The 576,716-nt window shown below is 41.1% G+C and overlaps 7 protein-coding genes, 2 long non-coding RNA genes, 3 other non-coding genes and 1 pseudogene across 32 annotated transcripts; 5 read left to right on the forward strand and 8 right to left on the reverse strand.

Annotated features, from left to right (window-relative positions):
- Nucleotides 1-1,243: 1,243 nt before the first annotated feature.
- On the reverse strand, nt 1,244-32,968 carry DCUN1D1 (defective in cullin neddylation 1 domain containing 1). Of its 2 annotated transcripts, none has more exons than XM_036850374.1 (7): nt 32,656-32,968; nt 20,382-20,598; nt 19,000-19,168; nt 16,659-16,789; nt 6,997-7,079; nt 6,656-6,752; nt 1,244-5,307 (listed from the first exon to the last, which is right to left on the reverse strand). In XM_036850374.1, the coding sequence occupies exons 1-7, from the start codon at nt 32,656-32,658 to the stop codon at nt 5,228-5,230; spliced, it is 780 nt and encodes a 259-aa protein (XP_036706269.1). In that variant the 5' UTR covers nt 32,659-32,968; the 3' UTR covers nt 1,244-5,227. The 2 variants fall into 2 exon arrangements, with proteins under 2 accessions (XP_036706269.1, XP_036706268.1); XM_036850373.1 differs by lacking the exon at nt 32,656-32,968 and adding an exon at nt 31,713-31,941.
- Nucleotides 24,408-24,881, forward strand: LOC118894288 (adropin-like). The gene has a single exon (XM_036850375.1). It carries the CDS (start codon nt 24,651-24,653, stop codon nt 24,879-24,881), a length of 231 nt encoding a protein of 76 aa, XP_036706270.1. The 5' UTR covers nt 24,408-24,650.
- An 18,896-nt stretch (nt 32,969-51,864) lies between the features above and the next one.
- LOC118894398 lies at nt 51,865-53,245 on the reverse strand (annotated as a pseudogene).
- Nucleotides 53,246-59,969: 6,724 nt separating this feature from the next.
- MCCC1 (methylcrotonoyl-CoA carboxylase 1) lies at nt 59,970-122,426 on the reverse strand. 3 transcript variants are annotated; one of them, XM_036851002.1, is made up of 19 exons: nt 122,236-122,426; nt 119,819-119,865; nt 116,812-116,948; nt 113,661-113,756; nt 102,074-102,195; nt 101,509-101,656; nt 101,299-101,420; nt 93,043-93,154; nt 91,375-91,456; nt 84,102-84,229; nt 80,747-80,930; nt 78,414-78,523; nt 76,425-76,641; nt 73,944-74,030; nt 68,749-68,798; nt 65,650-65,787; nt 64,244-64,351; nt 61,118-61,189; nt 59,970-60,330 (listed from the first exon to the last, which is right to left on the reverse strand). In XM_036851002.1, the coding sequence occupies exons 1-19, from the start codon at nt 122,322-122,324 to the stop codon at nt 60,202-60,204; spliced, it is 2,178 nt and encodes a 725-aa protein (XP_036706897.1). In that variant the 5' UTR covers nt 122,325-122,426; the 3' UTR covers nt 59,970-60,201. The 3 variants fall into 3 exon arrangements, with proteins under 3 accessions (XP_036706897.1, XP_036706898.1, XP_036706900.1); XM_036851003.1 differs by lacking the exon at nt 116,812-116,948 and having other exon boundaries at nt 59,974-60,330; nt 122,236-122,419; XM_036851005.1 differs by lacking the exons at nt 102,074-102,195; nt 116,812-116,948; nt 122,236-122,426 and having other exon boundaries at nt 59,974-60,330; nt 119,819-119,862.
- Nucleotides 113,551-113,623, reverse strand: TRNAR-UCU. Its single transcript has one exon. It is a non-coding gene; the product is annotated as a tRNA-Arg (tRNA).
- Nucleotides 122,427-130,543: 8,117 nt separating the features above from the next.
- LAMP3 (lysosomal associated membrane protein 3) lies at nt 130,544-163,853 on the reverse strand. Of its 2 annotated transcripts, XM_036849582.1 has the most exons (8): nt 163,044-163,100; nt 158,429-158,509; nt 155,631-156,361; nt 154,622-154,750; nt 144,944-145,001; nt 141,688-141,858; nt 139,168-139,303; nt 130,544-130,661 (listed from the first exon to the last, which is right to left on the reverse strand). In XM_036849582.1, coding segments are annotated over exons 2-8 (1,245 nt in total). In that variant the 5' UTR covers nt 158,430-158,509; nt 163,044-163,100; the 3' UTR covers nt 130,544-130,642. The 2 variants fall into 2 exon arrangements, with proteins under 2 accessions (XP_036705477.1, XP_036705476.1); XM_036849581.1 differs by lacking the exons at nt 130,544-130,661; nt 158,429-158,509 and adding an exon at nt 163,776-163,853 and having other exon boundaries at nt 138,831-139,303; nt 163,044-163,237.
- An 18,237-nt stretch (nt 163,854-182,090) lies between these two features.
- MCF2L2 (MCF.2 cell line derived transforming sequence-like 2) lies at nt 182,091-428,026 on the reverse strand. 3 transcript variants are annotated; one of them, XM_036850441.1, is made up of 29 exons: nt 427,409-428,026; nt 385,363-385,446; nt 375,281-375,395; nt 348,222-348,312; nt 345,087-345,206; nt 336,569-336,685; nt 334,081-334,230; nt 315,955-316,079; nt 315,245-315,359; nt 314,689-314,808; nt 306,660-306,851; nt 304,105-304,296; nt 287,575-287,752; nt 282,810-282,901; nt 269,223-269,308; nt 228,907-228,973; nt 227,432-227,547; nt 226,199-226,268; nt 220,154-220,246; nt 219,394-219,486; nt 217,043-217,114; nt 214,758-214,883; nt 207,031-207,246; nt 206,079-206,171; nt 205,807-205,885; nt 186,926-186,970; nt 183,697-183,785; nt 183,215-183,321; nt 182,091-183,143 (listed from the first exon to the last, which is right to left on the reverse strand). In XM_036850441.1, the coding sequence occupies exons 1-29, from the start codon at nt 427,482-427,484 to the stop codon at nt 183,011-183,013; spliced, it is 3,252 nt and encodes a 1,083-aa protein (XP_036706336.1). In that variant the 5' UTR covers nt 427,485-428,026; the 3' UTR covers nt 182,091-183,010. The 3 variants fall into 3 exon arrangements, with proteins under 3 accessions (XP_036706336.1, XP_036706338.1, XP_036706337.1); XM_036850443.1 differs by lacking the exons at nt 375,281-375,395; nt 427,409-428,026 and having other exon boundaries at nt 385,363-385,458; XM_036850442.1 differs by lacking the exon at nt 183,697-183,785 and having other exon boundaries at nt 183,057-183,321.
- On the forward strand, nt 248,602-311,568 carry B3GNT5 (UDP-GlcNAc:betaGal beta-1,3-N-acetylglucosaminyltransferase 5). Of its 13 annotated transcripts, none has more exons than XR_005019697.1 (5): nt 248,957-250,265; nt 252,849-252,954; nt 306,733-306,896; nt 307,221-307,351; nt 311,342-311,568. XR_005019697.1 is itself a non-coding variant. In XM_036850447.1 (5 exons), the coding sequence occupies exon 5, from the start codon at nt 262,910-262,912 to the stop codon at nt 264,053-264,055; it is 1,146 nt and encodes a 381-aa protein (XP_036706342.1). In that variant the 5' UTR covers nt 248,960-250,265; nt 252,849-252,954; nt 258,608-258,748; nt 262,366-262,461; nt 262,614-262,909; the 3' UTR covers nt 264,056-266,476. The 13 variants fall into 13 exon arrangements, 12 of the variants coding, with proteins under 12 accessions (XP_036706340.1, XP_036706347.1, XP_036706351.1 ...); XM_036850447.1 differs by lacking the exons at nt 306,733-306,896; nt 307,221-307,351; nt 311,342-311,568 and adding exons at nt 258,608-258,748; nt 262,366-262,461; nt 262,614-266,476 and having other exon boundaries at nt 248,960-250,265; XM_036850445.1 differs by lacking the exons at nt 306,733-306,896; nt 307,221-307,351; nt 311,342-311,568 and adding exons at nt 248,602-248,947; nt 262,614-266,476 and having other exon boundaries at nt 249,517-250,265.
- A 5,821-nt stretch (nt 428,027-433,847) lies between the features above and the next one.
- Nucleotides 433,848-448,177, forward strand: LOC118894983. Of its 3 annotated transcripts, XR_005019802.1 has the most exons (5): nt 433,848-434,032; nt 443,069-443,247; nt 444,709-444,848; nt 445,895-445,965; nt 447,729-448,177. It is a non-coding gene; the product is annotated as an uncharacterized LOC118894983 (long non-coding RNA). The 3 variants fall into 3 exon arrangements; XR_005019800.1 differs by lacking the exon at nt 445,895-445,965; XR_005019801.1 differs by lacking the exon at nt 445,895-445,965 and having other exon boundaries at nt 444,709-444,818.
- On the forward strand, nt 445,203-445,372 carry LOC118895072. Its single transcript, XR_005019847.1, has one exon. It is a non-coding gene; the product is annotated as a small nucleolar RNA SNORA81 (small nucleolar RNA).
- Nucleotides 445,696-445,827, forward strand: LOC118895042. The gene has a single exon (XR_005019820.1). It is a non-coding gene; the product is annotated as a small nucleolar RNA SNORA63 (small nucleolar RNA).
- A 37,134-nt stretch (nt 448,178-485,311) lies between the features above and the next one.
- Nucleotides 485,312-539,403, reverse strand: KLHL6 (kelch like family member 6). Its single transcript, XM_036851259.1, has 7 exons — nt 539,111-539,403; nt 518,649-518,814; nt 500,771-501,220; nt 493,689-493,926; nt 488,791-488,993; nt 487,039-487,252; nt 485,312-485,687 (listed from the first exon to the last, which is right to left on the reverse strand). The coding sequence occupies exons 1-7, from the start codon at nt 539,401-539,403 to the stop codon at nt 485,386-485,388; spliced, it is 1,866 nt and encodes a 621-aa protein (XP_036707154.1). The 3' UTR covers nt 485,312-485,385.
- A 17,075-nt stretch (nt 539,404-556,478) lies between these two features.
- LOC118894918 lies at nt 556,479-559,397 on the reverse strand. The gene is made up of 3 exons (XR_005019787.1): nt 559,316-559,397; nt 557,153-557,290; nt 556,479-556,775 (listed from the first exon to the last, which is right to left on the reverse strand). It is a non-coding gene; the product is annotated as an uncharacterized LOC118894918 (long non-coding RNA).
- Between the last annotated feature and the right edge of the window lie 17,319 nt (nt 559,398-576,716).

Consider the following 576,716-nt stretch of genomic DNA (forward strand, 5'->3'; position numbering starts at 1 on the left):
TCAATAAAGTTGTTGTTGAGTACCATCACAATAAAGTCTTAGGAATGACTATTTTAAACCTCTGGCTTTCATTTCATATAATTTCAATATATTTAATTCTGACATACTCTCAGGATTAAGAATATTGAAAACTAAACTGGCTATTTTCAAAGGATTCCAAGTACACACCTCTCTAAACCTTACTGATCAAATACTGCTCTTTAAGCTCTGTGTCATGTAACTATGTGACAAAAATCACTGTCTGGAGCTTTCCTTAGCATTTCCCCTTAGCCATTTTGTTTTCCCCTAAACTTATGCCCTACAGTGTTCCTTTCCGTAAAAATCTCATTTGGCACCGCCCAAGTTTTCCGTTAGATCCAATATTTTCTTAAAATATTTCATAACCTGAAATAAAATTTTAAGTAGTTATATTAAACATCTACCTAAATACATATACATTCTAAATATAAAATGAACATTATCCTTTTTTTTTTTTGCTTTGTTCATTAAGCCACTCACATGCTGCCGTCTGGTAAGCTTCCAAACTTTGAAACAATGAAGTTTCAAATCAAGCTTTGTTTTCACTATTTTGGTTAAAAATTATTGTTTGTTTTAAGCTTATTTGATGGATTCTGACTCCATCTCTTCCCATTCCACTGAAAAATCTGCCAAAGCGGTAATGTTCCCTTTACGCCAGTCATTAAAACAAACATGTTTTTAACCAAACATTTTTTCCCCAAACCAAATCTCATATGAAACGCCAATAACCTACAAGAGATAAAATAGAAAGCTTCCAACCTCATAAATATAGCAGCCTCAAGGTATGGCTTGAAAACAAATGCGTTAAGTTACAAACTACACTGACTTCTGCACAGCACAAATACAAAAAAGGCAAGCTGAAAATACATAAGCAATACTTGTAAGAAAAACTTGGATATACTTGATTAAAAATATACTTTTTAGGAACTCAATTTTTAAAATGGATTAATTATAAAATGATTCCCCAAATAATTTGTCTTTAAAACTCCATAAATAAAGACATTACTTTTTAGGAATTCCATCTACTACAAAGGCTGTGCACATTTTATCATAATTTCCGTATTATGACAGATTAAAAAAAGACCAATGAAAGAGAAGTCAAAAGCCACATTAACACAAAACACTGGGCCTAGTGGAAAAGTGTCAAATAAATGAGTTTGTCAGCAAGAAATGCCAATTACCCAACAGGCAGTAAAGAAAATAGATGGCAAGAATGCTCTGGTAAAACCATTTATGTAACTGTATTATGAATTGAGAAAAAAAAAAAAAAACAGGACTATCTGCCTCCAGAATCAGGTACAAATCAAGCAAATATTCAACCAAAATAGGGACAAATAGTAAGGGTAAACCTGGAAAAGGGGATTTGTACTATTAGGAATTTTCAAATTTATCAACTACAAAATATAAACCCCTTCCCCTTCAGAAATCAAAGGTAAAGGTATCATGATATATAACTTCACCACATTTCTATAAAATAAAAATAGAAATTATTGCTATATGATTGTAAAAATGGAGGCAAGTAAAGAGTTCAGAAATATACTCGTTTATAATCAATTAAATGATGAGCCATAATTTGAACCCTAATTATCACATTATGTAGAAATCACAATTCAGGTATTGCGTCCTCAGATATTAAGTTATATGTTAAATAGTTCACATTTTAAAAACATTTTATCATTACATTATCAAATTTGATAAAATCTTATCAAAACATCTATGTATGCAATATAAATCATATTGTTAAAAGTATAAAGTAACATTTAAAGAAAACTGCTGAGGTGTCAAGTAAGTATTGTCTATTAAATATACACAATTTAACATTTAGAACTCCATAAATTAATTCTTGCTAAAAGTTGATTCAGGTTTACAAAGGCATACTTCGTGAACTATAATAAATTTCCCCAGCACCACTTTCCTTTTTTTATTCCAAAATTCTTTCATTACGTTTAACTTTCTTCTGTCATTCACACGTAAAAGTTACAGAAGGTTTACAATACGTAGTCTTCATCGTAACATGTTTTAAAAAATCTAAGCAAAGTGCACATTAAACTGGCTACAACTACTCAAACCTCTTGATTATCGTCAAATAAAAAATAGATGAACACTTCATTCACTTAAATCTTTCTGAGGAAAAAAAATAGTATACCTTGCTTAAATAAGAATTCCCCAGTAAGCATATTATATAAAAGATTTCCCATGTTATTTTATTAAGTTTTCTTTCTCTCATTAAAACTTTTTAAAAGTCTAATGAAGAACACATACTTACAAAGCCGTATTACACAACTACAGTACTGTTAATTAAATAAAGCAGCCCAGTATAGTTGTAAACATTTTAAATGTAGTAAACAAGACTTGGCATGTCTTTTCTCCCCAAAACTTGCCATTATAATGCTCTTTCCATAAATAATTATCCTTTCTGGAAAAGTTTTCCGATATATTTTAGTCTTTAAAAGTATTACACTGAAATAATATGTGAAAAGATTTAGTCATGGCAATTTCACTGAAGCTTTTATTGCCTCTGTTGATAATATGACAGGGATGTAAGAAACACAATTGAACTTACAGAGATATGCAGATGATAGTCACTAAAGATAATCTTGATCTCAAGTATTTTTATATGTGGGCACTTCTAATTTTATACACTTTACTATTTAAAAAGCATTACATTGTAAAATGTGTACCTGTTTTGACATTTGGCAAAAAGGAAACTGTACCTGTGGTTCAGTTTAAAACAAAGAATCAGCATGGGGAGTTTACCAGAATGAAGACTGAAACACTAATGAATTAAAGCAATTCAAGTTGTGTGTGTGTGTGTGTGTGTGTGAGCATGTGTGTCTCTTTCAATCTGTCAATCTCTCTCTTTCACACACACTCACACACACACGGCCATTATGTGTAAGCATTTTTAGTACAAAATATTCCCTGTAACCAGACATGTATCCTCAGAATAACCACACCACATTAAATCAGTCTTCTCTTTTCAGCCCTAGTAATAGTATTGTTTAATTCTAAGATGCCATCATAGAGTTAACAACCTTAACTTTTATGCTACATGATTATATTCAAAGCTTTATGTATTTTTTTGTTTATAATTACATAGTAATTATAAATGTTTAGTACCAAACTGATGACAAACACTATTTTGTTGAAAAGGTCTTGCATTTAAAAGGAAAAGTCTGTAAAACCCAAGGCACTAGGCCACGAATCAATATCAGACTTTTATGAAAAACAATTTATATTGGGGAAAAAAAGCTAATCGGATCTCATTTCCAAACACAGCATACCGGAATTAATTAATCAATTCAAAAACAATACCATAACTCAAAATCTTCAAGACAGGAAACAAAATAGTACATTTATATATATATATCTTTTTAAAATTTTTCATAATTGAAGTTCCTCTTAATATTTACAAATATGAAATCAGGAAATACTGAAAGCAGCAGGATTCTTCTTTTTTCTTTTCTTTTTTTAATAACCAATTCCAGTAACCTGAATAGAAATTTTCAAAATTTTCTTTTGATAGAATCATATTCTTGAATTAAAGTTATGATTAGAATATTAATATCTATGGGGAAAGCTTTCTAGTCAATTTCAAAATCATGTAAATAAAAAGTTTTAATATATCATTGTTTCTTAAAATCATTTCCCCATATACCTTATAATGTACTGCTATTCTGAAGTACATACCTTTGATAATTTCAACATTAGAACTTAGAGTGCCTGGATACACCAAGCAAAATCTACTCCTGCTAAAAACCAGTCATCCAATATCTGAAATTTTACATTTTTTAACCTGCCTTATAGAAATGTTTAAGAAAGCAATAAACCCTTCTTCACAGGTCAAGAAGTGAACAAAGAAATGAGCATTTTCAGCATGAAAGCAGTTCATGGGTCTCGTAATGAAGAAAAAAAAAAACATACAAGACAGAGTTCTGCTTTGATGTGAAAACTGAGCTAATCTGAGTGAAACAAAGAACAGTAGAAATTAAATAATTTATGAAAATAGAAGCCAGACTGGTACTTTGCATCAAGTGCATGCCTGCTTGAAAATCTTTGCTCCTGAAATATTTGGCAACCACAGTGATTAGCAGTTAAAGCAATTTCAACAAAATAAGAAGTCATCAAAAATGGACTATTTGTCTGAAAGAGCAGTACCTATAAGAATTGAACTTTATGGCTCATTACAACCATTTTCAAAATTTAATTCCTACTATCTTCTTATAAATTAAGAGAATTTCATTTGTGTTCCATAGTGCGCTGACCAAAAAAAACCCAAAAAACAAAAATAAACCCTCATGCCTAAATTTAGAATATTGTATTATGTAGCAATCTAAAACATTCAAAACAAATTAAATAGTTTAACTTACTCGACAGGCATATAAGCGTTTCAAAATCATAATGAAATCCAATTATGGAGTGCATAATGTAGACAGGAGTAGAATCTAACATTATGCAGATGTTTTTCTAAATAAAACCCCCTGTAAGACAACTATATATAAACATGGGTAAGATAAGTGCAGACTAGTTCTGTGGAACCTTCTGAAATCGAGGGTCTAAAACACAGTAAAATTTTGGGTAGGCACACCAAGTTATACTAAAAATTTTTCACGTTGGTTATTTTGACTTTTTTTTCAACAGATACTCTACTCACGTTAACAATACATGTGATTTGCCAGGAAAAAAAAAAAATCCCCCCATACCAAAACACCATTCCAGATCTGGTACACTTAAATATATCACTCTCACTGGAAGTGCTATCAGCATAGTCTTTGCAACTAGCCCAAAGCATATATTTAAGAAGTTTTTATAAATTGTGATGTTCACATGTTTAATTCTTATGCCAAACTGTTTTCTGATGAAGACAGCATTGTGCTTTATGCAAGAATGGAAACTTCAAAAAAATCACCATAAAGCTTCTAAGACTTATGGGAGAATAAACTAGGATGGTCCACAGATATAAGATGAAATCCACAATGTTGGAATAATAAATGTTTAGAGCGGCCCAGACTAGAAGACAAGCCCAAACCACCATTAGAAGAATGAAATACGATATGGTCCAAGATGTATCCTTAAAGTTTTGTCTCAACCCTCAGTCTGAATTGTGAGGATTGATCTTCAGTTCAGTCCAGCCAGCAGAAATTGACTGTGCAATTTTCCATTGTATTTATTGTACAGACTATGTACATTCTAGAAGGTTCCTTTAGTGCTACACTGTTGTACTTTTTGTCCCAGCAATTTGAGGGCGTGCAAATTCCACAAAGTCATCAATAAGAACGGGCCATGCTCCTGTGGGGGGGGGGGGGGGGATGGGAGAAAGGAAAGAAAGAAAAGCAGAAATAAGGCTAACATTTTAATAGAATCCTTTATTTTTTAAAAATATCTTCCCCATAATTGTTAAAGTATGTCATTATACGTATTCCCACTGATAGGACTTCCAAATTTCTAGCTCTTTAGTGTTTCTACCTAGAGTATTCCTTTCTTTCTTCTCTATTATTCCAACACTTGATAATTCCTTGAATGATAAATAACCCTTCTGGTAATTAATAATATTATGGCTTTCTGAAGGCCACTGAAGTCAGGCCACGGAAGTAATTTGGTCAAATCTGACCTTGATATGATGACATGCTGCCAGTGCTGCTGAAAGCACAGTAGGTTGGAGTTAATCTTTTTTTGCACTTTGTGGCAATCTTACAAATGAAATTAACAGCAAGGATCAAACTCTAACCTATTTCATGGTAATAAATTACTAAAGGATTTTAAATTACATATATGCATGCCTCTATACATGCCTCTATGCCAACCTCCAAATCAGGAAGTTCTTCACTTTTGTGTAAGGTCTAATAGAAAGCACAATTATCAATTATCAGTCATTTCTCACTTCTTAAAGAAGACAATACATGACAATGGAAACAAAGATAAGGAAATAACATTATCTTTGGTTACATTAAGTAGTTCCAGGACACTTTTAAGGACACCAAGGTTACTAGAGATTTTTCAAAGAATACCTCTGTCTATTCAACAATATCAAAAAAAAAAAAATTCTGCTAATTCTCAAGGGGAACTAGGTAAGTATGCGAGAAGAAATGAATGTATATCACTGCCAGTTCCAGAAAAACAAAAGCACACGTCCTGATAGTGGATGGTAGAATCATCCTTATACATACATGAAGAAACAGCAAAAAAGCATTCAATCAGTGAATATTTACTGAATGCCAAGAGTACTACAGTAGGAAACTAAAGTCCGTTTCCATTTGGACAAGGTCACTAAACTTAAGGAGTTTACAATCAAGTTCACAGACAAAACAAACAGACAACAACAAAAAATACATATACAAGTACTATAAAAGTACATTAAGAAAAGAACAGGCTCCTAAAGTAAACTGAAAATCTAAAACATGGATGAAAAGTACTCATGCCTTTCTGGAAGACATGAATACACAGAGTTGGTATTTAAGGAAATAATGCAGATTGGTAAAGAGGATGAAGGTATTTCATACATTCAGAAGAGCACAAATAAAAGCTCAGAAGAGGGAAATCTAACTCTAAGAAAAACAGAAGTAGACAAGAAGTTCAAGAGTGTGTGATAAAAAAAGACAAATTTTTCAAAAAACTGGTAGAGCAAAATGTTCATTACCTTCTTCATCATAATTAGACATGTCATCTGCAATCATTGTACTGAAGTCTAAAAGAAGATTCCAAGTATCTTTTGGTATTGATCGTTTATGATGTTCCTATTAAAAAAAAAAAAAAAAAAAGCATCCAAATCACTAAAAAGAGTTTCAAAAAAACAGTCCAGATGATGCCAAATACAAGAATGCAAAACAACCTATGTAATAAAATTCTGGAAATCAAATTTTTCATTCTATGTCCATTACATGCTCTGAAATGAGTTAGTTATGCTTTAAAATGTTAATTTATCTTCAAACAAAGCAAAAGTTTAGAGAAAACACCAAACTGCAGAAAATATGAACTTACCAACAAAAATTTATTCCATAAGTCTAAGAATTTAAATCTTCCATTAAGCACTAAATTCCAGTAGGCAATGGCCATTTCTAGATCTGTAATATTAAAAATAAATTATATACTTCAAATGTCAGGAATATTTGTCCCTGAAAAAAAAACACCAGGTAAGACAAAAGATAGCCTTTAAAAAAAAAAAAAAAAAAAAAAGGCTTGTGTCCTGAATACTTACATAATAAAAATTTCCTATAGAGTTAAGTCCAAGCTTTGTATCCTGCTTCCATCACAAATGAATGGTGCCTTCAGGGCAAGAAGGGTATCACTTACCTCATAAGGGGTTTCTGAAGTTTAAATGAGATAATGTAGGTAAGCATGTTTGACTAGCTCATAAGTATTCAAATATTAATGTACACCAGTGTTTCTTGACCTCAGCACTTTTGACATTTTGGGGCAGATAATTTTTTGTTGTGGGAAGCTGTCCTATGCATTACAGCATTAGCAGCATCCCTGGCCTCTATCCACTAGATGCCAGAAGCAGTTCTGCCCCATCCCCAGTGGTGACAACCAAAAGTATCTCCACATAGTGACGAAGGTCCCCTGGGAGGCAAAACTGCCCCCAGCTGTAAATCACTGAGGTACACCTATAAGCTGTAACGCAAAGAATTACTACCCACAATCCTAACCAATCTTACACTCCAAGCTGTTGGCTGACTGATCCTCAAGGAGACCATTAAGAATATTAAAAATTAAAAATAAACTTAAGATTTGTCCTTTTAAAAGTTTGATGAAGAGGATATAAATGACTATTTAACTGGTTTTGGAGCCGATAAGGATAAAGAAGCAATATTACCACATGACAAAAAACTGTATCTGTCATAACAACAGAGAGAAAGAACTATGATCTCTTTGAAAGAACTAAAGTAGTTAGGTCAAGCTTTTACGAGTAAATTTACATTTCCAGGTCAGGAAAAATTACACCCCAAGTAACTTAAAAGTCCTTTTAGATATTATCTCCAAACTACTCTGGATAATCTGAGGAATCATGGAAGACTAGGAAAGACTCCAAAAAGGCTCACATCCTGCCTGAAAAAAAACATATAGGACATAAGGCAAAAAATCCCCCATCTTCACTAGACCCTAACCTCTTCAAGGATAGGGACTACATATCCGCTAACTAGCAGACTGAAACACACAGTAGGCATTCAGAAACTGCTGAATAAACAAGTTTCCTGTGGTTCCATGTGCAATGTACTTACTATCAAATGCATCATTATGTCTTCCTTCAAACTCAATGGAAAAGGTGCCTCTTCTCCCATCCAAGGTTAAGCCCTTAACACCATTATTATGGATCCAATATGCCCTCCTGCCTTTTCAAGGAATCTGGTCTACTGATTAGTTTTCTTCTCTCCCTGTATCTTCAACTTTGCCCTGTCTTCCAGCTTTCCCCTCCACAAAGGAACATGCTCAAGTTATCACCTATCTTTAATAAATCTTTCTTGTATCTCTCCATTCCCTTACAAGCTACCCTCTTTCTCCTTCCCTTCACAGATCATCTTGAGAGAGTACATGGAGTCTTCTACTTTTATTTTTAATGTGCTCATGAAAACATGTTTGAAAGTCAAGTTCAGATCCCCATGTTTTAAGAGAACTAGAAATATGACAACAATCCCTAATCACAATTCCTTTTTAATCTTTGCAGTCTTTAAAGCTCTATACCAAATATTCCTTCCAGGTTCTTTAATTTTATTGTTTTCTTTACCAACCAAACATATAATTGTCTATCTTAAGTGCAGTAAGATCGCTGTTATTAGCATGTATAGTAGGATTTGCTGTTATTAGCATGCTTAATGATATCCTTCTTCACTTCAAATGCATTAAATTTATGAGAACTAAGCTTATTACTAGTGTTAGCATTTTTTTCCCTTTTCAATTAATTTTTAGAAAATAAGGATGAGAAACAATGAAATATTCAAATAACTGTAAACCATGAGACACCTATAAATGCCCATTTCTCAGCTGATATACTGACCTAAGAATCTTAAAAGAATAGGAGTGTACATATATGATGTTTGAAAGTTCAGGTAGTTAAAAGAACGCTTTGTAATCTACATTCATTGTCCAATTTCCTCACCTACCACACATTTTAATTCTATAAACTAGTGTCCACCTCCGTCACTCACCCCACTGAAAGTAATCTCTGAAGGGTCACCAAGCCCTTCTGGTTGCCAAATAAACCTGTAAGTCCTTAGTTTACTTGGCTCTCTGCCATATTTGACAAAATTGAGTACACATCCTGGATGGAACTGTCGCTTCTTTCAGCCTTAATGGTATCACTCTATTGATTTTCCTCTGTCCTCTCTGGCCTTATTTTCTTTTACTGCTCCTCTTCCTCCATTCGTCCATTAAATGTTGATGCTCTATAACACTGTACGTCAGCAATAATCACCTCTACTTCTCTCAGTAGATTTTTCAAACCTTTACCTTTTTTCAAGCTATACGCTCAAACCATCTCTACCAAGTCCTAAATCTGAAACTGCTCTCTCTATATTCTAGATTCTTACATCTAATTGCCTAAGGACATCTTCAACTGGATATCCACAAACAACTCAAATTCAACAGGGCTCAAATTGAACTCATCTTACCTCTATAGACCTACCATTTTCTTTTCTCTCAATGAATGTCATCACCCTACAGTGTTTCTCAATGAAACACAATTTTTCATTGTAAGGAAATGAAGTCCTATGCACTGCAGGTCATTTAGCAGACCCCTAATCCCAGTAGAAACCCTCAGTCGTTATAACAATACCAAAAATACACCCCCCCCCCCATTTCCAAATATCCCCAAATGGGGGTTAAGACTAACTTCCTCATCACACTTTCAATCAAAGCTTTCTCATTTTGGCTTCTAAGTACCTTTTAAATCTCTCTCTCTTCTCCATCCCTTGCTAGGGCCTATGCTAGGGTCCTCTTCATGTCTAGCTAAATCACTGCAACAGCTTCATAACCAATTTCTCTTCCTCTAGTTCTGCCTCCACACCTTTTAAAGGACCACACTGCTTTCAGATGGACCTTTCAGGCATATAAATTTGGTTTCACTTCCATGTTAAAATTCTTCAATGATTAAAACAACGAGATACCACTACACTCCTTTTGGAATGGCCAAAATCCAAAACACTGACAACACCAAATGCTGGCGAGGATGTGGAGCAACAGGAGCTCTCATTCACTGCTGGTGGGAATGCAAAATAGTACAGCCACTTTGGAACAGTTTGGCAGTTTCTTACAAAACTAAACATACGCTTACCATACAATCCAGCAATCACACTCCTGGGTATTTTCCCAAATGAACTGAAAACTTATATCCACACAAAAACCTGCTCATGGATGTTTACAGAAGTCATAACTGCCAAAACTTGGAAGCAACCAAGATGTCCTTTAGTAGGTAGACAGATATATAAACTGTGGTACATCCAGATGAAGGAAAATTATTCAGTGCCAAAATGAAATGAGCTATCAAGCCATGAAAAGATACGGAGGAAAACAAATGCATAATATTATTAAGTGAAAGAAGTCAATCTGCAAAGGCTACATACTGCATGATTCCAACTATATGACATTCTGGAAAAGGCAAAGCTATGGAGAGAGTAAAAAGATCAGTGGTTGCCAGGGGTAAGGAGGGAGGAAAGGATGAACAGGCAGAGCAGAGGTTTATTAGGGAGAGTGAAACTTCTCTGTATGAAGCTATTATGGTGGATACATGTCATTATACATTTGTCCAAACTCATAGAATGTACAACATTAACAGTGAACCCTAGGGGAGGGATAAATTAGGAGTATGGGATTAAGATATACACACTACTATATATGGAGTAGAGAACCAACAAGGACCTACTGTATAGCACAGGGAACTATACTCAATATCTTGTAATAACCTATAATGGAAAAGAATCTTATATGTATCCCATATATATGTAACTGAATTACTTTGCTATACACCAGAAACTAACACAACATTGTACATCAACTATATTTCAATAAAATTAAAAAAAGAAAAAAAGAGTGAACCCTACTGTGAAGTTGAACTTTGGATGATAATAATGTGTCAATGTAGGTACAACTGTAACAAATGTACCATTCTGGTGGGGATTTGATAATGGGAGAAGCTATGCATGTGTGGGGGAAGGGAGTAGTTGGGAAATCTCTGTACCTTCTGTTCAATTTTGCTGTAAATCTAAAGCAGTTCAAAAAATAAAGTCTATTAACTTTTTAAAATCTGCAATATTTCCTACTGCCTTCAGATAAAAATCTACATTTCTAGTCAAATGAACTTACTTGCAGTTTCTCAAAGGTGCTATGTCTCTCACCTCTAAGCAACTGAACTTGCTAATCTCTCCACATTAGAGATGGCTTCTTTTTCTTTTGGCTTTGAAAACATATATTCATTCTTCAAGGCTCAAAAATTACAATCTTTGTGAAGACTTTGCAAACTCACCCAGACAGACTTAAGATGTTCCTAACTCCATGCTCTCAGAGTAACCAGCCAATAAATGTTTTTGGATGAAACAGGAATATTCAAAAAGATTAATAAGTTATTATTAGGAGCTGAAACACACAAGATTAAGTTGTACAGGGATAAAATGTCAATTGCCACAAGCATATGAAAAACTGCCCTTTAGGGAATTCCCTGGTGGTCCAGTGGTTAGGATTCAGCACTCTCACTGCCAGGGCCCCAGGTTCAATCCCTGGTCAGGGAACTAAAATCCTGTAAGCCGCATGGTACGGCCACACACACACAACAAAAAAACGGAAAGGAAGGGAGGAAGGGAGAGAGGGAGGGAGGGAGGGAGGAAGAAGGGAAGGAAGGAAGGAAGGAAGGAAGGAAGGAAGGAAGGAAGGCTGCCCTTTAGTTAGAAATGTCTGAGTGACAAAGGAATAGCCCAGCTAGAGAGAAGTGGTTTAATATAGTCGTTTAGCCTCTTAAATCTCAACTCCACCACTAATTAAGTAGCCTCGGGCAACTAAGTTCACCTCTCGGTAATTCAATTTAAAAAAAGATAACAGTACCTACCCTCACAGGGTTGTTGTAATAATTAAACGAGTGAATACACCTAAAACATTGGAACAGTGCCTGGTAAATAACGTGTCCTTACTATTACTATTGTTTATTTTTAATAATTTTAAAAATTACTATTATAGATTCTGAAGCAGTATTGGAAAGAGAACTAAGTCAATAATAATGTAACAAGAACCAACAACAGCAGTTAGAATAAACAGAAGGATAACACAGAGAAAAAGACACAAGCAAGTCCTAATAATAGTATTACCTGGGGCTTCCCTGGTGGCGCAGTGGTTGAGAATCTGGCTGCCAATGCAGGGGACACGGGTTCGAGCCCTGATCTGGGAAGATCCCACATGCCGCCGAGCAGCTAGGCCCGGGAGCCACAATTACTGAGCCTGCGCATCTGGAGCCTGTGCTCCGCAACAAGAGAGGCCGCGATAGTGAGAGGCCCGCGCACCGTGATGAAGAGTGGCCCCCACTTGCCGCAACTAGAGAAAGCCCTCGCACAGAAAACGAAGACCCAACACAGCCATAAATAAATGAATAAATAAATAAATACATAAAATTAAAAAAAAAAAATAGTATTACCTAAAATTGAGATACTTGAAGAATGAATCCTTAAGCCCTTATAATAAAATTAAAAATGCAAACAGAGGTAATCCCAGTGTCATTCTTTCAAACTGAATCAACAAGGGCAATGTGCTGTTTCATAAAAGATGATCAATTGAATGACAGATGAATATGGAAATGAATTGAGACTGGATCCAAACACCATCCCTAAGGGGAACAAAACGTTGCCAACTCACTAGGGAGGATGAATGGGGATTTAAAATCCTATTCACAAAGTCTTAATTTACCTAGAGATATCTATAGTTAGCACAACATAATATAATAAAAAGAATATAAAATGTGGAATCAGAAGATCTGAGGTTGAGTCCCAATTCTACCAACTCTAAAGTTACGTGACCTTAATAAGTCAGCCTCTCTGACCATGAGTTTCCTCATCTTTATGACAAAGAGGTTTTTTACTTAGCTCCAACGGTTGTTATGAGAAGCAAATGGGATTACGTAAATGAAAATACACATTAAAAACACTCTATAAAATTATTTCTGAATATTAAATAAATGTTTAACAAGTAATGTTAAAAATGTTTAAATCAACTGCACAGGTATAACATTCTAGCTGAACCACGACACTTTATAAGAAAATAACCTACAGACTTTAAGAAAGTTCAGGATGGTCCTAAAAATACCATGGCTGTAAAAAACAAATGTAATTTTTGAACAAATTAATAGAATGAACAGTCTCGCAAAAAATAACAGACCCATAGTATTCTACATTAAACAGCCTCCTTCTGGAGTATTATGTTCAGCTTTAAGAACTCTATTTTGAGAGAAACTGAGAAACTGGAAACGTTATCTAGGGGTGACAGCAGCGGAATAACAAAGGTCTTTTCAAATGAAGAACAGTTAAAATTTGGAATGCTGACCTGAAAAAAAGGAGAAGGGATAAATGAGAAAAAAAAATGGTTAGACTTCCTTTGTGCTGCAGCAAAGGTCATATAAGAACAAAGGTAAAAGTTATAAAGACAAAGATGTTAGCTTAATAAGGAAAAACTTTGTGATAGCAAGGAAGAGTATTCTGTGATAAGAATGGACCACTTTCTAAAACAATGTGTGTTCAATCCCCGCCCTGTATATTCAAACATAAAAGCTAAACGAGCATCAGGTACAGGTGCTACTTTGCACAGGTTAGATTTAACACAGGACTTATGAAATCCCTTTCAAATTTAAGATTCAGAAGACCATCAGAAATGGCAGGTGACTGAAGCAGATGGTGACAGAGGAAGTACCCTATCCTGGTGTCACAAGAAATAAGGTTATAGAAAATGAGAAAATATGGAAAACACCAGCTCTCATTAGAATTAGCACAGCTATTTATAAATAAACTGCAGTGCTGTCACTGTCACTCTTTGCCAATTTGTTTGGGCCTCACCTCCTCTCCTACGATCTCATAATTCCTTTCTGCTAAATATTATAATTTAAGAGCCCTGTGAACCCTTAGAAAGGCTGTCAAGAAAACTGTTTTCTTTTTAATTAAGTTCTTCAACTAAGCAAGTCATTACATTTCCTGACACCCAATACCAATGCAAAACAAAAAGAGAAATTATGATTTGTCTTTTATTACATTTTTTCTTTTTTTCTAAATTAAGACTTTTTTAGTTTTAGGTTTATGGAAAAACTGAGCAGAAAGTACAGAGTTCCCATATACCTTTACCCCACATTCCCCCCATTTCCACTATTTTTAAGATACTGTTTTAGTGTGGTATATTTCTTATAACTGATGAGCCAATATTATTAACTAAAGTCCAGTATTTTACATCAGGGCTCACTCTGTGCTGTATATTCTATGGTTCGGGGCTTTTTTTAAAACAACTTCTAAATTGTGGTTAAATACACATAAAATTTATCATCTTAACCATTTTTCAGTGTACAGTTCAGTAGTGTTAGTTACATTCACGGTGTTGTACGATGAATCTCCAGAACTCTTCATCTTACAAAACAGAAACTCTATACCCATTAAACAATGTTACATTTTTCTTAAGCTCAATACTTACTACATAAAAGAATAAAACATAATTTTAAAATCGAATTCTTCAGCACAATATTTTTCTCAAATTTTCCTGTAATCTAAAATTCCAATTTATCATCATATTGATATATCGAACAGCTATAAAAATGTTAATTTTACTTTATCTTCACCAAATATAATAAAAACTAAGATTCAATATCAAGACTACATAGTCACCCAAAAACATCATTTATTTTGTGCTCTAGTAAGGGGTAGGGTTATAACTAAGGAATAGGTTCAGCCCCTTTAAATCAACACTTGAGATTCAAAACATTTTCTCTAATGGTATCAAAACATTGTGCTACATTTCTAAACACAAAGAAATAATTCTTTTAGTATATACATGTAAGTTCGAAGGCGTTAACTGGTTTTTATTTGTGGGAATACAAGAGGAGACTAGAAAAAATAGCCCAGTTAACTTGTGGCCACAGATACAAGATAGAGGAACTAACACTAGGTATCCCAGCTTATTTTGCCTGCAAAAACAAACAGAATAAGATGCAACCTAAATTAATTGGAAAGGAGACTTCATTATTTCGAATTTTGCTTAATAGGTATTTTGTAAATCTTAATTCAGTCACATTTAGTCACTCTTTAGGCCAATTCTCAAATACAAATGTTGTATATTCATCCCTTCTACTAGCTTTCAGTCACTTCCTCAGTCTAATTCCTATCCACATAATCCTTTTCTCAAAGCTTTTTTTCTCTCTAATCTAAAATATAAAGAATGATTCGTACAAGAGGCCCCTATTAGCCTCTCCGACTACTGTATCTTCAAAATCAAAAACTCACTTCCATCATTGGGTAAGTTATTTAACTTGCCGTGCCTCAGTTTCCTCATCTGCCAAATAAGGATAAAAAATGTCTAGCACTCTATGACCGGCACACGGCAGCTGGTGACTTACTGAATGAAAGAACGAGTAACTCATAAAGCTGTTAAACACTAAGCGAGGCGGTGTATGCACGGTACTTAGCACGCTGCCAGGCACACCAAAAGCTCACGCTAAATGGCTGCTACTGCCACCATCATCTTCAGCGCATCCCCACTGCCCGTAAATTCCAATTTAAGCCTCTCTGTCCTGTTTTTAAAAGAAGCCTTATCTCACCAATTTAAGCTCCAAACAAACATTCCCACTAAAATCAAATCATTTTCTCTCTTCCACAAAGAAGCCAAGCTTATTTCTGAAGTCTTAGACCTTCATTCATAACTATCCTCTCCCTGGAACATTTTTCATCATCCCTTGCCCAAATATCAAATCCTTTAGTTCTCATCACTTCTTGCCCAGGAAGCATTTCCCAACCATTCCTGCTTTTACTCATTTCTCCTTTTATCTAAAACGCTCACACTCATATTTATTATTTTGCATTATGTGCTACTGTCTACTTTTTCTGAATAATCTGCAAATTACACTGTAGCTTTTACCTTCACTTCCCTTAGCCATCCCCAAAGCAAATGTGTGGTTGTTTCTACAGTATAAACTGACTGATCTAAACTGTTAACAGTGGCTATTTCTGGATAAGATTATGAATGACAATCATTTTTTTATTCTTTCTTATAGTTTCCAAATAATTCACACCAAAAAAGAATACATTTATCTGGCATTCTGTGACTCAGAAATCTTACAATGCTATTTCAACAGATACATAGTGAAAAACTTATGATCCTAAGATCCTATAATATCTTCTGAAAAATAAACGATCAAACATACATACCTATGTCAGTGGAATTTTAACAACTATTTTCTGTATTGTAGTTCTTAAAAAAAAATAAAAAAATCAGTGGTTCACATATAGTATCCAGGGTAACTCTGTTATTGAATAGGCAGGGTATTTTCTGATTAACTAGAAGTTCACTGTTTCTCAGTATTTTTCAGTAACTGATAATGACTTTATGCTCAAAACATAGAACTTTCTATTACAAACGTGATGCTGTCAATGTATTTGAATATATTTGAAACACCAAATATAATTTTTAAAAATTCTTACCTAATCCTTTTTGTCCTGGATTCTTTGCAAAATTAAAAGTAAACTGGTAAAAATCCTTAAATCGTCCTGGTTCTTTCAATTCTTGTTCCATCTTGGGTATCTGGGCCTTTAGTTTTTCTATGCTGTCACATCTATATTGTAAAATTAAGTTTATAAAAGATAAACTTTTTCACTATATATTAAGAACATTTATTCCTACAACAGTTTATATTTCATAGAACTTCTTCTTAAAAACTCCATTAAATTTTCATCTTTTTACATTACATAAACAAGTATGGGGTTAGATGGAGGAAGAAAAGATCTGGGGTGATTAAATGTTAGAAATAACTACTATTTTTAAAAGAAATGGGCTATTACTTTTAATTATGTAATTCACTGGACTGTCAACACACCCAAACTGTAGAAGTCAGCTGTAGCGAACAGAGAATGTATAGTAATCAGCTTTACAATCATCAATTCAAACTGTAGTAGATATTCCTTACATGGTAACAAATCACATGTCTAGCTTCCAAACAAATTGAAAGCATAGTGTCTTGACTAGGTGAGGAAACAAGCATTCCTCTTGAAAACTTCTTGATATATACAAAGTATCATAATAAACATCATCTCCAACCATCTCCAACTGAAGTTACCTCAAATCAATATTAAACTTTCTCTATATGTGCAAAGCATTCAATTTCCAAGGAGCTGAAAGGGTCCAAGTACCAAGTCCTACTTTCCACATAACAGCCATAAGGTAGAAATCTTCGATCTGTTATAGATTCCACAAACCAAGCATTCCACTTTTTTTCCTTCAAATCATTTTTGCTTTTATGCTCCTTCCATGCTCTTTATAACACCTCCCAGATTATTAGTTTGTAAATTAAAATTTTGATTTGGAAGTTCATTACATTTTACATGAACTCACTTTTAAATGGAAAAAAAAAAAAAAAAAGAGAGAGTTCTAATGAAACCTGTCCTAGCATAGAACATTTCAGCAAGTTCAGGATAAGGCTGGCTTTGGCTGTAGAACATAGTGGCTAGGCCAGTTATTAATTTATTGTCTCTCGGCTTTAAACTCACCCTTCTTTGCCCTACTTTGTGACTATCTGCAGTGGACTATAAATTGTGAAACTTCATTTTTCTTGCCAGCTGGCTCACTATTAGGTTCTACCAAGAGAGGGCGATGAAAGGCTGGAAGAGGACGAAGGAACTTTTCTTATCCCAGTCTGTTTTCTGCACAGAGCAAGGGTTTCAGCGTGTTGGGAGGTCCCTGCAGTGTTCACCAATGGAGGCAACTTGCATGACTCTGCAGCAAGTGGCCCCTAGCGAGCTTCTTCTCCACCAGAGAAGCAGGCAAGGCAAGCAGCGTGCTCCTACAGCAGCTACGCACTGTTTTCTGGGGTCGGAATCTCAGCCTTGCGGGGATCCTCTTAAGTGTCTAGGCTCCTTCCTTGTTTCCTTCCCTCTGTTCCAGGAGTGATGGCAGCTTCTTGCAACTGCCACCTTCGTTATGCTTAGAGTTTTCTTTTACCCCATTTACACAATAAAACAATTTTTTAAATTTACCCTGCTCAAATTACTGGTATGGTTTGTGTGTCTTGCCTGGACCCTGACTGATTACAATGTCCCTCAGGCCCAAGAATCAGAATGCCTGAGCCCAAATCCTGGCTTTAATACTACCTCTCTAGTTTCTCTGTACCTCCATTTCCTCATCTCTATAATGCGGATATAAACACCACTTCTCTCACAAAGTTGTTCTGAAGTGGTAGGTGAAGTACTTATTTAGCATAGTTCCTGAAAGAAAATAAACGTTCAAAAAGTGTTTAGCTATCATTCAAAAGCACCCACTAAAAACAGAAAGGGCAGCCTGTTACCGATCCACAAATTGAATACTTTTGGAGCTTCATCAAATACAGACAACTAAAGGCCACAGGTAAAACCGCTACCTGTGACTTTTCAATCTATTTATACCAAGACATTTAGCTAATCAGTTGTCCAGGTCTATGCAGAACACAAAGTGATTAGTAACTTCCAAGATTTTAAATTCTAGGAGTTTGTTTATAAATTCAGAGTTCACAGCTTCACATTAGGAAATAACTTAAAACTTGCTCACTTCACTTACCCATGTAAAATATTAAAGCACAGTAATTTTAACATTAGTCAATCTCCCTTAGAAACAAATGATAAAAGCATAATGCAAATAGAGTAGGTTGTACTAACTACACAAATAACTTGACATGGGAAGGAACTAGCATATTAGCCCATTTCTATTTATAGCAATGTTTGGGGGCACGAATGTCAGTTCCACAGTAATTCTCACAGTAATGTACCTAATTTCCTACGGTAATTATACACTCACCCTAATTCTGTCATGCCGTCCATGAACTCCTGTTTGGAGAACTCGCACTGCGTTGCTGCTCTGAACTTCCACGCGATGATCAACACACTAATGCTGGCTGGATCCAGTGCCAGATCATCACAGAACTGCTGTATACCATCTATTCCAATTTTATTTTCATCTTGAGGATCTTCAAAAACAACAATGCAACATGAAATCAGTGCCATACTTTACTGTGCTACTCCTGAAACTGAGAAAGGTATTGCTTTATATTCCATTTTTTTAAATGATCACAATAGACCAAAAGTATGAAGCAATATTGCTCTGAGATATTTTCCCCCTGTAATATTTAAAGCCACTTTGCCCCTGAAACAGCATTCTTACAATTAACAGCAAGATATATATCCAGATAGACACCTGATTTTTAAGTCTCATTTATTCATATGAAAAAAGTTCCATACTTAACACACATTCAAAAAATCAGACATTCCTATATAGGGATGAAGGATTTTTACTGAACATAGCCACATTTTACAGAGGCATTCTAAACAGTATTATACACAGAAATTCTTTTTTTCTTAAAGTTCATTTCACTACAGAAATCACTTCTTAAAGAATATCAAAAAAAACATAAACTCTGCAATTCAATTTTAATCACAATACAAACACCTGTTGTTCAAATTAAAGAAGAAAACCTCCAACTATCAATATTTACTTTTCAGACAGCAGACATTTAAATACAAATACAAGAAGAAAGAGGCACTCATACACTGTTGTCAAATGTGATTTGCTAACATCTCTAGGAATAAAAAATTTGCACATCCTTTGATTTTTGGGGCATGAGCTATGCATAAAATATAATCCCACATTTGGAAAAATTTTGAAATAACTCCGCATATATATTTCTGCATAAACATAAAAGACACAGAAAGTTGGACACCAGGCTATTAAATATTGGTTCCCTCAGGAGAATAAATAAGCAAAAGATGGAGAAACTATTAACTTTTTCTTTATTCAATCTATTCTGTATTAACTTTTTAAGTGTATATTACTTTATAATTATTTAAAGGTTATTAAAATTATTAGGCAGCTGAGTTTTATAAGAAAAGGAAGGAAAAAACCTTGTCCCCTAGCCCCCATTCTCAAATTGGATCACAAAGGAGGAAAGCGGGGTGGGGGGGAGGGAGGGGGGGGCGGATAAAGGGGGAGGAAATAAAGACATTAAGAAGAAATTTTAGTGAAAAGAGGAAAATAATTTTTCAGATTTCTTAAAGTAATTCTAAGATCTAAAGAGCTCTGTATCCACCCAATTAATGGTCTCTGTATCATTTGATTTCTCACAAGAAGCATGTAAATTTGCAAAACCTCGTTCAAAATATTTAAAGTCACAAGCAAACACTCACCTTTGTATCTATTGTATAGTTGTTCTAACTTCTTCCTGTCCAATGATCCTTTTACACTCTCTCGTATATAAAGTTCAGGATTTTGGAAAAAATTGTCTGTTGCAACATCTAACTTCCAGTCATTTTGAGACAGACAACTTACTGCTGTTTTTTCACTAGATTGTGTGAAGATCATAAACTGACGAACTTTATCCTTCTGCGATGATTTCAACTTGTTCTATTGAAACCAGAAAATAAACTGAAACTCTGTGTAACGTCACAAAAGACTAAGTATTTCTATATTGCTGACTAAATCACTATTAGCAGTACTTTCTCCTCATAAAATATTAAAACGTTTAGCTCAAGACTTATTTTCAATCTATTAATCAGAAAGACAAATTTTTAAAAAATCTAAAACATAAAATTGGTATCATTTTGGGAAAGAAACTAGGACAGAGGCAAGAGAAGTTCACCTACCCTGCGTTTCTCCTAAAATTGGGTCCCGTGAGCATGTACAAAGGCTCTCGAAGGGAAGGAGAGCTACTCTCAAAACCTTAACCAAGCAACAAAGCTCTAAGGGATGCTTAAGGAGCGGTGAGGAAGACCACCACTAATGTCACTAATGGTGACATTATTTAGCCAGTCAGAACAGTCAAGTGACCCTGAGGAACAATGAGATTAACAGGTATTTGTTGCAGTCCTAAAACCCATTATAAAGAATATGGGGTGCAATTCTCCCCAACCTCACCCCCACCCTACCCCCTTGTTTTCTTGCTATTTTTACCAATGTGAGAAAGCAATAGAATGTGAGAACTCTGCATTTCTCCTCGCATGTCCAGGAGCCAAGATAATTATCCATAGAATTTCCTCATATTTTCAGTCAAATCAGAAGCAGTGAAATATGAACAAGCACCCCGCATCCTTCCAACCAAGGTAATTTTTAACAGAATTCTCTCTTTTTTACCCTGAAAGAATCACCTCTTTCCCTTAGCCTGAACCTAGCAGATGTTCTCTCTAACCAGCCTCCCTACTGTAATAACCTTCTCTCACTGGCCTTGTGTCGACACATATTCATTTCTCATCTGACCTAAGCCCTAAGCAAAATGAAGCAAGGCAATTAGGCCCTCCACTCTCTCCCAGTATCAAGGGCCATGTTCTTTTTCTCCTCTCACCCAAGCTGGTCTCCTGTGCAACTTCAGCCTCCCCAGTATTACTCTTCCCTCTCACAAGTCCTAATACCATCTCTCAGCAAAATACTTGGGTTCTTCCTGAGCTATTATTGCAAATGAAGGGGAAAAAAGCATGTGAGAAGGGCACACATTAATAGATACAGTGTTCTGTGGTTTAAGCAACACATCTGAAAACCCCAGCATTTTTGATCTGGCCCAAACTGACAGATCACAAACCTCAACCACCTGATTGTACAGATGAGAGAACAGACCCCAAAGGTTAAGGAATTTGTTAAAAAAATCACCCAGGTTATTATTAGTAGAAATGGGACAAGAACAGAAAGCTCTCATGAATCTGGGTCTTAGTAATCTTTCCATAAATCACACTGCTTGCTGTACATATTTATAAACCTTTTTAGGTTTTCAGGAAAAAGGCTACCAAAGATATAAATATTTCTACCTACCACAGAGTAAAAATAAGACTATGCAAAATCAAATATGAAAACCAACCCTATCTTTTATACCCTGGAGTCTAATCTGTCAGCCATACTCTTCTCTCTCTGCAAATATGTTATTGCTTAGGATTACAGATTAAAATCTCAATCTCTGTTCTCCATTAAAATTGAGAAACTATAAATTCACTAACCTCCCATTATTTCACAAATAACTCTACCACTTCTGGATTTCACAAATAACTCTACCACTTCCCGATAACTCATATCTTATTATGGGACACATCTCTCAAATGTCTAGGAGTCTTCCCTCTTGAAAAGTATCTCCTCAAGAAGTTATTCAATTGCAACAAACCCACAGTGAAATCAAATGCCAAGGAAGAGACCTGTCTTATTTTAATATACTGTTTAACTGAAAGGAAACCACTTTGATTTCAACTTTTTTTACTGAGAGCTATTTTTAAAATTAGTATACCTTTCTAAGAGATATAGTATACATAAGAGATACAGTATCTAAGAGATATAGTATACTGACATATGTTTTAATCCTTTGAAGAACAGGGAAGTACCTAAGGGTCACTCTGATCATCACTGACCACTGTATAATGCTGTACAAAGTATTGGAGATTAACCTAGAAGTATACAAACTACAGGCCACAACCTGGAAATTACTTTATAATTAAACCTGACGTAACTTCTCTGTATGACCTTTTTCCATTCTCCTAAAAGTTAAAGGCAGCAAAACAATCAGGATTATTGGGGGTTTTATCATACAGTATTAAATCCAGTGTTCTCCCCTGAAGCTTGAATCAGTTTTGTTGAAGAGAGGGAGGAAAAAACACAGCTTAAGTCACTTCTGCAAGCCTAAAAGGGCTGTTCACTCTACTAATGACTTCCTGTTGGAAAGCAAGATATTAGAAAATTGGGGGGACCAAGTTAAAAAACAGTCTTATCCATAAAAACTAATAACAAAATTATGTAAGTGAATTCTTTAACTCCATTTTGTATCTTATTTGAAATAAAAGAATATGTGATCAATAATGTCTATGTATATGCAAATAGAAACTATTTTAACTGGTTTAAATTTCCAGTACATGGGGCAATATCAATATATTTTAAGAAAAAGGGTTGCAGCTACCCATTTCCAACACCACAGAGGCTAATGAGTGATACCTCGCAGAGAACTGATAGTATGAGTTCCTGCTAGGCCACGCAGTAATAAGCAATTCCATTTCTGCAAAGTCCGATAAGTACCCTCCCCTTTCTTGTACTTAAAATGTACTGTGACCATTTCTCTGTCAGCTCTCTGTGCCCAGAATAAATCTTAACACTTGCTCTCCTACTACGGAGGATGGACTCAATTCTGTAGTCCCAAAGGCTGTCCTAGAGGAAAGCTGGAGTGGGCTACACAGACCTGCCCTTTTCACAAGCCTATTTAGGAGAGCTACAACACTCCCAACCCCTTTTCCCAGGCCACAAGAGGGCACCAGGCAAGGTGTTCTGATTTTCTGAGTACAGCTCAAAGGTTTAAATTTCTATCAACTTAAGGAAGAGAAAAAGGATATCTAGCCAGCAAAGAATTATTTTATAGGGGACGAGGGGGTGAATAGAAAACTGACGTGGAAGAAATAACAGATGGGTTGTCTTTGTTTCTACTACAAAGCCAGTGGGTATCTTCCCAAGAGCAAAAACATATGACAACTACAATGATTCAGCACTCAAATGTAGTACATACTATTTAAGACTTATTTAAAAGGAACAAACTAGAGTGGTCATTAAATAAGATTAGGCAATACAATCTTCAGGACTCAAATGTGAAAACTATCTGGAGATTATCAAATTTTCAAGGAAATTCAATATTGGTTAAGTATGTAAAATGTATAAAATACAGAATATACCCTGATTATTTATAATTCTAGCAAAAAGGGGGGGAAGGAGAAAGGAAGAAGGGAGGAAAGAGGGGGAGGGAGATAAAGAAATGCTGTCTCTTTTAATAGAAAGCTAATAACTGCATCAAAGATTACCAAAGTGAGAAATACTATTATTACTATAATCTAAACAGTAAAAAGCACCTACTTACTCATCTTTCCAAAGTAAAAGAAAATCTGGTTATCAATATACATTGTTTAATACTTAAATCTAGCATGTTTGCAATTTTTTTCCACTCAAGAAATTTAAGAATTACATTTAAAATATCAGTTTATCTGGGAAAAAAAAAATCAAATACTTTGGATGTAGCCAAGTATCATATACTCAAGTGTATGACCACTGAACTTACAAAGTCTATTGTGATAGAAGAATAGGGATACAGAAAAACTCTGTAATAAAAAAATAATGCTGCACCCCAGGGAGCAGCCAGCTGACGACGGGGAGGGCTGGGGGAGGGGACGTCACCCCTGCCCACCTCCCACTGCCCCGCCCCCCACCCGCAGGCTCCCGAGCAGCAGTCGGCGCCCAGCATCCCGCTGCCCGGGACCCTCCCGCGGGCACACACCGGGCTCAACTCAGGCTCGGAACTGCATGTGAACATCTTCACTGCCCGGGAATCGCTGAGTGTGTGGACAGGACAGCCTCCTTGGAAGGCCGGCTATACCAGAGTCCCGCCTCAGCATGGGCCTTGCCATCGAGGCCGCTTCTCAGTCTGTGCTTGTCTGAGGGTGCTGCCCGTCATGGGGGCAGCCATCTCCCAGGGGGCCCTCACTGCCATCATCTGCAATGGCCTCGTAGGCTTCTTGCTGCTGCTGCTCTGGGTCATTCTCTGCTGGGCCTGCCACTCCTGCTCTGCCAACATCGACTCCCTCTCCAAATCCAGTCCCAACTCCAGCCCTGGCCCCTGTCCCGAGAAGGCACCCCCGCCCCAGAAGTTCAGCCATGAAGGCAGCTACCTGCTGCAGCCCTAAAGGCCCCAGGCCTAGCCCGGAGTCTGGGACTTAAGTCCACCCTACTTGGAACCTGGAATCGGGATCCCAGGGTCCAGCCAGACTGGGGTCCAGAACTCAGAGTCCAGCCTGTCTGGATCTGGACCCAGCAGCCCAGAGTCTGGTCGGCCTGGCTCCAAGAGGGGCTCTGCTGGCCCTCGGCAGACAGGCCTGGGGTCGGGGTTCATGAGTCGGTGCTAGGGCCAGGGCCATCTGGACTCTGCTCCATCCCAGCGGTCGGGGCTGGGTCCACCCGCCCCCTAGGCCAAGCGCCTCTAGGCCCTCGAGGTTGGGGAAGCAATCCATGGCAATAATGGGAGGGTGTCGAGGCTGGGCCCCTCCTCTGGTCCTCCTACTCTTTGCTGGATAATAAATGGAACTACGGCTTTAAAAAAAAAAAAAAAAAGCTCATAAAGTTATAAAATTCCTCTTATAAGTATTTCCATCAAAAAAACAACAAACATGGAAAATTATTTTCTAGTTAACTAAGTTCTAATAATTTTAAAATAAAAATAATTTTAACAGGTAACATTTTTAAAAGCAAGAAATTAAGATTCATTATTTCTATTATTCTGAATAGAATCTCACCCTTAAGTTTCAATCTCTCACCCTTAAGTGTCAAATTCAGTCTAAACTCCAGAAAAAAAGACCTTTATATTTTTAAAGGAATTAATTTCCTAACTCAATTCTAGTTATCTCAGGATTTGATGAATCTAGCTCACAAAAGACAATGTTTAAAAAATCAAACACTGTAATGATCACCCATAATTTTCATTAAAAGCTCTGTATGTTGTTCTCATGTGTTTACCATATGATTAACAGTTTAACTTCATCTGAAATTTAGAAGAGCTGGTTTAAGTCCAGAAAATCATACTTTCCACATATGATACATAGTGTTCAGCAGATATAGCCAAATGTTACCAATATCCCAAACCACTCATCTATAAAAGGCCTTCTCACAGATTATAGGTCTTAAGTCAAAAGTACAAGAAAAATCAATTCAACTAACCAGACTACCTACTCCTAGAGAAGACTTTCACCTAGGGGTAAAGTTCTACCAGAAAGCCAGGCTAAGAATCTAGGTAAGAGTAGCTAGAAATTCTCTTCCCTTCCACCTGCAGCAGAGAGGTGAAGAGTGCAGACTCTCATATCAAACTGGCAGGATTTTAATTCCACCTGTGCCTCCTAATTGCTGTGTGACTTCGGGAAAATTACTTAATCTCTGTGTGCTTCAATTTCTTCAGTTGTAAATCGGGTGTGAAGGTTATCTGAACTAATTCAAGTTAAACTCTTAGAACTGTAACTAGCACATAGTAAGGACTCCTTACATGTCCACAAAGAATATACTCCAGAGAAAAAAGTAATTTTCTGTAAATAAGAAGAAAGAATAACCACCACCATAATCAGAACACTGGCAGCTAACGTTTATTTGAGCTCCTACTGTGTGCCAACTCTGTGCTAGGTATTTAATTATTAACAATTCTGCAAGGTGGTTATCACTGATTCTGTTTTACCAATGAGGAGACCAAGCCTCAGAGCTCGTTTTATCTAAACAGACTTATCCAAAAAGTAGCAGAGCCAGAAATGAAACCCTGGTGCCTGGCTTCAAGGCATGCAGTTTTCCATTTCTTCTACATTGTTGTCAAGTAAGAGAAAAAACAAAAAGGGCAAAAATGCAACCACTGAGTAATTATTGTGTGCACTGGGGAGAGAGGGGAATTGTGAACAATATTTCTTCACCTATTTTTATGGAAAAGTTAAATAAGTAATCAACTGACCTTTTCCCTTTCAAATGTAAACAATTTGCATTCTGACTAAAAATTGCACATTAAGCATTCCCTTACTAACTAAAAGACTAATTTAAGGATAGAACTTCCTTTCAGGGTTTTTTGGGAAGGGGGAGGGGAAGAGAGGTGGATTGGTTATTTTTAAGACAAGTAATTCATCAGGAAGAAAAAATGTGTTTATAGTCCTGTCATAGTCTATTTTTAAAAAGATGGCCAAAATCTATAGCTTTAACTATACAGAGGTGGAAAATTAGGGGCACTGAAAGTCAGGGTTTCCTTTTCCAATGAGAAGGCTTGAAACCCAGAGGGGGGAAAAAAAACATGTACAGGTTATAGCCAGATAATATAAGCAAATGTATACAATTTCAAATATTAAGCAAAACAAAAACAAAAACCCAAACCCTCAGTATTCATGTAAATTATAATCTGCAGTTTAGAATAGTTACTCACGGTAGGCCTGTGGGTCTTATCATTCATCCCTAAACTTCCTGCGCTTTGAATGACAGTTACAATGAACTCTTCTTTGAGAGGAGCTTCATTACTTCTAAGTCAAAAGTGGAATAATATACTATACTGTGTAATCATTGCACCCAATTATGTTTTATATTGATATAATGGCAATTCACCTGAAAAAATATTTCAGAAGTATATCTGTAAGATTCAAACTGGTTTTGTACGCTTTTAAATAATTTTCCTCAAAGTTTTTAAAAAAATATTCCATTAATGAAAATTTAAAGGATTTTCTCCTCCCCATCCTCAGAATTATTTTTCAAAAGATGACTACCACTGTAAATGGAATAAATGTTTTGATTCTGGTTTACAGAAGACTGTTTTGACTATTAAAAAGTTATTTTTGCTAATTCCTGATTATCTTTGATAATGGGATAGAAATAACCTCCTTAAAATACTTGTGTTAGCCATCGTCTTTCAACTGATTCTCCCAAACTTACTGCTTGAACATTTAACAAGTAGTCAAGGTAGCTAATTTAAATTTGCTCCTCCTCTCCATAAACATCTTTTCTAAAGAAATCTTTAATTAACAAAAAGATTACTGAGGTGAAAACAAAACAACAACAGAAAAGAATTAAATGAGATTTTTAAAGTTCCACAGTTAAAGAACTTATAATAACCACTAGCATTCTACAGTCATGGATACTTGTTTCATAAAGAGAATAAATGATCCTCAAAAAATGAAATTTCCTAATTCTAAGATTTGGTATCTACTCAAGTCCTAAATCTAGAAATAGTAAAATCCTATAAATAATAAGTGCTTTAAATGTTTACTGAAACAAAAATATCCTAATATAACAAAGGAATGGGCCACGTACTTCAACTTAATCTCTATTGCTGAACACTATTCAGTGTTGAGGGATTCGAAAGTATAATGCAATAAGAATTCTTCAGCAAAGAACTGTTGAAAAGTAAATCTCTCTTAAAATTTTACAATGCAAATAAGCAGCCTAATCACTCTAAATGATTAGGTACTAATCATATAAAATGGATTCAACAAAGTGATGAAAGACATTTCAGTGGCATTTTCCCCTTCTGCTTTTGCTTTTTCTTAGGTGGGGGGTATACACCTAAAGTGACTAGGTAAACTAGATAGTCAGCAGGTTATTCAAGAGCTTGTTTGTGTCCACAAAGCAACTGAATCCTATTTGGAACTATCTCTCTTCATCAAATGTCATGGCTAATACTATCACAACTTGAACAACAACACACTCAAATTTAAAAGGGGCTTTCTCACAGATTTTCATTATGCTTGACCCAACCTACGAAGCCAAAATCAAAAGAGCCACTTGACTCAAATGAGCTCAGCTCTTTTAAAACTTAAAAAACAAAACAAAAAAACCACAAGTTAATTTTACTTTCAACTTTTTTTTTTACCATATGTACCAAAAGAGTTCTAATTTTTCAATTACTTAAATGTTTACATCAGATCATCTGATTTGATATGGAAACAACTAGGTCACTATTCAATATAAGGAAGAAACCAGAGTGAAACCAATCAAAAATTCCACACCTATATGGAAGGGGTGCTTGCTGGGTTTTTCTAAAAAAAAAAAAGAGGAGGAGTAAATAAACTGTGGAACCAGAGACCAGGCTTCTAATCCCTGCTCTGTCATATACTAGCTCTTTACCTTGGCCATCTCTTCAGAAACACTAAACCTCCTTTTTCAGGTATGTTAAAAGAAGGTAGCAATACCTATCTCACAAACTGGAGTGGAGATAAAATAAGAGTTGTGAATTGTCTGACTAGCAGACATATGTTCTCAGTAAAGATTAAGGTCCTTCTTCCTTCCCAAAGGCCCAGTTTTTTGCATACAGTCATTAAACAACATGCAAACTACAAGAACATACTCAAAAGCAATCTACAAAAGAGATCATGCTGTGTTGTTTTTATTAACGAGCATGGCTAGGTAAACTTGATGTTCAACTAGTTTTTATTGAATATTGGACAGTCACCTTAATCAGAATTCAAAACTCTGCACACAGAAACTGCATAAGTTGTCTTTAAAAACTGCTTTGAAGATAATTATGTATACTATAATTTTACTAGGACACTGAGAGAGTAGAAACAAGGTCTATCATACTACTCAGAATCCTTCACTGGCTTCCCATTTCTCTTGGAGTAAAAACACAATATCCTTACAATAGCCACCCATGCCCATCTCCACTCCTTACTACTCAGACCTCATCTGCTCCAACGCCCAACATGCCCCTCTCCCCCGGCCACATTACCCCAGCCACACTGGACTCAGTGCTCCTCAAACTGTCTCTGACCACATTTGTGCATGGCTTACTCCTTCATCTCCTAGTCAGCTCAAAACCCACTTCATCAGTGGTGCAAACACCATTTTGCAACCCCAAATCCACTGTGCCCCAACACTCCCAATTCTCCTCCCTAACACTGCCTTTCTCCCATAGCCCTTAACACCTTCTAACATAGTAAGGAAGAAGAATATACGCTATGTTTATTATTTGTCTCTCCCTACTAAAATGTAACCCTCACCAGGGCAGGGATTTTTATTTTTTCAGTTGGGGGGGGGGGGAATAAATAAATATATATATATATATAAAAATACATGTGTGTATATCCATATACTCAGTGCCTAGAACAGTGCCTGGCACATGGTAGGCATTTAAGAAATAATTATTAAAATTAAGGCCCTCCCTTAATTTACTTATGTATATGCAAAACAACGTGAAACGAGTTCTACAGAGACAACCTTCAACAGGCCTACATTAATCTGGACTTACAAACTCTGATATTTGTTGAAAATATAATTTTAAGTTTCAAAGTCCACACATTAAAAAAAAAAAAACCATTAAAAACACAGTAAATTAACACCATTAATCATTAATTTGAATTTTGTTATTTAACATTTTCATTAATAACACTTGGGTTTCCCTCTGTTTAAATGAGTAAATTAATTTCAAATCCAATTTTCAACCATTTCTTTAGATTTCATGTGAGTTAAAAGATTACATGTAGCACAAATACTGGGGGAAACAGTAAAACCAGGAAAAGTTAGTTTCAGTTCTGCAACTAACAATTTTGCAAACTTGAACCTCAAAACCTCCTTGATCTTCAATTTCTTCTTCTGTAAAAGGGAAGAGGAGTAAACGAGATGATCTCTGAAGCCATTTCAGGTCTAAAAATTCTACGATGCTGTGAGTCTATAAAAATCTAGTAGGTTACACAGTCTACAAACTTCTTACACATCTAAGAAAAATAATTAAAATCAAAATTTTTAGCTGAATGTAACTCTGGAATCATCAAATCCTGTCCTCTTACAAATAAGAAAACAAGCCAGAAATCAAACACTTTTTAAAAAGATTTTTCAGGGGTAACAGAATATTGTCTAGTTTTGGAGCTATTTTTGGCCTTTCTATGTGGGTGTCAGGTAGGTTAAATGAACAATTTTTTTTTCTTACACAACATATTCAGATATCCTGTCATTTAAATTTGCCCCAGAATTGACAATATAACATGTGCTCTAGAAATGGGCTGCATTACACACACCGAAAAACATTAGCCCCAAAATTCTATCAAGAAATAATTATAAGTAAAATAAATTTACAATGAAAAACTTAACTAGAAAATTCTTATGGCCTAACTTCTATTAGGGCCCATGGTGATTTAGTTTCCAAACTAACAAGAGCATACCAAGACAATTCTAGTGACATGATCTGAGTTCAGCCACAAAAAATGTTTTAAATTAGTGATATCTTGTCATTAGTAGTGTAATTAAATAGTTATGGCTAAGTTCCAAAACTAGCTAATTTAATAGTAGTAAAAGGATAGAAGCTTACAAGCTCCAATACAAGCTGAACTCTCATATGAACCACATGACTCCTGAATTCGTAACAAGTAATGAGCATTATCAACACTTTGGATTCCAGAGGATGGTGCTGATTGGAGACTATTATGAGCAGAACACATTTCAGTGCTCTCACAGAGTGTTTACCGGGGAATTACATTTCATTACTTCAAGCATACTCTTACAAGCCAAGAGTCTGGAAACTTCAGGAGTAATGTCTATGACCGTCAAAATGCTTAAGAAATTGGAAACTGTTTAGCCGCCCTGGTGGATCTTTAAACATTGTAACATCAGTCTAAACATTCACCTGTACTTTATGGCAAAGTTTTCTTACAAATACAAATGGTAAACTTTCATGGAACTTACCACAGAACCTAAGTTCTTGAGTATATGGCAAACTAAACCACATATCCATACGCGCGACACCAAAATTCTGCCAAGTTGGAGGCTGAGACTAGGTAAGTGTCATTCAGCAGAAATAAGACCAGCTAAAAACAAGACACCAGGGCATTCCCTTAACAGACACACACATACACCCTCCTCAAAGAGGCCTTTATGTTCCCCATGAGCAAAGGGACAAGAACATCATTTTTACTGTCTATTCATACAGTAACCTGCATGGAATTCAACTCATGCTCAGATTATAATACTAAACATAGCTTCTGAAAAACAGAAAGTCCAAGAATCAGGTACATAATTACCAAAATGTAAACAGATAACTTGAATACCACGTCTTCAAGCTTGTAAGGCATTTTCCAAACAAAAAAGGGAGAGGGGACTAACTTGACAAACTGTTTTTTAAACATCACGAATGGTTTTTAACTGACATAATAAAGCAATTACTCCTCCCACCCCAAGGAAATAAAATATGTGCCCAAAAGGTAGCAAGTCTGTTTCTCCTAATTTTATGAAATGAGAACAGGTTGCACTTCCGTACTCCCCCCTCCCCCCACGTCCCCCAAGCTCAGCGGTCTCCCATATTCTCAGTAGAGAGGTAAATATAACCTCCACCAACTGGCCAGTGAAACTCCCATTTTCCAGGACTACGGGGCGCATCGAGAGGTGATGGAGAAAGGAACAGGGCTGTTACCCCGCCCCAAGCAAAACTGCCTGGAGACTTGAGGGGTGTTGGAGCCGGAGCAGAGGAGGGAGGGGAGAGCCGGGAAAGTCTTTCCTTCTCCCCGGCGGAGCGGAGGGGGAAGCCCCGGCTCCGGGCGGGGGGAGGCTCCTCACCCGGAACCCCGGACCCCGGTCCCCGGCCAGACACAATGGAGCCGGCGTGGGGGCCGGGCAGAGACAGGGCCGTTGCCCCATCCCCTCCCCCCGCCCCAACGCCTCCCCTAGCCGCGCCGGGCCCAGCAAGGGGCACCCGGGGCCGCTCCCCGCGCCCCAAACTACCCGGGGCTCCCGACTAGGCCCGGCTCCGCTCCGCCTCCTCGGCTCTCGCGTAGCAGCGGCGCCCGGGCGGGAAGGGGCGAAGGAGGAAGGGAGAGGCGGGGAGGAGAGCCCCGCCGGGGAGCTGGACGGAGGCCGCGGGCCGAAGCTCGGGGCGGCAGGGTCGCCGCGGGGCGGAGGGCGGCCGGGGCGGGGGTGCGCGGCTGCGCCGGCCCCCAGCCGGCGGGGCGGGCGGCCGCAGTGCCTCACCATGTTGGTGTCCTCCAGGCCTCTCCCCTCCTCCTCCGGCTCCGCAGCGAATGGACGGCGGCGGCGGCGGCGGCTCCTCTCACGGGCTCGCCGGGCTCCCGCTCATGCGCAGTGCGGGGCGGCCCCAGCGCGGCCCGAAGAGGCAGCCCCGGGCCTCCGGGAGGCGGAGGGACTGGGGCGGGCGGCGGGCGCCCCGCGCGGGGCTTCCCCTGGGCGCGAGGGTCCCCCCCCGGGCGGGGGGCGGGGGGCGCGGGGGGGGCAGGGGGCGACGCACGCGCTGCGCGCGCCGACATCCTCCCGCCGCGCCCGGCGGGTGGGGGCGCCGGGGGACACCACCTCCGCTTCCTACGCGCTCCTTCCGCCGTCCGCTGGCCAGGGCCGTGTCTACACCGTCTCGAGGAGGGGAAGAGAGAGCTGTGGCCGATAACTTATGCAGCTGGGGGCGACTGGAAGGGCTAGGACTGAGGCGCTAGATCCGTCCCAAACCACCCCTCCCCATAAATATCCAGAAAAAAAAAAAGGAAGAAAACAGTAAAAACACCTCCACCCCCAAGTGTTTTCTTCTCCCAGTCCAGTGTCTGGACTGCGTCGGGTCCCCCACGTGAACATGCCAGAGGAGACCTTAGTCTAGCCATGTGGGAGCCGGAATGCCCTTTGGAATGGCCCAGACTCTTCCCAGACCTTTGTCCACAGGAAGACTGGTGGGATGGCCCTCGGGTTCCAGGCGAGGAAGACCGAGGATTCAGGGCCCCATTCATGCCGCACTGGTGGCAGATATCAGCACCTACCACTTTCTCTAAATATCCGCTTAGTTCAGCCTTCCTAGGGTAAAGTTTTGGGAAGTAACGAACATCTTTTTTACCGAGGGTTGATGTCAGGCTTGTCCTAATTTTGGTTCTAAGTCTGCTAAGGCTGAGGGTACCAGGATTCTCTGCTGGGGGTCAAGTGGACAAGTGTGTGCTGCAGGGAGTAGAAAAGACTCTTTGGAGTGGTCCCTGCCCTTAAGAAATTGACTATCCAATTGAAGAGATGAGACACTTTCACACACAAAGGAAGGAAATAAGAAAAACAGGTAATAAAGCAAACATCAGAAAATCACATCTAAGACTGAGCAAAAAAATCTGTTTCAGAACAGAACCAACCTGAGTGGAAGCGTTATCACCCTCACCTGTTATCACTGTACTCAGCAACATCCTTTTCCCCCCAATCCTGGCATAATCCGCCAGATCAACCCTATAACTTTATGGCTTTGAAATTCTTATCAAAGCAACAGAACTCCTTTGGCAACTCCTGGGGGCCTCCTAACACTTCCTGGAGCAGCCATGTATCAGGAGCTCCAGGGACTCTACCAAAACATCCTGGGCCACCCCTAAGCATACATCCATTCTTTTCACCAACCTTCAGTGTATACATATTAATGTGCCAGTCTCCTTGCTAGGCTCTGGGAAAACAGCTTGGTCAGGACAGGCCAGATCTGCCTTGTGCAGCAAGCCTGAAGCTGAACCACATCCATGGATATTGTCCAGGAATTCACCTAGCATTTGACCTGAAATATCAACTAACATCTAGGGTCTTAATGAAGAGGATTCACTGTATCTCTTTCCCCATACTGTTATACTTCACTGAGGTAATACCTCATGGGTTTTAAGCTCTTTTTCCTAATTGCCAACTCCAGCAAACAGCTCTCAGTTCTCATTCTACTTGACCTCTCTCCTGCATTAGAACACTTCTTCCTTAAATTCCCTCTCCATCATTTTCCATGATCCACTTTCTTCTGTGTTTCCTCCTTCCTCTGTGACCACTCTCCTTGGCTGGCTCAGCTCTCTTTGGCTCTTAAATCGTGGGCTTTCCAGAACTATCCCTGAATCTCTTCCTGTATATGAGCTGTGTCATGCTCTCACTCACATTCCCACAATGTCAACTACTACCTGTGTCTTGAGGAGTCCTAAATCTTGACTTCTGGGTCCTGAGTGGCAGGCCTACACACTGATTTTGGTTACTCCACAGGCCTGTCAATCTTGACAAATCCAAAACCTTATCCCCAAACCTGCTTTTCCTCCTGTCTTTTTACCAGATCATCCAAGCCAGAAATCTAAGAGTCATTCACAACTCCTTCTACTTCATCCACTTTAATCTAATCGCTCACCAAACCTCATCAGTTTTACCTCCTAAATAACTTTGCATCTGCATTCTATTCTCTATCCCTCAGCCAAGCCTATATTATATCTCTTCTCATCAACAGCCTCTTAACCAATGTTCTGGCCTCTACTCTTTCCCCACCGCTCCAGAGTTCTCTTTCTATAACACAAATCTGAATTTCATCCTTAAAGCTCTCCTTGGGCTCCATAAACGTGAGCCTCTTTGGTGTGGCATACAAGGCTCTCTCCCCATAATCTGTCCACTCACCTTGCTGTTTTCCATCACCTCCCACACAAATACACCTCATATTTCAGTTTTAACAATCCAAGCCTGCCATTTCTCATTCTGCTATCCCTGGAGGACTGGCTAACACTGACTGAGGGCTTTCCATGTACCAGGCACTGTTTTAAACCCATGACACATTCTAACTCACATAATCCTCACTTCAACCTATGAACTATGACCAATGATTATGCCCATTCTACCAAGGAAGAAACTGAAGCATGGAGAGGTTAAATAACATGCCAAATGTTCCTCAGGTGATATGTAGTAGAGCTGGGACTTAAACCCAAATAGTCTGGCTACAGACTCTATTCTCTTAACCACCACACTGTATTTCCTACCAAGACCTCACACTCAACTCAAAGACCATCTTCTCTGTGATTATCTGCTGACCTCATCACCTGGATTCCAGCTGGTAAGTATGTTTCTCCTTCTGTACTTCTGTGACCGCTTGTATACACTTCTATTACACTTATGACATATGATAATTATTAGCCTCCATGACTTCCCCTGCCAGGTTGTGCACTGCTCCAGGCCAGAGACCCAGTTGCACACATCTTTGAGTTTTCAGTGTCAAAATGAGTGCCGAGGGACTTCCCTGGTGGTCCAGTGGTTAAGAATACGCTTTCCAATGCAGGGGATGCAGGTTCGATCCCTGGTCGGGAACTAAGATCCCACATGCTGCGGGGGCAACTAAGCCCACGTGCTGCAACTACTGAGCACGAGGGCCACAACTAGAGAGCCCACATGCTGCAATGAAGCTCCTGTGTGCCACAACTAAGACCCGATGCAGCCAAAGTAAATAAATAAATAAATATTTTTAAAAATGAGTGCCGAGCATATAGGATATATACATATATATATGCTACGTGGTAATACTTGGATAAATTAAAAGAAAGAAGTTATCTAATTGATGTCTTACCTGCCTTAAGACTGTGCCTATATTGTTTGTTATTGTAATGGAATGTCTTTCCTTCTTGGCAGATGTATGTTATACCATATGGTCAGATGGTAAATGTAGTAGCAACTGTACCCATTACTGCACTTCCAAGCTACAGTACTGAATGTGAAGTGGAGAATTATTACTCAATCGTTACTGAGTTAGAGAAACATACTTGTTAAAATTGTCCTGATAACTTTTTAAATGGAAAAATCCTGAAGATAAAGCATAAATTACAAGATTTAATTAACTAAAGAATATTCATTAACATGTTCATATCACTTTTTATGTTATGAAGTATTTGTTAAGAAGTTGAGGTTTCTTAAGTACAGAATTTGTAAAGATTATTTTCTGCAGTGACAATCTCAATGTAACAAGAAAAATAAGATAGAAACATCTAGCTGAAATCCACTATCATTCTCCCTCTCCCCCACAAGATAGATATCTGTATCTATACATAGATATGGAAAAAGATATCGATATATAGATACACATATGTATATACACACACATACATATGTGTATGTATATATAGAGAGAGAAAACGCATATACACATAGTCACTGTATACTTATAGATACATAGACAAGTATACAGTATTTGTACATAGTATAATTTTTCAAGGTAAAACATGCAACTATTTGAAAATAATTGTTGCCTCAGATGTTTAAAAATTCATGTTAAGATATGTATATTTGCTGATAAAATTGTTACAAGTCTGTTTAAAGAAACATGTAAAACCAAGGATTCCGTACTTTTAAAATCTATCTTTCAGCAAAGAGAAAGAGCATAAGTCATCTTAAAAGACAGATTGCTAACATTTCTGGTAGTTCATCTAGCTAAAATTAAGCTTGCAGGGTAACTATGTAGACATAGTTACAGTTCAAAGGCACTAGTCTGGGACACACAGCCACCACCCTCCCACACTTAACTTGGGTGGACTCAGTTTTGCCCAACATTTACATAAACGTGCTTATTGAATTCAAGCTTGCCTATTTATAAATATGTAAGAGTAAATGAGCCTGACCAATGCAACCTATTTTAGTTAGAGCGAAACATGACATTTAGATTTTATCAGTCCAGAATTATAACTTTTTAAAGGTACAGCAGACAGGATTAGGCCTCAAGGACAGGGATGTCTAATGTGAGGACCATGGTCCCAAATTCACACCAAACTCACCAGAGTCGGGGAAGAGGTGGAAGGCTTTGGGCACTCCTGTCCCTGATAAATGTTACCAGTGAAGCCAAAGAAATGACTGCCTGAGACTCTTTCCCCAACATTCTGAACTATTTGAAAAGGAATCCTTAATCAGGACAAGGGAATAAACTTCAAGGAGTGTCCCTAGGAAACTAGACACCATTGTCCTCTTCACACACAAGAGCCAATAAAAGCAGTATTCCAGTGGGTCACCTTCTAAATAGGAAAATGGGAATATTTACCAGAGCCAGTCTGTCACCTCAAGGTACATGTGAATCTGTTGATTTTAGCTGCTCCACACTCATGGTAGAGGAATGGACTTTGCAGTAACAGCTGAGACTGTAGGGCCAGCAACGGGAAACCGTCTGGCCCATCACTGATGATGTCACAATGCCCTACTGTCCCAGGAGGTCCATCCTGGACCTCCCTGCCTGGCTCAGCTTGGTCCTTCCTACATGATACTGTGGCTCAGCCCAGGTATCTGTCTAGAACAATTCTGGTCAGTTGCAACGAGTGAATTCATTGAAATCATAATGACTGAAACAGTTCTACAGGTAGCAGGCTAGATGATCAACTAGAATCCCAGGCGTTTGTTCCTAGGTACTTTTGGTGTCCTCATCATTTTCCACTGATGATGACACAGGAAGAGCTGGTACTGAATCAAAACCTTGCTTTTCTGTCTTTATTCAGTGGATAGGTCATAAGGCATGCAGATTTCTCTGGGACTCGGTATTCTCAAAATGAAGAGACTGGGCTGAACTGTAATAAGTTTCTATCAACCCGTAAGTTTGTTTGATTCCTTTCTGGTAGACTATCATGAGCTGTCCTCGAATATCAGGAAAGCAGAGCTTGTCTCATTTATTCACTCATTCATTCATTGTGCAGAGTATGAAGCACCTAAGCTAGCACCGCACTGACAAATACAATGCAAACCACATACGTGAGGCACATATGACATCTAAGTTTTTCTAGTATTGAAATTTTTTAAAAGTAAAAAGAAACAGGCTTCACCTGTTTTGTTTTTAATATTTAATCCAAGATAGCCAAGATATCAGCATTTCAACATGTACTCAATATAAAATATTATTGAGATATTTTACTTTTTTTTCATAGTAAGTCTTTGAAATCTGATATGTATGTTACACTTAAAGTCATCTTAATTTGGACTAGTCACATTTCAAGTGCTCAGTTGCACATATGGTGAACGGCTACTATGTTGCTCAGCACTGGCTTAGGCAGTGGCCGGCCTGCAGTGGATGCCCAACAAATGGGAGTAATAAGTACTCTTACTTCTGGGAAATAGATGAAAACCAAAGTAAACCTGGAATGTCAATATATAACCAATAGTAGCACAAAAATATTTAGCATTTGGGAAGCTAACACAGTTCAATTGGAGGGAAAAAAATTGGCAGGAAGGCAATAAGAATTATTATTATTATTTTTTTTGACCATGCCACGCAGCATGCAGGATCTTAGTTCCCTGACCAGAGATCAAACCCACACCCCCTGCATTGGAAGCACAGAGTCTTAACCACTGGACCACCAGGGAAGTCCCAAGAATTATTCTTTAAATATGCATCTATATCTGGGATAAATGTTTTCAGTGTGTATAGCAGACTAGGAAAATCACCTATACGCATTAATAAATGTCGACCAAACACCAATAATCTGCCTGACCCTGAACATGTCATCCTATTAAATGTAATTTCTGCATTTTTCAATCAAAAGTAGATATATTAAACACTGAAATGCTTTTCACAAGCACTTTAGAGTTCTGAGGTGTTTTCCTCAGGGCTACACACTAAGTAAATGCCATTTTTTCTATTTCCTTCAAGATATGTCACTCTTTTCAAAGAAATTATTTGGGATTGGAGACGAGAGAAGAGTTTGGTGAAAGAGAGAGTTTCTGTGCAAATACTGTAAAACTAAAAAAGTTAATATCAAGGTCAGTTTAGCCCTACAGCACTGTGAAAGAGAAAAAAACAATTGAAAAATGTTAATGTGAGATTATCATTTTGAAAATAAATATACAGAAAGAGGAAGTCAATGAAGGAATCTAAAGATGAAACCCAAATGGGTTAATCTGTTGTGGGAGACCTGGAAACACCCTTCAGGACATTTGGGAAAGGAGATGACAGGGCAAAGTTCTTTACAGATGAAATGTGACCTGGCCACCCTTAATTGACCACAAGTGAAAGAAAGGAAAATGTGGCTACAGATCACCACTTTGAAACAAAATAATGAATTTTAGAGAACTTGAAGAGGTCCCTTGATTTTGTTGGTAGTCTGACCTGGAAGAAGGGTGCGGGGGTTAACGGTTGAGTGGAGGGGAAGCAAGCATGAAGGTCCAGGGTCAGGCCTGACGGGTGAGCTCTAGGGAGGTGTTGGTGACAGCATAATTTGCAGACCAGGTCTGGCTGGAAAGAACAGCCAGAGGGAGGGGTTAGGAGAGAGGAAGGGATTATTTTCATTCCTGATCGATAGGATACAGTGCTACAGAGTAACAACATAGCTGTGAAATGTGTAAGAGAACACCTGGCTCAGGCTGGGCGGATGTGACAGGGCCACATACCTTGGGTGAAGTGTATGGCTCAGAGCCCAGGCTTAGTCCACTTCCCCCAGAGCCAGATGTTTCATGTGTTTGGTTGATCTTGTGGCTGAGAAGTGCCTAAGATTTGATTCCAGTCTTTCAGATGGATGATTTCTCCAAAGAAATAATGAATAATATTGTCAGTTATGAAGGTACTGCAGTTGGAATATTTTCTTTACATTATATGAAGTTCAGATCCCTTTTTTTTTTTTACATTTGTATTTCTCTTATTTAACTTACAAACTGAGGAGTGGCATCAGCTTTAAACATTTGAAATAGGTCTATTTCATGAAAAATTCAAGGGGTTACATGAAAAAGTCACAGACTAAGACAACGGTGTTCTAGTCTATCTCCATATGACTGGGCAAATTATACCTGTCTCCTTGGAGCCACAATTCCTCAGAATGGCAAATTTGGATGAGATAAATTCTTGGTTCCCTTCCAACTTCAAATCTGAGCTTTGCTCAAAATTCTAGGAAGTATAATTGTTCTCATTCAGTCATTTATTTCAACATTCATTGAACACCTACATGTCAGCCACAGTGTGAAATACTAGGAATATAAAGAAAGAACCAAACAGTCCCGGCATCACTGCCCACCCACCCCAGGAACTTAGGATCAGGCAATGTGGAAGCTATGAGGGTTGAAGAAAGGGTCTTTGGGAAGGTTCTACAAGTCCTACATCTAGGAAACCCAACAGGACTATGGGCACAAGGCTGTGTGTAGCAGGAGAGCGTGGGCTTCAAGTTACTTGGATCTTCGCTTGAACAAGATTCTACTGCTTATTTTAATGGTGATGTTGGCATATTTCTTAATATGAGCCCCAGTTCATTTATCTCCAAAATACCTACCTCAGAGTATTGTGTGAAAAGTCAATTAGACAAGAAAAGACCACAAATAAATGTTGGTGAGGATGTGGAAAAAAGGGAACACTTCTACACTGTTGATAGGACTATAAATTGGTGCAGCCATGGTAGAAAACACTATGGAGGTTCCTCAAAAAACTAAAGATAAAACTACCACATGATCCAGCAATTCCACTCCTGGGTATATAGCGAAAGAAAAAAAACCACATTAATTCCAAAAGATACATGCACCCCAATGTTCACAGCAGTGTTATTTACAATAGCCAAGATATGGAAGCAACCTAAGTGTCCATCAGCAGATGAGTGGATAAAGAAGATGGAAGAGTCTATATACACACACACACACACACACACACACACACACACACACACACACGATGGAGTACTACTCAGCCATAACAAAGAATGAAATTTTGCATTTGCAATGACATGGATAGACCTGGAGGGTATTATGCTTAGTGAAATAAGTCAGACAGAGAAAGACAAATACTGTATGTTATCACTCATATGTGGAATCTAAAAAATAAAACAAATGAATGAATATAACAAAATAGAAACAGACTCACAGATACAGAGAACAAACTAGTAGTTACCAGTGGGGAGAGGGAAGGGGGGGGAGGGGCAATATAGGGACAGGGGATTAAGAGGTACAAACTACTATGTATAAAATAAATAAGCTACAAGGATACAGCACAGGGAATATAGCCAATATAGCCAATATTTTATAATAATTTAAATGGAGTATAACCTATAAAAACTTTGAATCACTATGTTGTACACCTGAGACTAATATAATATTATAAATCAACTATACCTCAACTATGGCAAGAACATGAAGGGCTTCAATATAAACGACTTGTCTCACCACTTGCCTGCCTGGCGGGCACATGTCCACTTGTAAGCCTTGGGATGCCTCTTCTCTCTGGCAACAGCCAGGGACATTGGTCTTACAGCAAGAGAACACAGAAAAGAAAGAATAGGCGAAAGGATACTAGTAAAAAATTATTTACTAGCTCATGCAATTTTATGTGTAATAATGCTTATCAATGAGAAGGAGAAAAATCATCTGCAAGAATATACATTATTTTTTTGCTACCAAGTTTCTTTTATAGGAGCCTTGAATGATATAATTTTATTAATTAGAGCTATTACCCCAACTACTGTTTGGAAAGGTAGCAATAAGGATCACAGACCATTTTCAATATGTAAAAAAGTCTAACAGAAATGGTTTAGCTAAAGAAAAACTTTCTACTGCTAAAAAGATTGAAATTCTTTCCTTTTAGCTGAGACTGTTTTAGTTCGGGGTAGTAATACATGTTACTCCAAGCTCATTATGAACTGCATGTGTTCTTTCATTACTTAAAAAAAAGTGGAGGGACTTCCCTGGTGGTGCAATGGTTAAGACTCTGTGCTCCCAATGCTGGGGGCCCGGGTTCGATCCCTGGTCCAGGAACTCGATCCCACATGCATGCTGCAACTAAGAGTTCGCATGCCACAACTAAGGAGCTGGCAAGCCACAACTAAGGAGCTGGTGAGCCGCAACTAAGGAGCCAGTGAGCCGTAACTAAGGAGTCAGTGAGCCGCAACTAAGGAGCCCACCTGCTGCAACTAAGGAGCCTGTGAGCTGCAACTAAGGAACCAGCGAGCCACAGCTAAGGAGCCCATGTGCCACAACTAAGGAGCCCGCCTGCTGCAACTAAGACCCGACTCAACCAAATAAATAATAAATAAATAAATAAAAATTTTTTTAAGTGGAGAAATTACTTGATGACTCTTAACAAATACATGTGGTTATTTGTTTAGGAGAAAATTGTTTTAATACCAAAAGTCCTTGTTGATAGAAATAATTAAGGAGAATCTAAAAGGATAAAGAGCTTGGGAACCACTAACCTAGATAGTAATAGATATTAGAATAGATATTATAAACTGACCTTTCAAAATATTAAAAATTTACTCCCTTCTCATTGATGGGATCATCATGTATAGTATGAATCTAAAATCAAATAATAGTGGCATCAGATTTTCTATTTAGTAACAGTGACTTGAATGATTACAGTGATGTAATTCAATGAATTAAAGGGAACAATGTCAACAAAGAGGGAATACAAGAAAAGGAATATCAGTAGTTTATGAGAGTGTACCAGGTTTATACTACCAATTTCAATTTTAATTCAAAACAATTCAAATCAAAAGAAAAATGAATCATTTTCACCTTACTTGAAAAACTGCAGAAAATTAAGAGTTTATTTTGTAATTTTACATTTGTTTTGCTGGAAGATTTTTGATTTGGAATTTTTGTGTGTGTTAGTTATATACTCTATTGATTAATTCAACCCAATGCCAAGGAAGGCAGGAATTGAGATGCTGACAGATGTTACTGCTTCTAATAGACATAGTATATAAGAGAAGAGCCAACCGGTTTCCACGTTGTGGTTTCAATTAGAGCTCAGAATGAATAAACTCACCCGAGAGAATTCAGGATTCCACTGGCCCTGAGGAAACTCATAAGATGAATCATTTCTGTTTTATTCCCAAATAAACATAGATTTTAAAGCTCAGGCAGGAGTCAAGTTTCTCACTAACCAAGCTGCTTTGTCAACATCTCCCTTCCAGGTAGATGCCTCTACTGAGACCCAACCATAGGGGTCTGGTAGAGGTCCAGGAGGAAAGTGCAAGCAGGTTGGCCAGGGGTAAAGGTGGAGAGGGTTCCAAATGGTGTGATGGGTCATTGAGGCTCCAGTCATATTTATGTTTTGATATCACAATAGAAGGAAGACTACATAAGGTGTAATAATTTTTCACTCTGAAGGTTCTCAAATATATACAAAGTACACCAAATGGTATAATTAACTCCCGTATACCCATCACCCAACTTCTACAGTTTCATCTCAAGGCCAGCCTTCTCTCATCTATACCCCACTCATTCCCATGGCCTGCATCATTTTGATGCAAATCTCAGATATTATTAAAACATTTCATTCGTATTTCAGTATCTCTTCTTTAGGAGAAAAAAAAAAACCCACAATACCAGTAACTCATCTAAAAAATTAACAATAATTCCTTAATATCTTCAAGTATCCGTTTTGTGTCTACATTTCCCTCGAGTGTCTACACATTTTTTAAGAACATAAACTTTACTTAGAAAGTTAATTAACTCAGGTTTATGTTCTTGATTTCCTAGTAAATTATAAACTCCTTGAGCAGAGGGACAGTGTTTTGTTTATGCCTGCTTCTGAGCGCTTTGCTGATACTTATGCCCAGATTTCAAAGTAAAAGTAATTAATTAAATGCATAATAAAAGAGCTTTTTATGACTTTCCATGTAACTACATTCACAAATCAGAAAAAAATCCTCACAGTACCTGTTCGGATTTTCAGTACAGGAAATAGGGACAATATAGATCCTCAATTTCTTGAATTAAATTGAAATGAAAATGTCATATATAACATGGGCAGTTGCAAATCTGAAACATCTGGCTACTAAAAATCTCTTGATAGCTGTCACAATTTCTGACAACCTGAGAAACTGAGTCTCTAGAGAGAATCTGTCAGTTTTGGCATACTATCCACGGTCACCAAATAAAAGTAAGAGAATATCCCTGATAGGAGAAAGATGCATTCTATGAATTTTAATACAAAAATGGAAGGTTTGTCTTGGATTAAATCAAGGTAAATAGTTTTGAATATCTATGCATGAGGGATTTTCCTTTTTGTATCATCTCTCCACCTGTTTCCCTCTCTCACTTCCACCCCAATACTAGTTCTTTTTTAGAGTGGACAAATAAAATATATGGGTTTATAGGAAAAAAAAAAATGAGGGATGTGTATCCTTAAGCATATGATCCTAATAGAAAAAAAGAAAGCTTTGTACATCAAAATAAGTGCTGCTTCATTTTATAATAGCAAAAACTTAAAATAATCTGAATGTCTAAGATTAGGAAAATGGATATATAAATTATACTCTGTTCAATTACCAGGAATAACTAAGGAATAATTATGACGTTTTTAAAATTAGGATTATGAAGACCATGTAGCAACATGGAAAATGCTTATGATGTGTTAGGTTAAAAACAATCAGGATTGAAATTTTATGAACATTATGATTTTAACTATGTAAAAAGTGTACCTGTAACTAGAAGACTGAAAGGAAATACAATAAAGTAATAATAGTGGTTATGTTAGTGTGGTGGAATTATGCATGATTTTAAAAATATTATATGCCTGGCCTTTAGAATATGCTAAATAAATAACAATTTCTTTTGTTTTTCTGTTCCCTCTACCTAACGTTTTTAAAAATTGTATGATTGTAAATTAAAAATTTTTAAAGCTAAAAATGGTATTAAATTTAAATATATTTTCTTCTTTTTAAAGTGTGTATCCAGCTTAGGGACTTCCCTGGTGGTCCAGTGGGTAAGACTCCGCACTCCCAATGCAGGGGGCCTGGGTTCAATCCCTGGTTGGGGAACTAGATCCCGCATGTGGGCCGCGACTAAAGAGTTCACATGCTACAACTAAGAGTCAGCATGCCACAACTAAAAATCCCGTATGCTGCAACTAAAGATCCCACATGCTGCAGCGAAGATCCCGTGTGCCGCAACTAAGACCTGGAGCAGCCAAAATAAATAAATAAATAGATAAGTAAATAAATATTAAAAAATTAAAAAAAATAAAGTGTGTATCCGGCTTATATATATATATATATAAAACAATATTTATATTTTATATTTTTAGTTATTTATATATACAACAATAGTGAAAGAATCAGATTAACTTTTTAAAAATGGTGAAATAAAATATAATTATTTCTTTTATTAAATTTTACTTTTTACTTAAATATTAAATACTATAAAGTATTTAATAACACAATACCTAGCAGGGATCCTTACACATTTAGGCCCTTGACATATATTGGCTGAATAGATTTGAAAACACTCATTCATTGTTCATTCATTCAACAAATATTTGTAGATGATCTACTTCCCAATGAAATGAGTTTTTTGTTGTTGTTTTTTTTGGCCACACCATGCAGCATGCGGGATCTGAGTTCCTGACCAGGGACAGAACCCGTGTCTCTTGCAGTGGAAGCTCGGAGTCCTAACCACTGGACCGCCAGGGAAGTCCCTGAAATTAGTATTTTTGCTGACTTAGAAAAGGGTCAAATGATTTTTTAAATTATGAAATATGCATGAGAGTACAAAAAACATAAGTGCAAGCTTAATAAATTGTTGTAAAATGAATCCCTACCAAGGTTAAGAAACAGAACATCAGCAGCACCCCAGAACACCTGCAGTCCTGATCCCAACCCCTACCTGCACCCCAGTGGTCACCAGGACAGAGCGGGAGGTGCCAGGACACTTGGGAAGCTCCAGGGCCTGGACATTTGCTTTCTGTAAAATTTGCAAAAGTAAACATTTTCCCACCTTTGGTTAAGACCTCTGTGTACTTTCATAGCTAATTTTGTATTCATAATTTCACATTTTTTTCTTAGAGTCGCCCCAAATTGTATAATCTTCAGGACCCACAAAATCTGAATCTGCCCCTAGAACCACTATCCTATTAGGTATTGTTTGCTTCCAGATGGATTACACAATGTAAAACTGTCCGTTTCCCAATTTAGAATGTTCCAAATAGTTCCATGAGCACTAGCCCTTGGCTGCCCAGAGCTACTTAAAGGGAAGAATTGACTGGCCTTTCACAGGATAATGGTACATGGTTTCGGCTGGGGTTTCACAGCTGTGGACCCCCAGAGCTGGGGATAGACCTCGGCTTGGCTCTCTCTTCTTTCTGAGACAGACATACGTCTCAGTGATGCACAGAGAGGGAGAAGGCCAGCCTACCACCTCCCGGACTAGTCTCTCCAAGGTAGAGTTACTAACAGAAGCCTAGCTTGTTAGGCACACACAATATTTACAAACCTGAATAGTTTGCCAACATTTAAAAATCAAGAGATTTCACGTGAAAAGTAGGCTTTCTGACTTCTTTTAAGCAGTTGGAAGATGTACCCACTCTGGACCCACATCCCCACACAGCCTGGCACTGACCGGGTGGAGCTGAGAAGCAGCTGCTTTCTGAGGCCAAACCTCCTCCCTGAACCCATGACTTCACTTACAGGTGTTATCTGGGTATTTGGTCCCTTTAGGCATTTGTATTGGCATCTTACCCATTACCTTGTATTAATACAAAATGGTTTCTTCAGTGATCTTTAAAAATTAAATGTAAAGATAACAAGGAACAGGGACTTCCCTGGCGGTCCGGTGATTAAGACTCTGTCCACGCATCCAATGCAGGGGGCGCGGATTCGATCCCTGGTCGGGGAACTAAGATCCCACATGATGCATGGTGCAGACAAAAAAAAAAAAGAAAGGATAAAAAGGAACAAATTCCCCCAAAATACTCCATGATGACTTTCTTGCTAATGTTTCCTGAACCCTTTACAATGGTGCTAGCAAGATACTACCCCAAATGGAGTTAAACTGTCTAAATGTACACAAGATGAATAAAATTAGAAACATGCAAAGGTTCATCTCAAATGAAATAATTTCCTCATCAGAAGCAGTAAGAAGCAGCTAAGCATAACTTTAGATCTGTAGTTGTTTAATTTTAGGATGTATCAAAATCTTACCTGGAGATCTTGTTAAAACAGATTGCTGGGTCCCATCTCCAGAGTTTCTGATTCAGTAGGTGTAGGGTGGGACTGAGACTTCGCATTTCTAAGAGGTTCTCAGCTATTGCCCATCCTGCTGGCCCTGGAGCACTTTCTGAGAACCACTGAGGCATGCTACTCAGTGTGGTTCCCAGCCTACACGCCTGGGAGCTTGTTAGGAAGGAGAATCTCGGGCCCTCTCTTGACCAGTGGAATCAGGATAGGCAGGTGGCTTGTAGGAACATTACATTTTGAGATGCAGTGAACTAACTTGTCATTTCCAAACCTTCCTGGGGCCTTTGTTAACTATGCAGAATGCCAGGCCTTTTCCTTAGAAATTTATTTAGAAATCGTTTTTTTTTTTTTTCTTTTGGCTTCACAGCAGCATCTGGGAACTTAGTTCCCTGACCAGGGGTCGAACCTATGCCCCCTGCATTGGAAGCGCAGAGTCTTAACTGTTGGACCTCCGGGGAAGTCCCTCAGAAACCTATTTTTGTCAAGCGCTCCAAGTGATTCTTAACATCAGGAAGGCTTAGGGAGAATAGGCTAATGGTGGTATTAATAAAACTAAAGAAAGAATATATTTTTAAAAACAAGGATCAGCAAATGAAAATTTAAAAAATAGAAATTCCAGGGGAGAAAATTGGTAGCTTGTCTTCAACCATTTGGGGCTCTGTAACCCCAAACGGTATGCGTTCTTTTTGTGGAGAGAGATGAATCAAATTGTCAGATCTTTTACCATGCACCAAACTGCTTTTATCTGGGTCCCTGCTCATCAAGAAGTCTCATTATTATAATTTGGCTTCCAAGTGTTTTTTTTTTTTAAATCACAAGGGACAGAAGTTGTTGTGACTCACATGGTCTATATGAGTGTCGCCCAACAGAACTTTCCATTACTGTGGAAATGCTCTATTTCCTTTTTCCTAAAATTAATTAATTAATTAATTAATTAATTAATTAATTTTTGACTGCATTGGGTCTTCGTTGCTGTGTGCGGGCTTTCTCTAGTTGCGGTGAGCGGGGCTATTCTTCGTTGCGGTGCACGGGCTTCTCATTGCTGGCTTCTCTTTTTGTGGAGCATGGGCTCTAGGCACGTGGGCTTCAGTAGTTGTGGCATGTGGGCTCAGTAGTTGTGGCTCATGGGCTCTAGAGCACAGGCTCAGTAGTTGTGACACACGGGCTTAGTTGCCCCGCAGCATGTGGGATCTTCTTGGATCAGGGCTCAAACCCGTGTCCCCTGCATTGGCAGGTGGATTCTTAACCACTGCACCACCAGGGAAGTCCTCCAAGTGTTTTTCACACCAGGAGAAACATGCCAGTCAAATCAATATAAGTATTCTCATTTGTGACAGATACATTTCTCACTGTGAATCAAGAAATCATCATTAAGGTATTGATATATTTTTCTGTGGGTTCTATTAGTGTCTCTAAGAGATCAAACCACTTTTGTTTTAATAACAAAATCAAATTTCTGTGCACATGTATATGGTGTTCTGTTGGAGGAAGGAGCAAATACTTTTGCCCATAAAGTTTTCTTACATGTGGATCCCACTGTGTAGTTTTAATGTTTTTCATACATCTCTTTAAGCAGGTCAGATTTTTTGTTGAAAGGAGAATTACATTAGCAAATAATAAGTGTGCAAAATATCCAAGAATAAACATCTAAAAAAGCAAAGAGTTGATAAGGAAATTGTCTTTTTAACTCTTTCAGTGTTTATAAATGAAATACTGGCCTTGGTGAGTCCTATCTTTTCCCTTAATCTGTCTTCACAATTCTCCAGGAGGAGGGTAAAATTTTACCCTTCTGCTTAGAAGAACTAAACTGTCACTGAATCTACCTACAAAGTACATTTTCCCAAATATCAGATGTTTCCAAAGTCCTTTCAAGGAATATAAATCTCTCAGAATTGTGGACCTCATCACCTCCATCTATCATCCAATCGCTGGGAAGTTAACACATTCCCAGGGATTTTCATCTGGGAAATTAACAAATTCCTTGTTGATGTTGAAACACGGTATTTCTATTGAGATTTCAGTGGATAATCTTATTCTAGAAATGAGGCCATCAGAGGATTGGTTTGTTTGGAGGATAGTTTAATGTTAACCCCCATTCTGAATAGAACAGTTTTTATTTCCAAGGTTCCAATTACACCTTAAGTTGCACTGAGTTTTTAAAGGCGACTGATCTGGCCAGTAGCATGATTGTGATCCTCTGGTCAAGCCAGTGTTGGGGCCCTGGTACCATTAAGTTCTCTGGGTGAAGATCTGAAACAGTGAGAAGATACTCAGCCAAGGAGGGAAGGCTTTCAGAAAATGGGTAAGAGTGTAGCCGAGCAGGACCCTATGGGGCCTTCCCGGGACAGACCCCTCCCCCATATTCTCTGCTTTAGCTCCTCTCTCGAGTAAGTAGATAATTGTATCTGATGCACATTTCCCGAGTTATTTTACAGATGTGAAAGTCCCCACCAAATGGAACATGTTAAGTACTTGATGATCATGAGCACATGGCCCCCAGGCCTACTGGAGCCTGAGGATTGATAATGTTAACCCCTGTGACACCACCCTGTTGCCTCACCATCAGCCAATCAGAGAACTGTGCACCAGCTGATCACTTGTCTTGAGACACACCCCACCCCACCCCTCCTTTAAAAACGCTTTGCTGAAAACTTTCAGGGAGTTTGGGGCCTTAGAGCACGAGCCACCCATTCTCCTTATATTGGCAACTTTACAATAAATACTGCGCTTTCTTTCACCACCACCTGGTATCAATAGATTGGCTTTACTGCAAATGGGCAAGCAGACCCCAGTTTGGTGCGGTAACAAGAGGGGAACATAAGTTGTGGATGAATAAAATTGCCTCCTTCACACCCCCCCCCCATCCCCCGACCCCTGCCCCGGCCTGGCTACTTCAGGAGACAGCATTACATAGTTAGAAAGCAGAGAATTTTGGAATGAAAAGTCTTGGTTTCAGTTTTGGTCCCAGTAACTATGCAAATTGTGATCGTTTTGAAGTTTCTCATAATTTCAGTTCCTTCAAATTTCTATGAGGATAGCAGTGTTGATACCTCTCTTGGTGATAAAATGTCAGTACATCATAAAATGCTTTATAAAGGTGAGTTGTTACTGTGGGCACAGTAATAATACCTTCAAATACTGGTGGTTTTAGCTTAATTTTTTTTTTCAGTTTTAACTTATTTTCATCACCTGTTCTTTATGATCCAGATATTTTAAAATGCAATGAAAATTAACTTTCCATGATATGTCAGGGACTGGCAGTAAAAAAATTTTCAGACTGCAAATGAGTTATACAAATGAAAATATCAAATAGAGATCCAGTTATCAAAATGAAAGCACTCAACATATTAAAAGTTCACAATTGTTTGTTTAGAGCACATAAAAAAGTCAGCTTGCTAACCAACTGTCGTGATTTTTAGAGAACTACTGCAGAGGTTTGAAGAAAATAGATTTATTAGTTAACTTATAAAAAGATTAAAGAGCTTGAAACAAGTATTGAAAAGAAACCTGTGGGCTTCCCTGATGGCGCAGTGGTTAAGAATCCGCCTGCCAATGCAGGGGACATGGGTTCGAGCCCTGGTCTGGGAAGATCCCACATGCTGCAGAGCAACTAAGCCCATGCACCACAACTACTGAGCCTGTGCTCTAGAGCCCGCAAACCACAACTACTGAAGCCCACGTGCCACAACTACTGAAGCCCGCATGCCTAGAGCTCGTGCTCCGCAACAAGAGAAGCCGCCGCAATGAGAAGCCCGCGCACCGCAACGAAGAGTAGCCCCCACTCGCCGCAACTAGAGAGAGCCCGTGCGCAGCAACGAAGACCCGACTCAGCCAAAAATAAATAAATAAATTAATTAATTAATTAATAAAAAAAGAAATTTGTGCCTTTATTAGAATGGTGTTAAGCTTTAAATATATCAATTTGGGTAATCAAATTATTCATTTTTTAATAAGAAATGACACTGCAGAACTGCAATACTGGTCCAACAGTCTTGTCTTTACTGTTCCTTTAAAGCGAGAAACAGAATGCCAGGAATCAGAAAGCACTAGCAGGCATCAGTTTATCCAAGATACTAGCTTCTTAGTTCCAAAAGCACTTGCAAAGAAAACCATTGGGGGGCACAGGGTATGGAAGCACTTCATAATAACTGGAATCCCATGAGTGTGTGTGTAAGCCAAGTCTCATAGGCTATTTTTTGTATTTATCCTTTACTTGGTCACTTTTTTCCCCTCAAATACTAGTTTTTCTTTGACTTTTTTTCCTCAAAGTATAAAAAGTATGAAATATAAACAAGCTCTTGCATTACACACTTCAGAGTGTACAATTCAAGCATTATAGAGCTATCTATATACCAATAAATCCCATCAAATCTTGGATAATTCAATAATATACAAAATACCAGGGCACAGAAAGAACTAAAACACACTTCTTTTTGTTACACATAAGATTCAAATATTCAATCTAAAGAAAATCACTTAATCATTTTGGCTCTCCTCTACATTTGCATGTTGATATACTTATTAAAATATTCTATATAATTATGTTTGGTCTTATTATTTCAAGTCAGGTTTACAACCTCAAAACCAGCCATCCAGACAAAACAGGTAATCAGAAAGATTATTTCTTCCCCACCTCCCTAACCCCAATAACTATGAAGCCAATTTTATGACATGACTCCAAACACTGGATTGTGACAACAAATGCTAGGTCCAATTTCTTCATAATCCTTTTTGGTGTGGCATGCTTGGTAGAACTCAGGCGTGGAAGCCAGCATGGATCCTCCAAACCAAACTGCATATCACTGCATGTGGTATGTAATGACTTGTACATCAGTAGGTTTTGGCTTCAATCTACCACCACTTAATTCCCACTTAATTTCAGCCTGGCATCTACAGTTCTTTTCAAATCTCTTTGCAAGTGACATCTGAAGTCCCTGAACATGGATGAACCTCCAGAGAGGACAATAGTCTTGTAGAGAGGACGTCTGACATCAATAGGACAATTCTGAATTACTTCATCTACAACTTCTGAGATAGGCTGAGTAAAGTCTGCATTAGCAAACTCTGGATGAAAAAAAATTTCAGGTCCCAAGAATCTCTCATATCCAACATCAATGGAAAATTCTTTCTTTGAGATAGCATTGATTCCAGAATACTGTTTAATTCACTTTGATCCATCTGTATCATACTTGTTATTCTTTTACTAAATCTGGGCAGACATAACTATAGCGCTCCTTTACTGCCTTAGCAGTTTCCAAGGATTGCTCTGGAGGAATTCCTACTTCTCGGTCTCTCAGCAATTGCTGAATAAAATATGTTATATCTCGTCCTGCGATTGGAATGTACTTAATACAGCTGCCAAGCACATACCCTTCAGCCACAGGGATGACACGAGTGACACCATCTCCACTGTCTATTACTGTACCGGTCAACGTCCGTTCTCCTACTTGTCTGGCGGTCCAGGATGCAGCTAAGGCAAGAACAGCCTGTACAGCAATGTACAAGCCTGAAACATTGAAGGACTCAAACATTATTTCAGCAGTATATTCCCTGTTTTCTGGAGTATTCAGTGGAGGTTCAGTCAAAAGAAAATAATGGTCTTCAGGTTCCGCCCTTAAATATTTAAAGATCACTTGCTCCATAAACCTTTCCATCAAGTCCCGGTCTTCAACTATACCATGGCGGATTGGCCACTTTGTTGCATATGTAGATTTTTCTATTGCTTCATCACCAGTGAAGAAGTCTAGGTCATCAACACCTTTCGTCACCCTCCTTTGAGCTTGATTACCCACTTTTGCTGACTCCTTAATAGCAATACAGGAAGGGATGATAAACTGTGGTTCCATATTTCCAGCATATCCTAGTTTTGCATACCCCGTGCCACAGTCCCCCACACAGGCCGGCAGCCGTCCTGCCATCTTCCTCTTCACCTGCTGCTGCCATCTGCTCTGTGCTGGTTGGGGCCAGGGATGGGCGGCGAGAGGTAGAAGCTATCTGACCATCCACGGCCGGGCCGCCCTCTCCATCGGGGGCGGGGGGGGAGCCGGGAAGCCAAAGCAGTAGCGAGAAAGCAGCAGGCTCGGTCAGTGGCTTAGCTTAATTTTTCAATACTTTATAATTGGTCTTTGACCCAGCAATTCACTTCTATGAATTTATCCTAACACATATAACTGAGTATGTGCAAAATAAGGTATTGTCAAGTTATTCACTGCAGCATTTTTTTATAATACCAAAATGTTAAAAACAGTCTAGATATCTACCAATAAGGGTCTGATTGAATAAATTATATCCATTTGGTGGAACAAATGGAATACCATGCAGCTGTGAAACAGAATAAGGAAACTCCCTATATATTGTTATGGAAGGATCTCTAACACACATTATTAAATAAAAAAGCAAAGTGTGGAATTTGACTTTTAGTGTAGAAGGGAGAAACAAAGGAAAAGCCGTCAAGAAACAATAGTCAGCAGAGTGCTCTTCAAGGGATATACCTAACAATCTGATACATATCTTTGAGTTGCTTGCAGGAACTCAGATCCCCACACAGGTGGTAACTACAAGCTAAGATCCCAGACTGGTCAGAATTTGGGGAATGATGATGTTGACCTTTTCTAACCCTCGTGACTTCAATCAACTAAAGCTTGGAGTCTGCCAACCTTGGCTCCAGTTCTACACTGAATTCTCCTCTGCTCCAGCCCCTTCATGAATATGCATTCACCACCCAAGCCCCTTTATGAATATGCACGTACCCTTAGCTTAAAAGGTCCCCAGTTTTGCTGTTTGGGGAGACACTGCTTTGGGAAAGATCCCAGTGTTCTCCTTACCTGCTGCAAGTAATAAACCCTTCCTTCTCCCAATCTTTGGCGTGGTTGTGTCTTTTGGCCCACCGAGGCGAACTCAGTTTTTGGGTACAGAAAGATACACAACAAACAATAGTGGTCAAATAGGGAATTCCCTGGTGGTCCAATGGTTAGAACTCCACGCTTTCACTGCCGAGGGCGCGGGTAAGGTCCCGCAAGCCGTGCAGTGCGGCCAAAAAAAAAAAAAGAAAAATAGGGGTTAACTACTGGCAGAGTGGGACTGTGTGGGTGGGAGGGAGATTTTCACTGTGTATCTTTTAATATACATTTTTGGATTTTGAACCATGGGAATATATTACCTATTCCAAAATTAATACTTATTTGAGAAGAGACTAACAATATTTACATGGCTAAGGAACTAAAGATCTATGGCTTATCTTGCGTGTAAGAGCTCTTCAATAATGATTAGATGTGTTGTATTAGGGTGGGATGACTCCAGCGTTAAGGTGTGTGACGGGTCAGGCCTGGGGGAGGAGCAGGGAAGGCCGAGGGCAACTGAGGATGAGAAGTCTGTTTAGCTTCAGCAAAAAGCGAAGCTCCGCGTGGGGCCAGATGGGTAACCGGGACACAAACTTAGGCAGGTGCCGGTCTGCATTGTAATTAACATGAAGCCTGCTTTCAGGAATGGAGAAAACCATGTGCTTTTATGATATAGGTGGTCATGAGAAAGGAGTAAGAATAATTGGGAACACAGAGAAGTCCCAAGTTACCTTTCTTTGTTGTTGTTGTTAGCGTTTTTTAAAAATTTTTTCTGGGGTGGGAGTGGTGTATTTGGAATGAGAGTTATTTCACATCTCATCAAAGCGTTTAGCAAAATACTAACCAGCGGTGGTATGAACAGAGAATGTTAGCCATCTTAGGAGGGAGGGAGTTACATCTAGGCTGTGCTTGGAGGTTTAAGGGGAGGGCAACTCACTGCGGGAGACTGAGCCAGTTAGAGGCCCAAAGACATTCTGATTCCTAGGATCCAGCAGATGGGAGACAAACGTCAGGGTGACAGGGTAATCACTGGTATCAGGGCTATGATCTGCTAGCGGCCCAGGCACCCCCTGGTCCAGAAGAAATGGTGTCCCCAGGGTTACTCACAGGGAGTGGGGGTGGGTAGGCAAGAATGCTCCTACCCAGCTGGAGACTTCGAGAGAGCCACGGGCAGGGCTTCCTCGGACGCCCTATATTCAGAGTCTGGTGGAGAAGAACCGCTAACCCCACGGCTGCAGCTCCCTGGGGCCAGCCCTCAGGGAGCAGTGTGTCATTCATTAGCAGGAAGGGACTAACGACCCAAGACTCCGTGCTCTGGGCTCGGAGCAAAGCATTTGGGGACACCCATCTCCTCCCCTCTCACCACATGGTTTAAAATCACATTTTCCTCTTCCTGGGTATTTTGAAGCTTAGTGTGAATATCTAGGAGTGCTTTTTGAGATCCTCTGATGAAAGGTGCAACAGAAGTGTAAAGTATTACTCTCAACACTGTAAATATTTTAACGACAACAGCAGAAGTGCCATGTGCAGGCAGAACACAGACGCACATTCCAACGTCCAATATTCCTAAGAGAACTACTGGAGAGTTAAGAATGGTACATGTGCAAGAGAAGCCAGTCACAGAAGAAAAAAAGAGATAGTTGAGCTAAGTAAGAGACTTCCCTACAATGCTGCCCAGCGGAACGGTAATGCCCACTCAAACAGGCTTCAGCCAGATACCAAGGTCTCCCCTCCAAGTACCAGCTACACACGTGCGTGACGACTGATGCGGAAGATGGAGCAAGCCCAGGCCCAGCCTTTGCTCAAGAGGCGAGCTGCTGCTGGGAGTGCTTCTGTCCCATTAGCAGGCAGGCTCTGGAACATGCCAGCCTGGCAGCCGACTGTGGCTGACGGTGGGGGGGGGGGTGGTGGCTGACGGAGGCTTCCCCTGGCAGCACCACAGTCTGCCTGTGGTCGACAGGTGCCTGGCTGGCCCTGGAGCAGGCTAGAGCTGAGGGAGGGAGTGAAGAGAGGGGATAGGGTGATGCATGACCAGGCAGGATTTTTCACCACATGGGACCTGGGAATTTGGCTGGCAAGGATGATCAGCTGGGCTTAATTTAGAGCAGTTTCTCAATTGCTCTCAAGCAATAACTGAAGTTAAGAAATTAATAACTACCAGGTGAGTGTAAACGATGTTTCAAGCACAGTGCTAAAGTCAGCCTCTGTATTTTCTCATTTAATCTTCACAACAACTCTGTGAGGTAGTGCTACTACCCTCATTCACAGATAGAGCTCAGAGGAAGTAAAGGACGTGCCCAAGACACTACAGTAAGTGGCAAGGCTCAGATCTGCATGCAAGAATTGTAATTCCAAAGCTGTTTTGTCTACAATGCTATGTGGCTTCCTCAGTGACTAAAAAGCAACCATCAGGGCTCTTAGATTTTGTTTTCTTGGTTATTACAGACCTAAACACACTGTATCCAAAATGCTATTGCCAAAGATAAGGTAACAAACGACTTTCTTCCAACAATATGGCTCAGGTTTTGATCCATGCCTATAAATGGATCTTATCCAAAAGAAGAGCTACTTTTAAGTCAAGGAGATGTATACCGAGGTCTGTCTTCTGGACCTGGACCACCCAGGCCAGGCTTCCATATTTGGTGCCTCTTTTGGACACACTGTCTCCAGTCTCCCTCTACTTTCCAATCTGTATTCCAGACTGTGGACAGAAATAACTTTGGAAAACCTGTCTGTTTGAAAATCTGCAGGGCTCCCAACTGCCTCCAGAATAAAGTCCTTCCCGGGCTAGGCAGCCACGTCCCAGCCCTGCTCGGCCACGCCCCGTGGTCCAGCCTCTCCTGGATCCCTCTGTGCCCCGAACAGTGTGTATTTTCACACCTCACTGTTATTATTAGCCCTGCTAGTCCCTCTCCCTGCAATGGCCTGGTCTTACCTTCTTTCTCCCTCTGGCAAATGGCTCTCCTCCAAAGCCCAGTTCAAATATCACTGTGCTCCCTCAGCTTCCTGACCCAAAGTAGAATTTATTACTCCACTCATTTGAGCCCCTCCGTGGCACCTGGTGCCCAAGCATATTATACTACTTACCATCAATTACAGTACTTTATTCTATACAGCTGGGTCCTCTTTCCCTTTAATTGAGGCAAGGGCAAAAACCATTTCTTACCGTCTTTGTTTCCAGAGGCCCTGGTATACAGCAAATGCCCTGAATGTTTTAGAAGAAACAGATGCAGTCATGTGCAAAGGAACTCTGCTCACACAGTACCACAGCGATGATCTCAAAGAATTTCGCCAATATGTGGGTAATTGGGATGGCTGGCTTCAAATTCCTTCTCTACACATTATTACCTGTGATCTACATAGCCCCTTAACAATGAAATAGAGAATAACTATCTTGTTCCCCTGAAGGATATGAAAGGGGGCATACAGCAACCCCAAATTTCCACCAGAGCACCTTTGCTTTTTCCTCTTGTCAACAGAGGAAGCTTTGTTTGGGCAGGGCAGAACACTGTGCTGCTAAAACTATAGTTAAAAGCACTGGTTTAGGGAATTCCCTGGCGGTCCAGTGGTTAGGACTCCGTGCTTTCATTGCCGAGGGCCTCGTGGCGTGGCCAAAAAGAAAAAAAAAGCACTGGTTTAGATGGCCTCTTCCTTTACTACCTCATGCCTAAATACCTATCTGTAAGCACCTCTTCCTAACTGGTTTTCAAGCCTCTAGTCTTCTCCTCCTCCATCCAACTTGCAAGTTACTGCCAGATGAAATTTTCTAAAACATTATTTGAATCATATGTAACATGTTAGTTTTGTAATATAATTGCATAATAAATATAACCAACCACTCAGCCCCACAACTAGAACATTAACAGTAACTTGCATCTACCTGTACATACTTCACACATGTCAACCCCTTGCTTAATACCTGGAGCTAATCACTGTCTTTAAATTTTTTATTCTACTTTTTAAAGAATGTAGTTTTATTAAAGGGGAGAGGGAGGGGGTAGGGGTAAATTAGGAGTATGGGATTAACAGATACAAACTACTATGCATAAAATAGCAACAAGGAATTACTGTATAGCATAGGGAACTATATTCAATATCTTGTAATAACCTATAATGGAAAAGAATCTGAAAAAGGATATATAAGTGAATCACTTTGCTGTACACCTGAAACTGACACCATATCGTAAATCAACCATACCTCAATTAAAAAAAAAAAAGAATATAGCTTTATTTTACATATATGAATATAGTTGATTTTGCTGATTTTGGAAGACGGTAAAGAAAGTACCATACTGTGTATATCTCCTGGTACATGCTATTTCACTATTATGAATCCAAGATTCACCCATGTTGATGCTCTTAACTTGTTTAGTTTGCTGTTACATAGTATTCCACTGTGTGCCATACCACAGTTATTTACTCCTTCTCCTGCCAACCAACTCGGATTGTTTCCAGTGCTTTGCTATTATGGGTAATGTGGCTATCAACATTCTTGGTGCACAAGTGCATTTGTGCATTTCTGAACTGGGATGTTAGGTCATAGGGTATACAAATGTTCAACCTTGTGAAATAATGTCAAAGTTGTTTTTAAAGGGGCACTAACAGCCAGATAATTTTTTTCAAAATCACTGCTTTCCCTGTTGAAAAATAATTCAGTGTAACCACAACTTGCAAGATAAAATGCAAACCTGCCATTCCATGCCAGTTAAAATCTGGTCCCAACCTAAATTTCATACCTTTTCTCTTTTTGTCCCTGCCTAACCTCCAAGCACCTCCCACTCCAATAGGGCAGATCTGCTCCCAGATATAGAACACAACTTACTCATTTTCAAAAGCTCCTTCCTTTCTAGTCTGCAACCCCCCTGCGCCCCTGCTACTGCGCTTGGGTTCTCCTTCCTAATGAAACCTACCCTGAGCACACCTGCCCACAGGACTCTCTTCCCCACAGCTCCTAAAAGACATGTCCTGCCCCAGTCATATGCCATCAGCCTTCACCCCCATCCACGTCTTAGTGTGTGTGCTAGGTTTCATGCTGCCTTGTTGGAAAAATGGACATTCTAACTAAGCTGTGTGATCAGATTTACTTGAGAACTCAGCGTTTCCAAATTTAGTATTTGGTACCTTTCTCACCACTCTCTGGACAATGGAATTGCTTAATTGTGGATCTGATTGTTTTCCCACATAACTTTCGACATGATTATGTCTTATTTCCCCAATTAAATCATCAGTACCTTAAAAGTACAGAGACCATATTTTTAAATTTCTTTGTATTCTCTACAACATTTAACATAATCTCATGTGTGCAGTAAGAACTCAGTTCAACAAATATTTAACACTTCAGTGGATACCTGAAAATGCAGGGGACTGAAAGTGCGTTTCTAGAAAAAATATGTTCTAGCATACAATTTAAATATATAATATGTAGGTGTATAAAATACATATACACAAAAGCATAAGTGTGTGTATATATATTTATACAAGCTTAGAATGTACAATAAAGGCAGAGGCAGTCTAGATAGAAACTTTCCAATCACAAAAACAAGAAACAAATAGCATCCATGTGTTTAAACTACCTAAGAAGTTACTCTTTGGCAAAAAACTCTTAGGTTTAGTGCTATGGCATCTGTCTCTGAAATATGTTACTGTCCATTTTCGTCATGACTGTGACTAGGAAATAATTCATTTAGTTAAATGACCTTTTCTCTTTCAGTTGTTCTTCTTTGATCAAGTTGCTGCTCACCTTCCTAAAAAAACACTACATTGTATAAAATTTGAGGCAGAAACAAACTATATTGTCTCCCAATAAAAAAGTATAATTTAATTTTATTAGTATGAAATATTTTGAGATAATTTATTGTATTTGTGACCCAAGTACATGATTCTTAAATACGAAACGGTTTTAAGCGCAATCATACAATCATTTAGTAAAAGTGCTGGTCATCAGACCCCGAGAAAAGCAGGAAGGCACTTTCCCATTTTGGTGTAGAGATACTACACTTAGGAGGCTGCTTAATTGGCCGCCTATTTAATGGAGTTTATTCTGCTTCCCTTTTGTCAGATTCTTCCTCCTCAAACTCGACTAAAGGAGCGTGTCTGTTGGCCTGAGAACCTTCTTCGTAGAACACTTTCTTGATAGTGCCATCCTTTGGGGCCTTTATGGTATGCTGCAAAGACAGAAGGCATGACAAACACTGGCTGTGATGCTAGTGAGGGCTGAGCACACACCAAGTCAAGAAACACGGAAAGTGAAAAATGAAGCCAATTATTTAGATGTTTTGTCATGTGTCAGTGCTTCCCGACCCTTCTCATATCACAGCACACAGAGAAAATAATAACAGTTTTATGGTGCGCTTGGGGATTGAGAGGAATCACTACCTTGATGCACCTGGTCAATAATTGGGAAGCTCTGCATTAGCTAGTAATTCTCAGCTCAAGCTTCACAGTAGACTCTCACCTGGGAAGCTTTTAAAAACTACTGATCCTTGGGCTCCCCTACAGGAAATCCCAGTTCAGCTGGTCTGGGAGGTACTTTTGCAAAAAGCTTCCTAGGTGCAATTTGTGACCGGGGCTCAGAACCAATGGCCTACAATTTCTAACCATCGAAAAACCTAAACAGCTAATTTAACTTGACTGAGGTTTTCACTTTGATACTGATATTTGGCATCCTAGGTATGGCCTTAGAAAATACCAGTAGCTAATATTCTGTTGGGTTACTGCCTGAATCTAAGCTACTGATAATTTCAGAATCACAAATGACAGGCACGATCTCACAAAATTAAAATGAAAATGTAAGAGAAGGATGGTTTAGTTTTGTTTCCTGCAGTTAATGCTTCATCAATCCATGGTTCTTAGTATTTAAAATGGTCTTAATATACAAAATAAGACAAAAGAATGATTGGGACTGATAGTTTCCAAAGTTTATTTGGCAAGTGAACCCGTGATTTCACTTACCTCCATCTTCATGGCGATCATAACCATCAAAGAATCTCCAGCTTTTACTTTGTCTCCAGCTTTCACAAACACCTAGAGAGTCAGAGTGACAGGTTAATATTTAAAAACACAGAGGTCCTTTGTGGTCCACAGAGTTGGTATATAAACGTACACAGCAGAAGTATGTGTCTATGTGGTTGTCTTGTCCGCCAAAGACAAACATACTGGCATAAATCAGAGACCCATAGGTCAGTCTGGCATTGCTGGCACTGTTGTCAGTGGGGGGCACTCCTTAGCTACCCATCCCTGCCCCCCAACCCATTGAGTTTTCCTTGAATCAGATGAATACACTTAATGTATTTCAAGATCCTTTTGTGTTTTCATGAATATACAGACAAGACATATCACCAACAGGGAAGGACTGACTACAGGCACACCTCGTTTTATTGCTCTTCACTTTTTTTTTTTTTTAAATAAATTTATTTATTTATTTTTGGCTGTGTTGGGTCTTTGTTTCTGTGCGAGGGCTTTCTCCAGTTGCGGCGAGCAGGGGCCACTCTTCATCGCGGTGCGCGGGCCTCTCACCGTCGTGGCCTCTCCCGTTGCGGAGCACAGGCTCCAGACGCGCAGGCTCAGCAGTTGTGGCTCACGGGCCCAGTTGCTCTGCGGCATGTGGGATCCTCCCGGACCGGGGCACGAACCCGTGTCCCCTGCATTGGCAGGCGGACTCCCAACCACTGCGCCACCAGGGAAGCCCTGCTCTTCACTTTTATTGTGCCTCACAGATATTGCTTTTTTTTTCTTTTTAAGAAATTGAAGGTTTGTGGCAACTCTTCATCAAGCAAGTCTATGGGTGCCATTTTCCCAACAGCATTTGCTCACTTTGTGCCTCTGTGTCACATTTTGGTAATTCTTGCAAAATTTCAAACCCTCTACAGTAAAAAGATTATGACTCACTGAGGGTTCTGATGATGGTTAGCATTTTTTAGCAATACAGTTTTTTTATTGTAATTTTTATTTTATATTGGAGTATAGTTGATTACAATGTTGTGTTAGTTTCAGACACACAGCAAAGTGATTCGGTTATACATATATCTAAGTATTTTTTAATCAAGGTATGTACATTTTTTTAAAGACATACTGCTATTGCACACTTAACAGGCTACAGTGTAGTTTAAACATAACCTATATATGCACTGGGAAACCAAGAAATTCATGTGACTTGCTGTACTGTGGTGGTCTGGAAACAAACCTGCAATATCTCTGCTGTATGCCTGTACTACACTTAAATGTTTTCACGATAGGCAGGGTGGAGGGTCTTGCCTGGTTTTCTAGTTTTTAGGTTGTTTAGGATAGTGCTTCAGGTCTTTAGGGCCTTGTGTAGTAAATGCATAGACAATCTTCATGTGAAAGAATTAAACTTACTGGCAATACAGAAAAATATCTCTATTTTCCTTTTTTCAAGTATAAATGAACTCATATATCCCATATGGTTTTACTGTCTTCTTGGTTAACATGGTTATCAAGTAGTTTTCAGAAACATCACACAGTAGAGTTAGGTTCTAAAGTCAATGTGTACAGTCAAAACTGTGAAAAATGAGAAACATGTCTGAGAGCCCCACAATCACTCAACGCTGGGTGGTAACTTTAGTAGCATGCAATGAAATCAATGATCTGGGTTTAGGTCAGTTATGGGGGAAAAAAGTGCACGTTTAAAAGTACACCCTGAGGGCTTCCCTGGTGGCGCAGTGGTTGAGAGTCTGCCTGCTAATGCAGGGGACACGGGTTCGAGTCCTGGTCTGGGAGGATCCCACATGCCGCGGAGCGACTGGGCCTGTGAGCCACAACTGCTGAGCCTGCGCGTCTGGAGCCTGTGCTCCGCAAGAAGTAGAGGCCGCGATAGTGAGAGGCCCGCGCACCGCAATGAAGAGTGGCCCCCACTTGCCACAGCTAGAGAAAGCCCTCGCACAGAAACGAAGACCCAACACAGCCATAAATAAATAAATAAAAATAAATTAAAAAAATTAAAAAACGCAGTTCAAGTACTTTCTAAAAAAAAAAAAAAAAAAAAAGTACACCCTGAGTAGGGAATTCCCATATTACAAGAGGCCTGTGGGAACTGAGACTGAATGAGCGAAAGGCAGGTCCACGTCCCTCAAGTCTGTTGCCCTTCTGGGGCAAACATTTCCAGACAGGAATGGTGGGTGAAATCACTCACACTATTTAAATAGTTGTTTTCTTCTTTTATTTATGGGTACCAAGAACATACAGTTGAATTTTTATGACTTAAATGCATTTAAGGGGACTCTACTATATGTAAGTATATAAAAGGAGACTACTGATCTACCACCATTGGAAGTTATATCAGTATGGATCTCAACTCTGAATATATGCGGCATTCAACACCAAACCACATTGTTCTTCACCAATACCTTTCAAATTTTGGATAATGCTTGGTGAATGTTCCATTTTAATCATAAAGACAACCTTGATTATTTGTACTTTGATGGAAATTCCCACTTCAAAGAAGTCTTTATCATAAATTAGGTAAATGGGAACTTCCCTGGTGGCGCAGTGGTTAAGAATCCGCCTGCCAATGCAGGGGACACGGGTTCAATCCCTGGTCTGGGAAGATCCCACATGCCGCGGAGCAACTAAGCCCATGTGCCACAACTACTGAGCCTGTGCTCTAGAGCCTGGGAGCCACAACTACCAAGCCCACACGCATCATCCAGTGAAGCCCGCGTGCTCTAGGGCCTGCACGCCGCAACTACTGAGCCCGTGTGCTGCAACTACTGAAGCCCGCGTGCCTAGAGCCCGTGCTCCATAACAAGAGAAGCCACTGCAATGAGAAGCCCGCGCACCGCAACAAAGAGTAGCGCCTGCTTGCCGCAACTAGAGAAAGCCAGCGCGCAGCAACAAAGACCCGACACAGTCTTAAAAAAAAAAAAAAAAAAAATTAGGTAAATGGTATTTTCACTGTAATATAGAACTTGAATCTATAATAGGTCCTCTTGTTTTCTTGAAATGGATGCTTTCCTATGAGCAAGATTTAGAGAGGGGGAAAAAGAATATATACAACAAAGTTCAACAAAGACATTTATTAGGACTTATCGTACATCATTCTACATACGTTCACACCATTACCTTTTCAACAGTTCCAGTCATAGGAGCTACGGCACCTCCTTGGGTTCCTTCTGAGCTCACTGAAGACAAGTATCTGGGGACTGGAATGCCAATCTGAATACTTCCATCCTATAAATAGAAATGATATTTATGGGATATATATTTATAACATATATCAGAAATGAAATTAAGATCACTGTAGTTTTACTGATAGACCTGAGGTGATGATTATTTTCAAACTATTTGTTAAATATCAGTCGTCTTTAATACCAGGGTTCTAATCTAGCTTTGTACCTTGAGCAAATTACTAAACCCCTCACTCTTGGTTTCCCACTGTAAAGAAGTAATGGCATACATGCCTCACAGGGGATTAAAAGAATTAAAGTATATAACTGTTGGTAAAAGACAGCCACTGTCTGGAAGCCATTTTTAGTAGCAACCCCACTATAAGGTGCTTAGTCTAAGCCAGGAACTCTTCTTAACAACTATATGTATATATAATGTCATTGATGATCCCAACAGCCTTATGAGTTGGGTACTGTTATTTATTTATTTCTGTTCATAGATGGGAGAACTGAAGCCTAGAGAGTTTAACTTGCTCAAGGTCAAGCAGATGCTGGCAGGGCCAGGATTTGAACCCAAGCAGCTTCATACTCCAGAACCCATGCTCTTCACCACTCCACTCTACGGCCTCTGCCGTCATATTGTTCTAGCACATTGACTATGGCAAGAAATGCCGGGTAAAATGAGATAAACCTTGACTCCAAATATGTAGTTTAATTACTGGAACACTAAAGGCATCTCATCACAAAGGACAGTGGTCTGGAAGATGGTTCCCAAATGTGAGAAGACTCTGAAGAGGCCACAGTATATTTGATAATCCATTCCCTTTCTTCGTCCATGCAGAACACCAAGGTCTCCTAACAAGCTCCTAACCAAATCCATGCCAAGCCTACCCCAACGATCCTTTGACTGCCACGAGACCACCACTAACCCCACCCACCTCCCCCATAAGGAGTATCCGGTCCACAGACTCCTCCTGCAATGGTCACCCTCCCAAGTCCCCAGGATTCCCAGTGCCAGGAGGATGGTGATTGGGGGAAGTTTTCAGGGGCCTCAAATCCCTGAGAGAACACTGCCCCCTGAGCAGGGAGATTCACTCTGACAAGAAGTGGGTAAGGGTGTTTGAGAATTAAAGGAAGAAATGGATATGTGTCTATCAGTGAGAATCTGTGAGAACAAAAGGGATGAATGGAGAAATAGAGAAGGTGGAAATGTGACAAAGAAACAGACTGAAAGGGAGACAGAGAAAAGGTCACAGCAGTGAGAGAAGGAAGCAGGATCTTTCTACTATCTCAGTGGAATACCTCTGGTCAAGCAATTTTCTCCCAAACTCCAGCAGTGTTATTATAAAGAAAAGACATTACCATGGAAAATAGGTAAATAGTGTTTTCCAGGATAATCAGCTTAGTTTTACTAGCAACTCCATTAACAGAAGATTTCAGGTAAGTGCAGTCTCCCTCACTGCAAAGATCACCAAGGACATGGAAAGTTTTATCTTCAATCTGAAAAAACAGAAAAATAAGATCCTTAAAATAAAATAAATGAACACCCCTACAGAATTAAAATCAAAATCAATTCTTTACTAGTAAGTTTCAAAAGGTAATAGGTAAAATTTTTTTTTAAAAGTCATGTAGGAAATTTCCTCCTAAGATTCATAAACAAAATACTCTAGAAAGAAACAGCAGTAAGATAATTAAAAGGAAAAAAAAAGTTATAGAACATATCTATAGCACCATACTGCTACAGATAAAGGTTCATTTAAGAATAGCAATAAAAAAGTGAAATAGAAATACAGATCAAAGTAAGCAAAATTACTAAAATTCAGTTGAGTATATTACATGTTAGTACTCATTTCTGAGTACCCAAAGTCAAATTTAGTTTTACTGTGCCAAAGTTAGTAACGAAAAAAGCCAGAACCCCATAATTAGATAGATTTCACCAACATATAGATCCAATTCATGGGTTTCGGTTATGATTTAAGAAGATAAATTAGCTGGAGATTGACCACAATTTTCTTACTCTGAGAGAGAGAGTACCGAAGAACAGATTTCACACTTAATCTTCCGAGGAAGCTGACGAAAGGACATGAAACCTTTCTGTTTAAAAGGACGTTTTCTCATATACACACTCAAGAAAAAGATTTCCCTTACACACAGAAAATTCATTTAAATCTTCTTTCTTTATTTTTCATTTCAATTCCCATATTAGTGTCAGAGTCCTGTGGCTATTCTTTTCAAATATATTATGTAGGCTAAAGTGAAATAGGTCACACTGCAGTATTTATACATGGTTCTCATCTATCCTAAGTTAAAAAATATGACATTTTACTCTGCTTTGTAACCTACTAAAACAGCCATTTGAATGTTTGTGGAATTCTCAGGACATAAAGGTTAGATTGGGAACAGTTTTGTTTAAAGATCTACAGAAGCACATTCTAAGTTCGTGAATGTAGTTCCATGAGCAGATTAGAACAAACCTGCAATTTAATTTACCATTTACCAAGGGATAAGAAGGGGTTCCTAAACCAGAGGTACCAATATGAATTGCAACCCTCACATACTAAAGTAAGTAGATTTCCCATCATCTGTCTGAATCTCAGAGAAAGAAAACCAATGTGTCTCAAAGCGTTGGGTAATTTAAAGCACATCATTGATAAATTCATTTTGCAGGATTTGAAATCTCTTAGCTCGTACTAAAAATGATTTATTCTATTCTCTGAATACTTACTATAGGAATTTGGTTGAGTTCTCATACTGTTTTTTAACGCTTTTAGCATTTCATTTTGCCAATATAATGGACTTTTAAAAATTGAGGTCTATCATAAAAATTTTGACTAGAGATTCTTAAAGTATGACCTGTGGATCCCTTGGGGTCCCCAAAACCCCTTTAGGAGTTCCACAAAGTCAAACAATTTCATAATAATATAATGTTATTCGTCTTTTTTTACCCTCATTCTCTCAAGTATACAGTGGAATTTTCTAGAGATTGCAGGACACGTGATAATGTTCTTGCTCTGATGGCTAATGGAATGTGTGCTTGTAATAATCTTTTCTCCGTTTATCCTGCAACTCAACAAAAAACCCAACCTGGTTTTTAAAAAAAGGCAAATAATTGGAATAGTCATTTCTCTAAAGAAGATAAACAAATAGCCAATCAGCATACGAAAAGATGTTTAACATCATTAGTCATTATGGAAATGCAAATCAAAACCACAGTCAGATACTACTTCCACACATGAGGATGGTTTATTTAAAAAAAGAAAAACAACAACAACAACAACAAAACAAAACAAAAAACCCCACCAGAATATAATTGTTGGCAAGGAAGGATATGGAGAAATTGGATCCTTTGTGCACTGCTGGTGGGAATGTAAAATGGTACAGACACTATGGAAAAGAGTATGGTAGTTCCCCCCAAAATTAAAAAGAGAATTACCATATGACCCAGCAATTCTACTTCTTTGGGTATATGCCTAAAAGAATTGAAATCAGGGTCTTGAAGAGATATTTGTATACCGATGTTCATAGCAGCATTATTCACGATAGGGAAAAGGTGGAAGCAACCCAAGTGTCCATTGAAAGATGATAAATAAAGTGTGGTGTATACATACAATGGAATATTATTCAGCCTTAAGAAGGAAGGGAATTTGGACATATGCTACAACAACAGAAGGACCTCAAAGACATTATGCTAAGTGAAATAAGCCAATTACAAAAGGAGGAATGCTGAATGATTCCACTTATATGAGGTACCTAGAGTAGTTAAATCCACAGAGACAGAAAGTAGAATGGTGACTGCTGGAGGAGGGGTGGGTGGAGAAGTGGGAGTGGGCTCTTACTGTTTAATGGGTACAGAGTTTCTGTTTTGGAAGAGGAGAAAAGTTCTGCAGATGGATGGTGGTGACGGTTGCACAACAATGTAAATGTATTTAATGCCACTAAACTGTACACTTAAAAATGGTTAAAATGGTAAATTATATATTATGTATATTTTAAAAATGTACATTAAAACAATAATAATTTTTTTCTCAGTGTAATTTTCTAAATGGTAAATATTAATAGATGTAACTAATACAAACAAAAGCTCTTAGGGGAGTCTCAATAACTTCTAAGAGTGTACAGAGGTCTTGAGACCAAAAAATTTGAGAACTACTACTTTAGATATAAATACATTCACATAATTTAGGGGCTTGTTACATGTCTGATTCAAAACTATTATTATTATTTTTTTACCAATCTTTTATTCTTAAGGAACCCCACAGCCAAACTGAATAAATAATCAGAAACTATGTATAGGGGGTAATTTCTCCAAATTCGTCTGAAATAAAAGCTCATGACATTCTCCTAATTATAGTCAAAATAATCAATGGCTTAAGAGAAAGTAGAGAGTTAAAAAATACTCTACTTAGTATGACAGAGATCAGATTCAGCTCTGAGCTGTAGAACAAAACCAGAAAGGCTTACCTGCATGCTATGTGACCCATCACGGTTATATGTTACAGCTATGGCTACATCTTTACGGAGAAAGGGGGGAAATTGAAGAAAAATTAGAAGACATTCACTTATTCAGTAACTGAGATTCTGAAAACCTCACTTTCAACCTAAGGATAACTAGTTGTTAGGGATATCAACATCTTTTAACTCCCTGACAATAAAGATTAAAAAAATTTAAAAATCAGACAGGTTTCAATAAAGGTGAATTTCAAACTTTTCTTTTTTAAACCTGGAGTTTTAGCTCTTTTAAGTTTATAGGATATTTCAGATACTTTCCCCTCAACAAGAAAGGCTGTAGTGTCATAGTAGAAAATGTAAGTAATTGGGAAAAGAGAAGTTCTGGCTTAAGACCCAAATCTGCCATCTGTGGCATGATCACCTCTGTGATCTTGACCGAGTCATTTAAAATCTTGCTTTTCTGATCCATTCTGACCCATCAACTGGGTATGAGAACGTAAATGATTAAATAAATGTGAAAGTGCAGACTATACAAATATAATATACAATATATTTATATCATTATGTGAATACAGAATAGGTTAAAGACTATCCTAGGAGATGGAAATTTTGTGGGGTAGAGAATGCAGACCAAAGTCATTTCATCTACTCCTGACACATCAACCAGCATCTTGATGCTGCCAGCTCAGGTCTGTTTCCAGCCTTGACCTTCCTTCTCCAGAACTCTAGTTAGTCACTCCTAGCAGGATCCTCCATTGGCACTTTAAAATAAACATGGTGGAGCCAACAAATCACCTCCCCAGTCCGCCTGCCTTCCCTCCTGACCTGTGAGCTCCATGACTGACACCATTTTCCTTGTCATCCAGGTTTATAACCTATCATTCTTGCCTTCTCCTTCTCCTTTGCTTTCCACCTCCAAGAGTCACCACAAAGCTGCCAAATTCTTCCCCTGGAGGACCTGTCCTCTACACTTCCTCCTGTCCATTCCCATCGCTCTACTCTGATTCAGTCCCACAGCTTCTGGCCTGGCTGCCTCCAAAGAGGTCCTTCCAAAACTTCCTGCTTCCTGTCTCAACCGTTCCAGCCGATGCTGCCTAGCATGTCCCCACCACATTCAAAATACTTGGCCTGGTATGGAAGGCACCAAACTCCCAGTCTTGTTTCCCACTATTCTTCTACATAGCCCTGTGTTCCAAACAAATGGGAAAATGGGCCAATTAATATTCTCCATATGTGCCTCTAGCCTTCCCCACAATTGTGCCTCTTTGCTCATGCTCCTCCTTCACACTTTGCTGGTCCTAAGCCACACCAACCGACACATCACGCTCACTCGCTGTCCTTGGGAAGAGTCTGTCTAGGTGGAATGAATTCTCTCCTCTGAACATTAAGACTTCAGCATATAAAACACCATTATGATTCTCCCCTCATCCAGTTTTATATGACAGTGATTTCTCTCTTTATCAGTTGTTTTTAAAAATTGCAAAAATAGGACTTCCCTGGTGGCACAGTGGTTAAGAATCCGCCTGCCAATGGAGGGGACACGGGTTCGAGCCCTGGTCCAGGAAGATCCCACATGCCACAGAGCAACTAAGCCTGTGCGCCACAACTACTGAAGCCCATGCGCCTGGAGCCCGTGCTCCGCAACAAGAGAAGCCACCGCAGTGAGAAGCCTGCTCACCACAACTAGAGAAAAGCTCACGTGCAGCAACAAAGACCCAATGCAGCCCAAAATAATAAATAATTAAATAAAATAAAATATTTTTTAAAAATTGCAAAAATAAAAATATTCACAAAAGTTAAATACTGAAGTTCATAAACTAAAAAGTCCCCTCTATTGCCCAGATGTACTACTATTAAACATTTAATGTGTGAATCCTTTTAGATTTTTTCAAATGCACAAATTTATATTTTTCTTTTATAAAAATAGGATATTCTTATAATATTGTTCTGCAACCAACTTTTAAAAATTAACATGTGACATACATATCTATTTTGTTCTTTTCATAGTAGCAAGGGGATAATTTAATAATAATGATGATGATGATGATAGCTATTGTTTATTGACTGCTTGCTCTAGGTCATTCAATGGGCTAAATGCTAATGAGCTAAATGCTTTATAGGTGTTGCCTCATTTAATATACTCGACAACCCAAGGAAGTAACTGCCAGCACCATCCCCATTTACGGCTGAGGACACTAGATGCTTAGAGAGTGTGACTTGCCCAAGGGTCACAGACAAGAGGGGAGCGGAATTCAACCCATACAGTCTGACTCCAGGGCCTGCATTATTAACCACTACACCATCCGTCTTGCCAACATATACACTTCTCCTTGGCCAAATGGTAAATTTCTTACATCTTTTTTTCTCTTCTTTACATTACTCAGAATATCTGTTTTTTCAAAAACTTTGTACTGAATGTATGAATGAATGAAACTTTCCCCCTATATCTTACCAATATATTTAAACTTTCTTATAAGAAAATACATCCAATTACGCCAGATCAGTTTTCTTTCAATTTATAAGATATGAAAAGAATTTAACTGACATGAATGCCGAATGAATCATAGTAAAGGACTTCCCTGGCGGCTCAGTGGTTAAGAATCCGCCTGCCAATGCAGGGGACACGGGTTTGATTGCTGGTCCAGGAAGATCCCACATACCGCAGAGCACCTAAGCCTGTGCGCCACAACTACTGAGCCTGTGCTCTGGAGCCCAGGAGCCACAATTACTGAGCCCACGCACCGTAGAGCCCACGCACTGCAACTACTGAGCCCACGCACCACAACTACCGAAGCCTCCGCGCTCTAGGGCCCACGTGCCGCAAATACTGAGTCCGCATGCTGCAACTACTGAAGCCCGCGCACCTAGAGCCCATGCTCTGCAACAAGAGAAGTCACCGCAATGAGAAGCCCACGCACCACAACGAAGAGTAGCCCCTGCTCGCCGCAACTAGAGAAAGCCCGCGCGCAGCAACGAAGACCCAATGCAGCCAAAAATAAAAAAAATAAATAAATTTTTTAAAAATTAAAAAAAAAGAATCATAGTAAAGACATTGTCAGGAAAACTCTAAATTCCTTTATATATTATAGGGTAACTGAATTTGTTCCTCCCTCCTCTAGGTATCTCTTGACCCCCACAAGAGAACCTTAAACATCCTCTTATAAATTTAATATATGTTTAATATCCTCTTACATACTTAATAAAGTATATAAGTTTAGCATGGTGCAGTGTTAGGTAAGCACATGTACCCTGGAGCATGGGTTCAAATTCTGGCTCCACCAATTAGTTTTGGTGTGACTTCAAGAAAACTATTAATCTCTCTAAGACTTGGTTCTCAATTTATAAAATTGACACTAATAATAACACTGATCTCATTGGCCTATTCTGAAAATGCAAATGAAATAATCCATGGAACGTGCTTAACAAAGTGTCTGATATATATCAAACACTCAGTAAATCTTAGCCATTATTATTGAGGGTAGGGCAGGGTTCTGTGAAACATGGTCATAGTAACAAAGGAAGATTATTTTTCAAGCCCTGAATATTTAAAATGCTGGGTCGTTCTTACTGAGAACATTAGGAGTTGGTTCTACTTTAGATTCACAAATGCTTCTGGGCCTTTAGACTTCCTGTTTGGAGCACTCTCTTATTCAACCATGGTCACTAATGATTAGCATATATTAGAGACTCACCGTAACATTCTGAAAGCTGTTATATTCAGACCTGGATTATTGTTGAAAAATACTACCAAAAGGATGTAGTGAACAGCATGCATGTTGGCTTTTCAATTATATATTTATTTACTTTAAAAATTAAAAAAACAAAATCCCCCAAAATGCAGCATAATTCACAACACTGCTCAGAGCCTTAGTGAAGATCCATGCCAAATTACAGTTGGCTCATCTGAATTACAGTCACACGTGTGATCTTTCTGTTCAGTTTAGGTTGAAGAGGTCACTGAAACTTTGCTGCTGATACTTGTGTTCAGCATATGGGAGTCTCGAGTAAGATACTCCCAGATTTTGGAGGCTGCTTTTTAGGATGAAATGAATAAATACACCAGTATAAAATGGATAGGTTAACCATTTGCAGAATGCTACTTTATAAGGGATGTTTGCAAACTTTCTTTCCATGTACTCAAGGCACTTAGGGCAATGACCATCTAGGTTCAGAATGGAAAAAATACCTAAAGAGCTATAACCCAATCAACTTCTGTGAACAAAGAATCTTTTAATAAGGGACTGGATATCTACACAGAGTTGAGGTACAGAAAATCCCACTCTGTCTGGGGCAGAGGGCGCTGTGATGAGCTGGCAGGAGCATTCTGTTCTACATGTAGAACGTAGGCACATTCTGATAATGGAGTTAGCACAGCTCATTGACACCTCACATTTAAGGTCATCCAGTCCTCCCAGCCCTGACTCTGCACCCATCTGGCTTGCCAGGCAAACTGTCCTGCAGCAAGAGGGATACAGCCACCTGCTATCACAGGATTCTGGTTCCTCTGATACACTGTTCCAGCCATAAGTTTATAAACCACCTTCTGGCTTAGGTTTCAGCCCTTCCTGACTTAAGTTACAATAAATCAGGCCCCCTCCTGAGCCTATTCAAATTAGTTTGCAATCAAAACTCAATTTTCCACTGGAAAAGTGGTGGAAATAGCACAGGGGCCAAGGTCAGAAAGACTGGGTGTCAATCTTGGCTCTGCCACTTACTAGCCTTGAGTAAGTTTTACTGCACCTCCCATGCCTCAGTTTCACCACCAATAGGTGGGTAAAACAGTGACTCCCCTTCATTAACGCTGCTTTTCTTCTTTAAAAGTCATACATGCTCACTGAAGAAAAACTGCAAAGCAAAGAAAGTACAAAGAAGAGGCGGAAAAAAGACTGCCTCAAATCCCACCATCCAACGGTAATCTCACTAATGTTTTGTCATATTTCATTTCAGCCATTTTGCTATATACGTTTTACGACATATTTTAAAAATATTTACCAAATATAGAAAAAGTGTAAAAAAAGAAAAAAATTATCATTAACTCTACCACCCAGAGCCAATCAATTCTATTATTTTAGCATGCTTCCTTCCAATGTTTAGGCCAGGGATCTTAAAAAATGTAATTGATAGTGGCCAGACTGAATCCTTTTTTTTCAGGTAAATGTGCTATATTTCTATGAAGCACATTCCTCTTTTAAAAAAACATTACTTACTGTTTTTACCATCCCTAAGAGTCATGTTTCTGGTGTAACAGATATTCAGTCTTCTTCCACTGCTGGATACAAAAGGAGAGTATTGATCTAGAAAAAATTTAAAATTCAACAACAAATTAATGAACATCAAGCTTACTAACAGGGGCTTCCCTGGTGGCGCAGTGGTTGAGAGTCTGCCTGCCAATGCAGGGGACACGGGTTCGAGCCCTGGTCTGGGAAGATCCCACATGCCGCGGAGCAACTGGGCCCGTGAGCCACAATTACTGAGCCTGCGCGTCTGGAGCCTGTGCTCCGCAACAAGAGAGGCCGCGATAGTGAGAGGCCCGCACACCACAATAAGAGTGGCCCCCGCTTGCCGCAACTGGAGAAAGCCCTTGCACAGAAACGAAGACCCAACACAGCCATAAAAATAAATACATAAATAAATAAATAAAATTAAAAAAAAAAAAGCTTACTAACAAAAGAAAACGTAAGAGGTCCTATATTGGCAGCTCAAATGTGTTTTCTTTGTTCTATTCACTGCTTTAAATTTATTAAAAAAAAATTTTTTTAAAGCTATTTTTTCCTTTTTTTTCTTTTTTTAATATTTATTTATTTATTTTTGCCTGCCTTGGGTCTTAGTGGCGGCACGTGGGATCCTTCGTTGCGGCACGCGGGCTTCTCTCTAGCTGTGGCACGTGGGCTCCAGAGCGTGCGGGCTCAGTAGTTGTGGCTCGTGGGCTCCAGAGTGCATAGGTTCTGTAGTTGCAGTATGCGGGCTCTCTAGTTGTGGCGCGTGGGCTCAGCAGTTGCAGCACGCAGGCTTAGTTGCCCTGTGGCATGTGGGATCTTAGTCCCCTGACCAGGGATCGAACCCATGTCCCCTGAATTGGAAGGCAGATTCTTAACCACTGGACCACCAGGGAAGCCCCCTCATTGCTTTAAATTTAAATTAGACACTCATTTACGGCTCAGGAAATTTTATATGAAAAAAATCCCAGTTTCTCTTGAAAATCAGAATATTTGCAGCCTCAACTCTCATCCTCTGGTGACGTAAACTGCACAGTGGTCACCTTTTTTGACAGGACAAACGCATTCCAGGTCACCCAAATCCTCACCACTCACTATTTTTCTTTTACCTGGCCTCTTTTACTCTTCTCTGTTACTGGTCCACCCCAGACATTTGTGTGTTCACCCTCTGTTAGACAATATCCAGGAGCTACAGAGTAGCTAAATTGAAGCAATTTATTCTGAAACTCCTCACTGTGCTGGTTATAAATTTTAAAAAGGAAAGTGAGAGTAAGAGGACACTCCATTCTAAAAATGCTAAGTCCAGGCTTAGGAATACCAGATGGGGTATACTTAGATGCATTTATTTAATGTAAAAGGACCAAATGAGGACAGAGCACAGATCTCCAAATATAGTTATATATTTTAAGCTTTCAATGTAACTTTCTTGAATGAATCTAGAAATTAAAGATCCCAATAACAGGATCCTATAATAATATAATAATCCTAATAATAATGAAGGGATAAATGGATTCAATTTTTTCTTTTTCTGTTTGCTCCAAAGATCAGAGATAGCCTGAGGAAACATTATGGAGCAAATTTGGGAGAGCTCAGATTTTGCCAATTTAGAGGGAAGAACTTCTTAACGGAGAACTGACTGAAACTGTAATTAACTAACAAATTTTCATTATGAATCTCCAGCTTCCTGAGGTGTTAGGAGGCTGGGCAACAACTCAGCAGGGATGCTGAAGCAGGGGTGCACACGTGTGGCAGCCAGGATGAATCTGTCAGAGTCCCCCCCGTGCCCAGATTCTATGATACAGTGAAGTACCTAGGTGTCTAGCTAGTCAGAAATTTGATCACAGAATAGAAAAAGAGAGGAGGAGCTAACTCAGCAATAAATCATGGGTAACCCAAGGGAATCTGAGCATCTCTGGCGCTCTGTCTTTAGTCTCCAGGACCAAGGAAGTTGCTGCAGGTACAGAGGATACAACAAAGTAGGCCACAAGGAGTGGTGAATAAAAGAAGTTGGAAGGAAGTGAAAAATAAATTAAAAAAAAAAAAAAAAAGTTGGAAGGGATAGCAGCATGGGATGTGGGGAGAACCAGTGTTTGCTTGAAAATAATTCCTTCTCTACATTACGCTGTTAGGTGATGAGTTAAGTTATATTTAACGGGTTAGAGGGTGTTGATGGGCGCTCTAAGGGTGTTGATGTGAGGAGCTCTACTTCACACTAAAAAACACTTTAGCAGAGGAAGGTGTCAATCACTGACAGAAGAAAAGGGAGGTAGGAGTGGCATAAAGAAAGAAAAGCGGGAGTTCCCTGGTGGCCTAGTGGTTAGGATTCTGGGCGTTCACTACTGTGGCCTGGGTTCAATCCCTGGTTGGGAACTGAGATCCCATAAGCTGTGTGGCACAGCCAAAAAAAAAAGCATGTTCAATGATTATTCATAAAATCTTGATAAGCAGAAGAAAGAGAAAAGCATTCCGTACCTTGTGTCTGGATTTTGAAAACATCAGTCATAGCTTTCTCCTTGAGGATGAGCCCCAGAGCTGCCTGGCATAAAAATTCTTTGGCTGTGGTCTTCCGATGGGGCAACAGTTCTTTGCGGTGCTGAGGGATGAAATCAGTGTGCACATTCCCAGCTTCAAACTCTGGGTGGCCAGACAGTTTGAGGAGGAAGTCAATGTTGGTGTGCAGCCCAACAATCTAGGGGAAAAAAAAGCCGATGTCCCCAGTGAGTGGGGAAAACAACATATTCAGAAAAACATTTCTATGGCATCTGCTCTTTCTACTAAGTATTTTCTACTATGAATAACCCTCAGGAAAAACAAAACAAAACGAAAAAACCCACTTCATCATCACTATACATCTGCACACAACACTATGTAATTTACTATGATGAAGACAATGTAGGAAATGGTGTTGGGTAGGTAGCGTGGAGACGTTTAATTGACTCAGGTTAGGAAAGCAAGTAAACGTTAAGAAACTTAAATGAGATTTACTTGCAAGATATTGAAGACTTGCCGCTCAGAACACACCCACGAAATAGGGAAACCGCAAACAGAGTAAGATTGCTGCACTGGGGATGGGTAGGATTATACAACCTGAAAAGAGCTTCCTTCCAACACTAAAATCCAACTTTGACACACTGATATAAAAATTTAAAAAGGTATAAAATTAACCCAAATCCACCCAATAAATGGGATCCCGGGCAAAACTGCTATTTGAGCCTTGGGTTCATTCATCCATTCACTCATTCATCCATTCATTCATTTATGTTATAGCCATTTACCGAGTGCCTTTTATTTTATTTATTTATTAAAAATTTTATTTATTTATTTATGGCTGTGTTGGGTCTTCGTTTCTGTGCGAGGGCTTTCTCTACTTGCGGCACAAGTGGGGGCCACTCTTCATCACGGTGCGCGGGCCTCTCACTATCGCGGCCTCCCTTGTTGCGGAGCACAGGCTCCAGACGCGCAGGCTCAGCAGTTGTGGCTCACGGGCCTAGTCGCCCCACGGCACGTGGGATCTTCCCAGACCAGGGCTCGAACCCGTGTCCCCTGCATTGGCAGGCAGACTCTCAACCACTGCGCCACCAGGGAAGCCCCCTACTGAGTGCCTTTTAGGTGCCAGGCCCTGACCTGGATACTGCGGACACAGTGAGGAACAAAACACAGTCCTTGCCTCCACAGAGCTTACATTCAAGGGACAGATGACAGCAACATCTATAAACAAATATCTAATATAATGTCAGGTGATATGAAGAGAAAGAAGGCTGGCTAAAGGAAGAGAGAACAGCAAAGGGTTCTGTGGGGTGGCCTGGAAGGACTCTGAGGGTCACAGTGAGCAGGGCTGAGGACGGTGAGGAGGGAATCATGTGCAGGAAGAATATTCTGGAAAGGAGAACGGGAACACATGGCTCCATGCTGGGTGTGTCTAAGGAGTAGCAAAGAGGCCAGTGTGGGTGGAGCCACAGAAAAAGGAGGTTTGATCAAATTCACGATATATAATAATTTGAATATCACAGGTTAATAAGAAGTCCTTCTATGAAGCTAAATCAATGTGGTACGGGACTTACTGCACCAAGGAAATGAATGGCTACAGAAAAGCAACAAAATCTTTCAAATGGGTAAGACTGAACATAATTATCTTCCTTCACAGAAAATAACACCAGACTATAGGCCACACGCGTGTCGTGGCCTCATCTACAGGATGAAATAGAAATTTCATACCGAGGTCAACACTGATGCTGATAGTTTTAGTCTTGCAATCTTTCTTTTCTAGCTGAAATTAAGAAGTCCTCAAACTCTACTCTGACCCATAGGAAATTCTTCCACGTGAAATTATTCTGTTTGTGACATATGGGTAATTGGAGGAAATAAGTTGACAAGGGCAAAGCTGACCAATCGTAACAGTCACGCTTGGCTGTAGAGAGGCAGAGAACAACAGGGCCACTGACACGGCCCCAGGTCACTCACACTGTACTGTCGAAGGCTGTACCTCAGCTTCCTCAAGGCTGCCTGGCGGTCTGCAGCCCACACAACCAGCTTTGCAATCATGGGGTCATAATGCACTGAAACGTCGTCTCCTGAAATTGAAAAACCACAGTAACCAAAGTTAAAACTTAAAGAGAGAAAGTATGATAAGTAAGACATTCTCCTGGGGCTTTATGTACATTTCACACTTAATCCTCACAAACTCCTGCACCACAGATATCCTTACCACCGTTTTATTCATGAGGAACTGAGGCTCACGGGGGTTTACAAACAGAAGTTGTTAAGGAGGGTGTGGCCATCCAAGAGCACCACGCCCCAAATAGTCATTCAATGACACACAGGCTGGTTTTCCCCATCCTATCTTCGTCTGAACCTTCTTTTCCCTTCTCATTTTAGGAAGTCAGTACAAACTCCCTCTACCCTCTCATATCACAATCACTTCTGTCCTTGGCATTTCCTTCCCTCCACCCCCTCAGTTTCCTCATCAGAAAAAAAAAGGACAATAATTCCTCTATCCTATATGCTTGTTGGGAGGATTGACAATCAAGTGCCAAATGCCATACCTGGCAGAGCTGATAAACAAATAGCAGCTGTCATTACCAAGTCTCAGAGAACAAGAATGTGAACCACGCACATCTCACTGGTTAGAATGGTTCAAGACAAAAGGATGTGGTGTGTTACACAGAATACTGTTCTAGGACCTTTCTGTGATTTTGACAGGCCACTGGACCCCTCTGAACCCGAGTCTTCATCTGTAGAATCAAGGGGTTAGATCACACTCCCTTATCCACCCAGCCATCCACCCACCCACCTACCAACACATAGTGAACATCTTCTAGGCCTAGGCTTGAGCAAAGTCCTGCAAATATAACATAGAAGACACAGTCCCTCTCTTAAGGCTCTTATAGTCTAATGGAGAAGCTAGACAAGGAGTAAAAGATCATCAGAAGATAACACAAAAGGGCAATGCCCAAGGTGAATACACAAGGGACTCAGGAAACACAAAAGAGGAGGGTTGGGGGAAGCTTCCTAGACTAGATTATCCTCCTCAGTGCCACGATGTGAATCTGGGAGTCTGTCTTAGAATTATATCTCTGTTATCCTTTGAGCACCTTTATTAAAGTATATTGCAAGCTTTGCTTGCCTCACAGATTCTTTTTTTTCCTATTGCAAGTTCCCTCTTCTCTCTATGATGTGCCGCTGATATGAGAAAATTTACTGACTACCAAATCTTGCTGTGGGTTAGCCAGAACTCTCAAAATGCTGCCAGTTTATCATTAAGAAGTCCTCATTCATTTTGGCTTTCCAGACCCTATACAATTTGCTCTCATTCTGTATCTCCAGCCATATCTCCAACTACTCACTGTCCTGAACCCTTTTCTCCAGCCACATATTTTCTCACAGTTCTTCAAACACATCTTTAGTTAAACCCTCTTTTCTTCACTTTTCTGATACACTGTTATATCTGCCTACTCAAATCCACTCCAGACTTCCTCTTAGAAACATGTCCTGATTATACCAGCCTAACATAACCTGTTATTCCTGAGAATTGCTGTATTTTATCACTCACCATCTGTATAACTTCTCTGGCAACTAAAGTTAAGGTGGCAGTAGACAGTGGTGGCTCAGAGCATAAAACCTGGAGCCAGAATGCCTGGGTCTGAATTTTGGCTCCAAGGGTGACCTTGGACAAGTCACTTCTCTGTGCCCTGGCTTCCTCATCTGGAAAATGGGAGTGATAATAACACCTATTCATAGGGTAGTTCTCATAGTTAAAGGAGCCCAGGTAGAAAAATCACCTAGAACAGTGCCTGTACATAGTAAGTGCTAAATAACTGTTATGACCATCGTTATTAATCATACGTGAATCGTGATAGTTCTTGCACTGTCATTTTTTTACTTTTATTTATTACTGTTTAGCTTGCACTAAATTTATTTATTAATTTTTCAGCTTGACTTTCACTCCCTCGAAGGCAGAGTGCCTTGGACATAGCAGTTATCAGTCACCTTAAATTATATTTGGAACTAGGCAAAGTAAAAAATATAAAACAGTACCCACAAAATATTTGTTGCTTAGGCTTGACTAAGTGCTGCTGCATTTCAAAAAAGAGAGTAGTACTGCTTAAAAATACTAGTTATTCTTTAAAAATGACCATTCCAGAAGGAAAAGTAAAGATTACAGAGAAATCAATTAAATCCTTTATTTTAAAGCACACTAGGTATATCCACAAGACATAGGGAAAAGACCCCATACAAAACCAATAATGTACTAACAATTTTTAAACACTGAGACTTTTTGCTTTATTTCACTTTACCTTGCCGTACTCCAGTTTCAATCCTAGTGGCAAGGTCTGCTCGAGGGGTGGAGAGATGCACTAATGGTCCAGCCCCTGGCATGAAGTTATTGTCAGGATCTTCTGCATATATTCTAGCTTCAAAGGCATGGCCCCGCAGAGTTATTTCTTCCTGGCTCAAAGGAATCTTCTCTCCTGCTGCAATCTGGTAAAAGAAGAGTATGTGCTTCTTATGAATATACACCTTCTAGCAGCTATGAGACTTAGTCGATGGTCTTATTCTTTTCTACGTAAAATGTACATCAGGACTTTATAATGAAGCCAAATAAAAACTCTTATTTTATCCACCCACTCGAGTATTGGGCAAAAGCAAAAGTAGATTAAAAAACAGATGCAGCTTGAAAATACTGTACTAATTACAATGGGTTTCTAGAATTTTTAAATAGAGAAAACAGGCAAACCAATGACTAAATCACAAATATAAGTATCAGTGCTTTTTCAATATAATGAAAACTGAAATTTCTTACTGGCAAGATATTCTCAGTTTTCATTTAAAACATTAGCACTCAGTTACCAAATCAAGCTTTTTTATAGTAAATTATTAGCTGGTGTTTAGGACTATTTTCACAGCTATGCCTAAAGCATGGCATTAGTCATCTTTGTCATCTTCATCACCAAGTGATCAAGCAAAACAAACGGGAACATGATGTTTTTTAAATTTTGTTATGTTTATGTATATTGCAAGATACCAGATTATAAACAGGATGATCAGCATTGTTTATCACTACTGTAATTATTATTATTTTGGCTTATATACTAATACAACAAATCTCTCTCTTCAACTAATATAACTTGGAAAAGGCTATTGGAGGGCACACTGTCCCTCTCTTCTCTCTCCCCTTAAGTTTTCCTCCAAGATGAGAAAATGACAAACTGAGATGGCAAAAGATATAGGGAAAAACTCTAACTTAGCAGCACACTGAACTAGACAGGTAAGTGTAAAACAAGCAAAGGTTTCATCTCTTTAAATGTGTAGATAAGAAAAATCAGGAACCACAACAGTTAAAATGAAAGGAAAATGGACTAAATTGAATGGCTTTATGCCATGGTTTTTGGAGCCAAAGACTCTGCAGCCGTATTGCCTGGGTTCAAATTCTGTCTCTATACTTATTCTGTTCTGGGCATACTCATATTCTGGGTAAGTTTCTGTAACCTCTTTTTTTTTTTTTTAATTAATTAATTATTTATTTATTTTTGGCTGTGTTGGGTCTTCGTTTCTGTGCGAGGGCTTTCTCTAGTTGCGGCGAGCGGGGGCCCCTCTTCATCGCGGTGCGCGGGCCTCTCACTATCGCGGCCTCTCTTGTTGAGGAGCACAGGCTCCAGACGCGCAGGCTCAGTAGTTGTGGCTCACGGGCCTAGTTGCTCCGCAGCATGTGGGATCCTCCCAGACCAGGGCTCGAACCCGTGTCCCCTGCATTGGCAGGCAGATTCTCAACCACTGCGCCACCAGGGAAGCCCTCTGTAACCTCTTAATGCTTCAGAGAAAAATGCCTGGCATAAAGTAAGCACTATGTAAGTGTTAGCTATTATCATTTCATTCTAATCCTTTATAATAAAATACTCTTTAATGTTCTAATAAAGAATTCTATTTCAAAAAAAAAAAAGAATTCTATTTGTTTTAGTATAAAAAAGGAAAAGAATGACCATATGTCCGTATTCTAAGATGTGATCTTATTGCTGACTATATAGCGCAATTTCAACCTGGCTATCTTTGCCTATCTGTTTTCCTCTGAAGTTGGCTTCTATCTGGGCCCAGAAGAGACTGACCCAACCATGCCTCTGGGTACTTAGAAATTTGTACCATCTGAGTTCTCTGGGGCTTAGACATTGACTCCTTGGAAGCCCTGGACCTTGGATATTTCACCAGCCTCTCCTGAAACCACTAACCATCTGAACCTGCAGCCTGGGCGCTCACATCATTTCTCCCTTGCTCTAGGAAGCTGGTGGCTCCAGAGACAGGTCCTGGAACTTGAACTCTTGCCTCACCACACGGAGAGACCCCTTGTTTTACCTCTGTTTGGAAGCCAGACTCCAAAGTACCTTGAACACTGTAAACAAGGTCCAATGGCATCCCTAAGTTCTAGAAACCCTCCCCAGATGATAAAAGCCTATTTCTCTTTCTAAAGCTCTTACAGTTTCTTGACTTGCAGAAATAAATGTCTGCTGGTCCCCCTAATGTCCAAAAGCTTTCTCCTCTTTAATCCTTGGAAACCCTTTATCCTTCATGATTTCAAAATTCTGGACTCTTGTGGTTACCGCTTCAGAAAAAAAATATTCCTTTCCTTGAATTCTGGAAACATAAGCACTCTTTCCAAAAGTTTATAAACCCGCTACAGTTTTCCTGACACTTACTAACACTTACTAGCCTGATGTGCCTGGTTTTCATTAGCTCCCAATGCCCAGAAGGCCCAGAAGAATCTTATGGCTCAATTAAAACCACCAATCATCCCCAAGGAACCAGCAAAAGGAACGTTATATTATTGTCCACAGAAGTTCTGCAAAGACAAAATTATCAAAATAATCAAGACTTTAGCATCACAACGTGGAAAAAATAATTTCGTTTCAGGCTATATAAAGAACCAAGAATCCTACAGAGATCAAGAATATTCATACTACTTAAAAACATTTTTTATATTAAACAACAGGTTGTAAAAATCTACTGTTTTCAATAAAGAGAACAAAACAGACTAAGTTATTATCATAAATATTTGAAGGAATAAGCTTGTAGAACTCAGATTCAGCCCAGTGAAGAACAGCTGTAGACTTAAGACTTCAGTAAAATTCAGTAGATGTGTCACAGAAATGTTAAAGTGCTTTAAAATTTTCTAAACATTTACTCTGAATGGCTACATTTATCCCTTCATGGGCCATCAACAGTCTGTCAGCACTTGCACGTGGACCCCTCTGTTAATCCAGACCCTTCCCTTGGCTCTTCATTCCCATCTTTTCCTTAGCTTATTTCACCTTGGCTAGCATCTGTCCCGCCTCTAAAATCTCATGATGGTCTGGACCTGAATGATGTGGTCTCAGAGCACAAGGCTTTGTGTTGAGACAGTGTGGTCACAAGCAAGCCTCAGTGACAGCAGCTCGCCTGCTGGCTGCCCCATGTCTAAGGGGGAAAGATGGTAAGTGACAGATTAGGAATCTGAGTCCATAAACTGCATCAAATGTAATGCCACATTTAACCTCCCATTTTCCTATCCTCATGACAACCACTAAGAATTGGACCCTTGTCCAAAGCGATGCCTCCTTTTAAGAGGTTTTAAGAAGGGAATGTATTCTCGACACTGATTTTTAACAGAAAAAATACTCCCACCCTAAGCTGCCATTCCACCAAGTCAGTTCCTGTGATCATCTCAGTAACAGGATGTTCCACTTGCAGCCTTGTATTCATCTCCATGAAGTAGAAATTGTGCTTTGAGTCCATAATAAACTCCACAGTTCCTAAATATAAAATACAGTCGTCACATTTCCACAGTATATAATCAGTAGGAATCAAAATCTTTCTTGATAGATCATATCAAGTTTTACAGCTGCCTTCATTCAATGGTAAACATTTTGCATTTCATGAAAAAAACATCTCATATTTTGCAGCAGCAAATGATTCTCAATCAAAAATACGGAGCCACATGAAATTTAACAATAGAAAAGTATATTTGGGGTTTCAAGCAAATGGTAAGCCCAAGTTATGAATCAGTCTCAGCTGTTGTAGCAGTTAGAACATGGTTGGACCATGTGTTACTGCTTCTGCGTACCAAGATCCCTGGAAACCTCACTGTGACATCCCATCTCACTCTAACTCTGTGGAGAAAAACACAACATTTTTTTCTCCTGACTGTGCGCTTTGGAAGTGTCTTTAAAAGTCCTTTTGCTAGTGACCCATGGGGAGATTACTTAGTAACTAAACACTATGTTAATGTCTTATCTACTGACATTCTATTAAGTACTACACTTCCCCCAACTTTATTAAGGTATAATTCCAGACAGTAAAATTTATCTATTTTAAATATAGTGTGCTGAGTTTCAGCAATTGAATACAGTCATATAACCACCACCACAATGAAAATACAACATACTTCCATCATCCAAAACATTCCCTTGTTCCCTTTGCAGTCAGTCCCTTCACCAGGCCCCAGCTCCAGGCAATCACTGGTCTGCTTTCTATCACAGGTTTTTTCTAGAATGTCATATAAATGAAATCATATAGTATACAGTCTTTTGTGTTTGAATTTTTTTCACTTAGCCTAAGGCTAATTCCATATAATTTAAAACTTGCTTTTCAAACTGTGGAGGAGTTAGTGGATTGTAAAAATTTAGTGAAGACTTCCAGTTTCTGGCCCAGCATGGAAGGAACTTAGAAGTTACCATTCCATTCTGACAACAAGAAAAAGCTGAATAAGATGAAAAATCAACAACTCTTCTTAGATGCATCACAGACATGAGGTTACAAGGCAAACCGCTGCCCCCCAAATTAGAGAGACAGAAAGGTGAAAACAGAGATTCACAACTTATTGGAACAGAAACCCATGAGCAAAACCTCTGTGGGAACAAGTACTGGAGAAGGAAAACCTGGACTGTAATTGACAAATTGCTGGAGGCTCAGTGTGGACAGTTCCAAGAGTTAAAAACCCCAGGGGGGATGAAGTTATAGGGAGCTCCCAACACTTTTATAAGTTTTACCTCCAGAAGCTCTACCAGGTCCTCACAGTGAACACTGGAGAAAAAAAATCCCTTGAGTTTCTAGCAGTGGGAGGGGAAAACGAACCATATGAAGTATGCCAGAGTTCTGTTCTTCTGAACAAGATCCGTCCTTCAGAGAAACTATTTTATTAGAGCCTAAACTATTGGGATTTTATCAGGGCCTAATTAATGTAATTGAGGGAAGAGAAATACACAACTCCAGCCATTCTGTCCCACATAAGGGAATAAATAAAAACCAAATAAACAAAAACCAACTGAAAAACACTGATGAAGTTCACAGTTCAGAGTGCAAGCACACCAAAAGACTTAGACTGAATCACAGGTCTATAGAACATTTCACCTTCCCTGTACCTAACCAATACACTACTAAAGACCTATTTACCACAGTTCCTTTTACCTGGTACATTAACCTCTGGCTATCAAGAACAAATTACATGGCATCCTAAGAGGCAAAAAACACAGTTTCGAGAGACTGAAAAAGCATCATAACCAGACTAAGATATGACAGAATTATAATTATCATAATTATCTGATAGAATTATCAGAACAAGAACTTAAAAACCCTTTAATTAATATGTTAAGGGTTTTAATGGAAAAAGTACACAACATGTAAGAACAGTTAAATATAAGTAGACATGGAAAGTTTAAGAAAGAAAAAAAAAATCTAAAGATCAAACATACCATTAGAGAAATGAAGAATGCCTTTGATGGACTTATCAGTAGATTGCACACAGCCAAGGAAAGAATCTCTGAGCTTGAGGACATGACAACAGAAACTTCCAAAATTAAAATCAAAGAGAAAAAAGACTGAAAAAAACAGAACAGAATATCCAAGAACTGTGGAGAACTAGAAAAGGTGTAACATATGCACAATGGGAATACCATAAGATAAGTAAAGAAGGGAACAAAAGCAGTATCTGAAGCAATAATGACTAAAATTTAATGTTGGACACTGAATCACTGATCCAGGGAGGTCAGAGAACACAAAGCAGGATAAATGCCAGAAAAACTACACCTAGGCAAACTATACCTACAATATCATTTTCAAAGTACAGAAAATCAAAAATCCTGAAAGAACCCAAGGAAAAAAAACACACCTTACTTATAAAAGAGAAAAGATAAGAATTACATCTGACTTCTCCTCAGAAACCATGCAACCAAGAACAGCAGAGTGAACTATTTAAAGTGTTGTCTAAAAAAATCATCAAGGGCTTCCCTGGTGGCGCAGTGGTTAAGAATCCGCCTGCCAATGCAGGGGACACAGGTTCGAGCCCTGGTCCGGGAAGATCCCACATGCCGCAGAGCAACTAAACCCGTGCGCCACAACTACTGAGCCTGCACTCTAGAGCCCGCAAGCCACAACTACTGAAGCCTGCGTGCTTAGAGCCCGTGCTCCGCAACGAGAAGCCACCACAGTGAGAAGCCCATGCACCGCAACGAAGAGTAGCCCCCGCTCACCGCAACTAGAGAAAGCCCATGTGCAGCAACGAAGACCCAATGCAGCCAAAAATAAATAATAAATAATAAATAAATAAATAAATTTCAAAAATCTATAAAGAAAGTCAGCCAAGTATAAAAAAAAAAAAACCATCAACCTAGAATTCTGTACCTTGTTAAGTTATCCTTCCAAAGTGAAGGAGAAATAAAGACTATCTTAGATAAACAAAAATTGAGAGAATTTATTGGCAGTAGACTTGCCCTGCAAGAAATGTTAAAAGAAGTTCTTCATAGCGAAGGAAATGAAATAGGGTCAATAATCCAAGACGTAACAATCTTTAATGTTTACGCATCTGAAAACAGGGTGTCAAAATACATCAGGTAAAAACTGAGAACTGCAAGAATAAATAGATGAATCCACTAATCAATTGGAGACTTTAATACCCCTCTATTAGAAATGGATAAACCCAGCAGGCAGAATATTAGTAAGGACATAGATGAACTCAATAGCACAGTCAATAAAATGGAATAATTGACACCTATAGACTAATTCATCCAACAACAGCAGATTACATATTGTCATACTTGCATGGAACAATCACCATGACAGACCACATTCAGGGCCACAGAAAAAGACCTTAACAAATTTAAAAGAATAGATAACATATAATGTCTGCTCTCAGACCACAATTAAACTAAAAATCAATAAATTGAACTAGAAATCATAACAGAAAGATAGCTGGAAAAAAATCCCCAAATACTTGCAGATTAAACAACACACTACTAAATAACACGTGTCAAAGAAGAAATCTCAAAAGAAATCTAAAAATTGTTTAAACTAGATGAATATGAGGATACAACTTTTCAAAATTTGTGAGATGCATAGAAAGCAGTATTAGATGGCAATTTATAGCACTGAATCCATATATTTGAAGAGAAGAAAGATCTACAATTAATCTAAGCTTCTACTTTAGGAAACTAAAAAAGGAAAAGCAAATTACTTTCAAGGTAAACAGAAGAAAAGAAATAATAGAGTAGAAATTCATGAAACTGAAGACAGAAAATAGAAAAAAAATCAACAAAACCAAAAGTTGGTTCTTTGAAAAGATCAATAAAAGTGATAAGCCTCTAGACAGGCTATCTAAGAAAAAAAGAGGACAGAAATTACTAATATCAGACATGAAGGAAGGAACATCACTACAGACCTTATGAACATTAAAAGGATAATAAAGGAATATTATTAACAACATTATGCTCACAAATTTAATAACCTAGATGAAATGGGCCAATTCCTTGAAAGACACAATCTGCCAAAACTCACACAAGCAAAAAACAGAATTTAAATAGGCCTATATCTATTAAAGAAATTGAAACAATCATTAATAACCTTCAAAACAGAAAGCAGCAGGCCCAGATTGGTTTACTGGTAAATTCTACCAAACACTGAAGGCAGAATTTATACCAATTTTCTACAATCTATTCCAGAAGACAGAATTTTTCCTAACTCATTCTATGAGGCCAGCGTTACCTTAATACCAAAACCAAAGATGTTACAAGGAAACTACAGACCAATATCTCTTAAGAACACTGATGAAGTAATCCTCAAGAAAATATTAGCAAATCAAATCCAACACGTATAAAAATCCCACCATGACCAGGTAAGATTTATCCCAGGTATGCAAGGCTGGTTCAACATTAGAAAATCAATTAATGTAATCTATCACATCAACAGGCTAAAGCAAAACCATGTGATCATATCAATAAATGCAGAAAAAGCATTTGATGAAATCTAGTACCCAATTATAATAAAAACTCTCAACAAACTAGAAACAGAGGGGAACCTCCTCAATTTGATAAAGAAGATTTACAAAAACCTACAGCTACCATCATACTTAATGGTGAGAAACTAGAAGTCTTCCCACTAAGATCAGAAATAAGGCAAGGATGTCCACTTTCACCACTCCTTTTCAACATCATACCTATCATACAGAAGTCCTATCTAATACAGTAAGACAAGAAAAGGAAATAAATGGTATATAGATTGGGAAAGAAGAAATAAAACTGACTGTTCACAGATGACTTGATCATCTTTATAAAAAAGTTGACAAAAAAACCTCCTGGAACTAATAAGTGACCATATCATGGTTGCAGGATACAAGGTTAATATACAAAAGTCAATTGTTCTCCGACATACCAGCAAACAAGTTGAATTTGAAATTAAAAACACAATACTATTTACATTAGCACCCTCCCCCATGAAATAGGTATAAATCTAACAGAATATGTATAAGATCTATATGAGGAAACTATAAAATTCTGGTAAAAGAAGTCAAAGAAGAATTAAATAAATGGAGAAATATTCCATGTTCATGGGTGGGAAGACTCAACATTGTCAAGATGTCAGTTCTTCCCAACTTGTTATATAGAGTCAATGCAACCCCAATCAAAATCCCAGCAAGTTATTTTGTGGATATCAAAAAACTGATTCTAACGGTTATACGGAGAGGCAAAAGACCCGAATAACCAACTCAGTCTGACAAAATGACAAAATGGGAAGACTGACACTATCTGAATTCAAGACTTACTATAAAGCTACAGTAATCAAATCAGTTAAGTACCAGTGAGAGAACAAATAGATCAGTGGAACAGAATAGAGAGTCCAGAAATAGACCCACATAAATATAGACAACTGATCTTTGACAAAGGAGCAAAGGCAATACAATGGAGAAAAAACTGTCTTTTCAAGAAACGGTGCTGGAACAACTGGGCAACTACATGCAAAAAAAAAAAAAAAAAAAGAATCTCAGCACAGACCTTACAAAAATTAACTCAAAATGGTTCAAAGACCTAAATGTAAAACACAAAACCATAAAACTCCTAGAAGACAACACAGGAGAAAACCTAGTTGACCTTGAGCATGGTGATGTCCTTTTAGATACAACAGCAAAGGCATGATCCAAGAAAAAAATAATTGATAAACTGGACTTCACTAAAATTAAAAACTTCTGCTTGGTGAAAGACAATGTCAACAGAATGCAAAAACTAGCCACAGACTGAGAGAAAATATTTGCAAGAGGTACATCTGATGAAGGACTGTTATCTAATATATAAAGAACCCTTAAAGCTCGACAATAAGAAAGCAAACAACCCAATTAAAAAATGGGCAAAAGACCTGAAGAGACACCTCACCAAAGACATACAGATGGCAAGTAAGCATATGAGAAGATGCTCCATATCATATGTTATCAGGAAAATGCAAATTAAAACACTGAGATATCACTACACACGTATTAGAGTAGCCATAATCTGGAACACTGACAACACCAAATGCTGGTGAGGATGTGGAGCAACAGGAACTCTCATACTCTGCTGGTGGAAATGCAAAATGGTACAGCCACTTTGGAACACTTTGGCAGTTTCTTACAAAACTAAACATACTCTTACCATGTGATCCAGCAATCATACTTCTTGGTATTTACTCAAATGAACTGAAGCTGTGTCTACACAAAACCCTGTACACAGATGTTTATAGTAGCTTTATTTATAATTACCAAACTTGGATGTCCTTCAGTAGGTCAGAAGATAAGTAAACTGTGGTACATCCAGACAATGGAATATTATTCAACACTAAACAGAAATGAGCTATCAAGCCATGAAAAGATATGGAGGAAACTTAAATACATACTACTTAAATACATATTACTAAGTGAAAGAAGCCATCCTGAAAAGGCTACATACTGTATGATTCCAACTATGTAACATTTTAGAAAAGACAAAACTATAGAAGCAATAAAGAGATCAGTGGTTGTCAGGGGTTGGAGGCAGGGAGGAATGAAGAGCATATTTAGGACACTGAGACTATTCTGTAAGATATTACAATGGTGGATACATGTTGGACACGTGTCATTATATATTTCTCCAAACTCACAGAATGTACAACATCAAGAGCAACCCTAATGTAAACTATGGACCCTGGGTGATAATGATGTGTCCATGTAGGTTCATCAGTTGTAACAAAAGCACTGCTCTGGTGCTGGATGTCGACAGTGGGGGAGGCTGTGTTGGGGGGGGACAGGGGGTGTGGGAACTCTTTGAACTTGCTGCTCAATTGTGCTGTGAACCTAAAACTGCTCTAAAACATTTAAGTTTACTAATTTTGAAAAATGCAAAAAAATCGTTTTAGCGATTTTATTTCAAAATAGGATAGAAAATATCAAATAGCATTATACAGAATTAGGCTAAGTACTGTTTAGTGACTTTTTTCCCCAAATATACATGTATATAAACATAAACACGTTTACATACTGGTTCTCAACGTAAAATGTACTTCTTAATGTGGATATAGTCAAAAAAGTTTGAAAGCCAATGATTTCAAAGCTGTATGTTTCGTTTGCCTTTCAAAACACAAATGAATTTTCCTCCTCCTCTGTTAGAAGCCAATCTTGACATACCTGCGCCAACATAATTTACAGCTTTAGCAGCTCTGACTGCAGCTTCTCCGAGCTTTTTTCTTACTTCAGGTTTAATACCAGGCTATGAAAAAAATATTTGAAATAAATTTCCATTAGTACTTTGTTCTACTAGAAGTTTCCATTAAGATTCAATAGTACATTTCTATGTATCAAATATTGCATTAAAGAGATAATAAGGATAAATATCTGATGTTATACATTTCATCATGAAATACTGTCTTATACCACAGTTCAACTGTCCCTATACCAAAGTTTAATGATTCTGTTAGTAATTTCTATGAATTGCAGATATTACTTAGCATAATGACATATCTCTGTCCCTTGTACCTACAAAATAACTATCTTTTCTTTTCTTTTTTTTTTTTTGGCCATGCTGTGCGGCTTGCAGGATCTTAGATCCCCAACCAGGGATGGAACCCAGGCCCACAACAGTGAAAGCACTTAGTCCTAACCACTGGACTGCCACAGAATTCCCCAAAATAACTTTCATGATCATATGTCCACTTAAAATTACATATATCAATACAAAAACTTTGAATAATTTCTATTTGTTTCAAGATCATAAAGCAATCTGGGTCATATGCCCAATAATTATCTTGGAATAATGGTAAATGTTGAGATTGCAAGTTAATAAGAAAGGTTCAGGGACTTCCCTGGTGGTCCAGTGGTTAAGATTTCGCACTTCCACTGCAGGGGGCGCAGGTTCAATCCCTGGTTGGGGAAATAAGATCCCGCGTGCCGTGCATGGCACGGCCAAAAAAAAAAAAGGTTCATAAAATGTCTATCAATAAGTAGGCAAAGCCTTTTAACATTGTTAAATGGTGCTCTACAGATTTTTATTTAAGCAATCACTGCTTGAAAATAAGGCTTTATTGAAATTATTGTTGACATTTACTTCAGACGGTATAATATACTCTGCAACAGAAATTAAGTTTTGAATACAGTATGAGAATAACTAACTGATTAATCAGAAACCTTAGATCTCTGACCTTTTAGAAATACATATTGAAAAAAACATGCATATAACTTTGGACAAGAGGCCTACGGCAGTAGCAGATTCCAAAGAAATGTAAATCTGAAAATAGGTAATCCTAGGAGTAGGCCTTGACCCGGGTGACAACCTGAGTCAATCAAGAGGTAGACTCAGATGTAAACAATTGTAAGGGGGCAAAAGTGGCCAAATAAGAGCAAATCCAAATCTCTCCTCTACACAACATAACCTTTAAGTTGGGAAGATGATTAATATATTTTAGGAACATCTGAAACACCAGTTAAAAGAATGTTCTTCATAAAAAATACATTCAATTAACAAGACCATTCCATTCCTCAAACACGCTAATTAATTACAATTTAAAATCTCCATGGAAACGGTAGCTGTTCACTGTAAGTCAGATACTACTTGGATCAGAGCAGATTTTCCCAGATACCATCCAGAAGGATCATGGTCTTAGTGCGCCCTCAGTATGGTAGCCCCAGAATATCAACCCTTCCTCATCCCCAACACTGCAGTGAGGCTGTATTACTACTGGGGAATGTTGTTCAGCAGGACTTGGGGGGAATACTAGCTTCACAGATTTCTGACCCAAAAGTCAGTGACTGAGATTTACAATATAGAGAAGCTGACAAATTTCTTTACAAGATCCTTACCCCTGGGGCCTCCTCAATGATCTTCTGATGTCTCCTCTGTACACTACAGTCTCTTTCAAACAAGTACACAGCATTGCCATGGTGGTCACCAAACACCTGGACTTCCACATGCCTATTTAAAAACCCAATGAGAAGTTTCCATTTGTAGGTTGAACATTCAAGAAAAAAAAATTATATATATGAAATGAGTGAGAAATAAGAAAAGACAGAAAACACTGGATACCATATTTATGACCTCACAGTAGGGGCAAGTCGCAAGTACAAACTGCCAAGGAAAAGACTGATAAATCTGAATACATCAAAATTACAAGTTATAGTCACAATTCATGTATCCTCAAAAAGTCAATGAAAACATATTTTTATGATCAGTGGATTTTAAAAAAGCAACTCTTACAGTCAGATTTTATAAACTAAGGCAGACTGGAAATTATAATGGCTCATCCATAGAAAGGTTAAGAAATAAATTTATATGGATCATTCATTTTTTAAGAATATACTAACATTAGGCTTCCCTGGTGGCGCAGTGGTTGAGAATCTGCCTGCCAATGCAGGGGACACAGGTTCGAGCCCTGGTCTGGGAAGATCCCACATGCCGCGGAGCAACTAGGCCCGTGAGACACAATTACTGAGCCTGCGCGTCTGGAGCCTGTGCTCCACAACAAGAGACGCCACGATAGTGAGAGGCCCGCACACCGCGATGAAGAGTGGCCCCCACTTGCTGCAACAAGAGAAAGCCCTCGCACAGAAACAAAGACCCAATGCAGCCATAAATAAATATAAAAATAAATTTTAAAAAATTAAAAAAAAAGAATATACTAACATTAAATCATAAAAAACAAAAAAAGGAACTTTAATGTTGAGTGTAAAATAGTAAAATTATCAGAAGTCATATTAAGAGTAAATGCAGGACTTCCCTGGTGGCGCAGTGGTTAAGAATCCGCCTGCCAATGCAGGGGACATGGGTTCGAGCCCTGGTCCAGGAAGATCCCACATGTCGTGGAGCAACTAAGCCCGTGTGCCACAACTACTGAGCCCTCACACCACAACTACTGAAGCCCGCACGCCTAGAGCCCATGCCTCCACAACAAGAGAAGCCACCACAATGAGAAGCCTGCTCATTGCAACTAGAGAAAGCCCGCGTGCAGTAACGAAGACCCAATGCAGCCAAAAATAAATAAATAAATAACTTTATTAAAAAAAAAAGAGAAAAAGAGTAAATGCACGTAACACTTAAGAAAATAAGGGTAACACAGACCATTTGGTGAACATGAAAGCATTCTTCTCAGATTCATTTTGATATGTTCATACTGTAGTTCACCTCACACATTCACCACCATAATACAGAAATGAGTGACCAGCAAGCATTTTTTTCTGTTGAGTTTTTAAAATAAAAATTGTCAAACATAGAAGAAATTTTTTAAAAACCCAGAAAGTCTTATAAATGTACTATTTCAGCACAGTGGCTCATTTCTTTTCCTTTCTGTTTACCTCATGAAACACTTCATTAAACCACTTGGAAGAATTTTTTTTCTTGATATATCATTTCTACTGAATGTTCCATTTAAAAATTTCCAACTTGTCCAACATATTCTCTTGACAAAATAATAGGAGCTGATTTCTTCCTTTTGGATGTGCCTCCTTGATCTTTCCTCCTATTTGTATTTACCCTTAAGCTACTAACACCAAACACATTCTTGCTATTATTATTTTGAATAAACTTATCTGTGAGATCAATTAAGAATAAAAAAACCAAGAGATTTTATTTTGCCTTTGTTTATTCTTTCTCTATCGTTCTTCTTTTCTTTATAGAGATCCAAGTTTCTGACCTGCATCATTTTCCTTCTCCTTAAAGAACTTAACCATTTCTTGTAAAGCAAGTCTACCGGTGACAAATTCCCTCAATTTTTGCTTGTCTGAGGAAGTCCTTATTTCTCCTTCAAGTGTGAAGGATAATTTCACTGGACACAGAATATATAGGCTGATTTTTTTTCTTTCAACCCTTTATAAATATCTTACTCCACTCTATTCTTTTTTTTTCTTGAAAATATGCAGTGTTTATTTTAACAGTCCACTCTTCTTAAGTCTGATGTATTTCTTTTTTTTTTTAATTTGTTCACGACCCACTATTCTATTTTTTTTGACATCTTTATTGGAGTATAATTGCTTTACAATGGTGTGTAGGTTTCTGCTGTACAACAAAGTGAATCAGCTATACATATACATATATCCCCATATCTCCTCCCTCTTGCTTCTCCGTCCCACCCTCCCTATCCCACCCCTCTAGGTGGTCACAAAGCACTGAGCTGATCTCCCTGTGCTATGTGGCTGCTTCCTACTAGCTATGTCTGATGTATTTCTTATCCTTGCTCCTCTATAGATAAGGTGTTTTTCCCTTGTAGCTTTTTTCAAGACTTTTTTTGTCTTTGGTTTCCTGCAGTTTTAATATGATTCAAAAAATTTTTGACATTTATCCTGCTTTTGGTATACCCTGAACTTCCTGGTTCTATAATTTGGTGTATGTCATTAATTTTGGAAATATCTTGGCCATTATTACTTCAAATATTTCTCCTGCCTCTTTCTTTCTTCTCCTTGTAGTATTCAAATGATGCATATATTACACCTTTTAAAATTGTCCCACAATTCTCAGATATTATGTTCTGTTTGTTTGTTTTCATTATTTCTCTTTGCATTTCAATTTGGGAAGTTTCCACTGACATAAGTTCAAGGTCACTGTTCCTTTTCTCAGCTGTGTCCAGTCTACCCTGAGCCCATCAAATGCATTCCTCATTTCTGTTACAATGTTTTTGATTCCTGGCATTTTCTTTTGATTTTTTTTCTTAGAGTTTCCATCTCTCTGCTTACATTACCCATATGTTCTTGCATGTCACCTACTGCTCCATTAGGGCCCTTAACATATTAGTTACTTTAAATTCTAAACCTGATAATTCCAAAATTTGTGTCATATTTCAGTCTGGTTCTGATGCTTGCTTTTTCTCTTCAGACCATGCTTTTCTTGTCTTTCAGCACGCCCTGTAATTTTTTTTGGTTAAATGCCAGGCATAATGAGTCACAGAACAGGAACTGAGGTGAACAAAACTTTCACGTGAGGTTTTATGTTAGCCTGGCTAGGAGGCAGGCTGTGTTCAATGTCTGCAGTAGCTACAGGTGCCAGAGGCTTCAGTTCCCTCTAGTGTCCTTGCTTTGTTTTTTCTCCTTTTGTCTTTGGGTTTCCCTAAGAACTCCTTAATCAGAGTCTGTGTCTTGCAGCTCTTTCAGTTGTAACCTGGTTATTATACAGGAGCCCTGGTGACATGGCAGTAGGGTGTGGGCAAGGGAAAGCATTCTATAATCTTAGGATTAAATCTCAGTCTTTCAGTGGGTCTGTGTCCCTCAGAAGTGTTTCTCAGCTTTTTTTTTTTTTCTTCCCTTACGTGAAACAGGAAGACTAGAGTTGGCTAACTGCCCTTCCCCCGGGACAGAAAAGGCTCTGGCAAAGTTTCCCTTAAGAGTGCTGGCCTTTGGTAGGGAGAAGAGACAGCTCTGGGTCTATTTCAGAATGGTTTCTTTTTTCCTCCTCCTGCCCCAAAATGTGAGGGAATTTTTCTTGGATTTTCACTCTGAGAACTTGGTGGTGTCCTTGGAGGAAAAACCTATGAAAATGTGGGGTTCCCCCTAACACTGGGCCCTCCCCATCAAGCTAGTCCACACGCAGCCTCTAGTAATTTGTCTAAATTCCCATTTAAGTGTCCCTATCAGCTAATGGCTCCCGCAGCTTCTGCTCTACGTTAGCTGACCTTGGCTGGGATTTGCTGTCTTCACTTGCCTGCCCAGATTTCAGGGTGGTGGTTTGCCTTGTGGCCTCAGTTCTCTGATGGGTCTAAAATTCATTGATTTTTATTTTGTTCAGATTTTTACTTGCTTTTTGGGTGTGAGTAACAACTTCTATGCTCTTTGCATGTTGGAGCTGAGCTGTTTGTTTTTCAAATTCCAATTGTAAAACTTCACCACGTCCACTGACTCTCCCTTATCCTTTAGCTGCTCCAGGGAAGGAGGCACTAGAGCAGGAACTCTAGGTTCTGAAGTGAACATACAGGGGCCCCACCAGGAGCACAACATAGCTCTTTTCTGACTTCTCAGAAGCTGGAAACACTTTTCCTTTGGTTGTTTACAAGGGAAGCTCATTGAGGATCTGTGTTCTGTTAGGATTTCTGTGGTTGTCAAATCACTCTTGTTATTTTCCCTTTTCTGATGATCCTTTTCTGTGTTGCTTTATCTAACTTAGAGATTCTGGAGCACAGTGTCTGAGAACCAAGAAGTGCGTCAAATCCCAGCCACTTCAATTCAGCCACTGCTGGGGTCTGGCGAGACAGACAGATGCAGCTGGTTTCTAGTAGGAATGCCTTGATGTTTTCTAAGAGTTCTAAAATTTTTATTTTCCTATTCACATTTTTTAAAATAGATTTTTAAAATTAATTAATTAATTTATTTATTTATTTATTTATTGGCTGCGTTGGGTCTTCATTGCTGTGCATGGGCTTTTCTCTAGTTGTGGCGAGCGGGGGCTACTCTTCGTTGCGGTGCGTGGGCTTCTCATTGCGGTGGCTTCTCTTGTTGCGGAGCACAGGCTCTAGGCGTGTGGCCTTCAGTAGTTGTGGCACATGGGCTCAGTTGCTGTGGCTCGCGGGCTCAGTAGTTGTGGCTCGCGGGCTTAGTTGCTCCACGCCACGTGGGATCTTCCCGGACCAGGGCTTGAACCCGTGACCCCTGCATTGGCAGGCGGATTCTTAACCACTGCGCCATCAGGGAAGTCCCATGGCATTGGCTTTGACAAATATTTGCCTCCTAGAAGCTTTATCAGTAAGATGAAGAGACATGCAGTAGCCAGTCTTCCACTGGACAGAGCAGGAGTGGCCTGCGTGGCTGTCAGGGTTCGGCCCGCGTGGCTGCCAGGGTTCGGCCCAGAGGAGACTCCACAACCCTCTGGAAACATCTCCCCCTCTCTCAACTGTCTTTAAAAACCTTCGCAAAACTTTCCCTCACCCGCTGTGTTACAAAGATCTAACTAAAATAGACCTCCCTATAGTTTCTACCCAAAGGTAAAAAAAAAAAAAATGTCCCATTCCTTTTTCACATAAAAACAGTGCAATTGAGAAATGCAAATCAAAACTACAAAGAGGCATCACCTCACCCCGGTCAGAACGGCCATCATCAAAAAATCCACAAACAGTAACTGCTAGAGAAGGTGTGGAGGAAAGGGAACCCTCCCGCACTGTTGGTGGGAATGTAAACTGGCACAGCCACTATGGAGAACAGCATGGAGGCTCCCCAGGAAGCTAAAAATAGAGCTACCATACGATCTAGCAATCCCACTCTTGGGCATATATCCAGAGAAAAACATGGTTCAAAAGGATACATGCACCCCAGTGTTCACTGTAGTGCTGTTTACAATAGCCAGGACATGGAAGCAACCCAAATGTCCATCAACAGACGAACGGACAAAGAAGATGAGGTACATATATCAATGGAATATCACTCAGCCACCAAAAAGAACGAAACAATGCCATCTGCAGCAACATGGATGAAACTGGAGACCATCATACTAAGTGAAGTCAGACAGAGAAAGACAAATATCATATATGACTCATATGCAGAATCTGCTTGACCCAAAAGGCTGGGGAGGTGAAGCCTCTTAAGCAGGAGCTATTGTTTCCTTTCAAAGCAGGGGATGGAGGGATCTGCTGAGAACCGAGAAGAGAGAGCCCTCACAACCTCTGGCCTCTGCTTCCTCTGTGGCTGCCCCAGCCAGATTTCCTCATCTCATCTGTTCCTTTTCTCGTCCAAAGTCACATGCAGGACCCATTACATAATTTATGGATCCATTGCAAAATGAAAATGCAGGGCCCCTTTTAAAATGTTATTAAGAATTTTAAGATGCCTCCATGGGGTATTAAACCAAATATGGACCCTTCTGAGCTCAGGGCCCTGTGCAACTGCCCAGGTCACATGCCTCGGAAATGGGTCCTGGTCTCATGATTCATGTGTGTGTTAGGTCAGGAGCTGGATCTGAGTCTTCTGCTCATGAAGGTGCTATACAAGGTCAGTTACTGGAGGCCCTGGAGCGGCCAGACAGGCATCGGCAGGCAGATGTGACTCTGAGAACTGGTCGATACTTAACCTTCTGGCCCTGCTTCTCCATCTGTAACAGGGATCATGATACCCTCTCACATTTTTAATCCCTCTAGAATGTGCACTGAATGTGAAGTGAGGAAGGAATCTGATTCTTTTTTAATCCTCTAAAATAGTACACTTTGAAGACTGTTATCTATCCCAACCTTTCAGATAAGCTCAATGGGTCTGATCAGATTTATTATACAGTACATCTTGATTTCTACTTTTCTCAGTTATCAGCACCACCTTGACAATCTTCTGGTACTCCATTAACTCAACAGATAATTATTTAGCAGAATATAAAATAGTGATTATCATGATATTGAAATGTTATTACTAGAAAACACAGAAGAGAAATATGTAGAAATGCTAATACTTATATTAGGAGAATGAGCTTATGACTGACTTTGTTTTCCATCTCTTGTATTTTCCAAGTTTGTAATGTATTCATATTATTTCTATATTTAAAAAAATATTACTGATGCCTATCATGAAGAAAATAATGCCAGGTAATATATATGGGAAAACAAAAAGAAAGAAACTACCAGGTCCTTGATTCCCAGGAGCTTTCCAGGTATTGAGAGAATAAATTACAATGTGAGGTAATATTTAGCTAACGTTTCACAAGTAAAGAATCTACATCTTCAAAAATGTCGCAGGCGTTGAGTTACAGTCACTGAAATAGCTAGCTGATCTCTCCACGACAATTTTAACTCAAGAGTGTGCCGACGTGGATAGTTAGCCTACCCTTTTCGGAAAGATACTGTGGAAAGGAACCTTCAATTTACCTTAGAACTTCCTCCATTTTTGCCTTATTTCCCACTAATACGTGGCATACGTTGTGCGCTCCTTATCAACTGGCCTATTTTGAGATTGACTTTTTTGGTTTTTTTAACTATCACATTCTAAATGAATTTAATTACTGTGCCATGCTCAGGGACAGTTCTAAGTTTTGTAGGGCTTGAAACAAAAACAATTTGGGAGCCCACTTTAAGATGAGTACAAAATTGGGTACAGGATCTTCAAAGAGGTTCATGCAAGAGAAGGGCCTGAAGCTTTAGTTCATTACCTTCAAGGTAAATCTCTCTCTGGTCATGGTCCCCAAATGAATTTTTCTCTATAAAGTCACTTGACTTACAGGTTTATGTGTGTGTGTGTGTGTGTGTGTGTGTGTGTGTGTGTATTTAACACAAAATCTATAAAACAAGAAGCTTCTATAATCAATATCTTATTTTAAGCAATACACATGAAAATAAAATTCCTGATAATAAAATAAATTAGAAATCCACATAGTATCTGCTATAGTGGTACCCAGAGAAGCAGTTCGGTGTGGTCACTTAGAGTGTGAATTCTGGAGTCAAACTGCCTGGATTCATATCCCAGCTTCACCACTTCCCAGCTGGGAGACCTCAGGCAAGTCAGATGACCACTCTGTTGCTCAGTATTTTCACCTGAAAAATGGCAACAGGGTCCACCTAATGGGATTGTTGCAGGAATTAGACTAGAAATAGAAGGATAGCAAGATTATTACTTAGTATATGTAAAATACTTAGAACCTGGCACATGGTTAAGTGCAATACAAGGGTGAGCTATTAGTATATTTGTTAACATATCACTCACAATTCAATTTGGCTAACTATTACAATTTTCTGAGCATCTCAAATGATGCTTTATCTGTAAGATAAAGCTTAGTTTCTTACAAGAATTTTTTTTTATTTTGAAAAGACTCTAAATTCCATCAACAAGAAATGAATTGAGGACCTCCCTGGTGGCACAGTGGTTAAGAATCCGCCTGCCAATGTAGGGGACACGGGTTCGATCGCTGCTCTGGGAAGATCTCACATGCCGCAGAGCAACTATGCCCGTGCGCCACAACTACTGAGCCTGTGCTCTGGAGCCCGCGAGCCACAACTACTGAGCCCACATGCCACAACTACTGAAGCCCGGGCGCCTAGAGCCCGTGCTCTGCAACAAGAGAAGCCACTGCAATGAGAAGCCCGCGCACCACAACGAAGACCCAACGCAGCCAAAAATAAATTAATTAATTAATTTAAAAAAATTTGAGTCGGAAAAAAAAGCTGAACCCACCTTGGTGTGTCCACAAACTTCTCAATCAGCATCGCATCATCGTTGAAAGACTTCTTAGCTTCTCTCTGCGCTGATTCTAACTGCTCTTGAAATTCTTTTTCGGATCTAATGATCCTCATACCCTAAGATGGAAAGATAGTTACGACTACAACGTAAGTAAAACAAATTAGACTAGCCCAAAATGGAAAACACGAGCATGTGCAATCTTACTTTTCCTCCTCCACCACGGACGGCTTTAATCATGACGGGGTAACCGACTCTCCTAGCATGCTCTTTCAGGCATTGGTCTGATTGGTCATCTCCGTGATAACCTTCCACAACAGGCACTCCAGCAGCAGCCATGATGGATTTGGCTGTGCTTTAGAATAAAAAAACCAAGATGCCCCAAATCTATGAATTATTTCATACAAGGGAAACACAAATACTTCCTAGTATATAAAATACAATGGAACTTTAAAAATAAAACATTCCATAGGTAAAAGGACTATAGTCTGAGACAACAAATATTAATACAAATGTTAAAATATCTATTAGTTTTCTCAATCCAGTTTTCATGTGGTAGCTCATTCCACCTTGTTTTTAATCCCCCAAAACTGATTAACACATTGATTAGAAACACTAATTAGTTGAATATTTTCTGTAACTCACTGTAGTGGCAAATAAATAACTTTTGCCTATGATGACAAAAGGGTATAATTAACATGTCTATTATAGTTAAAACAAACCATTTCAATTAGTCTTCCTATGGCTGTATTTAAAAGATATAAACTCATACCTCTTTATACCCATGTCTCTAATTGCTGATGAAGGAGGACCTATAAAAATAATTCCTTCTTGCTTACACAGTTCGGCAAATTCCATGTTTTCTGAGAGAAAACCATATCCCGGATGGATAGCCTAGAAAGGAGAAATGAAAGGATAAACCTTCTAGTGCTCCACTGGCAGACTCTGATGCAGGTGATGGAATCTTCCTCTGGGGAGGCCTCTCCCTATACTGGTGATAGGTATACTGTGGTCTCTATCAGAATATGTTTCTAAAGAGAGGTTTCTTTAGAACTTTAATACTAAAGTTCTAAAGCTTTACCCAAACCAGAAAAATCTATATTTCTTTTCATTATGGTAATACACACATCAAATTTACCATTTTAACCACTGTTCAGTGTATAGTTCAGTGGCATTAAGTACATTCACAATGTTGTGCAACCATTACCATCATCCATCATCCCCCAAAGAAACTCTATACCTATTAAATAGTAATTCCCCATTCCCTGATAACCTCTATTGTACTTTCCATCTCTATGAATCTGCCTATTCTCCGTACCTGATAAAAGTGGAATCATACAATATTTGTCCATTTGTCTCTGGCTTATTTTATTTAGCATGGTGTTTTTCAAGGTTGATCCATGTATCAGAATTTCATTCCTTTTTATGGCTGACTAATGATCCACTGCAGGTATATTCCACATTTTGTTCATCCATTCATCTGTTGATGGACGTGTGGATTGTTTCTATCTTTTGGCTATCGTGAATAATGCCACTATGAACACTGGTGTTCAAATACCTGTTTGAGTTCCTGCTTTAAATTCTTTTAGGTATTGGGTTGGCCAAAAAGTGCCTTTGGTTTTTAAGTAAAAATAAAAGACACATTTTTCATTTTCACCGTGAACTTCATTGAACAACGAATTCACCCTTTTGTTCCACTACCTTCTGCCATTTTTCAGGCAACTTCATAATTCCATCTTCCCAAAACTTTTTAGCTTTTTGAGCAAAAAACTGTTCCAGGTGCCTTTTACAGTCTTCCAGGGAATTGAAATTTTTTCCATTAAGATAACTTTGTAAAGACTAAAATAAATGGAAATCCGAAGGTGCAATGTCTGGTGAATATGGTGGATAAATCAGAACTTCCCAGCCAAGCTGTAACAGTTTTTGCCTGGTCAACAAAGAAACATGCGGTCTTGCATTATTCTGACGGAAGGTTATGCGTTTTCTGTTGACTAATTCTGGACGCTTTTCATCGAGTGCTGCTTTTAGTTGGTCTAATTGGGAGCAGTACTTGTTGGAATTAATCGTTTGGTTTTCCAGAAGGAGCTCATAATAGAGGACTCCCTTCCAACCCCACCATATATACAACATCACCTTCTTTGGATGAAGACCGGCCTTTGGTGTGGTTGGTGGTGGTTCATTGCACTTGCCCCACGATCTCTTCTGTTCCACATTATTGTACTGTATCCACTTTCCATCACCCATCACAATTTGTTTAAAAAACTGAACATTTTCGTTACGTTTAGGTAGAGAATCACATGCGAAAATATGGTCAGGAAGGTTTTTTTTGCTTAACTTATGTGGAACCCAAATATCAAAGCGATTAACATAAGCAAGCTGGTGCAAATGATTTTCAACGCTTGGTTAGGATATTTTGAGTATGTCGGCTATCTCCCGCGTGGTATAATGTTGATTGTTCTCAGTTAATGTCTCGATTTGATCGCTATCAACGTCAACTGGTCTACCCAACAGTGGAGCATCGTCCAGCGAGAAATCTCCAGCACAAAGTTTCGCAAACCACTTTTGACATGTTCGATCAGTTACAGCACCTTCTCCATACACTGCACAAATCTTTTTTTGTGTTTCAGTTGCATTTTTACCCTTCTTGAAATAATAAAGCATAATATGCAGAAAATGTTGCTTTTTTTCTTCCATCTTCAGTATTAAAATGGCTACACAAAAATTCACCAATTTTGATAAGTCTTTTTTAAATGCACGCTGATATGACAGCTGTCACATACAACCTAACAAAATTGTTTCAAATGAAGTTAAAGACAACTAAGTGCTACTAGAGCCACCTTACAGAAAAAAACGAATGAAACTTTTGGCCAGCCCAATATACACGAAATGTCAAGTAATATCAGCAAGTAGGAGTAAAGGGCTTCAGAGTGGTAAGGGGAGTGGGCGGTTGTTTGCAGTGTCTCCATATAAAGCTGGCCTAGAACTGAAACCACGTATCCAAAAGCTGAAAAGAGCACCCTAGCATAATACTAACTCATTTAGCTTCAGGTCACTATCTGCAGATGTCACCTTTCCAGAAAAAAGCTAAGAAGCAAACAAAAGGTCATAGAGTACTAAAGTCTATATATACTTCAGTGAAAGAGGACCCCCCTCATATTTTAACCTAACCACTTGCAACTTACTCAAGAGTTTTAAGAAATTTATTTACTTGGCTTTCTAGGCCACAGAAGAGGAAAATCAGTAACTGAATGACAGCAAGACTGCTAAGAGAAACATGCTGACAGTGAAAAGGGCGGAAACAGAGGAAAGCAAAAAGGCTTAAATGGTTTAGTGAGGAATAAGGCAACTCTCCAACTTCAATAGTTCTGAGGGCATTTTTGTTCTTTTAAAATAATAATTAAGTACGTTTAATTATAACCAAGAGAATGTAAAAATAAAAAGCTTATCCAACCCCATTTCAAAATAGTTATGTCCAAGGAACATTTCAAAATAAAAGCAGTAAGCTTCAGATGTCTGGGAAACTCATGTGAATAGAAAAACCCACATCTTAGTGACAGCAAACAGCAAAATGCTAGATAGTGAATAAAATGTTAAATAATCACATTTTGATGTCAGCCTGGAGTTTTGCTCCTTTTAAACCAAAGTTTAATTTTAGTCATTTTTCATGAAATGTCAAATATTATTTATATTAGGCAAAGTAAAACAGGCCTACATCCCAGTCCTCCCTGGTTTTTTAACAGCTTTTTTAAAGGTATGCTTTACAATGCATAACATTCACTCATTTCCAGTTTGATGAATTTAGCAAATTTATACAACTGTGCTATAACTGGACTATAAATATAATCCGGTTTTAGAACACTTCTACCAGAAGTTCCTATGTACCCATGTGCATAAATGATTAATCCTTGCTCACAGAACCAGGCAACTACTGACCTGCTTTTTCTCTCTATAATTTCGCCTCTTTTAGAAGTCTCATACAATGGAATCATATAGTCCGTAGCCTTATATGTATGGCTTCTTAAACTTAGCATAATTTTCTGTGGTTCACCCACAAACGAAAAATGAAATACTGATGCATGCCACAACATGGACGAATACAGCACATTTGTTTACAGATTGTATGGATATATCATATTTTGTTTTTTATTAATTTGGATTTTTCCCAGTTTTTGGCTATTATGAGTAATGCTGTTATAAACATGCATGTACAAGTCTTCATTAATTTTTCTCAGCAATGTTTTATAGTTTTCAGTACATAGGTCTTGAACTGCTTTTGCTAACTTTATTACTAAGTATTTGATTTTCTTTGATGTTATTACAAATGTAACTGTTTCCTTAATTTCATTTTCAAAGTGTTGGTTGCTAGCCTCCTTTCTTTTGGAACAGATACTTAATTTGACAGAACCCTGATTAACTAGATAAATACTCTCCCTTCATAACTAAGAAGAAAAGCAGCTGTCTCCTTGCAAAAAATAATATTCAAACACATTATGGGAATGGCCTCAAGAAGTTTAATTAATTTCTCTTAGGGTGAACACTTTAATATATCCAAACCACAGTATCCTCGAGCATTTGAATGGATTAAAAAGGAAATCTAACAATACTACTATTACCAGCGGGCTAATTCCAAGCCATCAGGCATGTATCTAGCTGCCAATTCACCCTGGTGGATCACAGGATTGTAAGCCTGTTTAGACTGTTCATCCCATAGTACTAATATGCCTTTAACAATAAAGACAGAAAACTGGCATCATCTCCTACCCTTAAATCTCTGCCAAAATAATTTCTTCCATGTTTTTAGTTTGTGTCTATTCTGCTCTGTGCTTGTTCAAGCATATGCACAGGTCCGAAGTTGTTGTTGTTGTTATTAGCTCTGTCTTCAGCAGAAATGAGACGTGTCCTTTCCGTGGTGGAGGGGACAAGCCATATTCTTCAAATTCTTTTTTTTTTTTTTTTTTTTAACATTTTTTAATTTTTGGCCGCATTGTGTGGCTTGCAAGATCTTAGTTCCCCGACCAGGGATCAAACCTGGGCCCCCGGCAGTTTAAGTCTGGAATCCTAACCACTGCACCACCAGGGAACTCCCTCAAAAATTCTTTTTTTTTTTCAAATTCTTATTACCAAGAATTTCCTACCCACATCTGTGATTCTTATGACATTTGGATTTCCTTTTGGTCAACCACATAGATGACCAGTATTTAGTTAAATAACTTGCTATATTCATTAAGGTTACTTGTCAGTGATTTTGAAACATCTCGAACAAAGTTATTCATTCCTGGTGGCACATTAAAAGAAACTGGAGCACTTTTACAAAACATTCATGTTCAGGATCTAATCCAGATAACTAAGGGAATAACTGAGGTCTGGCAAAAGCTTTTCACTAAAGAATAATATACTTACAAAAAAGTACACATTATAAGTATACAGCTTTTATAAACATAGTTTTCATAAACTGAATACACCTGTGTAGACAACACTCAGCTCAAAAAATAATCACTAGCATTCCACCAGAGAGCATAAAGCTCCCTTCCAGGTGACTTTAGGCCCCTCCCACAGTACTGTATCAACATTCTCTTTAAAAGGCTCCTCAGTGATTCTAATCTTCAGCCAGCACTTACTACTACTACCTCTTTCCCAGCCAGAGAAGGCCTGAGAAAACTGACTGTCAAGAGGACTAGCCTAATGAGTGTGCTTACCATTACATCTTTTAGATTCTCTCAATACAGTCATGTTACCAGGCAAATCACCAGAAATTTAGCTCAAATGTAAATTTTACTCTAGCATCTATAAAAACGCCTATGTTAAAATGGCCACATTTAGAAGTCTACATGGAAACACAAAAGACCCCAAATAGCCAAAACAAACTTGAGAAAGAACAGAGCTGGAGGAATCATGCTCCCTGACTTCAGACTATACTACAGAGTGAAAGCAGTCAAAGCAGTATGGTACTGGCACAAAAAGAGACACACAGATCAATGGAACAGGATAGAGAGCCCAGAAAAAAAACCCACACACTTGTCAATCAATCTATGACAAAGGAGGCAAGAATATACAATGGAGAAAAGACAGTCTCTTCAATAAGTGGTGGGAAAACTGGACACCTACATGTAAAAGAATAAAATTAAAACATTCTCTAACACCATATACAAAAAAAAAACCTCAAAACGGATTAAACACCTAAATGTAAGACCGGATACTATAAAACTCCTAGAGGAAAACACAGGCAGAACACTCTGACATAAATTGCAGCAATATTTTTTTTGATTCATTTCCTAAAGTAAAGGAAATAAAAGCAAAAATAAACAAATGGAACCAAATTAAACTTAAAAGCTTTTGCACAGCAAAGGAAACCATTGCCAAAACGAAAAGACAACCTACTGAATGGGAGAAAATGTTTGCAAATGATATGACTGATAAGCGATTAATATCCAACATATATAAACAGCTCATACAACTCAACATCAAAAAAACAAACAACCCGATTAAAAAATGGGCAGGAGAACTGAATAGACATTTTTCCAAAGAGGAAATGCAGATGGCCAACAGGCACATGAAAAGATGCTCAACATCACCAATCATCAGGGAAATGCAAATCAAAACCACAATGACATATCACCTCACAACTGTCAGAATGGCTACCATCAAAAAGAAGAGAAATAACAAATGTTGGTGAGGATATGGAGAAAAGGGAACACTTCTACACTGTTGGTGGGAATGTAAATTGGTGCAGCCACTGTGGTGCAGCCACTGTGGAAAACAGTACGGAGGTTTCTCAAAAAATTAAAAATAGAACTACCATATGACCCAGCAATTCCACTCCCGGGTATATATCTGAAAAAAATAAAGACACTAATTTGAAAAGATACATGCACCCCAATGTTCATAGCAGCATTATTTACAATTGCCAAGATCTGGAAGCAACGTAAGTGCCCATCAATAGATGACTGGATACAGAAGATGTGGTATATGTATACAATGGAATACTACTCGGCCATAAAAAAGAATGAAATTTTGCCATCTGCAGCAACATGGATGGACTTGGAGGGCGTTATGTTAAGTGAAATAAGTCAGACAGAGAAAGACAAATACTTTATGATATCACTTATATGAGGAAATCTAAAAAATACAACAAACTAGCAAATATAACAAAAAAGAAGCAGGGAATTCCCTGGTGGTCCAGTGGTTAGGACTTGGTGCTCTCACTGCCAGGGGCCTGGGTTCGATCCCAGATTGGGCAACTAAGATCCCATAAGCCGTGCTGCACGGCCCAAAAAAAAAAAACAAGCAGACTCACAGATATAGAGAACAAACTAGTGGTTACCAGTGGGGAGAGGGAAAATGGAAGGGGCAAAATTGGGGTAGGAGATTAAGAGGTATAAACTATTATGTATAAAATAAGCTACAAGAATATATTGTACAACATGGAGAATATAGCCAATATTTTGTAATAACTGTAAATGGAACATATGCTTTAAAAATTGTATTTGTATAAAAAAAAAGAATTCTACATTTTTGGCAAACTTCTTTCAAAATCACTATGCACATGTCATTCAATATCCTTTATTACAGGGGTCCCCAACCCCTGGGTCACAGACTGGTACCAGTCCACAGCCTGTTAGGAACCAGGCTGCACAGCAGGAGGTGAGCGGGGGGCGAGCGAGCAAATCTTCATCTGTATTTACAGCCACTCCCCATTGCTCGCATTACTGCCTGAGCTCCACCTCCTGTCAGATCAGCGCCAGCATTAGAGCCTCATGGGAGAGCGAACCCTACTGTGAACTGCGCACGCGAGGGATCTAGCTGGGGAGTGGCTGCAAATACAGATTATCATCAGCAGAGAGGCTTGACTGTACAGAGATCATAGTAAATCAATTGCTTGCAGACTCATATTAAAACCCTATCAGTGGGCTTCCCTTGTGGCACAGTGGTTAAGAATCCGCCTACCAATGCAGGGGACACAGGTTCGATCCCTGGTCCGGGAAGATCCCACATGCCGCAGGGAAACTAAGCCCATGTGCCACAACTACTGGGCCTGCGCTCTAGAGCCCGCGAGCAACAACTACGGAGCCCATGTGCCACAACTACTGAAGCCCTTGCACCTAGAGCCCGTGCTCCGCAACAAGAGAAGCCACCGCAATGAAAGAGTAGCCCCAGTTCACCGCAACTAGAGAAAGCCCACACAGCAACAAAGACCCAACGCAGCCAAAAATAAATAAATAAATAAATAAATTTTTAAAAACCCCAAAAACCCCTATCAGAGAGTGGCAAGTGAAAACAAGCTCAGGACTCCCACTGATTTTGCATTATGGTGAGTTGTAGAATTATTTTATTATATATTACAATGTAATAATAATAGAAATAAAGTACACAATAAATGTAATGTGCTTGAATCATCCCAAAACCATCCCCCCACCCTGCACCCGGTCTGTGGAAAAATTATCTTCCACGAAACCAGTCCCTGGTGTCAAAAAAGGCTGGGGACCGCTGCTTTATTAGAAGGATCAATATGATTCTTCTTCGAAGTCAAAGTGAGGGCAAGGTTTGATCCGTTAATTGGTAAATATCCTCTTATTAAAGAGCCCTGTAAATTGTAACCCACCAAATTTCCTTTTTGATCAGGGCTTCCAGGAAGAACTAAAGAAGCTTTCCTTGGCCTAAGTTTTCTGACTTAATTCCAACCACTATGCCCCAATAATAGTCCCATATTACTTATTTTTTGCTTTTATCTTAGTCTTAACCACTATCTGTAATGTTGCAAGTCACCTCAAATCTTGAATATCCAGGCAAAATGTGTGAAAATTATTTATTCTTTTCTCATTGTTTGTGTTATTATGGCATCTAACATAATACTAATTCAGATAGAGTTCACAAATTCTCCAGAATTAACATATCATAAACTTGCTATAGAGTCGTTACTTAAAGAAATAGGCAATAGGGCTGAGAGTCAGGATACTTTTGTTTAATTCTTTCTCTTTCAATGATGAGACGAGTTTTGCTTTCAAAGTACCTGAGGATATTGAAAAAATGCAAATTATGCATAAAAATGTAAATTACAGTGGGCTTGGAGTCTGGCCTAAGAAGCTGCATTTCTACCAAATGATGCCATGAACCACACTTTGAGTAGTGAGACTAGATGATTTTGGGTATCACGTATCCTGTGCATTTTATATTTGTAAAATGGCGGTAATGATACTGTCTCATGTAAGCTCAAACATGCGATAAATACAAAGTGACAATTATGTTAAAGTGCCTGGATTCCTAAGGGCCTTTTACTCCAAATGATAACTAAAAAGCTTTAGAAACAAACATGTTTTAAATACCTGTGTGTATAAATCAGTGCCTACATTGTTCAGTCTAGAAACTCTGATTCTAAAGAAGAGAACATAGATGCAGAAACACATAAATACAAAACAACCGCATATATTCATTAATTCAAATTAATGACCCTCTGTGCCAGGTCATGGGAATGTTAGGAGGTAGAGAAAATAAGTCTCAGTTGTGGGTTCTTCTCTTAAACGGAGCACAAGTGAGTTGAGGAGTCATGATATGCATTAAAATTGTTAAACAAGAAAATAGCTAATTAAGTATAAAGATGACTGGAACAGGAAAGCAAATGCTAAAGGAAAAGGGAGACATCAGTGTGACTAGAGTCATGAAAGTAATTGTAAGAGGCAGGAATACCAGTGGCAGTGAAGGGCAAGACTACTGCAATTGACTCCTAATTACTCTGCCTGCTGTGTTTGTTATCACCCCACCTTTGCCCTATCCCACTAGCCTATTCCCCACCGGCAGCCACAGTGATCTTATTAAAATATAAATCAGACCACCTCCCTCCCCTGCTTAAAATCCTCCAATAGCTACTTAGAATGAAATGCAAACTCCTCAGTAAGGCCTATAATGCTCTGAATGATGCTGTCTCTACCACTCTCAGCTTCATCATCTACCACTTCCCTCCTGTGTCAGTTGGTTTTCCAGCTCCAAACCCAACCTTCCATACTGAGTTTGGCGACAGGGCCCTGCAAATTACTGTTCTTGCCAGCTGGTTTCCCATCAGTTTCTGCCAGCAGGGGTCACTGTAGGGAAACTGGAAGCCAGGGAAGCTTCCTGTTCTTCCACCCTGGGCAGCAGCAGTTCCCGTGTTTAGTCTCTCTTGGAACTTCCAGAACCAGCCTCATTATGCTCCCTGCAGCCAGGTAGGACCCCTCCATAGAGAACCGAGCAAGAGCTGCAGAAGGTCCTTCCTCCAACCTCTTCCCCAGCCCAAGGGGTGGTTATCAATATCTGTAGTTTTATCAGTAGGTAATTTCAACATACTTTTTTCTCTTCTAGTCCTCTAACACTGGTGGAACTAATCCCTAAATTAATCTCCCTCTGTTGAAATATCTAATGGAATTTCAGTTTTACTAACTGGATCCTGAATGACACAGCCCCTCATTGCCTTCACTCCATCCACACTGAATATTTTTGTCCCTTGAACACAAGCTTATACTCATCTCAGCGTCCTGGCAGTCCCATGTGACTGAACCTTTCTTGTCAAGTGCTTCATATGGCTGGCTCCTTCTCATCAGGCAGGTCCCTGTTCAAGTGTCACCTCTTCAAAGAGGCCTCCACTGATCACCCTATTTAAAAGCATTTCCTAACCAGTCTTTACCCCCTTATCTGGCTTTACTTTCTTCCCACCACTTATAACGTTCCTAGTTATATTAGTTCTTTACTCCTTTAAATATTGGGTTGGCCCAAAAGTTCGTTCAGGTTTTTCCGTAACATCTTACGAACAAACTTTTGGGCCAACCCAGTATTTATTTTCTGCCTCACCTACAAGAGTGTAGCTTCAGACATAGGGTATAAACTGTGTTAGTCATTGCTGCATATATGCTTTATTTTAAAATATTTATTTATTTGGCTGCATTGGGTCTTAGTTACAGCACGCGGGATCTTCGTTGCGGCATGCGAGATCTTTCATTGCGGTGCTCGGGCTTCTCTCTAGTTGTGGTGTGCAGGCTCCAGAGTGCACGGACTCAGTAGTTGCGGCACACGGGCTCTAGAACGCATGGGCTTAGTTGCGCCATGGCATGTGGGATCTTAGTTCCCCGACCAGGGATCGAACCTGCGTCCCCTGCGTTTGAAGGAGGATCCTTTACCACTGGACCACTAGGGAAGTCCCTGCATACATGCTTAGAAGCTGGCACAAAGCAGGAGACCAAGTAACGTTTGCTGAGTGAATAAATGCATGAATGATATGAGAAGGAGGAAAAGAGCATTTCTGGCACATGGAACAATATAAGCAAATGCCTAGAGAAATAAGCATGATATGTAAAGACAGAGGAAAGTTCATTGCAACCATAATAAACAAGTGGCGATGAGAAATAAGTTTTGACAAATACTGGAAACTCTTAAATGCTAGGCTGAAGAGTTTGAACTTTATCTTATAACCACAAAAGATTTACTAACTGGGGAATAGGATGAGAAAGGGGTGAAGTTATTGAGGAAAAAAAAAAAGAGCAGGTGGTAATAATGAAACAAGGGTTTAAGAAACATCTGTCTTACATCTGTCTTGCAGTAAAAACAACTGCTAGCAGTTATCTATCTAGCACAACTCATTGGATGGGCAAGGGATTCAGAAGTAGGGAAACCAGCTGAGAATCAGAAATCCAGATAAGAGATCATAAGGTCTGGCTGTGTGATTAAAAAGAACAACTTCTGGAGACATTTCAAAGAAAGATTCAACACAAGTTGGTTCCTATTTTATTTTGAAGGATGACAGATATAATAACAGCAAAATTTTGAGTCTAGGATATTGGAAAAACAGGGAGCGGGGCCTTAGAATAAGACTGGGAAGTCAAGAGGGAAAAGGATTTCTTTCTTGATTCTATTTTTCCTTGTAATTTAGAGCACCATCTATTTCTCCCAAAGAATCCGATGTTCCTAGGATCTGGCTTTGAAGGTAGAAGAGCTGAATTCCCTCTTAATTTAAATTTGTAATTAAACCCTCCCTCCACCTGTTTTCCCAAAGATCTAAAGGGCACAGGACTCAGTAAGACGGTAGAGTGGCTGAGGAGTGAGAAGCGACACACCTACTTTACAATAACAATCCCATAATCAAATGTAAAAATCTTGGGAACAGCTAAAAATAGAGAACGAGTTCTGTAAATAATAAGCAATTTTGTGTAACCTGTACAAAACTTATTCCTTTTGCAATGCAAATTTCTTCTTTTTTTTGGCCACACCACGTGGCATGTGGGATCCTAGCTCCCCAACCAGGGATCGAACCTGCGCCCCCTGCATTAGAAGCGCAGAATCCTAACCACTGGACCACCAGGGAAGTCCCTGCAATGCAAATTTCTTCATGACTCTTTTACCTGTGCAGCGGAGATCTTGGCCACTTGAATGATTTTCTCCATAGAAAGGTAGCTCTGCTGTGAGGGAGCGGGGCCGATGGAATGTGCTTCATCTGCCTGTTGAAGGAATATTACATGCTTAAAAGACCACACAGCTGGTACACACTAGTACACTATACAGAACTGCTGCTGGGTCATCTTATTATTATAAATAAAAATGCTGGCTCCTAAGAACAATGAAAGGATTGAGAAACAGAAGTAGCAGCTCATGTCTATATTATAAAAATAAGCCAGTTTGGAATCTTTCACAGGAGGAGGGTACCAAAACTTGACTTTTATGTATAAAACACACACTTAGAGTGAAATTAAAGTGCCTTGGGTTAGAAGGCAAGAGGCATTAGTCACAGTATTATTATTAGCAACAATAGTAACCTTAAACGTAGTTAATGCCAAAAATGTACAATTTGACAACAGAGACAAAATATACAACAGATGTATACAGTAAGAAATAAAATTACAAAGTTTCCTTAAGTTTATATAATTATTAGAGTATGATAATACCCCTTCTATACATTTATGAACTATTTTTATATTGTCCCTTAAAACTTTCATATAATCATAGCACCCCTTGAAGCAGACCAGATACACAATATCATTCATTCATTCAAAGACTTACTGAAGGCCCACTATGTGCCATGCTTTGAGGTGAAGCTGCCTATACATCAGAAAATAGGACAAGTGTCTCTGTCTAGAGGAAGAGACAAACATCAAACATACATTCACACACTTAATGAGAGCTGTGATAAAGGCCAAGAAGGAAACACAGAGGACACAATGCAGGTAAGAGGAAGAGGATCAGGTTTAGTCTGGTCAGGGAAAGGCTGGGAGGGAAGGTCAAGGGGCTCCTTGACCTGGGACCTGGCCAGGCAAACAGGCGGAGGCGGTGGAGTTTGGAACAGGAATGGAGATGGGGGCAAGCCTCACTGGCAGAGAAAACAACACATATGAAGGTCCTGGGGTGGGAAGAAATCTGGCCCATTTGAGGGACTGAAGGAGGCTTGTGTGGCTGGAGCAATGAATAAAGGGTCAGGGACCAGACATGTGGCTGCAAGACAGGGGGATGCAGATTTCAGAGGGCCTTGTGGGAGGTTAAAGCTTTGGATTGTCTCCCAAGGGGACACATGATGAGACTTTTTAAAGTGTGTGTTTTTAATTTAAACTTTTAATTCCACAATACACAAATCCATTCTCATTCTGAAGACTGTGAACAATAATACCGAAGCAAAGGAGTCCTTCGGCATTGCCCCTCTCCCTCATTCTAAACCCCTTCCAGATATAACCTCTATGATCAATTTGGGACATACCTTTCCATATCCACATTCCTATTTATTTGAATATATTTATATAAACATACAACAGTTTTAGTTTTTGTTTTTACACCAATAGGATCAAACTCTAGAGTCATCTTCTGCAATTGCTTTTTTCACTAACAGTATGTTTTGAGAGCTCTTTCCTTGCTAGTACACACATCTACCTCATTTTTTTATAACAATTGCATAATGTTCCACAGTATGAAGGTACCATAGTTCATTTAATCAGGTACCTCTAAATGGACATTTAAGCTGTAATGGCAAATAGATGCGGGCAGCATCTTGTGCATGCCTCTAGGTGCACATATGTGTGAGTATGTCTCTGGACAGAGATCTAGAGGAGTGTTTGCAGGGCTGGGTGAAAGATATGACATTTTAATCGCTCCTGGTTAATCATCCCTTGAAATGGTGTCACTAATATACATTTCCATCAATAACCTAATTTCTAACCACATTAACCAACACTGAATACTATCCATCTTTTAAATTATTGATAATCTGGAGGATGATAAAAAGGTTTAAAGCATTTAAAGCATAGGAGCAACATGAAAAAATCTGATTTTTAAGCTATCAGTCTGGCTGAAGTGTAGAAAATATTGTGGGAGGGGGTCAAGGGTAAAGTAGGGAGACCACACACAAGGCTACAGCACTTGACCAGGCAAAGATGATGGCAGCTTTGACTTAAGGTGCAGGTGGTAGAGGGCAGAAAGAAGTGGAAAGAAATGTTTGGGAAGCAGAATTAACAGCAATTGGAGATTGTCTAGATGGGGAAGGGGGAAGGATGTAGAGAGGGGAGGAAGACGGGAGATATTTAAAGACTCCCAGATCTCTGGCATTATTATTTTTATGAGCGATGGTGTTGCCACCTACTGGGTTAGGGAAGTCTGCAAGAAAAGCATGCTCAGCACAGATGAAAGGTGATGAGTTCAATTTCAGACATATTGATTTGGTGCCCATCCAGGTGGAGGTGTTGAGTGGGAGGCTGGATAGACATGTATCATGTTCAAAAGAAAGTCTGGGTTAGAAATAGACATTTGGAAGTTTTTAGCAAAGCCACAGCAGTTGATGATATGATCTAGAGTGACAGTATACAGTGAGAAAAGAAGAAAATGGAAGATTCTTAACAGGGGAGAGGAGAAGGACTCCACAGCACAGGAAGACAACTAGCCTTGGATGGGAAGAGGACAGATGCAGATGCAGCGAGCAGATTCTGTGGCAGGAAGCTCAGTTCTATGTCCTCTGTGGCTCAAGATCGTCTGCTGAGAATAGGTGGTAGAGGGAGAGTCAGAGGTTGGAATGGAGCAAAACTGGTTTGAGATAGTCCCTGCACAGAATTCAAGGGAAAAGTGGCAGTGTGGAAAGCCCAGGTGAAGCTGGTCATAATTTTACAGTTAAGTCAAGGCTCAGAAACATTAAATGACTTGTCTAAGATCCCTTGGCCAGTAACTGGTAGTTGCTAAGACTGACCTCGATCCTTCTCCTGGTACGTCAGGGATCTGGATGTGCGCCACTGACAGGGTGATCTGTGGGCCAGCCACATTCTCTGAACCGTTTTAACCAATCCTTGATGAGACAGGACCTTGCCTAGAAGTCAACTACACCACTAGGCACACAGTGTAGTTCCACTGGTGTTACGTTTGGAAAAGGTTCCCAAGATAAATTTTCAGTGAGCAGTTTGAACTTACCTACTTAGACATTGTTAATACTAGCAAATATAAACTGTCAACAAAGAAGTAAAATACTGACACAATAAACAAATACGATCACTTACAAAATTTGACTTCCAGTTTTTAACAACGTACCATGTCAACATGCATGGAATTCCTGTCGGCCTCACTATAAACAGCCACAGACTGTACGCCCATTTTTCTGGCTGTTCGTATCACCCTGCAGGCAATTTCTCCTCTGTTTGCAATGAGGACCTTGGTAATGTTTTGTCCTGTTTAAAATACCATGAAAACCATACACAAATGTTACTGGGGAATTAAGGAATGAGAATGCAAAATATAGTTGTCCCTCAGTATCCATGGGGGACTGGTTCCAGGACCCCTGCAGACACCAAAACCCACAGATGCATAAATACTAATACTATATAAAAACGGTGTACTATTTGCATATAACCTACCCACACCCTCCGGTTTACTTCAAATCATCTCTAGATTACTTATAATACCTAATATAATATAAATGCTACAGGGACTTCCCTGATGGCACAGTGGTTAAGAATCTCCCTGCCAATGCAGGGGACATGGGTTCGAGCCCTGGTCCGGGAAGATCCCACATGCCACCGAGCAACTAAGTCCATGCACCACAACTACTGAGCCTGTGCTCTAGAGCCCGTGAGCCACAACTACTCAGCCCATGTGCCACAACTACTGAAGCCTGTATGCCTAGAGCTCATGCTCTGCAACAGAGAGAAGCCGCCGCAATGAGAAGCCCGTGCACCGCAAGGAAGAGTAGCCCCTGCTCGCCGCAACTGGAGAAAGCCCGCACACAGCAACGAAGACCCAACCCAGCCAAAAATAAATAAATAAAGTAATTAATTTTTTAAAAAATGCTACATAAATAGTTGTAAGTACAATGCAAATGCTATATAAATAGTTGCCAGTGCACAGCAAATTCAAGATTTGCTTTGGAAACTTCCTGGAATTTTCAAATATTTTTGATCCTTGGCTGGTTGAACCTGCAGATGCGGCACCTATGGATACTAGAGGGTCAAATGTAAATATTCTATGATATTAACTAGGTTATAAACATTTGTTTTGGTAAAATCAGTATAACAAAGCCTCAAATAACCATTTTAGCCAATATCAGTGCATTTCTTTTCAATGTCCAATATTTGTAGATGTTGCTACTTGTGTAGGGTAAAGTTAGACCTTGGCAGAGATAGGGTCACTTTAACTTATAGTGTCTCTATTGTCTTTATTGTAGATTGTCTCTCTGGGTAAACCAAGTTATCTTCTTTGCCTTTCTTTTTTTTTGTTTGTTTGTTTGTTTGTTTTGGCTGCAGCTATTGTTTGTTTGTTTGTTTTGGCTGCACCGGGTTTAGCTGCGGGACTCAGGATCTTCGTTGTGGCATGCGGGATCCTTTGCTGCGGTGTGCGAGATCTTTAGGTGCAGCACGTGCTCTCTTAGCTGTGGCATGCATGCAGGATCTTGCTCCCAGACCAGGGATCAAACCCAGGCCCCCTGCATTGGGAGTGTGGAGTTTTAACCACTGGACCACCAGGGAAGTACCCCCTCATTGTGGGTTGTTTTTTTTTTAACGTCTTTATTGGAGTATAATTGCTTTACAGTGGTGTGTTAGTTTCTGCTGCCTTTCCATTTTGACCTCGATTAGAATCAATGCCAGTGTGATCAGATCACGGAGAGCTGTTAATAAGCCTTTAGAAGTCATGAAATTCAAGATACTCTTATTAACATAAATTCTTACTCAGCTTCTTCCATTTAAAATAAAATTAAAGATGCTTTGTTATGTCAAAGATCAAATTACAATAGCTAAAAAAAAAAAAAAGCACAGTTAATAATAACTAAACTTTAATACCGATTTTCTATGCCCCAGGTCCTCTGCTGAAGACTCAACTTGGACTTAAATCCTCACAGTCATCCTGTGAAGCAGACGCTATTATTATTATCTCAATTTTGAAAATGAAGATATTAAGATTGAAAGAGATACTGCTTTCCTGAAATCACAGAGCTAAAAAAAATGATAGCTCCAGGATTTGAACCCAGGTTAGCTTCACTCCAGAATGTGAGCTCTTCATCACTCTGCTCCACTGCCTCCATCCCTCTGTACACAGGGGTGTGTGGTTCTTGCAATATAAATGAATACTGCACCAGTTCACTGGCTTCAGTGTCATAGGACATGTTATTGTATTAATAAATAAAATACACTTCCATCATCACACATGAAATAAATGTTTTTGACAGTTTATAATATTTATTTTTCTCAAAAAATAAAGTTTTATATAATTTAAAAGTATGTTTTTCGGGACTTCCCTCGTGGTCCAGTGGTTAAGAATCAGTCTTACAATGCAAGGGATGCCAGTTCGATCCCTGGTCGGGGAACTAAGATCCCACATGCCACGGGGCAACTAAGCCCGTGCGCCACAACTGCTGAGCCTGCGTGCTCTGCAGCCCGCGCGACACAACTAGAGAGAAGCCTGTGCACAACAACAAGGAGCCCACGCGCCGCAGTGAAGGATCCTGCGTGCCGCAACTAAGACCCGACGCAGCCAAAAAATATTTTTTTAAAAAAAGAAAAAAAGCTCAGCATCATTATAAAAAACAAACAAACAAAAAACTGTGTTTTTCAACAGGGATCTATAGAGCCCAAGCTGTCACAAGGGGTGCTAGGGTGAAGCATGCATGTATATGTTGGAGGAGGGGGCTACACTCAGTCAACCGGAAGTTACACTTTTAAATGTTTACAGTTGGGAACTCCACGTAACATTTTATTTGAAAAAAAAAAAAAAATTCCAGCTACTTGAAAGAACTGTTTTCAAGCACTGATTTAGACCATCATATTTATGCTTTTTCAATTCAATACACTAAAGAGGGGCAAACAAATAACAACATAAACATAAAATGTCCTTAACTATTTACCTATATATTTTAGATTCAAAAGCAAGAGAGATTTAACATAAGAGATGAAAACCATTGACTCAATACTAAGAAAGTAATCATGAATATCCAAAATGCCGGAAGTATATAAAAACTAATTCTATTATGCACACATTAAATAATTAAACATTTCCCTTTCTTACTTCATAACCTAAAACAAGGCCAAATAGAAGAGGGTGTCAGTACCTGTGGTAGTTGCATACTTCATAGCTCTTTGCTTCCAAGTCCATCCCCTACAAAATGAATCCAAATGGAATTGTGATTAAACAGGATGTAAGATCTGTCATTGCTCTCTCAAAAGAATCTCAATTTTTAAAAACTTGCAACCAAGTCTAGATATGACTTCAGTTACATTTAAACCTTAAGCCTACAGAGTGATTCAATAAGATTTACTTTGTGGGAAGAAAACGAATCTAGAAATCAAAAGTTGCAGTTCTGGCTGTTCTCCCCGGTACTAAGTGCCCTTGACCAGAACACCTAACCGGCTCATTCCTGAGGCTGGCAAATGACCACGGAGTCAGAGACAATTAGAAAGCCAAGGTACTTCAAGATCATCCAGTTCAGCTTGTTTTCAAACTTTTTTCACCAGAACCCAAAGTAAAAACTGTGTTTGACTTCACAAGCCAGTACACACACAGAAGTTTCATGAAAGAAAATTTCCCCTATGTTTCGATAGTTCCTGTTCTATTCCATTTTATTAAGTAAAATGTCCTGGGAAGACCCACAGCTTAGGCACTTGAGTTCCACAAGATGGTTTTCTCAGGAGGCCTACTGCTTTCCCACATCTTTCCAATCAACTGACCTCGCTTTCTTGATCTTCAGTGGGGAGGTGGGGATCACAGCATCCTCCCATCACAATCTTCAGATAGGCTTACCAATAAGATTCAAGGCCTGTCCCGGGCAATGTGCCTATAAAATGGCTGCTTCTTGGTAAATCCAGCTTAAGACTCTTATTCGGTTTTAAGGACATTGCTGAACTAAAGTTTTCTTCTGCCATTTTCCAGTGAAAACCAAGAGACAACCACCTCCCACATACACACCACTTAACTATAATCTTCTACCCCAGTGATGTTCTGATTGGTCTATTCCATTTTTCACCATTATCTACACTACAATTTAAAATGGCTTAGAAAACATTAAGAAGTTGCTTCCATGCGATTATTCCACCGATTCAAGAATTTCTATACCAGTTTCTCCTCGTTTTTAAAATTCCACCACTAGACTAGATTTCTTTGCTGAGTTACTACAAAATCATGACATAAAAAGACATGTAAACACCCTATATACTGATAAGATTTTAATTCTACATGCCATTAACAACTCTAACATTTTCCAGGGTGACAACCACTTGAGAATGGTTCTATACATAATAGCTAAGATTTGAGAGGGAGAGGGAAGTGAGAGAAAATGGGTCTGTGTAATATCCTGAAGAGCCCTGGAAACCTAAGAAAAGAAAAATCAGGAGAAAAAGAAGAGCACTAACATTGCTTTCATCAACTGTCATATTTTGCTCTGCTACAATTAAGTAACTGAAAATCTACATCCATACAATAACTTTTGGATAATAAAAGCAATAAAAAAAAACTTAAGACAAATCATTGAGTCTGCAAAGGCTACATCTATGGATTGATTCATATGCATCAGATTCTGTTTAAGCCTCTTTACATTAACATTAATTCATTTAATTCGCACAGTCTAAGGCACTAGTATTATCTCTTCTAGCGATAGTATCATCACCTCCTCCTAGGTAAAGAAATTGAAGCACTGAGGATAATAAGTAACTTTCTCAAGGTTACTCACACACCCAGAGTAGCAAAGCTGAGACCCCTGCCTTCTGAGTGCAGAGTCTGTGCCCTTCAGCACTAAGCTATATACTGTGTTTCCAGAATGATGGAGGAGGAGGGAAGAGAAGGCAAAGGAAGCTAAAGAAGCTTGCTACCTGGAAACCTGAGGGTGTCTTCACTGCCAGTAATCGTCTGGGAAGCTTAAAATCTGAAACTGATCTGGAGTCAGGTTAGTTAGAGTGAGTCATCTGATAGCTTTGTTTAAATGTGTGTACAAAGCTGTTGACAAAACCTCTCAGCTCTCCGGAGACAAATTTGCTTTTGTTAACTTGATTCATTTCAGCAAAGGGAAAGAACTCCAAGAGTCTTTAGCATCCTGGCGCCACTTCTTACCACTAGTGTAAACTAGGGCAAGTCTTTGACCCCTTCGGACTTCACCAGAAGCGGGATCATAACAACGCTCCCCAAAGAGGGAATGCAGCGAAAACACAGTGTTAATAGTTAGGAGCTGTACAAGCGTTATTCTTGCCCCTATGGCGAGGGGAGCATGGAGACGGCAGGCCCAGCTCCACCCCTCCCCCACTCCACAAAAATGGGCAGAATGCTGAAGGCTGGATGTGTGGAAGGGAGAAGAAAGTGTGTGTCTCCCTCCCGATGCCGAGACTGAAAGCAGAACCTCTCCCGGACTGGGCTGGAGTTTTTCTTCCGTCCTCCCCTCCTCCCCCTCTACCCTCGGTCCCTCCGCGCCTCTCACACGCCGCACGAATCCATTCACCCCCGGCCCCGACACTGATCCACCGCCCCTCCACCCGCCGTTACCTCGGCGGCAGCAGCGAACTCGGGACTCGCTGCCATCGGTTCCTCTCCGCCGCCACCAGCAGGACCGACAACGCAGAGGCCGCCGCCATGTCCGGGCAGCCCCGTCACTCTCCGACGCTTAGACACAGCAGCTGTGTCCCACTCACTGCAAAACCTTGCCTCCGCTCTGCTAGCCTGTTGTCCTCCGCCGGCCACCGTCCAGGTCAGAGCCAAGCAATAGGCGAACCGAAGGGCGGTGGGGGCGTCTCCACCAAAACAATCAAAGAACAGAGCAGGGCTTGGGTGGCGGCGATTGGCCAGTCGGTACGCGTGCCGCGGGGGTGCGGTCCCCGCTCCCTCCGCCCCTTGCGCCAACCGGAGGAAGGGTCGGCTATGTCCTCAGCCTTCCTTGGACTCGGATCGCCGTTTCTTCCCTTGGCCCTCGGCGTTCCTTCGTTCTGGAACACTGCTCCTGACCATTATTATTAAAGCCGCAAGGAAGTGGGCGAGGCAGAGTCATGGGGAAAAAGTCAAATGGGGTGGAGAGCAAGATAAAATTCTCTAGTGATCTCAAGAATAGATAAAATAAAATAAATAACTAAAATTAAACTTAAAATTTAAAACCACCCTGAGCTTTTAAAAAAGTGTTTTAACGGACTGTTGAGGAAAAGAGGAAGTCAAAACCGAATTGCAGAATATCTAGAAAACAAAAGTACTGAAAACACTACATATATATGCTTATTTGATTTAACTAAAGCCGGGCTTATAGGAAAATTATAGTGAACGTAAATTAATCATCCAATTTAAGGGTTAGAAAAAAATACATAAATAAAGCATAATAAAGAAAGCAGTAAAGATTAAAAAAAATAAATGAATTAAGAAAACTAATATCGAAGCACTAAGTCCAGAAGTTCAGAAAATAAGTCAATAAAAAAAAAATAGTTAACTAATCTAATCAGAAGTAAAGGGGAGAAATGCACACTTGCTATGATTAAAAAGAAAAAAAAAGGTAAGTGGGGAAAAGGTGCAGGTATAGAAAAAAATTATAAATTTGTAAGAGACTATTTTGCTCAACTTTAAGCAAATAAACTTTGAAAACCTGGATGAAATGGATGCTGTTCAAGATAAGAAAATACAGTTTACCCAAATAGACTCTGAGATAGAAAATCTAATTAAACCATTACCACAGAAGAACAAGAGAATATTATCAAAGACCTATCGTTCCTACTGCCTTCATTTCCACCTTCACCTCCATCCCCAAAGCATGTGACTCACCTTGTTTCACAAGGAAACTCCACCAAAATGGTAAATAGTAGTTGACCCCAATGCTAGTAATTCTGACCCAGAGCACAGAAAAAATTGGAAGTCCTCCAAAATCTTATGAGGTGAGCATAACATTGGCACCAAAATCTAACAAAGATAGCACACACACACACACACACAAAACTATAGTCCAATTTCTTCACTTATGAATATTAATGGAAAAATCCCAAGTATATTACTAACTAAACTATCTGGTAGCATATGGAAAGAGCAATACACCATGATTAAGGCTTATTACAGAAATGTAAGAAGATTCAATATTAATATAACTAATTAATTTTATTAATAGTTTAAAAGAGAAAAAATTGTATCATGTTAATAGATGCTTAATAGGTCTGATAAAATTCAACATTCATTCTAGATTTTAAGACTCAATAATTTAAGAGTGGTATTGGGACAAGTGGCAAGCCCTATGGGGGGAAAAAAAGTTGAATCCCTACTCACTCCTCATACCTAACACCAAAATAAGTTCCAAATGGATAAAAGATTAAATATAAAAGATGAAATCATAAGAGTGCTAGAATATATCATAGGATATCTTAAGGAAAGGTTTTTCTAAGTGTAACACAATACTCAAACTATAACAGAAGAAGAATTGATAAATTCAACTACATAATTTTTTTTGAAAATCTGCACAACTAAACATATATATAGAAAAAAAGTAAACTAGGAATAATTTTATAACTCTTATCACAGATGAAGGTCTACTTTCCTTAATATATAAATAACTCCTACAAATCAATAAGAAAAAAGATCTATAATGCAAGAGAAAAGCTTCAAAGAATATGAAGAGACCAAGGGAACAGAATAGAGAGCCCAGAAGTAAACCCACGCATATATGATCAACTAAGCTTTGACAAGGGTGCCAAGTGCACCCAATGGGGAAAGAATAATCCCTTCAATAAGTACTGTTGGGAAAACTGGACATCCACATACGAAAGAATGAAACTGGACCCTGCCTTACACCACTAGAAAACATAGGGAAAATGCTTCTTAACATTGGTTTTTTATTTTTTAGATATGACACCAAAAGCAAAGGCAAAAAAAGCAAAAATAAAGTTGGGACAACATCAAGCTAAAAAGCTTCATCAGCAAAGGAAACAATTAACAAATGAAAAGGGAATCTGCTGAATAGGATAAAATATTTACAAACCATATGTCTGACAAGGGGTTAATATCTAAAATGTAGAGAGACTTTATACAACTCAATAGCAAAAAACAAATAATCCAATTAAAAATGGGCAAAGGACCCAAATAGACATTTTCCCAAAGAAGACATACAAACAGCCAACACCTACATGAAAAGGTGCTCAACACCACCAGTCATCAGGGAAATGCAAATCAAAACCACGATGAGATATCACCTGTTAGGATGGCTATTATCAAAAAGACAAAAGATAACAAGTGTTGGTGAGGATGTGGAGAAAAGGGAACCCTTGTACACTGTTGGTGGGAATGTAAATTGGACAGTCATTATAGAAAGCATCATTATTCAGAGTCCTCAGAAAATTAAAAATAGAACTACCATATGATTCAGCAATCCCACTTCTGGACATATATCTGAAGGAAACAAAATCAGTATCTTGAAGAGATATATGCATTACCACCTTTATTGCAGCATTATTCACAGAAGCCAAGATATGGAAACAACATAAGTATCTGCTGACTGAATGAGTGAATGAAGACTATACACACACAAACACACCACAGTGGAATATAATTCAACCATGAGAAAGAAATCCTGCCATTTGCAACAACGTGGATGAACCTGGAGGACATTATGCTAAGTGAAATGAGCCAGATAAAGATAAATACTGTATGATCTCACTTATATTTGGAATTAAAAAAAAAAAAGTCAAACATATAGAAACAGAGAGTAAAATGGTGGTTACCAGGAGCTGAGGGGTGGGGGAAAAAGGGGACATGCTGGTCAAAGGGAACAAAGTTTCAGTTATAAGATGAATAAGTTCTGGGGATCTAATGTATAGCATGGTGACTCTAATTATGATACTGTATTGTATATTTGACATTTGTTAAGAGAGTAGATCTTAAGTATTCTCATCACCTGACTGTGGTAATAATTTCACAATGTATAGATATACCAACTCATCACATTGTACATGTTAAATATATACAATTTTGTTTGTCAGTTATACCTCAATAAAGCTAAGGGGGAAACTAACAGGTATAAAGAAAAAAAAAAGAATATGAGGAATTCACAGAATAGGAAATGTAAATAAATGTAAAAGGCACTTGACCTTATTACAAATCAAAGAAATACAAATTAAAACTATAGGGCTTCCCTGGTGGCGCAGTGGTTAAGAATCCACCTGCCAATGCAGGGGACACGGGTTCGAGCCCTGGTCTGGGAAGATCCCACATGCCGCGGAGCAACTAAGCCCGTGCGCCACAACTACTGAGCCTGCGCTCTAGAGCCCGTGAGCCACAACTGCTGAGCCCTCACGCCACAACTACTGAAGCCCACACGCCGAGAGCACCTGCTCCTCAACAAGAGAAGCCACCGCAATGAGAAGCCCGCACACCGCAACGAAGAGTAGCCCCCGCTCGCCGCAACTAGAGAAAGCCCGCGTGCAGCAATGAAGACCCAATGCAGCTAAAAATAAATAAAATAAATTTATTAAAAAAAAAAAACTATAATGATATACCATGTTTCACCTGTCACATTAGCATATATCAAACGTTTAATAACACTGTAATTAGGGGCATGAGAGTGTTATCGTTATTGAGTGAAAATTGGTACAACCATTATGCAGAGTACTTTGGTAATAGTTATCAAAATTGCAAATTCACAAACTTTTGAAACTAGCAAAGCTATTTCTTAGAAATCACCCAAGATATACTCACAGATATTTGAAATGATGTCTATTAAGGAAACATTGTTTCATTGTTGGAAGTAACAAACTAATTAAAAGAGACTGGTTAAATAAATGTACGGGTATACATTTAATGGATTACTATGCAGCCACTAAAAAAAGAATGAGACAGCACTATATGTACTCATATATTAAGATTCATTGATGAGTGACAAAAGCAATGTGCAGAACTGTGATTATTCTATCATTTGTGTAAGAATAGGAGAAAGAAAAAACATACATGCTTATGTATGTAGCAATAGCCTCTGGGAAAGAAAAGTTGTTGGCTCCAAGACAGGAACAGGATAGCAGGATAGTGACAGCTTTTTATTATACACCCTTTTACATACTTTGGATTTGTTTTGACATAACTTCAGACTTACAGAAAAGCTACAAGAATAGTACCCTTCACCTATAAATCCCAAGTGTTTATATTTTACCACATTTGCTTTATCTTTTGTTCTCCATGTACCCACACACACACACACACACACACACACACACTCATATACTCATACTTTTTTTTCTGAACCATTTGCAAGTAAGTTGCAGACATGATGCCCTTTTTTACTCCTAACTACTTTAATGTGTATTTCCTAAAACAAAGAGATTCTCTTACCTATACATGCTCTCTGAACCTGCTTGGGCTTGATCCTGGATGTACCATTTCCATCTTGCAATTGATTACTGTTAGACCCATCCAGCTTTATTACTTAGTGGATTTGACAGAATCCAGCTCAAAAATGGTCAATTCCGGATATATGGTCACTTAGTGTCCCAAGGTCAAGTGTTCCAGGGCCCAGTAACATGCCAAGAGCTGTTTCTCAAAGGGTATATATTTCTCTGATGCAAATGGCATGGCCGTGGCCTTGCTCCCGAATGCCCAGGGCCTGTTATGATTCTCCCACTAGAGTCTGCCAAAAATTTTGTGCTGTACCTTTGCTCACTGCTGAAACCTCCAACACCGTAAGGTCTGTCTGAGTGTCTGGCTCAAGCAGCAGGGCTGATTGCATCGTGGCCTGGAGTTGCTGTACTGCCCTTTCCTGATTTGGCCCCACTCAAAACTTATTGCTTTCTATGTCACCTGGTAAATGGACCAGAGGAATTTTCCTAGCTGTAGAATGTTGTCACCAGAACCCAAAGAGGCCCAACTGGCTCTGTGTTTCCTTCTTTGTGGAAAGGTTGCAAGATGAAAAACATCTGTATTTTATTTTGGAGGGGATATTCTGGCATGTCCTTGATCCTCTGCGTCCTTAAATACTTCAATGAAGTAGTCAGTCCCTGAATCTTCATACCTCCTGGAACACATGTGTTTAACCAAGGCGTCCAGCATAATAATTGCTCCATGCTTGTCCTGTATAATTAGCATGATGTCATCAATGTAGTGGTTCAATGATATTCCATGGGATGTCTGTGCGGTCCAGATCACTTTGGATTACATTATGACAGAGGACAGGAGAGTTGACAAATTCCTGGGGCAAAGCTATAAATGAATATTACAGAGCATGGGCCAACAACTAGCCTTCGTAGAAAGGCAAGTCAGCCTGAGCAGTGGCTGGTCCATAGACTGTCAGTGCCAGGGCTTGAGAGGCTGTTCTCCTGGGGGTGTGCTACATCTGGGGCAGAGGTGGAAGCAGGCTGGAATCAGCCCTGCTCCCATTACCTTTTGTATAGGTTCCTATTAAACCACTTTTCTTTGTGTATGCACTGGAATTTCTATACCCAAGTTTCCCCCCAGAAGTAAACCAGTAATTCTACCTTGACAGTGGACGTGGGGTAGACAGCATCCAAGACAGCCCCCCTTGATTTCTACCTCTCCTGGTCTTCACTCCTACATTGTACCAGGCATGGTCAATGTGACCAACAGGATACAGCAGAAGTGATGGCATGTCACTTCTGTGATTAGGTGGTCGTCTCTCTCTCTTGGGTCACTTGCTCTGGGGAAAGCCAGTTGCCATGTCGTGAGCATCCCTTTGGATATGCCACATGGTGTGAACTTGGAAGTAGAATCTTCAGCCCCATTTGAACCTTCAGATGACTGCAGCTCTGGCTAACAGCCGAACTGCCACCTGGTGAGAGACCCTGAGCCAGAGCCACCCAGCTAAGCTGCTCCCAGATTTCTGACCCTCAGAGACTGTGTGAGATAATAAATGTTGTTTTAAGCTGCTATGTTTCAGGGCAATTTGTTACACAGCTATAGATAACTAACACAGGACCTCTTCTGATCTATCTCAGCCCCTACCAGACTGTCTGGCATTTAGGAAGTCCTTAATCGATGTTGGTTGGATGAATGAATGAATGGGTAATTGTGGCAGCACTTAAATAAACCAGTAATCCAGTCAGGTAGTCTGGGCTGAGAGTTGAGAAATTTAATTTATAACTTTAATATGGTTTATCTTCTCAGAATTTCAGTTTCTCTCAAATAGGTCTTCCTACCTAGTAATAATGTGGCAGTGGAGAATAGAACAAAATAAATTATTTCTAGGAAGACGATTTAACTTACTGATTCAAGCAACAACCTCCACTAAGGTTGTAAACAAAATTTTTAATAGCACAAAAACCGAATTATAAGGAACGAATGACATAAATCTCCAAAGTAAGTTTTTATTACAAAAACTTTTAATACAATTCAATATTCTATTAAGACTAAAGGCAGGTCCTTGCCAACCCCACTGAGTCATAAGAGAACAAGTCAGCAAAGTGAATATGTTCTCCAGGGTGACTTGAATTATTCCTTTACTAACGAATGCTAGGGGTGTGTGGTCTTTTCTGTTAACATTTCTTTGGTAGTAAAAACAAGGAGGAATAAAATTCTTGGCTGCTCTACAGAAAAACGTGAACTAGAGTGAAAACGTGGCCATAAAACTGCAGAAGAAGCAAGTTACCACAAGAGGGGGATCTACATTCAAGAAAGAAAAGTTGGTTAGCGGTTCAATTTCTCTTTCAAAGAAATAAAAAATGCCTTGAGAAATTTACTCCATTCCTTTATCCTTAGACTCACAGCTTAACAATCCCATAAAAATGAGAAACGAATGTTTTACAGAGCCTCTCAGTTTTCTTCGAGGGAGTAGAGAACTTCATTAAAGATAGGCTATTTCATTTCCCATCAAACCCTCCTTTCATGTACCATAATCCCTCATGATTCTGGACAAAATAATTTCCTCTGTAAAAGGGAGCATATGCCAGTATGAGGCTTCAGGCAGCACTTATTGTCATCGTTCTTGTAGGCAATTTGGTGTAGTGAAAAGACCAGAGACCTTGGTACCAGACCAACAGGAAGTCAAATTCAGGCTCTGCCACTTGTTAGCTGGGTGACATTTAAGTGATTAATTTCTTTAAGTCTGAGTTTACTCACATGTAAGTTGTGAAAATTAAATGAGATGTATATAAACTGCTTAGCCTAGTGTCTGACACATATGTGTTCAATAGTGAAAGGCCATTATTATTGTTTCTTGCTTATTATTTAATTCTGTTGTCTGTAGCCATCTAATTCTTAGTTTTAGTGATTCTGGAGGAGTCATCAAGATAAAAATATAAGCTGATCTATTCCTCTTGGTGTCACATCAAATATCTAGACAACCTATGATATGTTGTTCTTGTTGACGATTTTTAGAAAACATTTAAAGTGGAAAAGGAGGTAGGTCAATTGACAGACACATACATCTTACAAAACATGGATAGTAAAAGCACTGAAAATACATTTTACTGGCAAAGCGAAGCATTTTTAAAAGTGGAAAAGATCAAGGATAAAATAAAATCCCCAATGTGAACACAGGTGACATTAATTACAATTGATGCTTTGGTTTATAATATGGAGCATACACCACTTTACATACATTATGTTAATTTAACGTATCTCAAATGTTGACTTTGGTTAAAATATTTTCAAGGAAACTAGAAAATATTCTTAAGCAGCTCACTAGATCTTTCATAAAATGAACAAAAAATATTTTGAAATTGATGTACTGCTTGAACTTACGTCAGAAATTTGGTTTTTGTGAAAGATAGTGGTTTACACGGTTGGAAGGACCCACACTCCAAGGGAAGTCTTCAACATCCTGGAAACAATGAAAGAATTCTCTAAATTCCACCTTTGTCTTTTCCCTCGGGGCACCAGTTAGATTCTCTGGTATCCAGAAGATTCACGCCTTAAGCGGATTCCATAGACAATCAAACCCACAGCGAAGAGACCAAGCACGATGGCCCCAATCACGGGAAGCACAATTGTGTAGTCAGATGAACATTCGTCCACTAAGAGAAAAAACAAATACAGTCACTAAGGTTTAGTGAGGACAGACCAGAAAGCAGGCTAGAGTGGGGAGAATATGAGCTTTGGAGTCAGACCTGTGCTTGACTTTTGCTTCCACCACTAACTGTGTGAACCTGGGAGGGTTATTTAACCCTGCAATTTACTCATTTATAAAGGAAGCAAATAACATATAAAATTGTTGGAGGATGAAATAAGATAACTTTCTCTTCTCAGAAATTAATAAATATTTAATAATTGTTAGTCCTGTTTTCTTCCAGGTGTTGCTCTCTGCAAAGTGGGATGTGCTTACGTAAAACAGACTGCGTCACCGTAAACCTTATCTCTTGAAAACATGTGATGTTTATCCACTTTTTAAAACATTCATTTTTGTCACACTTACAATTCTCTTTTATTGCTTTTAGTTAGCCAAAAATATTAGAAAATAGACCTAATTATTTATGAGAGCTTAAAAGTGAAAGTTTGCAAATTTGTCAAAATTCTTTTTTCTTTATTCTGTTAGAGACTATTCAGTTCATTTAAAATGTAATCAGTCTTGACTGGAGAAAGAAGGAAGGCCCTGGGAATAAAAGGGAACTTAATTGAATACAAATAAATGGAGAACTATATCTATATCTTATTCAAGAATAGATGAGAGGATATGTCCTTGAGGTCTTCCATGAACCAATATTGAAATTATGCCCTGAACCAAGAATCACCATTAACCCAATTCTCACCTGAGGTCCAAGTAAAAAGAATCAGGAGGGGCCAGAGAAGAGGGAATGGTAATTAGAGACTCCTGGGGAAAAAAACTAAATCTATACAAGACAGGAACTGTGCCGGTAGTACACTATTTGATTTGGCAGTGGACAATATTTACATTATAATGATGCATACCTTATTAATTTAACAAAAAAACAGTGATATAACCATAAAAAGGATGGTGTAAGAAGTATTAAATCCTTATCTTCCATAGCAAGAGGTTTAAAGCTGATAAATTAAGAAATAGTAGGATAAGCTTTTTATTATTTTTTAGAGAATTATGGAGATAGTTACCATAAGAAACTGTTAAAACTAGTTAAAGTGCTTTGTCTCTTAGAGGAGGGACAGGGAAATGTTGCTTTTCATGAATCCTTTTAGAGTATATGATAATTTTGTTATTTACATATTTGTTAAAATTATATATAATTTTGTTATATTAAATATAACATTGTACATGTAAATATTTATATATATTTCTTAGATAGGAAAGAACATAATCTAAGAAGTTAAAATAATTTGGAAAAAAATACAGAATTGTCAAAACAAAATGTAAAGCACATACCTATCGGTCCAGCAATTCCACCACTAGGAATTTATACTGAAGATATATTCATAAGGTACACAAAAATATGTAATAATAATCTCCTTTTATGAGAGGAAAATTGACAATCTAAATATCCATCAAAAATTTACAATTGTCTATTCATACAATAGACTATGATGTAGCCATCAGAAGGAATGTGGTAGATTTCCATGTGCTGACAGGGAAGTTACCTAAGATCTGTGAAGCACTGCATGGGTGCCTAGAGCAAAAAAATACACAAGAAGCTGGGGGAAGACTGGGATGGGAATAGAGGCAACTTTTACTTTCTATGTAGTTTTTTTTTTTTTTAATTTATATATTTATTTATGACGTGTTGGGTCTTCGTTTCTGTGCGAGGGCTTTCTCTCGCACTCTTCATCGCGGTGCGCGGGCCTCTCACTATCGCGGCCTCTCTTGTTGCGGAGCACAGGCTCCAGACGCGCAGGCTCAGTAATTGTGGCTCACGGGCTTAGTTGCTCCGCGCCATGTGGGATCTTCCCAGACCAAGGCTCGAACCCGTGTCCCCTGCATTGGCAGGCAGATTCTCAACCGCTGCGCCACCAGGGAAGCCCTCTATGTAGTTTTATACTATTTAATATGACATTGTTTAAACATTTTCAAAATGCAGAAAAGTAAACAAAGAAAATAGTTATCCAATCACATGTTTCTTCCACTTGAATTAATCACCATAAATCTTTGAGGCATTTGTTTCCTCTGTACATATATGTGTGTATGCGTGTGTGTGTGCTCATGTGTATGCTTAAAGAAACATCATTGTATTTTTTAAAATGATATATGCTCATTATAAATCTCCTGAAAACCACCTACCCAGAAATTATCATTGGTAAAACATGGACAAACATTATTTCAGGCGTCTTCCTTTACAACTGTAAGAATAGATGGGTAGAAAAATAAATAGAAGTGGTTTTATCAAAATGGAATCATACAAATGCTATTTTAACCAAAATTGTTCATTTTAGTGTTACTTGAATTTCACAGAAGAAAAAAACTAAAACAAAACTAGAGGAATTACTGCACTTCAAATAAACGTGTCTTTGCCATGGGAAATATTGTTGCATAAAAGATCTCTTTGGGAACATATTGTATATGTATAACTGATTAACTTTGTTATAAAGCAGAAGCTAACACACCATTGTAAGGCAATTATACTTCAATAAAGATGTTAAAAAAAAAAAAGATCTCTTTAAGGTTCAAAGAAGAGACAAAAATACACAAGTAGAAAATAAATAAATGATTATGAAATGCATTAAGAGGTTATAAAATAGAGACATGTTTTCTAAACTCTGTGTTTCCAGTTAGACATTATCTATTGGTTCTGTTTTGAAAGATTAACACTAACAGATTCCCTTCTATTTCTGGTCTTCCCAACTCAAATTCTGAATAGCTATACATATTTTTAGAAACATCGTTCAGGTTTACAATATTTCAATTCTATTTGATAAGTATAATTCCTATAATTTCTAAAAATTCATTTCAAATTTAGAACACATTTACTATTTAAAGTCAAAATAATACAAAATGCTGTACATTGAGAAGTTTCACTTCTACCCTTGTGCCACCTTCTTAGTTCCCCCTGCCAATATTAGACAACTACTTAGTTTCTTATATATTTCCAATGTCTCACATATAAGCAAAAGTGAAAATATACTTTATTTCCCATTTTTCTCACTATTATGCATTATACATTTTTTAACAATATATTTTGGATAACTTTCCTTATACATACACAAGCATGTATGTTCTCATTCTTTTCTTATAACTGTATAGTATTCTGTTATGGAATGTATCTGTCCCAGATTGATGGACCCTTGGTTTGTTTTTAATCTTTTGATATTACAAATAACTCTGTGATGAATAAGCATGCACATATATCATTTTATATATGAGAAGGAACGATAAAATCTCAGATCCATAATTGTTTAATGCTTTTTATGTTTAACTCTTCAAATAGATAAAATGCCTTAAAAAACAAAACAAAACGGTGCTTTCTCTATTCCTGAAAGATGTTTGCTGATATCCTTGCTTGTAATGTGGCTTCTCTCTGATCAAATTTCATTGTCAAGCTGTATCTTTAAGAAGAGCTCATTTGTGTTGTATCCCTTGAATTATTTCATGTTTGAGGATATCGGTCTACTACCTTTTTACTCAGATTATATTTTGGGGCCACACTTTCCCTTAGGATTTTGTAGACATTGGTCTATTGTTTTCTGGCTTTAAATGTTATTGTAAAGAAATCTGAGGCCAATTTTAACCTTCCCCCTTTATAGGTGATTTGCTTTTTTTAGGGGAAGGGGGAGTTTGTATGTCTAAAGAATTCTTTAGCTTTAAAGTTCTATGGCTTACTTTGGATATATCTTAATGTTAAGCTTTCTGTGTCAGGTTTTTTTTTTCCTCCCACCCTGGGATAGATACACCGTGCACTTTCAATCTGCAACTTCAATTATTTATTTTAAGGAAAACCTCTTAAATCATCAAATATATCTTCTTTTTATTTTTTAACTCTGTACTTCAGAGGCACCAGTTATCCTTATTTTAGATGATCTGAATAGCTTTCATACCTAGCAGCTTCCCTATAATGTTATAATCTTAATTTTTATTAACTGGTTAACTCAGTCTTTTTCTCTACGAAGATAATTCAGTTTTCAGCTCTATCTGTTCTGCCTTTTACTATTTCCATTTATTATGGAAGCGTGTTGCTTTGATGCTCAATTTGTTTTCTTAGGAATGAAATGTCCTATTTACCTCACTCTTTCATTATAACTTCTCCTCTATGAGCTCTGGTTATATGGAATTCACATTCTTATTAATTGTCAAAGAACCAATTGACAGGTATTTCTCTCTGTTCCTTGAGTTAGGTTTTCTTTGTATTTTATCAACTATATTCCTTTCTAACCCTCCCTCCTTTAATTTTGAAAAATTGTGGTAAAATATACACAACATAAAATTTACCATTTTAATTGTTTTAAAGTGTACACTTCAGTGACATTAAGTACATTCACATTTTTGTGCAACCATCACCACTATCCATCTCCAGAACTTTTTTCATCTTGCAAAATGAAAACTCTGAATCTATAATTTAGTTTAATCTTATATTACTTTTTCCTGCAGTAATTTTGCATTGTAGTCTTGTAGTTTGTTGTCATCTTACTCGTTTCCCGTTGAGCTAACTAATTGGATTCTATTTTCTTTTCTATACCTTGGGAACTAGCTACAGACTGGGGTGTCCTCTGGTTTGGGGCTGGCTCCCCAGTTCATTTCCAGCAGTCTGTGTTTATGCTGCCTTGTCTCCGCAGTAGCCATTTTCACTACTCCTACCTAGCTTGAAGAGATGCGGGATCCTAGTTCCGCAACCAGGGATCGAACCTGGGCCCCCTGCATTGGGAGAGTGGAGTTTTAATCATGGACCGCCAGGGAAGTCCCAAGTGGCTGCTCTTTTTCTCTCCACTTTTAGGAATAGTAGTCAGCACCCACAGCATGCTTTTCTTTCACAGTATGGCTCCTTGGGGTAGGTGTACTGGGGAGGGTTAGAAACCCACTCAGCTGCCCCCTCTCCACTCTTCCTCTCAGTCTTGTATCTTTGTTGTTCATCAGTTTAAAATGCTTATTGCCTTAGGTTATGTCTTTTTGACTGCTACTGGTGATTTAAAAAAAAAAATTTTCCCCCCTCAATCTATTAGACAATGAGGGAGAAAAATTCTGTGAGGAAAATTCTAGTCACTAGTTTAACTCCGATTTTTCATTTCATATATTTCTGTAGTGCTTAAAAAAATTTTTTTTCACAACCTACGTGTTTTTGCTCCCATTTGTTTCTTAAAAATTAAGAATTAGTAGTGAAGTATAAATTATAACCATTTTAAACAGTTTATGAAGCAAACCCAAAATTCGGGCACACACTGATACACATTGGTTAATCAATGTCTGTTCTGTATGTAATTCATACGTAATTCTTTATTCACGTTATCGTTGTGAAAACCTAGAAACAATAAAAATTCCCAATAATAACAGAATAGTTAAGTAAATTATTGTGTAATGTTGATAGCATATTCAGGATAGCAGCCATAGTAATGACACTTTGTACCTCTAGCCGCATGGAGAAATGCTTATGGAACAAGGATACCAAACTGTGTCCTCTGTGTGCTTTCAGTTTGTAAAACAATATTCTTGAGAAAGAAATACAGTTGACCCTTGAAGGACACCAGTTTGAACTGCACGGGTCTATTTATAGGCAGATAGTTTTCAACATTAAATACTACAGTACTACTTTATCCGCAGGTGGTTGAGGAACGCAGGTACAGAGGGAACCACCTAAACGGAGGGCCAACTCTGTTACACACACAGATTTTCAAGCGTGGGAGGGTGGGTACCCTGACCCCCAGCATCGTTCAAGGGTCAACTGTACACAATGAACAATGGATAGGTTATCTCCACGTGGGCATTAGTGAAGGTTTCTACTGTCTCTAGGTAGGTTGCAGAGAGAGGGGTAAATTCAGGTGTTCTACCGTCAGCAGAAGGGAGAAACTGAGTTGAAACCAGCTGGAAGGGCAAGCAGCAGGAGAGCCAAAGGCCAGGGGCCAGTGCCGCCAGAGAGGATGAGAGGCCCCTTGTGAGGCTTTCCGGAGTCCTACACAGCAGCCTCCTGCCCCAACCTCAGAAAGGGACAAGCAGCGCTCTGCAGTAAGCCTTGCAGCCCTAAGAGACGACTTGGAGGCAGCACGGGGTGGGGCTGGCGGGGGGCGGCGGGGGGGGGAACCCCAGGACACGGAGGAGGCCACTTCCAGATGCCCAGTCTACCACAATCCCAATCCCAGCACTTTCCCCTCTAGGACCCTCCTGGGACATCACTGCAACAGTGGGCAGAACTGTGAGGCAATAACGCATCCAGGCATTTATTTACTAATCATTCCAAGGAAACCTGTGTTCTTTTCGGTTACTAGGATGTTAATTCAAAGCAATTTTAAAGATAATTGGTGTGTGTGGGGAGGGGTAGATCACAGGAGTCTAAGCAGCAGCCGTCACTCCAAAGAACTCATTGAAGATGGTAGAAAGGAAAGTTAAACTCAAGCGAACTGCCTTATCCCTCTCTTCTTGATTTTAATTCGACTTCGTTTTCCTCTGCTGTGGGAGAAATTTCTATACTAGAACCTCCTTTTAGTCATTCTATAGGGTGGTTAGTGGCACGGTGAATAAACAACCCGTGCTCTGCGGCCTAGAACCTAACAAGCACACTTGAGGTTGAACTGGAAATGGGAGTCTAGTGCGGGTACTGGCTGACACCCACTGGAGGAAGGAGATGGAGACAGATGGCACCTCTCCGAGGCCACGCCCTTGCTGCTCAACCCGAGTCACTTTGGGGAACACTGGGTCCTCACATCCCAGATTTGCATCAGCACCTCCTGGTGTGAGGAGGAAACAGGAATGTCCTCACCCTCCTGCCATCTTCAAGGGCTCTTGAAGCTCTCTTGAAGCTGCTGTGTGCCCTCCTCACCCCCTCACTTCTGAGAAAGTGGGGAGAGCTAAAATACCTCAGAGGAAAGCAGTACACGTCCTAGATAAGCAGTGGGTATAGAGTGGTTGCCAACTTTCATAAACTTCCTGTTAAAAATAATGAATAACACCTCTGGAAAATACAGAAACACAAGAACAGTTTCTGTTAGTAAAAACAGTTAAAAACATCCAGAAGTCCATGACTCTCCCCTTGTTCTGAAAGACCAACCCCAGTTCTGCTATTTAAACAGTCAATGTAGTAGAAAAACATGAATAACATTCTAAGCCATTTTTTAATAGAACTTTTCCTCCAGACACCAATCACTCTCAATCAGGAATTTTCTGGTTTATGTTTTTCTTGTTTTTTGTTTTGTTTTGTTTTGTTCTGGTAAATGTTTGCTAAAAAAGGAAAGTGGATAATAATCTGGGTAGATCTATCTCTTCTCTTTGCCATTTCTGACTGTTTAGATGCTTTGCCTACCTCTGCCCCCCACGATGGCCCAAGTTAACAAATCTACAGGGATACACTAAAATCAAAGAAAAATAGAGACAGAGCAGAAAAAAGGTATTAAGAAGGCAGACAACAAATTAAGGTGAAGGACTGGAGAACTAACATTTATGAAGCCTCTTTTGTTTGCCAAGATCTTTGGTATATCCTTTACATTAAAAAATGGAATGTTGGGAAGTTTTCTAATTTTTTTTTTTTTTTTTACTAATAATACATTATAACAGTGTAGAATATGTCCTTTTAAAAATGATAGTCTAAAAAGACCTCCAGGGCCTCCCTGGTAGTGCAGTAGTTGAGAGCCCCCCTGCCATTGCAGGGGACGTGGGTTTGAGCCCTGGTCCGGGAAGATCCCACATGCTGTGGAACAGCTGGGCCTGTGTGCCACAACTACTGGGCCTGCGCTCTAGAGCCTGCGTGCCACAACTACTGAAGCCCATGCACCTAGAGCCCGTGCTCCACAACAAGAGAAGCCACCGCAATGAGAAGCCTGTGCACCACAAGGAAGAGTAGCCCCCGCTCGCCGCAACTAGAGAAAGCCCACATGCAGCAACAGATCCAATGCAGCCAAAAATAAATAAATAAAATAAATAAATTTATAAAACAAAATAAAAAGACCTTCAGTCAATCTAAAAAAAAAAAAAAAGATAGTCTATCAAGACTATCATTTAAGTAAATCAGGAGTTGGGCAAAATCCAGGAGTTTAAAATCACTTTAGAATTTATTTTGAAGTGGATAGGTTTTTTAAAAGTAAAAAAGTTTTTAAGAAAAACTAGATATTGAGACTCTTAAAAATGTATACAAAAAAGCAGTGCAGTCTGAAAATGTCTTTCACACAATCTTCCCTTTGGGTGTTTGTTTTCTCCTTCTCACAGGACCCTGCTCACATCCCTGCCTCTTGTCCCTAATTCTCACAGCCAGGCCTGTATTCTCAGGTGTGGATGGTGGAACTCAAGCCCATATGACCCAGGAAGAAGTGGGGTGGGAGCTGTCTTGTAGCTAGCCTGATGGCCTCTGGTGGAATGCTAATTTCCTAATCGGATTTGGAGGGTGGGGTTGGCAACTAGAAAAGTTGATCCCTTCACTTCAGGCTAAATATGCAGCCAGCATTCCCAAGGCCTTAACCTTGCACATTTTGAGGAAGGTGGGGCTTTACATGCGTTCATATCCTCTCCTGGGCCTCTTTCTGGTCACCAGGCATGCTGTTAGCAAAACGCCAAGCAATCCTGCAATACTCAGGCCCACGGCCACAGGGATTTCTCTCCTGTTTCTGTCACTGAAGCATTCGTCCGCTGTAATTGAAGTCAGAGTAACAGGTGTTACAGGCTGGCCACAATGCCGGAAAGTGATACTGCCCCTGCCCGCCTCAGCTTCACAGAGAAGGAAACTGAGCGAGAGATGGAGCTGCGGGGACTGTCCCTGCTGCCTCAGACATATGGACAGGTGAAGATGAGAAGGGAAGGGGTCACTGCAGTGGGCTGAAACTTGTAGCGCCTGTGATCACCTAAGGAGTGTCTTAAACTGCAGATCCCCGGGCCCCGCACCCAAGCAGTTTTGATTCAGCGGGTCGGAGGTGGGACCCAGGTGATTGTGATACGGCTGGGAGGCAGATCCAACTTTGAAGAACACTGGTTAGGTCCAGAGGGTCAGGATCAGAATTGTGTCTTGACTCTCAAGCCAGGGTAAGCACGGGAGCCTTGTTTCCCAACACTGGAAACACAGACCTGGACCATATCACCTGGCCAAAGTTTTCTATTTAAACTCTGTGCTTCTTGAAGGGACTGCTGGACACCCTGGGCTCCTGGTACCTGAGAGAGCTTTTGCAGGCTCTGAGATTTTAGAGAGAAGGGGTTGAGAAAGGGGGTCAGGGGCCTACTGTTTGGGATGACCGTTCTCTTTGACAAGGCTGAGCGATCCACTTGCTGGATTCCTCTCCAGTTCTCCGAGCCCCTGTTGAAGGGTCACCCATCTGTCAGGACTTCTCTGACCCCCTTCCTGCAACGCTGTGTTCCTCATGCCTTCCTCTGCGCTCCCACGGCCTTTTGTACTTATGCCTTTTATAATGCCATATTGTATGGTAACTTCTATTTTTTAACTTGCTCCTTTTTCTCTCTTCTCTTACTCTCTGGTAGAAAATATTATTTACAGGATGACATACAACTTCACATTTGAGCACCTTTAGTGAAATTTGAGGTGCGAAGACTGGGAATAAGGAGCTGAGTTGAAGCGGGGACAGTGGAATGAACAAGAGAAATATTTTGGAGATAGAATTGATAGGGTTTTGTGACTATTTATATGAGAGGGTGAAGGAGGGAGAGGAAAAAATGAAAAGATAGCTTTCTACATCTCCTCGTGAGCACTGCTTAATAGCAGGCCAGGTGTGCTGCTAAAAGGTTTTTATTTCTCATCTCTGCCACCAAGAGGTTTCCCAGACCTGCTTACTTCCTTCTATACACAGGTTCTGAGGGTGAGGAAGAGCAAGTGTGTGCCTTATTTTTAAGACCACATGATTAAATACAGAGGTTTTTCAAGCCTTCATAATAAATTTTTAAAAGAGTTTCCCAAATTGGATATTTTGAGACAAGATGACAGAGTGGGGGAAATACCTCCTAGCAAATTTTAATATTTAATCTTAGGACTCTGGTAAAGGTCCAAAATTAAGATAGAGATTGTAGGACTCAGACCAAATCTACAGATATCAGGGGATCCAAGGCAAGTGACACTTTAATACTGCCTTTGCTGAATGCTTTCCACCAGGTATATCAGAAGTTTTCTGCCAGACACATTTTCAGCTTTACAGTGGAATTCAAGTAGAAATCAGACTCATGTTATAGAAATTTAACTTACAGCTGCACCTCTAGCTAAATCTATTTTTGATAGCTGAGAAGTACTCATAATGTCATTGACTTATTATGAGAGAGATGTTTTAGAAACTGAAGATCAATTCTTGCCCATATGTAGAAACCCTTGTAATACTGTTTTCCTGGTGGGGAGAAAAGGGCTGTTTTGGAAAGTCACCCTGGGCTGCCCCTGGCCTTCTTGCTAGAACCTGCTTCCCTCTGTGGTGGTAAAAACCCAAAGTAGAAGTTGCATGGAAACTAAGCCTAATTATGAGGAAGCACTAGTCGGGTGGAACAGCTTGGATTTGAGAAGAGGGGATCCAACAGAGTGTATTTCTGTCTAGAATGATCACAACTTTCTCTTTTCCCTCCGTAAGTGGGAAAGAATCTATTCTGAAATCTTGAATTTTAGACATCACTAATACTCAGGATTTTTAAGGTGCTCTCCAAAGACACCTGGGTCTACCAGTATTCAACAGCTTGTTCAGGGGAGGTTACTGATGGCGTTTTCTGACTCTTTGATTGATTGACTGTGTGTGTGTGTTTAAATGAGTCAGAATGTGTATTTTGGTCAGACAAGAAGAATGTATTCTGCTGTGGGAGGGCAGTGGACACGAGTGGGTTTAAGTGTCTGATTTTGAGGCTGGTATTGACTCATACAATGGTGGGTGGGAGGGTTGGCCAGAGAAACTTGACCGTGAGAGCTTAGTGGAATCATACTCTTCTAGGAAGTTCATGTGATTCTTGTCCCTTTGAAAGCTTCAAACAAAAACAACTTGAAACTACTCCTGGGTCTCAGAAGTTTATGTTTGTGACATGATGATCCCTTAACTTACCATTTCCAAAGTCGTTGCCTTCAAAATCAAAGGCTTGCAGTTGGATATTCATTGTTTTCAGCTGAAGGTGGGTTGAGAGCTGGATGCTCTGTTCGCTTACACACTTGAAGGAATGCCCGGCCACAGTCTCAAACATCACCATTGCACTTTTCATTCCTTGGTAAACTTTCTCTGAAAACACAGAGGTGAAATATCGACATGTAAGAATCCTGGCAAATATCCATTGAGCCCCAGCTGTTGCTGGGTGGCCCATGTGCAGTTAAATGGCCTTCCTTAGATGTGGCTCTCCGGAGTTCTGACACCTTCGCCTCATGAAACATCACCCTGGTGCTGTCTGGGGACTTTTTCCTGACGCTCTGTTTGCCATCTACGGGGGCAATCTCACATAAATTAGAATATGATAACATTGAAATAAAAACTCTTTGGAATCTTTTCTTCAGTTATTTTAAGTCATTGGGGGCAGAGTCAATGGGGACTATTGTCAGTGCTTGAGCACAAAAAAGTTCCCACAGAAACTTCAGAAATAAAAGAAGTAAGATTGTTCTGAGACAAAAATCACATGAACTCGTAATGAATCAGAGCAGAGACATGCAAAGTTACCAAGCAGAGTATTTGCATGTCACCACACTGAATGCATTAATATGGCAAAAGGAAGGACTAAGCCCATCATTGGGAGGGGTTGTTGCATCATTCATGGAAGCATAGAGAAGGGAGAGGCCCATCTCCATCCACCTGAGTGCTGCTGGGAGAGAAGGACCTGCTCAAGGACTGGCCCTGTCTCATGAGAGGCACACCCGTTTCAAGGAGGTGAGTGCTTCAAGGCCCATGGGGTTAAACATTTAAAATATTTACACCATTGTAAAGCAATTATACTCCCATAAAGATGTTAAAAAAAATTTAATAACTCCATTTGCTCTAATTCCACCTCCACCAGGCACCCTTCTGAATATAGTTTGGTTTCCTGAATGGGAGGAAGTTCATTGGCAGAGTACCCAACTGTCTTGGTCCCCTTGCAGTTACAATAAGAAACAGTAGCATGATGAATGAACAAACTGGCATTCTGATTTTATACATCAGTTTTATGACCTTGGTTTAATATCAGGTTCCTTGAAGAAACAGCCGCTGATGGCTTCCTGGGCTGAGGACCAGACTATGGACCTCAGTGAATTCACCCATGGGCTGTTAGTGAGGGAGTCCAGAAGTTCCCTCCTCTCCTTGCTGCTGCGGGTGTGTTCACTTGCATCTGAGATAACATCTCACACGGAGGGTCGGCTCACTGTGTTTCAGGTGCTGTGCAAGTACTTGACGTGCATTTTCCTGTTTAATTCCCACAAAACTTTTTTGAGATAGGTACTACTGTCACCATTTTACAGATGAGAAGACGGAGTTGAAAACATTTGTCTAAGAACATACAGCTAGTAAGTGATATTTGGACTCAAGCCGTCTGATTCTAGAGCTTGTTATCTTAACTACTGTGCTGTTGTGTCTCCTGCCCATTACTGTTGTATTTACTGCAGACTCCTGCATTTATACATGCAAACGTCCTACATGATGTACTGAATTATCCATGTACACTACTGTATCTTGTGTTATATCCTGGGGTAGTCTACTACCACTGCTCGTACTAACGTCACCACGGTCACTACCCCTGTAACTACAACTAACTATTGTACTCACACCACCACCACTGCCACCATTGACATGAAAATCATCATTACTATGAGTATGACAGTTCCTGCTGTCACTGCTGAGCCTTGAGCATGGGGACCTAGATTTTTCCCCTCCCTCAGCCTCTCAATTAGTTTCTGGTCTGACTTTCCCTTCTCCTGCCCCTTGAGACATTACTACCCTATTAGCAGCTAAAATTTGGTCCTTATCCAGTGATAACATTAGCTGCTTTATGTTAGCATGCACAATATTTATTCCCCAGTCGATATGAGGAGACTCGTTTGAGATAATGCGTATGAAAAGGTCAACTGTGACATCTGACTTACATTTAACCGATAATCATTGACAACAACTTTTTGAGCAATACCAATGTAATATTGCTAATATTTAAAATAGATATATCTTCACATTTTCATTTCTCGGCAAGTTTCTTTAGTATAAGTTCCTTAATTAATAAAAGAATAAGTTTAAGCCAGTCAAAAGAATTTTGAAGAGGAGAAAAGAGACATGAAAACTCTTAGTACACGACCTGGCACGGAGGAAGTGCTCACTAACAGTGTGTTATCTAAGTCTAGGTTTTCTGGAGAAACATCTGAGGCCACTGAGAAACTCCCTCAACTTGACTGGGAGCATTACTTTCCTAGAAGTGAACATTGTAGGAGTTCTTTCAACTTGCTCTACTTTGGGTAATTTTTCATATAGCAACCAAAGTGAACCTTTATAAATATAAATCTGATATATCATTTCCCTACGCCAAGCCCTCCAATGGCATCTTCTCACACTTTAGAATAAAACCCAAAGTCCTCACCCTGTCTTACCCACAGGCTCTCTGTGCTCTGGCCTGGCTGCCCTTCAGACCTCACTGGCTGCTTTGCTTGCTCTCTTGGACACACTGGTTCCTGCTGGTCCTTGAGTGCGCCAGCAAGCTCACTCCTTAGAGCCTGGGCACCCGTAGTTCCTGCCGCCTGGAAGGAGCTGCCCCTGACCCAGATGTCCCCAAATGGGGATAGCTCTCTGCTCAAACCTCCCCTCTTCAGAGAGGGCTTTCTCCTCAGAGGGCTTCCCTACTACCCCTCCCAGTCCTCTCCATCCTCATCCTGCTTTTTTTGCTCATAGAATCTAGCACTATTTAACTGTATATTGTAATTTAATGCATCTGTTTACGGCCCTCTCCCCACTTCTATAATGTAAGCTCCATGAGGGCAGGGACTATATGTTTAGATAATTAGGGATACCCAGTACATACTATAGGGCTTGGAACCTAGCAGGCACTAGGTACACTTTCGTAGAATGAATGCATGATTCCGAGAGTGTAAAATAAACCTCGCCATTAACAGCAAATCTGTCCAAAAGTCACTCAACTCTATTGTTGCTGATTTGACACAAGGTAGCCAACTTGCTTCATGAGCAGACAAGCAGACTGAAGCACACAGAGATGTATCAATAATAAGTCCCCCCAAAGTTACAATGCTGGCTGCTCTCTCAGTCTGTTTCTCAAAGGCAGCGTCACGTATTAGGGAGATGAAAACTGAGCTAACCAGAAACATAGCATCATCGCTGGTAGGAACAGGCTTCTCCAACTACTTACCTGGATTTGAGATGGTCAAATAGGCTTCCACCTCACTGATATAATACGAGTTTTCATCCTGTAAAACAGCAGTGTGTCAACTCTTGGGTAATCTCTGTTTTTATGTTTATGATCCTAGTTTACAGACTGTTTAGGCAGGATTCCAGCTATTACATCATTGATATGGGGGCTTGGGGTATGTTGGTATGGAGCCACAACTGTGTTTGAAATTTTCCAAAGAAGTAAATCCATCATACAATAAACAGATAATAACTAATGGCTTGCCCCTGGCTGAAAATTTCTCTATTGCATACTTGTTGCTAGAGCCTGAAATTCAAATTCCACTGGTACAATTTGAGTCCCTTCAGCTGGGCCAAGTTTCCCCCTGTTATAATGCAAATACATCTGGAAGGTGGATGGGTTGGGGGGGGCATACATTAAGCCCTTATTAGTAATTAATATCTTAGGGTAGGGATTCAAGCTGAGACCACTCATCCTTAAGGCTACCGTGGGTGGATTTGATGGGGTCCATAAACCCCCTGGGAAAAACAGTGTATGCAAAATTGTGTGTGGACTTTCCTGGATAGGGTATCAATTACTTTAAACAGATTAATGGGTTCATGTCTCCAAAATGGTTACATGGGGCCATGAAGGATTCTGGAAAGAAATGGTTAACCCTGAGATTACTGGCTGTTCTCTAGAAGAAGACCCCAGGTTGTTGTGTTCAGAATTATAAAGCAGTGCTCCACGTTTTATGCAGGGACTGTCCTTTTGGAAAAACAAAAAACAAACCAAAACACCCTACAAAACAGCCCTATAACTTCCTGAGAGACTCAGGGTATGGAACATTAAAAGGAATTGAATTGAGATATGAAAGGTAAGTTGGAAAAGGAGTTTTTATTTTTAAAGTAGGTGATTTACGGTGTTATTGCTTTTAAACATTCATTAGAAAACTATCTGCAAGTGAGTTGCCAAAAACGGTAGAGCAACCAAAGTCAGAATCTGAAATTGAATTACTTTTAGTAGTCATTAAAGGAACTTAGCAATAATAATCTTGACCACATTCTAGTCCATTTATATATTGTTTGTAGATGAAATGATGATTGCTTACACAATAAGGGCTCCAGAAATACAAACTGTTCCAGTGAGGTGACTGCTATCGATGCACTGAACTCTAGATCCTACAGTTCATTGAAGCAGCTCCACACACTGGCTTCTTACCTCGTGCCAGGCACTTCTTACCTTGTGTGGCAGGCACCTCTGTGCCTCACCTTATTTAATCCCCACAACCACTAGGAGAAGAAATGGAGGCTCAGTGACTTGCCCAAGGTCACAGTCCTAATAGTTGGCAGGTGAAGATATGACTGCAAGCCACCTGGCTAGCCTTTAACTTCTCTTATATCCACTCCAGACCAGGCATTGCTCTAGGTCCTGGGGGAAGAATAAGACCCAGATGCCTCATTCAAGGTGCTCAGTCTTGGGTCTCAAAGGCAAGCTGGATGATGTGGATGATGTGCTTGGACCATCCATTTGTTTTAGAGAAAAACAACTGTGACCCAGGCCCTTGGGTTGCTTTTACATACAGTTTATTCAGGTTATTCTTTTTTTTTTTTTTTTGCCACGCCTTGCAGCTTGTGGGATCTTAGTTCCCCGACCAGTAACCCAGTAACCCAGGCCCTTGGCAGTGAAAGTGCAGAGTCCTAACCACTGGACCGCCAGGGAATTCCCAGGATATTCTTTACTTGGGATCCCTTTTAGCATAAGAGAGACCTGTATGTCAGGGCCCACAGTCACTGTTATAAAATCCCTGCCCCATCCTAAGGGCAGAGAGAATCCATTGAAGGGTTTTAAGCAGGGCAGTGATATGAGGGCTTTGTTTTTGGAAATGGCTTGGGCTGCAGCAAGAGACTGATTAAAGAGCAGTGGGAGAACAGCGCTGGGGCCAGCTCTGAGCTCCATGGGATACCGCCTGGAGTCTTCCCTCTCCTGGGCATCTCCTAGCGCTATCCTCACCGTAAGGAATGGGTGCTTTCTATTTCTTTAATCCTTTTACAGTTTACTAAGTGCATTTTCCTGCCTTCTTTGATCCTCACGACAACCCCCTTGAGGCAGAATAAATGTTCTCAGCCCATTTTACAGCGGAGAACAAAGAGCTCAGAGGAGGGAGGCATGTACCTCTGATTCACATTGTCTGTAGGTGAGACAAAGCAAGATCTTGTCTATGGGATCTTGCTCTACACTTTCCTTCATGGGATATGTGGTTATAGAGAAAAAATTTGCGGTGCAAGGACTTTCTTTCACATTCCCTGGAATGTATTTGCCTATATATAATCATCTATAGGAAGCAAGACCAGCTATATAATTTGTGGACCTAGTTCAAAATAAAAATGCAAGATCAAAAATTATTAAGAGGGCTTCCCTGGTGGCACAGTGGTTGAGAATCTGCCTGCCAATGCAGGGGACACGGGTTCGAGCCCTGGTCTGGGAAGATCCCACATGCTGCGGAGCAGCTAGGCCCGTGAGACACAATTACTGAGCCTGTGCGTCTGGAGCCTCAGAGACGCACCGTGAGAGGCCCGCGCACCGTGATGAAGAGTGGCCCCCGCTTGCCGCAACTAGAGAAAGCCCTCGCACAGAAACGAAGATCCAACACAGCCATAAATAAATAAATAAATAAAATTAAAAAAAAAAAAAAAAGAATTCCAAGAGGAGAGGTAAAGCATTAAAGCAAGCATGGGCCCTCCCAGCTGCACGCCCTGACTGGAAGGGCTGCACCTGCTCCACCAGAACTGGCGCTGTATCGGGCTAATGCCCAAGGTGAGGTCTCCCAAAGCAGATGGCAGTGCTCATACTCCCTGCAAGTTTATCTCATAATGTAACAGGACTGAGTCCAGAGCCTGTATCTAGGTTTCCTTCTGTTTTGACTGAGTCAAAATTAGCCAGACATTGACTGGGACTGAGCTGCTGTCTATCTTCATGGTGAAGGAAGAGCATTTGTTAGGTGAACTTTTGTAAACAAGAGGTCAGTGGAATGTTTAGTTTCCTTGAGATTCCAAGTTTTACATAATGTATGCTGCTGATATCAAATGAGTCTTATTTAGACCATGGTACCCACTTTTTCTGTGGAGTTGTGTTAAAGAAAATAAAGTTGTCTTTTATTTAAACTAGAGCAAAGCATTTTTTTTTAGACTCAGAAATTCAGAATTTGGCCTAATTTGAATGGTAACAGGGCTGAAGTTTATTCTGTAGGAGGGGTTGGCAAGTTTTTTGCTGTAAAGAGCCATATGGTAAATATTTTAGGCTTTGTGGATCTCTGTAGCAACCACTCAACTCCACCATTCTAGCACAAAAGCAGCCACAGATGACACATACGCAAATAAGTGTGACAATATTCCAAAAGAACTTCATTTATGGACACTGAAATTTGAATTTATATGATTTCCTGTTTCACAGAATATTCTTTTTTTTTTTTTTCCAACCATTAAAAAATGTAAAAGCCATTCCTAGCTTATAGACTGTACATTTTTTTGGTGGCGGGCTGGATTTGGTCGGGGGTCGGGGGGGCATAGCTTGTTGACTCCTGGGCTACACCATCTATAAAGAACAAAGTTGCTGAGCAAATCAGTTGGTTATGAAATGTCATAAAGAGAGTGGTTAACCTCCTATTTGGGAGAATAAAGTGTTGCTAAGAATTTTTAAACACTATTTTAAAAATACGTCTCTGTTCCCATGTAACCTAGGTTAAGTTGTTGAATCTTGGTGAACATTGCAAAAATTTAATTTTTTTTCTTATTCAGTAGCAGAATGGGGACAATAGTAACAGGACTTACCTCTTAGGTTGATGTGAGTATTAAATGAAGGAACCATGTAAAAAAACTTATCACAAAGTCTTTGCTCAAATTTTAACTGGTGTTGTTAACAACAGTAATAAAAAGATTTCCCCTTCCCAGTAAACCTCTCTTATTGAGCTCAAATTATAATTTTTAATCTATCACCTAGAGCTCAGATCCACCACAAACAGAAAGAAAGAGAGAGCAAGCCAGTGAGCTAAGCTTAGCTAGCCCTATGGATTAAAGAACCAGGCTGAAACCTCAGCTCTCAGGGATGGGAATGGGGTGGATACAGAGGAAGGCAGTGGTGGGGAGGTTGAGAGCTTCAAGCAGGTGTCAGATTTAACCCAAAGCCCAAGGGAAATTACATGCCACACATTCTGCAATTTATAGTGCCTGCTTTCTCCTTTGACACCCACGGGGCTATTCTCTGCCAGATGTTTTTCTCATTTGGGGTTGAGGTTGGAGAGTGACAAAAGGGGGCCAAGGACTCCTAATAGCTGAATATGGTACTTTAGCACTTATAGCATGTCCATTTGAATGGACCATTTGCAGAAGTCCCATCTCACTACTCAACCAATGGCTGCTGACCACGTGGCTCCTCACTGCCAGTGTCTAAAGAGAACTCTGCAATATCTCATCCAAAGATCCTAATGCAAGGAACTTAAACGCTCTCCTTAGCAAAGGACTGGGTCCAGAGCAAGCCAGCCAGTCAAGCCTGCCCAGGAATGCAGCTTGCCAATGACTGTGAGGCCCAGCGTCCTCTCCTCAACTTCTGCAAAATGTATCGTGGGAGTTTCACAGTCACAGATGTTCAGGATGTGGACATCAATCAGGCCTTTTTTGTTCAATGTTGTCGACTTCATCAAGAAACCTCTGCTCTGGAAACAGACTCACAGACTTAGGGAATGAACCCTAAGTGTGTTCGGGGGTGGGGAAGGATAGTTAGGGAGTTTGGGATTGACATATACACACTACTGTATTAAAAATGGATCACAAACAAGGACCTACTGGGAACACTGAGCACAGGGAACTCTGCTCAGTGTTATGTAACAACCTAGACGGGAAAATAATTTGAAAAAGAATAGACACAGGTATATGTATAACTGAATCTCTTTGCTGTACACCTGAAACTAACATAACATTGTTAATCAACTATACTCCAATATAAAATAAAAAGTTAAAAAAGAAAGAAGGAAAGAAAGAAAGAAAGAAAGAAAGAAAGAAAGAAAGAAAGAAAGAAAAAGAAAGAAAGAAAAAGAAAGAAAGAAAGGAAGAAAGGAAGAAATAAAGAAAGAAATCTCAGCTCTGAATGTCACAAAAAGAGGCCAAGGAGGCTATTTCCTTAGAGCTGCTGATCTACTTTTTGGCAACTTGCCCCAGAGTTCTCTGTGAAATTTAGATTCACTCCTCTATGGATTCGTTTGCTAAAGATATACTATGTATAAAGTCAGGGCTGGGCACTAGAGAGAGGAATGTGAATAAGTCAAAGACTTGCCTTCAAGATGGCAAAATGTGTGGTAAGTGCATTTATGGAGGTCGGGGAATATATGGAGGGTCAGGAAACCAAGAGAAGAAAGTGTCCCAGTTTTACCTGGGATGGAGGTGGGGATTGGGGTGGGGAGGCTTCACAGAGTGAAGATGAATTGATAATTCATCTCAAAGGATGAATGAGGGGTGGGAGGAGCATTCCAGGCAGAGGGAACCCCACAAGGGAAAACAGGGCAGGAAATGGTGCCGCACACTTGGGAAGTTCTAAACAGCGCACTCTGTGTGTGTTAACATTTGAACACTGATAACAGTTCTCAGGAGTCTATAAGCTAAGAGGGCTCCGAATGCCCCTGAAAGGCCCTGGAGAAACACCAGGTGGGTGGGCCTTATTCGACATCCAGACCTCGTTGTCTGGCCAACTCACTGCCTCGCCCTGGTGCTCCTCTCTCCTGGGACTGATTTCTCCCAGGTCCCAGAGCCGGCACTGGAGGCTTGCACTGTCCTTCCAACCAGGTGGATGAGAAAGGGATAGTGTTGAGAACAGAAACATAAACTCTACACAAAGTTACTGAAAGATGTTTTTAAAACAAACTATCCTTTAAAACAAGGAAGTTGTGGGGAGTAGGGGGAAAGGAGATATATTTATCTTGCAGCTGAGGGGTCTGAACAGCTTTCCGCCATCACCTTAATCAAATGAGACATTCACATGGAAACGCTTTTGGTTCTTTAAAAAATGAAACTGAGAGAAACGAGACAGGAAACCCACCTCTCCAGACGCCTGGCTCAGCAGTTTCACATACGCCAGCCCAGTTCACCCTCACAGTGGCCCAACAAAATAGGTCCTGGTTGGTCCCATCTTATAGTGGAGGAAACTAAGGCTCAGAAAGAGAGCTAGTGACTTGTCCATGGTCACACAGTAATAATATGGATAAGTTAAGTCTTGACTGACAACAACATCAAGTGAGGCAAGTTTAGGAGGCAAGTTTTTCTTTACGTTTCTGTCATTGGCAGTATTTCAATATTAAAAATGACAAATTATTGTATATAATTTGAATCCTAAAACTATAGCCTATATTTCTTTTATTTCTCCCATTATGTCTAGCTCACTATTGGCGACAAAGTAGGTGCTCAGTAAATTCTTATTGGTAAATTGGCTGACAAATCAGTCTTGCTAATCAGCATCCATTTATCATTCTACAACTTGGTTCTCTTTATAACATCTATTATGTTACAACTAACATGTATTCCTATTTTCTAAGGCTCTCTTTTTTCTCTAGAGCACTGGTTCTCAACTGAGGGTGATTTTGCCCCTCAGGGGACATTTATCAATGTCTGGAGACATTTTGGGTTGTCACAGCTGAGGTTGGGTGTTGCTACTGGCATCTAGTAGGCAGCAGCCAGGGGTGTTGCTCAACATCCCACAAGGCTCAGGACAGTCCCTGCTGCAAAGACTTATCTGTTTAAATCCAGGTGTTAATACTGTTGCTGTTGAGAAGCACGGGTGTAGAAGGTAGCAACATGTGAAAAGTGGTTGACTGAATTGTTGAGCCCACTTCTCTTGTGGAATAATCTAGACATCTTTCCTGCCTAAATGCATTTCACATAGTTCCCCTGTTAGGGCAGAAGGCACAGTGCCGGGATCCACAGGCCAAAGCGGGCCTACAGCTGTGTTTTGTTTTCTTTGACCAATGGAGTGTTCAAATGTCTAAACAATGTGTTGCCAACACTAAAAAGTCATGTGCTTTCAGAAAAAGATTGGGATTTCTACCTTCTCTTGAACAGTAAGGGTTGACAAACACTGGTCTCTTATTACCACCTGATAGAGGTGATGTGTAAATATTTAATGGGCACAGTAGGGCAGTGACCATGCAGGAAACCCCACCGTCCAGAATGAACACCTACCATAAAGGACAGTGACAGTCCCCAGGGCTAGATGCCAGCCCCGCCACCAACCCCGCCAGCTGGAGCTGAGGAGCGGCTGGTGGGGAGGACGGGCACTCCCAACCCCTCCCTCTCGTCCCCTCACTACTGAGGCTGCCGCTTGTCATCTCACACTTACTCTAACATTTTTCTTATGCAGATTTAATGGGGAAATAAAGTCTTCCCCAAAGGTGTCAAAATAAAAAATAAGGGCTGACCATTTCAAGGAAAAAGACACTTTTACTTTTTCACTACTTCACTCATTAAGTTCTATGCTTAGCCCCTGTAATCTTTGGATTTGTGGCCACCGCTCTGGCTTAAACAACTTCTCTTTTAAAATGCATAAATTCCCCAGAAGGGCTAAGGCTGGTGGGAACTTTTACTTTCTATGAGCCTTTTTGCTTTCTCTTGGGGCATAGCTAAGGTTGCCTGCTCCGGGTTTTGGTGCTGGCAGTGGAATGAATAAGGTGAGTTTGGCTGGTGAGACTCAGGCAAAGCAGCTGTGGCAACACCTGGGGCCGTGGACTGAGAGCGGCTCAGCTTGCTCCTTCCCGAAGGTGTTGGGGGCAGGGAGCCCTGCTGGTCCTTCCAGCTCTACTGGACACTCATTTCCTGTCCACGCTCTGGAGGCACAGAGGATTTCCAGAACTGCTGGGATTCGGCACTTGGGTGGAGCTTGGTCAAACAGAGCCCAGCCTGAAGGCATCGTTCCCGGAGACAGAGGAAAGGAGCAAAGAAAGACATCGAAAGGTGCCAAGACACTCCTGCCTGCAGTTCTGCCTGCGGCCTGGCAGCAGTGGCCACTGTGTGCCCCACACAGACACTGGAGGTTCCTGACACCTTTCTGTAGGCAATTATTCACAGGGGCAGTGGGCTGGGTGGGATCAAGCCCTAAACGAAAGCATAAATGCTTATGCCTATCCTCTGCCATTTTGCCAAAGTGACTTTCAAAAAATCCCTGACACCTTTTAGGATTAACTTCAGTTGCGCAGGAATAGAGCATTTATTCTGCCCTGAATGTTCTTCTGGTGAAGGACTATGCTTGTTTCCATTTGGTACTGAAAGGAAACCACCAAATTCTCAGGGGCATCTCTACCTTAAGGAGAAAAGTATCATGAGGAGGATAAAGCCTACGAGACCAGGAAGCTCAGCTCAGTGTTCTGTGACGACCTAGATGGGATGGGATGGGGGTGGGAGGGAGGTCCAAGAGGGAGGGGATATAGGTATACATATAGCTGATTCACTTCACTGTACAGCAGAAACTAGCACAACATTGTAAAGCAATTATACTCCAGTTTAAAAAAAAAAAAAAGCCTATGAGACCAAGTCAATAACATTAACAATAACAATAATAATAACTCCATGCAATAAAGACCATTGCATGTACCACGCACTGTGCTAGACGGTTTACGTATACCACTAAGTAGCTATAACTAGTTCCTTTTTGTAGATGAGGAAACATGCCCCAACTAGTCCAAGGTCATGCAGCTAGTAAGTATTATGGCTGGGAGTCAATCTTGATTTGTCTGATCCCAAAGTCTGTGTTCACTGCTCTCCAAGATCTGCTAACCAAGACCCTCTAACTTCAGGGGTCACGTTAGACAGGTAAGAAGGAGGCCCACACCGAGTCCCAGCTACAAGGGTCCTCTTGGCTTATTTGAAAGACACTTTGGGCCAAGCAGGGGCAAGTCTCTCCTTTGAGAGGGGGTTGACCATCACTGTGTTCCCAAGACATTTGTCCATTTCAGTCACTGTAATCACAGCTACTGGCTATTGAGCATCCACTTTCCATGTATTGAACAAAGCTCTTTACGGGAGTGATCTTTCATTCTTTTCCCCATTTTTAAAATGATAAACAAACAAATAAACAAACCTCAAACAGATTAAGTTGCCTGCCTGATGTCAAAAGGAGAACAAGTGACAGAGTCAAATTTGTAGCCAAGACTGATCTCACGACCATGCTTTTCCACTCTATTCAGTTGTCTACCCCCTTCCAGCATATGGCCTGGAAAACCCAGCCCCTGGTTAGTCCCTGAATTTTGCCTTCTGTGGTTGGAAAGAACCTATTGTGACATTTGACTTTGGTCTCAGAGTAATCCTGTTTCTTTTTGCCCACTGGGTATTTCTATGGGTCTGTTCATCCGTACAGCTTCCTCCTTGGGGTGGTTTGCAAATGGCACTTTGGCCAGGTTCCCCAAGGCCACATCTCTCCCAAGAGGCATCAAAGCCCTTCTTGGGCTGCACAGAGGAGGCTGAAGAGGGAAGAAAGCAAACAGAAGATGTCGACACTTGCCTCCTCTCCATCTCCATGACCCTCATTCTTATCAGAGAATATCTCGAAAGGCTCTGAGGTCTGTTTCCCCTGGAACTTAAAGTGTGGGATTGCACCACCGGGCCCCAGGGTGAGGGACAGGGAAAGCGATGCTAGAGCAGGTTAGTGTAAGGAGTTCAGCCTCACCTTGGTAAATGTCAGATTCACAAATCCGCCCTGGAAATTCAAGAGGAGGTTGGATTTTCGGAAGCCACAGTTCCCAGAGGATTGGGTTGCATTGGGGTCGATGTTGAAGTATTTCTGAGGTGAAAAAACCTAAACCAAATAAAATAGATTGGCTCAGTGGAATGTAGAAGAAAACTCTAGCCGGGAGACCAGAAGCACAGGCTGGTAATTGAGCCTGAAACTCCAGGCTAGTGCGCGCTCACTGGAGAATTTCAAAGTCCCTGGAAGACACCTCTCATTTCCAAACTGTTATGTTTAAAAGATTTTTTTAAAAGAAGGAGTGCTCTCACAGAGAGGAGTTCCTTGATAGATAATTCATGGCAGGTATATTCTTGAAAAACCATGTAGAATTTAATTTTTGCTCAAGCAAACATGTTGGGCGCTACAGGAAAGGTTTTGCTATCTAATGTACTTCTGTTTCAAATAAAAACCGAATGTGGAAATTTTACTTGAAATCATAAAAACTGTGCAAAAAAAGGAAGAATTTTTATAGTGATTCTTTCAGCAAATCTAATAATCTAAGCCCCACTCCCACCCCCTCCAATCTTCTCATTAACCTGGATTTTTCATATTAATGTCACAGCTGGCTGGAACCACGAAGACCGTCTAATGCAAACCTCTCATTTCCCAGGAAAGTTGCTGAGGCTTGGAAGTCATCCAGAGGAGCAGGGCCAGGCTGGGGTCAACGCTGGCCACGCCCAACACTCTGCCCATGGTGGCTAAAAGTGGAGGGTGTGCATATTTAAAATTTTGGTGTGTGCCTTTCTTCATTCATACAGTTGCTATCAGTGTCTATTTCTGTATGTGTCCTAAAACAGATCCACCTCGTAACGGAGCACCTTGGAGAAAGAGGAGCCCGCAGATACCTACTTCATTCCAAGATACAGGATGCAGGGGAACGTTCATTTTCAGCAAGGCACTCCCCACTCAAACTTTTTGAAGCAGTGCTATAGTCCTGTGCCGGACTTACCGACTCCGTGTCTTGAACCGTCAGCTCTATCCCCATCTCTGCTTTGATACAGAGCTTGCTTCCATTCAGAACTTGATAAATTCCAGTCTTGGCTGACGATGGCTGGGGTGCGAGGGTGGGCCTGGGAGCTACGGTGGCAGGCGAGGCTGTTTGGGTTGTGTTGGTGGGCCCTGGGGTGTGGGGGGGCTGAGTAGGCTTCCGACTGGCTGTGCTATTGTGTGGTGAGGTGGACAAAGGTGCTGGCAGGGTGGTCTGGTTACGGAGTTGGGTGGTCTTCCCAGTTGTGTGGCCAACAGTCGACGGCCTGGCTCCAGTTCTGTGGGCCGGCGGGGTGACGGTGGGTGGTGGTGGGCTGGGACTGGTGCTGGGGCTGATTGTAGCCTCAGTGACTGGAGCAGCCGTGTGTGACTTGTTGGGTGTGGCCAGGGCTGTGACTAGGGTGTGGGCTGTCGGGCTGGTGGAGGGGGTGCTGTCTGTAGTTACCAGGGAAGCTGTCGCTAGAATCTTTATGGTTGTGTGTGTGGTTAGGGTCTCAGAGGTGGATGTTGTGACAGCTATCTGAGAGGTGACATGCCCATCTGTTGACCTTGCTGCTAAAGTTTTCTGAGGCACACGGTTCGTTGGCTGCAGGAGAGAAGGTTTGGCTGTGGCCTGTACTGTTGCAGATGGAGAATAGCCTGTGATTTCTGGAAACACTTTTGCTCTCATATGACTGCCATAATGCAAAATCACTGCAAATTAGGAAACAAAAATGTTAATACACCAACCAATGGCTCACATGAGTGAAGCCCTCCCCCACTCCCACTTAAAGGTTTCTTCATTAAAAGTTAACATGTGTTTTTCAGATTTTGGGGAAATTTACAAGGAACTAACAGTGAAGTGAAGGTCACTCAAAATTCTACCACAAGGCCACAATTTTAACGTTTTGGTTGCGCCCATGTTTTTACAGGGTTGTGAGCATACTGGAGATGTTCTTCCCCTTTCTCTGTGTGGGCTGTGGTACTATCACCCCAGCGAGCGTGCTCAGCTAGATATCTAAGTGCCAATGCCTCTTCATTTTCCATCTTCAAATGTGAATCCGGACAGTTCCTGGGTAGAGTGTGCTCCTGGGTAGGGTGCTGCTGTGACGACCTGACAGAGCTGGAGCAGCATGAATAACAGTAATAAAGATTTACACAGACTTGTATAGTTTTCAGAGAATCATATAATCCCAGGTTCGAAAGGGACCTTAAAGATTATCTAGTACAAACCCTAATCTGATGTATGAATTGTACTGTTGGATATCTGCCATGTGTTCCGCCAATCTATGCATAATTACCTCCAATGACAAGAGATTCAGTTCACTTCCATTTTTTATTTCACTATCAGTTTTATTTTTTTTTCTTTTAATAAATTTATTTATTTATGGCTGCGTTGGGTCTTCGTTGCTGCGCGCAGGCTTTCTCTAGTTGCGGCGAGCGGGGGCTACTCTTCCTTGTGGTGCGCGGGCTTCTCATTGCCGTGGCTTCTCTTGTTGTGGAGCACGGGCTCTAGGCGCTTGGGCTTCAGTAGTTGTGGTGTATGGGCTCAGTATTGTGGCTCACGGGCTCTAGAGCACAGGCTCAGTAGTTGTGGCTCGCGGGCTCTACAGCACAGGCTCAGTAGTTGTGGCACACGGGCTTAGTTGCTCCGTGGCACGTGGGATCTTCCTGGACCAGGGCTCGAACCCGTGCCCCCTGCATTGTTAGGCGGATTCTTAACCACTGAGCCACCAGGGAAGCCCGCCATCAGTTTTCAAAATGTAGCCCAGTTTCTGTCATTCCCTTACTTAACCTTTAGAGTGGCGCAGACTTTTCCAACTAAGAAATTAAATTAATCCATAAGTGCTCTGATATATCTGGTGTGCCATCCTTCATGGTTTGGCTTAAATGTCAGCTTCTCAAAGAGTCTTCCCCATCCTCCCCACATAAAACAGCTCCCCACCCTCACAATTCTCCATCACAGTATTATATTCATTGCCTTCACTGAACTAATCACAGCTTGTAATTATATAAGGGGATGGTATTCAAATATTTAACAATAAGCCTGTCCAGACAGTGTGTACCAGCAGAATATCAGCCCTGATTATATGTTTATTAATTGTGCCTCTCTCCCACTAGATGAAAAGCAACCTCAAGGTGGGAACTGTGGGTAATTTTTTTCACCACCAGTGTGTGCACATAGACGGTTTTCAGTGGATACGGAATGAATGAATAAATAACTGAATGTGTACATGGTGGTTATAGCATTGTAGACCTCCTAGGATTATTAACAGGCTCAAACAAGGTGGTTTGAGTGAAAGCCTTCCTGGAATATTAAGCATACCTAGAGTGTGTATTATTGTCATAGGTTCTCTCCTGGGCCATCCCTTCAGGGCCGAAGGCCTCTGAATCTTTTTCAACCAGAATAGTTCTATCCTTGTCTCCTTCCAAGCACAGAGCAAGCCAGAAAGTAGACAACTGCAGATGATGTCCCTTGGGAGCTTATGATGAGGTACACTGAGAGATGGCGCTGTCTCTTCAATGCTATGGTTTCACTATGTTTACGCCTTGTATTTTCACTCATTGGAGCTGTTACTGCCCGGTGCTGGGCAGTGACTTGTAAAAACACAGGGAAAAGGGAAAGAAGATCACTCTATGCTGGTGTTTATAGAGTCCTGAATTTCATATCTAATTAAAGTCATCCGTAAACACCTTTACTATCTCTCCCTTTCATCCAATACATTTCTAGGTGGGTACTTTCCCCATAGCAACAAAAATTCCAAGTTACTGAACACTTACTACATGGCAGGCCTCAGGTCAAGGGTCTTCTTTCACCAGCTCTTCTCAAAAACCCTCTGATGGGTACTAATCTTTATCTGTCTTTCAGATGAGGAAACTCAGGTTTAGAAAATTCTATTAACTTGACCATAATCACACAACTAGTAAATTTTGAAGCTGAAACTCAAGCCCCTGTCTGAACTAAAGCCTGCCCTTGGATCTGGGGATGGGTGGAGGTGGTGCATGTCACTGGGAAGAATGGTAAGAGAAGAGACAAAAGCAGAGGAGAGGAGAGTAGGGTGCCCCTCCAGTGACCCCAGTTCACTAAACCCTCATAATGGTGGTCCTCAGTGAGTCTTTCAAAGGTCCACATGCTAAAAGAGTGATTATTTTCCAGAAGAAAAGGCTAACTTTAAGCCCAGTAGTAACACTTATAAATTATTTCTGCACAGCTGGTTTGCAAAATGGGAAGGACAAAAGTATCAGTTCAAAATGCCTTTGATAACCTTTAAAGAAGACATTATTAATGACATTAAGTTACGTGAGGCTATTACTAAAGAGTCTTTTCTTGTATCTAAAATGTTTATTTGGACAATTGAAATGTATGATGTTTGAGAGTTGCAGATTTTATGGGCTACAGATTTACTTTACAAATCTTTGTAAAATCATACGTGGAGTCTTCATGCCCATACTGTAGAGCTTGGAGCAAGATTTGCCCTTTCAAGATTGTTATGAAGGTTGACAGTTGTTGAAGATTTACTTGCATAATTCATTTGGGCTGAACAGCAAGAACCCAACGGGAACCCAGTTAGGGTCATAGTATTACTATGAAGAAATAGAATTTACTCCCAGTTGTGGTATCTAGGAATATCTTGTAGTAAAAAGCAAAGATTGCTGCAGAAAACTCTGGGAGACTGGGAACCACCTGACTTTTGCTCTCCTGGAAGATTAGGTCCTTGATAAAATCCCACTGTGTACAGCTTATGCTTATGAACTAAAGCAAATCTTCTCAACCGAGTAGAATTTCCTCAACTGAGTAGCACACCCTTTCAAAGGGGGAGCCTTCCCCATAATGCAATTAGAACTCCTCTCTCAGCAGTGATGAATGAACTCAAGTAAGGGGAAAAAACACATTGGCCATTCATGAATGCACAGCACCCCAAACAGGACAAGAAGACTCATGGTACACTGTCAAGTGTGCTTGGTATATAGGAAGTCTTTGTGAGGTGCCTGGAGGTGATGGTGTCTCCATATGGTATGTGACCTTGTGGCGGACAGGAGCCTGGGCTGGTAGGTGGCAGGACCAAAAGTGACTGAAAGTAACAGAGTGTGTTACAATTAAACAAGTCTGGGAAATATTGTTCTAATATTCTTCTCCTTCTCCACTCTGGTCCCTCCCCTCCTCTCCTCATCTCCCTGTAGGAGTGTGGGGTATAAAAGATGGGCAGGCAATTAGATGGGAATTTGACAGAGGTAGCTATGCTGTGCATTGAAATACATCCCAGAAAGTTCATGTGTTTGTTAGGTACTCAATGGAAATAATACTCTGAAAAATACTCTGTTTTACAAAATCTATGTTTATGACCACACATATATGACCAATCTTGGTCAAAATTGGGTCATAGTTTTTAAATGGGATCTTTGGCCTAGATGTTTAGTCAAGTTCACTGGTCTGTCTGAAACCCACAAAGAGGGCAGTGGGCAGAAGCAAGGGCAGGGCATAGCTCAGACTCTCTCAGTTCTCCTTCCACTCAAAAGAACACAGCCTGAAGTCCACACACTGATTTGCCAAGCTCCCACTCCAAGAGACTCAGCAAATGAGTACCCCAGAGCCTTAACCCCTTGTTTGTATTCCTCTAGATGGTGAACTGCAGGAAGGGGCGTGAGAAGGTTTTGGTTTCCCTACAACTTGCAGGAGGAGCTGAGAGATAACCCATCGGCCAGGCCCTGGGAAAGCCAGTGACCACACAAGGACTGCTTCTTTAGGTATTTCCCAGACATTCGGGCCTTCCCAGAGAGCCTTAGTTTGGTTTCCCCATCACACCCAATTCAACAGATACAGAGGCGCCTCCTCTGAGCCAAGCTCCAGGCCAGGTACTGGGGGTAGGTCTTTGTTCTCAGGGGCGCAAAGCCTTGTGAGGCAGACACAGAAATGGACTACACTCCTCAGTGTGACAGGTGTTATTATTGAAGCAGGCCCCGAATGCTATGGGGTGGGGTGGGGAATCCATCACAAGGAGAAATTCTTCAGGCAGACAGGAAAGTAGATGGCATCCCACAGGCAGGAGAAAGAGTATGTGTAAAGGCCTGGGGCTTCAGAACCTGGCATGTCTCTTCAGAACAGCAAGGAGTCAGCATTATGGGAGCTTGGGAGGGTGTGAGGAGGGGTCGGGGGAGGGCCAGCAGGGAGCAGACCTGGCAGGTCTCAGAGGCTACCTTTTGCAGAGCTCTAAGGAGCACAGCTGAGGAGTAAATGGAGTGCTGTGGCCATGTCCAGGGGCAGGGAGTCGAGCTTAACTCCTGAGCACTTTCTCTGGCACCTCCCCGGGCAGCAGAGGTAGCCCTAGCTGGATGCGGCAGGAAGACGGTTTCTGGATGTGTGGGGCAGCAGGGGTGGGCCCTTGACAAGATTCTGCTCACAGTTTCACGTTTAATCTTAGGCCTTTTAGCAGAGAGATGTAAATCCTGCCTCTGTCAGTTTTCTGTGGGACTTGAGGCTCAAAGAAAACCCTTGAGCAGAAGGGGCTCTAGCCCTGTGTCAGAGACTGCTGGCTGACTATGCCAAAATCCAGTCTCTCCTTTTTCCTTAGTAACCGAACCATGAGTTTAAGCTGAGCACTTGCTGCGTGGAATAAAGCCCCCCAACTCTAAGCCTCCTTTCCAGATGGGTAGGAATGTGTGACTGAGTTCAAGCCAAAGCAATAAAAGTGGTAGGGTATGTGGGCCTCTGGGAAGGCTGCTTGAAGGGAGCTCAGTCACCTAGGGGGCCTCTCTCTTGCCTTCCTGTTTCCTCCTTTAATCAGCCTGCAATGTGTATGTGATGGCTGGAGCTCCAGCAGACATCTAGAACCATGAGGAGACCTTGCAGGTGGAAGTCACACATTGGATGGTGGGTCCACAAGAATGAGTCCTCACACAGACCTGGTCTGAATTCCTCTGGACTTGTTTTCACTTGAGAGGGAAACAAATACTTACCTTGTTTAATTCACTATTTGGCGCTTGTCTCTTATGTGCAGCTGAACCTCAACTTAACTGATACAAACTTAAATCTCATTTTATGGGGTGGATAAAGTGACTGGATAAAGATTACATAGTTAGCTTACCTAAAATCTATGTCTCTCCAAGCAAAATGTCGAATGGTTTTCGCTCACATGCAATTCAACAAGTATTTCTTGAACATAGGCCTGCAGAAGTGTAGTGCAGAAGTGCAGAGCATGGACCCTGAAGCTGAACTTCCTGGGTGCAAATCTCAGGGGCTGCCATTTGTTAGCTGAGCACCCATGTTCACCTCTAAGAATGTACGGCTCGGAGACGAAAGGGCAACGTGGGCATTTCCTTTCCACCTGCCTGTGCATTTATCACACGTTCATTGCCTTCCTGAATCCACCAGTCGTCTGCCAGCCATCGAACTGGTGCCCACAGACAGGTCACTGAGGGTCACTGCTACATTGAGATCCTCTGCTTTTTCATTGGCTTGCTCTGCTAAATATAATGATTACTTTTCATTTTGCCTCCAAGAGAATGTGAAACTCTAATTCTGAAAGTGTGGCACAAAGAAAAACAGCCTGGATTAGGGTAGCTGGCCTGAACTTTCACCCAACTTTCACGACAATTCATGTTACACTCAACTGCAGCTGTGTCTCCCATTTGAGCGTGTTAGTGAGGCCACGTGGACAGAGCTAGTTCCCTCACATGTTCAAGTCAGTGGTAGTAGAAGGAATTGTGAATCAACCAGCAAACTTGATAAAGCACATAAGAGGACTCAATGTCCTAGGGAGAAAATGTTCTTGGTGAAAGCAGACATAAAAGAATCATTAAAATCTCAGCTTCCCAGACAGTCTCTTTGATCTGACCTATACTGGTAATGAAACAAGAAATCTTTGATGCCCCGGCTTACATCTTTCTGAGATGGCACAGTTTGTCAGACCACATCTCGTTCATCTTCACAACTCACTGTTACATAATATACACATAGCGCTCCATTTAAGAAAAGCAGAAAAAGCAAGGCATGACATGATTTCCCCAGGCTCTTGGCAAGAGCCCCATTTCTAAGCCCTGGCTCAGTTCTCCATCTCTTAAATCGAAGAGATTTCTACAAACTCTCCCTAATCAGGTGCCTAGAGACCATTTGGGAACCAGGGGCAGTGTCACTGTCTTCCAGGGTTGACACCTACTCTGCCTGACTCATGGAAAACAAGTCCAAACTGTGAAAGCCTCTGGAAAAAAAAATGAAGGTGTGCTCCACACGTAAGGTAATAAAGAGGCAGTCCCAAGTCAAGTACCCACAGTAGCTGAAGCCACTACAGCTATCTCCAGTCTGTCCTGTCCCACCTTGGTCACTGGCACTAGAATGCATTTACATTTAATAGGACTGGATGCAGCAGGGTCACCATGGAAAGCCATGTGTGTCACTCACCGGCCAGGGACACGAAGAGCACCACCACTGCAGAGAGCTGCCAGGACATGACTGGGGGGCCAGGGAGTACCACTGCCTCGCCACGGGGCTGCTAGGCTCAGCGCTCAGCACGGCTGGGTCTTCCGAATGGTGCAAGGCTAATTCCAGGGCAGGTTCTGGCAACAAAGTAGACACCTCCTTCTGCCCCTTATTCACTGGTGGCAGAGAAAACAAAGTCACTTGCGTTATGAGAAGTAACTGAAAGGCCCTCCCAAGTGGTGCGCTGAGTGGGGAGGGAAACCATAAGTGGCCCTTGTGTGAAGGCAGGCACTTTCATTTCTGCCTTTAGTGTTTGTGAGCGACGGGATGGGGGATGGGGCATGTCCCCCAGCCAAGGTGAAGGGCATCTGAGATCATTTTCCACAAGAGGTGGTGGATCTGTGGCAGTGCCTGCTTCCTTCTCTCATAAGTTGGGTCTCCATTTTTCTCTAAGACCTTGAGTACATTTCTGTAAACCCAGAGACCCTTCTCAGCCAGGAGAAAACCAGTCCCTCAGTCCTGAGGGTGAGCAGGAGTCAAAACTCCGTGGGTAGAGTGCTGTCTGTCTCTGTGTGTTTTCACAAGAAGTCTGAGGCAGCCCTGTTCTCTGCTCAAGGCAGCCTTACCTGGGAACCTCACACTGTGGGGAGGGGGGGGGCATGTGAGCTTAGGAATCAGGGAGATCTGGGTTTGAATCTGGCCCTGCCAACTCACCGGCTGTATGACCTTGGGTAACCTCTCTGAGCCTCTGTTTCTTCTGTTGTATAACAGGGATAATAATGACTACTCCCAGATGGTTTTCCTGGAACACAAATAATATTGAATATCTTCAAAAGGTAACCTTTTCATGTCTTATCTCCTTCCTCTACTAATTAGACAAAACAATGGTGGTCTCTCTCCCAGAGCTGTGAGTCCCCATGAGGAACACACATATAGGCAGTTTATGAGGATACCCTCCTGATTACTAGGTTTAGGGCTTTCAGTTTAGTCTCAAACAATTTCCTGAAAAACAACTTTGGCAACTTTTTTATCTTACTATGTTGCTCTAATCAAGCAAATTTACCAAAGCAAGGGGTGTGTTTCCAAACTGAATTTTTATGGTGGAAGGTGAAGATTAATTTGTGTCAGTTGACCTAATTTCAGCTACTTGCTATATAGAATTCTGGACTTTGAGTCACTTTATTCAACAGACAATAATTAAGCAGATACTCTGTGCCAGACACTCTTCTTATTCCATTTAAGCCCCACAGCCACTCTATGTGGGCACTATAGTATTATTGTTGTCCCATTTCACAGATGGGGAAACTGAGCACAGAGAGGTCAAGTGACTTGCCCAGAATCACTTAGATAATAAATGAAGAAGCTGGGCTATGAATCCAGTCTGGCTTGAAAGTCTAGGATTTTAAGCACTATGCTGTACTACCGCTGAAGAGGTGCTCTGGACTAGAATATAATATATGCTTTCAAGTTGCTTACTGCCTAGTTGAGAAACAACATTTATTGATATAAATAGCTAGAGAGTGACTGACCAATTGTTTGCTACTTAGAAACACACTAGATGAGGAAAGGAATAGTCAGAGATGACTTTATAGGGGTTGAACCTTGGAGAGACTGAAGGTCATAGAGGATCTGGGTACTTGGAGAATAGCAATAATAATAATAATAATAGCAGTAATAATGGTTTCCATATAAGGAATCCCTATTATGTGCCTGACACTGTGTAATGCATATGGCACCTCTACAGGGTAGATTTTTTAAATCCCCACTTTACTGATGTGGAAAATGAACCACCCAGCATCACATAACAGGCTAAAATTTGCATCATGGCTTGTCTGGCCCTGAAGCCTGTGCCCTTTCTGCTGGCCACAGGAGCAAAATCTCTTGAGTGGTGATAAGCCTGACTGGACGGGCCTGGGGAGTTATTTTCTTAGTGGTTGCCCTGAAGATTACTGTACATCTCAGCCTATAGCAATCTAGTTTGGATTAATACTATCTTAACTTCAATAGTATATAAAAACTTTGCTTCTATCTATTTCCATTGTCTCCCCTTCCTTTTTGCTGTTATTGCCATATAAATTACATCTTTATTCATTGTATATCCACCATCATGGGTTTATAATGATTGCTTTATGAAGTTATCTTTTATATCAGATAAGAGAAAAAGGAGTTACAAACAATGCTATAGAGGAAATGTTTGTGTTCCCTCAAAATTCATATACAGAAGCTCTAATGTGGTGGTATTTGAAAGTGGAGACTTTGGGAGGTAATTAGATTATGAGGGTGGAGCCCTCATGATGGGATTAGTGTCCTTATAGGAAGGGGAAGAGAGCTAGTTCTCTCTCTGCTCTCCACCACATAAGGATATAGCAAGAAAGCAGCTGTCTACAAGCCAGGAAACTGGCCCTCACCAGAATGCCACCATGCTGGCACCCTGATCTCAGACTTCCCAGTCTCCAAACTTGTGAGAAATAAATCTGTTGTTTAAGTTATTCAGTCTACGGTAATTTGTTACAGTAGCCAGAGCTGACTATGACAAACAAAAAAAATCTTTTTATAATATCTGCTATATTTACCTATGTAGTTACATTTATTGGTGCTCTTTATTTCTTCATGTGGATTTGAGTTACTGTCTAGTAACCTTTCATTTCTGAAGGACTCCTTTTAGCATTTCTTGTAGGGAAGGTTTTTTAGTGACAAATTATCTCAGTTCTTGTTTATCTGGAATGTCTTAATTTCTCCTTCAGTTTTGAAGGACAGTTTTGTGGATATAGAATTCTTAATTGACAGTTTTTTTCCTTTCAGCACTTTAATATATCATCTCATTGCCTTCTGGCCTTGATGGTTTCTGATGAGAAATCTCTTATTGAGAATTCCATATGATTTGAGATGTGGATTAGCTCATTGCTGAAAAAATTATCCTTTCTTCACTCTTTTGCTTTTGTACCTTTGTTGAATATCAGTTGTCCACATGTATATGGGTCTATCCTGTTCCACTGGTATAATTTTCTATCTTTATGTCAAGATCAAATTGCCTTGATTGCTGTAACTTTACAATAAACCTTGAAATCAGGTATTATTAGCCCTCCAACTTTGTTCTTCAACATTCTTTAGCTTCTCCCTTTCCATTCCCTAATTCCCTCTCTTATGCTTTAAATTAGCCAATAAAGAGTGAACCTGTGAAACCCTAAACACCCCACCCTTGGGCCCTAACAAAGGCAGAGCCCCAGGTTTGTGCTCTCTGTCTCTCTCAACCTGTGACCTTGCTTCATGACCCTTGAGTGTGCTGTGTACCCTCCAGGACCTATGAGTAGTAAATCTTGTTCCTCAAAGCTCCCTGATGGTTTCTGGCTGAAGTGTGTACTGCAACCATTATAAGAACCACACGGGCTAGTCCAGCCACAACACCGGCCCCACAAGCTTGGGTGAGTGCCTCAGGTGTTCCTAGTTCCTAGGCAAGAGCATCACCATCAACAGGATGGGACCAAACAGCAGGGGGGAACACAATTCAGCCCATAACAGTGGTCTGTCTTGTTAAATGTTCCATGTGAACTTCAGAAGAATGTGTGTATTCTTTTGTTGTTGGATTCAGTGTTCTATAAATGTTATTAGGTTAAATTGGTTGACAGTGTTGTTCAAGTATTCTATATTCTTACTGATTTTTTCTTCATTGTTTTATCAATTCTTACAAGAGAAGAGTTGAAATATCAGATTAAATTGTGGATTTGTTTATTTCTCTTTGCAGTTCTGTTTTTGCTTTGTGTATTCCAAAGCTCTGTTATTGATGTGTAAACATTTAGGATTGGTATGTCCTCTTGATGGATTAACCGCTTTATTATTTTTAATATACACTTTTAAAATATTTATTTATTTATTTATTTAATTTATGGCTGTGTTGGGTCTTCGTTTCTGTGCGAGGGCTTTCTCTAGTTGTGGCAAGCGGGGGCCACTCTTCATCGCGGTGCACGGGCCTCTCACTATCGCGGCCTCTCTTGTTGCGGAGCACAGGCTCCAGACGCGCAGGCTCAGTAGTTGTGGCTCACGGGCCTAGTTGCTCCGTGGCATGTGGGATCTTCCCAGACCAGGGCTCGAACCCGTGTCCCCTGCATTGGCAGGCAGATTCTCAACCACTGCGCCACCAGGGAAGCCCCGCTTTATTATTTTTAAATGATCTTGATTTTTGGTCAGATTCTTTGTCCTGAGACCCACTTTGTTTTTATATTAACATTGTCATTCTGGCTTTCTTTTAATTAGTGTTATTAGTTTGGGATATCTTTTTCCATCCTTTTACTTTTACTCTATTTGTGTCTTTATACTGTCAGATAAAATGAGGCATATTAAAAACTTTTTAAGTTCATTTGAGCAAAACTCAATTCAGATCGGGCAGGGCCAAACCAGAAGTAGTTGGGAGAGCTCCGCTGACAAAAGCTAGGGGAAAGACTTTTCTAGAGAAGAGGCACAAGCAAAGCAAGGAAATTATTTGATTTGTTATAGCTTAAGTGCTTGCATTATTTGAGAGAGCCAAGCTGGCTGTTTGTGATTGGTTGTCCTTAGGTTTCAGTTTCTTAACCTTGAGGCATTTCCGGTGTAGGTTTTGGTTTGCTTACATAGGCTACTAAGGCATTAAAGCCACCTCAGTCTAAAGGCCTCCTTGTTTAACAATATTTAAGGTGGGTTTCTTGTAGGTCACAAGGGCAGTCTTTTTTCTTCTTCTTTTATTTTTAAAATATCCAATTTGATAACAACCCCCTTTTAATAGGGGTGTTCAAATCATGATTATTGATATGGTTACATTTATATCTACCATCTTGGCAACTGTTTTCTATTTTTCCTACCTGTTTGTGGTCTCATTTCTCCACCCACTCTTGGATTAGCTGTTTTTTTAAATTCCATTTTATCTCATCTGTTGGCTTATTAGTTATAACTCTGTCATTTTATTTTAAGGTTTGCTTTAGAGTTTATGGTATATATCTTTACGGTATCACAGTGTACCTTCAGATGATCTTAATACCACTTCACATAGAAGAATCTTACTACAGTGTACTTGTTTTTTCCCTCTTGGCCTCTGTTCTCTTGTCATACGTTTTAATTCTGTATATGTTATAAACTCCACAACATATTCTTGTTCTTTTTTTATTTAAATAGTCAATTATCTTTTAAGGAGACATAAATAATGAGGGGAAAAAGCTTCAGTACTTACTTATGTGATTACCATTTCCTGCAGTCTTCACTCCTTTGTGTAGATCCTTGAGTTTGTTGTTGCTACAGTTAGCCTAAGTACACCATGCACTTCAGATTCCTCAAGTGTTACCTGTGTGTAAGGTATGGCATTGTTTGACCAAATGTTTTTCTCAATGTGTGCTGCACCCTCAGCTTTAGGTCTTCCCTGGTATGTGTCAGAGTCTCTCCATGCCCTTGTAGCTCTCCCAGCAGACTCCACTGTTACTTGATAGTCAGTGCTTGTTAGCCTGGGGCTGGGGACTGAGCTGTGAGGTGCTCTGTTCTAAGTCTCAGGCAGGCATGCACTCTGTCCCTGGGTCTTGAGGGGGTGTGACCTTCAAAGTGTTTCTATCCCTCCCCCAGCAGTAGTTTTGGGCACAGCACATATTCCCACCTCTCTCCCAGGATCAGAGGTTTGGTTTTTATTCCATTATTTTTCCCCAGCTGCAGTTGGATTTACCAGCCCTGTAAGGGTGTGTTTATTGCCTGTTCTTGGGCAGCTGGTTCTACTTTTGTTCTGTCAGAAATATGGGGCAATAGGATCCAAGCCTTGTCTCATGTCTTTCCTGCAGCAACTGATATTCCCCTTCCCCAGGCTATGCCCTCAAGGATGCTTTCTCAGGACTTCTACTAATCTTTTTTGTGAGTGCCCAGTGAGACCACTGGAGGAGAAAAGTCTGCACGTGGATGCAAATATTCATTATGTCTGTGGTCCCTGGGTTTCTATTTTCTCTTGCAAGCCTACACTGGGCCACTAACAAATTTAGCAGAACTCTCTTTGCCAGCATATAGCAGTGCCTGCTCCAGGTAGGCAAGTGCTTGGAGTTCCATCTCTCTTTGTAGGTGCCTCTCTTTCCTTGGTCTTCAGGCTATATAGGTGCCGGGTGAACTCAGCTCTCTCATGGGTCCACAAAAAGTTGTGGATTTGCATATTTTCCAGATTATCTGATCTTGCAAGTGTGGGGATAGTGCTCTTTCTAGCTTTCTACATCTCAAGCAGAAGATTTTTAATAGCTGCATAGAGTTCCATTGTATGTCAGTACAATATTTTATCAATCAGCTTTTTATATTTAATATATTTGTTATCTGTTGTTAACAAAACTTAGGTGGTTAAAACAGCAAACATTTATTATCTCATGGCCCTCTGGTAGTAAATTCAAGAGTGGTTTCGCTGGGTTCTTCTCGCTCCAGGTCTCTCATGAAGTTTCAGCCAAGACATCAGCTGGAGCTGAAGCCATCTGAAGGCTTGACTAGGGCTGGAGAGTCTACCCCCCAGGGGCTCACACACATGGCTGTTGGCAGGAGGCTTCAGTTCCTGCCACGCAGGTCTCTCCTTTGGGCTGCTTCAGTGTTCTCTCAATATGGCAGCTGGCTTCTACAGTGAGTAACCCAAGAGGGAGAATGAGGAAAAAACTAAAATGCTTTTTATAACCTAGACCTGAAAGTCAATGAGCATCATTTCCACCACATTCTATTTCCTGAGTCATTAGTACAGCCCACACTTAAAGAGAAGGTAATTTGACTCCACTCTTTGAAGGAAGGAGTCTCAATCTGGGGATACATTTTTACACAACCACAGACATTTAGGTTGTTTCCAATTTCTCACTACATGTTTTCCTGTTAAAAGTGATCCTAAAATGAACATCTGTACATATAATTCTTTGCTCATTTGTATGAGTTGATCATTAAAATAAATTCCTAGAAGTGGAACTGTTGGATCAAATCATATACTTATTTTAAATTTTTGAAAGCTGTTACAAATTCTCTTCTAAAATGATAGTACTAATTTACACTCTTACCAACAGTGTATGAGAGTGCTGGTTTTCCTATAGCTTCTCCAACACTGGGTATTATCAAAGTTTTAAATGTTGGACAGTCTGATAATGAAAAATGATTGGCCTCTTTTCATATATTTACTGGATTTTGAATTTTTTCCCTATGTATTCATGTCCTTTGCCCATTTCTTTTTCCATTGTTATTGATTTGTAAACACTCTTTGTACACCAAGGAAATTAGTCTTGTGTCATATGTTTTGAAAATGTATTTACCTTTTGAGTTTCAATTTTTCCTATTTTCTACATATAAGTTTTTGCCTCTTACATAGCTTAATTTGTCAAGATTTTCCTTTGTAGCTTCTGGTTTTAGTTTTTGCCTGGAAAGACTTTATCCTATTCAAGATTCTTTTTAAAATGTTGTGACTTTCATGATTTCTTTTCTTTTTTTTTGGCTGTGTTGGGTCTTCGTTTCTGTGCGAGGGCTTTCTCTAGTTGTGGCAAGTGGGGGCCACTGTTCATCGCGGTGCACGGGCCTCTCACTATCATGGCCTCTCTTGTTGTGGAGCACAGGCTCCAGACGCGCAGGCTCAGTAGTTGTGGCTCACGGGCCTAGTTGCTCCGTGGCATGTGGGATCTTCCCAGACCAGGGCTTGAACCCGTGTCCCCTGCATTGGCAGGCAGATTCTCAACCACTGCGCCACCAGGGAAGCCCCCATGATTTCTTTAAGTCACACACTTGAACAATAGTGAAACAAAGCAGAACCCTGTGGGAAGGGAGCAATGCAGAGACAAAGGAGGAGCAGTCAAGAAACAATAGTGCAGCCCTGGGGCAGGTCCTGGTTCCACCTCAAGGGATACACATAACAATATCTTTGAGCTCTTTACAGAATTAAAACGCCCAACAAATGGAAGATGTTAGCATTCTTCATTCCAGATTAAAGGAACCACAGAAGCTCATCAGGAGACCACCTGAGGCCAGATTAAAGGAGTGCAGGCCCTGCACACACCCTAATCCTTATCAGCAACTCTGGCCTTGAACCATTGCTATAAAACTGCTCACCAAATCCCTCTGGGATGAGGACACACTGTTTTTGAGAGGCACAAGCCCACTGTGCCCCCTTTGCCTGGCAAAGCAATAAAGTTATTCTTTCTACTTCACCCAAAATTCTGTCTCTGAGATTCGATTTGGCACCAGTGCACAGAGGCCGAGGTTTTGGCATTGATATGAATGATTTTAAGGGCTGAGGTAAATTTACTATTATTTTTTCCATATTGCTATCCAGTGGTCCAAACACCACTTTTACAAAACATTTATCTTTTTGGTTCAGAACTAATTTGAAATGCCTTTTTTATAAATTCTGAGATGTATCTGGGTCCATTTCAAGATTCTCTACCCTGTTTTCCTTTTGTTAATTTCCATGGTATATGTTCCCTGGCAAATTAAAATATTATGGTATAAACCTACAATTCTTGCTACTTTTATAATAGCCATATTTGAAAAGCTTATCCATAGACAAAAACAGCTACCAGATTAAAGATGCAATTGACAAATATTTTGTAGAGGATTAGTGAAACTATATTTTAAAAAGCTTTCTATCCTCATCTGACAATAAACTTGGAACTCAAGAGACACTTGATACTTGTTGACTGATAAGCAAATGCTAGTGTGGTAACTTAGAATCTTGGCCTAGGAGTTGGAAAACATGGATTCTAGTTCCTCCTCTGCTGCAGGCTGGCTGGGTGACACTGACGCACAGTAATAAAGTTGTAGTTGGGCAATGGCCTCCTAGCTAGCTTCCCAATACTTCTTGCAGCTTGGTGTGGCCATGCAACAAAGCTTTCACTAAGGGAATATAAGAAAAGATTTTGCGTGCCACTTGCACACTGGGCCTTAAAATATTACGCATGCGTATCTTCCAAGTTCTTTCCTCTTCCTGCGATCTGGAAACTGGACATTCCTGAGACCTGCTTTTGATGATGTAGGCAAAGACAATGCTCTAGCAGATGGCAGAAAAACCAGAAGGAAGGAACCTGGGCCACTAAATGACCGTGTGGAGCACAGCAGCCTGCAGGCCCAACCCAGGTGGTTTCACAAGACAGAAATATTCTTTAAGTCACTCTATTGTTGGATATCTTTGTTACAGCAGCTTACTCTTTCCCTTTACACATGGGATGTTATATTCCACTAAGAAAAGGGTTCTGTAGTCAAATAAGTTTGGGAAATCATGAGCTTAACAAAAGTATACAGACTTTCTTCCTGAAAGAGTTCTCAGCTCCTTTAATCTACTAATTGGGATCAACCAAGAGAGGAGTAGAACATGTAGTGTTTTTTTTTTTCTTTTGGCCATGCCATGTGGCTTGCAGGATCTTAGTTCCCTGACCAGGGATCGAACCTGTGGCCCCTGTAGTGGAAGTGCAGAGTCCTAACCACTGGATGGCCAGGGAATTCCCCTGTGTAGTATTTCTTTTCTAACCTCTTTATTGGAGTATAATTGCTTTACAGTGTTTAGTTTCTGCTGTATAACAAACTGAATCAGCTATATGTATACAGATATCCCCATATCCTCTCCCTCTTGCATCTCCCTCCCACCCTCCCTATCTCACCCCTCTAGGTGGTCACAAAGCACTGAGCTGATCTCCCTGTGCTATGTAGCTGCTGCCCACTAGCTATCTATTTTACATTTGGTAGTGTATATATGTCAGTGCTACTCTCTCACTTTGTCCCAGCTTACCCTTCCCCCTCCCTGTGTCCTCAAGTCCATTCTATACATCGGCATCTTTATTCCTGTCCTGCCCCTAGGTTCATTGAACCATTTTTTTTTTCAGATTCTCTATATATGTGTTACCATATGGTATTTGTTTTTCTTTCTGACTTTCTTCACTCTGTATGACAGACTCTAGGTCCATCCACATCACTACAAATAACTCAATTTCGTTTCTTTTCATGGCTGAGTAATATTGTGCCACATCTTCTTTATCCATTCATCTGTCGATGGATACTTAGGTTGATTCCATGTCCTGCCTACTGTATATAGAGCTGCAATGAACATTGCGGTACATGTCTCTTTTTGAATTATGGTTTTCTCAGTGTATATGCCTAGTAGTGGGATTGCTGGGTCATATGGTAGTTCTATTTTTAGTTTTTTAAGGAACCTCCATACTGTTCTCCATAGTGGCTGTATCAATTTACTTTCCCACCAACAGTGTAAGAGGGATCCCTTTTCTCCACACCCTCTCCAGCAATTATTGTTTGTAGATTTTTTGATGGTGGCCATTCTGACCAGTGTGAGGTGATACCTCGTTGTAGTTTTGATTTGCATTTCTCTAATGATTAGTGATGTTGAGCATCTTTTCATGTGTTGTTGGCAATCTGTATATGTTCTTTCTTCTTTGGAGAAATGTCTATTTAGGTCTTCTGCCCATTTTTGGATTGGGTTATTTTTTTTTTTTGGTATTGAGCTGCATGAGCTGCTTGTATACTTTGGAGATTAATCCTTTGTCAGTTGCTTCATTTGCAAATATTTTCTCCCATTCTGAGGGTTGTCTTTTTGTCTTGTTTACGGTTTCCTTTGCTGTGCAAAAGCTTTCAAGTTTCATAGGTCCCATTTGTTTATTTTTGGTTTTATTTCCATTTCACTAGGAGGTGGGTTAAAAAGGATCTTGCTGTGATTTATGTCAAAGAGTGTTCTTCCTATGTTTTCCTCTAAGAGTTTTATAGTGTCTGGCCTTACATTTAGGTCTTTAATCCATTTTATTTTCATGTATGGTGCTAGGAAGTGTTCTAATTTCATTCCTTTACATGTAGCTGTCCAGTTTTCCCAGCACCACTTATTGAAGAGGCTGTCTTTTCTCCACTGTATATTCTTGCCTCCTTTATCAAAGATAAGGTGACTATAGGTGCGTGGGTTTATCTCTGGGCTTTCTATCCTGTTCCATTGATCTATATTTCTGTTTTTGTGCCAGTACCATACTGTCTTGATTACTGTAGCTTTGTAGTATAGTCTGAAGTCAGAGAGCCTGATTCCTCCAGCTCCGTTTTTCTTTCTCAAGATTGCTTTGGCTATTTTGTGTTTCCATACAAATTGTGAGATTTTTTATTCTAGTTCTGTGAAAAATGCCAGTGGTAGTTTGATAGGGATTGCATTGAATCTGTAGATTGCTTTGGGTAGTAGAGTCATTTTCACAATGTTGATTCTTCCAATCCAAGAACATGGTATATCTCTCCATCTATTTGTATCATCTTTAATTTCTTTCATCAGTGTCTTATAATTTTCTGCATACAGGTCTTCTGTCTCCTTAGGTAGGTTTATTCCTAGATACTTCATTCTTTTTGTTGCAATGGTAAATGGGAGTCTTTTCTTAATTTCACTTTCAGATTTTTCATCATTAGTGTATAGGAATGCCAAGAGATTTCTGTGCATTAATTTTGTATCCTGCAACTTTGCCAAATTCATTGATTAGTTCTAGTAGTTTTCTGGTATAGTATCTTTAGGATTCTCTATGTATAGTATCATGTCATCTGCAAACAGTGACAGCTTTACTTCTTCTTTTCCGATCTGGATTCCTTTTATTTATTTTTCTTCTCTGATTGCTGCAGCTAAAACTTCCAAAACTATGTTGAATAATAGTGGTGAGAGTGGGCAACCTTGTCTTGTTCCTGATCGTAGTGGAAATGGTTTCATTTTTTTACCATTGAGGACAATGCTGGCTGTGGGTTTGTCATATATGGTCTTTATCATGTTGAGGTAAGTTCCCTCTATGCCTACTTTCTGGAGGGTTTTTATCATAAATGGGTGTTGAATTTTGTCAAAAGCTTTTTCTGCATCTATTATCATATGGTTTTTATCCTTCAGTTTGTTAATATGGTGTATCACATTGATTTGCATATATTGAAGAATCCTTCCATTCCTGGGATAAACCCCACTTGATCATGGTGTATGATCCTTTTAATGTGCTGTTGGATTCTGTTTGCTAGTATTTTGTTGAGGATTTTTGCATCTATGTTCATCAGTGATATTGGCCTGTAGTTTTCTTTTTTTGGTGACATCTTTGTCTGGTTTTGGTATCAGGGTGATGGTGGCCTCATAGAATGACTTTGGGAGTGTTCCTCCCTCTGCTATGTTTTGGAAGAGTTTGAGAAAGATAGGTGTTAGCTCTTCTCTAAATGTTTAAGAGAATTCACGTGTGAAGCCATCTGGTCCTGGGCTTTTGTTTGTTGGAAGATTTTTAATCAGAGTTTCAATTTCAATGCTTGGGATTGGTCTGTTTATATTTTCTTTTTTGTCCTGGTTCAGTCTCGGAAGGTTGTGCTTTTCTAAGAATTTGTTCATTTCTTCCAGGTTGTCCATTTTCTTGGCATATAGTTGCTTGTAGTAATCTCTCATGATCTTTTGTATTTCTGCAGGGTCAGTTGTTACTGCTCCTTTTTTATTTCTAATTCTGTTGATTTGAGTTTTCTCCCTTTTTTTCTTGATGAGTCTGGCTAGGGGTTTATCAATATTGTTTATCTTCTCAAAGAACCAGCTTTTAGTTTTACTGATCTTTGCTATTGTTTCCTTCATTTCTTTATCATTTATTTCTGATCTGATCTTTATGATTTCCTTCTTTCTGCTAACTTTGGGGGGGGGTTTTTTTGTTCTTTCTTCTCTAATTGCTTTAGGTGTAAGGTTAGGTTGTTTACTTGAGATTTTTCTTGTTTGTTGAGGTAGGATTGTATTGCTATAAACTTCCCTCTTAGAACTGCTTTTGCTGCATCTCATAGGTTTTGGGTCGTTGTGTTTTCATTGTCATTTGTTTCTAGGTATTTTTTTGATTCCCTCTGATTTCTTCAGTGATCTCTTGGTTATTTAGTGGCATATTGTTTAGCCTCCATGTGTTTGTATTTTTTACAGTTTTTTCCCTATAATTGATATCTAGTCTCATAGTGTTGTGGTTTGAAAAGATACTTGATACAATTTCAATTTTTAAAAATTTCCCAAGGCTTGATTTATGACCCAAGATATGATCTATCCTGGAGAATGTTCCATAAGCACTTGAGAAGAAAGTGTATTCTGTTGTTTTGGGATGGAATGTCCTATAAATATCAATTAAGTCCATCTTGTTTAATGTATCATTTAAAGCTTGTGTTTCCTTATTTATTTTCATTTTGGATAATCTGTCCATTGGTGAATGTGGGGTGTTAAAGTCCCCTACTATGGTTGTGTTACTGTCGATTTCCCCTTTTATGGCTGTTAGCATTTGCCTTATGTACTGAAGTGCTCCTATGTTGGGTGCATAAATATTTACAATTGTTATATTTTCTTCTTGGATTGATCCCTTGATCATTATGTAGTGCCCTTCTTTGTCTCTCGAAAATAGTCTTTATTTTAAAGTCTGTTTTATCTGATATGAGAAATGCTACTCCAGCTTTCTTTTGATTTCCATTTGCATGGAATATCTTTTTCCATCCCCTCACTTTCAGTCTGTATGTGTCCCTAGGTCTGAAGTGGGTCTCTTGTAGACAGCATACATACAGGTCTTGTTTTTGTATCCATTCAGCCAGTCTGTGTCTTTTGGTGGGAGCATTTAATCCATTTACATTTAAGGTAATTATCGATATGTATGTTCCTATTACCATTTCTTAATTGTTTTGGGTTTGTTTTTGTAGGTCTTTTCCTTCTCTTGTGTTTCCTGCCTAGAGAAGTTCCTTTAGCATTTGTTGTAAAGCCGGTTTGATGGTGCTGAATTCTCCTAGCTTTTGCTTGTCTGTAAAGGTTTTAATTTCTCCATCAAATCTGAATGAGATTGTTGCTGGGTAGAATAATCTTGGTTTTAGGTTTTTTACCTTTCATCACTTTAAATATGTCCTGCCACTCCCTTCTGGCTTGCAGAGTTTTTGCTGAAAGATCAGCTGTTAACCTTATGGGGATTCCCTTGTATGTTATTTGTTGCTTTTCCTTTGTTGCTTTTAATATTTTTTCTTTGTATTTAATTTTTGATAGTTTGATTAATATGTGTCTTGGCATGTTTTTCCTTGGATTTATCCTGTATGGGACTCCCTGTGCTTCCTGGACTTGATTGACTATTTCTTTTCCCATGTTAGGGAAGTTTTCAACTATAATTTCTTCAAATATTTTCTCAGACAGTTTCTTTTCCTCTTCTTCTGGGACCCCTATAATTTGAATGTTGGTGCATTTAATGTTGTCCCAGAGGTCTCTGAGACTGTCCTCAATTCTTTTCATTCTTTTTTCTTTACTCTGCTCTGTGGTAGTCATTTCCACTATTTTATCTTCCAGGTTACTTATCCATTCTTCTGCCTCACTTATTCTGCTATTGATTCCTTCTAGAGAATTTTTAATTTCACTTATTGTGTTGTTCATCATTGTTTGTTTTCTCTTTAGTTCTTCTAGGTCCTTATTGAATATTTCTTGTATTTTCTCCATTCTATTTCCAAGATTTTGGATCACCTTTACTATCATTACTCTGAATTCTTTTTCAGGTAGACTGCCTATGTCCTCTTCATTTGTTTGGTCTGGTGGGTTTTTACCTTGCTCCTTCATCTGCTGCATAGTTCTCTGTCTTCCCATTTTGCTTAACTTACTGTGTTTGTGGTCTCCTTTTCATAGGCTGCAGGTTCGTAGTTCCCGTTGTTTTTGGTATCTGTCCCCAGTGGGTAAGGTTGGTTCAGTGGCTTGTGTAGGCTTCCTGGTGGAGGGGACTGGTGTCTCTGTTCTGGTGGATTAGGCTGGATCTTGTCTTTCTGGTGGGTGGGGCTGCATCTGGTTGTGTGTTTTGGGGTGTCTGTGAACTTAGTATGATTTCAGGCAGCCTCTCTGCTAATGGGTCGGGTTGTGTTCTTGTCTTGCTAGTTGTTTGGCATGGTGTGTCCAGCACTGTAGCTTGCTGGCCATTGGGTGGAGCTGGGTCTTAGCGTTGAGACAGAGATCTCTGGGAGAGCTCTCGCCAATTGACATTACTTGGAGCCAGGAAGTCTCTGGTGGTCCAATGTCATGAACTTGGCTCTCCCACCTCAGAGGCTCAGGCCTGACACTAGGCTGGAGCACCAAGACCCTGTCAGTCACTTGGCTTAGAAGAAAAGGGAAAAAAAAAGAAAGAAAAAAAAATTTTTTTTTAATTAAAAAATAATTAAAATTTAAGAAATAAAAAAGTAATAGAAAAAAAAGAGAGCAACTAAACCAACAAATAAATCCACCAGTGATAACAAGCGTTAAAAACTATACTAAGGTAAACATAAAAATCAGAAACCAGTCATTCGCAGACAGCAAACCCCAAGTCTACAGTTGCTCCCAAAGTCCACCGCCTCAATTTTGGGATGATTCATTGTCTATTCAGGTATTCCACAGATGCAGGGTACCTCAAGTTGATTGTGGGGATTTAATCCACTGCTGCTGAGGCTGCTGGGAGAAATTTCCCTTTCTCTTCTTTTGTTCGCACAGTTCCTGGGGTTCAGCTTTGGATTTGGCCCTGCCTCTGCGTGTAGGTCACCCTCAGGTTTCTGTTCCCGCCCAGAGAGGATGGAGTTAAAGCAGTGGCTGATTAGGGGGCTCTGGCTCACTCAGGCCGGGGGGGAGGGAGGCGTACGGTAGTTATAATTGGAATGCGGGGTGAGCCTGTGGCAGCAGAGGCCAATGTGATGTTGCACCAGCCTGAGGTGTGCCGTGTGTTCTCCCAGGGAAGTTGTCCCTGGATCATGAGACCCTGGCAGTGGCAGGCTGCACAGGCTCCCAGGAGGAGGCATGTGGATAGTGACCTGTGCTTGCACACAGGCTTCTTGGTGGCTGCAGCAGCAGTGTTAGCGTTTCATGCCCGGCTCTGGTGTCTGCGCTGATAGCTGCGGCTTGCGCCTGTCTATGGAGCTCATTTAGGCAGTGCTCTGAATCCCCTCTCCTCGCGCACCCTGAAACAATGGTCTCTTGCCTCTTAGGCAGTTCCAGACTTTTTCCCGGACTCCCTCCTGGCTAGCTGTGGCACATTAGCCCCCTTCAGGCTGTGTTCACGTAGCCAACCCCAGTCCTCTCCCTGGGATCTGACCTCGGAAGCCCGAGCCTCAGCTTCCAGTGTCTCAGGCTGGTGAGTGCTGGTTGGCACCGATCCTCTGTGCAGAAATCTCTCCGCTTTGCCATCTGCACCCCTGTGGCTGCGCTCTTCTCCATGGCTCCGAAGCTTCCCCCGTGCCCACCCCCAGTCTCCGCCAGTGAAGGGGCTTCCTAGTGTGTGGAAACTTTTCCTCCTTCGCAGCTCCCGTCCCTATTCTTTTGTCTCTGTTTTTTCTTTTTTTCTTTTGCCCTACTCAGGTATGTGGGGACTTTCTTGCATTTGGGAAGTCTGAGGTCTTCTGCCAGCGTTCAGTAGGCATTCTGTAGGAGTTGTTCCACATGTAGATGTATTTTTGATGTATTTGTGGGGAGGAAGGTGATCTCCACATCTTACTCCTCTGCCATCTTGAAGGTCCCCCCCTCCCTGTGTAGTATTTTTAAAGTGTATTTATTTTTAGATAATTCTTTTTCATTGTGGGATTAACTCACTGAATTCTTACACTCTTCTGCCTATGCTGTAAAATGTACTCTGGGAAGTGCTGGTTTAGAGGATCTCTAACTTTTCTCATCATTTCATAGTGCATGGCTGGTGTTTAGTGTGGACTCAGATTCTGCCAGATTTTACAGATCCTGGGCCAGAGCACTTTCACCTGGGGCTACAGCATTCCCACTCCTCAGCAACGTGTTGAAATGAGTCCCTCTAGCGGGCAACAGGTGATATGATGAATTGAACGACTAGTAAAAGAAGGCTGGGGGATTTATCTGATGGTTTTGGGTTCTTTTCCATTTACCCAAACAAAATGATGATACAAATTTCACTCATAGAAGAGCCACCCTCTGTTTTTTCTTTTTTTCCCTTGTTTTTAAGAAGTCTAAAAATTTCAAAACTGTATTTCAGTTCCAGGAGCTGCAGTTTACCATTTTCCCAACACTTCCATAACCAGCCTCATCACACAGCAGCAGGGTTGTGTGCTCCCACAGTATGTGTCACACCGTGTTGTGATGATCTGTTTCCACATCTGTCTCCCACAACTGGACTGAGGAACCTCTCACTCATCTTCATACCTCCTTGGTCTCTCCCGACGCTGGCACCTTCATTAGGATGGATGTGCTCAGGAAATAGGTGTTGAATGAAAGGAGAGAATACATACATAAATAAATAAATATTCTTATGGTCAAAATGGAACAAGGTGGGTTGGAAAATAATGCAGGTAGAAGGAAGTAAGATTTCCTATAGATTTGGGAAGAACTTTATTTTTGTGTGCAAATAGTAAATATTGTATCCTACCAATCTGAAACACATTCTACCATAAGACAGATACTTTGTTGTTAGGAAAGGGGGCATGAGAGCGGGGACCCACCACATAGTTCAACTTTCTGAAAAATTTCAAACACTCTGCTAGATAATCGTGCCAAGGAGCCCCTCCCTGATGGTCTATTCCTCAGTCTCTGCCCTTTTTGGCCACCCAGTCAAAGGGCTTCTTTATGGACACACTATTTTGGTTTTCTTGAATTCTACAGTGATGTTCCCGAGTCTCATGGGAGACACTCCCCAGGTGCCTGCTGACCCACTCCATTCCAGGAACGAATCAGGGGACTGAAAACTCAGCCAGATCCCTCATCCAGTGAAAAGTTAAAATCAAAGCACCCTAACAATTCCAAAAGCAACTAAATCCAAAACTACCTCTAAAACTAAACAACTCCAGAGCTCAGGGTGCTGGTTATTAGCCATGATCGCTCAGCTCCCCGCCCACCCTCTGCTCTCTGCTTTGTGGTTGGGGCCATTCGCCTCCTTTGCCAGCTGCTCCTTGTCAGCCTGGGCCAATAGGGCAGAGGAGCAGAGACTGGTAGAGGGGAGAGGGCTTTGCTCCTCCCTGTGTGCCTGGGTTCCCTTCAGCATTGCCCTAGCAACTGGCCTTCACCCTGAGAGCCCCAGTCAGTTCCAGAAGCTGCAGCTTACCATTTTCCCAGCACTTCCATAACCAGCCTCATCATGCCCCTTCCTCTAGCACCAGCTGGCAGCAGGGTTCTGCATCCAGTTCCCAGGCCCGCCTTCAAGTTCCTGGGGGCACCTGGGGAATGCCACCGCCCCCCCCCCCACCAGAGGGCTACCCTCAGCCATGTGGGGCCCCCAACCTCTTCCCTTGTTCCCTCTGCCCTTGGGCTGGTAGCTGCTTCTTATAGTTAGAATCTTCATAATATATCATTATCATTATCTTGTTATCTTTTTTTCCCCATTAAAATCTCCAGTAGCTGGATAGCACTTCCTTATAGTAAATCCTTTCTGTTAAAATAACTAGTATAGTGTCTCTCTTGATTGGATCCTGACTGATGAACTAAATAATTGTAATACTAAATAATTCTGAAAATAAACCTGAAAATAAAATAACTAAAAATAGTGAATAGAAAAAAAATTGAATGACAAAGAGAGAACTGAAAAGAAATAACTGAGAATAAGTAACTCTGAAAATAACTCAGAAACTAAATAGCTCAAAATTTCTAAAACTAAAAAACTCAAAATATAATGTTCAAAAATGCAACAACTGAAAATAAAATAATTTAAAACCAAATAACTAAAAAATAAAAAATACCCAAATAACAAATGAATGTAAAAATAACACAGAATCTAAAATAAGTGAAAATAAATCACTGTGAATATAAGTAACTCTAAAACCAAATAACTAGGGGAAAAACCCCAAAATAATGACAGGTATTTTATCCTGAAAATAAAGTAATTCAAAAACTTCCAATGAGTTTTTACTATTCAAATAAGTAACTGTAAAAATAAATAATTCAAAAATGCCAATAACTAAAAATAGAATAACCATGAAAATAAATAACTCAGATATTAACAATTGTAAAGACAGATAATTAAAAATGAATAGTTCTAAAGCTAATTTGGAAATATATAACTATTAAAACAAAGTAACTATAAATAACTGAAAATAAATAACTCAAAAACTAAGTAACTTTAAAAACAAAATAATTATAAACAGGTAACTTTAAAGCTATAAGATTAAATAACTAGAAAACTAAAAACAAATGAAAATTAACTAATGAAACTAAAAATAAATAACCGAAGATAACTGAAACTAAAAACTAACGAGTCTGAACGTAAATATCTCAGAAGTTAACCTGTAACCAACCCTCGCTAAAAGGAAACAATCCTGGAACAAAGTAACACAAGTATCACATGAACATTCCTGTGGGGATTAAGGGAGGCGAACACAGGGCTGCCATGCGGAGTCTGAGCAGCTCTGATCAGAGGTTCTCAACCTAGCTCCCCACTCCCACCCCAGGAGAAATTTGGCAATGTCTGAAGGCATTTTTGATTGTCGTAATTTGGGTGAGTGGGTGGGGGGGGGTGTTACAGGCATCTAGTGGGTAGAGGCCAGAGATGCTCCCAAACATCCTACAAGGCACAAGAAGTACCAACAAAGAAGTATCCAGCCCGCAAAGTCAAAAGTGCCAACATTGAGAAACCCTGCGCTCAGCTCTCCAACACTGGATTATGCTAACCTCCAAAAGGCACGTCTACCGAGCAGCTCGAGGTTCTCCGCGGGGTCCGCAACCAAGCCGGCTGCGCTCGTGCAGGCGCGCCTCTAACGGCGCAAGGTTCTCCACGGGCTCTGCGCCAAGTCCCTGCGCAGGAGTGCCTCAGCACCTGCAGGTTCTCCACGGGGTCTGCGCCGAGTCCCTGCGCGAGCGGGGTTGCACCGGGAGGGGTGGGCTCTGCGGGCGGACAGGGACCGCTCCTTAGGCTCCGGCAAGATGGTCCTGTTGCCCCCGGGCAGGGCAGCGGATCCCCAGGCTCCAGGGCCCCTTTGCTGCTTCTGCTTAAGGGCGGGCCGGCCTCCGCATCCACAGCAGTGGCTCCCGGGAATGCAGGCGGCCGGGGCGGCTGGGTTGTCTGGGACGAGTGTCAGTTCTCTGCGGAGGGCGGCCTCAGGCCCCCTTCCAGCGCCCGCACTGCCTCTACTCGAAAACCGGTCTCCCCACTGGGGGCGAGCAAGCCAGCGGACATCCCAGGGGTCTCCTCAGTTTTGTTTGTGGCCCTGAAATTCCAAGAAGAAAGACGAGCAATGGCTAACAAGTTCGCTTACTTTTCTTTCCGCTTCACACTCACGTGTCCTCCTCTTCGCCGCCCTCTTTCTCTCCCTGGATGCTTTCTTCCGTTTCCTGAACAGACTTGGAGGTTTCATAACTGTCGTCCAACTGGCAAAGCCCCGAGAGCTGGAAGGGAAGGGACAGGGGTGTAATGCTGCGGTTGGGTTGGGGGGCGGGTCCGGTCCACACGGCAATCCCCGCTGGCAGGGCGGGGCCACCCCAGCTTTCCTATGGGGCCACTCAGGTCCTCAGCAAGAGACCCTAATTTTGGCCAGAAACCAGGGGAACGCTAAGGAGCCGGGGATGCGGGGCCTGCTGGGCTGGGGGTCTGAGCCGCTTTGCAGATCCAGTGACCTCAGCTTCCCGGATTAGGCCGAGTCCTTAATGGGTGAGAATCATGTAAAGGAGGCAGAGGGAAGGAGGAGAGGAAGAGGGGGCAGGAGAAGCTGATGAACAGGAATGAGGGAAAATATGAAAGAGGTAAGAAGGAAAGAAATTTACACTCAGAGCACTGCTCTCCTTTTCCGTATCTTCTGGACCTTCACAATTGTCAAAGTTTTCCATGGAGATAAACTCCCTGCTGGAGCAACCTTGGGGAAAGAAAAGGAAGAATTTGGCCGGCCGTGGGGGAGAGGGCGTGGGAGGACAGGCCACGCAGCCTATGGCAGGACGGAATGGGCAGCACCGGTCCCCAGGAACCCATTCTCGCCATCTCTCCCTCCTCTCCTGGGACTGCACTGCTTCACCTGGGCCGGGAGGAGGGGGCCTGTGATCTCCGGGTTCCCTTTTCCAGCTCAAAATTCTGTAACTGTGAGAAGACATGTCCTACCTCACAGTCCTACCTCCTTGTCCTCCAAGAAAACGGTCATTGTCTTTTTGTGCTTGACGACCTTCCTGCCTTCCCTCCTTCCCGCCCTCCTTTCTTCCTTATGTCCTTCTCTCCCCTGATTACTGCCCATTTCCCATTTCCTTGGCAGCCTCTGCCAGAAGTCACTGCTCTCCCCGTGGGAAAATCAGAGGGACAGAAAGTACATCCTGCCTCTCTCGCCGATGAATGATTAACTTACCAATTAGCCACACCACTGTGTACCTGTTCTGTGCCAGGGCTGTTAAAGACACTGGGGAGGAACAGCAAATCCCACCAAATACTGAGCCTGCTGTATGTCTGCTGGGATGTCAGGCATTTGTCAAAAGTTAAGCCTCACACAGCTGTAAGGACCTTAGCCCCATTTTACAGACGAGAAACTGAACTGAGAGAAAAATCACCCCGCTAAGTTCCGTTCTCCTGTAAACACTGCAGTTGAAATCTACACATTTCTACTTTTTTTTTTGTTTTGGTGCCGTGCCAACAAGCTTGTGGGATCTTAGTTCCCCGACCAGAGATTGAACCCAGAGATTGAACCCAGGCCCTCGCAGTGAGAGCGCGGAGTCCTAACCACTGGACCGCCGGGGAATTCCCTACACATTCCTACTCTAAAGACAGGATCTCTGTCCCCACAATGCTCCCAAGTCAGCTTAGGGAGACGAGCATCTGCAGAGAGATCTTGATCTGAGGGAGCCCCAGGTTGAGCGTCAGCTGAATCCAACCCATCCCGCAGGAATCTGAGCGCAGGAGAGAGTTTCAGTTCCGGTGAGAATGCAGGGGGAGGGGCCTTGTGGGCAGAGGACGGGCGCAGGAGCGGAGCGGAGCGGAGCGGAAGGAGCCTGCAGTTGCGGTGCGGGGGGGGCCTAGTATCTCCGGGAGCAGGCAGCCCGCAAGAGGGAGCTCCCGACCTGCCGCCCAGAGGCCCCCGCCAAGCTGCGTTCGGGGCCGGGATCCTCCCCGGAGCAGGGCAGGGAGGGCTGTGCGAGCACGACGGGGAGCAGCCGGGCGGCCGCTTCCTGGAGGCCTCCAGAGACCCCGCCGGACGACGCAGGGGCAAAGCCTGGTTTAATTCCTGCTCCTGGGACGTGGTGGGGTGAGCGGAGGGAGCGTGGAGGAGAAAGTGGCTCTGGGAGGCGCCTCCCACCGCCCTCCTCCAGATATGGCTGCGGGGCATCCGCAGTAACCCCCAGAGACGCCTCTTTAAGGCGGTCATCCAGCGTGGGTCCCCTTAGACCAGGAGCAGACAGTGAGGACGGAGGGATGGCGGTCTTGCTGGAAGGCTCTTAGGGAGGAACCAGAGCAGGAGCAGTTGCGCCCTTGACCACCCCCTGCGTGAATAGAAGAGCTGCGTCTCCAGGGGCCGTGGCCTCAGTGCCCCAGGCAATGCCGGGTGCCAGGGACCCCAGAGCCGCCCGCTGGGAGGAGCCCGGGGTGGTAGTGGGGCTGGGTGGCAACATGGGAACTGAAAGACGTGAGGACGAGTTCCAGCCATTCCTCGAGGTAAGTGAAATGATGACCTGGTGCCGGGGCTGCTTCCCCCTCTCTCCTGTGGACCCTGCAGGATGGGGAGGGTGAGGGGGCTTCAGCCAGGCACAGGGCTGGCACAGAGGGGCCCTCACACACTTGGCCACGCGTTGACTGCATTATTTCGGGATCAGCCAGGCCATCATCCCCCGCCTCCAGGTAAGGATTTGCCTGAGCTGGAAAGAGGACCAATCCTCCGAGCACAGTCAAGACCCAGATGCCACCTCCCTGCTGGGGACCGGCAGTGCACATGGGCTCCTCGGCTCCTGCTACCACAGGTGAGGGTGGGGGCCGCCTGGGGCCCCACAGGCCTCCAGTTTAGTCTAGGGCAGGGTTTTCCATACTCCTTAGAGTGTGACCCAGGGAGGGGCAAATTTTACATCCCAACGCAGTGTACACACAGAAATACATTCACAAAATTAAAACCAACGTTTGTGGAACCATATTGCTCTTACAATGTGTGATGTCCTCATCTATTCTGTTCTGTCCTTTCTAGTCTATTCGTTTGTTCTGTTCTGTTCTTTTATTCTGTTCTATTCTATCCTGGAGACAGAGGAGGAGAGGGGCTGTGGGAGGCGGCGGGGTCACCCACAGTCTCCTCACAGGACCCTTCGAGGGAGAGTTTCTTCCGAGGCGAACTGCATCTGCCCTGGGTGGGCCCTCATGTGTCTCCCCCATGGGCCCCGGGCTCTTGGCAGCAGAGACAACACCCTATTCACCCAGTATCCCTCATGGCTCCTGGAAGAAACCCAGACTTCTTAGAACCCACAAGCCTTGGAGAATGTCCCTCAGTCAAAGCCCCCCAGTTGTGCAGGGGAGGAAAGTGCAGCTCACGGCAGTCTTTTGCTGTATCTTTGTCATTTCCGTATTTAATCCCTGCCTCCTGGATTCACTGGCCATGGGCTCTGTGGTACTAAAAGTCTTAGGTACTAAGTCTTCGGTTTTATGGAGGTGGCAGCACTGAGGGGACCCCAGATTCAGCGTCTGGCAGGTCACAGGCACCTGAGTGAATGAATGAGAGGCCCATTGCCTGGGGTAGGAGCAGGGGCTTTGGAGTCAGTCAGACCTGAGTGCAGTTTTGACTTTGCCTCTCGCTCACTGGCTGTGTGATCTTGGGTAAGCCACTTAACCTCTCTGAGCAACAGTTTCCTTGTTTCTAAAATGGGGATAATAATACCTATTTTGCAGTGTTGATGTAATGACTAGCAAAAATCCTTGTAAAGTAAAATGGAATTTAATAAATAACACGCATTATTATTATTGTTAATAGTAATTATGATAATACTAAAGAGAAGGTCTCAGAACTGCTCTGGGCACTCCAAGTGTGCTATTATTACTCACATTTTGGGGATATTTGTCTGCCATTTTCTTCATCCTCATAAACATCTGGGGGAGGAAACATTATAAAGTTAAAAAATGACTTTAATGGGAAGCAGAGTGCACACACGCACATGCACACACACACACACAGCAGAAAAGCCAAACTGTACAGACCCTTGACAAATAGTTAATTTGATTACAGCAAAATTTCAAGTTATAGTTGCGTTCTTGGAAAATGAGCAGAATGACCCTGGTACCAGCCCAGGTCCAGCAGTGTGTTCGGAAGGTATACCCTGAGTCTCTGGGGCACTACCAGTCCATGTAGAGAATAAGCGTAAAGAGTGTTGGTGGAGAAGGACAGGAAGAATAGGAAAGGTGGGCCATGAAAATTCATGCTGATAAGGACAGGGTGCATTCTCTTTTCCCTCAGTGGATGATCTTCATAGCACACACCACATAAATCCTAAAATATTTAGGGAATTTAGTTTTAGCACCTAGTGTTTAAAATCCTGATTTTTTTTGCTTAAAAAATTAAATTTAGGGGCTTCCCTGGTGGCGCAGTGGTTAAGAATCCGCCTGCCAATGCAGGGGACATGGGTTCTAGCCCTGGTCCGGGAAGATCCCACATGCCGCGGAGCAACTAGGCCCGTGTGCCACAACTATTGAGCCTGCGCTCTAGAGCCCACGAGCCACAACTACTGAGCCCACGAGCCACAACTACTGAAGCCCATGCACGTAGAGCCTATGCTCCGCAACAAGAGAAGCCTCCGCAACGAGAAGCCACCACAACTAGAGAAAGCCTGCGTGCAGCAACGAAGACCCAATGCAGCCCAAAATTAATTAATTAATTAAAAAATGAAATTTATTAACAAGTGAGCCCATTAGCGAGTTTAAACTATCCTCTTCAGAATACATGTTTCTGGTAAACTATAGACTTTGAAGAGAAAATTGTGGATTTTCCCTTGCTGTCCACTAGGTGGAACAAAGGGACAACTGTAGATCCTGCTAGTTCAGAGACAGCTCTTAGCCCATAGATTTCAAAGGGGCAAACTATTTCTATTTTCTTTCAAACTAGAGTTTCCTTTGTTCCTCTTTTCCTTTAAAAGAACTATCTCTATTATATGAACTAAAGTATCATTTTCACCTGGGGTTGGGGGAATGGAGAAGTAATGTGTTAAGCCCCTGGGGCTTTCCTTCCCTTCCCTGGAGGAACAGACATGGGTAACTAGTTGCTATTTAATATGCTAACAGCAATCTAGGCACCAGCCTAAGAACTTCATCGAATTCTCACAGCAAGACTATACAGTATTGCTTCCATTTTGTAAAATAATTGATGAAAAGAATTTAAGCACAAAGAACTTAAGTAATTCATCCAGAGAGATGGAGCTGAAGTCTGTAAGCCCTCAGCGCTTGGGCCCTTAAATGTGTGCTATGCTGCTGAGCTCTTTCTCTGCCTTCTAGGAGTCAGCCGGTGGGCTCATGTTCTGCCTAATTCATCCCAGTAGCTCTCCAGAGCTCACAACAGGTGAGATCTCCAGGATGCTTCCACAGGTACTAGGCTGGATTAGGATCTTTTGCTTGGTGCCCCAGAGTGTAAACTTGGATGTCTAGGCTGGTCTATATTTGAAGTGTCCATTTCCTTTGCATACTTGTCTCTGGCCAAGAGGAAAGGAATCACTCCTAAACATTCAATTACTTGCTTTCAGATTCCACATATTCTCACAGCACTTTTTTTTTTTTTTTAGTGAATTTTTTGTTGTCAAAGTCCCTGCCAGCTTCTAGAGCAGTCCGAGCTTGCCATCTTAGACTTTCAGGGCTGCTAGGATCTGGGGTCAAAGAAACTTCACAGTTGGGAAACTATCACCTAGCTCAGCAACCAATTGCCCTCTGATGTGTCTAGTTGGGTTTAGCCAAAGCCTTGCCCATTTCATCGGAGATTTAATGAGAATTTTTCCAGAAGACTAAAATATAAAGCCCCCCAGGCAAAGGAAACAGTTGTCACGCTTGAGGAAGTCATTGATCCTGATCATCCTGAGGCGGTCAGGCTGCTACCTAATAGAGGCAGAGAAGACGCATCTGGTGATCCACTGGGACATCTCCCAGTACTCCTCTGCCCCGCTGTAACTGTAAATGGGCAAGCAAAAGAACAATAGCTAGACAAGAGTCTGGGACACCCACTATGCATGCCACCAGCAGAAGTGCCAGATGAGGGGGAAGGGGATATAGAATGAGTGGGAGGGAGATGATGACTTAAAGGTACAACCTAAGTGCAACTGCAGCAGCAGGTGGCAGACATAGATTTAAGTTAAGTAGGACACTTACTATGTCCACTGGTGGAAATGTCCCCATTGGGAACCAAGACCTCCAGACCCACTGAGGCTGAAGTTGCAGGAATGGGAGGACAGATTCCCCATGTGGGTCACTAGTAGTGTGATAATGAATAAGGTCACAACTCATTCAACCTTTTGGCTCCCAGATTCATATTTTCTGCTTACTGGGGTCCTGGTGCCATAAAGTGGCCATTGGTTTAAGGTATATACTGCATCCTAAGGTTAGCACCCCAACCCCTCAGTCTCAGGTCCAAACTGCTGCTCACCCTTGCCTTCAAGAGGCTATTCCATGGCTCTATCAGGTCGGCAGCTTCTGAATATGTGGTAGGACCAGTGGGTTGGTCCTGTAGTCACATGCCCATGGCTGTTCCTCTTTTGCCACAGAGTGAGTCCCCCAATCAAAACAATGTTCTATCCTTGGACAGTGTTGCAGACTGAGGCACTGAAGGCAGGAAAGGCCCATGTGTCAATCCCGTTCAGGGTGAATCACTGTACTTTCCAGCTTGGAGGATCTGATGAAATCAACTGTTCTCCTCAAGGAATAGTATCCAGCTGAGGGCTCGGCATGGATCTCTGTGCTGGCAGGTTGGACAGTCAACAGTGGCAGTAGCTAGACTGGTCTTGACGACAGGGAGCCCATGCTGCTAGGCCCATGCACAGCCTCCCATTCTGCTGCCAAAGCTTCTCCATTTATGAGCCCATTGTGCACGTACTGGGTTGCCAAGGAAGAAGCTGGCTGACACCTCCTGGCCAAGTCATCTAGTCAGCTTGGTTCTTTGGTAACTTCTCTGCAATGGATGTTCTCTGGGGGGGCATTACAGCGTGGCACAAAGATCCTTACATTTTGAGCTCATGTCCATAGGTCTACGTGCCTCTTCCCCAGTCAGATTACGTTGTAATTTGATGCTGGTTATTGTTCTAGAAGGGGATTGGGAAGGGGGTGGGGATGTATCCTGAGGAGGGCAAGCATTGTCTTGTACAGTAAGTCCCCTACATACGAACGAGTTTCGTTCTGAGAGTGTGTTCTTAAGTCCAATTTGTTCGTAAGTCCAACAAAGTTAGCCTAGGTACCCAACTAACACAATTGGCTATACAAGTACTGTACTGTAATAGGTTTATAATACTTTTCACACAAATAATACATAAAAAACAAACACAAAAAATAAAGAAAACAATTTTAATCTTACGGTACAGTACCTTGAAAAGTACAGTAGTACAGTACAACAGCTGGCATACAGGGGCTGGCATCGAGTGAACAGGCAAGAAGAGTTACTGAGTGGAGGGGGGAGAGGAGGTGGGAGATGGTAGAGCTGAAGGATCGTCAGCAATAGGAGACGGAGGGCAAGCTGCAAGTTCACGCACGGCTGATGTTGATGGCACAGGTTCTGGTTCCTTGCTGGATTCAATTCCATCTACCCTCTTGAAAAAATGGTCCAGTGATATCTGGGTAGTAGCTCTATTTTTCTCATCATAGGTGACACGGTAGCACTGGATTGCATTCTGAATGACTGCTGCAACCTTTGTGTTCCATTCTACATTCGGGCCCTGTGCCTCAAAAACTAACAGTGCCTCCTCAGACAAAGAAAATCTTGCCATTTCCTGCGTCGTGAATCTCTTCGGTTCTTCGGTTACTTCTTCCTCTTGTCGCTCCACTCTCTCAATTATTTTCACTTTTGTTTCCATTGTTACCGCTTGGCACTTCTTAGCAGTACCAACTACATCACTGCTGCTTTTACACTTGCTTCCAGACATCCTGGGCTTGAAATAAAGATACTGTACTACTGTACTCTATACAGTACTGTACAGTAAAGTACACAAAAGCACAACCACTTGTAGAGGATGTACGCACGTGACAATGTACGCCAGACACATGAACTAACTTACGTGATTGGACACGCAAACGCACTTTCGCATCTTTGAAAGTTTGCAACTTGACTGTTTGTATGTAGGGGACTTACTGTATGTCTCATCTGAGACTTCTGCATAATCTTGCGGGGAGGAGAAGGGCCAATCTTTCAACAAGGGGGAGTGGGCCACTTCTGCCAGCCCAGGGGAACAAGGGCATGTACCCAGATATCCTCCAGTTTTAGGGTCCTATATCTTCCCTATCAGGGCCTGACTTGCCTGCTTCATCTATTGGCACTAGGGGCCCAAAATAATAAGGCAGCAGACTTGCCTAGGCTGAGAATTCATCCTTTTCTCAAGTACTGCCCTCTGCTGTAGGCGATGAGGGGCTGAACACTGGAAAGGAGGCCCTCTGATTCTCACACTGTGCTTTAAATTGGCGATTAATCTGAGGCTGTCACTTTCTTCACTCTCTTCAGTGCATCAGTGGTGCTTAGCAATAACCACCCAGTTCCATGTTCCTGATAGTTAATACTTTCCCTAAACCTCTCAAATGCTAGAGACATTGCACGAGCTGGTGCATCCCTGTCTGCCTGTATCTGATCCCAGGTCACCACCAGGGAAGGTCTTCGCAATTGAACTGCTACATAGGCCAGGGACCAGCACTTCCAACATTCCACCTACCACTAGCAATGGGGTCCTCATTGCCATTTGGCCAGCAAGTGACCCAACACCAGAATCCCATCCTTTCTAGGACCTCTCCGGGTACTAACTGTCTTAGGTCAGGTTTCCCAGAAGCAGACTGTACAAGCGAGTTAAGGAGAAAGGGCTTTCAGCTGAAATGTGTAAGGCAATGAGGGCAGAAGACAGAGCAAGGAAGAAGCCAGATGCAGACGAGGGTTCAGCCAAGGTCGAGCATCTGCCTGATCCCCTGAGAAATGCTGGAATATGGATGGCACCACAAGTGTCCCATCTTGAGGCAGAAGGGCTGGCTTTTGTACCAGCCAGCCAAGCTGCCCTTGAGGGAGGCCATAAGCTCTTAGGCATTTCTTGGCTGGATGACTCTGGTCAGCTGAAGATCGAAACTGACTGATAAAAAGGATGTGGATGAGGTCTCAACAGCCTCTACTATACTACCATGTGTGGGGTTTTTATTTATTTATTTTATTTTTAAATTTAATTTTATTTTTTAAACATCTTTACTGGGGTATAATTGCTTTACAATGTTGTGTTAATTTCTGCTGTATAACAAAGTGAATCAGCTATACATATACATATATCCCCATACCCCCTCCCTCTTGCATCTCCAATCTTTTGAAGAGCTGACTGTTTTTTGTGAACTTAACTAGTGAAAAAGTCACCAAAGCTCACATCGACCTAACAGTTACTCCCATGTTGTCTTTCTGTCCCCTGAAAGCCGCCTGCTTTCCTAGCATTGAAGGTGTGTGCATGCATGTGTGCACACAAACAGATACACACAGACACACATAAACATATATGGACACAGTCTACAACCAAGCCTAGACTAGGATACCCGTAACTAAATGTCAGCTATTCCTCTGTTCACCTCATGCCTTTGAGTCTGATGACCTTGAATTAGCTGGACAGAGATAGAAGGAAGAAAAGAAAGCACCTGGACAATCCACATCTTTATGTTTTGGGTAAAGGAGGAGTTATAACTTTATTAACTGGCTCATATCTGCAAATTTGTAGATTGTACCAATGTTGGCCCTTCTGTCCTCAAGCAAAGGGTCTTTTAAAGGTCTCTTCAAAGGATTCTTGGAACATGAAAAAGGAGTTAAACACCTCAAGAACAAAACATATTTTATGATACAAGGTGGATAAGCCCAATATTCTAATAGTCCTTGATAATCTGAAGAGTCACTGTTGAGTGGGAAGCTAAGATATGACTTGATCAGCGACAGTATCGGGGGATAAAGCCAATTATTTAAGAGATGAAAATATTGTTTATCTTTTCTTAAAAGCATTTTTCACAAGCCAATTATGTCTCCATAGGAAAACAAAACAAATATTTCATATCTCACAGAGATTCTGCTACATAAAGGAACAGGTCTTATCATGTGAAGAAAATTTAGGGACTGTATTTCATGAACTCTCACCAGCCACAATTTTTCTCAAGCCTTACTTTTCCTAGTCTGTACTAAGAAGAAAATAGGTAATTTTTCATTTTTCAAATATACAATTTTATAACACACATACACACCCTAATTGAGAATAACAGCCTTATTAAATGGCATTGCCATTAGTATTTGTTAACCAGTACTGAAAATTCAATTTCTTAATTATGTGGTCGTCTTCCTGTTAATTTGCCATATCCTGCTCATTAGCATCCAAGGCTCTAGAAGTCTGAAGAGGAAACATACACTAGTTAGCCTTGTGCTGGAGTAGGGGGTGGTCTGTGTATGTTTCCTTAATGACAAGGAATTTGTAGTTTATAGGTGCTCAATAAATGTATTTTGAACTAAAATTCCTTTCAGAGCCCTTTTCCAAATAAAGTGTATACCTGAAGACATACTACATGTCCCACCAAACTAATCACATGATAATCTAAAACCAAAGTCTCAAATACTAAATTCCCAATACTTTGATTATGGGCAGTGGTAAAAGCATAATCTTTTGGAAAAGATTATCTTTAAATAGTCAAGGAAAGAAAAGATGACAACCAAAACAGCACATTCAAGCCCCATAAACACATAATCTATTGTCATTAAAATACAAAATATAAAAATGCCTCCACATTTGTTTTTCTTTTTGATCCCATGCCCAATTCTGCCTACCAGAAAACTGACACACAAAGAAGTTAGAGCTGAAATCTTGTGAGGAAACCCCTGATCAAGTGCTCCTAACCTTTCCAAGGAAAGCTTTGGGAGGAGATGAAGTCCATAAACCCTGGATAGAGCAAGAAATACAGTGCCACCATCCAGTGTCTTCATTCCAAAGCAGGGACATTCTGGCAATGCTCTTAGCCTACAACCATTTCCTTAAGAGGACAGCTCTTCCAAAGAGGAAGTTACTTCTCAATGTAAAACATTTGCCTTTCATTTTAATTCTGGCCTAACTGGATCTATGCAAATGAATAGCAGGAAGCTGATTTTATACCTTTCTTCTTACTCACATAATTAAGGAAGGGCTGAGAATCCAGCAATGTCTTCCTCAGCTTCTACACAGCTGGTATCACCCCATTGCTTTCATGCCCCACTCTCCCATCAGATCCTACCTTTAATCTGGCACGTGCTAGGGACTGAGACTTCCTTGCTACTGGTAGCTCTTTCCATATTTTCAATCCAGGGTGCAAATTCCACTTCATTGCCTTTGCTTTAGAGAAATATACATGACCTCACTACACTAGTTCTGTACTAGTTGAAGTGGTGCTGGCTCACACCAGATTATCCCCAGCTAAAGCCTTATGGACCTGCTTCCTCCTCCTCCTCTACCTGTGGTATAGAATTGCCCCAGCTCTCTGGTGACCTTCAGCAAACGAATGTTCAAGGGATACCACCTGCTGGATTATATAGTTAACACCAAACTGGCTGCAAATCTGAAGTGAGGAGATGGAATCCCTTTCATTGTCTCAAAAGCTGTTTCAAGTGCTCAACAAATAAGCACTTGCTAGGCACTGGAGGTCTGAGATGAATAAGATGTGCCCTGAGCTAACCCTCATCACCTCCTAGCTCTGCTTGCAGAGTGGTCTGCTAGCCTGATGTGATTATTCAACCAGTTTTTTAATTTGTTTATTCACTAAATATTTACTGAGCACTTACATGAGTGCCAGGCCCTTGTATAATATGAGGCCCATGGGAAGCTAAAACTAATAAGACAACCTCTATGCCCTAGAGGAAATTCATGGTCTAATGGGGAGGAAAACTTAGACACATCATAAAATTATAATACAGCACATTAAATGCTGTGATAGGGTACTCCTTAAGGGAATGGGTACAGAGAGGAGGGAGACTCAGCTGTCCACCAGAGCCCTCACCCCTTGCCATCACTATCATCTCTTTGTTTTAGGGCCTGGGGTGCCTCTATTAGGAACAGGCCAAATGAGCCTAAAAAACTAAGCAGGCTGTACCTGAACTGGATCACAGGCTACAGGTTTCTTCAACAAGCATTTATGGGGTACGTCCTGAGTGCCTTGGAGGGGGAGAGGAATCAGAGATGGAGAGTTTCTAAGGAATAGATGGGGTAAGGAGCACCAGTGAGAACTGAACCCTGAAAGAATACCCTGCGCGTATCTTCCTCCAGACAGGGAGGAATGAAGAGAGGAACAATGAGGGTCAGGAGAGTTCTGGGTGGAATGAGGGAAGCTGAACCAGTTAACATGCAAAGTGGGAGGCAGGGCAGTCAAGTGAAAATAGGAGTAGAATTGGAGGTCCTCAGAGGAAAGTTCCAGAAAACAGCCAGAAGCAAAGGCATTTACGGGAGGTTTCAGAACGGCAGGTATGACTCAACTGCAACTCAGCAAGCAAGCATTAGGAAAGATACCCTAGGCTGGCAGTGGGGTCAGGGAGCTAATATATTTTAATTAGAAAAATTAAATTAAAATTTAATTGGAAATCCCTTGTAATAAGCTAAGTGTTGAAGAAAATCAATGAAAGCAATGATGTAGAATCAATAGGAACTATCTGCAACATTTAACACTTGTTTAAAAAAAAAAAATCAGTACACACCTAGTGCTCGCTTCAAACTGTATATTCCCCCGGCCTGAAATGAAAAAAACAAAAAAACAAAAAAACGCAGCACTCTCAAATGTAAGCCAATTTGAATAGATTTTACATGTTGATTTTATACACATGTACACACAGAATACTATAAAAATTGATGAAAGTGTGTAGATCTTGGTCTTATTTTCTTAGTAATTTGGAAAACCTTTCTGCAGTCCTGGCTCACTTGGCCTTGGCAACCCCTCCCACTTCTCTGCCCATCCTGCTGTGTCCCCTGTGTGCCTTGATTCTCAGTCCATCCATGTTTCCACAGTTAGCTCCATTAGCACTGAATTAAGAAATAAACAATGGGCCCATTAAGTGCTCACTTTTTCCACCCGAGCCCAAATTACATGGCTTGGTAAGGCAAACATCATGCGTTTCTGGGACAGGATGAGAATCACATTCTTTGTTCGGATGTTGTCCCAGCTGTGAGAACAGCACCAGGTCTCAACCTCCAGTGTCCCTCACCGCCTGCACCTGCATTAAACCCAAACTGATACTCGAGGCTTACCTCCTTCTCTCTCAACCTCATTTCCTTCCACTCTACCCATGAACCTCTCAAGCCAGGCTCCAAGTCATCACTGAACATGCTCCCTTGACGGCAGCTCGGTGATTTCAAAGGTTCGTGGGTCCACCTTTATTACGCATGTGATGGCACAAGCTGCCCAGTTGCTAGGATGGGCCTGCGGCCTTGTACGATGCCTTGTGCCACAAAGAGGCTTTGCCTTGTACCACGCGCCGTGCTGCCCCTGCGAAGCCGCCTGCCGCCAGAGCCCCTGCCCGGTGAGCCTCATCTCCCAGTGTCCCTAGGCCTCCCTGTCACACGGGGTCAGGCCACACGGGAGGAGGCTGTCCCAAACCACAGGGCCTGCCGCCCTCCTTGACTTGCACCGCCATGTCCCACGCGTCGGGTTACGCTCTTCTCTTCCCAGCCCAGAGCCTCTCTGACTCTGTAACTGCCTCTGGGCACAGGCCCCTTCTGCCTGGCTGTCTCCAGAGGCCCTGTCTCCACACCCTCAGCGGCTCCCAGGGCCCGTCCTGTCGCCTTAGAGGCCCTCGTCGCTGGGGGCCCGGAGGCCTTGCCCAGAGGTCCCGGAGTTATCGTGCCCAGCAGTCCCGGTGGCTGAAGGTGGGGTCGGGCGGTGTAGGAATGAACTGGGGTGATAATGCGTGGGTGTCAGAGCCGTGTGAGTGCTGGGCAGGGGTGAGGTCCTGATGCTCCTGATCTGGCAACCTCTGAAGCCACCCTCCCCTGTCGCCTGATGCCCCTGAGTCTGCGTTCTGCCCTGGAGTCTCATCTCTCGGGGACCAGCCCAAGGCCCCACTCCCGCTCACTCACCCACAGGGCGCGGAGGCCCTTCTGAATTCCTAGAGCCCTTGCTGTGGGCATCACTCGCAGTGACATTTCATCAGACCCTGCTTGGTGAGCCAGGCTCAGGAGACCTGGTCCTGCTGCAGGAAAGCTGTGTGAAATTGGCCCTCAGTTGCCCTGCCTGTGAAAGGAAGGGGCTGGGACCACACCTCTGGGCTGATCTTACAGTTCAGTTTTTTTTTTTTTTAATCTAAATTACTTGCTAGCGTCTGGTTCTGCTTCTTATCTATATTTTACATTCCTGTCACAACCTAGAGCACACAGTGCTAGGACTTGAGGAAGACTTAAGAAATGTGTTTCTGAATTATTAACTGAATAAATGCCATGACCTTACAACAAACGTGTTTTTCTGTGGGGCAGGGAAGGGCAGGGTGATCTAGTTAAAAATCTAGATTGTAGATTAAGCTCAATATTGTTAAGATGTCACTTCACCAAATTGATCTATAGATTTTACACAATCCCAATCAAGATCCCAGCAAGCTTTCTTATAGAAATCAACAAGCTGATTCTAAACTACATACAGAAATGTAAAGGATATAGAATAGCCAAAACAACTTTAAAAAGGAAAAACAACATCAAAGGACTCAAATGATCTGATTTTAAGACATTATAAAGCTACAGTAATCAAGATAGTAAGGTACTGATGTCAAGGCAGACAAATAGATCAATTAAACAGAATACAGCATCCAGCAATAGATGCACTTACATAAAGAGTCAATTGGTGGAAGAAGAGTCTTTTTAACAATGGTAGTAGAACAACAATTAATGTGCACAAAATTGAACTTTGATTGACACTTTATACCATACACCATAAAAACCCCTCAGAATAGATCAGAGACCTAAATGTAAAACTTAAACTATAAACCATCTAGGAGAAAACATAGGAGAAAATCTTTGTGACCTTTAGACAAATATTTCTCAGGCACAACACCAACAGTACGATCCATAATTTTTTAAAAATTGTATTTCATAAAACTTAAAATCTTCTGCCCTTAAAAAGGTACTCTTAAGAGAATGAAAAGCTAAGCTACATACTGAAAGACAATATTTGCAAAGTATATATCCAATAAAGGACTTGTATTTAGAATATATTAAAGAAAACTCTCAAAACTAAATAATAAGAAAACAAGAAGATACATGTATGGTACGGAAGCACACAAAAAGACGCTCAACCATTAATCAAAGCAAATTAAAACCTCAGTAACATGCCACTACACACCTATTAGAAGGCTTAAAATTTTAAAAGACTGACAATACCAAGTGTTGGTGAGGATGTGGAGCAAATGGAACTTTCATACACTGCTGTGGAAGTATAAGATGGTATAACCACACTGGAAAATAGCTTAGCCATTTCTTAAAAAATTAAACATGCACCTGCCATCTGGCCTAACCGTTACACTCTTAGGTATTTACCCAAGAGAAATGAAAACCTAAGTCCAGGAGAAGATTTGTACTCAAATGTTCATAGCAGCATTATCCAGAATAGCCCCTCAAAAGTGGAAAGAAACCAAATGTTCATTAACAGGTAAATGGATACGTAAATTGGGGTATATCCAAACAATGGAATGCTACACAGCAATTAAAAGGAATGTACTATTGCTACACAAAGCAACATGAATGCATCTCAAAATAATTATGCTGTGACTTCCCTCGTGGCGCAGTGGTTAAGAATCCACCTGCCGATGCAGAGGGGACACGGGTTCGAGCCCTGGTCTGGGAATATTCCACATGCCGCGGAGCAACTAAGCCCATGCGCCACAACTACTGAGCCTGTGCTCTAGAGTCCGCGTGCCACAACTACTGAAGCCCGCGCGCCTAGAGCCCGTGCTCCGCAATAAGAGCAGCTACCGCAATGAGAAGGCCGCGCACCACAACGAAGGGTGTTCACCGCAACTAGAGAAAGCCTGCGTGCAGCAACAAAGACCCAACGCAGCCAAAAATAAATTAAAAAAAAAAAAAAAAGCTAGGCCAAAAAAAGTACATGCTATATATTTTCTTTATGGAATTTTAGAAAAATCAAAGTAATCTATAGCGATAGAAATGAGATCAGTGATCACCTGGAGAGCTGTAGGGGGGTAAGAGAGGGGCAAGAGAAAGGTAATAAAAAGAGACATGAGGAGAATTTTGGGGGTGAAATAAGTGTTCATTATCTTGATTGTGTGATGCTTTCACAGGTATGTACATATGTCAAAATTTATCAAATTGTATACTTTAAATATGTGCAATTTATTATGTCAATTATACCTCAATAAAGCTGTATTTTTTTTCAATAAAACTGTTTTAAAAATTGTAGTTTAAGGCCTCTGCTCAGAAACTTTAATAAGCTACAATGCATATTCCCAGGCATAAGCCCTGGCTATCCTAATTCTACAGTTCTAGGCTAGGACCCAGAATCTGCATTTGACCCAAGCTCTTCAAGTAATTCCAGTGCAGGCTGTCCCTAAACCACCCTTTGTGAAACACTGGTCTAGGGAGTAAGGATTTCTAGAACAATATTGTTATTAGAATGTTTGTTTCTGGGGAAAATAAGTAACTTTTTCTACTAGGGTTGTTATATGTTTCTGTATTATGCCCCCAGAGCACGCATATTCCATTACTGTAACAAATATTTAGCATACTATTAAAAGTTCAAAAGCAAAATTAAGTCATAGTTTTTTTCCAATCTTACCTTCATATAAATTAAAATTAACTACATGATCTTGTTACCATTTCCTGGCAGAGGCCTACAGAGCAAATCGAGAAATTAGGCCACTTGGTTGTAACTGAAAACCAATGTGGTGGTTTTTCCAATCACACTTCTTATCTTTTTCTTCATCTTACGACTCACACCCACCCTCACATCCTCCTGACTAGTTCATGATCAGAGAATACACAGAAAGAGCATGAAATGGTTTCATTCCTGCTAAGTCTCTGAAGACAAACTTATCTTTTCACATTTACATAATTTTTCTTAGTAAACAACAAAAATCGTTGCCAGTATAAATGATAGGAGATAGGTTTTCCACATGAGACTAGCATCTCTTAACCCTAGCAACATTACCTGAAGGAAATATTAGAACTCAATTGATGAAGCTTGTTGTGGATTTTCCTATCTAATATCACTTGAGAAGACAAATGTGAAAGGGTAAAGCCTATGCAAAGATGATTTTTAATGATTAAAGGGAATACAGTGAGTGACATCTGTGAAAATGGTGCAGGGAAAAAAAAACCCTCCAAAAATTCTCTCCTCAATGAAAGCATGGAAAAAACTGACAAAAATAGTCAGACACAATATTTTCAGAATGCTGGAAATTAAACAAAGGCAATTAGGAGAGCATTAATTCAAGAAGAATAGATGAATCTCAGTATGACCAGTGAGCTCTGTGGTGTCTTAGTTGCCCTAGTCCCATCTTACCCCTTCTTCTCGGTGGTGGCCTTGGAAGCCAACAGCCTGCAATCATGGTGAAAATTAGCAAGCTAGCACCTGTAGGAAGGGACAGAACAGGGTTGGAGCTCCTTCAAAGTCTCATTCCCAGTAGATTGTCATTATTTGAGTTGTCTGGGGATTCCCTGGAATATCCTACTTGCAAGGCTGTCTTTATTAACCCAACTAAGAGCTTGCTCAGTGTGAAAAGCCTTTTCCCCAGGGGCATTTATAGAAAATGTCCAGGGTGATTGTTTAACTTCTTGGCTGCTTGAGGCACTGGATATCAGCTGGGGCAAAAATAGGCTAATCAATAAGTTTAAAAGGAAAAACTTAAGAATAAGATATCCATAGTGGTTTTGAAAACCTCCAAATATTCCTGAGAATCTAGAAGTCCACTGTGCACATGCCCAGGGTTGTGTGCATGCTCAGGAAAAATCTTAGCAGGGCTTATGCTCTCACCTTGGCTGATCTTGAGGCTCTGCACAAACAGGAAGTGAAGGCTAACGTGGAATTGTCACCTGTCTGGCTGAATATTGAAGGTGTGCTTCAAAATCCATGTAGAGGGACTCCCCTGGTGGCGCAGTGGTTAAGAATCCATCTGCCAATGCAGGGGACACGGGTTTGAGCCCTGGTCCGGGAAGATCCCACATGCTGCAGAGCAACTAAGCCCGTGTGCCACAAATACTGAACCTGAGCTCTAGAGCCCACGAGCCACAACTACTGAGCCTGTGTGCCATAACTACTGAAGCCCACACCCTGAGAGCCCATGCTCCACAACAAGAGAAGCCACCACAATGAGAAGCCTGCACACCGCAACAAAGAGTAGCCCCCACTCGCCGCAACTAGAGAAAGCCTGTGTGCAACAATGGAGACCCAATGCAGCCAAAAAATAAAATATAAATAAATAAATAAATTTGTTTAAAAAAAATCCACAGAGCCCCTTGGCAAAGACTGGAATGCTTTTTGGTTTCAGGTGTTTAAGGAAATCTCTGCCCAGTCATGAACCAAGCACAGAATTCAGTGGCTACACATGACAATGAATACAGATTTTATAGAATTGTTTCAGAAAAGTCAGTAAATAAACAAAAACAACAACAACAAATAGCAACAATAGCAAACACTGGAGATGGAGGAGAATCTGATTTCCAGAGTTGCCATATCATGTTATTTTAAATGTCCAGTTTTCAAAGAAAAATTATGACATGTGCAGAGAAACAAGAAAGTATAGCCCATACACAGAAAAAAAAGCAGTCAATAGAAACTGTCCCTGAGGAAACCAAGATACTGCACTTCACAGACCAAGGCTTTAAACCAGCTTAAAAAAAAAATGTTTAGAATGAAAGGAAACCATACATAAAGAACTAAAGAAAAGTATGAAAACAAAATCTCATCAAATAGAGAATATAAATAGAGAGAAATTATATTTAAAAAGGGCCAAATAGATGTTTTGGGTTGAAAAGTATAATAACTTAAATGAAAAATTCACTAGAGTGGCTCAATAGCAGATTTGAGCAGGCAGAAGAAAGAATCAGAGAACTTAGATATGGGTCAATTGAAACTATCCAATTTGAGGAAGAGAAAGAAAAAGAATGAAAAAAAAATGAACAGAGACTTAAAGACCTATAGGACACCAACAAGCATATCAACACACCAAGTATATCAAGCATAATGGAAATGCCAGAGGAGAGAAAAAAGGGACTGAAAGAATACTTAAAGAAATAATGGGCAAAGACTTCCAAACTTTGATGAAAAATGCTAATCTATATATCCAAGATGATCTACAAACTCCAAGAAATAAAAACTCAGAGACCCACACCTATACCTAACATAATCAAACTGTCAAAAGACAAAGAAAGGAGAGACAGCCCAGATGGCAGAGTAGGAAGACTGTGAGCTCACCTCCTTTCATGGCCACACCAAAATTAAAACTATTTACAGAGCAACTATTGATGAGAACCACCTGAAGATTAGCAGAAAAGATTTTCCACAACTAAAGATATAAAGAAGGAACCACAATGAGATGGGTAGGAGGGGCAGAGAAGCAGTATAGTCAAAAGCAGTATAGGCAACCCACAAACGGGAGTATAATCACAATTGCAGAAGTTTTCCCTAAGGAGCAAGAGGTACAAGTCCCATGTTGAGCACCCCAGCTCAGTGGTCCTGCACTGGGAAGATGAGCCCCCAGAGTGTCTGGCTTTGAAGGCCAGTGGGGATTACTTTTGGGAGAGTTAGAGGGCTCTAGGAAATAGAGGCTCTACTTTTAAAGAGCATGCACAAAATCTCACATGCTCCAAGACCCAGGGCAGAAGAAATAGTTTGAAAGGAGCCTGGGGCAGACCCACTTGATAATCTTGGAGAGCTTCCCAGAGAGGTAGGAGGCAACTGGGACTCCCCCTGGGAATATAGATGCTGGCAGCAGCCATCTTTAGGAGCTCATTCTACCATGATGACACTGGTGCTGGCAAGTGCCACTTTGGAATCCTCCCTCTAGATGATTAGTTCTGGGGCACAGCCCCACCCAGCAGCAGGCCTGATACCCTAGGACCCCATGAGCCTCCAGCCATTCAGAGATCTAGCCCCACCCACCAGAAGGCCCGGGACCCAGACCCACTCACCAGTGGGCCGGCACTAGTCCTGGGAACCCCTGAGCCGTGTAGCCAGTTGTGCCAGGACCTAGCACTGCTTACCAGCAGGTAGGCAGCCTCCTCCAAGAGGCAGAGCCTGGCAGCCAACTGGGATGGGGGCCAGCCCTGCTTACAAGTGTGCTTACAGTAGTCAGCCTCATCACAACAGAAGGGTCCACACAGCCCACATAGGAGGCAGCCCTAGAGCACATCACTCTGGTGACCAAAGAGAAGCGGGCTGTTGGGTCCCAAAGAGCATCTCCTACATAAGGCCACTTCTCTGACATTGGGAAACGTAACTGACTTACCTAGAATATATAAAAATAAAAACAGAGAATTAGGCAAGATGAGGTGACAGAGGAATATGTTCCAAATGAAGGAACAAGATAAAACCCCAGAAGAAATATTAGGGAATACTTATTACTTATCTACCCAATAAAGAGCTCAAGGTAATGATCATAAAATGCTCAATGAGCCCAAAAGAAAAATAGATGAACACAGAGAGAAATTTTTAAAGAGTTAGAAAATATAAAGAACCAAGCAGAGCTGAAGAATACAATAATTAAAACAAAATATACACTAGAAGGAATCAACAGTAGATTAGATGATACAGAGGAGCGGATCAGCAAACTGGAAGACAGAATACTGGAAATCACCCAAGCTGACCAGAAAAAAGAAAAGGAATTATAAAAAATGAGGATACTTTAAGAGACCTCTGGGACAACATCAAGCATGTTAACATTGGCACTATAGGGGTTCCAGAAAGAGAAGAGAGAGAGAAAGGGGCAGATAACTTATTTGAAGATATAATAGCTGAAAACTTCCCTAGCCTGGGGAAGGAAACAGACATCCAGGTCCAGGAAGCACAGAGAGTCCCAAACAAGATAAACCCAAAGAGATCCACACTAAGACACGTTGTAATTAAATTGGTAAAAAATAACAATAAAGAGAGAATCTTAAAAGCAGCAAGGGAAAAGCAACTAGTTACATAAAGTTGCAGGATATGAAAGTAATATACACAAATTTGTTGTATTTCTATACACTAACAATGACCTATCAGAAAGAGAAATCAAGAAAAAAATCTAATTTACAATTGCATCAAAAAGAATAAAACACCTAGGAATAAATCTAACCAAGGAGAGAAGACTATAAGACATTGATGAAAGAAACTGAGGACAACACAAACAAATGGAAAGTTATACCATGCTCATGGATTGGAAGAATCAATATTGTTAAAATGACCATGCTCCCCAAGACAATCTACAGATTCAATGCAATTCCTATCAAAATACCAATGGCATTTTTCACAGAAGTAGAAGAAATAATTCCAAATTTGTATGGAAACAAAAGATCCTGAATAGCCAGAACAATCTTGAGAAAGAAGAACAAAGCTGGCAGTATCATGAGCCATGATTTCAAACTATACTACAAAGATACGGTAATCAAAACAATATAGTAGTGGCACAAAAACAGACACATAGATCAATGGAATAGAATAGAGAGCCCAGAAATAAACCCACACTTATGTGGGCAATTAATCTATGACAAAGGAGGCGAGAAAGAATATACAATGCGAAAAAGACAGCGTCTCAAATAAATGGTGTTAGGAAAACCAGACAGCTACATGTGAAGGAATCAAATTGGACTACTTTCTCATACCATATACAAAAGTAAACTCAAAATGAATTAAAGACTTAAATGTAAGACCCGAAGCCATAAAACTCCTGAAAGAAAACATAGGCAGTATACTTTTTTTTTTTTCCCTGTGCCGTGTGGCATGTGGGATCTCAGTTTCCTGACCAGGGATTGAACCCATGCCCCCTGCAGTGGAAATTCAGAGTCTTAGCCACTGGACCACCAAGGAAGTCCCAGGCAGTATACTTTTTGACATAAATTATAGCAATACTTTGTGTATAGAAATACTGAACCACTGTGTTGTGCACCTGGAACAAACATAGTTTTGTAGGTCAATTACCCTTTCATTAAAAAAAAAAAAAAAAGACAGAGAATCTGGAAAGCAGCAAGAGAAAAGCAATTTGTCACATGCAAAGAATCTTTAATAAGATAAGTAGCTTAACTCATATCATAAACTATGGAGGCCACAAAACAGTGGGATGACAAAAGTGCTTAAAGGAAAAGACTGTCAGCAGAGAATTCTATATCTATGGCTAACTGATTTTCATCAAGTGTGCTGTCTTGGTTCAGGCTGCTATAACAAAATACCATGGACTGGGTGGCTTATAAATGACTGAAGTTTATTTCTCACAGTTCTGGAGGTTGGAAGTCTGAGATGAGGGTGCCAGCATGGTTGAGTTCTGGCGAAGACCCTCCTCTGGGCTGCAGATTGTTGACTTCTGATTGAGAAAATTGGATCTTGGCAATTGGGTATGTGGGAGTATGTGTGAAAGGGACATGCTCACAACCACAAAAACCCACACACAATCTAAAGCATCCACAGGTGCTTCCAGGTACTATGAAAATGTGCCCACAGTTTTTTTCTAGGCAAAGCATTTTCTTTAACAATATCCCCAATCTCCATACCCACTACAAAGTTGGAATCAGTATAACTCTCCAGACTAAAGTCAGCAAGGGTAACCTTACCTTTCATATTGTTTTGTTGTTCCAGCAATAATTTACTTATTTCTGAAAACCAACAATCTCTGATTTCTTTTGAAGCTGCCTGCAATTACAAATAAGAAAATACTATGAGTATCAGATCACCTGGTGCATTAATTGGACAGGACTTTTATTCTCTGGGTGACCTTTAGAATGTGATAAAAAACACTGGTTGAGTCATGGGAACACGAAAAGGACACCATTTATTCCAAATGGGAAAGGGAAAAGGACACCTATGGGGAAGGCATGAATTTTACCTGTAGGATGTATTTCTCAAGTCCATTTTGGTTGGCAATTTCAAACTTTCTGTTGCTCCCCCTTCCAAGTTGGCGAATTGAAAGTGTCATTAACTATTGTAAAGAAAGAAGAAAATTTTCTGTACCATCTTTTCTGATTAAAAAATTATCCCTGTCAGCCACTCTAATCTTTGCTACCCTTGATTACTCTCTTCTTCCATCTTCCTTCCAAGTGTTTTGCTGTCCTCTGTTAACAGCCCCAAGGAGCATAAAACATAACCTGATACAGTGTCATTTGTCTTGTCTGTTTCAGAGGACAAGACAGACTATATGTTTCCATATGCAGAGCTGTAGCCTTCAACTTTAAGCAAAAAGATTATCTCTCCTTTAATACCTGAGTATTTCACAAATCTCTACATAGTAGTAACTGAATTAGCATCCATTAAGAAACAAAAATAACAAAAAGTACTATGAATAAACTACCAATTTTAATCACAAGAGCACGTGTGTGTGTGCGTGTGATCGCTAGCTATGAAATATTTCTTATATGGGTGAGAGGCAATGTTTGGTGTGGACATGGGTTCCTACACCCCCAGGGTCAGGATATTGCCTACACTTGCATGCAAAGATGCGTGGTTGAGAAGATGAAATCCAGCCCATGCTCTAATCTCCAAGGCGTTCAATCCTCTGCCTGGAGGAAAGAGGGTACTTTTTAATTAGTTTGTCCAGACAGGCTGCCATTGGGTCCCTTTTCTCCACCCAGCACAAAGGCACCTCTGTGCCAGCGCTGGCCCTATCTAGTGGCTGATTACAAGCTCTGACTCTGGAATCAGGCCTGTGTGTGGATTCTTGCTCTGTTGTGTGGCATTTGGTAAGTTAACCTCACCTCAGTTTCCTTATCTGTAAAATACGGATAACAGCATTTCTCTCCATAGGGTTGTGCTGACTCCCAAGTGCAATAGGACCCCTTTACCTTCATAGACTTCTTAAAGCTGTAGTGAGGAGACAGGCCCTGGTCACTGGGCTCCATTCGTATCTTACAGAACACTATTCCCTGTTCGAATAGATAGATTTGCCTCTGGCTGGGCTTAAATCGAATTAAATCCTTCATCTTATAACGATCCTTGTGAACTGTCCAGACGTTGAAAGAGCCATGCATCAACAGCTTGCCCAGTTTTCTGATATCGTCCTTTGGGACACACAGACACACACAGAAAGAAGCTGTTAAATTACTTGACGGGAAAGAACTCTTAGGGGGTCTGTTTTCAAATTACAGACCATGCTTATTTGAAGTTTACAATCTTATAAGAGCCAGTCAGGCTAATCTGTCACTAATCAAAGCTACAATTTTGTGACCTTCACTGAGCATGGCATCATTCAGTTATATAAGGAAATAGTGCAGCTGTATAAGGTAATAAACATAAAGCATGTTAGCAATACTTTGAAGATATTGGTACTCCAATATTTTTGTCTTGCAATTAATTTTAGCTAGCAGAATTCCATTTCTTCTTCTTTGTTTTTGATACAAGACACTACTTAAAAAGGGCAAGAAATTAATATTTTAATTATGTTCGGGAGAGCCAGAATCTTTGCTGCATTATGGATCTTTGGTAATCCATGTATTCCATCTGTATCCTAACCTCTCCTTCAGGTATATGAGAACCTGAGAACATGAGATTTGTTCTGAAAGGAGAAAGCTTAGTATGACCTAATCTTCATAACACTGTAATGGAAATGGTAATTACATTCAACTCTGCATTTTTCAGAGTGAGTGAACAGTGCAAAGATAATTCCAAATGACAAATTTTTTATTTCATCTTTTTGGCTCTAAGGCACACACTATGTCTCCTTCCACCATCATATGTCTGGTTGAAAGTCCAAATGAAGTGACCTGGCCTTCTCTGAGCTCTCTCTAAAGGTAGTGGAGTGTGATGATCTAGAAATGTGGTATTTTGTCTGGTAGTTTTCAAAAATTATATCACTTAAAGTAGATAATCAAGAATTTATTTCCCTGAATCAAAACACCAAAAGGAAAAATTATTTGAACAGGACCAGGACAGAGACATTTCCCTGAGTTACATCTAGCTGAGATAAAGCCCTACAATTTCTGATAATTATTACTAGACATATGTGCATTTTATAACTTATTATTTATATTGAACAAACTGTGAATACCTTTAAAAAAATGAATGACTTTATATCTGAAAGTCTAAAAACAAAAACTTCAAGGGCAATAAACTCTAGTCATTTCTATGGCGCTTGTGTCATATTTTCAGTGCTATTTTTCTCTTTTTGCTTTGTAAAATTTACACGTGTTAAATGTAGTGAATAAAATCCTCATTGAGGAATAAGAGCCCCAGTCACAAGGCCTTCTCTCCTAAAAGCACGATGCTTCCGTTGCAGGTTGCACAGGCTTAGCTTGACTGCACCCGCAGACAGATGGGCGATGGGTCCATGAGGACCAGTGAGGAGTTTTTCACTCTATCCACATCCTTCCTGCACCCACTCAAATGGAACCACCCCAGCCCTCAGTGATTGCTTTCTCCTTTACACACATTCAATTTGTACAGTTCAGACCTATAGAGTGCAGGAAATATGTTTAGTCAAGGCAGCTGGCAAAAGTAGATGTTTAACCTTTGCCACAGGAACGACTGTAATCAGTAGTTTCTATTTTAAAATTTATTTATATTTCACCCCATTTCAAAAATTAGATACATCTTATAAAAACATATACATTATAGGCAGACAGAAACTAACCAAGGAAATTAGGCTGAAGAAAAAAAATAGAGATTAAGGCAGTTAAGATGAAGAGGATGTACATAAAACCCATACAATATAAAGCATGTAAACTTTTTGCAGACTAGACTCTGACCTTCTAGCAGGCAGTACAGAGGGAAATCTAGTGAGTTATATGATTCATTATGTCCAAAGACATACCCAAACCAGTTGTTAAGGGAAAGCATGGCAATTTGTTAATAAGACGTGAGAGAAATTTCTCCCATGGGTCTTCATAAAGGGTCACTGTGTCAAATACTGAGCCCACCTTCAACCGCATCCCAGAATAGATAGATGAATGGATTTTAGGTAAAGCTGTTTCTAATAACACATCTGGGGAATGTGGAGGCATCATTTCATAGTACAGCTTTTAAAAGCAATTCTGAAAGGGGCCAGAAGGTTGGGGGAGCGGGGGAACAAGCCCAGGGGTACACTCTGATGACCTGCAGAGGGCTGGGTGATGTGAGTTAAGGTGTCTGCCAAGGCCGTGGGCTGTAGAGGCGGAAGAGGCCACCCTAGGCAGCGACGTTTTTGTCCTTTACAGCCTCTGCACTTCTCATCCCTCCCACAGCCACAGCTGTTTGAACCTTAGTAAGCAATTGGCCAAAGGATGTGAATCCAGCGACGGGCCAGCCCCTGACCACAGAGGCCCGGTGTAAAAAAGATGTGCCAGATGGCCAATCTGATCCCTGTCTGAACTGAGGAGAACTAAGGAGGAAGCAGTAAGCAGCAAGATTTGTAGCTGTGAGATGCTTTATGAGAGGGCTGGAGGTGGACTAAATGATAAGGAAGCAGAGAAATGAAGAAGGTAAGTCATCAGAAACTATGAGGAAGAGGAAAAGACACCAATGGGGGGAAAGAACCAGTCAGTGGCCGGTGAGGGGAGAGGACATACCTGGCACGTATAGGCAGAGCACACAGGTGAGAACCCCAGCTCCCTCCCAGGCCAAAGCCCTAGAGTTGCTGTGGCCTGGAATTGTTTAGTTCTCACATCCATGAGCCCTGTCCTGTCATTGTTCTGACTCTTCCTGAGGCTATATGGTTGCCTTTTCCAGTAAGCCTGTCATCATTGGAGCTCACTAAAGGGAATTGCTGGGTCTTTTGAGATGAGTTGGAAGAGATGGGCTACATATCATTCAGGACATCTTGCATAAACTTTCTTAGGACCACGCTTGTGATGGGATCAGACATCTCAATGCTTGAGGCCCATCCTGTGGTGGCCGAGGGCACATGACCTGTATAGCAGTGATGAAGGACAGGTGTACATACGTTACCGTCATCCAGGACACATGCCTGTGTGGAGGCTACTCCGCCTCCAAAGGGAAGAGGGTAGGGGGATTGCTCTGAACAGGACCAAGGATGACCCTTGGCCATCTTTTCAACCATATGTATCCTTTCTTTCCAGTCAGACAGGAGTTGGTCCCAAGGCCAGAGACTACGTGTACAACCTCTTGCAGATACTTGTGCCCTAAAGTATGGAATCATTTATTGGCATTTAGTGAGTGCCTGAGGGGACATGAAGCTAAATGCTCAGCAATGTGAGGAAGCTAATTCAGTGATGACCTTGAACTGGCTTGAATAGTATTTCCCAAAAAACTCATGTCCACCCAGGATCTCAGAATGTGACCTTATTTGGAAATAGGCTCTTTGCAGATGTAATTAGTTAAAATGAGGTCATACTGGATAAGGGTGGGCCCTAATCCAATGACTGGTGTCCTTATAAGAAAACAAAGACACACACATAGAGAAGACAGTTAGGACGACAGGCAGAAATTGGAGTGATGCAGCTATAAGCCAAGGAAGCCAGGAGACAAGCAAGGAAGGATTCTTCCCTAGAGCCTTCAGAGGAATGGGCCTGCCGACAACCTTGATTTTGGACTTCTTGCCTCCAGAACCGTGAGAGAATACATTTTTGTGTGTTTTAGCCACCCAATTTGTGGTGCTTTGTTATCACAGCTCTAGGAAATGAATGTAGCCTCAACCAGTTTTTCCACTAGTGACGTAATAGTGTGGCCATCACTTTGGTGTGTTGATGAATCTGATGGGTGTGAGCTCAGAGATACAACATAGGGGCTGCCCCAAACAAATCAGCAAATGAAATGTCAGATGGTCTCCCTGATATGGGAAATGATGGCAAAATAATCTAGTAAATGCTGCCATTTTCATGTGTGGACATTTTGTAGGTAAGAGCTCTGAGGTAAGAATTTCAAATGTGACTACATTAACCAAATGAAGAATCTGACTGAGAGAGTGAACGTAGGAGAACTAGCCTCCAGAAGGAGACTTCTTTTGGGGGTCCAGGTTTTCACTCCTGGCAAAGACAGCTAAAGGGACAGAGCTATATACTTCTTGTACAAAGAGGCAGGAAACATCTGGATAAGTGAATTAGCACAAAGCCTGGTCCAGAAGTGAAAAGTAGAAGCTGTGGGACTGAGGGGCCTGTGATTACAACTGCCAGAAGCAAAGGGGTTCCTTCCTTTCCAGCCTAAGTACACAAATAAGTCAGCACTGGGGCCCTTTATTCAGCATCTACCAGGTGCCAGGTATAGTGCTAGGTGCCCTATGATTTAATCCTCATTTATGCCTCACAATCACCCTTTAACATAGGTGCTGTGAGGGTGGGATGATGTACAAGGCAATTCCACTGAGTCATCAAGATTATTTACTCAGCCTTATCTCTGCAGCCAACACTATGGTAAGGAAAGTGGGAACTAAAATAGAAAATAGGGCTTCCCTGGTGGTGCAGTGGTTGAGAATCTGCCTGCCAATGCAGGGCACACGGGTTCGAGCCCTGGTCTGGGAAGATCCCACATGCCGCGGAGCAACTGGGCCCGTGAGCCACAATTACTGAGCCTGCGCGTCTGGAGCCTGTGCTCCGCAACAAGAGAGGCCGCAATAGTGAGAGGCCCGCGCACTGCGATGAAGAGTGGCCCCCGCTTGCCACAACTAGAGGAAGCCCTCGCGCGGAAACGAGGACCCAACACAGCCATAAATAAATAAATAAAATTTAAAATAGAAAATAAAATACCTGGCCCTAGCCCACAATAAATTTGCAATAAAAATAATTCCTTTATCGAGTAACATAAATTTGTTTCAGAAAATAAAATATTTCATTCAACCTTTACTATTCAACCTTGGAACATGTTCCTGGCAAGCGAGGATTTAAAAGAACTCTAAATGCATCTATATTTTACGCACTGAATTGAATAGGGGGGGAACTTTTTTTTTTTGTAAAGAGAGGGAAATAAATTACATCTCAGTGTTCCACAAAACAAATTTTCTTAAAAAATTTTTTCTAGAGGGAAGAGATATGGCAACATATGTATATGTATAACTGATTCACTTTGTTATAAAGCAGAAACCAACACACCATTGTAAAGCAATTATACTCCAATAAAAAAATTTTTTTTCTTAAATCTTCTGTGATTAAATTAAACCAAGAACTAACTGAGTATACACAAGAGGGAGAAAATGTAAATATCAGAAAGGCATTTTTTTCTAGTCGTTTTAATTATGAATTCATCCCACCAAGTTCAATTTCTTTTCTTCACAAAACCAGGTTAATATTGGATGTCAATAGAGAAACTAAGAAGTTAAGTTCTGGATTCATCTCTATTTACAGCATGTGATGGTAAACACCTTGTGATAAAGTTCTACAAAGCTGACGCAAAGAATCTCAGAATCATTAGATCTGAGCTAACAGTAGTTGAGTTGTTAGTAAACTCTAAACAGAATCAGATGAATAATGTGTTGAGAGGTTGGCACCCTGGATAGGGAGTGAAGAGATCCAAGAAGTAGTCCTGGCTGATGACCATGTGACTGGGGTGAGTCACCTCTTCTTTCCATGGACCTGTTTCTGAATCAGAAAGTTGAAAAGTCCAATGCCTGCTCTTCCATAATTCAGTAGGATTATACAAAACTGTCAGGATACATTACTTACTGTATTAGATGTAAAGCAAGTTAAAGTCTTAGTGAAAAAGAAACCACAGAGTGTATGTCAAAGGTGTAATTCTCAGGACACATGGGGGAGAAAAGTTCTTTGCCTTGGTGTTAAAAAATCTCTAAAATTCTATAAACTCATTCATCTTATTTGCATGCAAACCAGCTTGGAATGAAATCAGAGTAGATTGCTATTTACTCACATTTTAATCATTCTTTTCTCATAACTTCCTCTTCCTATGTTACTTACACTCAGAATAATAGCTGGGAGTTTCCTGCCCTGACTACAGGTTCCAGGACACTCTTTTGATTCAGGGAAAGGGACATCTGATAGGGGTAGCTGACATGTGTTCAAAGACGAAAAGAAGAACAGAAAGATGTTCCAAATGATTAAACAAATTGCTCTCTTGACTTTCCTTAAGCCAAAGAAGGAAACAGTTATCATCAAGAAAACAATCCCCTCTGCCACACACCCCATGGTTCATGAATACCCTCTTGAATCTTGCATCAGTAGTAAGCAGAGAGCATTCTGGAGTCCCAGGGGACAGTAATAGCATCGCTGCCCAGATCTCAGCAAACCCAGTGGGGCTGTTTCTGAGATGCTGGCCAGAGGAAAACCAGGAGGGAGGGAAATCAAAAATCACAGGGTTTTTTGCCCCTAATTAATTTGCGTGGTTTGATTTCTGACAAGGAAAGAAAAGAAAGGTCATTTCATCTACCCAGACCTCAATAAACAGTATGTTAAATCCAGGTAAAAATGAAAAGGTAAAAAAGAGAAGGAAATTATCTGTGTGACATGTATCAACAATTCTCTGAATGCTTGATCCCTGTGTGGGAGGCAGAAGAATGGCCTCCCAAAGATGTCCATGTCCTAATCCCTGGAGCCTGAGACTAGGTCAGGTTACGTGACAAATGAATTAAGGTTGTTCACCAGCTGACTTTGAGATGGGGAGATTATCCTTGATTAACTGGTTGGGCCCAATATAATCACAAGAGTCCTTAAAGGTGGAAGAGAAAGAAGGGAAGGTCTGAGTGATATGATGTGAGAAGAACTCAACCCCCCGTTGCTGGCATTGAAGAGGGAGGAAGATGCCATGAGCGGAGGAAGTGAGTGGGTGGCCTTTGTAAACTGGAAAAGGCAGTGAAAGAGATTTTCTCCTAAAGCCTCCAGAACAGAAGGCAGACACCTTGATTTTAGCCCAGTGAGACTATGTTGTACTCCTGATCTGTGGAACTGTAAGACAATAAATTTGCACTATTCGAAGGCACCAAGTTTGGGGTAATTTGTCATGACAATGACAGAAAATACCCCTGAGTCAAAATCTAGAGTAGCTCACAGTGAAAACCAGCTGAATATTAATTATGTCCCAGTCCCAGGGCAATGATACAGTTATAGAGGATAGTTTGCCTGGAATGCCTGGGTCTGGCCTGCTTGGGATTAACTCTAACGCCAGAGTTGAGATGGCTCAACCCCCACGCACTCTCTCTTTTGGTATTTTTCTTTAAGCACTTGGATTAAGGGATGTACAATATATGCTTATTGGGCCTCTTCTGGGATCTGTGATGTAAAATGGGGTTAGATGTTCACTTAGGACCCATTTTCAAAGTAATTTTCACAGAGAAAATATAACTCAAGAGGCAAAATCTTTTAATATTTTAATGGTGCCACGAGTGAGAAAATAAGTTACTCCCTCAGCACCTTCCCCCGCCCAATATGTTCTGGTCCCTGAGTTCTTGCTTTTTCCAGAGTATGGGTCAGTTTCAACATTCAGGATCCCAAGGGCCACAACCCAAGATTCCTAAAAATGCTGAGGCGCTGCTTGGAATCTCGTAGCACAGGTTTACTGACCGATTTAGGTAACTTTCCTCCAGAGTCAAATTCCTTTCCCACAGATCAGTTCTCTAACTTTGCCACAGTATCTGCTACCTTTGTAATACTGTTCCTGCCTTTTGTTGAAATGTCCCAGCACTTGCTATGGAACATACCGGACATCCAGTGACTGCTGCCAGGTCCACAGCCAACTCACAGGACTTGATCAAATCCTCCATCATGGCCAAAGCTTGTTGTAGGTCGTCTGAGAAGGCTGAATCCTTGGTTCTCTCTGGCCCATTCTGTGGAAAGCAAATGCCTTGCTGGAAATCAAAAGGTAAACCATCTACCAAGGGAAGAAGGGAAACAGGACAGAGATAAGGAGCCATGGATCCAGCCAGCATGAAGTGACTGAGAAGGTAGGTACATCAACCTGTTTCCCTGCTCCCAAAGAATGGTAGCTAAGGATATTTGCTGGTTTAAGTACAATATATGATACACACACACACACGCACACACAAGCAAAATAATTACACTTTCTGCACCTTGTACTAATGAAGAATGAAGTTCATAAAATCATGGACATTATATTCTGCCTATATAAGAAACATCCTGAGCTTTTGTAAAGCATGAAAACCCCAGCCCTTTTAAATAGGGTGCTCTCCCTTTTACTCCCCTACCCCCAGGGCCTATTGAAAAGTACAATCTGAGTATCATATTCCTGTATTTAATGTGACAGTCTTATTCCTATGGGTAAAATTATACTTAAAACCATTCCAGAGGAGGATATTTGTAAACTTTAGAGGCAAAGAATGGGCTGCTGTGCAGAGGTTTACTAATGATTTATGTGTAAACACCATAACGGTGGCATTTGCCACACTGAATTTCCCGGAGCTCTGCCCTTTCTCTCTCCTCTCCTCCCCCTGCCCTTCCCATATTCTATCACCATTAAAGATGCCAAAGAGGTAAGCCAACGTGATCTGCACCTCCCAAACAGCATAAAGACCCAGCTTTAAGGGCAAACCTAATTTAACAGACCAACGTTCCAATTATTACTATTGTGACACTTAGGACGTGATAGGGATGGTTGTTTCAGCTTGAAAGTCTTTTGCTTAGGGTTTCCGTATTTTATTCCCCTGCTACCTACATAGCACATCTATCTGTTATCTGGTAAATACAAACAAAAAGATTTTGGCTTCGTCCATTTTTTTTTTTTTTTTAACACATCAACTTCTACAACAAAGAACAGAGAGCTAGCTCTTTGCTGCTCCGCCTATAGCCCCACCTCTTCTTATCCTCTACTGCATGATGTAAGCAAAGCGTTGTGCATTTTCTTAATCTCTACTTAAACTGAAGATTAGCATCTTTGGATAAGAGATATGCGTGATGGGGCTGATGAATGGAGCAGAGCATGCTGCCTCCACTGAACGATTTCCCATGGATTCTTACCTTCTTACTCAGGGTAAATGTGTTCCAGGTCCTGGTGGAAGACAACACACTCTCACCCAAGTTTATTGTAACGTCATTAACAAAGGATTAAAAGTTCTTACACCAGGCATCTTCCTCTTTCCGAAATACTTGAAACTCAATGTGCTTTTAGAGACTCAACGGCTACCTATTCCCTCTCCTTCCCACTAACCCTCCTCCCACAAACACCGCAGGTGGCTAGCTTTACAGTGTGTGATATAGGACTCGTACAAACGTTACTAAACCTCTCTAACTCAGGGTAAATTCTTACAAACATTATTAAACTCCTTTAAACCAGGCTACCTGCATTTGCTCCAGGCTATAAAATTACTACCTGTGCCTTGAGCTTCCTTTAATCTAAAGGCATCCCCACAGCACCATCTGAGCAGAGAGGACATGCAAATGACTGCCCCTTGAGACACATGCCTCATATTATTCTTGTTAAAACCAGAATTTTATAATAGAAAAATTGAAAAAACCCACTTCCAAGCCACAAATTTCTTCCCAGTCTGGTGTGGCCATCACTTCTTCCAAGTTTCTTCTTGGTTGTCTTAGAATTCACACACATATACACACACATTTGGAAGGGAACAGGGCATAATGTATATAGATTTACTAAGGCGTACAAAGAAGTAAATATAAATTATTCATAATCCTACCATGCAGGAAAACCACTGAAGGGATTTTATTATATTTACTTCCAGTCTTTTATGTATGCATTTTACACCTTCGCTTACTTTTGTATTCCAGTAAAACATTTTTATGTGGAAGGAAGAAGATATATTACCACTTAATCCTATTACAAATCCCCACTTCGAAATTGTCTTTATTTTTTTGTTTTTTCCTGACTATGAATTATAGGATGCATATTATTTTAGAAAATTTACACAATAAAGATCATAAACAAAGAAAACAAAATTGCTCTTAAGTCCTTCCATGTATAGGCAAACACCATTAGCAGTTAGTACATAGAATGATATTTAATATCCAGTACCTTAGCCGAACCTCCTTCTAGATCACCTGGGTCCATCTCCAAATCCTCAGGTGACTCAAAATCCAGCAGACCCTGCATTAACCCAAAAGCTTTATTGAAAATCAAAAAGTAGAAGGCCAACTTAATCTGTTGTGCAAACAATCTCCAGCCAATGCTAAACTGAGGATGTATATAAATTTGTCTGTTTGTCACAAGTAAGAGGGAAAGAGTAAATGGTACATTCAGCACAGAGTTCTTTCCACAAACATAGAATCACATTGGACACACTATTTTGTAGCCTGCTTTTTCTCAACAATGTATCATGAACATTTTCCCATGACATTATATTTTTTTTAAAACATGGTTTTTAATTGTGGCAGAGTATTGCATCCTATAACTAAATCATAATTGATTAATCCCCCCTACTGTTAAACACTTAGGTTCAATAATTTTTTACTATTATAATAATAATCTTTATACACTTTTCTTAAGGATAAATTCCTAGAAGTAGAATTGTTCATGTTAAGAGTTGTGATGCATGTTTCCAAGTTCTTCAGAGAAGTACTATGTTCCCACCAGCCATAAATGAAAGCTTTTTTCACCAGCCCCTAGCCTACATGGAGTATTACCATTTAACGCTGTACCAAAACACGCTCACAGATGCCACTCTCGGAGGGAAGCAGAGTGTCATCGTCCTCACTCCCAGGCTGGCGTGACGGCTCCATGTATAGAACAACAGCTGCACGTTATGTTACGGAAGCTTCCTGGGGGTCAGCCCTGAGTGAGCTCTCTACTGCGTCACTCGCAGCAACCTGTGCAGGAGGTTCTCGTGTCCTCACTTTACAGGCGAGAAAACCAAGGCCTGAGAGATCCAGGCATCCCACCCTGGCAGCGGCAGAGCCGGTGCAGCCAAGGCTGGGCCTGCTGATGCAAAGCTGAGAGGGTAACTTGTTCTGAGGGCAAAACGTTGGCAAGAAGCTTAACTGCCCTGAGCCTCAGTTTCTTCACACTTCAGAGCCTTTTGGCACATCTGATGGTGGGGATTAAATAAGAAATACAGGTGGGTGTGAATTTTGTTTTGTATAAAACGAAATGACCTTCTCTTGGCCTCTGATGATGGGTTTAAAATTAAAGGAGCATCTAGTTTTGGTGTGGGGATGATCCAGGATTATGTTGTGACTGATGTATATTAGTTACTTGTACATTTTTTTTGGATCTTTGCAAGGGGAAAACTACAAGTAACGAGTTTTATATAATTAATTTAAATTTGTTACAGGTTCTCATGTTCAGGATAAACAATTTTTCAACCTTGGGCGAAAATACCTGCAACGGTTTAAGGTGACTGTGTTTTACCTTAGGGTAACTGTTGCATGCCAATTTGTGTGTGTGTGAAAACACTTCAAAATTGAGTTAAAAGATGTAAACTTAAAATTGGTTGTGTATCTAATCTGCCCCAGGTTCAGTAAATAAACAATTCTTTTTAAAAACAAAAACAAAAACAAACAAACAAAAAGAAATACATGTGGGAAGATACCCAGTAAACAGCAGGGGCTTGTTTTTAAATTAAATGAGAGTAGCCACTGGGCAAGAGCTGCTTATAAAGGTTAATTCAAAACAGACCTTGGAGGAGTGACCCGAACCTTTCCCTGAGCTCACACCTGGGGAAGCAGCTTTGACAGAGCCCCTGTCCTGTGTGTGCGGGGGTGGGGGTGGGGGGCGGGTGGTGGCGGGGTCTGGGAGTGCTCTCCTGCAGGTGTGCTGGTGTCACAGCAAAGAAAGAATCGCCTAGGGATTCAGCAGAACAGAATTCATTCCGTTATGTTGCTCTTGAGAAAAATCCTCAGTCTAAGGGGAGAGGTAGATGTCGCAAAAGGAGAGAAGAATCCAGTTTCGCCTTCTCCCCTCCATTGTTTAAATGCACGTAGAACAGTAGCTTTAGGGAAAATCACACCTCTTTCCCGAAGCTCCTTGCCCCAGCTGTAAAACGGAGCAGATGACATCTTACCTGTAGATATCTTACCGAGAATAGCGGTCTGGCTGCCTCCCCACCCTCTCAGCTGCCAGCAGTGTGCTGGCCTCCCTCTTCCCCACTTTCCTCCCAAGGACCTCTGCTCCCCTAAACTGGGCTCTCCTTAGAGATCCATGTCCTGGCCGCACGATGGACTAGCCAGGCTCCCGGGACCCTACGATTCTTTGGTCTTATTCCTCATCGAGGAGGCTGATTTAGACCTGGGGACAGAAAAAGCCTGAAATCTAGACATAGTTTCACCTCCGGAAGTCGAAGTCACAATTCTACGTGTCTAAGGAAAAGAGCACCAGAGTGCCCACACATCTGTTCTCCCAGCACAGGAAGCACTGTCTCATCGATTTACCTTCAACAACATCTGGTACTTTACAAGTCTCTCGCTTGGTCCTCTCAGATACTTAAAAAGAGGGAGACTGTGACCCAGTTGACGCTGGCATACCTTGAAAAGCCAAACAGAAACAACATAAAACAAAACAACACACACACTCAGAACAGAAGCGGCAGCCTTTAAATACAAGAAGTGAAATGAGCTCTTCATGGAGAGGAGGGGCGGCTGTGTCGACCAGTTTCATAATGTTATTGGCTGTTCAGTCCGTCAGGAACATTGTGTAAAATGAGAGTAATGGGAAAGGGGATGGGCTTGGCTAGTATTTTTATAGTCAAGTAGGGATGCCGGAACATTTATTTCTTTTAGAAAGTAAGTCCATTACGAGGGAGACAATGGGGCAGCCTTCTGAAAAGGCTGTCTTAGAATTGGGGTTTGGGGGTGGTGGAGTTTAGTCAAGGGTACATGATGGGCTTATTGATATCATTCCAGGGAACCCCAAAGTGTGATTTAATTCCACTTTTAAAACCCATCCTAGAAGAGGACCCTGGTTTTCTCACCAGGCTACAACTGCTCCTTACAGGGCTGTCCCATGGAGACTCAGGGCAGCATTGAAACTTCCAGTGTATAATTTTGAAAAAGGAGAGACTTTTAATAAACATAAATTCCAATGCCAAACTCCTCTTCCTAGTTCATACTTTCAATTTCTTTACAAATTGGATGTACATAAACAGTGTCCAGGGAAAACAGTTTGTGGGAGACCTTAGAAACGCAATGTTACCCCAAAGTAGGTGCAGTCTTGACATTCTTGCCAGATTGCCCTGGCTCGGGGCAGATTCTTATGATATTTAAAATATATTTGAAGATCTTCTTTCTGGGTGAGAAAAAGTTAGAACAAATTAACCAGGTAGCATTTTTCAGTAAGAGGACAGAATAGTACAGTTTATTCATTCATTCAACAGGCCTGAGTATTTTCAATGTGTAAGGAACTGGGGATGCACAATAAATAACCTTCTGTTGGGGTGAGTGTGTGATGGGGAGATAAACACAGGGCTATAAACAACGCAGATGTGAATGGAGGGCTGTGAGAGCAGCTACAGGACTCTGGTAAATAAAGAAGTAAATTCATGAACAGGAGTCGAGTTTTAACTTTACCCTTTCTCCTCTGCTCTTTATCTGGGACACCAATATCTCCCCCAGATAGTTCTGCACTGAGTAGTAAAAAGGACAAAAAAGTGCTCGTAGCCGATGGCCTCTCTTTTCTCTCTCCCCACTCACTCCTTATTACAGTCACCATGATGCCAACCCTACAAATAAACCTAAGAAGCAACCAAAGGATAGAAACATCCCAGAAGGAAAATGTGGCAGTTTGGACAAAAACCAACCAAGTGGTCTGGGCAACCCCTGCCTCAGACATCACCTTCAACCTGCAGCACAAGACTCCGAGACTGGAAAAGCTACACGACTATCTCAGTGCTAGAGATCAAGAGGGATTCCAAGTGCTGTGTGACCTATATTCTCATTGCATCAAAGACTGTGAGAGGTGGGAACACATCTGCCAATATCCCAGATAGAAAAGATACCCCCAGCCTGTGGAGTCAGATTGCCAGCTTCGTCCATTCCATCAGGAGAACCTGGTCCGTCTGCTCAGCTGTGCTTGCCACAGAGCCCGGGCTGCTCTGGCAGAGATGACCACATGGCCACTTCCTTGTGGATTTCTGTGTCCCTGTCCTCTTGCTGAGGCCACTCTTGATGTCCTTCATCTGGACATGGGTTATTTTTCCCCTTACAGCTTTCACTATGTCTATTCTACTTCTAAACACCCTGCTGTAGTGAATGATTTCCATTTCTGTAGCTCTTCCTCTCTCCTGATGGATTGTAAGTGGTCATTTCACTTCACTGCAAGGACTACAGCAACTCTGTCCTTTGCTATTCTCTCCAAGAAAAATTACACACACACACACACACACACACACACACACACACACACGTTTAAGAAGGCAGACAGCCCTTGAGAAATGTTGTTCAGACTGGTTAAGAAACTAGAATAATAATTCAGAACTTAACAATAATAACTTCCTTATTCATTCACTCCAGAACTATCTGTTGAGTGCCTTTGATGTGCCAGGCACTGTGCTAAGTACATTTGTTAAACTCAATGGCTCCCAGAGTGTAGTAGCGTAGACTTGGGGAATACTCCTGTTACACTGAAGGCCAGGCTTATAAAACACTACAAATTGATTAAGGCATTTCACCCACATTTGGTTTGTCGGAGCACAAAGACATTGGCCTTTTGCTCCTAAAAGGATTCAAGGTTTCATTGCTTTCAACACTCAACACCAGAAGATTCTCAGAAGCTGGAGGAGACTGGAGATCCAGACTTCCACCCAGGAAAACATCGCCAACAGTGAGCCACCTTTCCCTAAACCCTCCCAGTAACAGAGAGGGACCTGGTTCTCTTGGTGGATGCTGAGCTGATACCTGTGTTCCTGAAACCTTCACCCCTTGGCCCTGTGTCTGCACTTTGAGCATCACAGAACATTATATGCCTTCCAGTACTGAAACACAACTACTGACCTAAATTTGCTCTTCAGTCCAAAATTCCTTGGAGAAAGCATGTGCACTAACCAGCAGCATATGAAAGTACCTGATTCTCCTTACCTCCCTATAGAATAAATCAGGAGGCCAGAAGAATTGCTACCCCCAAACTCATATTCACACAGGAAGACATGATTTCTTATGGATTAAGAAGACTGTGGCTCAGGTTCAGTTCTTGGCTTTCTTACTTACAAACTATTTGGTCCGAGGTCAGTTACTTAACCTTCCTTCGCTTCAGTTTCTCATCTGTTAAGTGGGCTCACAACAGCAGTCAACTCCTATGATTGTTGTGCGATTAAATGAGAAGATGTATAGAAACCTCTCAACAAATGCCCAATACATGCAGAGTACCCAACAAATGGTAGCTATTGTCAAAGCATTTTTTACTGTTGTAGAGTCCTTCTGTGCGCATTATTTTATTTGATTTCCACAACTTTACATATTGGTATTACTAAGCTTGTTGTATAGAGGAGAAAAGTGAAACTCCCAGGGTTTAAGTGACACACTTGAGGTCATGCTGATAGCAAGTGGCTCAACTTAGATTAGAAGTTAAGTTTTCTGAGTCCCACCCCAGTGTTTTTTTCTATTGTACCATGTGAGATCTCAGAGCAAATGGGACTCAAAGTAAACTATTGACAAATGCTATTCTACATGGAGGTTGGTCTCTGGGGCAGAAACTTCCTGGATACTACAAGCTATCGAATCTGATTGAAACACTTGGCTAGAGCAATATTTCAAAATTCTTGTTCATGATTAGTGGAAGTCTGCAAGTATTACTGAGAAGAGGTAAACTGCTGTAGTAAATAGTGGGTGATGGGCCTGCCTTATTGGCTAACCAATACAGGTCTTTGCACAGCTGTGACAATTCCCTCAGGGATTCTCAAAGGTTAAGTAATTGTGGCTTTTAATTACTTCATTTGTCCCAGAGTAATACTTTGTGCTTGGTAAGAATTTATTACCTGTATTTTGTCCCCAACATCATAAATCATATAGGATTATATGCAGGTTTGTGGTCTGGATTAATGATTTCTAAGGTTCCTCCCAACATGGAGGACTATAAAAAGCTTTGTAAAACTTTAGGAGAGGAATTTTTCTAAGAAAAGATGTTTAGTTAGCAATTGCCCGACCATTTCCTCAAACTTGGCAATTTTAACTTGATAATATCCATTTTTTTTCCCCACAGGAATTTGGTCTTTTTCTCATTCAACAATTTCAATAAGTCTTTGCAATAATGATATAGTCAGTTATGAAATATTACTAAACTCTGCAACTAGACTTCACATTGGTGGTTTGATGAGCACAAAATTGCCAAATAGTATAAAACACGAATAATGCTATCAAAGTAAGTCAAAATGGAAATTAATCAGATTGAATACAAAATGTTTTTTAATGTATCTTGAATTCTGTCCCTGGATGAAAAACCTATGACAAGGCTGTGATGGAAAGCCCAGACAGGGCTACGGAAGGGGTCTTCTAAGTTGGTCAGAGCTCTGAGGGTTGAAGACTCTGTTTCTCCATTACGTCTAATACCTTGAAACCTGGGGATTTTTGTTTGCTTGCTTTCAGTTTATCACAGGTACAGTAAGTCCCCTACATGTTCTGAAAGTGTGTTCGTAAGTACAATTTGTTCGTTAAGTCCAACAAAGTTAGCTTAGGTACCCAAATAACACAATCACCTATATAGTACTGTACTGTAATAGGTTTGTAATACTTTTCACACAAATAATACATAAAAAAATTCACAAAAAGTAAAGAAAAACACTTTTAATCTCACAGTACAGTACCTTGAAAAGTACCGTAGTACAGTACAACAGCTGGCATACAGGGGCTGGCATCGAGTGAACAGGAAGGAAGAGTTACTGACTGGAGGGGGGAGAGGAGGTGGGAGATGGTAGAGCTGAAGGATCATCAGCAATAGGAGAAGGAGGGCAAGCTGCAATTTCACTCACGCCTGACATTATTGGCACGGGTTCTGGTTCCTTGCTGGATTCAGTTCCATCTACCCTCTTAAAAAAACAGGTCCAGTGATATCTGGGTAGTAGCTCTTTTTTTCTCATCATAGATGACACAGTAGCACTGGATTGCATTCTGAAAGGCTGCTGCAACCTTCGTGTACCATTCTACATTCGGGCCTTGTGCCTCAAAAATTAACAGATAAAGAAAATCCCCTTGCCATTTCCTGCGTCGTGAATCTCTTCAGTTCTTCAGTTACTTCTTCTTCCTCTTGTCGCTCCACTCTCTCAATTATTTTCACTTTTGTTTCCATCGTTATCGCTCAGCGCATCTTTTTTCTTTTTTTTTTTTAACATCTTTATTGGAGTATAATTGCTTTAAAATTGTGTGTTAGTTTCTGCTTTGTAACAAAGTGAATCAGCTATACATATACATATATCCCCATATCTTTCCCCTTTTGCATCTCCCTCCCACCCTCCCTATCCCACCCCTCTAGGTGGTCACAAAGCACGGAGCTGATCTCCCTGTGCTATGCTGCTGCTTCCCACTAGCTATCTATTTTACGTTTGGTAGTGTATTTATGTCCATGCCACTCTCTCACATCATCCCAGCCTACTCTACCCCCTCCCCATGTCCTCAAGTCCATTCTCTAGTAGGTCTGAGTCTTTATTCCCATCCTGCCCCTAGGTTCTTCATGACCATTTTTTTTTTTTTTAGATTCCATATATATGTGTTAGCATACGGTATTTGTTTTTCTCTTTCTGACTTACTTCACTCTGTATGACAGACTCTAGGTCCATCCACCTCACTACAAATAACTCAACTTCGTTTCTTTTTATGGCTGAGTAATATTCCATTGTATATATGTGCCACATCTTCTTTATCCATTCATCTGTCAGTGGACACTTAGGGTGCATCTATGTCCTGGCTATTGTAAATAGAGCTGCAATGAACATTGTGGTACATGACTCTTTTTGAATTATGGTTTTCTCAGGGTATATGCCCAGTAGTGGGATTGCTGGGTGGTATGGTAGTTCTATTTGTAGTTTTTTAAGGAACCTCCATACTGTTCTCCATAGTGGCTATATCAATTTACATTCCCGCCAACAGTGCAAGAGGGTTCCCTTTTCTCCACACCCTCTCCATCGGCGCATCTTAGTACCAACTACATCACTGCTGCTTTTACGCTTGCTTCCAGACATCCTGGGCTTGAAATAAAAATACTGTACTACTGTACTCTATACAGTACTGTACAGTAAAGTACACAAAAGCACAACCACTTGCAGAGGATGCACACACGTGACAATGTACACCAGACACGTGAACTAACTTACGTTATCGGACATGTGGACGCACGTTCGCATCTTTTAAAGTTCGCAACTTGAAGGTTCGTAGGTAGGGGACTTACTGTACTGCTCTTAGACTTATCAGTCATCATTTGAGCTGTTTAAAAATGCTTAAGTTGTTTGATCTATTGTCTCAGGCTCACAAAAAGAAAACAAGCAAGAGAATGAAAGGAAGGGCCGGTTGGGAGAGAGAGAAGAAATGGGAAAAGTTTAGAAAGCAAAGGGCACCGGGCTCATTTCCAAAGGAGGAGGAAGGAGGCACTTGGTGGGGAATGATGCTGGCTAAGGCATTTCTCTGAGCCAGCTCCCAGGGAGCACAACTGGCCCAAACAGCCAGCCTATTTATTGCCCAAAGCCAGGTGGAGGACTGGCAAGAGGGGAGAGGTCTGTGTGGTGGGAAGGGAAGCAGACAGAAATACGATGTTGTAGGACAGGAAGTTCACAAATGGGGTGCTAAGTGGAAGACAGGCTGTAGACCTAAAATTTTCTAACTTTCCTTGATGCCGTAGAAAATAAAATGGAAGAAAATATATTTTCTATAGTTTCAGTTTAGTATTTCTTTTGAGAGTGTTACTACAACTTTAGTGAAGAATTTAAGCCTGCTGTGTGATTCTTGTCCTAAAACAGTTAGCTTAGTCATTCAGAGGAGAATCATCTGCCTCAGGGGTCTGGGGGGCCAGTCTTCCATTCCAGGGGGCTTGGCAGGAAGCCAGGCTTGCAGTCGTTCCCACCTAGCAGGGTAAGCTCCGTCAGGCTGGACTCAGCTCACACAGGCTGAAGTACTGCAAAAGACTCCCGCTTTGCATTCAAAAGGCAGATATAAGTTTTTAGACCACTTGTGTTTCCATTTGCCCTTGCCACTTACATAGAAAATTAAGGGCTGACTTTAATCACATGGTTATTTTGAGTTATTGGGAGCACAGACTTACTCTCTTGAGAAAGCAATGTGCCAGAAGTTCAGGGTTTTCAGTGCATTTTTCCAATTCTTTTAGAAAAGTCCTAGGGAAAGAAAACGATAATAATGCTTTGATTTTTACATGTATGGGGTTAACAAAATTTTTTGAAGTAAAATCACATAAGGTTTTAAGAGGTGCTTAGAAAAATGCTGTTTTCCAGGCTTTACTGCTTTTGACTCATCTTCAACATGCTGATTTGGAAGAAAAAAATGTATTCTGTGACATTACTAGGATTCCCTGAAACCACTCATACCAGTTCTGGTAATTCTAAGCACCAGCCACAGACAGACTGGATACACTGAAGATCCCTGCTACATGATAGTAATGTTAACAAGAACTGCTGTTGCTGCTGCTACTACAACTATCATGGAGAGCTGACTATAAATCAGGCATAAGCTAAGTGCTTTGCAAACAATATCTCATTTAATCCTCCACCAAACCTTGTAAGACAGGGTTTCATAAGTATGAAACCTGAGGTTCAAAGAGGCTGCATAACTTCTCCAGAGAAAGCAGAAATGGGATTTCCATTTCAGCCTTGTGTCTGACCAATGGACAACAGATGTGGCTAAGAAACAACTGTAGTACAATTCACCAAGCAGTCTCTTCCCTCCTATCAATTAGGTGTGTGATCCTGGGGCCATTAGAGTGAGTAAAGTTAGTAAGCAACTTGTGGTTTTGTCATCTGTAAAATGAAAGTGTTGGAACATGATTTCCAAAGTCCCTTCCTTCTCTCATTCTCTAGAACCCAACACCCAAGCAGCCCTGGGCTGAAAGGACAATTGCCTGACCAGTTAGCATTTTCTAACACTCTGGTTCCCAGCACTCCACTACGATAATAGGTATGTGGACTTGTGTCTTGGTCAACTTTGTATTCCCAATGCTTAACACAGTGCCTGACACAGAACAGGTGCTCAGTAAATGCTGATGCGTGAGTAGATAAATAAGGAAAGGAACCCACAAATGAATACAACATCGATGCCTGACACCAGTACATGCTCCATTAATGTCTTTTCCCTTCTTCCTCAGGGACCTTGTGACACTTCTCGCCTCCTTCTTATCCCATCCTACCCCAATCCAATCCACTGACTCTGGACTACTTGATTAAGCCTAAAAATGTCTAAGCACTTTCATCTCCAAATTCCATCAGTCTGATTTCCATCCTTCTCTTATTTTCCATTTTCCCTGATAATTTGAATGAATATATACCTGTTGTGAAATTCATAAAGTTCTCTAATATTCCCAAAGAGAAATTCCTTGTTATTCCGAAGAACATCTGGAATTAGATGCTTCAGCCAAATAAAATCCATTGGAATGATATATCCCTGCAGAGGTGGAAACAGGGTAGGTTTTACAAACAGGAACATATAAGAGATGATCTGACTTAGCCACTCCAGGGACCAAAATTTTAATAATTGGGGAGTAAGGCACACATGTCCTGAAAGCCATTCCGTCAAATACATTCTTTTGATATTATTTTCCTCATGTGTCTATCTTCAGAAGAAGAAGATGGCATAATGGTAATGATTATAAGATGGCATTTTTATAGGAAGAACAAATCTATTTTTTAAATTCGTCACATAAGTCAAATGTGAAAGGAAAAAACTTACCCATTATTTTATGACCTGATGCAATTACTATTGTCTTATTATATTTCCTTCATGACTTTTTTAAAAAAGCTGTTTTATATGGTTATAATCACAGTACATATATAATTTGTAGTCTGTTTTTCCATATGCATTTTAGACTCACAAATTTCTACATATATTGTTTTAAATTTAATCTTACAAGCATTCATTTCAATGTTGCTGTATATTATTAAAAATAATTATTTTTAACAGTTGAATAATACATCATTTAGCATGTATATAAGACTTTATCAACCATTCCCTTTTTACTGGACATTTGGTTTTCTTCTGATGTTTTATCGTAAAAAATTTCTATTAAAACTTTGTACAGGGCTTCCCTGGTGGCGCAGTGGTTGAGAATCTGCCTGCCAATGCAGGGGACACGGGTTCGAGCCCTGGTCTGGGAAGATCCCACATGCCGCGGAGCAACTGGGCCCGTGAGCCACAACTACTGAGCCTGAGCGTCTGGAGCCTCTGCTCCGCAACAAGAGAGGCCACGATAGTGAGAGGCCCGCGCACCGCGATGAAGAGTGGCCCCCACTCGCCGCAACTGGAGAAAGCCCTCACACAGAAACGAAGACCCAACACAGCCAAAAATAAACATAATAAATAAATAATAAATAAAAATTAAAAAAAAAAAAAACTTTGTACATATAGTTTATTTCTCAAGATTATTACCTTAGGAAAATAGAGGAAGTATAAATTTTCACTCAAGCAAAAAATGCTACTTAAAACAATATGAAACAATTCTCTCATTTATTTATCAAAAAGGTTTAAATTATCATACCCATTGTTGGCAAGCATATGGTGAACCTAGGTGGGCATTGCTAGAATCATGTGAATTGGTACAATCCGTTGAAAGTTATTTTGTTACATGAATCAATAGTCATAAGAACGTTCTTATTCATACTGAAAAAAACACTTGTGATATTACAAGACCTGAAACTTTGGTGGGGATTCTAGAGACATATGGCAACTATTCTGAGTTTCTTTCTGCAAAAAAACTTTTCCAGCTTGCATACATGCTTAACTTCCCCCCGCCCCAAATCTACTTACGTCAATTATGTTCTTAATCTCTTTTATATAAGTCTCTTCCGTCTCAAGCAAGTCACGTATAATGCGCCTGAATCAGCAGCAGGTGGGAAGATGAAAGAAAGAGAGAGACAGAGGGGGGGTGGGGGTGGGAAGCAGTGTTTTAGAATTCTTTTAGAATAATGGTCATCAATACAGTTCCCCTTAGTGGCTCATCTACTTAGGTTGTGGTCAGTTCATTCTGTTCTGTTGAACACCCAAGGCCAACATCTCACAAAAGCACACTCTGATCACACTGGCATGAGAAGAAATGGCAAAGTTAAAGGACTCAAAATCCATTTATGCAGCCAGAGAATGACCTGTTTGTGAGCCACAGCATGGGGGTCAAGGGGGCAGACATTGGAGTCAGAAATACCAGGTTGGGATCCTTGGTCAGGAAGGTCTGCCTGATCCCTACATCGCACATGTGGTTTCCTAGATGTTCTCTCCAGCCTTCTGTGTTTCATTGCTCACATCAAGATCTTGGACCTACAAGGATGCATTTTGTTGTGCACGGGGTTAGATGGATGGCTGTCCTGCCCCCTTCCTCTGGCATTCCATGTTTCCGTGTGATTGAGTTCCTTAGCCAGAAGACATGAGCTCTGTCTGCTTCCCCTGAGAAAGGCAGCTGGGAGGTGTGGTATGCAGAATTCTAACATGGCCCCCAAGATTTCTGGCCCCTGGTACACACACACACATCCTCCCAGTTAGTCAATCAAACACTAACTTAAGTGCTGCTGGGAAGGTATTTTGTCATTCGGTTTTGTTCCAAAGCAGTTGACCTTAAGATAGGTAGATTACCAGGTTGGGCACATTCTAATCTCATGGACTCTTTAGGTCTGGGTCTAAAAGTCAGAGAGATTGGAAGCATGCGAAGGCTTTAGCACAAGGGAGATTCTCCTTTGCTGGGTTTGGAGATGGGGGGAGGGCATGTGGCAAGGAAGGCAGGCAGCCTCTAGGGGCCAACTGGCCCCCAGAAGACAGTCAGCAAGGAAACAGGAACACTAGTTCTGCGGTTGCAAGGTACTGAATTCAGCCACAACCATACGAACTTTGAAGAGGATACCTTCTAAGAAGCGCAACTGGCGAACAGCTTGATTTTATCAGTGGGACTTGAGCAAAAAGCCAGTCTTGCCATGCCCGGACTCCTGTCCCAGGGCAGTTGTGGGCTGAGCTGCTGAGTTTGCGGTCATTTTTTAATGCAGCAATAGAAAACTAATAGAAAGAATGAGGCCAGTCCCCACATTTATCTCCAGACAGGCTGCTTTCTTTCTCTCCTCAGGCTGTGTGGCCATACTTTTTTTAGGGCTTTCTTTCAGGCCTCCAAGTGAATCAGTGTTTGTACAAGTGTTCACATGTAGAATATATACATTTATGGTTTCCTGTGAGCTGTTGGTGGATTATCTATTAAACAGTAGCCTACCCTAGAAAAGAGTTTCTTTTCCTCTCATAAAAATGGGTATGACAAGGGACAAATAAAGGACACAATGTAGGAAATTCACACAAATACATAAATGGCTATTAGTCTTATGAAAAAATGCTCAGTATATATGAATCCAACAAAAACATATTAAAAAGAAGTACAATTTTCAACTTCTATAATATGGCAGACATTGCAAACCTCAAAGGAAGACCGGCAGATGAAGATATGGAAGCACACTCAGATAATATTGGTGAAAGTACAGATTTGTGCAAGATAACTTGGGAATATCTCATCAAAATTTAAAACACATGCTCCTTGACTCAGTAATTTCACTTCTAAGTACGTTCATTGTTTGTAATTAGAACAATAGAACGACAACACCAGATATAAACTGGAAATTACTTAAATTATGGTACATACATATAATGAAATGCTATGCAGTTTTTAAAAAGAATGAAGCTGACTGAATCATGCTGATATGACACAGTCCAAGTATTTTAAGTGAATTTTAAAAACAACCAAGATGTACAATTGTTTGCAGAGTATGACTATTTGTGTAAAATTTATACTATGTGCAAAATGAGTGTATATGCATAAATATATGTACAATTGTATATGCTTAGAAAATTCATGCAAAGAAACTTAGAACATTGTTAACAAGGGGGGTGGGAGAGGGTAGGGGTGGGAGTTTGGGATTAGCAGATGCAAACCGGTATATGTAGAATGGATAAATAGCAAGGTTCTACTGTATAGCACTAGGACCTTGGGGAAATATACTCAATATCCTGTGATAAACCATGAAGGAAGAGACTATGAAAAAGAATGTATATATATGTATAACTGAGTCACTTTGCTGTACAGCAGTAATTAACACAACATTGTAATTCAACTATACTTCAATAAAAAATAAATTAAAAAAAAACATTGTTAACAGTGATTGCTTTTGGAAAGTGATACTGAAGACTAGAAATAGAGGAGAATTTTTACATTTTATTCTTCACCCTTCTTCAATCTTGGATTTAAACAAAAACTTTAAACACCTACTGCTTTTCTAATTAAAAAAATATAGTTTACATGACGTTTTAAAATGAATGTTACTGGAGGTAATGACATATAAACCCCATTTGAGAGATATAAATAAATCCTACAATCTACCTATTTTATAGCTCAACAATTATCCTTTCTTAAAAATGACAATTTCCATATCTATTTATAAAAGCTTGTTATAAGGCAAGACTGATAAAGGATAGCCATTGACCAAGGATACAACTGCAAGAAGTATAATTCTACCAAAAAAGTTACTCTAAGATCATATTTAGCTAACGGTGTCTCTGAGTAAGAGGTTCCTTTGCTTTTTGTAAATCATCCTGAAATGATGATAGTTACTATGTCAGAAGGAAATATAGACCTCAATACCAGTCTGTTTCTATGAGCCATGACATAAAGTAGGACCACAGCAACAGTTAAGCATTCATAGAAAACCAGAGTACAGCCAGCCTCTTATGCCTCCGTGAAGCACTGGGCTTAAGCAACTTGGCAAGGCTGTTTAAGAATGTGTTGACGATTAAATGAAGTCACAAGGCAGAAATAACTAGGTGGTGGGCAGAAATCAATCTTATCATCCAACAGTTATATAAGAACTTAGAGACCCCTAGGAGTCTTTACGAATCTGACACAAGAAAAAATCCACAACTCAGAAGAAAAAAAGTCCCTTGTCAGGTCATATCCCAGTTCCAACTGCTTCATTTTACTTATTCGAGTGCAATGGATAAAACTCCAACAATAGAAAGTCTCCTGAACACTGTTAGCCTTCATTTCTGTTCAGATTTTTTTTAAAAAGTTCTCATACCACTGTTAACCATTCTTTTTTCTTTCTTCTCCTTTGTTTTCCTTTCAAATAACTTTATAAAATGGGAGAAAATCGATGATTCTAGCTGACGATTGCCTGCTTCATTATTCCAAAGCACATAACTTTGTTCACAGAAAAAAATCAAGGATTTAATATCTAAAGTCATCAAGTGTATATAATGTAGATGAAAAACAGAAAACATTGGGAGTACTCAAGTAATTTTAAAAACTTTAACACCTAGAGCAATTTATGCCCTGGTGGATATCTACCCAGAGGTAGAACACTGTAATTAGTATGGGGTTCACAACGCCAGAGCAGCCCGCATGAATGTAGTCTACACTAAATGTATACTCTGGCTTTGTTTTACATGTAAAAGTGGTTCTCCCCTCACCCACACCCCCAGGTTATTAAGGAGGAAATGGAGGCATAATGTGTTTTAAGGGACTGTTTCTTCTCTGAAGCCATATTTCAAGGTAGCATTAAAAAAAGAGCTTTGGAGATCTGGTTCCATCCTATATGACATCTCATGTTTGTTTAAGATGATACCGTAAGCAAGAGGCAAGAAAGGAAAGCCTTTGAAAAAAATGAATGCAGCCCTATTTGGTAAGCAAGATCATTAATGTAGTATGTACATGTTAGGATCTCCTGATAAGTTTCTTCTTCGCCCACGCACCTTAATCTGTTCCCCCTTTTAACCCTTGCCCCTCACCCCCTCCCCAATTTCCCAGCTCTCCAATAGAAGAGTATCCTTTTGGAAACCAGTCTGTTAGAAATATATTTTTGCTCATTACCTGTCAATGGAATTTGCCATCAAGAGATTTCATTTACTCCTCATATTCTATCATATCACTCGCGTCAGAAAGTATTATAGATTTTCACTTTAAAAAATCTAGTTTTCATCTAATACCCTCTTTGCCAAATGGAAAGGTCTATTCTTATCCTTTTCAAACCCTAGAGCATCTGATGTAATGGATACTCATCTTCTTAAACCTTTCTCTTCCTTTGGTTTGTCTTTATTATTCAATCTTCATTCACCACTCACCTCTCTGTTTCTTCTCTATTCCTTCCTTGCTTCATCTTCCTCCTTGTGTCTAATGTTGCTGCTCCCCCAAGGTCTGAACTCAGGTTTCCAGACTTCCTTCCCTCCTCTTCCCTCATGCTGTTGACTCTCCCACATCATCATTTTCCTGCCAGACTTTTGGTCATGCTCAAGCCCATGTTGCCAATGGTCTACATACGTCTTCACCTGGATGCCTCCCAGACACCTCAACACCTCAGGCTGAAATAGAACTCATCAGACAGAAATAGCATGCATATTGGTGGAAGGATCATATTCTAGGGTCCCTAAAACACAGTTGTCATTGCAAACTCCTCCCTGCCATTATCGCTTACATTCAATCTGTCACCAAGTCTCATCTTTTCATCTCTGAACACACCTCTTGGAGTCACTGCTTATTCTCCATTGCCGACGCCACCAATACAGAGCAAACTCCTGAGCCTTCTCATCTTGAATACATCGGTGTGCTCCTAGCAGCTCACTCTTGCCTCTGAGATCTCACTCCCATCAATCTATTTTACAGAACTCCAGTCTATGCCCTTCCTAAAGCTTCAAGTCCATTATGCCATCATTCTCCCTCTTCAAAAACTTAAAATAGCTTTCAATTGCCCACAACTGTCAATATTCCTCCCAGGATTTCAAGACTATCCATTCATGTGAAAAGAATCTTCCTAGGGGGCTTGCTCAAAAGGTAAGTACAGACCCACAGATTCAGAATGGGGAGCAATGAATGAAATACAGAGGTAGAATCTGTAATTTTCACAAGCACCCCACAGGATTCTAATGCGGATGTTCCCTTATTTGACTAAGTAACACTGAGCTGATCCACTACTTTAAGCCACCTACCCCCCTTTAGTTAGGCCAATGGTATCATTATTTTATACTTCTTTTCAAATTCTAATCATTCCTGAAAGTTCCATTTCTCCCTTTTCCATGAAAACTCTTTCCAACAGCTCCAGGTGAAATTAGTACCACAGTCTTATCCTTGCTTCCCAGACAAAAACCATTAGATCCATTTACCAAGCGTGTCCTAGCTCCCTATTATGAGCCAGGCACCATGATAGGCACTTGGGATAGAGAAATGTACCAAAATGCCAGGCCTTAGGGAGTTCATAGTCTAATGGCAGAGACAAGAAAATCAGTGACTCCTGTGCAGAGTGATAGGTACCAGGTAGCCAGAGGAGTCAGGAGCACAGAAGGGAGGGGACACTGCCGATTTTGAGTTGAGTGAAGTTTAATCAGAGTCTTGAAAAAAGCAAGCAAGGGCACAAGGACAGGGAACTGTCGCAGGCCGAGGACGACAGCATGGAGGAGGGAGCAAAGGTGAGAGATGTATACTCTCCCAGTACTTGTAAATTCTTTGGTGGAGCTGGGCCAACAGTCTAGTACGTTCATAAAATGCTAGAAGCAGATATAAACTTAAACACCATCAGTTAATCCTTATATTACAGATGGAAAAAGAGAGCCCCACAGCCATGCACTGACTTGCCCAAGGTCTCTGGCTTTGGCAAAGTCAGTGTTCTTCCCACTGCATTATGTTGCTCCTCTTGGCCTATGTTTGGGGTGCATCTAAAGTCCTGTTTGCTAATTATGAAATAAAACACAAACTAAAATGAAACTAGCATGGTGATATAAAAATACTGGGTTTCACGAAAATAGGTTTCCAAGTCTATTTCTGCTTCTAATATGTAGGGTAACTTTGAGCAAGACATTTTCTTTCTCAGGGTCTCCATTTCTTCATGTGTCAAAAGGCTGAATTAGATCATCTTGAGCATCCCTACTGGCTCTCATAGGTCATTCTCTAAATACATCATTTTTAAAAAATTTATTTATTTTTAACATCTTTATTGGACTATAATTGCTTCACAATAGTGTGTTAGCCTCTGTTGTATGACAAAGCGAATCAGCTATACATATACACACATCCCCATATCCCCTCCCTCTTGTGTCTCCCTCCCACCCTCCCTATCCCACCCCTCTAGGTGGACACAGAGCACCGAGCTGATCTCCCTGTGCTATGCGGCTGCTTCCCACTAGCTATCTATTTTATATTTGGTAGTGTATATATGTCCATACCACTCTCTCACTTCGTCCCAGCTTACCCTTCCCCCTCCCTATGTCCTCAAGTCCATTCTCTACATCTCCGTCTTTATTCCTGTGCTGACCTTAGGTTCTTCAGAACCCTTTTTTTTTTTTTTAAGATTCCAGATATATGTGTTAGCATACGGTATTTGTTTTTCTCTTTCTTACTTCACTCTGTATGACAGTCTCTAGGTCCATCCACCTCACTACAAATAACTCAATTTCATTTCTTTTTATGGCTAAGTAATATTCCATTGTAAATACATCATCTTTAATAAAATGTATGATGTGGTCTTTGGTCTAATCACACCTTGCTTCTCATTTCTCATAAGAAAATAAGCAAAGGTCATAAGATTTTCTGTCCATTTACAGCCTCAATTAACTAAACAGTTAATGTGTGACTGCATGTACAATAGGACGGCAAGGAGAAGGAATCAGCGTGGGCTGGAGAGGTCTTGGAGGAGGTGAGATCTGGACTGTCCTGTGTAAGAGGTGACGACTCGCAGCAAGACAGGAGGGTGTTCCAGGAGGAAGGAAACGGGAGCAGGGGCTAGGAGTCGTGGCTACACCCGGGGCCTTGTGGGAACCAGGTGCTGGGGCAGGGTCTGGGTGGGAAGCATGGCAGGCAGGGGGAGCCGGATGGAGGAGACGGTTGTCATGCCAGGCTATGGTGAGACTCCATGCAGGAGCCGAGGGGAAGGTTCAGGAGACCGAGTTGGCCAACAGGGAAGAGAACTGTCCAGGAGCCCGTTTCATTCAGCACTGAATAGGTCCTGAGGGTTCAGGCTTAGGAGAACATGTTCTTAGTTTCACATCCTTCTTATGTTTTGGTTAGGTGTTCCATAATTGCTTAATAAATTCCCAGAACTATAAATGGTAACGATATGAAACACTATGGACCCATACAATGACCTTGTTGAAATCAGTGATATTTTAAGCATTAATAAAAGGTCTAATGAATATAAACAGTTCTCTGTCTCCTGGAAGGCTAACAGTTGAAAGTTTTGCTTAGTTGCTGATAAGCCATCTGTTCTGTCTTCTCCTCTTTTATATCTTAGTTTCTATATTTTGTCTGATGTTAATTGGATTTGATCTCATTACTCTGATGTGTTTAGGGTAAACTACCTTAAATTCTTTTTAGAAAAGGATGGGGCATAAATAATCATTAAAGTTTATCTGGATGGATGCTCACTCTTCAATATCACATAATAAATAATGACAAAGTAATTTCACACATACTGCGCTTTTTCAAAGAGGGATTGATTATAAACACAATCCCATTAATCCTAATTCAAGTTAACAATCCTGCATTTGTGTAGCATTTTAGGGATTATAATTTTTTTTTTTTTTTTTTTGGCCGTGCCACGTGGCTTGTGGGATCTTAGTTCCCCAACCAGGGATTGAACCTGGCTGGGCCCTGGGCAGTGAAAGTGTGGAGTCCTTACCACTGGACTGCCAGGGAATTCCCCCAATTTAAAAAAAATTGTGGTAAAATATACATAACATAAAATTTACCATTTAAACAATTTTTAAGTGGCATTAAAATACATTCACAATGTTGTGCAACCATCACCAGAACTTTTCCATCAATCCAAACTGAAACTCTGTACCCATTAAACACTAACTCCGCATTCCTTCCTCCCGCCAGGCCCTGGTAACTTCCACTCCACCTTCTGTCTCTACAATTTTGCCTAGGTACCTCGTATAAGTGGAATCATACAAAATTTGTCCTTTTGCGTCTGGCTTACTTCACTTAACATAATGTATTCAAAGTTCATCCATGACGTAGCATGTGTCAGACTTCATTCCTGTTTAAGGTTAAATATCTTCCATTGTTTGTATAGACCATATTTCATTTACCCATTCAGTTGTTGATGGCCATTTGTGTTGTTTCCACCTTTTGGCTATTGTGAACATTGGTTTGCAAATCTTTGTTGAGTCATTGCTTTTACTTCCTTTGGGTATACATGCAGAAGGAGAACTGCTAAATTATAAGGTAATTCTATTTTTAACTTTTTGAGGAACCACGATATTGTGTACCATTTTACATTCCCACCAGCAAGGCACCAGGGTTCCAGTTTCTCCACATCCTCATCAACACGTATTAGTTTCCATTTTTAAAATAATAGCTAACCTCATGATGTGAAATAAAGTTATTTTTTTAAATGTGCATATCATCTTCCTTGATCCATTCAACACGTGACAAAGAGCTCCTCCAGGGCAGATGTCCTATCATCCATCCCTTGTCCCCATGTCTTACAAGTAGGAAATTCTCAATAAATGTTTATGGAATGGATGAATGGTAGATTTAAGGAACAGACACCAATTCTGTAAGCAGGAGCAGGCACTAATTGTTATTCTCATTTCACAGAAGAGGAAATTGGGACTCAGAGCATTGAATGACTTGATTGAGGTCAAACTGCTGACTTGGTGCTGCCAGAAAGAGGTCAGGTCCAGGTCTTCGAGATCTAAGACTAGAGACAGGGCAACTGATGTGCCAAGGGTGAATGCCAGTCCACTGAAACAGTACCAATATTCTGACTGCAGCATGGCTCTGTAAGGGACAGGGCCTGCACAGTCAGGACACAGGGAAGCAGGTTGGAGAAAAAGGGGTGGCTCAGGCCATCATCCATTTATGCCTAGGATTCAAGGAACCTGGCTCAAACCTCAGAGCCACGGTGTATCCGCACATGTACAATCCAAACATAACAAAACTTCATGGGAGAGATTTCTGGTACCAAGTAGACTCCTGGAATACTGCTGATAGGAAAACCATTACTACCTCAATTCATGGGAAAGGGTAGTACTGGTACTAACTCCAACAGGAGTATCCAGTAACCTGATAATCCTCCCGTAAGGAAAAGAAATTGTGAAAGAGTTAATAAGCTTCTGCCTCATGCAAAGGGAAATCTACTGCAAAAAGGAAATTCCCAAAGATTAAAAAAAAAAGTGTATAAAATAGTCAAAGATCAAAAATTGCTGAAAAGACACACTGCTTTCTCTACCCTGTGTACCTTTTTGCAGACCTATTTGTATCTAGATCTACCAGCAGATATCCTATTATTCTATTAATTCCTTTCCTCCCAAGAGGGTTTGTTTGTTTGTTTATTATGCTAGAAACATATTTCTCAGAGATATTGCTCTTTCTAGGATTCCTTAGCCCTATATCTGCAGGATCAAATAGGTATTGATTAATATTGGGCTTTATGTCCTTAGACCATTAGACCAATCAAGACTGATTCATGAAATGTATATTTTTTCAGAGCACATGATTTATTAAGAACTTTAGAATTGGCTTTTGAAAAGTGCTGTTATAAGAAAAATCTCACTGTAGCTATTTTTAATTCCTAACTAATGGTCCATATTTTAAATAATACTCAATATAGATCTCAGGCAGGACTATAACTGCCTTTTAGAATTAATTTGAGTAGGATTTGAAGCATGTATGTTCCATAAAGCAGGCAATGAGCGCTTAGTAATTATTAACTATTAAGAAAAGGGTAATAGAGAATTAGATTTTAGTTATCCCTTAAATATTAGCACAACCAAACTTAAGTGCAAAATTTCTAACTCAAATGATTGCATCTGGGCCAGGCACGTAGCCCCCATGTCATAGTCAACAACTGTTTTCTGAACATCTCCATGTGCTGTAATTTTCTTTTTTTCCTCTGTACCACCCCTCACAGGATCCAAATAGTTTTTCTCAGTTTAGATAACTGTGGGCAGGCTGGTGCCAATTGTCTTTTAAAAGTTAAGTGTTAATCAGGTAGAATTCAAGATTGTCCCTACACAAGTATCACTCATTCACTCAATTTGTATATATGCTCCTAGCTTGGGGAGAAAAAGGTAGACTTAGAGGCAGCCCCTTGGAACCTGCACAGAATGTTGTATGGCCCTGGGAGTGTGAAAGTGGATATATGATCTGCAGGTGGAGAGGGGAGAAGAAATGCTGAGGGATCTAATGGCAGGGAGTTGGTACCAGGTCACTGTCACAGGGGCTGTTTGAGCATTTGCAGCATGGAAAGGAAAGCTGTGCCAGCCTCACTCCCACCCGCCAATCTTCTTCCCCCACTCCCTCCCCCGAGTGAGGCCCACTCAATCCACAGTACAGCTCTACTGCACCAAGGAAGGTCCCAGCAAGCAGGGCCTGTCCCAGCAAGACTGTCCCTGTGGGACCCCTACTGAGGGTTATAGGGGCACATGAGAGATGCCCTTATGTATTGATGTGGAAGGAGATGATGAGTTGAGGAGGTACCTCCCCAATGCAGAAGTGAAGAGAAAGGAACAAAATGGGTTCTTAGAATGGCCTGTGGGTGAGTGCCTCTTTGTGCTGTCAGTTCCCTTCATCTTCCAGCTCTGGGTATACCTAGTATGGTTTCATCCAACTGCCAAGATCCTGGAATTGAGGGAGGCTGGTGAATGGTGCCAAACCACAGGAGCAGAAGCAAGAGCTGTAGGAAAGGGGCTAGTGTGCCTCCAATGTCAGCATTTGGGCCTTGTTGGCATCGAGGGAGAAGTACACTGGGGCCATTGTACTGTAGATGAGGCTTCTTGGACCGAAAGTTTGAACTTTTGATGAATGTGGGAAGCGTTCAGCAAAAATTCAATTCAACCAGCCATTAATACATATTCACTCCGTGCAAGGCATTGTGGGAGGTTTCTTCAAGGGAACTGGAGATGAGCAGGATATGATCTCCATCCTCAAGAGGTCTGAGGACTCTCAAAAGAGTAGGGAAAACAGATCCATAGATATTTATACAGAGACAAAATGCCACTGACTGTTATTGACATGTAACAAACAGCCTGGGCTGGGTCCTCTGGCGAGAAGAAGGAGGATTCTGGCCCTTGGGGGTCATCCAACACCCATCCATTCACCATTTCACAAAAATGTATTTGAATATTCTATTTTAGACCTGCTAAGCTTAAGACTGATGTGACACTTAAGTGAAGACACTCAAGTTTGGAGCTCAGAATCTAGACTAGAAATATAAATCATGGATTAAAGGCAATGGATGAGATCACCAAGCAGCAAGTGTGGTGAGAAAAGAATACCCAGAAGGATATGTGTGGGGGTAGGAGGGGCTGGTGGGCAGTAAAGGAGGAGGAGGAGACAGCCAAGGAGTTGTTGCATTGTTTTAACTGCTGATGCTGTAGTAACAGAAAATGTATCTCTAAAGATGTGAAACACAGCAGGTCCTTTTATAGCAATGATGATGATGGGACATAGCATGAAGACCAGCTTGCCAAGCGAGAGGAGCTTTCTGTAGCCCACAGTGGGCATGAGGATGACAGCTGTCCACCCAGTCTGTGAGGCGCCATGCTCAGCACTTCACACATGTTACTGCTCTGTAGTCAGCCCTCACTGCACCCTTCCAGTCAGGAATTACCATGGGGCACAGAGAAGTTGGGTCGCTTGCCCAGATCTTGTGGCCAGCAGGAACTAAGTCAGGATTCCACCCTACCTCTCTAGCAGCCCAGGCCTTGCATAGACGCTCACTGGTTTCAGAACACACAGCCTATGGTGTGTCTGAATTCATGGGACAGGGCCTGTACAGGGTCTGTGAGGAAACCTCCTACCTTCTACAGAAAGCACAAGGTAAGCTAACAAGTCAAGCATGGCACTATGTTGATATGCTTCCACTGTGTTAGGTATTAAGCGGCAGTTATCAAACCTGTTTCTCCTTTCATGACTTCACTAACATTTCTCTCTTTGGGTCTCTTTTGCTCCCACCATCTCCCAGGTTCTCTTGTACTCGTTTCAGTCTTCTTTTCCCCAAAACTAATAATACATGCTCTACTCTCTGGTCCTCTCTCCTATATCTGCTTCTCCCTCTGCTCTTTCTCTGCCTTATCTTCTCCCTTCTAAATCTAACATGCAAATTGCAATTCTTCTCATTTTTCAAGTTTACCATCTTGATGCTACAGGTTTCTTTTTCCACCACTTTCCTAAGTTCTCTAAGTGCTCTGTGAAGCAAAGTCCTGACGGTGAGATTGAAAGTCGTTTATAAATTTTGTAGTGGTCTCTGTTCACAAGCAGCTACTGTGGACACTGAGGGCAAGGCGACACTGTCTTCCTTCTTTGATGGTCAAATCAGCTTCACTACTATCAGTTAATTTGATCTCCAGCTAATTTCAAGCACTCCCTCCCAACAAAACAAACTGAGTACTTTGTTATATACTATCAAATCTAACATCCTCTTCCTCTCCTTCTGGGGTGGGATGGGAAGCCAGCCTGCTGTAGGAAATCATCCTCCCACATGGGCAAAGAGGCCGTCCCTGTGCATGTATGTTCATGTGTGGGCACCTGGGCAGGCATTCTGGACCACCCCCATCTCTCATCCACATCCTCTCCCCTCCTCCCACCAAAAGCCCCACATCCTCTCACCAATCTCCTGCTTACTTTCGAAGCATTTCTCTGTCTGGGTTGTCTATCTCCATACAGCCTGATGTGAATATGTGATTTTTATATGTATTTATCAATGTTTGGTTCAGTTTGTATTTTTTGTGGGTACAGTCCTATGTGTTCGAGCATGCGGAATACACACATGCTGACACCTGCACCTATGTGGGCTTAGTTCCAGATGACCCGACAGGAATATAATGGCAATTGAACATTTGTACATAAATACAACATACACATATGATACCTGGGGGGGGGGGAGGGAATGTCTGTGGGTTTACTTACCATCAGGGTTTTATTTTGCATAGGTAAAGGGAGGTGATTTGCACTGCACTAACAATAAATTAGCTTATTTATAGGTCACTGTCAGTGATTCCCTTACAAATTATATTACCTAAATATTTCTATCTGTGGTCTGACATGCCACGTGGTCTGAGTTGATAATAGCAGTACCGAGCCATGCTCTCTACAGGTAATATATGAAAGAAAATAACTGCATGGTTGAAAATATGCTAAGGAGCTTAAAGAAAGCAATTACAAAACCTCTTAAAAATCTAGTTAGAAATAACATGTAAAATGTTGTATTTACAGTTTCAAACTGATTCAGTAATCTACTTTTAAGTCATTACCTGTCATTCCTTTTACAATAACAAATCCAAAGCTTTTATTTTACTGAAGTAATGGGTTAATCTTTTGTTTTCTGCCATGTTCTCAAATATATACAATTACAAAGTCGTTCAAAATATCACCTCTGGGTCACGGCATTCTTCATCAAGATACAGTAGAAATACGTCTACACGTGGAACTGCTCCCACAGAACACCCACGGAACGCTGGCAGAAAACGTCAGACCTCCCAAAAGCCGTGTGGATGAAAGGCTCTTGGTGCTCCAGCCAGGCATCAGGGCCGTGCCTCTGAGGTGGGAGAGCCAACTTCAGGACACTGGTCCACAAGAGACCTCCCAGCTCCACGTAATACCAAACGGCAAAAACCTCTCAGAGATCTCCATCTCAACATCAAGACCCAGCTTCACTCAACGACCAGCAAGCTACAGTGCTGGACACCCTATGCCAAACAACTAGCAAGACAGGAACACAGCCCCATCCATTAGCAGAGAGGCTGCCTAAAATCATAATAAGGCCACAGACACCCCAAAATACACCACCAGACGTGGACGTGCCCACCAGAAAGACAAGATCCAGCCTCATCCACCAGAACTCAGGCACTAGTTCCCTCCACTAGGAAGCCTACACAACCCACTGAACCAACCTTAGCCATTGGGGACAGATACCAAAAACAACGGGAACTACGAACCTGCAGCCTGTGAAAAGGAGACCCCAAACACAGTAAGATAAGCAAAATGAGACGACAGAAAAACACACAGCAGATGAAGGAGCAGGGTCAAAACACACCAGACCTTATAAATGAAGAGGAAATAGGTAGTCTACCTGAAAAAGAATTCAGAATAATGATAGTAAGGATGATCCAAAATCTTGGAAATAGAATAGACAAAATGCAAGAAACATTTAACAAGGACGTAGAAGAACTAAAGAGGAACCAAGCAACGATGAAAAACACAATAAATGAAATTAAAAATACTCTAGATGGGATCAATAGCAGAATGACTGAGGCAGAAGAACGGATAAGTGACCTGGAAGATAAAATGGTGGAAATAACTACTGCAGAGCAGGATAAAGAAAAAAGAATGAAAAGAACTGAGGACAGTCTCAGAGACCTCTGGGACAACATTAAACGCACCAACATTCAAATTATAGGGGTCCCAGAAGAAGAAGAGAAAAAGAAAGGGACTGAGAAAATATTTGAAGAGATGATAGTTGAAAACTTCCCTAATATGGGAAAGGAAATAGTTAATCAAGTCCTGGAAGCACAGAGGGTCCCATACAGGATAAATCCAAGGAGAAACACGCCAAGACACATATTAATCAAACTGTCAAAAATTAAATGTAAAGAAAACATATTAAAAGCAGCAAGGGAAAAACAACAAATAACACACAAGGGAATCCCCATAAGGTTAACATCTGATCTTTCAGCAGAAACTCTGCAAGCCAGAAGGGAGTGGCAGGATATACTTAAAGTGATGAAGGAGAAAAACCTACAACCAAGATTACTCTACCCAGCAAGGATCTCATTCAGATTTGATGGAGAAATTAAAACCTTTACAGACAAGCAAAAGCTGAGAGAATTCAGCACCACCAAACCAGCTTTACAACAAATGCTAAAGGAACTTCTCTAGGCAAGAAGCACAAGAGAAGGAAAACACCTACAATAACAAACCCAAAACATTTAAGAAAATAGGAATAGGAACATACATATCGATAATTACCTTGAATGTAAATGGATTAAATGCTCCCACCAAAAGACACAGACTGGCTGAATGGATACAAAAACAAGACCCATATATATGCTGTCTACAAGAGACCCACTTCAGACCTAGAGACACATCCAGACTGAAAGTGAGGGAATGGAAAAAGATATTCCATGCAAATGGAAATCAAAAGAAAGCTGGAGTAGCAATTCTCATATCAGACAAAATAGACTTTAAAATAAAGACTATTACAAGAGACAAAGAAGGACACTATATAATGATCAAGGGATCAATCCAAGAGGAAGGTATAACAATTGTAAATATTTATGCACCCAACACAGGAGCACCTCAATACATAAGGCAAATACTAACAGCCATAAAAGGGGAAATCGACAGCAACACAATCATAGTAGGGGACTTTAACACCCCACTTTCACCAATGGACAGATCATCCAAAATGAAAATAAATAAGGAAACACAAGCTTTAGATGATACATTAAACAAGATGGACTTAATTGATATCTATAGGACATTCCACCCCAAAACAACAGAATACACATTTTTCTCAAGTGCTCATGGAACATTCTCCAGGATAGATCATATCTTGGGTCACAAATCAAGCCTTGGTAAATTTAAGAAAATTGAAATCGTATCAAGTATCTTTTCCGACCACAATGCTATGAGACTAGATATCAATTACAGGAAAAGATCTGTAAAAAATACAAACACATGGAGGCTACACAATACACTACTTAATAACGAAGTGATCACTGAAGAAATCAAAGGGGAAATCAAAAAATACCTAGAAACAAATCACAATGGAGACACGATGACCCAAAACCTGTGGGACGCAGCAAAAGCAGCGCTAAGAGGGAAGTTTATAGCAATACAAGTCTACCTCAAGAAACAGGAAACATCTCGAATAAACAACCTAACCTTGCACCTGAAGCAATTAGAGAAAGAAGAACAAAGAAACCCCAAAGCTAGCAGAAGGAAAGAAATCATAAAGATCAGGTCAGAAATAAATGAAAAAGAAATGAAGGAAACAATAGCAAAAATCAATGAAACTAAAAGCTGGTTCTTTGAGAAGATAAACAAAATTGATAAACCATTAGCCAGACTCATCAAGAGAAAAAGGGAGAAGACTCAAATCAATAGAATTAGAAATGAAAAAGGAGAAGTAACCACTGACACTGCAGAAATACAAAAGATCATGAGAGATTACTACAAGCAACTCTATGCCAAGAAAATGGACAACCTGGAAGAAATGAACAAATTCTTAGAAAAGCACAACCTGCTGAGACTGAACCAGGAAGAAATAGAAAATATGAACAGACCAATCACAAGCACTGAATTTGAAACTGTGATTAAAAACCTTCCAACAAACAAAAGCCCAGGACCAGATGGCTTCACAGGCGAATTCTATCAAAAATTTAGAGAAGAGCTAACACCTATCCTTCTCAAACTCTTCCAAAATATTGCAGAGGTAGGAACACTCCCAAACTCATTCTACGAGGCCACCATCACCCTGATACCAAAACCAGACAAAGATGTCACAAAGAAAGAAAACTACAGGCCAATATCACTGATGAACATAGATGCAAAAATCCTCAACAAAATACTAGCAAACAGAATCCAACAGCACATCAAAAGGATCATACACCATGATCAAGTGGGGTTTATCCCAGGAATGCAAGGATTCTTCAATATACGCAAATCAATCAACGTGATACACCATATTAACAAATTGAAGGAGAAAAACCATATGATCATCTCAATAGATGCAGAGAAAGCTTTCGACAAAATTCAACACCCATTTATGATAAAAACCCTCCAGAAAGGAGGCATAGAGGGAACTTTCCTCAACATAATAAAGGCCATATATGACAAACCCACAGCCAACATCGTCCTCAATGGTGAAAAACTGAAACCATTTCCACTAAGATCAGGAACAAGACAAGGTTGCCCACTCTCACCACTCTTAGTCAACATAGTTTTGGAACTGTTAGCCACAGCAATCAGAGAAGAAAAAGAAATAAAAGGAATCCAAATCGGAAAAGAAGAAGTAAAGCTGTCACTGTTTGCAGATGACATGATACTATACATAGAGAATCCTAAAGATGCTACCAGAAAACTGCTAGAGCTAATCAATGAATTTGGTAAAGTAGCAGGATACAAAATTAATGCACAGAAATCTCTTGCATTTCTATACACTAATGACGAAAAATCTGAAAGTGAAATTAAGAAAACACTCCCGTTTACCACTGCAACAAAAAGAATAAAATATCTAGGAATAAACTTACCTAAGGAGACAAAAGACCTGTATGCAGAAAATTATAAGACACTGATGAAAGAAATTCAAGATGATACAAATAGATGGAGAGATATACAATGTTCTTGGATTGGAAGAATCAACATTGTGAAAATGACTCTACTACCCAAAGCAATCTACAGATTCAATGCAATCCCTATCAAACTACCACTGGCATTTTTCACAGAACTAGAACAAAAAATTTCACAATTGGTATGGAAACACAAAAGACCCCGAATAGCCAAAGCAATCTTGAGAACGAAAAATGGAGCTGGGGGAATCAGGCTCCCTGACTTCAGACTATATTACAAAGCTACAGTAATCAAGACAGTTTGGTATTGGCACAAAAACAGAAATATAGATCAATGGAACAGGATAGAAAGCCCAGAGATAAACCCATGCACATATGGTCACCTTATCTTTGATAAAGGAGGCAAGCATATACAGTGGAGAAAGGACAGCCTCTTCAATAAGTGGTGCTGGGAAAATTGGACAGATACATGTAAAAGTATGAAATTAGAACACTCCCTGACACCATGCACAAAAATGAACTCAAAATGGATTAAAGACCTAAGTGTAAAGCCAGACACTATCAAACTCTTAGAGGAAAACATAGGCAGAACACTCTATGACATACATCACAGCAAGATTCTTTTTGACCCAGCTCCTAGAGAAACGGAAATAAGAACACAAATAAACAAATGGGACCTAATGAAACTTAAAAGCTTTTGCACAGCAAAGGAAACCATAAACAAGACCAAAAGACAAACATCAGAATGGGAGAAAATATTTGCAGATGAAGCAACTGACAAAGGATTAATCTCCAAGATTTACAAGCAGCTCATGCAGCTCAATAACAAAAAAACAAACAACCCAATCCAAAAATGGGCAGAAGACCTAAATAGACATTTCTCCAAAGAAGATATACAGATTGCCAACAGACACCTCAAAGAATGCTCAACATCATTAATCATTAGAGAAATGCAAATCAAAACTACAATGAGATATCATCTCACACCAGTCAGAATGGCCATCATCAAAATATCTAGAAACAATAAATGCTGGAGAGGTTGTGGAGGAAAGGGAACACTCTTGCACTGTTGGTGGGAATGTAAATTGATACAGCCACTATGGAGAACAGTATGGAGGTTCCTTAAAAAACTAAAAATAGAACTACCATACGACCCAGCAATCCCACTACTGGGCATATACCCTGAGAAAACCATAGTTCAAAAAGAATCATGTACCAAAATGTTCATTGCAGCTCTATTTACAATAGCCAGGACATGGAAGCAACCTAAGTGTCCATCATCGGATGAATGGATAAAGAAGATGTGGCACATATATACAATGGAATATTACTCAGCCATAAAAAGAAATGAAATGGAGGTATTTGTAATGAGGTGGATGGAGTTAGAGTCTGTCATACAGAGTGAAGTAAGTCAGAAAGAGAAAAACAAATACAGTATGCTAACACATATATATGGAATCTAAGGAAAAAAAAAAAAAAGGCCATGAAGAACCTAGTGGCAAGACGGGAATAAAGACACAGACCTACTAGAGAATGGACTTGAGGATATGGGGAGGGGGAGGGGTGAGATATGACAGGGTGAGAGAGTGTCATGGACATATATACACTACCAAATGTAAAATAGATAGCTAGTGGGAAGCAGCTGCATAGCACAGGGAGATCAACTTGGTGCTTTGTGACCACTTAGAGGGGTGGGATGGGGAGGGTGGGAGGGAGGGAGATGCAAGAGGGAAGAGATATGGGAACATATGTATATGTATAACTGATTCACTTTGTTATAAAGCAGAAACTAACACACCACTGTAAAGCAATTATACTTCAATAAAGATGTTTAAAAAAAAAAAAGACGGATAAAGCCAGTAAAGAGAATTTACATGAAAAAAAAATATCACCTCTGTTAAATGATAATATTTGTTCTATGAGGATGCTAGAACAATATTTGGAGAACAAAAAACCAAACCCATGAAGGATTCATATCATATCATATCATATCATCTTTTCCATTCAGTGGAAATTTATGTTCTCCTGATTTTGTCTATTACATGTATAAAGTATTTTGAATGGGAAAAACACCTCAAAGAGGACATTCATGCGGATCCTGGCTCACAGTTGATGATCTGACTAAATGATCTCAATTAACTAAAGAGGTGTGGAGAAGCACTTCCTGGAGTTGCCATGCACCGACAGGAATAGACTCGGGCGGGACCCATCACCTTCCCCAACACGCAGGGGTGGCGTCGAAAGGTCAGGCCAGACTGGGCTTCGTCAGTGACGCCAAGAGGGGCAGGAAACGCGGCACGCTGGCCGCGCCCCCACCCTTCGCTGGGAGCCCCTGATTGGGTCCCCCGCAATCTGCCCTCTGCAGCCCGCTCCCCTCCGGGGAAGCGAGCCCAGCCGAGAGCCGGCTGCCCAGCCCCTGAGCAAGGTTTAAAACGGGCAAGTTTTGTTCCGGAGAAACCCCCCCCCCCGCCCCCCATGACTTTAGCTTCGCTGCCGGGAGGAGAGCCGACCTGCGATTTGGGACTTTGAGGAGCTGGTCTTGAACTTGGTGAGTTTTGCTTTAAGCTCTCTTTGAAATTAAGCTGGGCTTGAAAGTGGGGCGGGGTGAGTCTCTCCCCACCGTCCCACTGCATTCTTAAAACGAACCGCTGTCGCGAAGCTGTATGCTGCAGATTAGAGTTTCCTTCTTTTGTCACTGAGGCCCCCAGAAGCTCGAGGCGTAAGTGGTGTGACAAGAGATCTTTTAAAGTCTAGCCTGCCCTTAGACCTCTTGCTCTGAAAAGGAAAATAAGGTGCTCAGAGAACTGCAACTCAGTGAAAACTTATCTCCCGCAGATGAGTAAACCTTTGCATGTTGTGAACGAATGGATCGCCTGTCTAACAAATTCTACTTCCTAATGCAAACTGTACGGAGACCAGTTGTTTCATATGGAATTAATATATGTGATCAATCGTACCATTTTAAAAAATGCTCTGCATCCCACCGCATCCTAGCAGGGGCCCAGGCCCCTGGTGGGTGGAAATGTAGTCTTCTCTTCCGGATCACTAAATGTGGTAAGTTCTAGCCCGCTCGGCGGGGATAAATCTCAACTCCCCGCCTGGTTTGTTCTTTGTTAGGGGAGACTGACTCCCTCGGTCCGCAGCGGAGGGCTCCGGACCGCCCGGCCTCCGCCCCGCCCCTGCCCGGCCTGGCCGCCTCGCCGCGCGGCGCCGCGCCGCGCCTCTCCGCAGGAGCAGTTCCCGGGCTGCAGGAGCGGAGACTCGGAGTCTGTTCCGCCTCCTAGGCGAGGTCTCCAGGGCCGAGAGGGGAAGAGAGTCGCGAGGAGGTGAAGGCACGCGCGTTCGCACGGTGGCTCAGGTTGGAATGCGCGCTGGGGCCGGGGAGGCACGGCTGGAGCAGACACTGGTCCGGAGCGCGCCCGGCCCGGCGTCGGGAAGCTGGGACCGCCCTACCCGCCGCGGGTCAGGGCTGCCCGCCGCCCGAGAGCGCGGTGGGGAAGGAGGCGCGTTCCCTCTCCGGAGCGCCTTTGTTTGCTCGGGCCTGCGGGCGGGCGTTTGGCGACCGTGACCCCGGGCCGAGCCTCCGCCCAGGTGCAGCAGGTAAGCTGGGGGGCCCGGAGCTCCGGCGGGGTGAAGTGTCCCGGGGCCGGGCGGGTCCCCTTTCCTCGGAGCTCCCGCGAGGCGGCCGCCGCGCCGCGATGCCGAAACCGGCCGGACCCGGGAGGAGAACAGCGAGCCCTGCGGGCCTCCGTTTCCGGCTGGTAGCCCCCAACCTTGTAGCCACACCTAGGCTGCAGCGGTGAATTCGGGTAGAAATGCTGTGTCGTGTTGGGAGTTGGGAAACCGCCAGACTAGGGAAGCTTTCGGTGAGTTACTGGCTGGGGAAACGGAGACAAGGAAGTAGGCAGGCGGGGAAACTGGAAAAAGAGACCTCTTTCTAAGTGGGGAGGTCTTTGCCACGCTTTCCTTTGACTCTGCTGAATTTTATTTTGCATCCTGAAGTGACAGAGTCAGTTGCTTACTCAGATACCACTTAACGTAGGTCCAGAGTGGGAACTTTTCATCCGACTCTGACTACACACCTTATATTTTTCTTTCCCAGTGTTGGTTTTCATAGGTTATGGGTCATGTTAAAGGGACACCAAAGTTGTAATCGCTCCGTGGCTGGTGGTGGCTTGGAGCTAACATTTAGGGTAATTCTCTGATGCAAGTACATCCATTAGAACTGGATTTGTTCCTCTGTGCCTTTATTTTGGGAAACTTTGCCTGGTCCCTATGGGGGAAGGGAGAAGGGTGTGAGAAGCTGAAACTGACCCAGAAAAGGATGATTGAAGGTAGTTGTATTCAGTGGTGGCGCTGAAAAGATCCCATCCTGAACTTTCTGAAAGGGGGATTGGTGATTAGCACCTGAGGTTTTAACTTTCTCAAAAGAAACTTAAGGTAGATTTTTATATCCTGTGACAGGGTGGGGGAGCTGCTTTATGGAGTCAACTCTTTTTTTTTAATGAAGATAAATTCAATACCTGAAATGTTTCCGTTAAATACTTTAAATGATTCTCCCCTTTCCCTCTCCTTCTCTCTCTCCCATCCCCTCTCCCACAGGCACTCTCCTTGAGTGTTTACTGAGCACCCTCCGAGGAAGAGGGTGACTCAGTCTGACTAATCTCAGCCCTCCAGGTGTTCACTGTGACACCTGAAGATGGGAAAGAGTGTTGTGACAGGGAGAGTTCAAGCTGAAGCTCAGAGAGGCTGTTTCTGACGAAGTGAGAAATGAGGGGTGCTTAGGAGGCATAGATGATATTGCACACAAATGCTTTGACCACACACACGTACACACACCCATGCACAAACACAAACCATCAGAAGGTGGAGAAGAGTTTTCAACATAAAGTGCAGGCTTTAGCAAGGAAAAATGTCACATTATATTTCATTAAAATAGAGATCAAACTTCCCTTTTATAAAAGACTGATTCAAATGAGACTGTAAGAAAAGGAAATAACTTTCAAATTCTCAAATATAGAACAGCTTGAATAATAACTCATGGGTTTTGAAATGGGTCATCTTTTAAAATGGGTCACTTTGGCTAGAACCATTGTACTCGGTGACTTTCAAATTGTCAAGGTAGAGTTCTTTCTGAGGACCAACTGCACTAGAGTCTACCTAACAGAACATGGGATGTGGTAGAAAGAAACTGGGAAAAATTCAGAAGGAAATGATTTCTTCTCAAAGTATCAAAATGTATCCTGTCTTTCTGGAATGTTATATATACTCAACTGAATAAATCTTAGCTTTGCATTTTATGGCACATTATACCTTTTTGGGAATATTTCCATAGCCATTATTTTATTCCATTGTGGAATAATCTTGTGAGGAGATGTATACATTGTATCTGTGTTCCAGAAATTGAGGAACAGCAAATTATTACAAGAGCCCTGCTATTAGATATAGAATCTCTGCCAGCAAAGATTTAGCCAGAACAGTGTAAATCTAGAATATTTTTCTTACAGTTTGCATATATAAAAGAGATATAAGAATTCATATTTAAAGATAAGCAACTTGATCAGGTGAGATGTAAACTTTGAATAAACAAAAGTGATTTTTTTTTGCATTTTAATGCTAGAAATTCAGAGGCTGGCTTTGACCAGTAACTTATTTATCTTCCATAGTGAACGTTTTAACGCTAGAAGCCAGTTTTTTTTGTTTTTTTTTTTAACAGAAAGGAATGTTCTACCAAGTCTGCAGGCAATAAGCCCCCTAAATTCCAAGTTCAGAGCACTATTACCCAGCTTAAGATTCCCTGAAATTTCATATTTTGTCTCTTTTATTCCTTTTCTACAACTCTTTTGACAACTTTTTGGTTGTGCTCTAAGCAAAGTAAGTTAAAAAGTTGACTCAGCTCAGGTTTCCCTCTCCATAATTTACAGGGCCTTACTTTTTAGCTGTGTCATTTGAAATGTATTTTTAAGTGCTTGTGGGAACAATATTGTTCTTTCCTGTCAAGCATAATGGAAGACCATGTTCAGTCAATTAGGAATGATACCTCTGTTCTCCGTCACAACAGTATTTGAGATGTATTAGTGGCCCTTAGCAATCAGATCAGTATTTCAAAAAACTCATATCTAATAAATATTTTTAAGAATATTAAGAGTATAGCTCATCACTTTGAAAGGAAAATAACCCATAAAGAATATCAGCCATCTATTAACTAAACCGTCATGGTAAAGATGCATCAACAATTTCTAGAGAAAGGAAATTAGCATATATCAAACCGCCGACCTGGACCACATTTTGTCAATAAATCTTCTCAAATGATCCTCAGAAAACACTGTTGGTACAAGGTTTAGAGACAAATCAAGCTCATGTGATTAGTAAATGGAAGCAGCAGAATATAAATTACTTTTGTTCACATTCTAAAACTCTTGATTTTTCTACTCTCTTGCCCCCATCAGGTCCAGATTCAAGGTTGCACCGGAACATTTTCTTACTCTGTTAGGGGATCTACACTGGAAACATCTCTGAAGCCCTCTCAGCATCCCGTCTGTGGCCTACTACACAGTATGTGATAAATTAATATTTGCTGAATGAATTAAATGTAGGTATTACCTACTTTCAGGGCTGTGCAGCATAATGCCTGGGATAGGGCAGGTGCTTAAATGGTAGTTAACTTATAATAAATGTTGATCAGCTGAGACAGAAATGTGTTATAAATATCTCTTATGTTTTAGACCTTTATTTTTTATACTCTGAACCCACAATCAAATGTGTCCAGAACGGGACATATGAACTGCCATTGGACAACAAGCTAATGTGCATAGCTTACATAACAGGTTTATACCAGGTTATATTGTCACCCTATTTTGAAATCACTATTTTTCATATCATAATTTGACCTCAGCTGTGTAGGACTCCTCTCCTTTTATCTCATCCAATACTTATTCATTGAATGCTTGCTTAAAACATCCTGAGTCCTATACGTTTTACTCTCTTCTCCTTCCCTCCTTCTTACTTTTTTCTTTACCCCCTTCTACCATTTTGAATCTCCACCCTTAAATTCCCCAGTCTTCCTTGTGCAGGAAAGACTTTATGTACCCAAAGGACCCAGACTTACATGGTCACTTTTGCCCATTGTCTAGTGCTACTGAGATCAAGAAAAGGAAGGAGGGAAACTTGAGATGGAAGGTTAGGAAAAGGGTATGTTACAAAGAAAATAAGAACAAGCTCTGGCGAAATGCAGGTGGTAGCAAAACATAAATGACTCCAAACTTTAGACAGTAAAGGAAATCTTTTGCCTTCTTGGGTTGCTTCTCTTGGTTCTGCCCTACCTGCTTCCCTGTCCTCCCATCCTGCTGGGAGCTCCAGGAAGAGCAGCTGTGCCAGTGCCAGGAAAGGCAGGTGAGGAGCTCAGGGACAGGGCTGTAACTGATCAGCTGCTTCTGAGCTGCCACAGGGTCTGGAGTTTATGGAGGTTACATGGTTAACCCCACGTCTCAGTGCCTCAGTTTCTTCTTCTGCAAAATGGGGAGATAATTTCTCCCTCATAGGTTGTTGTGAGACTTAAAGAGTTACTATATATGTAAAGCATTCTGAACAGAGCCTGGCGCACAGTAAACACACCAAGTTAGTAACTGTTGCTAGACTGGGCATAAGGAGAAGTTTGTTCCTTAAGTAGGCAAGAACAAAACTGTTAAGAATTGTATTTAAAGAGCAAGCAGCCCTGTCAACCCAAACAAATGTGCCTCAAGAATGAATACAGAAGGCCAAGCTTAGAAAAGCAAGTGCATGACCTTTCTGAGACCCTCTTTATATTTCAGCTTTTTTGTTTGTTTCAAATTCTGTATAATCAAACTGGTTACTGGGAAATTTTAGCAACTTTTAATATAATTCCTCTGAAATATAATATACTCTATAATCCCTCTGTCACCAGTTTCCTTAGTGCTTATCTTTACTTAGAGCCTGTCTTTACTTGTTTGGTCATTTTGTATTTCCCTGTCTTTATTTTTCCCATAACCAGCAAACAGAAATCGACACCCATGTTTAACTTATAAAGAAACATAAAACTTAGTTTACATAAGTGGGGAGCAATACATTTTATAACCAGCTTTTCCCACTGTCCCATATCCATGCTTGCAGAGTTGAAATTTAAAGTCTTTGGACTAACACTGGATCAAGAACTAACTCTAAAAATGTATTCTTTGTGGAGGGATAACAATTCCAAATGGCTTGTAATCTTTGCCCATGGCTTGAGCTAAAGTTTCATAGCTAGTCACAGCCACAAAACACCTAAAGACAGCTGTTGAGTGGAGTTTGTCCTCTTTTACAGCCTTATATTGGAAATTTGATTAAAGAATAAGATATAATTGAGAGAATATCTAATTTTTCCCACTTTAAAATGTGAGTTGTAAATTCGCATTTCAGGTTGCTTCCTTCCTTCTTGAGCAAATAGAAGGGGAAATAGTGCTAAACAGTAACCAGTTGTGTTTCTCAGCACCAATTACTACAACTAATTTACTAAGAAAAAAATCTATGAAGATCAAATTATAGCCTTTCCAGTAAATTCCAGGGCTTTTTATTCCTGATTTCTTTAACATGGCAGTTTGGCTCCTGAGGATTGATTCTAGCTATATTTAATAGGGAAAAGATGATCAGAACAAGCCAGGAAAAAAAATACTTGGAATGTAGAACAAAATGCAACATAAAGATGGGAGAGAAAATGTTCTCTTTCTTTCCTTTGAGTTATGCCTGGAAAGGAACCAAAAATTGTGTCTCACATGGGGCTTTAAGTCATGAAAGCTTAAGCGTAAAAGTATCAAGTATTGAGGCTTTTAAAAAAAAATCTGTGACTTACTGGAGGAGCATCATTAGTCTGTAGTCATCCTTTTATCACTTTAATATTTTGTGCCCCAAACGACTGCCTCACTTGCCTCTCCCTTACCCTCCCCTGACAGTGGTCAGGGTGCTTTATAGAGAGAACGGAGAGGGCTGGCCAGCCTGGGGAATTCCCGAAGAGGAAGCACATGTGGGATGTGATGGTGAGAATGTGTGTGATGTCTTTTCCTTTCTCTATGAGGCAGGAGGGGAAGTCATCAGCTAAGAGGAGGAGGACAGGCCTTGGGAGAGGGGGGAAGATGTAGCATGGCTGGTGAAGAGCCTGGGAGAGGGAGAGGGTCCAGGACAAGTGGAGGACGGCCACACAGCCTTGAGTACTCTGCCCACAGCTGGATATCGCCATTTGTGGTCATGCTGTCTGCCTGGTGCGTTATGTTTTTCCAGCAGCCCGCAGGTGTTGTAGAGAAGACAGGAATGACCCAAGGTCTGGGGTTGCTGGGGTGGAAGGCCAGGAACCGGGGAGAGGAGGGCAAAGGTGCCAGGTGATCCTGCATCTGAGACAGGGAGGCAGGTAGAAGAAAGGTCAGGAGATGGCTGGCTGGACCCGGGGTGTTAGGGGGCAGGCGGGGGGCGCAGAGGATTCCAGATGAATATTTAGAGGTTGTGGCTGAAGAGAGAGTGGACTGGAATTTGAAATTTCAGAAGAAATGCAGTTCTAAGTGAAGCCACATAAATGACTTTCTTGCTGGTAAGTTGTCTTGAGTGTGTGGGAAGACACGTGAACAAAATGGCACCTACACCATAAAACAAGGGTTCCTTAGGCTTCTGAGGGTTGTATGTCTACTGAGTAAGATGTAGAAATATAGTTTCCCCAAGATTGGATGTTGTTAATATATTACAATGATGGCCAGAAACAGTGGTCAAGAAACAAAGGAGTGGACACAACAATATATGCATTTTTGAATTCAAACCCACTGGTTTCTCTAGTTAACATTACTCAGCCTTCAGGTCTAGATTCAGTGCTGCTTCTCCTGGAAGATGCCTTCCCTAACTCCACCCAACCCCACCTTGAGAGCCCACTGTGCTCCCAGCACAGCTCTCACTGTTTGCTCCACGTCTGTCTTCCCTTTCGAGCGCCAGGACTAGCCTTTACGTCCTGCCTTCCGACTGTCTCCATCTTAATTTTCTGATGAACCAGCCCTTTAAGATAGTTCCTGTTTCTTTGACTCCTCCCTCTTCTTCCCCAGAGTTTACTGTTCCAGGCCTCTGCTCAGCGCCCCCACTGGAGAGCTCACCCATGTTCATAGCCTCCATCGTCTTTACACGCAGGGTGCCCACCGGACCTTCAGTCCTGTCTGCCTCCAGGCTCAGATTACCTACTGGACTTCTCTACCTGCTGTCTCTCCAACATCTCAGTCAACACAGCCTAAAACCAAACATGTCCCCTCCTCACTCCTAACTCAGGAGACCAGTTTTCCCTCTTTTGTCAGGAATGCTTGAAACTAGGTTTCTCTCCTCTCCTTTACTCCTTTACTTGTCACTCATCACGTACCACTGGGGTTTTGTTTTTCTTGAGAGGGTCTTCTTTATTCCTTCCTTCCCTCCCCACTTCTACCATCCTAGACTAGACCCTCCTTTCCTCATTCTGCTTCAGTACGAGGCCCTGATATAACCAGTGTCCGATCTCCAGGCATCCTGCATCCATCCTGTGTACCATTGCCAGATTTTTGCATAAAGTTTAATAAATATTGAAAAGGGAGTTATCACTAAAAACAAAAAGGGAAACTTCTGGGACTTGCTGCCCTGGGCACTCACTGGCTTCTCTGCCTTATTTTCAAGGTTCTCCATAAGTACAACCCAACCTCCTGCTTTCAAACACATGCCTGTTTCTCAAGTATTTGTCATATTGTGTTTCTTTCCTTTCTTGTCTGAAACAGACTGCTTGTCCTTCTGCAGCCACCTAAATCCTGTTCATCCTCAGGCCCTTCTGATCCAACTGTCACTGATCTCTACTCCTGGGGGCACTCCTATTGTGCCTGGAGTTGGTATGACCCAGATTAGTGCCAACACACTGTCTGTACCTTACTGTGACATCCCCGTTGTTGTCTGGGGGAACTGTGTTTTCACATGGGCACCATGAGTCTTGTCTCAACTAGATTGTAGGTGCTTTCAGAGCAGAGACCAGAAAATACGACTTCATGACTCCCACTGTGCCTGGCATATTTCCATAGCAAATACTCACACACTTATAGGATTAACTGAAACACTGGACACTGAGGTTGTTTAACTTGAACTTAAAACGCCGACCTCATCATCTTGATTAAAATGTCAAAATTTACAGCAGATTTTGTGTAATATTTTAGGATCACAAAAGTAGACTCAACAAAGAAATGGGTTGACAGCAGGAGTGAAGTAGAAAAAAATCAGGGTTCATTTTGGGAAACTTGTAGCCTCTAGATGCACTAATTATTTTTGTTTTTGTTCTTTTTAATCAGAAAAGTTTAAAGAGCTCTCTCGTGAAGAAATATTCTTGAGTGGCTGAGGGGCACAGCTCCCATACTGAAAAGTATTTGGGGTGGGGTCTGCTACCTTCTTTTCTGATGTTCCTACTCAACTTGTGTTCTTATTCTTCTGACTACTTCTATTAGGAAAGAAAATACTAAGACTATCTGTTCCTTCTCAATCCAGATAGAAGCAAACCCAAGTTATATTCCAAATATTTGCATATTTTCCTCTAACCAGCTCTTTGTCCTGTTTTCTCTCAGCAGGCTCTGAAGTCATCTATAATTTTTGTATCCCCTCCGTAACAATACTTTGATCCTTGCCCCCAGCTTGCAGATTAAGTCACCACAGCAGAGTGCAGTGAGGGGTGCCCGAGGTTATACAATAAATCTGGCCCCAAACCAGGTAGCCTTGGTTCCAACCTGTTGATTGGTCACCCAGCCGCACTGCAGGCACAAAGGAAGCTGCACCCACAGCATTCTGTTGTGGATGGTTGCTGAGCTCACATTCATTATTGGGATTGCTTTGTTTCCTGTTAGGCCTAGCATTTTCTTTCTCCAGGTCAGGCAGGCCTGTGGGCTTCTCTATAGCCCCCAACCCAGCACTTTGAATACAGAAGCTAGAGGATGTGCTTTAGAGAAGCTTTATGACTGTGTGAACCAGAGGGTGGGCCTTGATTGCCTGTGTGTGGTCTCCATCAGCAAAGCCAGGGCTGGGGCAATGTTATTTCGTTGTAACAAATGAATTTAGACAATGGAGGTGTTTTTGCTTTTGGTTGGAAAAGGCCGCACTAGTGACTAAGTTCACTTTGGAGGAGTTGGGGTGTTCTTTTGTTATAAGAGAAGCTGGGTCCTCTAAAAGAGCTGTTTACCGTTCCTAGGTCTTCCCCTCATCACATCAACACTATCGGGGAGACTCGGTTATGACTGATGTAAACAGTGGCTCCAACAATTCAAGCAGCTGCGGGTGGAGAAACCATGTCTTAGAACTTCACACACTGTGCTGAGCTTAAAGAAGTAGCGTGGGTTGTTGGCTTTGTGACAAGTTCTTTGTCATTTTTAAGAAAACAGTTGTGACTCTTAGAGGCCAATTGGGAACAATTGAAGAAATGTAGGAAAATGAGGTAAATAACATACATGGCGGGGTAGGGAGGGGACAAAACGAATGTTATGGGCTGGCTGCTTGGCTGTAGTAGCAATGTTAGCAGCAACACTCCACCCGGATGAGTAATAGACCCCATTCACGGGAGAGAGACTAGGGCCCCTGTGAGCGCAGTGTGCGAGTGGGTGCTGGCGGAGTTGGGCTGGTGGGCTGATGGTCTAGCAAGAAGCTCCGGGTTGTCAACAACTGTTAATAGGTGCAAAGCAAGCTGCCCTTGGAACATACTACTGAGCGCAGCTGCTCAGAAATGGGAAGCTAGTTTTGCCTGTGGTTCCAAAGGTTACTCTCCTCTTTGTTTCCTTCCCAGGGTCTCTTGGAATAGAAACAGCAGAATAGTTTCAATTGAGGATTTTCTTAGAATTCTTAAACACTTATGCTGTCTTAAAATCTGCCGTTAGGGATTCCCTGTTACTTCGCATTAAGCCTCCAGTTCCTTCAGTATGTATCGTGGAAGAAGCAGAAGGGGGTTTTGGCCTTCAGAGATGGACCTTATCTAAGTGAGCACTGTTAAGACGGAAAGGAAGTGCCCCACTCCCCCCAAGCCAGTGAAAGTGATTGTGCAAAGTGTAGGCAGATGCCATCATCAGAAATGGATGCTTCCTGCTGTCCTTCACCCAACCCTAGAGCATTCGGTCCGCCATGACCAGCCAAACTAAGGGGGAAATTACCAATGTTGATCTAGCCCTTAGAATAGTATTCCTCACCTTTTTTGACAGTAAAGCACAATAAAAATGCATTTTACTTGACAACCCTAAAGGTATATACACACAACACTTAAAGTTTCACAAAACAATACTTATACTTACTACTTTCAATGCACTCTGCCATTCTCTATTCTGTTCTTCCTTTTTCTTTTCTTTCTTTCTTTTTTTTTTTTTTTTTTAAAGCTGTTTGTGGCTTCCTCAGTGGTGCTAACAGTTTAAAAATCTCTACCCTTGGGGATAAGATGTTACCTGTGCTGATTATCTCTAGACAAAATCTCACTGAGGCTTGGTTCTAATCTCCTGTCCTCCTTGGACTTTTCGCATGCTTGGCTTTTGCAGTTATCACCCTCATGTAGAGTAATCCTGGGGGGATGTGGAAGGCCTGAAGTCAAGAAGGAATTCCCACAGCCCAGGTTAGGCCGGTACTGCCTGGTGCTCTCAGTGTGTGCAACTGGTTTTTTATCAGGGGCAAAGGGTAGGGGACTTGAGGATGAGGTCTTTGGGCACAAAAGCAAAGCCCTTGCCCTGGGGCTTGTGATGTGGGCTCAGCTACTCCACCAGTCTGGACATCCTGGAATCTGCGTTGTCCTTTCCCTGTCAGTCTGTTGAAAGCCCAGGAGACTGATGTGTCAAGCCTGAGGGGAGAGCCTGCTTCTCCAGGCAAAAGGTTGCGTCTTAACTGTGGTAAGCACTGGGGACAGAATCCTCGAGGACGGGTGGTGCTGTCTCCTAGTGGTAGGAGGAAAGGGAGGACACGTGGCAGGCAGTGGTGGCGGGGGCCTCATCTGAGGTGGTACCTGGCTGGGCATCCTGACCCCAGTTCTTCCCAAGTGACCAGCTGTTTGAGTGACAGTTGGCTTCACCCCCAGCATGGTTCTTTGCACCAGCGTTCAGAGAACGCCTACTAGGTATCAGGCACTGACATGGATGCTGAGGTAGGGTATCTACAACAAGGCATCTGTCTCGTGCCTTGGGTCAGAGTTCACAGTGTAATTGGGCAGAGGCAGTTAAATAAAAAATCTCAGTACAAGAAGATGGATGTAAGAAGGTGTTGTGGCTGCAATAGCCAGGAAGGACCTGGAAGCAACCTAAATGTCCATCAATAGATGAGTGGATAAAGGAGATGTTGTACATATATACAATGGAATATTACTCAGCCACAAAAAAGAATGAAATAATGCCATTTGCAGCAACATGGACGGACCTAGAGATTGTCATCCTGAGTGAAGTAAGTCAGAGGAAGACAAATATCATATAATATCACTTACATGTGGAATCTAAAAAATGGTACAAATGAACTTACTTATAAAACAGAAATAGAGTCACAGATGTAGAAAACAAACTTATGGTTAGCAGGGGGGAAAGAGGGGGAGGGATAAATTGGGAGATTGGGATTGACATATACACACTACTATATATAAAATACATAACTAATAAGAACCTTCTGTATAGCACAGGGAACTCTTAGTCAATACTCTGTAATGACCTATATGGGAAAAGAATCTAAAAGAGTGGATATATGTGTATGTATAACTGACTCATTGCTGTATAGCAGAAACTAACACAACATTGTAAATCAACTATACTCCAATAAAAATTTTTGAAAAAAAAGAAGGTGTTATGGCAGTACAGGTAAGAGCAGGGGGCCCAATTCAGACTTCCCAGAGGCGGATGCCTGTAGAATTTAGTTAGGACTAGTAGACTTCCTTTAGCAAGGGGAGTGGGGCTAACAGGCCACAGGACTGCTGGTGCAAAGGCTGGTGTGTGTGAAATAGCAAGGGTGTCTGAGCTTTTAGCCAGTAATTTGGTATTGTCAACTAGTGGAGAGCATCTAAAGGGGTTTCAAGAGCTCAGGTAGTCTCACGGTTAGATCTGAGTTTTAGAAAGGTCACTCTGTGGGGAGGATGGGTTGGCCAGAGATCTTTCAGTCAGCTGTACTGGTCTGGCTGAGAAGTGAAGGTGACATGAAAGGGTGAAGAGAGGTTTAGAAGAAGCAATTCACAGGATTAAATAATTAGATATGGAAGAGGAGGGAAAGGAGGACTTTCAGATTTCTGGCACAGACACATGAAGTGCAGTCAGACACAAAGAAAAAATGGAAACAGATTTTAGGGGAGAAGACAGTAGAAATGGCATTTGAGTACCCCTATGTGCAGGTAATTATTATCTATCTACCTTTCTCTATCTATACATCTATGTATGTTCCCACTTAATCAATCTTCCCATTTAAGACTTCAAATTAAGCAGTGTTATTAGAATTTTTTAGATTTCTGGGTTAGATGCATGATAAAGTACAACGTACAGTAAGTGGCTGAGCCAGCACTGGTGTTCAAATTGCCTGACTACAAAGACAGTGCTTGTTGGTTATAATCCTGTGGCTTCCCAGTTTTGAACATGTTAAATTTGAGGTGCCTGTGGAGTTTCCAAATGGAAAAGTACAGAAAGAAGATGACTGTACAGAAAAGTCACTTTGGTTAGAGAGAGTTTGGACTATGCTTTTGAGAAGCATATCTCAACTCCTTGAGTATGAACCTTGATTTGAAAAAAAAAAAAAAAAAACTTACTCTCCTATTCCTGCCTTGTCTGGGGCAAGCTTTAATGGATTTTTACTATTAGGAACTTCCTTTTCATTCGGGATTGTTCCCTGAACTATATAGCTGCTTTCATCCTGACTATATTCCAAGTCAATAGATTCATCGATACACCCATTTGAGAAATTTGAACTTTATGTATATAAGATGATAGACATACTGGATGCTTTTTTTTTTTTAAGGTTGAGAAGAGAAAAGGGTCTCTGTATTCTGAATGAGAAGATGGTAGAGAGTGGTTCTTTCCCTTTCCCTGGATTCCCCTGAAAAAATAAACAGCTGTATGCCTCCACTCAACACCAGTTGCCCCATCACCTTTTGTCCAGATCAGTCAGGTTACATATTGTTTTTAAGGAATTAAGAGTAGTCTGTTTCTTTTTGGTAACTCAGTAACCTATTCACTTGTCATTTTTTCTCTTCCTAAATCTAATAGGTTGCACTTAACTTTCACAAAAAGGAGTACACAGAATAGCTGCATAAGGCCAATCCCGAACTTAATGAAGGATGTCAGAGTGGGAGCATTCTGATGTGCCAGTGTCCTCATTCTGCAATGTGTTCCGTTTTCTCCCCTTTCCGAAAAAAATGGTATTAAAATATTTTGTGAAATAAGAAGCTCCTTTTACATTTTTAATGACCAACATGGACATCTGTTCTACAGAATACAAAGTCCTATGGTCTTGAAGAAGGAAGCACCCATTTAAAACTGACCCTAAATGAAAACAGACCTGAATGGACGTCAGAATGTTTGTTAGTGGCAGGAGAGTAAAAAAATGGCAATTTATTCAGTTATTTGCCACTTGTTTTGTGCTAAGCCTCATGTTCTTCTGGATATCGATCGATAACCACATCGTGAGCCATATGAAGTCCTACTCTTACAGATACCTCATAAATAGCTACGACTTTGTGAATGATAGCCTGTCTCTTAAGCGCAGCGAGGATGGGGCTCCTCGCTACCAGTACTTGATTAACCATGAGGAGAAGTGTCAAACACAAGACGTCCTGCTCTTACTGTTTGTAAAGACTGCTCCTGAAAACTACAATCGCCGTTCTGCCATTAGGAAAACATGGGGCAATGAGAAGTACGTTCGCTCTCAACTTAACGCCAACATTAAAACTCTGTTTGTCTTAGGAACACCTTCTGACCCACTGACAAGAGAAAGACTTCAAAGAAGACTGGTTTGGGAAGATCAGATGTACAATGATATAATTCAGCAAGCCTTTGCTGATTCTTTCTATAATCTTACTCTTAAATTTCTTCTGCAGTTCAGTTGGGCAAATAGCTTTTGTCCACATGCCAAATTCCTTATGACTGCTGATGATGACATATTTATTCACATGCCAAATCTTATTGAATACCTTCAAAGTTTAGAACGAATTGGTGTTCAAGACTTTTGGATTGGTCGTGTTCATCGTGGTGCCCCTCCCGTCAGAGACAAAAGCAGCAAATACTATGTCTCCTATGAAATGTACCAGTGGCCGGCTTACCCTGACTATACTGCAGGAGCCGCCTACGTGATCTCTGGTGATGTAGCTGCCAAAGTCTATGAGGCATCACAGACACTTAACTCTAGTCTTTACATAGACGATGTGTTCATGGGCCTCTGTGCCAATAAAATAGGGATAGTACCACAATACCATGTGTTTTTCTCCGGGGAAGGTAAGACTCCTTATCATCCCTGCATCTATGAAAAGATGATGACATCTCATGGGCATGTAGAAGACCTTCAGGACCTTTGGAAGGATGCCACAGACCCAAGAGTAAAAATGATTTCAAAAGGTTTCTTTGGTCAAATATACTGCAGAATAATTAAGATAGTCCTCCTTTGCAAACTGACCTATGTGGATACGTATCCGTGTAGGGCTGCCTTTGCCTAATAGTACTTGAATGTTGTATGTTTTCACTGTCACTGAGCCAGACGTGGATGAAAAACCTTTAAATGTTTGTCTATACCATAAGTGAAATGAATATGAAGAACAAAGAAATATTTTGAAGGTCCAGTCTATCAGAATGTTTCTTTGATTCCAGAAGCCCTTCAATATAACTTGTCTACTTCATTGCCTAAATTCATATCAAGGAATTTATACTTAGACAAGGTTTATGAAAACAAAGCTAAAGGGAATTTCATGTTCTCAGTACCACGTTGTATATTAGAGGTGTAGAGAAGTTATTAAGGTGCCTAGGTGTTAGAATAAGTGCTTTTGGAAAATACCAAGTAAGTGTATAGTACAACATTTCAAAGAAATGGATATATTGTTAGACCAGGTATACAAGTTTATTTTGATTAAAGAGCACTTGATGGAGTTTGTGGGGGCAGGAGAGGATTGGCATAGAAGAAAGTACATGAATCTGGTAAAAGAAAGTTTCCTCTTCTTCAGAGGAGATTTAGGAAAATGTACACAATTTCTTTATAAACTGCCAAATCACTTACTGTCACATCCATGTAGCTATTTTACCTGCATAGTGTTGGAGTCATTTTGAATACATTCATAACTTTTTTTCAAAGTTTAATGTGAAATTTCAGAAGTCATTAGCTCTGCCCTAACTAGTACTTTATTATGGTTCTTTTTGATTATTAGAAAATGACACAAAACACGGACAGTGTCTTACTCATGGGGTCCTTCTCTAGAGAGAAATCATTGTTAATTCAAATAAGCTGATTTTATTTTAATGAATTTTTCAACTGGTTTTTAAATATTCAATATGGGTCTGTTTTTAAGGCAGCTATTTGAATGTAGTTTACATAGAGGAATATAATAATGAAGAAGAATTCAAAAGGAAAGATAGAACATTAAAAGCCTCTTTTCTCCATAATTTATAAAATAAAAGTTTTAGTGTCTAAATTGTATTGATGACTAAAATTAGCCCACCCCTCTCCCACAGGGTCTCATAAACCACAGTACTTTGTTCTGAGTTCAGCTTTTAAAATTGAGAGCATTAAACATCAAATCGAAGCTGTAGTATTTAAAAAAAATCTACTCTTTCATCACAACAACTGTCAGAGGTTATCTTCAACTTATAAATATTTCCAACTTCAAAGCAGAATGAAAGTGATAGAAGAGTCACCAGAATGAGATTTAAAGCATTTGTAAAGCTGTATGTTTCTTGCAATCAAAGAGATGTGGCTGAGTTCCAATAGCGCGTTACATTTATTTTACAGAGCAGGATAAAAATGTGGGTATGATGCAAACAACCTCCCCTCACTACAGAAAGAACTAGGTGATGCCTGTTCTTAGGGGGATTATATGAAAGCCAAAACAGGGACTCCAGCAAAAGCAGTTGAACTGATTATAAACCCTGTGTCTGCAGAGGCTCCTGTTAGGGAAAACTAAGATGTATCACTTAATAAGATGTCTGAAACATGCAAAAAAAAAACTAAAAAGGAATTCTCAGTATACACAACTGGATGATGATATGTATAATTTGTTGCAGGTAGCTTCTCAATGTTTACAGAAATTTTTTGTTAATTTTTTTCTATTTTGAAAATTGAAGCTTGTTTACATTGATTGCTCAGATAATTAAAAAATTTTAACTCATGTCAAAACTATGGTATCAAACATTCTAGTCTGTAGTTACTTTCAGAGTAGGTTCAGGGTTTTTAGATCATTACAGTTTAAATTTTCTGACCAATTTAAAAAACTGTAGAGAACAAAAGCGCATTTTGACAAAGCAGGTTTATAATTAATTTTTATTAGTTGATCCTTTAATAACTATTTGCCTTTTGGCCATATATGTGCCCTGTGTATCTATACTTGTAACTGTTTAAATTTGCCATTGGTTGAAAACATCAGTGTCTCTCTGGCCATCAAAATGATCTTGTTTACAGCAATACTTTTGTGAAACAGTTATTTATTTGTGAAAGAGCTCCCCTCAGTTGTGCTCCTCTTTTTATTTTTGCTTAAAATAGAATGAAACAGTTAAATATGAAGGAAATATGAAGGCACTTCCTTTTTTAATAAGAAGGAAATTGCTAGACTCTTCCTTCATCAGATTTAAAGTACTGAGAAGAATAATTGTAAATAAAGGATTCCAACCTTTTAAAAAGGAAGGAAAAAACTTTTTGGTGCTCCAGTGCAAGGCTGTCTTTTAAAAATCATCAATAAAGGGAAAATAAACTCTTAGCCTGGATGGTCAATTGATAAGTTATACACAGTGTTATTGCTAAAAACTTTTTACCTCTTGGTTGGTTTGCGTCTTTTTTCCATATTATTAATTTTATACCAAAATGTTAAATATTTATATTATTTGAATTTTGCTCTTATATGGCAAAATAGAGGGTTTTTAAAAATAAATCTATGATTTCCAATAAACAACTTGAAAATTGTCAACAGATGTGTATTTTCGCAAAGATTTTTAAACTCCTGTGTGAACACCATTTGTTTATATAATCAACTAATTCTGTTTAATGTCAGAGAGGTCTGTAGTACATGATCGTAATCCTATTTCCTGTTCAGACTTGCTGCTGTGCCCACGATAGAGGATTATTGTGTCCTCTGCATTGTGGAGCCATCTAAAGTGCTTCTTTTGTTTGTTGAAAGATTTATGCTGGAATGTCTAAGTGGGGGAATTCTTCTTTCCTAATAGATTGTTCAGGATAAGATGAAATAAGAACCTATCTATAGCCATAGTGCCTTAAGACACCATTTGAAAGGTCATATTTTCCTTTTATTTGATATCGTTAGCTATCCAACAGTTGATTCAAATTTAGCCCTAGTCTCTTAACATTAGGAATATTCTTAGGCCTGCTCTGCAGTGTTTGGTGTTTCAGTATATCTGTACATAGTATGTGCTCATCTGCTTTTCACCTGATTCTGGCTTGATTCTTCACATAGTACATGGTGTGATTCAATCTATATATTTTTTAAAACTTGGAAGCCTCTGAATTATTTGGTTGTAGTAGAACTTTTACTTGCAAGGCATGGCTGGGGTGTTTGTAGTTGGGACTAAAATGATGATGACTCAGAAGAGTTAAGTTGACCTATTTTGGGGACTTTAATTGAATACCAGAGCTACAATGAGAATCAGACAGGGTTACTCATTCTTCTGTAATAATGAGAGAAATGTTAGGTGTCTCCTTGACTCTGCTTTCCCTGCAGTGACTGCATTCTGCAGTTGGACTAGCCTCAGTCGCAGCTTTCATTATGATGTTCCTTTGCTCCAGACCTCAAAGGCTCCTTACTGCCCCAGCATCAAATCTAATCTCTTCTACCTGGTTTTCAAGGCCTTGTCTAATCTTCTTTTCCTCCTTCATTTTCTGTAGCTTTATTTTTCCCACTGCTGCTATTACCCATCACAGATCTCATTCATGACCTTACCTTGCATAAATTGGTTACCCTTGCCAGGAACACTGTTTCTCCTGCAGCTGTTGAAATCTTGGATTTACAACCCTACCTTTGCTCCTCCATTAAGCATCTCCTCCCCTCCCTCTAAAATATATACTTAATCAAATATTTTATTGTGCTACCTAGGAATCATTTCATGTGTTTTTTCCTAGTTAAAATATAAGTTATAACGGTAGGGACTATGCACAGTGCTATCACATAGTGCTTAGAATCATTATTTTTTCCAAATATAATAAAGTAATGTTATTCTGGCAAGCCATCCAAAAATGAAAAGAGATTAATTATTCAGAACCCTTAATGGACACTATCTGGTATAACATTTTACCTGCACTACTTAAAAGCTTATAATTTATTCAACAAAATCTGAATGCTTACTATGTGCCAAGCATATTGTACCTATCAACTCTAGCCCAACAAATCTGTATTAGTTATACATAAAAACTCAAATCTATAAAATCAAAAATGAATAAGGAAATATAGATTAAACTGTTGCAGCAAAGATGGTGATCTTATAGTATTTATTCAAAGCTGGCGGTAGAACTAAAACAGTAGTCTTATAGATTCTCCTGTCTCCTTAATCCACTGGCTAATTTTGCCTTTTCTCAAAGTTCTTTTGCAAGAATCTTAGATATTTTTGTTTCATTAAATGCTGTAACTTCTCCCATTTGCATTTCTCATTAGAAGTATGATTTAATCATTTCCTGTAAATTAATACAATAATTCATCAACATAAAGGATTCATTATAAGAATTATAAAATTACAATTATAAAAGTAAGTATGGTTGTAGTAATAGAAAAGCCCCCAATGATATACTGTCACTTAAGGAAAACAACAGAATACATTGCCAGGTGGTGCTTTTCAGACATAACCCAACTAAATACACTTTCAGATATGCTGAACTGGGCCATTTACTATAACTCAAAGGTATATTTCAACCAGTAAGAGCCCACATGTTTCCTTGAGTACACCTTAAAGTGAAAGACTAGGAAGTAATCTAATTAAACTAATACTGGCTTTAATCAAGGGGCAAATTCCTAAAGACGTTTGTTCATTCGTTCTACAGGCATTTTTTTGGAGGCCTGCTAAGAGCTAAACATGATAGACCCTTGGGATAAAAGCAGCTCATAAATGAATAAGTCAAATGGTGTGGGTAAAACAATGTGACAAAGGCTAGAATAGAGGTAATGATGGGGATTCTGAGTACAAGGAAAATTTTTTAAAAAATGAATTTCCTCTCATGCTTTTGGTCTTAACTGCCATAATTTAGGCTTTCTGATCTGCAGAGCATTCACATGCATGTAAACACCTTGCTGTAGGCCAAAAATAGCATTATATTTGTATAAATTGTGTTTATGGGGAACCTATATCCTTTAAATGCTTTAAAACCAATAATTCAATCAATATTAGCAATAGTTTTTCATTTACTATTTTCTTGATAATACACTGTTTTTAAAAACTGAGTATCTTGGGAAGCCTGGTTTATGAGATGCCATTTTCAGCTCTTGCTTGTTGCTTTTATGAGATTCATGAGTTTTGTTCTCCGGTACACAATGAAGGTTAGTATACAGAATAAATATGTGATTTGATCTAGGAAAGATAAGTGATGAGATTTAAAACAGAGCATACCCTACCCTCCTCCCCCATTACCCCCACGCCTCTAAAGGGTTAAAATGACTTCTACAAAGAGATGTGCAGTCTTACCTGCTGGGGGAAAGATTTTTGGAACTGTCAAGCTGCTCTGGCTCAGGGCTCTCCCCATCATGACTGCTTTCAAGTATTTCTTCATTCTGAAGTGAAAGAAATTTTGGTAAGATCATCTATTTGTTTGGGGGAGGAGGGCTCCTACCTATATTTTTCTATTCCTAAATGTCTTTGTTTTGCTGTTGTTTTTAATTTTCTAGATAAGCAACATATTCAGTTTCTCATCTTTCTCTTTCTTTCTTGGGTTATCCCCAACCACTCTGTGGATCTTTTACAGTTTCCCCTTGAGGCTTCCTTCAGGAACATCAAAAACTCATTCACAAAAGCAGGTATCCTTTTTCCTTAATAATGAAGGGACTATTAACATTGTACTCTTCCCCCTTCCCTGCTGATACACAAAAATGATTCAGAGTTTGCTACAAGGGACAGCAAAGGGATCATTTGATTCAATGTGTTTTGTTTTTTTTGGTTTTTTTTCCGGATAAGAAGTCAATGTCTGGAGAAGTTGTGGCCTGCCCAAGCCCAGAGAGAGAGCTAGGCAGAGAGGAGATAAGTCCAGGGTCCACTTTCACAGGCTGGTAATCACAAGTCCGTTGCATCACACTGCCTTCTTAGGCCAGTGCACAGTGGTCACCAGTGCTGGCTTAAAGCCAGCTGGTGGTCAGAAGCCCTGCTCCACTGTGTGCCACCGCTGAGACCTTGGGGCGGGGGGGGGGGGGGAATCCGGGAGGGGCCAAAAGGAGGGAGGAGACGCCAGCCCTACTCTGTCCTGCCAACCTCCCAGAAACCCTCATGCTGGGACCCATCTTGGCTGAGAGATGAAGTGCCACCAGGAAAGACCTTGAGTCAGACCAAATATGGGCCAAACAAGATGACTGGCCAGAGACAACCTGGAAAGCTAACCCCATTACCATAAAACCTAAGACTGCAAGCCGTGTGGCAGAGCAGTTCTCCTGGGTTCCCTTACCCTACTGCTCTCCACCCGGGTGCCCCTTCCCAATAAAGTCTTTTTTTTTTAAACATCTTTATTGGAGTATAATTGCTTTACAATGGTGTGTTAGTTTCTGCTTTATAACAAAGTGAATCAGCTATACATATACATACATCCCCATATCTCCTCCCTCTTGTGTCTCTCTCCCACCCTCCCTATCCCACCCCTCTAGGTGGTCACAAAGCACCGAGCTGATCTTCCTGTGTTATGCAGCTCCTTCCCACTAGCTATCTGTTTTACATTTGGTAGTGTATATATGTCCATGCTAATAAAGTCTTTTGCTTTGTCAGTAAGTGTGTCTCCTTGGACAATTCATTTCCGAGTGTTAGACAACAGCCTACTCTCGGGCCCTGGAAGGGGACCCCCTTCTGTAACAGCACTATCTGCCTCATAGGGTTGCAGATCTTTTTCAGAACACTGGGCGGACTTCCCTGGCAGTCCAGTGGTTAAGACTCTGTGCTTCCAATGCAGGGGGCACGGGTTCGATCCCTGGTCGGGGAACTAAGATCCAACATGCCAGACAACGCGGCAAAAAATTAAAAAAAGTTAAAAGAGTTAAAAAGAAAAAAGAATAACACTAGGCATTTAATTCTCAAAAAGAGACAAGACTCCCACTCAATTTACTTTCAAGAAAATATCATTTTAACCAGGAAGTGAATTTGTATATCATATTGATAAGCAACGGGAGTATTATAAGGGTATTAACCAATAATGAACAAGTAGATAATTAGCCAGCATTTGAATTCTTCCTGCCTGCTAGATTCTGTTTAAATGAGTTATTTTACATTCTCACAAAAGGGAGTATAGATTTAGAAAGGGCCCTCTTGCAAAAGTATTATTAAGGGAAATTTGATGAATAAACATAAAGATTCCTTGTAGATTAGAGCTAAAAGTTGGACGATGAGCTTTTCCCAGATTCAGATGAACAGATAGGAAGAACCTTGCAAAACAGGTGAGAGTTACAGGCTGCTCAGTTAGTTGTAGACAATGCAAGAGAGTCCTCTTCCTGGATTAACAGAGAGCAGTCAAGGTAAGGCTGTTTTATGATCCACAATGCAGACCACAGAGACAGCAATTTAAAAGTGTGCAGTGTATGAAAGAAAACCATGGATTTTCTATCTTTTCATAGATGTCTTCCCAAATCTGGTATCATAACCAGAAAGCCAGCTAACAAATAAAGGAGGATGTGGGATACTAGTTTTGTTAATTTAGCTCTAAAATACAAGAGCAATCTTACATTCAGGTTCATATTTTTTCTTTTAAAATAGGATATCATTTCAATAAGAATCTAAATTTTTAGTTCCCTCTCTTAACTATATTTGACCAGAGACTAGAATATATTTTTCATTTCAGTCAATATACAGAAGTAAATACCAGTCCCTGGATTCAAACCAATCTAGGTATTTTCACTACACTACCAAAGCTCTTTCTTCACATTTTCTATGTAATGTTGAACTAATTACTATGGCAGTTAATGTTACATTGCATCCCTTTCTAGTTCCTCCTCTGTGATGTTACTGTGCCAGAAACACTCACTGGACTTTGAGCTCCAGCCTTATTCATCTTTGAATCCACAACATGCAATACCTTCAGAAAGAGTAACTACCATTATTAACAAAACTCCCTCTCACTGTAAAACTTGCTTATGCTTGTGAAATGAATTGGGCTCTTTCCAACTCTATTGATCTATTGTTAGTATGGTGGATTGTAGAGTCTCTTATTTCATGACACCCTAGTATAGTGATGGAAAAATAACAATGACTTAAGGTGCAGGTATGGGCTTTATCATTTTATACAGAATGATAACATCCCTCTAATTTATAGACTTTGTCATGCATGAGAAGACCTCATGGGCTTGCTGAAATGCTTAGGCATGGACTTGGTCATGTCAACCCATATTCTTGTGGCCACATGTCAGACAGTTGGTGTCAGGGTGGAGGGAGAGTCCTCTGTCAATCAAGTTTGATGGAATACAACACCCATGTTTTTGAGAATGTATGGGAAGGATCCACAGCAGATCTGGGGACTGTTTTAATAAGAGCCGGCAGTTAACTGCACTGTATACCAGTGTTTTGCTAAGGTTTAGATGGATTAGTTCTGGTGCAGTGGCTTTAAAAACTGACCACAACCCACAGGAAAAACATTTACATAATAATACTTATACACATATATTGTGATTTATAATAAGAAATATATATTTGGTCTTCATCCTGTTTCTGGCACAGAGCTCCTAAAACCCTTTACATTTCTTGTGATAGACTGTCTTGATATTTATAACAAACCCCTTTCAACCACACTTGAGTTTATGTTAATGAGGTAACTATTAGGAAGCACCTACAGCCAGCCAGTCTCTCAGAAGCACAGGTGACAACCTGCGTTTGCAATTGGCCTCTGAAGGGGCATGGGAGCAGTCTTATAAGGCTGAGCCCTCAATGTTTGGCATCTGATGCTATCTCCAGGTAGACAGTACAGAATTAATTGTTTGTTGGTGTTGGGGAAAAAATATACAACAGATGTACGTATAACTGAAAAATGTTTGTGTGATTTTGTGATGGGATACATTTTATTTTTAAATTCTATCCCATTCCCTTCTGTTTATTTATTTATTTTTTTAAAATGCTGGTGAACCCACCAAACTGAGTTCACTATCACCATTGTGACCTGCAATTTGAAAACCTCTTAAAGAGTGAAAAGAACGCAAACTGAGGTGTGAGAGGTAAATCTGGGTGGGAATCCCTGGCTTACTTTTAAAGAAGTGGCCTTGGGTAGCACCTTAGTTCTCTATCAGTAAAATAGGGGTATTACATCTGCATCAGAAGGTTTATGTGGTAATTAGAGATAATGTATTAAAATGCTTAGCACAAAGAAAAGAATAAATGACATATATGATTGGCTCTTTAATATCTACTGTGTGGGGATTAAAATAGGTAATTATGTAAAGCACTCAACATGCTGACCTTCAGTAATTGTTGGATAGTTGCTACTGGACCCCATATTTCTCACTAGCTGGGAGATGTTGGCTGTCACTTAATCTCCCTGGGCATGCATTTCCTTCTGTGTAAAATGAGGGAGATGTTTCATTTGGCTATGAAACGTTTCTCTGCTTATAATATAAAATACCAACATAAGTGCTGTTGCTTCCAATTTTGAGATGAAAGCTCAATTGTGGCCAGAGTACTTTTGGGAAAATTTTAAATTAAGCTTCCTGAAAGCTCTAGGAGGAAGAGAGCATATTCAAATAAATGCTTGCTTTTTTCAAATATTGGTCCTTTGATTCAAATAATGGACCGAGAAAACTGACCGCAGACCAACCCACCAATTGCTGCTTTATTTCTTTGTTAGCGTTTCCTTATAAGCCTCAGTGAATTATACAGTGAGGTGATTTTAAAGCAGAGCACTAAGTTTCTTGTGAAATCATATCCTGTTTCCCTTCAGTCACCCTGACTTGGGGATGCTTCAGGGCACCAAAGAAGGGATTTTCTCAGTCCACTGCTTTAAAAGGGAACCAACCCATAAACTACTCTGTTGGGAGGCCAATCAGGTGGGAGACTGCCTCCTCCTGTACGTTCCTTTTATTCTGAAGAACAAGGGTGGCAGTGAAGGCAGGCAGGCTGGCAGCGGCTCCAGGCCCAGCGTCACTCCCTGACCCCCACCTCCACCCTAGCCTCTCTCTGGGTTCAAAATGACACCAACCCACATGCAGGTTTTCTAGGATCACCTTTAATGATGACTTCCTGTATCTTCTCAGCAACATAGAATCTGTTTTGTCTCCCCATATTTTGAAGAAAGACATATTTTCAAAATTTGAAAAAAAAACAGGTGAAGTGCCAAACCTGAAGGAATTTTTTGTAAAAAAAAAATTTATTTCAATTTCTCTGAAGAATCTATCTTTTTTAAACTTATATTTTAAAAATTATCAAGAGGTAATTTTCAATGGATTATTAACATTTTTTTTTCTTCCCCAAAGGAGAGAGAGCAACATTTGAAACAGAATCAAATTTTTCCCTCAAGTTAGGTGATTTCCCATTATGATTTTAGGAATGCTTGGAGAGCAATTTCAGCTCCAACTCTTTTAAAGAGATGGTATCTGGTAATTTAAGGTAAAAGTATGATTTATTATATTATCACATTTCTTAAAAAGGAAAGCTGCTAGACCTAATTCTGAGAGAGAAAAGGTAAGGCAGATAAGGAGCTGAACCCACCCTCTTCATTTAAAGCATGAAGAGTGATCATTGAAAGAAGCGTTTAAGGTTATTAAGTCTTTTCTGGGATTGTAAATTAATTATGAAAACCTGAGACAGTAAAAGAGGTATGACAAGTAAGAATCACTGAATAATTATAGAATGGCACAGCTTAGAGGAGGAGAGCAGGAAGGAAAGGAAAGGAAACCTCTCCAAAGGGCAGTCACCTCCAGCCTCAGTCCAGGGTGGCCTTAGAGACACTCTGTTTCCCAGAGTGAAAAACATCAGCCTTGGGAAAGAGTAGCCTCCCCTCTCCATTGCTGGAACTGCCGGGAAAGGGGAAACCCCACCCCCCCCAATTTTTGAGATTCAGTGGGTTTTGATGTGGAGAATAAGAAGGACTTCTGAAGAACAGGAACCACCTAGAGAATCTATCCTTCAAGTGAATTCCTACCCGGCTGGTCTGTCCTATTTGCTCCCTCTCGTTGGCCTTTTTCCAGCATATCTTTTCGTACACTTCACTGGCATTGCCTGAAGAAGCCACTACCTAAAGATTCCCTTAGATAATAAGGCAGTCAGTCCGTTTGAAGAGATGGCAAGTGTTTGCAGGAGGGTTAAGGGGCTGTCAGTCACTCAGCCATGCATTGCTGTGAACTAGCTCATTCAGATTTCTCCCACTTCTAGTCCAGATCAGCTGCATTGGGAGGAGACTTCCAAGAGGGAGGGGAGGGGTGGCGAGGTAAGAGGAAGGTTTTAGGACATTTTATAGACTGAAGCCCTTTGGAGGGCTTGAGGAAACAGGCGTAACTGGTCCTGAAGCTCTGTGGAAAGGGGAAATGACTAGGGAAAGATAAGGAAATGGGTCCCAGATGAAAACTTTACAAAATTTTTCCAGGGTCTCTTTTATCTAAATCTTGAGTTTTGCAGCTAGACTTGTTAGTAATTAGTTCAATGTTCTTACTGGTTAAATTGGCATTTATAAGCTGGACTAATACTCTAAACATTACTTATAGTATTTGTTTATGGGGGAAATGTCTTCTTAAAAAAACTGCAAACATTGCAATGTTGTTTTACCAATGATATGCAAGTCTGTAGTTCTGTTAAAAATATCAGAAAGTGAGAAACATGTCACAAGATACCTTTCTCCCATTCCCAAACCAAGAAAATGTGGAGGAAACAAGTAAGCCGAGGACGTTGAAAAGAAGTTGTCCATACATCCTGAATTTTCTCAGACTGTTTGATTTCATGTGATTTTAACTTTAATGCATAAATGTTAATGTAACAATTTTTACATGTCTATAAATCTTACTTAACTCATAAACAAAATCACAAATTTGAAAAATGCTTTATTAGATTTGTAAAAGTGCCCTAACCTAGTTAATTTCCAAATAACCTCAAGGCCAACTGGTTGACTCTTGCTGCTGTGGGGAGGAGTATAGCCCAGCTAACAGAAAGAGAGTGTGTAGGTTACTGTTATAGATCCACGAGACCACAAATGCTGGACTCAGCCTGCATAAGTCCTCACTTTCTACTGTTCCCCCGTGTACTCTATATTGGCCAACAAGTTCATTCAATGGAGATTCCAAGATGGAAACCTTGAAGGTATTTTCAGTATCTTCTTTTTCCTCCCTATTAAATCTATCCCCTTATTTCTCTGCCTTGAACTATTCCTTCATTCATCAAACTTTCTCTGACAGTCTAGAGCATTCCAGGCACTGGGGAGAACACCTGGACTAATGGGTATGAGCTCTGCCCATCTCCTTTTTTGCCACGGCCATTAGTAAGCTCTCAACATCGAAGTCTCACCTGGACTGTGACAACCGCTGGCAGCTGGTCAGCCTGCCTCTCTTCATCTAATTTACTCTTCATTGCCGTACCAATGTCAAACCGATACACAAGTGCCCTTGCTGGCAACAACCCTCAACCAAAGCCTTCAGCAACCTGCCTTTGGTCTACCTTCCCAGCTTTCTTGGACTATTCCCAGAATAGCCTATGCTCCCTTCAGACTTCTGAGGCTTTACATCCTTCCCCATCCTGGAATGCCCTTCTCTATCTTATCCACCTTTCAAAGTTGTATTTATTCTTTAAAATTAAGTTCAGGGACTTCCCTGGTGGTCCAGTGGTAAAGAATCTGCCTTCCAGTGCAGGGGACGTGGATTCGATCCCTGGTTGGGGAACTAAGATCCCACATGCCACGGGGCAACTAAGCCCCTGTGCCACAAGTACTGAGCTCACGTGCCTCAGTGAGAGAGCCCGTGCGCCAAAACTACAGAGCCCACGCGCCTTGGAGCCCATGTGCCTTGGAGCCCGTGTGCCACAACTAGAGAGAAGCCCGCGCATGGCAATGAACAGCCCGCGTGCCGCAACTAAGACCCGACGAAGCCAAAAAAAATAAAGAAAAATAAATAAATTTTAAAAAAACTCTTAAAAAAATTAAGTTCAAATGCCACCTCCTTTGGAAAAAAACACCCCGACATACTTGCTATGAACTGTTCCCTCTTCTGCCTTCTAACACATTATATTCCTTTTACTAGAGGTAGGTCCTTCTGCTTTATATTACAAATTATTGGAAATATGTTGTTTCCCCCATGAAACTTGTAAGTTTCCTGAGTTTAGGCCCCATGTTAGAATTGTTTCCCATAGGTGACCCATAGCAATTGCTTTGATATATATTAAATTGAGCTGAATAAGCCACCCAAATTGGATACATCAAATATTTTAGTCATGTCCATTTTTTATTGATGAGAGGGCAAAGCCAACAGTGGTCTTACTGTTATTCTCTCTTTTTTCTCATGTAGTTCCCTCAGTGAAAAATACATTCTCATACATTAATTTAGTCACATCCTCACTCTCCTGCATTTTGGACTCTGTATTAGCCTAAGAGATCCATATCTACCTTAATGATTTCTTCTTTATCCCAATGGCCTATGACTATAGCGTCTAGGCCAATGTGACCAAAAGTGCACTCCCTTGTACCACCTGCATTCTAGTCACCATATGCATAAGTTAAAAAGTTATATTCTGGGGCTTCCCTGGTGGCGCAGTGGTTGAGAATCTGCCTGCCAATGCAGGGGACAAGGGTTTGAGCCCTGGTCTGGGAAGATCCCACATGCCGCAGAGCAACGAAGCCCATGCGCCACAACTACTAAGCCTGTGCTCTAGAGCCAGCGAGCCACAACTACTGAAACCCGCGCACCTAGAGCCTGTGCTCTGCAATGAGAAGCCACTGCAAGGAGAAGCCTGCGCACCGCAACAAAGAGTAGCCCCTGCTCACTGCAACTAGAGAAAGCCTGCGTGCAGCAACGAACACCCACCGCAGCCAAAAATAAATAAATAAATAAATAAGATAAAATTAAAAAAAAAAAAGTCGTATTCCTGGACCCTAAGCCAGACCTCCTGAATCTGTCTCTGTGGGTGGAGCCTGAAAATCTGCATTATGAATAAGCTTCTCAGGGTTGTAGTACACAGGAAACCTTGAGAATCTTCATTCTAGATATTGTTCAGAGAGCTTGGCTGGGGAGATCAAGATTTGGTGGATTCTTTGAATCTCTAAGAATGACCAGACTTTAAACATCACAGAAAGTGAACAGTGAAATGTGCTTATGGTTCACATAGTTCTCTTGAGAAACAGAAAGGTAAATGAAAGATTTTGGGATTCAGAAGAGTGAGAAAGCAAAAAACTAATTTTGGCCCTGATCTCTTATCATTTGGCAAAAAGATACATATCCGAGATTAGGAGAAGCTATTTAATTTAAGACCTGAATCCAACCTTCCTTCAGCTTCTTTTCATCTTTTACACAAAACATTCTATCTGTAAACACAGGATTAAATGGGAAACTAACATTACTAAGAATCTTCTGTATGTCAGGCATCATGCTAGGTGCTTTCCATATTATTTCTCATTTAATCAGCCACCTGTGAGGTTACTTTATTTAACTCCATTTTGCAGAAGAGGAAATTTAGGGGATGAAAGGCTAAGTAAACTGCTAGTTAGGTCGATTAAGTAAGTAATCCGGTAGACAGGTTAAATTAGATAGATTAGGAAACTGCTAGATTAAGTAAACTGCTAATTTCAGATTCCAGTTCGATCATTTACTAGTTGTGTGAGACTTGGGGAAACTCACTTAGCTCCTCAGACCCTCAACAGCATCACAGATAAAACAAAGGAGACATCACCTTCCTCACAAGGTACTGAGGACTTGAGATGAAATCAGGTACACACAGCACCCAGCACAATGTCCGGCCCTCAGTCAGTGTTAGCAACCCTTCCCTCGCCTCTCTGTTCTCTTCCTGCCTTGACTCTTTTTGTTTTTAAAAAAATTTTATGAAGGAGCCTGTTTGCTCAGAAGCATGAAAAGACCTCGCTATTTTCAACGACTTTAATAGGTGCCCAGGAACACTGTTCGTTGGTGCTCACACACAGCCAGTAGCTCTTCCTTTTTCCTGAGGGTTGACATGCAGGAAAAAGAAATCCTCATCAGCCTTTGGCTTCTTTCCACCTCCAAAGAGGCCATGATGTGAGCAGCCCAGGGAAAGCAGCCCCGGTGAGTCATGCTTTCAGCTTCCAACTGGTGACGGGAAGGGCAGAAAGTAGCCACATCACTACTGCTAGGAGCCACAGGGAAGGACTCCACCATGACTTTCCCAGACAGTGTCAGTGAGCCAAGCGCAGCCCTCACAGCTGCCAGATGGCCCCGAGAATCTCAGCCGCCTCCTCAAGTTGAGCTTGTCAAGTTCCTGCAAACTGGCACACCAAGGATTCTCCTGCCGGAGAAGAGGGAATGCCTTTTTTGGGAATGAGTTCTCTGCTGATGATAAGACCTTATCATGATTTTAGTTGCAGGTAGTGAGTATCAGTGACTCCAGCAGCAATCATGAATGGTTTGGGTTTATAGCTTTTTTTTTTTTTTTTCCCCCCTGTGAGCATTTACTCTTGAGGGCAAGGAGGGGCATTTATCACAATGTTATGATTCACTCTCCTAGACTGGCTATGCCTTCATTTCATCTTTCAGTTCCAGGCCTAAGGCCAAAAAGGTGTCAGAATTGTCACCCAGAGTCAGATGCATGTTCTCCTACTTATCCTGGTCATCTGTCTTGGACAGTGGCCACAAAACACAAGCAGCAGTGATTGTTCTTGATGGTAATCAACCTCCTTGTCCCCCTTTTGGACTGTGCAGAGATGATTCTAAACCTTCTTTTCTAACCTACTTTTTTTCTTACTAGTTTTCTTACATATTTTGGAATGATGATTTCCCTGGTTATACTACCCACCTTGGAAAACACTAATTGCATTTACGGATCCTAAATTGATTTCAAAGTCCAGGATCTGGGGATTTGGTGCACAAATCCCCTTTCTTCCTATTCGTAGTTTTCACGACTGTGGATTCTGCTCATTCTTCTCATAGCCCTGGGCTTTAGAAGCAGAAGTCTGAGCAGCCACCGTTTTCCAAAATTAGGAAGTTGGGCAGCCTTTGTTCCTACCCTGCTTCCTTTTCTCCCTTGACTGTTAATATATATGTTCTTGTGGGAAAAGCCCTTCATTAAATACCCAAACAAGGCAACAGTAAGGGAAAAAGCAACACAAGCAAAGAAGGATGACGGTAGCATGTACCTGTGCCTGCTTAGCAGTACCTATGCTGTTGGTGATCTGCCTAAACACAGCGGGAGAGAGCTTCTTAGCAGGATGGGCTTGGAGCCTGAATTAAACAAACAGCACAGCAGAAGGAAGAAACCAGAAATCTGGTGGTCAGGGCTTTTTGAATTCTACTCAGCATTTTCCAACCCTGTTGGCCTCTGATTCTATCTCCACCCCTGCTCCTGCAGTGTCTATTTTTACAAGTATGTAACACAGGAGTAAATAATGAATGTAGCTTATGGAAACTTTTGGCCTTAAATACTTGAGGTCTTCCCTGAGGAAAGGTGCTTTATGTTTATTGACAATATTTCCTTTTTTTCTTTTACAACAAATAAAACAATAGCACTCATTGTATTGTTTACAATTATTGAAATAATTTACTCTAATTTTAATTCTTATATATGAGAACCTTAACATACTTACAACTCCCACGGCATCTTTATGAAGTGTGCAGGTCATAAATATGTTGTCTAAAGATGGGCAAAGTAAGTCACAGAGATATGAAGTGAGTTCCAATCACATTGTGAGTCAATGCAATGGCATATGCGTTCAGGTGCCCAATCTGGGCTCTGGTGCACTTGACACGGCCCTCACCTTCAGAGATGACATTCTTTGAAGACCAGCGTACAGAAAATGGTAGAGTGATGCTCAGTTTTGAAGGTGAATTAAATCCTTTTTATATTACCTAATGATTTCACAGACTTCATGAATGTCAAGTCAGGTGAATTTTAGTTACATTTGCCCATTTCAAAAAATGACTGATCAAGACTGGATGATATACTATGAACAACTATATGCCAATCGAACAACCTGGAAGAAATGGACAAGTTCCTAGAAACATACAGCCCACCAAAACTTAGTCAAGAAGAAATAGATAATTTGAACAGACCGATCACTAAAAGTGAGATAGAATCTGTAATAAAAAAAAAAAAAAAAAAAAAAACCTCCCTGCAAACAAAAGTTCAGGATCAGATGGCTTCACTGGGGAATTCTACCAAACATACAAAGAAGAACTAATACTGATCCTTCTCAAACTTTTCCAAAAGGCTGAAGAGGAGGGAACACTCCCAAAGTTATTTTATGAAGCCACTATTACCCTGATACCAAAACCAGACAAAGACACTACCAAAAAAAAAAAAAAAAAAAAAAACTACAAGGCTGTATGAAATAGGAGACTGTTTCCTAACTCTGGAAGACATGGTGATGCAATAACTCCAACCATGAGGGATTCCAAAATAGCAATGACAGTGTCCTCATCTGCCCAGAATACAGAAGGATGACTGAACAAACTGACAGAAGAATGCAGCTTTCTCTCTCTAAGAAAAGTCTGCTGGGAGCTAGTTCCCACATTGTTTCTGCCTCCAGGAAGAAAAGCCTAAGACTTGCTTTCTGCCTGACTCCTTAATGGTCAGTGGAGTCTCTGTGGGGGGCCCTAGATTTGGACACATTGGGAATTGATGATGGATACGAACTATTGCTGAAGTCCATTTGAGCCCATGGTCTACTGGCTTCTGTTTCAGAACCATTCAGTCAGCCAGATATTTAATTTTTTAGTGAGGCAGAGGAAAGGGACCCCTTCTGGGGTTGCTGTACAGCAACATATATTCACAATTCATTTTGCTTGGGTTTTTAAATATAATGTAACTTTACGATTATATAGTGCTTGGCCATTTTCAGATTTTCTCTTGATGCTCAAAGCAGTTTCAGGAGGTAGCTATTGTTATTCCCATTTTTACAGATGAGAAACTGAAATTTAGAGAGGTTATGTCACTTAAGTCTAGGTCTGCCAGATTCCAAAGCTTATGCTCTTTTTTTTTTAACTTTTATTTTGAAATAATTATATAGATTCACATGAGTCTGCAAAGAAATGTACAGAGAAGTCCCATGTACTCTTCCCCCAACCTCCTTCAATGTTAACATCTCTTGCAACTAGAGTATAGTATCAAAAGCATGAAAATGACTTTGGCACAATCCACAATGCTTATTCAGAGTTCACCAGCTATATATGCGTGTGTGTGTGTGTGTAGCTGTATGTAATTTTGTCTTTTTTTTTTTTTGATAAAATTATTTATTTATTTATTTTTGGCTGCGTTTGGTCTTTGTTGCTGCACACAGGCTTTCTCTAGTTGCAGCGAGTGGGGGCTACTCTTTGTTGTGGTGCGTGGGCTTCTCATTGCGGTGGCTTCTCTTGTTGCAGAGCACGGGCTCTAGGTTCATGGGCTCTAGGTGCATGGGCTTCAGTAGTTGTGGCATGCGGGCTTCAGTAGTTGTGGCTTGCGGGCTCTAGAGCGCAGGCTCAGTAGTTGTGGTGCATGGGCTTAGTTGCTCCGTGGCATGTGGGATCTTCCCGGACCAGGGCTCAAACCCGTGTCCCCTGCATTGGCAGGTGGATTCTTAACCACTGCGCCACCAGGGAAGCCCTGTCATGTTCTTTTTATATATAAACCATACACTGTTCTACCAATTTTAAATGTGAAGTCAGATTATAGGAATGAACAAAATGACTTTTCCTTCAATAAAACAATATCTACCAACAATTATGTACATTATGACCAAAGAGCTTTTGGTTTCTATTTGCAATTAAGAAGAAAGGAAAGGATGAAATTCTACAAACCTCATCTCTTGGGAGCACTAGTCTGTGCTACGTGCCTTTATGGCACATCTTCTGGAGGTAGGTATGGTAGGTATGAAATAGGGAAACACAATTTATTGGTTTATTGATAATTATGGCAGCAATCTTATGTCAGAAATTTCTATCAGTAAAGGAAAGGTGATCATACCTTGACTTCAAATTTAGTCTCATCATCTTCCTTTTCCACAGAGTTTAAATCCGTCTCCACATAATGTTCCTCAGATGTTTTCTGATGAGGAGCTAGAGAGACAAAGAAAACTTGCCATTAATTTGGCTTATAAATAACTCAGAGCACTTAGCCTGACTTGGACCATGTTGATGTAGCTGATTAACAAAGCTTCACTGAGCTGCTACAGTGATTTCCAAGGTAGTAGATGAAATTGGAGGTGAAGGAGAGATGCAGAAAAGAAAGAGTCCTTAATCCCAGGCACTTGATTCAAAGAGAAAAAAGTCACACTCAACACCACAGGAAACATCAAACCACAACAAATCAGTAAACGTAATGTGGTAAAAATGATAGTTTCCATCATTCCCAATTTTAAGGCCCAGCTAAAAAGCCACTTTCTTCATGAAATCTTCCTTAACTATTCCAGACTTCATGGATTCTTTTGATGCCCTGATATTTAGCATTAATCATCTGCAATGTATAATATTGTACTTGATGTTCTTGGATTAGAAGATTCAATTCTAGGTACCACATTCTATTGAGTATATTTTTTCCATTATACAGGTAATTAATTTGTGATTATTACAGAAAATTTGAAAAATACTAAAATCTTACCATTTAAACACACTGTGATTACATAAGGGAATGTCCATGTCTGCCCTAGGCAGAAATCGTTGCTAATCTGATGATCTAACAGTTGCAACCGTATTTTTAGTGGACAGGATGACTGTGTGAAGAATCAGCTGAGTCTAGAGGGAATTGGGCAGCCTTGCTCTTGCTCTCTCCTCTCAATCATTCTCCCTCTGTCCTCTCCTTCCCACAGGGCTCTCAGACACCTGAGAGATACCCTTCTTCAAGCTCCATGGCCATTTGGCAGTAAGATTGGGATTTGGGTAGGAGAAGCCCTGGTTATGCTTGAAGCTTCTAACCCAGCTTTACCAGAGGGCTGCATTGGGGGTGATGGCTACAAGGCTAATAAGTAAGTGGTAACTTGAATTCTTGTCACCATCACCACCCTTGTATATACAGTTTCTTTGGGAAACTCATGGGATACTTGTGATTAATCCAGGACAGGATATGAGCATTTCTGGGTCCTATGGCCAAAATGTCATCCAGCTAATGCCACCAATATCACCCTGATGCTTATCTGTGGTAGACTTGTTGGAGGTTGACTGTCTTGCCTCCAGAGGCCCCTCCCAAGCCTCAAGTTCTGTGAGCCAACTGGAAGCAGCTTGGGCTTTCTGTGGGTTTCCCATACATGTTATGTTGAAATCTGTAGTGAAGCACTGTTTGCTGCCCCGAGTTATGTGACCACTGAAGCTATTTTATAACAATGGACAATCCATTGGGCTCCTCATTCTCTACAGGATCTCTGTAACCTGAGTAATGCCAGGCATAATAACAGGAAGCTGGAAATGCATACGCTAATTGGCAACACCCATGACTGAGAAGCACCGTCCCTTAACGCTAAGTACAGCGATGAAGTTAAAGGCAGGGGCGTGGGAGCCATGCTGCCAGCGCTCCAGTTTTGCTCTTCCACACACGAAGCATACGTTCTCAAAGAGCCTTAGCTTCTTCATCTGTATATGGGGAATAATGAGAAGGCCTACAGTACGGGGTTGTTATGAGGCCTTAATGAGTTAGTATGCACAGTGTTTAGATCGTGGCAAGCACTCAGTATATTTTAGCTATTATTATAGCCACAAAAGAATTTTTTCATGTTCATATGTACTTCAGAGAGGTTGAATGTTGTACGCAAGACACCTGGCTACCAAGAGTCAGAGCTGAGATTCCAGCTTCCGTCTCCAAGCAGCTCTGACCATGTTCCTTACACTGTGAAATATAATAGTCTATCTTGGCACAGACTCAGTTACTAAGGAATCAGACAAGTGTATTTGAAAATCCTGTTAGCGATCAGCTAGAATCCACACTTGGTGGTTAATCTCCAAAACAAAAGTGCAGGATTGTTATACAAAATGAGCTAGTTGCCTGACCAAGGTCAACAATACCTGTTCAGACATGTCAAAGATCTGTGGATCCTAGGAGGGTCATTATCTACTATGAAATCTTGTGTTCAAAAAGCTGAGAAACAATCTATCATTCCTGCTTTGTTTACTTGTAACAAACATACGTCCTTTATATAGGTATACATACAGCTGATTCACTTCATTGTACAGCAGAAACTAACACAACATTGTAAAGTAATTTTACTCAAATTAAAAAAAAAAAATAATGAGGGAAGCAAAGTCATCGAAAGGAGCATAATTTAGTTTTGGGAAAGAGCCCTAGATGAGAGGTAAGGAGAACCAAGCCCTGTTTCCAAACATCCAAGAAGGATGTCTCTCTGTGTGTGAGTGTTTGTGTTTCTGTGGTATGTGTGCATAAGGGTGTCTGAGTGTGCATGTGTATGCATGTGTGTGGAAAAATTCAGGAAAGAAATTCACTAAACTGTTATCAACTTTTTAATTCTAAAAAGTTTAATATGTTGTAGGAGACAGGGGACTGTAAGCTGTACTAAATGGAGAGTTACCAAAAGACCCCATAATTTTCAGATAAATAAAAACTGAAAGAATTTGTTGCAGACCTGAAAAACAAGAAATGCCAAAGGGAGGTTTTCAGCCTGAAGAGACAAGACACATGATGGTAATTCAACAAGGAATAAAGAACACCAGAAATGGTGAATAGGACGGTAAAGATAAAATTTTATATATATATATATATATATATATATATTAAATTATAAATATAAATAAAAAATATAAAATTATATACATAATTATATTTATTTTTTCCATTTTTTCTTCCTTTCTCCCAATTTCTTTAAAAGATATATGATTGTTTAAAGCAAAAATTATAACACAATATTGGGGTATGTAACATATGTAGATGTATTATTTAGGATAAGAATAGCACAGAGGATGATTAAAGGGCACATGGAACTATACTTTTGCAAATTTCCTGTATTTACATAAAGTGCTACAATATTAACTCAAAGTAGATTGTGAGAAATTAAGGATGCACATGGTAAGCCCTAAAAGAAACACCTGGGGAAAAAACAATGCAAAAGTTATGTATGTATGTTAAAAAGCCAGTAGAGGAATTAAAATGGAATACTAAAAAATTGGCTAACCCAAAAGAAGCCAGGAAAAGAGATCAGAGGAATAAAAAACATATGAGACAAATAGACAACAAAGTAACAAAAGAGTAGCTCTAAATCCAACTATATCAATAATTACATAGTATGTAAAATCGACTAAACACTCCAATTAGAAAGCAGAGGTTAACATGTTTTTAAAAGGCAAGACCCAACTATAGCTGTCTACAAGAAATATGCTTTAAAAATAGAAATAGAAGAATGGAAAAAGTGTATCATGCAAACACTAAGCATAAGAAAGCTGGAATGGCTCTATTAATATCTGACAAAATAGACTTCAAGACAAGGACTATTACTAAAGATAAGAAGGGAAGGAGAGATATTTCATGATTATAAAAGGGCCAGTGTATCTAGAAGACATAATAATTATGAATATGTGCTTAATAAAATACATGAGGTAACAAATGACACATATATCATACCCAAGAGTGTTTACCCAGGAATGCATGATTGTTTTAACATTTAAAAAGAAATAATTGTAATCCACCATATAAACCAATAAAGGAGAAAAAAATATGATCATCACAATATATGCACCAAATAGAGCATCTGAAAAATTCAATAATCATTCGTGATAAAACTCCTAGCAAACTGGAATAGAAGGGAACTTCCTCAATCTTATAAAAGGCATCTGTGAAAAACTTACTGCTAACATTGTACTTCAAGGTGAAAAATAAACTTTTTCCCTGCGTATTGGGAAAAGACATGGATGTCTGCTCTCACCACTTCTATTCAACATTGTACTAGAGTCCCAGCCATCAATCATCATAAGGCAAGGGGAAAAAAAGCATAAAGATTGAAACAGAAGAAGTAAAACTGTCCTTATTCACAGATGATATGATTATTTTTCTATATATAAATATATTCCTATTGATAGTTATATATGGTAAGTTCAATTTGTTATAGGGCTTTTTAAAAACATGAAATGTGTAAGATCTTTACACTCAAAACTACTATACTGTTGAGGGAAATTAAAGAAGACCTAAATAAGTGGAATGTTATAACGTTCATGAATTGGAAGACTCAACATTGGTGAGATAAAAGTTCTCCCCAAATTGATCTATATATTAATTCAGTGATCTATATATTCATCCCAGCAGAAACTGATAGGTGACTGTAAAATTTACATGGAAATGAAAAGGACCTAAAATAGCCAAAACAATCTTGAAAAAGTACAAAGTTGGAAGAGTTACACTACCTGATCTCAAGGCTTACTAGTAAGCTATAGTAATCAAGACCACGTAGGATTGGTGTAAGGACTCATCTTTTTTTGTCTTTTTTTTCAAAGAACCAATTTTACCCCTCCATTGCTAATAGAATCTTGTGGGCCTTTTAAAGGTCCTTAATGGAGTTTATTTCATGCTAATGGTATTTGTGCATTTATATTATTCTTCTACTAGACTGTGAGCTTTTCCTGGCATACAGGCACTCAGTTTTACCTACATTTATGTCTTCAAAGACTGTACTATTCCATATCTTAAATAATATCTGTCAAAACAGTAACCATTATGCATCTTAAGCAACCATAATCTAAACCCTCATGGGCATCAATGAAACATAAAGCCACAAAACTTCTTTCCCCAAGTAACCTACCCAAGGTGGAGGGCTGGCGGATTTTTGGTGACACCCATTTTGGGGAGAACTCAGGACGCGGGGCCACGGGTTGCACTGGGCGAGTCTGTCTGGCTGCCAGTTTCATCAGACTCATTTGCCTCTTGTGAAATATTTCCTGCACATCACCCAGCTTCTGCAGAACTTTCTGGGCTTTGGCCTGTGGGAAAAAAAGCAGTTCATGAGCCGGTCACTCTGCACGGAGTCTGAGGACGTGAGGCATTCCCTTTCTCCCATCTTCCCCTCCTCCCCACCTCCCTATCTCCTCCCTCAGGTGACCTTTCTCTGGGCATCTATATGCAGGTCATCGCACATCTCACCTCATACAGAATTGTGCTTCTAAGAGTCTGTACCTCCCACTTGATTGGCAGGGGTTGTATCTTTTTCACCACTCTATCTCCAATGCCTGAAACACTGCCTAGCACCGAGTAGTGCTCAGTAAATATATGCTGAGTGGGTAAATGTTCACTAAGCCATATCCATTCACGGTAGAAAAGGATGCCACAGGCCATGAATGAACGGCATTAGGCCAACTTATAAAACAGGAGGATTTCAAAATAAGAAATGTACCCTGAATAAAGGCCCTGATAGAGAAAAGACTGTAAGTATTCTGGGGTAAAAAGGTGGTTAAATTCTGAGGCAGGATCAAGGGAACCACAAAGATCTGTAATGAAAAGGATACACCTTTAAACTTTATTCTGTGAGACCCCTTCTTTATATATAAGTAGGAAAGAAAGAAACTGAAGAAATACCAGGGGAAAGATGAAACTCAAACATGTTCTAATAACTGACTATATGCCCTAAGGCAGAGGTTCAGGAGAACAAGAAACAAGACCTGTTTCACCTGAGTTTCGCCAAGGCCTGAATTCAGCTGAATATGTTTCTTCCAGCAGGATGTCCCTCTAGCTCTGGTGGGTCCAGGAAGTGGGTAGCCTTCTCTTTGTCATGCAGAGTCTGACATCCACCTTGTGGATGATTTTAACCACCAAACAAGGGACCAAAAATTAGAAGAGCTGAACCACCATAATCCACGCAGGGTGGTCTGAGGATGCCGAATTCCAAAAGTACAGGCTCAGCACACACCAAGGGAGGTTGCCACAGTTTGCAACTGGAAAAAGTAAGGTCTTTTCTATGCTGGGCCATCTTCTGACGAAAGAGCAAAGATCCCTGAGGACTGGAGTGTTAACTATGCAACAACTGTTCCCCTATAGCCTAAGGCTCTGCTGAGGCTGACCTCTGCACCAAAATCTGGGGCTGGTCTCACTCTTTGGAGGGTCTGAGTGCAGACCTGCACTGTCCATACAGTATCCACTGGCCACATGTGGCTACTGAGCACCTGGAATGCGGCTAGTCTGAATTGAGCTGTGCTGTCAGTTTAAATACATGCTGGATTTTGAAGACTTATTTGAAAAATGAACATAAAATACCTCGTTAAAATACAATTAATTGTACAATAGTGATTGTATGTTGAAATAATATTTTGCACAAAGGTTAAAGAAAACATTATTAAAAACTGATTTCACTTGTTTTTTACTTTTTAAAATGTGGCTACTAGAAAATGTTAAATTACATGTGTGGTTTGCATTATTATTATTATTTATTTATTTTTTTTAAAGAAATTCACGTTCTTTTTTTATTTATTTATTTATTTATTTATTTTTGTCTGTGTTGGGTCTTCGTTTCTGTGCGAGGGCTTTCTCTAGTTGCGGCAAGTGGGGGCCACTCTTCATCACGGTGCGCGGGCCTCTCACTATCGCGGCCTCTCTTGTTGCGGAGCACAGGCTCCAGACGCGCAGGCTCAGTAATTGTGGCTCACGGGCCCAGTTGCTCCATGGCATATGGGATCTTCCCAGACCAGGGCTCGAACCCGTGTCCCCTGCATTGGCAGGCAGATTCTCAACCACTGCGCCACCAGGGAAGCCCTATTTTTTTTAATTAATTAATTACTTTATTTATTTTTGGCTGTGCTGGGTCTTCGTTGCTGCACACAGGCTTTCTCTAGTTGTGGCGAGCGGGGGCTACTCTTTGTTGGCGGTGCACGGGCTTCTCATTGAGGTGGCTTCTCTTGTTGCGGAGCATGGGCTCTAGGAGCGCAGGCTTCAGTAGTTGTGGCACACGGGCTCAGTAGTTGTGGCTCGCGGGCTCTAAAGCACAGGCTCAGTAGTTGTGGCGCATGGGCTTAGTTGCTCCACGGCATGTGGGATCTTCCCGGACCAGGGCTCGAACCCGTGTCCCCTGCATTGGCAGGCGGATTCTTAACTACTGCGCCACCAGGGAAGTCCTGCATTATATTTCTATTGCAAAGTGTTGATCTAGACCAGGGGTTGGCAATTTTTCTGTAAAGGATCAAATAGTAAATATTTCAGGCTTTGCAGACCATCTGGTCTCTGTCGAATCTGCCAAACTTGGCTGTCATAGCATAAAAGCAGTCATAGATGACAGATAATACATAAATGAAAGAGAGCAGCTGTGTTCTGATAAAACTTTGTTTACAAAAATAGGTAGCAAGCAGCTTTGGCCTACAGGCTGTAGTTTGCTGACCCCTACTCAGAGTCTGTGTCTAAAAGGTCACTTCAGAGAATGTGTCTCTGGCCTCAGGAAGCTCAGTTGTGCCGTGGACTAAAGGTTCTGATTACACAGCTATGAGTCCAAGTCCCAGAAAAAGCCAAATTCCCTTATGTCAGGGTGATGTATTTCTAGGGGGATGGTGATAAGACACTACTACTCTGCCCTTCTGGTCCAGTGATGAGCTTGAGGAAACTGAGACATAGGTGTTAATTGCTGCTCAAAGATCAAGAAATCTGACTCAATGAATGATTGTCAAATTGGTGTTGTGTGGGGGACAGCCCTGGTATGAGGTCAGTGTCACATGCTAGAGCCCAGTGACTCACCACTCGGGCTAGACAGGACTTGGATCACCTTTGCCCTTTTGCAGCTTTCTCTTGAGACCCCAGGGTGAACTCTGGAAATAATGAGGTAGTCAGAAGAGACCCTAAATTCCTAAACTCAGATGAGGGGGAGGTAGTGCAAGATTAACCATTGCATTCCCCTCTTTCCTCTTTTTACTTGCAAATCCATTCTCCATACCACAATCAGAATTATCTTTCAAAAATTAAATATGATCATATAACTTCCCTGTTTAAAAGCCCTGCAGGGGCTCTCCACTGCATCAGGATAAAGTCCAGACTCCTCATTCGGGAGCTCTGAGCTCTTCATGACTTGACCCTGGTCTCCCTCCAGTCTCCCACCTGCCAGTACCCACCCTTCACACTCCAGCCTCCAGCTGCGCCAGTTTCCCTAATACTCGTTTCCAGCCTCTCTGCCTTTGCACCTCTGTTCCTTCTGCCGAGGTCCCCTCCCTCCACTTTGTGTTCCCTGAAAACCCCTACTTAGTCTTCCAGACCAAATTTAGGCATCCTCTCCTATGAACACCCTGGGCTCCCCGGGCTGAGCTGACAAATGCCTCCTCTATATGCCTCACACTCCCTTCCGTTCTATCTGCTCTTGGACTAAGGAGCATTTACTGGGCACATGTTTGTCTTCCACCAAACTGCCAGCACTTTGATACAGGGACTGTGACTTTCACTGTTGATTCCCAGAATAAAGGGCAAACTGGGTACCCAATGAATATTTGAAGAATCAAATTTTGCTGTTTGCTACTGAGATTGTTTAATTCCCTGGACTGGGTGGTGAAAGTGAATGAGGGAGAAAAATCAAAACAGCAGCACTAAGAGGGTAGCACAATAGCAATGTATTAGGAAAAAACACTTTGAAGAGCCTCAGACAGAGACAGGGTGGCTGCTATAAAAACAACAGTTTAACTGCTGATGTCGTTTTGATCATCACTGTGTCTTAAATGTAACAGACTCAATCTTTTAGACATAGAGTACCTGTTCTTGAGATATAAATTTTATTTTTTAGAATAGTTTTAGATTTACAGAAAAATTGCAAAATAGTACAGAGAGTTCCCATATACACCACACTCAATTTCCCCTATGATTAACATCCTATGTTAGTATGGTACATTTGTTACAATTAATGAACCAATACTGATACATTATTTTTATTATTAAAATAAATTATTATTAAATAAAATCCATGCTTAGATTTTCTTAGTTTTTACCTAATGTACCTTTCCCCCCTCCCAGGATACCACATCACATTTAGTTGTCATGACTTCTTAGGCTCTTCTTGGCTGTGACAGTTTCTCAACTTTTCCTGTTTTTTGATGAACTTGACTGTTCTGAGGATTATTGGTCAGGTATTTTGTAGAATGTCCCTCAGTTGGGATTTATATGATGTTTTACTCATGATTAGACTGGAGTTACGGGGTTTTGGGGGGGGAAGACCACAGAAATAAAGTGTCATTTTCATCACACCATATCAAGAGTACACACTATCTATATGACTTTAGGCTCTTGATGTTGACCTTGATCACCTGGCTGAGATAGTATTTGTTAGGTTTCTCCACTGTAAAGTCACTCTTTTATTTCTTCCTTCCCATACTGTACTCTTTGGAAGTCATTATGGGCAACCCACACTTAGGGAGTGGGAAGTTACACTCCATCTACATAAATCTCTACATAAATCTACATAAATAATTTGGAATTCTTCTGTATGGGAGATTAGTTTCCTTTCCTCCATTTATTTATTTATTCCATCATGTATTTATATCACAATGGATTCATGATATCTATTTTATACTTTGAGTTGTAATCCAGTATTACTTTATGAATCTTGTTGCTCAAATTGTTCCAGCATTGGTCACAGGGAGCTCTTTCAATTGCCTCCCTATGTCCCATCATTGTGGTTTGTTTTGTTTTGTTTTGAGCAGTTCCTTACTTTCTGGCACTATAAGATGCTCTGGGATCATCTTTTCTAAAAAAATTGAAGTATAGTTGATTTATAATATTATATTCATTTCAAGTGTACAACAGAGTGATTCAGTATTTTTATAGATTATACTCTATTTAAAGTAATTATAAAATATTGGCTATATTCCCTGTGCTGTACATATAACATTGTAGCTTATTTATTTTATACATAATAGTTTGTACCTCTTAATCCTTTACCCCTATCTTGCCCTCTCACCTTCCCTCTCCCACTGGTAATCACTTGTTTGTTCTTCATATCTGTAAGTCTGTTTCTGTTTTGTTATATTCCTTCATTTGTTTTATTTTTTAGATTCCACATACAAGTGGTAACAGAGTATTTGTCTTTCTCTGTCTGACATTTCACTAAGCATAATGCACTCTAAGTCCATCCACGTTATTGCAAATGGCAGAATTTCATTCTTTTTAATGGCTGGGTAATATTCCACTATATATATATAGTGGAATATATATAGGTATATATATCAATCACATATATATACACTGTATATATACACAGCGTTATATACTTTTCTTTATCCATTCATCTGTTGATGGGCACTTAGGTTGCTTCCATATCTTGGCTATTATAAATAATGCTGCTATGAACATTGGTGTGCATTGTATCTTTTCAAATTAGTGCTTTCACTTTCTTTGGGCATATACCCAGGAGTAGAATTGCTGGATCATATGGAAGTTCTATTTTTAGTTTTTTGAGGAAACTCCATACTGTTTTCCACAGTGGTGGCACCAATTTACATTTCCACCAACAGTGTATACGAGTTCCATTATCTCCATTATCTTCAGTTTGAATGCCTTCATAAAAAAATTGAAGTAGAGTTGATTTACAATGTTGTGGCAATCTCTGCTGTACAGCAAAGTGACTCAATTATCCACATAGAGACATTCTTTTTTATATTATTTTCCATTATGGTTTATCCCAGGATACTGAATATAGTTCCCTGTGAGATACAGTAGGCCCTTGTTGTTTACTCATTCTAAATGTAATAGTTTGCATCTAACAACCCCAAACTCCCAGTCCATCTCTCTCTCCCTCCCCCCTCCCCCTTGGCAACCACAAGTCTGTTCTCTATGTCTGTGAGTCTGTTTCTGTTTTGTAGATAGGTTCGTTTGTGCCGTATTTTAGATTCCACATATAAGTGATATCATATGGTATTTCTCTTTCTCTTTCTGACTTACTTCACTTAGTATGATAATCTCTAGCTGCATCCATGTTGCTGCAAATGGCATTATTCCATTCTTTTTTATGGCTGAGTAGTATTCCATTGTCTATATGTACCACATCTTTATCCATTCATCTGTCCATGGACATTTAGGTTGTTTCCATGTTTTGGTTATTGTGAATAGTGCTGCTATGAACATAGGGATGCATGTATCTTTCTGAATTAGAGTTCTGTCCAGGTATATTCCCAGGAGTGGGATTGCTGAATCATATGGTAGTTCTATTTTTAGTTTCCTGAGGAACCTCCATACTGCTCTCCATAGTGACTGTACCAACTTACATTCCCACCAACAGTGTAGGAGGGTTCCCTTTTCTCCACACCCTCTCCAGCATTATGTTACTGGTAGACTTTTTGATGATGGCCATTCTGACCGGTGTGAGCTGGTACCTCATTGTAGTTTTGATTTGCATTTCTCTAATAATTGGTGATGTTGAGCAGACTTCCCAGAGGGCAGGGCAGGTGCCTGCCCACTGGTGGGGGGAGCTGGGCCTTGGCCCTCTGATAGTCAAGGCCATGTCTAGAGGATGTCTAGAGGTGGCTGTGGGCTCAGGAAGTCTTTAGGTAGCCTGTCTGCTCCTGGGTGGGGCTGAGTCCCCACCCAGTTTGCTTAGCCAGTCCCAGCACTGGTGCCTACATGCTCTTGAGTGGGGTCAGGTCTTGGTGCTAATGAGCTAGAGGAAGGGTACCACAATGGTGCCCACCCACAACAGTGTCCAGTGGTAGAAGGAACTCCCAAGCATGGTTGCAGCCAGTGTCTATGTGCCCAGGGTGAGCCGCAGCTGCCCTCCACCTCTCCAGAGACTTTCCAAGACCAGCAGATGGGTCTGGCCCAGGCTCCTATCAAATTACTGCTTTTGCCCTGGGTCCCAGAGCATGTAGGATTTTGTGTGTGCCCTTTAAGAATGAAGTCTTTACTTCCCCCGGTCCTGTGAAACTCCCTAAATTAAGCCCTGCTGACCTTCAAAGCCAAATACCCTGGGGGTTCCTCTTCCCAGTGTAGGACCCCTGGGCTGGGGAGCCTGACGTAGGGCTCAGAACCCTCATTTCTGTGGGAGAAACTCTGCAATATAATTATTCTCCAGCTTGTGGGTCACCCACCTGGGGGTACAGGATTTGATTATATTGTGAGTCTGCCCCTTCTACCCGTCTTGTTGTGGTTCCTTCTTTATGTCTTTAGTTGTACAAGATCATTTCTTGTAGGTTCTGGTCTTTTTCATTCAATGGTTGTTCTACAAATAGCTCTGATTTTTGTGTGCTCGTGAGAGGAGGTGAGCTCAGCATCTTTCTAATCTGCCATCTTGGCCAGTCTCAAAAATAGCCTTTAACATATTGAGGTATGTTCCCTCTATACCAAATTTGAAGAGAATTTTTATCATGAATGGATGTTGAATTTTGTCAAATGCTTTTTCTGTATCTTTTGAGATGATCATGTGATTTTTATCCTTCCTTTTGTTAATGTGGCTATCACACTGATTGATTTGCAGATCTGGAACTATCCTTGTATCCCTGGGATTAATCCCACTTGATCATGGTGTATAATCCTTTTTATATATTGTTGAATTCAGTTCACTAATATTTTGTTGAGGAGTTTTGCATCTATATTCATCAGAGATATTGGCCTGTAATTTCCTTTTTTTGTGGTGTCTTTGGTTTTAATATCAGGGTAATGGTGGCTTCATAGAATGAATTTGGGAGTGCTCCCTCTTCTTCAATTTTTTTGGAATAGTTTGAGAAGGATAGGTATTTTCTCTTCTTTATATGTTTGGTAGAATTCCCTTGTGAAGCCATCCAGTCCCAGACTTTTGTTTGATGAGAGTTTATTTTTATTACAAATTCAGTTTCACTACTAGTGATTGGTCTGTTCAGATTGTCTATTCCTTTCTGATTCAGTCTTTGAAGATTGTATGCTTCTAGAAATTTATCCATTTCTTCTAGGTTGTCCAATTTGTTAGCATATAACTGTTTGTAGTATATACTATTATGATTTCTTTTTTGTATTTCTGTGATGTTGGTTGTTATTTCTCCTCTTTCATTTCTTATTTTGTTAACTTGGGTCCCCTCTCTTTTTTCTTGATGAGGCTAGATAAAGGCTTTTAAATTTTGTTTATCTTTTCAAAAAACTAGGTCTTGGTTTCATTGATCTTTTCTATTGCTTTTTGGTCTCTATTTTATTTATTTCTTCTCTGATCTTTATTACTTCCTTTCTTCTGCAGACTTTGGGCTTTGTTCATCTTTATCTAATTCCTTTAGATACCAGGTTAGGTTGTTTGAGACTTTTCTTGTTTCTTGAGGTAGTCCTGTATCATTATAAACTCTTAGAACTGCTTTCGCTGCGTGCCATAGATTTTGGAAAGTTGTGCTTTTATTTCCACTTGTCTTGAGGTATTTTCTAATTTCCTCTTTGATTTCTTCATTGACTCATTGGTTTTTTAGTAGCATGTTGTTTAGTCTATACATGTTTGTATTCTTCCCATTTTCTTCCTGTAATTGATTTCTAGTTTCATATATTTGTGGTCAGAAAAATTGCTTGATATAATTTCTATCCTCTGAAATGTGTTGAGAATTGTTTTGTAGCCTGGCATGTGACTTATCCTGGAGAACATTCCATGTGCACTTGAAAAGAATGTATATTCTGCTGTTTTTGGATAGAATGTCCTGTGGCTATCTATTAAGTCCAACTGGTCTAACATACCATTTAAGAGTATTGTTTCCTTATTGATTTTTCTGTCTGGATGTTTTGTCCATTGATATGAGTGGGGTGTTAAAGTCACCTACTATTATTGTATTATTGTGGGATTCTCCCTTTATGTCTGTTAATATTTGCTTTATATATTTAGGTTTTCCTATGCTAGGTACATATATGTTAATGAGTGTTATATCCCTTGTATATTCTTGATCCTTTTATCATTATACAATGCCCTTCTTTGTCCTTTGTTATAGACTTTGTTTTAAAGTCCATTTTGTCTGATATTGCTACCTTCGCTTTCTTGTTTCCATTTGTACAAAATATCTTTTTCCATCCTCTCACTTTCAGTCTGTGTGTCTTTAGCTCTGAAGTGAGTCTCTTGTAAGCCACCTATAGAGAGGTCTTATTCTTTTTTTATCTGATCAGCCATTCTATGTCTTTTGATTGGAGCATTTAGTGCATCGACATTTAAAATAATTATTGACGTCTTTGTACTTGTTGCCATTTTGTTACTTGTTTTCTGGTTCTTTTTGTAGTTCTTCTCTGTTCCTTCCTTCTTCTTTTAGTTTCTTACCTCGTGGTTTCATGATTTTCTTTAGTGGAATGCTTGTGTTCTTTTCTCTCGGGTTTTTGTGTTTCTATTGCAGGTTTTGATTTATGGTTACTATGGGCTTCATTCTATGTTGACTGGTAACTATAATTACTTGTTTTAAACTGGTATACTCATTTAAGTTCAAACACATTCTAAAAGAGCTACATTTTTAAAATTTCCCTTCCCCATGTTTTGTGTTTTTGATGTCATATTTTACATCTTCATGTGTACCCCTTCACTGTTTATTGTAGTTATAGTTGATTTCATAATTTTTTTGTCTTTTAATCTTCATACTAGCTTATTTAAATGGTTCATCCACAGCCTTTACTATATATTTGCCTTTACTATTGGGATTTCTCCTTTCCTATAGATTCTTACTTCTTCTTGTAGCCTTTTCTTTCCATTTAGAGATGACCCTTTAACATTTCTTTTAGGGTCCATTTAGTATCGATGAACTCTTAGTTTTTGCTCATCTGAGAAGTTCTTTATCTCTAAAAGATAATCTTGCTGTGTAGAATATCCTGCATTGTAGGTTTTTCCCTTTCAGCACTTTAAATATATCATGGCCAATCCCTTCTGGCCTGCAAAGTTTCTGCAGAAAAATCAGCTTATAGCCTTATGAGGGTTCCCTTGTATATCATTCTTTGTTTTTCTCTTGCTGCCTTTAGAATTCTCTCTTTAACTTTTGCCATTTTAATTATGATGTCTTATTGTGGGTCTCTTTGGGTTCAACTTGTTCGGGATCCTCTTTGCTTCCTGTACCTGGATATGTTTCCGTCCTCAGGTTTGGGACATCTTCAGCCATAATTTCATCAAATACATTTTCAACCCCTTTCTCTCTTTTCCTTTTGGGACCCCTATAATGCGAATGCAGGTATGCTTGATGTTGTTCCAGAGGTCTCTTAATCTATTCTCCTTTTTAAAATTTCTTTTTCTTTCTGCTGCTCTGATTGGGTGATTTCCATTATTCTATCTTCCAGACAATTTAAGTGTTCTTCTGTATCACCTAGTCCGTTGTTAATTCCATCTAGTGTGTTTTTCATTTCAGTTATTGTATTCTTCAGTTCTGACTGGTTCTTTTTTTATATTTTCTAGTTCCTTTTTTTTTAATACATTTATTTATTTTATTTATTTATTTTTGGCTGTGTTGGGCCTTCATTGCTGCGCGCAGGCTTTCTCTAGTTGCAGCAAGTGGGGGCTACTCTTCATTGCGGTGCGCAGGCTTCTCATTGCGGTGGCTTCTCTTGTTGCAGGGCATGGACTCTAGGCATGCGGGTTTCAGTAGTTGTGGCTTGCAGGCTCAGTAGTTGTGGCTTGCGGGCTCTAGAGTGCAGGCTCAGTAGTTGTGGTGCATGGGCTTCGTTGCTCTGCAGCATGTGGGATCTTCCCGGACCAAGGCTTGAACCCATGTCTCCTGCAGTAGCAGGTGGATTCTTAACCACTGTGCCACCAGGGAAGCTCTGTAGTTCCTTCTTAATATTCCCACTGTGTTCATATATTCTTTTCCCTAGTTCAGTTAGCATTACTATTACTAATGCTTGGAACTATTTATCTGGCAAATTATTTCTCTGTTTCATTACTTGTTTTTTCAGGGTTTTTTCCTTGTTCTTTCATTTGAAACAAATTTCTCTGTCTTCTTATTCTGCTTAACTTTTTCTGTCTTTATGAAATTAGGTGAAACAGTTATCTATCCTGGTCTTGAAGGGTTGTCCTCTGTGGGAGCATTCCTACACAGTCTGCATGTGCCCAGTAGCTTTGATGGGAGAGCTGGATCTGACATGAGCACAAGTCACATCTTGCCTCAGGGTGTGCTGGCAGCTAGCATCTTGGTAGGTGGTGGGGCTGGAGAAGGAGGGGCTGAAGCCAGGGCCAGGTGTGAGGCAGGACTTCCCCTCTGCTCAGTGGCCATCACTGCCCTGTTGGGTGCGGGGTCTGATCCCAAATTGCTGGAACAGAGGTCCTGAGGGCTGGGTCCGAGCTGGTTCTAAGTGTGTGTTCTCCCCTTCCCCCTCCAGCATTGATACCTTTGCCCCAGAGGGGAGCAGTGCTGGAACAAGAGGTGCCAGAGTGGGCACCTGGTACAGGCTGGGGTGTGTGCTGGCATGAGTCTGTTCTGTTTCGTAAATAAGTTCATTTGTCATATTTTAGATTCCACATATAAGTGATATCATATGGTATTTGTCTTTCTCTTTCTGACTTACATCACTTAGTATGATAATCTCCAGGTCCACCCATGTTGCTGCAAATGGCATTATTTCATTCTTTTTTTATGGCCGAGTAATATTCCATTGTGTATATATACCACATCTTCTTTATCCATTTATCTGTCGATGGACATTTAGGTTGCTTTCATGTCTTGGCTATTGTAAATAGTGCTGTAATGAACACTGGGGTGCATGTATCTCTCTAAATTAGAGTTTTGTCTGGATATATGCCCAGGAGTGGGATTGCTGGATCGTATGACAACTCTGTTTTTAGTTTTTTGAGGAACCTCCATACTGTTTTCCATAATGCATGCACGAATATACATTCCCACCAACAGTATAAGAGGATTCCCTTTTCTGCACATCCTCTCCAGCATTTGTTATTTGTAGACTTTTTAATGATGCCTACTCTGACTGGTGTGAGGTGGTATCTCATTGTAGTTTTGATTTGCATTTCTCTGATAATTAGCAAGGCTGAGCATCTTTTCATGTGCCTCTTGGCCATCTGTATGTCTTCTTTGGAGAAATGTCTATTTAGGTCTTCTGCCCATTTTTCAATCAGGTCGTTTGTTTTTTGGTATTGCATTGTATGAGCTGTTTGTATATCTTGGAAATTAAGCCCTTGTCAGTCACATTGTTTGCAAATATTTTCTCCTAGTCTGTAGGCTGTCTTTTTGTTTTATTTATGGTTTCCTTTGCTGTACAAAAGCTTGTAAGTTTGATTAGCTCCCATCTGTTTATTTTTGCTTTTATTTCTATTGTCTTGGGAGACTGACCTAAGAAAACATTGCTGCAATTTATGTCAGAGAATGTTTTGCCTATGCTTTCTTCTAGGAGTTTTATGGTGTCATGTCTTATATTTAAGTCTTTAAGCCATTTTGAGCTTATTTTTGTGTATGGTGTGAGGGAGTGTTCTAACTTCATTGACTTACATACATCAGTCCATCTTTCCCAACACCACTGACTGAAGAGACTGTCTTTTCTACATTGTATATTCTTGCCTCCTATGTCAAAGATTAATTGACCATAGGTGTGTGGGTTTATTTCTGGGCTCTCTATTCTGTTTCATTCATCCATACATCTGTTTTTGTGCAAATACCATGCTGTTTTGATTACTGTAGCTTTGCAGTATTGTCTGAAGTCTACAGGGTTATGCCTCCTGCTTTGTTCTTTTTATTCAGGATTGCTTTGGCAATTCTGGGTCTTTTATAGTTCCATATAGATTTTAGGATTATTTGTTGTAGTTCTGTGAAAAAAGTCATGGTAATTTGATAGGGATCACATTAAATCTATAGATTACTTTGGGTAGTATGGCCATTTAAACAGTATTAATTCTTCCAATCCAACAGCATGGGATATCTTTCCATTTCTTTGAATCATCTTCAATTTCCTTTATTAATGCTTTATAGTTCTCAGCACAAAAGTCTTTCCACCTCTTTGGTCAGGTTTATTCCTGAGTGGTTTTTTTTTTTTTTTTTTGATGCAATTTTAAAAGGGATTGTTTTTTACTTTCCCTTTTTTAGTGTATAGAATGCAACAGATTTCTGTATGTTAATCTTGTATGCTGCTACCTTGCTGAATTCACTTATCAGTTCTAGCAGTTTCTGTGTGGCGTCTTCAGAGTTTTCTATATATATTATCATGTAATCTGCATATAATGACAATTTTACGTCTTCTCTTCCAACTTGGATACCTTTTATTTATTTCTCTTGTCTGACTGCTGTGGCTAGAACTTCCAATACTATGTTGAATAGAAGTGGTGAGAGCAGGCATCCTTGTCTTATTTCAGATTTTAGTGGGAAGCGTTTCAGCTTTTCACCATTGAGTATTATGTTGGCTGTCGGTTTGTCATAAATAGCTTTTATTATGTTGAGATATGTTCCCTCTATACCCACTTTGGTCAGAGTTTTTCTCATGAATGGATGTAGAATTTTATCATATGCTTTTTCTGCATCTATTGAGATGATCATGTGGCTTTCGTCTTTTCTTTTGTTGATGTGGTGTATCACATTGATCAATTTGCATATGTTGAACCATACTTGTGACCCTGGGATGAATCCAATTTCATTGTGGTGTATAATCTTTTTTATGTGTTGTTTGATCCCACTGGTTTTTAAACCAGCTAAAGGGACTTGTCCTCCCTGTGTCAGACCCTGGGGCTGGGGCACCCAATATGTAGTTCAAACTGCTCACTCCTCAGGGAGCATCTCTGAACCTGTGTAACCCCCCTCCTCTTCTGTGTCCCCTCCCAGGGGTGTGGTCCCAACCTGATTGCTTTTCTTCCTTCCCTTTCTACCTGATTCCATGTGGATCTCTCTTACAGCTTTGGTTGTGTAAGTGTCTTTATGCCAGTCTCGTTTGTTTCCAGTGAGAATTGCTCCACTTGCAGATGTATTTTGGATATGTTTGTTGGGGGAGGTAAGCTCTGCATCCTCCTACTCTGCCATCTTGATCTCCCTCTCTAGGATCATTTTGTATATTTCCTTTCGCAGTCCTAGATACAGACATTTCTCCAAGGAGCCCTGTTCTCTTCTATTGGAGAATGGTATAAGAAACCAAGATCTCGGTGGTGGGTGTGCTCATTGATAGTAGGGGTCTCATTGTTTCTATGCCTGGCATCAACTGCCCAAGGAGATACATGTGTCTATACCAATGTGTGTATATGCATATAACTAGGATTATTTTTATATGTATAGAGTACCAGTTTTGACAACCAAGTCATTACTCCTCAGTGGACAAAACTCTGACACAACAGGATATTTAAATATTATAATCTAGAATTTTACTCCAAACCAAAAGAAGAAAAGATGGGTTTGGGGGATTTTTTTGGTCCATTTTGGATATTTAAAATAAATATTTCTTCTGGTCTTCTCCTTCCTCCATGTTTCTGCCTATTTCCCAGAGGTGGTTTATTAAGTTTTATTTATTTCCTGGTGGGTGGTGTGGTCAGGAAGTTTGCTGATGTTGGCCAAAATGGCAACTGTGGCCACAAGTCTCCCTGGTTGACCTGATACACTTGTTTGAGGAGCTAATGGGCATGGAGCTGAGTGAGACTGTTCTGCTTTAGAAATATGATATGAAGCTACTAATCCTGGGTCTACAATATAGCACACACACTAGATGGGCCTTCTCTTTGTCCTCTCTGCAGGGAAGTAGAAGGGTCCCTATGTTAGGGGAAGGTAGACCTGCCTAACCACCCCCAGTACCACCTCAAGATCACATCTTACCACCAAAACTCACTGGGAAGAGTCAGGGAAAGAACATCACTGAGGCACAATCCCACACCAAGCTGCCCCCACTGTATTTGGCCCACTCTGCCACCTGCCACTTGTTCAGCAAACATGGACTGGACACCAGGCACAGACTAGGCACAGGGACACAGAGATGGGTGAGGCTCTTGCCTCACTGCAGCTCCCAGTGTAACAGACAAGACAGACATTAAAAATAAAAAACTAGAATACAGTTTGCTATGTATCATTTTGGAGCAAAGTCTCTTAGCCTGGATCCATGGATGGACTTCAGGGTGTCCCCTAAAATTAATCATAAAAAGTTATATATGCTGGGTATTCCCTGTCTGCTCCCCCACTATATCTTCTCTATACTGTTCTGTGTCCCAGGAAGCTGACCTCTACAGACTCCATCAGATGGGCTCACTAGATGCCCATGGGCTTTTAGTTGGATTTGGCTACTGAGATGTACCACCAGGAAATCTGAGAGGGAGAGAGAAAAGTAGGGGTATATATTTCTCCACCAGTGGCTGCATTCCTCTGCCCAAGGCCACAGATCTTACTGGCTACCTCTCTTACAGTCACAGCTGTAGTGCTTCTTGGGTTCCCCTTTGTCTTTCAGGCTTAGGGGGGGTAACTGCTCCCTGTTTCTTTATAGCCCAGGGTGCTTCACCATCCATACTGGGTTTCCAAAATTCTGCCCATACCTTTGTAAACAGTGCCTACATCAAACTCCATTCAATCATTTTGAGTGTGCGGAACCCTGAAAATATGTGAATCAGATTCGCAAAAGGGTCCATGACTCAAAAGAGGTAAAAAAGCCCCTTCTGCAGAAGTACATACAAGGTGATGTGGATCTAAGAGGAAGGTGTACTATCTATAACTCTCCTGACTTCAGAGAACAATGCTCCACTCAAAATGCAAATCTGATCAAGTTATTCCCCTGCTTAAATCCTTCAGTGGCTCTCAGAATAAAGACCAAACTCCTTCATATGGCCAACGAAGCCACACTTCATCTACACCTCTCTAATCTCACCCCAAAGACTCTTCCCTTGTTCTCTGTACTCTAGCCATTCTGAATTTTGGGTTCTGCACTTGTGCCAGGCTCCCTTCAGCCCTGCAGCCTTGCACACTCTGATCCTTCTGTCTGGAAAGCCTCCCCCATCTTCTCTACTCATTTTCTGGGTCTTGGCTCAAGTGACTCTTCCCAGGGAACTTCCCTGACCCCCAGTCCAGGTCAAGTTCCTCTGTCACATACCCCATAGAACCCTGAATCCATCCTTCAGAGCACTTGTCTCAGCTTGCAACACATTATTGTGTTTTGTGTTTGATATTTATTAATGTCATACATAAACTGTATGACATACATAAACTGTAAGTTCCATGAAGGATGGAACCACATCTATTTCTGCTCATAATTATGTCCTCTGCATTCAGCACAGTGCCTAATACATCAGAGATGCTTATAAATATTTGCAGAGAAATGAATGAGTGAAAGTGATATTTGAATCAGGCCATGAAGGGTCAGTTTGCCAGGAAGCACAGACCAGGAGTCTAAGAGGCCACCTGAGGGCTCAAGAGCCAGTTAATCTGCTCAGTACATCCTACATAGATTTTCTTGGGCAACAGGCAAAGTCCCCCCACATCCCTTTCCCAACCACAGGATCAAAATAACTCAGAAACGTTACCTTTACATCAAGAGTGAGCATCAGCTCATACTGGTTGTAAAACTCGTTGGGGCTGGGCAACTGGTACTCCTTCGCTGTGCCCAGGAACGTCTCAATGTCAGTCAAGGCAATGTCAACCCCCTCTCGGGACTGGCACTTGTCTACAGCTTGGGAAGCCAAGAGGTAGATTCCTTCTTCACACCACTGGCTGACCTTTCAGAAAGAAACACAGTGCCCTGTGCAGTTAGCCCACCCACAACTCAGCCACCACAGTCCTCAGGAGGTCCAAGCTCATATGGGGTCTACAAGGATCCTGAGACAACAAGGAATTGTCATGGCACAGCATCAGGTTTAGAGGTCCAACCACTATAAATATAACCATGAGGTGGGCAAGCCCAAATCAATTTTACATCTGCATACTTTTCAAGGAAGTCACTTAGTCAAAAAATAAATCATATAAGCATTCTTCTTTTCTCCACTGACAGTAACTGCCACATCTCTAAGAGGAGAGAGTTGAGTATTTCTGCGTTTGGTCTAACCATAGAGAAATGCAACCAGTGGCTTTTTGGGTTTACCTTCTAGGCCAATTTCTTGCATCCTAATTGGTTACAAGAGCACAGAGTAAATAAGGAGGCTTTAGACCTGGCTCCTACATGCCTTCCTGGGAGAGGGAATGTCTCTTTTAACAAGAACACCACTGTCCTCTGTCCACATTTGCATTTATTAGCGTTTGTTTTACCAAGGGAAGCATCTAAGAATGCAAAGCTTTTAGCTCAGAACATCAGTACTTAAACTTTCCAGAATGCTGGAATGAAAGCAGATAAGTAATGAATTCTAACAATTCAATTTTTTAAAAACTTAGAGAAAGACAGGGGCCATTGTGCTGTCTGAATATTTTTATGAAAAAAAGCTGCCCTTGCAAGTACATCTGCATTTCCATTTACCCTGTGACCTGAAAAGCTATGTAAAATAACTGTACAGAGTAAAAAGACCAAAAGGGAGCTCTCTAAAGTAGTTATCTCTAAGTGGGAAAATTACAGGCAAATTAAATTTGTCTTTACTTTCCCTAAATTACCTACACTGAATGTGTACTACTTTTAGAATAACCAAAAAATCATAAAGATATTTAAAAATGGATGATTCCCACTGTGTGGGGATGAGGAGGGGAGTGGAATGTAATTAGTGTCCATAAGTAACTTTTTTCCTCCTCCTTCCTATATTTTTGGATTTTCAAAATAATAGGAAATTATGCTTTGATATATACTGTGAAAACTTTCTCTTTAAACATCATGCCTATATCTGCAGAAAACACTAAGCTGGGGTCTTCTGCAGAGTCACAGCAGCTACTTGCTCTCCGAGACACACACACACACACACGCGTACACACACACACACACACACACACACACGCAGTCCACAGATTGGCCTTAGGCTATTATCTCTGGCAGGCCCTCTGAGCCACTTGCTTCTGGAACAGCTATATTTCCTTGACACTAAAATCCCTTTGGCAGTGGGATGATGTAAACAGCCTGGGCGGGTGTCCCCAGCTATCAGAGAGAAACAACTGTGGAAATGGAGCATGCTGACTCACAGCGGTGAGCTCTCTGCTGCCTGGGAACAGCTAACAGAGAAGGCTCTGGAAGTCACAGCCCCTGCTGACTGGCACTTGCCTCAGAGATCACTGCTGAAGGGCTATGGGGGCCGTGCCCCCTCCCCGTGAGCACTCTGCATACAGGGTTGCTGTCTAGTCTAAGGAGCCTGGGGTTTGGAATTTGGCAGTCCTGACTTCAAGCCTGTGATCCCCTATTTACCCCATGTGTGGTCTTGGGCAACCTTTTACCCCAGGGTTTTTCAGTGTTGTTCATGAACTAACCTGCACCGAATCACCTGGGCACTTGAGGAAAATACTGATTCCTGGGCATCATCCCACACTTACTAAATCATAGTCTCCAGAGTGGTACATCAGGAAATCTGCAATTATAGCAAGCTCACCTCATGTACTAAATGTTGTGACCCATTGACTTAACTATGCTGAATATCAATTTCTGTCTCTGTTAAATGAGGCCGTTAATATCCTCCTCATAGGTTGTCCTGAGGATTAAATAGATGACATAATTATGCTCCTGGTAGGAACATAGTAGGTGCTCAGTAAATGGTAGGAGTGTATAATGGTTGTTATTACTTAGGCTTCTTCAAAAGGATTCACAATCTGATGCCTTTACATGAGAAGCACTTTGCAACTATAGTGCTTGGTTCTCTTTACACCTGATGGGGAATCATGAAATGCCCCACAGGGCCAGGCCAAAACACACTCTTTAAGTCTGGGTCCACACAGAGGACATGGACTTTATAGTTTATTCGAATGGGATATGGTGGATGGCTGGGGCATTTTGGACCTTCAATACCTCTATGACTTAGAATCTGCACAGTTTTTAATGCCTCTTGAGCACTGTTTTCACATGAAGGACTTTATCCTCTCATCTCAGGAATCATGAGGGGCAGGGAGGGCAAGTATGATTAAGACTGTTTCACAGAACATTTTGCAGACATCATGTTCACAGCTTTGTTTTGCTCACCTTGTCCAACTGTCTATGCAACTCCAAGGACTTTTCTAAAATGTCGTGTTTTTTCTTGTTTTCATTGATGAAGTCATCACAGAGGTGCCTGAGCTCTGCACACTGGGGTCTGATAGAGTCCACTGCATAGTGGTGGCTTTGGATGAGCTGGTCCCCAATTACTGCAAGCAGCTGGGCCTTTTCCAAGGACTCCTGCAAAGTGAACATCCACAGCCAAGCATCAGAAGCCGAGTCATGGTGAGGCTGGTATTTGCCTGGCACTGTGTGCTCCAAACTTGGAGGGAGGCTACGGAGAGGTTGATCAGGTTTTAGGCTCAGAGACTGGGGCTGGGGAACCTGGGAAAGCACTGGGGTGGGTCAAGGTCCCCAGGAGGTCTAGCCTAGTCCAGGGTCATCGGCACTCTGAAGAAGAGCAAGTCATTCATTCAAATATTTGTTGAGTTCTGGGTTAAGCACTGAGGATATAGCGTTAACAAGCCAGGAATTTTCAGTTCAATGGAGAACTCAGATACTAACAAATTATACAAATAATTAACTTATTACAACTGTGATAAATTCTAGGGCAGAAGAGCATGAAGTATTATACTGCACAGAATTGGAGACTGAATTACCTTGTCAACTGAATGGAAAAGGAAAAGGGACAAACATGTGGCCCTGAGGAGAGTGGGGAGTAAGCTGAGGTTGAGAAAATGGTAAAGATCTGGTTTGGGCAACCCTAAGGGGGGATCATGAGACTTAAGAAATATGTTTGTCTAAACTATTTCCTGCAGCCCACAAGGTCCCTGTCTGCTCTGATATCGTCTGCTTAGCAACTGTATCTCCTCCCTCTTTCTGCACAGCTCGTTTCGTTCTAACCACATGTGCCAGGTATTTCCTGTTTTTAATTCATTCATCATGTATTACTGAGGACCTGCCATGTACCAAGCACTGTCCAGGTGCTGGGGGTTTGGTGGTAAACAAAGCAGGCAAAAATCCCTGCCCTCACGAAGCTTACATTTTAGTAGGAGACACAGGCAATAAACAAATATGTAGACAATATAGTATCTTAGACAGTGGTGAGAGCTATGGAGAAAAATCAAACAGGGAGAGGAGGGCGGGGAGCGCTGGTGGAGGAGCTGCTATTTTAAATAGGGTAGTGAGAGAAGGGCTCACTGAGAAGGTGCTGGCCACGCTGTGCAGAACAGTTAACACAGCAGCCTGAAACTGCTGTCCTTAGAAAGGCCTGCTTGCAAGGTTGGTCCTCGGCTGGCATCTGGGAAAGCCAGGAGGGTTCCTATCATCCTTAATCAGAATGGCTCATGGTATCTAAACTGTTTGTGCAAACAATATGTTTTATGCTGAAGACCTGCTTTCTTCTGGGCGTCCGGAATTCTGGTATATGCCAGTCAGAGGCCACCAACATGACTAGCCCCCAACAAAAACTCTGGGCACTAAGCCCCTAATGAGCTTCCCCGACAGACAACATTTTACAATGCTGTTGCAAGCCATTGTTGGCAGCACTAAGTGAACCCTGTGGGACTCCAATGGGAAAGGACCCTTGGAAGCCTGCACCTGGTTTCCTCCAGACTTTGCCCCATGCACCTCTTCCCTTTGCTGATTTTGCTTGGTATCCTTTCACTGTAATAAACCATAACCATAAGCATAATTATATGCTGAGTCCTATGAGCTCTCCTAGCAAATCTTCAAATCTGGGTGTGGCCTTGGGGACCCTTGACACAGGAGCCAAGATGTGAAGTGAGGGACAACCATGCAGCACTCGGCTGAGAGATGGGGGCAAGTCTGACGTGTTCAGGTAGCAGGAGGTAGCTACTGTGGCTGCAGCAGAGGAAGCAAGGAGGAGAGGAGGAGACATGATCAGAGAGGAAAGAGGGGGATCTGACCAGGGAGGGCCTTGCTGCCATTGTGGGCACTTTGTCTCTTATTCATTGTGACATGGGATGCACTGGAGGGTTTCGAGGAGAGGACCTCATTCATATTTTTGAAAGGATCGCTTCAGCTGTGGTGTCAAGAATGCTAGAGAAGAGGGAAAGCAAGGAGACCAGTTAGGGGGCTACTGCAGTAATCCAGGGAAGAGGTGTGGCTTTAACAAGGCTGGCAACCAAGCCACCTCCTACCTCAGCACCCTTCCCTGGGATGCTCCTCCCAGGTCTAAGCTCTTAGCTCACCCCCTCCCAGGCCCTCTCCCTCACTTTGTTTTCATTTTTTAACAGCACTTACTTCTACCTGAAAGTATTTTCTTTCTCTCCTTTAATGTATGATTCCTCCCTCTTCCACCCATGCCCACCAATACATAAGCTCCATGAGATCACTTAGTAGGCATCCCACAAATATTTGGTCAATAAGAGAAAAGAATAAATGAACCAATGAACGAGGGGATGCAGTGAGCTGCTTGGCTGGAATTGTGTGAACAACACTGACCTGAGTCAAGACAGATGACTGCCATGTCCCCAAAGGCCTCCAGGACAGGAGGCCCACACACACCCTTGCTGACCAGGTTGAACATCCAGGGTGCCACCTTTGCCCTGGTTTAGCTTTTCATAGTAACACTAGGAATCATGGTGACTCCAGGTGATGACAACCTGCCCCTCTCTTAATTTACAGTGTTGTATGATTTCAACAATTTCAAAACCCCTGCCCCCTACCCAGTCAATCATTCACCAAGCCCATTCAGGCAGCTTCAGGCCTCCATGACTTCTCTACTTGCTCTCTCTGCCTAGAAAACCCCATCCTTCCCTCATCACCGCTCCCCCTACCTCTTCCCCTACCTTTCCCCTACTCCCCCCACCTCCCCGTGTACCCACACTACTCTGTAACTAATTCCAAATCACCCTTCAGAGTTCATCTTCTTCAGGAAACTTCCTCTGACTCAACCATTTTATTTTGATGCCCCTCCTCTGTGCTCCCATAACACCCTATGCCTTTCTAGATCAGAGCATGAACTTGACTGCGTTGTGGTCAGTTATCTATTGCCCACACTATGCCACAGACCCTTGTGGGCATGCACCAGCTCTTATTCAACTTAAATAGTACACAGCACATATTAGGTACTTAAGAACAAATGACTGTTGTGCAAAACAAAAAAAGGAGTAATGATATGGGAATAAAGAGGCATGAGTCAAGCAGTGGCTATTTAAAAGAACTCAGAGATAAATACTCAGGGATAAAAGAACTCAGGGATAAATACTCAGCGCATGTGTTCTAAACAGCAAAGGCCCAGATGCACTTGGTCACCATCGCTCAAAGGAGGTTAGAATGCTAATTCCTTGGGCAGTGATTTTTGACTTTTTTGCTCACTGCTGTGTCCTCAGAACTCAGAGCAGTATGTGGTACGGTAGGAGATCAATAAATATTTGCAGAATGAATATAAGAATGAATGAGACACTCTTACTAGAACTGCTCAGTCACTGAAGGTTGAACCTAGGAAATATTCTTCAGCCCAGAATTTACCCCACCACCTCTGTTATTAACAAAAACATCTAACATTCACTGAGAGCTTACTATATGCCAGGTACTGTTTCAAATGCTTACGTCAATGATTCCTTCTACTCTTCACAACAAACCTTTAATGTAGGTGCTGTTTTACAAAAGAGGAGTGGAGACACAATGGCCCAAGGTGACCCGGGTAGGAAACAGAAGAGCCAGGCTTCAAACTCAAGCAGTCTGGCTCCAGAATCTGGCTGCGGCCAACACGCACAGAGAAAAATGGCTGTGCTTGTCCTGCCTCATTTGGTGGATTGAACCTGTCTGACTTTAGTCAAATATAGAAACATGAAAACTTGGCCAGGAAATCTCTGTTGACTTTTGTTTTTTTTAAGTCCAGCTGCCTAATTTATTAAGAATAGCACAAGTTTTCTGGGCCTAGGGAACTTCACCACAGGATGCTCCCCCAGGTTACCTGTGGCAGTCACAGCTGCGTCCCTGTGGCACGCAGCAGCTCACCCTTCAACTGTTCTTAAAACACTTGAGATGTTGGAGGAAAGATGTCCATAACAGGTCCAAATGGATTTTGGGAAGAGATCCATAAATACAATACAGAATTCACCACCGGATGGCTGGAAAATTACTCTACTGAAATGAATGGATAATAATAATAGCTTCTAAGCTCTGACCACCTACTACGTTCCAGGCACTCACTAAGTCCTTACTATACATCATCTATTCGTTTCATATTCCCAGGGACTCTTGTGAGGTAGGAATTATTACCCACTTTACAGATGAGAGGGTATGTTCAGAAAGGCTAAGAAACTTGACTAGGGTCACACAGTTGGTAGTTGTTAGAGTCGGGATTTGAATCCAGTTCCTTCTAACTCCAAAGCCTGTGTCTTGCCACCTTCCAGCCTACGTGGTCTCCCCACATGTGCTAGAATAATGGCAACACATTATTATTAATGCAGTCATTATTATTAATGACTATCAAATCCTTCAGTTGCCTGCCAAGAACTTTACTGTAAAACCTCCAAATTGCATGTTATTTTTCAGTCTATATAGCTTCTGCTCAAGATAATCAGGCAACAAAACCTCCAAAGTAAAAAGAAATAATGAGAAAGAAATGGCTGAAATCAGGTACTCTGATCATAAGCCTGCCTGGCATCTTTCAGATGCTGAAAATTTCAGAAGGCTGGTCAAGTTGCAACATGTAATTCAGAAACCTTTATTGTAATAACAGCTTATTTTTCCCCCAGGACTCTATTGCTATAACAGATGAAAGCTGGACATGTTTATTCTGGAAGAAAATGGTGAAGAAGGGGCGATACTGCTGTATCAGGGAACCCAGGACAGACCCACAGATAACGGCATAGGAATGGAATGCATGCGGAACAGGGCCAGGTGAAACAAGAAAGGCAGAAAGTTAATGGTGGTTGAAACTGAGCTGCAGACACATGGGAGTTCCTTGTACTAGTCAATCTACTTTTTTGTGTGTTTGAAAATTTCCATTAAAAAAAAAGTCATGCCCCTCCAGCTAGATTACATCCCTAGGAGGTTAATGATCTGGGTTCCATGCCTTCTTGGACACAGTAGTGTAACTGCTGGCCCCTGGCCTTGGAGGGAGATGTCAAGGCTGAAAAAGGATTGAGTCTCCCTGTTTTGTCCTGGTCTGTTCCTTGTTGGCCCATCAGCAAAGGTCCCAGCATACCTCACAGCCAAAACCCTATAGCAAATTCTGCTTTTAAAGAAGTAAGAGGGGTACTGAAACCATTGTTTCTCAGAATTAGAGATGAGTACTCAAAAGACGATTAAACCCTCAAACCACAAGAGGGTAAAAGAACAGGCTGAACTCTGGTTAGTGAGTTGGCTCAGAGGTTACCCGTGAGGATGATACCACTGCACAGAGTAAGGGAGTTGGCAACAACCCAGAAATCAGTGTGTGGCTAGGCTGAAAGGGAAGCTGACCCCTGGGTGCTGAGCGAAGGACAAACCTCAGGCGGGTTTTGGTGGCTTCTACCCAAACATTACCTTTTTCCTTTAACACTTTACAGGACAAATGGAAAGATTAGCCAAGCCCGTATCACTTGAAGAAACAATGCCGCTTACAAACCTGAGTGAAGACATGTTTAAAAAGTCCCGGTTATGATAAGATAGCTTTATTTGGTTCACCCAAAGGCAGAGGAATAGGTCTACTGCATCCTTTAGCAAATAAGTAAAAAACAGGGTAAGCAAGGCACAGGATGGGTAAAACCAATCTGCCTGGGCTCTGTGGGTTGTAGGTTAGCCCAGCTGTTCAGGAATGTTGCCCGTGAAAGATGCCCCATGACCATAGGTTTTGCCCCTACCTCCGGTCAGCGATTTTTAAAGTATGTACCAAAGATCACAAGTCCAAGGAGGTGGGCAGAAGAGAGAATGTGAATGCAGTCATGCAGATCCACCCCCAGTATTTAAAACCCAACCCAGAGCACCATCCAATGGCTTCCCGTTCCACTGAGAATAAAGTCCAGTCCTGACCACCATTGCTCCCACCTGTTCTCTCCTGTCTCATTATGTTCCAGCCACATTCCTTGGGCCCCCAACCTCGTTCCCACCTCAAGACCTTTGTACTTGCAGCTCCTCTGCCTTGACTGCTATTCCCTAAATCTTTGCATGGCTATACAGATCTCAGATCAAAGGTCTGAGAGGCCTTTCCTAACTACTAAAGTAGCAACCCCCCCAGTCACTTTCTATCATGTCCTGTTATTCATCCCACTTGTCACTCTCTGATATCATTATTTATTTGATTACTTTTCACTTGTCTGTCTCTCCCCAGTAGAATGTAACCCCCATGAAAGCAGGGTCTTGACTGTCTGGTTTGCCACTATAGCCACAGAATCTAGGACAAGGAATACTTGGTGATGAATGAGTACCTTCCTGGTAGGTCAGTAGCTACCTTCATGATACACCTTCCTGGTAGGTCAGTAGCTACCTTGGTGATATACCTTCCTGGTAGGTCAGTAGCTACTTTCATGATATACCTTCCTGGTAGGTCAGTAGCTACCTTCATGATATACCTTCCTGGTAGGTCAGTAGCTACCTTGGTGATATACCTTCCTGGTAGGTCAGTAGCTACCTTGGTGAGATATATATATATATATGACACCATATTTTTCAAACCAAAAATAAAGGCACTGGGCTTGATGAGGCATTTTTCCTAAAATATGAATGTATGTAAATGAAAATACACAGCATCTACATTTAATAAGGAGTTCACTTGAAAAAACTAAAATTGCATAGAACTGGGACTATCTTGGAGCCTCTGAGACATATAATTATCAGATACATGAAATTCAATTTTTTTCATTGTTTAATAAACATTTCTGATGACTCATGCCTTCAGCACTAAAGCATTTAGTTGTCAACGATCATCAGTAAGAGGAGTGCTCACCAGGGAAGAATGGGATTGCTGAGTGAGAGTCCGGGTGCACAGGTGGGTCTGTGTGTTCACGCATGTGCAAAAGCACCTCCAGCTCAGAATTCATAACTGACAGCTCTTAAAGCCAGAGTGGCCTTGGTTTACGTTTGTTACTATTCTCTGGGGAAGTATGTCTCTAACAATAATGTGAGTGTCAAAAGCCTAACTTTAATGGGTGTGTCAAACGCCTGGGGATCTTAATAAAATGCAGATTCTGATTCTGAGGTGGGGCCTGAGATTTCCCCATATTTCTAATAAGTTCTCACTCAGGTGACAGCTTCTGGCCAGAGGATCACACTTTGAGAAGCAAATTTCTAGTACTACAAAATTACCATCTACCATAATCTAGAGGAAAGACACCTCTAGATTAGCTCAGAAAGGAAGTGGTAACCATAGAAGACTTAGTTCCCAAGAGACAAAAATATAGAGAACCCAATTAAAGAAAAGCAGAAAGGAACTTCTCTGGACAGAGATGACTGGGCTTCCTTAAATTCATAATAAGCCAAATTTGTAAGGACTTAAGATAGACTCACTCCTAAGTGCTGATCTGTGTACAGATCTGGGAAACTGTTTAACTCCGGTATGAGAATCTGAAACATATATTCCTTTCAAGTTCCTTTACAAGTTTGATATTTACAACTCTTTGAGCATGAGAAAGCAGAAAGCTTTGCCAACTCTCTGTAGCAACAGAACTAATGTGGACCAATTTCCCCCGTTTCCCCATCTTGCCTACTATAAAACTAGTTATTTTTCTCTGGTTTTCCCTTTAAAGGTTTCCCCTCCTTACCACCAACTCCTGCCCCCAACCTCTGGCCCAGTGGGTAACATACCCAGTGTATGTTTTTCCCCCACTAGTCTGTCACCCCATGAATGGGCAGGGCCACCTGGAACTCTCACCCCACCGAAGCCTCCAGCCTCAACTGGGTGCTCCGGCAGCCTTAACAGAACTCTCACTGCCCTCATCATTCCTCAGAGTTGTTAATTTGCATATCTCCCTGGAGACCTGGGGTGAGCGTGAGGTCACTGAAAAGGCAGGATTTGGGCATTCCTGTGTCTTTCGGCAACTTTCTAGCAATAATGAGTGGCCAGGATCTGTCACCATCCACAGTGACCCTCTTCCTGGTCCACAAAAATGGCAGAAAAACAAACCTGGCCTTCTCCTTCCAGTTTTTTGTATTCCTTAAGAAGTTGCTCCACACGCATCGCACTGTCTCCGATGTCTGTAAACTCTGCTTGCTCTGCCAACACGTTGTCCAGGGCAAGCTTAACCTACAAGACACATTAGAAAAGCCCAGACATAAGCCAATGGACACCCATCTGGAGGTACAGGTTTTTTATACTCTAGACAACTTGAAAATCCAAAAAGGATTCAGGACATATGTGTATCTATATAGATTTTTTTTTTCTACAGCTCATCAGCTTTCAGATTAAGCTGAGGGTGCTGAGACACATGTGGATGGAATATTAAAGCTACACTGAATCAAAAAGGAAGGTAAACCATCACTGAAATACCATGTATGCCAACAGGAAAATGGGATTCTAGTACATTGCTACCCACTGAAAAGGTGAGAAGAGGAATCAAAGATAGAAGGAGGGGACTGGACTGGGGAGGGGAGGGAAGCCCGATGCCCAGAGTTCAAGGGCAAAGAGAGAACCAGAAGTCACTGAAACGTAACAGAAGTTTTATTAAACAAGAAAATAATACCTCACAAAAATTGTGTTCAAAGTGCTGTAGTTGTAGGCATTGATTAAGCTTCAGGTGATGCTCAGACCAGAACTGACTAAAGGCTTTTTCCGTTTCATTCAACTGAACTAATAACCTGTCAAGAAAGAACAAGAAAGGACATGCAGTCAGCATTCATTTCTACAGGCTCATGGAGATAACACCCGTGTTTTTATTCAGTGTTACTAATTGTGATAATCTCCTTATTATGAAGTCTGTGTCACCTATGACTCTCTCCTAGTTCAGCTGGTTTCCACATTTCCCATTTTTTAATCAGGACACCCTCAGGACTAGGCAGAAACTTCACTTCAGATGCAGCTGCTATGCTTTAAAATGTACCCCAGGTAACCTTACCTTTCTCTTTATTTCTTTCCACCTAAGAAGACAGGTGTGCAAAGCACAGCACCCAACCAAACTGTTATTTGGCAATGAAGCTCAGTAAATACTACCATCTTCCTTGACATCCTGGGATGAAAGCAGATCATAGGAGGAGGGAATGGCATTCTCATAAAGATCTCTGTAGATGGATGCCAGAAGGATACCATGGTTTTTCCTTCATTGTCTCAAATATTCTTCTTTCGTGACCCCACCAAGACCCATCAGCAGCTGTTCCAATCTGTTCTTGGTTGTTTCAGATCATGTGGTTCTACGTATTCTCTCCTGAAAAAGCAGATTCCACCCCTCTCACTCACCCTTCCATGGTAGCTACATTCTCAGCTTCATTGAGACTGAGTTTGCTGGTGGGACTTTTGGTTGCTTGTTCTTGAATACATGACAGCAATGTGGTCCCTTGCTTTCCAAGTAATTTTAGCTCATCCTAGAGAAAGGAAAATACAGTCTCTCTTAGAAGGAATTAAAAGCAAATTCTAGGTAGATTTGAGGTGAGGAAAATGGTAGCTCAGTATATTTTTATTATATAGCAAATTAAATGCTAAAGAAGTCAAGCTATAGCTTTTTAAATTGATTAACTTATTCCTAAATAGGTAATACATACATGATACAAAATTCAAAATATACAAAAGGGTACATATTGAAAACATCAAGTCTTGTGTCCACAGCCCATTCACTTTCCCATTCCAAAAGCAACAACTGTTAAGTTTTTTGTGTGTATCTCAAGTTGTTGTAAATTAAAAACAATTAGTTAATAAAATCTGGTTTTAATCCAAGATAGTGACCAGAAACAAGAAAATGACAGATATCAAGTGTTAAGTGCTGGAAAACGCCATGCAATAATAATGTAATCATTGCTAGTCAACCATAAAAAAAAACTTCATCTGGTCTCATCAATAAACACCTGCCAGTCCTGCCCCCAGAGTGTGGCCTTGTTCAGTTATCAAAGTTCAGCAGAGATGGGCAGCAATTTCAGTTTGACATGGAAAGATTCATATTTCCAAGGCAATTCTATTCTCCTCTTTTTACTTAGGGACTTAGGGCATTGCAACTGGGGAAGATGTCAGCCTATCTCTTTCCAAATCCAGTGGCTCTAGTCCTCTACTCGCATAATACAGGTGGTCTCTCAATGCCCTGAGCATTAAGCATAAGGTAAGCCAAAAGGGGTGGAGCCTGGCCTAGAATTTTGCTGCTGAGAGTTTTGGGTTTTGTTCCTGGGTCACTCAGGATGCTCGTTTGGTATGCCCTGAAGGTAAGAATAGGCCCATAGTTACAAAACAATCTCCTCGATGCACACGAACACTAAATCTCTTCCTCCAGGCCCAGCCATCTCCAGCCTCACTGATGCAGAACTCATTCCCTGTAGGAGGAGTTTTATACTCTCCACTCCAGTCACACAGAAATCCAGGCCCTCTCAGCCTTATGCCTTTGCTCCTCGTCTCCCATCCCACTCCAGTATTCACCCCTTTGAAGGCTTCCATTACCTATACCCAGCCTCAAATTTGTCCCAAGATCTGGCTGATGATAGATTTGACTCCTCTGATCAAAATTCTTTGGACAGCCCCTGTGGCTCTGTCCTCTCCAGGTAATGCCCCAAGTCGGCCACTTGACCGGTATTCCTGCCTGGTAACTGGACATATCCCTTCTTCTCCACTCTCAGGTATCAGCCCTCATTTCTTATCTCATCAGTGCTCGTTATATATTTGTAGGTTGGATGAATTAAAAATGGTCTAAAAGAAATTACATTGCAGATGGATAAAGACAAATAAGATATGGTGGGGGAGAAAAAAGCACTCATTAGTAAGTGCTCTTAGCTTTTCCCTCCTCCTCCTCCCCATGAAAAAGGGTCTTGGCTATTCTACTCAGTTTCTTAACTGCTTCTAAGCTTCCGGCATTCCAGCAGTATTGTGGCATTAGCCATTATCTTATTTATATATATTTATACACACACTCACACACACACAGGATGTGCGATACAGAATTGGGAGGAAAGATGGAGGGACCAAAGAAGAAGAGGCATATTACTAGGGCAAGAAGGAGACATTGGAAGGGGAAACTTGGAAGAGAGATACAGCCAAAAAGCTGCAGAATGTGAGGAAAGTATATGAGAGTGAAAAGATGAATCTTAGTAAGTGATGTCATACACTGTGTATTTCCTTTACATGGTTAAAAATACAAGGAAAGGGACTTCCCTGGTGGTCCAGTGGTTAAGACTCCGTGCTCCCAACGCAGGGGGCACAGGTTCGATCCCTGGCTGGAGAACTAAGATCCTGCATGCTGCACAGCGTGGCCAAAAATAAATTTAAAAAAATACAAGGAAAAATTGTAACCTGGTTACACTATGGGACCAGACCACATGGTCAGCTTCAGTAGGGTTACCAAAATCTGCCATAAACATGGAGGGAAAGAATAGGGAACTATGGTACTTGGGCAGCATAAAGGTAAGTTGCCTAACCCCAAAATGGAGTTTGTCCTTGTTCACACTGGTGACAATTCAAAATATTTAATACCTGTATAGAGCAGGCACTGACCAATTAGCACAGAAGTCAGACACAATGCTGAAACAGTCCTGAGGCCAACTGTGGTCCAGGTGTTAACCCTTTAGTGGGTTAAAGGGTTGCCAGAATCACGAGGAGGTCTTGTGGGTCCTAGGAAATGGGCCAGGGAGGTAGAATGAAGCTCTCAAGGGATATAAATCTTTAATTCTTTTAACAACTGGTAGGGCTGTCCGAGTGTGTACTCATCATTATGGTTCCATCATTATGGAAACAAGCAGTTGGTCAGAAGAAGACTTACTTAGCAAGGCACTGGGGACTACTTCAGGGTCAAAAGAATTTAAATTTTCTGGGAGGAATTCTTTTTGTGACAAGGGTAAGCATGAATGTAGACACATATTCATTCATTTAAAATGTATTTACTATAAAGAACTATTTTTACATGCCAGGCCCTGTGCTCGGTTGTGTCATGGGCTGGGAGTGGAGGTAAGGCGGGAAGTAAAACAATCAGTCAGAGCCTAGAGAATACATGAATGCTTTATACTCCTTATTCCACTTTTAATACTTACCCTCTATCTGCCATTAAAAGTTAGCTCTACTATCTTGTGTTGTTTATAATGCTGACTAATGAATTCCAGAATCCGGCCTTTAAAATGCAAATCTTCACAATTTAGAGAAAAAAGTCCTTGAAAGAGATGAGACATCCCCTTTCCTCAGTAACTGCTGAGAGAGATCTCCCTGTGATATAAAACTAGATAAAAACACTGATTATTAGGGTATTAGCATCAAAATACCCTATGGTATTTTGTATCTATTGAAATACCAATAGATATTCATAAGAATTCCAATTCTGTCTTCCTGTGCAAAAACGAGACCTCTCTGCCTACCTCTTTCTAACTTACGTAGAGTTACTGCAAGTAGAGTTTGAACAAAGGGTCTTTAAAAACTCTTAAAACTATAAAATTATTGCTAGGGCCTATGAAAATACCTTGTAATTCTTTTTTTTTTTTAAAGCAAAATTTTTTTAAAAAGCTTTTTCTTTTTAAAAATTTTTTTTAATTTATTTTTTGGCTGCGTTGGGTCTTCATTGCTGCACGCAGGCTTTCTCTAGTTTCGGCGAGCAGGGCTACTCTTCATTGCAGTGCACGGCCTTCTCACTGCGGTAGCTTCTCTTGTTGTGGCGCACGGGCTCTATGTGCGCGGGCTTCAGTAGTTGTGGCACATGGGCTCAGTAGTTGTGGCTCGCGGGCTCTAGAGCGCAGGCTCAGTAGTTGTGGCACACGGGCTTAGTTGCTCCGTGGCATGTGGGATCTTCCTGGACCAGGGATCGAACCCGTGTCCCCTGCATTGACAGGCGGATTCTTAACCACTGCATCACCAGGGAAGTCCCATAACTTGTAATTCTGATTGATCACCTTCTTGATTATTTGTTACCGTGGTAGTATTGATGGAATTGTCCTCTCTGAATACAAAACTGAATGAATACTGAATGGAACAAATGCTGAATACTAAACAGTATTCATAGTTGTAAAGATTGATCTGTCACATAACTGAAGGACCACTGGCACTTTCCTCTCCTCCTGCATGATGAGAAAAAGGCCTATGGCTCTTTTAGCTTTCTTATTTTAACAACAACAACAACAAAAAATGGGAGTCTTATCCTACTTAAACGAACACATGGTACAGTGTCTTAGTTGACTAAAGCATCTGAGAGCCAAAGGACAAGGCCCCATGTTTCTGGTCTAAATAAGACTGACAGAGAAGTGAGAATCACCCTCTTTGAGATGCAAGAGGGAGACTGCCTGCTTCTGTGAGCTGCCTCCAAAACCAGCAAGGAAAAAGACAATAGGGAGAGCTGTTTTGCTAAGAAAGAATTCTGCAAGGCCATCAAAAACAGGGTAAGAAAGTACATATCTATATAGGGTTGGTGGTTATTTTATTGTTGTCTTAGGGCCCAAAAATCTTTCTTTTTTTAAATTGAAATATAATTCATGTATCATAAAATTCAACATTTTAAAGTGTATAATTCCATGGTTTTTTTCCAGAACATTTTCATCACGCCCCAAAAAGAAATCCCATACCTATAAGCAGGCACTCTCCATTTCCCCCTCTTCCGAGCTTCCAGGAACCACTAATCTACCTGCTTTCTCTGTGGATTTGCCTATTCTGGATATTTCATATAAATGGAATCATACAATACGTGGCTTTTTTGTGTTTGCTTCTTTCACTTTGTATAATGCTTTCAAGGTTCATACATATTGTAGCATGCATCACTACTTCATTCCTTTCAATGGCTGAATAATATTCCATTGTATGGATATATCACAATTTATTTATCCATTCCTTCAACGGTTGATGGATATTTAGGCTGTTTCCACTTTTTGGATGTTATGAATAATGCTGCTATGAACATTCATGTATAACCTTCTGTGTGAAACGTTTTCTTTTCTTTCTTTTTATTGGAGTATAATTGCTTTACAATGTTGTGTTAGTTTCTGCTGTACAACAAAGTGAATCAGCTATATGTATACATATATCCCCTCCCTCCCACACCCCGCATCCCACACATCTAGGTTGCCACAGAGCACAGAGCTGAGCTTCCTGTGCTTTACAGCATGTTCCTGCTACCTATCTATTTTATATTTGGTACTGTATACATGTCAATCTTAATTTCCCAATTCGTCTCCACCTCCCCTTCCTCCCATGCCCACATGTCCGTTCTCTACAGCAACATCTCTATTCCCGCCCTGCAAATAGGTTCATCTGTACCACATTTCTAGATTCCACATATATGCGTTAATATACGATATTTGTTTTTCTCTTTCTGGCTTACTTCACTCTGTATGACAGACTCTGGGTCCATCCACATCTCTACAAATGACCCAATTTCGTTCCTTTTTATGGCTGAGTAATATTCCATTGTATATATGTACCACATCTTTTTTTTTTTTTTGCCATTTCAGTGCTATTTACTTATTTATTTATTTATAAAACATTTTTAGAAATTTCATGTAATGTCTGAAACATTTATATTAACGTATTTCCATACAAATAACCCAATGAAAGTTTAGTATTAGTTGTTCTGTTTGTTTTTTTATACTGCAGGTTCTTATTAGTCATCAACTTTATACACATCAGTGTATACATGTCAATCCCAAGCGTCCAATTCAGCACACCACCATCTCCACCCCACCGCAGTTTTCCCCCCTTCGTGTCCATATGTCTGTTCTCTACATCTGTGTCTCAACTTCTGCCCTGCAAACGGATCATCTGTACCATTTTTCTAGGTTCCACATACATGCGTTAATATACGATATTTGTTTTTCTCTTTCTGACTTACTTCACTCTGTATGACAGTCTCTAGATCCATCCACGTCTCAACAAATGACTCAATTTCATTCCTTTTTATGGCTGAGTAATACTCCATTGTATATATGTACCACTTCTTCTTTATCCATTCGTCTGTCGATGGGCATTTAGGTTGCTTCCATGACCTGGCTATTGTAAATAGTGCTGCAATGAACATTGGGGTGCATGTGTCTTTTTGAATTATGGTTTTCTCTGGGTATACGCCCAGTAGTGGGATTGCTGGATCATATGGTAAATCTATTTTTAGTTTTTTAAGGAACCTCCATACTGTTCTCCATAGTGGCTGTATCAATTTACATTCCCACCAACAGTGCAAGAGGGTTCCCTTTTCTCCACACCCTCTCCAGCATTTGTTGTTTGTAGATTTTCTGATGATGCCCATTCTAACTGGTGTGAGGTGATACCTCACTGTAGTTTTGATTTGCATTTCTCTAATACTTAGTGATGTTGAGCATCTTTTCATGTGCTTCTTGGCCATCTGTATGTCTTCTTTGGAGAAATGTCTATTTAGGTCTTCTGCCCATTTTTGGATTGGGTTGTTTGTTTCTTTAATATTGAGCTGAATGAGCTGTTTATATATTTTGGAGATTAATCCTTTGTCCGTTGATTCATTTGCAAATATTTTCTCCCATTCTGAGGGTTGTCTTTTCGTCTTGTTTATGGTTTCCTTTGCTGTGCGAAAGCTTTGAAGTTTCATTAGGTCCCATTTGTTTATTTTTGTTTTTATTTCCATTACTCTAGGAGGTGCATCAAAAAAGATCTTGCTGTGATTTATGTCAAAGAGTGTGCTTCCTATGTTTTCCTCTAAGAGTTTTATAGTGTCTGGCCGTATATTTAGGTCTCTAATCCATTTTGAGTTTATTTTTGTGTATGGTGTTAGGGAGTATTCTAATTTCATTCTACATGTAGCTGTCCAGTTTTCCCAGCACCACTTATTGAAGAGACTGTCTTTTCTCCATTGTATATCTTTGCCTCCTTTGTCAAAGATTAGTTAACCATAGGTGCGTGGGTTTATCTCTGGGCTTTCTATCTTGTTCCATTGATCTATGTTTCTGTTTTTGTGCCAGTACCATATTGTCTTGATTACTGTAGCTTTGTAGTATAGTCTGAGGTCAGGGAGTCTGATTCCTCCAGCTCCGTTTTCTTCCCTCAAGACTGCTTTGGCTATTCGGGGTCTTTTGTGTCTCCATACAAATTTTAAGATGATTTGTTCTAGTTCCGTAAAAAATGCCATTGGTAATTTGATAGGGATTGCATTAAATCTGTAGATTGCTTTGGGTAGTAGAGTCATTTTCACAATGTTGATTCTTCCAATCCAAGAACATGGTATATCTCTCCATCTGTTGGTATCATCTTTAATTTCTTTCATCAGTGTCTTACAGTTTTCTGCATACAGGTCTTTTGTCTCCCTAGGTAGGTTTATTCCTAAGTATTTTATTCTTTTTATTGCAATGGTAAATGGGAATGTTTTCTTAATTTCACTTTCAGATTTTTCATCATTAGTGTATAGGAATGCAAGAGATTTCTGTGCATTAATTTTGTATCCTGCAACTTTACCAAATTCATTAATTAGCTCTAGCAGTTTTCTGGTGGCAGTTTTAGGATACTCTATGTATAGTATCATGTCATCTGCAAACAGTGACAGTTTTACTTCTTCTTTTCCAATCTGTATTCCTTTTATTTCTTTTTCTTCTCTGATTGCCGTGGCTAGGACTTCCAGAACTATGTTGAATAATAGTGGTGAGAGTGGACATCCTTGTCTCGTTCCTGATCCTAGAGGAAATGCTTTCAGTTTTTCACTGTTGAGAATGATGTTTGCTGTGGGTTTGTCATATATGGCCTTTATTATGTTGAGGTAGGTTCCCTCTATGCCCACTTTCTGGAGAGTTTTTATCATAAATGGGTGTTGAATTTTGTCAAAAGCTTTTTCTGCATCTATTGAGATGATCATATGGTTTTTATTCTTCAATTTGTTAATATGCTGTATCACATTGATTGATTTGCGCATATTGAAGAATCCTTGCATCCCTGGGATAAATCCCACTTGATCATGGTGTATGATCCTTTTAATGTGTTGTTGGATTCTGTTTGCTAGTATTTTGTTGAGGATTTTTGCATCTATATTCATCAGTGATATTGGTCTGTAATTTTCTTTATTTGTAGTATCTTTGTCTGGTTTTGGTATCAGGGTGATGGTGGCCTCATAGAATGAGTTTGAGAGTGTTCTTTCCTCTGCAATTTTTTGGAAGAGTTTGAGAAGGATAGGTGTTAGCTCTTCTCTAAATGTTTGATAGAATTCACCTGTGAAGGCATCTGGTCCTGGACTTTTGTTTGTTGGAAGATTTTTAATCACAGTTTCAATTTCATTACTTGTGATTGGTCTGTTCATACTTTCTGTTTCTTCCTGGTTCGGTTTTGGAAGGTTATACCTTTCTAAGAATTTGTCCATTTCTTTCAGGTTGTCCATTTTATTGGCATAGAGTTGCTTGTAGTAGTCTCTTAGGATGCTTTGTATTTCTGCAGTGACTGTTGTAACTTCTCCTTTTTCATTTCTGATTTTATTGATTTGAGTCCTCTCCCTCTTTTTCTTGATGAGTCTGGCTAATGCCTTATCAATTTTGTTTATCTTCTCAAAGAACCAGCTTTTAGTTTTATTGATCTTTGCTATTGTTTTCTTTGTTTCTATTTCATTTATTTCCGCTCTGATCTCTATGATTTCTTTCCTTCTGCTAACTTTGGGTTTTGTTTGTTCTTCTTTCTCTAGTTTCTTTAGGTGTAAGCTTAGATTGTTTACTTGAGATTTTTCTTGTTTCTTGAGGTAGGCTTGTATAGCTATAAACTTCCCTCTGAGAACTGCTTTTGCTGCATCCCATAGGTTTTGGGTCGTCGTGTTTTCATTGTCATTTGTCTCTAGGTATTTTTTGATTTCCTCTTTGATTTCTTCAGTGATCTCTTGGTTATTTAGTAACGTATTGTTTAGCCTCCATGTGTTTGTGTTTTTTACGTGTTTTTCCCTGTAATTCATTTCTAATCTCACAGCGTGGTGGTCAGAAAAGATGCTTGATATGATTTCAATTCTCTTAAATTTACTGAGGCTTGATTTGTGACCCAAGATGTGATCTATCCTGGAGAATGTTCTGTGCGCACTTGAGAAGAAGGTGTAATCTGCTGTTTTTGGATGGAATGTCCTATAAATATCAATTAAATCTATCTGGTCTATTGTGTCATTTAAAGCTTCTGTTTCCTTATTTATTTTCTGTTTGGATGATCTGTCCATTGGTGTAAGTGAGGTGTTAAAGTCCCCCACTATTATTGTGTTACTGTCAATTTCCTCTTTTATAGCTATTAGCAGTTGCCTTATGTATTGAGGTGCTCCTATGTTGGATGCATATATATTTATAATTGCTATATCTTCTTCTTGGATTGATCCCTTCATCATTATGTAGTGTCCTTCCTTGTCTCTTGGAACATTCTTTATTTTAAAGTCTATTTTATCTGATATGAGTATAGCTACTCCAGCTTTCTTTTGATTTCCATTTGCATGGAATATCTTTTTCCATCCCCTCACTTTCAGTCTGTATGTGTCCCTAGGTCTAAAGTGGGTGTCTTGTAGACAGGATATAGATGGGTCTTGTTTTTGTATCCATTCAGCAAGCCTGTGTCTTTTGGTTGGAGCATTTAATCCATTCACGTTTAAGGTAATTATTGATATGTATGTTCCTATGACCATTTTCTTAATTGTTTTGGGTTTGTTTTTATAGGTCCTTTTCTTCTCTTCTGTTTCCCACTTAGAGAAGTTCCTTTAGCATTTGTTGTAGAGCTGGTTTGGTGGTGCTGAATTCTCTTAGCTTTTGCTTGTCTGTAAAGCTTTTGATTTCTCCATCAAATCTAAATGAGATCCTTGCCGGGTAGAGTAATCTTGGTTGTAGGTTCTTCCCTTTCAACACTTTAAGTATATCATGCCACTCCCTTCTAGCTTGTAGAGTTTCTGCTGAGAAATCAGCTGTTAACCTTATGGGAGTTCCCTTGTATGTTATTTGTCGTTTTCCCCTTGCTGCTTTCAATAAGTTTTCTTTGTCTTTAATTTTTGCCATTTTGATTACTATGTGTCTCGGCGTGTTTCTCCTTGGGTTTATCCTGTATGGAACTCTCTGCACTTCCTGGACTTGGGTGGCTATTTCCTTTCCCATGTTAGGGAAGTTTTCGACTATAATCTCTTCAAATATTTTCTCTGGCCCTTTCTCTCTCTCTTCTCCTTCTGGGACCCCTATAATGCGAATGTTGTTGCGTTTAATGTTGTCCCAGAGGTCTCTTAGGCTGTCTTCATTTCTTTTCATTTTTTTTCTTTATTCTGTTCTGCAGCAGTGAATTCCACCATTCTGTCTTCCAGGTCACTTATCCGTTCTTCTGCCTCAGTCATTCTGCTATTGATTCCTTCTAGTGTAGTTTTCATTTCAGTTATTGTATTGTTCATCTCTGTTTGTTTGTTCATTTTTTTTTTAAATTATTTATTTATTTTTATGGCTGTGTTGGGTCTTCGTTTCTTTTTTTTATTTTTAAAGATTTCTTTTTTTTTTAATTAATTAATTTATTTATTTATGGCTGTGTTGGGTCTTCGTTTCTGTGTGAGGGCTTTCTCTAGCTGCGGCAAGTGGGGGCCACTCCTCATCGCGGTGCGCGGGCCTCTCATTATCGCGGCCTCTCCTGTTGCGGAGCACAGGCTCCAGACGCGCAGGCTCAGTAATTGTGGCTCACGGGCCTAGTTGCTCCGCGGCATGTGGGATCTTCCCAGACCAGGGCTCGAACCCGTGTCCCCTGCATTGGCAGGCAGACTCTCAACCACCGCACCACCAGGGAAGCCCGGGTCTTCGTTTCTGTGTGAGGGCTTTCTCTAGTTGTGGCAAGTGGGGGCCACTCTTCATCGCGGTGCACGGGCCTCTCACTATCGCGGCGCCTCTTGTTGCGGAGCACAGGCTCCAGACGCGCAGGCTCAGTAATTGTGGCTCACTGGCCCAGCCACTCCGCGGCATGTGGGATCTTCCCAGACCAGGGCTCAAACCCATGTTCCCTGCATTGGCAGGCAGATTCTCAACCACTGTGCCACCAGGGAAGCCCTGTTTGTTTGTTCTTTAATTCTTCTAGGTCTTTGTTAAACATTTCTTGCATCTTCTCGATCTTTGCCTCCATTCTTTTTCCGAAGTCCTGGATCATCTTCACTATCATTATTCTGAATTCTTCTTCTGGAAGGTTGCCTATCTCCACTTCATTTAGTTGTTTTTCTGGGGTTTTATCTTGTTCCTTCATCTGGTATATAGCCCTCTGCCTTTTCATCTTGTCTATCTTTCTGTAACTGTGGTTTTTGTTCCACAGGCTGCAGGACTGTAGTTCTTCTTGCTTCTGCTGTCTGCCCTCTGGTGGATGAGGCTATCTAAGAGGTTTGATGGGAGGGACTGGTGGTGGGTAGAGCTGACTGTTGCTGTGGTGGTCAGATCTCAGTAAAACTTTAATCCACTTGACTGTTGATTGGCAGGGCTGGGTTCCCTCCCTGTTGGTTGTTTGGCCTGAGGCAACCCAACACTGGAGCCTACCTGGGCTCTTTGGTGGGGCTAATGACAGACTCTGGGAGGGCTCACGCCAAGGATTACATCCCAGAACTTCTGCTGCCAGTGTCCTTGTCCCCACGGTGAAACAGAGCCACCCCCCGCCTCTGCAGGAGACCTTCCAACACTAGCAGATAGGTCTGGTTCAGTCTCCCATGGGGTCACTGCTCCTTCCCCTGGGCCCCAATGTGCACACTACTTTGTGTGTACCCTCCAAGAGTGGAGTCTGTGTTTCCCCCAGTCCTGTCGAAGTCCTGCAATCAATTCCCACTAGGCTTCGAAGTCTGATTCTCTAGGAATTCCTCCTCCCGTTGCCGGAACCCCAGGTTGGGAAGCCTGACGTGGGGCTCAGAACCTTCACTCCAGTGAGTGGACTTCTGTGGTATAAGTGTTTGCCAGTCTGTGAGTCACCCACCCACCAGTTATGGGATTTGATTTTACTCTGATGGTGCCCCTCCTACTGTCTCATTGTGGCTTCTCCTTTGTCTTTGGATGTGGGGTATCTTTTTTGGTGAGTTCCAGTGTCTTCCTGTCGATGATTGTCCAGCAGCTAGTTGTGATTCTGGTGTTCTTGTAAGAGGGAGTGAGAGCACGTCCTTCTACTCCGCCATCTTGTTTCCTCCCAATGACCTGTACCACGTCTTCTTTATCCATTCAACTGTTGTTGGACTTTTAGGTTGTTTGCATGTCCTGGCTATTGTAAATAGTGCTGCAATGAACATTGAGGTACATGTGTCCTTTTGAATTTTGGTTTTCTCAGGGTATACGCCCAGTACTGGGATTGCTGGGTCATATGGTAGTTCTATTTTTAGTTTTCTAAGGAACCTCTATACTGTTTTCCATAGTGGCTGTATCAATTTACATTCCCACCAACAGTGCAAAAGGGTTCCCTTTTCTCCACACCCTCTCCAGCATTTATTGTTTCTAGATTTTTTGATGATGGCAATTCTGACCGGTGTGAGGTGATACCTCATTGTGGTTTTGATTTGCATTTCTCTAATGATTAGTGATGTTGAGCATCTTTTCATGTGTTTGTTGGCCATCTGTATGTCTTCTTTGGAGAAATGTTCATTTAGGTCTTCTGCCCATTTTTGGATTGGGTTGTTTGTTTTTTTGATATTGAGCTCTATGAGCTGCTTGTATATTTTGGAGATTAATCCTTTGTCGGTTGCTTTGTTTGCCAATATTTTCTCCCATTCTCAGGGTTGTCTTTTCATCTTGTTTAAGGCTTCCTTTGCTGTGCAAAACCTTTTGAGTTTAATTAGGTCCCATTTGTTTATTTTTGTTTTTATTTCCATTTCTCTAGGAGGTGGGTCAAAAAGGATCTTGCTGTGATTTATGTCATAGAGTGTTCTGCCTATGTTTTCCTCTAAGAGTTTTATAGTGTCTGGCCTTATATTTAGGTCTTTAATCCATTTTGAGTTTATTTTTGTGTATGGTTACTTTAGGAAATGTTCTAATTTCATTCTTTTACATGTAGCTGTCCAGTTTTCCCAGCATCACTTACTGAAGAGGCTGTCTTTTCTCCATTGTATATTCTTGCCTCCTTTGTCAAAGATAAGGTGACCATACGTGCGTGGGTTTATTTCTGGGCATTCTATCCTGTACCATTGATCTATATTTCTGTTTTTGTGCCAGTACCATACTGTCTTGATTACCGTAGCTTTGTAGTATAGTCTGAAGTCAGGGAGCCTCATTCCTCCAGCTCCGTTTCTCTTTCGCAAGATTGCTTTGGCTATTCAGAGTCTTTTGTGTTTCCATACAAATTGTAAACTTTTTTGTTCTAACTCTGAAGAATGCCATTGGTAATTTGATAGGGATTACAATGAATCTGTAGATTGCTTTGGGTAGTATAGTCATTTTCACAACTTTGACTCTTCCAACCCAAGAACATGGTATATTTCTCCATCTGTTTATGTCATGTTTAATTTCTTTCATCAGTGTTTTATAGTTTTCTGAGTACAAGTCTTTTGCCTCCTTAGGTAGGTATATTCCTAGGTATTTTATTCTTTTTGTTGCAGTGGTAAATGGGAGTGTTTCCTTAATTTCTCTTTCAGATTTTTCATTATTACTATGTAGGAATGCAAGAGATTTCTGTGCATTAATTTTGTATCCTGCAACCTTACCAAATTTACTGATTAGTTCTAGTAGTTTTCTGGTGACATCTTTAGGATTTTCTATGTATAGTATCATGTCACCTGCAAACGGTGACAGTTTTACTTTTTTCCAACTTGTATTCCTTTTATTTCTTTTTCTTCTGATTGCCGTGGCTAGGACTTCCAAAACTATGTTGAATAAGAGTGGCAAAAGTGGATATCCTCGTTTTGTTCCTGATCTTAGTGGAAATGCTTTCAGTTTTTCACCACTGAGAATGATGTTTGCTGTGGGTTTCTCATATATGGCCTTTATTATGTTGAGGTAGATTCCCTCTATGCCCATTTTCTGGAGAGTTTTTTATCATAAATGGGTGTTGAATTTTGTCAGAAGCTTTTTCTGCATCTATTGAGATGATCATATGGTTTTTATTCCTTAATTTGTTAATATGGTGTATCACATTGATTGATTTGCATATACTGAAGAATCCTTGCATTCCTGGAATAAATCCCACTTGATCATGGTGTATGATCCTTTTAATGTGCTGTTGGATTCTGTTTGCTAGTATTTTATTGAGGGTTTTTGCATCTATGTTCATCAGTGATATTGGTCTGTGATTTTCTTTTTTTGTGATATCTTTGTCTGGTTTTGGTATCAGGGTGATGGTGGCCTCGTAGAACAGATTTGGGAGTGTTCCTCCCTCTGCAATTTTTTGCAAGAGTTTGAAAAGGATAGGTGTCAGCTCTTCTCTGAATGTTTGATAGAATTCACCTGTGAAGCCATCTGGTCCTGGACTTTTGTTTGTTGGAAGATCTTTAATTACAGTTTCAATTTCATTACTTGTGATGGGTTTGTTTATATTTTCTAATTCTTCCTGGTTCAGTCTTGGTAAATTGTACCTTTCCAAGAATTTGTCCATTTCTTCAAGGTTGTCCATTTTATTGGCATATAGTTGTTTGTAGTAGTCTTTTATAATCCTTTGTATTCCTGTTTTGTCAGTTGTGATTTCTCCTTTTTCATTTCTAATTTTATTGATTTGTGTCCTCTTCCTTTTTTTCTCGATGAGTCTGGCTAAAGGTTTATCAATTTCGTTTATCTTCTCAAAGAACCAACTTTTAGTTTTATTGATCTTTGCTATTGTTTTCTTCGTTTCTATTTCATTTATTTCTACTCTGATCTTTATGATTTCTTTCCTTCTACTGACTTTGGGTTTTCTTTGCTCTTCTTTCTCTAGTTGTTTTAAGTGTAGGATTAGGTTGTTTTTTGAGATTTTTCTTGTTTCTTGAGGTGAGATTGTATTGCTGTAAACTTCCCTCTTAGAACTGCTTTTGCTGAGTCCCATAGGTTTTGGGTCATCGTGTTTTCGTTGTCATTTGTTTCTATGTATTTTTTAATTTCCTCTGATTTCTTCAGTGATCACTTGGTTATTCAGTAGTGCACTGTTTTGCCTCCATGTATTTATGTTTTTTACAGTTTTTTTCCTGTAATTGATTTCTAATCTCATAGTGTTGTGGTCAGAAAAGATGTTTGATACGATTTCAATTTTCTTAAGTTTTCCGAGGCTTGATTTGTGACCCAAGATGTGATCTATCCTGGAGAATGTTCCATGTGCACTTGAGAAGAAAGTGTGTTCTGCCACTTTTGGGTGGCATGTCCTATAAATATCAATTAAGTCTATCTGATCTATTGTGTCATTTAAAGCTTGTGTTTCCTTATTTATTTTCTGTTTGGATGATCTGTCCATTGGTGTAAGTGGGGTGTTAAAGTCCCCTACTATTATTGTGTTACTGTCAATTTCCCCTTTTATGATGGTAAACATTTGCCTTATGTATTGAGGTGCTCTTATGTTGGGTGCATAAATATTTATAATTGTATATCTTCTTCTTGGATTGATCCCTTGATCATTATGTCATGTCCTTCCTTATCTCCTGTAACAGTCTTTTTTTTAAAGTCTATTTTATCTGATACGAGTATTGCTACTCCAGCTTTCTTTTGATTTCCATTTGCATGGAGTATCTTTTTCCATCCCTTCACTTTCAGTCTGTATGTGTCCCTTGGTCTGAAGTGGGTCTCTACAAGAGACAGCATATATATGAGTCTTGCTTCTGTATCCATTCAGCCAGTGTGTCTTTTGGTTGGAGCATTTAATCCATTTACATTCAAGGTTATTATTGATATGTATGTTCCTATGACCATTTTCTTAATTGTTTTGGGTTTGCTTTTGTGGGTCTGTTTTCTTTTCTTGTGTTTCCTGCCTAGAGAAGTTCCTTTAGCTTTTGTTGTGAAGTTCGTTTGGTGGTGATGAATTCTCCTAGCTTTTGCTTGTCTGTAAAGCTTTTGATTTCTCCATCAAATCTGAATGGGATCCTTGCTGGGTAGAGTAATCTTGGTTGTGGGTTTTTCTATTTCATCATTTTAAGTATGGCCTGCCACTCCCTTCTGGCCTGCAGAGTTTCTGCTGAAAAATCAGCTGATAACCTTACGGGGATTCCTTTGTATGTTATTTTTTGCTTTTCCCTTGCTACTTTTAATATTTTTTCTTTGAATTTAATTTTTCTTAGCTTGATTAATATGTCTTGGTGTCTTTCTCCTAGGGTTTATCCTGTATGGGACTGGTTGATTGAAGAGGCAACTATGTGCTTATGTGAACCTAAAATAAGGGCTCTCAAAGATCCCCTAGAGAAAGGAAGTCAAGAAATCAAACCAAATCTCTTAATGTTGTGCTGTTCAGACAAAGACTCTCTGGGCTGGGAGGAAGCCTTAAATCATACACTGTAACTTGTATAGATATTTAAATAGATTTAAAAGTTCACTGTTCTGAGGATGAATCTTACAGTATTTTTTCACTTGGAAAACATGCTTTCCAAATGAAAAAAAAAATTATTCAACTAGTTATAGAAACTTTGGTTTTAAAAAATAGGAAAATACTCAAGTAAAAATAAAAATAAAATTATGTAAAATAATCACAAAAACTACTAAGTTATTCATAAAAGTTTAAATAGTATTCCTTTTTTGTAATATAAACTCTTTCTCTCTCTAAAGCTTTCTTGGATGGGAAAAAGGAAAAATCTAAACCTAATTTAATGATTTTGGAATTTTTGCTTCTAATTTATAAGATATGAAACAAAGAAGTCAAATCTGACTTACACACATAGTGTTTTAATTCCAAGAACAGCTGGCCACCATGAACCAGAAAATAACCTTACTCCATCTTGGAGACTGGTTCTTTCCTTCCCTTTCCCTTTGTGGAACTCTTGGCCAGTGTAGAGATGACAGAACACCCACTCATCTGCCTTCCCTGGGAACCCTCACTGCACATACAGCAGGACCTGACTGGCTGGTTTCACCCCTCAGATATGTGTCCTCATCTAAAATCCAATTTGTTTTCACCTTTTCCCCAGAGGCCTCCTTGATTGGCCACATTGTCATCTTGATGATTCTGCTCTGCAACCTCTCCCAGCCCTTCTTGGAATGAGGCACAGAACACACTTGCTCATGAGCCCAGGCTGGAGCTCTGATGCTCAACATCACACCTATATACTAACTGACTGCTCTGTAGGCTCCTGTGGTCTGTGACCTGTGGGCGTGGATCACCAACCCTTTTCTAGCAGTCTTCACAGAGGCACCCTTGACCCAGCCTTCCACACCCCATGCCGTCTCTTCCAAGAAACATGGGAGGTGAACTTGGCCAATATGTTTGGCAAAGAAAATGGTCAAGCTTCTCAGAGGCATTTCCAGGGAAAATTCCAGGATGCTTTCAGGCTTCTACAGTTTCAAACCAGATCTTTTGATTACTCAGAGTAATTCTGAGAATACATTTTGAACTCTTTTTGGTAACCAAGACCCTTAAAGATAGAATTAAACAGTGCTCCCTGACACATGGAAGAATTAATTTGCCACAACTACTAGACTCTGACTCCCCTAACTAAACTATGAGTTCTTTGAGTTTGCATTTTGTTTGTTTGTTTTCTTGGCATGTGGTGGTGGGTCGTCAATACATGCTGAATAAATAAAAAATCAATCACCTAGCAAAGCAAAATTTTTGCAAATTTTGGGTCACAGATAAAAGAGAGTTCAGCTCTTCTTAAACTCAACACAGCAAGTATACATGCAATGCTACGATGTATCAACCTTCCAATCCTTGATTTGCTGCCCTGTTGAGTTCTGGTCTCCTGTGAAATAATAGACTTGGTCTATTTCTGGAGACAGAAAGTGGCTGACACCCAGCCGGTAAGCCCTGAGAAGACTTCCCTTTACTGCATGGCCTAAAAGAATCTGCCAAGCTGCCTTCTCAGCAGGTTCTGACATGTTTTTATGAATCCTTTAGTAGGTGTCTCTCCTTAAACCCAGTTCAGAGCACCTTTCATAGTTCTCTTTCTCATATTGGTCCCCACATAAAAAGACACATCCCTGAGAGTGAAGCAATAAATCAGCTTACTAGTCTGCCCCAAAACTTCACAACAGCCTCAGGAAAGCTTATGCTTCAAAAGCCAACTCCCATCCCTCCCTCCCTTCCTCCCTGCAATTTCAGCCCATTATATCTTGTTCTGTCCTGAGAAGATCATAGGAGTGTGGACCTTGAAGGGATGTTCACACACCTTGTCTCACCAGCACAAAGCTGGAATGAGTTCCCTTTTAAGGGGCTGCTTCTCACAACCTGCAATCATTTCACATGTACTACCCAGTCATTAAGAGATTTTCCTCTTTACACACTGCCTATCTAGAAGATTAAAGATGATTAGTGGCTGCCAAGTTGCTGGAGAAGTGGGAAGAAGAGGGCTTAACTTTTAATTCTGCTCCCAGCACTCTCCAGGAAGCTGACCATCTGCCAGCACATAGGCTGGCCTCTGAGAGGTTACTGACCACTCACCTGCAACTTGCCCTGCTGCCTTGTGTGGGACATGAGAAGGTCTTCAGAGGATGGCATGCTTCTGGGCATTTCTGTTGTGGCTAGGCAGGCCCCAAAAGTCTGGAGCATCTGAGCAGTGCTCTTCAATGCCAGAGCAAAGTTTTCAATGGCCTGGAAGTTCAGACAATCATAACAGTGTAGAGGGATTAACATTCACCAATATGCTCTCTCAATAGGACAGGGGAACTATTTCCTGAGTATACGAAATAGGCCATGCATTGTACTTTGTGCTATACATTTGTCTATCATCTCAATAATCTAGAGTAGAAGGCATTTTATCTCCATTTTATAGAAGAGGGAACTGAAGCTCTAGCAGGTCAAGTAAATTGGCCAAGATCATATTACTAGGACAGTAAGGAAGGAAAGAAGGTAGGATTCAACCAATGGTTGTTCTATTTTTTCAGGAGTTTTCTGAGGATCAAAAGGAATGGCAAATTTGAAAGGATCTTGGGCACAGATGAGTACCTTACAAATGTAACAGTAAGAACTAAGAGAATCAGGTATAAAGCCTGGAAAGGTCATCCTAGAAATAGGGGAAAGCCAAAGGTTTCCTGTGGCGAGTGCAATTAACAAAATAACTTGATTCCATGTGTCTGATTAGTGATTATTAGTAATTGGTGATTATTAGTAATCACTAATTGGAAATGGTACAGAGGACCTGCTCCTAATAGAGTGATTCAAAAAAGCTTGGCCTTAGTCTTGGCTCTGCCACTACTTGACCATATGACCTTAGATAAATCACCTCTTTACTCTGTAAAGCCTGCGAACCACAACTACTGAAGCCCGCACGCCTAGAGCCCGTGCTCTGCAACAAGAGAAGCCCACTCACCGCAAGGAAGAATAGCCCCAGTTCGCCGCAACTATCTCTGCCCACACACAGCAATGAGGACCCAATGCAGCCAAAAATAATAAATAAATTAAATAAATAAATTTATGAACAAAACCAAAAAAAAAACATTACACCCTAAAACAGGGTGAATTCTCCTACTTAATCAAATGTAGTTGAGGTGTTTGTTCATCAGTAAATTTTTTTTTAATAAATTTATTTATTTTTGGCTGCGTTGGGTCTTCACTGCTGTGTGCAGGTTTTCTCTAGTTGCAGCAAGCGGGGGCTACTCTTCGTTACGGTATGTGGGCTTCTCAATGCAGTGGCTTCTCTTATTGCGGAGCACAGGCTCTAGGCACATGGGCTTCAGTAGTTGTGGCTTGTGGGCTCTGGAGTGCAGGCTCAGTAGTTGTGGCTCACAGGCTCTAGAGCACAGGCTCAGTAGTTGTGGCGCACAGGCTTAGCTGCTCCACAGCATGTGGGATCTTCCCGGACCAGGGCTCAAACCCATGCCCCCTGCATTGGCAGGCGGATTCTTAACCACTGCGGCACCAGGGAAGTCCTCATCAGTAAATGTTGAACAACATGTTTCCAAGGTGAGTAGATAGAGAGGTGTGCTGACACTGCAAGGTGTTTTCAGGATGGTGAAAGCAGCTTCTGATTTTGCATAGAAAACCTAATCTTCTCAAGGGTATGAGGCTAGGAGAGCAGGGAAAGGGGAATGACAACTTTATATAGACAAACATTATTTGCTGAGTTTCAATCTCACTTTTTCCTTAATATTCCTAACCCTTCTATTTTAGCATAATAACCATCACTATGAGTAAGTAGGAAAAAGTAAAATACTATATTTCAGATGCTTTCATAGACATTATATCACTTACTCTGCATATCAAACCTTCAGGTAGCTTTTGTTAGTCCAAGGTTTCCTACCATTGGCACTATTGATATGTTGGTCCAGATAATTCTTTATTGTGGGGGGCTGTCTAGTGCGTTATAAGATGTTTAGCAGCATCCTTGGCTCCTACCCAGGATATGCCAGTAACACCCCTCTCCCCAAGTTATGACTATAAAAAACATCTATCTAAAGACATCGACAAATGTCCTCTGGGGGAAAACTGCCCCTAGCTGAGAACCACTGTGTTAGTTGCAGGGGAGAAAACAAACTCAGAGAGGTTTAGTAACTCCCCTGAGCTCAGATAAGAAGCAATGGTGGCAACATTTAAATGCAGCTTCTTCTGACTTGGTGGGTTTCAATCTGTCTGTACACTAGAATCATCTGGGGAGTTTTGTGACCCACTAATGCCTGAGACCCATCCTAGATCAAGTAAATTAAATTCTCTGAGGTATAGCAGAGTATTTTGCAAACTCCCCAGGTGCACTCTAAATCAAGTCCCCCAAAACCCCCATATCAGAAAATGAGCCAAGATGAAGGTAATCAGCAAGAGAAGTCCTAGCTTTTATCCTTGCACCTTGTCTCTCCCCGTGCCTGTTGCTTAGAAAACCCAACCTTCCCGATGTTAGGTAGTCATGGGCAATGACTGCCCAACAGTGGATCTCTAGGTCTCCTGTCTCTAGAAAACCAGGAGGGACACTGAAAAGGGCACATAAATTGGTACTTACAGTTCGATGATTTATCCACTGACTGTGGCGATATTCCAAAGTTCCCCCTAAGTCCTCTGTCAGTTGGCTTTTGTCGATGTAGTTATGAAGGTCAGAAACGGAGTTTAACATAACGATCTAAAACAGAAAAAACCCAATATATTCCTCACAGATAATTAAGTAGCTCATCTAGATTCTACTGTTATTTAATTTAAAATTTTATTTTATTTTATTTGGCTGCACCACGCAGCATGCAGGATCTTAGTTCCCCCAGGGACCGAACCCATGTCCCCTGCGCGGACAGGGGACATGGAAGCGAAGAGTCTCAACCACTGGACCACCACGGAAGTCCCTACTGTTGTTTAAATAGTACTTCAACTTTGCCTAATCAGGCATTTATATCCAAAGATGGTTACTTCAACCAGCAGAGAAACATTTTAAAGTCTCTTTCCATTTTCCCCCTTTGAGTGAGGAACAGCAGTGCTGAACAGCCTGCAACAAAACAGTGACTTGAATCAGTGAGCTCAGTTCTAAGCTGCCTAGAAGTCAGGTCTTGCTTTAGGTAAATTTTTGTCAAAAGTTCCCAGGCTAAAGTATACCCTTCAGCCACCAAAACCAAACGCTGTACTGAGACCTAAAAATCTGCAATGAAAATTCCAATGAAGGGTGGGCTGGTGAATACCAAAATAAAATTAGAACACAAGGACCCATTGAGGAGTATGGACTGAGAAGATTCACTACACTGATGCCCCTTCTATGAGGGGTGGTGATATGCCCCCAACTTATCTCAGGTGGAGAAAGTTTTGAGGTGATTGTGAGTGGGTTTTCATAAATTAACAAGCCTGCTGATGAACAAATGCCCAGACATCTAGAGGAAGATGACATACTCCAATCTGTCCCTTTCTACTCCACTGCAGTGGTCCTGCCCAGGGAGCAGTCCCGGCTCTCTGTAGCAGGGACAATATCATACCCCTACTCACTCTCATCTCTGAAACACACACCCCTTGTAGCCTTTAACTGATGACTTTATATTTCTTCAGTCATTGATTATTTTGACCTGTGAGTATAATAAACTTCTTCCTTCAAAGCCTCCCCCTCATTTCTTCCTGTGGCAGCCCTGACTTTACCATGTCATATCCAACATGTACATTCTTAGAACAGATTCTTGGTCAGAGGACATGAGAATATAGGCTTTTTTCTATTATTATATAGTATTAGTCAAGTGATAAATCCACTTTGGGATGAAAAGAATATAAGTTAGACCCCAAAGTCTACAGGTAAAACAAAACTGACTGACTCATTCAACATATCTGTATTGAACTTCTAATAATTGCCAGGCTCTGAGGGATAAAAGTAAGCACCAAAAGCCCTGCCTTCAAGGAACTTAAGTTTAGTGGGATCTGATTCTACATATCGCTATGTTAACCTTGTCAGGCTCCATGTTCCATGCCTTTCTCCTTCACTTATGGAAAGGAGTTTGGGAATTAAAAAATTATTTTTATAACATAAGAGAAAGGGAAAAACAAACAAACAAACAAAGCTGAATCCATCTGTCTTTCCCTCATAAATTTTTTGTTTAAATAAATGTATTTTATTTATTTTATTTTTGGCTGCATTGGGTCTTTATTGCTGTGCGCGGGCTTTCTCTAGTGGTGAGCGGGGGCTACTCTTCGTTGTGGTGCACAGGCTTCTCATTGCGGTGGCTTCTCTTGTTGCAGAGCACGGGCTTTAGGCACGCGGGCTTCAATAGTTGTGGCTCACGGGCTCTAGAGTGCAGGCTCAGTACTTATGGCGCACGGGTTTAGTTGCTCCACGGCATGTGAGATCTTCCCGGACCAGGGCTTGAACTCACATCCCCTGTATTGGCAGGCGGATTCTTAATAACTGCGCCACCAGGGAAGTCCCTTTACTCTTATTCTTGAAATTTTTCTATGAGTTGAAAATTATTTCCAACTCAACGAATAATAAAACCAAGAATATATTAGAAACTTTTCTATATCACTATAGGTTTTTCTTATCTTTTTTTTGTTTTTCATTTCTCAATTGAGATATAATTTACATAAATAAAATTCACAGATTTTAAGGGTACAGTTCAATTCGTTTTGACAAATGTATACACACATGTAACACTTTTTAACCAAGACATAGAACATTTCCTCAGAAAGTTCTCCTAGGCCTCCTTCTGGTCTCCACTATCTCCACCCCTAACAGCAGCCACTGTTTTAACTGTCTACCACCATAGCTTAGTCTTGCCTCTTATTGAACTTTATATAAAAAGAATCACAGAAAATATACACTTCAGTGTCTAGCTTCTTTCTTTCAAGAGAATATTTTTGAGATAAACCCATGTTGTTGCATGTTCAGTACTTCACTCCTTCTTTATTGCTTAATATTATTCCTTTACACGAATATGCCACAATTTCTTTATCTATTCATCTGTCATTGGAAATGTGTTTTCATTTCTCTTGGGTGGGTCATGGGGCAGGTATATGTTTAACTTTGTAAAAAATTGCCAACTGTTTCCACCGTGGTTGTACCACACCTTACCACTTTTGATGGTTGCATAATATTTAACTGAGTGGGTAGACCATAATTTAATTAACCAGCTCCCTGTTGTTGGGCATTACTTTTTTCCCAATCATTTACTATTACAAACAATTTGGTAATGAATATCATTATATATGCAGCTTTGTGTATGTGTGTGAGGTACCTGAAGAATAACTCTTATAGGTAGGTCAGAGGGTATGTACGTTTTAATTTTTGATAAATACCGTCAATTAGTCTTTCATATTGGTCATTACCAACTTCATTCCTAACAACAAAGTATGCAAATGCCTGTTTGCCTCACATCTCTGCCAAAGTTAGAGGTAAAAAAAAAATTTTTTTTTACATCTTTATTAGAGTATAATTGCTTTACAATGGTGTGTTTCTGCTTTATAGCAAAGTGAATCAGTTATACATATACATATATCCGCACATCTCTTCCCTCTTGCATCTCCCTCCCCCCCACCCTCCATATCCCACCCCTCTACGTGGTCACACAGCACCGAGCTGATCTCCCTGTACTATGCGGCTGCTTCCCACTAGCTATCTATTTTACATTTGATAGTGTATATGTGTCCATGTCATTCTCTCACTTTGTCCCAGCTTACCCTTCCCACTCCCCATTCTTCAAGTCCATTCTCTAGCAGGTTTGTGTCTTTATTCTCATCTTGCCCCTAGGTCCTTCATGATTTTTTTTTTTTTTTTTAGATTCCATATATATGTGTTAGCATATGGTATTTGTTTTTCTCTTTCTGACTTCACTCTGTGTAACAGACTCTAGGTCAATCCACCTCACTACAAATAACTCAATTTCGTTTCTCTTTATGGCTGAGTAATATCCCATTGTATATATGTGCCACATCTTCTTTACCCATTCATCTGTTGATGGACACTTAGGTTGCTTCCATGTCCTGGCTATTGTAAATAAAGCTGCAATGAACATTGTGGTACATGACTCCTTTTGAATTATGGTTTTCTCAGGGTATATGCCCAGTAGTGGGATTGCTGGGTTGTATGGTAGTTCTATTATTAGTTTTTAAAGGAATCTCCATACTCTTCTCCATAGTGGCTGCATCAATTTACATTCCCACCAACAGTGCAGTAGGGTTCCCTTTTCTCCACACCTTCTCCAGCATTTATTGTTTGTAGATTTTTTTGATGATGGCCATTCTGACCGGTGTGAGATGATATCTCATTGTAGTTTTGATTTGCATTTCTCTAATGATTAATGCTGTTGCGCATTCTTTTATGTGTTTGTTGGCAATCTGTATATCTTCTTTGGAGAAATGTCTATTAGGTCTTCTGCCCATTTTTGGATTGGGTTGCTTGTTTTTTTGATATTGAGCTGCATGAGCTGCTTGTAAATTTTGGAGATTAATCCTTTGTCAGTTGCTTCATTTGCAAATATTTTCTCCCATTCTGAGGGTTGTCTTTTCGTCTTGTTTATGGTTTCCTTTGCTGTGTAAAAGCTTTTAAGTTTCATTAGGTCCCATTTGTTTATTTGGTTTTTATTGCCATTTCTCTAGGAGGTGGGTCAAAAAGGATCTTGCTGTGATTTATGTCATGGAGTGTTCTGCCTAAGTTTTCCTCTAAGAGTTTAATAGTGTCTGGCCTTACATTTAGGTCTTTAATCCATTTTGAGTTTATTTTTGTGTATGGTGTTAGGGAGTGTTCTAATTTCATTCTATTACATATAGCTGTCTAGTTTTCCCAGCACCACTTATTGAACAGGCTGTCTTTTCTCCACTGTATATTCTTGCCTCCTTTATCAAAGATAAGGTGACCATATGTGCGTGGGTATATCTCTGGGCTTTCTACCCTGTTCCATTGATCTATATTTCTGTTTTTGTGCCAGTACCATACTGTCTTGATTACTGTAGCTTTGTAGTATAGTCTGAAGTCAGGGAGCCTCAATCCTCCAGCTCCGTTTTTCTTTCTCAAGATTGCTTTGGCTATTCAGTTTTTTGTGTTTCCATACAAATTGGAAGATTTTTTCTTCTAATTCTGTGAAAAATTCCATTGGTAGTTTGATAGGGATTGCATTGAATCTGTAGATTGCTTTGGGTAGTAGAGTCATTTTCACAGTGTTGATTCTTCCAGTCCAAGAACATGGTATATCTTTCCATCTATTTGTACCATCTTTAATTTCTTTCATCAGTGTCTTATAATTTTCTGCATACAGGTCTTTTGTCTCCTTAGGTAGGTCTATTCCTAGATATTTTATTCTTTTTGTTGCAATGGTAAATGGGAGTGTTTTCTTAATTTCACTTTCAGATTTTTCATCACTAGTGTAGAGGAATGCAAGAGATTTCTGTGCATTAATTTTGTATCCGGCTACTTTACCAAATTCATTGATTAGCTCTAGTAGTTTTCTGGTAGCATCTTTAGGATTCTCTATGTATAGTATCATGTCATCTGCAAACAGTGACAGCTTTACTTCTTCTTTTCCAATTTGGATTCCTTTTATTTCTTTTTCTTCTCTGATTGCTGTGGCTAAAACATCCAAAACTATGTTGAATAATAGTGATGAGAGTGGGCAACCTTGTCTTGTTCCTGATCTTAGTGGAAATGGTTTCAGTTTTTCACCATTGAGGACGATGTTGGCTGTGGGTTTGTCATATATGGCCTTTATTATGTTGAGGTAAGTTCCCTCTATGACTAGTTTCTGAAGGGTTTTTATCATAAATTGGTGTTGAATTTTGTCGAAAGCTTTCTCTGCATCTATTTAGATGATCATATGGTTTTTCTCCTTCAATTTGTTAATATGGTGTATCACATTGATTGATTTGCGTATATTGAAGAATCCTTGCACTCCTGGGATAAACCCCACTTGATCATGGTGTATGATCCTTTTAATGTGCTGTTGGATTCTGTTTGCCAATATGTTGTTAAGAATTTCTGCATCTATGTTCATCAGTGATATTGGCCTGTAGTTTTCTTTCTTTGTGACATCTTTGTCTGGTTTTGGTATCAGGGTGATTGTGGCCTCGTAGAATGAGTTTGGGAGTGTTCCTCCCTCTGCTATATTTTGGAAGAGTTTGAGAAGGATAGGTGTTAGCTCTTCTCTAAATGTTTGATAGAACTCGCCTGTGAAGCCATCTGGTCCTGGGCTTTTGTATGTTGGAAGATTTTTAATCACAGTTTCAATTTCAGTGCTTGTGATTGGTCTGTTCCTATTTTCTATTTCTTCCTGGTTCAGTCTCGGAAGGTTGTGCATTTCTAAGAATTTGTCCATTTCTTCCAGGTTGTCCATTTTATTGGCATAGAGTTGCTTGTAGTAATCTCTCATGATCCTTTGTATTTCTGCAGTGTCAGTTGTTACTTCTCCTTTTTCATTTCTAATTCTATTGATTTCAGTCTTCTCCCTTTTTTTCTTGATGAGTCTGGCTAATGGTTTATCAATTTTGTTTATCTTCTCAAAGAACCAGCTTTTAGTTTTATTTATCTTTGTTATAGTTTCCTTCATTTCTTTTTTTTTTTTCAAAAGAGTTGCACTCAGTGCTACAACTTTTTTTTTTTTTTTAATTTATTTATTTTATTTATTTTTATTTTTGGCTGTGTTGGGTCTTCGTTTCTGTGCGAGGGCTTTCTCTAGTTGTGGCAAGCGGGGGCCACTCTTCATCGCGGTGCGCGGGCCTCTCACCGCCGCGGCCTCTCCCGTTGCGGAGCACAGGCTCCAGACGCGCAGGCTCAGTAGTTGTGGCTCACAGGCCTAGCCGCTCCGCGGCATGTGGGATCTTCCCAGACCGGGGCTCGAACCCGTGTCCCCTGCATTGGCAGGCAGACTCTCAACCACCGCACCACCAGGGAAGCCCGGGTCTTCGTTTCTGTGTGAGGGCTTTCTCTAGTTGTGGCAAGTGGGGGCCACTCTTCATCGCGGTGCACGGGCCTCTCACTATCGTGGCGCCTCTTGTTGCGGAGCACAGGCTCCAGACGCGCAGGCTCAGTAATTGTGGCTCACTGGCCCAGCCACTCCGCGGCATGTGGGATCTTCCCAGACCAGGGCTCAAACCCATGTTCCCTGCATTGGCAGGCAGATTCTCAACCACTGTGCCACCAGGGAAGCCCTGTTTGTTTGTTCTTTAATTCTTCTAGGTCTTTGTTAAACATTTCTTGCATCTTCTCGATCTTTGCCTCCATTCTTTTTCCGAAGTCCTGGATCATCTTCACTATCATTATTCTGAATTCTTTTTCTGGAAGGTTGCCTATCTCCACTTCATTTAGTTGTTTTTCTGGGGTTTTATCTTGTTCCTTCATCTGGTATATAGCCCTCTGCCTTTTCATCTTGTCTATCTTTCTGTAACTGTGGTTTTTGTTCCACAGGCTGCAGGACTGTAGTTCTTCTTGCTTCTGCTGTCTGCCCTCTGGTGGATGAGGCTATCTAAGAGGTTTGATGGGAGGGACTGGTGGTGGGTAGAGCTGACTGTTGCTGTGGTGGTCAGATCTCAGTAAAACTTTAATCCACTTGACTGTTGATTGGCAGGGCTGGGTTCCCTCCCTGTTGGTTGTTTGGCCTGAGGCAACCCAACACTGGAGCCTACCTGGGCTCTTTGGTGGGGCTAATGACAGACTCTGGGAGGGCTCACGCCAAGGATTACATCCCAGAACTTCTGCTGCCAGTGTCCTTGTCCCCACGGTGAAACAGAGCCACCCCCCGCCTCTGCAGGAGACCTTCCAACACTAGCAGATAGGTCTGGTTCAGTCTCCCATGGGGTCACTGCTCCTTCCCCTGGGCCCCAATGTGCACACTACTTTGTGTGTACCCTCCAAGAGTGGAGTCTGTGTTTCCCCCAGTCCTGTCGAAGTCCTGCAATCAATTCCCACTAGGCTTCGAAGTCTGATTCTCTAGGAATTCCTCCTCCCGTTGCCGGAACCCCAGGTTGGGAAGCCTGACGTGGGGCTCAGAACCTTCACTCCAGTGGGTGGACTTCTGTGGTATAAGTGTTTGCCAGTCTGTGAGTCACCCACCCACCAGTTATGGGATTTGATTTTACTGTGATTGCACCCCTCCCACCATCTCACTGTGGCTTCTCCTTTGTCTTTGGATGTGGGGTATCTTTTTTGGTGAGTTCCAGTGTCTTCCTGTCGATGATTGCCCAGCTGCTAGTTGTGATTCTGGTGTTCTCGCAAGAAGGAGTGAGAACACGTCCTTCTACTCTGCCATCTTGGGTCCTTCTACTCTGCCATCTTGGTTCCTCGTCTCCCGTCCCTATTCTTTGTCTCTGTTTTTTCTTTTTTCTTTTGCCCTACCCAGGTACGTGGGGTGTTTCTTGCCTTTTGGGAGGTCTGACGTCTTCTGCCAGCATTCAGTAGGTGTTCTGTAGGAGTAGTTCCACATGTAGATGTATTTCTGATGTATTTGTGGCGAGAAAGGTGATCTCCACATCTTACTCTTCCGCCATCTTGAAGCTCCTCCAGAGGTAAAATTTTCAATCTTGTCATCTTAATTTGTTTTCCTTTTATATGTATCACAACGTTGGTTTTAATTTTTACTCACAGTTGCCTATATTTGTCACCCCCATATTTTAGATCCTGATTTTTCTTTACTCATACTATTACAGTTTCTCTTCCTTTTTCAATCTCTTTCTACAGTCTTGGACATCACCTTTTATATAACACCACTGGATTTATATAATTCCAGTACTCCTTTACCCAAGTCACTCCCCAACTCAAAAACCTTCACTGGATCCCCATTGCCTACTGAATTAAATCCAGAACCTTTATCCTTACACTTAAGACATATTCCATGTTTCTTACCTTTTCTTCCAAAAGATGATCCTATATGTACTTCCAACAAGAATGGGGCTTCCCCATGGACCTCAGATAAAGAGTGTACTTCCTGCTTCCATGTCCTTACACGTGCCGTTCCCTCTGCCCAGAATGCCCTCCTCTCCCTCTCTGCCTGAGGAATCCTACCTTCCTTGGAAACAAGCTCATATGTCATCTTCTCCGCATGCCCTAAACAAATGCAGACAAGAAGAAAGGTCATGCTTACCGGCACTTTCATTTTAAATTCATCTCGATAGTACTTAATGCCAATGTCAGTGAATGTCCTCTGGATAAAGCAAGATGGACGAAGAATGAATATGAGCTGCAAGTTTCCTGGAAATGCTACCTGGAAGGATCATAAAAAGTGTCAGGGCAAATGTCACATCCATTGGTCTCCTCTTGCCCAAGATTACAGATGACAAAGTTAAAGTGGACACCATGGATGCCAAGAATTAGAATATATTTCACAGGATTTCACAGCTGAAAGAGCTCTTACTGGTCACATAATCTAAACCCCTCCTTAAAAACAAAACCAAACCAAACAAAAAAATTTTCTGATTAAAAAAACAATTTATACTCTTTATAGAAAAGTTGAGAAATTAATAAAAGTATACATTAGAATAAGAAAACCACCCATGATTTCATAACCATTCTTAATATTTCAATTTAATTATTTCTAGGCTATTTTCTCTGCTTAAATATCTAGCGTAGTTAAACTCAACCTGTAGAAATATTTTGCAACCTGCCTTTTAATTTAATATTATACCATGAGCTTTTATTCCTGTTATTAAAAATTCTTTGGAAATATTTTTATGGGTGTACAATTTATTTAACCAATCCCTTATTACTAGTGATTTAGGCTCCTCCATATTTTTACTATTATAAATAACACTAAAATGAAATCTTTATCCACATTTTAGAGCATAGCTTCCTAGAAAAATTACTGAGTGAAAGATTTAGTATTTTAAGGGTTCTTAATGCATCTTATTGCTAAATTGCTTTAGGAAGCACTGTTCTCATCTTGAGGTAAGATTCTGAGAAATGAGATGACAAATTCATGTAACAACGTAGTGTCAAAATTGGGAATCCAAGTCTCCCATCGCTCACGGCTTTCCATTCTTCCAGTGGTTCTCAAGAACAACCTGCTGCAGTGCTTGTTAAAAAATAATCTGGTCTTGGGACTTCCCTTGTGGCACAGTGGTTAAGAATCCGCCTGCCAATGCAGGGGACACAGGTTTGAGCCCTGGTCCGGGAAGATCCCACATGCCGCGGAGCAACTAAGCCCATGAGCCACAACTAATGAGCCTGCGCTCTAGAGTCCACGAGCCACAACTACTGAAGCCTGCGCACCTAGAGCCCATGCCCTGCAACAAGAGAAGACACCGCAATGAGAAGCCCGTGCACCACAACGAAGAGTAGCCCTCACTCGCCACAACTAGAAAAAGCCCGCGTGTAGCAACAAAGACCCAATGCAGCCAAAAATAAATAAATAAATAAACTTATTTTAAAAATCATAATAATCTGGTCTTTACCCTGAAATATTCTGATTCATTAGGACTGGGATAGAGTCCAGATATCTGTATTTTTAACAAGCACCTGAAGAGATTCTGACTGGTAGTCAGGTTTTCAGATCCCTGCACTACAGGATCTTTTACACATAAAGGTGATCAATGTAATTCTTGGACATATTAGTCTCAAGTATTAGATGATTCAAGTATTGTCTATGAATCCTGGGAAACCAGAACTCTCTGGAGGCCAGAACTCTGGAATGGTCATGGGTACTGTCTAAATCCTCAGGGCATCAACCATCGTTGTAGTTATCCCTCAAATAAATACGGTAGGGAATTCCCTGGTAGCGCAGTGGTTAAGAATCTGCCTGCCATTGCAGGGGACATGGGTTTGAGCCCTGCTCCAGGAAGATCCCACATGCCACGGAGCAACTAAGCCCATGCGCCACAACTACTGAGCCCGTGTGCCACAACTACTGAAGCCCATGTGCCTAGAGCCCATGCTCTGCAACAGGAGAAGCCACCGCAATGAGAAGCCTGCGCACCACAATGAAGAGTAGCCCCTGCTCACTGCAACTAGAGAAAGCCCGCACGCAGCTACGAAGACCCAGCACAGCCAAAAATAAATAAACTAATAAAATAAATTAAAAAGAAAAAAACTAAACCAAAGGGACGAAACAATCCATGCACAAAGAGAAGGGAGTCTTCCATTCCCTCATCTTTGAAATGCAAGTTCCTAAACAGAAGATCCTTGCGTTTTGTTACGTCTGGACAGGACAAATGAGCTGGACAGGACAAATGAGCTGAGACACTATTTGTGTATCTGGATGAGGCTCCAAAGTGATCTGAGAGAGACTCTGTATGTGTCCATGTCCCTATGTGTGACTGCTTCTGTAAGTAGGCATAACTGAGGCTTCAAACATCCCTCTTCCATCCCAGCCTCTACATTACCATCCTACCATATTCCATCATCTTCAGCTAGTCCCAACTGCCCCAGGGAAGCATGCTTTGGTGGAAATGTTGGTGTGACTGGCCCTGAGGTACCTTTGCCTGCTCATGTGGCTGAGTTCCCTGGTCTGAGGTCCCTACAGAGAAAGGATGCATGTACTTGCCGGAAGGCAACAAATAGGGGTAAAAATTAGACTAATAAGATGGAAAAGGAAGCCTATCCAAGGTTCTGCAATTTAATGCCAAAAGCAAGCACCTATCGGATCACTTTGTTTAGCTTTGCCAGTGTCTTTCTAATTTGTGAAAAAATAATTTGAAAACTAAAATGAAGACTGCCTTAAGTTAGGTGATCCCCAAAGCAAACCCTAAGATGAGAATTTGGGTCTAAAGAGTTTCCTGAGGAGGTGATCCCGGGAAAAAGAGTTAGGGAATATGGGGGCGCTGGTGAGACAGTGATGGCTAGAGAGCCAGTGTATCAGTGAGGGGGGACTGCTGTGGGCAGAAAGGGCCGGGACCCTCCAAAATTCTGTGCGGAACGTACCACAGAACTGTCCCACTGAGGGGTGCAGAAGCTGGGGTATTTATCCACCAACGCCCGTAACTCAGTAGTTGCAGGTCACTGCTGGAGCATTAACTTCCCAGCATTCCCTACCTTCTCCTCTCCAGTGACCGGAGAGGTCAATAAGGTAAAGAGACTCAGGAAGCCTTTGACATGCTCAGGAATGATCTGTAAGTGACCTTCAGGTGGCAAAGGGGATATGGACATGACACAACAGCCTCTGCTACAAAGACCTTCCCCAAATTTGGCATAAAATGACTTCCACTTCCCCATGACTTTGATGTGAAATAGTTGAATAGACAATTTAAATGACCTTTATAATAAGAGCACAAAAACAAATATTTACAGCTATTCGTGTCAAGGATGCTTTTACGGAGCTCCACTTGTCCCTTCGTCTGTCGATAACAATGACGAATCCGATGCTGGCAGCCTCCACACTGCAAAAAAGGGTGTGGTCAGTATCAGACACAGTGGAACACATGGGTTCTGTGGGGCTCTCTCAGCAGAACAATTCCACTGTCTCCGTGTCACTCCAGTCTCACTGTGTAAACGCCCTGCACAGCAGGAGGGGATAACCGGGTCTGACTTCCCTGACAAAGGAACCAGCTTCCTCTCCTCATCTGAGCCTGGCAGCCTTCACAAAACAGAAATATTTCATGTCTCAAGCCCTCTCAAGGGCTCTGTTTCTCGCTGGCAAATGTATGAAACACCCAACGAGCACAAGGACTCACGTCAGTCGGGCACCACATGTCGCAGTGTAGGCAGAGGACCTCGAGGTTGAGCTCTGCCATCTTTCCACTCCCAAGACTGACATTCAAGGAGCTATCAACATCTTTCCCTAGGAGTCAGTCCCAGAGGTGTTCAGAAATAACACATGTCAACGGGGAAAACAACTCCCTTCCAGTGCCTGGTCACAAATGGCCAGAAAACCATAGGCACAAGAAGATATCAACTTCATTAAAAACCAAAGAAAAGCTGTTTGGTCCCCTCTGAAGTCTCCACAAAATTCTCACAAATTTTTTTAAAACTAAAGCCCTAAAAGGGAAAACATTTTTCTTCTCTCTCTTTGGGAGAAACTATGGGAAGAAAGAGCAAGGGCTTTGGAACCTGGTTCATATCCTACTGCTGCCACTTACTTGCACTGAGACTTGGGGTCATCACCTCACCTCTCTAACGCTGTTCCCTAATCTGTAAGATGAGAACAGTACCACCAATAATGAAGTGGTTAAGAGCACTAATTCTGAAGCCAGACTGCCTAGGTTTGAAACATGAATTTTTATATAAATATGAACTTATACATTGTGTATTTCTGGGGAAGGGAAGTTACTTAACCTCTATAGTTTCTTAGACTCCTCATTTGTAAAGTAAGAACAATAACAGTACCTAGCGAGTTGATGTGAGTACTGTAGAGTTGATGTGAGGATTAAATGAGTACGTATAGATGTATAAGATGCTCAGAATAATGCCTGACACTTGATAACACTGTATAAGTACTACTATTATGATGATTTCTTATGTGCTTGTCATGAAGATTAAAAGAGATCAAGGTCACAAAAAGTAGCTGGCCTATAGTAAACCTTCAGCAACTCTCTAATATTGGGTAAAAGGTGAGCTTTACCCTAGAAAGTATATGTATGCAAATAAGGCAGAAGATCTAAGCAAATTCTGCAAGATAACATAAATAGCTGATCTGAAGTAAGCATTATTGGGCCAACCCATTATCACAGTTCTACATTGACCCAGGTTCTCTCACTAGAAACATTTTCTAGTCCAGGCCACAGTGCAAGGAAGTGTGGTCCTACTGGTTGGAAGAGGCAGGGATCAGAGATTAAAGATAAAACTGTGGCCGGAATTTGAGGGGCATAGCTGTCAGGAGGGGAAGCCTCAGAGAGGAAACCCCAGAAGTTTTCATGGAAATTCCCCTTTAATGCTTAGCCAACTCCTGGGCCCTATGATTTTAGGTGAGACTCCAGGAGTCTGGAAGAGAATAGCAACTGCACATGTCAGAACTGATGAGAAATTATGAAGCTTGCATAGTTCTGGGGAGAGACAATTGGTATTTGGGCCCAGCCAGAACAGGCAGACTTTGATGAACACCCTGGGCATTCAGGTGAAACTCTACAAAGGCCATACTCTAGGATAAATGAAACATCATAGGAGTTTCCACAGGACTAGGGCTACACTCCAGGAGTAAGAACAAAACAGGAATAAACTTGCCCAAAGAAATACTAAAACCAGGCCTCAAAAGATCAAGGTGAGTCACCAGTATTTTAACTGACAGTACGTATATACATATAACCGAATTGCTTTGCTGTACACCAGAAACTAACACAACATTGTAAGTCAACTCTACTTCAATTAAAAGTTTTTTAAAGATGCATTATTTCAACAGAGAAATATAATCCATAATAAAGAATCAAATGAACCTTCTAGAATTACAAAACATCAATGTCTGAAATTAAGAACTCATTCAATTTGCTTAATAGCAGATTGAACACAGCAGAAGACAAGATAAGTGAAACAAGACAGATCAATTAAAAATATTCAGACTGAAACACAGGGGGAAAATGAAAAGAAAAGAATGTAAAGGAGATGTGGGACATGAACAGAAGTCCCAGAAGGAGAGGAGAGAGTGTATGTTATAGAAACAATACTTGAAAAAATAAGAAATTTCCATATCTGATCAAAGACATCATCTCACAGATTCAAGCATCTCTTCCAATACCAAGCAGGATAAATGTAAAGAAAAGCTCACCTAGACATATCAGAGCCAAGTAGCTGAAAATTAAAGATAAGGAGAAAGTTCTTAAAAGCAACCGGTGAAAAAAGACACATTACCTTCAGAGTAACATTAAAAATAATCACTGATTGGGCTTCCCTGGTGGCGCAGTGGTTGAGAGTCTGCCTGCCAATGCAGGGGACACGGGTTCGAGCCCTGGTCTGGGAAGATCCCCCATGCCACGGAGCAACTGGGCCCGTGAGCCACAATTACTGAGCCTGCGCGTCTGAGCCTGTGCTCCACAACAAGAGAGGCCGCGATGGTGAGAGGCCCGCGCACCGCGATGAAGAGTGGCCCCCACTTGCCGCAACTAGAGAAAGCCCTCGCACAGAAACGAAGACTCAACACAGTCATAAATAAATAAATAACTAAATAAAAGAACGTGAATTTCTTTTAAAAAAAAAATAATAATCACTGATTTTCAAACTATGGAAGCCACAATCCAATGATATATGTTCAGAGTATTTTTTATTTATTTATTTATTTTTGGCTGTGTTGGGTCTTCGTTGCTGCACGTGGACTTTCTCTAGTTGCAGAGAGCAGGGGCTACTCTTTGCTGCGGTGCGCGGGCTTCTCATCGTGGTGGCTTCTCTTGTTGTGGAGCATAGGCTCTAGGCATGCGGGCGTCAGTAGCTGCAGCACGCAGGCTCAGTAGTTGTGGCTCGCGGTCTCTAGAGCAGAGGCTCAGTAGTCATGGCACACGGGCTTAGTTGCTCCACTGCATGTGGGATCTTCCCGGACCAGGGCTCGAACCTGTGTCCCCTGCATTGGCAGGTGGATTCTTAACCACTGTGCAACCAGGGAAGTCCCTGTTCAGAGTATTGACCTAAAAAACTATTCATTTAGAATTCTATACCCACTGAAAATCTATTTTTAAAAATGAAGGTGAAATAAGGACATTTCCAGACAACTAGAGCTGAGAGAATTTATTGCCAGTAAACATATACTTCAAAAAATATTAAAGGATGTTCTCCAGGCTGAATGAAGTTGGAAGCATGAAGGTGTAAGAAAGAAACAGCCTGAAAAGAAGGTTTAGGAAGTCTTTCATTGCTATCCAAAAAACAAACAAACAAACAAAAATACCTGGTTAAATTAAAAACTCATATTTGTCCTTAAAAACATAAGAGAACTTGAAGACAAAGAAATTTAAATGAACAAATTCCAGAGAGAGTTAAGACCTTCTACAGTGAGCAAATACTGGAGGAGGCTTTCATAAGAAGTGGCAGTCGCCTACTCTGGTAATAGGCAAATGAATGTTCCTAAAAGGAAATAATCCCACATGGTAACCTCAATCTCCAAGAAGGAATACAGGGCACTGTATACATTAAATATGTGGATAAATATTATCAACTAGGCTTTTATTTCACTAAAAGACTACTGACTATTCAAAGCAAAAATAATAACAAAGTATTAAATATAATATATATGTAAAATGATATGTACTGTAACACTAGAGAAACCATTGCTCTTCTAATAGAAGAGTTAAAATGGAATACTGAAAATATTTGAATGATTCAAAGGTAGGCAGGTGCTATAGACTGAATTGTGCCCCCCTCAAATTCATATGTTAAAGCTCTATCAATGTGACTGTAACTGGGGATAGGGCCTGCAAGGAAGTGATAAAGGTTAAATAAGGTCATAAGTGTGGAATCCTAATTCAACAGGGCTGGTGCCCTTACAAGAAGAGGAAGAGACAGCAGAGCTCTCTCTGCCATGTGAGAACACTGTAAGAATACAGCTGTCAGCAGTCAGAAAGAGAGCCTTACCAGAAACGGAATCAGCTAAAACCTTGATCTTTGACTTCTAGCCTCCAGAACCATAAGAAAAGAAATTTCTGTTGGTTAAGCCAGCAGTCTATGGTATTTTGTTACGGCAGCCAGAGCAGACTAATATGGCAGGAAAGGAGGAGTAAAGGAACAAGTCACAGATGGTACAAATAGCAAGATGGTAAATTTAAACACAACCAATCTCAATAATCACATTAAGTGGAAATGGTCTATATGACTCCATTAAGAAGGTAAATAGTGTCAGGGTGAAAATACTGATTACAAGAGATAGTGATTACACTTTAAACGTAAAGACAGAGATACATTAAAAGAAAGAGGATGGTAAAAGATATGCCATGCAGTCACTAATCATAAGAAAGCCAGTGTGGCTATATTAATATTAGAAAAAGTAGGGTCAAAGACAGGGAGTATTGGCAGAGATAAATGATTCATAAAAATAAAGGAGTCAATAGATAGCTAGTGGGAAGCTGCAGTATAGCACAGGGAGATCAGCTCGGTGCTATGTGATGACCTAGTGGGGTGGGATGGGGAGGGTGGGAGGGAGGCTCATGAGGGAGGGAATATAGGTATACATATAGCTGATTCACTTTGTTGTACAGCACAAAGTAACACAACATTGTAAAGCAATTATAATCCAATAAAGATATATATAAAAATAAATAAATAGTTTATTAGGAAGATATAACAATCCTAAATGTGTATGTATGAAGTAACATTGACTCAAAATACATTAATAAAAATTGAAAGAACTAAAAGAAAAATAGTTAAATCCACAAAGTTAATGATTTTAACACTTCTCTCCTAATAACTGATAGAACAAACAGCCAAAAATCAGCAAGGATATAGACGACTTTGAAGAACTCAGCATCCATTCTTTTTAGAAGGACACGGGACATTCATCAAATAGTCCATTATCCTAGGCCACGAAGCAAATTTCAACAAATTTTAAAGAACTGCAATCATACAGGTTGTATTTCTGATCACCATGGAATTAAACTGGAACTCTATTATTCTGTTTTATTTTTCCATTTCCTTCCCCCCTCCCTCCCTCCATCCCTCCCTTCCTTCCTCCCTTCCTTCCTTCTTCCTTCCTTCCTTCCTTCCTCTCTCTCTTTCTTTCTTTCCAATCCTTTTCTTTTCTTTGGGTTTAACTGCCATTGTATTTTTTTAACTTCTTAAGGTAGAAGATTGTATCATTGATTTTAAACTTTTCCTGTCTTCCATTATAAGTATTTAAAGCTATAATTCTCTCCTAAACACTGCTTTAGTTACATCATGTAAATGTTGATATATTGTTTTCATTATTGTTCAGCTAAAAGTGTTTTCTAATTTCCTTTATGATTTCTTCTTTAGTTTATGGATTATTTAGAGGCGGTTGCTTAGCTTCCAAATTTTTTTTTTTTTTCTAATCAACGATAATAAAATTCAGAATAGTGGTTTCCTTGAGGGAGGGAAGGGGTAGGAGTGCAGATATTGATAGAAAAGAAGCAGGAGGAAACCTTCACAGAAATATTCTATACCCTCGTCTGGGTGGTTGTTACATGATGTACAGATAGGTAAATATTCATTGACCTATACAGTTGAGATGTGTATACTTTATGTAAATTATAACTCAGCTTAAAAACCCAAGGAATTGGGCTTCCCTGGTGGCGCAGTTGTTGAGAGTCTGCCTGCCGATGCAGGGGACACGGGTTCGAGCCCTGGTCTTGGGGGGTCCCACATGCCGCGGAGCAACTGGGCCCGTGAGCCACACCTGCTGAGCCTGCGCGTCTGGAGCTTGTGCTCCGCAACAAGAGAGGCTGTGACAGTGAGAGGCCCGTGCACCGCAATGAGAAGTGGCCCCCGCTCGCCGCAACTAGAGAAAGCCCTCGCACAGAAATGAAGACCCAACATAGCCAAAAATAAATAAATTAATTAATTAATTTAAAAAAAAAACCCAAGGAATTAAATAAATTCAAGTTGTGAAAAAGGAAAAATATTATACAACTTAAAAACAACGATCCATACTTATCGAGTGCACAATAGGTATCAGGCACTGATCAAAGGGCGTACAACAATGACCAAAGCAGTTCTGCAGTACAGCAAAAACAAACCAACATTAATAACAACAATAAGTTTAGACAATAATAGCTACTTTAATCTTCAGCTCCTATCATTTATCAGGCATCTTTGTTTTTTATCTTAATGTCATGAAATAGATATCGTTGTCTCCATTTTACAGATGAGGAAACAAAGACTGATAGAAATAAAATAACTTGCCTGATATCACACTAGCAAAACTGGATTTCAAACTCAGAGCGCTCTGATATCAATGCTTACACTCTTAACCCCACCCCATGGCTCCCCTTCAGTTTTTTTCTCACAACAGATGTGCTTGTACCTTGTGGCAGTTTTATTTTGTGTATTTTGCTGTTACTAGTGTTTTCTATTTCTTTTCTTTTTTCTTTAAAACAAAATTATTCAATTCAATGTTCTAAGAGAGCATCTAGGGCTCTTCAGCAAGATGGAGCTGGGAGAGGCTCAGCAATATAATATAGTATGTAAACACAGGATGTTCTTTGATCTATGAAATAAACAGCTGCCAGCATAGGTGGCTTCCCCAGCCAAACCAAGGGCAAATGTCCCTCACAACAAGGCTCTTCTCAGTTCCCTGCAGACCAAGGCCCAAGACCAGAGCATCTGGGTAAACAGGGTGGGATCTGCTGGGAATATACCTGTGTACATAAAGGACTGTGTCTCCTGACACAATTGTGTACAGGCCACAGTTGTGTACAGCCGTAATTCAGAAAAAAGAGTTAATGAATCATGACAATGATTTTGAATATAGTCCCTCCCATAAGGAATACATTCTAGAAAACATGCAGTAATATCAACTACTGAGGGGTTTATTTTTCCACCCTATCTGGTTCAACAAAAGGGTCAAAACCTCAACTAAACCAAATGCACAGGAAATCGGGTTTCTAGACAACACATTTCTTTAGGGAACATTTGGCTGTTTTAATCCCTATTGTTCTTTTTAACACTAAGGTCCTGTGATAGATTAGCTGCATGAATACTATTTAATATAATCCTCACAACCAGGTTGGTGATAATATTTCCACTTTATAAATGAGGAAAATCACCCTCAAAGGTGATTAAAACATAATAATAACTTGTCCGAAGTCACACGCTATGTGCGGAGCTAAGATTCAAATCTTCTGACTCCAAGAGCAATGCTCAAGCCACAAAACCCACACTCTCTTAGTGTGGAAAATCTTTTCACACTATATTCCTTCATTTCCAGTCTTAGTAACTCCTCTGTAACAAATATAATTGAATTTTTGATGAGTCAAAATTTGAATATGACTAAGTATAAATATATGAGTGTAAGAGATTGAGGTAAATGTGTTCTGACCCCAAAATACCAGAGCAGTTTTGTGGTTGATATGGTACATGTTTTCTTAATTAAGCTCTAATATTAATATATTTTCTATGATTTGCCTTTTTCAGTAAGCTAGGTATAGAAAATATTTAATTAACTGAAATTTTACTTCATTGCCATGAGACTGAGTCAAATGTAGGGCGACCAACCATCCTGGTTTGTCCAGAATACCCTCCCCAACGTGGGTGGGCATCATCCAACCCACTGAGGGCCTGAATAGAACAAAAATTTGAAGGAAGAGGGGATTCATGCTCTCTCTCGGTCTGAGTGTTGAGCTGGGACATTGATCTTCTGCCCTCAGTGCTTCTGACTCTCAGGCCTTCAGATGCGGACTGAAATCTACAAAATTGGCTCTTTGGCTTTTAGGCCTTCAAACTACACCACTGGCCTTCCTGGGTCTCCAGTCTGCAGAGGGCAGATTGTGAGACTTCTCAGCCTCCATAATTGGATAAGCCAATGCATTATAATAAATCTATACCTATATCTATATCTACATCTATATCTATATATAAGGGTTCTCTAGAGAAACAGAACCAATAAGATATATATTGATATATATCAAAAAGAGATTTATTATAAGAATTGGCTCATGCAGTTATAGAGACGAAAAAGTCCCATGATCTGCCATCTGCAAGCTAACGAACCAGAAATGCTAGTGGTGTTACTCAATCCAAGTTCAAGACCAGAGAATGGAGGAGCTGATGATGTAAAGCCTGATCTGAGTCTGAAAGCCCAAAAACCAGGAGCACTGATATCCAGGGGCAAGAAAAGATGGATGTCCAAGCTCAAGTAGAAAGAGAATTCACTCTTACTCTGCTTTTTTATTCTATTCAGGCACTCAATGGATTGAATGATGCCCACTCACATTGGGGAGGGCAATCTGCTTTACTCAGTTCATGAATTCAAATGTTAATCTCTTCCAGAAATATCTTCATAGACACATCCAAAAATAATGTTTTACCAGCTAAATGGGCATCCCTTAGCCCAGTCAGGTTGACTCATAAAATTAACCATAATATATATACATATATCTTATTGGTTCTGTTTCTCTGGAGAACTCTGATTAATACATAGGGAGAGTCAAGAAAAGAGGGGATGGGGCTTCCCCGGTGGCGCAGTGGTTGAGAATCTGCCTGCTAGTGCAGGGGACACGGGTTCGAGCCCTGGTCTGGGAAGATCCCACATGCTGCGTAGCAACTAGGCCCGTGAGCCACAACTACTGAGCCTGTGCGTCTGGAGCCTGTGCTCTGCAACAAGAGAGGTTGCGATAGTGAGAGGCCCACACACTGCGATGAAGAGTGGCCCCCGCTTGCCACAACTAGAGAAAGCCCTCGCACAGAAACGAAGACCCAACACAGCCAAAAATAAATAATAAAAAAAAATAATAAATAAAATAAAAAATGTACTGTGTGAATACAATTGTTTAAAAAAAAAAAGAAAAGAAAAGAGGGGATGGGGCTTTCCTGGTGGTGCAGTGGTTGAGAGTCCGCCTGCCAATGCAGGGGACACAGGTTCGAGCCCTGGTCTGGGAAGATCCCACATGCCGCGGAGTGACTGGGCCCGTGAGCCACACTACTGAGCCTGCGCGTCTGGAGCTTGTGCTCCGCAACAAGAGAGGCCCGCACACCGCAATGAAGAGTGGCCCCCGCTCGCCTCAACTGGAGAAAGCCCTCCCACAGAAACGAAGACCCAAACACAGCCATAAATAAATAAATAAATAAATTTTTTTAAAAAAAAGAAAGCTTAAAAAAAATTTTTTTTTTTAAAAAAAGAGGGGATGGAGATAAAACCATTCCCAGAAAAGAAAAGTTCACCCTAAGTGCAAAGATACTGAAAAGAGTCCTCATACCTCAGGGTACTGACTAGAGAAAGACTCAAAGAGGCAGTGTTGGAAAGACAAGCCTAATGGGAGAGAAAAGGAAATGAAAGGAGAGATGGTAACTGTGTGGTAAACACAAAAAGAAGCAAGAGGTAAAATTTAGCATCCTACAAGACAAAAAAAAAAAAAATCAAGGATACACACCCTTCCCCTTAACTTCCAAAAAAAGTTTTTTAAGTCCACCAATAAAAGAAACTATATTTAGCTATACTAACAAAAGATGGTGTTCTTGAACTAGGAATCTTATAAACCACCCCAAACCACCAAACCTGTTTATTAATTGCAAAGATGCAAGCAGTATTCATCTATATAAGTCTACTATTAAGGGGAAAAAAAGAGAATAAGAATCAAAACTTTTTAACTTCAAGAGAATGAGGAGACAAGCCACAAATTTTTTTTAAAGAAAATATTTACAAAAGACATATTGGATAAAGAACCATTATCCAAAATACAAAGAACTTTTAAAATTTAACAATAAGAAAACAAACCACCCAGTTAAAAACTGGGCAAAAACCCAAAACAGATACCTCACAAAAGAATATATACAGGTGGAAAATAAGCATATGAAAAGATGTTTAACAACATATGTCATTAGGAAATTGTAAGTTAAAACTACAATGATATTCCACTATACATCTATTAGAATGACCAAAATCCTAAGTACTGACAATACCAAATTTAGGCAAGGATGTGGAGGAACAGGAACTCTCATTTATTGCTGGTGGGTATTCAAAGTGGTACAGTCACTTTGAAATACAGTCTGGCAGTTTCCTACAAAACTAAACATACTCATACCATGTAATCCAACAAGTGTACTCCTTGGGATTTACCTAAATAAGTTGAAAACTTATGTCCACACAAAACCTCACATATGGATGTTTACTGCAGCTTTATTCATAATTGTCAAAACTTGGAAGCAACCAAGATATCTTTCAGTAGGTGAATGGATAAACTGTAGTACAGCCAGATAATGAAACATTATTCAGTAATAAAAAAAAATGAATTGTCAAGTCATGAAAAGACATGGAAGAAACTTAAATGCATATTACTAAGTGAAAGAAGTCAGTCTTAAAAGGCTATATACTGTATGATTACAACTACATAACATTGTGCACACTGCAAAGCTATGGAGACAGTGAAAATCAGTGGTTGCTAGGGGTTGGGGGGTGGGAGCATGGGACGGATGAATAGGTGGAGCCCGGAGGATTTTTAGGGCAGTGAAACTATTCTGTATGACACTATAATGGTGGATACATGTCAACATACATTTGTCCAAACCCAAAGTATGTAGAACACCAAGACTGAACCCTAATATACATTATGGACTCTGGGGGTTAATGATGCGTCAGTGTAGGTTCATCAGTGGTAACAAATGTACCACTCTGGTGCTGGATGTTAATGGGGAGGTTGGGTGTGTGTGGCGGGCAGGGAGTATATGGGAAATATCTGAAATTTCCACTCAATTTTGCTGTAAACTTAAAAAAAGTCTATTAAAAAACTTTTTAGATAATGAAAATTCCTGCAAAAAATTAGTCATTAAGCAGACAAAAAGCTGTAACAGCTCTCCAAACTGAATTACATGTCTATAAACAATCACGTAGGGGATGGGGCACAGGTGACACTTTAAATAAGAAACTCAAAAACCAAGAACAGAAATAGGACTTTTCTAATATGTAAAGAAAAGAAGAAATAAAGTCAGAAAATTTTTCTGATTGAAGTCAGAAAAATAAAAGGAGAAGCAAAATCATATGAGAAATGGAGTCTAAATAACAAGATACCAAGGAATAACATATGTGAACAAAAGTGTAATAAGGGACAGTAAATAGCATAAAGAAAACAAACAAGTGAATGAAAATGAATAAAAAAGGAAACAATAAAAAAGGTCAGAAAGAAAGTGGTGGAAACAGAAGCCAGACTGAAAAAGAACCAACATATTCATAACTGGAGTCCATAAAGACTAAAAGTAAAACAAAGGAACAGAAATAATACTTACAAGTATAATCCAAGAAAACTTTCCAAAAACAATAAATGATCTGATTCTACATAAACCTGAAAAGGACTAGCAGGCACCTGGGAAAACTGACCTGAAACAATCAACTCTGAGACATATCCTAGTAAAACTGTTAGGCTTTAATGATAAAATAAAAATTCTAAGCACCTCTAGGAAAAAGATCAAATAATTTACCAGGAGAAGAGAAACAGACAGGCACCATACTTTTCTAAAGTAGTATACAAATCATGGAGAGAATGGAACAACATTCTACAACAATTCATGAACAAAATATGTGAGCCAAGAATTTTTTATCCCGACAAGCTGGCTTTCAAGTATTAAGGCAATAGAAAAACAGTTATAAACATGTAAAAAAAAAACTCAGGGAATTCTGTACCTATAAGCCCCTTTTGAAGAATCTAGTAAGATTGTCCTTCATCCAATTAAGAGATAACTTGGGGAAACTGCAGCAAAGGGATTAATTTAACATATTTAATGGTAAGTCTAATACTAACCATGGTAGGAGAATAAGATATAGAAATAATCCAAGTTAAAAGATAGAAGGAAAAAGGAGAAGGGGAGAGAAAAGAATAAGTTCATTGATTGTTGTATAAGCAACAGGTGGGAATCAATGGATATTACTGAAAACTAAAAAACCAGATAGTAAATTGTTATATTTTAGAAAAGGGACTAAGGGCATTAAAAAGGCATAAATACAAGGACAAAAATCACAAATCTTTCTAAATATCAAAAGAAGTTAAAAAATTAAAAAGCAAAGAAAACATATCATGTAGAGAAATACAGTAAATATAACATAATACATCTAGTAGTTGTAACATGAAATATATGTTGCTATTTTATGGGGGTGGGACGAATTGGAAGATTGGGATTGACATATATACACTACTATGTATAGAATAGATAACTAATGAAAACATACTGTTTAGCACAGGTAACCCTACTCAATGATCTGTGGTGACCTAAATGGGAAGGAAATCTAAAAAAGAGTGGATATATGTATACATGTAACTGATTCACTTTGCTGTAGAGCAGAAACTAACACAACATTGTAAAGGAATTATACTCCAATAAAAATTAATTAAAAAAAGAAAAAAATAATGACAAAATTGAGATCAAATATATCAGTCATATCAATAAATATGAACAGACTTAATGCACTTAATATAAGAAAAAGATTTTCAATTTGACTAACAAAGTAAAAACCGACTATATACTGTATCCAAGAAAAAGATCTAGAACAAAGTAATTCAGAAAGGCTAAAAATAAAGCAACTGGCAAAAGTGTACTAGGCAAATGGAAATAATAGCAAGGGATTTCAGTCTTGGTATCAAAGTAGAATTTAAGCCATAAAGCATTAAACATCACAAGAAACACTTTTTAATGCTAAAAGTCACAATTCACAATGAAGATATAACAGTCATAAATATCTATGCTCCAAATACCCTAATAACCAGTTTTTTAAAGCAGAAACTACAGGAGATACAAGGAAACAGACAGAAATACATTTTACATAGGAGATTTTAATACACCACTTTCAGTACAAGACAGAATAGACAACATGTCAATAAGGTTATAGAATACCTAAAAACATAATCAAAAAGGAAGAGCTAATTGATATGTATTGGACTTTACCTCCTGATAATACAGGATTCATCTTCTTTTCAAGCACACATGAAACATCCACAAAAATTGGTCATGATACAGGGCTACAACGAAAACACCTGAAATTTTAAAAACCTTCTATTAAAGAACTCTTCAGTCAGGGGGAAATATAAAATATAATTAGAGAGTGGCTAAAATACAGTGATAACGAAAATATTGGGGGTTGGCCAAAAAGTTCATTTGGGTTTCTCTGTGTGATCTTGCAGCAAAACCCAAACGAACTTTTTGGCCAATGAAAAACTACATATCAGAATTTATGGGCTACGTTCAAAGCAGTGATCAAGAAAATTCATAACACTCAAAAAAAGAGAAAAAATTTTCAACTCAAAAAATGAGAAATGGGGCTTCCCTGGTGGCACAGTGGTTGAGAATCTGCCTGACAATGCAGGGGACACGGGTTCGAGCCCTGGTCTGGGAAGATCCCACATGCCGCGGAGCAACTAGGCCCGTGAGCCACAATTACTGAGCCTGCGCATCTGGAGCCTGTGCTCCGCAACAAGAGAGGCCGCGATAATAAGAGGCCCGCGCACTGCGATGAAGAGTGGCCCCCACTTGCCGCAACTAGAGAAAGCCCTCGCACAGAAATGAAGACCCAACACAGCCATAAATAAATAAATAAATAAATAAATAAATAAATCCAAAAAGTTAAAAAAAAAAAATGAGAAAAAAAAAACCCAACCCAAAAGAAAGCACAACGAAGAAGATATTAAAGATAAAGGCAGAGTGAATAAGGTAGAAAAGAGAAAAGCCAATAGATCTAATTAAAAAATCAGAATCCCATTTTTAATTTTTTTATTTTTTATTTATTTATTTATTTTTATATCTAATAGGATTTTTATTGTAGAAGACATTGCTAACAGCCTACCCAATCACCATCGCCATTTCTCCATCCTTTTCAGAATCCCATTTTTTAAAATAGATCTTTATTGGAGTATGATTGCTTCACAATACTGTGTTAATCTCTGTCGTACAACAAAAGGAATCAGCCACATGCACACATACATCCCCACATCCCCTCCCCGCCTAGCCTCCCTCCCACTCTCTCCATCCCACCTCTCTAGGTCATCACACAGCACTAAGCTGATCTCCCTGTGCTATGCTGCTGCTTCCCACTAGCTAACTATTTTACATTCGGTAGTGTATATATGTCGCTGCTACTCTCACTTCGTCCCAGCCTCCCCCTCCCCCATCCCCCGGGTCCTCAAGTCCATTCTCTATGTCTACCTCTTTATTCCTGCCCTGCAACTAGGTTCATCAGTACCTTTTTTTTTTTTTAGATTCCATATATATGCTTTAGTATACAGTATTTGTTTTTCTCTTTCTGACTTACTTCACTCTGTATGACAGACTCTAGGTCCATCCACCTCACTACAAATAACTCAATTTCCTTTCTTTTTATGGCTGAGTAATATTCCATGGTATATATGTGCCACATCTTCTTTATCCATTCATCTGTCGATGGACATTTAAGTTGGTTCCACGTCCTGGGTATTGTAAATAGTGCTGCAATGAACATTGTGGTACATGCCTCTTTTTGAATTATGTTTTTCTCAGGGTATATGCCCAGTAGTGGAATTGCTGGGTCATATGGTAGTTCTATTTTTAGTTTTTTAAGGAACCTCCACACTGTTCTCCATAGTGGCTGTATCAATTTACATTCCCACCAACAGTGCAGGAGGGTTCCTTTTTCACCACACCCTTTCCAGCATTTATTGTTTCTAGGTTTTTTGATAATGGCCATTCTGACTGTTGTGAGGTGATATACCTCACTGTAGTTTTGATTTGCATTTCTCTAATAATTAGTGATGTTGAGCATCTTTTTATGTGCCTCTTGGCCATCTGTATGTCTTCTTTGGTGAAATGTCTATTTAGGTCTTCCACCCATTTTTTAATTGAATTGTTTGTTTTTTGATATTGAGCTCCATGAGCTGTTTGTAGATTTTGGAGCTAACCCTTTGTCTGTTGTTTCATTTGCAAATATTTTCTCCCATTCTGAGGGTTGTCTTTTGTCTTGTTTATGGTTTCCTTTGCTGTGCAAAAGCTTTGAAGTTTAATTAGGTCCCATTTGTTTATTTTTGTTTTTATTTCCATTACTCTAGGAGGTGGGTCAAAAAAGATCTTGCTGTGGTTTATGTCAAAGAGTGTTTTTCCTATGTTTTCAGAATCCCATTTTTTAAACTAACAAAATAAATAAGCCACTAGCTCACTTAATCAAGGGGGGGAAAAAAGGACAAAGCACAGATAAACAAACTAAGAAATAGCAAAGGGAAAATAACCACTGAAACACAAGAAAATTTGTTTTAGGAAAATTACTTTGCATACCTCTATGCAAATAAACTTAAAAACCAAGACAAAAATAGGTAATTTCCTAGGAAAATACAGTTTACCACAATTGATCTCATTAGAAATGTAAAGCTTAAACAGACCAATGTCCATAGAGGAAATAAAGTTATCAAGGCCCAGATTCACAGGAGAATTTCAGAGGGGAATTCAAATCATCAATGACTGTATAAAGCCCCAATGCCACAAAAATAGTTTCCAAGCCTAAAAACTGAAAGAAAACTTCAAAATGCTATTTATGAAGCAAGTATGACAATGATACCTAAACCTAATTCAGTACCAAATAAAATTACCAGTTAATGGATATGATGGTAGAGCTATCCCATTGACAATAGCAACAAACATAAAATATTTAGGAATAAACTTAACAATAAATATACAAAACTATGTCAGGAAAATTTTAAACACTCCTAAAAGACACAAAAGTAGATTTTAACAAATGGAAAGACTTTTCTTGTTCTTGATAGCATGATTTTAACATCATAAATATGTCACTTTTTCCTGAGTAAATTTATAAACTTAACAGTCTCAATGAAAAGACCAACAAGTTTTTTTTTCTTTTTTTTTTTTAAATGGAGATAGACATAGAAAGAAAACAAGAAAGAATAGTAGGAAAACATGAAAAAAAGTAAGTAAAGCTTAAGGACCTGGGAGGGGAGGGGGAATTAATCCTAGAAGATATTAAACATATTTAACTCCTCATAATTAAAATAGAATATTACTCACTTATGAATAGGCAGACCAATTAGCTCTCAAATTACTGAAGTGAAGATGAGCTTTTAAAATTAATGGTGTTAGGATAACTGAATAGCCATTTGGGAAAAGATAAACTTAGATCTACACTTCATACCACACACAGAAATAAACACCAACTGTATCAGGGCTAACTGTAAAAAGTGAAATCATACTGTATTACAAGAAAGCTTGGGTGAATTCCTCTATAACCCAGGTATACGAAAGTTTTCTGACAATGACTCAAAATCCAGATGCAATAAAAGAAACACTGATATATTTGATGACATAAAAATTTCACATGGCAAAAAATATCCTAAGCAGAGTTAAAGGACAAATGAAAAACTGAGAGAAAATATATAGAACATACATCACAGATAAAGGGCTAATATCCTTAATCCATAAAGAATTCTTAAAAGTGACAGGAAAATAAAGATAGAAAACTCAATGGGAAAAAAGAGCAAAGACATGAACAGACAATTTATATATATATATGTATTGTATATGATATATACAGTATATACATATATTAAAATGTAAAGTGATAAAGAGATGACAAATACAAAAGGAAGTTAAAGACACAGAAGAGAGATTCAGAAGATGCAATGTCCCTCTAATTTGAGTTCCAGAAGCAGAAAACAGAGTTGTAGGAAAGAAATAAGCAAAGAAATGACAGAAAAAAAAATTCTAAGCCTAAGAGAGACTTGAATCTTCTGTTCAGAGGCCCAGCAGAATGAAAGAAAAAGTTTGAAATTTCAAACCTGCAAAACGTAAAGAAAAAACCCCAAAAGTTTCCTATGGGGAGAAAGAAGCAGCTTACCTATGAAGACTCAGATACTTGTTACAAGGATCAACCTTTTATGAGTAACACTGAATGCTAGAAATCAATGGATGAATGTTATTTTACATAAAAAATTCCATATTCAGACAGACTGTCAGTCAAGTGTGAGGTCAAAGTGAGCCATTTTCTGACATTCAAGATCTTGTAAGATTCACTTACCATACACCTTTTCTAAAAAAGAAATAATTTGAAAGTTTTTTTAATGAAAATGAAATCCCAAAAAGAAAGAATGACCTTCCCAGAGACAGAATAAAAAGCAATCCCAGGTTGACAGCCTGTAGATTTACACAGCAACCACCTTGAATTATAAGAGTAGCTCAGAGAGGCTCAAAAGAATTTGTCTAATGTATGCATTAGACAAATTCTATGATAAAGAATCCGTAAGATATAAATAATGCAATAGATATATGCCAGTCTATAAACAAGAGAAAAAAAAGAAAGGCAATTAGAAATGCTAGGGGAAAAGGTATATAAAAAGTCATTGTCTGAGTCTGAAATGAATTAAATTGTGGCATGATTTTGAGCAACCCATGGAGTATGAGAAAACAGAACCTATTTTACCTTAACATTTATAGCATTCTCCTTTGAGTGACACAGGTTTAGTGACTTAGGATTACATCTTTCACTCTAGACGACCAATTATATTACATATATAAATTCATTCTACTGATTTCTATTATTTAGGATCAACCTATAATCAAAGAAAAAAACATTTATAGTAAGATGTAAAATACATTATAAACCTTAGTAATGGAAAGAAATTGGAATATAGGTAGAAGAACTTGAAGGATGAGAGTAAAGAAAGATGTAAACGCACAGTAGTAAATCAACAAGTACAACTGGCCCTCCATATATGCAGGTTCCACATCTGTGGATACAGAGGGACGACTGTACTGTGCCATTCTGTATAAGGGATTTGAGCACAGGCAAATTTTGGTATCCTCAAGGGTCTTGGAACCAATCCCCTGTTTATACCAAGGGATGACCATATTGTCTACTATTTATTTTATTTTATTATTTATACTATTTACTTATTTACTAATTATTACATGACTTTTTACTATTTATTACTTACTATTTAAAGGAAGCCTGAAAATGATAGGGAAGGAGGATTCAGAGTTAGTCCACAATATTAAACATTAAAGGACTCTAGGCATTAGCACAAATAACTTTCTGAATGAATAATCTTTACAACTTAAGTGGGACAATAAACATTGCATTAAATTTTTTTTAATTAATTTATTTTATTTTATTTATTTTTTATTTTTGGCTGCATTGGGTCTTCGTTGCTGCATATGGGCTTTTCTCTGGTTGCGGCGAGCAAGGGCTACTCTTCGTTGTGGTGCACAGGCTTCTCATTGCAGTGGCTTCTCTTGTTGTGGAGCATGAGTTCTAGGCGCGTGGGTTTCAGTAGTTGTGGCACACGGGCTCAGTAGTTGTGGCTCATGGGCTCTAGAGCACAGGCTCAGTAGTTGTGGCACACGGGTTTAGTTGCTCCACAGCATGTGGGATCTTCCTGGACCAGGGCTCAAACCCATGTCCCCTGCATTGGCAGGCAGATTCTTAACCACTGTGCCACCAGGGAAGCCCAACTGCATTAAATTTAGTAATAATGTGCACCAAGTATTATCAGTCAGAATATTCTAGCTTAAAAGTCATCATACTTTTTCTGTAAAGAACCAGAGTAAATATTTTAGGCTTTGCAGGCCATATGGTCTCTGCCTCAATTACTGAACTCTGCTGTAATAGCTCAACAGCAGAGCTACAACATTGAATCACTTTACTGTACACCAGGAACTAACACAACATTGTAAATCAAGTATACTTAGATATAAAAAATAAAATAAAAATCTTTTCTCCACATCCTCACCAACACTTGTTATTTTTTTGTATTTTTGTTAATAGCCATTCTGACAGGTGTGAGGTGATATCTCATTGTGGTTTTGATTTGCATTGCTCTGATGAGTAGTGATGTTGAGCATCTTTTCATGTGCCTGTTGGCCATCTGCTTATCTTCCCTGGAAAAATATCTATTCAGATCCTCTGCCCATTTTTTAACTAGGTTGTTTGTTTTTTGATGTTGAATTATATGAATTTTTTGTATATTCTGGAGAATATCAGATATATCTGTTATATCATTATATCATTATCATTATATATACCATATATATATCATATATCATTTGCAAATATCTTCTTCCATTCAGTAGGTGGCCTTTTTGTTTTATTGATAGTTTCCTTTGCTGTGCAAAAGCTTTTTACTTTGATGTAGTCCCAGTTGTTTATTTTTGCTTTTGTTTTCCTTGTCTATGGAGACATATCCAAAAAAATCTACAAAGACTATGTCAAAGAGCATACAGTCTATGTTTTCTTCTAGGAGATTTATGGTTTCAGGTCTTACATTTAAGTCTTTAATCCATTTTGAATTTATTTTGTGCATGTGTGTGAGAGAGTAGTCTAGCTTGATTCTTTTGCATATAGCTATCCAGTTTTCCTAACACCACTTGTTCAAGAAGCTGTCTTTTCTCCATTGTATATTCTTGTCTGTTTGTCATAAATTAATTGCCCATATGACTGTGGATTCATTTCTGGGCTCTCTGTTCTGTTCCACTGATGTATGTATCTGTTTTTGCGCCACTGCCATACTGTTTTGATTACTGTAGCTTTGTAGTATAGTGTGAAATCAGGGAGTGTGAGCCCTCCAGCTTTGTTCTTCTTTCTTAAGATTGTTTTGGCTATTCGGGATCTGTTGTGTTTCCATACCAATTTTAGAATTATTTGGTCTAAACAAAATTGATGAACCTTTAGCCAGACTCATCAAGAAAAAAAGAGATAGTCTAAATTAATAAAATCAGAAATGAAAAATAAGTTACAACAGATACCACAGAAATACAAATTATCATAAGAGATTACCATAAACAATTATATGCCAATAAAATGGACAACCTAGAAGAAATGGACAAATTCCTAGAACTGTACAGTCTTCCAAGACTGAACAATGAAGAATAGAAAGTATGAACAGATGAATTACCAGTAAAAAAACTGAATCAGTAATAAGAAAAACTCCCAAAACAACAAAGTCCAGGACCAGATCATTTCACAGGTGAATTCTACCAAACATTTAAAGAAGAGTTAACACCTATCCTTCTCAAACCATTCCAAAAAACTGCAGAGGAAGGAATACTTCCTAACTCATTCTATGAGGCCAGCATCACCCTGATACCAAAACCACACAGAGATATCACCAAAAAAGAAAACTACAGGCTAATATCACTGATGAACATAGACGCAAAAATCATCAACAAAAAATTAGCAAACCAAATTCAACAACACATTAAAAGGATCATACACCATGTTCAAGTGGGATTTACCCCATGGATACAAGGATGATTCAATATCCAGAAGTCAATCAATGTGATACACCACGTTAACAAATTAAAGAAGGAAAATCATATGATCATCTCAATAGATGCAGAAAAAGCTTTTGACAAAATTCAACATCCATTTATGATAAAAAAAACTCTCAACAAAGTGGGTACAGAGGGAACACACTTCAACATAATAAAGCCCACAGCTAACTAAAAATAGAGTTACCATATGATCCTGCAATCCCACTCCTGGGCATATATCCAGACAAAACTCTAATTCAAAAGGATACATGCACCCCAATGTTCATTACAGCACTATTTACAATAGCCAAGACATGGAACCAACCTAAATTTCCATCAACAGATGAATGAATAAAGAAGATGTGGTATATATATATACAATGGAATATTACTCAGCCATGAAAAAGAATGAAATAATGCCATTTGCAGTTACATGGATGGACCTAGAGATTATCATACTAAGTGATGTAAGTCAGACAGAGAAAGACAAATATCATATTATATCACTTATATGTGGAATCTAAAAAAATGATACAAATGAACTCGTTTACAAAACAGGAATAGACCCACAGACATAGAAAACAAACTTATGGTTACCAAAGGGGAAAGGGGGGGGAGGGATAAATTAGGAGTTTGGGATTAACATGAACACACTACTATATATAAAATAGATAACCAACAAGAGTTTATTGTATAGCACAGAGAACTATACTCAATATTTTGTAATAACCTATGAGGGAAAAGAATCTGAAAAAGAATAGATATATACATGTATAACTGAATCACTTTGCTGTACACCTGAAACTAACACAACATTGTAAATCACCTACACTTAATTTAAAAAGTAAATATAAAAAAATAAATAAAGCCAGAGCTAACATCATACTCAATGGTAAAAAGCTGAAAGCATTTCCTTCTAAGATCAGGAACAAGATAAGGATGCCCACTCTTGCCACTTTTATTCAACATAATATTGGAAGTCCTAGCCCCAGCAATCAAACAAGAAAAAAAAATTAAAGGAATAAAAATTGGAAAGGAAAAAGTAAAACTCTCACTGTTTGCAGATGACATGATACTATACACAGAAAATCTAAAGATACCACCAGAAAACTACTAGGGTTCATCAATGAATTCAGTAAAGTTGCAGGATACGAAATTAGTATACAGAAATCTGTCGCATTTCTATACACTAACACAAACCATCAGAAATAGAAATTAAGATGACAATCTCATTTACAATTGCATCCAAAAGAATAAAATACCTAGGAATAAATCTAACTAAGGAGGTAAAAGGCCTGTACTCAGAAAACTATTGATATGACACTGATGAAAGAAATTGAAGATGACACAAACAAATGGAAATATATACCATGTTCATGGATTAGAAGAATTAGTATTGTTAAAATGACCATACTACCCAAGGCAATCTACAGATTCAGTACAATCCCTATCAAAATACCAATGGCATTTTCCACAGAACTAGAGCAATTATCTTGTTTGTAATTGATAATACCACTGAGTAAGAACAAATTCCAGATATTTACAATCATTAGCACTGTTAAATTCAAGCAAGAGGCTGTGTTTTGAATGTCTAAAGAAACCTGAATTATCAGAAAAGGGAAAGTGAGCTCTTCTCTGTACAGGATAGATGGCACAAAGGCAGGATATAGCATGGGTATTCTAAAACAATCACTTAAACAAATGAACAAAGAAAAACTGTTACATACACACTAGGTCATTCTACTGGGGAGAAACAATGTCAGACCCCCTGGCTCTTACATAGCAAAGACCAGGAATCGGGCATATTAAATTTTTTTCTGGCTTCTAATATAGTCCATTCAAATTCTCCTGGTATATAAGACTTACTTGCCACTGTCACCATTTATTCATAATAAATCCATGGGGTGCTCTCTAATTTTGAGCCTCAGTTGGGTGCCTAAGGTCTGGTCTCCGAAGGTATCCTTCCTGAGAGCTGTGAAGCAAATCCATCCACCTTGGGCAAGACAGCAGCCCAATAAGACTCCCTACTCTGAACCTCTATCCTTAGAAGTCAAATGAATGATTCCATTTTCCTGATTTGGGGGAGCAATTCCATAGCCAGTCCAGGAAATAACATACCTTATCCTAACTACTCAATCAAAGCAGCACCTTTCCTATTAATACTATTCAAAGCCACTTAAAAACAGGGCCTTTTCCACTGTCTTCATAATAGTAAAAGGCCCAGATCGAACTCACTTCTCTGGCGAGGCTGGTTTCTAAAGCTGCCAGGTTGCTATAATCCCATTCAGTCTTTCAATACAAAGGAGCAAGTCTCATTATAATTCACAGGCCAAATAATAACAATGTCCTCCTTCTCTCTTCCTAAAGTAGAAATGCCTGACAGCATTCTATCAGACAGTGTATTGTAAAAGAGGTACAACTCTTCTCAAAGACTCTTCATCAGGCTTTATGGGAGGAAAATGGACATGGAAGAATTCTTCAAACTTAAATAGGCCTCTGGACAGATTCATTATAGAAAAAGACCTTCAGAAATAGTAAATAATCATAAAATTCACAGTTATGAAATATAGTTCTTGTTACCATCTAATACAAGTACTTTCTCCAATCCCTCTCAGGTAATGAACTCAGAACTATGAGTAAAACAAAGAAACTGCATACAGGAATAGGGTAATAAAAATGCATGCTTAGGGCTTCCCTGGTGGCGCAGTGGTTGAGAATCTGCCTGCCAGTGCAGGGCACACGGGTTCGATCCCTGGTCTGGGAAGATCCCACATGCCGTGGAGCAACTGGGCTCGTGAGCCACAACTACTGAGCCTGCGCGTCTGGAGCCTGTGCTCCGCAACAGGAGAGGCCGCGATAGTGAGAGGCCCGTGCACCGCGATGAAGAGCGGCCCCCGCTCGCCACAACTAGAGAAAGCCCTCCCACAGGTACCAACACGGCTAAAAATAAATAAATAAATTTTTTTAAAAAATGCATGCTTAGTTATACAAATACTGATTTTTTGAAAAACAACTGTGATTTAAAAATAGTTGGCCATCTCTGTGGCTCAGAATATTTCACTAATGCCTTTTCAAACCACTCAGCTACAATCTGTAGCCACTGGAGACAGCTTTCAAAGGAGACCTCAATTCCATGTGCCCAGACATGTAAAAGCAAGAAGATCTGACTGTGAATACAATTCCTAAAGCTGAGGATCATCATTAGTTCCTCACTCTCCCTCTTCCCTCACAACCACCAGTCCTCAGTGCCTGTCTTTCCTGCCCATCCCCTTCTGTCCAGTCCTCCTGCCATCAGGCAGCTCACTCCCTCTTCACTTTGCACCTATCCCAGGGCGGAAGCCCTTAACTGGTCTCCCTGCCCCCTTTCCCCCACTACCTGTGATCCATCCTGCACACCACCACCAAATTCATCTGGTTGCCACTTTCCTCCTCAGAACCTCCAATGGCCTGGCCCTGCTCACTGTGCGTAAACTCCTTAACTTGGTGGAAAACGCCTTGCCCAGTCTGTTCCCCACTGTCTATCCAGCTCTCATTTCTCACTACTATCTGAAAAGGATTTTCACTCTGCTCTGGGCAACCTGGATAGTCTGTAATTCCCCGAACAAACTCTATTTAAAACTTCAAAATCCAGCAGTGGAGTGGGGGCTGGAAATAGAAGCCAAGTCATTTGCTCCAGACACAGCTGGGGAGCATAGAATCTGGATTTCAATCCAGTTTGGCCTGTGTCCAAAGCTCTTAAACACCATCCTGTTCTCTCTCTCTCTCTGAAATGTCCCTCTCTGATTTACCTGTGGAAATCTTATCCATCCTTTAAGCCCACTTCATTCTTGAAGCTTTCCTTGTTTTTTCCTGTCTGAGGTGACTTTTCTCTCTTCTGAGCTCCTATAGCACTTTCTTTGCATATTTCACAAAATATCATGACAACAGAGTCCTGTGATGAATCTCTTGAGATCCAAGATATTGTCTTATGGTCTTTTTGGTCCTTTATGGCACCTAACCTAGCTCCCTACACACTGATGGCACTCAGCAAAGATCTGATAAAAAATGAGCTACTGTGGGAAGCCTTACTGCACTCACCCAACCCAGCCACAATGAGAGATCCTTATTCATTTCAGGCATCGAGCTTTCCTTTCCCTGCCCTGAGTATCCTGCCATTCTCCTCTTCTAGTGCGTCAATTCTTCCTTGTTGTTGTAGGTCATTCCACCTGCCTATAAAATATTGTGCGATCTGGGAAAAGCTCTGGTGCCTGGTAACCACTGTAACATTTAGGAAGATGCAAATTGTGATGAATAGGAATCATAAAAGGAACAGGAGTGGTTTCATTCTTTGGAAACTGAAATGGAAACTGGGAAGCAAAGTTCAGGTCAAATTCTCCTTTCAGACCTTCTTACCCATTGTCTCTGTTTTATGTTGAAAGTAACAAGGGGTGGGGCAGTGAGCAAATAGAAGCAAATGCCAGGAAGAAGAAAGAGCAATAACTGGTCAGACAAATACTCTTTCTCAAGAGACAAACTGCATTCTAGGAAAGGAAAATACTCCCGAGTTCACAAGAGCAGAAAAGGGAAAACAGGCCTAAACAGTAACGTCTTGATTTTTCTCATCTTTTTGGCCTGTGAGATAGGGTTTCTACCCCTCGATGCTTCTCTCTACACTGGGTCACATGGCACTCAATGTCCAGTCCTCAGCATGACTCAGAAAAGGCTGCAAGGACAAGATGAAAATGACACTTTTCATTTAGCACATGACTGCATACGGGGACTCAGTAAAATTAGACAGTGAGTTTACAACAAATATAATGAGAATGGGGAGAAGGCACTTCCACCCGTTACCCACCTCCCTGCTCACCCTCTTCCTTGCTGCTCCTCACAGAAGTTGCTAAACTGATAGGTCAATGTTTGCGGAGGCAATTGAGCCAAAGAGGGAGACAAAGTTCAACTCCCTATAACCCTGGGAGGAAAAGGCAGGAGTGAGGAGTGGGGTTCCCCTCTCTTTGGCAGTGTCCCGCTTCTCACCCTATAACAAATACGCTTTGATTGAGATGAATTATATCAGAACTGGAAATTCCACCAACATCACTTCTTGAGAACCTACTATGTGCTGGGCTAGGAATTAAAAAAAAGAAAATAAGAGGGGGAAAAAAGCATTGGCCCTTACTCTTGACTAGTTCACAGTCTAATGGAAGAAGCAGAAATAATTTCCATGTACTGTGGCATTATACAAGGGGTACACTCAGGGTTCTGTGGAAATAAAGAGTCTGTAAGAGCAGAACTGGGGTCAGGGCAAGTTTCCTTGAAGAAATGAGATCAGACTAAGGGCTGATGATTGTGCAGGAATTAGCCAGGCCTAGAAGGGTGGCAAAGGTGTTCCTGTAGACAGAACCATGTAAGCAAAACCCAGAGATACACAGCATCCTTCCCTCAAACCAACAAAGCCCAAATCCTCCTGTGTCTGCATAATGCATACAATATTCCAGGATCAGAGGCGGAGAACAGGGGAAATGGTGAAATGTAAGTACTGAATTTTGAAGAAGTGCATTAAAAATAAATCCATAGCTTTCTCTGAAGAAGAAGTAAGAAGGGTAAAAAAAAAAACAAAAAACCAAAAAAGAGTGGGTTTGGTTAAAGCAAACTAATCAACTTCCTAATCTCTGCAGGTGGGATCAGACTCCAGGTGGCCTTTCAATCACAGAGTTGGTGTTTACCTCTAAATCATATGAGGCAGATGGAAAGCAAGCAAAACAGCACACCCCTGGCTGTTATGCAGACTCCTAACCACAGAGCAGTTAAGTAACCGACAGTATCCTAAGCAATACAGACCCATGGAGGGTAAGGCCTTTCCTGGCCAAGTCTGCTTTCCGGGAGAATTGGGTTTGGACCCCACGCCCAGCTCCATCTATGTCTATAAAATGTTTGTCACCAATATGAACTCTGTACCACATTCCATCCCTTGGAGATCTGGCTATTTATTGACTTAAGTGGCATAAATATGTGAGACCTGGGCCAGAGAGGTGGAAGTAGCAGATGCCCAAAAACATCTCAGTTTTGGTCTCATTTAGGCACAGTTTTTATTCCTGGACTTTTAGTTTCCTTGCTCTGTGACTTAGTTTCTCCATCTGACAATGACAACTATAAAGTCTACCCCTGAATTCCTTATTTGAGGGAGATAAATTAAATAACTCCTAACATGGCTTGACCTCCCTGAGCAACGGCCAGGTGTCTGAGACGACAGGCCCCAGGAAGCCAGAATCACCTTAATCTAGAGCAATGAACCTGAAGGAACAAGAGCAGCATTAGTGATTCAATCAATTTTTCATTCACTCAACAATGTTTATTAAGTGCTGCGTATGTGCACACCATAATCAAAACCGATACCCGTGTAACTTTGTTTTCTAGTCTCTTTCCACATCCCTGGTCTGTGACTGACGGATAAGCAAAACTGGCTGAGTTATATGCCAGTGTGAGCTCTGCTCAGGGAAGACTCCATCTCACCCCAGCCCTTCCACATGGGAAATTCAGGACAAAGCCAGTGACAAGGAAGGCAGCAGAGCACTGTGTTCAGCTCACCTGGGGATGCTAGTGAGGTAGGTCATGACATTCAGAAAGTCCTCATCTGGGATGTGTTTGAACCCCACAAACTCTGGAAAAGTGATGATGGGGGCACCACCTTTCCCTCGGCCTCCTGCAACAAAAATAGGTGGTCAAGATGTTAGCAAAATGTTTCACATCACACCTCTGCAGGTAAGGGACTTCAGTTAATATCGAGATGTGCATCGGCCACCCCCTTTTCTGTCTACATTATTTCAGAGCAGAATGCAGGAAGGTTGACACTGAACTATTTCGAACAAGTCTCTCTCCTTCATGCTTGCTCAGGGGTGTTGTGAGAATTCAATTTTTGAATCCTTTGAAGATAGCTGCTGTATAAAAGATAACACTGATTTAAATATTTTAGCATAGGTAGAATAGTAAATAATGCCAACACAAATACGTAATATTGCTCTTTATTTTTGTAGTTATTAAATATCAAAGGTAAAAGAGCATGGTGGTTAAGAGAGCTGGCTCTAGAGAATTCCCTGGCGGTCCGGTGGTTAGGACTCTGCACTTCCACTGCAGGGGACAAAGGTTCACTCCCTGGTCAGGGAACTCAGATCCTGCATGCAGTGCGGCGTGGCCAAAAAAAAAAAAAAAAAAAGAGAGAGAGAGTTGGCTCTAAAATCAAACAGGCTTGTTCAAATTCTGCTTTATCACTTAATCTCTATGTGATTTTAAGCAAGACACTTAAATACAAGTTTCCTTATATATACGTATGTATCTATGTCATAGGCATATTACCTGTACCTACCTCAAAAGGTACTGTGAGGATTAAGTGAGAATATATATGAAAAGCACTTTAGCAGAGTGTTTATTATTATATAAGTGCTCAATAAATGTTAACCATTATTATGGTCATTATTCTTGCAAGGAAGCAATAATCAGCTGCCCTTCAGTAACTCTTACAAGGGAATATAAGACATCCCTGTGAGAACAAAAGTGTAAAATTAATATTCAAATATTTAATTCATTGGAGCAGAGGCCACCAGATTAAATTAAACAGACTGTATTTCTCAATCTCTTTGCCCCTAGATGTACCCACATGACTATGTTCCAGCCCCATGGTTCCCAAACAGGGAACCACAGTGAACTCACAAAACCACCATGAACATTTTAAATTGGGGGGGAAAACAGCAATAATTGGCATCTGTCAGATGCCTTGCTTGCTACTAGCTTGAGGTAGTTCAGAATTTCAATATCAAACCGTGCAGTATTCTTTTGAATGGCATTGCATCTTTGGGAAGTTGGGGGTTTGGTGGCTGCTGGGATAAAAAGCAAGTGCAGGGCTTCCCTGGTGGCGCAGTGGTTAAGAATCCGCCTGCCAATGCAGGAGACACGGGTTCGAGCCCTGGTCTGGGAAGACCCCACATGCCGCGGAGCAACTAAGCCTGTCCGCCACAACGACTGAGCCTGTGCTCTAGAGTCCACGAGCCACAACTACTGAGCCCGTGTGCCACAACTACTGAAGCCCAGTTGCCTAGAGCCTGTGCTCCACAACAAGAGAAGCCACCTCAATGAGAAGCCTGCACACAGCAACAAAGAGTAGCCCCCGCTCGCCGCAACTATAGAAAGCCCAAGCGCAGCAACGAAGACCCAATGCAGCCAAAAATAAATAAATAAAAAATAAATAAAAAAATTTTTTTAATTTAAAAAATACAGCAAGTGCAGTATGAAAATCAATGTGGAACAGGAAATGCAGGTGGTGATGTCTAGACTGATTCCAAGGTTTGAGATAATTGTGGTTCTCTAAGAATGAAAGTTAAATATTACTTTTTCTTTCAACTGTGTGTATTTATTTTTTCAAACGGCTACTAAGTTGTCAGGACATACAGACTTAAGTTGTTTTGACTGTTAGGTATTGCTTTTGGCCAAAAAGGGCCGTGAAAAAATGACTGAGCTGCTAAGGCACCGAGGACTAAGAAACTTGGAGCACTTGTACCCTAGGCAGAGGGACATGAGCTGAAGTGCTGGGAGCACCTTCCAGGCTATGCCCGTGGAGGGGGGCTACTTTCAGTGGAACACGGCTCCCAAGTGAAGTTAACTACAAATGACCACACGTATTCCACACATCTAATGAAAGAGGCATCAGTGCAGGGTGTGGTTTAATGAGGACTGCGTGATTACTGAGGGTGTGGGATCAATGAAGAAACTACGGAAAAGGGAGACTCAGAGAAGCAAAGGCAGGCAGCTATCCTAAGGAGAGAGGGTCCTGGCCCAAAACCTCGAGAATCCAGGCCATGTCGCCAGTCTACCTGATGACACCACCATTAGGATCATCCAACCCACTCCGCTGCTCTGGGTCCACACCTGGTATCTTCTGCTTACACTCTGCTGTTCCATGTAAATTTGTTTCAAGGGAGAGAACGTGCTACTGAGCAAACACGAGTATTTGTATCATGTAAAGAGTAAGTCAGCATTGTGGTTTTTCTACACAAGTCTCTTATAAGTATTGTTAATGTGAGTCTTGGGCTTTCAGAGACCAATCACTGTGATATTTGTCTGGATGACCAGTCATTCTTCTCCAGGAAATGCCTCTTTATTAATCCTGTATACTTATTTTAAATTAAAAAAAAAGATACCTGCAGATTAGTTGTTTGACAAGATTGAGTCACCTCGTTATGTTGACTGAAAACAATTTAGATCAGGATACTATCAGTTTTCAACTAATAAATATTCTTCCTCTTTCTAGTTTTACAATCATAGGAAGCTTCAGAGAAATGTGAATTAAGAAAAGTTACGTCTCGGGTAAGGCTAAATTTAGATGCATTATAACACTGTACTAATTGTACAAACAATATTTGCCAAGAGAATGGCTAAAATATTTCAAGGAACCAAAACACTGTAAAATATTTATAAGGATATGATTATACCATTTCATGATTTAACCTTTTCATTAACTATAATGAAAGGTATTCATGCCTAAATGGAGAAAGATGGGTAGAGTTTTCTCGTATCTTGGTTCATACTGATACTGAGCACCAGAGAGGCCTAAGGTTAACGGGGGACACCACGTGCTGTTGAACTTTAGTCTGCTAGTCTTAGAGACAGAAGCACCAAGGAAAAGAAGCTGAGCCTCCATCCACAACAAGGCATTCAGTGCCACCTTGCGAGGAAACGTGGAAATGCAAAAGGAAGAAAGATTGTGCAAAGAAGCCCTGTTCAAGGAAGGTAAAGAAAACCAGACTCCTTGGAACTAAGTATTGTACAATGGTGACTTAATAAAATAAACATCACGCCTCCTGGTATTATTTCTACCTATACCTTAAATGCTAGCTTTACTGCAGAAAGCACTAGCAAGTGCTTGGGATACATAAGACCATTCCCATAAGGATCTGGGTGTTGGCTGGCATAAAGACTTGCATCATTTAGAGGAGAATTTGGAACATTGGGAAATCCTATAGGAAGATGGTGAAGAGCAACAGTGGGAGAGAGAGTGAAGTGGTTACTGCTATTTGCCTCCCAGTGTCTATTTTCCCTTTCTCTTCCCCAAAAGAACTGACTTTAGCCAGGGAAAATGGGAGCACCACTCACTGGGAGGCACCTGGGAAATCTCAGGGCCTGGGATACTAAATAATCTGACCTATGTAATAAAGAATTGTCCCACATCTTGTTTGATTTCCGAATGTCTTACCAGAAACTCAGTATATTAAAAAATACATTTATATATCTGATCCTAGACTCTTTGTTTTACATACAATCATAAAGTGTTTAAAAATATTTTTCCAGTTTTATTGAGATATAATTGACATACAACACTGTATTGGTCTAAGGTGTACAAAATTGATTTCAGTTAACATCCATCATCTCACATAGTTACACATTTTTTTCTTGTGGTGAAAACTTTTAAGATCTACCCTCTTGGCAATTTTCAAATATACAGTATTATTAACTATAGTCACCACGCTATACATTATATCCCCAGAACTTATTTATTTTCTATCTGGAAGTTTGTACCTTTTAACCACCTTTACCCATTTTCCCCACTCCACACCCACCTTTGATAACCACCAACATGTCCTCTGTTCCTATGAGCTCAGCTTTTAGGTTCCACCTCTAGGTAAGATCATAAAGTATTTGTCTTTCTCTGTCTGACTTATTTCCCATAGCATAGGTCCACCCATGCTGTCACAAATCATAAAATATTTTTAAAGGGTTTCAATATATACTGAATTTTCCAGAAATTGCAACAACCCCATAAATTGACAGAAGATACTTTACCACCTTGTTCAGAACTTTGTCAACAATTGTTTACAATTTTAGAAAACTACTACAGTTAAGGCCACTCAGGATGTCTGGTCACCCATACCACATCCCAGCATTTGCACCTGCTACATTCATGGTGACTCCATGTACAGGGGCAAGCACCTGACTACTTCATTATTTTTTCTAGAATAGCTGGAAATACATACTGAAATACATATTATTTTACTATTGTTTCCTTTTCTTTCTCCTTCACATTACAACTCTCTTTTACATTTAATTTTTAAATTTTTTTAAGTATATGCATAAATAAGTAGGGGGTGGCTGTTCACCCTCTGGGCACACAGCTAAACTACATTTCCCAGCTTCCTTTGCAGTTAAGTGTATCCACATGACAGAGCTGGGTTCAAGTCAATGGAATGTGGTGCGTACTCTTACTGAGCCGAGGCTTTTAAGAAGTGGTATGCTGTCTTTCCCTGTCTTTATCTTCCCTGTATTATCTTCCTGGATGTAGATAATAAGAAAGACACAAAATGGATAATATCAGTAAGAGTCACAAAGTGAAAGGAGGCTTCATTCATGAACGTGAAGAAAAGTTGTCTGCTGACCATATATACATGCTGAACATATATGCTGGACTGTTTCAAGAGTAAGAACTAAATTCCTACTGTGTTCGTTTGAGCCACTATACATACACTTCGGAGTCTATTTGTTATAGCTCTTTATCCCACCCTAACTAATGCAGATTACTACAGTATCTATACATTTCATTTCAGGATGGTGAGGGGCAATACAAATTATTTGTTATAAAAAAAAGAGGCATTTGGGACTTCCCTGGTGGTGCAGTGGTTAAGAATCCGCCTGCCAATGCAGGGGACACAGGTTCAAGCCCTGGTCCAGGAAGATACCACATGCCACAGAGCAACTAAGCCCGTGCGCAACAACTACTGAGCCTGTGCTCTAGAGCCCACGAGCCACAACTACTGAAGCCCATGTGCCACAACTACTGAAGCCCGCGCGCCTAGAGCCCATGCTCCGCAACAAAAGAAGCTACCGCAATGAGAAGCCTGCGCACTGCAACAAAGAGTAGCCCCCGCTCGCCGCAGCTAGAGAAAGCCTGCACACGGCAACGAAGACCCAACGCAGCCAAAAATAAATAAATAAATTTATAAAAAAAAAAAGAGGCCTTTGGTCCAACGTGATTGAGAATCATTTCTGTAGCCTGCAGTGCCCAATACAATAGCCACTAGACACATGTGCCTGCTGAGCCCTTGACATGTGACCAGTCCAAACTGAGGTGTGCTGTAAGTGGAAAATACAAACTATCAACAGATTTCTAAGACTTAGTACAAAAAAGTAAAATACCTCATTAATAATTTTGAATACTGATCATATGTTGGAACAATATTTTAGCTATACTGGGTCAAATAAAATTATTAAAATTGATTTCCTAAAAAAGATAAATAAATAAAAGAATCGTGAGTCAGGGGGCTGGGAATTTGTTGTAACTGACATCGGCCTAACCTAAAAACCACATTATTGAAGTGTGTAAGCCTTCAGAGAGTGCTTCCTCCTGCTATTATTTTAAAAGGGATTCAAATTATTATTGTTTGGAAAACTAAATATGGAAATGAGTACGGAACAATATAAACTGGCTATAGATAACTTCTGCTAGTGCTTGGGTATATGTTATATATGTCCAGTAATTTTTCATTATATGTGCATATAATGATGCATTCTATAATCCCACATCTGCCTCTTTATCCTACTTATTCTTTCCTAATATAATTAAATAATTTTGAAAACATTAAATAAATGTTTAATGCTCAAAAAAATTAAATAAATAAATAAAATTAATTTCCTGTGTTCCTTTTTGCCTTTTTAATATGGTTACCACAAAATTTTAAAGTACATATGTGGGTCACATTATATTTCTATTACACAGCACTGCTCTAGACCTTCTAGCAGTGGTTCTCATTTCCCAGGTGCCAAGTTACTAGCTCCACCCCTGACTTAGCAGGTTCCAGTCTTTTTTGTTGATGGTTGTCGATAGCTGTGATTTTGGTGTTTTCATGAGAGGAGGTGAGCTCAAGTCTGTCATCTCTGACTTAGATACCAGTTTTAACTCTGCTCACTTCCTTGGTTTGACATTCTCCATTGTTTCAGGTGAGAACTTCCCACTTGCCCCCAGGAACTCCACCTCTACCAAACCTGGGCTCCACTGTTGTGCAAATGCTGGCAGATGTCGGACTCCACAAGCCTAAGAGTACTTCATGCCTTCATTATTAATTATTTCTAAAAGGATTAAAGGTGTTGAGAGAAACAGAGTCAGAGACAGAGAGAGAGACAGAAAGAGAGAGAAATTCAGGCAGTAATTCCAAGAGGGAAAATAACCATTAAAAGAAAAATAAAAGGATAATTCCTCATAATTAAAGGAAAGGCATTATGGCAGACACTGGTAAATGGCTAATTTATTCCCAACCTCCCTCTTCCCTGACCACCTTCTACTGTGGTGGTTAAAAAGCTAAATGTTTGCCTTCTCAGACTCCCTTGCTGCTAGGAATGGCTACATCACATAGTTCTGGAATGAGACATAAGCAGAAGTCTACCAAGAACTTCTAGGAAAGTTACTGCTCTCTTGGCAAAAGGAACAGAAGAAACCATCACTGCTCCTTTTCCTTCTTCCTGCTTTGGACACAGACTTGATGTCTGGCGCTGTAGTAACCATCTTGGGGTCAAGACTTTAAAAACAAGAGAAACATCAAGAGAATCACTAAGATGCCAGCCTAAATGTTGTTGAGCCACTCATCAATACCAAGAATTTCTACCTCCAGACCTCTTGTTATAGACTTTAAAAAACAAACAAACGTGTCCTATAGGCTAAGTTCTCTTGTAGCCAGATACTATGCTAAGCACTATCCTTAAAACAACCCACTTTACAGATGAGAAACCCTGTTCAGAGCAACCTACTAATTGTGTTGAAATATGAACCTAGATGGTCTGAGTCCAAAGCCTAGAGTGTTTTCATCACACTAACCTGATTATATTCTCTTGTTTCCTAGCTAAGCCATGAACTTAGAAATATCCCAAGTTCATTGGGAACATGCAAGTTGTCTTCCAAGGTCAGAGCCACCAGATACCCTAGCCCTGGTCACTATCCAATTCCTGCTGATGGCCCTGCTCACTGGCCTCGCCATCCAGAGGCTTCAAACCATCGGGTCACAAATCTGGGTCAGGCATCATGCAATGAGCCCTGCTCTTCCACCAGCCAGGGGAGCACACTCACAAAACACAGCAGGCCAGGTACCTGGGGCCTCACTGAGAAAAAGGTTCCATCCTCTCTTTCCCAGCATGCCTGGTTGATGGGGCCTCTGGCTCTCTCCAGATCTCAGTGGAATCTATAGAAAAGTCTGCAGCTGGAACATCTTCACCCTGCTTGTCTGAATCAGGACAAGGAAAACTGCTGTGACCCAGAGCAGATGCCACAGCTGAACTGCCACAGCCATGGGAAAAGACCTAATTGCAGAGATTTCTGTTTTACAACTACAACTACACAGGCCCCCACGATAGCCTTGTTGCTGACGTTTGCTGCCTCTGCCAGGTGAAGAGGGACAGTTAAAGATGAAAAGCAGGACTGCTGATTGCAAAAAAGCGCTGACTCGGAGAACCCCATGGCTACTGATAATATTCCTGACCTGTAGTGTTGCAAATGCTATCACAGCTAATCCATGCTTCTCTCTCATAAGAAGGTCAAACTTGAGGCAACAAGCTGACAAAAGAAGCTCAGGAATGAAAGGACTGTCTTTGCCACAAACTGCCTTTCCTAAAGCAGAGGTGTCCTCTTGGTCCAGTGTGAGTTTTCAGTTCTATGTTCTGCATTAAAGAGTGACAACTGTCTCTATTCCTGACTTAATTGTGGCATTATACACGATATTCACTGTATGGTTTTGGTCCCTTATAAAAATGCTGTCATACTGAAAATTATTTTTGGTAATATAACCCTAAAATAAACATTTTTATGGATTAAAATATATCAGGAAAAAAGAGCAAACATTTAGTTGGCAGTTGCAATACTAAGCATTTTTCATACATTATGTCTTTAATCCTCAAAATTATGATGATCCCATTCATTACACAAGTGAGGAAAGTGAAGCTTAGACAAGTAAATTACCCAACACGATACAGCTAGTCAATAGCAGAATCTAAACCCATACATAGGGCTGCCTGGCACCAGTTTATGATTTTCACTATACTGCCTCTAAGAAATAAGCATAGAAAGAAATGCCTCAATATTACTCAAAGAGATAACTTTGGATATTTAAATGTATCAATCAGTCAGTGGATTCCGCCCCCAGATGAGTCACTGGGCGATCTTATATGCCAGAATCATGTTCTGAGTTGAGGCATTAGAGTTTTGGTGTAAGACTATAGGAATCCACCCCACCCACCCCATCATCCATTCCAGACCTTAATGCATGCCGGCCTTGGGCCTTCTGTGACATAGGGCCATAGCAGCAGTTGCCAGAAACCCAGAGACAGTTTTCCATGCTGCCTTTTGTTGTGCACTATCCTAGGCTCACTGTGGGAAGCTATGACACTTCACCTGCAGGAGGCTGGCTAGACACTCCCACCAGGGTCAAGACAGTGGTGCCTAGACTGGGGATGTGGGGAGCCTCACAGGACAAAGCAGGAGGACTTGGATAATTTCAACCTCAGCATGTATTATGTTCCGGTCTCTGTTCTAAGCATTAGCAATACAGGCAGAAATTTTTTAAATGAGAACCCCGTATTTACGGAGCTTTCAGTGACTATCTGAGCAATGAGCAATGACCAATGTGAAGGAAAGACCAGAGAATTCCCCAGAATGTTCTGCATTGTGTAAGATGCCCCCACCTAGGATATAACTCTGAGATGGGGAGAGGTATCCTAATAATGGAAATTGCATTTCTCTCAAACTCAGTAGTATGAGGAGTTTGAGGCAGACTAAATAAGATTTAGAGAAAGTAAAGAAATGTGACTTTTTTTACATCCCATATGGTAGAGTAAAATTCATACCAACTACACATTCTCTCTGTGATACAACTAAGATGACTTTGTTGCTTTTTTCATAACAGATGTAAAAGGAGAGAGTGACTTGCCATCTTATTCCTCTGTGATATGTGCTGAGGACATCTACTCTCACTACCCCATGCTTCCAAGAAAGGTCTAACTATAATTTAGGGTTTGGTCTATACCTCCAGTTTCAGTAATTAAAGTCATGTCACCCTGGGCTAAGGGAATAAAAAAGAATAGTATTCTAGTAATGGCAACTTTTCAGGGTTGTGCCTAGGCTCAGAAAATTTCTAGCCTTTGATTCATATTAGCCTCTCTTTATTCCCAATCAAATGCTTAATGGAAATCAATGTATTAAAATTAGATCCGTAAGAGCTAAGAGTAAAAGACAAATCTGTCAGAGAACAAATAACCTCAGCACTGTTCATGAGCCCTGAAAACCAAGACTCTCTTAAGGTTGGATCTTGGTGGAACATCCAACAAGAATATTGGAAGAACATCATGGTGACAGCTATGTCAGTAGTTATTTCTTTTTCCTTCCTCAAAATCTTTTCAGCTCTGTTCTTTACAACCTCAAAGAAATGTACTCCCTTGGGAAAGATCAAATTTCACCCAACAGCAAAAGAAGTAACATCTATGAGATGCCACCCTCCTCCCGCTCAATAATCCTCAGCTCATTCTAGTCCTGGGTGAGGCTTAAGGGATGACTGAGACTTGAGCGTAATGTTAATCAAGTTCAAGAGGCTGGGCCCTCCCAGCAAGACCTCCCAACAAAATCTAGAAATGCAAATGAATTTGCCCCTTACCTGAAAGAATGGCAAATTGTCTGTGAAGTTGTTCAATTATATCCACTGCCAACAAGGGCCTGATTTCCTGCTGCATAATTTCATCTGCACAAATGAAACACAAATTAGGTTAAATCCTTGCAAATTATAAAGAGAATTTAAAGGAAGAAAGGGAAGTTCCACTACTAGGGAAGTCTGGAACTTACCAAGATATGGTTATGGGCACATTATTCTCTTGAGAACTCAATTCCTGAAGCAGGGATGGATCTGGGTTTTGTGTGGTTTGACACTTATACACATGAGCACGGGACATTTCTAGTGCCTCTCCCAAGGTTCTGGGAGGGGTCAGTGCAAGGAAGAGGCCCTGAAGCTTAAGCTTCAGTAGCTTCACAGTAAACCTGCTGGGATGGTCTCATTACCAAGGGAAGTGCTTAGGGATCTGCCCATTCCTTTGGGTCTGCAGAAGGACATTTTAAACACAAACAATGTAAGTTACCAGAGTTCGTCTCAAACTGGGTCAGAAAATCAATCTGGGGCTTATGAAGGTTCTTTTGTTTTTATTCCTTCCCTCACTTTCTTCCTTTTTGTCTTTCTCTTAGTCACCTCCATTCCTTTTTTTCCCCTTCCAGAATACTTCAAGGAGCCTCTTCCCACTGCCAAACATGTTTAACGAAGCACACTCCATTTTGCTAAATAAAGATGCTCCTTACTGAATAAAAGGTTACAGGTTCCCAAAGCAAAAATTCAAACCTTTCAAGCACAAACCTACAAATGTCCTCTAACCACAACGAGTGATTTATAAGCACTAAGATTTGCATTCTATCCATTTGGGGAAAGGGTACTAGAGAGAGGGGAAGAAGACTGAGTGGCATCTCTTAGCCTGGGCTGGAAAGGGGAAGGCATTTTCATGCTCTCTCTGCCTACAGTATTATTATCCTCATTTAACGATTTGCCAAGGAACCTCAAAAAATGAACTAGTTATTGTTTCTACAGCAGTTAAACATCAGGTTGGATTAAGGCACAAACCAAATAGCCTTGTATGCTGATGTGAAACAGGTATCACCTATTGTTTTGGCATGGAGCCAGGTTAATGTGACATTCTAATATTGATCAATCAGAAAGTAATATTTGGGAAGCTCCTCCCAGAGCCTTGGTTTCCACTTCTTAGCTTTGGTGTAAAGGTTGCAGGAGACGATGCATACGGAGATGTACATAGTAGGTGCTAAGTAAACGCTAGTTACATTCATCACTCTGGAAAGACCTTGCCTATATTTGCTTTCTGAAAGTCTCCTAAGGGGGGGGGGGGGGCAAGTGCCACTCAAACCCCAAGCCGCTTTTCAGTGAATTCTACCACTTTTTCTGGAGGAAAGGACTTTCCACTGTGAATTCACTACAAATTCAAAGACCCCCGAATCACTGCTACAGGTGTTGCCTCTTACAACCTGCCTGTATACAATGATGACACTGTAGTTATATTTTACGAAAAAAGAAGGGCCTTCTCTGTTAGATACACAAAGTAAAGCCTCTAACAGTAAAAAGATATGAAGTCTGAGATCTGCTTAAAAATATTCCAGAATCCCCTTCTGCCAAAAACATACAGGGAGCAGGAAATGGCGGGCGGGGGTTGGGGGAGATGAAACCAGATTGACAAAATGCGGATAATTGTTGAAACTCGTTGATGGGTCCTTGGTAGTTCATTATAAAATTCTTTTGCATATGTTTCAAATTTTCCATAATAAAATTTAAATTACAAATGGATAAGAAAATAGAAAGTTTAAGCATAAACAGGAGTTACGTAACTGAAGAGTTTTTCAGAACACAATCTCCCAGTGGTCTGGGAAAGTGGCATACTCAAAAATACAGCTGGTTTATTATTTTTCCATACTCAAAATACAGCTGGTTTATTAAGGGACAATGACCCCAAAGAAAAACCAATATCATAAGATGCAATTTATTGTCATTGTACCTCAATATCTGAGATGTGCTTTAAAGTAAACATTTTAAATTAAAGAGGTAAGATCTGAAAGAAACAACAGAAGTGAGTTAAGCTAACCATCCCCCTCCACGGTCCCATCTTTTTTTTTTTTTTTTTTTTATAAATTTATTTATTTATTTATTTTAGCTGTGTTGGGTCTTCGTTTCTGTGCGAGGGCCTTCTCCAACTGCGGCAAGCGGGGGCCACTCCCCATCGCGGTGCGCGGGCCTCTCACCATCGCGGCCTCTCCCGCTGCGGAGCACCGGCTCCAGACGCGCAGGCTCAGCAGTTGTGGCTCACGGATCCAGCTGCTCCGCGGCATGTGGGATCCTCCCAGACCAGTGCTCGAACCCGTGTCCCCTGCATTGGCAGGCAGACTCTCAACCACTGCGCCACCAGGGAAGCCCCCCCCATCTTATTTTTTAAATGAAGAAACGGAGAGATTGTGACCTTGCCTGTGGTCACACAATAATTTAAGTGTGGAGCCTGGGTCAGCCCTGGATCACTTGACTCTAAGAGGGCAAACGTGATGGAGTTTCTAGACCCCTGGCCTTGAGGAGCGTTGGCTTCTACCACCCAAGACGTTGACTAGTGTCTCTCATCTTGGGAATCTGTGGAGGATTGTCCAGCCTTCCAACAGAGACATTTTCACCTGCCTCCTGTGGTTACCAAAGGAACAGAACTAAAATCTACGATTCGTTTTTCCAAGAATAGAAATGAGCTGGTTTGCCTTTGGCCCAGATTTTGCTGAGACAGCCTGGCCCCCAGCCAGGGAGTGACATGGTTATCCTTGAAGACTTCCCAGTGAAGGAACCTCATGACCCAACCTGTCCGGCTGCAACAGAGCATGAGGGTTTCTCAGACTCAGCACTGACCCAGTGCATGGAGATGACCTCAGACACACCCAGCTTTTAGTGATGCCTGACACCTGTGGGCCATGCGCAGTTCAGCCTCAGTTATGCTCTGTACCAGAGGAAACACACAGACCAGCCCTTGCTGCTGGCAGGCCCTGCTACCCACTCCTGTTGAGATGGGGTAGGGAGGGGAGTGTAGGAGCTCTCCAGTCTAAAGGAACACCTCCCCCTGCAGTGGGAAGGAAGCTGCCTCAGCCCTACATGCCAAGAGCTGTTTCTGCCAATTTCTAGCTGGGCAACCACAGCAAGAACATGCTGAGCCTCAGCACCCACACGTGTAAAAGGGCTTTTCCTTCTCCAGGAACAGTTGGGCATGGCCAGTGATGACCCACTGAGGTGGTGGTACCTGCTGCACCCTGCAGGTCCCTCGGTCCTGTGTGGAGGCTTCCTGCTTCCTATTTTTGATGCGTGTAGATTAGGGAGAAACTTGTCTCTTTGTAACCCACACAAGGCAAAGCGAAGCAGTATTTGAATTTCAACACAATTTCTATCCTTGGCAAAGTTACAAATAGATCTGGGAAAAACTTGTCCCTTTTCTATCTCTGTAATTATATGTTACCCTGGACCCACAGTTCTAAAACTGCAGGAAGTATCCACAAAGGTCTCCTAGGTGATGGAGTACAGCCCAGCACATCCCATTGGAATTCAGTCGTAGGCAGCAAGAAACACCTCTGTGTTGTCCACCCCCCAAACCCCACACCCCCATCTGAGAGAAATGCGGGCTCTGGGGCAGGATCCTTCCTACTAATTGCATCCTCCTCCTCAGGGCAGAGGGCAGGAAACAGGCTGATAAAAGCTGATGCAGTCTAACTGTTGCAACTAGTAAGGAATAAAGGGCAGTGAAACCCTTAGCCTCTGCTCTTGCTGTTCTGAAATTTCAGTCACACTGGGATTTAAAAGACTCAAGTATGGTCTGAGGGAAAAGGAACCAAAATACTTACTAACTAACTAACTAAATAAATAAATAAACAAACAAACTACTTAATTAATAAGTTAAGGGGTAAAAGTATGATCTGACCCAAGAGGGAAGGCAGACCCAAGTCTGACAGATCCTGCTTCATTACTATTGAATACTTTGCCCAGGGAATCTGGTGGGCAGAAAGGATGGAAGGGTCGGTTGTTAGCTGAACTAGGAATGGGACCAGGATCTCCACTCAGCCACTGTTCGTGACACTAATGAGAGCACCAGCTGTGAGCCAGTCCTCAGAAGACACTTTACAGATAACTTGTTTAATTAGTTAGACAATGTAAAGGAATGCACCCTAGCACTAAAATGAACCTCCTCCAGCCCACCCTGCCCTCCCACTCCCACAACTAGAACAGATGTGACTGCTGAGAAAACACGTGTGGACCAGAGGCTCTGAGGAATCAGTTGCTGGGGTGGTTCAAAAAGGCACCCTGGGGTCATGCTGTGTTTCACTTCTCTTTCTTATTGGCCAGGTTAGAAAGAACACAAACCCATTTTCCTTCTTCTACTGCATCCTATGCTACAGCGATGCCTAACCTGAACCAGAAGACTTAGTATTGAAGTTTGTCCATAAATTAACATTGAGTAAGAGGCACTTGAAAAGCAGATGGAATAATTTTTTAAGGAGAAATTTAGAAGATTTTAAAAACCAAGAACACTAAAAAATGTCCAGCTGGGCTTCCCTGGTGGTGCAGTGGATAGGAGTCTGCCTGCCGGTGCAGGGGGACATGGGTTCGATCCCTGGTCCGGGAGGATCCCACATGCCGCGGAGCAGCTAGGCCTGTGCGCCACAACTGCCGAGCCTGTGCTCTAGAGCCCACGAGCCACAACTACTGAAGCCCGCGTGCCTAGAGCCTGCGCTCCGCAACAAGAGAAGCCACCGCGATGAGAAGTCCGCGCACTGCAGCAAAGAGTAGCCCCCGCTCACCGCAACTAGAGAAAGCCCGCGGGCAGCAATGAACACACAATGCAGCCAAAAATAAATATAAACAAATACATAATCTTGTCTTTAAAAAAGTCCAACTTCCTGGTAGTCAAATAATGTAATTAAAACAGCAATAGAATTTCTCATTTCATCCATAAAATAACACACAACACTGGGGTTCTGTTGGAAAACTAGTACTTCTGCATAACCTTGGGGAGTGAAGCTGGTAGTGTCCTTTCAGAAAGTAGTTTCACAATATTTTACCCAGTGATTATTGTGTAGATTACATACTAACTCCCCCTTTATACATCGTCTTATTTAATCCTCAAAACAACTCTAACAGCAATATGGAACTAGATTTGCAATAGCTGGTCCAAGGTCAAGCAGAACCAGAATTTGAACCCAGCTCATTCTAAACTCCAAAGCCCAACATGGTAACCATTACAATACAGAGCTTCAATACATAGTCATCAAAATCTTCATAACCTTTTACCCATTCATCCTATATCTGGAAATGTATCCTGAGAAAATAACAAAATAAAAACTTTACACATAAAAATGTAGACTGGAATATTATTTATAAGAGTAAATTTAGGGGCTTCCCTGGTGGCGCAGTGGTTGAGAATCTGCCTGCCAATGCAGGGGACACAGGCTCGAGCCGTGGTCTGGGAGGATCCCACATGCCGCGGAGCAACTAGGCCCGTGAACCACAACTACTGAGCCTGTGCGTCTGGAGCCTGTGCTCCGCAACAAGAGAGGCCGCGATAGTGAGAGGCCCGCGCACCGCGATGAAGAGTGGCCCCCACTTGCCACAACTAGAGAAAGCCCTCGCACAGAAACTAAGACCCAACACAGCCATAAAAATAAATTTTAAAAAAATAATAATAAATTTAAGAATCCCTTCTACTAAAAAAAAAAAAAGAGTAAATTTATAAGAAAAAATGGAAGCAATCATGATATAATTATGGATACCATGTCATAGAAAAAGATTTAAGATGTAATTTCAAGAACATAAAAATCGCATGTATGGTGAGATTGAAGCCAGGTTCAAAAAGAAAGAGGAAAGCATGTGGTGTGTGTGTGCACATGGGTACAGGCATATGAGAAAGGAACACAAGAAACAGTTGTTTTAGAGTGATGGAATCCTATTTGGTTACTCCCTTTAGTTTACATAGAGAAAAGTATGCTCTGGTAGTGTTTATTTTTTACGCTAATAGGACTTTATTGAAGTATAATTTACATGTAGTACAATGCACAAATATTAAATGTACAGTTTGATGAATTTTGACAAACACATACACTAATGTAACCACTAAACAGATCAAGATATGAAACATTTCCATCACCCCAGGAGGTTTCCTTGTGACCCATGCCCAGGCCCTGTAACCCTCCCTCCCATAAACATATGTGTTAAAGACCACATGGGTGCCTCTGTCCTCATGACCCAGAACTCAGGGCTGGCAGAACACACAGTACCCTGAACAGCTACTCTCTTAACACCATTGGGGCTCCAGGGAAAGACTTCTCCACATCTCTTGGTCTATATCCTCAAAAGAAAAGGCGAACTGCATCCAAATGCTATGATGGCTTGTGGGCTGTGCCACTGCTGATATCACGGACAGACACTGCTTCAGAGTGCTGGGAGGATTTGAGCAGCGGAAGTGCTTAAGTAAGAGAAAAGCAAATCAATTAACTTGTCAAATTCTTCCTCTCACATGGCATGAATGCTGTAGATTCTTTTTTTTTAATTTATTTTTTACATCTTTATTGGATTATAATTGCTTTACAATGTTGTGTTAGTTTCTGCTGCACAACAAAGTGAATCAGCTATATGTATACCTATACCCCTCCCTCTTGAGCCTCCCTCCCACCCTCCCCATGTAGATTCTTATATAATGAAATATGTCCAGTACTACTGAGCATCAACAGTCTCACTTTTTTTCTTCCAATTCATGATGCAAACATTTTCAAAATTTGAACTCCTTGAACACAATTGCATTTTACTTAGATCACATTTACTTTAGATCACTGCTCTCAATGGAGCTCAAATTATGCGAAAATCTCAATTATAACAACATAGTGCATTTGCTGACATGAGAAAACAAATTTTATGGGTTAACTAATGCCTTATGGGTTACGGATATTTTTATTACTCATCCAAATTTCAATGGCCCATCAACACAACACTCAGATGCATGCGATAATTCAATTTATTCATCTTTGCTATTTTCTGATTTTTAGTCATATAAAAACCATACCTTTATATACTTTAAATCTTGTTCTTATGGGGGTATGTTTGTCGAGTTAAAAGAATAGTACTTTTTATTTAAATGCCGCATATGGGCCTCTATTTGTACTCTTGCCCCAGGCTCTGCAAATGCCTGTTTAAAATTGCTTTGAGAAGTGATGAGATGTTATTAGGCATAAGGATTTCTGGTTTTGAATGCTTATCCAAATCCCTTTTCTTTTTTTATTACAAAAAAAATGTTTAAGCTTATTAATTTCTGTTGACATCTCACGTGTGCCCTTGCATGAGACAAGCACTGCACCAAGGTGGAAGTCTCCAGGAGAGGCAAACCAGCTCTGCCGCCTGGGGCATACTGAATAAAAAGCAATCAAAGCCCTGCAGGAAATTAAGAAACTGTGAAAATACCTAATCCCTCCCTCTGTTAAGGCTCTCAAATTTTAGCACTAGGTTTCAAAGTGACCCCACCTGCATTTTAATCAATACAGCCCCAGAGCAGTGCTCTCAAATTACAATGATATATAAATCACCTGTGCTTTAAAATGCAGATTCTGATTTAGCAGGCCTGGGGTGGGGCCAGAGATTCTGCATTTCTAACAAACTCTCTTGATGCTGCTAATTCAACAGAGAAGCAAGCACATATTGAGGTTCCAAGACTTTAGGCCATTCTTGTTCCTTTCCCTTTGCTTACGAAAATGCAGCTCAGAGGAAAAAAAAAAAGTTTTTAAGTTGTTCCCTAGTGCTTCTCCTATCATTCAATAAAAATAATCATCTGTATGTATGCAAAGTATATTTGAAACTGAGGCCTAGATGGTGTAAACTTTTGGCCTACATTTCCTGCTGTGTTGATTTTAGGATCAGCACTCTGGGAAACAAGCCAACCCCACCTTTAGCACTTGTTTTACCTCTCCTTCCAGCACCCCCAAGCCCTACCCCAGTGCTCAGTGTGGGCCCCTTAATGCAGCGGTCCCCAACCTTTTTGGCACCAGGGACTGGTTTTGTGGCGGCGGGGGAGGAGGTGAGTGGGGGGTGGGTAGTGATGGTTCAGGCGGTAAGGTGAGCGATGGAGATCAGCAGATAAAGCTTCACTTGCTTGCCTGCCGCTCACCTCCTGCTCTGCGGCCCAGTTCCTAACAGGCCTCGGACCGGTCCCGGTCTACAGCCCAGAGGTTGGGGAGCCCTGCCTTAATGCCTATCCTCTCCTCATTCTAGGACCACTCCCAGCCCGGGATTCAGTCAAGTCAGAAGCAGTGTCTTTGGTAAAACAACAAAATATGGTCTAATGTGATGAGATGAGAAGACTAGTTATGACTAATGCTCATCTGACATGGCATTCTTCCAAAAGTTTCTGCACTTTCATTTCTTTCTAAAGCTCTTAGAGGAAAAAATATCTTAACAAAGGAATCAAAGTGGTAGGATCTTAGACATTTTAGCAATATGATGGATAACACAATTTTATTTTTGCTTAAGAAAAAGCCCTGGAGGCTCTGGCTAAACATTCCTGCCTTCCTCTCTCAGTGTATTCATTCATTCAGGTACTATGGAAGCAGAATGAAAGAAACTGGACTTGCATCCCAGCTCTGCCACTAACCAGTCCCTCCACCTTCAGGTTCTCCCTCTGTAAAATGGGAGTGGATAATAATTAATAATATCTCCTCCTAGAGGGCTGTTGTGAGGATTAATACTACCATTTATTGAGCACTTTCTACCTACTGGGCACTGTGCTACATGATGATGAAATAAAAATCATATTGTAAGGCAAGACAAGAAAAATTTAAACATAAAATTTTTCTCTGCCCTTTGGCCTCCTCCCTCCCTTCTAGTGTGCACTACGCATTAACCAGACCTCCCCAATAGCAGAAATACCTGCTCAACCATAAAGATCAGTTTTTTTTTCTTCTGGTGCTAGCCATATAGCTCCTTAGAAGATAACATTCCTTTCTCAGTCCCGTAAGGGGTCACGATGACCCACCACTCACCTTGTCTGTGCAGACATCTTTGGTGAACTTTATGTAAAATGCCAATATATCATTTCCCTTAAAGATAGCAATTGGTGCAGAACAGACTAGTCAGACCACCTGCAGAGATACTGGGCTGCACCTAATGGAAGTTCTTAGCTTAAATACTTATTAATGACCTTATTAATATTACTATCTATATTACTTGTATTCTGCCTATTTTATAAGATTATTGTTTCTTGCATTACCAAATGTGTGACTAGGCGACTTGAAATGACTGACCAAATATATAGTTCTATAAGATCAATGATTATACTAGTGTAACTCTAGATATGGGGAGAAGCAATAAGAGGGAACCATAACAGACTAGTAAGACAGCGGGTCCAGAGGATTTTGGCTATTGTTAGGAGGACCTAGTCCAGTAATGGCGCATTGAGTGGCCTATCCAAAAAATCCACGCCTGATCTAAGAATGAGCATTCTTAGTGTCGTGGGACAAATTGGTCACGAAATGCCTCCCAAACTTTGGTTGGAATTAAGACTGAAAGGGAAGGGACTGTAAAATAAAGACTATTGTCCACCATCCAGTTCTGCAAGAATCAAGTCATTAGCCACTACTGTCACTGACCAACAATACACTCTGAAAGGAATTCAAGGCTAAGATCAGGATGAGGCACTTTGTGCTCTGGGAAAACCGACAGAACTGGCCCTCAGCTAGTTAAATATTTCCAGAAGAAAATTTTATGAATCTGGTTCTTTCATCTTCCCTTAGAAAAGCACGAAAACCATTAACTCAGAGATCTGTTCCTCGTAAACAAGTAACCTTCTACCAAGATGACTGCTTGACTGCATGTACCCCTTGATCAAAATCACGTGTACACTAGCCTTGCCCCCTCCTTACCTCTTCAGAACAGTTCTCAGAGCTCTCTGAGAGACTGTCTCCTGGGTTATAAGCCCTAGGTTGGCATGAATACAAATTTCCATTTCTTTCTTAGATTGACTATTAATTTTTTCTTTGACAATGCTTTACATACATTATCTAATTTAATTAAAATAATGTATGAGAGCAATTTGTATATAATAGATCCAACAGAAGCCAATTAAATTTATCATCCAGTTCTTTGAGCCATGATCTCAAGGATACCACAATAGATTTTTCTCGAACACCTGCATTACTGCCACCCACTGGTGATTTGCTTTGAAATGCTGCTCATAAATTCCCCACTGATGTCATGTGACCTCTTTCTCTTTCACTATGAACTAAGTTTGATAGAACTTGTTATGAGCTTGGAAGAACTCAGGAGCAGAAGGGAGATTAGAATTAGACTGAAATATAAATAGGGATGTAGTATATGATAAAAGTGGCATTTCCCATGGGGCCAGAGGGAGATTACAGATTCCCTCACTATCTGATAGTAGAGTATTCCTAGAAACCTTTTGTAAGCCAAAAGGGCGTAAAGCAAAGAGGCAATTACCTCAGTACACATCTTGCTAATAGATGCACGAAATAAGTCGAGATAAAGCATAGATGCTCACTGACACAGTTCAAAGCTATAGCAGCTTGATGCAGAGATGCTGAGTCTAGTTCCAGGGGAAGGAGCTTGGTGGTACCACTCTGCGTGTGCACTGCCTCTATAATGGCTCACTACTAAACAAATGTTGAACACTTTTCGCTTTTCTCCTAAAAGTGAAAATCCTCTTTGGCGTTCTTTTGGTTAGCAAAAACAGGTACTAACGTAGGTCTTTCATAAAAGCAAAATGGCCAAAGCAAACTTTTGAAAAGCAGGGGATACCTGTACTCAGCAAATAGTGCTGAGTGACAAATAGAACTTGGCCATAACGGGACATCAAGTATAGTGATTAAGAGCATGACCTCTGGTGTCACAATGCCTGAGTTCAAACCCTGGCTCTGCCACTTACAGCAGAATAATCTCAAGCAAGTCAATGAACTTCCCTGTGCCTCAGTTTTCCTGATTTGAAAATGAGGGAAATTATAATATATCCACCTAGTATGGTTGTTGTAAGAACTGAGTTAATGTTAGAAAACTTAAGAAAAATTCCCAGTATATAGTAGGTGCATGTACAGGTATTTTATTATTGTCAACAATGTTAAGTTGTATCCAAATTTCACTTCTTGCATCAAAATAAACTCCAGCCACATTAAATAATGAAACGACAGAATTACTAAAAGAAAATATGGGAGAACATTTTTATAATCCTGGAATTGGAACAGCCTTTCAAAGTATGACAAATCCCAATAAGAGTGATAGATTTACTAGTTTGAAAACTACTTTGGCAAGGTAAACACACCTTTAACAAACTCAAAAGAAATGTAACCAACTGGAAAATTTACAGCACATGTGGCTGATAAAAGGCTTATCTCCCTAGAATATAGAGAGCTCTTACAAATTAATAAACTTAACAAGAAATAAGTAAGTATAGTGGGCTGGATGGTCCTCCTGCCTTCCAAAAAAAAAAAAAAAAGAAAAAGATACAGCCATGTCCTAATCCCCAGTACCTGTGAACATGAACTTATTTGGAAAAACGGGTCTTTGAAGACGTGATTAAGGCTCTTGAGAGGAAGAGCCTATTCTGAATTATCCCAGTGAGCCCTGAATGCAATCATATAAGAGAGAGGGAAACAGAGGACACCTTATGAAGATGGAGGCAGAGGTTGGAAGGATGCAGCCACAAACCAAGAAACACCTGGAGCCATCAGAGGCTGGAAGAGACCAGAAACTGAATTTCCCCTAGAGCCTCTAGAGGAGGGGGGCAGGTACTTTAGTTTTGGATTTCTGGCCTCTAGAACTATGAGAAAATAAATCTCTGTTTTTTTAAGCCATCAAGTTTGTGGTGATTTGTTACAGCGACCGTAGGAAACATACGTCAGCCACAGACTGAGAACAGACAATTCACAGAAGAAATACAGCCAGTGAATATATATATATATAATGTTTAACCTCACTAATAAATTAATGTAAATTAAAACAGAATGAGTGCTTTTCTGCCTGATAGACTGGCAATTTTTTTAAAGATAAATAACACAGCGTTGGTAAGACTGTAGGCAAATTCTCTACAGGTAAAAGTATATAAATAGGTACTTTTTAAAAAACGTTGATCAATTTGGAAATATCTGTCAAAATGTTAAATATGCGGTCTTCTGGCCAAGAAATTCCATGTCTAGGAATTTAACCTAAGGAAACAGTAACACAAGGGCAAGATAAGTGAGTACTAAGATGTTTATTACAGTATTGTTCCTCTAGGGCAAATGTCCATTAATAGGGGATTGGTTAAATAAAAGATGAAATAGCCATACAACAGAATACTAGGGAGCCATTAAATATAGTCAGACAGATCTATATGTACTGACCAGAAAAAAGTTCAAAATGTATTAAGTTTAAAAAAATAAAGCAAGATACAGAACAGAATGTTATCATTTATGTTAAGTTTATATATATACATACATATGAAGGGACTTATATATTTGAATGTATTTGCGATGAGATACTGAGGCAGAGATGGCTAGCTGCCCACTCAAAATTCACAGTTCCTCTTGCATACAGTAGCACTATCATTGGAAGGTGGTTGCCTGGCCAGAAACTCCATCTCCCACTCACCTGCCCTACCTCCAGTTACCGCCATGTAGCTAGTGAATGCCAAAGGGAGATGAGCAAAAATGATGAGTTGGGGTATTTCAGAAATAGGTGTGTCTTCACCACTGTGTCTTTTCCCTCCTGCAGGCTGCAGGGTGACAACTCTGAGCCAGAGGATGACAGACCCACAAGATAGAAGCAGGCAGGGTCCCTGAAACACTCTGAGGGAAAACGGTCACCCGACCAGGGACACTGTATTGGAGTGTATTAATCCAGTGAAATTTAGGGGTTGTTACAGCAGTTGGTGTTACCCTAACTTACAGGCATGCATTCATTTTCTAATATTTTAAGTACATTTTATTCTTCTTTTAAAAAGAAAAAATGGGGGAGATAGCCAGTGAAAAAAACAAACCCTCAACTTCTGACTCTCCCTGAACCCCCAACAATTAAATAATACATGAATCTTGATTAGCATATACTTTAATCAGTGTGCCATCTCTTGAGTTTCATTCCCTTAGCCCCAAGAAATCAGTATTATACCAAGAAGTTGACTGATAGCATTCCATGAATGTAAGATTGCAGTAATGTCAGAAAGGCCATTTAGATACTCATAAAACTTGCATTAAGAGACTCAAACTTTTGTTGTTGTATCGAGTCACAGAATAAAATGACTGACAGCCAAAGTATGTAGGCAAACATTTCACAACCTTTTATAGTGGGAAAATAAGAAAAGCAACAATAGTATATGTAATGCTATAAGTTTAGGATTCAGAAATCTTCATATTCATCTTTCCTATTACTTCCTCTCCTCACGATCAACAAGACTGTAAACCTCTTATGATTTAACTTTAGTAAAAGTAGGGCAATCATTTACACCTGAATTCAAACTTTGTAAGGATTTGTGTGCATGCTCAGGTGAGCACCTACGTGTTTTAAGAATGGGAAGCAAAATCTGATTAACAAGCTGTTCTTTCTTAAGTAGCAAATATATAGTAGCCCTTGCATGAATTGTGTCTCAACCAGAAAGTATACTGGAACAAGGAAGAATTTGTTTTAAAAGCATACTTCTCCATTCAATAATTCCCCTCCCTTGAAGAAATAGGTTCTAAGTATAGATAAAGAGTAATGAGAGAGACAAAGACATTTGCTTTAATCACCTTTCCTAGTCTGTGATCTAAGGGGAATAAATGTATTATAAACATTTTCAAGGAAAAAAAAAGGCCGGGGGTTGGGGGATGGGGAGGAATATATCAATAAGCCCATGCATGAAAGCAGCAGTCTTAGAAACAAGTAGCTGCTTCAGCTCTTAGAGCATCTGTCTTATTGTGTTCCAAATACATGTAAGGCATACTTAGAAATGTTGTTCCTTCTCACCCAGCCCACTGAAGGGAAGCGGTTTTCTTTTTTATTCCTAAACCACCAGTCTGTTATCAGCTGATGTGTCTAACATGAAGTCTCAGCATTTCAGATTTAATGCTCTTCTTCAGACTTAACATTTTTCTTCAGGAATATGAATTTTATAATCTGGATTCTCATTTTCATTTTACAAAAGCAATTATATTGGTTATTTTTAAAAAATAAGAAATACAACTAAATAAAAATAAGAAAAGTAAAACTCCTTACCATTCCTTCACCCCAAATTAAATAGTTATCTTACGGGTGTATAATAGTCAGTATGTATATATGTATGTATAGACATACATGCTTTTAAAATGGGTTCATACTTACACATTCCATCCTATAACCCGATTTTTTCAAAATATTTGGTTATCTCTTTTTAATATGAATTTTCAATAAATGACTACCTACAATAATGTTAATAGCTGATTAATGCTTTAAATTTAAAAAGTCCTTTTTAAACTCCTTAGCAAACTTGAGACAGTATTGCAAAGTAATTTTTTTAATGTAAAATTGGTTAGTTAAACCATTATTCCTCTGAGAATGAGGATGAATAACAAAACATACATAAGAGAAAGGCATCATTGCTCTCACAGTACCTTTTTTTGCCATATATTCTAGCCTGATGCAACTTCCTAGGAAATGGTGGTAAGCCCTCATCTCTGCCTCTGTGATCCGCACGGAGGTGCAAGGTAAGTATCTAGGGTCTTGCTGCCCACACCTCGTACACCAGGAGGCCATTGGATTCCAGGAATGGTGCCACTGCTCTCTCCTCGTTCCTCTCTCATCACTGCACCTACATAAATATGTTTAATCCTTTCTCCTGGCTAATCTCTCTGAAGTTCACTCAAGGGCATGTCATTGCTGAGAGTTTATCCTTTGGATTAATGAGTGTTCACAGGATTACAGGCCCAAAAGATTACCAGATCTCCTCATTGGGAAACTGGGGAATGAGGAAGTCAGATAGAGAGGGAAATCCTAAAGTTCATGAGAATCAGAATGTTGTTTCTTTTTCAGAGGAATCACATCATAAGATATACATCAGGCCACTGGATATTTAAAATAAGATAATAGACAAGGATAAAAATTTTAAAAGATGCTCTTAAGAAAATGTATTCCAGAACAGTCAGCTCTACCCACCACCAGAACCTCCCATCAAGCCTCTTAGATAGCCTTAACCACCAGAGGGCAGACAGCAGAAGCAAGAAAAACTACAATCCTGCAGCCTGTGGAACAAAAGCCACTTTCACAGAAAGACAGACAAGATGAAAAGGCAGAGGGCTATATACCAGATGAAGGAACAAGAAAAAACCCCAGAAAAACAACTAAATGAAGTGGAGATAGGCAACTTTCCAGAAAAAGAATTCAGAATAATGATAGTGAAGATGATCCAGGACCTCGGAATAAGAATGGAGGCAAAGATTGAGAAGATGCAAGAAATGTTTAACAAAGACCTAGAAGAATTAAAGAACAAACAAACAGAGATGACCAATACAATAACTTAAATGAAAACTACACTAGAAGGAATCAACAGCAGAATAACTGAGGCAGAAGAACAGATAAGTGACCTGGAAGACAAAATGGTGGAATTCACTGCTGCGGAACAGACTAAAGAGAAAAGAATGAAAAGAAATGAAGACAGCCTAAGAGACCTCTGGGACAACATTAAACGCAACAACATTCGCATTATAGGGGTCCCAGAAGGAGAAGAGGGAGAGAAAGGACCAGAGAAAATACTTGAAGAGATTATAGTCGAAAACTTCCATAACATGGGAAAGGAAATAGCCACCCAAGTCCAGGAAGCGCAGAGAGTCCCAAGGATAAACCCAAGGAGAAACACGCCAAGACACATAGTAATCAAATTGGCAAAAATTAAAGACAAAGAAAAATTATCGAAAGCAGCAAGGGAAAAATGACAAATAACATACAAGGGAACTCCCATAAGGTTAACAGCTGAGTTCTCAGCAGAAACTCTACACGCCAGAAGGGAGTGGCATGATATATTTAAAGTGATGAAAGGGAAGAACCTACAACCAAGATTACTCTACCCGGCAAGGATCTCATTTAGATTTGATGGAGAAATCAAAAGCTTTACAGACAAGCAAAAGCTAAGAGAATTCAGCACCACCAAACCAGCTCTACAACAAATGCTAAAGGAACTTCTCTAAGTGGGAAACACAAGAGAAGAAAAGGACCTACAAAAACAAACCCAAAACAATTAAGAAAACGGTCATAGGAACATACATATCGATAATTACCTTAAACGTGAATGGATTAAATGCTCCAACCAAAAGACACAGGCTTGCTGAATGGATACAAAAACAAGACCCATATATATGTTGTCTACAAGACACCCACTTTAGACCTAGGGACACATTCAGACTGAAAGTGAGGGGATGGAGAAAGATATTCCATGCAAATGGAAATCAAAAGAAAGCTGGAGTAGCTATACTCATATCAGATAAAATAGACTTTAAAATAAAGAATGTTACAAGAGACAAGGAAGGACACTACATAATGATCAAGGGATCAATCCAAGAAGAAGATATAACAATTATAAATATATATGCACCCAACATAGGAGCACCTCAATATATAAGGCAACTGCTAACAGCTATAAAAGAGGAAATCGACAGTAACACAATAATAGTGGGGGACTTTAACACCTCACTTACACTAATGGACAGATCATCCAAAATGAAAATAAATAAGGAAACAGAAGCTTTAAATGACACAATAGACCAGATAGATTTAATTGATATTTATAGGACATTCCATCCAAAAACAGCAGATTACACTTTCTTCTCAAGTGTGCATGGAACATTCTCTAGGATAGATCACATCTTGGGTCACAAATCAAGCCTCAGTACATTTAAGAAAATTGAAATCATATCAAGCATCTTTTCTGACCACAACGCTATGAGATTAGAAATGAATTACAGGGGAAAAAACGTAAAAAATACAAACACATGGAGGCTAAACAATACGTTACTAAATAACCAAGAGATCACTGAAGAAATCAAAGAGGAAATCAAAAAATACCTAGAGACAAATGACAATGAAAACACGACGACCTAAAACCTATGGGATGCAGCAAAAGCAGTTCTAAGAGGGAAGTTTATAGCTATACAAGCCTACCTCAAGAAACAAGAAAAATCTCAAGTAAACAATCTAACCTCACACCTAAAGAAACTAGAGAAAGAAGAATAAACAAAACCCAAAATTTGCAGAAGGAAAGAAATCATAAAGATCAGAGCGGAAATAAATGAAATAGAAACAAAGAAAACTATAGCAAAGATCAATAAAACTAAAAGCTGGTTCTTTGAGAAGATAAACAAAATTGATAAGCCATTAGCCAGACTCATCAAGAAAAAGAGGGAGAGGATTCAAATCAATAAAATCAGAAATGAAAAAGAAGAAGTTACAACAGACACCGCAGAAATACAAAGCATCCTAAGAGACTACTACAACCAACTCTATGCCAATAAAATGGACAACCTGGAAGAAATGGACAAATTCTTATAAAGGTATAACCTTCCAAGACTGAACCAGGAAGAAATAGAAAATATGAACAGACCAATCACAAGTAATGAAATTGAAACTGTGATTAAAAATCTTCCAACAAACAAAAGTCCAGGACCAGATGGCTTCACAGGTGAATTCTATCAAACATTTAGAGAAGAGCTAACACCCATCCTTCTCAAACTCTTCCAAAAAATTGCAGAGGAAGGAACACTCCCAAACTCATTCTATGAGGCCACCATCACCCTGATACCAAAACCAGACAAAGATACTACAAAAAAAGAAAATTACAGACCAATATCACTGATGAATATAGATGCAAAAATCCTCAACAAAATACTAGCAAACAGAATCCAACATCACATTAAAAGGATCATACACCACGATCAAGTGGGATTTATCCCAGGGATGCAAGGATTCTTCAATATACGCAAATCAATCAATGTGATACACCATATTAACAAATTGAAGAATAAAAACCATATGATCATCTCAATAGATGCAGAAAAAGCTTTTGACAAAATTCAACACCGATTTCTGATAAAAACTCTCCAGAAAGTGGGCATAGAGGGAACCTACCTCAACATAATAAAGGCCATATACGACAAACCCACAGCAAACATCATTCTCAATGGTGAAAAACTGAAAGCATTTCCTCTAAGATCAGGAACGAGACAAGGATGTCCATTCTCACCAGTATTATTCAACATAGTTTTGGAAGTCCTAGCCATAGCAATCAGAGAAGAAAAAGAAATAAAAGGAATACAAATTGGAAAAGAAGAAGTAAAACTGTCACTGTTTGCAGATGACATGATACTATACATAGAGAATCCTAAAACTGCCACCAGAAAACTACTAGAGCTAATTAATGAATTTGGTTAAGTTGCAGGATACAAAATTAATGCACAGAAATCTCTTGCATTCCTATACACTAATGATGAAAAATCTGAAAGAGAAATTATGGAAACACTCCCATTTACCATTGCAACAAAAAGAATAAAATACCTAGTAATAAACCTACCTAGGGAGACAAAAGACCTGTATGCAGAAAACTAAAAGACACTGATGAAAGAAATTAAAGATGATACCAACAGATGGAGAGATATACCATGTTCTTGGACTGGAAGAATCAATATTGTGAAAATGACTATACTACCCAAAGCAATCTACAGATTCAATGCAATCCCTATCAAATTACCAATGGCATTTTTTTACAGAACTAGAACAAATCATCTTAAAATTTGTATGGAGACACAAAAGACTCCAAATAGCCAAAGCAGTCTTGAGGGAAAAAAACGGAGCTGGAGGAATCAGACTCCCTGACTTCAGACTATACTACAAAGCTACAGTAATCAAGACAATATGGTACCGGCACAAAAAAAGAAACACAGATCAATGGAACAAGATAGAAAGCCCAGAGATAAACCCACGCACCTATGGTCAACTAATCTATGACAAAGGAGGCAAAGATATACAATGGAGAAAAGACAGTCTCTTCAATAAGTGGTGCTGGGAAAACTGGACAGCTACATGTAAAAGAATGAAATTAGAATACTCCCTAACACCATACACAAAAATAAACTCAAAATGGATTAGAGACCTAAATGTAAGACTGGACACTATAAAACTCTTAGAGGAAAACATAGGAAGAACACTCTTTGACATAAATCACAGCAAGATCTTTTTTGATCCACCTCCTAGAGTAATGGAAATAAAAACAAAAATAAACAAATGGGACCTAATGAAACTTTAAAGCTTTTGCACAGCAACGGAAACCATAAACAAGACGAAAAGACAACCCTCAGGATGGGAGAAAATATTTGCAAATGAATCAACGGACAAAGGATTAATCTCCAAAATATATAAACAGCTCATGCAGCTCAATATTAAAGAAACAAACAACCCAATCCAAAAATGGGCAGAAGACCTAAATAGACATTTCTCCAAAGAAGACATACAGACGGCCACAAAGCACATGAAAAGATGCTCAACATCACTAATTATTAGAGAAATGCAAATCAAAACTACAATGAGGTATCACCTCACACCAGTTAGAATGGGCATCATCAAAAAATCTACAAACACTAAATGCTGGAGAGGGTGTGGAGAAAAGGGAACCCTCTTGCACTGTTGGTGGGAATGTAAATTGATACAGCCACTATGGAGAACAATATGGAGGTTCCTTAAAAAACTAAAAATAGAATTACCATATGACCCAGCAATCCCACTACTGGGTATATACCCAGAGAATACCGTAATTCAAAAAGATACATGCACCCCAATGTTCATTGCAGCACTATTTACAATAGCCAGGTCATGGAAGCAACCTAAATGCCCATCGACAGAGGAATGGATAAAGAAGTTGTGGTACATATATACAATGGAATATTACTCAGCCATAAAAAGGAACGAAATTGAGTCATTTGTTGAGACGTGGATGAATCTAGAGACTGTCATACAGAGTGAAGTAAGTCAGAAAGAGAAAAACAAATATCGTATATTAACGCATGTATGTGGAACCTAGAAAAATGGTACAGATGAACCGGGTTGCAGGGCAGAAGTTGAGACACAGATGTAGAGAACAAACGTATGGACACCAAGGGGGGAAAACTGCGGTGGGGTGGGGATGGTGGTGTGCTGAATTGGGCGATTGGGATTGACATGTATACAGTGATGTGTATAAAACTGATACTGATTAAAAAAAAAAAAGAAAAAAAGAAAATGTATTCCAGGCCACAATTCTCACCCCTCTCCAGGTTGCCAAGGAATAAAATCTAGAGAATTAACACTGCAACCAATAGATGTTACTACCTAAGCAAGCAACATACATTGGCAGAGCAAATGGCAACATTTCAGATCCTGAGATGGGATGTGGAGTATCTCTTGAACTACTTCTAAAGATCAGGTACAAGTACAATGTCATGATTCTAAATGAAGGATGTTTTTTGCCTGTTGTAATCTGACCAAGACCCCACTTAACTACCACTTGAGTTCACCTTTCAGAACTGTGCCATGCAGAGTGCTATATTCAGAAAGAGGCTGCTTTTTCATAATGCATTTTATTTTGGTTCTTCATGCTTAATGTTTTTGCTTATTGATGTTCTGCTCCAAGATTTAAAGAAAGGGCACAATGCAAACTATCCAATAAGTAAGTATACAATAAGTAACTTATCCAATAAGTTCTGTATACAAGCTTCTAATTTTTATTTGTATGATTCAAGCTAACATTTCAGAGTAAGCCTTGCAGTTGGCCAAGGAGAAAACTGGAAAACCTTTTTTCACAAAAAAAAAAAAAAAAATTAACTGTTTACTTTTAAGGAGAGGGTAAAATTTACACATTTTAAAATACTCAAATCTGAAGTATACATTTTAATGAGTTCTGGCAAATGGATACATCCATGTAACCCATACCCTTTTCAAGATATAGAACGTTTCCATCTATAGAAAGTACATTCATGTCCCTTCACAGTGAACCCTTGTTCCTAACCCCAAGGCAACCACTGTTATGATTTTTCAGTAGAGACCAGTTTTATCTGTTCAAAAGCCTCATATAATGCAATCATACAGTATATACTCTTTCGTGTCTAGCTTCTTTCCCTCAGGATAATGCTTTTGAGATTCGTCCATGTTGCGTGCACCAGCAGTTCATTCATTTTTATTGCTGGGTTGTATCCCATCACATGGATAGTCAGTTTGTCCACTCTCCTGCTGATAGACATTCAGATTTTTTTTTTTTCCAGTTTGGGCTGTTAAGAATAAAATTGCTATGAACATTTATGTAAAGGTCTTTGTGTGGACATATATTTGCATTTCTCTTGGATAAATACCTAGGAGCGGTATTGCTGAGTCAAAGCAGAGGTGTATATTTAACTTGTAAGAAACTGCCGAACCTTTTCCAAATTGGTTATATCAAAAGGTTTTAAGATTAGAGGCTGCTCTCTTTAGCAATCCTCAGAGCCAGTTCTTTATCAGTGTTAATTGCATGTGCAGGACTTTAAGAAAATACCTAAATTAAGAAGAAGAAATATTAATTTAAATTTAGATTCTAAAACTTAAGAAAGCTCTTTTTTTTCCCTACCGTTAAGTACTGAGAATATGTTGACTCTGACCAAACGCAAAGTCTGAAAGTCTAATACAGGGCAGCAAATAAAGCAGTTTTCAAACAACAGTTTATTACATACAGCCAAACTTCCTCCCAAATGGTTGTACCAGTTTGGATTCCCATCAGCATTATAGAAATGATTCCCCATATGGAGGCTCTTTTTCATACTAAACATTAACTTCTTCAGCCTTTCATTCAGAAGCAAACAGCCATGAATGCTTAGCTGGCATCACACCATCTAGGAACATTAAAACTATCCTTGCTAACCACATAAACCCACAATGGCAGTGTGCATGCAACTGCACACACCCAGTGATGACCCTAATTACACAGCTCAGAGATACTGAGGGTTTGGTTACAGACCACTGCAATAAAGTGAATATTGCACTAAAGCTAGTCACATGAATTTTTTAGTTTCCTCATGCACATAAAAGTTATGTTTACACTATACTGTAGCCTATTAAGTGTGCAATAGCATTATGTCTAAAAAAATGTACATGCTTTAAAAAAAATCCTGCTAACATTTTAACCATGATCTGAGCCTTCAGTGAGTCATAATCTTTCTCAAAAGTAACAAAGATCACTGATCACAGATCAGCATAACAAATATAATATAATGAAAAAGTTTGAAATATTGTGAGAATTACCAAAATGGGACACAGAGACATGAAGCGAGCAAATGTTGCTGGAAAAAATGGCGCCAATAGACTTGCTCGACACAGGGTTGCCACAAACCTTCAATTTGTAAAAAAAATACAAATATCTGTGAAGTGCAATAAAGCTGACTGCAATAAAAAGAGGTATGCCTGTATATCTTTTTGCAGCTTACAGAACTCTAGGGAGAAGCAGACTGTAAAATCTTAGAAACTTTATACATTTGGATCTATTATATAAACAAACTACACAGCTCTTATAATTCCTACATTCCATGCACTGACCTTTATCATTTGACCAAGATCAAGTATCTACTAAAGGACTGTATTTTCTTTATGTTAAACAACAGATTCTGAAATAACTGGGTATTGTACTAGGTAACTCTCCTTAGAAAAGAGCTGATTATGTCAGAAGTAATGGCAATGGGAGATGAATGTTTCCCCCATCTTCTCCCTAAGAAACTACCATTACAGGTATTAAAAAAATAAAAATAGGGCTTCCCTGGTGGCGCAGTGGTTGAGAATCTGCCTGCCAATGCAGGGGACACGGGTTCGAGCCCTGGTCTGGGAAGATCCCACATGCCGCGGAGCAACTAGGCCCGTGAGCCACAACTACTGAGCCTGCGCGTCTGGAGCCTGTGCTCTGCAACAAGAGAGGCCGCAAGAGTGAGAGGCCCGCGTACCACAATGAAGAGTGGCCCCCGCTTGCCACAGCTAGCGAAAGCCCTCGCACAGAAAAGAAGACCCAACACACACAAAAATAAATAAATTAATTAATTAATTTTAAAAAATAATAATAATAAAAAATAAAAATAATAAAAAAGCTTTTCTTAGCACTTCTAGGTGGCAGAGTAGGAGGACTACTCCTACTCTGTAGGAGCTCACCTCCCCTCACTAACACATCAAAAATACATCTACATATGGAGCAATTCTCACTGAAAACAAACTGGAGACTGGCAGAAAGACTCATACAACCACAGCTGTAAGAAAGATCCACATGGAGCAGGGTAGACGGGAAAAGAAGGCATCAGGTTGGGACTGCACCCCTGGGAGGGAACACAAGAAAGGAAGGGGGATTACATGGGCTTGGAGATCTGCTCTGGGGACTGAGTGGTTTGAATCACATAATGGACATCCCAGCCCTGGGATCTGACATAGGGAAGACAAGTCCCCTTAGCTGGTTTGAAAACTCCTGGGAACAAGGTGGGAGGAAGCAGATTGAAATTGCCCAGGATTCTGGCTGGTTTCCTATGACTGCCCCAATGACCACACCAGCCCAAGCTGGCCACTCTTGCTCTGTGGTACAGCTCCACACTAGGCAAGAGCTGCCCCAGCTGATGGGAGAGTACAGTTGTGGAGGATGGAGCCAGCTCAGACCCACCACAGCATCCGAATGGGGCAAGGGCAGCTATTACTGGTGCTCATGGAGAAGGCAGATCCAGAGCAGTCTGAACTCTGACTGATGTGACAGGACCACCCTAGCACACACCCCGGCCAGCATCAGATGCCCACGCTGGCCCCTCTTGCTCTAGCACTGCTCCCCTCTGGGGCAGAGTTACCAATGCTGGAGGGGAGAAGGAAAGCACACACTTAGAGAAAACAGAACCAGCTCAGACCTAACTCTCAGGGCTTCTGCTCCAGCAATTTGGGATCAGACCCCACACCCAAAAGAGTGGTGAGTGTCACTGAGCATAGGGGAAGTCCTGCCTCACACCTGGCTCTGGCTTCAGCCTCTCTATCTCCAGCCCCACCACCTACCAAGGTGCTAGCTACCAGCACACCCTGAGGAAAGATGTGACTTGGGCCCATGTCAGATCCAACTCTCCCACCAAAGCCACTGGGCACATGCAGTGCCCAGTGTAAGGATGCTCCCACACACGGACACCCCTTCAAGACCAGGATAGATAACTGTTTCACCTAATTTCATAAAGACAGAAAAAGTTAAGCAGAATAAGAAGACAGAGGAATTTGTTTCAAATGAACAAACAAGGAAAAAACCCTGAAAAAACAACTAACGAAACATAGATAAATAATTTACCAGATAAACAGTTCAAAGCATTATAATAAGAATGCTAACTGAACTAGGGAGAAGAATAAATGAACACAGTGGGAATATTAACAAGGAACTAGAAATAAAAAAAGAACCAGTCAGAACTGAAGAATACAATAACTGAAATGAAAAACACACTAGAAGGAATTATCAGCAGACTAGGTGATACAGAAGAGCACATAAGTGATCAGGAAGATAGAATAATGAAAATCACGCAATCAGAACAGCAAAAATAAAAACAAATTTTTAAAATAAGAATAGATTAAGAGACCTCTGGAACAACATCAAGCATAACAATATTCACATTATAGAAGTCCCAGAAGGAGGAGAGAGAGAAAGGGGTCAAAAATGTATTTGATGAAATTATGGCTGAAAACTTCCCAAACCTGAGGAAGGAAACAGATATCCAGGTACGAGAAGCAAAGAGTCCCAAACAAGATGAACCCAAGGAGACCTAGACCAAGACATACTGTAATTAAAATGGCAGAAGTTAAAGACAGAATTCTAAAGGCAGCAAGAGAAAAACAAAGTCACATATAAGAGAATCCCCGTAAGACTATCAGCTGATTTTTCTGCAGAAATTCTGTAGGCCAGAAGGGAGTAGCATGACATATTTAAAATGCTGAACGGGAAAAACCTACAACCTAGGATACTCTACCCAGCAAGATTATCATTCATAATTGAAGGAGAGATAAAGAACTTCTCAGATAAGCAAAAACTAAGAGTTCGTCAATACTAAACTGATACTAAAAGAAATGTTAAAGGGTTTTCTCTAAGTGGAAAAGAAAAGGCTACAACAAGAAGTATGAAGCTATAGAAAAGGAAAAATCCCACTAGTAAAGGCAAATATACAGTGAAGGCTATGGATCAACCACTTAAATAAGCTGGTACAAATATTAGAAGACAAAAAAATTATAAAAATATAACTACAATATATGGTAAAGGGATAAACATGAACATATAAAATATGACATAAAAAAACAAAACATGAGGGGAATTAAAAAAATGTAGATCTTTTAGAATGTGTTTGCACTTAATGACTAACACTTTAAAAAATATATATATAGTTATAGGTCAACATATATAAACTCCATGGTAACCTCAAATAAAAATTCTACAATAGATACACAAAAACTAAAAAGAAAGAAGCACATGCACACCACTCAATAAAATCATCAAACCACAAGGGATGAAAATAAAAGGAAAAGAAAAAGAACAGAGAAGAACTACAACAACAGAACAAGTAGCAAAATGGCAATAAGTACATACCTATCAATAGTCACTTTCAATGTCAATGGACTAAATGCTCCAATCAAAAGACATAGGGTGGCAAATTGGATAAAAAAAACATGGCATCTTCTGCTGCTTACAGGAGATTCACTTCAGAGCTAAAAACACACACAGACTGAAAGTGAGAGGATTTTAAAAGATATTTCATATAAATGGAAACAAGATAGCTGGGCTATCAATACTCATATTAGACAAAATAAGACTTTAAAACAAAGTCTAGGGCTTCCCTAGTGACACAGTGGTTAAGAATCCATCTGCCAATGCAGGGGACACGGGTTCAAGCCCTGACCTGGGAAGATCCCACATGCCACAGAGCAACGAAGCCCATGCGCCACAACTACTGAGCCTGCGCTCCAGAGCCCATGAGCCACAACTCCTGAAGCCCGGGCACCTAGAGCCCGTGCTCTGCAACAAGAGAAGCCACCACAATGAGAAGCCTGCGCATCACAACGAAGAGTAGCCCCTGCTCACCGCAACTAGAGGAAGCTCACGCACAGCAACAAAGACCCAATGCAGCCACAAATAAATAAATTAAAAAAAAAACAAAGTCTATAACAAAGAACAAAGAAGGGCATTATATAATGATAAAGCAATCAATACAAGAAGAGGATGTAATACTCATTAACATATATGTACCTAATATAGGAGCACCTAAATACATAAAGCAAGTACTAACAGATAGAAAGGGAGAAATTAACAATAATACAGTAATAGTAGGGGACTTTAACACCTCACTCACATCAATGGACATTATTATCCAGACAGAAAATCAATAAGGAAACAATACTCTTAAATGGCACATTAGACCCATTGGACTTAATAGATATCTACAGGACATTCCATTCAAAAACAGCAGAATACACATTCTTTTCAAGTGCACATGGAACGTTCTCCAGGATAGATTACATGTTAGTCCACAAAACAAGTCTCAACAAATAGAAATTATATCAAGCATTTTTTCTGACCACAATGGTATAAAACTAGAAATCAATTACAGGAAGAAAAATGGGAAAAACACAAACACGTGAAGACTAAACAACATGCTACTAAAAAACCAATGAGTCAATGAAGAAATCAAAGAGGAAGTCAGAAAATACCTCAAGAGAAATGAAAATAAAAACACACCTTTCCAAAATCTATGGGACGCAGCAAAAGCAGTTCTAAGAGGGAAGTTTATAGCAAAGAGGCCTATCTCAAAAAACAAGAAAAATCTCCAATAAACAACTTAACCTACCATCTAAAGGTAGGTTAGAAAAAAAGAACAAACAATGCCCAAAGTCAGCAGAAGGAAGGAAATAATAAGGATCAGAGAGGAAATAAATAAAATAGAGACTGAAAAAGAAAAGATCAATGAAACCAAGAGCTGGTTTTTTTGAAAAGATAGACAAAATTGATATGCCTTTAGCCAGGTTCATCAAGAAAAAAAAAAAAGAGAGGACCCAAATAAACAAAATAAGAAATGAAAGAGGAGAAATAATAACTGATATAACAGAGATACAAAATATCATAAAAGAATACTACAGTTATATGTCAACAAATTGGAAAACCTAGAAGAAATGGACAGATTCCTAGAAAAATACAACCTTCCAAGACTGAATCAGGAAGAAATAGATAATCTGAACAGACCAATCACTAGTAGGGAAATTGAATTAGTAATAAAAAAAAAAAAACTGCCAGCAAACTTAAGTCCAGGACTAGATGGCTTCACAGGGGAATTCTACCAAACACAGAAAGAAGAGCAAATACCTATCTTTCTCAAACTGTTCCAAAAAACTGAAGAGGAGGGAACACTCCTAAATTCATTCTACAAGGCCACCATTACCCTGCAGAACGAACTGAAGCCATCTACCTGCCCTTATCTATCAGGGCAAAATGGAGACTGAGAAGTAGCCTACAAGCTCAGGGACTTCCCTGGTGGTCCAGTGATTAAGACTCCATGCTCTCAATGCAGGGGGCTTGGGTTCGATCCTTGGTCATGGAACTAGATCCCGCATGCTGCAACTAAGAGCCCGCACACCGCAACTAAAGATCCACACATGGCAGCAAAGATCCCACGTGCCGCAACTAAGACCTGGTGCAGCCAAATAAATAAATAAATAAATAAATTTTTTTAAGTAATCTACAAGCTCAAGAAGGATTTGAATTATCCATAGCACAAGAGCATCAGGATTATTATTTTACCGGAAGTAAGATCAAAGTCATATTAAAGGGAGAGATATTTTTTCCTTATATACACTAGACTTTGTTTTCTTTTGAAAACAATCAACACACAAATGGCCAGGTGTATTTGCTGAGGAGAGTTTCCCCCAGAGTTGGCCTAGGGCTGAAAGGAATAAAAGGATTTGGTGGTGTTGCTGAGGGCCACCACACTCCCACCCTTTGACAGGGGGCCACAGGGACTACAGACCCTCTCATCTCTCCAATCTTCCCTCACACAGGAGAGCAGGGACACCACATTCCCTGTGGGTCAGGGAGGAGTGATTTGCCACAACCAATTACATACATGTGGAGAGACCCCTACAGGAAGTATGCTAAAGGGATATGTGGTTCCCATTGGAGAGTGGGACAGGGAGACTTTGAGTTTTAACCTCACATTCTTCTGTATTATTTGTGATTTACACAAACAGCATGTATAACTTTCATTGGTAAACTAGAAATGTACTAAAAAAATTTTAAAAACTTATTTTATCTGGGTTACTCATTCCATATACAAAGGTTTCCAACGTGTTCGTCAATAATATTTTTAGAATACTGCCTGACCTTTATAAACTTTATTGATCACTATGGCAAAATGTTGATGGTTGTTGAAGCTGGGTGATGAGTAAGGTTTGTAAGACTATTCTATTTTGTGATATCTTAAAATTTTCATAATTAAAAGCTACCCCCTGGGGCTTCCCTGGTGGCACAGTGGTTAAGAATCCGCCTGCCAATGCAGGGGACACAGGTTCGAGCCCTGGTCCAGGAAGATCCCACATGCCACAGAGCAACTAAGCCCGTGCGCCACAACTACTGAGCCTGCGCTCTAGAGCCTGCAGGCCACAACTACTGAGCCTACATGCCACAACTACTAAAGCCCGCATGCCTAGAGCCCGTGCTCTGCAACAAGAGAAGCCACCGCAATGAGAAGCCCACGCACTGCAACGAAGAGTAGCCCCCGCTCACTACAACTAGAGAAAGCCCGCATGTAGCAACAAAGACCCAAAGCAGCCAATAAATAAATAAATAAAAATTAAAATAAAAAATAATAAAAAAATAAAAGCTACCCCCAAAGGCTAGTGTAACCTGAGTGAGCTACACAAATGAGATAAGACAGTCTTCCTACTGCCTTCACTGCACATAAGATGCACATGAGGGGTGGAGTCCCTACACAGTGCAAAATAATGTGGGCATTATGATTGGGTTTTAAAATTATTTCTGTTAAGTGAATATTAAAATTATATTAAAATGCGGCTTTTAAAACAAATGGCTTGAGCAGAAACAAGTATAAAACCCTCTATATAATATGAACCCAAAGCTAAATACATAATTCTTTTTAATAATACTTTTGACATATTTAGCATTGTTTTGGATCTTCTAACACAGAAACATGAAGTGGAAAAAAAAGGTCAAACTACAGTAAACAAAGGGCCAGAGGGAGTTACTACTATTCAGAGATGACATGATTATCAGTCATTACATGACAAATATTTACCAGGTACCTATGTGTTAAACACACACACACACACACTCACACACACACACGAGAAAATTGTAGAAGTATTAGACTTTATAGTTCTATAAAAGAGCAGGTTAAAAAAGTAAATATCCCTAAATAAGTATCTTATACTCCAGCAATAACTAGGGAAAAGATTTAGTAAGAAAAAAAAAAGATTACATTCACAATAGCAACAACAACAACAACAACAAAAAACACACAAGTTGCCAAGGAATAACCTTAATAAGGAATTAAAGAATCTATATGAAAAGAACAAAAAACTTCAAATACAAAATATTTGAACAAGACATATTTCTAAAGGGAAAAAAAATTTCAAATCTTAAAATGTCAATTCTTCCCAGATTAAGTTATAGTCTTAATAGAATTCTATTCAAAATTACAGTAAATTTGTGGGAATGAAGGGGATTAACAGAATAATTATAAAATTTATTTGAAAGAATTAAAAAGGCTAGAAGAGTTAAGAAAATGTTTTTGAACAAAATGATTGATGGAAAAAGGGAATTTCTCCTAGAAGATATTTAAAGATGTTATGTAGCGATAATAATCCAAACTATGTGGAACTGTTACAAAAATAAAGAGAAGAATAAAAAGGAAGACCCAAAAACAGACTATAAATTCTAAACTAACTTCATATATAAAGAAGGAGGCATCATCAATTAACAAAGGAATATTTAATAAATGCTCCTGAAAAAATTTAGAGTCTCATATCACAGACAAAAACATATGGAGATTTAAAATCAAACATTAAATAAAAATAAAGCCATTAAAATACTAGAAAAAACCTGATGATTATCTACTTGTTCTTTATTTGAAGAAGGGTATAAAAGCAATAGAAAAAAATCACAAAATAAAAGACCTAAAGATTTGTCTGCACAAAATCTTAAAACCTTTATATGTTGGGACTTCCCTGGTGGCACAGTGGTTAAGAATCTGCCTGCCAATGCAGGGGACAAGGGTTCGATCCTTGGTCTGGGAAGATCCCACATGCCATGGAGCAACTAAGCCCATGTGCCACAACTACTGAGCCTGCATGCCACAGCTACTGAAGCCCGCATGCCTAGAGCCCGTGCTCTGCAACACGAGAAGCCACTGCAATGAGAGGCCCACGCACCGCAACAAAGAGTAGCCCCCACTCACCGCAACGAGAGAGCCCGCGCGCAGCAACAATGACCCAATGCAGCCAAAAATATTTTTAAAAAAACCTTTATATGTTAAAAGTCATCAAAAGCAAAATTATGAAATAAGGAGAGTGGCGTGGGGGTGGGGGTGGTGGTGTGATGAATTGGGAGATTGGAACTGACATATATACACTAATATGTATGAAATAGATAACTAATGAGAACCTGCTGTATAAAAAAATAAATAAAATTCAAAAAAATTATAAAATAAATAGCAAACTGGAAAACAAAAAATACTTGCTTAAACTTAACAAAGACTTAATATATTTGACATAGAAAAAACCTACACAAAAATATATTGGTCCCAAAGTACACATGAACAAGTCACAAAGCAAAAATTCAAACAGCAAATAAACTTATTAAAAAATCATTCTAGTTCACTAGTAATTAAAAAAATTTTTTAAAGTGGCATACTATGCCACTTTCATCAAACAAGCAAAAATTAAAATAATATCACCAAAGATGGCTAACAACATCGCAGGTATTGTGCCATGCACTTAACATGCATTACTTCAAAACTCTGTCATTTCTCCCATTTGACATATAAGGAAACAGATGATCACAAACGCTGATAAAGAGATCTAGTGAAATCAAGAACCCCCCCCTACACTCTGTTGACAGGCCACTAAAATGGTATAAGTTTCCCAGAAGGCAATTCGATCAAAATGTATTTTAAAACTTAGTACTCATAGTCTTTGATCTAATAATAATATTTTCTAGAACTCTATCCTTAAAAAAAAGTCTGAAGTGTATGAAATGTGTGCAAAGATTTCTGAACAAAGATAGTCCTTGCATTTAAAAAAATAAATAACACTGAGAAACTGGAAACAATCTGTATGACCAACATTAGGGCAATATTTAAATAAATTACGGTATAACCACACAGTAAAAAATTATAAATACATTAAATTATTGTTTGTGAAGTTGTTTTATAATATATGGAATTAATATAATTTAATTAACAAAGCCCGCACGCAGCAACAAAGACCCAATGCAGCCAAAAATAAATAAATAAATAAATAAATTTTTAAAAAAAGAATAAAGCTGCTATAAACATTCACTTACATATTTTGTGTGACCATAAGTTTTCATTTCTCCAGGGGTGGGATTACTGGGTTGTAGAGTAAGTATACATTTAACTTTATATGTAACTGCCAACCATTTTCCAAAGTGGCTGTACCATTTTACATTCCCACCTACAGTGTGTAAGAGATCCGGACCCTCCTCATTCTTACCATGACCTGGTATTATCATTTTTTAAGCTGCTCTAATAGGTATGCAATTTCCCTGATGATTACTGATGTTGAGCATATTTTCATGTGCTTATTTTCCATCTGTGTATCTTCTTTGGTAAGGCATCCATTCAATTTTTTTTTTTTGCCCATTTTTAACTTGGGTTGTTTGTTTTTTATTTCTCGTTGAGTTTGAGAGTTCTTTATGTATTCTGGATAGAAGTCCTTTGTCAGATATGTGACTCGTATTTTTCCCCCAGTCAGTTAGTTGTCTTTTCATTCTCTAACAGTATCTTTTGCAGAGCTAACATCTTTAATTTTGATGAAATCCAATTTATCAAATTTTTCTTTCATGAATCATACTTTTGGTGTCGACCTAAGAACTCTGTTCAACCAAGGTTTTACATTTAGGTCCATGATCTACTTTTGAGTTAATTCTTGTATATATGGGGTGAGGTATAGGTCAAGGTTCATTCTTTGAATATAGATGCCCAATTGTCCCAGCAACTTTTGTTGAAATTGCCTTTATACTTTTTTCCACTGAACTGCCTTCACACCTTTGTCAAAAATCAACTGGCCATATTTGTGTGAGACTATTTCTGGATTCTCTATTCTGTTCCATTGATCTATGTGTCTATCCTTTCGCCAATACCACACTGTCTTGATTACTTTGCTTTGTAGAAATTCTTTTTTGCCTATTATAGTACCTTTTAGCCAAACATAAACTTTAAAATCGGCTGGTTGATTTCTACCCCAAAAAGAACTTAATAGACTTATGACTGGAGCTGTGTTTAATTTATAGCTCAATTTGGGGAGAACTAATATCTTAATATTGACTCTTCCAAACCTTAAACACAGGCCATGTATTATTTTTATAAACAGAGTTTTTAAAGCCTTTATGAAATATCACATAATATTCGTTCCCCTCTCATTTCTTCTGTTTCTTTTTTAGATTATACCATAAAGCCACAGAAAATGATGAACATGATCTTTCTTTTTAAAATCTGCTTTAGTTTTCCCAAGGCACCGAGGGAGAAAACGCTCATGCCACTCCTGAAGGGAAAAACCAGGTTTGAATAGTGGAATTTTCCTCCCCATCTCTGCGCCATATGTCAAGGTCTAAATCCCATTTCACAGCCTGAGAGATTTTTCCTCCTTTGTAAGCAAAGCTTCTTTTGGTTGCCAGAGGGAAAAATAATGCAACGGAAACAAAATGGAATGAAAAGTAGAGGGATACGGGTGGGGGAGTTCATGAGGCCCATCCTTCTAGTCTAGGTCCTGCACCAGACCTTCCTCGACAGTGGGGGAGAAAAAGAGAGGAAAGAATAACTCTATAAAAACTGTGAATCAGTATGCTGTATACCTGAAACTAATATAATATTGTAAATCAACTATACCTCGATAAAAAAATTTTTTTTAAACAAACAAATAAGAAAGTAACTATGGGAGGTAATGGTTATGTTAGTTACTTTGATGGTTGTAATCATTTCACAATGTATACGTATATCAAAATATCACATTGTACACCTTAAATATACAATTTTTATTTGCCAAAAATAAACAAATAAACTCAATTTTTTAATGGAAAAACAAAAGAGGGAGAGAGAGAGAGAAGGGAGCCACAGGGGAGGGAAGGAGCCAGTGATATGGAGAAGGGAAGGGCCTGTAAAACGAGTGGACACAGGACATTTTAAACACAGTGATGCCTCCAGCTCCATTTTTCAAAGTGTCTGTGTTTCCAGACCATAAACACCTCCTCTCCCATCCTCAGAAAATTCTCCTAAACCCTCTAAGCTTCTATGTACATGAGTTTTGAGATACTGAGGAAAAGAGTTGAGTTTCACAACTGAATCACCAGGTGCACAAGCAAGGCGGCAAATGTGGAGGACAGAGAAGCAGAGAGGCTAGGAGGCCACAAGGAGAGAGGCCCTTGAGATGAGGAACTGGGGAGTGACGGCTGACTGCCTAAAATTCCCTCCTGAAGCCTGCAGCTTACCACCTGCCTCCTTGTCAGACTGTAAGCTCCAGGAGGACCTTCCATTCCTCCAAGTCCCCAGTACACCTGAGGAGTGGTGCAGGGCACTGGGGCTACGGCAGTGGAGGTGGCCTGGCTCTGGCCTTCACAGGGCCTATGGCCACCGGCAGGGGTCACGGCTGCTCCTTCACACCCCAGCCCCAGCACCTGGCCCAGTGCCCAGCTCTGGAGGTCCTCACTAAATGTGGTTAGTCTTAAATAGGGGGTTTGAATAAGGAGAATCAGGCAGACAGATCTCTTTCCCCTTGGTGATTGAATTAATTCTAGCTTCCTTAGGTAGAGAAAAAGAAAAGGGCTAAAATGAATTTAAACTGATCTGATAACAGATTAAAAAAATAGACATACAAACTAAAACCTGGTTGGAGAGGACCTGGGATAAGATAAATGGACAAAGAAATCCAGAATTAACGCTTCTAAGCCAGGGGAGACCAACGTGCTCAAACATTTTGGGCACCTGTAGTTTGTCCACCTGTATATACTTTGTACTTGAATCTCCCTCACAGTAAAGTCCTCTAAATCTAGGAATTCTTCCATACCAAATAAAAGAGCACATTGCTGTTGTTACCTTGCTGTTATATTCTAATTGGGAGGTATAACTTTATTAGGTTTTTTTTCCCTCAGACTCTGGTGCTTCGTACAAGAAGTGCCAAATAGGCAGCACTCCCCAAAATGTCTTCCTTAACAAAAGCTTATTCTTGTTTAAGTGTTACACGTTTATCACCTTTGCATGTTTAAAGACTACAAAGTAAATCCTCAAATTTTAAATGACAGCTTTCCTTTGGAAGAAAGTGATTATTAATAAATGAACATTTCAAGCGGCTAGTAAAATACTTATACTCAGGGAACCAATGCTTTTCGCTTCCATCAGGTTTTTCGAAAGATTTTTAAAACTCACTAATAACACGTCTATCATTTACTGGTTTATATTCCATTCTGCAATGGAATTCTCTATGACAACCCATAGGTCTTGAAAACAGCCAATCCTGACTTCTAATTCTGACCTTTCCACCTGGTATGACGTTGGGCAAGTTTCCTAACCTGTTTAAGCCTCAAATTTCTACTCCATAAAAATGGACTGTACTTCTGATTAAATTTAATTAAATCAACAGTATATATATATATATATATATATATATATATATATATATATATATATATAAAGCACAATATGTGACACTTAACAGGCAGAAAATAAATGGTAGCTATGAAAACACCATTTTTAATATTATTTCCATGTCCTCTAGCCTCTCCAGCTTCTTTCCCCCAGAAAAGGATCTATGTATATGAAGAAAGAAGAACGGTAAGACACCATAGATCTGCCTTCTGGCTTGAGGTCATTCTTGATTTCAAGGCAAAGCTTCTCAGTTGTCCAGGGGAGAGGATCACTGACCAGGGAGGCATGAGCGAAGAGTAGAATAGATGAGACAACTAGCACAGGAAAAGCAATGCAGGCACCAAAGGGGGCCGTTCCTCACCCCACCCCCTCTCCACCTACCTAAATCCTCTCCTTCCATTCAGATCCAGCTCAAGTCACACATCTAGTATGAAGCTTTATTGAATCACTGAGGCTCACAAAAACTTCAGCCTCCAAACTCATAGCACTATCTGGATTAGCAACCAATCAGGGACCACCTTGTGGCTTTTTTGCCCTGACTCTTGATGTTAACTATCAGATTGTGCCTCAGACTCTCCTCCAGGCCAGAGGCTTTCAGGCCTCCTCCCCAAACCCCTTAGATCCTTTATCTGCTGGGTGTCGCAGGCGCCGCTGGGTTACTCAGCCAGCGTTCAACTCAGGCCCGCAGATACCCCATCTAACGCTCTCCCCTCAACAGCTCGTGGGCTGTAGGCCTGGCACAGTGCCTTGTTCATGGATGGCACTCTGTAAAAATCTGTTCATTGACCAGTTGATATCTTGATGTAGTTGTGGTGCCTAAGCACCTAGGTGGCCACATAAGGGTGGTGGGCCTTGGAATATACCCCAAAGAAAGAAGCAGCACACTGAAAACAAGGCAAGCTTCTGTTTTGCCCGGAGTAAGCCCTTAAAACTGCCCCAGTATTTCATACCCTTACTAATTCTAAAGGTTGACAGCATACGGTCAGTGCCTTCCAAGTTACCACATTTGTCTGGAGGTGTTGCACAGCCTAAAGCCCTCTCCTCCGAGGATTTCCTCCCCCAATCCAAGACCAAGCCAATTTCTGAGCCCACAGCTGACATGATCAGAAATGCCTAAGCTTCCTTTCAGCTGGACCAATCAGATTCTCCAGAAAGTGAAGTTGTACAGAGAGACCCAGTCTCTAGATCTGGAAGGGGACAGTGGCTGGGGATGGCCACATGGGGTTCATACCCATTGATCAATGCATAGAGAGTTAATCTGCAAAGATGAGCAGAAGAATGGTCCAGACACCAGAGGGAAGCAGAGACTAGGTGACAGCAGGGAGCAAACAGCAGCCTCAGGTCCTGATGGCGCACTTTGCTGATGAGGCCCAGTGGAGCTTCCTGCTCTGAGGTTCTGTGAGATTCCTCCACAACCTAGAGAGCATGGACTACGGAGTAGCAGTGATCAGGAGTGCAGACTCTGGAGCCAAATGTGACTCAAATCCTGGCCCTGCCACTACTAGTAGAGTGCTACGAAACAAACTATTTTGTCCTTTGCTGATATGAATTAAATACACTCATCTTTAATAATATCAATGTGTTAAATTCCAAAATCTCTTAAGGTTATTATCATCATTATTGCCTGCTAGTAAGAAATAAGTGCTTGAATTCAGTAAGCCTATGATAATGACATAGTCTTCCTTTCCAAACTCATTAAAATCAACCAATTCCCATCTCTCACAGTAAACAGAAAAAGAACCTATACCTGTTTGGGAAAAGCTAGTCCACGGTGCTAGTCTAGGCTCAGAGGCTCTCTGGCTGGGCCATACTCTAACACCTAAGGAGAAGCAGACGTGACAACAGTCTCACCCTTCAGGAAAAATTCCAAGATGAGCAGGACCATCTCCATTTTGATCCCCAAGGATTTCAACTATTCTGGCAGAGATTTTTAAATTATCTATACTGAGTGTAATTCAGCAGAAATTTTGGGCTACTTGAAGCATTTTTTAAAATAGGGAACACAGATGAGCCTTTGTAGCACAAATATAGGCCCTTGGCCACAGCAGGCCAAGGGAGGCCCTGGTGGGGGTCCAGGCATCCAATGACTGTGTCCAACACCCCCGGCTCCCTGACACAAGAGATCCCTGTGCTTAGTTGGTTGCTGGATAACAGGTGGAAGGAAGCATTTTTTAGCTCTCTTAAAAATGAACTACAGGGCTTCCCTGGTGGCACAGTGGTTAAGAATCCCCCTGCCAATGCAGGGGACACGGGTTCGAGCCCTGGTCCGGGAAGATTCCACATGCCACGGAGCAACTAAGCCTGTGCGCCACAACTACTGAGCCTGCGCTCTAGAGCTCGTAAGCCACAACTACTGAGCCCGCGTGCCACAACTACTGAAGCCCACGCACCTAGAGCTCGTGCTCTCCAACGAAAGAAGCCACCACAATGAGAAGCCTGCACGCCACAACGAACAGCAGCCCCTGCTCACCACAACTAGAGAAAGCCCGCGTGCAGCAACGAAGACCCAATGCAGCCAAAAATAAATAAATAAAATAAATTTATTTTTTAAAAAATGAACCACAGTTATTTAACATTCAAGGTCACCTGGCAAAACACAGAGAAAACATTTGAGACCCAGTTTACTAGAATAGTTTGCAAAGGTCCTAGTACAGCAAACACAGTAGCTTACCTGAAACAACACTGTGATGAAGGAAGGCTTGTGGATAAAGCACATTTTCTCTGTGAAATATACACAAGGTAAAAAGCCATTCTGCTTCCTCCCTGGAACCCAGAATGTTAGAAAGAAGCTCACTCCCACCCTAATAACAAGAAAAAGCCAAATAAACTACAAAAGTATAACCTGTCTTAAACCCCATACAAGTAAATAAGAAGAAATCATCTAAAAGTTTTAAATGAATTGTGAAAGGCTGAGTGAGCCAGGATGCAAGGGGTATTCACAGCCACCTGCAGCTCTTCTCCCTGGATTGGGGACCAGGTGGGAGACCAGAGAGAGCTTCCATGGAGGGCAGACCTGGAGGAGGGGAGGTGCCCAGGAAAGCGCATTTCTCCCTACAGACAAAAGCCTTCATCTCCTGGGGGGAGAGCAGCCAACCCTCTAACTGGACTCCAGGGCACAGGTGAAGGCCCACTGCAGCTTGGAGAAGAGTAAAACAGAACAAACAAAACCCTCCTCCTGAAGGAGGCATAGAAGACTCCCAAAGATTCTGATTCAAATCATTTTAAAGCACTTGCAAACACAGCCTAGAGCCAGTGCTTCGTGTGAATCTATTGTCCCTACAGTGATGATAAAATGTACAGCAGAAGTCCCCCTGCACACAATGGCTTCCCCATCTCCAAAGTGCACTGTGTGAGAGGCACCTTCTGAGGTGGCCTTGAATTACTCTCTCTAGGCCAGCTGCAAAGAAAGAAGCAAGGAGAGCAGCTGATTCCCAGCAGAGAACAGATTACTGCACACTCCCTCAAGGCAGCCACTAGCTGCCTTGTAACTAGTAACTCCACTAGTAACTCCACTTGCTACTCAGTGCAGCTCTCCATGAAGTCAGGGGCTGCTGCAGGGTTAGAGACCCCCCTCAGTGAGACCCCCAAACAGAGCATCTGAAGAGTGCCTTCTGGTCCTAAGCCTGCCATTCATTAACCTCTTGAAACCTTAAAAGATGAACCTCCTAAGTCTCAATTCCTTCATTGTAAGATGGGGGTGATAATGTATACCCCATCTACTTCACAGGTTTGTGAGATTACACAGGAGGAGACAGAATGCTGTAAAGCACACAAATGCCAGGGGTCATTAGAAATTCTTTGAGGGCAGAAACTACAACAAATTCATGTTTGTATCTTGCATGGAGCTGACTATGGAAAGAGGGAGGGAGCAAGGTGGACAAGAAAATACCATAGTCTGGGCCCCACGGGCAGCCTGGTGTCAGCCAAGGAATATTGCCTACCAGATCTTTGAGAAGATCCTACATCCACAGAAATAGGAGAGACCTTGCTGGGAAAAGTGGACAGCTACACGTAAAAGAATGAAATTAGAACACTCCGTAACACCATACACAAAAATAAATTCAAATTGGATTAAAGACCTAAATGTAAGACCGGACGCTATAATACTCTTAGAGGAAAACATAGGAAGAACACTCTTTGACATGAATCACAGCAAGATCTTTTTTGACCTACCTCCTAGAGTAATGGAAATAAAAACAAAAATAAACAAATGGGACCTAATTAAACTTAAAAGATTTTGCACAGCAAAGGAAACCATAAACAAGATGAAAAGACAACCCTCAGAATGGGAGAAAATATTTGCAAACAAATCAACGGACCAAGGATTAACATCCAAAATATACAAACAGCCCATGCAGCTCAATATCAAAAAAACAAACAACCCAATCAAAAAATGGGCAGAAGACCTAAATACACATTTCTCCAAAGAAGACATAGAGATGGCCAAGAGGCACATGAAAAGATGCTCAACATCACTAATTATTAGAGAAATGCAAATCAAAACTACAATGAGTTATCACCTCACACCGGTTAGAATGGGCATCATCGGAAAATCTACGAACAATAAATGCTGGAGAGGGTGTAGAGAAAAAGGAACCCTCTTACACTGTTGGTGGGAATGTAAACTGGTGTAGCCACTATGGAGAACAGTATGGTCCTTAAAAACCTAAAAATAGAACTACCATATGACCCAGCAATCCCACTACTGGGCATATACCCAGAGGAAACCATAATTCAAAAAGACACATGCGGGGCTTCCCTGGTGGCGCAGTGGTTAAGAGTCCGCCTGCCAATGCAGGGGACACGGGTTCGAGCCCTGGTCTGGGTGGATCCCACATGCTGCGGAGCAACTAGGCCCATGTGCCACAACTGCTGAGCCTGCGCTCTGAAGCTCATGAGCCACAACTACTGAAGCCCGTGCACCTGGAGCCTGTGTCCACAGTGAGAGGGGCCGCTGCGGTGAGGGGGGGCCGCTGCGGTGAGAGGCCTGTGTACTGCGGGGAGGAGTGGCCCCCGCTCTCCGCAACTAGAGAAAAGCCCACGTACAGCAACAAAGACCCAACGCAGCCAAAAATAAATAAATAAAACAAATAAATTTATTTTTTAAAAAAAAGAAATGTGCAAAAAAAAGAAAAAAAGGCACATGCACCCCAATGTTCATTGCAGCACTATTTACAATAGCCAGGTCATGGAAGCAACCTAAATGCCCACTGACAAACGAATGGATAAAGAAGATGTGGTACATATATGCAATGGAATATTACTCAGCCATAAAAAGGAACAAAACTGGGTCATTTGTAGAGACGTGGATGGACCTAGAGACTGCCATACAGAGTGAAGTAAGTCAGAAAAAGGAAAACAAATATCGTATATTCACGCATATATGTGGAATCTAGAAAAATGGTACAGATGAACCGGTTTGCAAGGCAGAAATAGAGATACAGATGTAGAGAACAAACGTATGGACACCAAGCGGGGAAAGGGGGGAGATGAATTGGGAGATTGGGATTGACATATATACACTAATATGTATAAAATAGATAACTAATGAGAACCTGCTGTACAGCACAGGGAACTCTACGTCACGTCTCTGTACAGTAGAAACTAACATAACATTGTAAAACAACTATACCCCAATTAAAAAAAAAAAGAAGAAACAGGAGAGAACTTACTAATCATCCAAGTCTACCTCCTCGTTTAACAGATGGGAAGCTTCACGGACCAATAACACATTCACAGGTTAGATGGTGTTTTCACCCACATTATCTTACAAGCAGACTGAGCTGGGTGGGGAAGGATTATTAAAATTCCCAATTTCCAGCCTGAGGTGGAATGACTTGTCCAGAGCAGAATTCAAATTGAGATGGTCACACACCCAGTCCACTGCTCTTTCCTGCACCACAGTTTCTTGCACATGTTGGTATTTAGCTCAATCATTTCCGCATTCAATATATTTCAAACTCCAAGTTCTGCTTTATTTTATCCTATCTTCAGCAGTATTTCACATTCGGCCTTCCCTGGTAGGATTATACTGACGTTTTGTCTTAAAGAAAAACCAGTTCAGCGGCCACATTTGGCACCAGAAACATTTTTTAAAACTGAATGAGCCTCCCCATACAAATCATCTTCACAAAATATATCACATGTGTATCATTCCAGATGTACATCATTATTGCACTAAACACACTGAACCAGTGTGCTCAAAGAGCAGTCACAGCTCACTAATTGTAGCAATATTTATCATATAAATACCAAAAAGGCATTTTTAACAAATGCGTGGAACACTGAGATAAAAACTTCCTGACTTCATCAATAAAAACTGATTTGCATTCACAGAAGGGTCTCAGAGTGAAATAAGCAACAGAGGAAATTATCGGGATAATTCTAGTCATCTAAATCCAAAGGATCTGAACCTGAATGTGTTTTTTTTATTTGAGGAGGTCCAGGGAAGGGGTGGGGGAGAAAATGTGGGGGAGAAAGAAGGAATTACCTTGCCACTGTCTCAATGTTCTCTTACTGTATAGGGCCTGTCCTTCCACAACCCTTATTTCAGGAGGAATGCACGCATGTTTTGCTCCCCATTGTAAACTCATGGAAGAGGATTAGAATTGCTCAGTCTCGTGGGGCTGGCAGAGGTTTCTCGGTGGGGTTCACCGGAGGCGGAGCGACACCTCCAGGCCGTACTTCTATAGAACAGGCCAGGGAGCTGGACTGCGCCCCGGCCCTCTACTGTGACCTGCATCATCCCAGCACGCTGTCTCGTGAAGGACCCTCCAGTGGCTTGGCAGCGATTTCTGCTGGAAAGCACCGGCCTTCGTTCCTCCCGTTCCCTCTCCTTTCTCAGCATCGGGTCAATCACTACACAACTGGCCACCCCTGCCCGCGGTCAGCAGCGGGTAACAGATCCTAACAGCCAGCTAGCCCCGGGTTTAGCGCTCAACAGACCCGGCAATTGCCTGGTGAAGGTTCCTGCCCCATGGCCTGCTCCGGCTCCGCCAGACGCGGGGGACGTCCAAGGCCGCGAGCGCAGCGCCTCAGGGACGCCTGTTACAGAGCAGCACCGCAGGCAGCGAGGCCCACACGCTGGGCAGGGGCCCCTCGGCCATCCCAGGGCTGCGACGGAGGGCGGGGTGGGGGGAGACCAGGTCCCAGACAACGCCCCCACCCTCCATTAATAAAACGCAGAATTAAGCGTCATTTACCGACACAAGCGATCACTCTGGTCAGTCGCCGGGTGAACTCCTGAGGGGCCATTTCTTCTTTTAACCAAAACTGCATTTCGCCGAAAAACCACTCGGCATAAACAAAACAAAGCAACACAAAACGGTTTCTACTGATGCTATGGATGACTTTTTAAAGGCATCTCTTCGCGAGGATGCTCGGCCCTCACACTCTTCCTCGCTCTCCTCAGGCACAAAACGAGAGTCACTCCCAGCCAAGGCCGACTCTCCAGGGCCGCGCGGTTAGAGGACGCCAGCCACGCCCCGGAGGGGGTTATTTTAAAGATTAGGTGGAGCGGCTTTTCCAATTTGACGACTGGCTTTACGAGAGAGGGAAGCTGCAGTTCCGGAGAGGAGAAAAGCAAGTCGCCCCAATCTCGCTGTAACCGCGCTTCTGGCGTCGCGGGCCGAGGGGGCGCATGGGTTTCTGGATTTGTGGTCAGATATCCTGCGCTGCCTCCCGGGAGGGTCGCGTCGGGATGAAGGATGCTCTGTCAGCGCGCAGGGGGCACGCGGAGTCAGCGGGTGCGGAAAGCAGAGGAGCTGAGGTGCCCAGGGCTCAGCCGTGCAGCCTACCCCGCGTCGCCGCGGGCCCTTGCGCTTCCCGCCTCCGCGCCCACCTTTCCCCGCCCGGGGGCGGTGCCCAAGGCTCCCGGAGAGGCGCGCACGCGCCCGAGCACCGCCCTTTTTCGGGTGGGGCAGGTGCGCCCATTCCCCTAAGAATGGGGGCGATTCAAGATCTGTCCTCCAATTGTGGGAGAGGAGACAGCGAGTTTGGTGCGCCCGCCAGCACCGGGGTTCTGAACGCCAGACGCTCGGTTCCCTGGCTCGTCTCTCCTCCTTCCCCGCCAGGTATCTGCGGAGAAGCCGAGGCGAGAAAGTGACTGGCAGGGAGCTCTGCGGTCGCCCCGCTGGGGGTCTGGAAGGAGGGCTGTTTGAGGCCCAGCTGCCCGTCCCATCCAGACTCCGGGCTTGGGGGAGGGGCGGTGGCTGGCGTTTGTTTCCCCCTGTTAGGGGTTGTCTCATTCAGTTATCAGCGTCCACTGGACACACCCGCATTTGGGGCCGGGAGCGCGGGCCGTGCACCGACCTGGCTCCGCACGCATGTGCGTACGTGTGTCTCCACTGTGTGGGCCTTTTCCTTTGTGCAGCTCCTCCCGTGCGCCCCCGCTCCGTCTGCCAACTGTCAGGCGCGCCAGTGAGCCCTCCTGGAAAGGCTCTGACACAGCGCCATTGCGGAGAGCGTCTGACCCGCAACTATCCAGTGGTAGACGCTGTCCCGGGGCTTCCTTAGGTGGCTCCAGATACTACCTGACAGGCGGACTAACCGAATTCAGTAGAGCTCCACGTGAAAAGCCTGAGCAAACGAGAATCTAGTCAGGTTGTCCCCCAGTCCATTCCTAAAAGGGGGGACCCTGTCGCGAGAGTGCCAGGACCACAGGTTCTGAGCCAATTCCGGGAAGCTCAGCTTTCCTCTTTGGCATGTAAAAAGCCAAACACCAAACAAACACCTTGGATTCAATTTCTAGTAATAGCCACTCATCCCAGGGGTTTAGGGACTTTTTTTTTTTTAATTTAATTTAATTTATTTATTTATTTATGGCTGTGTTGGGTCTTCGTTTCTGTGCGAGGGCTTTCTCTAGTTGTGGCAAGCGGGGGCCACTCTTCATCGCGGTGCGCGGGCCTCTCACTATCGCGGCCTCTCTTGTTGCGGAGCACAGGCTCCAGACGCGCAGGCTCAGTAGCTGTGGCTCACGGGCCTAGTTGCTCCGTGGCATGTGGGATCCTCCCAGACCAGGGCTCGAACCCGTGTCCCCTGCATTAGCAGGCAGATTCTCAACCACTGCGCCACCAGGGAAGCCCTAGGGACGTTTTTAAATGCTCTCTGCTAACAATTGTGGGCTGTGGTTAAGAGATGATGTTAGTCCACCTGCTACGTGAAATTTGTGCAGAGGTTCTTCTCTCCTGTGATGTTTGGGCTCTTTGCACTCTGCCTGCACAAGTAGAGCAACCATTTTCATAGCAACCTCCTGCGAGAAATTTAAAAGGGGTTAAAGACCCAAAGGAGTAAAACAGCTTTGGGTTGTGTTTCCACGGTAGTTTCTGGCTCTTCAAGGGTCACAAGTATTTTTGAGAAACTAAATGAGGTGTTTTCTGTTGGTAGTAGTCAGTACCTGGTGACCAGTCAGAGCCAACTGTGAACTGGCCCCTAGAAACCAGCATATTGCTAAGGAGACTGATAATGTGGGACGTTCTGGACTTTGCAGATCCAGTGACCTCAGCTTCTCAGATTAAGCCAGGTTTTGTGGGTAAGAATCATGGATGGAAGGGACGGGAGAATGGGAAGAGCAAGAAGAGTCAGGTGAAGCTTATGAATAGAAATGAGAGAGAAAAGAAAGAAATAGAAAGGAAATAAATCACACTCAGAAGGCTGGTCTCCTTCCCACATCTGTACCTTCACAATCTTCAGAGGTTTCCATGGAGGTGAATTGGCTGACTTTATAGCAAGATGTAACAGGCAGTGGCTGTCCTCAGAAACCAGTTCTGTCCCCCCATTTCTAATACATGCTCTCCTGGGGCCTCAACTGCTTCACCTGGGTTATGAGGGGGTGGGTCTGTGATCTCCAAGTTCCCTTTTCCAGTTCTGAAATCCTGTAACTGTAACTAAGAAGAAATGAGCGTAGTTTTCAATAGCCCATATCTCCTTGTTCCTCTGAGAAAACAGTTATTATCTCCATTGCTCTTGTGAATATGGACATGCTTCCTGCCTTCTCTCCTTCCCTGCCCTCCTCCCTTCTGTGCCTCTCTTTATCTTTCCTAATTATGATTTATTTCCTGACTGTGACAAATCACATTGCTCTAATATATGGCAAAATCAAGGAACAAGTCAGAATAGCCTGCCTTCCTCTCTAATGAATGAATTAATAATCAGTCACATCAATTGAACATCAATTATATGCTCAGGGTTGTGATAGGCAGTGTCAATTATAGCAGCTACCACCGCCATATAGTAAGTGACTGCTCTGTGCCACCTGGTATGATGGTAGGCATTTCACAAACGTCATTTAAGCCCCACAATAACCCTTTAGGGCTTTAGTCTTATTTTGCAGATGCTGCTGGCACAAGAACCAAACTGTGTATCACTTATCTTATGAATCTAGACCATTCTCTGCCTTCAGGTAAGGATTTGCCTGAGCTTGGAAAGACAAACCATCCTCCAAGCACTGCCAAAGTAGATTCTACCTCCCTTTTGGTGGATTGTCAGCCCTGCCTCCAACAATGAAGAGAAAGACAAAGGACCCACCTTGGGTGCCACAGGTGAGGTTAGGCACCATTGGGGCCGCCCAGTTTAGTCTAGATCAGTGGTTCTCAAGCGAACAGAATCACCTGGAAATACAGGTGATTTTTTTAAATACAAACTCCTGGTCCCCATCTCCAGAGATTCTGATTCAGTAGTGTGGAATGAGACCTGAGATTTTGCATTTTTAACAAGTACACAGGATTATGGATGCTGCTGGTCCTGGGACCACCACTGGCCTAGAGCAAAGCTCTTCAAAATTCTTAGACTGTAAACCACAGTATGATATAAGATTTACATCATGACATAGTCAACATAAATTACATAATTAAAACAAAAGTTGTATGGAACAATTTTTTTCCCTTCAGAAAAGTTAACTCAAAATGAATCACTGACCTAAATGTAAAACACAAAACTACAAAATTCCTATAACATAACATAGGAGAAAATCTAGATGACCTAGGGTTTGGTGAAGACTTTCTAGGTACAACACCAAAGGCACAATCCGTGAAAGAAAGAATTGACAAGATAGACTTCATTAAAATTAAGACTTTCTGCTGTGTGAAAGATACTATCAAGAGAATAAAAAGAGAAGCTATGGGCTGATAGAAAATAGTTATGAAAAACGTATCTCTCTGTTAAAAAAATAAAGGCCTGTTATCTAAAATATACAAAGAACTCTTAAAACTCAATAGTAAGAATAACCTGATTTTTAAAATGGGCTAAAGACCTTCACAGACACTTCCTCAAGATATACAGATGGCAAATAAGCATATGAAAAGATGCTCCACATCATATGTCATCAGGGAAATGAAAACTAAATAACAATGACGTACCACTACACACCTAATAGAATGGCCCAAATCCAAAACACTGACAACACCAAATGCTGGTGAAGGTGTGGAGCAACAGGAACTCTCATTAATTGCTGGTGAGATTGCAAATAATTTGGAAAATTGCCCTTTATAAGATAGTTTGGCAGATTTTTACAAAACTCAACATATTCTTACCATGCATTTCAGCAATTGTGCTCCTGGGTATTTATCCAAAAGTTAGAAATTTATGTCCACACAAAAACCTACACGTTTATAGCAGTTTTATTCACAACTGCCAAAACTTGGAAGCAACCTGTCCTTCAGTAGGTAAATGGATAAATAAACTGTGACACATCCAGACAATGGAATATTAGTCAGTGTTAGAAACAAATGAGCTATCAAACCATGAAAAAAAGAAAGAGACTTAAATGAATATTACTAAGTGAAAGAAGTCAATCTGAAAAGATTGCTTATTGCATGATTCCAACTACACTACATTCTGGAAAAGGCAACACTATAAAGACTGTAAAGAGATCAGTGGTTGCCAGGGATTATGGGGGAGGGAGGAATGAATAGCCAAAGCACAGACAATTCTTAGAGCAGTAAAACTACTCTTTATGATTTATAATGGTGGACACACATCATTATAAATTTGTCCAAACCCATGAAAGTACAACACCAAGAGTGAAGGCTGGGACTTCCCTGGTGGTTCAGTGATAAAGAATCCGCCTTCCAGTGCAGGGGACGCGGGTTCAGTCCCTCGTGGGGAAACTAAGATCCCACATGCCGCGGGGCAACTAAGCCTGCGCACCACAACTACTGAGCTCTTGAGTCTCAACGAGAGATCCCACGCGCCCTGGAGCCCATGTGCCACAACTAGAGAGAGAAAACCCACACTCCACAACTAGAGAGAAGCCCATACACCACAATAAAGAGCCAGCGCCGCAAGGAAAGATCCCTCACACCTCAACGAAGACCCTGTGTGCCGCAACTAAGACCCTACGCAGCCAAAATAAATAAATAAATAAAGGGAAAAAAAACAATGAAGGCTAATGTGAACTACGGGCTTTCAGTGATTATGATGTGTCAGTGTAGGTTCATCAATTGTAACAAATGTACCACTCTGGGGGGGGTATTAATATTGGGGAGGGGGTATGCATGCGTGGGGGAAGGGGAAAGCTCTACCTTATGCTCAATATTGCTGTAAAAAATAAAGTCTACAAACTTGCAACTAGAAGACTAATAAGTTCCGGAAATCTAATGCACTGCATTAGTGATTATAGTCAACAATACTGTATCATGTACTTCAAAGTTGCTAGGAGAGTAGATCTTAAATGTTCTCATCAAAAAAGAAATTATAGGGATTTCCCTGGTGGTGCAGTGGTTAAGAATCCGCCTGCCAATGCAGGGGACACGGGTTCGAGCCCTGGTCTGGGAAGATCCCACATGCCGCGGAGCAACTAAGCCCATGCGCCACAACTACTGAAGCCCACGTGCCTAGAGCCCATGCTCTGCAACAAGAGAAGCCACCGCAATGAGAAGCCCGCGCACCGCAACGAAGAGTAGCCCCTGCTCGCCGCAACTAGAGAAAGCCCGCGCACAGCAACGAAGACCCAATGCAGCCAAAAATAAATAAACAAACAAACAAACAAATTATAATTATGTGATGTGAAAGGGTTGTTAGCTAATCCTATGGCGGTAATCATATTGCAATATATAAAGGTATCAAATCAACAGGTTGTACAGCTTAAACTTACACAACGCTATGTCAATTATATCTCAATTTTTTAAAATAGCATTATAGAAAAAAATTAAGTCTATCTTAAAATTCTGTAATTTCAATTTTGAGACGATTAAGAGGAGGATTTTTTAAAAATACATGTTTTCACATTTTTGAAAACATTATAAAATTTTGTATTCTTCTTACCCCACACCCTTTTATATCTTAGGACAGCTCCCCTTTCTTCTTCCCCTCAGAAAACTCTAAAGATTAAAGGTCATGAAGGACTCTTCGCCCTGGAACCCATGAGAGGAAAAGAACCCCACAGAAGGAAATATCCATGGCACACGCAAGCAACCTAAGGAGGCTAAGGACAGCATGCCCCTACCCCAGTTGGATCCCAGCCCAAGGGGCGGACGAAACAGGGGCCACACCCCCGCGGGCACGCAGCCTGATTGGCCAATCGCCGCTACTGCAGCTCTGCTCTGTTCTTTGATTGGTTTTAGTGGTGACGCCCCCTCCCGAATGCCTCGCTCGTATTGGCTATTTCTTGGTTCGGACTGGACGGAGGCCAGAGGAGGACAAGAGACTTCTATACGCTATGGAGGGACGATTTGGGTGACATCTGAGACGCAGCCGCACATCAAGCGTCCGGGCTCCAGGGACATGGCGGCGGCCTCTGTGGTGTCGGTGCTGCTGGTGACGACTGAGAGGAACCAGTGGAAGCCAGTCCAGAGCCCGCTGCTGCTGCTGCTGCCGCTGCCGAGGCAACGGTAGGTGGTAGGACGGCTGTGTTTCTGCCCAGGGATGGGGGCGTGGGGTGTTGGCCGGCCTGAGCTGTGGAAAGAGTTGCGGAGTTACCGGAGGCTCGGTAGAATCTACTTGTCAGGGGATTCTGCTTTCAGTCCCACCCCTGAGAAGGAGTCCTCCTACACCCAGCGCTTCCCTTTCTTCCCCCTCCCTAGGTTCACTCTTCAGCCCGCCCTTTGCCTTAGTTTTCTCCACTTGTGGGTGGGGGTGGGGGGAATGGAGCTGGGCCTGCCATCCTCCGTGCTCCCCTACCTAATGCGGGCAAGAATAGGGTTGCCAGATTTAGCAATAAAAATACAGGATGCTAGCTAAAATTTAAATTTCAGAAAAACAACACAATTTTTTTTAGTAAAAATATGTCTCTGATATCAAATAAAATTAAAATATAAAACATTTTTTATTTGTCTGAAATTTAACTGGGCGTCCTGTTTTTTATCTGGCAATCCTAGGCAAGAATAACATTTATACACCTCCTAACCATTTACAGTGTCCTTTCATAGCACTCCCTGTATGGGGAGTGTTATAATCCGTGTTCCGATGAAACCCAAAAGGTCTAATCCAAGGTTATGCAACCAGTAAGTAATGGGGCCAGGACACTGCTGTCCCTCTCAGGTGTGCAATTCAAAGAAAGATTCCTGGGGAGCTCTTATAATTTTTGGAATGAATCTACTTAACAAAAACAAATTTATCTTTCAGAGGGGCTGGAGAGTTGTTTTATATTCAGGTTCTCTGCTGTGGCGTTTACTTTGTATTTGGGAGAAGAAACTGTATTAAACTGTCAAGGTAGTGATTAAGGCAGTGAAGTGTATTCTGGAATGAGACACACCTGGGTTCAAAGCCTAGCTTCGCCACTGACGGCAGTAGGCAAGTTATGTAATCTTTCTGGGCCTCCATTTCCTCTTCTTTAAAATAGAAATGATAATTGTATCCACGTCATAGGATTGTTGTATTAAATTCTTGTCAAGTGCCTGGGACATTGAAATTAGTTAATTTTAACTATGATTAGCCATTATACTTTGACTTTTAGTAAATGTGAATTTTTGGCCTAAATCATTAAATAATTAAATATATTTTTTAATAGATCTTTATTGGAGTATAATTGTTTCACAATACTGTTAGTTTCTGTTGCACAACAAAGGGAATCAGCCATATGCATACACATGTCCCCATATCCCCTCCTTCTTGAGCCGCCCTCCCATCCTCCCTATCCCACCCCTCTAGGTCATCGCAAAACATCAAGCCGATCTCCCTGTACTATGCTGCTGCTTCCCACCAGCCAACTATTTTTCATTCGGTAGTGTATATATGTCGATGCTACTCTCACTTCACCCCAGCTTTGCCCTCCCACCCCATGTCCTCAAGTCCATTTTCTATGTCTGCCTCTTTATTCCTGCCCTGCAACTAGGTTCATCAGTACCTTTTTTTTTTTTAGATTCCATATATATGCTTTAGCATACAGTATTTGTTTTTCTCTTTCTGACTTACTTCACTCTGTATGACAGACTCTAGGTCCATCCACCTCACTACAAATAACTCAATTTCATTTCTTTTCCATGGTATATATGTGCCACATCTTCTTTATCCATTCATCTGTTGATGGAAATTTAGGTTTATTCCATGTCCTGGCTATTGTAAATAGAGCTGCAGTGAACATTGTGGTACATGACTCTTTCTGAATTATGGTTTTCTCAGGGTATATGCCCAGTAGTGGGATTGCTGGGTCATATGGTAGTTCTATTTTTAGTTTTTTAAGGAACCTCCATACTGTTTTCCATAGTGGTTGTATCAGTTTACATTCCCACCAGCAGTGCAAGAGGGTTCCCTTTTCACCACACCCTTTCCAGCATTTATTGTTTCTAGATTTTTTGCTAATGGCCATTCTGACCAGCGTGAGGTGATATCTCATTTTAGTTTTGATATGCATTTCTCTAATAATTAGTGATGTTGAGCATCTTTTCATGTGCCTCTTGGCCATCTGTATGTCTTCCTTGGTGAAATGTCTATTTAGGTCTTCCACCCATTTTTAACCTGGATTGTTTGGTTTTTTTTAATATTGAGCTCCATGAGCTGTTTGTATATTTTGGAGATTAATCCTTTGTCTGTTGTTTCATGTGCAAATATTTTCTCCCATTCTGAGGGTTGTCTTTTTGTCTTGTTTGGTTTCCTTTCCTTCCTTGTTTGTCTTGGTTTCCTTTGCTGTGCAAAAGCTTTTAAGTTTAATTAAGTCCCACTTGTTTATTTTTGTTTTTATTTCCATTACTCTAGGAGGTGGGTCAAAAAAGATCTTGCTGTGGTTTATGTCAAAGAGTGTTTTTCCTATATTTTCCTCTAAGAGTATTATAGTGTCTGGTCTTACATTTAGGTCTTTAATCCATTTGGAGTTTATTTTTGTGTATGGTGTTAGGTAGTGTTCTAATTTCATTCTTTTACATGTAGCTGTCCAGTTTTCCCAGCACTACTTATTGAAGAGGCTGTCTTTTCTCCATTGTATATTCTTGCCTCCTTTTTCGTAAATTAGGTGCCCATATGTGCATGGGTTTATCTCTGGGCATTCTATCCTGTACCATTGATCTGTATTTCTGTTTTTGTCCCAGTACCATACTGTCTTGATTACTGTAGCTTTGTGGTATAGTTTCAAGTCGGGGAGCCTAATTCCTCCAACTCCGTTTTTCTTTCTCAAGATTGCTTTGTCTGTTCGGGGTCTTTTGTGTTTCCATACGAATTGTAAAATTTTTTGTTCTAATTCTGTGAAGAATGCCATTGGTAGTTTGATAGGGATTGTATTGAATCTGTACATTGCTTTGGGTAGTATAGTCATTTTCACAGTGTTGATACTTCCAATCCAAGAACATGGTATATTTCTCCATCTGTTTATGTCATCTTTGATTTCTTTCATCAGTGTTTTATAGTTTTCTGAGTACAAGTCTTTTGCCTCCTTAGGCAGGTTTATTCCTAGGTATTTTATTCTTTTTGTTGCAGTGGTAAATGGGAGTGTTTCCTTAATTTCTCTTTCTGATTTTTCATTGTTGATGTATAGGAATGCCAGAGATTTCTGTGCATTAATTTTGTATCCTGCAGCCTTACCAAATTCATTGATTAGTTCGAGTAGTTTTCTGGTGGCTTCTTTAGGATTTTCTATGTATAGTATCATGTCATAGGCAAACAGTGACAGTTTTACTTCTTCTTTTCCAATTTGGCTTCCTTTTATTACTTTTTCTTCTCTGACTGCTGTGGCTAGGACTTCCAAAGCTATGTTGAGTAAGAGTGGTGAGAGTGGACATCCTTGTCTTGTTCCTGATCTTAGTGGAAATGCTCTCAGTTTTTCACCATTGAGAATGAAGTTTGCTGTGGGTTTGTCATATATGGCCTTTATTATGTTGAGGTAGATTCCCTCTATGCCCATTTTCTGAAGAGTTTTTATAATAAATAGGTGTTGAATTTTTTCAAAAGCTTTTTCTGCATCTATTGAGATGATCGTATGGTTTTTATTCCTTAATTTGTTAATGTGGTGTATCACATTGATTTGCATATATTGAAGAATCCTTGCATCCCTGGGATAAATCCCACTTGATCATGGTGTATGATCCTTTTAATGTGTTAAGGAGGAGGGGAAAAAAAAAAAAGCGGGAGGGTGGGGGGAAGGCCTTGGCTGTGGAGGGTGGGGCCTTAGCAAGGGTGAGATTTGGGCAGTGGGGGGGGGGACCAATGCTCAGGACCCACAGGGCTGGAAAAGGCCCTGGGGGCTGTGGGGCGTGGGGCTTAGGCTCAAGGAACAGAAGGGGCCCAGGTGTGCCCCCCACCCCTGGTCTCAGAGGGTGGGGGACCTCACCTGGGAGCTCAGCAGGCTTCCTGGGCTCCAGTGGGTGGGGCAAACACCCTCCTCTCCTCTCCTGCTCTTCTGGTCTGGGAGGGCCCCTCCCGCCTGCCTCTCCTGATCTCCCTGGCCTCCCTCCTATGCCCAGAGGACCAATGCGGCAGGCTGGGGTGGGGTGGGGGGGTGGTGCCCTTGGAGGGCAGGGGACCAGCCTGGGAGCTCAGCAGGTTCCCCGTGCCTGAGTGGGCGGGGCAATCACCCTCCGCTCCTCTCCCACTTCTCCTGGAGGGCCCCTCCCGCCCGCCTCTCCTGATCTCCCCGCCTCCTATACCCCCAGGACCCACCAGCTTGGGAACTCAGCAGGTTCCCCGTGCCTGAGTGGGTGGGGCAATCACCCTCCGCTCCTCTCCGGCTTCTCCCGGAGGGCCCCTCCCACCTGCCTCTCCTGATCTCCCCGGCCTCAGGGGCACCATTCCTGTCTGGCCTCCACTTATCCTCCCCCCTCAGTCCCCCTACCTCCTACCGGTTCACTTTGGGGTTCCTCCCGTCTCCTTAGGCATCAGAGTGTCCCACCAGTGGCCGGCAGGCGCCCTAGTTGTGGGGAGATGCTAACTTCACAGCTTCCCACACCGCCATCTTGACTCCACCTCCCTAAATATTTTAATTTTACTTTTAAGTTGAAAAAAGCCAGGTAATTAAGAATATTATGAATATTGTGAATTTCAGTGAAAAGAAATGTACTGTTCAATAATAGTTAAAACAGATATCTTAGACCATAATATACCAATTTTACCAAATCAAATATCTGTAAGCCAGGCTAATATAATAAAATATTTATATGTTAGTCTCAGTAATTGCTCCCCATGTATAATTTTATATGGTTTTCATTGTCATTGTGTTATAAACAGGAAGAAACATTAACAAGCCCCGAGGGAAAGAAAATGACTACAGGGTGAGGGATAAAGCCAGAAAGTAGGTTTATGGTCAGCTGTTCATGGTGAAGTAGACTTAGTATATTTTAAAAACCAAATGTCAAGCTTCGTAGGAGTTTTATATTTCTTTGTATATTGTTTTATTTCCTTAGCATTTACAGTATTAACATAGTTCACTTACAAACTATTCTCTAAAATTCCCCTTGGGAACTTTTCCCAGTTTTTCTCCAAAAAAACTACAAAACTTTTCCACCACCTTGAAGAGAATGTGGAATTATGAAAACTGAAGGTCTAATCTTAGCAACTACTCACTATTACCCACGTGATCGTAAACAAGTCACTTAACATATCTGAGACTTTATCTCTAAAATCATAACTAACGAAAACCTACTCTGTCATCCCCAAGGTTTATAAATGCTACCAATTATTACTAACTGTTATCCACCAGAGAAAACTTCAACCATAGATGAATCCAACTATTTGTATTCTTGTGCTTGCAGCAAGCCTCCCAGAAGAGCTGGAGAAACTTGCACACTTGAAAGACTTGGTACTAAAATAAATTCATGGTAGTCAACTTCACCTGGGCTTTCACACTGCACAGCAGGCCCATTGTGTTTCTCTAGCCCCCTCATTCTTCCTTTTTATGCAACTGCTGTTTCAAATCCTCTTCACTTTTTTCAAGCCTGTGACATCCCTAATAAGCCATTTTCAGCAAATGGTCTCAGTGTTAACTGAGAAAATAGAATACCCGAGCTTCTGAGCTTCCTGCCCTCAAAGCTGCCCACCCACCTTCATCTGCAGCCATCCAACTTCCATCGAAGTCTAGTCCCTTTGCCTGTGCTCTGAATCCTTCCCCTCTCACCATCTCAGGGATCTCTACCATCAGTTACCCCTTCTGTCACCTGGATGGTTAACCACTCCCTCTTTACTAAATCCTTCCCACCAGTATTTAAATATTCCGAAGTCTCTTCTTCAGGGAGTAAGTCCCTGTTTTTCCTCCCACCTAACACTCTCTTTCTTTTCCCATTTTTAATCAGTTTTTTAAGAACTGTCTACCCTGAGGTTTCTATTTCTTTACTTCCCATTCTCTTCTCAACCTGTTGTTCTTCTGTCCTCACCCCTCTCCTGAAACTATTCCTGCTAAGGTTACCAATAATTTTCTTGTCCCTAAATCCAGTGGATTGTTGACCTCTTAGCAACATTTAACACCCTAATCCAGTGTTTGGGCAAACTACAGCATGTGAACCAAATCCAGCTTCAGCATGTTTTTACATGGCCTGTGAGCCAAAATATATTTTTAATCTATCTGGCCCTTTACAGAAAAAGGTTGCCAACCCATTCTTAGGTCACACCCTCCTTTTAGAATAAATTCTTCTCTTGGCTCTTCTCTTTTAAGTAAGTCTAGTTTTCCTTTTATTCTCTCCTCTCTTTCTCAGTCTCTTGCTAGATTACCAGACCCTTAGATGTTGGAACTCCTCAACACTTTATGTTGGAACTCCTCAACACTTTATGTTGGAAGTGGGATCTTCTGGATCTCATCTACTCCTATAGCTTTGTTGAAAACCCCCAAATTTCTGTCTCTAACTCAAATTTCTTCTGAACATCATACATGTTGTTCAACTGCCTACTCAACATCTCCACTTGGTGTGCTACAGATACCCCAAACTCAATATATTTGAAATTTAATTCACAATCCTGTGCTAATCCTGCTTTTCCCTGCAGACTGTCATAACTCAGTAGATTATAACATCATTGCCCACAAAGTTAATGTCAGAAATTTGGGAGTCCTTGAACATCTCTCCCTCTCCCTCCCCTCATTTTGTTCCACCCACATCTAAGTAATCACCAAGTGCTATTAATTCTATTGCCTACATGTTTTTTAATCTAATTAATTCATTCTGCCCAATACCACCACACACTTAGGTCAGAAACACCATCATCTGGTCAAATGCTTTAACCTCCTAAGTGGCATTCCTATTTCTCTAAAAAAACAACAAAAAACAAAACAAAAACAAAAACAAAACAAAACAAAAAAATGGTTTTAATTGAGATATAACTCATATACCATAGAAGTTACCCCAAATTTTACAATTTAGTAGTTTTCAGTATATTCGCAAGGTTCAAACATCTGTGGTATGTGTCTGGTATTTTTGCCATAAGCATCTTTGCTGTAGACATTTTTGCTACATAACCAAATGGTCATAAGGCAATTTTGCCGTAAAAGATAAAATAACTAGTTGACAGTTTGGTTTGATAGTCTGGTTTCAACTGGGTGACAGTTTAGTTTCATTTCTCCATTGACACAGTACTCCTATTTTTATATTACATAAATCTTAGCCCTCATAATGATCTACACAGTGACGAGTAGACATGGTGGTCTTAAAGTAGTAGATGATAACAACTGCGTATCAACTTGATAGAAAATATGGTGTTAAAACTTACTGGAAGTGTGAAATAAGAGAGTTTAAAGCCAGATTATATACTATACTGGAAAATGATAAAATATCATTTGCAAATCCTTCAGTGATTTGAAGGTACAGTGTTGAACCCACATTTCCCATAGAACTTTGGAACATTGATTAACAGACTTGTGATAACACGCCAAAAACAAACAGTGTAGAGGCTCCATTATAAACATTCATCCCAGTGTTTGGAAACTGATACTCTCTTAATGAAGGAAGAAATTGTAGCGAAAAAGGAAAAGTGCTATGCCAAATGAGGAGACAGATTGACATGAATTTAAAAATATGTATAAAATAGCATTCTCTTACATCATAGTACAGTTATCAAAATCAAGAAATTAATTTTGATGCAATATTATTATCTAATCTGCAGACTTATTAAGATTTAGCCAATTGTCCAACTGATGTACATTTTACCAAAAGAAAAGCTGGTTTTTTAGGGGTCTAGAGTCTAATCCAGGATCACATGTTGAATTTAGTTGTCATGTCTCTTTGATCTGCCTCATTCTGGAACAAGTCCTCATTTTTTGTCTTTCATGACTTTAATAAGATGAGATGATGAAGTGATTTTTGGTATTCACGATGCATCCACAATAGAGAGCTCTACTTGATACTCAAACACAGCAGTAGAGGATGGTGTCAATCACTGAGCATGTAGGCCAGTTTCTTTGGTGAATATCCCCCTTGTCCTCACTAGGGAGCCAGCAAGCTGGTATAGCCACCTTCAGTCACTGATGTAGGGCTTCCCCCAGGGGGACATAAATTCCCAGATGCTTCAGGTTTTACAAAAGTGAAGAACAGCGTATGACTTAGTGTAAAGAACCTTTCTAAAAACTATTGTCCATGCATGCATAGAGTTTTTGGTTTTGTTTCAAATTAAACTAGAACTAGGCTTGCATTTATGGTTTGCAGGGCTGTACTCAGTAGACTGAGAAACTAAAGCTTTCTTTCTTTCAGGATCCATGCACTTTGTGTTATTGTTGTTAAGTTTAAATGCAATTTTGCAACATGAAAACTCAGTATCTGTAATTAGTTGGGAATCTTTGTCATTTGTGATACATTTGTTGCCGGCTGTCTCTTTTCAAAGCTTACTGCTATGTTAGCTATGAAATAAAGCTTTTCTTAGCAAAGCTTTAGGCTTCATTAAGATCAGGGCTGTATAAGTTTCCTATTGGAAAGACATTTATTTTTAAAGTGAATGGTAATCAAGGAATACATATCAGGACAATTTGCCTTGGAGCTGTAAATGTAGAGCTTATTTCACTACTTACATGTCTTACATGTAAAAGAAAAATGTAGGAACTGTTTGTCCTTTAATTGTTTGGTTCTTTAATTATCTAGCTGGTATCTCTAGGAAACTAAGGATCCCAAGTTTGAAAAGGCACAAAAATCTAATTAAAAATGAGATGCTTATGTATAGCACAGGGAACTCTACTCAGTACCCTGTAATGGCCTATATGGGAAAAGAATCTAAAAAAGAGTGGATATATGTATATGTATAACAGATCCACTTTGCTGTACACCTAAAACTAACACAACATTATAAATCAACTATACCCCAATAAAAAATTTTTTTTAAATGAGATGCTTAAAGGGATTTTATCTTGAAGCAGTTTGATTTGTCTGCATTGTAAGCTTGGAAGTGATTCTGCATTGTGCTGCATAAAAGCTGTTCGCAGACCAGAATTTTAAACTAAATATGAACAGTTTAGCATTTAGCCATGTGCTTTGAAAGTCATTTGATGGAGCCTTTATTTGTGTAACATAATAATTTAAGCTTTTGACTTTTAGATCCAAAAGGTAGTTCTGGCACTTGGATACTACTACCTTGGAGCAACTTGTCATGCCTGCATTGTGTGGAACCAGTGTTCAAAATAAAATGCAAAAACTTCAGGCTGGTGGAGGAGGGAGCACACAACGTCCTGGTACTCCAGGGAGACCATTTGATATGTTAAATAGAATATATCATTGTAAGTATTGCCATATTTTTCCTAGGGCATTTTTTAACCAGTGATATTTGGGTTATGGGAGGGAAAATAATTATCCTAATTGTTTAAGCCAGTTGCCATGCATGAATATCTAGAGGTGATACTAATACTTTTCTGTAATAGGCTTTATTTTTTAGAACAGTTTTAGGTTTATAGGAAAATTGAGAAGAGAGTTCCCAGCTTCCTATAGCATTAACAACTTACATTAGTATGGCACATTTGTTAAAATTAATGAAACAACACTGACACATTATTATGAACTAAAGTCCAGAATTTATTCAGGTTTCCTTAGTTTTCGCCTAATGTTCTTTTTCTATTCCAGGATCCCAATCAGGATACCACATGACATTTAATTGTCATGTCTCCTTAAGCTCTTCTTGGCTGTAACAGTTATTCAAATATTCCCTTTTTTTTGATGACCTTCACCATTTTTTTAAAATTTATTTATTTTATTTATTTATTTTTGGCTGCATTGGGTCTTCATTGCTACATGCGGGCTTTCTCTAGTTGTGGCGAGCAGGGACTACTCTTCGTTGCGGTGCGCGGACTTCTCATTGCGGCGGCTTCTCTTGTTGTGGAACACAGGCTCTAGGCATGTGGGCTTCAGTAGTTGTGGCACACGGGCTCAGTAGTTGTGGCTCGCGGGCTTTAGAGCGCAGACTCAGTAGTTGTGACGCACGGGCTTAGTTGCTCTGCGGCATGTGGGATCTTCCCGGACCAGGGCTCGAACCCATGTCCCTGCATTAGCAGGCGAATTCTTAACCACTGTGCCACCAGGGAAGCCCGACCTTCACCATTTTGAGAAGCACTGGTCAGATATTTAGTAGGATGCACCTGTGTTGGAATTTGTCTGATGTTTTTCTCAAGATTAGACTGTAGTTATGGGTGTTGAGGAGGAAGACCACAGAGGTAAAGTAACATTTTCATCTCATTCTATCGAAGGTTATTACTGTTGATGTTGACCTTGATCACCTGGCTGAGGTAGAGTTTGTCAGGTTTTTTCACATAAACTTATTCTTCCCCCCTCTCCTTCTGTACTGTAGTCTCTGGAAGGAAGTCTCTATGCACAACCCACTCTTAAGTAAGACTTTTTTCGCTTTCCAAAATGGATCAAGATGCTTATTTTGGATGAAGCCAGTAAAAATGTTGAGCCAAAGGATTAAAGGTCAAATCCACGAGACTTACCAGAAATCAAATACAAGGACTCAGATGTGCATGTGATTTTTCTGCAGCTGGCAGGTTGGGTTCATTGTTACAATATAGCTGTAAAGTGCTATATTGTCCTTTCCTCTGCCAAAAGCAATTGTGTCCTACAATCTCTGTCTAGCTCAGTTCTGTAGTAAGACAGGGACGCTTGGTCTCAAACATTATTTCTCTAAGTATTATTATGAAAACTGTTATAATTGATATGTCAACATAATTAGTCATTGTCTCTTTTTTAAGGTTGTGTTGCTTTCTGCCTTAATGCCAATTGATATGCTGAAGACCTCAAAAAGTTCCTGAGAAATCCATTTCAAATTCTAGTGAAGAAAGAAGAACTGACCTTTGAAAAGGTCAATATCTTATAATAACTTTGAAAGAGGGTAATGTTTTTCTAATTGATATACATAAAAATTATAGCCAGGATTTTTTTTTAACCTTCTTATTTATTTATTTATTTATTTATCTATTTTTGCTGTGTTGGGTCTTTGTTTCTGTGCGAGGGCTTTCTCTAGTTGCGGCGAGCGGGGGCCACTCTTCATCGCGGTGCGTGGGCCTCTCACTATCGCGGCCTCTGTTGTTGTGGAGCACAGGCTCCAGACGCGCAGGCTCAGTAGTTGTGGCTCACGGGCTCAGTTGCTCCGCGGCATGTGGGATCTTCCCAGACCAGGGCTCGAACCCGTGTCCCCTGCATTAGCAGGCAGATTCTCAACCACTGCGCCACCAGGGAAGCCCTAACCTTCTTATTTAAGCTCTGTGCTAAAATTGCAGTAACTAGTATCTGTAGTGTCTTAGTGCTTATAATAAAGCTGACAGAGTAAACACAAGGAAAAAACAACCTTACCAGATAGTAGAAAAACTGCAGGTAAGTCCAGGGTATTTTGTTCTAAGATTTGGTACAGAATTTAGGCAGAATTAATAGAATGAATTTCTCTAACTGGTTCCTTCCAAGGGTAGGGATAGAGAAGTCAAATGGCTTTTTATTCTGACTCTGATCTGGATTAACATTTTCCTCTCTGAAATACTGTAGGGAAGGAATTGTATGCTCTTTGTGACATATGAGAGACCGGCCAGTAAACAGGCTGTTCTTTTTCAGAACACAGACAAAGGGTAAACTGGCTCTGAGAAAACGCGTGCCAGGAATTTCAGTTCTGATGTGGCAAGAGCTGTTCTTGCCTAGTATTGCTACTTAAGACACTGTTAATATCTAATTATTTCCTTAACAAACTGAAGCAGGATCTAGTTACAATGTAGCTGTGAAGTGCCGCGTTGTCTTTGCCTCCTGCTCAAAATAAGACTGTTTCCTTTCCAGCCCTGTCAGCCATGGTGCTGTAGCAGCCAGGGAGGCATGGTCTCATACACATGTACCAATTTAAACCCTGACTCAACAAATGACTCCTGAGAGTTAAGGCTTATTAATACTTTGCAGGCGGTGACAGAAAGAAAGAGGCATTACCAAGAGGGAATTCAAATAAGGGACTGATTACTACTGACTTACTGGTATTTAATTTAATTACAATATTTACCTACTAAAAGATGGTTTCGAGGGGAAGATTTTTCATTGTCTTTGTAAGCTCAAGCTACGTGGGGGAATAAAGACCATACTCCAGTGAGCTGTGTGATATATACGCAGTTCATTACTATTTTGTGCCCTGAAAGATTGTATAGAAGTTGCTTTTTGGATCAGAATTTGAATAGATATTATCATATCTCAGGCTCATGATTTTTAGGTACAACTAATGTCTATGGTTATAAACTATGATTTGCCCACTACTTATGAAAACTATATTTTCAGTTGAGTATTTGTCATCTTCATTGAATTACTTGCTTTTATTCTGGAAAAATAAATTCACGTGTTGCTTTTCAAGTATGATTTTGTCAGCCAGACAACCTTGAATCAGGAAATGTAGTAACATGTAAGTCGTATTTAAATTGTACTTGGAAATATTCGTGGTTAAACAGAACACAGTGGGAAAACAATGTGAAATGTAGCCCAGATTTTGGACCCTATAGAGTAGATATTCAAAGGGAAAATCAATAATGCTGTTAGATCTGGTTGTCTTAACTTACACAGGAGTCTTTTTTTTTTTTTTTTTAAGTCGTGTTGCTCATGTCTTGTGCTTTCTTGGTGATTCCTCTATAATTAAGATTTTTCTCAGCATTTTCTGATAGCAATTTATATTGACCCTGGCTTAGTTACAGTAGCTTTATCACTAAATAAATTGAATTATGTCTTGCTACTAATATAAAAATAACTTTGTCAAAAAATATAGTAGTTGGTAAGAATAGATAATGAGGTGATGCTCAGAAATGGCACTGGCCTGATTTAGGACATAGATTCATAAGTGAAACAGCATGTTGTTTGGTTAAAGAGCAAGTCAGTATTTTCATATTTGTTTTCCTCTTGTACTGGTTATTTGGTATTTTAAGTTGCTCCAGCCCAGACATTTTTGATTGGTTCTATCATCTGTTTTAGTAGAAAGCTGTGGTGGTAAACATATCTCAGGCATCTGTGCTACAGTGTATGAGGTGACCTGAGCAGAAAGCAGTGATAAATATGGGTTACCATAATAAATTTTTAGAGGTTTCCCCCACAGTGGAAAAAGTTTTAAGTCCTGGATCAGATCTGTCCAATAGAACTTTCTGTAGTGAGGGAAATGTTTTATATCTGCCCTGCCCAACACAGTAGTGACAGGCCACGTGCAGCTACTGAAATATGATTAATGCAACTGAGGAGCTAAATTTTCTATTTTATTTAATTCTAGTTTAAATAGCCACATGTAGCTAGTGGCTATTGCATTGGACAGCATAGTCCTAAACAGTAGTTAACATTCCAGAGTTTATATTTTCAGTTTAGAGTTCCAAAAGTGTGTCAAAATGGATTACACAGCTGTTGCTTTTGTTTCGTCCCTGGTATTTATGTTTGTCCCAGGCTGACACCTGCTCTTGGCCCACTTCGGTAGGGGCTTTAATTTCACTACCCCAAACACAATACTGTCATCTGCTCTGTAAATAATAACACTCAAGCCACCTGATAGAATCTGATCTTGCAACTGGAAGAATCTTTTTGAACTAACTACAAAAGATATCTTTTCTTTATCTCTAGATATTGTGACTAGGATCTAGTGCTCCAATTAGAAGTCCTCTAAGTATAATCTTGGCAAATAAACAGCCACTGACGGTTAACAAGTAGCTCATATCATTAGTACTTTATGTAGTACTTGATAAGTGATATTCTGATTAATAGTTTTTCTTTTGTTCAGAATTGGCAGCAGGAGTCAATTTGGGAGGAAGGCTGTGGCCATAAACATTGAAGAAGACAAGAAGATTCCTTGTGACACTGAGCCTTTCTGCCATACTACACTGGAGGAAATGCCAATGAATGTGGCTGACCTAATTTAATTCCTGGGATGAAATGGTTTTGAATGTAGTGCTTGCTGTTGGTGAATAGGCAATCACAAGGTGCACTGTGCTTCTTTTGGGGGAAATATTTGAAGCTTTGTCTCAATGCTCATAGCAGATCAAAAATATAGATTTTGATAGCAAAGCAACTTCAGCCATGAGCTCATGTGAGGAAAGTCATTGGCTTTATCCTCTTTAGAATTAGACTGTTGGGGTGGCTATAAAAGATGGGCTTGTACCCAATTGAAAAATGGGCAGAAGACCTAAATATACATTTCTCCAAAGAAGACATACAGATGGCCAACAGGCAAATGAAAAAAGTTTCAACATTGCTAATTATCAGAGAAATGCAAATCAAAACTACAATGAGATACTGCCTCACACCAGTCAGAATAGCCAACATTAAAAAGTCTACAAATAGCATATGCTGGAGAGGGTGTGGAGAAGAGGGAACCCTCTTACACTGTTGGTGGAAATGTAAATTGGTGCAGCCACTATGGAGAACAGTATGGAGGTTCCTCAAGAAACTAAAAATAGAATTACCATATGATCCAGCAATCCCACTCCTGGGCATATATCCAGATAAAACTATAATTCAAAAAGATACATGCACCCCTATGGTCATAGCAGCACTATTCACAATAGCCAAGACATGGAAACCACCTAAATGTCCACCTAGAGATGAATGGATAAAGAAGATGTGGTACATATAATACAATGGAATACTACTCAGCCATAAAAAAGAATGAAATAATGCCATTTGCAGCAACATGGATGGAACTGGAGATTATCATACTAAGTGAAGAAGTCAGAAAGAGAAGGAAAAATACCATATGATATCACTTATATGTGGAATCTAAAATATGACACAAATGAACCTACCTACGAAACAGAAGCAGACTCACAGACATAGAGAACAGATCTGTGTTTGCCAAGGCAGTGGGGGTGGGGAGAGGAGCGATGGAGTGGGAGTTTGGGGTTAGCAGATGCAAACTATTATATACAGGATGGATAAACAACGAGGTCCTACTGTATAGCACAGGGAACTATATTCAACATCTTGTGATAAAACATAATGGAAAAGACTATGAAAAAGAATACATATATATGTATAACTGAATCACTTTGCTGTAGAGCAGAAATTAACTCAACATTGTAAATCAACTATACTTCAATTTAAAAAAAAGATGGGGTTGTAAATCTTTCTTAGAATTTTATCTCCTAGTTCTCTACACATGGTTATATTGAGTGTTCACTATCATTTAATAATATACTTGTTGACTGAAAGATATATGCTATATAAAAGCAGCCTATTATATTAAACTAGTATATCTGCTGTTATTGTGTTAGTCACTAGACTGAATGGAACTAACTTTAAAATTATTTTTTCAGAAAATATTTGAATTTATTTTTTTTGGTATCGTTTTTATTCAGTAAGGCATTTTATTAGTGGTAAGTGTAAACTAGAGTCTTTTGCTAAACACCAGCAATAATCATGTCCTACAGTTAAATCTCAGAAAAATTGCTGTATTGTATATTGAATTTTCAATAAATTAAAATGAAGTATTTTTTCTTTAAAGTTGTTCGGTCCTTATTCCTTAAAGATCTGTACTTCTTGCCATAACTCCATATTTGCAAAGGAAAAGGTTAAAACAGCACTGTAGTAAATATTTTACTCTAATTGTAAAATTACAAAGGACACAATGAACGTGGCTTTTCATAAAAAGTTTTAATAGTTCCAAGTTAGCTGCTACATGGCAGTAGCACAAAGACTGATCAACTGCAGATTTCATCCGTACTATCTACTAAGCATTATCTGCTTCTTTGAGAAAAAAGAAGCATTAGAATGTAAGATTCCTCCCTCTTCTGGTATGGCAAACATTTCCCTGTATATGCCATGTAGCTACTCAACAGCAAATTTTTTGTTAATAAGCAGTAAATTTCTTTTTCCATAACAATAACATGGAGTTGCTATAGTAGATTCCATTACAGAAGGAATGAGTATGATCCTTGTTTTCTCCTTCTCACAAATTACTTATTAAGCAATCTTTTTCTTGACCACAGTTTATAATTTGTCAAAAGAACAATGCTGACAGACGGTGACTATTCCACCAGTTGCTTTGATTGGTATCAGATAGGAAGAAAAATATGGTAATGAATTTCTAGGGAAAAGCAGCACCCTTGTCCTTTCTCAGTCCTAGAACTGATGCTTGCCACTGTCTACTGGAAAATAATGCACAGTGTAAGAGCAGTGAGTTTCAGTTTTATTCAGGGACCTTACTGAGGACTATAGCCTGGGCTATAGCCCAGAGCTTTTCAGATAGCTCTGAGGAACTGCTCTGAAGAGGTAGGGATTGGGGGAGCCAGTATATATATGATTTTTTTGGCTGGGAAATACACGTAGTCAAGCATATATATTGGTAAAAGATTACTGCTAATCACATACACAGAAAAACCCCAGATATCTCAAGATAATTATTTTTGTGCTTATCTATATATGGGAAGATGCAAGAATCTGGGGTCATTGAAATTCTTCCTTACATATGCATCTTAACTACCTAGGGGCCCATATATCCAAAAAACAAAATGCTTCATCCTGAATTCCTTTCAGGGTGTAACATCCTTTGTTTACACAACTTATCATAAAACTGCTGATGTGGCAAATAAGACAAATGCCAGAATCCTTGGAAGTATCAAATGAATTAAAAGTCACCACTGTCTTCAGTAAGTAAATTTTTGAAAGGAGATCCTAAAGAATGAGATGTAGAGGATGGCATCTACCTTAACATCTGTTCCCTACAACGACTGGAAGGCAGGTGGAGAGAACGACATAAAGATTAGACAAAACCCAACAAACATAACATGTTGTATTAGGGAAAGGCATAAATAACTACAGAATTTACCAAAAGGCCTGCACAGCCCTGCTTAATAATGTGGATTTTATTCAGAATCAGAGTCAACCATTATCTCCATCTAAAGACACCTTTGATTACTTTCTTGAACTCAATAGCTTCCTCCACAACACTTCTGCCACCAGGGCCCCACTCACTTTTCTCCCTCCTATGTATGTGGCCCTCTGCTATGCTCTTGTCACTCTTCTTAGGCTTCCTGTGTGCTCCTTTAAGCATTAGACCAACCACTCCCTGGATGTTTTCAGTCTGATGACTCTGGCACTACAGTATGTTCAAAACCAAACTTACCATATTTCTCCAGTAATGCTTAGCTCATTACTTTGTACCTCCTTCTCTTATCTAGACTTTGGCAGTGGTCTCCAAATTCGCCTCCCTGCCCTTGGTCTTGCTTTATCCCATCCATTTACCACTCAGCCCCCAGAGTGACCTCATAAAAATATAAATTGAATGTAAATTGATACAGCCACTATGGAGAACAATATGGAGGTTCCTTAAAAAACTAAAAATAGAATTACCATATGACCCAGCAATCCCACTACTGGGCATATACCCAGAGAAAACCGTAATTCAAAAAGACACATGCACCCGAATGTTCATTGCAGCACTATTTACAATAGCCAGGTCATGGAAGCAACCTAAATGCCCATCAACAGACGAATGGATAAAGAAGTTGTGGTACATATACAATGGAATATTACTCAGCCATAAAAAGGAACGAAATTGAGTCATTTGTTGAGACATGGATGGATCTAGAGACTGTCATACAGAGTGAAGTAAGTCAGAAAGAGAAAAACAAATACCGTATATTAATGCATGTATGCGGAACCTAGAAAAATGGTATAGATGAGCCAGTTTGCAGGGCAGAAGTTGAGACACAAATGTAGAGAATGGTCATATGGACACCAAGGGGGGAAAACTGTGGTGAGGTGGGGATGGTGGTGTGCTGAATTGGGCAATTGGGATTGACATGTATACACTGATGTGTATAAAACTGATGCCTAATAAGAACCTGCAGTATAAAAAAACAAACAAAACAACTAATACTAAACTTTCATTGGGTTATTTGTATGGAAATATGTTAATATAAATGTTTCAGACATTACATGAAATTTCTAAAAATCTTATATTTGTATTTGTATGGAAATATGTATGGAAATATGTTAATATAAATGTTTCAGACATTAAAAAAAAAAAAAAGAAATGGAAAAAAAATATATAAATTATTCAATGGCTTTCCTTTTTGCCTGGGATAAAGTCCAAAGTCAATAGCTTTCCTGCCTTTGATGTTGCATCTAAAAAGTTATCACCAAACCCAAAGTCATCAAGATTTTCTCCTATGTTATTTTCCGGGAGTTTTATAGTTTTGTGTTTTATATTTCAGTCTGTAATCCATTTTGAGTTAATTTTTCTGATAGGTATAAGGTCTAGATTCATTTCTTTCCATGTGATGTCCAATTGTTCCAGCACCATTTGTTGAAAAGACTATCTTTTCTCCATTGCATTGCCTTTGCTCCTTTGTCAAAGATCAGATCAATATAGTTGACTATATGTAGCTCTATTCCTGGGCTTTTGTAAGAGAAACTATTTTTCTCCTCTACTCTCAAAACTCTACTCACAGAATACTTCTAGGCACTTCCAAGTCATCAGATGTTGGGTTTTTTCAGTCTCCATACATGATTTCACATCCGATTCTTCAGCATGCCTGCCGTAGTCTGTTTGCAGTGATGTAACAAAATACCACAGATTGGGTGGCTTATAAACAACAGAAATTTATGGCTCACAGTTCTGGAGGCTGGAAGTCTGAAATCAGGGTGCCAGCATGGTCAAGTGAGGACCCTATTCCTGGTCGAAGACTTATAATTGTATCCTCACATAGCAGAGGGGAAAAGAGAGCTCTCTTGGGCCTCTCCTATAAGGGCACTAATCCCATTCATGAGGGCTCCATCCTCGGGACCTAACCAAAAGGCCCCAGCTACTAATACCATCACATGGGGCTTTAGGATTTCAACATATGAATTTTAGGGAGACACAAACATTCAAACCATAGCAATGCCCAATCCCCAATTCTTTTCTATCTATTGTGCAGAATGTACTGTTTTGGTTATTAAATTTCCTAATCCAATTGTAATAGTCCTTCCATCTGTCATTAAAATAACACAATCATTTAGCCTTCCTTTAAGGTGATGTCTACATCATGCCGGCTTTGGTATGGTCATCGTTCTCATGATCATTATCTGAACTCTTAGCAAATACTGTCACAACATTCATAGTGTCGAAATTAAACTAACACTATCTCAACACAAAGCACAATTGTCAATCTACAGGCCAAGTCAAAGACAACTGCTAACACTGACACTCCAAATACGTTTAGGTTGTACACTTCAGGTGCATCACTTAGAGTAATGCACAAATAGATAATTATTGTGACTGCAAATCATGATTGCCAACATCAGCAGCAAGGAACAACAACAACAAAAAAACAACAGCAACCCTGGAAGACATAATCTATGCCATATCCATTCAATACTAAAAATAGTGTCATTTTCAGCTATTTGGGCATCTGCCACATGGACTTATACTTTTTCCCCAACCTTCAGCATTCATTGTCTAAAACTGGGATTTTTTGTGTACCGGCTTCCGGGAATGCAGGACTTTCAGTGCTAACTCAACAGTCCTGGGCAAATCAGAACAGTTGGTCACTGTCCTCAGTTCAGTGTAGTTAGGAAGTTTTAAAACCAAACCCTCCCATCCACAGCAACTTCAATTGTTTAGCCACTGTTTACATAAACCATAACTAAACCCCACTGATAGGGTTGTTGTGATGAGGGGAAGACCTAGGAAAGATAAACTCCTCTTTTAGAGTGCCCAGTTTCTCTTTCATAACAAAAGAACACCCCAACTCCTCCAAATTGAATATAGTCGCTCATGGCCTTTCCCAACCAAAAGCAAAAGCATCTCCATGTATTATATATTGGTTTGATATGATTTCAAACCCACTTGTTTATGACTTAAGTTGTTTTAATCCACTTGTTTATGACAAAGACAAACAAACAAAAAGGAAGTTGTTTTCAGATGTAAAGTTGCTTCCACATAAGAATGAAATAAGCTGTGTCAGGATGTCATTATCTCATCTGTGGGGTTAATAAGCACTCAGAGCTCAGCTGCTGAGAGGATGAGCTGGGGGGTTATCAGTAAAAACACATGAAGAAGCAACTAGGATGAGGGGACATTTAGACTATAAATACCCAGAATGTGTAGGGACAATCCGAGAGTTTCGGTTTGGGCAAAGCTAACCTTTGCTGATCTAGCTGTCTGAAGACTGTCAACAAAAAACTAGTTGAGTCAACCAAAAACAATGGAGTTTTATTTGAGCCAACTTGAGGACTATAACCTGGGAGATATTCTTTCAGAAAGCTCTAAGGACTGACTGTTCCCCGTTAGAAGTCAAACACAGTTAAATACTTTTAGAAACAAAGGGTTATATATCAGAGTAATATATTGATAGTTTACATAGTCTAGATCTGCACATACAAGGTGATTAGTGGGTGATCGTGACCCCTTACAGGAAAAGGAAAGGAATATTTTCTCCTAAGGAGTTACCTTGCTGGCACTGGGAGAAAATTGCTCTTTTTGGTCCAGCAGGCATTCTTTTGTCTTCTAAGGAGATCTGGTTAATGTATGGTGCAGATGCACAATGCACACTAAAGGGAGGGGCTAGCGGCAGAAAGGGGCAGGGAGAGAATTTTATGTTTGAAATTTTTTTTCTTGTCCTGCCTTAAAATAATTTTATTTCACCAAGACCTTGGGACATTGGCTCCTGCAGTGGTAAAGGTGACTCTTACTGGTGGTGGCAAAAATCCTGCAGAGGGAGAAACACTCCCAAATTCAGTCTACAAAGCCACCATCACCCTGATACCAAAACCAGAAAAAGATGTCACAAAAAAGAAAATTATAGACCAATATCATTGATGAACATAGATGCAAAAATCCTAAACAAAATACTAGCAAACAGAATCCAACAGCACATTAAAAGGATCATACACCATGATCAAGTGGGATTTATCCCAGGGATGCAAGGATTCTTCAATATATGCAAATCAATCAATGTGATACACCACATTAACAAATTAAGGAATAAAAACCATATGATCATCTCAATAGATGCAGAAAAAGGTTTGACAACATTCAACACCCATTTATTATAAAAACTCTCCAGAAAGTGGGCATAGAGGGAACCTACCTCAACATAAGAAAGGCCATATATGACAAACCCACAGCAAGCATCATACTCAATGGTGAAAAACTGAAAGCATTTCCACTAAGATCAGGAACAAGGCAAGGATGTCCACTCGGCCACTCTTATTCAACATAGTTTTGGAAGTCCTAGCCACAGAAATCAGAGAAGAAAAAGAAATAAAAGGAATACAAATTGGAAAAGAAGAAGTAAAACTGTCACTGTTTGCTGATGACCTAATGCTATATATAGAAAATCCTAAAGATGCCACCAGAAAACTATTCGAACTAATCAATGAATTTGGTAAGGTTGCAGGATACAAAATTAATACACAGAAATCTCTTGCATTCCTATACACTAATGATGAAAACTCAGAAAGAGAAATTAAGGAAACACTCCCATTTACCACTGCAACAAAAAGAATAAAATACCTAGGAATAAACCTACCTAGGGAGACAAAAGACCTGTATGCAGAAAACTATAAGACACTGATGAAAGAAATTAAAGATGATACCAACAGATGGAGAGATATACCATGTTCTTGGACTGGAAGAATCAATATTGTGAAAATGACTATACTACCCAAAGCAATCTACAGATTCAATGCAATCCCTATCAAATTACCAATGGCATTTTTTTACTGAACTAGAACAAAAAATCTTAAAATTTGTATGGAGACACAAAAGACCCCAAATAGCCAAAGCAGTCTTGAGGGGAAAAAAATGGAGCTGGAGGAATCAGACTCCTTGACTTCAGACTATACTATAAAGCTACGGTAATCAAGACAGCATGGTACCGGCACAAAAACAGAAACATAGATCAATGGAACAAGATAGAAAGCCCAGAGATAAACCCACGCACCTATGGTCAACTAATCTATGACAAAGGAGGCAAGGATATACAATGGAGAAAAGACAGTCTCTTCAATAAGTGGTGCTGGGAAAACTGGACAGCTACATGTAAAAGAATGAAATTAGAACATTCCCTAATACCATACACAAAAATAAACTCAAAATGGATTAGAGACCTAAATGTAAGACCAGACACTATAAAACTCTTAGAGGAAAACATAGGAAGAACACTCTTTGACATGAATCACAGCAAGATCTTTTTTGATCCACCTCCTAGAGTAATGGAAATAAAAATAAAAATAAACAAATGGGACCTAATGAAACTTCAAAGCTTTTGCACAGCAAAGGAAACCATAAACAAGACGAAAAGACAACCCTCAGGATGGGAGAAAATATTTGCAAATGAATCAATGGACAGAGGATTAATCTCCAAAATATATAAACAGCTCATGCAGCTCAATAGTAAAAAAGCAAACAACCCAATCCAAAAATGGGCAGAAGACCTAAATAGACATTTCTCCAAAGAAGACATACAGATGGCCAAGAAGCACATGAAAAGCTGCTCAACATCACTAATTATTAGAGAAATGCAAATCAAAACTACAATGAGGTATCACCTCACACCAGTTAGAATGGGCATCATCAGAAAATCTACAAACAACAAATGCTGGAGAGGGTGTGGAGAAAAGGGAACTCTCTTGCACTGTTGGTGGGAATGTAAATTGATACAGCCACTAAGGAGAACAGTATGGAGGTTCCTTAAAAACTAAAAATAGAACTACCATATGACCCAGCAATCCCACTACTGGACATATACCCAGAGAAAACCATAATTCAAAAAGACACATGCACCCCAATGTTCATTGCAGCACTATTTACAATAGCCAGGTCATGGAAGCAACCTAAATGCCCATCGACAGAGGAATGGATAAAGAAGTTGTGGTACATATATACAATGGAATATTACTCAGCCATAAAAAGGAACGAAATTGGGTCCTTTGTTGAGACGTGGATGGATCTAGAGACTGTCATACAGAGTGAAGTAAGTCAGAAAGAGAAAAACAAATATCATATATTAACGCATATATGTGGAACGTAGAAAAATGGTACAGATGAACCGGTTTGCAGAGCAGAAGTTGAGACACAGATGTAGAGAACAAATGTATGGACACCAAGCGGGGAAAACAACGTAGGGTGGGGGTGGTGGTGTGATGAACTGGGCTATTGGGATTGACACGTATACACTGATGTGTATAAAATTGATGACTAATAAGAACCTGCTGTATAAAAAAATAAATAAAATAAAATTCAAAAATTAAAAAAAAAAGAACACTACCTAACACCATACACAAAAATAAACTCCAAATGGATTAAAGACCTAAATGTAAGACCAGACACTATAATACTCTTAGAGGAAAATATAGGAAAAACACTCTTTGACATAAACCACAGCAAGATCTTTTTTGACCCACCTCATGGAGTAATGGAAATAAAAACAAAAATAAACAAATGGGACTTAATTAAACTTAAAAGCTTTTGCACAGCAAGGGAAACCATAAACAAGACAAAAGGCCAACCCTCAGAATGGGAGAAAATATTTGCAAATGAAACAACAGACAAAGGATTAATCTCCAAAATATACAAACAGCTCATGCAGCTCAATATCAAGAAAACACACATCCCAATCCAAAAATGGGGAGAAGATATAAATAGACATTTCTCCAAAGAAGATATACAGATTGCCAACAACCACATGAAAAGATCCTCAACATCACTAATCATTTGAGAAATGCAACCAAAACTACAATGAGGTATCACCTAACACTGCTCAGAATGGCCATCATCAAAAAATCTCCAAACAATAAATGCTGGAGAGGGTGTGGAGAAAAGGGAACCCTCTTGCACTGTTGGTGGGAATGTAAATTGATACAGCCACTATGGAGAACAGTATGGAGGTTCCTTAAAAAGCTAAAAATAGAACTACCATATGATCCAGCATTCCCATTACTGGGCATATACCCTGAGAAAACCATAATTCACAATGAGACATGTACCACAATATTCATTGCAGCTCTAGTTACAATAGCCAGGACATGGAACCAACCTAAATGTCCATCGACAGATGAATGGATAAAGAAGATGTGGCACATATATACAATGGAATATTAGCCATAAAAAGAAATGAAATGGAGTTGTTTGTAGTGAGGTGGATGGACCTAGAGTCTGTCATACAGAGTGAAGTAAGTCAGAAAGAGAAAAACAACTACTGTATGCTAAAGCATATGTATGGAATCTAAAAAAAAAAAATGGTACTGATGAACTAGTTGCAGGGCAGGAATAAAGAGGTAGACATAGAGAATGGACTTGAGCACATGGGGTGGGAGGGCGAAGCTGGGGCGAAGTGAGAGTAGCATCAACATATATACACTACCGAATGTAAAATAGTTGGCTGGTGGGAAGCAGCAGCACAGCACAGGGAGATCAGCTCGGTGCTTTGCGATGACCTAGAGGGGTGGGATGGGGAGGGTGGGAGGGAGGCTCAAGAGGGAGGGGATGTAGGGACATGTGTATGCATATGGCTGATTCGCTTTGTTGTGCAACACAAACTAACACAGTATTGTGAAGCAATTATACTCCAATAAAGATCTATTAAAAAAATAAATAAATAAAGCACATCCTCTAGCTTCCTACTCCAAGTGCAGGGGAGGGAACTGGGGAGAGGCCCACAGGCCTGCCTGACCTGGAGAAAGAAAATGCTGAGCTTACAGGAAACAAAGCGATCCCAATAATGATTGTGAACTCAGCAACTGTCCAGGAAAGAATGCCGTGGGTACAGCTTCCTTTGTGCCTGCAGCATGGCTGGATGACCAATCAACAGGTTGGAAACTCCAGGGCTACCCCGTTTGGGGCCAGATCTATCATGTAACCTCAGGCACCCCTTACTGCTCTCTGCTTTGGTGACTTAATCTGCAATCTGGGGGCAAAGATCAGAGTATTGTTACTGAGGGGATATAAAAATTACAGATGACTTCAGAGCCTGCTGAAAATAGGAAACAGGGAAGACTATAGAAGAGAACAGGACAAAGAACTGCTTAGAGGAAAATATGCAAATATTTGGAACATAACTTGGGTTAATCTGTGTTTGGACTGGAGACAGATTTATATCCTCTTTTTTAATAGGGGGTGGTTGTCAGAAGGATAAAGAAGAGGAGAGTAAAGGAATTTGGGGAAGGGGGTGGTAGACCCCACCCCCAGTCTGGGAGCTGTGCCTCACAACTATTCAAAAGAATAGGAGAGAGTCCTTTCACCTTTTCTGGACAAAGCTCGTTTACCTACAGTCACCTCTTGTTTATTCTATCTCACCCCTGCTGATTACGCATTTCTTTGTTGAGTCTACTTTTGTGATCCTAAAACATATGCAAAACCAACTATATTGGTTGAAATTGTAATTTCGATGACAGGACTGCGTTTTAATTTACAGTTAATCTATCACAGTTTCCAGTATTTCAATTCATCCTGTAAGTATCTGAGTACTTTCTATGTAAATACTTATACTAGACACAAAGAAAAATAATGAACTAATAGTGTCTTCAACCTCAAAGTATTGGAGACAATTAGTTGGAGTCAAGACAAAATCGCAGAAAAAAACCCAGCACATCACCGTAAGGGACAGGCAGGTCAGTGCTAACTTGGGCAATACCAACAGCAAGCCCCGTAGGGGTGTCCTGAGGAGCAGAGATCAGTGAGGGTTGGATGAATCACAGAATTCCAGAAAAGCCTGAGGATCAACAGGGCTTAGGTGGTCTCAGAAGGAGGAACAATCTTTGTTTCAGGTGTCAAAGATAAAGTCAGATTTTAGTTAAAGCGGTGGACACAGATTTTATTCAGTAACCACTGATACAAGGGGAAAGAGCTGAGCTCCACCTCGATTTGTGCAGAGCTGACTGGGTGCTTTTAAAGGGAGAATAAGGGAACAGGGAGGGGCAGTGGGTGGAGGCCCAAGTAGAGTCAGGGAAGTGAAAAATTATAAAACGCTCAGTAAGACTGGGTCAGTGTCAATGTGATTAGGCCGGTTGTGTCTGCCAGCTGGCAATCTTAAAATTAGGATTCTGTCTTTCCTGATGATTACATATCAAAGGAATGGCTTTCATGTCCTTGAGAAAGACACAGTCCTCTGTTTGGCTCAAATAAAACTCTTTTCTATTCCTGTTATAGATTGTTTATTGATTTTTCTTGTCGACAAAGCATTCCTGACAAAAGAGGGAAAACTGGTCTCCTGAGTTAGGAGTGAGGAGGGGACACGTTTGGTTTTAGGCTGTGTTGACTGAGATGTTGGAGAGACAGCAGGTAGAGAAGTCCAGTAGGTAATCTGAGCCTGGAGGCAGACAGGACTGAAGGTCCGGTGGGCACCCTGCGTGTAGAGACGATGGAGGCTATGGACATGGGTGAGCTCTCCAGTGGGGGAGCTGAGCAGAGGCCTGGAACAGTAAACTCTGGGGAAGGAGAAGAGGGAGGAGTCAAAGAAACAGGAACTATCTTAAAGGGCTGGTTCATCAGAAAATTAAGATGGGGTAACAAAGAAAATTAAGATGGAGACAGTCAGAAGGCAGGACGTAAAGGCTAGTCCTGGCGATCGAGTGGGAAGACAGACGTGGAGCAAACAGTGAGAGCTGTGCTGGGAGCACAGGGGGCTCTCAAGGTGGGGTTGGGTGGAGTTAGGGAAGGCATCTTCCAGGAGGAGAAGCAGCACTGAATCTAGACCTGAAGGCTGAGTAATGTTAACTAGAGAAACCAGTGGGTTTGAATTCAAAAATGCATATATTGTTGTGTCCACTCCTTTGTTTCTTGACCACTGTTTCTGGCCATCATTGTAATATATTAACAACATCCAATCTTGGGGAAACTATACTTCTACATCTTACTCAGTAGACATACAACCCTCAGAAGCCTAAGGAACCCTTGTTTTATGGTGTAGGTGCCATTTTGTTCACGTTACTTCCCACACACTCAAGACAACTTACCAGCAAGAAAGTCATTTATGTGGCTTCACTTAGAACTGCATTTCTTCTGAAATTTCAAATTCCAGTCCACTCTCTCTTCAGCCACAACCTCTAAATATTCATCTGGAATCCTCTGTGCCCCCCGCCTGCCCCCTAACACCCCGGGTCCAGCCAGCCATCTCCTGACCTTTCTTCTACCTGCCTCCCTGTCTCAGATGCAGGATCACCTGGCACCTTTGCCCTCCTCTCCCCGGTTCCTGGCCTTCCACCCCAGCAACCCCAGACCTTGGGTCATTCCTGTCTTCTCTACAACACCTACGGGCTGCTGGAGAAACATAACGCACCCGGCAGACAGCATGACCACAAATGGCGATATCCAGCTGTGGGCAGAGTACTCAGGGCTGTGTGGCCGTCCTCCACTTGTCCTGGACCTTCTCCCTCTACCAGGCTCTTCACCAGCCATGCTACATCTTCCCCCCTCTCCCAAGGCCTGTCCTCCTCCTCTTAGCTGATGACTTCCCCTCCTGCCTCATAGAGAAAGGAAAAGACATCACACACATTCTCACCGTCTCTTCCCACATGTGCTTCCTCTTTGGGAATTCCCCAGGCTGGCCAGCCCTCTCCGTTCTCTCTATAAAGCACCCTGACCACTGTCAGGGGAGGGTAAGGGAGAGGCAAGTGAGGCAGTCGTTTGGGGCACAAAATTTAAGGGGGCACCAAAAAAGCACAGTAATCAAAATAAATATTTTAAACAATACTTTTTAAAAATCAAAAATAATGCAAAAAAAAAAATCCATGACGAACAAAACATCAAAATTTTAAATAGAGACAGGCTCCAACTCTGCACTTCCTCAGCCCTGCCTCACGCCTCTCACCCTAATCCCATCGTGCTGCATGTAGCCCACTGGTGCTGAATATTGCTCACTGGAAAGTAATCTTGACTCTGCATTCGTATATACATCATGGAAACAAAGTTTCACCAAGAAACATTTACACTTACTATATTCAATATATATTTTCACTTAAAAAAATTTTTTTTGATGGTTACCCACTAAACTCCATAAACCTTTTAGTGGAGAACTGCAATTTGAAGAAACCACCAGTAGAGGGATCCAAAGTTCTCTCCTACTGTAAAGGGATCATCTCACCTTTTGGTCATGGACAAAACAAAAACAAACCAAAAAAGTTCCATAAAGGCGATAATGTAATCCAAAGGGAAGACTAGGGGAGTAGAATTAGGAGATATTATATGACTGTCAGACAAAAAAAGAAGTCATTTCATCAATCCACTCTGACTCCAGGTTCCTCTTGTTGGAGAAATAAAGGATTATAATGAAACCTACCCCTCTGAGTGTCCCTTTATCATATCTATGGAAACACACTCAAATTTTAGGTCTCTTATTCTAGTCTGAATAGTTTCATATGAGTTAGGGAAAAGGACTGGTGTTTTCATTAAAAAAATCAATCTGATAGTCAAAATGTCTCATGAATCATCAGTATTAAAGATGAAAGTGTCAGGTTTAAAAGCTATGAACTTAAACTTAAAGGATCCTCTGGGAAGCCACAGTAAAAACCAGTTTTACTACTTTGTACCTTTTAGTCTTTCAAGTCCCATGGTAGGACAATTCTTGGCTCTTGTCCAGGAATGGCAGAAGAAAGATAAAATTACCTGTAAATTCTTAATGCTACATAGATTTCTACATTCGAAGTCTTTTTTTTCCCCCTAGCTTCTTCTAATGATCTATTCTTCATTAAACAAATTTGTCCCTGCTAAAACCAGTCCAGGAGCCAAATGGGCATGTTAAAAGAAGTTACAAATCACCCAGAATTTATTGGAAAGCTTGTAATTTCAACTTTGTAGATTTTTCTCAGGAAACCCATTGCAGCAACTGGTGCTGAGAAGTGTAAATATTTCCTATTTGATGGTAATTGCTTATCCTATCTTCAGGAAGGGAACAACCTGAAGTTTGAATTTATAACCCACATTTTACGTGTGGAAAATTATGTGTTTTCTCAGTTGTTACATCATTTATCAATTCAAATTTGAGCGTTTCCAATTTGCTTGTCCCTTCCACAAAAAACAAAATTCTACTCACCAGCTGTCTTCCCGTGTTTCGTGGCTGTGACGTAGGCTTTGGAACTTTAGCTCACATCGTGGGCAAAGATTAGGGGCTACTTGGGGTTATCCCTCCACAAAGAATACATTTAGAAAATTAGTTCTTGATTAGTGTTAGTCCAAAGACTTAAAATTCCAACTTAGCATGGATGTGAGACCGAGGCGAAACTTGGGTTACGTTACCATTTCTCACTGTTGGCTACTTGAGACCCACCGAGTGTGGCCAGCAACAAAATCCACACCTACACACCTAATAACTTTCTTCATAAGACACACATGGGGTAGGTTGCTATTCACTGATGTGGAAAAATAAAGGCAGCAAAATGCCAAATGAACAAATAGGCAAAGACAAGCCCTGAGTCTTTACTAAGGGAACTAGTGGCACGGGGATAGAGGAGCATTATTATATTTTAAGGGAGTTAGGTCTTCCTACTCTAACCCATCATCATTGCTATAAAAGGGCCTGCTGTGTTTCACGTCCCTAGAGACACAGTTTCCATCACTTACGGAGCTGGGCAGAGTCAGAAACTGGCTGCACTTTTATCCGTGACTCATCAGTTTCCCTAATGGCCTCTGGCCTTAGAGCCAGGAGTCTGGACTTGAATTCTAAGCCAGCAATTTAACCTCAGTCAAATCACTTAACTAGTTTGAATCCTAATTTCAGCGGTATGCTGGTAAATATTTTAAAACTGGCTCTCAAGGGTTCAAGGGGAAGAGTTGCTAACTTACAGCATTTGCTGATTTCCTTGGTGTAAATACTCCCACCGTGGCCAATCTCAAGCTGCCAAGGTGAAGTCACTTAATGGAAGTGGAGCTGGGAAGAAATATATGCCATCGGCTCTGCTGAGCAGGTCCTAATTGTTACCAACCAGCGTCCTTGGACTCTTTAATCAATATAAATTGATAAGAGGCCAGAGAAGGAATTCAGGCAAGGCTTTATTGGGACTCTTGCTGTAGCAGGAGGGAGCAAAAACAAGTAACAGGTGCCCTTGCTGGTTCCTTAAATGAGGTGAGTGTAGGGGCGGATCTCTCGGTGGGGCCAGGGGCGTGGCTTAGGTGGCCTGCCCACCCCCTTGGTGGTGCTGCGTGCAGGGATCATGCGTAGTACCCTTGCTCCTGGCACCTCAGAAGTGACAGTTGGTTTTTGGCCTTTTTGCATCTTATTGTTCATAATTTGCCCCAACTGCACGTGCATGAACTTATCTTTAGTCCCTTAAGATTTCTTTGTATTCTGTTGCTCGGGGAGATGTTTGTTCAGGTGCAAGTCCTCCAGTAAAGGGTCCAAGGTCCCAGGTCCCAGTCTGTCTCATGACTCCAGCACAACACTGCTTCTTCCTCAGTGAAATGGGAATAATGATTAGTACATATTCCTGCTCACAGAATTGTTATTTCTGACTTAATTCAATCATTCATTCTTTCAATAAGCATTGGTAGGGAATCTACCTATGCCATAGGTGCTGTGCTAGGTACTCGGGATGAAAGAAAGAGCTCACTGTCAGGAGTTTTGTGGCTCAAATAAAATAATGCACATTAACCAAAAACATTCCCACACTTTTCATCCTTAAAATGCTATACATACAAATGCAGGGATTGTTAACGTGAATTAGGTTTAATAAGTTGGATTTACAAAGGACTTCAGATCCTCTGTCCAAAAGGGCTTATGTACGAAGACCTGTTTTGTTATTCTTTAGTATAATGAGATATTGAAGACCATATACCTAGAGAAATTTTAATAATAATTTATTTGTACTCTACCTACTTCCAAAAAGCACTTGAAATAGTTTTTATGTAAACAAAAAATATTAGAAATAGAAAACACATCCAATGATCACAGAGATAGAAACTGAGACACAGAAGAAGAGAGGAACGAACAGATGGAAGTTCAGCCACTGAGCAAAATTCTCAAGTACATTAGCCTCTTAAGAACCAGGGGAGTGTTTATATTCATCATATTGTTAAATTAATGCTTTAAAAAACAATGGTTTCAGGCTTCCCTGGTGGCACAGTGGTTAAGAATCTGCCTGCCAATGCCGGGGACACGGGTTCGAGCCCTGGTCCGGGAAGATCCCACATGCTGCAGAGGAACTAAGTTCGTGCACCACAACTACTGAGCCTGCGCTCTAGAGCCCACGAGCCACAACTACTGAAGCCCGTGTGCCTAGAGCCCGTGCTCCGCAACAAGAGAAGCCACCGCAATGAGAAGCCCATGCACCACAATGAAGAGTAGCCCCCTCTCTCTGCAACTAGAGAAAGCCCACACACAGCAATGAAGACCCAACACAGCCAAAAATAAATAAATTAAAACAAACAAACAAACAAAAAAAAACCATTGGTTTCAACAAGGTCATTGTATGGGTCCATAGTGTTTCATGTTGTTACCATTTATAGTTCTGGGAATTTATTAAGCAATTCTGGAACACCTAACCAAAACATAAGAAGGATGTGAAACTAAGAACATGTTCTCCTAAGCCTGAACCCTCAGGACCTATTCAGTGCTGAATGAAATGGGCTCCTGGACAGTTCTCTTCCCTGTTGGCCGACTCGGTCTCCTGAACCTTCCCCTCGGCTCCTGCATGGAGTCTCACCGTAGCCTGGCATGACAACCGTCTCCTCCATCCGGCTCCCCCTGCCTGCCATGCTTCCCACCCAGACCCTGCCCCAGCACCTGGTTCCCACAAGGCCCCGGGTGTAGCCACGACTCCTAGCCCCTGCTCCCGTTTCCTTCCTCCTGGAACACCCTCCTGTCTTGCTGCGAGTCGTCACCTCTTACACAGGACAGTCCAGATCTCACCTCCTCCAAGACCTCTCCAGCCCACGCTGATTCCTTCTCCTTGCCGTCCTATTGTACGTGCAGTCACACATTAACTGTTTAGTTAATTGAGGCTGTAAATGGACAGAAAATCTTACGACCTTTGCTTCTTTTCTTGTGAGAAAAGAAAAGCAAGGTGTGATTTTGCTTTTCATAAACTTTTTTAGAAATAGAAATATGTTTATAGAATAATCTTAGAGTGAGGAGGGATAGTAAAGATGATCTAGTCTTACTTAATCCCCACCATCAGATGTGCCAAAAGGCTCTGGAGTGTGAAGAAACTGAGGCTCAGGGCAGTTAAGCTTCTTGCCAACGTTTTGTCCTCAGAACGAGTTACCCTCTCAGCTTTGCATCAGCAGGCCCAGCCTTGGCTGCACCGGCTCTGCCGCTGCCAGGGTGGGATGCCTGGATCTCTCAGGCCTTGGTTTTCTCGCCTGTAAAGTGAGGACACGAGAACCTCCTGCACAGGTTGCTGCGAGTGACGCAGTAGAGAGCTCACTCAGGGCTGACCCCCAGGAAGCTTCCGCAACATAACGTGCAGCTGTTGTTCTATACATGGAGCCGTCACGCCAGCCTGGGAGTGAGGACGATGACGCTCTGCTTCCCTCCGAGAGTGGCATCTGTGAGCGTGTTTTGGTACAGCGTTCGCTTCGGGCCTCATGTTCCTCTGACGGCCCCATCTTTACTGTCGTCTGAACTTTAGAAGTCCTACCACTGAGCGCAGTGAGGAGGGAGCAGGACCTACGTGGGGGTCTTCACTCCCTGGGCCTGGCAGCAGCCGGTGCTGAAGGGCTCGGGCTTTCCCATAGAAGCGATGTTGATGCGATAGCTGCGTCTGTACCTTACGTGGAGGGCTGTAGGGCGTAGTGATGAGAAACACAGACTGTTGGGCTATTTGCCTCATGGGATCTTGGTGGGTGTGTGTTGGGAGATGGGGGAAGTTTCTAAGAATAAAACAAGGAGAGATAGTGATAGAATACACCATTAAAAAATTACAAGACAAATGAAAACCTGGGGGAAATATTCACATCATATACTACAAAAGGTTAGTCTCCTTGATGCATAATGAGCCCTTGCAGATTAATAAATAAAAGATAAACAACGGACATAGGCAGTTCACAAAAGAAGTAGAAATGGCTAATAAGCATATGAAAATATATTCAATCTCTTTAGTTATCAACAGACTTCAAGTTAAAACAACAATAAGATAGAATTGCTTTGTTTATTCAATTGACAAAGGTTTTTTTGTTAAATGATAATAACCTAGGTAGACTAAAGAGAGAATTCGACCTTGCTCTGAGGAATCTTGGAAACATGCATCAACCCCTTACCGTCTGCATATAGCGCGACCAAGCAAGTCCACGTCTGTATTATTGGAAAAAATATCCCAAGATGCTTATGATTATTAGAATAGGTTAAAAGTTACAAATAACCTGCGTGTTCATCAGTAGAGGAGACTAAATCAATTACGTTTTTACTCTTTGGCATGAAATATTCTACAACTATTAAAAAGCACATTTTAGAAGAATTATGGTAACATGATATGGGAAACTGCTCACGATATATTGCTGGGTGGGGAAAGCAGGCTGCAAAATAGTAGGTGCCGTACGACTCCATATATTTGCTGGGAAACCTCTGGGCTGTATGTGTCATGAATTGTCTCCCTCTTACTCAAGAGAGACAGACAAATTTGAGCATGTTTTCAGTTGTTTTAGCGTTGGCTGGAGGTTTCCTGCAAAGTAGATTTACTTGGTATTCTACTTTTTGATTTACAATGCAGCTCCTAATACAGAGTCTGCTGAGTTTTGCATCTACTGAAGCTTTGGAGGTAGGCCCAGGCAACCTCGAAGGAGCTTTGGCTAAGGTACTTGATATTAAATATGAATCTTTATGTATGACCAACTATTACCGGTGCTTGTCTATGGGTGAGGAGACTGATGGCAGTTTCATTTTCTTTATTTATCTTTACTGTCTAAATTTTCAAAAATAAATATATATCCTATAATGTATGCTAAAAAATTAAAATTTTAAAGGTAATTTTGAAGTGAGGATATCTAGGAGAGTGAGAAATAGTGTTTTCTTCTAGATAAAAGTATTTAATGAAAATTCAAAACTAGGCTTAGAAATAATTGTGTATGTGTAAATGTGTATATAAAAGACTAGAAGTAAATATGCCAAAAAGCTCTACTGTGGTTACCCCACTAGGATTATTAATAGTAAAATTATGAAGGATTAATATTTCCTCTTTATACTAACTATAATCTATATACATATTTATATACATATGTAATACATAGATAGAGAGACCACATCAAATTTCCCTTGGAGAAAACGGTGGCCACTTTAACACGAGACCGACCCCCCAGGTTACAAGGAAATATGTGGCTTACCAGAGATAAAATTTTATTCACCAACACCGGAATTTGAGTTTCATATAATTTTCATGTTATGAAATAGTAGTTTTCCAAGTTTTTTTTTTTCCAGCCACTTAAAGATGTAAACACCATTCTTATCTCGTGGGCTGTACAAAAATGGGCATTTGGTCCACCCACAGGCTGTATCTGCTGACTCCTGATGGAGAAAACAGAAAGAGGTGGGGGAATTCAGGGAGCCGCACAGAGCAATCTCTTCTTAGTTGTAGAACTGATGTATTAAAAAACAAAGGAAGAAATCAAATGAGGTTAGAGAGAGAAATACGGTAATGAGGAACCAGACTACATAGGGTTCTGTAGGCCTTTGGCATAACTGGTTTTTAGGGACATGATGAGGCATTAGAAGGTTTGAGCAGAGAAACGTCATGATCTGACTTAGGCTTTAAACTTATAAAGTCCAAATTTAACCTGGTTTTCTAATAGGAAGTAGTTGAACTTGAATGGATGAATTCATAAATAAAACACCTAGGGAAAATTCCTTTCTGATACTTAATTTTTCTCCCAGCTGTGCGAACTCAGTTAGTTCTTAGCTTTGCTAAATCACAGGGGGAAACACTTTTTTTTTTTTTTTTAAACTTTTATTTATTATTTATTTATTATGTTTATTTTTGGCTGTGTTGGGTCTTCGTTTCTGTGTGAGGGCTTTCTCCAGTTGCGGCGAGTGGGGGCCACTCTTCATCGCGGTGCGCGGGCCTGTCACTATCGCGGCCTCTCTTGTTGCGGAGCAGAGGCTCCAGACGCTCAGGCTCAGTAGTTGTGGCTCACGGGCCCAGTTGCTCCGCGGCATGTGGGATCTTCCCAGACCAGGGCTCGAACCCGTGTCCCCTGCATTGGCAGGCAGATTCTCAACCACTGCGCCACCAGGGAAGCCCGGGAAACACTTTTAAAAAGACTGTCCACGTGGATCTCAACCAGAATGAAGTTGATTTCTCTCCATGTTTCAAAGGCTTTTCTCTGTTGAATCCAATGCCATAGAAATGCATTCGAATTCCATTTAGATGCTGACTGGTCACCAAAAAGCTCCAATGTTTGAATACTCAGACTGAAAGAACTGTTTTTCTTTTCCGAGACTAGTTTGTGTAACTTAGCAATGGAAGTGTTTTCACTGCAAGGGAAGGACTGTGGCCTATAATCTGCTTTAGTCACCACTTCCCTGAGCAGAATGTTGGCTGCAGAGATAAGGCTGAGTAAATAATCTTGATGACTCAGTGGAATTGCCTTGTACATCATCCCACCTTCACAGCACCCATGTTAAAGGGTGATTGTGAGGCATAAATGAGGATTAAATCATAGGGCACCTAGCACCATGCCTGGCACCTGGTAGATGCTGAATAAAGGCCTCCAGTGCTGACTTATTTGTGTACTTAGGCTGGAAAGGAAGGAACCCCTTTGCTTCTGGCAGTTGTAATCACAGGTCCCTCAGTCCCACAGCTTCTACTTTTCATTTCTGGACCAGGCTTTGTGCTAATCCACTTATCCAGATGTTTCCTGCCTCTTTGTGCAAGAAATACATAGCTCTGTCCCTTTAGCTGTCATTGCCAGGAGTGAAAACCTGGGCACCCAAAAGAGGTCTCTCTTTGGAGGCTAGCTTCCTTAGCTTCACTTAGTTCCCTACATTCACTCTCTTAGATTCTTCATTTGGTTGATGTAGTCATATTTGAAATTCTTACCTCGGAGCTCTTACCTACAAAATGTCCACACGTGAAAATGGTAGCATTTAAACAAAATGAAAGTGACACCTTCTAGTCTCCCTGTGCGGAATGAATAAGATGAAGCTCTTAGCACAGCACCTGATTTAGGGTAAGCTTTCACTCATTGGTACCATCAACCGGTTTTTTTCCTCAAAGATAAAACACCTGGGGTTCAGGCCTTCCGACAGGGAAATGGCATACCTCTATTTAGCACTCATTTAGTGCTAGAAAGGGCCCTTAAAAAGTTGTGTATAAAGTGTTTACCTTTCTATTCCTAAAGGAAAATAAATTTTTTACAAGAAACCAAAACAAAAATGCAGTTTCCTCACTTTAACCTTGTGTGGGAAGAGCCGCTTCAGAACTAGTAGGACCTAGAGTGGTCCCATCGCCCCATCTAGTGGACTTGTGGGGAAAAGCCAAGCTTAGAGCCAAATAATTGATCTAGCTATGATTTTGTTTTCAAAGTCCCTAATTCACCGAAAATGTGTTTTCTAATCAGAATAATTTAAAGTCCCTATTAGATTCACTAGTTAAGAGAGTTCATTCAATTTGTAAAGCAAAACGACAACTCTAGTATTTAAACTCTAAGCCGCAAAACCGTATTTCCTACATTATGTATTAATGAAGAAGTTCTGCCGAGGGAAGAGAGAATGCTCCCCAGGTGTTATCAGCTTGAATTTTCATGGCCCATCATTCCCACTCATCTTGTATTTCTCTACCAACAGACCGTGTTTATTCTGGCACACGGACTGGGAGTGCCCCCAGAGACCAGGGCTATGTCTTCCCAACACACTGCTGGACACTGGCTGGGACCAGAGTCATTCCATTCATTTTCCAAAAACGCAACTGTCTTTTGTAACCAGGTGGATTCTTGGCAAGGACCTGTGTTCTTGGTTTTGTGTGTGTGTGTGTTTCCTCTCCTTTTATTACTAAGGCTGTTCCTGACAAATACAACCTGCTTCCTCCCCTAGATGTTTATGAAAATTTCCTTTTTGCCTAGGATGAAAACAATGGCAGTCAGATTACCTCCAAAACTAAGTAATAGCAGCATATACGAAGTTGTTCTGAGACCCTCTAGTTAGTATTACAATGACTATTTATTTATTTATTTATTTATTTTTGGCTGTGTTGGGTCTTCGTTTCCACACGAGGGCTTCCCCCAGCTGCGGCAAGCGGGGGCCACTCTTCATCGCGGTGCGCGGGCCTCTCACTATCGTGGCCTCTCCCGCTGCGGAGCATAGGCTCCAGACGTGCAGGCTCAGCAGTTGTGGCCCACAGGCCCAGCCGCTCCGCGGCACGCGGGATCCTCCCAGACCAGGGCTCGAACCCGTGTCCCCTGCGTTAGCAGGCAGACTCCCAACCACTGTGCCACCAGGGAAGTCCTTACAATGACTATTAACAACAAATATAGCAAGTGCTATTTTTGAGTTCCCAGGCATTGTAAATTATATACATTTTTGCTAATCCTCATAACAATCCTATAAAACAGGCAGTATTATTCCTGTCTTAGAGGTAAGGACACATGCTCAGAGAGGTTAGGTGGCTTACCCAAGACCACACAGCCAGTGAGTGAGAGGCAAAGTCAAAACTGCACTCAGGTCTGACTGACTCCAAAGCCCCTGCTCCTACCCCAGGCAATGGGCCTCTCATTCATTCACTCAGGTGCTTGTGACCTGCCAGACCCTGAATCTGGGGTCCCCTCAGTGCTGCCACCTCCATAAAACCGAAGACTTAGTACCTAAGACTTTTAGTACCACAGAGCCCATGGCCAGTGAATCCAGGAGGCAGGAATTAAAGACGGAAATGACAAAGATGCAGCAAAAGACTGCCGTGAGCTGCACTTTCCTCCCCTGCACAACTGGGGCACTTTGACTGAGGGATGTTCTCCAAGGCTTGTGGGTTCTAAGAATTCTGGGTTTCTTCCAGGAGCCATGAGGAATACTGGGTGAATAGGGTGTTGTCTCTGCTGCCAAGAGCCCGGGGCCCATGGGGGAGACACATGAGGGCCCACCCAGGGCAGATGCAGTTCGCCTCGGAAGAAACTCTCCCTCGAAGGGTCCTGTGAGGAGACTGTGGGTGACCCCACCGCCTCCCACAGCCCCTCTCCTCCTCTGTCTCCAGGATAGAATAGAACAGAATAAAAGAACAGAACAGAACAAACGAATAGACTAGAAAGGACAGAACAGAATACATGAGGACATCACACATTGTAAGAGCAATATGGTTCCACAAACGTTGGTTTTAATTTTGTGAATGTATTTCTGTGTGTACACTGCGTTGGGATGTAAAATTTGCCCCTCCCTGGGTCACACTCTAAGGAGTATGGAAAACCCTGCCCTAGACTAAACTGGAGGCCTGTGGGGCCCCAGGCGGCCCCCACCCTCACCTGTGGTAGCAGGAGCCGAGGAGCCCATGTGCACTGCCGGTCCCCAGCAGGGAGGTGGCATCTGGGTCTTGACTGTGCTCAGAGGATTGGTCCTCTTTCCAGCTCAGGCAAATCCTTACCTGGAGGCGGGGGATGATGGCCTGGCTGACCCTGAAATAATGCAGTCAACGCGTGGCCAAGTGTGTGAGGGCCCCTCTGTGCCAGCCCTGTGCCTGGCTGAAGCCCCCTCACCCTCCCCATCCTGCAGGGTCCACAGGAGAGAGGGGGAAGCAGCCCCGGCACCAGCTCATCATTTCACTTACCTCGAGGAATGGCTGGAACTCGTCCTCACGTCTTTCAGTTCCCATGTTGCCACCCAGCCCCACTACCACCCCGGGCTCCTCCCAGCGGGCGGCTCTGGGGTCCCTGGCACCCGGCATTGCCTGGGGCACTGAGGCCACGGCCCCTGGAGACGCAGCTCTTCTATTCACGCAGGGGGTGGTCAAGGGCGCAACTGCTCCTGCTCTGGTTCCTCCCTAAGAGCCTTCCAGCAAGACCGCCATCCCTCCGTCCTCACTGTCTGCTCCTGGTCTAAGGGCACCCATGCTGGATGACCGCCCTAAAGAGGCGTCTCTGGGGGTTACTGCGGATGCCCCGCAGTCACATCTGGAGGAGGGCGGTGGGGGGCGCCTCCCAGAGTCACTTTCTCCTCCACCCTCCACCCCTTACCCATTCCCCATATATTAGTAATCTTCCGCTGTGTAGCGAATTCCCCAAACCTTAGTAGCTTAAAACAACAAACATTTATTATCTCAGTTTCTTTCTTCCTTCCTTTCTTTCTTTCTTTCTTTCTTTCTTTCTTTCTTTCTTTCTTTCTTTCTTTCTTTCTTTCTTTCTTTCTTTCTTTCTTTCTTTCTTTCGACCACACCACAGGCCTGGCTTGTGCGATCTTAGTTCCGCCACCAGAGATTGAACCCAGGCCACGGCAGTGAAAGTGCCTAGTCCTAACCACTGGACCACCAGGGAACTCCCATATTATCTCGGTTTCTGAGGGGCAGCTCAGCTAGGCCGTTCTGGCTCAGGGTCTCTCCTGAGAGTCCAGTAAAGCTGTTGGGTGGGGCTGTGATCATCTGAAGCCTTGAGGACTGGAGGCCCACTTCTAAGACAGATCAGTTCAGCATGGCTGTTGGCAGGAGGCCCCCAACAAGGACGCTTGAGGGTCCTCAAAACATGGCAGTTGGCTTCCCCAGAGGGAGTGATCTAAGAGAAAGGAAGAGAACCCAATGCCATTTATGACTTAACTCAATTTAAAAATGGACAAAGGATTTGAAGAGCCATTTCCTCAAAGGAGATATATGAATGGCCAATAAACATATGAAAAGATGTTCATCACTAGTCATTAGGGAGATGCAAATCAAAACCATGAGATACCACTTCACACCCACTAGAATGGCTATAATCAAAAAGACAGACAATAACAAGTGTTGACAAGGATGTGGAGAAACTGGAATCTTTGTTCATTGCTATAGGGAATGTAAAATGGTGCAGTCACTTTGGAAAATAGTTTGGCAGGTTTCTCAGAATGTTAAGCATAGTGTTACTATGTGACCCAGCAATTTCATTCCTAGGTTTATACCCAAGAGAAATGAAAATATATGTTCACCCAGAAACTTTTATAAAAATGTTTGTAGCAGCATTATTCATAATAGCCAAAGGTGGAAATAATCTAAATGCTGTTTCCATAAATTATAATATTTTTCAGCCATAAAAAGAATGAAACATAGATACACGTTACAGCGTATAGGGACCTTGAAAACATGCTAAGTCAAAGAAGCCAGAAAAAAGGCCACATATTGTATTATTCCACTTATAAAAAATGTCAAGAATAGGCAAACCTATAGAGGCAGAATATAGAGTAGTGGTTGCCTAGAGCTGGGGTGGAAATGGCAGTGACTGAACATGGGAATAAGGTTTCTTTTGGGGGTGATGAAAGTGTTCTACAATTAGATTTTGGTGAAGTTTGCACAACTCTGTAAGTATACTTAAAATCATTGAATTCTACACTTAGGTGAATTTTATGGCATGTAAATAACATCACAATAAAGCTATTTTTATAGGAATGAATGTATCGCTACAACAACAATGATGAATCCAAAATAACTGTTGAGTGAAAGAAGCCAGACAAAAAAGAGTGCATGCTGTATGGTTCTGTTTACATAAAGTTCTAGAAAATGCAAACTGCTCTATACTGACAGAAAGCAGGTCATTGGTTGTCTGTACAAGGTGGTGGAGGAATAGGATGGGTGAGAGGCAGAGATTACCAAGGGGCAGGAGAAACTTTGAGGGTGGGTAGTTTTATTATCTTGTTTGTGATGATGGTTTCGTATGCATATGTCAAAACTTATCAAATGGTACCCTTTAAATATACGCAGTTTATTGTATGCCAATTTTACCTCCATAAGGCTTTTCTAATAAATGATTTCATGATAATGCTATGATTTGGCATTGAAACAAAAAGTTATCATGTATAGAAAAGCAAGGAAACAGAGCAGTGGGACATAAATTTTACGTTAGTGAAATAGATATTCATTAGAGGAAGAATGACCACAATCCCATATTTTCTTGTGAAGCAAGAACAAGTGCTGTAGGACACCTAAGTGAATTATGCTATAATATACTTTGTCACTGAGACTATGCACTAAAGGGCCACCAATGCAATGCTAAGGAATGCAAGTGAAGGGTGGGCACATGGCCCAATCTCTGAAGATGGAGAAAAGAAATTTCAAAGCAACGAAAGCTGGTTGTGACTGATTCGTGCAACACGAAATCTTATCATTAAGGCATTGTGCCATCTCTCCTTTACTGGGAGTCACCTAAGATAAAGATTTGTCTTATTGTCAGTAGTGTCTTAGCCTCAATGACCTTGGGATAGAACAGGCCCCCTAAGAGCTCAGGCTGAGAGAGGAGGCCTGGTAGGGAACTGGGGGTGGGGGGGCAGATCAGAGGTATAAGGCTGGCAGTTCAGACCAGACCTTTCTTTTTTAGGAAAATAAACCCTTGGGAGACCTTGGCTCTGCCCCATCACCAAGACATAAGTAAGGAACTTCTTGTCATCTTTTGCCCCCATGTGGAACCTTTAAAAGTGCAGTCTTGTCTTCTGCATGAGAGTCTGTTAGGGCTGGAAGTCAACTTAGAGGTCATCTCCAACCCCTCGTTGCTGCGTTTTGGGGCAAAGGTCTCCGTCCTCGCACAGATCACACAGTGAGTTAGTAATACATATTTCTAGATTTTTTCAGGGTGACTCTAGAATTGTGATTTGCATGATCTAAAATCCTCGAATCCTAGAAGCATGGAGTTACGTGGGTCCCATGTCATCACTGCAGCTGTAGTGGACACAGCAGAAGCAGCACCAGCTGGGGAGACCCACAGACAGGTGTCTAGCCCTGACGCTGGGAAAGTACTCAACATCTGTGAGCCTCAGTTTTCTCATCCAGAAAGCACCAATTTACTTCACAGAGTTGGCGCAAAGATTAAACAAGATAGTGTATGTCAGAGGCTGCAAACTCAAATGCCTTTGGGGGGCCAGTCAGGTCAGTGGAGTCTGGCCAACTGGAAAGCACAGCCCCTTTCTAAAGAGAACTTCCCCTACTCCGTTCTGACTAGTTGTTATGTAGGAATATGGCCCCAGTGTTGCCAATTTAAAAAAAAACATTGCACAGTCCAAAGAAAAGATAGTTTTTATCGTTCACATTCTGATATGTGTGAAGTGTCAAGGAAGTGAGCAATATGGTGGTGGTAATTGTTGGGTGGCAGCTTCTCAGGAACTCCCCAGCCCCAGCCCCGCCCAGTACAGTATTCCTGGCAGGCGATGAAGTAGCAACATTCTCTGAGTGTTCATTTGTGTGCCCGGCTCTATGGAAGGTGCCCTAGATACAAAGACCAGCAGAAAAATAGCCCCTATTACAACCCTCCCTTGGGGGCAGGGAGGTTGGTGACAATGTTAACAGCCTAGTCTAACCCACCATGTCTCCAGCCTTGGTTCCTACTGAAAATTCCAGCCATCTTCTAGGAAGATACATTCTCTAAAATCACCTAGAAATAACACTTCTGGCACCTAATTTCTAGTTCCCATCTGCACTGCTACACATTTTACCTACATTTTTTAAATGGTTTGTTGGTTTGCACTTAACCACTAAGGATGTTTATTAGTTTTTTGTTTTTTTGTTTTCATTTGTATTGTGCTGAACCTCAGTCCACATTATTTTGGGATACTCATAAGAGGTTTTACAAAATCATCTAGGCTTCCTACAGATCACTGTCTTTAAAAGTTCTGGCTTTCGCATAGCACAGGGAGATCAGCTCGGTGCTTTGTGACCACCTAGAGGGGTGGGATAGGGAGGGTGGGAGGGAGGGAGACGCAAGAGGGAAGAGATATGGGGATATATGTATATGTATAGCTGATTCACTTTGTTATAAAGCAGAAACTAACACACCATTGTAAAGCAATTATACTCCAATAAAGATGTTAAAAAAAAAAGTAAAAAAAAAAAAAAGTCCTGGCTTTCATCCCCCTTGTACCATCCACCAATATCACCAGTGATGGTCTCATTTTCACCAGATGCCCATGAACCTGAGTGCTGCCATTTCCATTTACACAGGGAATGATAGATAATTATTTGAGAGGCTTTCCCCAAATCCCCCGGGCTCGTGTGACCAGGTAGTTGGGAGAGTCAACCCCAGCCCACCGTGATGAGAGTGCACAGGGCAGGGTCAGAAAGACCAAGGTTTTGGAAAAAGCTCAATGTTTGTTGGGTTCACAAAAAACTTGCTTTCAGCAGTCCCTAGCTACTAATTGCCACTGTGAATGTAGCCAACTGGAATTTGTAAACTATGTAACATTTGTGAATCTGTATCATTTCTGAACTTGTCTAATGCCCTGTCATCTTCCTCTGATCACAGGCAAAGTTCTTTTTTTTTTTAATTTATTTTATTTATTTATTTTAAATTTTTGGCTGCGTCAGGTCTTCCTTGTTGCTCATGGGCTTTCTCTGGTTGCAGACAGCAGGGGTTACTCTTCGCTGCAGTGAACAGGCTTCTCTCATTGCAGTGGCTTCTCTTGTTGAGGAGCACAGGCTCTAGGCACGTGGGCTTCAGTAGTTGTGGCACTCAGGCTTCAGTAGTTGTGGCACGTGGGCTCAGTAGTTGCGGCTCACAGGCTCTAGAGTGGGATCTTCCCGGACCAGGGATCGAACCCGTGACCCCTGCATTGGCAGGCAGATTCTTAACCACTGCGCCACCAGGGAAGTCCACAGGCAAAGTTCTTACAATGGCCTTGAGATTCCTTACCATCACTTGGAATTCACTCCAGCCACCAAGACCTTTTTAGTGTTCCTGAATAAACTGTACCTCCTGCCTTAGGGCCTTTGCATTGGCTATTCCCTCTACCTGGAATATGCTTCCCCCAGATACTCTCTTCACTCAAGTTTCTACTTAACTGTCTCTTTATCAGAAAGGGCATCTGCTTACCCTCTTTAAAGTAGCATGCATATACTTAACCCTGCTTTACTCCTTTTCAAGCATCTTTACTGCTTGACATTATATTATATACTTGTTTGGTTGTTGCCTGTCTCTACTAGAATATTAGCTCATGAGAGCAGGGACTTTTGTTTTGTTCGTGGATGTGGAGCCCTGGTACCTAGAATCCTGCCTGGCACATATTAAGTACTCAATCAATATTTGTTGCACTGTTTCACAAAGACTCACCCCATTACTTCCTTCACTAATGTCCATTTATGACTCAGCCAGAACAAAGTCTAATGTATTGTTTTTCCCCCGGGTTTCTATAGTGACCTTTTCTGGGAATGCAACATTCTACTAGGATGCACTTTGATAATTAAAAATTCTAGCATTTCTACCTAGACTAATTTTGTCACTGTTCTATAACTATTTATGGCTCTGTCCATATTTCTGGGAAATTACTCATTAGATGCTCCTATTACTATATTTTTATTATGAAAGAATAGAATTTTACCCACAAAAATTCTGTTTGTCTAAGGTCAGACTCATAGGTTTCTTTGTGCAGTCAGATTTTTCCCTCTGGTTTCTACTGTAAGTGTTAAACTAAGGTTTGCCCCTCCTCTCCCCACGCCCCTGCCCTGTCTTTGCCCAGGTCTGCACCCTCCATCCTTGTATTTTTCAAGTATAGGTTGTGACTTGTGACCCATGGGGGGGTGACGAAATTAATTTAGTGGGCTGTGAACAGCATTTTAAGAAAAAATATAACAAGATAGAAAATATGGAAAATGTTTTTATTTTGAAACTGTGGGACATAGTCCAAATAGTTTGAGAGCACTGCTTGGGCCTACATAGGTTGAAAGAAGTTTTAGCCTATTTTTCTCTTTAGTTGTCTTCAGAATATTCTAGAAGAAGGGTACATGTCGGGTTGTAGAAAATGGTCAGTTTTCTTTTAAAACATCCTCAGCAGCAGGACAAGTGGTGTGTACATCCGTTTCTTTAATGTATCTGCTTCATAAAGCAACTGTACCTGGAGCACTGAGACACATGCTTTATTTGCATGAACACTCCATCCAAACCTCTGCATTAAGAAACTTGACCAACCCTTGCATGGCTGCTGGCAGCCTAAGGCCATATCCTGGGGTGACCCAGCTCTCCTTTTGAGTTTCTGTCAGGAAAAGCTCAAGGCTCTCACAAGAATTTACCATTCGTTCTAGCCAACACCTGATAATAGGCCCCTGACCTCCCTTTCTTACAGCATTAACTTTTTTAAAAAAATATTTATTTATTTATATTGGCTGCACCGGATCTAGTTTCCCAACCAGGGATCGAACCCGAGCCCCCTGTGTTGGAAGGGCGGAGTCTTACCCACTGGACCACCAGGGAAGTCCCAGAGTGTTTACTAAAGAGGGCTTACAATTGTAAATCCTTCCTCTGTCCCTTTTAGATAAATATCTATGTATCTCCTACAACCCAGGAGTGTCTTTCTCAAGGCCCTGAAGCCATTCTTTTGAAGTGTAATTATCAGGAAGGACAGGGCCTCTGTCTCCCAGTTTTGTGGGAAGAGAGTATCCTAACTCCATGGTTGCCAGCCAGCAGAGGCAGCTGCCTTAATCACATTTACAAGGACCAACACTTTGCGCTTTTTCCCTTCCCTGACTCTACTTGAGCCCCCACTGGTTCCCAGTCCCCATCCCTCACCCTCCCTTTAAATCACCCAGTCACCTCTGCACAAATCATAGTAGGGTTCAGCCCTTTCCCTTACTGTCAGCGGTTACTGAATAAAATGTTTTCACCACTTTAACCAATGTCCAGCTTTGTTTATCTTTGACAGCATGTATGTACACACACACACACACGCACGCACACACACCCCTCCTACGGACAAACACTGCTTCTCAGAAATAGCTGAATCTTGTCATCTTCATTACCCACCGCATTATTTCTGTGCTTATTTCCCTATCTCACCTCTAAGTCATCAGTAAAGTCTCACTTAACTGTTCCAGCCTGGTCTGTGCTGTCCTTTGGGAAATTAGGTAAAGAGTCATGTACAGGACTCTTTTTTTATAGGAGCAAGAGTAGGGATTATAAGATACAACTATCTGTCCCCACTGGGAGTTTCTCCCTCTACCACCAAACTTGGAGGAACTGGGTTAGTTTTAGTAAGGGAGCAGGAAAGTTTCCTTACAGAGAAACCTTCCTAACGAATTTGTAGCCAAGAAGTCCTATATATCCTCTTTTGCTCTTTCTCCAAACTTGAGAAATCAAGAGAACCTAGGGGCACTATGGTGTTGGGGTAGCTAGAGGTCAAGACAAGGAGGGTAGTGGGGTTTCTATGTTTGGAGACCACAGGAGAGGCAGCAGGTAAGGAACCCAGCAGATGATCAGGGATGGGGCATGCGTGGGTGTCAAGGTCATGGGTGGCATGCAGGAATCAATAACAAAGGAGACATCTGAGCATGCAAGAAGAAAAGGAAAATCCCCAGGTGTTAGAAACGAATGTGCAAGTAAAAACCAGAGTGACTGGTCATCAGGCAGGCTGATACTGGCAGCTTGGGGGTGGGTGGGACCTGACCCAAATTAGTCCCCATCACCAAGGATTTTCAATGTGGCAGCAGACAGGAAGAGAAAATGAGGCATAAAAAATGAGGAGGGGATGGGGACTGAGATCCTATATAAAGGCAAAATCTCCAGGGAAAAGGAGGCTGGTCCAGGGGAAGCCACAAACCAGAGCAGGAAGAGGAGCCAAGGAAAGCTGGGCAGATGCCAGGCCCTGGCCAAGCTGTCCAGGCATCAGATTACCACTTAGATCCAGCAGGGAAATTGGAGGGCTCAGCAGTGAAGTTAAGGTCAAAACCCCATTTTGACTCTCAGCTGGTGCACTGGCTCTCGGATCTATGACCCAGGATTAACTCCAGAGCACTTCCAACCAGTGAGATGGGGTTGTGTTTCCCAAGATTGTCTGCCCAGAATCCCTAAGACTGAGAAGCAAGAACTTCTGTCTCTAGGGAGGCACAGGGGGAATGGTCTAAAGCTATTCATGTGACCCCACATTTCCTTAAAGCCTCAGGTTTTCCCTTTCAATTGCATAGGACCTTTGCACTGAAATCCAAAACAAACTAAATGATGACACGTTTACCAGTGCTTGAGAGTCACAGCTCTCTGGCTCATATGCCCAGTTCCACGTGCTCCGATTTGAGAAGCACAGGTCAGTTAGGGCTTCAGGGACAACACAGTGACATTGGTGGAGGCAGGGCTGACAAGTCAGACCAGAAACCAGAAACCTAGAGGGGGGCCTCCTGCAGGAAGGTGTCAGGCCAGGTAGGATGAGGGTCACAGTTTGCAAATGGATTGGTAAATGCTGGCTCGGAGTGGTGATGAGGCATTAGGGAGGGAAAAGCTGGCTACTTCTTTGCCGTTCTGTAAACCAAATCTGATTAATTTTAGCCTATGAGTTTATCTAAACCCCCTTGAATCAACCGAAATGTTTCAAATTTCCCCTCCTAAATTAATTTCTATTCAGATACCACTTACTCATATCAACCAAAACAAGAAAAAGAAAAAAAAGAAAAAAAAATTCAGCCAGTGATTGTACACAACATATACTTATCCACTCCATACATATTTTACTGAATAAATAAAAACTTTATTGTATGTTTACCTATAAACAATATCTTTAGTTTGATCACTTAAAAAGAAAATACAACCTCACATAACCAAAATGCTTAAAGGATTTGGTTAACTAAGTGTTGATATTTTTATCTATAAATATGAAAATCTGACCTGTCAGAATTGGTTTTGCAGTAGCCATGTTTGAGATATTTGTGGATTTCCATGAAGGTTGACTCTTCAAATTAGAAGATCTCATACAACACCCAGATCAGATACTAAGGGAAAAAAGGATTTTGCAACCCCAAGTTAGGACTTTATATAAGAAATTCCAGTGGTGTTTACCCACTTTGAAAATTTTACTGAGTACTTTCTTTTTCAAAATCAAGTAGGATAAGTAAATAACAGCAGTACCTCAAGGGCTTTTATAAATAGCAAAGCTATACTTTCATAGCTATAAGCAAATATTTGCATTTCCCTGAGAGCACAGTTTCTTTCAGTTCAAGAGCTCTGTGTGCCTGTGTGTCTGCGTGTTTCCTGAAGCCAGTGTATGCAGAATGTGATGAAAGCTAAGAAGAGAACATTTATCTGTTGATGTTTGGGTGAGCTTAGCTCCCCATCCATATCAGATCAGCCTTGGCAACTGGGGCCCCTTAACCTCCCCAACAGATTCCATCTCATCAGAGCCTCTGGGCCTCACTCTCTCTTGGTCCAGAATGATAAGAGACTCAGCCAAGCAGCTCAGAGGCCCCACAGCAAATGGGTCTGACGGCTAGTCCTGCTCTAACTTTGCCTCACTTCTAAGAAGTGGGCTTCCTCCTGGAACCCACTTGCCTGGAACCCCTGTTCCTTATTCTCCCCTCACACTTCGTGAAAATGGAGTCACGCTCACAAACTCCAGGGTCCCTGACATCATTTTCTAGACCTGTGTCCTTAAACCTGACTTTCTCCTCTTCCTACCTCATCCTCTTCCTCCCAGTCAGGGGTACTCTATCCACTCATGGGACCTGCCTCAAGATCCAGTCTGCTGTGCCAGGACATCCTACACACCCTGCCTGAGTCCTAGGGCCCTTTGTCTCTGGCTCATCTGGCACCAACCTGCCTCGTCCCCCTGCTGGTAGCATGGCTTATGACAGTTAACTTCTTGCAAACTTGATTTTCGTTTGTTTGTTCATCTCAGAATGGAAATTAGATTTTAAGAGCTTCCATCCCTGGCTACTGCCTAGAGACTTAAATCCTAATGATATAAAGTTTCCCAAAAATGACTTGAAATTCTTTCTGTCCCTAAAAGTTACAGACTGGCAGCTTCAAGTGCAGAACTCTGGATCTTCTTAGTAGGTGTATCTGTCTGCCAACCCATGCCGTTATTGAGAACCCTTGCATTGAGAGCCAGATTTATAACACAGAGATCCTAAATCCTCAGTTTCCCAGCACAGGGTTAACCTGCTGAAAATTTGGGCTCAAAATTTGCCAATTGCTCTTATCAAAGGACCACCAGGACAAGGAGCCCACTCTTCCCGAGGGGAGGCTCTCTGCGTTGCCAGTGATGCTGTCATTGAACTTCCTCTTTGAAAGTTCTCTCCTGAAGTTGTCTTTGAAATACGACTGATAGCTCCTATAGCCCAGAAGTGGATTCTGAAGGCGATCTCAAAGAAAAACAAATATGTAAACAATGGCCACATCATTGACCGAAGAGCACAGCTTCCCAAGGAGATCACTTGGAAGGGCAATAAAGACCTGGATGCAACCTCATAACTTCATATACGTCTCATTTTCTCTAACTTGATGAAAAGAAAAATTATAATGTTGACCAAGTGGCCTGTTTACCTGTTTATCGAATGTTTCTAGGGTGGGGATTGGTCTTGCTCTTTGAGTCCCCAAGGCTTGCCAAACAAAAATCTCCTGGAATGTTTGCTGAATTGAAGTAGATTAAATTGTTTCAGCTGAGAGCTTCATTAAGGTTATCAGTGTTTGTGAGTGAGGTATGTGTTCTGAATTGCCACAAATATGTTTGTATTTTCCCATCTCACTTTTCACAGCACGGAGCTGAACTCTAAGGCACACAGCTTTTCAAACACCAACATGCGTTTATATTTATCCTCAATGATCTAAGCATAAATAGAAATCTCAGTTGTAATTTTCCAAGTCTTTTTATATGCTTTGAACTGTAGCTCCTTCTAACCATAACTTTTCTATGAAAGTTAAATTCACTATCAACTGTAATACCTCTACCTTCCCAAACTGCTGAGAAGTACAAGCACACAATGGCACATCTGACATGAAATAAAACTCTATAAAGAGATTTGAAATCATATGATGAAAATAAAGGACATTAAGTAATGCAGTCACTATGTTGTTACCACTGTTGTTGCTGTTGTTGTTGTTTTTTTTTTTTTGGCTGTGTTGGGTCTTCGTTGCTGCGCACAGGCTTTTTCTCTAGTTGGGGCGAGCGGGGGCTACTCTTCATTGCAGTGCGCGGGCTTCTCATTGAGGTGGCTTCTCTTGTTGAGGAGCACGGGCTCTAGGCACACGGGCTTCAGTAGTTGTGGCACACGGGCTCTAGAGCACAGGCTCAGTAGTTGTGGTGCACGGGCTTAGTCGCTCCGCAGCATGTGGGGTGTCTCCGGACCAGGGCTCGAACCCACGTCCCCTGCATTGGCAGGCAGATTCTTAACCACTGTGCCACCAGGGAAGCCCCTGTTATTGCTTTTTAAGTACAGCATATGAAACAGGATCTCTTAATCTGTGTCCCCAATTTGGGGATTAGAATGACTTTCCAGTGAGCTCATATGAAAGCTCCACCTCTTAGAGTGAAGAACAGATGCTGTTCTTTGAGTCAAAACTATGCCAAGCTGATCCAAAAACCAAATAGAAGGGATTAAAAGGATCCTGAAAACGAAGGTTCCAGGAGGGTGGGGTCACAGGGACATGGACCCAAATCACTGTCTAAAAAGTAGAAAGTATGCTGTCAAGAAGAGCCAGTCATTCAACAGCGGCCAGCAATGTAAGGATGTTTACACTGAAGAAACAAAACCAAAAACAAGCCTCCCCACCCCCCGCCCCCCCTGGAAAAACAAAAACGGTATTCTGAGTCTCTGCAAAAACCTTTTCTACATTGCAATACAACTGTTGGCCATTAAGAGGCTAGGGCACTGGGCTGTGCTGAAGGTACAGTTCTGTCCAGCAATGACAGTTCCAGGCCACAATGGGCCTCCTGTGATCATAAAAAATAGAGGCTTTTGATGGGGAGGACAGAAGTCTTTTACATTTTTCATAGCAAACAGGTCTTCCCAGACCCATCTCCCCAGAACTGTCAGGTGGAACAACCTATGAGATGCTCTTGACAAGGGGCCCAAGGTTTCCACACCAAAGATCCCAAATGGTTTAAATATAAGGGAAAAAAGAAAAGAAAAAAAGAAGCACCTTTATTTCCCTGCCTTGCTGAGTGAATCCTTTAGCAAACTTGTCAGAACAAAAATGAGTTGTTTTGTTTTGTCTTTTTCATGTTCTGAGATAGACAACATGACAGAACCTACACTAACTTTGAAATTGGAAGACCTGGGTTTAGACTCCTGGTTTAGCTAACTTGTAATCTGACTGACCTGGGGCAAATCACTTAGCCTCTCTTAAACTCGGTTTCCTCACCTGTAAAATGGGAGTAATAAAATCCAGTCACCAGGTCGTTTGACGGTTAAAGGCATTGGTATGCAAAAGTGCCCGGTATCGAACCTGGCATGCATGGGACGGGTGTGTCTTGAATGTACAGTATTACTCTTCTTTCCTCCTGAGGTAGGTCTCACAGACAGTCCTGGCTGGTCTCAGGTCCCAAAGCTGTGACTTCCAAGGAGCCGCCACGGGGAGCCGCGGTGAGCCCCTGATGTATGCACGGCCTGTAACTCAAGCCCCGCTGGCTGCTTTAGAGGGACCGATGCGGGGGAGAGGGAGGAGGGCTCTCCGCGTGGCTCCGCCCTCCGCGCTCCCGCAGTCAGACCGACACAGCTCCAGGCACGATCCTCCGAATGTGGGTGTACGACTTCCTGATGGTGACACTGCCGTGGTGCGACACCCCCCGGGGCAGGACACACTCCTCCGTCAGTTTCTGGGCCTCGGGGTCCCAGCACAGCACCGTGGCGATGACCTCGTTCTTCTCGTCCCGCCCCCCAGTGATGTAGAGCCGGTTGTTGCAGGGCGCGATGCCGCAGCTGGCCCTCTCGTGGCTGAGCTGGGTCACCAGGCACCAGCTGTCCTCCAGAGGGCTGTAGGCGTACAGCGCTCTCATGGCCCCTCCTGAAGAGGAAAGGAAACACCGTGGGCATCTCACTGTTTTTCTGGTTTTCGTCCCCATTAACCACTAAACTCCTACTCCTGGTTAGGTCAAGTCTACCATCTTGCCAATAGAAAGAGCAAATTCATGGCTCTCCAGAAAGCCAGAATGGATAACTAGGGGCAGCAAGTCTCATGCTGGAAACACTTCACAGCCCTTTAAAGTCTGCAGCCAGGTGCTAATCAGGTTCTGAAGGACACCTGGCTTCACATGGCTGCCAAAATGTACCAGAAGACTGCTTCCTGGAAGAAATACCACCTGGTGCATCAGATAGGCCCGGCTCATAATCCCAGCTCTGCCACTTTTGGATCTGTAACCATGGGCACCAAGACCACGGTGGTGATAAGAAATCAGAAGGACCATGCACATAAAGCACCTGGCAGAAGACCTGGCGCATAGAAGTCTTGCATTGTATTGATATACATGGCAGTGACTAGAAGTGGTGGCATCTCTAGGCTGAGCATGACCTGGGACACCAGCCCAAGTTACCCATCTTGAGATTAGACCTTTGGGACAGAGTCACTAGTCTGACCATAAAGACACAGGAAACCTGAAGCAAGAGAGAGAAGGGGTTTTGCCTTAATCTGTTCCCATATTTTGCATTCAGGAAGCCTTCTCTGATTAGCTCTTATTTGCTGAAGTTATTTATTTTTGGTATTTCCTTGATCAGTAGTTCTCAATCCTGGCTGTACGTTAAAAATCACCTGCACACTGAAAACACCTGACACTGTGGCCGGCGTCCTCCTTCTCATTCTGATATTATTGGTCTGCACAAGCCCCAGCTACCCATATTTTTGGAAAAAGCTCCATAGATGACTCCAGTGAGTAGTCAGGGTTGAGATCCATCACCCTTAACAATTACATGCCAACTGTGGTCTGCCTAGTCAGGCTTTCCTTCCAGCTAAATGCAGCCTTTCAGAGCCCCCAAAGCAAGTGGGAAGAATAAAATTCCCATGAACACAAAATAAGAAATAAAGATAGCTACCATTTATTGGGCACTTATACGGTGCATATTTCAATTTCTGTGCATTGCTAATGCTTACAACACACTTTGTTCCCAAAGAAATTTCTCGCTCCTCCCCTGGGCCCCATTGTCCATCTGTCTTGTATGTCTCCTAAATGTGGGCTGTTTCTGTCTCCAGAACTGCAAGGTAAATTCCACCAAGGCCCGGACCAATCCCATCTTCTCTTCTTTTCAACCCCACCCACATCACCCAGGAACTCAAGAATTCCCGGGAGGGCCTCATGTGATCTATCTGCAGGGCTGCAGGTGTAGGGGACCCTAGTTAAATAAGAAGCCATTTGCTCACTTACCAACCACGTAGATACGGTCCCGGAAACTCACTGCATTGATGCATTTAGCCTCTACTGGCATGGTCGACTTTAAATTCCACTTATTGGTTGAAGGGTCGTAACACTGAGTCTTGTCCGTGGCCAGTTTCCCATTGGGCCCTCCCCCAATCACATAGAGCTTCTTCTTATGGCTGGTGGCTGCGAAGGAACTGACATGGATAAGGAGGGGCGCAGCCTGCAGAGACACAGGGCACCGGGAGAAGCTGTCAGTGACACTGCCCAGATTGCTGCAGTGGCTAACAGGACACAGGCCAGGAGCCAGGGGACACAAGCCAGGGAATCCTTTGCCTGAAGTCACAAGGCCTGTGGGCCTGACTCCTCTGAGACACAGAGAGGATCAAAGCATACATTTCCCACCCTCCCGCCAGGCTCCAGATGTTTCTAGCCTGTTTTTCCCAGAGTCCAGTTCTCAGGGCAGGAGGGGTGTACAGGAATAAGTGTTTATACAGATGAAACCAGCCAATGTTGGAGGAGAATGCTTTCTCAGACATGCATATTCATATTTATTCATGTGCTCCTTCATTCAAAAAGTATTTACTGAGTGCCTACTATGTGCCAGGCATTGTCCTTGGTGCTTATAGCTAGGAAGAAAAGCTGGTATAAGGGTTTCAGGTGGCCACAGGTAAGCATATTCTCCCACTCTGGGGCAACATACAGATCTGAGGGTTAAGCCAGACTTGTGTTTCCATCCTGTGAACCCCAGGGCACTAAAGGGGACTTTTAAGAGCCTCTTACCCATTGACATAACCCTCTTGGTTCATGGAGCAACTTTGTGATGGGACTTAAACTGAGAAGATCTTGGGCACAGCCTTATAAATGTTAAGGGCTCCCTATAAAGTTCTTTTCAGGTTAACAGATCTTGGCTGGATGCCATCATGACCTGTCTACCTTTGCTTGTGCCTGTGATGACCACGTTTCACACACCCCAAAGCTGGAACATGCTCTGACATATAATCTGATAAGGAGAAAGAAAATTTGAAATTGGGAATAATCTGGAAATAGAGGAAGTGAGGTCACCTTACCTTTGTGTGTGTGTTGGGCGGGGGTAAGGATACTTAACATGAGATCTACCCTCTTAACACATTTTAAAGTGTAAAATACAGTATTGTTATCTATAGGCACAATGTTGTATGGCAGATCCCCAGAGCTGGTTCATCTTGCATAACGGAAACTTTATGCCCATCGATGAGCAATGCTTTGCCTTTTCTTGAGTATGATATATACCTGAGACTGCATTGCTAAAGTCTTGTTTGAAGGCACGCAAATGGTTCACCACTAATAGGTAAATAAATAAGGGCTGACTTCTAAATACTACCAAATGACTCTGGATTCAACAAACAGTGTGGTCAAGAGATCCTGGTGTGCCCAGTGTGGAGAAGACAAGGGCAGATGGCATCGGAGGAGACAGAGACTCTAAGGCCAAGACATGCAGACCAAGACAGGATCAAGCCTCCCGTCTACATCTGGGGTTCTGGCCAGGATAGGACAGGTACCCACCCAGAGCTCCCCCACCTGGAAGGAAATCATTTCCGTGACCTGATCAGCAATGCTGACTCGATGGCTCCTATGAGGAGGGAAGCTCAGAGCCACCGAAAATGTTCTCAGTGGGAGCAGAGCGATCAGAAAGCCGTATACCTACATGGGCAGATACCTCTTTTTTTTTTTTAAGCTTTGAAGCAATAATGCAGAGTTACTCATAGAAATAATCTATACCTCCGACCAGCAGTTGTGGAAGGGGTCATAGGTCTCCACGTTGTTGATCCTCTGCAAGCCATCGAAACCTCCGATCACATACACCTTGCCCCCGAGCACCACCATCTTATGCCTCCAGCGGCCTATGTTCAAATACTCAATTTGAATCCACTTGTTGATTGAAGAATTATATTTCCAAACATCGTGCTGTGTTTCTTTGCCCCCTAGGAGACATATAGAGCATTTAAGAAACCACCGATATGTCAGAAATGCAGCTTCTCCCATAATTTCCCACTGGCCCAGAAGTGTTAAATCCCCAGACGAGCACCAACCCCCACCCCATCCCCTCAGACAAAAGAAATCATGAAGGTGCATGCAGTGTGGTTGCCGGGACAGAGCCTGCACAGGGAGACAGGGAGACACAGTGTAAGGCTGGGGTGGATCATGCACTGGGCTGTGCCCTTTGTCACCTCTGTGCTGTGAGAATTCAGAGAAGTGGAGGCTCCGTGAGCTAGGTCCAGAGAAGGCTTCAGGGAAGTAGTACCCAACTCTGCCTAGGCGAGTGGGGACCAACGGGAGCCTGGACTCCAGTGTTTGTGAGGCTCAGGGGCAGGAAGTCAGGCAGGACAGGTAAAGTTGGACGATTGCAGGTGGGGATAGTAGGGCCTTGACCAGCGGGCAAATGAGAAAGCAGCTTAGGTTCTATGTTTGCTTATTTATTCAAACAAATACAAACCTGGGAAAATCACCACGAAATCTTACAAAATTCTCTTGGTTCATATCTCTGATCTATATAAAAACATAAGTGAGGTTTGTCCTACTTTGAAACAATTTCTATTGGAACAGAATGAGATGCTCACAACAGATCATTTGAGAGTGAGCTGGTAAAAAATTTTTTCAAGGCAACTCAATAAAGAGAAAATATGTAATTCAGTTAGGGAGAGAGACCAAGACAAAGGAGAACTGACTTTTTTGGTGACTTTAATAAAATATTTTAATGACTTTGTGTTTCCATTTCCCCATCAGCACAGAGTACTACCAACTACCTAAAACAAAGGATGTACCTTTCAGACTAAAATGTGCACTAGTGTGGAAATGAATATCATTAATGACGCTCTGTGTCATGGGTAAGTGTTTCTCAAGGGTGGAGCCCAGAAGTGGGATTCCTAGGTCAACGGCGTGCCCACCTTGAATTTTTACAGGTGCTACCAAAGAACCTTCCAAAGCTGTCCTGGTTGACTTTTCCCCATACCCCACCCACAGTGGATATTAGGAAGGTTTTTTTGGTTGGTTTGTTTTGTTTTACAGCCTGAGAGAGAAAAATGATGTCATAGTTTGGTTTCCCCTGGCTGCTAGGGAGACTGAGCTTCGTCCTCTCCTGTTATCTTTTTGTTCATATAGTTTAACCATTCTGGGGGAGGGGGGTTGTATACCTTTCAGAGGTCTCTATTCAAAACACTGTGATATTGATCCCATTCAGGTAGTGTCCAAAATTATAAAATAACTATACACTTTCAAAGAAATGTATGCAAACTTTATTAAAAAGGGGAAAAAAAATGACAATTTTTTTTACTTCAGGATGTAAAAGAAGACCTGATTAACTGGGCAGGCATATCATGTGCACAGATGATAAGACAGGTTACTGCAAAGATGTCAACCCTCCCCAAGTTAACCTGTATATTAGGTGCCTTCAGGGCTTTTCATGGATTTCAGGACATGAAGTGACCATTCTAAGCTTCATTTGGAAGAGTAGATTTGGGAACATTTCTAAGAAACTTTTGAAAAAGAAGAAGGAGTAAGAGAGCTCTCCCTAGCAAATATCAAAATATACTAAAAAGCTATGATAATAAAAAGAATGTGCTACTAGTATAAGACAAACTGATCAATTAAAAACAAGGTACAGAAACAGACTAAAAGATATAGAGATTATTAAATAAATGGCATTAGAACAATTGGCTATCTGTTTAGAGAAAAATTTAGATCCCTATTTCACATTATACTTAAAATAAAATTTAAATGTAAATGCTATAGAAGTAACTGGAGAATATATAGGAGAAGATGTTAATGATCTTGGGGTGGGGAGGGGCTTTCTAAGCATGACAAGAAACCTCGAACATATAGAAAAGAAAGTTACTATATAAAATATAAATCAAAGTTAAAAGACATCCACTGTCTGGGAGAAAGTATATGTAATACAAATAGCAAAGGATATATAATAAGAACTCCAAAAAATTAATAAGGAAAAGACAACCAATAGAAAAACAAAGGGTAGGAACAGATCATTTTTCAAAAACAGATACGTTTAGCTAATAAATATATGAAAATATATTCAACCTCATTAACGATCTATGAGTGTAAATTTACACACTCAAGTCTATTAAAAATGTAATTGATAATAAAAAATGTTAACAAGGATGTAGAAAATGGGAGCTGACATTCATCATTGGTTGAACTGTAAATTGGTACAAACTTTCTGGAGGACAATTTAGCAATATCTACAAAAATTCTAAATTTACACATCTTATGACCACTTCCAGGAATCTCTCCATATATCAGCACAAGTTCATAAATATATGTGTATGAAAATGCCTATTGCAGTATTTTTTTCAGTGGGAAAATAAAAGCTGAAAAAAACTATGGTTCATTCATTCAATAGACAGCCCTGAAGCTGGTGAAGTGAGCAGTAATAACAATCCTCACAGTAATGATAATGACGACTAACACTGCTGAGCTCTCACCACGTGCCTGGGATTGTGCTGTACTTTACATGTATTATATTGCTTGACACATACAGTAGATCAATTATACCAACATGTAATGATGTTCAGAACAGATTGTTAGTTGAGTACACACTTCTGCTGATTCAGTACAACAAGCATGCTTTCATGTATTGCCTGTATCATTTTTATTTTTTTAACATCTTTATTGGAGTATAATTGCTTTACAATGGTGTGTTAGTTTCTGCTTTATAACAAAGTGAATCATTTATACATATACATATGTCCCCATATCTCTTCCCTCTTGCGTCTCCCTCCCTATCCCACCCCTCTAGGTGGTCACAAAGCACCGAACTGATCTCCCTGTGCTATGCGGTTGCTTCCCACTAGCTATCTATTTTACATTTGGTAGTGTATATATGTCCATGCCACTCTCTCACTTTGTCCCAGCTTACCCTTCCCCCTCCCCATGTCCTCAAGTCCATTCTCTAGTAGGTCTGCATCTTTATTCCCGTCTTGCCCCTAGGTTCTTCGTGACCTTTTTTTTTTTTTTTTAGATTCCGTATATATGTGTTAGCAGCCTATATCATTTTTAAAAAGACAACAACAAATTGAAGACGGACAAAAGACAAGTTGTAGAATAAAACACTATGTGTAGTGTATGTGGCAAAGACTGACCGTGATTACCAAACCTGTCTTTTCCTCCTGGGTACACGGCTAAACTACATTTCCCAGCCCCGCTGCATGGGGGCGGGGTTGCAGGGAGGGCATGCGGCTGGTTCTGCCAATAGAATGTGAGCAGAACTGATGCCTCATGTCCAGGCCAAGGCTGTTGTGAGCAGGTGTGCCTTCTCAACTTGTTGGGTTTCTCTCTCTTCCCGAAATGCATCAGGCTTGAAGGTCACGTCTGGAAACAGCTTCATCATGAGACAGAAGGAGCCTGGGTCCCTGAATGACTGAGTGGAGCAGGTGCTCTCCCCCAACCCACACATACTACTGTGGTGATTCATTGAGATTTAGGGTTTGTTACAGCAGCTGGCATTACTTACTCTAAGACAATGCAAAACCATTTTTGTAAAAAAAAAAAATTAAAACATGTAGGATTGTAATGGCACAGAGAAACTGCCATATTTTACTTTACACTCCCTGTATTGCTTAAATCTTCTACAACAATTAAAAAATGTTTCTGTAAGATAAAAGAAAACTAAACCCCTGTCTGTGGTATTAATAGACTCAAAGAAGAACTGAGCTGCCCTTTATCTTGGAGGAGACCAGCTCTGGGAATAAGCTCTTTCCAAAACAAGTTCAAATTAAAGAAAACCTCCAAGAGAAGGGAAGGGATGTTTGTCTTTTCCCTTGGTGCTGCAAGAAGAGCTAGGTGGCTTTTGATGTCATGGGAGAGCATGAGACTCAGAGAACATGGATTGGAATCCTGCCTGACACTTACCAGTGTGTGACTTTAGGTAAGTTCCATACCTTTCTGAGCCTCAGTTTTCTCTATTTGTAATCCGGAGATTAAAATCACCTACCTTATAGAGTTGATGTGAGAGGCAATAACTAATTGCTACCAAAGAGTAAATTCATCTACTATGCTGTAAAGATGGTAGAGATTACATCATTTAATAAATATTTATTGAGCATTTACTATGGCCAGACACAGCGCTAGGTATTGGGAATACAGTGTTGATTCATGGAATTTAAGGACTAGTGGGAAACAGGCATAGAGCAGTTATAAATAATTAAGCAAACAACTTAGAAGTAAGAAATGAAAAAGTACTGGATGCTATTGGAGCATCTAAAAGTAAGACCTAATAAACTTGAGGGGAGAGGTCAGATTTGGGGGGAAGAGCAGACATTTTTATTCATTACTGTATTCCCAGTGGCTAGCTCAGTGTCCTATGCCTATAGCAGACACCGAATAAACTCTAGTACCACTTTCCTTCTTCCTTTTCCATGAAGGAAGTCCTATCTGCCTGCTCCCCCAGTTCCTACTACAATACTGCTCAAGGATTAGGGTTCACTCAGTAATTATTCCCTCTCCACGATAAGACCATCTGAGTGCCTTGTTTCCATATCCCGACCCAGTTAGTGCTAGATCAGTGCCATCCACAGTAATTCTTCTGGGATGGTTGCCTGGCTCTCACTCAGGAAAACACGTAGTGCCTTGGGGGCTGGCTTTGGCATCACGTGGCTTCTGCTTACCTGAGATGTAGACCTCATTTTTTAATGTCACGCATGCAAACTCCACCCACTTCTTATTCTCACTGTCCAGCTCGTGCTCTGTCATGGGGAGCTTGGCCACCTCCAGGCGGCTGCGCCTCAGGGGGTCCAGGCAGGTTACCTCCGCCACAAACCGTTCATCCTTCGTGCAGCCACCGATGATCATGAACACCTCAGACTGGAACTCATGCATCCTGGGCTTGGTGCGCTCCGAAATGATCTGGAAAACCAATGGGAGTACAAAAAGGCAGAATGGCACAGTGGTTCAGCGCTCAGGCTGTGGAGCCAGAGGAGCAGAGCCCAATTCCCAACTCTGCCACTGTAGGACCATGTGACTTCACCTCCTTGGGCCTCAGGTTTGTCTTCTGTATAATGGAAATTTTAGTGGTAACAACCTCATAGGTTTGTCATGAGGATTAAATGAGATAATATATTTAGTGTGCTTGGCCCAGGGGCCTGATGTATAGTAGGTACTCAATAAAGGTTATCGGTTGTAGATTTTGCTGCTTTTTAAGAAGTTCAGGTCTGTCTACCATCAAATGCACTTTCGTGCCTCTTCCCTCTTGCTTGGTCAGAAGCACTGAATCCTGGAATTTCATTTCTGGCCACCTTCCACTCCCCCCCTGGTTTCAGTTTCTTGATGATATCCCAGACTTTGCTCGCTACCAGGCCTTTTCTGGAAGAGAAGTCCTGACAGTGGGCACATAAGAGCATCCAGAGACTTAGGAGAAAAGAACCAAAAGGGAGCAGGGTGTGTCCAAGGAGGTTGGGGGACTGGGTCCCAACATCAAGCATATGACCCTTCAGAGCCTTGAACAAGCAAAGAAATCCATACCACAGATATCTGAACCCAGCTGAAAGAACAGAGGTTTGGAGTCAAATACACCAGAGTTCCATCCTGGTTCCACCACTGATGGCCATGTGACCTTGGAGAAGCAACACAATCTCTGTAAATGCCTGTGATCATTCCTATGCTACCATGCCATTGTGAGCATTCACGAGGTTGTGATGTAGAGAGCTGAGCAGAGCACCTGGCACACGCATGGCCCTCCACAGCTAGCCACGGCCGTAGGAGCGGCGGGAGATGTCATATTGATGTTATTAATGAAAAGGGAGAGCTGCCCTCCTCCTGGTTCCAGCCATCCCTGGGCTTGATGGGGAAGGTTCTACAGGATTACTGATGGGAGACAGAGAGGCAGCAGCACCTATTTCCCACATGGCCAAAGCAGCTACTCTTTCCTACAAGGTTAAGCTGACCTAATATGGATTATGGAACTTCAATCTTGCCCACAGATGGTGACAAACAGTTTACCTGAGTCCACAAGTGGTGAATCCAATCAATACTCACATGTAATCAGATCAGCCAACACCCAACATCTACTTTCCCAGAAGAGGCTTTGTTTTTCTGTGCCAATAGTCAGATACAGTAAATTCTGCATCCTCAGTTATTGAGGCCAGACCATGGCCATAAAGTCTGTGGCAGGGCTCTCCTTTATGGGTCAGCAGAAAGGAGTCGGGGGGTGTGTGGCAGGATAAATCCTGGGCAATGGGCTGAGACTGAGGGCACTGACAGTGGAAAGGCCAGCTGGGATAAGCGTGGAAGGGGTGGTCCCGAGAACTTGGAGGCACTATGAGAATACCAAGCTGGTAGGAGAGGAATGAGCAATGAGTTGGCACCAAAGACAAACTTGGCCAATCTGAGATTTCTCCCTCCAGCCTCTAAACCTTCCTTCCCACAGCTGAGGTACAACCTCTAGCACCAGTCTGGTCCTCTTGCAGGGAGGATTTAGGGATTATAAGGCAATGCTTAGAGGACAGCACTAGCCTCTCAGAATTGGTTCCCTGTGACCCTTACTCTGGTTCTGAGAGCCAAGCCTCAGCCTCCTCTCTGAAGCCCCCCATCTTATTCACAGTGTCTGCTCTCCTGCATCAACAGCCTGCTGACTAGCAGGGGATCAAACTAGCCGTGATCTTACCCCTGATCCTGAGTCCTGGCCTGTGGAAGACTCTGCTCCCACTGACTGAACCCTGCATTCCGGCCTGCTGTCGGGATCTCCCCATAATATCTGTCCTCGATTTCCCACACTATTTTCCCAACCACTTACCCTGTAAGCCACTTGACATTATTTTCAATGTCATTTTGTTCTTTCCTCCAGGAAGCCATTCTTGCCTTTCCACACCTGTTCCCACAGTCCTGAATTTCCCTATCACGGCACTTTTCACCCTCATGTAATTTACTATAATGTCCCTGATGGCAGGGATAGCCCTTTTCTCCAATGGATCCTCAGCACCAAGAACAGTGCCTGGAGCTTGTGGGTTTCCATAAATGTTGGCTGAATGAATGAATGAATGAATGGGCAAGTTAGTTAACCCAGGACCTGATAAAGATTTTTTTCCCAGTCTAGATCATTGTGGTAACAAGCTTCCACAATGGCCCCCAGCAATCCCCACCTCCTGGTATTTACATCCTATGTTGTTCCCTCCACATGGTTCCTGGGTTGATCTCTATGCCAATAGAATACAATAGTGTTGGTATACCACTTCTGAAATTAGGTTATGAAGGCACTACAGCTTCCATCTTGATAGCTCTCTCAGTCTTTCTTGGGTCATTTGCTCTAAAGGAAGACAGCTGCTATGGAGAGGCCCAAGTAGCAAGAAGCTGAGGCTTCCAGCCAACAGCCAGCAAGGAAGTGACGCCTGTCAACAATCCCGCGAGGGAACTTGCAAGTGGATCCTCCAGCCCCCTTTGAGCTTTGAGATGACTAACTGCAGCCCCAGCCAATAGCTTGACTGCAACTTCAGAAGAGACCCTGCGCCAGAATCACCTAGCTGAATCACTCCCAGATTCCTGCGAACTGTGAGATAATAAATGTTTGTTGTTTTAAACAGCTGTTTTGGGATAATTTGTTGCACAGCAATAAATAACTAATACAATCATCTAGTTGATGGGACTGGCTGGGTATTGAGACCTGCCTTGTAACTCGGAACCACAGGACAGCCAGATGGTGGCACCATTACCAAATTGTAAGTTCAGCTACGTTTTGCAAAATATTAACCCCAAAGGCATGACAAACGCCAATCTGAAGTCAGAGATGGGCAAGTTTGTTGCAGACACAGGGAAGTAAGTGTCTGCCAAAGAATCACACGCAACAATCAGGCCTACACGGTTTATTTTCAGATTGTTAGAAGCAGAGCAAAAAAGTTTCCCCTCACTGACTACTCATTGTCCAAAGAACCTACCTGAGAGGACCAAACAGAAGTGACCAAACTGCTTGGATAAAGCTCCTCAGGGTGAGCTTCTGCCCCGCTGCCCTCAGGAGTAGGTCCTCCTGACAGCACACATATCAGAGCAGCCTGTGGTATAGATCAAGTTGGTCCCTGGAAACTTAGGAGGCAATGAAATGAAGGGGTAACTTTCTCTGCCCCAAAAGACCTCTCCCAATGAAGGTACCAGCTACTACTCCTAAATCAAATGTAAATTGACATTTGCTTTTAGGGTTCTAAAACTTCCTTCTGTTACCACCTCCATGAGTTCAGAGGAGGGACAAGGTTAAAATGGGGAGATAATGATAGGACAAGCAGGGCTAAAGTTTGGGAAAGGAAGGTTAGGAGGAGAAATGTGTTCACAGAGTATCCTCCAGGCTTACACTAGTGTCATTAGGAATAAAGCGAAGGTCACACAAGCAGCGAGAAGGCTGGGAGTTTCAAGGAATCATCGAGCAATGAGACACAACTCAGAGATCACAATGTTGGTTGGTTCAGTTACCTAGACTATTAAATGAGGATGAGAAAATGCCTTGAGCAGGATTTGGGGCAATAAGGCAGAAAAAAACTAGGACACAATGAAAAGAGAGATTTTAGCCTCAGAGAAAGAAAATGCTTGATTGTGGGAGATAGAGTACCATAAAGGAACTGAGTGAGAATAAGAAGAGTCTTTATTTCTGGGGTACTTATCATGTGCCAGACATTGTGCTAGCACATCTCATTCATTATCTTATTTAATTCTCAAAACAATTCTATCAGTTGGTAGATATTGTCTTCCTCATGTTACAAGGACTGAGCCTTACAGCAGCTAAGTAGCTTGCCCAAGGTCACACTGTAGGTAAATTGTGCAGTCAAGATTAAAGCCCAGATCCACCTGACTGGGAGCTCAAGTTCTTGACATTTTCTAGTTATCAGAATTCTCTCTCCTCCTAAATCCAAAGCTTATAATCCCACTCCCCCACCCCCACCCCACTGTAAATACAAAAGGCAGAGCAGATATTTCATAGCAGCAGTTTTGCAGAAGACATAGTAGGGACATTTTATATAAGAGGAAAACCTTTATCACCTGCATTTCAGGGAGTTAGGAAATGGGAAGCAGAAACAAAAATAGCAAGAATGTTGGAAGTACAGTTGATCAAGACCCTGTACTTCGGTGTTTTTTTTTAAGTTTTTTAAAAAATTTATTTATTTTATTTTATTTATTTTTGGCTGTGTTGGGTCTTTGTTGCTGTGCGCGGGCTTTCTCTAGTTGCTGCAAGTGGGGGCTACTCTTCGTCGCGGTGTGCAGGCTTCTCATTGCGGTGGCTTCTCTTGTTGCGGAGCACAGGCTCTAGGCACACGGGCTTCAGTTGTTGTGGCTCGTGGGCTCAGTCGTTGTGGCGCATGGGCTTAGTTGTTCCACGGCATGTGGGATCTTCCCGGACCAGGGCTCGAACCCGTGTCCCCTGCATTGGCAGGTGGATTCTTAACCACTGCACCACCAGGGAGGCCCCAAGACTGCACTTTAAATGCTGAACTGAGAGCAGTTGCAGAGATTGATCTTGTCTTCAGGAATATGAGGGCTTTCCCAGTGCTGAGCCACCTGCCAGTGACCCACATATCCAGCATGGGACCCTTGTGGTTATCTGGTCTTCCTCTGTCAGTCTGCTCATTACCCTTCATTTGCTTAGTGTCCTGTCTTCTCTGAAAGACCGTAAGTTGAGTAAGGTAGAGACTGTTTTATGGTGCTTGGTGCCATGTCTGGCATATAGTTGGTGTTCAGGATTTATTTGTGAAGAATGAAAGTATAGCATATGAAATTATAGCACTAATGACAATAATAGAAAAATAAATCTCAAATTAGTGACCTTCATTTCCACCCTAAAAAACTAGACAAGGAAGAGCAAATTCAACCTGAAGTAAGCAGAAGGAAGTAGTCAAGATTAAGGTAGAAATAAATGGAATAGAATATGTAAAGACAGTAGAGAAAGTCAAGTGAAACCAGAAGCTGGTTCTTTGAGAAAATCAATAAAATTGATAAACCTCTAACCAGACTGATCAGGAGAAAAAAGGAGACACAAATTACCAATATCTGGAATGAGAGCTATGACATCACTACAGAGTCTACAGATATTAAAAAGGATAATAAGGGACTACTGTGAACAACTTTATGCCAATAAATTCAGCAACTTCTATGAAATGGAAAATGCTTTGAAATATACAAACTACCAAAGCTCATTCTAGAAGAAATAGATAATGTGAATAGCCTCCTGTATCTATATAGCTATTAAAGAAATACAATTTGTAGTTTGAAGTTTAAAACCTTCTCACATACACAAAAAATTCCTCCTGGTTCTGATAGCATCACTGATAAATTCTACCAAATATTTAAGGATGTGTTTGCAGAGTGAATAAGTGACAATGGATCTGAGGACAACACAGAACTAGAAGAGGACAGACAGAAAAGAAGGGGCTCCCAAGGGGCCTCTGAAAGACAAATCCTAAAACTATTTTGGCTAATATTTCTACCAATGGCCTAACGAAGAAGGCTTGGTAGCCAACCTCAGAACCATTGTATAGTGGTATACACGTTTGGCTGTTCATGTGTACAAACGTAACAAACTGCCCCTCTATCATTACTTACTGATTATTTTGTTCCTCTCCACTAAGCCTATTCTTGTCTTTATAAAGTTCTGAATATAACATTTCTTCTGGAATTGTTAAGGAGAACAGGGTAGATACAAATGATATGTTTATTCACCATCTTGGTACCCATTTATTCATTCAACAAACATTAACCAATCCCTTGCTATATACCAAGGACTCTCCTAAGGTCCGGATGAAAAGTCCAATAAGACATATTTCCTACCATAACAACCTCCCTGTCTAGAGATATTTACAGATGAGGAATTCAATGGTTAATATGCAGTGGCTGGTGCTATGATAGAGCAATGCTCCAGTGCTATGAGACTGACAGAGGCCTCTGGAGAAGGTGATGCTTAAACTGAATTTTGAAGCTGGAGCAGAAGTTAACTAGATGAAGAAGAGGAAAAAGTCATTTGAGCAGCACCTGCATTAGCCTGAAGGCTGAAAAAGCACGTCCGCTTTGGGGAATTACAAGCAGTGCACTCAGACTGTAGCAGGAGAGAGAGGTTGCAGATGACACTAGAGCCGCCAGCGAGCAGGAGGCCAGGCTCAGAGAGTTTAGGCAGAAGCGTGGGCTTTATCCTGAATGTGGTGGGGAGCCAGTGAAGAGGCTAAGCCCCGGAGTGAAATGATTAGGCTTGGGTTTTAGATCATCCAGCTGATGAATGAATTGCAGGGCGGCCAGACTGGGGGCAGAAAGCTGAGTTTTGAGGAATTCTCAGAGGTTCAGGAAGGAAGTAATGAGAGTCTGAACCTAGGTAATGTCAGGGGAGTTATAAGAGTCTCAAGGTTTCCCCAGAGTGGACAAACTGGGAAAGCAGCAGCCCTGTGGAATGGCGACTGGACAGGGCACACTCCCTTCATGTGTGTGTCTCCCCCACCAAACTCCCGCCCTTACACAACCGGAAAGAGGAAGGATGTGCCAGGCATGGTGCTGGGTGATTTCCAGATCTCACTTAATTCTCTCAGTAGCTGTCTACCATGTAGTATTATCGGCATTTTACAGATCAGAAATCCAGGGCTTCTGGAACTGCCTGACTCAAACTATAAACATCTATAGCATCTACTTCTTGATGCCCTAAGGATTTGTGAGCCAGTCTCACCTGTATCTCTGGGAGGTCTGCTAATTCCTTCACTTCACTGGTTATATACGGCGTCTCTCATCATCAACTCACCTCATTGCCAGAAAGGTGGTACATCCTGGCTTCCTGTAGCAGCGGGAAGACCTCTGGGCATTGCCTGATGAGAGGATCCGCTTCCACCATCTCCACAAAGTACCATGGGTCCAGAAGCGGCAAGCGCACGTTCTCCAGGACATAGGGGAGCAAGCAGAGTCGTTCTGACTGTTTGTGCCTGACCCAGCTCATCACAGTCTCAAACACCTGAGACTCTTCTGTTACATAAAGGTCATCGCTCTTCAAGATGTGGTACAGAGTATCCACAGGAAGTTCAAGGAACTCTTCGGAGTTCAGAATCTGCACAAAGTTCTGGATGATGTAACTTTGAACCTGCTTCTTTAGACTGTCCAAGGAATGTGTGTCTGCCAGCCTCAGTATTCCAACACAGTTTTCTGGGTTCAAGGCTTCTGTGAGGAAGCTCGCACAGGCATCCACCATCCGCAGGAACTAAGAGAACAGAAGGGCAGCAAATCAGGCCAGAAAATGACTAGTCCGCAAGGAGGTTTATCAGTGAGTTGTGTGTAGTAGCAAAAATTTAGAAACAACCTAAGTGACCCACAATAGAGGACTAGCTAAATAAATGAAAATACATTCATATTTTTGACAGCTCTATGGTCATTAAGAAAGCATGTTGTAGAAGAATATTAAATGACATGGAAAATGTTCATAATGTATTAAGTTGAGAAATCCATTCACTGAATCTTGATCAAGTGTCTAGATTTAATCAGCAATTTACAGGAAACATAGGGGAAAGAGGAACATCTTAAATGACACCATGCGAATACAATCAGCAAAACCCAGACTGTGGGAAACTCTACAGAGCAACCAGTTCAGTTTCTTCAACAAATACATCAAAAGGGGAAAGAGAAAAAGGGGGGTGGGGCAGGGAGGGAGAGCCGAAGCTCTCCCTCGAAAAGAGATTTAAAAGATATATCAACCTACTACAAAGTATGCAGCTTATTTGGATCCCTGATTTAAACAAAATTTTAGAAGAGAAATGTTTACAGTGACCAACATTTGGTGATATGAAGCAATTATTATTAATTTTAAGTGTGGTAATCGTGTTGTGGTTATGCTTAAAGAAAACTCATCTTTTGGAGCTATATACTGAAATATTTTCAGGTGAAATGAGAAGGCACTTCACAAAATCATACATACATTATGATCCTCTTTTTATAAAGAAAAATATATATTGAATATAGGCATAAAAAAAGACTGAAGTATATAAACCAAAATATTAACAGTTGTTATCTCTGTGTATCAGGTATCTTGGGACAAATTATGCTGCAGTAGCAAACAACCCTCAGATCTCACGGGCTCACAACAATAAATGTTATTTCTCACTCACATTGCAGGGCTCACAGGGCTCTTCAGTCCAAGACCAAAGATGATGGAAAAGCTCTTGACATGCCAGTTTTGTGACAGAAAGAGAAAAAAGATGGCAAACCACACAAAGGCTCTTAAAACTTTTGCTCAGAGGTGGCACATGCCATTTCCACTCACACTTAACTGGCCAGAGTAAGTCACGGGGCAAAATTTGTTGTCAAGGCAACAATAATCCTCCCACAGAAACAGGTCCCATAGGAATAGATGGAATATACTGTATAAATAATAAAAGGCACCGCACTCTGTAATAACACTATGAGATTTTTTTTTTCTTTTTTTCCCTTTTTTCTTTCATTTATTTATTTATTTATTTGGCCGAGCAGTGCAGCATGTGGGATCTCAGTTCCCCGACCAGGGATCGAACCTGTGCCCCCTTCATTGGAAGCAATGGAGTCTTAACCACTGGACTGCCTGGGAAGTTCCGAGACTTTTTTTTCTTATTTTGTTTATTTATATACTTTTTAAATCTTCTAAAATGAATAAGTAACACTTTTGTAATAAAAAATTAATTTGTAAAATTGATTGGCTTCCATGTCTTATTTTTAAATTATCATCATCTTCATAAGAATATGAGTCCCACATGCGTATACAGCACTTTACAGCTTACCAAGCCCTTTTGTATTTATCATATTATTTAATACTCATTTTACAGATGAGATGTCTCAAATGCACCTGTCCATTCTATTTGCTGCTCTCTGGAGCTTAGCTTTGAAAGAGTTTAACTTCCTACCTTCCCTCCTTGTCCACTGGGCCCTTTAGAGGGTCAAGTTCTCAATGTTCTTGGTTTGATCAGTTAGAAGGATGGAAAGAGGGAGGCTGAGGGGACAGGGCCTGTTGGGGAGGGCTGGTCTGAAGACAGGGCCTATTGAGAGTACAGACGGGCAGACCTGACCAAGTGGGAGGGTGCAAGCCTGCAGAGGAGAAACCCTGATGACAGGAGCTGGGGGTGGTGGGGCTATGGGGCCTGAAGGGAGGGGACAGGACCGGTCTTAGGATGGACCATATCGACTTAGGCTTCGTTCTTCACTCCAGAGCGTTCTAGGGGGCACACGTCCCTAATATGGGGGGATCAATCCCAATTGCAAAATATTATCATACCCTGTCAGACCACACTTTTCAATTGTCAATTCAGAAAACGCTGACCTGATTGGTCAATGTTGGAGAAAGCCTAAATTCTTCCTCAGACCACCCTGTGTGCTGGCCCCAACGGCCTGCAGATCTGCTCCTCGCATGAGCAACTGAGCAAACAGTTGAGACTGAGAAATCTAACACCTGTTTAGTTGTTTGCAGATTTTCAGTTCAAAGAGTAAAAATATAAAACCGAGACCAAGGCTCGCTGAGCCCTCAGAAGCTGTAACCAGAGCCCTCTGCGGCTCTGCCCACAGAGACATCATGAGGGCTGAAAGGGAACTCACTTAGATGGCAGCCTCCAGAGCAAAACGGCAGGTACACCTTGCCAGCATTTGCCTGAGAGAAAGCTGATATGAAAATCAAAGAGATTTTCTAAATATGTAGACTGTCTCTGGGCGGCCACCTAAGAACCTGGTAACAAGGTTGCCTCTGGGAAGTGGAACTGGCGGGCGGAGTGAGGGTGGAGAGGGAGAATTACTTTTCACTGTTTACCTTTTTGTACCCCCTCCAATTGGGTGCCATGTGGAGGAATTATCTATTTAAAATAAATGACATTTCTCACAAGTAGAGAAAATACTAGAAGGGAATACCTCAAAATGCTAATAGTGGTTATCTCAGTAGAGTTTTGTAGATAAAGTTATTACAGTAATTTGTTTTTTAGACCTTGCTGCACAGACCAAGTTTTCTACACTGAGCATGAAGTTGCTTTTAAAATCAGGAAAAAATAAAATAAATACTTTCTTGTGATTTTCAAGTACACAATGAGAAAATAAAATAAAATGTAAAAAAAAAAAAAGGGCTTCCCTGGTGGCGCAGTGGTTGAGAGTCTGCCTGCCAATGCAGGGGACACGGGTTCGAGCCCTGGTCTGGGAAGATCCCACATGCCGCGGAGCAACTGGGCCCGTGAGCCACAGCTACTGAGCCTGCGCGTCTGGAGCCTGTGCTCCGCAACAAGAGAGGCCGCGATAGTGAGAGGCCCGCGCACCGCGATGAAAAGAGGCCCCCACTTGCCGCAACTAGAGCCCTCGCACAGAAACGAAGACCCAACGCAGCCAAAAATAAATAAATAAATAAATAAATAAATAAAATTTTAAAAAAAAAGAGCACATACTATGTGCCAGCCCCTTTATGTTTACCAGCTCATTTAATACAACAATACTATAAAGTAGATATTTATTATCATTGCTGTTTTATAGATGAGGAACAGATTCAGAGAAGTGAGGTAATTTCCTCAGAGACTTACAATGAGAGGTAGAGCTAAAATTTGAAATAGTCTTTCTCAGTCCAAAAATGCATGTTTTTACGTTATTTCAAGTTGCCTCCGGTCAAATAGTGTGTGCATGGGACAAGGGCTTGGCAGATGCCGAGGGTCATTTGCACACTTCACTGGAAAACTCAGATGGTCTGATCTGTCCAGACCGAGGAAGGCCTGGCTGATAAGATGCCAGTTGCTACCCCTGTGTGATGACCACCAATGAGCAAAGAAGGGAACAAGGAAGGAGAATAAAATCAAGTACCAAAGCTCACACGTGTGAACAACAGTGACCCAGACGTGTCTCTCCCCACTCAGAAACCATTCATCCACCTGTTCTTTTCCCTAATATGTATTGAGCATTATTAGATCATAGGCCCTCAACAAGGGCTGGGGGTACAGAGGGGAGCAGAAAGAGACACAGTGCCTGTGCTCATCGGAGAAGGTAGACCAGTGCGGGAGGCAAGCAGGAATCAAATAATCACACGGAATGTGTAGAGTTACAGCTAGGATAAACACTGTGTAACAGTTCAGTGATTCCACTGCCTGGACTGAGAAAGTCCACTCCTACCCCTCAAGCTGTGCCCAGTGTGGCTCTAAGTCAGCACTGGGACTCTCCCTGATGGAGTCACATCTGTCTACTCACCTTCTCCAAATAGCCCTAAGCTCACCTGTCACAGTGCCTTTCTATGCTCACACCATTTCCTCAGCCAGGACTACCTTTGTCCCTCATCACTACCTGCTAAAATCCTGCTCTCCTCACCCAAGCAAGTCTGACTCTGGGGCCCCACTTTTAAAGAAAGGACTCAGGATAGCTTATCCTAATTGCAACTGAGAACTCCCCTTTTAAGTTTACCTCAAAAGGAAGGAAGAATGAGTACCATGGCCACCACTTTATCTACACAGGGCTGTTTCCTTCATTCAGAGTTGTTAGATCTGGGACCAACGGATGCTCCAGAGAGTTTATGAACCCCTACGTTGTATGCAAACATTTGTTTGCACATGTGACATTTTTCTGGGAATTGTGTTTGCGGGAGACGCTGGGTGGCTCTCTGGTATCCATCCACCAGAGGACAAAGCCAATACAAGAGGGAGAGCCAACCTGAAGGACCAGAAAGACACAGAGCCAGAGTCTTAATCAGACTGTGCTTTGAGCCTTCCCTGCCTCTGGACATTTTAAATTCTGGGTCGATACTTGGTTAAGAAGGAAGAAGGGGAATGGAAGAGAAGGGAAGGGAAAAGAAGTGGAGAAATCCTACCTATTCATGAAGTTCTTTCTGAAAAGCCACTTCCTCCTTCATGGTTTCTTCAACTGCCCAACATGGAATCAATTCCTCCCTCCTCTGGGCTCTACTAGGCAACTCACTTGCCCCTCTAGCAGAACACTGTACTGCCTTGTACTATGGTCAAGCATCTCAAGGGCAGGTTCTAGGTCATCCGTGTGTTTTTATTTCCAGCAGCACCTAGCACAAACTCTGGCAAAAGGAGAGAAAGAAGGGAAGGAGAGAGAGAGAAAGAAAATATTTTTCAGATACCTAGTAGGTACCAAGATCTGTACTAGACAATTTCCCATCCATTATTTTGTTTAACGAATAAATTTTATTTTTTAATGAATATATTTTAAGTAGGTATTAATATTGCCATTTGTACAGAGGAGGAAATAGAGCATTCAAAGAGTTGAGTGTGTTGCCCAAGGTCACACAGCTGGTAGGTGGTAGAAGTGATACTGGAGATCACCTGGCTAATTATTCTCACTGAGCATCACCCTGCCTTTGTGACTGTTGCATTATTGAGCTAACAAAATTCCAGGAGAGTCTGAAGAGGCCTTATGAGGAGAAGGGTGAGTGGGGGTTCTCCAAGTTGCCTACATTCCCTCCAAAATATGCTTCAATAAACACTTTTGAGTTTGACGGTTGTGTAGGGCAGCATCATGGGATTCCAACCAATGGCTGGGAAACTGCTGATGTGCAGGGCAGTCATGGGGACAAGAACTTGTTCTCTTTAAAAATATCTGGTTTTGCTTCTTCATATTTAAGATTATTTAGGACTTTAGGGTAAGTTTTCTGTCTCAGCCTGTCCCAGTGACACATGAACTTGTTTATTAAAGCTGAGTGATGACAGATAATGGCAACAGATAGTCAACTTCCTATTTGGGAGAACATGTGAGTAAAAATTTACACCCAGGCACCTGACTCTCTAACAGGGAGACTAAAAATACAATCAAAGAAACCACTTGAAACATGGTTGCAGTTCCCATGAGAAATGTCCGCCTCAAAGAGAATGCACCCCTCCCTCCCCATCTCTACTGCCCCTCTTCTGCTTCCCTTTATGCTCTCCAAAACCAGGCATCCTGAAGAACTTCACCACTGTAATTCCACAGCTCACTAGAGGTTCCTTCCACTCCAGAATAACTGAAGTACTATTTTGGTCCAAATCAGGAATTCCATTGACCATAGTCCCTACGTGGCCTTGGAGTTCTTGCAAAGGGTCTATAAAGACATTGATATTCTTACCTTCAAGTCCCAACAAATCAGTATATGTGAAGAGTGTGTTAGCTGTTGATGAGATGAATAAAATTCAAATTTATTTGAAAGTGTTTCTGAATTCATTGTGAACTTTTGTCACTATTTTTGTCTTCCCAGACAATAGATACTAAACGTAAAGCCATTCTCTTGTGAGGTCTGTATTGGTATTAAAGAGGGGTCTTCATACAAATTGTAAATTACCACTGATCCTAATCTTCCACCTTTGCCTCTCCCTCCCTCTCAAGCCAGACACCCGCCTCTGACTCTGCGGGAATACACTCTCCCACCCCTTGGATGGCCTCTGCTCCCTCCAGACTTTCAGTCCTTCCTCTAGACTTGACTGAAAGGTCTGCCGGTTCCTGGAAGCTATACAGGGTGGGCAGGAAAGGAAGGAGCTAAGACCTGCGAAAGGCCCACTCACTAAGGGGGGCAGGTTCTGGGGGACTGGGGCACTTAGAGGTGCACCTACCTCAGAAGTGGAATCAGAGGGAAAGGGGAGGTGCAGTGCCCAAGGGAGTGGCAAGTTTGGTAGAGACTCAGGCAACAGACAGCCCCTGAGTGCCCAGAGGACATAGTGGGGGCCCCAACAGGCTAGCAGGGTGCAACAGGGGATATATGTGGGCTACGCTAAGATTCAAGGGGATACGTGTGGGTCACACTAAGATTCAAGGGGCAAGTCACAGCTGCGGCTTAGTGACTCAGCCCAGGGAGAGGGTGAAGGCCAGGGAGGGACATCATTGTAAGGATTAAATAGAATGATTGTGTCTGGGACGTGGTTGAGGCTCAGGATGTTGGGGAGTTGAGTATGTGTGCATGTGTGTGCGTGTGTGTGTGTGTGTGGACACGTGAGTAGGGCACAGAAGAATGTACCTAAGCAGGAGCCAAGTCCTGAGAAGCAGGTCTATGAATGCAGACAGCTGCAATAGGTGGGGTAGCAGGTAGAGAAGGTGAAACCTTAAGTCTTTGCTTACAAGTTCCTTCAGCCTGGAATACGTTCCCCCAAACCCAACTGCCACTTGTTGAAATCCTACCCATTCTATGAAGTCCACCTCCTTCAGAGCCAGAAATTTCTCAATTTCTACATTCTGCCTTGGGGTCTGGAAGCTCATTGGGAATCCTCGTTTTTGAGGCTTCAAGGGTAGTAAATGAAGGCAGGTACGGGAGCCAGAAGTTCTGGGTTTAGACCCCAGATCAAAGCTCCACCACTTGATGAGCTGGACTCTCTCTGAGCCACAGTCTCCTCATCTGGAAAACGTTGGGAATAATAAACCCACCTTACAGGCTCATTAGGAGGGTGTTACCTGGCTTGCTCACTCTCAGAAATACTGTCAATATCAAATGGGATCATGTAGGGGAAAGAACATGATAAATTGCTACTTAAATGTGATTTATATTTACAATTTTTATCTTTATTTCCCTTTGATAGTGTCTCACAAAGTGCCTTGAACATAGCAGATACTCAGTAATTTGTGGTAGTTAGGTAGCAGAAAAAGTCAGAATCTGGTAGCAACGTGGATTGTATTACAGCTAAAACCCCACATCCCACTTCCTTATTCCACAATCTATAAACAGCAACTAGGGCATTCCAGGCTTACTTACTCAGGGAAGGGTGAAAGGGTAGATGAAAGAAGACGGTTTTGGCTTTTGTGTTTCTAAATACACTTTTAGAACTTACACTAGAAAAATAGTTTTGAAACACCGATTAGTGGTAATAACTGGGCCCTTTGACCTTCAAAATCCAGAATCCTAAAGAGTGTGTGCAAAGGTTTATGCCAAAACAGTAGAAATAGGAGAATGGATGATAATATAAGAGTCAGCTTTTCCCACACTGGAGGAAATAACGATTCTCAGGCCTGAAAGAGAGAGGAGAAAGGGGAAGTCTAGTAATGGAGTGAGAAGCAGGTGTGGGTCCCTGGGATGGTTCCTCTGTCTCAGTGCAGGCCAGAACTCCAGAGTAAGGGGGATGCTGGAAGCCCTTAGAGGCCGTGGATATGAGAACAAAAGAACATGTACCCCGACTGCCGAGATGAAATCAGAAAAGCAGCAGGCCAGTAGAGCAGCAGCAGAAGAGAAACTGGAGTGTGTTGTTTCTAGACAAAGCGGGCCTAGGGCAGCTGCTCCGAGTTCTCCACAGTCCCAGATTGGCACAGGAGAGGAAACGGATGCTTCTTGTGTTGCCCCTGAGAGGGACATGGAAATACTGAGAGGATTGGCAGACCTGAAGAGGCCTTGAAAACAGGACAAAGAAAATGCAAAATGACCAGCAAGGACTGATGGCCAGAACCAGGTGGGACTGGGGACTTTCATTTGATGCCAATGGGGAAGGGGTTGATGATCGAGAGAGAGACCGATGGGAATGTAGACACTCCAGGAGGTGTCAGCATGGACCGATGATGCAAATGACCACGGTAAGCCTGAGCCAGATACCCCTTTCTACAATGTTCTGGCACTGTGTAAATGCACCCTGCAAATATATAAGCAACCCAAATCCTGAATTGATAAGGCTTTCCTGAAGTGGGTTGTCATAAAGTTGACTACAGCTTCTGCCACTGGAAGAATGGGAAGCTCAGAATAGAGATTTAAGTTCCATGTTAGAAAAATAATAGGTTTAGAAAGACAAATATCATATGATATCACTTACATGTGGAATCTAAAAAAATGATACAAATGAACTTATTTACAAAACAGAAATAGACTCATAGACATAGGAAACAAACTTATGATTACCAAAGGGGATGGGGGGTGCGGGGAGAGATAAATTAGGAGTTTGGGATTAACATATACACACTTCTATATATAAAATAGGTAAACAACAAGGACCTACTGTATAGCACAGGGAACTATACTCAATATCTTGTAATAACCTATAATGGAAAAGAATCTGAAAAAGAATATACATATATATACACATATATATGTATAACTGAATCACTTTGCTGTACACTTGAAACTAACACACTATAAATTAACTGTATTTCAATAATAAATAAAAAAACACAAAAAAATAAAAATAAAAATAATAGGTTAAATCACACTTTTATTTTTGCACACCTGAGTTTGTAGCCTAAGATTTAGACCCCTATATTAATTGGAATTCAAGAACAATACAAAATTCAAAAACAGGCAAAACTAATCCATGGTGGCATGGCTAGAGTAGTAGTTACCCCTGGGGAGGTACTTCCTGGGGAGGGCATGAGGGAGCATTTTGAGATGCCAGGAATGCTCTAGAGCTTGATGTGGGTGGTGGTTACAAGGTTCTATACCTATATAAGAAAAATCATGAAGCTGTACACTTAAGATATGCACATTTTACTGAACGTAAGTTATACCTAAAAATTTAAAAGAGCAAACATTGAGATCAAACACAGAAATGCAAAGTTAAGAGAGATGCTCTGTGGGCAGAAGCAGGCTCACTGGGGAGACACCTGGTAACCCCAAGTGTCCAAGGTTCCCCAGAGGGAGTTGGGTAAAAGGGTTTGCAGCTGTGCTGGTCACAGAGCACCATACTAAAGGCCCCAGCTGCCTTCAGGGTCATGGCTTGTTTCAGGCCTCGCTCTGAGGGGTGGACACAGTATGTGCAGTGAAGAACACACAGGCTATGCACAGGAGTTAACTCAGCCTCCTCCTTTTCATTGGCCGTGAAACCCTGAGCATTTCCTCAGCATTGTTGAATCTGATTTCCCTCGTCTTTAATTGGGGGTAAAAATACCTACCTCATTTTAAATGAGATAATACAGGCAAAATAGTTGTTCTGAAATACTCTGAAAATGGCAACCATTACTGTCCTGTAGACCCAGGAAATTAACCCTGATTTCTTAACACTCACAGTAGCCACACAGTATCACTGATTGACAAGGGGAATGTGTGGGAGAGGGTGCATCAGACAGTCAACAGGTTGATTTTATCTGGATGGTGGTAAAGAAAGCGTTGGGTTGGTTTTCTTGCCTAGATCAACTGGCTATTCTGATGTTGAGTAGACATAATCTGTGGGCCCCTGTCAGTAAGAACAGAAATTCATCTGTACCTTACAGTAATGGGACCTACTTTTACCTAGGTGCCTGGCTCTTAGTAGGTGTTTAAAAATGAACAAGTATCAGTATTAGCCTGTGGAATACTTCCTCCTCTACTAGCCCATGGCATTTCCAAGAGCCAGAATTGGGCTTCTCAGTGTCCTGTTATAGGAGGTCAGACAAATTTTGATGGCATCTTGAGCAGGTCCTCATATTCAGCTAGTGACGAACAACAAGAGCACCACATATTCACTGGCTCAACATGGTACATTTATGTACCATGTTCCAAGTACTGGGAAGCCAAGACGCCAACCCAGGCTATCAAGTCGGCCACTGACCACATGGCTACCTCATCATATAGGTCTCACCAGCATCCATCCTGTCATTAGCGAAAGATATATTAGGAAAATAAGCAATGCCAGGACTTTCACCAAAGTCCCCTCAGACTGCCACCATGATGAAAGTTACATCACCTCCCCACGGGGTGCTGTGTAGACACCACATGGGCCTTCTCAGGCTCGGTCCAGATGATCAGGCTGACACTCCGACATCCCTCTTTCTTTCCTCACTTCAGCCGTAGGGACTCAGCCTGACCTCCTTTTTCATCCAAGCCCCTTCTAACCAGCTGCTCTGTATCTCGGGGATCCTTCCATCTGAGACTAAATGCAGGATGAGTATGGTCTCCCTGACCTCACATCTTCTTGCTGCCCTGAAGATAAGCTCACAAGCCCTTATTATTTCACGAGGTTTTAATAATAAAAATGAAACTAACAGATAAGGCAAACTTCCCCAAACAAACATGGCAAAGTCCTCCAAGATTAAAAAATTGCCCAAGTTTTTATAGTCATTGCCCCTGATCTGTAGTTTCTGACTACCTGGCTTATCTAGAACTCAGAAGCCTAAAAGTCCAGTTAAGGCAAGGGAGGGACCTTTGCTTTTCTGGAGCCTCCACTGGATGACAATCATCTTAAAATCCCTGCCTCACATGTGAACAGGTTACTTGGGCCTTTTCTCTTAGGTGCTTCTCTTACTTTTACCTTCCCAAAAACTACTCAGAGAAAATATGTTCCTCACCAAAATTGGCTACTAAATTGTAGCCAGGTTACTGCAAATCTCCTCAAATGGGCAGATCATGCAGTACCTGACACACCCAAAGTTTCCTCCAAAGAAACTGTCTGGCCCTATGCCATACCTCACTGGACCAATGGGCCCTTGACACAAGGGCAATCAGTGTTAACAGGCTAGCCACTAGTGAAGTGGCCTCACGTGAAAACTCTTTTCAAAGAGCCATAGCGGTGATTGGCTTGGTCAACTGAATTCTCCCTTCTGCCTTTCTGGACTGGGAAATCCTGAGAGAGAAGCAATCAGTGTTTAATAGGAAGAGATTAAGAGGAGGCCTGAGAAGAGAAGCAGAAAATGAGAGAGCAGCTGAGTCACATCAAAGGTGTGAAAATTAAGAAACCTTTACTACTGGATGTCGCGGGGAAACCAAGATAATATGATTCCCGCTGATTTCAGTTCCACAAAGGTGGTATTGGCTTCTGTGGAGGTTCTAAAATGATAAAATAAAATGCCAACTCTGGCACACTTTCCCTGAAAGGCAGGTATCATTGTCATCCTAATTTTACAAATGAGAAAGCTGAGTCTCAGAAAATTTAAGTAACTTGTCCACAGCCACACAGCAAATAAGTGACTGAACTGGGATATAAACCCAGGTTCTGCCTGACTCCAAAGCCCATGTTCTTTCTGTTCCACCACCGTGCCTTATAAGAGACCATTACAGATAACTGTATATGTTTGACATCTAGAGAGACCCCAACGATATTATCCAGCATTGAAAAGAGCAAGACAGCTCTACACATGCTGACCTGTAACAACCTCCAAAAATTATCGTGAAGCCAAATAAAGCAAGACGCCAAAATAGAGTGTTTACTGTGCCAACATTTGTGTTTAAAAAAATGCAGACAATGAGTGAGAGTGATAGATGCACATATACACTGTACGTGCATAGAACAGGAAGGACAGCAAGACAGGAAGAAGAAGGCTAAGAGTGAAGATGGCAAATGTTTCACTGTATCTCCTTGTATTTCTGAATTTAGAACGGACATATGTCTTATTGATCCAAAAGAGTAAATAATATTTTAAAACCACAGAGTGATTTCAACAACCTATAAACGTCTGTCCCTTATGGTGCCTTCAGGCATGAAAATATTCCCAGTTTTCTATGTCTGAGACTTCAAAGCAAGTAGTCCAGAAACAATATCAATCAGAAAGCGAGTTAAACAGATGTCCAAAAGCTCACAGTACTCTTCTCTTATTTTCGTAAGAATTAACACTCACAGGAAAATGAATAAAATAGCCTCAGAGAGAAACTTACTATTTTTTGCCAAGAAAGTAAATAAGATTTGGAAAATTTTGAGGTGAGGGATTACCAGAATAGGAGAATCAACAATAAACAAAGCTTGCTGTAGTTCTATCCTGTCTCCATCTTCCTCTTCAATCCCTCTCATTAAAGCTCATTAAACTCGCCACTGAAGCTCACCACTTGGAGAAAATGAAAAGAAGAAGAAGACGGAGAAGACAAAACTTTATGCCAAAATAATCTCCAGGTATATTAAAGATTTAGGTATCAAATCTGTAGATGTAAAAAGACTAAATGAACTTATAAGTGAGTAAGTACATAATCAAGCAATGGGGAAGGTCTTTCTAAAAAGGCACACCAAAGGCAAAAACCATCAAGGAAATGATCAATAAACCTGACTAAATACTAGTTTTAAACTTTGTACATTAAAAAACTATAACTAAAAATTATGAGTCATATTACCAATGGAAAATATTTGCAACAGTATTACAAAAGATTAGAGTCTTTACTATCTAAAGGGTTTTTATAGGTCTCTTGAAAAATCACCCAAAACTGAAAGGAGAACAAGAAACAGAAACACAAACTCCATCCACAATGAAACCAAGAGACATCAGTAACCCCAAACCACACAATATAAAGACTGGTAAGTGACTTTGCTGAGAGGACAGAGGTCACAATAAATTTGTCCCTCAGAATCGAAAAAAGTAGGAATCTTAAAGTCCCCCCAAACCAGCAAGACCAGTGTAGGTGGGAGCTGACAGCAGGGAGTTGGTTTAAGAAGTTAAGCCTCCTGGTTCTCCTCCTTACTTCTTGCAGTCTAACAACTCCCACTCCCGCTGGAAAAGACGATTTATCCTGTGGAGAAACCAGACCAGAAAGGTTCTGGACTCAAGGACACCAGAAACTGAAGAAGACACATGAGGACATCTTACTTAAAATAAAGGGGGTAAGCAAAGATTTTCACACACACCCACACCTACGTACCCAGTCCAGAATACATGCAGTTGTCTTATAACCCCCTGCAAAAGACTGACGATCTTTATCTGGAGAAACTGAACAACCCTAGGAAAAGTTCAGCAACTACTGACATTTGAGGAGCCCAAATAAAAAACTGTCAGGCCACCTGATAACCCTAGTAAAACTCTCTAGTCTGCTCGCTTCCCATTCTACTCCATGTGCACTGAGTTGAACCTAGTATATTAAGGCCTCAATATAAAATATGACTGGATAGCAAGGGTATTGGAGGAAACCCTCTGTAGTAGTTGAATGGTGGCTCCCCAAAATATATGTCAACGTCTTAATCCCAAGAATCTGTGACCGTTACCTTATATGGCAAAATAGTAAATGTTACTTTATATGGCACAAGGCATGATTAGGTTAAGTAGCATGAGAGGAGAAGCTTACCTGGTGGGCCCTACATGCAATCACATATATCTTTATAAAACACAGACACACAGGACACACAGAAGAGGAGGAGACAATGTGACATGACTGCAGAGATTGGAGTGGAGTGAAGAGATGCCAAAAAGCCACCAGAAACTGGAAGAGGGCAAAGAACAGATTCTCCGTTAGAGTCTCCACAGGGAGTATGGCCCTGTTGACACTTTGATTTTGGACTTCTGTCCTCCAGAACTGTGACAGAATACATTTCTGTTGCTTTAAGCCACCCAGTTTGTGGTAATTTGTTATGGTAGCAGTCCTAGGAAACGGATACGCCCTCTAAGATGAAAGTTGGAGACCTAAGCAAACACACAGAGTAAAGGAATTCAAAAGAAAGAGAAGGCAGAAGAAAACTTCAAACATATTATAATAGTCTCCAAGAAATAAGAGTAGGAATCTATTAAAATAAATAGCAAGGATATGGTGGCAGAAATTAAAAACTCACAGAAGAGTTGAAATATACAGTTGAGAAAATCTCCTAGAAAGTAAAACAAAAGGTCATTAGGAAAGAAAAGGTAAGAAAAAAATTAAATTAAATTCAGAAGGTGCGACACTTAACTAATAATAGCTCTAGAGCAGAGAATAGATAAAAGAGTTGGAAGGAGAGTATCAAAGAGAAAATACAAGAAAAGTTCCCAGAATTGAAAGACATGAATCTCCCAATAGAAGAAACAAACATAATGAATGAAAAAAGACCCACAGCAATTGTAAGTGCTGTTGCAGAAATGAATCTATTGACATAAAAAAAATGATGATAATACAATATGGATGAAATAGATGAAAAAACATGTGTCCAGTGGTAACCTATTCTTACAAAATATGTACATAATAGATAACAATATAGAGCACTGCCTTCAAAATGTCAAAGAAAATTATTTTCAACCTTGAATTTTATACCCAGGCAAAATATCAATCAAATATGAAGGGAAAACAAAAATATTTTTAGACATTTAAGTCTCAAAAAATTTATCTCTTAAATACTCTTTCATTGTAAGATATTAAAGATTGTGATCCATTAAAATGTGGGAGTAGACAAGAAAGAAGATATGGGATCCAGGAAGAGAAAATCCAACTTTGAAAGGAGGTAAAAGGAACTCCCAGGACGACAGCAAAGGGAACTCCCAGGATAACAGCTATGCAACAGGCTTAGAGAGTGACCAGTTAAAATTAGAGCAGGAGGAGAGAGGGAAAAGAAGTTATCTAAAATTGATGCATCGAGAGATAACAGTGTACACAAATCATTTAGAAATCTGGAAGTAGATAAAAGAAGAAACATTTAAAAACATGTGAAAGTAATTGTTCCAGAAGAGTAGGCTGAAGGAGGGGGTGGGAATAGAAGATTACTTCTTCATTTTAAGACTTTTAGCTATAGTTTACTTTTTAAGCTTGTATTAGTTTCGTACGGCCGTCACAACAAATTACCACAAACTTGGCAATTTAACCAACCAGAAATTTATTCTCTCACAGTTTTGGTAGTCAGAGGTCTGAAATCAAGTTGTCAGTAGAGTTGGCTCTCTCTGCAGGCTCTGAAGGAGATTCCTTTCCATGTCTCTCTCCTATCTTCTCTCTCCTTGGTATTCCCTGGTTTGGTTGTTTTACTGACAAGGAAACTGGAGCACAGCAAAATTATGAAATACACCCAAAGTCACACAGCCAATAAGTGGTGGAGCTGGCATTTAAATCCAGCAGTCTGGCTCCAAGCTGTGTTATTACCACCCTGCTAGCTGCCTCTGTATAATCAATGCACAGAAAAGGACCTGGAAGTGTATATACTAAGGAAGCTGCCATATTGCCTCTGAATAGAAAGAGGTTGTAGGTAATTTTTATGTTCTTTTTGCTTGTATGGATTTCTAATTTTCTGAAGTGAGTTTGTAATGTTATTACAATTTATAAATATTAAAAACTGCATTTTAAAAACAACATTATCTCCTCAGCCTATCATATAAGACCTACTTTCAGTTAGTGGGAAAAACAGGAAACCTTGTTACTAGATCCAACACTGTCACTCAAGGCACACAGTAAGTGCTTAATACAATTTGTATTCATTAAGCATCTACTCTGGTGTCAGACACTGTACTTGAAGCAATAAATGCTATTACTATTATTATTGTCAGTGTTACCTGTCCATCTTTAGACAAGTCAACAACACTTTCTGGACCCCAGGAAAGGATATTAGCATGAAGGTAACAATGACAACTGTGTTTTGATTGAATTACAGTGAATGGGGTGATTCTGGTCAAGCTTATTGGTCCTTTGGGGGGAAGCGATGAAGAAGGGATACTTGCCTTGTAAGAGAAATTTCCAAAAAAGCATAAAAGCTGAACTAGATAGAGTCCCTTCCAAAACACAAGAAGGATTTCCCTGAAGTTAGACTGGTGGCATAGTGGGTAGAGGGGATGAGTTGGGGATGTTGAGCATGAGGTTGCTGAGCCTCTCCCTCTACATAACAGAGGATGTTTCCCTGCCAGTGAGTAAGGCTGAGGGTTTAAGTAGATAAGGAGAGAGAAAGGACAAGGCGCTGGGTGAACAGCTGGTAATTGACTTGGCCACGTTGCCAGGTAAGGCGTGACCAGTCCTTTGGGAAGTTACTTGTTCTGTATCTTTAAAATGCCCTGAGGAAACTGAGACAAAATTGGCTAACACTGCAGAAACCCATTACTCAGAATCATCAGTGCTGTTCCATGGTTGATTTTTCTCCCTCTTTACACTTTCCCTTCCTTGCTGGGCTTCCTAAATCCTGCCTAGACTCCAGCCTCACAAAGATAATCCAATTGCCCATGATCTTGACCCTAGACCCCTCTTTCCCCACCTTCCCAGACTTTGTTTTCTGTTCTTTTCAACTGCTGACCTACTGATGATCCAAGAGGATGCCAACTCCCAAACTCCCAAACCATGGACAAGAACTGATGCTTGTCTTCAGTCCCTGGGAATGACCTGGCCTGTCCCTGGACTCTGTTTATCATAAATCTCGACATTCTCAGTGGGATAATCTCTGTCATAACCCAATGGAACCGAGCTCAAGGTGTAATCTTAGACCTAGGCAAAGATGGTAACTCAAGCTGGAACTCCTGTGATAATTGTGGATGCAATTGACATAATCTGTGGGTCTAATTATTTTATGAAGCTAACTACAATTATTATAATCAGTCTGAAACAAACACAGTTAAATGCAAACAGTAAAACTTAATTCTGAGGGTTCTCTATTCATCCTCCATGACACCCCTCATGAGAAGTGTTCTTCTTTCACACCCACCACAAATTGCTGAGCAGCGAAGTTCCTGCTTCCCCTGGAATCTAGACACTGCTCCCTGAAAGGTTGCATGGTATAGTGGCATACATGTGGCCCCTGGGCTCAGAAAGCCCAGGGTTCAAATCACAGCCTTGTGTCTTATTCTCTATGTGCCTTGCTTTCCCCACCCGCAAAGTGGGGGAAAGTGACTCTCCCCCTGGGTTGTGCTAAGGAGTAGAAGGTACATATATGAATTGGTGACTGCAGTCCCCACTCCAATTAGGCTTCCATACATTGTAGTCCTTGTTCCTGGAGTCAGGAACCAAGTGTAGTTCTAGGCACCAGCTCCCCTGGCTTCATCGCATTAAGGGGTCAATGACTCAGCTCTCCACTCCCCGGGAAATTTCAAGTAAGCACAAGCCCAGCTAAGTGTGTATGTGTGTCTCAGGTACAGGCCTGGGAGCCAGGCCAGGCAGGTCTCCAGAGAATTGCTGCTTTTTTCTCTCCAGAGGAGAGCACTGGGCCTGTTTGTTCACACACCTGGAAAAGGTTAGCAGCTTCCAGGACCCGCTGGACGTTCTGCTTGGTGATCAGCGCCTTGCTGGTGTACGTGTAGTCCAGAAGAGTGTGCATAGTCTCCGCGTCGACCCCTTTGATGATGATCCTCTCCTCATACTTTTCCTTTAAATCATTGCAGAACATGGCCCTGGGAGAGAGATGTGTGAATGTGAGTCCGTGACCCTTGGTTCCAAATCTAAACAGACCCCCTTCAGACCTGTCTGCCCCCATGGGACAGTGAGGTTCCCAAGGTCGGGACCTGGAGTGATTGCTCTCCGTCCCCCAGCACCCAGGACCCACCAGACGTTCCATGAATGCTTACTGAACTAACGTGTCCTGCTCTGCTGGGCCCAAGTGTCGTCCCCAAGGCAGTCCCAGATCTGAAGGGACACCAGGAGCCCTACTGGCACACCTGGTAGGATCTAGAGCTCCTTTATATTGGCCTAAAGTGTGGAATTCTTCCGGAGGCTTGTGACAATGCCAAAGCCTTTTCCCAGAAACTGTGCTAACTGAGGCAGTATCCACCAGGGTGGAGTGCTGGTGACAGAGTGTACTTTCTAGAGCTGGGACTTCCACCCCAACACAGAAGGGATTATACCCCTAAATCCTGTTCCTACTCCCTTTGCCTCACCGCCTATTTATCTCTGGAAATCACTCATCAGCTTCTTTCCCCTATTTCCTCATCTACAAAACAAAGGTAACTGCTGTAGTTTTCCAGGAACAAACATCAAAAAGTCAGGAAGAAAGACATTGAGAAAACAGAGAGAGAAAGAGAGGAAGAAATCACTTGACAAGCTGATTTTTTTGTTTGTTTAATTTATTGTTTTTGGCTGTGTTGGGTCTTTGTTGCTATGCGCAGGCTTTCTCTAGTTGCGGCAAGCGGGGGCTACTCTTCATTGCGGTGCGCAGGCTTCTCATTGTGGTGGCTTCTCTTGTTGACGAGCACGGGCTCTAGGCGTGTGGGCTTCAGTAGCTGTGGCTCATGGGCTCAGTAGTTGTGGCTCATGGGCTCTAGAGCGCAGGCTCAGTAGTTGTGGCGCACGGGCTTCGTTGCTCTGCGGCATGTGGGATCTTCCCGGACCAGGGCTCGAACCTGTGTCCCCTGCATTGGCAGGCGGATTCTTAACCACTGCGCCACCAGGAAAGCCCTGACAAGCTGATGTTTGAATCTGTTGTTTTAGCCCATGAGATCTTCTCCCTTGGGTCTCCCTCTGTCCTTCTTCCTGTCTTTGTTTTAATCAATAATAATCTTCCTACCCTTCTCCCTCCTCTTCTATTCTCTCTCAACTGGCCTCTTCCCCCTCCCCAACAAGAATATGACAGCATGACACAGACAGCAATTGTGAATTCTGCAAAGTTAACAAATGCCAGCTTGGAACCAGAGGAACAGTGGTGTCATTTGGGCAGACGACTGATTTACAAGCCAGTTTTTTCAGCCATAAAGTCTCTTGGCCAGAGGGGCACAGAGCCATCTGTGGAACCACACATGTTGTAAGGTGAGGTCATGAAGCACCCAGCTGGCTGCCTCCTGATTCCACAGCGAACCCTGCCATCACGGCAACCACACAATTTCTTCCCAGCTCAGCCTGTCTTCCTGGGAGGAGTCAGACAACCTCACTCCCTAAACCTCCCTTTGAGTCTCTAGAGCAGAGCTGCCCAATAGAAATATGATGCAAGCTGTATGTGTAATTTAAAATTTTCTAGTAACCGTAATTTTTACATAAAAAACAAGAGATAAAATTAATTTTAATCTTTTATTTAACCTAATACATACAGAAATATTATCGTGTCAACAGGTAGTAAATATTTTTAGTTATTAATGAGATAATTTACATTCTTTTTTTTCATACTAAGTCTTCAAAATCCCTCAGGTATACCTTACACTTAAAGCACATCTCGATCCAGACCAGCTATAATTCAAACGCTCAATAGCCACATGTGGCTAGTGGCCACTGTAGTGGGCAGCGCAGCTCCAGAATATCCGTCCTGAACTCTGCTGTTGGGTCACCCAGATCTGCAATCATCTCAGGGGGTAAAGTGAATGTTACCCACATGAATGTCGTGTACATGAATATATGGGTAACAGGACATTTAGCAGGAGAGGGTGGGCAGTGATGATGGGGTCAAACGAAGCTTCATGTAACTGAGGCAACATATCAGTGGAATCCTACCAAGGTGAAATTTAGAAATACCCCTTCACCTAAGATGTGATTTTAAAATTAGTAAAAGGTGAATTTTGTTGAATCTGCATGATCTCAGACATTCTAATGAAAACTGAAAAAGTCTACTGTAGAGATGTTTTAATATTAAATGAGATAGGTATATAAATTGTCTAATTCAATGCCTTGCACTTCAAGGGGCTCTTCTGAAGCCTATGTATTTTGAGGGTCCCATGTGACATGATTATTGGGATCTCTGGGATCATTTGGACTCTTGATCAGGCTGTCACTGCTAGACACAGCTTCTGAATTCTCTTGGAATCAGTCACTGAATAACATCCTGGCCCAGCTCAGCCAATACTTAACTGGGTGTCTGGAATCCCCTGAAGCCAACCCTCAATAGCTAGTGATGTGTTAGGGGTCTGGGGGAGCAAGATGAGGGAGGGGAGGAGGCCAAGAAAAACAGAAGGCATACAGAAAGTCACTTTGACCTAGTCCTGCAAGGGCCCTCTGGAGAATACATTCCAGAGTTGTCCCAAAAAGAGGCAAAGAACCTGGGCTGTGATACTCCCGCACCTTGTGACAGCCTTAGTTACAGGCCACCCCAGGAGCAGGTAAATTCTCAGGCCCTTCTGGGTTTTGATGTGTGTGGGTGTGCATGTGCACAAGCAGCGTGATTCCAGGAGCCTAGGGGAGGGTGGGAAGAAGAGCTGCAGTGCTGGCTTTTGGAAGGTGGAGGGGCTGGGCTGTCTAGGCTGTGACGCTAACTCACCACGTGACTTTGTACAAGGGAGCAAACCTCAGTTTCCTCTCCTGTGGAATGATATAACAATAGCCCTGACCCCAGTGAGCTGCTGGGAAGAATAAGATAATTACCACGCACCAAGTGGCTGGAACAATACCCAGCACTCTCTAAGGGAAGGCATCTCAGACCAGGTCAGAGGAATCTCGACAGGCTGTGGGAGATACTCGGAGCAGGCAGCCAACCGCACTCTGACTCACAAGCCGGGACCTGCCAGCGTTGGGCTTGGTCCAGTCAGGTCCCTGCACGGCTGTGCACCACCCATTCAGCATAGAATTAGGGCTAGGGCTGCTCACAAACTACCTTAGAGACATTAGCATGGTGTGGGCACACAGTAGGAGCTCAATAAATGTTCATGGGAGAGAGAGGAAAGGAAGTGCTCCAAAGACTGTCCTTCCTCTGGGGCTTTTTTGGCCTGGTTTGGGTCCCAAAGTCCCAGCGTTTCTCTGCTTTCCTCCGAGACTTTTTCACTGATTTTCTGCCACCTAAATAAACTCTCCTGGGCCCCAGACACCGTGCTGAACACAGATAACATGAAACTAAGGAGAAAACTACATATTTCTCATAGACCAAACTCCTAGGCCTCCTGCTGCTCTCCAGGAGATCCATGCATACACTTTAGCAAAGTTGGGAACCCCTGGGCAAAATGGGCCATCCCTAGATTTCCACTTTAATAACAGTAATCTCTCACATTTATGTGTATAGCCTTTGTAGGGCAAACAGCATCATCTCTTTTGATTATTATACCCATTTTATAGGTGATAGACTGAGGTAAAAGTTAAGTGAATTGCCTAGGACCTTACAGGTTGTCGGCAATAGAATGGGGACCAGAACCTAGGACTTTGGGCTCTTAGTCTGGAGCTCACCAGTGCACTAAAATGAAGAAAATCAGCAGGAATTCAAAGCCATCTTTAGGGGGTCAAACTAAGTTTCACTGAGTGAACCAGACCACATTTTGCTCCCCAAGAGCACAGCTGGGTTAGTTACTAACCATTTCTCCCTTAGCTTTTACAGGAGGTAAATAAAATTTTTGTGTAATAACAATACTTTCTAGACAGACACTGACCAAGTCTCATGAGATTCTTGTAAAACAGAGGTGGCTATGAAGATCCTCTTTTTACAGTTAGAAATAATCTCAGAGTAGGGAGTCAGTTGCCCAATACTTCAGCAGTGAGTCAGTGCCAATCCCGAAATAGAGTTCATCTCCAACAACAGCCATAGAAGACAGCCATGGGCCCAAAAGTCTCCTGGAATGAAGTCAGGCCATGGCCCCATCACTCTGCCTGGGCTTCGCTCCCCACCAAGCTCTGCCAACCTCACTCCTGACTTCATTCAGGTCTCTACTCAGACGTCCCCTCCTCAGGGTGACCATCCCTGACTCTCAGTCTAAAATAGTCACTCCCTGACATCATCTCCTTTGTTTTTCTTCATAACCCTGTAACAACCTGAAATTATATTACACATCTATTGTTAACAAGTTTAATAATTGTCTCCCTGCTAGAATGTGAGCTGAGTGAGGGCAGGGGTTGTGCCATGTTCAACGCTATATCCCTGAGGCTAGAATAGTGCCTGGAACCTAGTAGAGACTCAGTAAATATCTGGAGAGAGAATAAATGAATGAATGAATGAATGAGCTTGTGCTTCTAGCCCTCGTATGTTTGCTTTTGACAGGAATCTGCACCTCCAAGAATTATCAAACACTCTCTGAAGGATGAGGCTGAAGAGGCTGCCCATAGAGAACTCCCAGCACACCCCTGAGTCTAGGGCCTGGAGCTTAAAGAGGACACACCCACACCAGAACTTTCCACTCACAAATTCAATGAGTTCTTGATGCTCCGACAGTTCCTAAATGTCATCCACTCAGGATTTTTCAACAGCCCAGCTTCGCTATGGCCCACCCCCTCCCCAGGCCTCCACACCTGCCACTGAACTTCCTGCTTCCTGAACCTCTAACCCCAATCACAGTCCTATAAACAAATATTCACCTCCGCCACCCCCACTCTCTCATCCTTAGACCAGCTCCACCCATGCTGACCCCTGCTCTGTTCATCTTCTAATCCCTTCACCAACCCATTCATACCAGGAGCTAACTCTTCTGCATCAGTGAGGTATTCAGGGTTGGAAATAGCTCTAACACTGGTTGCAAACTGAATTAAATTCTACTTAAGGTTATATGTCTCTATGTATAAATTAGCTAAAAATATTTTTAAATTAGTAATCATGTGCTGCTCAATGAACGTTATATTGTTAAGAAAGGATTATTGGATATAAACCCAATATGACCAATCAAAGGGGTTTCCACTCCAAAGGAAGCAGGGAGTCAGCAGATGCAAGGGTGACCTAGCAAGGGATGACATCACTATAGTTCCCCAGCACCTCTAAGCTGAAGACACCAAACCTTCCACCTGCCATTTCCTAAACAAAGGAAGTATGTAGACATTTGGCTCAGCCAAGTTTCTGACCTCAAGCTGTTCCCTAAGCCCTACCATGTAGACCCTGTCCCAACACATGAGTCCTGCCCACATCCTTGGCCTGCAGACACTCCAGCCTCAAGGACAGTGGGTCTCAAAGTATATTCCATGGATAGCTTGCATCAGAATTCCTGGGGTGTTTGCTAAGAATGCAGAATTCTGAACCTCACCCACCCTAGACCTACTGAATCAAAATCTCTGGCAGTGGGAATATGAAAGTTATTCAGCTCACCCGGCCCCCACCCATAATTGTTTTGGAAACCAAAGTTTAAGAACCAATGCCCTAGAGAGAGGTCACCTCACTTTCCAGCCCAGCTCCCCTTGGCTCACCCTGAGAATGAGGAGATTGGACAAAGGTCCAGGTCAAGGAAATAACTGGCTGTGGTTCTGGGACAGACATGTCCTTGAAAGTCTTCCCTCCCTGTAGATTCTCATCTTCTGAGATCCAGTCCTCCTAGAATTCCATGAGGCCTAGGGCTGGCCCCCAAATTGGAAGTGGGGATGGGGGTAGTACTCCTCTTCCACTTCCCAACCTGGTGGGGTTTTAGATGGAAGCAGGTCTTGTCCTGGCCTCTTAAGTCTTTCTCTAACTTAGCTGTTTATACAGAGCCCCCGCAGCTTATACTCAAGTAACACATTTCATTAGATGTAGTAGTTCTGAAACAGGATGTGGTGGCAAAACCCTATTAGTCACAAACAGTGCACAATTCCCAGTTCTTATCTGCTGTGCACATGTAAATCTCACACAACTGGAGGGATGTCTTCAGAGAAGGATTGGGAGGTTCATGGGCATCTCTCTTTCCACTCCAGAGACATGACTAACAGCACTTTGTTGTCTCTCTCTGGGGCCTGGAGTCAGCTCCCTGAATTCACAGCTGCTGGCTCAGTATTTGCCCCAAACTGACAGACGAGCTGGGAGCCCAGAGCTGCCCCCACCTGACTCTAAGCATCATCAGACCTCAAAAGAACTGCCTCTCCTAAGCTCCTTGCCCAAGTTCACCATTCCTCAAGGATGCTGAACATGTACCCCTAGGGGACCAGAACGCCAGCCATGTTTCTATAGAATCAGAGTCCCTCTCAGCCCTACTGGACCATTGCTGAGGCCTCTGCATGCCATGGATGGCCTCAGCCCATCCAAATTTGTGACAGAAAGAAGGGCTTGTACTGACCTGCAAGGTCAGGCAGGATCAACATCAGTCACAGCAAATGCTTGTGGCCAGAATTCAGCAATGACTCAGCCACAAAGATATAACGGAAAGTTCTTGTTTTGGCTGCCCAACATCATTCCTAATCACTTTAGGAGGAGGAACCAGATTTTCCTTTGGGGAACGACCCCTCCTCCAATACCAGTCTGGTAGGATGTCTCCCAAGCCACAGTGATTGGGTCACAGATGGGCACAGGAAGAAGCCAGTCCAATTGAAACCAATTCCAGAACTTTCTCTGGAATTATTGGGAAAGAGAAGCTCTCTTCCCACTGCAGTTGCTGAGCTGAGAGAAATAAAAGTTCAGAGCTGCTGGAGACCTTCTTGCTTCCATGTGTGAAGACCCCCCTGAGAGAGAGACCAACACAAAGGAGAGACAAGAGACAGACTGTGAAACTGAGCCCTGATCACATTATATGAGCACAATGATCCAACTAACCCTGAAACCAATACCACTGGACTTTTAAATCATGTGAGCAAATAAATTCTTTTTTTATATGCTTGAACCAATTTGAACTGAATATCTGCCATTTGCAATGCACAGTCCTGACTGACACAAATAGACAAGAGAAATCCTGAATAAAAAATGGGACCAAATGCTAAAGAAGACTAAATAAAAAGTGCCCAGAAAAAGAAATGTTAAAGTACTCTCAACATTGCTATACAAGGCTCTTCACAGTCTGATCTGTGCACCACTTCCCCATCCCATGATGTATCAATAGCTAGCAGTTTCCAACATGTGCCTCTGTTTACGTCAACACCTTTGGGCTGCAGACAGGACTCTCTATGTACACTCTATAGGGCCTATTTTTAATGTGTCTTTTCCCTCTATTAGATTCATGAGGATCTTAATGGCAAGGGTTGGATTTTATTTCTCTCTCACTTCTTATTTACTGGCCCATAGTAGGCACTCAATATTTGTTGGATGGATGGATGAAAAGGAAGCTACACATGCAGCTCAGTCCTATACTTGTTCCTGTAGGCCAAGTGGACTCCCCTTGTCTCCAAACCCACATTTCTCCTCTAACTGCCATGAGAATAAATAACAAGGGCCTCCAAGACCAATTGATTGGAGAAAACTATGTGTGTGAAGAACTATATTTTCCAGTGATTCTCCAAATCAGAACCCCAAGCCCATGGTGTTTATCCTAAGCCTTCCTATCTGAGATTTTACATTACAAAACATCGTGGTTGTTCTTCACCTTAATTTGCTTTTGCACATCTTCCACTTCCTCGCCCAAAGGTGAAACCTGGCTTCTGCTAACGAAATACCGCTTCCCTCACAACCCTCTTCAATGAGGTCTGCTCTGATTCTCACTTCCCTTGGTCTGGGAGCAGAGTCAACATTTGTGCTTGCTACACACTGCCACATCCTGACTAGGCTGTTGCCCTGGAGGCTCCTTGTCACTCTCTTTTTCCAAACATTTTCCATCTCAACCCCACCCCCCAGTACCCCACGTTGGTTTCCTTGTGGCCTCCATGTCATTATCCAGAAATCAAGGATCAGCCTCTGCTTAGAGATTTTTCTGAGCGTTCCCTGGCTCTGACCACTTAAAAACATGCGAACTGGTCCCAATCTTCACCACAAGGTATTCAAATGTTGAGGCTTCCCCAGTCCTAAAAGTTATCCCTACTGTGACAGGGCAAAGATGATCATATATGTGTTCCAGACTTCTCCCACCACCAGCTGCCACAGAGGAATCTGGACTGCCAGGCCTGTTCTTTGGACTTTTATGATACAGAATCCAGAAGAAAGTGGGAGGGCGAAAGGAGATCTTCTAGCTGGGGATGGAGAGGAGTTTTGAAGCAAGAGGCAAAGGAGGAGTTACCTCAGGCTGGGCTACCCTCAGGGCTGCCCAGACAGGGCCAGAGTTGGGGCTGACATCCATCTGCACTCACCAAGCCTTGAGCCCTGATGTGGACAGCAACAGTCCCCAGGGAAAGAAGCACATATTTCTAACTGGTCCACCCAGACAGAACTTTTAAAATTCATACAAAGATATCCTAAAAGCCAGCAGCGATCAGAGATGTGGATAAGAGAGGGGAACAGATTTTAATAGCTGTGGTGTGTGTCTCCCTCAAAGTGTTAAAAACGCACACACACAAGTTCAGAGCTTGAGTTACTTTGAAATTACTTGTTATGGGACTTCCCTGGTGGTCCAGTGGTAAAGAATCCGCCTTACAATGCAGGGGACGTGGGTTTGATCCCTGGTCAGGGAACTAAGATCCCACATGCCTCGGGGCAACTAAGCCTGCGTTCCACAACTACTGAGCCTGTGCTCCTCAACTAGAGAGCCCACGTGCTCCAGAGCCCGCACCACAACTAGAGAGAGAAAAAACCCGCACGCCACAACTAGAGAGAAGCCCGCACACCACAACTACTGAGCTCACGTGCCTCAACTAGAGCCCAAGCGCCGCAAACTACAAAGCCCACATGCTCTGGAGCCCAAGCACCACAACTAGAGAGAGAAAACCCGCACACTGCAACTAGAGAGAAGCCCACACACCACAACAAAGAGCCCACGCACCGCAACGAAATATCAGCATGCCTCAACGATGATCCCGCGTGCCGCAACTAAGACCCAATGCAGCCAAAAAAATAAATTAAATAAATAAATAAATAATAAACAAATCTTTAAAAAAGAAAGAAAGAAAGAAATTACTTGTTCTGTTTCCGGGTTTTGCTCTACAATGGGGTGGCACGGGTGGGTGGAGGACTGATAAAATTACACTACCTTCTCTTTCTCCTTCCAGTCTTGAAGCTCAGAGAAGAATGGTTTGTCTTCCAGTCCCCCAGCCCTGCTTTCTTCCTCCCCTTCTCACCAGTCAGTGCTTCCCCCCTCCTTTCTGTCCGGCTCTCTGTTGTCTGGCTGCCTTGAGGGCCCTTAGAGAGGACTCAGAATGTCACTTGAGACTGTCTCCCCATCCCCACTGCCTCAGCCTTAATTCCGACCTCATTTCCTCTACCTGTAATTTCTGCAACCACCTGAGGGTCTCCCTAGATTATCAGGGCCTCCACATCACTGCCCAAAGGGCTAACAGAGTGGTTGGATCACTCTCCTCATTAAACACTCTTCCCCGGCTTCCCACTTCCTATAAGGTACATTTCAAACTCTCCATCCTAACCTAACAAACTTTTCATGCTACCCTACCCTGCCCACCTCTCTTGGCCTTCTTGGTCCACACATATTCTTTACTCCAACTTTAATCTTCTACCTGTGGTCCCTGTCCTTACGCTGCATGATACTTTCCCAGATGTGGCTTTTTTTGGCCTGGAACACTGCTCCCTTTCTCCCCTTTTCTTGGTCCCGTTGGCCCAATGCCTACTCATCATTTAAAACTCTGCTCAGATATCCCCTCCTCCAGGAAGGCTTCGCTGACTGCTTTTTCTCCAGTCTGACTTTGTCACTGGCAAAGCCCACTGGGGTCCCCAGGGAAAAATAAGATGGAATCTAGCTGATAAGATAAGGTCTAACGTTTTCTTTTGTGTTTAGTTTGCCTGTAGGAGGTCGTGTGCACAGGCCTTGCACCTAACTCGTCGGATTAGAGTTCCCTGGGCAGAAACACCGGGCTGGACACCTCAGCTCCCAGACTGTGAGCAGAAGCGCTGCGCTCAACACCGCAGTTCAAGAGGACGGGGGGCCCTTGAATTGTGTGCAGAGATGCTGTGCCCCGCACTGCAATTCGGAGTGTGAGCAGTGCCCCTGCGCCAGCCCAGCGAGAACTCGGTACCCTCCCCTCCGAAGAGAGTCTTATAAAAGCAGCCCCACCCACGGCCTCTCGGGAGAGTGTGTGCTCTAGAGTGACAGCTGGCACTTCTCCATTCTCTGATCAAAGAATAAACCTTTCCTTTGCTTCAGAACCAAACTCAGTCTCGTTCTATGGGCACGAGCGACACCAGGCAGGAGGACCCTTGTTGGGGCACGACTCTAAAGGGTCGGTAACAATTCCATGCCCCTTCCATAAGCAGAGCTCTATCATATCCCTTATTACCCAGTACTGAAACACTGATTTACCTGTCTCTCTCTTCCAACTTAGTGTGATTTCGAAGTCAAGCAAGAACCATAACTCATTCATCTTTGTACACTCAGTGCCTGGCCTTGATAAATTTGTGCCAGTTGAATGAATACATGAATGGGTAAGTGGGTGGAATTTCACTAAACCCACTCAACACCATAGTACTGAAAGCTTAATATTTTGTGCCCCCAACCCCCAGATATTTGCACCTTAAGAGAGGTTATATGATCCGGTGTTCCTCAATTAAAGGCCTACAGATCACTAGTGGTACACGAAGAAGTGTGGGAGGAGTGCAGTTTTTCACAGCAATTACTAAGAATTCTCCCCCGCTCCTTCTTCGGCGTCATCTGTAAAATAGACATCGTCTGCCAAGCCAACCTGCTATCCTGAGCTTTAAGGATACTGCCAGTCATTTGAGAACTTTCCTAAATTTCCTGATCTCCATTCTCTTTGTCCTGTTTCTTTCGTGCGCTGTGTCCACCAACCTCACCTTCCTGGAACTATTCACCAGGCATCTGCTCCTCCCCTAATTCCCCCAACACCAGCCCCCTGCAAGCCTGAGCTTGCTCTACATGACATGACCTCTTGAATGCCAGTCAGCTCTTACTTGACCCTAGACCTGGATCATTATATGCAAAGCTGCTGATCGTTAATTTTTATAGATCACTGAGTGTCTCCTCAGAAAAAGCTATGATGCAACTTTTGGTTTGATAGCGTGGGGTTTTTTTTTGGCTGCATGGCATGAGGGATCTTAGTTCCCCAACAAGGATGGAACCCGTACCCCCTGCAGTGGAAGCAAGGAGTCTTAACCACTGGACCGCCAGGGAAGTCCCTGATTGTGTTTTAAAGTCATAACAGTGTCAGCACTCCTGCAATTATTGTGGCCTTGAAGCTTTCCACAAAAGTTACATGTACTAAAAGAATAAAAGAATCCTTACAGTTGGCAGAGGACATATAGGTTGGCTAAATGATATTCTTTCATAGCAACGGGGATTTATCTTTATACAGAAATGGCTTCTCCAAAAGAACTTGAGACGGCTTATACTAAAGCAGCAGAGGTATTATAAAATAAAACAGTAACAACAAAAAATAAGAAGATAAGAACTAAGGAATTAAAGTAGGAGGAGAATATATAATGGAAACCTAGGCTAAGGAAAGCTAATGCACTGAGCTTCCTGACAGCCAAAGCAAATACAGAAGTATAACAAGTTGGCTAATTAAAAAGTAAGCCAGGATCTGTTATCTGTCTTTAATGGATATTTATTTTTCCTTTTGTCCAGTGCCCTCCCTCCTCTTTCTGGAAAATGCTCTTCTCCCCACCCAGGTCTCACTCAAACTATGTGGTTCAAGTAGGAGCTGTCACCTTTTTATAGACATCTCTCTCTCTCTCTCTCTCTCTCTCTCTCTGTGTCACACACACACACACACACACACACACACACTCACCTCTTCATCCAACAATAGACTCCTGAGCTAAGTTGGGCTGACCATTGTGCCCCATGTTCCTGACGGTGATTGGTCTAGGACTGGGTAATTGAATGGAACTGAGCCAATCATGGTCTAGGACTGGGTAATTGAATGGAACTGAGCCAGTCAGTCTTTCCTGGGGACTTTCAAACTGAAGCTAGCCTCTCAGTTTCTCCCTAGAACAAAAGCTGGGAGAATTGAGTCTCAGAGCTGCCAACAGGCAAATTCCCCATCATGAGGCAGAAGTGCACCTGAGTAATCTTATCTGAGAGAGAAGCCAAATGGTTGGGAAGAAATCTCCCTGACTGCATTCAAGGCCTTTGTTCCTCTTCCTCCTTGGCTCTGCTACATTCCGGCCCTTCCTATGCTTTGGTTATGTGACCAAATACCTTCCTCTTTTGCCTAAGCTGGTTTGACTTTGAGTTCCTATCCCTTGCAACCAGGGGAATGCTGACTAATACAGGAACATTGAGCAATGAGATGGATGGTGAGCTCCAAGGAGGTTTTACCCAAAACACAGATGTTCTGCATCTGGCCATCTCTTCTCAGGGACTGTCTGGCATTTACTATACTAGAATTTAGTTCTGTAAAGGCATTTTCATAAAGAGACTGTTACATATCCATGTACTTGATGCAGGGATAAAGCTCAGAAATTAAGATGTAAATGATGAAAGTATTTCTCTGTTGTGTTTTAGTTGAATGCTGCACGGAACATTATTCAAAACTGGAGAAGAATATTTTTTTCTGTTCTTGATTGAAAGAAGATCCACATGCCCTAGACACCAGGGTGGAGATGATAGAGCTTACATTTTATTGAAAATTCAAATGACCTGATTGCACTTCTGCCCTAAGGCAGCAACCTCTGCCCAGCATCTTCCAATCCTAAGAAAGGTCTGCAGGAGTCACTTTGTAGGCATAGCACATCTGTGTCCAGATGGTCACATGAGTGACCTATTGAATCCACAACATTCTGAAGCATTTGGATGTTCTCCCTGCTCCTTCTAATTTTTCCTATGGTGACCACACTTTATCATCCTTCCCTTTTCTAAAGTTGTGCAATGGCCTCCCAACTCTTTGAGGACTTCCTGCTCTGACCAGGATGCCGCTTAGTGACAGAAGCTGCAGGAGGAATATCAAGTTTTTATCCATGTCAAACATTTGCAGGGCGTCTGCTGAATGCCAGCTACTGCAGTGGTCGCTCACGCTTTCAGCCTGATTCTAGTCCATATATGATGGGTGATGCCATGTACTCTCACAGGTATGCCCAGAGCTACCCACAATTTGGAGGGACAGGAGGAAGGAAAGTGCAAGTAATTGTCCTCTTGTCTTCTAGGATCTCAGAATCCTTATCTCTGATGCATATGTAACAAGAGCAGTGGAATTCCCTAATACTTGTTTATCTCATACTACTTTAAGCCCTATTCTGCCTCTGATGCAGGCCTGTCACATAGTCGCTGCATATAATGGACCCTTGGCAATTTTTGGTTGCCCAGCATCTGAAACCCTCCTGAAGTGTGGCAAATCTCCCTCTGAATGAGATGTAGTTTGTGGCAGAAGCCACTTCCCTATCCAGAAGCTGCAAAGCCAGATGCTCACTTTCCAGCTTGTCACAGTTAATACCCTAACATGTGTAACTCAGACTTGACCAATCAGCTAAACCAACACCAGGCCGTGAACTGGGAGCTGGTGGTGCAGAGGCAGGAAGAGAGGAAAACCTGTTCTGGTAGAGGCAGCAGAAGCAGCAGCAGCCTCCAGTTTCCCGAGACTGCAGTGGCAGCAGTGCCAGGGGCCACAGCCGTGCTAGCATTGGCCTCCAAGGTCCTGCAGCAGCAAGGGAGTCCTCCCCACAAGGGTTCTAGGTGGCTTTAGGTTGTGGTCCTGGCCACTGCCTGGCCTCCCTTGCTCCTGTCTGTTTTCTGAGTTTGGTACTCCAGCCTTCTGGAGGATTCTGTGAGTTACCTACCTACATCCCCTTCTCAAAAGAGCCAAAACAAACAAACAAACAAACAAAACAAACAAACAAACAAAAAGAGCCAATTGATTTCTATTCCTTGGAACTAAGAAATATGACTTATTACCATGCATAAAATGTTTAGGCAAATAAATGTATGAGTGAATCTGCTTTATTATGTGTATTTCACAATAACTCACAGGGATAGGTAGACACAAATCATCAGCCTCACTGTATTGTTGATAATGGTGCTGAGCCTCAGAGGAGCCAGACGATTCCTCCAACATTGCACAGCCAAGAAGTGGCAGGGTCTCGACTCAAATTCCAGTGACAGAACTTTAAGATAGTGTTCTTTCCACTATATCAACAGTTATTGGTTCCAGCCCCAATGATGTCCCATAGGTTCTTGAGGTCCTATACTTTGAAAGCATACTGTCTCTTCACCTCACACCCTGACCTGCCTCCTTATTTCTCACTTAGCCCTTTGACCCAGGCCAGTGCCCTAAGGCATGCTGGGTCTTTGCTACCAGCATCTGTCAGCTCAGCCCCCAGACACAAACTGGGTGAGTGTTCCTACTATATCCTGCCTGTGCATGTGTGTGCAAGCACACAGAGGCAATAATTTTTACATCTTCTCCTCATTTTCAGCTTATGTAGGCCACACTAGTGCATGGCAGGGAAGGGGAATTGATGGTCTTGCACAGGAAATGTCCTAACAGCCATATTTCTGCCCAGTGGAGAGGTCTGTTTTCAGTTTGGATCCCAATAGGGAAACCGTTCTTCCTAGCAAAGTGAATTCTCTGGAGGGTGAAATGGAGATTGCCAACATTGTGAAGATTAAATAAAATGAAAAAGAATCCAACAAAGTTCCTGGCATGCAATGAATGCTAAAAAAATGTTAATCTTTCCACTTTCCAAGCTGTGAAAAGTACTTAATACAAGGTGTTTATTACTACATACTTTATAAAAACAAAATTTTGGAAGCAACCTATATTCACGATGAATGATTTTCATATTATGCTTCTGTTAAAAATGGTAGCTATATAAATAAATAAATAGTAGTTATGAAAACTATGGAGCACTACGGGGGAAAGGTTATAAGAAAAAAGGGTGCAAAGCAAGATGCGAATTATACATTAACTATGTTTACAAGTATATTAAAATATGCAGATGAAAAAAGGTAGAAGAACAATACCAAAATGAAAATTAACTTTATCAGAAAGTTCCATAATCCCTTACCCTAAAATCTTACAGCTGGATGTGCTTTGGTATTCAGAATTGTTTGGCTATTACCATATCATGAATACTACATAGTACCTCCAGCACTCCTTAATCGAACACATTAGCACCTCAGCAGTGAATATATGAATAATTGTCCTAAGTGAAATAATAAAGACTCTAAGTAGCCTCTTCTCAGTTCAGAAGAGGAGATGAGTGGGGTTTCAGTTGGATTTGGCCATCTAATAAATTATGAAAAACTTTTCCGTTTTCAGCACTTTGGAGATTTTGAAATTGCAGATAAGAGATTATAGACCTATAGTACTTAAATATTAACCACCATATTGGTTCTGCCAAAAGGACAATATTAAAGTGTAAAATACAGAACCCAATGCCAGAAGTACAATCATCAGTCCGTTTGAGTTCATCAGCAGTACCCACTGTGGCAGTAGCAATCCTCAATGTTTTTGCCATTAGCCAGATTTTCAATCCAGACCCAGATGGCTGTAACTCATCCTTGTTTATTCTATCCCCTGCACTTACTGGCTCCTTTCTAGATATCTTATGTCATTATGGAGAAAATGCAAAGGATTACATATAAACAGAAATTATGAGTAGCCTCTTGCCCCCCTTTCTGCCATCCAATTCATAGGTTGTGCCCACAATACCCTTCCCATTCCTGACCTTGTACTTGATTTTTGTAGCTAGTGGTTAAAGTCCCCTCATCATAGCTTCAGGGAACCAGACCCAGAGACTGAGGTACTGAGGTGCAAGGCAGGGGCCAAGGAGCAGCAACAAAGGAACTTGCTGTTGACAGCCTCAGCCTGGAAGCTTATATATTCATGTAGGAAGAGCCAGCCATCACGTAGGACTGAGTAGCCTGATGACCCCTCCCTACATCAGCGCTACCCCCCTCCCTCTGCCAACCCTGGGAATCACAGTATGGTTGCCCTCATGGGTCAACATCAGAATTTGCCATATTCTGCAGTGAGTTGCTCCCCTGCAAATGGACAGAACCACTGGCTTAAATGGAGATCACTTGGGAAGTGGGGCCCTGTATGCAGGATGCACAAGCCCTTGTAATGACTTTGATCTGGGGACCTGTCCAGAGGCAAAACACAAATGGCAGCTTTGGAGCAATCTTATAAAAGACACTAGTAATCTTATAAACTTTTAAAAAAACATTATTATAAATGTTAAATCTGTGCTTCCCTCGATTTTTCTAAGCTTTGTTCTCCCTCACCCTTTTCTCAGCCTCAACTCTACGTGTTTTCTCAGATTCCTCATTCCATTGCAGACTTTTAAATAGGCCCCCAAAGGGACCTACATTGTCTGAGTTACTAATATAGTTCCTATTTACAGCCACCGTGGTTACATATGCAGCTAGACAACAACTGGGCAGCAGGTTCAGAGAAGCTGTATAGGGTAATGGAAGTGATAAAGATAAAGAAGTGGTAGATCCTCTGATGCATTTGGACCACATGAAAGATCACTGTGGAGAGGCTGTGAGCAAAAGATACCCCGAAAACTAAGCAAATGGAAAAAAGAGTGAATTATTAACTTCAGGAAAGACAAGAAGGTTTACAAGAAAGAAAATGTAATCATAAAACATAATTTGGCTCAACAGGAAACAATGTTTTCATAGATATAATGTAAACTCTTAATCCAAGTGTATCAAAAATGTGATAACATTATATTGAGAGATTATAGGGAAGGGAAGGGAGTTAGGTATAAGTGCTAAATCCTTATCAGACCTACTAGAAAATTAATAAATGATGTCTAACACTGAGAAATGAAGGAAGAGCAGTATAAGAGTATTTTGTAGAAATATAAATATAATACCAGAAGAAACAGAAACAGCTAAATTTTGAAAATGGTGGGCTCTAGTGACCAAGACTGAAGGGTGGAGGAAGTGAAGAGGAATTTTTGGTTTTCATTATGAGCCTTTAAATACTATTTGAGGGCTTCCCTGGTGGCGCAGTCGTTGAGAATCTGCCTGCCAATGCGGGCGACACGGGTTCGAGCCCTGGTATGGGAAAATCCCACATGCCGCGGAGTAACTGGGCCCGTGAGCCACAACTACTGAGCCTGCGCGTCTGGAGCCTGTGCTCCGCAACAAGAGAGGCCGCGATAGTGAGAGGCCCGCGCACCGCGATGAAGAGTGGCCCGCGCTCGCCGCAACTAGAGAAAGCCCTCGCACAAAAACGAAGACCCAGCACAACCATAAATAAATAAATAAATAAATAATTTTTTAAAAAAATTTTAATTTAAATACTATTTGACTCTTTGTTAACTATTTGCACATAGTACTTTGATAAAAATTAATTTTGATTTAAAAAGATATAAATGAAAGTTTGAAAGGTTATGAAATGAGAGTTCATAGAAATAGAACTGCAGATGACCCTTAAACATACGAAAAGATGTTTGACCTTATAAAAAATAAGAGAAATACAAATTAAAACTAACCTGAGATACTGTTTCTCATCTATCAGATTGGGAAAAACCCCAAAATTAGATGCCATCCTCTTTCGGCAAGGCCATGGGGAGTGCAAAATTATTGAACCCCTATTAAGAAGAATCTGGCAATATCCACTAAAACCGCAGATACATTTCTCTTTGACTCAGCAAACCCTCTTTTAGAAATGCAACCCCAGACACTCCTGAATGCATATGAAATGACGTATAAGATTATTTATTATAACATTGTTTATAATAGCAAAAAATTTGAAACAATCCAAATGTCTATTAACAGAGGATTGGTTAAATAAACTATGGTTCAATCATTTAGTGGAAATTATTTTTCTCAATGAATAAAGAAAAAAAACCCTACATAATTTTATAACCAGCTTCAGGCCCTCCAGAGCACAGAGGGCTGTGTCAGAAGCTTTTCAGACAGAGCAGACTTTCTGTCCTTTCAGAGTCTGAGCATAAGAGGAACTTGGCTACCAACCCTTTTCAAAATCTTAGAAACAAAGCAAGACAGGCGGTGAGGCAATGTCAGACTTAATGTCAGTCCAAATCCCACTTGGGCACTGCTTTAACTGAGACACTCCAAGTTTTGGTTCCTCATCTGGAAATGGGGAGACATCTCCCCACCTCAGGGGGGTTGTCACGAGGGTTAAGTGGGACAGTGTATGTGACACAGGTGGCACAGGGCCTGGCCCACAATAAGTATTCAACAACAGAAGTTATTTTTAATAGTAGTACCGGAAAAATGAATCCTGTCTCCAGGACTGTGGTGATTATAGGAGGACAGTCACCTTGGAAATACCAAAATAAGAATCAAAAGAGAATGGAAGGAATTCCCCTTCATAACCATGCAGTTTGGGAAGAGACTCTTCATCCACAGGCAGACACATGCGCCGCATGGCCGCCTCCAACTTCTCATTGCCCGTTGCTGCCTCTAGGGCTGGCACACACTTTCCCTAAGCATCCTACATCAGCAGGGTTGGAAAGACCTGGGCCCAAACACCTTCTATTTAGACTGAGAAACCCCAGGACTGGAGAAAGCATTGATGTACTCAAGAGCACACAACCAGCGGTCCTGTTTCATAGCCAGGTCAAGCAGCTAATGAGATTGCTAATCGGGCATATATTTTATAATAACAGTTTTCTAGTGACCCAAAACAAAAAGAATAAACCTGAAAGTGAGTGCTCAGCACATCAGCTAAGTTGACTCTCATTCATTTCTGAAAGGGGTTGTGATCAATGTGAAATCATATGATCAATATTGGTAGAGTGAATAATGTGTTTATCTATGTCGACCCAGCATTATGGCCGTGCCTACACTTTACCTTTTATATACTTCTTGTGGAATAAAGCCTCCAATCTAGAGGCAGTTTGTATTGCAACAAAAACAAAAATTTCTAGAATGTGCTCAATCCTTGCTCCAGCAATGACTAGATATGTAATGTTGGGTTTCCATTTCCTCATCTGTAAAAGGGCATATCAGCCACCTTCATCATGCTGTTGCAAAAATAAAATCAGATAACTGTCTGTCTGGCATATAGCAGACCCTGCTTCCTACAAACCCATATACCCTCTTGCCTCGTATACATACGGGACCTAATCAGTCCCACAGCAACCTGTCGACCTTGCTTTTTGAATTCCAAAGATTTTCCCCTAAGCATATCAAAAAATGAAAAAATAAAATACCTTCCATGATATTTACATAGGTAAATAGTTTTTAATTTCCTCAGCCAGAACAAAGAGTTAAGAAGAATCTTAATAAGAAGAATTACAAGAGTATTTCTTTTTCAAGGTCTCCAAATACGTTTTGCTTCCACATTTCCCTTGGGGACTGGTTCCCACCATGTCTACATCAATCTGGAGAACTCTGGATCCAGCAGAATTCACTGGGTTCCTGATTCTCCCACATTCCTACCCCCAAGCATTTGCTCACTACACAGCTCTTAGCTGAACTAAGCAGAATGAGGCGAAGAATTTCAACAGAGATATATTGAGCATCTACGAGATGCTAGGCACTATGTGAGACTCTTTTCCCCCTCATATTTAATTATCACAATAATCCTGAGAGGTAAGCATTATTGTCCCCATCTTACAGATGACAAAACAGAAACTCAGAGCATTAAGTGATTTGCCTCAAGTCCCAGGCTCAGGAAGGGGCAGAGTGGGATGGAACCCAGATCCCTTGAATTTGTTGTAACTAGTGGCCTCTCACTTCTAAAGCACCTTTGTAACTGCTTTCCCTTCCTACCCACTCGCTGCACTTAAACAGAAACCCCTAATTTTCAGCAAGTCATTGGATAACTTTAAATGAGTGGCCACATTGTTTTCTCTACATCTATTGGTGAACAAAGACAGCATTATGTTTCCAACACACTAGTCAGGTGGTGGGGGGAAAATCCCCATAACTTCGGTAATTTTCCACCCTCTGGAAGAAAGACATATACACATTAAGGTTCACCATAATGTATAAACATTGCCTTTAAATGATGCAAGCTCTCTTAATATGACTTAAATTCTAAACTTGAACGTTTAATAGCTTCCTTTTTTGAATCTTGAATAGACACACAAACAGAAATAAATATACAAACCATAAATGCAAGAGCCAACTAGTTACACTGGGCTCTCACATCAATACAAATTTCCCTGATGACCTGCACCCAATTTGACTCTGGTCTAAGCGTGCTGACCTGAAGTAGTTGCTGGCTGCGGCAAGCACCACGCGGTGGCAGGAGAATTCCTGAATGTCCACACACAAGATGACGTCTGTCAGAGCGTTTTCCACTCGGAGGGTCTCCAGGCCATTCTGCAGAATTAAGGAGAGTCCAGTGTCGTCAAATTTTACCTTATCCCCATTTAAGATTTCTACCAGGTCTCCCCTTTTCTGGGAAGGCTCATCTGTAGAAGGTGCCAGGGGCCCTTCCAAACTCTTCTCTACCACGTTGTCCATGGTCCAGGTGCCCCTTTGTCCTGCCATCAACATCCAGACTGAAGAAGTGCCCAAGTTTCAGGCAGGTCACATTGCAGAAGCTGAGCGGATTTCCTGTGCAGGGCCCTCCACTTATCACCAGCTGTCACACACATAACAGGAAGTCTTGCACTTTCTCATCCTGTTACTACAAACGCCAGTAACTTCTATTCTTCTTCTTTCTGTAATCATCACAAGCTTAGAAATTACTTAGAAGGCTGTGTAAGAAGGAGCTCCAGTGAAAAGGAGTGGCTTCTCAGAGTCTGCTATTAGTGCTGTGTGGCTATTTCAGTCCACCTCCCCCCCTCACATCCGTGAGCAGGAAGCCTCTGGTTCTGGTTATTACATTCATACTTCTGGTGCTTCTGTATCCCAAGGTGTCAATGATGGGATGGGCAGGGGACATTCCAAATCCTCCTCCTCCTTCCTCCCAGGAGTCTGAGACCCCATGATGTGCCCCAGACCAGTCCCTCGGGGACCTTGGAAAACCCACTTAGCTTTGGCATTCTCATTTCTATCAGCTCTGCCTGTCATCTGTCTTTGTCTTCCTCCCTGCTCAGGGGAAAACAATGTCATGGCAAATATTAGTGTTCCCCTTCCCCCCAAAATGTCTATTGTTTTAGATATGCCTCTGGGGGCAGAGAAAAAATGGTCTCCAGAAACTCCATCCCCAGGGTCTTCTCTCTTAGAAGACCAATCAGGGTAGGTTGACACCAGATTGCCCTAGGAAGTCTCAAATTGGCCTGACCTCACCCAGCATCTATTGGTCATGCATCTAGTAGTGGATCATGAAGTATTTTCATTGCCTCTGCAGGTCTCCATTAAATAGAAATCACTGTCTTTTATTAAACTCCTGCTATATCCTAGGAAATTTATAGGAGTTAAGGTATTTTAATGCTTAAAACAACCCAGTGGCACTAATATGACTTTCCTCATTTTATGGCTAAGGAAACTGAGTGGCAGGGCCCAGTTCTTGCCTCTAAAGCCCCTGTTTCTTCCACCACCACCAGGCTACCAGAGCTGTAATATCGTGTTGGCCCTGGTTCCTTGTATCCCACAGAGAGAACTGCTGGGTTTGCCCGCTATGGCTGCCCCAGGGGCTGGCGCCTCACCAAAGCGGCTTCTGCTGTCTGTTCCTGCTCTCATTCCCCTTCTAGCAGTGGGGAGCACTACCGGTCCTCCTGATGAGCAGGAGCCCAATTCTCTGTCCTTGTCAGTGGTGACTGAAGCCTCTCCGGAGTCCCAGTTCTGCCTCAGCTCTTCTTCTCTTCTACGCATGGATAATTTACTCCTAAAATTGGGGCCTTTGATATTCTCCCAACACTTGTTCTTCATCCAGAGCTCTGTCAATCAAGATGCTTTTGGCTTCTGGGAATTCCCTGGTGGTCCAGTGCATAGGACTCTGCACTTCCACTTCAGGGGGCACGAGTTCAATCCTTGGTTGGGGAACTAAGATCTCACAAGCTGCGCATGCATCCAAAAAAAAAAAAAAAAGAAGATGCTTTTGGCTTCAATGACAGAATATCCCTCAAAAGTGGTTTAAAACAATAAGAGTCTCACATTATAAGAAGCTAGTGGTGTGGAGTCCCAGGTTGATGCAGAAGCTCAGTGATGTCATCAAGGACAGAAGATTTTCCCATCTTTCACTCTGTCACCCTTGGTGTGATAAAGGTGTACCCTCATGGTCACATAATAGCTGCCACAGTACCAAACACCATGTCTTCACAGAACCCTGGTCCAAAATCGGGATGAAAAGGGGCAGGCCTCTTCTCCTCCATCTCTCTCTTTTTTATCAGAGAGAAAATTATTTCCTAAAATCCCTGTCACACTTTTCCTAGGTCACTTGGCCACCTCAGACCTAACACCAGGAAATATAAATTGAGTACCACAATTGCCTTGCACCAAACACGATTCATGCACTGGGACTAGTCCACCTCCCCCAAGATCAAGGAATAGCCATCTGATAGTTGAACACAATCAGGACCTGTTAACACAGAAGAGGGGGGTGGGCTGGTGTACAGTTATCCTCCTGTGCTTGCCACAAGGACACGCACAACCCGAACTCCTCCTGCAGGCCTGCGCAGGGAAGAGCTCAGAACCGCACCTCCGTGACTCTAACTATGCCCTCTAGTAGAGCTGAGGACAACACATGACCCGATGCCTCTCATGGCATTTTGTCCTCTAGAACCTCTCAGATTATAAACAACATTGGCCATAATCCAACTCCATCCAACCACCCCCAAAACACCAAAATTAAGAACATAACTCAATTCTTCGTTCATGGTAGATCCTATTCACCAAGTTCCCTCATAGTGTTCCATATATTTACCTCACAAGCCCACCCACCCCATCCCCTGATATAATCCGATAACTGCTGTCTTCCCCCCCAAACCCTCCATTTTCCTAGTAAGCAAGCACACACAGAGTTGTACCATGAGTGTGATAAGACCTATGATTAGATTTTAGCGGAAAGGTTAAAATACACAATCAGTGCATCTATGTCAACCTGAATATGTTCTGAGATTCAGCATGAACTTGTAAATATTCTCTACAGATACAAGCAAAATAAATCTGTTCTGTGGAAGCTTTATTTTCCTACCAGGCAGCAAAATATACAAACCATTGGCAAAAGCTTTACTACCGAGAAAACTATCTAATTATATCTTACTAAGTAGTTGGCTTTATGATGTTTGTAAGGAACAGATTCTGTCCACATACAAATGGGTAGCTGTACTCAAGGAAGATCTCTATTCCTAAGGCCATGGATTGCCCCTTCTGACCCCAGTCAACCATCTTCCCTAACACAAATTATACTGATAGTCTTAAGTCTTAACAAGTCTTAAGTCAGCCACAGAGGAAGAGCCACTTTTCCCTCATGTTAACTTATTGCTACTAAAACTACCATTTATTGAGCATCAACTATGTTCCAGGAACTGTAAGAGGTGCTTTGTGAATTCTAATGCACTTCATCTTCCCACGAATCCAGTGCAGTTAAGTACTTTGATCTCCATTTTAGAAACATGAAAACAGACAAGATCACATAATTGCAGCACACAATATCGGTGTCATGCCCATATCCATCTACAGGTGACCCACCAAAACTTCCCATACACACCAAAAGCATCACTCTGTCTGAGAGCATTCTCCAGCTACAAGAGCATGCCAACTCACCAGAGGTGCTGGAGAGTTAATGCCCCCCAAGAGTGACCTTAATCTGAGGGCCAGAAGTTGGTAGATAAAACTGCTAGCTTCCTTGTCTCGTTGTGGGACAGCATTGAAGTGTGTTCTACACCGTCTTTCAGAGGACTCCCAAGTGTTGAACTTCAGTTGCCAATGTAGTAACCCACTCATCTTCTAAGGGATTCCTGCCCTTCCCATCTCACTTCCCCATCCCATCACTATGCTTCTCAAATAAACTACTTGCACCTAATCCTTGTCTTATAGTCTGCTTTGGGAAGGAAGCCAAATTAAGACACATAGCTACTGAGTGTCAGAATTGAGATTTGGACTCAGGTCTGGTTGATTCTAAAGCCCATGCTTCCTATTTTCCACTGTTCTCTAGTGATCCTGTGGACTCTCAATCCCAAGAAGTTTTCCCAGAAACACTTCAATGCATCTATGACTTTGATCCACCATGGTTAGGGGATTCTGTCTTTTAGTACTCCCTGACCTGAAGGTCTCCCTCTACCAACCTAACCAATGTCCAGTAAGCTCTGGCTCCTGTTTTCTGCTGCTACATCCTGATGATCAAGGGCCTAACTTATGACTGACAGTAAGGACTTCACAAAGCCAACTAGACCATGCCTGCCTTTGTAGGGCACAGTCACAATTGCAATGGCACCAAAGCATCACAAGCTGCCCCTGAAGTGCTCTGGGCCTCTGACTGCCACATTTGTCAGGGCCACACTGCCTTGAACACTACCATTGCCAACATCTTACTACTTCCACTGCTCTGTCCAAGAGAAGGAGAGAATCCCCCTTTTCCTTTTCTAACATTAGACAGGTCAGAAGGGCTCATCTCAGCATCCTTTCTTTCCTGCTTCTCAGAATCTTTAGTTGCTGCTTTTGATGCCCCCCATATGAGGCTATCACTACATGTGGGGATAACACCCTGTATGGGGCTATCATCAATTTTTAGACAGGAGCCATCTATTACCCTACACAAGCTAGACAAACCGTCTATTTCCCTACATAGAAGTCTCTCCTTCCTGACTCACAGTCTGTGAATGAGGGGGCAGTGAGACATCAATTCTGCAAGGTTTATAAAATAATAATTATAAAAGTGGCTAGAAACAAGATAAAAATATAAAAATTGTTTCCCAGTATACCAACAATATCCAGTTGGAAAAGGTAATGGAAAAATAATGTCATTCATGATGGTAACAAAACATATGTAAATGCCTAGGAATAATCTTAACAAGAAATGTAGGAGAAAACTAAGGAACTTTACTAAAAGATTTAAAAGAAAACTTGAATAAATGGGAATATACCAAATGGAAAAAAACCACTAAGAAGTCTATTGTGATACACCCTCTCTCCATCCCAAACAATCACTACCACCCTCCCACCAAAGATCCTTATATGTATAAAAGCATTGACATACATTACATGCATGAGTGTAGAGTTGAACTGTATGGTATTTACAAGGGTGCATGTGCCTTATAATAATTCACTAGGCTATACAGTTTGTGTGTCACTTTCTTTCTTTTTTTAAAAATAAATTTAATTAATTAATTAATTTATTTATTTATTTATTTATTTTCGGCTGCATTGGGTCTTCATGGCTTCACGGGCTTTCTTTTTAGTTGCAGCAAGCGGAGGCTACTCTTCGTTGCGGTGCGCAGGCCTCTCATTAAGGTGGCTTCTCTTGTAGTGGAGCATGGGCTCTAGGTGTGCGGGCTTCAGTAGTTGTGGCACATGGGCTCAGTAGGTGTGGCTCGCCGGCTCTAGAACACAGGCACAGTAGTTGTGGCACATGAGCTTAGTTGCTCTGCGGCATGTGAGAGCTTCCCAGCCCAGGGCTCAAACCCGTGTCCCCCACATTGGCAGGTGGATTCTTAACCACTGCGCCACCAGGGAAGCCCTGTGTGTCGCTTTCTATATCTATGCTTTGTTTGACAATAAAAAAGTTAACAATAATAATAGTAACATAGTCACCATTTATTGAACACCTACCAGAAGCAAGGGCTTTGCGAACCATTATCTCTTTTAATGCTTACAGTAGTCCTCTGAAGTAGGTATTGTTGTTCCTCAACTTAAGCATGTGAAAACTGAGGCTGATAGAGGATTAATGGCTTGTCAAGAGCATACAGCTCCAGGGACTTCCCTGGTGGTGCAGTGGTTAAGAATCTGCCTGCCAGTGCAGGATACACAGGTTCAAACCCTGGTCCGGGAAGATCCCACATGCCGCGGAGCAACAAAGCCCGTGTGCCACAACTACTGAGCCTGCGCTCTAGAGCCCGTGAGCCGCAACTACTGAGCCTGAGTGCCACAACTACTGAAGCCTGCGTGCCTAGAGCCTGTGCTCTGCAACAAGAGAAGCCACCCAATAAGAAGCCTGTGAACCGCAACGAAGAGTGGTCCCCGCTCGCCGCAACTAGAGAAAAGCCCACACGCAGCAACAAAGACCCAAGGCAGCCAAAAATAAAAATAAACTAATTAATTTTAAAAAAATTATTTAAAAAAAAGAGCATATAGCTCCTATCTCATCTTTCCTTCCCTCTCACTCAGCCCCTTGACCCAAAGAGATGAAGTTAAGATTCCAATTGCATCTGCTCACTTCGAAGCCTGGGTTCTTAACCGCTATGATGTATTCTGTCACTATGATTTTATAACTACATATTTTGTCTCTAAATATGCTTAGAGTTTTCTTGTCTTTGAGTTGTATTTATTCCCTTTGCCTAGACTGTCTTTCCCCTTCTCTGCCTGAAGAAATACAATACATTCAGATTAGAAAACTATACATAGATTTAGCACCACTTTTGTAAGTTCAAACCAAAACCATATGTACATCCTAGAACAGAGTTCCCCAGTCATGGCACTACTAACAGTTTGGACTGGATAATTCTTTGCTGGGGGAGGGGGAGCTGTCCCGTACTTTGCAGAATGTTTAGCAGCATCCCTAGCCACTGTCCACTGGACGCAGGTAGCATCCTTCCTCAGTTGTGACAGTCAAAAAATGTCTGTCTACACTGCCAAGTGTCCCCCAAGTGGCAAAATCACCCTGGCTGAGACCCACCGTCCTAGATATATACCTATCAAAAATGTTAAATCAGGTTATATCTTGGTGGAAAGATTGGTCATGCTTCTTATATCCTTTTTGCTTTATATGTATATTTGAAATCTACTTAAATTGTTTCTGGTTGAGGGGGGTAGTGTTATTTTCTTTTTTTCTCATTACAGAAGTAAGGCTGTTCACCAAAGATTTAGGAGCTACAAAGCAAAGAGTCCAGAATATCATTTCCCAGAAATACCTACCATGTTGGGTTTAAAAAAATAATAATAATAATAGCCATCTTCAATGAAACTATCTCCACGAAGCCTTCCCTGATAGGTTCGGCTGTATATTCTCTCTCATTTTCCTATATTTTTATTTCTCCTAAGACATGAATAAATATTTCTTGAGGATGTGGATCTGAGATCGTTTTCTAGATTATAAAATCCTTGAGAGATGGGAGGTGTCTTCTGTTTGTAGGGTGACCAACTATCCTGGTTTGCCTGGACTGAGGGGTTTCTCAGGATACCAGAGAAACTAAATCTGGGCTAAAACTGGGGCAGCCCTGAGAAAACTCAATTTGGGGACTTCCCTGGTGGCACAGTGGTTAAGAATCACTTGCCAATGCAGGGGACACGGGTTCGAGCTCTGGTCCAGGAACATCCCACATGCTGCAGAGCAACTAAGCCCGTGCGCCACAACTACTGAGCCCATGTGCCACAGCTACTGAAGCCCACGTGCCTAGAGCCCGTGCTCTCCAACGAGAGAAGCCACCACAATGAGAAGCCCATGCACTGCAACGAAGAGTAGCCCCTGCTCGCCGCAACTAGAGAAAGCCTGCGCGCAGCAACGAAGACCCAACGCAGCCAAAAAAAAAGAAACAGAAAAAAAAAAAGTAAAATAAAGCCTCTACATTAAAAACAAAACAAAACAAAACTCAATTTGGTCACCCTATTTCTAGTCCCCCTCCAGCATGCCAAACACCTTGCCTATTATAGGCATTCAATAACATTTTCCCAATTAATGTTGGAAAAGAGAAAATAGTAATGTTTTCCTTTGATGGAAGTGAAGGTGGTCCCGTCTTAGTTTCTTGAAGAGCCTCCATATTGTTTTCCATAGTGGCTGCACCAATTTGTATTCTCACGACAGTGTACTAAGTTTTCCTTTTCTCCATGTCCTCACCAACGTGGTGGTGAGGTCTTTTTGATGACAGCTTTTCTGACAGGTATGAGGTAATATCTCATTTTGGTTTTGATTTGCATTTTTCTGATGATTAGCGATGTTGAGCATCTTTTCATGAGTCTGTTGGCCATCTGTATTTCTTCTTTGGAAAAATGTCTATTTAGGTCTTCTGCACGTTTTTTAAATGGGTTTTTTGTTTTTCTGACATTGAGTTTTATGAGCTGCCTATATATTTTGGATATTAACCTCTTATATGTCATATCATTTGCAAATACTTTCTCCCACTCAGCAGGTTGTCTTTTAGTTTGGGCAATAGTTTCATTTGCTGTGCAAAAGCTTTTAAGTTTAATTAAGTCCCATTTCTTTATTTCTATTTCTTTTTTAAAAATAACTTTTGTTAGGTGTTTTTCTGACTATAAAGCAAAAATAAATCACCTTGTTGGAAACTTGGAAAATTTAGAAAAAAAAAAAAAGTTAAAATTCGGTGCCCTGGAATAGACTCATATTGATTCGAGAGATTGAATTACACGCATTTCTTTCCAGCTTCAAGCTCAAAGACATCATATTGGTTGAAACTGGCCATGATAGGAGTATTTACACCACAGAATGATAAATGCTACGAATCAGGGGTTTTTTTTTAACCAGTACACAACTGACATACCGTCTTCCCCTTTACACAATTTAGGTCCCGAGGCCACCTTGAGTCTGTAACACCCTCCAACCCCACTTCAGGCTGTACTATCGGATTGCAGGGGCGTTCTGCCTAGATCCCCCTTTTCTCAAAGTAACTGGATTGAGCCTCTGTTCCTTACATCTAAACAGGCTTCATTAGAACAGAGACAGAGCAGTATCAGGACGCTCTTCCAGCTGACCCGTACCCTGGTCAGCACACCGCCCCTCCTGCTCGGACGCTGCTGTCGTCCCCACCTCCAAGCACTTGACATGGCAGCCACATCTACAGCCCAGCTTGGCACCTCCAAGCTTCTACACCTGCCCTGAAGGCAAATCCAGTTTTCCTGTAAAGGGAATTTCTCAATAGACACTGATTTTTGAGCCATTTAGCCCATGTAACCTCTCACTCCTTAGCCTATTATGACTTCATGTCCCAGTTTGCCGCTTAGCTAAGCTTGCTCAAGATATTAAGGTGTTCTATTTTTCTCTTTTTTGGCTGAAACTTCCAACTTCCAGTAATTTGCCAAAATGACCAACACAAAGGGAAAGAAGAGAGGCACCCACTATAAGTTCTCTAAGCCTTTTAAAAAACATGGAATAGTTCCTTCAGCCACATCCATGTGAATTTACCACAAAGGTGATATTGTAGACGTCATGTTCAAAAAGCAATTCCCCACAAATGTTCCCAGGGCGAAACTGGGAGAGTCTAGTGTTACCCAGCATGCTGTTGGCATTGCTGGAAACAAACAAGTTAAGGGCAAGATTCTTGCCAACAGAAGTAACGTACACACTGAGCATATTCAGTCCTCTAAGAGCTGAGATAGCTTCCTGAAATGTGTGAAGGAAAACGATCAGAAAAAGAAGGAAGCCAAGAGAAAAGTGTTTGGCTTCAACTGAAGTGCCAGCCTGCTCCCCCCAGAGAAGCACATTTTGTAAAAACCAGTGCAAAGGAGCCTGAGCTGCTGGAACCCATTCCCTATGAATTCATAGAGTAATACGTGTAAAAAAAAAAAAAAAGACCTCTGGGCTGTGAAAAAAAAAGTTATTAAGGGCTTTGGTGGCAGCCCTCAGGTTTGGAATTCATGGAAGAACACTGGCAGTGGGAAGAAGTCAGAGAAGCAAGGCACGACTCCAGTCCTGGAAGAACAGCAATACCAACCATGGCACTCAGAGGACTGAGGACTAGAGATGGACATAAGCAAGGTCAGCTGGTTATAGCTTATGGAAAGGATTTTAAAAAACAGATCAATGTCTCTGTTTCTTTATCTGTAAATCGTCGATATCCACCTTGATGTGTTGTGAAGAGGGGGAAATGAGTTAATACGTGTGAAGCCTTTAGCACAATGCCTGGCATACAGTAAGCACTATGTAAGCATTAACTATTACTATTCAAACATTTCTGTAGAAAAGAAATTGTGTGCATTTCATTCTAAATCTGGCTTCTGGCTCCAGACCAAAAAACTCCTTCAGTACAAAAGCCTTTGTTAGTATCCACAGGCTCTTTATTGTCCCCATGTTATCTTGGATCATTTCCACACAGTACAGAGGGGCCAATGGACCACCATCTCCCCGGGGAGAAAAATATTTCCATCACTCCACCCTGTGCGTCAGAAATATTATTCTACCTAGAGTCACAGTTTATAGAAGTATTTATCCACCTGGGAAATTCTTCCCAGAAGTAACCTGGATTAAAGACGTAATTTGAAACTATATTATTCCATATATATATCTCTCTCTATATATAGCTCACATTATATGTATTATATTTATTTATAATATGAAAATATATTATTTTCAAAGAATATATTCAAAGATATAATATATTATGTATATTCATTATAAACATTAATATGTTATAGATGACACTATTACAATGAAGAGATGTAATAGTACCTCTTACTAGTTGAGATGCTACTGGGTCAAGTGTTCTGTGTGTTTTATCTCATCTTATTTCCTTATATCCTGAGAATTTGATAAAATAGGTTGCTTTCCTCTTTTTACAGCTGAGGAAACCAAGGCTCAAAACTGAAGTTGGGTGTTTTGTTCCAGGTCACACAGGCTGTACTAGGTAAGTCAGTTATAGCGTCTGATTTGTCCACGGCCTATTCTAATGGAAAATTCCCAGCCCACATCCTCTGTTGCCCAGGAAGCCATTTTTGGTACTACATGACTCTGCTGCTTCCCCTTGTTACTAACTAGAGTGGATGCCCCCATCCAAAGACAGCCAAGTGTATATAGAGATTAGTTCCAGGACATATACAACTGGCTCAACAAGATCAGATGGGACAGCTAGAGTCTCTCTCTCTAATTTGAAATAAGAAACACAGAGTTTGCCATTTGAGAGCAGAAAGAGGTGGCAAAAAGATGTATCAAGAGATGCCACAGATAGAGTCAGAACCATGCCAAGTTAAAGCCATTTGCAAGCCAAACTTCTGAAAAGCAAAAACTGTAAGTAAGCAGAGGGGCTTGGAAGGTTAAAGAGGAGACTGAAGCTGACATGTAGAGAGTGGCCGAGACAGGCCACCCTGAGCCTGGGTGGAGAGCCATGGGTCCTGTTGCTCCTGAGGCTGCTCTGAACCTGGATCCACCTTCTAGCTCTAGTTACAGCTCTGCTCTTGGATTTCAGAGAGATTTCTGCCTAGATCCCACTTGTCTTGAAGTAGCTTGATAGAGACTTTGCTCATTATATTCAACTGGGCCTCACTGGGACAGAAGCAGAGCAGTGCTGAGACGCTCATCTGTCTGACCCCCACATGCTAACCACTGCACTACCCTTCCTGCGCGGACCAGGGATGTTGCCAGGTGCCAAGATGGGCCTCGAAAAAAGATCAGAAACCATAGCTGCAGCCAGTGCTAATTCAGTTTTGCTATTTATACCCAACCCTACAGTGGACTTTCCAAATGAAAAGTCAAGGAGTAAATTGGAAACAGCAAAAATTCCAAAGAGTGGGTTTTGTCAATAAAAGCAGCCCCCAAATGTTTGCTTATTGCTAAGTACACAAGGAAAGCTACAAAATGGTAGGTACAAGATGTTTCTATTTTTGCAAACATGATAGTGTATGAAAATAGTTAAAAGACCAGAAGGAAAGGCATTCATTCATTCATTCATCAGATGTTTCATGAGTATGTTCCAGGTGCTCAGGATACAAGGGTGAGAAAAAGAGACACAGTTCCTACCCTCAAGGATCTTTCAGTCTAGTGAAGGAGACCAACACACACACTGCAATCATTCTAAATGTTTGAGGGAAATGTAATTGGCGGAAAACTTTATCAGGGGCAATGTGACCCGGTCAGAGAAGTCAGCGAGGGCCTCTCTGATGACTGAGCTGCGATGGATGAGTGTGCAGTACCTGCGTGAAGCGTTGTCCCGTCAGAGGCTACAGCATAGGCGAAGCGCAGTGAGGAGGGACCACAGCAAGTATAAGGAACTGGAGGAAGGCCATATGGTTGGAGTAAAAAAAAGTAAAAAAAGTTGGGAGAGAATGGTGTGGGATGGAGCTGGAGAGGTAGGCAGGGCCAGATCATGCAAGGTCTTACAGGCCAGGTTAAGTTTTGTCTATACCTCTGAGGGATTGGGGGAGCAAGTGAGGATTGAGTGTGCAAGATATAATCAGATTTGCACTTTGACAATTGTTGTCTCTGTATGGAAAACAAATTACTAGGAGCCAGCACGGATAAGCAGGAAGAAAAGGGGGCCAGTGTGGAGTCTATCACAGTAATCCAGATGGCATAAGATGGCAGCGTGGACTGGGAAAGAGGGCTGGGAACAGAAACAAGCTGATGAACTGGAGGCATACGTGAAAGTCAAAATCAATAGGATTTGGTGATGGATTGCATATGGAGTGTAAAGGAAAGGGAATTTTCAAGAATGTTTTAGGTTTCTAGTGTGAATAGCTGGATGAATGGAGTTGCCAACACTCTGATATGGGGAACACAGGTTTGGGAGAGAAGAGTATGGGTTTTGTTTTTAGTTTTGCAAGATGAAAAGAGTTCTGGAGATGTGTTGCACAACAATGTGAATAGACTTAAAATTATTGAGCTCTGCATTTTAAAATGGTTAACGTGGTTAAAAAAACAGCAACGACAACAAAAACAGCTAAAGAAAGGAGTTTTCTTTCTAGTTTTAACGTACTGGGGATATTGGGCACAGGGTATTCCAGAGTTCCAAAAATATTAATGTCAAATGTCACATGTTTAAAAATATCCTTAGATGAAATGGTATTGAATATGGACTTGGGTTCGAAATACAAAATTAATCAAAGTTGAGTCCTGGGATACTTAAAAAGTCTAAGATATTTTCAGTTTATGTGTGAATTCATCTAGCACAAAAGTGATATTAAAGGTTTGATTACATTGCCCAAAAAAGCAGCTATAAAGGACATTTTAAGGAAAATTTGAATATGAACTATACTTAATGATATTATACCAAGGTTAAATTTCTTGCATGTGATCGTGGCGTTGTGGCTATGTAGGATAATGTCTTTGTTCTCAGGAGATACATGCTCTTTTGCAGGTGAAGCATCATGATACCTGCCACTTATTTTCAAATGGTTCAGCAAAAGAAAATGTTTTGGGTAAAGATAAAGCAAAGGGTATGTGGGAGCTCATTGCACTATTCTTTTATATTTTAAATTTGAAATGTTTGGAGGAGTGTTTAGGGAGCACATAATCTCCAGAGAGCACACAATCTCAAGCATGGATGGAGAACGAGGTTTGAAAGGTGCAGCTAAAAACAGGCTCAGAATCACTCTGAAGGATCAGCCTGGTAAGGACACCACTTTCCTTATGCCCGAGTTAAGATGCTGCAGTTGGGACTTCCCTGGTGGTCCAGTGGCAAAGAATCTGCCTTACAATGCAGGGGACTCTGGTTCGATCCCTGGTTGGGGAACTAAAATCCCACATGCCACAGGGCAACTAAGCCCGCGTGCCACAACTACTGAGCCTGTGCTCCTCAACTAGAGAGCCCACGTGCTCTGGTGCCCGCACCACAACTAGAGAGAGAAGAAACCCTCACGCCACAACTAGAGAGAAGCTCGCGCGCCACAACTACTGAGCTCGGGCGCCTCAACTAGAGCCCGTGTGCCACAAACTACAGCATCCACGTGCCCTGGAGGCTGCCCACCACAACTAGAGAAGAGAAAACCCGCACGCCATAACTAGAGAGAAGCCACAACGAAAGATCCCGCGTGCCTCAACGAAGACCCGATGCAGCCATAAATAAATAAAATAAATAAATAATAAATCTTACAAACAAAACAAATGCTGCAGCTTGCTCCACTGACACAGTACAGGGCAGGGATGCCACTGCCAGAGCCTCACCAGGGACTCAATCTTACAACAAGCTCCCAACTGAGAAAATAAATCCAGCAGAGATGGTCACCTCTGGATGTACCCTTAGAATTAAAGTGTGAACCTGAACAGCTGAGGGGAAGACCACAGCATAGTGGGGGGTGTAGGAGTTGGGGGACGGGGACTTCCAATCAATCTCATTTTGAAAGAGCCAGGTGGCCTTCTCACCCTTAAAACACTTCATCTAGGGTGAAAAAATGTGAGCAAGTCTGTTTGACATTTCAAGCTACAGAATTTCAATACCTCTTTAGATGAGAGATGAAAAACAAGGAAAACATTGGGTTAATGAAGTCTACTCGTTCTGTAGCTCCATTTCAAGGGAAGCTTTCATGTATGTCTCTGGATATATCATCCACATTATCCAGAGATTCTCAGATTAATCTAAATTCTTTTAAACTTGGCATACTGGAAACCTGATACAATAAATATGATTCAGTAGCTCTGATCTTTTATGATTCTCAAAATATATGTAGAAACATTTTAACACATACCAAAAGCATTCAGGAAGGACTTTTAGAGGATCCCCATTCTGGGTTAACAACACTGCTGCTCAGAATTATGGATGTAATAAATGAGAAGATAAAATATTATTACCATGTATAACCAATAGTCTATCCATCAACATACTTAAGCATCATGTTAATCCTTCCAGGTACAAGTATGGCAGGAAATATTGAGGGGGCAGCACTCAAAAGTAGAAGTTCCTGCTCACTTCTGAATCTCACACTGCCTTTTCGTAAATTGCTTCCTTCAGTATGGTGTGCGGAAAGGTGAAGTTACAGTAAACTAATTTAAACTGGGGACTGGAAAACTTAGCCATCACTTTCTCAGAGGGATAATTGGAACTAGAGTGCTTATACCTGGAGAGAGGATTCTAGTGTGGAGAGAGTCAGGAGATCTGTCACTCCATTCTAAGGGTATAGGGACTCTGGTTGAACAGGAAAGCAGAAGACTATTAGAAAGGACCAAACTGGAGTCAGAAAGACCTGAATTTTAATTCCAGTTATTGCATTTCCCACAGTGCGGCCTTGACAGTTTGCTTAACTTTCCCACAGTGTGGCCTTGACAGTTTGCTTAACTTTGCTTAACTTTGACAGTTAGCTTAACTTGATCCTCAGTTTCTTCATCTATAAAATGGGTTACCCATCTTATAGCATTGTTGTGGTTATCAAATGAGAGATGATTATGTAAAGTCCTTAGCACCAAACCTGACATACCATAGTGCTAAATAAGTAACAACTATTATTAAATAACAAAAGTTTCAAACTCTAAGCAAAGAAGAGCAGAGACATGAATTCCCTCCAGACATGAGAACCATTTGGGCCACTGCCTGACTGACTGACATGTAAATTATGTCTAGCCCTCTCAAAATAATCCACCTTAACGGAAAGTCATTTCTCTGTCTGAAGTCGACAAAATACACTCCTCTCGCTAGGCTGCCCCTTTCGCTGCAGGCTCTGTCCTGGATCATAGACAGGTCCAAGATGACACTGATGATGGGGAGTTGAAATGGGCTCTTTTCCGGAATTTAAGTTTAAGTTTAATCAATATTTATTAAATGCCAAGCATGGGCCAGCCACAGTGCTGGACACTAGGGGGTACAGAGGGGACTAAATATCCTCCAGCCCTGCCTCAAGGACCTCCCAGCCTAAGGAGGCCAACATGAGAACAGAAAATCTCTGAATAGCATGTGGAACATGCAGGCTACTATGAGAAAATAAGACACCCTAAATTATATGAAGTTTTAAATCCAATCTTTATATATTTTCAACATTTTATTCTGTTCCTCAGTTTAGTTCTTTTCCTTAACAATTAAACACTCAGCAAATGGGCTTAAGTCCAATGTACATTCAAATGAGGAAACAAAGTCTACCACTCTGTTTGCTTCAAAAGTTGCCATCTTTGTCTCGAATGTGCTAAATTTGTGAGTTCTATGGTCCTTGTCCCTGGCATCAGAGGAGAGGTACCTAATACAGTCTGGAGAAGTCTATGCCAGAAAGGATCTTTATGTCGCACTCTCTGTGAGAGTCACATTGGGGATTAGGGCTTTCAACGTATGAATTTTGTGGGGACGCAATTCAGTCCACAGCATTCTGCCCCTGGCCCCCAAAATCCATGTCCTTATTGCATGGAAATTACATTCACTCCATACCAACAGCTCCAAAAGTGTTAACTCATTCTACCATCAGCTCTAAAGTCTAAAGTCCAAACTCCAAATATCTAAATCAGATGTAGGTGAGACTAGAGGTATGACTTATCCTGAGGCAAACTCCTCTCCAGCTGTGAACCTGTGAAATCAGATAAGTTATGTGCTTCTCAAATGCAATGGTGGGACAGGCATTTCCATTCCAAAAGGGAGAAATAGGAAAGAAGGAAGGGGTGATAAGTCCCGCAGGAAGGCAAATTCTATTAGATCTTAAGTTTTGAGAATAACACTCTTTGGCTTGATGCCCAGCCTTCCAGACCCCCTGGGGCAGTAGCCCCACCTCCGCAGCTCATTGGGCCAGGGTCATGCCCACAAGGCTCCAGTACTTTTAATAGAGAGAATTTAATATAGAGAATGTTTAACTAGGTAGGAAAGAATTGTTAACTAAGCAACCGAAAAGGGAAAAAAAAAAAACCCACTAAGCTGTCATAGAGGTAGCAGAAGCAGGAAGGAGTTCATAGCCCGGGGAAACCAAAGGAAGAGGTTGGAATTATTAAAACTTAGGGATCTGGAGGAGAGTCCCAATGGATTGGGACCCAGACTTCTGAAGAAAGGGGGCCAGCCAGCAGTGATGGTATCTCTGCAGGGATGCCATGAGGTTGGCTTTGCAAGTTGGTAAAACCTCACACTGGATTGAACTGTATGTTACTTGCTAGGGCTGCCAGAACAAAGCACCACAAACTGGGTGACTTAACAGAAATTTATTGTCTCACATTCTGGAGGCTAGAAGTTCAAAATCAAGGTGTCCGCAGGGTGGTTTCCTTCTGAAATCTGTGAAGGAAGGATCTGTTCAAGGTCTCTGTCCTTGGCTTGTAGATGGTCTTCTCCCTGTGTTTCTTCACGTTGTTTTCCCTTTATACATATCTCGGTGTCCAAATTTCCTCTTTCTATAAGGACATCAGTCATATTGGATTAGGGCCCACGCTCATGTTAACTTGATTACCTCTATAAAGACCCCATCTCCAAATAGAGTCATATTCTGAGGTACTGAGAGTTAGGACTACAGCATATGAGTTTTAGGGGAACACAATTCAACCCATAACAAACTGCTTCTGGAATGACCTACCTCTACCAGAGTGAAGGAGCAGCGTTGCTGGATGCTGATGACAGGAACAGGGGGCCAACCAGAAATAAACCAAAAGCAAAGAGGAAAAAGTCTCTTCTTCCTCCTCTAGCCCTGCAATCTCCCTCCGACGTCCCTCATTGACAGAGCCTAAAAGAAAGCAGCTGGCCAAGGAAAAATGTCGTTCGCAGAATCCCAGCCCCTGCATCACAAAGCAGAATACAGACGAGTGGGTTTGAAGCTGAGAGATGATAGTTTAATAACCGACACAGCGCTCAATACTTTGTACTTATTAATCACTAGCATCAGAACTTTTATTTTCATTTTCCACACATTTTATAATATAAAAGGAAAAATTGCAATAATATATTTAATGGAACAGACATACTGGCTATGCTGTTAAAGCTGTACTGACGGCCGGTGGGCTGGAACATCACCGTGCCTCAGCTCACATTCTTCTGTCCACTGATACACAGCAGTGTATGGGTGGCCTTCAGAACTGAACTGCCGAAGGCCAATGTGTAATATGTATGGTGTGTAAGAAAACAGAAACATTGGAAGTCAAGTCGTCAGCAAGTGTTGTCTCCATTTCGTAGCTCAGGAGATGAGAGTTCAGAAGGGGAGGTCATTTGCCCAGTGTCACACAGCAAATAAGTGATAGAGCATGGATTTGAGCTGGGGCCCGATTCTCTGCACCTCACCTGCCAAACGAAGATGACAGTACTTACCCAGAAGAACTGTTCTGAGGATTAAATGAGTTAACATGTGTATTGTACTTAAGACACAGCCTGGCTAGTCACAAGAGTACAACAAGTGTTGGCCGAGTCTGGGGCTTTTTCTACCATCCCAGGCTGTCCCATTACACACAGTCGTCAAAACTTTGTGGCATTTGGAGGATAGAACTGCAAAGAACAGAGATGGGGTTGGGAACAAAATTCCTTTAAATTTTTTAAAAATCATAATATATTTTGCTATCTATTCTTTCTGGCAGTCATCCCTTTTGGACTCCCAGGATCTAGTGACAAACATTGATGGAGCACCAGCCACATGGTAAACACTGAGACAGAGAGAGTCCCACCTTCAAGTGACAAGCAATGACAACACAGAAAAGGGCTGTGATGGAGGACATCTAGTGTGGGAGCCTGTATCAGGGAAACCTGATGTGGACTTGAGGAAGAGAAAGCTTTCAGGGAGGAAGTCACGTTTAAGTTGAAATCTGAAAGACAAGTAGGAGATTGGTAAGCATTTCAAACATAGACAAGAACTTGAGAAAAAGTCTAGAGGCAAGAGGGAGCAAGGAGTATTCAGAGAACTGAAGGAGGCTGACTGTGGCGTGCAAGTTGAGGTGGGCAACAGACAAAGCTGGCAAGATCCCCAGAGCCTGTTCCCGAAGGACTACGTGAGCCACAGGACCCTGGACGTTATCTGCATGATGGTGTAGGACCACAGAAGGGTTTTCAGCAAGTGAGGGACAATTAGACACGCACTTGAAGAAGATCAGCTCTAGACGCAGCATGGGGGATGGTTTGGAGTGAGGTAAGAGGGGAGGTGGGGAAATCAGAAAAGCTGCTACCTGCCAGCAAAAGCCAGATGAGAGTTGACAGAGGTCTGAGATAGAGAAGTGTCTGGGATGGAGAAAAGCACATGGATTCAAGTAATATTTAAAAGGTAGAGCCCGCAGCATTTGGGAGGTGATTAGAAGTAAGGAGTGAGGGGCAAGAGAGAGAAGAAAAGAGAGAAATAAAGGAAAACACCCAAGTTTCTACTTTGGGCAACTGGATAGATGATGATATCCTTTACCAGGATAGGGGCACAGGAGGCAGAGCAGGTTTAAGGCAGAAGAAGAAGGGTTTAGGTTGAGGTTTAGGGGTTGAGTTTGAAATGTGAAAGGGTCATCCAGATGGAGATGATCCCTAGGTAGCTGGATTCTTTGTAAATCATCACGTCTTACTATCCCACTTCTACTGGTGACCACAGTCCCACTTCTCCAAGCAGCTGAGCTCTCTATGAACCAACCAATAAGTGCCTTGAGTACCACCTGCTGTCTAGAGTATTATTAGCCTCTCATTTTAATAACCGATACATTTAAATTTGTTCCCCTCCAAAATTCATCCTTAGTGAGAACAGGATGTGGGTGTACCTCACACATAATTATATATGTATTGTGAACTCTATATAAAATGAGACCATTGTTATTCAACTGTTGGATACTTTCTAAACCCATACCGATTTTTTGCTCTTTATTTTGCTACCACCAACCAGGATAGAGGGTCCCATTTTTTTGCAATGTTGTCCTGTCTTATTATTCTTCACAAAAGTAAACACTAAATGGAACACAAGTTATTTGAATTTTTATTCTTGAAAGGAAAACTCTAAGCTTCACAACATCAAATCAGATTTCTTAATCTGAGAATATGGCCAGCTTAGAGTCAGAAAACGTAATGGCTAGAACATTTAAATAAGCGGATATTACTTTTAATTCAGCAATCCCTCTGTTTTACAAATTTTGGCCTGCTTTGGGGGAAGGATACCTAAGTGTAATTCTGGTCTCCTCCACAATGGGTCAAGTAGCAGCTGCAGTGGAGGAAGCGGTGAAGTTTTTTCAGGTATAGGCTTCTCCCAGGTGGGAGCTGCTTTCCCCAGAAGGAGCGGTGGCCAAGCCCCAGGCGGAACATCCAGTGGGACTACACCTTTGAAGACTGAGAGAATAGGAAAGCCATAGCCCACCCAATCCAAAGGAATAGTATATGTTGAGAGGTATTCAAAGAAGCCACTTCCTCCAGGAAGCCTTCCCTCATTCCATTCAAGCCCGGTTACGTGTGCCTCCCATTTGCTCACATAGAACCCAAGTGCGATGGCACTTGACACCCATTATTGGAAACATGTGTTCTAGTGCCCATTCCTCCACTACACCAGTGTGCAGTGTGAGGGCAGACACTGTGCCTCAGACATTTGCATCTCCCTAGTGTCAGGCAGTGTAGATACTCAATAAAATCTGATAAATAAAATAGTGAATGCCCTCAACACATGTTTCTCATGTAACATCTGTAACATCAATAAAGACACTCTGATGCTTAGAGTTAAGTACATAAAAACATGTAATTTTATAAAATCTTATTAACTCAGCTCTACTACTAAGGCAAACCCCAGTTCCCTGTAAAGTCCTTTTAAAGAAAGAATTGTTTTAGATGTGCTCCAAATAAATGTGGTTTCACTTGATCAGCCACTACATGAAGTTTACCTTTTCTCCTCTGCGCTGATCCACCTCCATGGGGCACCGTTCATGCATCCTTCAGTTTACACGCATTTACTGACTGCACACTCTACGGAGCTTAGGCCTGGTATCCACTGGCACCTACCCACCTCCAGAACTCCAAAGACCCTGAGACTGCCACGTGGGCATAATACATTTTTATCCTTAAGCTCTTGAACATGTAATGTGTTGATAAGGCAAGCCCGTGCTAATTCAGGAATATCTAGCGGTTTGCCGTCCAGAGTTAAATAACAAGTCTACTAAATGTTTTAATTTTCCCAAGCCAACAGGGAACCGATCAATCCGAAGGGATTCATACTGAGGCACATCCAAGTTTCCTGTGGCCTCCCTCAGGGTGGGCACCTGCGTGGGGATATCCGCCCTGATTGCCATCTCAGAATAGCCAAAGGGAGACAATGAGGCCCACGTCACGCAGCATCATTTGCTAAGGTCTTTCCATTGCCTGCTTACAGGCTGCCCTGGTGTGAATTCGGGAAAGGCCCCCCACTCTGGGCAGGCACTTGAGAAAAAGGCCTCCCTTCCTCCCTAGCAGATGTAGCCCCACTCAGGGGCGCACAGCTGGGGGAGGGGAGGTCAGCCAGGATCTCAGTCCCAGCGTGCCCCCTTAGCACAGTCCCACGCTGAAGCCCTGTCACCAACTCCCTGTTCCGTGCACTGGGTACAAAACACATTAGTATATTTACATTACGTGTGTTTAAATTAACGTTCATAACTAAGGAAACCAGTTTTTCTGGGAAATTACTGAACTAAATGGAAAGCCTTTCCTAAAATCCCAGCAGCAGCCGCAGAAACTTTAAGCACAATTCAAACTCATTAAACTTTTTCCAAGACTACAACTCATTTCTGCTAAATAACTAACTCTTCAACACCTGTGACTTCACTGAGCCATGAGCAATTCAGAAATGGAAAATGAGCAGAGCCTCCCAGGTGTGCGGTTTGGGACTAAGGCCCAGCACCTCCCTGGACAAATATCAAGGTCAGTGTTCCCCACAACTCGCCAAAGTCACATCACTGAGGGAGTGCAGTCTGGTAGCCTTTGAGTCTCTCAGAGCTTGAATTCCCAGCAAGTCATTTTTCTCAAGCAGCAAGTCAATGAATCCCCTCATCCTAGCCACTCATTATATAAAAATAAGCCACTCGCTCTACCCTTTGGGTTCAACCACTTCCGAATGCCCATAAACTGCTTATAGTTCAAGCACAGGACTGAGGAAAATGCATAATTTTAATCATCTTCTCCATCACACCATTCAATAAACCTCACTTGAAATGTGGCCCTAATGTCAGCTGGGGTAGCCCTGCCCCCTTTAAGATCTAGATAAGACAGGTTCAAATCCCAATTCCAGGTCCTGTGGAAAGTCCAGGACTCTCCTGAGAGTTCTACAAATGGGGCAGGGCAGCTCTGATTCCCAGCCTCCCTGGAATTCGGGCTCTCCATTCTGCCCCCTGGGGTTGCTCCTTTATCCTGGCCCTAGTGCAATTCACCAAGGACCAGCCCCTTCACTTGTGACTCCGAGAAGCAACTGTGAAAATGAGCCTGCCGTGGGGAGACGTTACAGGGCTGCCTTACACCAGCTGATGCTCATGTAGACGGCCTCTTCTCAAAGGTCCCTCAGACACCCGGCACTGGGCAGATCTCCCGACCCACTCCTAGCACACACCTCCTGGCCTTGCTTGTGCCTCTCCCTCCTTCTCCTCTCCCCTCTTGCCAGTCACCACCACCCCCTGGTCCAAAGTCTCCTCTCAATTTGAGAAGAGCCATTCAGTAACCCCTTCCCAAGCCACCCCAGGCTCAACTTCTTAAAGCAAGCCCTTCAAGGGGCTCAGCTGAACAAATAGGCCATATTAGTGTTTCAACAGAGGCCTTGATTTTACAGGTTTTTTTCTTTAACAAAATTCACCGTCCCTGAAGACAGCTGCGGTTTCAAAGAGCCATCTTCTCTTTGCTTTTGTTTTTCCGATGAATGGCACAATGGAAATCAGGCGCTTGAATCTCCTTCTTCAGCTTGATTAAACAGTGGAAACCGTTTTTCTCTCCCAGACCAGGTGTCTGGTCTATGGTAAGTGCATTCAACTTTTCCAAGCTTAGAATAAAGTACCGAAATTACAAATAAGCAGGTGGTTTAGACCTACTGGTTTAGAGTGCTAGCTACCTAGGGTTAAAGACAGAAAGAGTTTAGTTTAAAATCTCGGTCCGGCCAGGGCCCGAGATCTGGTCCCCTTTGGTTGACGAGCTCCATGGGACGCAGCCTGTCTCAGGAGCGCTGCCACACAGTGGCTCTTGCCCACCTGGACATTCGATGGGCTACACGTGGCAAAGGGCCAGCCTCGTTTACTCTTGTGGCTTCTTTGGGTGATAGTCATTTTGTTGTTTCCTCTGATCCTTCTCTGCCATCCCTGCTCACACATCAAAAGCAGAAAGGGGGCAGCTTCCAGGCTCAGCCTTCCATCTGTGTACCCTGTACAGCTACTTTAAGGCCTCACACCCACCCCAGAATCACACAAGCCCCACAGGGAAGGGAGACTTCCGCATAGACTTGCTGTTCACATCCTTTGTTTTGAACCAGTCTCCTTGACCCGTTCCTCATGCTTTATTCCATTCTGATGCTGCTGCTTGTTTGGGGGATGATTTTCGATTCTCCACCCTGGCCATGTGGCCTCAGACTGCTTCAAGCAAAGAGCCCTCCCTACCTGACCTGCCAGGGATCCTCATGCCCTGGCCCCGCTCTTGTAAGTAGAACATTCTCCTGTCCTGAGAATGGCATCGGCCACCATGAATCCACAGTCCCAGGCCCAGGAGCGCTTGCTCCTCCCTGGTTCCCTTGTCCCACCCCCTAAAAGCCCCCAGCAATACCTCCTCCCAGGGCTGCTAATGCAGCTCTGAGAAGAGGCCTCAGCCCCATAGGCTGAGCACTGACAGCTGCGGCAACACTGTCCCAGGGCCACTCCTTGCCCGGATGCCTTTGCTGGAGCATTTTCTGGCAAATGAATGCAGCTGCTTAATTTGTCCATGCAGTTTGTGCTTCCATGGCTCTGACTCTCAGGAGAGGCAGAATGAGTAGTGTTTTGGTCCCCTGCCTGAGGAAAGTGATCCACATCCAAGGACACATTCCTTATGTGACATGTACTGCTTTTTCAACTCTCTCTGGCAATGGTGAGCTCGAAGAGCAGAAGACGCCACTGCTGATGGCAAGGATTACGAAAAAGAGACTCTGCAGCTCAAAGAGGTCATGCTGTCAGGGAAAACACCCCCACAAAGACATGCAGGAATTTTCTTCCAGCCCTTTGGATGCCTGCCGTCGTGAAGCCAGCTGGAAGCCAGGCCCGGTTTGGGGCAGCAACAGGGAAGAAGGCATCAGCTGTTACAGGGTAATTAAAGTCAGACAAAACGCAGAGGGGGCCAAAAGGCTGGTGTGAGGTCAGGCAGGGTCAGGCAGGACATGGATCAGCTCAGGCCTGTAAAATGCCCGAGAGCTGCGGACTTACAGGAATGGCCCATCTAAGCACTGTCAAAGGTGAGAAAACTCACTGCAGGGATCTAACGAGAGAGTTCCTTCATAGACCGCCACCACCAGATCCATTCTCTCACTCTCACTCCTTCAGGGAGGTTGAAGAATCCCTGTTTCCTGTTATCAGACGATTTTACTAACAGGAAACTCTTTTTCCTAGTTGGTGGCATATTGAATGAATGAATGGGTGGATGGATGAATGAACAAATGAATAAGAAAGCAAGAAGTACGAGCAGGTGTATTTCGTAGATAGAACCAGTAGCAAGGATTGAGTTTAAGGCCAGGATTTATCACCCTCCCCAAACTATCTCTGAGGACCACACTGACTGTTGGGTTTCCAGTGAGGTTAGGGGTATGATTTTCATGGACCGGTACCACAGCCATAGTACTGATAATGTGATCATTTGTCGGAGAGCTGCTGCTATGTACCGAACATTGTGTTGTATGCTGTATTAAATAGGACTCTTGCGTGTTCTGTGCAAGCTACTTTGAGAAGAGTGTTATTTCAGGGAGTGGATGTGATAGCTCTTCTGTAATGCATTTAAAGAAATGCTTAAAAACACATAGTAAAGATGTTTAAAAGAACTGTACATGCAGGATACTTTGAGAAGAGTGCTATTGCAAGGAATGAGCATGATAGCTGTTCTGTAATGCATTTAGAGAAGTGTTTATAAACATTTGTAATAACTATGTTTATTAAAAACTGGTACCCACTTGGGACAAATAAACAAACAAAAAAAATCACTGTTTTATTTGTTTTTTTAAAAAATTATTTTATTTATTTATTTATTTTTGGCTGTGTTGGGTCTTCACTGCTGTGCACGGGCTTTCTCTAGTTGCGGCGAGAGGGGGCTACTCTTTGTTGTGCGCGGGCTTCTCGTTGCGGTGGCTTCTCTTGTTGCAGAGCACGGGCTCTAGGCGCGCGGGCTTCAGAAGTTGTGGCTGGCGAGCTCAGTAGTTGTGGCTGGCGGGCTTAGTTGCTCCATGGCATGTGGGATCTTCCCGGACCAGGGCTCGAACCTGGGTCCCCTGCATTGGCAGGCGGATTCTTAACCACTGAGCCACCAGGGAAGCCCAACAGTGTTTTTTTTTAAGTGAAAAAAAAAATAGGGCTTTTTTGTTTCAAGTAACAAAACCCAACTCAAATTGACATACGCATAAAAAAAGAAATTGTTACAGATACAGGGAGATCACTTTGAACCCATGACCAGGAATGTTCTTAGGCTTTCCTAGGGCAGGGAATGAACCAGTAGACGCTCTTTTCTCTTAACATCTGTTTTATTATCTTTCTCAGACTGGCTCTTTTAACTTCTTTATCCATGGGTAGAAAACACGACTGCCTACCACCCACATTTATGTGCAATCATTTCATCTCTCATAGCAAACAATTACCCAGCGCTTGAGGGGATATTTAAGATACATTCTTAAAGGGCTAGAAAACAGAGGCTTTGAAGAAACCGAAAGACATGACAGGGTAATTAACATAGTCTCAGGGCCTGTGGAAAATAGTTTTCCATTTGTCTAGGACGAAATTGAACTGGCCTAGATTGCCATTCCCCTGTTTAAACTTCATCTCTTAAGTCATGACTCAGCCTGCCATCTTATAACCTGCTACTTCTTGGTAACCTCCCATCCCTTGGAATTAGGTTCCTTTTCTTTCCAGCATGGATCACAGGTACCACCAAGTCTTAAAATACACTCATGATAGGTTGGATGTCAACCGTGACCCAAATTCACTGGAAATCAACTTCTTTAAAGCATTCAGCTTCTCTAAAAGGCTCAGCTCCTCCAAGGTTTACAGAGTTGTGTCAACAAAAAAATTAATCAATAGTCAAATGAAGAAAGAAATGGAGGGGAATTCCCTGGCTGTCCAGTGGTTGGGACTCTGCGCTTTCACTGCCAAGGGCCTGAGTTCAGTCCCTGGTCTGGGAACTAAGATTCCACAAGCCCCATGGCCTAAATAAATAAATAAATAAATAAAATACCAGGACTTCCCTGGTGGCACAGTGGTTAAGAAGCTGTCTGCCAATGCAAGGGACACAGGTTCAAGCCCTGGTCTGGGAAGATCCCTCATGCCAAGGAGCACATAAGCCCGTGCGCCACAACTACTGAATCCCACATGCCTAGAGCCCATGCTCCACAACAAGAGAAGCCACCGCAATGAGAAGCCCACACACCGCAATGAAGAGTAGCCCCCGCTCACTGCAACTAGAGAAAGCCGCGGGCAGCAACGAAGACCCAACACGGCCAATAAATAAATAAATAAATAAATACCCAGTGTGATTTAAAAAAAAAAAGAAAGAAAGAAATGGAAGTTTTATTCCAGCCAACCTGAGGATTATAACCCAGGAGACAATCTTTCAGAAAGCTCTGAGGACTGTTCCGCCTGTTAGAGGTCAAGACACAGTTATACAATTTTTTGAGACAAAGGGTTATACATCAAAGTAACATACTGACAGTTTACATAGTCCAACGAGGTGAGTAGTGGGTTATTGTGACCCCTTACAGGATCGAGAAAGGAAGGTTATCTCCTAAGGAGTTACCTTTCTTGGGCAAGGAGGAAATGGCTTTTCTTTTCTTTTTCTTTTTTTTGGCAGCTAGGTATTCCTGTGTCTTCTAAGGGGATCCAGTTAATGTATTATATAACACAGATGCACAATGCACACTAAAGGGGAGGGGGTAGTAGCTCAAGAAGGCAGAGAGAGAATTTTACCTTTAAAAATTTTCTTGTCCTGCCTTAAAAATAATTTTATTTCATCAGATGGGAAGATAAAGGTAAGCCAGGCTTTGCATTTTATTGTCTATGAAGCGTTTTAGCACAATGAGATAGAAACTGAAAATCTCCCACCATAATGACCATACCATCATTTGTCGGACCCTTCCCATGTATAGGACGCTTATAGGCAAACAACTTTGCAAAGGTAATTATTTCTTAGATAGAGAAATCAAGATTCAGAGAGATTAAGTGACTTGCCCAAGATCATTAAGCCAATAAGTGACATAGATAGAATTTGACCCTATATGTCTCTGACCCCAAAGCCCAAGAGTTTTCCACCATACCGTGCTGATCAAATAGTCATTTTCATATACTGCTATTTGCAATTTGAATTTGTTGTGGAGGAAAGAATGGAAGTTTTAAACATAGGGTAGTATCCCAGAATTTCTCATCACTTCTGTGATTCACCACACCCCGTCCAAGTCACCTTGGATTTTCTACCAGTTGGGTGTACACGAGATATTTTCAGCCTTAGGAGGTCTTGAGGGCCCCAGTGTAAGCAAGTGCCCTGTCCCCAAGGAGGGAGGTCTTCATCTGGGCCCTGAAGGACTGAGGGATTTGTCCTTCAGTCTGGCCATTATAGGGAGGAATGCTTAAAGTGTTGCCCTTTTTGCCATTCTAACAAGATTTTCTTGGAGAGAGGCTGCCCAGGCCTTGAGTAAGTTTCCTTCTCTGTCATATTCTGACTGCAGAGAAGACAAAACTAATCACTATTAACATCTATCCTCCCCAGACCCTGAGGATCGTGTCCCCGTCTTCCTAGGTAAAATGTGGGGTGAGACAGTGTCCCGCTCAGTTGGAGGAAACACCACATTGAAGTGGCATTCTCCCCTCTGAACAAGTTTAGGGCCCTGTAATTTCTGTCTGGGCTCTTCTAACTCAGGTCCACGTGGTTCCTCCAGAGGATGACTACTCACTCTTGGATGTTGCCCCTTTCATTCATTTATTCACTGTGTATTTATTGAGTACCTACTATCTGCCAGATACTATTCTAGGTGGCAAGAATACTGGTGTGAACAATTTGGGAATGCCTCTCTCTTCATGAAATTTACATTTTGGTAAAAGAAACAGAAAACAAAATAACTAAACAAAGAAGAAATAAGGTTCTTTAAATTTGTGATAAGTGCCATGGATTAAAAAAAAATAAGGCAATTAGATAAAGAGTAACAGAGGTCTCAGGAAGAGCTACTTTAGAAAACATACTCAGGAAAAGCCTCTTCAAGGAGGTGATATTAGAGCAGAGACCTGAAGGCTGAGAAGGATGCAGCCTTAACAGAGTCAGTAAAAGAGCATTCCAGGCAGAGGGAACAGAAAGTGCAAAGTCCCTGAGGTAAGCAAGAGACTAGGCCATTCAAGGCAGAGTGGTTGCAGCATAGTAAGTGAAAGAGAATGGAGCATATGAACTTAAGAGGAAGACAGGGACTAGATCATAAAGGCTTTTGTATTTGATGGTGAGGAGTTTGGATTTTATTTTATATGAAATAGGAAAATAATAGATGATTTAAGCAGAGCATTGACATGATTAGATTTAAATGTTTAAAATTCACTCTGGTGATGTAGAAAACAGATTAAACATGGGAGGGGTGGAAAAAGGGAGACCAGATAAGAGAGCTTGTCAGTAGCCCAGGAAAAGTTGATGGTGCCTTGGAGTAGGGGATGACAGTAGAGATGGAAAGGAGAGGATGGATTTGGGATATATTCTTCAGGTAGAACTGACATGACTTGGTTACAGACTGGAAGTAAGGGATGAGAAAAGGGGAAAAATCCAAAGTGACTCTTAGATTTTAGGTTTAAGCAACTGGTTGGAAGGGGATGCTTTTTATTATTATAGGAATGAACTGAAGAAAAATAAATGGTGGAGATGGGAAAATTGGGGGCATATTAAGATGCCTATTAGACTGGCAACGAGTAGAATGGCCAGTACCAATTAGATTCTTAATTCTGGGCTTCAGAGAAAATGTTTGGGCTAAAGGTACACATTTAGAAGTCATCAGCATAAGGCGGGTCAAAATCATAAAATGGAAAGGGAGAGCATATCAAGAAAATGTAGGCAATGAAAGGAAGAAGACCCAGGACTGGTCTTGGACACAATCTCATTTAGAGTTTGGATAGAAGAGGAAAAAGCCAGTCTTAACAATACATTGAGCAAGAGGAATGCACTTGGAATAATCAGAAAACCATTTTATTCTTTTTCTCCACTACCTGTTCAAACCATCCCCTTGGTGGAACTACTGCTCCTTGAACAAAATCAAGGGCAATTTTGTGACTTGTTTAGACATTCTTAAGTAATAAAAAACCATCCAGTCACCTGTGGTCAGACACACACACAGAGTCTAATTTCAGTAAGTAATATGAATGGTCCAAAGTAATAACCAAACCTTCCAAACTCATGAGTTGAAGTTTCTCCCCCAGCTTAGGCGGGCTCCAACCTGGCTGTCTCTAGTGGGAGAAGAGAGTATAGATGGATCTTTATTTCTCTCCCCTAAAATGTGCAGTCCCCTTCCCCCTCACTAGGCTGCTCCTTATTCCTCCAGGGGTGAAGCAGAGCGGGGAGGGAGAAAAGGTATAAAGGCAGGAAAGATCTTACTTGACTAGTCTAGTTATGAACTAAACAAAGATACCTGGGCTTGGCAGGTATTTAGAACTTATTCTTTTTCCCATGGGACTATTTATGATTTTGGTTTTTGTTTTTTTTTTAGAGACTCCACCATCTCAGGAAATCTTGCAATGGCAGTCCCCTTCTGGAGGTAAATGCATCTCCTAGAGCCGGTCACTTAAAATTCTTCCCTCACCACCTCGGAATTCAATAGTATATCTCTAGGGTTTGTTTGTGGTTTGTTTATTTGTTTTTCTCCAAGGAGCCCTCTTGGGAAGGATCTAAGAAAACCCCATGCCTGCTCTCTACGTGTGTACTACATGAGGTCCATGGGAAGCACTCAAGCCTCATTTGCCTAAAGCTCTGGGAGAACAGCCATCCTCAACACAGCATCTCTTTGCCATCAGAGGAACCACCAGCCATGGTCAGACTCCAGTCCTCTGTGCCCCACTCTCCAAGTGCTCCCCAGTAAAGCCCATTTCACCAAGCTAGCAGGGAAGAGCAAGCACTCTCACTGCTTCCCTACTGTGAGGGGAAACTTACATTGCAGATCTCTCTAAAGTAATTTTGTCTCCAATTTCCTATGCACTTTGATATCTTCAACCTTTTTCATAAACTGGAGGTATTTAATCAACTAAGGGACATAAAACCCACTCTTGGCTGGTCCTTTGCAAGTCCTAGCTAATTATCTCCTTGAATCATTTTCTAAGATTGTGTAAGGAAGACTAAGCTGAAGAAAAAATAGGACGAGTCCTGTTTTTCAATCATGTGTACCTAGAAAACTGAGAAAGAGAACCAAAGGGAAAAGTAAAACCTGGAGAATATGATATAGCAGAAGCTGAAGGGCACCCAAGTAGTCACATGTCGCTAAAAGGTGGAAAAGATGAAGACAAAAAATACTCACTGAATTTGGTGGCCTGTGCCACTCCATTTCAGTGTAGTGTTAGGGGAAAAAGTTAAATTGATATGTTAGATACTTCCCCAGAACCTGTTCTCGGCTTCTTCCTTGCAAACAAAACCCCTACAGCCAGCTCCATTGTAAATCCTGATAGGTCCAAGTCAACCACTACAATCTACTTTCCTCTGGCAATGATTCCCTTAGGAATGTGCTTGTGATACAATTCTGGCCCAGATGTGGGGGAAATCTGTTGGAAGATTTCTTAGAGGTCTCTTTTTTCTTAAGAAGAGCCACAAGGAGAAGGCAGCTCCTCAGTTACACTGGCTATCGTCATTTCTACATGTGACATTTAGTTCTGTGGAAACCATCTTGGTAAAAGCCTGAGGATAAAGCCAATGCCGAAGAGGAGGACAGAGCCAAGATAATTGCCCCAAAGCAGAGCCAGAGCCCATGCCCAGAGCCCACTCTACCTGTGGGGTTCTTGTTATTTAAACTCATAAATCTCCATTTTATTTTACACAGTTGATTCAGAATTTTCTGTTATTTAATGCCAAAAGAATCCTGAAGATAAAGAGGAGGCTTAAGGGAGGTGAAGAATTGGAGGCAGAGCATAGGTAATTCTTTTGAGATGTTTTTCTGGAAAGAGAGGCAGAGAAATGTTCTGACAGCTGGAAGGGGATGAAGAATCTAGTGAAGACTTTTTTAAAGATGGGAGACACAATAGCCAGGTTGTGTGTGCGTGATACCTACTGATGGGAATGATCCAGTAGAAAGGAGAGAAGGCAGAGCTGCAAGCATCTTCCTGCCACCTCACTTAAAGTGCACAGCCTTTCCTGGAGTCTCCCTCACTTATCTTGCTGATGCCTCCACAAAAAAAGGGCCACCAGTTCTCACAGTATTGTTTCCATTGTCTGACTACAACTGCTTACATGCTCCCTCCCTAGTGGTCTGTTAGTGGAATCCCTCCAGCCATCTCTGAGCTTTTTCTTTGTCAGGAGTAAAAGCAACAGCTGTTCTCTGCAGGGTGGGTCTCTCTAGGACAACCTCTGCTCAAGCAGGAGTCCAGCTTTTTATTTTCTTGAGGTTCTTCCCAAGGAGATCCCAATCTTTCAAAGTTTTACTTCCCCTCACAGGGAAACACAGGCTACTCAAGAGCCCAGCTTGCAGTTAATTGCTTATCCTCCAACCTGAGCCTGCCCCTAAGCCCCACTTCACCCAGGGCTGCAGGCAGCTCAACTTAATGAAGTTTGTTGTTACTTAACCCCCCTCCCTCCATAACATTTTACTTTCCAGTTACAGTTGCACAAAAGGACATGCACTCGTGTCTGTTGGAGTATATAGCCCCTCTCCTCCAAGGTGGAAAGCCTGGTCTTCAGGTCATCTGCTCTCTCCCCTCCCTAGCCTACTGAAGTCATATACAAATTAACTTAGGGTACCAGGTATTTCCCCAGAGGAACAGAAAAATGCAGTCCCAGCTGGCGCTTGAGCTACATTTGACTGCATATTTACTGAACAATGGTGATCCAAAAGGGCATTGCTGTAAAGCATTTCCAGTAAAAATATAAAAACAATGCAAAGGACCAAGTCAAGAACAATGTTGATTTGCCTTTCTATTGCTTCCTGTCCAGAGTAATGATTTGTTCCACATTTCACTTCCCCTACTCATTTAACAGTAAAACAAGATATGTAGCCTAAAATGTTTAACACACAGGCTATTAGGTATGATTATCTACAGTCATATAGGAACACCTGGTAAAAGCCAGACAACTGAGTTTCATTTCCCTATAAAATTTTAACAATTTGTTAACCAAAACATTACAATTAACCAAAATATTTTAAATATCTAAAACCAGCTCCCTTTGTTGATTAAATTCAAATTGATTTACTAGTTCTTGTTTTACCACATTTTCCTACTAATGTAATTTTGGCTAAAATATAGACTGTGTTTAAGTAAAGAGAAACAAACCAGCCAAATACTCACTTTCTAAAATCTTCACACTTACCTGTAATCACTAGGAATGATATTTCCCACTTAGAACAATAACTTAAACTAAGTCACACTTGAAATTTTTAATGATTTAGAGTAAAGAATTTTAATGCTAAATTAATTTACTCTCCGGGTTTGTTATATTAAAATTTGCACCTGTGCATAATTTAAGATTTAGCTGTCTCATATGCTTTTTTAGAATAGGGCAGTTATTAATTAATTAAATATTTTTGTGATGATCTTTCTCCAGATGATGAGTCCTTGCAATGAACATCAACAATATATGGCTGTGTGGAACTCTACTCAGTGCTCTGTGGTGACCTAAACGGGAAGGAAATCCAAAAAAGAGGGGATACATGTATACGTACAGCTGATTCACTTCACTGTACAGCAGAAACTAACACAACATTGTAAGGCAACTATACCCCAATTTTTTAAAAAAACAATAATTTATGGTTGTAGGAGACTCCTTTTGGGATTCTCCCCTGAAAACTGCCCTTTCTCATGGGGGTAATTTCCATATACATGTTCTTGCTGATTTCACTTTCTTGGCCACATTTGATTGGCCCAGAGACAGACACCCAGCCAAGCTGGGCCAATCAGATTTTCTCTTATGGTAATTTGGAATTGTATATAGCCATTCTAGTCAGGCTTTATGGGTACTTAAGAGGATCGATGGGACACAGAGCAGACAAAAAAGCAAAGGAAAGAAAAGAATGAAGCACACTCCCAGAGAGAACAGAAATAAAAGACCATGGAGCCTCAAAAAGAGAGGTAAGGAAGGAGAGACAGCTTGGTTTCTGGTGGCTTTCCAGCACCTAATCTGGTACCTCAGAGGCTCTCTTTCATTTGGTTCTCTGAAATACCCTTGTAGACTTGTGTCTTTATTTAGTTTATGAAAGTTTAAGTGAGTTTCTGGAACTTTGAATTAAATCTTCTCTAAAATGACAATGAAGCCCTCAGGGCCTTCTAAAGTATAGAGGGCAACTGGCAACAAGAACAACGCTAAATTTCAACAATACACTTTCTTGAGTTCCTGGGTCTGATCTTTGTTTCTTTGATATGTTAAGCACTTATATAGACTGACTAATGCTTTCAAAGTGTTTCTGACCACAACACACAGAGTCACATCATCAAAATGGTGAAATAAGAGTTTTCTACTATCTTTCCCCCAAAGGTCACTGATTCTGACAATTACCCATGGACAAGAGTGCCTCTGTGGAATTCCAGGAGTCCAATGGAAAAGTTACAGAACAAGGTTGGAGAAAAAAATAATCTGATGTTGGACACATTGATGAGAGTAAGAGGAAACAGTTTCACTTTACCTGTGTCACCCCTCCCCCAAGGCAGCACCACTCAGTGCCTATAGAGACCTACTCAGCCCATGATTTCTCCCACAGGAGAAAGTGAGAGTGTGTACCTAGCTTCCCCAGCTGTGTAAGATGCTGCTAGAGACCCGTTCTTTCTCACCGCATCTAGAATATTTCGGAGTGCTGCATGACTTGGGGACAGAAAGTGGTCAGTAGACCAGCAAACCAGCAAACGGGGCTCTTGGAGGGTATCAAAGGGACAGAGGTCCTGTTAACTGCATCATGGCCTCCATCAGGAAGACTTTCCATGAGCTGTCAGCTGTCTCACCTGCAGATCCCCCAAATGGCCCACAGGAACCCACAATGCTCCACATGCCTCACCCACACACACCCTACCCTGTTGCAGGCTCCCTGTGTGCACCCTGGAGGGAAGGGAGAGTGAGCCTTTGCAGACAGCTAGTGAACACACACAGAAAGCTGGCCCAGCACTTCAGGACTGGGAGAAAGTAAACAAATTTGTGCTTTAAGCACCACCCTAGGGGAAGCAAACAGGAGGCTATCAGCATCCAGCCTGGTTTTGCATACAGTCTTAAGAAGTACCCCCACCACCCCTTCCTCCATGTGAGGACAGAGCGAGAAGACGCCATCTATGAACAGGGAAGTGGGTCCTCACCAGACACTGAATCTGCCGGCCCCTTGATCTTGGACCTCCAGCCTCCAGAACTAGGTTGCTGCAAAAGAGGAGGAGGAGGAGCAGGAGGAGAAGGAAAAGAATAAGAAGACCATCAGAACGTCTTGGCCTGGTGATGGGAGCATAACCAAGAAACCTAATGATGCTTAAACGGGAGCTGCAAAGTGACAGGCATTCACTGGCAAGAATAGTTTTAAATTTTAATGAAATCCAGCCTATCAAGACTTTCTTTCATGGATTGTGCCTTTGGTGTTGTATCTAAAAAGTCATCCCCATACCCAAGATCATCTAGGTTTTCTCCTATGTTAACTTCTAGGAGTTTTATGTTTAGGTCTATGATCCATTTTGATCTGATTTTTGTGAAGCATGTAAGGTTTGTGTCTAGATTCTTTTTTTTTTTTCTGTATGTGGGTGTCCAGCTGTTCCAGCATCATTTGTTGGAAAAGCTACATTTGCTCCATTATACTGCTCCTTTGTCAAAAACAGTTGACTCTATGTGTGAGCCTGGGCTTTCTATTTTGTTTCATTGATCTGTCTGTTATTTCACCAGTGCCGCACCATCTTGATTACTGTGGCTTTCTAGTAAATCTTGAATTCAGGTAGCATCAGTCCTCAATTTTGTTCTTCTCCTTCAATATTGTGTTGATTCTTCTGGGTCTTTTGACTCTCCTTAAAAACTTCGGGATCAATTTGTCACAATCCACAAAATAGCTTGCTGGGATTTTGATTGGGGGTTGTGTGGAATCTATAGATCAAGTTGGAAAGACCTGACAAATTGACACTTTTGAGCCTTCCCATCCATGAATGTAGACTGTCTCTCAATTTATTTAGTTAGTTGATTTCATTCATCAGGATGTTGTAGTTTTCTCATATAAATCTTTAAGTCTTTTGTTAGATTTACACCTAAGTATTTTATTAGGGAGGTTGTTAATGTAAATGGTATCGTGTTTTTAATTTCAAATTCCACTTGTACATTGCCAGTATATTGGAAAGCGATTGACTTTTATTTATTAACCTTGGATGCTGTAACTTTGCCGTAATTGCTTATTAGTGCCAGGAGGGGTTTTTTTGTCGATTCTTTGGGATATTGTTAATTTTTTGCAAATGTATTTAACTTCTTAGAACAACAAGATATTTGAATGAAAAGGATTATGAAATTTTCACCAATAGAGGTTAAATGACTGTCCCAAGCTCAAATTAATGTCATTTCGTCAGTTTTCACAGTGCTTATTTTCCTAGTTTCTTTGATGCTCTAGGACACTATCATTGAATTCTTTGTGTCACTGCCAGCAGTTCTTTATAAACAGGGTAATCAAACTTGTTCTGCATTTAGATGGTCATGCACTCAACGTGAGGGGTGTCGATGTCTTGGCTGAAGATCTCCTCCAGGGTGGAAATTAAGCCAATTGTATTGTATTGATCGTCACATTCACGTTGTGAACTGTTCTCTCAAGATTCACTTCCCATAACTTGCACTAGAAGTAAAGAAAAAAAAAAAAAGAATTACCCCCACCAAGAAAGAACAAGAAATGTGGAGTAGAGATATCCATAGAAAAAGTCTGAGAAAGTGTCAGAATCCCTAAGAAGGCAGAAGGTAGTTCTATTTCTCTCCCAAGCCAGTCAGCAAGGACTGAAGGAGGTGACTGCTTCTTCAAATGCAAAGATAATAATGCAAGACTTAAAGAAACATGAAAAGTCAAGGAAACATGGCACTACCAAAGGAATACAGTAATTTTCCAGTAACTGACCCCAAAGAATTGGAGAACTGTGATTTGCCCAATAAAGAGTTCAAAATAGTTGTTTTAAGGAAGTTCAGTGAACTACAAGGAAACACAGAAACACAATTCAACAACATCTGGAAAACAATACTTGAACAAAGTGGGAAGTTTAAAAGAGAGATAGGAATCATAAAAAAGAACCAAGTAGAAATTCTATAGATGAAGAATGTAATGAATGAAATGCAAAACACAATTAAGAGCATCAACAGCAGATTGGATCAAGCAGAAAAAATCTGCAAAGTAGAAGACAGGTCATTTAAAATTATCCAGAAGAGAACAAGGGAAAAATGAAAGAAAAAGAGTGAAGAAAGTTTAGGTGATCTATGGAACACCATTAAGATAATATTCTAGGCATTATTAGAGTCACAGAAGGAGAAGAGAAGGAGAAAGGAGGGGAAAGCTTATTTAAATAAATAATGACTGAGAACTTACTAAATCTGGGGAGAGATTTAGACATCCAAGTTCAGGAAAATCACAGGTCCCCAAAATAGTTCAACTCAAAAAGATCTTATCCAAGATATAATAAAACATTCTAAATTCAAAGTTAAAAAAAGAATTTTAAAAGCAGCAAGAGAAAAAAAATCCTCACATACACGGGAACTCCCATAAGACTATCAGTGGATTTCTCAGCAAAAACCTTGCAGGCAAGGAGACAGTGAGATGATATATTCAAAGTCCTGTGAGAAAAAAACTGCCAGTCAATACTTTACCCATCAAAGTTGTCCTTTAGAAATGAAGACGAGAAGAAGACTTTTCCAGACAAGCAAAACCTGAGAGAGTTCATCACCACTAGAACTGCCTTACAAGAAATGCTGAAAGGAATTCTTCAAGTTGAAATGAAAGGATGCTGTTAGTAACATGAAAATATACAACATGCTGGTAAAGGTAAGTATACTGTCAAATTCAGAATACTCTAATATTAGAATATGGTGCTCTGTTAATCACTTAACTCTAGTATAAAGTTAAAGGCCAAAAGTATTAAAAATAAACATATCTATAATAATTTGTTAATGGATACACAATATAAAAAGATGTTAAGTTGTGACATCAAAAACATAAAATGTGGGGGGAGAGTAAAAAGGGTAGAGTTTTTTTATATGATCAAAGTTAAATTGTTATCAGCATAAAACAGACTGTTATATCTATAGAACATTTTGTGTAAGCCTATGGTAACCACAAATTAAAAACCTACAGTAGATACACAAAATATAAAGAGAAGGGAATCAAATCACACCATTATGAAAAATCATCAATTCACAAAGGAAGACAGCAAGAGAGGAAAAAAGGAACAGGGGAGCAAAACAGCCAGAAAGGAAGCAACATTTCATAAGGCTATATAGCTGCCAGAGATAGTGATTCCTCTGATGGATCTGGGCAAAGTAAATTGAAAACCATCTGGAAAGGATTCTCCATTCTACGTGCCATTAAGAACATTCATGGTTCATGGGAAGAGGTCAAAATACCAATGTTAACAGGAGTTGGGAAGAAGTTGATTCTAGCCCTCATAGATGACTTTAAGGGGTTTAAGACTTCAGTGGAGGAAATAACTGCAGTGGTGGAAATAGCAAGAGAACTAGAATTAGAATTGGAGCCTAAAGATGTAAGTAACTGAATTGCTGCAATCTCATGATAAAACTTTTCAGTATTTTTTTCTCTCTGTGCCTCATTTTGAATTTGAATTTGAATTGCTATGGCTTCAGGTTCACTGATTTTTTTTTTCTTCTGTCGTATCTTATCTGCTGTTAATCTCATCTACTACTTTTTCATTTTACATATTGTATTCTTCATCTTTAGAAGTTCCATTTGGATCCATTTTGCATCTTCCA

The sequence above is a fragment of the Balaenoptera musculus genome, chromosome 4 (genome assembly GCF_009873245.2).
Source record: "Balaenoptera musculus isolate JJ_BM4_2016_0621 chromosome 4, mBalMus1.pri.v3, whole genome shotgun sequence".
NCBI lineage: Eukaryota > Metazoa > Chordata > Mammalia > Artiodactyla > Balaenopteridae > Balaenoptera > Balaenoptera musculus.

Bases quoted from the DNA above. Each gene is read 5' to 3' on its own strand.
- LOC118894288 (XM_036850375.1), top strand. From the start codon at position 24,651: ATGGGGGCAGCCATCTCCCAGGGGGCCCTCACTGCCATCATCTGCAAT.
- DCUN1D1 (XM_036850373.1), bottom strand. From the start codon at position 31,817: ATGTTTAAAAAACAGTTTGTCAAGTTAGTCCCCTCTCCCTTTTTTGTT. The intron at 19,169-20,381 runs GTGAGTGTTTGC...TTGTTTTTGAAG, and splicing joins ACTATACAATAGATACAAAG to ATCCTCAAGATGAAAATAAA. The intron at 7,080-16,658 runs GTAAGAATTTTT...TTAATATTACAG, and splicing joins TCCAGGACAAAAAGGATTAG to ATCTAGAAATGGCCATTGCC.
- MCCC1 (XM_036851002.1), bottom strand. From the start codon at position 122,324: ATGGCGGCGGCCTCTGCGTTGTCGGTCCTGCTGGTGGCGGCGGAGAGG. The intron at 84,230-91,374 runs GTATGTCAAGAT...TTTTATATTTAG, and splicing joins TGTAAATTATGTTGGCGCAG to GAACTGTGGAGTTTATTATG. The intron at 64,352-65,649 runs GTAATGTCTTTT...TTCTATTTATAG, and splicing joins CTATTTACCTATTTTCCATG to GATGGAAGTATTCAGATTGG.
- LAMP3 (XM_036849581.1), bottom strand. From the start codon at position 163,092: ATGTCCTGGCAGCTCTCTGCAGTGGTGGTGCTCTTCGTGTCCCTGGCC. The intron at 154,751-155,630 runs GTAAGTCCGGCA...TATTTGGTTTAG, and splicing joins CGGTTCAAGACACGGAGTCG to GTTTTTTCACCTCAGAAATA. The intron at 145,002-154,621 runs GTGAGGCTGAAC...GCTGTTTTACAG, and splicing joins TGAATCTGACATTTACCAAG to GATGAAAACTCGTATTATAT.
- B3GNT5 (XM_036850445.1), top strand. From the start codon at position 262,910: ATGGACGTCAGAATGTTTGTTAGTGGCAGGAGAGTAAAAAAATGGCAA.
- MCF2L2 (XM_036850441.1), bottom strand. From the start codon at position 427,484: ATGCAGTTTTGGTTAAAAGAAGAAATGGCCCCTCAGGAGTTCACCCGG. The intron at 315,360-315,954 runs GTGAGTGAGAGG...CTTTCTTGACAG, and splicing joins AATGTAGCTACCATGGAAGG to GTTATTAGTTCAGTTGAATG. The intron at 314,809-315,244 runs GTATTATTTTCT...TGTGTCTTGTAG, and splicing joins TTGAACACAATTTTTGTGAG to GTTAAGCTTGCCCTGGACAA.
- KLHL6 (XM_036851259.1), bottom strand. From the start codon at position 539,403: ATGTTGATGGCAGGACAAAGGGGCACCTGGACCATGGACAACGTGGTA. The intron at 487,253-488,790 runs GTATAGATTATT...GTGTCTCTGCAG, and splicing joins TCCACAACTGCTGGTCGGAG to GCTGCGCCCCTCCTTATCCA. The intron at 485,688-487,038 runs GTAAGTGAGCAA...TTTCCTCTTCAG, and splicing joins GGACCGTATCTACGTGGTTG to GAGGGGCCATGAGAGCGCTG.